This window comes from Pan troglodytes, chromosome 9, assembly GCF_028858775.2.
Source record: "Pan troglodytes isolate AG18354 chromosome 9, NHGRI_mPanTro3-v2.0_pri, whole genome shotgun sequence".
Taxonomy (NCBI): domain Eukaryota; kingdom Metazoa; phylum Chordata; class Mammalia; order Primates; family Hominidae; genus Pan; species Pan troglodytes.
Genome location: NC_072407.2, coordinates 63,276,816 through 63,730,076, shown reverse-complemented (window position 1 = coordinate 63,730,076; position 453,261 = coordinate 63,276,816). Strand labels below are relative to the sequence as shown.

At 48.7% G+C, this 453,261-nt stretch overlaps 13 protein-coding genes and 2 long non-coding RNA genes across 71 annotated transcripts; 6 read left to right on the top strand and 9 right to left on the bottom strand.

Annotated features, from left to right (window-relative positions):
• Positions 1-11,228: 11,228 nt before the first annotated feature.
• On the bottom strand, positions 11,229-50,208 carry SDHAF2 (succinate dehydrogenase complex assembly factor 2). Of its 4 annotated transcripts, none has more exons than XM_054661110.2 (5): positions 50,039-50,165; positions 43,070-43,269; positions 42,181-42,404; positions 41,916-42,025; positions 11,229-11,397 (listed from the first exon to the last, which is right to left on the bottom strand). In XM_054661110.2, the coding sequence occupies exons 2-5, from the start codon at positions 43,100-43,102 to the stop codon at positions 11,261-11,263; spliced, it is 504 nt and encodes a 167-aa protein (XP_054517085.1). In that variant the 5' UTR covers positions 43,103-43,269; positions 50,039-50,165; the 3' UTR covers positions 11,229-11,260. The 4 variants fall into 4 exon arrangements, with proteins under 4 accessions (XP_054517085.1, XP_016775299.2, XP_016775301.1 ...); XM_016919812.3 differs by lacking the exon at positions 11,229-11,397 and adding an exon at positions 33,289-34,081 and having other exon boundaries at positions 50,039-50,208; XM_016919810.4 differs by lacking the exon at positions 43,070-43,269 and having other exon boundaries at positions 11,243-11,397; positions 50,039-50,186.
• Positions 50,209-77,543, top strand: CPSF7 (cleavage and polyadenylation specific factor 7). 20 transcript variants are annotated; one of them, XM_063784127.1, is made up of 11 exons: positions 50,219-50,306; positions 50,930-51,038; positions 58,641-58,859; positions 59,119-59,195; positions 59,676-59,779; positions 60,155-60,300; positions 63,734-64,148; positions 64,474-64,592; positions 68,325-68,493; positions 69,156-69,323; positions 75,566-77,543. In XM_063784127.1, exons 4-10 carry the CDS (start codon positions 59,193-59,195, stop codon positions 69,316-69,318), a joined length of 1,119 nt encoding a protein of 372 aa, XP_063640197.1. In that variant the 5' UTR covers positions 50,219-50,306; positions 50,930-51,038; positions 58,641-58,859; positions 59,119-59,192; the 3' UTR covers positions 69,319-69,323; positions 75,566-77,543. The 20 variants fall into 20 exon arrangements, with proteins under 20 accessions (XP_063640203.1, XP_063640200.1, XP_003313120.1 ...); XM_063784124.1 differs by having other exon boundaries at positions 60,155-60,327; XM_063784125.1 differs by having other exon boundaries at positions 50,277-50,333; positions 60,155-60,327.
• A 3,867-nt stretch (positions 77,544-81,410) lies between these two features.
• Positions 81,411-88,276, bottom strand: TMEM216 (transmembrane protein 216). 2 transcript variants are annotated; one of them, NM_001242568.1, is made up of 5 exons: positions 87,955-88,276; positions 87,288-87,389; positions 86,644-86,736; positions 82,301-82,502; positions 81,411-82,013 (listed from the first exon to the last, which is right to left on the bottom strand). In NM_001242568.1, the coding sequence occupies exons 1-5, from the start codon at positions 87,986-87,988 to the stop codon at positions 81,998-82,000; spliced, it is 447 nt and encodes a 148-aa protein (NP_001229497.1). In that variant the 5' UTR covers positions 87,989-88,276; the 3' UTR covers positions 81,411-81,997. The 2 variants fall into 2 exon arrangements, with proteins under 2 accessions (NP_001229497.1, XP_063638670.1); XM_063782600.1 differs by having other exon boundaries at positions 81,429-82,013; positions 87,941-88,033.
• A 14,376-nt stretch (positions 88,277-102,652) lies between these two features.
• Positions 102,653-123,601, bottom strand: TMEM138 (transmembrane protein 138). 15 transcript variants are annotated; one of them, XM_063782956.1, is made up of 7 exons: positions 117,904-118,106; positions 116,661-117,030; positions 116,214-116,277; positions 116,011-116,096; positions 114,307-114,478; positions 112,533-112,608; positions 111,325-111,939 (listed from the first exon to the last, which is right to left on the bottom strand). In XM_063782956.1, exons 5-7 carry the CDS (start codon positions 114,430-114,432, stop codon positions 111,827-111,829), a joined length of 315 nt encoding a protein of 104 aa, XP_063639026.1. In that variant the 5' UTR covers positions 114,433-114,478; positions 116,011-116,096; positions 116,214-116,277; positions 116,661-117,030; positions 117,904-118,106; the 3' UTR covers positions 111,325-111,826. The 15 variants fall into 15 exon arrangements, 14 of the variants coding, with proteins under 14 accessions (XP_063639024.1, XP_063639026.1, XP_063639025.1 ...); XM_063782955.1 differs by lacking the exons at positions 116,661-117,030; positions 117,904-118,106 and adding an exon at positions 118,109-118,243; XM_054662320.2 differs by having other exon boundaries at positions 116,011-116,277; positions 117,904-118,081.
• On the top strand, positions 118,229-131,812 carry CYB561A3 (cytochrome b561 family member A3). Of its 4 annotated transcripts, none has more exons than XM_063782952.1 (7): positions 118,229-118,795; positions 122,723-122,818; positions 123,823-124,021; positions 126,551-126,759; positions 127,404-127,558; positions 129,402-129,558; positions 130,127-131,812. In XM_063782952.1, the coding sequence occupies exons 3-7, from the start codon at positions 123,838-123,840 to the stop codon at positions 130,148-130,150; spliced, it is 729 nt and encodes a 242-aa protein (XP_063639022.1). In that variant the 5' UTR covers positions 118,229-118,795; positions 122,723-122,818; positions 123,823-123,837; the 3' UTR covers positions 130,151-131,812. The 4 variants fall into 4 exon arrangements, with proteins under 4 accessions (XP_063639022.1, XP_009421508.1, XP_009421509.1 ...); XM_009423233.3 differs by having other exon boundaries at positions 118,660-118,795; positions 130,969-131,812; XM_009423234.5 differs by lacking the exons at positions 118,229-118,795; positions 122,723-122,818 and adding an exon at positions 122,910-123,348.
• TKFC (triokinase and FMN cyclase) lies at positions 126,167-147,037 on the bottom strand. Of its 5 annotated transcripts, XM_063782577.1 has the most exons (19): positions 146,936-147,033; positions 145,535-145,646; positions 143,893-144,060; positions 142,135-142,324; positions 141,089-141,199; positions 140,830-141,011; positions 139,090-139,168; positions 138,692-138,781; positions 138,109-138,143; positions 137,946-138,030; positions 137,760-137,849; positions 137,146-137,262; positions 136,629-136,748; positions 136,331-136,468; positions 135,238-135,344; positions 135,039-135,142; positions 134,859-134,892; positions 134,658-134,747; positions 133,682-134,253 (listed from the first exon to the last, which is right to left on the bottom strand). In XM_063782577.1, exons 5-19 carry the CDS (start codon positions 141,180-141,182, stop codon positions 134,101-134,103), a joined length of 1,518 nt encoding a protein of 505 aa, XP_063638647.1. In that variant the 5' UTR covers positions 141,183-141,199; positions 142,135-142,324; positions 143,893-144,060; positions 145,535-145,646; positions 146,936-147,033; the 3' UTR covers positions 133,682-134,100.
• Positions 147,038-147,183: 146 nt separating this feature from the next.
• DDB1 (damage specific DNA binding protein 1) lies at positions 147,184-180,649 on the top strand. Its single transcript, XM_016920993.3, has 27 exons — positions 147,184-147,357; positions 148,576-148,724; positions 150,195-150,311; positions 150,685-150,906; positions 153,376-153,490; positions 154,565-154,662; positions 156,134-156,292; positions 157,181-157,264; positions 157,867-157,983; positions 158,582-158,684; positions 163,676-163,751; positions 163,850-163,958; positions 165,751-165,929; positions 166,027-166,190; positions 166,268-166,375; positions 166,531-166,738; positions 168,145-168,240; positions 168,334-168,445; positions 169,693-169,816; positions 170,151-170,315; positions 171,034-171,128; positions 176,071-176,241; positions 176,950-177,059; positions 177,354-177,523; positions 177,746-177,848; positions 179,166-179,289; positions 179,879-180,649. The coding sequence occupies exons 1-27, from the start codon at positions 147,297-147,299 to the stop codon at positions 179,960-179,962; spliced, it is 3,423 nt and encodes a 1,140-aa protein (XP_016776482.1). The 5' UTR covers positions 147,184-147,296; the 3' UTR covers positions 179,963-180,649.
• Positions 180,650-184,793: 4,144 nt separating this feature from the next.
• Positions 184,794-222,898, top strand: VWCE (von Willebrand factor C and EGF domains). 4 transcript variants are annotated; one of them, XM_016920996.4, is made up of 20 exons: positions 184,794-185,176; positions 188,530-188,624; positions 188,753-188,842; positions 189,179-189,307; positions 193,661-193,777; positions 197,177-197,293; positions 198,168-198,296; positions 198,847-199,289; positions 199,365-199,458; positions 201,609-201,691; positions 204,500-204,587; positions 206,594-206,679; positions 207,856-207,973; positions 209,345-209,430; positions 212,090-212,186; positions 213,566-213,648; positions 215,914-216,004; positions 216,088-216,170; positions 216,549-216,639; positions 221,871-222,898. In XM_016920996.4, exons 1-20 carry the CDS (start codon positions 185,067-185,069, stop codon positions 222,506-222,508), a joined length of 2,868 nt encoding a protein of 955 aa, XP_016776485.1. In that variant the 5' UTR covers positions 184,794-185,066; the 3' UTR covers positions 222,509-222,898. The 4 variants fall into 4 exon arrangements, with proteins under 4 accessions (XP_016776485.1, XP_024202954.1, XP_024202955.1 ...); XM_024347186.3 differs by having other exon boundaries at positions 184,949-185,176; positions 209,345-209,410; positions 212,094-212,186; XM_024347188.2 differs by lacking the exon at positions 188,530-188,624 and having other exon boundaries at positions 185,097-185,176.
• A 6,855-nt stretch (positions 222,899-229,753) lies between these two features.
• LOC466625 (pepsin A-5) lies at positions 229,754-239,949 on the bottom strand. The gene is made up of 9 exons (XM_024347185.3): positions 239,809-239,949; positions 239,277-239,439; positions 236,903-237,020; positions 235,914-236,032; positions 235,039-235,238; positions 232,665-232,781; positions 231,385-231,529; positions 231,184-231,282; positions 229,754-230,066 (listed from the first exon to the last, which is right to left on the bottom strand). The coding sequence occupies exons 1-9, from the start codon at positions 239,862-239,864 to the stop codon at positions 229,917-229,919; spliced, it is 1,167 nt and encodes a 388-aa protein (XP_024202953.3). The 5' UTR covers positions 239,865-239,949; the 3' UTR covers positions 229,754-229,916.
• A 9,408-nt stretch (positions 239,950-249,357) lies between these two features.
• On the bottom strand, positions 249,358-258,768 carry LOC107973353 (pepsin A-5). The gene is made up of 9 exons (XM_024347184.3): positions 258,610-258,768; positions 257,965-258,127; positions 255,596-255,713; positions 254,608-254,726; positions 253,733-253,932; positions 252,264-252,380; positions 250,988-251,132; positions 250,787-250,885; positions 249,358-249,670 (listed from the first exon to the last, which is right to left on the bottom strand). The coding sequence occupies exons 1-9, from the start codon at positions 258,663-258,665 to the stop codon at positions 249,521-249,523; spliced, it is 1,167 nt and encodes a 388-aa protein (XP_024202952.3). The 5' UTR covers positions 258,666-258,768; the 3' UTR covers positions 249,358-249,520.
• A 9,691-nt stretch (positions 258,769-268,459) lies between these two features.
• Positions 268,460-277,981, bottom strand: LOC107966244 (pepsin A-5). Its single transcript, XM_024347180.3, has 9 exons — positions 277,713-277,981; positions 277,068-277,230; positions 274,699-274,816; positions 273,711-273,829; positions 272,836-273,035; positions 271,367-271,483; positions 270,091-270,235; positions 269,890-269,988; positions 268,460-268,772 (listed from the first exon to the last, which is right to left on the bottom strand). The coding sequence occupies exons 1-9, from the start codon at positions 277,766-277,768 to the stop codon at positions 268,623-268,625; spliced, it is 1,167 nt and encodes a 388-aa protein (XP_024202948.3). The 5' UTR covers positions 277,769-277,981; the 3' UTR covers positions 268,460-268,622.
• Positions 277,982-317,076: 39,095 nt separating this feature from the next.
• Positions 317,077-349,431, top strand: VPS37C (VPS37C subunit of ESCRT-I). 4 transcript variants are annotated; one of them, XM_009460466.5, is made up of 6 exons: positions 319,989-320,042; positions 334,633-334,912; positions 342,260-342,358; positions 346,881-347,052; positions 347,751-347,833; positions 348,549-349,431. In XM_009460466.5, the coding sequence occupies exons 3-6, from the start codon at positions 342,266-342,268 to the stop codon at positions 349,266-349,268; spliced, it is 1,068 nt and encodes a 355-aa protein (XP_009458741.1). In that variant the 5' UTR covers positions 319,989-320,042; positions 334,633-334,912; positions 342,260-342,265; the 3' UTR covers positions 349,269-349,431. The 4 variants fall into 4 exon arrangements, with proteins under 4 accessions (XP_508469.3, XP_054518293.1, XP_009458741.1 ...); XM_508469.9 differs by lacking the exon at positions 334,633-334,912 and having other exon boundaries at positions 317,077-320,042; XM_003313065.7 differs by lacking the exons at positions 319,989-320,042; positions 334,633-334,912 and adding an exon at positions 320,240-320,352.
• A 3,814-nt stretch (positions 349,432-353,245) lies between these two features.
• CD5 (CD5 molecule) lies at positions 353,246-379,258 on the bottom strand. Of its 6 annotated transcripts, XM_024347177.3 has the most exons (11): positions 378,971-379,222; positions 366,472-366,510; positions 362,469-362,774; positions 361,972-362,034; positions 361,374-361,715; positions 359,045-359,338; positions 358,047-358,172; positions 357,142-357,195; positions 355,945-356,064; positions 355,255-355,345; positions 353,246-354,808 (listed from the first exon to the last, which is right to left on the bottom strand). In XM_024347177.3, exons 1-10 carry the CDS (start codon positions 379,023-379,025, stop codon positions 355,257-355,259), a joined length of 1,488 nt encoding a protein of 495 aa, XP_024202945.1. In that variant the 5' UTR covers positions 379,026-379,222; the 3' UTR covers positions 353,246-354,808; positions 355,255-355,256. The 6 variants fall into 6 exon arrangements, with proteins under 6 accessions (XP_024202945.1, XP_024202941.1, XP_024202942.1 ...); XM_024347173.3 differs by lacking the exon at positions 355,255-355,345 and having other exon boundaries at positions 378,971-379,236; XM_024347178.3 differs by lacking the exons at positions 353,246-354,808; positions 355,255-355,345 and adding an exon at positions 355,353-355,653 and having other exon boundaries at positions 378,971-379,232.
• An 8,660-nt stretch (positions 379,259-387,918) lies between these two features.
• Positions 387,919-449,414, top strand: LOC134807352 (uncharacterized). Of its 2 annotated transcripts, XR_010147563.1 has the most exons (3): positions 387,919-388,093; positions 404,769-404,886; positions 447,898-449,414. It is a non-coding gene; the product is annotated as an uncharacterized LOC134807352 (long non-coding RNA). The 2 variants fall into 2 exon arrangements; XR_010147562.1 differs by lacking the exon at positions 404,769-404,886 and having other exon boundaries at positions 387,948-388,093.
• LOC134807353 (uncharacterized) lies at positions 410,749-422,922 on the bottom strand. Its single transcript, XR_010147564.1, has 4 exons — positions 422,801-422,922; positions 422,520-422,628; positions 416,456-416,620; positions 410,749-410,915 (listed from the first exon to the last, which is right to left on the bottom strand). It is a non-coding gene; the product is annotated as an uncharacterized LOC134807353 (long non-coding RNA).
• Positions 449,415-453,261: the final 3,847 nt, after the last annotated feature.

Here is a 453,261-nt window from a genome sequence, read left to right as displayed (position 1 = left end):
ACTTTTAGTCTTATTTTGCAGATAGGAAAGGTGAGGCTCAAGGGGAAATAGCCCAGGCCCCACAGTGGGTGGAGACGGAGCCTGGACTCAAATCTGAGTGCGCAAACTCCACAGTGAGAATCTTCTTCCATGACAGCCTTTTTGCCTCAAATTGGCTTTCAGGCTTGTAAATGTTGTAACAGTTAGATCTCTGGGTGGGGTGGGATAGCCCTACTTTGCAGCATTTGCCAATTTCTGTGATGTCAGTGGTCCTATCAGGGCTGCTTTCAAACCACCACTACAATGTCTTTGAACCGGGACATGGGAAGGTCGCTCACCACTGTACGGGAGTAGTCCCATCATGCAGACATAATGGGCGTAAGTAACCTCGACAGCACAAATAATAGAAAAATGTACTCACATAATTAAGGGGTGATGAGTTTTAGGTTTTTTTTTGTTTTTAATATAATTCATTAAATTGCAGGTTTAAGTTATTTATTTATTTATTTATTTATTTGAGATGGAGTCTTGCTCTGTCCCCCAGGCTGGAGTGCAGTGGCACGATCTCAGCTCACTGCAACCTCCATCTCCTGGTTCAAGCAATTCTCCTGCCTCAGCCTCCTGAGTAGCTGGGATTACAGGTGCACGCCACCACGCCCGGCTAATTTTTGTATTTTTAGTAGAGATGGGGTTTCACTATGTTGGCCAGGTTGGTCTCGACCTCCTGAGCTCAAGTGATCTGCCTGCCTCAGCCTCCCAAAGTGCTGGGATTACAGGCGTCAGCCACCGCGCTCGGCCAGTAATTTAATTTTTAACAATGGCAGAGTTAAAAACCAGCTTGCCAATTTCCTGGAAGTTTCGCCTTCAGCTCTCCTGAGCCGGTAGAGCTGGCTTCAGAGCACCCCTGCTCTCAGGCGAGAGTGAGGTATGAATGAAGGCTGAATAAAGGGAAAGGAGGCATCTCCTTTCCTCACCCAGGAGATGCCCTTGCCGCATTTATCCTGTAGTAACCTGGCCTGCCAGGGTGGAGGCTCACTCGTGTCCTCACCCAGCCCCCCATGGGAAGGCAAGCTGAAGCACGTTTGGCACCCACCCTCTGGACTAACGATTCTGTTCAGGGATCACAGGGCACAAGGATACAGGAGTGAGTGCACACAGCCCTGCCCTCCAGCAAAGTGCTCCCATTCTACTACAGAGGCTCATGGGAGTTCCACACACGAAGCACAAAGGGTGAGACCACCATAGGTGAGGTGCTCACAGGGTGAAGGGAGAGAGGGGCCCTCCTCTAAGTATGCCTGGATAAGTGGCTACGAGCAAGAGCTTGGACTCTGAAGCCAGATGGTGTGGGTCCTGTCTCTGCCACTAGATAACCATAAGACAGTGCATGTTCCTTGTGCCTCAGTTTCCCCTTCTGGAGAATGAGTATAATAATGGTAACTACCTGCAGGGTTGTGGTACTCACGAAGCATTTAGCCCAGTACCTGGCACATGGTAGGTGCCATCTAAGAGCTAGGGAAAGAGGTTCCTTTTGAGTACTCACTGCCTGCTAGGCAAAGGGTTGGGCCTAAGGGTTATAAACAGGAAATCCACATGGCCCTGGCCTCAGAGAGCCCACGGTTTAGGAAGGATCTCAGATGTAGCAAAAGAAAGCTCACTGTGGGAGCCCGAGTTCAAAACCTGCTTCTGCTGTGTGTGACTCGGGGCTTCCTCTCTTTGAGCCTGTTTCTGTACCTGCAGGCAGGGATAACCGTGCCTACCTAGCAGGGTCGCTGGTGGATTTGAAATACCCTATGCACAAGAGGTAACAGGCCTGCACCAGGCAGAGATAAGGAAGGGCCCTCTACGTGGAAAGCCCGACAAACACAAAGGCGGAGACAGGTGTCCAGCAGGCTGGGAGCCCTGACTAGTGCAGCGTGGCTGGAGCACTGCGTGGGGAGGAGAGGCTCAGCTGGGAGAAGCAGCCCCCAGGTAGGCTGTAGCCAGGTTTTCCTTTTAGCAGGTGGAGGGGGCAAGGAGGGGTGGTAGAAAGGTTTGAAATCATCCCTTAGAGCTTCTCTTAGGGAGGCTCTAGGCTGTAGCCGACCAAGGACCTGGGCAGGAGTTCAAGGGTCGGGGATCAGGGTCTGGCCGGCGCTGTCCCATCAGAGCCCCCATTAGGTCCCGTCCTCCCGGCGGCCGGTGGGTTTTTTGCTGTGTGGCGACACCCAGCGGCCGTAACTCGGAACTGCAGGAGATGCCGCAGATGAATCCCTAAGACCGGGGTCGGGGGGTCCTAGGAATTGGGGACAGAGCAGCTCCGTCGACCCGGCCACAGCCCCACCCCAAGCCTCACTCACCCATCCCTCCAGAACAGAAGGGTTGGGTCTGGGCAAGGAGTGTTCCGGGAGGGCAAGCGCTGGAGCCCACAAGGAGCGGGAGCCCAGGTGCCAGGTGACCCAAGAGCAGCGTGACTTTTGGACCTGTCACCTGTGGACCTCAGTCCTTCTATCTACAAAATGAAGGAACAGACTAAAAGTCCTTCCATACTGGAAAATCTAGGCCCACCTCATCCCACTCCCTTCCCATATCCGTCCCCATTTATTCACCACTTTATTGTGCCAGAGCTGAGCTACGAATCACCTCATCATCGCTTTTCACTCCCGGCTCTACGTGGGAACTACTATAATCCTGCCCATGTTACATGTGAGGAAACTGCCTGAGGCCTCGCAGACAGGGAGGAGTGGAGCTGGGATCCAAACTCAGCTTTGACCCTGGAATCTATGCCCCGCCCTCTGGAACACACCAGCAAACTCTCCAGAAAGCGCCGGGACCTTAGCACTGGGCTTTTCCAAAGGGATGATTTTCCAAAGGGATGGGCTGCCCTGGCCAGATGGGCAACTGCCTCCTACTTTCTAGCTCTGCCCAGTCCTGGGCAGTAAGATTCCCATTTCCAGCCGGGCACAGTGGCTCATGCCTGTAATCCCAGCACTTTGGGAGGCCAAAGCAGGCAGATCACCTGAAGTCAGGAGTTCGAGATCAGCCTGGCCAACATGGCAAAACCCCGTCTCTACTAAAAATACAAAAATTAGCAAGGCATGGTGGTGGGCGCCTGTAATCCCAGCTACTCGGGAGGCTGAGGCAGGGAGAATTCCTTGAATGCAGGAGTTAGAGGTTGCAGTGAGCCGAGATTGCACCACTGCACTCCAGCCTGGGCGACAGAGCAAGACTCCATCTCAGAAAAAAAAAAAAAAAAAGATTCCCCTGTTTCCCTCCCATACGAAGGCAGAGGCTACAGACACACTAGGTTAGCAGAGAGGACCCAGTGAGAGGACATGCTGGGTCTCAGCCCATAGAGTTCCTTGGCTGGGATCAGTGGGGTAGGCCCTAACAGGCTCCCGAGGCCAGAGCACACCACCACTGAGTGCTGAGTCCTGAGCAGAGACAGACATCTGCGCTCTGTGCTGGGCCGTGTGGGCTGCAGTTCCCTAAAAGAGGATTAACTCAAGTGAATGAGCCACACACCACCAAGTGTGTGTCATTTTGCTTTGGTTGATGTGGGTCTTTATGGCCGCCCTCAGAGGGAAGCCAGGGCTCTTGTAGGGAAGAGACAGGTTGGCATACTTCAGCTTAATGGATAGAAAAGCCTCCTAACACACAAAATAATCCAATAGGGGAACAGGCTGCCCTGGGGGGAGTGAGTTCCCCATCCCAGGAGGCATGCAACAGCTTGACAGGATGACAATAAGAGCAAACTTTCACTGGTTCATTAGGTATCAGGGACTGTTTCTAAGCACTTCCCATGATTAGCACAATTAAACTTCACCGCATTCCTACCTGGTGGGTGTTATCAGCTCCTCCATTTTATAGATGAAGAAACTCAGACACAGAGAGGCTGCGTAACTTGTCACAGGTCACACAGCTACTAAGGGGAAAAGCCATTATTTGAACCCAGACATCCTGACTTCAAAGGTCATGCTGGTGACCACTTTGATATTGCCTCAAAGGTTGAGCTAGAGGTTCTCAGATCTATTTTCAAAATCTGACCTCCTATGACTTTTTAAATCTCTTTTTAAACCTGATTACCTCTATAGAGAAAAATAAAATAAAAAGATTTTAAGAAAATGTTTATAGAGACAGGATCTTGCTTTGTTGCCCAGGCTGGTCTCAAACTCCTGGCTTCAAGGGATCCTCCTGCCTCGGCCTCCCAAAGTGCTGGGAATACAGGTGTGAACCACCATGCTAGGCCTAAAAATCCTTTTAAAGAGTTCACCCCTCTCAGGGTCCTCAGTTTGTGCTGGGCACTGCTGGGTGAAAAATTCACAGAAGAAAGGTCTGAAATTGTTCGAATCAGCTAAGATGATTGAGAAATGGGAAACAGATCCCTGGGATGCAGCTAAAGGCACTGAGCCCTCCCAGCCCAGGAGGCTGGGGGTGGCAGGGAGAGGGTAATTATACTCCTACTTTTGAAATTCCCATGCTGGAGGCTGGGACAAGCCTAGAGTAATGTTTCTTGGCTTCAGGTGATCTGAGGTTACATCCCTGCCCCTTTCTGAGCCTTTTCTAGGCTTGAGTTTGAGGTCTGGCTCTGGCACAAATAGTGCTATGTGACCCTTCTTAATTAACTGCCTCCCTCTGATCCTGTTGCCTGTGAAGAGGGGGTTGAGCCAGGATAGGAGGTTTGGCTTGCTTTAGTTTGAGATGTGTTGTTTGGCCTGGAGAACTTGGAGCTCTGTCTTCATATACTGAAGTGATGGCTGGCTCCACGTCCCCTCCCCCTGGGCCCCTCACCTGCCATCTGTGAAATAGCAGGACCCCAGCCTACCCCCTTCCAAGGTCCTTCCCCTCTGCCTTATTACAGTGGGGCATGGAGGGGAGTCGGCCTCATGCCAACCCACACTCAGCCTGGCCTCTAGGCCTGCTGGACCTGCACAGGGAGTTTCTCCCAAGCCAGACTCCAAGGTGCCCACAAAGGACACAAGAGCTCACTGAACCCCTCATTCTGCCCACCAGAGTACTGTTTCCCAACCCAGATTCTTCTGAGCCCACCAACAAAGCTCACCCAGGTGAGATGCCCCAAGCTCAGCTGCTCCAACTGACCCTTTCAGGGGAGCAGTTTGAAGCTGGGACGCAGCATAAAGGGGATCATGGCAGAGAAGAGCTGACTGGGAGGACATCAAGTCTGTGAGGCCCTGTCTTCCCTGCGATGGGGAAGAGCATGGAGCCCTGGATTCGTGCAACCACCTTTCTGTCTAGTCCTGGGAGTGGGAGCTGCCCTGCTTCATGGGCTCAGCTGTGTGAGCACCAAGGAGTGATGGGTGATGTAATTAATGACCATGGGGGTGCAGGTTGGGTCCAGGGCATGGTCCGCAGGCAGGCCTGTCATCGATTTTGCCCATTTCCAGTTTCTCTGCTCTGTGACTTGCAGTGATTAAGGCAGGAGAGCTGCCCAGGACTGGGGCCCCCCTTCCGAAAGTGCTTTGGGGGTTCTATTCACTGAGCTGTGTCATTACCAGGAACTGAAATAGCCCAAGTCTAATGGCTAAGTCCCATCTCTCTCTCTTTCGTAAAAGGAAATGATTCCCCTGATGACCGGATTGCTTTCCCTCCCAGCCTCCCACAATCCTGGCCTCACTTGTGGTTCATTTCTCCCCTCAGTGGGCATTTCCTGGAAGACTCTATCTTGTGTATCTGATGGCTGTTCTGTTCCTGCCTGTTCTGTTCTTTTACTGTCTCCTCTGGGTGAACTTGTTGATCTCACACAAGGTTTAAAAATTCATGACTCGCGGGGAAGATGAAATGAGATGAGGCAGAAAATAAGAAGCCATTCCCAATCCTCAGATGGAATGAAGATATTCTTGGCAGAGATGAGCAAGGAACCAGGACAGGGGTCAAGGGGGTGGGTTTCCAATGCACAGAGATCTGGGTTCAATTCTGCAGCCCTGCCTTTATGAGGTATGTGCCCTTGGACAACTTCCTTAACTTCTCCGAGCCTGTTTCCTTGGCTGTATGATGAGGTCACAGTAGAACTTTAAGAGACTTAGGCTTGGAATACAGAAAAGATAATATTTACATGCTTAGCACACAGCCTGGCATAGAGAAAGCACTCAAGAAATGTTTATGATTATCATTGCATTTTCCTGCCTTCCTTGCAGTTAGATAAGGGCCACGTGGCTGGTTCTGTGGGTGGAATTGAGCAGTGCCACTCCCAGTCTGAGTAGTTAGAGGTGGGTGTGAGTTTTCCATTCTCTGTGGGTAGAAATCACACTTGGGATGGAAGAACCAAAAGATGGAAGCAGGCTGGATCTCTGAGTCACTGCATGGAGTCAGCTGCCCTGGAGCTGCTCTTCCTGCAGCACACTGGGATGTGATAGAGAGATAAACCTTGCTGCTTTAAGCCTCTAAGGTTTGGGGTTTTGTTTGTTACTGCGGCATAAGCAAAGAAATGAAGATTTGAGAACTTCTTAGGAAATAAATTAGGATGTGATTCTGTATTAGTCAGCATTCTCTAGCAAAACAGAATGTGCACACACACACATACACGAGAGACAGAGAGAGACAGATTTATTATACAGAATTGGCTCTGCCTGGGCCAGTGATGCCTGTAATCCCAGCACTTTGGGAGGCTGAAGTGGAGGGTTGCTTGAGCTCAGGAGTTCAAGACCAGCCTGAGCAACACAGTGAAACTCCGTCTCTACAAAAAAAAATTTTTTTTAATTAGCTGGGCATGGTAGCATGTGCCTGTAGTCCCAGCTACTTGGGAGACTGAGGTGGGAGGATCACTCAGGCCCTGGAGGTTGAGGCTGCAGTGAGCCATAATCGTGCCATTGCAGTCCAGCCTGGGCAACAGAGTAAGACCCCATCTCAAAAAAAAAAAAAAAAAAAAAAAAGGAATTGGCCCACGTGACTATGAAGGCTGGCAAGTCCCAAGATCTTCAGGATGAGTTGGTTGGCAAGCTGATGACCCAAGAGAGCTGATGGCTTAGTTCCAGAGTAAGTCCAAAGGCCTGAGAACTGAGAGAGCTGATGTAGTTCTTGTCTCAAGGCCAGCAGGCTTGAGACTCAGGAAGAGCCAGTGTTCCCAGGCGAATCTGAAGGCAGGATAAAAGCCTGTGTCTCAGTTTGAAGGCTGCCAGGCAGAAAGAATTGCCTTTCACTCGGGAGAGTGTAAGTCTTTTTGTTGTATTTAAACCTTGAGCTGATTACATGAAGCCCACCCCGGTTAGGGGGACAGACTGCTTTACTCAGTTTACCAATTTAAATGCCAATTTCATCCAAAAACATCCTCATAGAAACACCCAGAAGAATACTCGATCACATATCCAGGTACCCAGTCACCTAGACAAATTGAGACACAAATTAACTGTCACATTCAGGCATATGAAACTCACTGGAAGCAGACAGATGAGAGGCCTACTGAAATTTTGAGAAAACAGTAATGCCCAAAAAAAATGGGGTTTTTTTTGTTTGTTTTTTTTTTTTTTTTTTTTTTTTTTAGAGAAAGGGTCTTGCTCTGTCACCCAAGCTGGAGTGCAGTGGCGCAATCATAGCTCACTGTGACCTCAACCTCCTGAACTCAAGAGATTATCCCGCCTCAGCCTCCCAAGTCGCTGGAACTACAGGCATGAGCCACCGCCCCTGGCCATGGGCCTGGTCTTTAAAAAGATTGTGACTATTTGAACCTTAAAACTTCCATGGGCAGGAAGCGGGCTGAGAAATCCACACAACCCTCAAGGAGGGTGGAACACACAATCCCTGCTTCAGATATGATCGAGTAAAGTAAGGTAGGGGAAAAAGAGCTTTAAATGAGGGAGCCAAGCGGCCCTGAGAGCAGCGATGAAGGTAGTTCCTTCCAGAAACTTCCCTACCCCTCCACAAGGTCTGCCCAGAAGGCCTCAGCTCCCACTTCCCGGGGTATCCTTACTGTGGTTATCCTGTCCCTGCCCCTACTCCGCCTTTGTGTATGGCGTGGGGGTGGGAAGGGAGAAGCAGGTAACCTGCCTTTTTTTTTTTTTTTTTTTTTTTTGAGAGAGAGTCTTGCTCTGTCACCCAGACTGGAGTGCAGTGGCATGATCTCAGCTCACTGCAACCTCCGCCTCCCAGGCTCAAATGATTCTTGTGCCTCAGCCTCGCGAGTAGCTGGGATTACAGGTATGCGCCAGCACACCTGGCTAAATTTTGTATTTTTTAGTAGAGATGGGGTTTCTCCATGTTGGCCAGGCTGGTCTCAAACTCCTGTCCTCAAGTGATCCACCTGCCTCGGCCTCCCAAAGTGCTGGGATTACAGGTGTGAGCCACTGTGCCCAGCAGGTAACTTTTTAAATTTATTTTTATTTTTTGAGACGGAGTCTCACTCTGTCACCCAGGCTGGAGTGCAGTGGCACAATCTTGGCTCACTGCAACATCTGCTTCCTGCGTTCAAGCGATTCTCCTGCCTCAGCCTCCTGAGTAGCTGGGATTACAGGCACGTGCCACCACACCTGGCTAATTTTTTTTTTTTTTTATATTTAGTAGAGACAGGGTTTCACTGTGTTGGCCAGGCTGGTCTCGAACTCCTGACCTTAGGTGATCCACCCCCTTGGCTTCCCAAAGTGCTGGGATCACAGGCGTGAGCCACCGCACCTGGCCCCCAACAGGTAACTTTTTAAAATTCCTACATCTCTGGACCAAAAAAGGCCACCTCTAGACCTCATAAAGAGACCCTAGGGCAGACCATGAGATCCTGGCTGGAGGCAGGAGCTGCACATCACTCTGGGTTTTCTCTCTTGGAAAGCAGTTTCATGTTGTGTGTTGTGTGTAGGAAGAAGAGCAAATCCAATGCGGTACATGGAGACCAGCAGAACAGACTGTGGTAGAGACTTCAGGCTCAGCCAGATCTGATTCTCTTCTCCTTCCTGGGTACCAGGGAGAACCACACCTCCCAGGCTCCTTGCAGTTCCACAGGAACATGTGACTAGCTCCGGCCCAAGGGCTCGGAGAAGTGTCACGTGTTGCTTCCGGGTTGCAAGTGAATGTGAGTTATCCGCACTTTCTCATTCCCTTTAGTAGCAACCGTGGAGACCACATGTTGAGATGGCAGAGCATGGATCCCTGGGCTGCCACAGAAAGGAGCTGTCCTGAACAGCTGCCCAGTTCACATTGGACTTGGCACAAATGAGAAATAAGGGTTGCGTTGTTAAGTCGCTGAGATTTGGGGGTTTATTTACTATCATAGTCTAGCCTAACGTGACTAGTACACCTTTCAATTAGATAGTGGCTAACTATATCATGCATAGGAGGGAAAGGAAACATCTAGAAAGTATGGTAAGTTTGTGGTTTTAAGAGAATCCTGTGGCTGGGTGCAGTGGCTCAGGCCTATAATCCCAGCAATTTGGGAGGCTGAGGTGGGAGAATTGCTTGAGGCCAGGAGTTTGAGACCACCCTGGCCAACATAGCAAGACCCTGTCTCAAATTTAAAATTTTAAAAAGTTAATTAAAAAAACAAAAAAAAAAGCCCGGGCACAGTGGCTCATGCCTGTAATCCCAGCACTTTGGGAGGCCAAGGCAGGTGGATCACGAGGTCAGGAGTTCAAGACCATCCTGGCCAACATGGTGAAACCCCGTCTCTACTAAAAATACAAAAATTAGCCAGGCACGGTGGCAGGCGCCTGTAATCCCAGCTACTCGGGAAGTTGAGGCAGGACAATCGCTTGAACCCGGGGGGCAGAGGTTGCAGTAAGCCGAGATCGTGCCACTGCACTCCAGCCTGGGCGACAGAGTGAGACTCCGTCTCAATAAATAAATTAATCAATTAAAAAAAAAAAAAAGGCCAGGTACAGTGGCTCACGCCTGTAATCCCAACACTTCAGAAGACCGAAGTGGGTGGATTGCTTGAGTCCATGTTTGAGACCAGCCTGGGCAACATGGTGAACAAAAAATTAGCTGGGCGTGGTGGCACATGCCTGTGGTTCCAGCTACTTGGGAGGCTGAGGTGGGAGAATCGCCTGAGCCTGGAAGGTTGAGGCTACAGTGAACCAAGATCTCGCCACTGCACTCCAGCCTGGGCAACAGAGTGAGACCCTGTCTCAAAAAAAAAAAAAAAAAAAAGAGAATCTCATAAAACACTCAAAACATTTTCCACTAACTTGTTGAGTCTCATTAACAACTTCCATTTGCAACAGATATCAATGGTCTTGGATCCAGCACAGGCAGCTTCATAAAGAGCCTCTACCTTCATTTATTTCATCAGTCAATTAGTCATTCAATGAACATTTAATGAGCACCAACTATGTGCCAGGCACTGTGCTAAAACACAGAACAGAATGGAACGTAATGTATGTATGGTCCTTATCCCCCATGGAACTAGTATAGTAGTAGAGAGAGTTACACATAATCTCTCTGGGCTGGGCTTGGTCGCTGGCACCTATAATCCCAGCACTTTGGGAGGCTGAGGCAGGCGGATTGCCTGAACTCAGGAATTCAAGACCAGCCGGGGCAACATGGAGAAAGCCGATCTCTACCAAAAAAAAAAAAAATAGCCAGGTGTGGTGGTGTGCGCCTATGGTCCCAGCTACTTGGGAGGCTGAGGTGGTAGGATTGCTTGAGCCTGGGAGATAGAGGTTGCAGTGAGCTGAAACTGTAGCACTACACACCAACCTGGGTGACAGAGTGAGACCCCATCTCAAAAAAAAAATTTTTTTTTAATAAATAAATAATCTCTCTGTGCTAACCTAAGGGCCGTGTAGGGTAACAGTACAAGCATGCTTACTGGAGGCCAACGTGCCTGAGTTCCAATTCCAGTTACTTCCATGTAATGTGCTTGCTTAGAACAGTCTCTCTCTGTCACACACACACACACACACACACACACACACACACACACACACACAAATAAAGGCACAAAACAAAAAGCAGATGAGTAAGATTCAAATGCAGGTCTGGCTGACTCCAAAGCCTGCAAGCTTAGCTGCAATGCAATGCTGCCTCTCCAATGGCCAGGTCACAGTGCTATGTGCTTTATCCATACAGTGTGCCAAAAGCATTGTCTATATTTTATTTTTTTTGAGACGGAGTCTCATTCTGTTGCCCAGGCTGGAGTGCAGTGGCACGATCTCAGCTCACTGCAACCTCCACCTCCCGAGTTCAAGCGATTTCTGGCTAATTTTTATATTTTTAGTAGAGATGGGGTTTCACCATGTTGGCCAGGCTGGTCTTGAACTCCTGAGCTCAAGTGATCCACCCCCCTCGGCCTCCTAAAGTGCTGGGACTGTGTGAGTCACCATGCCCAGCCACATTGTCCATATTTTATAGATGTGTACACAAAGGCTCAGAGATGTGAAGATGCTTGTATAAGGTCACACAGAATGTCAGCCAAGGAGCCAGGGCTCAATGCTAGAATGGTCTCATTCTTACCTGTTGAGCTCCACTTCAGAATGTGCCATTTTCTTGTATAAAACCTTCTCCCTGATTCAAGAAGCACACAGGACAGGCCCTGCACTTAGTAAAGATTCAAAATTTACTATGATGGTGAAAATCAATGACGCTCAACCTTATTTCTGACTCTCCACCACTGGAGCATGGGATGGGACTGTACTTCTGGGCTCCCTGTGGGGCTATGTGACCAGTTCTGGCCAAACAGTTGTGAGCGATAGTGAAGAAAGAGTGTCACATCCAGGACAAGCATTTAACTGCCAATGTGCCACCCTCCAGAGCTCTCATTTCCTTTTGTTAGGGACTGAACTGTGTCCCACTACAAATACATATGTTGAAGCCCTAGCCCTCCCCCCATGCGATCATTGGAGACGGGGCCTTTAAGGAGGCAATTAAAGTTAAATGAGGTCATAGGGCAGAGCCCTGACCCAATAGAATGATGTCCTCAGAGGAGGAGACGCTGGACCTCTCTTCCCGCCATGTGAGAACACGGCCAGAAGGCTGCGAGCCAGGAGGAGGTCCTTCACTAGGAAGCAAACCCTGCTGACACCCTGACCCTGGGCTTTCCAGCCTCCAGAACCGTGAGAAAATTTCTGGGCTGGATGTGGTGGCTCACATCTGTAATTCCAGCACTTTTGGAGGCTGAGGAGGGAGGATCACTTGAGCCCAGGAGTTCGAGACTAGCTTAGGCAATGTATTAGTCTGGTCTCATGCTGCTAATACGTACCCAAGGCTGTGTAATTTATAAAGGAAAGAGGTTTAACTGACTCACAGTTCCACATGGCTGGGGAGGCCTCACAATCATGGCTGAAGGCAAATGAGGAGCAAAGTCACGTCTTACATGGTGGCAGGCAAGAGAGCTTGGGGAATTCCCCTTCATAAAATGATCAGATATCCTTAGACTTAGTCAATACCGTGAGAACAGCACAGGAAAGACCCGCCCCATGATTCAATTACCTCCCACTGGGTCCCTCCCATGACACGTAGGAATTATGTTATGAAAGCTACAATTGAAGATGAGATTTGCGTGGGGACATAGCCAAACTGTATCAGGCAACATAGTGAGACCCCCATCTCTGCAAAATTAGCCAGGTGTGGTGGTGCCTACTACTTGGGAGGCTGAGGCAGGAGGATCACTTGGGCCCAGGAGATGGAGACCAGCCTAGTCAGTAAAGAGAGACCGCATCTCTACAAAAAATAAAATAATTAACTGGACCTGCTGGTCCCAACTGCTCAGGAGGCTGAGGTAGGAGGATTGTTTGAGCCTAGGTCGAGGCTGCAGTGAACCATGATCGCACCACCTGACTCTAGCCTGGGTGACAGGGTAAGACTCTTTCTCTTAAAAAAAATCTTGTTTTAAACTTTAAAAATTTAAAGTTATAGCTTTAAATTCAAGTAACCAGCACACCAAACCCCTTTTCTCAGGGTAAGGCCATACAGCAGAGGGGTTAAGCAGGCTGGCCATGCAACCAGGCTGCCTGGCTCCAAGCCCCGACTCCCCCACTAACCGGCTGAGCCACGTTGGGCAAGTTGCATGACTTTTCTGCACCTCAGTTTCTCAGTTAAAGTGGGGCTGATAAGACTGCCTTTGCTCTTCATTATGAGAAAGAAATGAGATAAATTAGAAGCATGCTTCACACACAATAAGCACATATTATTAGTCTCAGGATAAGACTAAGGAAGATATTGACTGGCTAAAGGAGGCATTGTCTTGGCTGTCTTCCTGACACTGACTGGGACACAGAGCATGTGACCCCAGTTCCCTGAACCTCCCAAGGCACTGTCAATGGACGATGGATGTGGCAGGGATGTCCGGTGTGGATTTTTGAGACCTGAACTTACACACACGTCACTGCAACAAAGCGTTACCTCTGCATATTGACGACCTCTTTTTTTTTTTGAGACTGGGTCTCACTCACTCTGTCGCCCAGGCTGGAGTGCAGTGGTGCCATCTCGGCCCACTGCAACCTCCGCCTCCCGGGTTCCAGCAATTCTCCTGACTCAGCCTCCCGAGTAGCTGGCATTACAGGTGCCCATCATCATGCCCGGCTAATTTTTGTATTTTTAGTAGAGACAAGGTTTCACCATGTTGGCCAGGCTGGTCTCAAACTCCTGACCTCAAGTGATCTGCCCGCCTCAGCCTCCCAAAATGCTGGGATTATAGGTATGAGCCACCACGCCTGGCCTTGACAACCATTTTTTATGTGACAAACTGATAAATACTCTGCAAAGGCAGTTAAAATCTTTTGCTCTCTCCACCCACATGCATATAGCTTTGGCATTCTCAATCCTGGCTAATATCAAAGTTCAAAAAGAAAGTTGTCTTTTGATGAAGAATTTCAAATTTTCGATATAAGTGACATCAAACTGAGCATCTTTTTATTACAGCCTAGTCACAATCAGTTCCATTTTTCTCAGTGAGGAACTGATTTTTAAACATGAATTTTTGTTAACTCAGACTACTTTTACTCGCGCTTTATTTTCACTTAATTTTTTTTTTTCCCAAGACAGAGTCTCGCTGTGTCACCCAGGCTGGAGTGCAGTGGTGTGATCTCGGCTCACTGCAACTTCCGCCTCCTGGGTTCAAGCAATTCTCCCTGCTTCAGCCTCCCGAGTAGCTTGGATTACAGGTGCATGCCACCACGCCCGCCTAATTTTTGTATTTTTTAGTAGAGATGGGGTTTTGCCATGTTGGCCAGGCTGGTCTTTGAACTCCGGACCTCAAGTGATCCATCCGCCTCGGCCTCTCAAAGTGCTGGGATTACAGGGGTGAGCCATTGCACCCAGCCAAATATTTTATTTTTAAAAAATTTATGTGAGACAGGGTCTTGCTCTGGCACTCAGGCTGGAGTGCAGTGGCGCAATCACAGCTCTCTGCAGTCTGGATCTCCTGGGCTCAAGCGATCCTCCCACCTCAGCCTCTGGAGAAGCTGGGAATATAGACATGTGCCACCATGCCCAATTAATATAGTTTTAAAATTTTTTGTAGAGACATGGTTTTGCCATGTTGCCCAGGTTGATCTTGAACTCCTGGCTCAAATGATCCACACGTCTTGGCCTCCCAAAGTGTGGAGATTATAGGGGTGAGCCACTGTGCTCAGCCTGAACATTTTATTCTATTTTATTTTTTGAGACGGAGTCTCGCTCTTTCGCCCAGGCTGGAGTGCAGTGGGGTGATCGCTGCTCACTGCAAGCTCCGCCTCCCAGGTTCACGCTATTCTTCTGCCTCAGCCTCCCGAGTAGCTGGGACTACAGGCGCCCGCCACCACACCTGGCTAATTTTTTGTATTTTTTAGTAGACACGGGGTTTCACCATGTTAGCCAGAATGGTCTCGATCTCCTGACCTCGTGATCTGCCTGCCTTGGCCTCCCAAAGTGCTGGGATTACAGGTGTGAGCCACCACGCCCTGCAACATTTTATTTTTTTAAAAATTAAATTTAATAACTCATTGTAGTTGTTTTACATTTGTTTTTATAGTCACAGACATGTTTTTGTTTGTTTGATTTTTGAGATGGAGTCTTGCTCTGTCACCCAGGCTGGAGTGCAGTGGCGTGATCTTAGCTCACTGCAACCTCCGACTCCCTGGTTCAAGCGATTCTCCTGCCTCAGCCTCCCAAGTTGCTGGGATTTACAAGCATGTGCCACCACACCCAGCTAATTTTTGTTTTTTTTTTTTTTTAGTAGAGATGGGGTTTCACCATGTTGGCCAGTACGGTCTCTATCTCCTGACCTCATAATCTGCCCACCTCGGCCTCCCAAAGTGCTGAGATTAAGGCGTGAGCCGCCACGCCCAGCCACAGATATGTTTTTTGATGAGATGCCAAACAATCCAATAGGAAAATAAGTTTTTAAAAATAAATGATGGGGGTTGGGCATGGTGGCTCACGCCTGTAGTCCCAGCACTTTGGGAGGCCAAGGCGGGCAGATCACTAGAGATCAGGAGTTCGAGACCAGCCTGGTCAACATGGCGAAACCCCGTTTCTACTAACAATACAAAAAAAATTAGCTGGGCGTGGTGGCATGCACCTGTAGTCCCAGCTACTTGGGAGGCTGAGGCAGGAGAATTGCTTGAACGTGGGAGGCAGAGGTTGCAGTGAGCCAAGATCGGGCCACTGCACTCTAGCCTGGGCGACAGAGTGAAACCGTCTCAAAAAAATAAAAATAAAATAAATAAATAAGTGATGGGGCTGAGGCAGTGGCTCATGTCTGTAATCCCAGCACTTTGGGAGCTCAGGGAGGAAGGATCCCTTGAACCCAGGAGTTTAAGGCCAGCCTGGGCCACATAGTGAGACCTTGTCTCTACAAAAAAACAAAAAGTAGCCAGTTGTGGTAGACTCTGCCTGTGGTCCCAACTACATGGGAGGTGGAGGTGGGAGGATCACTTGAGCCCAGGAGCTGGAGGCTCAGTGAGCTATGACCATGCCACTGCACTCCGGCCTAGGTGACATAGTGAGACCCTATAAGAAGAGCAGGGCAGGGAAGAAGGGCAGGGCAGGGCAGGGGGGAAGGGAAGAGAGAAGGGAAGGGAAGAGGGAAGGGAAAAGGGAAGGGAAGAGAAGGGGAGGGAAGGGAAGAGGGGAGGGGAGGGAAGGGAAGGGAAGGGAAGGGAGCCAAGAAGAGGAGAGAGGAGAGGGAAGAGGGGAAGGAAGGGGAGGGGAGGGGAGGGGAGGGAAGGGAAGGAAAGGGTAGGGAAGGGAAGGGGAGAAGGAAAGGGGAGAGGAGAGGAGAAAGACAAATCATGGACTGAGTAGAAATATTTCCAAACACATGTGCAAAGGACTGGTATGTAAGATATACACAGAACAACCACAGCTGGACGCAGTGGCTCGCACCTGTGATCCCAGCACTTTGGGAGACAGAGGCAGGCAGACTGCTTGAGCTCTAGGGGTTTGAGACCAGTCTGGGCAACATGGCAAAACCTGGTGATACGGTTTGAATTTGTGTCCCCACCCAAATCTCCTGTTGAATTGTAATCCCCAGTGTTGGAGGAGGTGATTGGATCATGGGGGTGGATTTCCCCCTTGCTATTCTTGTGATAGTGAGTTCTCATGAGATCTGGTTGTTTAAAGGTATGTAGCACCTCTTCCTTCACTGGCCATGTAAGACGTGCCTGCTTCCCCTTCACTTTCTGCCCTGATGGTAAGTTTCCTGAGGCCTCCCAAGCCATGCTTCCTGTACAGCTTGCAGAACTGTAAGTCAATTAAACCTCCTTTTTTTTTTTTTTTTTTTTTTTTTTTTTTTGAGACGCAGTCTCACTCTGTTACCAGGCTGGAGTACAGTGGCGTGATCTCGGCTCACTGCAACCTCCACCTCCCAGGTTCGAGTGATTCTCCTGCCTCAGCCTCCCGAGTAGCTGGGACTACAGGTGTGTGCCACCACGCCTGGGTAATTTTTGTATTTTTAGTAGAGACGGGGTTTCACCATGTTGGCCAGGATGGTCTCAATCTCTTGACCTTGTGATCCGCCCGCCTTGGCCTCCCAAGGTGCTGGGATTATGGGTGTGAGTCACTGCACCTGGCCTAAACCTCTTTTCTTTATAAATTATCCAGTCTCAGGCTGGGCACAGTGGCTCATGCCTGTAATCCCAACACTTTGGGAGGCCTAGGCGGGCCGATCACCTGAGGTCGGGAGTTCGAGACCAGCCTGACCAACATGGAGAAACCCCGTCTCTACTAAAAATACAAAAATTACCTGGGCATGGTGGCGCATGCCTGTAATCTCAGCTACCCGGGAGGCTGAGGCAGGAGAACTGCTTGAACCTAGGAGGCGGAGGTTGCGGTGAGCCGAGATCACGCCATTGCACTCCAGCCTGGGCAACAAGGGCAAAACTCCGTCCCTAAATAAATAAATAAATAAATAACCCAGTCTGAGGTAGTTATTTATAGCAACATGAGAACAGACTAATACACCCCTTCTCTACAAAAAAAAAAAAAAATGACAACAGGCTGGGCACAGTGGCTCATGCCTGTAATCTTGGCACTTTGGGAGGCGAATGCAGGAGGATCACTTGAGCTCAGGAGTTTGAGACCAGCCTGGGCAATATAAGGAGACCTCATTTCTACAAAAATTAAAAAATGAGGCAGGTGTGTTGGCACATGCCTGTAGTCCTAGTACTTGGGAGGCTGAGGTGGGAGGATCACTTGAGCCTAGGAAGTTGAGGCTGCAGTGAGTTGTGATTGCACCACTGCACTCTAGCCTGGACAACAGAGCAAGACCCTGTCTCAAAAAAAGAAAAAAAAATGACTACAATCAAAATTTTTTTTTTTTGAGACGGAGTCTCACTCTGTTGCCCAGGCTGGAGTGCAGTGGCGAAATCTCGGCTCACTGCAAGCTCCGACTCCCAGGTTCATGCCATTCTCCTGCCTCAGCCTCCCACGTAGCTGGGACTACAGGTACCTGCCACCACGCCCGGCTAATTTTTTTGTATTTTTAGTAGAGACGGGGTTTCACCATGTTGGCCAGGCTGATCTCAAACTCCTGACCTCAAGTGATCCGCCTGCCTCAGCCTCTCAAAGTGCTGGAATTACAAGCATGAGCCACTGCGCCTGGCCCAATTTCTCCATTTCAATAAGAGTCTGGTATAAGCCTTTGTCAAAACTCAGCAAACATACACTTAAGATTTTTGTGAATTTCATTGTATGTAAATTTTACAGCAAAAGAATAAACTTTAAATATTGAATTCTAGTTAATAACATACATTGTGAAGCTTTTAGCAAGAGTGATCTGATGTCTGTAATTTGCTTTGAAATGTACCAAAAAGGAGATGAATAAATGGGGGGAGAGAGGGATGGAAAGATAAACTGATATGTGAAGAGCCCAGCAGAGTAAAAAATTAAGAGTAGGCCGGTGCAGTGGCCCATGCCTGTAATCTCAGCACTTTGAGAGGCAGAGATAGGCGGATCGGTTGAGCCCAGGGGTTCGAGACCAGCCTGGGCAACATGGTAAAACCCCGCGTGTGGTGGTGCATGCCTGTAGTCCCAGCTATTTGGGAGGCTGAGATGGGAGGATCACTTGAGCCCAGGAGGTTGAGGCTACAATGAGCTGTGATCACCAGCCTCGGCAACAGAGTGAGACCCTGTCTCAAAAAAAAAAGTTAAAGGTAGAATCTAGGTGGAGGCTATACCAGTGCTCACTGTAAAACTCTTTCAACTTTAGCTGTATGTTTGAATTTTTTTATAGTAAAATGTTAAAAAAAGTAATATTGAATGTATTTGTTTTTAGAGTTTTAATTTTGGCAAGAGACTATTGATGAGATTTTTTCATTTACAGTTGTCACATGGTTTCCTTTTAAAAGTAATTCATTTAAATAAAAAAGGGGCTCTATTTAAGAAAAGAGACTAAGTAAATATCAGAATAAATGGTCACAGATCCCGCAGTGCTCATGAAGGTAATGAGTGAACGGGCTAAGTCTGGGAGGATGAGTAGGGTGTTGGGAACAACGCAATCTCTAGGGCAACCTGGGTTTAAATTTCAGCCCTGCTGCCTCCTAGCGGTGTGACCTTGGACAAGCCTCATGTAGGAAATGGGATGATACAATCTCCGAAGGGAGGTTTGTGAGTATGAATGAGAGAACCCAGGGAGAGTGTAGTTTGGAGGCCTCAGTAAGCGGCACCTCCCTCGCACTGAGGGGAGAAAGGCAGAGGACATTCCCATCTGGGAAAACAGTTTGAAGAATACAACTGGAGCAGGGAGTATATGTGTGTGCACTGGGGCTAGGCAGTGGGAGAGAGTCAAAGAAGGCCCACCAGATTGAATGGGGAGTAAGGAAGCAGAGAGAGCCAGTACTGAGCACCCACACAGTCACTTAGGATGGCCAACTATTTCTGCTTCTCCAGCACATCCTCCTCATGAGAAATGTAATGCCCGCCCTCAGTGGGGGTGGATGGATCTTGGAGCCCCAGGCTCCAGGACTATGTGATGCAGCTTCTATTTCCTGGAGCACGCCTGGGTTTGGTAGTTTGCTTCTTTTAACATCCCAGGTCTTCCAGAGGCCTGGGCAGAGAACCAAGAACTCTCCACTTTGCACAAGAGAGACAGATCTAATTCATTAAAACTCTTCTCCCCAGCCACAGGGCATCCAGCCACCTGGAAAGCTGGCACTGATCCTTCAGGCACACTGAACTTGGGAGGGGAAAAAAAATCTCTCATCACAGCGGGAGGCCCAAGAAGCCTCTGACTCCTGCACCCGTACAGCTCTCACTGTTAGAAAGGTTTACTCTGAGTTCTGAAATCAGATGGATCCATCAATTGATTTTATTTTTACTTTTTTTTTTTGAGATGGAGCCTCACTCTGTTGCCTGCCCAGGCTGGAGTGTAGTGGTGCAATCTTGACTTACTGCAACCTCTGCCTCCCAGGTTCAAGCCATTCTCCTGCCTCAGCCTCCCCAGTAGCTAGAACTACAGGCATATACCACCATGCCCGGCTAACTTTTTGTATTTTTAGTAGAGACGGGGTTTCACCATGTTGGCCAGGCTGGCCTCGAACCCCTGGCCTGAAGCAATCTGCCCGCCTTGGCCTCCCGAAGTGCTGGGATTACAGGCATGAACCATACTCGTTTCTTAAATAATTAGGAGCACCCTCTATATGCCAAGGGCTGTGCTAGGCACCAGGATATAAAGTGAACAAAAAAAAGATCTAGTCCTTGTCTTCATGGGGCTTAAAATTCTGGTGGGGAGATAAGCATCCATGGGAGAACCACCATATGGATTTAAAATGGAGGCCGGGGCTGGGCGCGGTGGTTCACACCCATAATCCCAGCACTTTGGGAGGCTGAAGTGGGTGGATCACGAGGTCAGGAGATCGAGATCATCCTGGCTAACACGGTGAAACTCCATCTCTACTAAAAATACAAAAAATTAGTCGGGCGTGGTGGCGGGCGACTGTAGTCCCAGCTATTTGGGAGGCTGAGGCAGGAGAATGGCATGCACCCGGGAGGCGGAGCTTGCAGTGAGCCGAGATCGTGCCACTGCACTCCAGCCTGGGTGACAGAGCAAGACTCCATCTCAAAAAAAAAAAAAAAAAAATGGAAGCCGGGTGTGGTGGCTCACATCTGTAATCCCAGCACTTTGGGAAGCCGAGGCAGGTGGATCGCCTGAGCTCAGGAGTGTGAGACCACCCTAGGCAACATGGTGAAATCCTGTCTCTACTAAAATACAAAAAATTAGCTGGGCGTGGTTGTGGCATCTGTAGTCCTAGCTACTTGGGAGGCTGAGGCACGAGAATCACTTGAGCCTGGGAGGCGGAGGTTGCAGTGAGCCGAGATTGCACCACTGCACTCCAGCCTGGGTGACAGAGCCAGACTCCATCTCAAAAGTAAATAAATAAACAAACAAACAAATAAATAAATAAAATGGAGAAGTTAGGCCGGGTGCGGTAGCTCATGCCTATAAGCCTGGCATTTTGGGAGGCCAAGGTAGGAGGATCAGTTGAGCCCAGGAGTTCAAGACCAGCCTGGGCAACATAGTGAGACCTCTATCTCTACAAATAAAAAAATAAATAAATTAGCCTACTTGGGAGGCTGAGGTGGGAGGATCCCTTGAGTCTGGGAAGTCAAGGTTGCAGTGGGCCACTGTAGGTCATGTTAAGAATTTTCATTTTCTTAAGAGCAATGAGCAGCCATAGAAGGGTTTTAAGGAAGTGGAAGACATGTTCAGACCAGCGTATTGAAATACATGTGACTCTTGAACAGTAAGTTTGAACTGCATGCGTCCACTTATATACCAATTTTTCTTTTGTTTTTTTAGAGACACGGTCTCATTCTGTTGCACAGGCTGGGGTGCAGGGGTGTGATTATTGCTCACTGCAGGCTCAACCCATGGGGCTCAAGCAATCCGCTCACCTCAGCTTCCCAAGTAGCTGGGACCACAGGTGTGTGCCACCATGCCTAGCTCTTTTTTTTTTTTTTTTTTTTGAGACAGAGTCTCACTCTGACGCCCAGGCCGCAGTGCAGTGGCATGATCTTGGCTCACTGCAAGCTCCGCCTCCCAGGTTCACGCCATCCTCCTGCCTCAGCCTCCTGAGTAGCTGGGACTACAGGCTCCCACCACCACACCCAGCTAATTTTTTTTTTTTTTTTTTTTTTTTTCAGTAAAGATGGGGTTTCACCGTGTTAGCCAGGATGGTCTCGATCTCCTGACCTCGTGATCCGCCCACCTCGGCCTCCCAAAGTGCTGGGATTACAGGCGTGAGCCACCGCGCCTGGCCTTTTTTTTTTTTTTTTTTGAGACAGAGTCTGCTCTATTTATTGCCCAGGCTGGAGTGCAATGGCGCGATCTCAGCTCACTGCAACCTCTGGCTCCTGAGTTCAAGCAATTCTCCTGCCTCAGCCTCCCGAGTAGCTAAGATTACAGGTGCATGCCACCATGCCTGGCTAATTTGTTGTATTTTTAGTAGAAACAGGGTTTCACCATGTTAGCCAGGATGGTCTCAAACTCCTGACCTCAGGTGATCCGCCCACCTCAGCCTCCCAAAATGCTGGGATTACAGCCGTGAGCCACCGCAGCCGGCCATGCCTAGCTAATTTTTTAAAAAATATTTTTTGTAGAGACAGGGTCTCTCCATGTTGTCCAAGCTGATCTTGAACTCCTGGAATCAAGCAATCCTCCCACCTCAGCCTCCCAAAGTGCTCGGACTACAGGTGTCAGCCACTGCATCTGGCCCTATATACAGATTTTCTTTCACCTCTGTCAGCCCTGAGCTCCCATCTCGGCCTCCCAAAGTGCTGGGATTACAGATGTGAACGACTATGGCTGGCTTATACACAGATTTTCTTCCACCTCTGTCACTCCTGAGACAATAAAACCAACCCATCCTCTTCCTCCACCTCCTCAGCCCACTCAATGTGAAGACAACAAAGATGAAGACTTTTATGATGATCCACTTCCACTTAATGAATAGTAAATGTATTTTTTCTTCTTTATGATGTTTTTAAGAGACAGAGTCTGACTCTGTTGTCTAGGCTGGAGTGCACTGGTGTGATCACAGCTCACTGTAGCCTCGACCTCCTGCCCCAGACCCCCAGTAGCTGGGACTACAAGGTGTGCCACCACACTTGGCTAATTTTTAACATTTTTTTTTTGTAGAGCTGGGGTCTCATGTTGTCCAGACTGGTCTCCAACTCCTGCCTTAGCCTCCCAAAGCTAATTACAGGTGTGAGATGCTGTGCCTGGCCTGATTTTCTTAATAGTATTTCTTTTCTCTAGCTAACTCTAAGAATACAGTATATAATACATATAACATAAAATACATGTTAATCGACTATGTTCTCAGTAAGGCTTCTGGTCAACAGTAGGCTATTAGTAAAGTTTCTGGAGAATCAAAAGGTATATGCAGATTTTCGACTATGCAGGGGTTGGCGCCCCAACTCCTGTGTTGTTCAAGGGTTAACTGCACACTCATTTGGGAGCTGCAGGCAAAGAACAGATTTGAGGGAATGCCAGATGATGAAGGCAGATCAGATGGCCATACCCATTGTCCATCAGAGAGATGAGAGTAGCTTTCACCACAGTGATGGTGCTAGAGATGGGAAGAAGTGATAGATTCAAGAACTATTTTGAAGTTAAGTCAACAGGCCTTGGGTGATGGCCATGGAGGGAGAAGGAGCAGCTTAGGACAATTCCCAGCTTGAGCAACTGGATGACTGGTGATGCCATTCACTGAGGCTCTCAAGATGAGGGAGTTTTTGGTGAGTAGAACAGGGAGGGAGGGTGGCCTGGCTGAGTTTGAAGGGTTTTCCAGCCTCCTTCAAAGGAGGAGTCAAGTTGGCAGTTAGATATGCAAGCTGGAGCTTAGAGGAAGATGTGAGAACTGTCCACACATAGGTGGTGATGGGTACCCCGGTATGGGTGAGATCACTAGAGAGAGTATCCAGAGGAGAGGAGGCTCCTAGAAGAGCACTGTGAAGAACTACAGACAGAATGACTGGGAAGAGGACAGCATGCCTCACAGAGGCAGAAGCATGGCTGGAGAGGCAGAAGGAAACAGAATCATGAAAATCAAGGGAAGGGGAGTTGTCCATAATTGGTCAGAGGCAAAGATAAAACTTCAATAAAGCCTGTTGGATTAGCAACATGGAAGTCACAGGTGACTTTAGTGAGAGATGCTTTCATAGCATAACGAGGTGGAAACATGGATAGATTAATATAAAGAATAAGTGAGATTTTAAGAAAGTAGAGACAAGTATAGTCAACCCCTTGAAGAAGCTGGATTACAAAGGGGAGGAAAGGAAAAGAAGAGTCAGCCGAGCGCGGTGGCTCACGCCTGTAATCCCAGCACTTTAGAAGGCCAAGGCAGGTGGATCACTTGAGGTCAGGAGTTTGAGACCAGCCTGGCCAACATGGTGAAACCCCGTCTCTACTAAAAATACAAAAATTAGCTGGGCGTGGTGGCACACGCCTGTAGTCCCAGCTACTCAGGAGGCTGGGGCAGGAAAATCGCTTGAACCCAGGAGGCGGAGGTTGCAGTGAGCCGAGATTGCACCACTGCACTCCAACCTGGGCAACACAGTGAGACTCCGTCTCAAAAAAAAAAAAAAAAAAAAAAAAAGAAAGAAAGAAAAAGGAGAGTCACTGGACTTGACAAAGAAGCCAGGGCTTGGGAGTAGGATTGAGCCGAGTGGGACAGATGAGCATACAGGAGGCAGGCTGCTACTGACAGTGCAGAGCAAGGTAAGGGCAGAAGCCAAAGTTCCTGTGTCACAGAAGAATGGGTGTGCAGATGTGGGAAGGCAAGGGAGCTCCTCTCTGAGGGCTTCAATGTCCTCTGATGGAAGTCAGTGAGGTTGTCTGAGAATGGAGAGAAGGAAAAGTCACAGGTTTGAGTAATGGGTGGGAGGTTTGACCCAGTCATCGTGGAACATGAAAGAGCAGATTGGCCAAAGACATACAGCATGTGCAAAGGCCCTGCAGCAGGAGGAATTCTGCAGCAAAGGGTGAGGTTGAAAGACTGACCATCTTAGAGGCTGGAGCACAGAAACTGAGGGCCTGGCCAAGATGAGGTCTGATATACTGAGATGTGCCAGCGATATCCTATGAGCCTGCTACACTAAGAGGTGCTAGGTGCTAGTCAGGATCGAATAGACAATGATGAGGAAATGAATAAAGCATGAAATCCCCCTTGACTTAACACAGTAAAGGCTTCTCATTCACAAGCAGTTTGCAAGAGTTTAGGTGGCCCTCCTCCTTCGTGTGCCACATTGTCTGGACGTGTGGTCTCTGGGATGTCTGCAGCAGGGTAACAGCGGGCTGCAACCACTCAAGATGTTTCCAAGGGCCAGGCCTGGAAGTGGCTTTCATTGCTTTCACTCACACTCTATCTGCCGGACTCAGTCGCATAGCACCAGCCTTGTTATCAGGGCGGCTCCTTCTTTTTTTTTTTTTTTTGAAACGGAGTCTCGCTCTGTTGCCCAGGCTGGAGTGCAGTGGCACGATCTCAGCTCACTGCAACCTCTGCCTCCCGGGTTCAAGCAATTCTCCTGCCTCAGCCTCCCGAGTAGCTGGGATTACAGGCGTCCACCACCACACGTGGCTAATTTTTTACATTTTTGGTAGAGACGGGGTTTCACCATGTTGGCCGGGCTAGTCTAGAACTCCTGACCTCAAGTGATCTGTCCGCCTCGGCCTCCCAAAGTGCTGGGATTACAGATATTAGCCACCGCACCTGGCCCGGAGAGTCTGCTTCCCACATGCTCAGGGCATTTCCTGGATGCTATAGGAAATGGTCTTTCTATATGCTCAGGGAGAACAAATGGTGTGGCGGGTGGATACTATCATCTCTGCCACAATCCACCGTTCTGTTTGCCAAACCAAGTTTTTCTTTTCACTCAGGGAACACACCCTCTTCCCAAGGGACCCAAAGTCCTATCTAGTCCCGATATCTGGCTCAAAGCCCAGGGTCTCTGGTGATGTGCAGTAGTCACTTCTCATCCAATGTGGCTCCTCTCAGTCCAGTAAGCCATGACCAAAAAGACAAGCAAGTTGCTCCCCTAACCCTGTGCCACACAGTGGTGGAGCAGGGACAGGACTCAGGGGTACCCGTTCATTACACCCCGGTGCTGCTTGCCGGGAGACACTCTCCTTATCCACTCTCCACATTGGCCCTGGCTCTTCTCTCTGGGAGATTCCTCCTTTTCCATCATCCTCTCTGGCTACAGCTGAAATGAGAGTGGCAGAGCCTGCCCTCTCTGGGGGCTGAGCACCGTCCCTCCTGCTCATGGATGATTGGAGGCCCAAAGGTTGTTTTATAGCTGGAACTGTCCAAAGGGCTGGCTCCCGGTTCCTTGGCAATACAATTCTTTACATAGTTAGTGTCTAACCTACTTGCCCTGGTCAGCTTTGTGGGCCAGTGGCCACGCTCACGCACGTGCCAAGTCTTTTCCTAGATCCAGTTCTTAGGTCTAATATGTTTTGCCTGTTCATCCTCCATGTCTCTCCCTTTCTATTCAATGGCTAGCTTGAGGCTATTTGGAACAATAAATAGGAGGCCCACCTTTAACCTGATGCTTGTCCTGAGTAACTGCATCCAAGAGAGAAGTTTTACCAGGATTTTCTTGCCCAGATGAGTCTTATATCTCATCTCTTCCTATTTGGGGTGTAGCAGATTTTCCAACCCTGAAAGACCATGGGTTTCTGTACTTTATTTCCTTTCATTACTGCTCAAACACCAGGTAATCCTCGCCTGAGCTCATCCCTTCCTTATAAATCCTCAACAAATACAGCCTACAGTAGCCAAGAGAGATGACAAGTTTTCTGCTTTCCAACTGCGTTGCCTTTGGCTGTCAGCCTGGAAAGCACATGGGATACCCTCCCAAGCTACAGTGGGCTGTAGTTTTATCAAACATTTTGCTAATGCATAACACAGACCTCCAACTTTCCAAGGGTCCTATATCAGTTTGTTTGCTAAGTGCTAAGCCACTGTCACCATAGGTGAGTAACTCAGTCCCTCTGGGCCTGTTTCCTTTTTGGCAAAATGAAGACAACAATACAAGCAACTTCATCAGACTGCTATGGAATTCAGCAGGACAAGCCATGTATGGTGTTAGCCTAATGTCTGCTCTGGAATAAGTGCTCAGTAAATGTTATTGCTGCTGTTCAAATAGATCAGTAGGAATCATGTGTGTTCATATGCGATTGCTATACTAAGTTCACAAGAATCTGATCTATACTAGGCAGCTGCCTTTTTAAAAATTCAAGGGCCGGGCACGGTGGCCCACGCCTGTAATCCCAGCACTTTGGGAGGCCGAAGCGGGTGGTAAAGTCAGGAGTTTGAGACCAGCCTGGCCAACATGGTGACACCCCATCTCTATTAAAAATACAAAAATTAGCTGGGCGTGGAGGCGCATGCCTGTAATCCCAGCTACTCAGGAGGCTGAGGCCGGAGAATCACTTGAATCCATGAGGCAGAGGTTGCAGTGAGCCGAGATCACACCATTGCACTCTAGCCTGGGCAATAAACAGAGCAGACTCCATCTCAAAAAACAAAACAAAACAAAACAAAACAAAAAAACAAATGAGAGACTGACCCATCCAAGGGACAGAATGCTCATTCATGCTGGCCAGTCAGTGATTTTTCTCCCTATAAAGCAAATCTACATGGACAAGCCCTGTTGCCATCTGTATCTGTTATCAATTGCTACAATAATGCTGCATAACAAATGACCCCAAAACTTGATAATTTAAAATAATAAGCATTTCCTTAGCTTAAAAGTCTGCGGGTTCACAATTTGGACTGGGCTTGGCCGGGTAATTCTTCTGGTCTTGACTGGGCTCACTTAACTGTCAGCTGACTTTGGCTGAGGCAACTGGGGTGACTGGGACACACATCTCATCCTCCAGAAGTCTACCATGGGCAGGTTCTCACGTGGTGGCAGGGGTACAAGAGCTAAAGGGGAAGTGCTTTCTAAGGCTGTGCTTGCTTCACAATGACTGGTATCTCATTGACCAAAGCAATGAGTTGACCCCAGCGTCTGGGCAGAAAGCCCTAAAAGCTACATGGCAAACAGCATGGACACAGGGTAAGAATCTACCAGACAGACCTGGCTCAGTGGCTCATGCCTGTAATCCCAGTGCTTTGGGAGGCTGAGGTGAGAGGATCGCTTGAAGCCAGGAGTTCCAGACCAGTCTGGGCAACACAGCAAGACCCTGTCTCTACAAAACTTTTTTTTTTTTTTTTTGAGATGGAGTCTCTCGCCCAGGCTGGAGTGCAATGGTATGATCTCAGCTCACTGCAACCCCCGCCTCCCGGGTTCAAGGGATTCTCCTGCCTCAGCCTCCTGAGTAGCTGGGATTACAGGCACATGCCACCACGCCCGGCTAATTTTTTGTATCTTTAGTAAAGACGGGGGTTTCACCATGTTGGCCAGGCTGGTTCAAACTACTGACCTCTTGATCTGCCCACCCCGGCCTCCCAAAGTGCTGGGATTACAGGCGTGAGCCACTGCACCTGGCCCAAAATAAACTTTTTAAAAAAAATTAGCTGGGTGTGGTGGCATGCACCTGTAGTCCCAGCTTCTCAGGAGGCTGAGACAGGAGAATGCCTCGAGCCCAAGAGTCAATCACACCACTGCACCCCAGCCTGGGTGGCAGAGTGAGACCCTGTCTCTATAAAAAAGAAATCTACCAGACAATCGTAACTGATTGCTGAGGGTGAATTCAGAACAAAAGAAGTTATTTCTATATTAAAAGTAGGTGTCTCAGAGCTCAGTGGCCTGGTGTCCTCATCCCTGCTGTGAGGATAGACCTGGCATACAAGGCTAGATGTCCTGCTGCCTGCTCTCACACGGTCAGTGCCTGAGGCCCATAGACAGATCGTTTCGTGCCTTCCATTCACTTATCCCTTCTTCAGAGGACCTCTGCGGCACGAGCTCTATCTCATTGATTTCCGCGTCTTCTGTGTCTGGCACTGGGTGTAGCACATTGTGCTAGTGCAGACAACTTCTGCTTGGCAATCAATGAAATAAAGCACCAAGAACAGTGAGCTCCTCAAGGACAGACAAGATGCATTCTTCTCTATCCCCAGCATTTAATGAAGACCATGACAGTGTTTTTCCAATTAGCTTTCTCTTTTTTTTTTTTTTTTGAGACGCAGTTTCACTCGTTGCCCAGGCCGGAGTGCAATGGCGCGATCTCGGCTCACTGCAACCTCCACCTCCCGGGTTCTAGTGATTCTCCTGCCTCAGCCTCCTGAGTAGCTGGGATTACAGGCACGTGCCACCACACCCGGCTAATTTTTTTTGTATTTTTAGTAGAGACGGGGTTTCACCATGTTGGCCAGGCTGATCTTGAACGCCTGACCTCAGATGATCCACTCACCTTGGACTCCCAAAGTGCTGGGATTACAGGCATGAGCCACTGCACCCGGTCTCCAATTAGATTTCTAGGCATCACTTCTCCTATTTGGACCAAGACAACTACCTGTTTCTGCTTCTGCTGGAAACAGTATCTAATACACCATCTATGAAAACCTTCTCACTTCTGCATGACTCTGCTGAGATGGGAGCCCAGAGAAACAGGTGAGTGAGGGTCCTGCTCACAGAGGGCCTGGCCTCAGAGCCTTGGGCCTTAGGAGGAACCAGCACTAGTTTGTCAGCAAAGGCACTGGAGCCAGTGGGTGCGATAGAGGTTGTGCAACTCATCTTGGGATCCTGGAATGAGTTCTATGTGGGCTTCCTAACAGGCACATCCAACTCTCAGAGGCAGCCTCCCACTTGGATACAAAGGACAGCCAGTGATGGGACGGCCCAGAAAGCATAAGAGCTCATCTCTGCTGCTCAGGGTAAGGAGAAAACGCTTGAAGCTGGGCAGAACTTGAGCCCTTCCCTCTGGCTCCCCTCCAAATCCACAGGAAGTCTCTGAACTCCAAACTCTCACCTGGATAGCTAGGCTGCACGTGTCCTCCTTGGAAGGCTCAGGTGGTTAAGTCTGGAGCTGGTGAGGCTGTGACATATGAGTCATGGTCCCCAGGTCCTATAGGGAACCAAGAGAGGGTGGCCCAATCTGTGCAAAGTTGTCCACACCAGCAGTCTGCCATGGACCAAGACAAGATTCAGGATGAGAGGTCGTTAGAAGAGAGATGATGATGCTTTTCATGTTTTGAGGCAGGGTAGCACATGGTACCTAAGTGCAAGGGCCCTGGGGCCCACTGCCTGGCTTCAAACCCTAGCCCAACCGCTTCCTATCTGTGACTTTGAGCTAGCAACTTTATCTCACCGAGCCTCACTTTCCTCATCTCTAAGACGGGAATAATCATTGCACCTATCTCACGGTATTGTGGGATGAAATGATGTAAAGCACTCAGCAGCACTGGGTACACAACAAGCCGAACTATTAGATGTTACTACCAAGTATTACTGAGGGTACAGGGGCTGTACTAAGCTCTCCAGGGGCAGGACTTTATTCAGTCCTTATACCCACACTGTGAGGTCGGGTTCCTTTTCTTTCCTTTCCACAGATGAGAAACAGAAGCTTGGAGAGGTTAAATAATGTGTTTCAGGTCACCCAGCTAATCAATGGGAGCTCCAGGATTCTAGGTTAGGCCTGATTCCTAAACAGCTCCCCTTAACTACTCTGTTCTATTTCCCCTAAACACGTGTTCCAGGGCATCACCAGAGGAGAATATTTTATTAAATATTAGCCAAATCACCTGAATCCACTGAGAAACAGAATGTACATCTTAACGTCCTCACTTGCTGAAAGTTCCATGCTGTGATGTGTTGTTACAGAAGATGATATATCCACCCTCCCCCACTTTTTTCCTTTTATACTCTAATCTCATGACAGATTATACAATCCCCTTCTTAAAGAAACATTCTCCTTTTTGAAAGGAATATTTGGCACTTTGGGAGGCTGAGGCAGGCGGATCACATGAGGCCTGTAGTTCGAGACCAGTCTGGCCAATATGGTGAAACTCCGTCTCTACTAAAAACACAAAAATTGGCCAGGCATGGTAGCGTGCACCTGTAATCCCAGCTACTAGGGTGGCTGAGGCATGGAATCGCTTGAACCCAGGCAGAACTTGCAGTGAGGGGAGATCCTGCCATTGCACTCCATCCTGGGTGACAGTGAGACCCTGTCTCAAAAAAAAAAAAAAAAAAAAAAAAAAAAGGAGTATCTGGGGTCTGAGATCCGGGATCCAACAAAAGGCTTTTAACTCTTCTTTTGCAGCTATAGGTGATGATAAATCTACCCATCTCCTTTAAAGACTGATGTTGTCCTGGATAGCTTAAACTTTCTACCACCCCTCTAACAAACTGCTAACAACACTTGTTTCTTAAGCCACAAAAAGTACTGCTGGCCTGAAGCCACCTATCCCACCAATGCCATCTTCCCTGACAGGAAAATTCGAACACCACTCTTCATTCCCAGAGGGTTCACTGGGAAACTGAGGTGTCAGGAGGTAGCTTCACCGGGTACTGATCAGTGTCATCAACTTGATAGCTGTGGGATGGTGAGTCCACTGTCCTCAGATACTACAGAACATACTATTAAGTGGGGCTGTCAGCTCAAAAATCTCACAGACCTGCTTGCCATCTACAGCTGTTTAGCTTATCATTAAACCTTCCTCTCTTTGTCTAGCCACAAATAGCTGCAGATGGACTGAAGGATAAATGAGAGACCTCAACTATCCTATCGGAATCTTTTCCCAGTGATGTTTAAAAATATGAACCAGGTCTGTGCTGGTGCCACCCTGGCTGGAGCAGAAGACATACCAGATGACCTCCAGATAACACTCAAAGCCAGTAAGAGTGCTTCTACAATGACCCCCAAAAGACACACTCTGCCTAAGGCACAGAAAGCTCCAGCACAAGGTGTTTGGCTTATGGATTTTTAAGACTTAGGATGATTAAAAGGAAACGATGGAAAGAGAACAGCCTTTCCTGACCCAATTTAAGGTGTCACGTGGAGAGCCTGTGCAGGACTCACAAGACCACCTGAGTCGGTCAGGACAGGGCCAGACGCTCATATGCCCCACACAGGCTCTGAATGAGGTCAGTAAGCAGGGATGTGTCAAAGTAAAAGGAATGAGTCTAGCTTCTGTGCATTAGCGATCCTTCGGGGGCTGCTGGCCCTTGCTATATGTTTATTAATTCCTAAAAAAATGCACTGTGGCCGGCCTAGTTTTACTTAATGCCTAATAAAGGGAAAAACTGTTTACATAGCATCCCTGGGCCTGACAACTGAGCAGCTGAACTTAGCAAGATCCTTCACTTTCAAAGATGACACAATCCAGCAGCCTGGGAAGAAAACAATTCCTCTAGAAGCATGCCATTCCCAGGTGAAAGCGGCAGCAATTGAACATTGTGTTAAATAAGACAAAATCAGGATAAGAAGGGATCAAACCCGAGGGGGAGAAAAGTTCCAACTACATCCTTGGCTACTGGGGTTTGTTGCATAACGTGCAAAGGATAAATGGGTAAGTCACCGCCCAATTCATGTGCACTTCATACAGTCCAGATCTATGTCTATATATAAACTCCCGGCCTGCTTAACATTCTCCCCAGGGTACATCAAATGCAGCCCGAGAGAATAGCCAGAGTCTTCAGCAAGCACCCAGGGAGACGTCTCCTTCCTCGCCTGCCCTGCTTCTGCGAGTCTCACTTCCATTCCTTGCTTAGGGGAGAGTGCTAGATTTTTCCATCAAAGGTCTTGTCACCAGGGTCTGTTTTCTCTCTCGTCTTCACTGGGAGGTAAGACATTCTGTGGTTCTATTAATAGGCTCAGCTTTCTGACCTGCAGATGAGACACCCTGGATGTAGCTATGGTGACCTCACTGATATGCCAGGCAATTTGTGTTAGGGACAGGTTTTAAGTCTCAGACTGAGGCTATGACTAAATGCTGACATTCATATCTAGAATACATACTGTGCAAGTTACCATGTAAGAGCTTTGTGTTTCATCTCATCAACTAGCTGAGACAGGAAGCAATGTCATCCCCATTTTATAGATGAGGCAACTGAGGCTCAGGTCAATTCATGTATCCAGCAGGTAAGCAGCAGAGCCAGGATTTAAATGTGTAACCAGTGCACTGCGCTGCTTCCTCACAGAAGCTTCACTGGGTGATCAAGTTCAGATCTACTCACTTGGCGAAGCACCTGGCAGATTCCTACCCACCATGTAACACAGAGGTCATGTCTCAGAACTGTCACGTCTATTTGCCACAGCTTTTCCAGAGACTTCTATTAAATTTCCAGCAGTAAGGCAGTGTGTTCTAGTAGAAAGTTCAAGAGCTTTGGAGGCAGACTGAGCTATACTAAATTCTGCTTTTTCGACTCAATAGCGACCTGACCTTGGACAAACTACTTCCTCTCTCTGAGCCCACTTTCTTATGTATAAAATACGGGTAACACCACTAGTCTAGAGTGCTGTGAGGCTTAACTGTGATTACGTAAAGGCTAGATCTCTTCCCTTCCCTCCTGAGCCACCAGGGATACTGAAGAGCAGGCAGGAACCATGAGGTGGCTCTGTAGGAACCCTGGAGCTCAACAATGCTGGAAACATGTGCATGTGTAGTCCCTGTGTGCGGCTCCTATAATCACCAACCACCTGCTCATCAAATCTGGCCGACCTTCTTCTGGTCAACACCTTTAGATGCACCTGGTCCAGTTTGGGTGACTGATTCTACTGCCTAGATTACAGCTCTGAGGGCAAAACTCCTCCAGGGAGGGCACCACTAGCAACAAAGAAGTCACACAGCCCTAGAGCTTTTAAAAACACTTCTAACTAATTCATTCTAATATATTATTTCTTATGTATTATTATTTAGTCAACTAATTGTGAAGACTGTAGGAATGAGGGGGAAAGTTTTCTATAGTGCTACATGAAAATAAAACCTGTAATTGTGAACTTGTAAAACTCTATAAACATATGACTATGGGTTATATGAAAATAGACAAAATTAAAATTAATTGTGAGGGCTGGGAAATTGTAAATTTCCTTTTTTCAGTATGCTTTAATAATTCTCTTTCAAATTACAAAGTGCACGTTTTAAAGAAAGCCCAATGATGAAGATGTTGACTCCTAAGCAGTGTGCCCACACCACTCCTGCCTGTGGCCCTCATTCTGCCTGCTGTGCCTTTGAAGGATTCAGCTCAGGAGGCTGGGATCAGCTTCCCTTCGCAGAAGGAGCCATACCAGGTTGGAAGTGGGGAGTTCCACTTCAACAAAGCCCTGGGCCACTGAGGGCGGGGAGCTGCAGGGAGGGCAGGAGGCTTTCCGTACAGCACGCACAGCTGGCTGCCTCTTTTCTTTGAGTACACTTGGGCTGAGGCAATGAGCAAGCACAACTGCTTCGCCTGCAGTGCCCTCTCGTGGCAGACTTGCCTCTAGAGATAGCAGCCAGGCAAAGCCTGCATGCCAGCGTTGCTGACAAATCACTTTTGAGGCTCAGAGCTGAACAAAAAAGTATGAGAATGAGTCACATTGTGCATTTACATGTATGTCCTGGGAGAGGGTTATGTCCATCACTTGAGGCAGGACCAGTGGTCTGGGGTAGGGCAGCTGGGCATCTAAGAAGCCGGAAGCAAGGCTAACGTCCATCATAAGTAGTTACCATCCACAGACTGAACCCCCATGCCAGGCCGTGGAGCACAGCTCAATGTGGCTTTTCAAAGAGGTACTCAAGATCTGGGGCACGCAGTCTCTGCTCTTTGTTTTTGTTTTTAGCAAAGTCTCTCAGCAGGGCCATGACTTCATTTTCAAATATTTCTGGGGCTGGTTTAGCTTCTGCAAGAGAAGAGTGGGCAGAAAAAATTATGCCATAGTCAGTCAATGCTCAGGTATGAGAATCTTAAAACTCGAAACACTGGCCAAGAACCACAGATGGATATATAGACTGTCTCCATCCTTCTTCTAAATATACACGATGTTAGCCTATACCAGGGGGTGGCAAACTGTGTGAGCCTATATTTGCAAGTCGTTTTATTGGAACAGCTGCTCCCAATGGTTTACATATTACCCATGCTCCTTTTGTGTTACGACAGCAGAATTGGGTACTTGCAACAGAGACCATATGACTACAAGTAAAATATTTACTATCTGGTCCTTTATGAACAAGTTTGCTGACCCCTGGCCCGCACAATCTTGGCTGTACTATTTTGCTTTGCATTTGGCAATTCCATTGTTCCCCAGACATTGTGTTTTCCCTTGCAATGTATATATCTCTTGAAACAAAAGCTCTCTCTCCTTTGTCTATCAGTTAGAGGTCCTCAGTTTTAAGAGACAGAAACTAATAACTCTAGTAAACTTAAGCAAAAAGGAATTTATTGGAAGGATATTAGAGGCACACAGAACTGTCATGAGCCTAAAGAACCAGATTTCAGTGAACGGGCAACAAAGGCACTGAGTCAGAAGAATGAGAAGGCCAGCCTCAGTCTACGGCAGTGGGTCTGGCAGTGTGCTGCTCCCCCTGACCTTTCTCTACACCCTTGGGACACTTATTTAAGATGCCAATTACAAGCAAAGCCTCCCACTGCCAAAGCCGAGGCAATGTGCTCCAGAATTACCCTTCCACCAACACTAGGTACGACGCCAGGAGAGAGAATTCCTCAAAACCAAGTCAGATTCTCCCTTACTCAGCACAAGGCCTGGCATCTAGTGAGGGCTCTGTTTTCATGTGACAATCAACATAAGATCAAAGAGGTTTTGGCTTCCCCCAAGAAAGTAGAAAGTTGGAAAGAATATTGCACTCACTGTAACAACGAGAAAAAGCCAGATAAATTACAAATATTATGACTTTTCTCAAAGATATCAGAGAACTGAGGTCACAAGGCAACCCAACAGACGAAACCTAAGGAAAAAGAGGCCCTTCAAAGGAGAAACGAGAGCCGTGCACTTGCTCACCTGTGGCAGGCACAGGAAGAAGAGACACTGGACATCATACAAATGGGTAAAAGGAATTCAGCTAAAAAAAATTTTTTTTTTGTTTTTTTGAGACGAGTCTCACTCTGTCGCCCAGGCTGGAGTGCAGTGGTGTGATCTGGACTCACTGCAAGCTCCACCTCCTGGGCTCACGCCATTCTCCCGCCTCAGCCTCCTGAGTAGCTGGCACCACAGGCGCCCGCCACCACGCTCGGCTGATTTTTTGTAATTTTTTTTTTTTAGTAGAGATGGGGTTTCACTGTGTTAGTCAGGCTGGTCTTGATCTCCTGACCTTGTGATCCGCCCACCTCTGCCTCCCAAAGTGCTGGGATCACAGGCGTGAGCCACCACGCCCAGCCAAAAAATTTGTTTTAAATTAATACAGACAGGGCCAGCCTTATGTTGCCCAGGGGAGACTGCAGTGGCTAGTCAGAGGTGCAATTCCACCACTGATCAGCACAGGAATTTCGACCTGTCCCATTGCCAGTGTGGGCTGGTTCATCCCTCCTTAGGGAATCGGGTGGTCCCCTGCTTCTGAGAGGTCAACATACTGTTGCCAACTTTACAGCAGACACCTGATTGGTATAGAGCACTGCAGCCAAGAATTCCTGGGCTCCAGCGATCCTGCTGCCTCAGCCTCCAGGGCAGCTGGGACTGCAGGCCTGTGCCACTAAAATTTGCAATGAATTGTTAAAAGCCAAGTGTGGGCTAGCATGAGTGTATAAAACCACAGACACAGGCTGGGCACAGTGGCTCACGCCTGTAATCCCAGCACTTTGGGAGGCCAAGGCGGGTGGATCACGAGGTCAAGAGATCAAGACCATCCTGGCTAAAACGGTGAAACCCCGTCTCTACTGAAAATATAAAAAATTAGCCGGGCGTGGTGGCGGGCGCCTGTAGTCCCAGCTACTCGGGATGCTGAGGCAGGAGAATGGCGTGAACCCAAGAGGCAGAGCTTGCAGTGAGCCGATATCGCGCCACTGCCTCCAGTCTGGGCGACAGAGTGAGACTCCGTCTCAAAAAAAAAAAAAAAAAAATTAGCCAGGTGTGGTGGCACGTGCTTGTAGTCCCAGCTACTCAGGAGGCTGAGGCAGGAGAATCGCTTGAACCCGGGAGGTGGAGGTTGCAGTGAGCCGAGAGGGTGCCACTGCACTCCAGCCTGGGCGACAGAGCCAGCTTCCACTCTAAGCACACGTTAACACTAGACACTAGTAATGCAATGAAGGTAACCAAAGCAAAAACAACCCAAGCTGAGCTTACCTCCCAACTCACTGACTTGATCCCCACACTAACAGTAAAGTAGAAGCAGCATCCCCAATTGTAAGCATAAATACAATTATGAGAAAATTATGAGACATATACACAAAAGAAGAAAAAAACAACACACTGTCAAGGGACAAAGAAATCAACAGAAGCAGATTGAGGGATGACCCAGATGTTAGAACTATCAGACAGGGAATTTAAAATGACTATGACTAATATTAAAGGCACCAGTGGAAAAAGCAGACAAAATGTATGAACAGATGAGAAATTCTAGCAGAGTTGGAAACTCCAAAAGTCAAATGGAAATGCTAAAAACAAATACAGTAGCAGATATGCAGAATGGTTTCAACAGGCTCATCATGAGATTTGACATCATCAAGGAAAGAATTAGTGGAAGACAGGTCAATAGATATTATCTAATACAAATAACCCAAACTGATGCACAAAGAGAAAAAAGAATAAAAAACACAAAACAGAGAACCCAAAAGCTGTTGGACAGACTGAGCACAGTGGCTCACGCCTGTAATCCCAACACTTTAAGGGACTGAGGCAGACGGATCACTTGAGGCCAGGAGTTCAAGCCCAGCCTGGCCAACATGGTGAAACCCGTCTCTGTGAAAAATACAAAAAAATTAGCCAGGCATGGCGGCACGTGCCTGTGGTCCCAGTTGCTCAGGAGCCTGAGGCACAAGAATCGCTTGGACCCAGGAGGCAGAGGTTGTAGTGAGCCAAGATCGCGCCACTGCTCTCCAGCCTGGGTGACACAGCAAGACTGTCTCAAAAAAACAAAAAACAAAACCCCCACAACAGCTGTTGGACAATATTAAACCATTTAACTAAGTATAACTAGAATCCTAGAAGGAAAAGAGGGAGAAAACAAAGCAGAAGAAATAGCTGAAGGGGTAACAGCTGAGAATTTTTCAACAATAATAAAAGATATGAAAACACAGATCCAAGATGCCCAGAGAACCCAAAAGCACGATAAATATCAAATGCCTACATATATAAATATCAAATAAATACCTACGTATATAATATTGAAACGGCTAGAAACCAAAGACAAAATATTGAAAAGATTCAGAAAGAGAAGACACATAAAAAGGAACAAAGATACAGCAGACCTCGTCACAAACTATGGAAATGAGAAAACAGTACATGGTAACACGGGAGGGAATATGAAGCTGGTGATGCACTGAAGGTAACCAGAGCAAAACCAAAGCCCAAACCCAGCGGAACTCCTGACTACCCGATCTTGTACACTAAGAGCTGGCGGTAGAAGTGTTTCTATTTAACAGAAGAAAAAACATTGTGACCCTTGAATTCTATATCCAGTGAAAGTATCTTCCAAAATGGAAAATCTGGCCAGGCATGGTGGCTCACACCTGTAATCCCAGCACTTTGGGAGGCCGAGGCAGGTGGATTGCTTGAGCTCAGGAGTTTGAGACCAGTCTGGGCAACATGGCAAAACCTCATCTCCACAAAAAATACAACAACAACAAAAATTAGCTGGGCATGGTGCTGCCGGCCTGTAGTCCCAGCTATTCTGGAGGCTGAGGTGGGAGGATCGCTTGAGCCCAGGAGGTGGAGCCTGCACTGAGCCATGACTGCACCACTGCACTCCAGCCTGGGTGACAGAGTGAGATCCTGTCTCAAAAAAAAAAAAAGGGAGGAGTGGTGGGGGGCGGAATTTGAAGAGACATGTCACCAAATATACATAAAGGGCTGATAAGCCCTTGAAAAGATCCTCAATATTATTAGTCATTAGGGACATGCCAATTAAAACTATAGTGATGTACCAATATATACTTCTTGGAATGGCTAAAAACAAAAACAAAACCCTGATAATACAAAGTGTGGGTAAAGATGTGGAACACCAACCCCTCCCTTCACGTCCAACACCCTGGCAATCACTTATTTGTCCCTGTAAGTTTTGCCTTTTTCAGATTATCATGTAAACAGAATCACATTCTTGGAGTCCAATTATGTACTGAGTATGTACTTGTTGAGTCTGATCTTTTTTTTTTTTTTTTGAGATGGAGCCTCGCTCTGTCGCCCAGGCTGGAGTATAGTGGCATGATCTCGGCTTACTGCAACCTCCGACTCCCTGGTTTAAGAGATTCTCCTGCCCCAGCCTCCCGAGTAGCTGAGATTACAGGCGCCCACCACCACGCCCAGTATTTTTAGTAGAGACGGGGTTTCACCATGTTGGCCAAGATGGTCTCAATCTCCTGACCTCGTGATCCGCCCACCTCAGCCTACCAAAGTGCTGGGATTACAGGCGTGAGCCACCGCGCCTGGTTGAGTTTGACCTCTTTTGCTTAGCACAGAAGCTGGCAAACTATGCCCTGTGAGCTAAGAATGATTTTTAGAGATTGGGTCTCACTCTTGCCCAGGCTGAAATGCAGTGGCGTGATCATAGGTCATTGCAGTCTCTGAACTCCTGGGCTCAAGTGATCCTCCCAAGTAGCTGGGAATACAGTGTGCACCACCGAGCCCAGTTAACTTATTTTTATTTTTGGAGATAGGGGGTCTATGTTGCCCAGGCTGGTCCCAAACTCCTGGCCCCAAGAGATCCTTTGCCTCAGCCTTCCAAAGCGCTGGAATTATAGGTGTGAGCCACTGCATCCAGCCAAGAATGATTTTTTAATGGTTGGGGGAAAAAAATCAAATGTATATTTCATAACTGGTGAAAACAGTATGAAATTCTATTTTCAGTGTCCACAAATAAGGTTTTATTGAAACACAATCATATTCGTTTACCTGCTATCTGTGGCTGCTTTCATGCTACAAAGGTCGAGGTGAGTAGTTATGAGAGGCTGTATGGCCTGCAAAGCCTAAAATATTCATTATCTGTATTTACTATCTATATTTACCTATTATAGAAAAAGCTTACTATCTATATTTACCTATTACAGAAAAAATGTACTAAAAGTTTTATTTATTTATTTTTGAGACAGAGTCTCATTCTGTCACCCAGGCTGGAGTGCAGTGGCCCAATCTTGGCTCACTGCAACCTCCACCTCCCAGGTTTAAGCGATTCTCCTGACTCAGCCTCCCGAGTAGCTGGGACTACAGGAACCCGCCACCACACCCAGTTAATTTTTTGTCGTTTTAGTAGAAACGGGGTTTCACCGTGTTAGCCAGGAAGGTCTCGATCTCCTGGCCTCAGGTGATCCACCCGCCTCGACCTCCCAAAGTGCTGGGATTACAGGCGTTGACTCACCGCGCCCAGCCCTATTTATTTTTTTGAAAGAGTCTCGCTCTGTCGCCCAGGTTGGAGCACAGTGGCGTGATCTCAGCTCACTGCAACCTCTGCCTCCCGGATTCAAGAGATTCTCTTGCCTCAGCCTCCAGAGTAGCTGGGCGCACCACCACACGCGGCTAACTTTTGCATTTTTAGTAGAGACAGGGTATTGTCATGCTGGCCAGGCTGGTCTCAAACTCCTGGCCTCAAGTGATCCACCTGCCTCGGCTTCCCAGAGGAGGAGCATGTGATCTCATGCTGAAATTACAGGCATGAGCTACCACACCTGGCCCTATTATAAAGTTAAACATATACACTTACCACATGACCCAGCAAATCCTTCTCCTGAGTATTCACTCAAGAAAAACTAAAACCTATGTTCACAAAATCTGTATGCAAATGTTTACAGTGGCTTCATTTATAACCACCTAAAGCTGGAAATAATCCTAATGTCCCTCAGCTGGTCAACAGATGAACAGACCATGGTACATCCACACAATGGAATATTACTCAACACAAAAGAATGAACTATTGATACAAGCAACAACAAGGATATGCATCTCAAATGCATTATGCTAAGTCAGGGCAAACTTGTTCTGTAAAGGGTTGGAGAGTAAATATTTGGACTCTGTTGGCTTTCCAGTGATTGTATAAGGCTCCAGACTCTGTCTTATCACTCTTCATACCTGGAACCCATAGACAATGGCTGCTACTTTCTGATACAAATATTGAGTGGAGACACAAAAACAGCAGTCCCGGAGTGTGGCAGAATGAATGACACGTCCCCTAATATCCAGTTTTCATCGATAACAGAATCTCCAACACAGCTGGGCAGATGGAATAGACTATATTATTTTTCCTTATGGTTAGATGTAGCCAAGTAACTAAGCTGTGGCCAATGGCAAATAAGTGGAAGTATGCTGGATAATTTCCTGAGCGGGATCTACAAAGGAGGGGTATGCACTCCCACACACTTTTTCTGGGCTGAAATATGGCTGTCCTGGATCAAGAAGTAGAAAACACATGCTAGGATGAAAGAGCAGCAAGTAGGGGGGACCTCGACCCATGACTTTTTGAAGCCCCTCTATGAGCTCTGGAGTGTGCCTTCCTCTGGACTTCTGTCATGAGAAAGACAGTTCTACCTTGTTTAAGCCATTACTGTTTTGGATGTTTTTTTACTCATAGCCAAAGTTAATCCTAACTATACACAGTTACAATTCATTCCTCATAAAGGTAGTGCCTGAATGAAACTTTTTTTTTTTTGAGACATAGTCTCACTCTGTTGCCCAGGATGGAGTGCAGTGGTGCAATCTCAGCTCACTGCAATCTCTGTCTCCCAGGCTCAAGCGATTCTCTTGCCTCAGCCTCCCAAGTAGCTGAGACTGCAGTTGCCCGCCACCATGTTCGGCTAATTTTTGAATTTTTGGAGAGATGAGGTTTCGCTGTGTTGGCCAGGCTGCTCTCAAGCTCCTAACCTCAAGCGATCCATCCGCCTCAGCCTCCCAAAGTGCTCAGATTAGAGGCATGAGCCACCGCGCCCGGCCAGAATGAAACTATTGAGGAGCTTTGGCTATGCAGACTTAGTTGTCTGATTCCACTCCATTCCCAGAGTGGTTCTTCTTCAACCTTTGATACTGTGAGCTTCATATACCCTTCCACTAAATTCCTTTTTGCTTAAGTGAGACAGACAAGTTTCCACTCTGTCTCGCAAATAAAGAACCTTAACTGATAAATTTTGTACACTTAACAAAAATTTGAACAGTGTTTGGGTTGAGTGTCTACTTCATGAATAAAAGAAAAAAATTATAAGCCAGGCACAGTGGCTCATGCCTGTAATCCCAGGATTTTGGGAGGCCAAGGCGGGCGGATCACCTGAGGTCAGGAGTTCGAGACTAGCCTGACCAACACAGAGAAACCCTGTCTCTATTAAAAATACAAAATTACCCGGGCGTGGTGACACATGCCTGTAATCCCAGGTACTCAGGAGGCTGAGGCAGGAGAATCGCTTGAACCTGGAAGGTAGAGGTTGCAGTGAGCCGAGATCATGCCATTGCACTCCAGCCTGGGCAACGAGAGTGAAACTCAGTCTCAAAAAAAAAAAAGAAAGAAAAAAATTATCTAGGATACAATTCTAGACTCAAATCAGCCTAAACTGTCCTATTTTCACATTATGCTGCTTATCATACCCAGTACCTGTGGCCCAGTAGTAAATATCCCAGTCATTACTAGGCTCGTTAATCAGGCGGTCATAGAGGTTCAGCTGCTTTTCTGTCATGTGCTGCAGATGTTCTTTAGCAAAAAGACTAAAAACAAGAAAGAAAAAAAGAAAAAGAGGTTGAGAAGGCTGTGTCTAATAAAAGAGAAGTGACACCAAGACTCCTACTCCCGGGAGTCTCTCTGAACCTACTCTGGCTCAGGAAGCTGCCCGATCTAAAAAAAAAGACTCCTAGTCCCATACCTAAGAAGAATGCAGTTTTCCAACATTCCCCTCTTTCTGCTCTCATAGAGCAGGCGGGCTCTTTTGGTTTCTATGGATTCATCAGTTCTCTCCTGCCATGGAGGCAAAGGGATTTCAATCATGTCCTTTTGGGAATCTGTTGGGCTGTCACCTCTGTAGAAGCGTCTGAATGATGTCACACTGAGCAAAGGAGACAATAGGCTGTGCCTTGACAGAGCAAGCATCTGAAATGAACAAACCACAAACATCTTTACAATAATGACGACTATCATCGCTATCATTTACTCAATGCTTACTAGGTGCTGAATGCATTCAATCACATTTAGTCATGAGGAAATTACGCTGCTGGCCAGGCGTGGTGGCGCACACCTGTAATCCCAGCACTTTGGGAGGTCAACGCGAGCATGATTACTTGAGTTCAGGAGTTCGACACCAGCCTGGGCAACATAGCGAGACCCTGTCTCTACCAAAAATACAAAAATTAGCCAGGCATAGTGGGGTAGTCCCACCATGGTGCCTGTGGTCCCAGCTACTCAGGAGGCTGAAGTGGGAAGATCATCTGAGCCTGGGAAGGTCAATGCTGCAGTGAGCTGTGATCTTACCACTGCATTCCAGCCTGGGCAACGGACCCTATCCCCCTGAAAAAAGAAAATAAATTATGCTGATATTGTCCCCACTTTACAGCCAAGGAAACAAGAGGCTCAGGAAGATTCAATAACTCACCCAAAATCATCCAAATATTAACTGCAATTAGAATTAAAACACAGTCCTAACTGCAAATGTGTCCCTAACCAGTGCCTTTCCAGAAACTATCCCAGCAGAAATAATTTTTCCTTCCTTTGCACTCCCTTAAAATTCTTACAGTGTGGTTTATACTCTACTCACTCACCTGTGTCAAATCCTGAGCACACAGAGACAGCATGATCCCTAATACCCCAAAGGCTCCCAATCCAGAGAAGTGGACAACTTATCAAGATATGATGTCAAGGTGGTGACCTCAGCAAGAGGTGAAGATGGTGGAGTAGGAAACCCCAGATCCTCCTTCCCTGATGGAGACACTGAGCCAACAGCAACAAACAAACCGATTCCCTGTGAGAAATCCAGAAACCAGTAAGAGGCTCCTGCTCCCCAGGTGAGCACAAAACCAGCTGCATCGAATCCAGCAGAAAAATTTGTAGCACTCATTTGCCATAGTCTCTTCCCTCCCTGCTCAAGCATGATCATGAGATAACCCCCAGATCCTAGCTTCTACCTGAGACAGAAAGAGAAGACTGAAAAGTATGTATAATGTTCGGACTTTTGGGGGAATCAGGTTTCTGTTTTGTTTGAATCTAAGTGCTAACAGAAAAGGGCAGCAGGTTGAGGGAGAACAAAGAACCATGGAGAACAAAGGTGACAGTTTAGACTGGCAAGCACTCACTCCCTCATCACTCATCCTTGGCTCAGTGCAGAACAAGCAGGAGAAAACTCCCACCTCCCAGCTTCTCCCTAGGGAGGGAAACAGGTGCAGTGTGCATCCAACATTCTAGCTTTTTGGGGCTCTCTGGGGGACTGGTTTCTGTCTCTAAGCACTTGAAAGGATCTAGCACACTCTAAATGCCTGGGTGGCTTGCTGCTGATCCAGAGGATCCCTGAAACTGCAGAGAAAGGCCAATACAGCCCAGTGGCCTCTCCCAGGGTTGGGGGGAGTGGAGTGTGCATCTAATATTCTGACTTTTTTTTTTTTTGAGACGGAGTTTCGCTCTTGTTGCCCAGGCTAGGGTGCAATGGCGCGATCTCGGCTCACCACAACCTCCGCCTCCCAGGATCAAGCAATTCTCCTGCTTCAGCCTCCCGAGTAGCTGGGATTACAGGCATGCCCCACCACGCCCATCTAATTTTGTATTTTTAGTAGAGACAGGGTTTCTCCATGTTGGTCAGGCTGGTCTCGAACTCCCGACCTCAGGTGATCTGCCTACCTTGGCCTCCCAAAGTGCTGGGATTACAGGCGTGAGCCACCACACCCAGTCGTAACATTCTGTCCTTTGGGGAAGCTACCAGAGGGACTGGTTTCTGTCTTGCCCAGCTTGGGGCACTGATGGGACATGGCATACTCTAAAAGTCTGGAGGCCACGGAATAAGACAGCTGGGAGACTTGTAGCAGCTCCAGAGAAACTGCAGTATCATACGCAGACACTAGAGGGAGCAAGAGATTATGGGCTCCTGAAAAAGGAAACCGGCAAATCCCTCTAAATGGGAATTTACATCCGCAAGTCCAGAAAAGACACATCCTCAGTAAAGGATTGAGAGACCCTTGGAATCTCTATCCATGCTGACTAGTGAAGGCCAATCACCAGTACAAAGACCGGGAGAGACAGATGATTTTTCAAATGTAGAAATCACCAGTACAAGTTACCAAGCACATGAATAAAGAGGGAAACATGGTCCTATTAAAGGAACGAAATACATCTCCAGAAACTAACCTTAAAGAAACAGAAGTATATGAATCACCTATAAAGAATTCAAACTAGCCATAATAAAGATGTTCAATGAGCTTTGGAAAGTGATGCTTGAACAAAATGAGAAAACCAATAAAAAGACAGAAAACATTAAAAAATAACCAAATGAAAATTTTGGAGCTGAAGAATACAGTAACTGAATTGAAAAATTCACTAGAGGAGGCTAGGCATGGTGGCTCACGTCTATAATCTTAGCACTTTGGGAGGCTGAGGCTGGAGGATCGCTTGAGCTCAGGAGTTCGAGAACCAGCCTGGGCAACACAGTGAGACCCCGTCTCTAAAAAATAAAAATACATAAAAATTAAAAAATTAGGCCCGGCGTGGTGGCTCACGCCTGTAATCCCAGCACTTTGGGAGGCCAAGGCGAGTGGATCAAGAGGTCAGGAGATCAAGACCACCCTGGCTAACAATGGTGAAACCCCGTCTCTACTAAAAATACAAAACATTAGCCGGGCATAGTGGCGGGCGCCTGTAGTCCCAGCTACCTGGGAGGCCTGAGGCAGACGAATGGCGTGAACCCAGGTGGCGGAGCTTGCAGTGAGCTGAGATCGTGCCACTGCACTCCAGCCTGGGCAACAGAGCGAGACTCCGTCTCAAAAAAAAAAAAAAATTAAAAAATTAAAATAAATAAAAAAATTCACTAGAGAAAATCAATAGTAGACCTGATTAAGCAGCAGAAAGAGTCAGCAAACTCAAAGACTGGTCATTTGAAATTAGTCAGGGTTTTTTCTAAAAAAAAAAAAAAAAAAAGGAATGAGAAAGAGTGAAGAAAGCCTTAGGGACTCCATCAAGGAGATCAATATACACATTATGAGAGTCGTATAAGAGAAAGACAGGGGCAGAAAGCTTATTAGAAGACATAATTGGCTGGTCTCAGTGGCTAATGCCTGTAATCCCAGCACTTTGGGAGGCTGAGGTGAACGGATCACCTGAGGTAAGGAGTTCGAGATCAGCCTGGCCAACATGGCGAAACCGTCTCTACTAAAAGTACAAAAAGTAGCCAAGCATGGTGGCGCGTGCCTGTAATCCCAGCTACTGGGGAGTCTGAGGCAGGAGAATTGCTTGAACCCAGGAGGCAGAGGTTGCAGTGAGCTGAGATTGTGCCATCGCACTCCAGTCTCAGTGATAGAGTGAGACTCCATCTCAAAAAAAAGACATAATGGCTAAAAACCCCCAAAGTTGGGGAAAGAAGTGGACATCCAGATTCAAGCCTAACAGATCTCAATTAACATGAACCCAAAGAAGTCCATACTGCGACGTATTTTAATCAAACTGTCAAAAGTCAGAAAAAGCTGGGTGCAGTGGCATGACCCTATAGTCCCAGCTACCTGGGAGGCCGAGGTGGGAGGATTGCTTGAACCCAAGAGTTAAAGTACAACCTCAGCAACAAAGCAAGATCCTATGTCTTTAAAAAGTCACAAAAGAGACACCAAGGATGTGCATGCACAGAGAAATGTGAGGACACAGTGAAAAGGTGGCCATCTGCAAGGCAAGGAGTGAGGCCTCGAAAGAAACCAAACCTGCCAACACCTTGCTCTTGGACTTCTAGCCTCCAGGACTATGAGAAAATTAATTTCTGTTCTTCAAACCACACAGGTTATAGCAGCCCTAGTAAACTAATACAGCATGCGATGAAAATTCAGATTCCCAAGCCCCACCATAAACATTCTGGATGAGAATCTCTAGGACTGGGCCCTGACGAATGAATTTTTAACAACCCTCTAAGAGATTCTGATGCAGACTGAAGGCAGGGATTCCTACTTTCTATACTAAAATAACATGATTGAGTAATTTCTACAGAAATGAATGCGGATGGGGAGGACTATCCTCATCAGTACAAGGAAATTGTTCTAATAATTGGGATGTCTTATTATTTTAGCCAAATTTCACCCATTTTTTTCTGTTAGTATCAAGGCAGCATTCCATAAAAGAAACAATAATGGTTGTCACATAGTTCCAGGGAATTGTGTGACACTGGTATGAGTTGTGTTAAATTATCACTGGAGGCCGGGTGCGGTGGCTCACGCCTGTAATCCCAACACTTTGGGAGGCTGAGGTGCGCGGATCACGAGGTCAGGAGATGGAGACCATCCTGGCTAACACAGTGAAACCCCATCTCTACTAAAAATACAAAACATTAGCCGGGCGTGGTGGCAGACGCCTGTAGTCTCAGCTACCCGGGAGGCTGAGGCAGGATAATCACTTGAACCCAGGAGATGGAGGTTGCAGTGAGCCAAGATCGCGCCACTGCACTCCAGCCTGGCAACAGAGCGAGACTCCGTCTCAAAAAAAAAAAAAAAAAAATTAAATTAAAAAAATATATAGAGAGAGACAAGTACAGAATACTATAATACTGTAACTGTGGTATGTAAGTCACTTTTAATTTTGGTATAGAAATTAAAGACAAAGGTATAAAAACAACTATAAAAATTTGTTAATGGAGACAATATAAAAAGATGTAATTTGTGACATCCATAACATACAAGGGGGTCATAAAAGAGCAGAGTTTTTGTATGCAATGGAAATTAAGTTATCAAAACAGATTGTTATGTTTTATATAAGCCACATGGTAACCACAAAGAAATACCTGTGTAAGACACACAAGGAAATGAGAAATTCGTTTCTCAAAGTATGTCACTACAAAAAAAAAAAAAGTCAGCGAAATATAAAGGATGACAAGAGTGGAAAAGAGGAGCAAAAAAGTTGTAAGACAGAGAACAGTTTACAAAATGGCAACAGCAAGCACAGTTGGCCCTCCGTATCTGTGGGTTCCACACCTGTAAATTCAACCAACTGCACACTCAACCAACTGTGGATCAAAAATATTCAAAAGAAATAAATAATACAACAATTAAAAAACAACTAAGATATAGTATAACAAGTATATACATAGCCTTGACATTGTTTTCGGTATTATAAGTAATCTAGAAATAATATAAAGGATATGGAAGGATGTGTGTAGATTATATGCAAATACTATGCCATTTTATATAAGAGACTGAGCTTCTGCAGAGTTTGATATCCACAGTGGATCCTACAACAGTCATCCCATGGATACAAAGGGATGATTGTACTTCCCTATTTTATTTATTTTTTGAGACAAGGTCTCACTTCCAATGCCCAGGCTGGAGTGCAGTTGCAAAATCAAGGCTCACTGCAGCCTTGACTTCTCAGACGCACTCCCACCTCAGCCTCTCAAGTAGCTGGGACTACAGGTGTGTACTACCACACCTGACTAATTTTTTTTAGTAGAAAAGGGGTTTTGCAATGTTGCCCAGGCTGGTCTCGAACTCCAGGACTCACACGATCCACCCACCTCGCCCACTATTTACTTTAGGTATAAATGGATTAAACTCCAGGCCCGGAGCGGTGGCTCACGCCTGTAATCCCAGCACTTTGGGAGGCTGAGGCGGGCAGATCACGAGGTCAGGAGATGGAGACCATCCTGGCTAACACGGTGAAACCCCGTCTCTACTAAAAATACAAAAAATTAGCCGGGCGTGGTAGCAGGCGCCTGTAGTCCCAGCTACTCGGGAGGCTGAGGCAGGAGAATGGCGTGAACCCGGGAGGCGGAGCTTGCAGTGAGCCGAGATCGCGCCACTGCACTCCAGCCTGGGCGACAGAGCGAGACTCCGTCTCAAAAAAAAAAAAAAAAAAAAATTAGCCAGGCGTGGTGGGGGGCGCCTGTAGTCCCAGCTACTCCTAAACCAGGAGATTGGCGTGAACCCAGGAGGTGGAGCTTGCAGTGAGCCGAGATCATGCCACTGCACTCCAACCTGGGCGACAGAGCGAGACTCTGTCTCAAGAAAATAACATAACATAACATAACATAACATAACATAACATAACATAACCTCCCCAACCAAAAGACATGAAGTGGCTGAATATAATGAATTTTAAAAAAGATTCAACTATATGCCGCACAAGAGACATTTTATTAAAATCTGGAAATCAATGGCAAAAGAAAAGGTGGAAAATTCACAAATATGTGGAAATTAAACAACACACTCTTGAACAATCAATGAGTCAAAGAAGACATCAAAAGGAAAATTAGAAAATATCTTGAGACATGCCGGGAATGGTGGATCACACCAGTAATCCCAGCACTTTTTGGAAAGCTGAGGCAGGAGGATCACTTGAGGCCAGGAGTTTGAGACCAGCCTGGGCAACATAGTGAGACCCTGTCTCTACGAAAAAAAGAAAAAAGAAGGGAAACAACAGGCCGGGCGCGGTGGCTCACGCCTGTAATCTCAGCACTTTGGGAGGCCGAGAAGGACGGATCACCTTAAGTCTGGAGTTCGAGACCTGCCTGGCCAACAAGGTGAAACCCCATCTCTACAAAAATACAAAAATTAGCCAGGCATGATGGCGATGCCTGTAATCCCAGCTACCTGGGAGGCTGAGGCGGAAGAATCGCTTGAACCCGGTAGGTGGAGGTTGCAGTGAGCCAAGTTCGTGCCATTGCACTCCAGCCTGGGCGACAAGAGCAAAACTCCGTCTCAAAAAAAAAAAAGGAAAACAACAAAAAACAAACAAAAAGGAAATATCCTGAGACAAACTAAAACCCAACATATACAAAATTATGAGATGCGACAAAAGCTGTACTAAGAAGGAAGTTTATAGTGTAAACGCCTACATCAAAAAAGAATAAAGATCGAGTCCCCGGGTCTACAGGAAAAAAAAAAAAGAATAAAGATAGGGATGGGGGTAGGAGGGGAAGATAGAGGCAAAGTTAGTTACTTTATAACAGCAGGCTAGGAAAAAAGAATAATAAGTTCCAGTGTTCTATTACATATTAGAGTGACTACAGCTAATAACACTGTACTGTATATGTCAAGATGCTAGAAAAAGATCTTGAAAAGTTATTACCGTAAATAAATGATAAAGATTTGAGGTGATGGACATGCTAACTACGCTGATTTGATTATACGATGTACACATGTATTAAAACATTATACTGTACCCCCATAAACACGTACAATTATATGTCAATTATAAACAAACAAAAAGCTGAAGATACTATGTGAAACCACGAAAAGCATTAAAGACTAAAGAACGGGGAGAAGGGGCGCCCAGGGAAGTTGGGCTAATCCCGCCTGGGACGTAGGTGAGAGGCGAATTGGGTCTTGGACGATGACTGATCGTTTAAGCAGATATTTCCAGACCGGCACACAGTAGGCTCACCAAAGAATGGAAGCGACCTTTATTTCCTGAGTTGCAGGATCGGCCTCTCCCTGGGCCTGCCCTTGCCCTGCGCTATCGGGCAGACGAACTCTCCCCAAGATAGAGACCACAGAGGAAGACAAAGGGTAATCCCCGCTGCCGCCCGCCCCGGACGCTAGAACGTTCTCTCTCCTCACCCGCGACGAAGTCGAAAACACTGTAGCCACCGCCATTTTCCCCACCTGCACCGGAAACCGGCTGCGCGGGCACTTCCGGGAACTCCTAGCCGCCCGGCCAGCCGACCACGGCAGCCACGGAGGACCTGAGCCGGAAGGTGCGTCCCTGCGCATGCCGGAAGTGGCGGTGCGTGTGACGCCGGCGGCGGGGGGGCGGGACCTGGGGCGGAGAGCGGTTCGCGCGCTTCGGGCCTAGTCCGGACTCGCCGCCGCCGCCGCCATATTCCCGGTAACGGGGGCGCGCGGCCGGGGGCAGGTTGGGCCGGAAGAGGGGTCCGGGCCGGCACTGAGGCGGGAAGGGGGTCGGTTGAGATGGGACGGCCGGAGTCTGCGGGCGGAGGGAGGCGCGGGCCTTTTGAGGGAGGAGGCAGAGCGCGCCGGGCCGGGTTTGTGGGGAGGGAGCGGGGCGGGCCTAGCTGGGGGCGAAGAGTAGGCCTGGGTGGGGGGCAGAGGCGGCTGGAGCTGCTTGACACCTGGGGGCCCTGGCCGGAGCCGCCTTGGGGGCTAGGCAGGTGCGGCGGATAGGGGCTGCGGGCTTCGCCGCGGTCATTCTTCGCAGCGCCGTTCTAGGGCCACTAGGACCCGAGGGTGGGACTTTTCGGTCGCGCCATAGGCAGCTGCGGCGCCGACGCGGCGCTACCCGGGTCGGGCCCGAGGGTGATGGGCAGCGACCCCCGGCGGCCTGGGATAGCGGGGGGCGGCGCGAGGCCGGGGGCGGGGCGGAGCGGGTGGGGCCGAGCTGGGGCCGCCAGGATGCTGCGTCTCTGGAGATGGGAGGTTAGCAATCATTACCCTCCTCCCAGCCCAGGACCCTCGTGCCTTCTAATTCTTGGATTTTTCCGAATCCCGCAGTGGCATCTTCCTTACTTTGCCCATCCTCCGGACTCGCGATCTTCCTTCCGGAGCCATGTCAGAAGGAGTGGACTTGATTGATATATATGCTGACGAGGAGTTCAACCAGGTGAGGGGTCATCAGGAGCTTTGGGATTTTCCTTGATCATCTGAGGAATCATTTTCAGCAAACTGGCAGTGGTTTCAAGCTGTACCAGTCCTAGGCTTGAACACGCCTCTATCCGGTCTAAAATTTTTCTCCTGCAGAAACTTTAAAGACTACACTCCATTCCTCTTTATGTTAATTTGAAGCTCCAGGCTTAATTTTAAAGGCTTTGATTTAAGAGCAAATAAAAAGCAGGTGTAATAGAATGGTGAATCAACCTGTGGAATTTACTCCCCAGGAAGCCAAAGTTGGATGTCAGACTAACCACACTTAAAAATCAAAAGTACATTTGCTACGGTATTCATGAGGACAGTGTTGATACCGGTTCCTTTACATTCTCAACCTGCAGCTGGAGAAGTGTAGTCCCCTCCATCGTGACAGTGCAAAAGCAAAGTAGAAAAGATGACTTTAACATTTAGTTTCAACTCCATTCCAATTAAGTTTTACTTCCTTTTATAAGTAGGTTGACTCCAGTCATGAGAAGTCCACAGGCATTTTGGTATAATAAATTGTATTGGTTACCTTTAGTCTTTCTAGAGGGAATAAAAGAGTAAAGACGTTAGACAAACCAGTTAGAAAACTGATAATAGACTCATGCACATACCCTCAGTTGGATTTGTTTTTATTGTACCAGGGAACATTATACAGAAATTTATCTAGAGCTGGGCAAGGTGGCTCTTGACTGTAATCTCAGCTGCTCTGGAGCCTGAGATGGGAAGATTACTTAAGACCAGAAGTTCAATACTAGCCAGGGCAACATACCAAGACCCAGTCTACAAAAATGTAAAAAAAAAAAAAAACAACGAGATGTGGTGGCTTGTGCCTGTAGTCCCATCTACTCTGGAGAGTGAGGCAAGAGGTACTCCCTGAGCCCAGGAATTCAAAGCTGCAGTGAGCCATGATTGGGCCGCTGCACTCTATCCTGGGCAACAGAACAAGACCCTGACTCTTAAAAACACAAGAAAAATTCTCTCAAAGAAATAATCTTCCATGCAGTTAAGTTTTTCAGTCTTGAGGTCAATTCTCAAGAATGTTCCAAAATTTCTATTGAAAACGTACTAATATCTTGCCTGGGTAATTTTCAGCACCATTCTATGTAAGTAAGCTGGCTCTTCCCATTTGCATCTTCCAGTGGGTACACATAAGGACCTGGTAAGAGCATGTATTGAATGGGTTAGAAAGGGAAAGTTCCCTGGTTTGACCCTGACTTTGATATGAGGCAACAGAAGAGGCAGATACATGCCATTTATTTTTCACTTGGCATAAGTTTACATGAAAATCTATTTTTTGATGTATTATGGTTTTATAACATGGAAATTATAAACCATACACAAAAGCAGAATAATGTAATGACCTTGTATCCATTATACAGCTTCACCAATTATACTTTTTAATGGCAGGTTTCTTGTCTCTGTTGTGGTTAACTGTGGTCCTTTAAATATAGCTGCTGATTGTCTTAAATAGATGAATTTTCCTTTTTTTTTTTTTTTTTTCTTGAGACAGAGTCTCTCTCTGTCACCCAGGCTGGAGTGCAGTGGCGCAATCTCGGCTCACTGCAACCTCTGCCTCCCAGGTTAAAGTGATTCTCCTGCCTCAGCCTCCTGAGTAGCTGGGACTACAGGCATGGGTCACCTCACCTGGCTAATTTTTGTATTTTTAGTAGAGACGGGGTTTCACCATGTTGGCCAGGTTGGTCTCGAACGCCTGACCTTGTGATCCGCCCGCCTTAGCCTCCCAAAGTTGGGATTACAGGCGTGAGCCACCGTGCATGGCGAAAAAATTTTTTAGTTTTAAATAAGTCCAATAATTATGGATAAAAGAGAAAAGTTCTAGATGTTAATTTAGTTACAAAATCATTGTTTTCCTGAGTTTTCCATATTCATTTGAATCAGACTTTTAATACCTTAAAAAAAAAAAAAAAACACAGTCTTGCTGTGTTGCCTAGGCTGGTCTCTCAACTCCTGAGCTCAAGCGATTCTCCCACTTCAGCCTCCCAAACTGTTGGGATTATAGGTGTGAGCCACTCTGCCCAGTTCAGACTTTTTGCAGATTATGTTTTTCCCCCACCAAGATAACAAGAGCGCTCCTTAGTTCTTCTCTTTTTTTTTTTTTTTTTTTGAGACAGAGTCTCTCTTTGTCGCCAGGCTGGAGAGCAGTGGCACCATCTTGGCTCGCTGCAACCTCCTTTTCCCAGGTTCAAATGATTCTCCTGCCTCAGCCTCCCAAGTAGATGGGACTACAGGCGCGCGTACCGCCATGCCCAGCTAATTTTTGTATTTTTAGTAGAGACGGGGTTTCACCATGTTGGCCAGGATGGTCTCAATCTCTTGACCTTGTGATCTGCCCACCTCGGCCTCCCAAAGTGCTGGGATTACAGGCGTGAGCCGCCGTACCCAGCCACCTTTGTTATTAATGAAAAGCTTTTCCCCTTCTAATTTCTTATCTGTGGATTGATAATAGTGCCATTCATTTCACTTTGAGAAATACGCAGAACTCATTGTCCAGTGGTCACTGCTTTGTTAGAGTATAAGTTATTGGCCTCAACAGTTTGTTCTCTGGTCTCCTCAGTTAAAAAGGACTTTTTTATGGGTCTAAGACAGGCTAAAGGTAGTATGTGGACTTTAATAGATACATATATCCAACGGGCAATATTTGACACTAGGCAAGCTGAAGAAAGTGTGAATTTTGAATATCTTATGTTTTGTGGAAGATGAGGGATGAGTGCTTCCCCCACACACACATACCAATTAGTTATTTTTGACAAAGTTAGTGTTAGTGTCATCTGGAAGCTACAGAAATTATTTAAAAAACAAAAAAACAAAAAAACTTTGGCTAGAATTGTTAGAAGCTGGCTTAGTCTGAAGGCACCCAGTACAAATTGTGTTTTAGAATGTTTTAAGAATGTTACTGATTTCGCCCCAAGCTGGCCCATGCACAGGAAGCCCTTCATGTGCACTTTGCTCCTCAAGGAAAATTAATATTTTTCCTAGATGGAACCCTATGGTGCTTATTCCCTGATCTCTTAGAGCATTTGCTGCAAAAGCCTGTTTTTGCCAGAGCTACTTTATTCCTGTAACACAGGGAGTCCTGGGATTCACACTGGCTCTCTTGGGCCAGGGAGAACTCTGGAAAGGTGACTGAGATCAGTTGCTCTGCTGGGAGTTTTGGCTTTTCATACTGAGACAGGCTTTGCACAGTGTGTCCAGTTCTCTTCCTTATGTCCATCAATAAGTATTTATTTATTGAGCTACTTGTGTTTGCTAAGCACTGTGCCAGGACTAGTGAGGTAAAAGGAAAAAAAAGTGGGTCCCTGTACTCAAAACAGATTCCACTCCTGGTGGGTAGGGGTGGTGGACAACGACAATGTACAGTGAAGGACAAGGAGGGTGTGAAGTGGGAACTGTGGAAATGGTCATTATAAAGCCAAAATTTTTGATTAAGCCTTGGTTACAATTAAAAGAAACAATGGTATCAAGTTGGTGGCTCTGAGAAAAATAAATCCTAGGCTAGTTACTTCCCTCAGTGGGATATGAGGAAGAAGAGGGTGGAGGTTAGGAACACTGAGCAGACAAGTGGAGAAGATCTTATTTAAATTGAAAATCACACATGTTCTCTTTTGTTTACAGGGAAGCAGGAAGTTTCATGAGACAGTCACAGTTCTTTCTGTGCCATTAAACACAAAATTCTTTGAGATAGTTATTCAGTATTAAATATATGTTTCATGTTTAATCTCCCTGGAATGAAACTTTGAACATCAGTGCATGTAAAATGTACTTTTCACTTAATTTGTAGAATTTGATTTTACTTTATTACTGCATAAATCCGCTGAGAAAAATCTCTGGCCCTTAACTGTGTTTCTGTCTTACTAGCTGAACAAGTAAAATGAATTGTGATGCTGGGGGATTAAAATCCAAACAATTTGATACCTTGTTTCCTCAGTAGAACCCTCAACAGACCTGCCCTGTGCAGTTCCCACCAGCTTCTTTGAACTGAGGCTCTGTGGCCCAGAGAGACCATTTAAATCTTGTGATAATTTTGTATTCATTAAATCCTTTTGTTTCTAAAAGTGGTAGCCATACCAAGATTCTCCAGGATCTAGTCTATCCTATTCTTAAGGGATCTTAAAACAGTGGATTGGTTGCCTAAGCATATAGTACGAAGGGTTTCCTGGTGATGCATTTGGTCTCTGAGCTGTCCAAATCTGCATGTTAGTCCACTACTCAATTTTCAGTGATCATTTTTACATTACAAATTTTAGACACATATACCTGAATTACAGATACTGCATGGAAGGGAATCTCAGTTTGGTTCCATTTGATTATCCAAGATGATGTGTTTCCTTATTCTGTTTACGTGTCATTTGAAAATCCTTGATTTAAAAAAAAAGAAGGCTGGGTGCAGTGGCTTACGCCTGTAATCCCAGCACTTTGAGAGGCTGAGGTGGGAGGATCACCTGAGGTCCGGAGTTAGAGACCAGCCTGGCCAACATGGTGAAACCCCATCTCTACTAAAAATACAAAAATTAGCTGGGTGTGGTGGTGCACACCTGTAATTCCAGCTGCTCGGGAGGCTGAGGCGGGAGAATCGCTTGAACCCAGGAGGCGGAGGTTGCAGTGAGCCAAGATTGCGCCACTGCACTTCAACCTGGGTGACAAAGTGAGACTCTATCTCAGAAAAAAAGAAGAATCTTGGTGTGAAGTAGTGCTTTCTAAGGATTTGAGCGTTGGATGGGATCAAGTGATGTATATAAATCCTTTCTCTACCTTGAACCACAGGAGTAACTCACCATACCTGGTACATGAATAGAAGAGTGATTTGTCTATAGAGTTGGGATAGTTTGAGACGTAAAAGCTATGAAATATTTTATAGTGATTACTTACACACAAAATGTTTTCCCACTCATTAGCCCTAGCTGACCTCACCTTACTTTATTATCCACCCTGTCCTCTCCAGTGTTAGCTTCTCTCCTCATTCTTTACATGCTGACCTTTTTTATGCACAATCCTTTTTGATGGATTTGACTACATGGAACAAGCTTTCTGTGCTTACTTGCCTCACTAATTTCTTGTTGTTAAGTTGCCCCCTAAAAGTTTACTGTCTCTTGCTATTCTTTTTCTAACGTTTTTACAAGGGTTAAGCCCTCCTGGTGGGTTTCTTAGAGTGTTTTAATATTTGAAATTATTTATATGCTTTAGGAAGTAGAATCCTTCCCCCTTCTCTATCAGAACAACCCAAGATTATTCTCTTAGTGTGCATTTTCTTCCACTGTACTTCAGATAAACTGAAAAACTGAAAGATTGTTTCCAAAGGTTCTTATAATACAAGGACTGGTCTAAGAGTAAATTTTTTAGTGAGTCTTCTTCAGATCACTTCAGAATTAGCAGTTATTGCCGTGATATTGGAGGGAGAAAGTTAAGGGAGCCGCCTGTCTTTAGTTGCCTTGGAGAAACTGTTTCTTCAGGGTACTAGACAAGTTTCCCAACTTAGGTGCCTCCTTTATTCCCTTTTTAAAAGAATAGCAATATGAAACTGCCGTAGCATCCTTAAAACACTCAACTACTTGCTGTCTCTGTCATTTTGGCAGCATTATCTTTAGCATTGTTTGAATGTTTTGTCTAATTCTTGTAATAAAAATAAAATGCTTGTCTAATCCTTAAAAAGATTTCTCTGAGGCTAGGCACGGTGGCTCACGCCTGTAATCCTAGCACTTTGGGAGGCCGAGGTGGGCAGATCACGAGATGAAGGGTTTGAGACCAGCCTGACTAACATGGTGAAACCCCATCTCTACTAAAAATACAAAAATTAGCTGGGCATAGTGGTGTGTGCCTGTAATCCCAGCTACTCAGGAGGCTGAGGCAGGAGAATCACTTGAACCCAAGAGGCAGAGGTTGCAGTGAGCTGAGATGGCGCCACTGCACTCCAGCCTGGGCAATGGAGCAAGACTGTGTCTCAGAAAAAAAAAAAAAAAAAGATTTCTCTGAGGTAATTACATTGTAGAATCCTGAACACTTTTTTTTTTTTTTTTTTTTTTTTTTTTTTGATATGGGGTCTCACTCTGTTGCCCAGGCTGGAATGCAGTGGTCCACTCGTGGCTCACTGCAACCTCAACCTCCCGGGCTCAAGTGATCCTTCTGCCTCTCGAGTAGCTGGGACTATAGATGTGTGCCACCATGCCCAACTAATTTTTGTATTTATTGTAGAGATAGGGTTTCACCATGTTGCCCAGGCTGGTCTGAAACTCTTGGGCTCAAGCAGTTTGCCTGTCTCTGCGTCCTAAAGTGCTGGGATACAAGGCGTGAGCCACTGCACCCAGCCTGTAAAATCCTAAACATTAAGGTCCTGTATCGTAGTAGTAGTTGTTGTAGTTTTAGGGGTTTTGGTATATAGTAAGTAAGATATCACATAGGCAGAATATGTATTTTGCACATTTTCCATAATACATATTCATATTGTAAATGCTTACTGTGTGATACAGTTTATGTTCTTGTCCTGTTTTCTGGCCCTTATATTTTAGAGAACTTTAACTGTTTTTTGTATATCATTGAATATTGGCTGGGCATGGTAGTCACCCCTGTAATCCCGGCACTTTGGGAGGCCGAGGCCAGTGGATCACTTGAGTCCAGGAGTTCCAGACTAGCCTGGGCAACATGGTGAAACCCTGTCTCTACAAAAAAAATTTGAAAATTAGCTGGGCATGGTTGCGCATGTCTGTAGTCCCCAGTTACTTGGGAGACTGAAATGGGAGGATCACGTGAGCCCAGGAGGTTGAAGCTGCAGTGAGTTGTAATTGCGCCACTGCCCTCCAGCCTGGGTGACAAAGTGAGACCCTGTCTCAAAAAAAAAAAAAAAAAAAAAAGTCTCCTAGATACATGTCATGGTAATGCATTGGGTCTGTATGTCATTTAAGAAATAGAACTTAGTAGGGGAAAACCCCTGTTGTTATTCCCTTCCCTTTTATTTATTTTTTATTTTCTCCGATGGAAAGATGGGATTGTGTACAATGAGTTTAGAGCTTTCCTAAATCATTTGTACCAATCAAGGGATTTAAATCAGTAACTCCCAATCTTTTCTGCATTTTTGTACCCACTTTCATGCTTTTCCTCTGCATTCTGTTTCTAAATAAATTTATTATTAAATAGACAAGTGAATTTTATGTAACACTTGATTTTGGAAATAGCATAAGATACTGAAAATAAGTTTTCGTTAGCTTATCTTAGATGTGGTCTTTAGAAGCTGACCTTATTGATAACAGCAGCCCATGCATCTCATTATGCATTCTTTCTTTGCTTGCTTAATCACCCAGTGCTTTTTGATTCTTGCCGTTGGCTAAAGCCAGAAACTTTACAGACTATTAACAGAATCTTGAGGGAAAAAAAAATGTACATAAGCATAATTAAGTGATACAGTTTCAAAAGGAGGTTTTTCTTACTTTGTTTCCTGGGGTAGGACAAGGAAGTTTTGTACATGTTTTACCAAGTATTTAACTGGATTCTAATAAACTAGAGTGAAATAGAATGAACAGAATGAAGTTTGCAGACCTACCTTTGCCAACCCCTCATCTCTTAGGACCCAGAGTTCAACAATACAGATCAGATTGACCTGTATGATGATGTGCTGACAGCCACCTCACAGCCCTCAGATGACAGAAGCAGCAGCACTGAACCACCACCTCCTGTTCGCCAGGAGCCATCTCCCAAGCCCAACAACAAGACCCCTGCAATTCTGTATACCTACAGTGGCCTGCGTAATAGACGAGCTGCCGTCTATGTGGGCAGCTTCTCCTGGGTGAGTGTGGGTAACCAAAAATGCTTATGGGTGGGCTGGAGGGAGAGCACTGGGAGGTGATGGCATTTTCAGAAACCACTGTTGCACTGTTTTGTGCTCTGATGGGGTTGGATTTCTTTTTCCTGGGATCAGGTTGGATTGATCTCTGAAAGAGAACTATCCTGAGGACGTACTGGTGCCGAAGAAAGCAATGATTAAGTGGGTAGTTGCTTTTTCTGCCATCTTGTTACTGCCCCTGACCCTGGGGCTTTATGTCTAGCAGGGTCATCTGAGGGACGAGATTTCAGAGTGAACACCTTGAACTCTTGGTGGTCATTAGATGGTCCTGTGATAATGGTGGGTGATGGGGATTAAAGACCTTGATAACTCTAGTATACTTGGGGTAGGTGGTGACTGTTGTTCTGCAAGTTATTTTGTGATGTTTTGGGGCTGGTGGTGGGGGTGGTTTTTCCAAATTAGGAAGTATATTTACTGTGGGGGAAGTTCTGGCAATGGTCAACTCTAGCCTGACAGATCTATAATTAAAAAATTGCTAGCTGTCAATGTTTGAACTGATGACCAGCCAGCCCAAACGGCAGTCAAAGTTACAATAAGTTTTAATCTTCGTAATCTCTAAAGATGGAGATTGGGGGTGAGTGGGTTTGGAATTCTGTATGGGTGAGGACAATAAGAAAAGTCTGCACTAATTGAAATATTGCCAGGCTTTTGAGTTTCCTCTGGGGGGACTTAGTTGTGACTAGAATCCTGGATTTGGGACATTGGCGGGCGGGGGTGTAGCTCTTGACATCTCTTCCTTTTCCATCTTGCCGGCCCCAGTGGACCACAGACCAGCAGCTGATCCAGGTTATTCGCTCTATAGGAGTCTATGATGTGGTGGAGTTGAAATTTGCAGAGAATCGAGCAAATGGCCAGTCCAAAGGGTGAGGTCTGGGTTTGAGAAGCCCCTTTTAATTTGTAACCATTGGGATAAAAGATCTGTACTATATTTTGGCCCTGGATTTTAATCCCTCCCACCCCTGGCCCAGCTTACTGCCTTGGTTTCGGCAAACTGCCTTAGAAAGGGACCTAGCTGCAGTGTAGTAGAACATCCATCTGTTAAGGGGCGAAGAATACTGATTTTTAATTCCAAAAAAATAAAGATTTAGGCTGTCTCTTTGTTGTTAGTGCTGTATGTGTGTTTAGTTTAGCAAGATGTCCTTTGCTTTATCAATTTTTACTAAAAGTGGAAGAGAATTTCTTTTTTCTTCTCTTGGTTGTCTACAGATTTCATTCATTTTTAATTTTTCTTTCCTAAGGTATGCTGAGGTGGTGGTAGCCTCTGAAAACTCTGTCCACAAATTGTTGGAACTCCTACCAGGGAAAGTTCTTAATGGAGAAAAAGTGGACGTGAGGCCGGCCACCCGGCAGAACCTGTCACAGTTTGAGGCACAGGCTCGGAAACGTGAGTGTGTCCGAGTCCCAAGAGGGGGTACGTGGAGACCATCTGTATGAAGGGGGGGGATGTTTGTGGGTTTGTTTTCTATGGTGTAGGCTTAGCCTACAGTGTGGATGAGTTTGGGGGAGGGTGATGGTGGTTGTGAGTGGTGTCATGGTCGACAAGTAGTCCTCAGAATAGGTCTATATAGAAGAAAGAGCATTGTGCTGGGAGTCAAGTAGGTTCAGGTTGTAGTTTGGTTCTGCCACTGACTCGTGTGACCTTGGCCAAATCACTTTACTACTTAGGGCCTGTTTCCCCATCTGGACTAGTGACATGATGTTTAAAGTTCCATCACCTCTAAATTCTGTGTTTCTGTCTAAAACTTGGCATTAGGTGAATGGGCTTAATTTTTAAGACATGCCTCTCTATAAATTATCAAGAAGCTAGCCACCCTAAAATGTAACTAAAAGGTGCCTATAATCTTTTCATAAACGTTGATTGGAAGGATACTGTAAGGAATCAACCAAGAGGAGTGTTGGAGAATAAGACTTGAACAATATTTCTCCAGCATTGTCCAGGGGAGAGGGTGCTCTTTTGATTACCAAATGTTTTAGTCTGCTTGGCAGGTATATCCCATTAGTAAAGAAAGTTACAGGCCGGGCGTGGTGGCTCACGCCTATAATCCCAGCACTTTGAGAGGCCGAGGTGGGTGGATCGCAAGGTCAAGAGTTTGAGACCAGCCTGGCCAACATGGTGAAACCCCATCTCTACTAAGAATACAAAAATTAGCCGGGTGTGGGTGACACATGCCTGTAATCCCAGCTACACGGGAGACTGAGGCAGGAGAATTGCTTGACCCCGGGAGACGGAGGTTGCAGTGAGCTGAGATCAGACCACTGCACTCCAGCCTGGGCAACAGAGCAAGACTCCATCTTGGGGGGAAAATAAAAAAGTTAGGGGCTGGGCATGGTGGCTCACACCTGTAATCCCAGTGCTTTGGAAGGCTGAGGCGGGCAGATACCTGAGGTCAGGAGTTCGAGACCAGCCTGGGCAACATGGCAAAACCCTGTCTTTACTAAAAATACAAAACTTAACCAGTTATGGTGGCACATGCTTATAATCTCAGCTACTCGGGAGTCTGAGGCAGGTGAATCTCTTGAATCCAGGAGGTGGAGGTTGCAGTGACCTGAGGTTGCACCACTGCCTTCCAGCCTGGGTGACAGAGTGAGACTCTGTCTCAAAAAAAAGAAAAAAGAAAGTTACCTCAGAACTACCTTAGTTTGAGGACAGTTTCCCTAATGTCCATCTTACTCTCTTTATTCTGACTGTACTCACTAAGCCACTTTCTGATGCTAATTTGGTTTCCCAATTAGGGTCTCCTACTAGGAAGAGAATTCGCTGACCAGCCGACACAAGTATTCTGGTCTGCTTGGCAATTACATTTCTCATTGTAAATTAATAAATTGGTGTTATGGTTTATGAATCAGTCTCTTGTGAGTTTGGTTAGCATGAATCAGTCTCCCAGGGCCTAGTCACCCCAGTTGAAGCAAGTTTCTGAACCTGAGAAACCTGAGGACTAGACCTTGGATTTTCCTGACCTCATAAAGTGCAGCCACCCTGCAAGGCCTTCCCTGAGACAGCCAACCACCCTTATTTTCTTTTGCTACAGTGGGAGGAACAGCAAAGTTTCATCACTGATGTTCTGTCACTGCTTAGGTCCAGCTCTCAAAATAGTGCCTTGTATTGATTGGGTGTATCCTCCAGGTAGAAATAGGACCACTTTGCTCTTGCATAGGAACAGCTGTTCTTTTAACTAGATTGACAGCCTAGATAGATTTGGTGTGAACTCTTGTTGTTCCATGTTAGAAAGGACACACTCTTCTTCCTTGACAAGTTGTATTTTCAAGTCCCCTCTGTTTTGGAGTCTTTCTGTAATTCACCCCTGACTTTCCTTAGGTATGTAATTTTACAGCTGTATTGGGGGTAACGTTCTACTTCTACTCAGCTACGTTTCATGTTACTTTTTTTTGCTGAAAAGACTGTGTAACTGAGTGCTGTTTTTCTGCTCTGTCATGCTGATGGACCTGGGCTCTGTTAATTCACTAAGTAAAGCTGGTGGACTTCCTCTGCATAGAAATGGTTGCGTCTTTTGGGACTTGTAGCCGTAGATACAAAACAACCTTTGCAGATGTGACAACAGTAGTAGCTGGGAAAGTGGTTAACTGTCAGATGACACTTGCCTTATACCTTTTTGTTCTTCAGTTTGAGAGAACTCTAGGAAAGAGCCAGTTGCCATGTGTTTGAGACATGAAGAACAAGACAGCACTGGCACTGTTCTGTAAGAGAGAAATCTAGGTGGTTGTCAACATAATTGATTCCACCTTAGGCTTTACTCAGGAGCTGGGATTAACTATCGTATTCTAGTTTAAGGAGCACTCTTTCCTCCACACTTGATGCCAGTGGCATCTTTCTATCTCCAAGACCCCCCCCCAAAGCCATGTGATCTTGTTCTTCTATTGGATTCCACAATAAACAGGCTTAGACTGTTAAACTGGAGAGAAGGAACAAGTTTAACCAAGTGACTTGACAATGTCAGAATCCATGCTTCCAGCTGTTTAAAACATGTTCTGAGCTCCTGTTGTGCACAGCACCATACTAGCATGTGGTGACGGTGTTCCTGTTAGGCTGCCCTGAAGGGTAGAGGATTTTGGCCATTGAAATGTAGCGGGAGTTCCCCAGATTTGAGACATGTTTTGTAGCAAGCTTTTGCTAAGCATCCTTACTGTCAGCTGTGTGCTATCTGCTTGTGCTGTGGGCGGATCTTTTATTGGCGTATCTCCCAATTTTTCTTACCTTTCACTTAACCTCCAGTTGTCTAGTCTTCATGTGTGTCTCTTTCTCACCCTGATTACTAGTTTTAGTATGTAAATAGAAGTGCCATCCAGTTCCTGCCACTCCCTCTCTTCCCTTAAATTCCCTAGCCAACACCCTGTGGCAAAGAGAACATTTTAAGTGTGCAACAGGAAGAGGTTAACTAGTATTAGTTTAAGGAGAGAGGTCCTGAACTCTTCAGGAGATGTGGGGTTTCAAGTCAACTGCAATTCACCTGAACATCAGTGAACACTGTCATTTTCTCGTGGGCTATCAGGATCCTTCTACATTTAAAAATAGAAGATATATATAAGGATAAATTAAATCTGTTCTGAAGCACTTCTGGAGTTCTGGATGGAAAACATTCTTTGACAGGATTTAGGACGATATTGTTTTTTGGATTTAATGTCTTCACTGAGTTGCTTCTGACCTCTGAAGCCAAAAAAAAGGCAGTAGATGATTTTACCTTCTCAGCCTCTTTAGTCACCTTCCTTTGTAGGGTGTCTGATAACTTCTGAAGGATGAACTGGTCCTGTGGGTTTGTGTAAAGCCTGGGCAGTAATGTCAGTTCTGTTTTGCTTCATAGGAATACCTCCACGGGCCCATTCCCGAGATTCTAGTGATTCTGCTGATGGACGGGCCACACCCTCTGAGAACCTTGTACCCTCATCTGCTCGTGTGGATAAGCCCCCCAGTGTGCTGCCCTACTTCAATCGTCCTCCTTCGGCCCTTCCCCTGATGGGTCTGCCCCCACCACCAATTCCACCCCCACCACCTCTCTCCTCAAGCTTTGGGGTCCCTCCTCCTCCTCCTGGTATCCACTACCAGCATCTCATGCCCCCACCTCCTCGATTACCTCCTCATCTTGCTGTACCTCCCCCTGGGGCCATCCCACCTGCCCTTCACCTCAATCCAGCCTTCTTCCCCCCACCAAACGCTACAGTGGGGCCTCCACCAGATACTTACATGAAGGCCTCTGCCCCCTATAACCACCATGGCAGGTAAGGACTATTGTTCCTTTCAGATTTGAGCCAGGGTAAATAAGTGTATTAAGCATTTTATTCTCCCTGAGAAAGTGAGCACTGAATCCTTGTTCTTTCCCTTATGGACATTCTGTTATCATAGCATTGACTCCTGGGAAGTAGTACCATGTCCTTTATACCCCTTTTTAAGGTGCTTAATTAAATTAAATGCGGGAGCAGGTGTTATGAATGCTACAGATGTCTAGCATTGTTGTGTGTTATGCCAAAAGTACCAAAGTGTTGTAGAGTACAGTAAAAATAATAAGGGATGTGAGCAATCAAGGATGGTATTTTCTCTGTACAGCCGAGATTCGGGCCCTCCACCCTCTACAGTGAGTGAAGCCGAATTTGAAGATATCATGAAGCGAAACAGAGCAATTTCCAGCAGTGCCATTTCCAAAGCAGTATCTGGAGCCAGTGCAGGTAACTCAATGCTTACCTTTGCTGCCTTCTCCTTAACCTTTACTTTTTTTTCCTGATTTTGTCATTTCTACTGGCAAAAGTTCAACAAGATAAAGTTGGAGTACTGAAGATATCAAGAGCGGCATACTTTGAAGAGCAATATGTAACCTGATTTCTTGGCCTTGGGGAAGCTCCGGCAGTATTACTTAGCCTGTATCTAGGCCTGCCCTCATGAAAACCAACTTAATGCCTAGAATATAAATAATTAATACCATCTCGATGTAGTGTTTGCTGTAGAGTGAAATTCCTGCCTTGTGGAAATCTCCATCTCAGTGGTTGATCTTTAGATCTAGTGTCTGTGTAGTAGACCCAATACCAGATATAGACCCTGGGTTTTCTTTAGGAATGATGTTTTGACTGGATAATGTGTTTTTTTGTTTGTTTGTTTTGAGAGGGAGTCTTGCCCTGTCGCCCAGGCTGGAGTGCAGTGGTGCAATCTTGGCTCACTACAGCCTCCACCTCCTGGTTTCAAGCAATTCTCCTGTCTCAGCCTCCCAAGTAGCTGGGATTACAGGCACTTGCCACCACGCCCGGCTAATTTTTGTATTTTTTTGTAGAGACAGGGTTTCATCATATTGGCCAGGATGGTCTTGAACTCCTGACCACAAGTGATCCGCCTGTCTCGGCCTCCCAAAGTGCTGGGATTACAGGTGTGAGCCACCACGTCCAGCCTAGATAATGGTTTGCTATGAAATCTGATTACATTTGGGAGTCTAAGCAGAGCTGGTAGGTAGCCTATCCTAAAAAGAGGCAAGTCTGTAGATGTCATCCCTAGGCATGTTATGCCCTTACAGCTAACTTTTGCCCTGCTCTCATTATTAAGTGGGTAGAACCAGCAGCCATGATTCTGAAAGCCCTGAGCATAAGATCTTTAGTTTCTAAAAGAAGAGGCTACAGGAAGTTTCAGAGTTCTGGTCCAGTTTTCACATCGTGACATTAGCCATATTCACTTCCTTCCTGTGAGTTTCCTACATGAATGTAAATGTCTGTAGATTATCAGATCTCCTAAGAAATAAGTTAGCCCTAAATATTATCATCTGCTTTCCATCAGTTTTCATCTTTGCATCATCTTGCCAAACTTGAATCCACAGAGAAGGTTAAAGACAGAAAGTACATATGTTCCCTTCATTTTTTTCCCACCAGAAAAATCTACATTGACATCTAAATTAATCTTTTTTAGGCCAGGTGCAGTGGCTCATGCCTGTAGTCCCAGCACTTTGGGAGGCCAAGGCCGGTAAATCACTTGAGGTCAGGAGTTTGAGACCAGCCTGGCCAGCATGGCAAAACCCCATCTCTACTAATAATACAAAAATAAGCCAGGCATGGTGGCACATGCCTGTAGACCCAGCTACTTGGGAGGCTGAGGCACGAGAATTGAGAATTGCTTGAACCCAGGGCGTGGAGGTTGTGGTGAGCCAAGATTGTGCCACTGCACTCCAGCCTGGGTAACAGAGTGAAACTGTGTCTCGAAAAAAAAAAAAATTATTCTTTTTAAATTAAAAAGTAATATATACCCATGGGTTATATGGGTTAAATACACAGAACAGTATAAAGAAAGTACTCATTGTTCCTTCTTCCTCATCAACCCTTTCACACTAAGATGATCAGTAACTGAATCTTGATCTCCTGTTGTTCTCATTCCAGTCATTCAAACCACAAATACTTATTGAAGGTACTACAAAAACAGGCAAAAATTCCCTGCCAGGATGGAGCTGATGTCTTCATATTCTTGTGCCTCCACTGGACAGTTTTTCCATAGTTTCTGTTCTTGTTGCCTTGCACAGAGGAAGCTGCCAGGCTTCATTTTCACTGGACCCCTGCCTGAATTCATATTTTCTTTGTATTAACTTTTGTCCTTAATGCTCTTGACTTAGCTTGGAAAAGCAAAGTGTAGGTACCCGCCCCATGACCACTATCCCTGAGCCAGGCGTTGCTCAGAGTTGGGAAATGAAAGGCCTAGTTTTTTATGACAGCATAAATTTTTTTTTTTTTTTTTTGAGACGAAGTCTGGCTCTATTGCCCAAGCTGGAGTAGTGCAGTGGTCTGATCCCGACTCACTGCAACCTCTCCCTCCCAGATTTAAGCAATTCTCCTGCCTCAGCCCCCCAAATAACTGGCATTACAGGTGCATGCCACACTGCCTAGCTAGTTTTTGTATTTTTAGTAGAGACCGGGTTTCACCATTTTGGCCAGGCTGGTCTCGAACTCTGGCCTCAAGTGATCCGCCCACCTCGGCCTCCCAAAGTGCTGGGATTACAAGTGTGAGCCACTGCATCCAGCCATAATTTTTTTAATGTATACATATACTACGCATACATGTTTTATGTAAATAACATATATACACACACATACATCTGATGGTAGGTTAAAAATAATTTGTAGAAATACACATTATTTAGAAAGTCTCATGAGGTACAGTGGCTCATACCTATAATCCCAGCACTTTAGGTTTAGGAGGCCCAGGCAAGAGGATCACTTGAGGCCAGGAATTCAAGACCAGCCTGGTCAACATAGTGAGACCCCATCTCTACAAAAAATTTTTGAAAAATAAGCCAGGTGAAGTGGCATGCAGGAGGATGGCTTGAGCCCAGGAGTTCAAGGATGCAGTGAGCTGTGATCATACCACTGCACTTCAGCCTGGATGATAAAACAAGACCCGTCTCAAAAACAAAATAGTCCTCTATACAAGGACCATCAACCAATAAGACCACCTTTTATAGTTTATATTCCTCCAGAATTTTTTCTGTGCATATGACACTTTATATAATTTTTATTGTTTTTACAAAAACAGGATATGGTTTTGAAACTTGCTTGTTTCAATTAGTATATTCTGGACACCTATTATATCAACATATAACATAACATTTATTGATCCTTACTGTGTGCCTGGCACTGTGCTAAGGGCTTTACATTGATTACTTTGTTTACATACAGGTTTACCTCCTGCTTTTTTAATTGTTAATATTACATTAATAATGTAATATTCTGTAGAACCAATGTTCCTTTATATAGCCAGACCCTATTGAAGATAATATAACAAACAACACTGGCCGGGCGCAGTGGCTCATGCCTGTAATCCCAGCACTTTGGGAGGCCAAGGCGGGCGGATCACAAGGTCAGGAGATCAAGACCATCCTGGCTAACACGGTGAAACCCCGTCTCTACTAATAATAGAAAACATTAGCTGGGTGTGGTGGCAGGCGCCTGTAGTCCCAGCTACTCAGGAGGCTGAGGCAGGAGGATGGCGTGAACCTGGGAGGCGGAGCTTGCAGTGAGCCGAGATCGCGGCCACTGCACTCCAGCCTGGGCAACAGAGTGAGACTCTGTCTCAAAAAAAAACAAAAAAAAACCACTAAAACACTGTTAAACATACACACTTGTGAACAGAAGTAGAAAATTTTTAATAGAATTGCTGGCTCAAAAAATATGCACATTGTTTATTTTAATAGATGTCAAATAGCACCTGGACAACAGTGTGTCAGTTTGTTCATCTGACAACATCTGTTAGATTCCGAACTGCTGGAATATAGGTGTCATCCAGTTTTACACTTGCAACATCTGCCTTGTCTCTTTTACCGCGGTTGTTTGGGACGGCTAGCTACTCTTGGTTTGTGTCTGCCTGAGTTCTCCTTTTGGTCCAGTTAGTTTACCATCTCTCCTCACCCTTAGCCTTTCTCCTTCATCCTTTATCAGGGGATTACAGTGACGCAATTGAGACGCTGCTCACAGCCATTGCGGTTATCAAACAGTCCCGGGTTGCCAATGATGAGCGTTGCCGTGTCCTCATCTCCTCTCTTAAGGACTGTCTTCATGGCATTGAAGCCAAGTCCTACAGTGTGGGTGCCAGTGGGAGCTCTTCCAGGTGAGTTGGTGATTGTGTCCTCACCTACCAGCCCCAAGCAGCACTCTTCCAGGGATAGGGAGTGGGGACAAATGGAGCCCAGGGAATCTGGGAAAGACCTGGCTGAAAGTCTGGACGTTAGCCTTCATGTCTTTTTGGGGAAGAAACTAATCAGATGCTTTCATTAATAAGTGTTGTAACATCTGGAATCTGGTGGGTGAGGCAGTGGGCTCATGTAGGAAAAAATACAGACAGGTATTTTTAAGAACATGGGCTTTGGAGCCCTACAAGCTTGGATTGGAATCCCAGTTCTGCTGCTAACTATCTGTATGACCTTCTTGTGTATGGAAGTTAGTCAACTTTCCAAGCCTTATTTTTCTCATTTTCTAAAAAAGGGACACTGATAGTATTTATCTTACAGACCTGTTGTAAAGATTAGGTCAGATAATCCATACAAAATTATTAGCACTACACCTGATAAATTAGTTCTCAACAGATAAATTTACCGTTAATCATCTTCCCAAAAAAGAGTAGTCCTCAAAGAGCTAAAATCCTCAGACAGCAGGCCCATGATAGAGTAATAGAGGAATAGTTTAGGCAAATATCGGAAGACACCAAAACACCACATTCTTGGAAAGAAAGTGGTAGGCCTTCTGAGTGAGGCTGAAGGATCTTTCTAACAGGAAAAGACATCGGTCCCGGGAAAGGTCACCTAGCCGGTCCCGGGAGAGCAGCAGGAGGCACCGGGATCTGCTTCATAATGAAGATCGGCATGATGATTATTTCCAAGAAAGGAACCGGGAGCATGAGAGACACCGGGATAGAGAACGGGACCGGCACCACTGAGAAAGGTGGGGAGAAGCCCCGTTCCTGACTGCTGGGGGATTTTTTATTAAAAAAAGATTTATAGTGAAGAATTCTCTTTAAAGCAAAAGTAAATGCAGCAAGGATAGGGGGAACTTCTGATTTACATAACTGGAATTTCAGGGCAGATGTTCTGCACATTTATGGGGAGTCTTACCCTGAGATTCAGCTGTTTGTGCTTGTTTCTTGACTGCCTTAACCTGGTATCTGAGTGAGAGTATGGTGTCTGCATTCGGGTACCAATTTGAATCCCAGTTTCTCCACTAATAATTGGCCATATTACTTTCTGTTCCACAGTTTCTTCATTTGTAAATGAAGATAATAAAAGCAACTGTCCCAGTGACTTGCTAAGTTTTAGTGAGAGAGTCCATGTAGACCATTTAGCACTCATGGTACCTGTCACATAGTAAGTTCTCAATAATTAATAGCCATTGTTATTATCATTATGAACTTTCAATTTAAATTAGGAAAATTGACTAAGAATAGTAAAGCCATTGCCACTTAGTTTTCAAGCTGCAACATTAATGATTTTAAGAATTAGGCTCGGCATGATGGCTCACACCTATGATCCCAGCACTTTGGGAGGCCAAGATGGGAGGATTGTTTGAGCCAGGAGTTCGAGACCAGCCTGGGCAACATAGGGAGACCCTGTCTCTACAAAAAATACAAAAATTAGCCAAGTGTGGTGGTCCCAGCTACTTAGGAGGTGGAGGTGGGAGGGTTGCTTGAGCCTAGGAGGTCGAGGCTGCAGTGATCTGTGATTGCACCACTGCACTCTGGCCTGAGCGACAGTGAGACCTTGTCTGAAAAAAGGTAGGGAGGAGGGGCGGGTGGGTGCCTCATGCCTGTAATCCCATCACTTCAGTAATTTTGGAGGCAGAGGCTAGAGGATCACTTAAGCAGGAGTTTGAGACCAGCCTGAGCAACATAGTGAAACCCTATCTTTTTTTTTTGAGACAGAGCCTCACTTTGCCGCCCACGCTGGAGTATAGTGGCATGATCTCAGCTCACTGCAACCCCCACTTCCCGGGTTCAAGCTATTCTGCCTCAGCCTCCCCAGCAGCTGGGGCTACAGGCGCGCATCACCACGCCCGCTAATTTTTCTGTTTTTAGTAGAGGCGGGGCTTTACCATACTGGCCAGGTTGGCCTTGAACTCCTGACTTCGTGATCAGCCCACCTTGGCCTCCCAAAGTGCTAGGATTACAGGTGTGAGCCACCATGCCCGGCCGAGACCCCATCTCTTTAAAAAAAAAAAAAAAACAGTTTATTTAAAAGATTTTGAAAATTAATATGCTTTAGTCAGAGAGGAGAAAGCTGATCTGAAAAATTATCTTTAACAGGTTTAGAGGCTTTGTGGTGGATAATTAACTTCAACGGAAGGGTTTTTTGCTTTTGGAAAAGACTTAGTGACCAGGTTGTTTATTTTGTTGTTGTGTTTTTTGTTTTGTTTTGTTTTGAGACAGAGTCTCACTCTTGCCCAGGCTGGAGTGCAGTGGCGCAATCTCGGCTCACTGCAAACTCCGCCTCCCGGGTTCAAGCAGTTCTCTGCCTCAGCCTCCCGAGTAGCTGGGATTACAAGCGCCCACCACCACGCCCGGCTAATTTTTGTATTTTCAGTAGAGACGGGGTTTCATCATCTCGGCCAGGCTGGTCTTGAACTCCTGACCTTGTGATCCACCTGACTCGGCCTCCCAAAGTGCTGGGATTACAGGCGTGAGCCACCGCACCCGGCTGTTTTATTTGTTTGTTTTGTTTTGTTTTTGTTTTTGTTTTTTTAATAGACACAATGTCTCACTCTGTCACCCAGGCTGGAGTGCACTGTCATGAGGCACCATCATGGCTCTGTAACATCAACCTCCTGGGCTCAGGTGATCCTCCTGCCTCAGCCTCCTGAGGGCTAATTTTAAAATTTTTTGTAGTCTTGCTTTGTTGCCCAGGCTGGTCTTGAACTCCTGGCCTCAAGTGATCCCCCTGCCTCAGCCTCCCAATGTGCTGTGGGATTATGGGCATGAAGCCGCTGCGACTGGCTGTAATTTTCTTTTGAAGCAAAATGAAAGCAGGAAGGTTGGGAGAAAAACTCTTAAGTAATGGAGAAGTTCAGTTAAGATTGGTTGGATCCAGGGGCTCTGGCTGTGTCATCCAGACTTTATCTGCATCTCTCAGCTCTGCTTTTCTCTGTTGCTTTCATTCTTAGACAGGCTCCATATTGGTAGGGAGTCAGAGGGGGTGCTGTGTCTTTAGGTTGCATCCTACCAGCTTAGCAATCCCAACTGAAGGAAAACTTCTGGAAAGATTGTTTCTAGTATATAAGCATATAGGAGCAGGTGTTGTCTCTGCTTCTATGGAAATCTTTAAAATAGGCCAGAGTGGCTAGGGGTCTGTCTGTAGTTCTTGGAGGCTACTGCGTGACCCAGGTAACTTCAGGGTCCTTTCTTAATTTTGTGGTTGCAGATTTATAAGTCTCTAGGACTTCCCATTTCTCTCTCTCACATCAAGTACATTAGGAAGATGTCCTTGGCCGGGCATGGTGGCTCACACCTGAAATCCCAGCACTTTGGGAGGCCAAGGCGGGTGGATCACGAGGTCAGGAGATTGAGACCGTCCTGGCTAACATGGTGAAACCCCGTCTCTATCCCGACTGAGACCATCCTGGCTAACACGGTGAAACCCCATCTCCTAAAAATACACACAAAAAAATTAGCCGGGCGTGGTGGCAGGTGCCTGTAGTCCCAGCTACTCAGGAGGCCGAGGCAGGAGAATGGCATGAACCCGGGAGGCAGAGCTTGCAGTGAGCCGAGATCGCGCCACTGTACTCCAGCCTGGGCGACAGAGTGAGACTCTGTCTCAAAAAAAAAAAAAAAAAAAAAAAAAAGATGTCCTTGATTATTTGCCTGCTTGATCTAAAGTAATGGTAATTGAAAAGTCAGGTGAGGGGAAAGAATAGTAGTTCTGTTTGGTGTCTTTGGGATGGCGATATCTGGATGAAGAAGGACAAAGAAACTCTCACCACCTGTGAACCCCTATAGTTCATGAGCAGTAGCTGGAATGTAAATAGTTGGAAAATTAGCAGTATTTTGCCTAGTGACAACCTACTAAAAACCAAAATACTCCTTTTAGGTTTGGCTACTGCCCTCTATCTTGTTCTTTGGCCATTAGCTTAAAAAGATTTATAGCCAGGAATTGTTTTTATCTTCTCCCAAACAAGTAAGTGGAAAGATGAAAAATTACTAATATTTTTTGTCTCTGTTCTCTGTTGTTAGCCACTCATTTATTCCACAAAATCCTAGAGTGCTTAACATCATTGAAATCTAGGTTAACTCATGTAGAATCAACAGTTAGGCTGTGGGCTCCAGGTACTTCTTTCTAGATTTTGCAACAGGTTGAGTTTGGGGAGATGCCCATGTATCCTCTGGAAAAGCAGACGCTATTGTAGATGGAGACCACAAACAACTTTGGCCTAATTCAGTCTCAGGTGGGCATGAGGGCAGGCATTAGAGTTGGTCTTGGTCCAGTCCTAACTCCCTTTTCTTGTTTGAGTCTGCACAGTTGCTAGTGTTACTTGTGGGTTGAAAAGCACATGTAGGCTACAGTGTATGTCTTTTGGAGCTGACTGGGATAAGAGTGACCAGGAAGGTGATGATTGACCTGTGCAGAGCATGCACTGTCATCTTTGGGGCTGCATTCAGTTTAGTAGTTAGAACATAAATGCATGTCACCATTCCTGATGGCTTTGCTTCTGACAGCCTTATGACAGGGAAATTACCAGCGAGATCCACTGATCCAGCAGTAGTTTGAGGATTAAACATCTCAACCTGAGTCTTTAGCTGTCACTTTGCATTATTTCTTCCACTTATAAAATGGGGCCAGGCACAGTGGCTCATGCCTGTAACTTCAACACTTTGGGAGGCCGAGAGGGGCAGATCGCTTGAGCTCAGGGACCAGCCTGAGGAACATGGCAAAACACTCGTCTCTACCAGAGATACAAAACTAGCTGGGCATGGTGATGTGCTCCTGTAGTCCCAGCTACTTGGGGGTGCTGAGGCAGGAGGAGTCCCAGCTACTTGGGGGCACTTAGGTGGGAGGATCACTTGAGCCCGGGAGATAGAGGCTGCAGTGAGCCATGTTTGTGCCACTGCACTCCAGCCTGGGCAATAGAGCAAGACCCTGTCTCAAAAAAAATAGTAATAAAAATAAAATAAGATGAGACTATTTCTCCCATTATGAGGATAACTCTCTTTTGGTAACTTTGAAAATGCTGTAACAATATTGCCTAGAAAACAGTCATTTGACTTGTGTAGGCCCATGACAAGATGGGAAAAATTAACTCTGAGGCAGGTTTTCTACTTCCTCACTTTTCCTGGTCACCCGTTTGATATAGTGGTTATTGCATCTGAATAATAGTCTGAAAGAACTGAATCAGGCACCCCAAGAATGTCAATTTCTTACATTCTCACCCTAAGGACTCTTAATTCCATCTGTAGTGACCAAGTTATGGCTTAGGAAGTTTCATGTTGGGAAGATGGTACATGGTCCTCATTTATAGCAACCTTTTAGTTAGAAATGAATCATATTTATATTCTATGATGACAGGTGTTCCCTGAGAGTGAAAGGTACATTTTGTCCAGAGGCAGCAATAGAACAGTAGCCTTCTTTGTCCATCTTTTCTCGGCGTAAGACCCAGTTCTGGGGCCTGAAGGCTAATTGGCCCACTTGAAGGAATCTCTGATTTCTGCCTGCATTCCAACATTGGCACCAAAATGTAGCCATGGAGATTTAAGAATTCAGTGCTGTGGCTTGCTTCTCTTGGTGTACAAGTTATCCTCTGCAACCTGTGTCTTCAACTTTTTGTAGTTCTCAACTATGTCAGTTATCTCATTATTTTAGGACATTATCCTACTTGAAATATAGTCATTCTCACATCATTCCTGTCCTCGTTATCCATTGAAAACTGAGCTTTCTCTTCAATTTGGATCGAATTCAAAGATTCAGAAGCCCTAATGGTATGTAATTGAGTGCACTGAGGGCTTCAGTTTTCCCTTAGAGAAAATGGGACAAATACCAGCCTGCATAGGTGTTTAGACAGGCCAGGAAGGCTTAGGCCATATAGATTCTGAGGACCCAAGCTGAAAATAGTGTCATTTTGGTGTGTACAAGGATCAGGGAGGATGTAGATGTCTCCTCTAGGTTTTATAAGGCCACTTTACAGAAGTAGTTATATAAAAGGTAAACATTTGTGCGTAGGCTGTGTTGCCAGTTTGGGCATTAGGAGAAATTCTAATTCCTCATTTTCCCTTTGGCTATTAATTCTGTTTAATATGCTCAGACTGACCATACCACCACCCGCAGATGGGTATTGCAGCATTGGAACAGGTGCTGAGTATAGTAGGAACTTTGTTTGGTGGCCATGTGACAGGTGGCTTAATAGACCCTTTTGGGTAAAACTTCTTAACTGCATTTAGGTTTCTTCCATGCTCTGCTTTCTGTTCTGGCCTGGCCACGTGACTCCTGCTTAGTGTTAGTATGTTTCCTGGTTCCTCACCTATGGCTGTCATGCGAGGAAAGACTTAAAATCTCGAGTTTTAGTACACTTGGAAAACCTCTGGGGCTGTGTTTGTGTACACACATACTCATAAAGGCACTTTTAGCCAGGACTCCTTTAAAAAGAAAAAAGAAGGATTTAAGAGTTTCCTGTGTATGTGCATCCTGCCTGCTAGGGCCTCTTGGGTGTTTGGGGATTAATGGATTTGGTTGTGTACATACTTGTTTTCTTACCACTAAACCTCCCATTTCCAGATTTTTCCCCCTTCCCCTTAAGGTAAGCTATGACTTGCACAGAATAGACTTCTTAACCCATATTTAAACTCACCTTATTCCCTTTTAGCAACTTTTCTTGAAATATGTCACAGTTTCCATACTTTTGCAGCCAAAGTCTCCTTTTCAGTCGAACGTTCAGAGACCTCATTTTGTTCTGTTTTTTCACCAAATCTTTATAGTGGATGTCACTGCTTTTTTTCTCTCTACTCACTGTAGCTTCTCCTCCAGCCATTCCTCACCACTTCTAGTGTCAGACAGTCCTGCTTTGTTTTCCCAGACTTGCATTCTCTGTCTGCATTCCTTACTTCTTATGTTGTAGCGTTAGAATATGTGTGTTTTATATAAGCCCCTGTCATTCAGAAAGTAACCTCTAACTTGTGTTTTCTTTCTTTTCTTCTGATGTTCTCATTGCAGGAGTCTGGTTGGAAGCAAATGTTTTTTTAATGGACTTGCATCTCCTCACCTTGATCAGGACTAAAGGACGGAGGCCGCCCCACCCCCTTCCCTTTCCTCCAAACCCCTAACTCCCTCCAGACACCCAGGGAATACCCTCTGCCCCACAGGATTGAAGACTGCTTGGCAGCCCTCCCAATCCCACACCTCCTGTTTGCCAGGGGAAAGAACCTAAAGACTTCGTGTGATTGGGAGGGGTGGCAGACAGGAAGAAAAGAACATGTCCAGGCCCCTGGTCTCCATAGAGAATGGTGCTTTGTCCAAGAAAACGTATGAGTTTCTGATTCTCCGGGAGCAGTTCAATGGTGAGGTTGATGGGAAGACTTCCTTCCCAAAGAAAATAGATCCTCCATGCAGGATCTAGGAGAGTGACTGGGTGTGCCAAAATATGCCCAGGGTCCTGCCCTCAGCACTAGATTTAATGGGGCCAAGAGGGTCCAAACCCCTTGCTAACATACCACTTCTTTGTTTAACTCCTTTACCTTTCCAGCCCTTTGAGGAGGGACCATGAGAACAGAAATTACCTTATGAAAAGCTACTTCTGTTCCTGCTTTCCCTCTCACGTATTGACGGTTTATTTCTTTGACCTCCCAGAGGGCTGAACTCTTTCAACTCTGCGCTGCCCAGCCTTCTCAGTGGACTTGCCCCTCCTAAGCAGAGAAGGCCTATGAGGTTGCTTGCTGCTGGGAAGCCTGGCAGAGCCAATTACCACCCTCTGCTGCTTAGTGCTTGGGTACCTCTTGCAATAACCAGCTCTTAGTTGTTCCCTTTCCCTGGGGCTTTTCCATTTAACACATGGAGCCCTTCCCCCAGAAGGCTACTTCCTTGTTTTAGAGGAAGGTACTGCCCATTGGGAGATGGGGACATTGGGACCTCAGCAATGAAGAACCCTTGTGAAGTAACCAGGAGGAATGGGGAAAGAAGCAAGTTGGGCAGGATATGGCCTACTTCCATAGGCTTTTCTTTTTTCAGGTTTGATGTAAGCATGGGCTTACATCCCCCAGGTACATACTTTTACTTATTGTGGGATAACCTGGCACTAGTAGGCAGGTAAAGTCACAAATTTGGTGTCTTTTCACCTTTTGACTGTTGACTTAATAGCTCCTCTCACTCTGCCTGGAGATACTTCTGCCTCAGATGAGGAGCCAGAAGAAACAGAGCCCGACTTGAATGAACTCAGCTCAGAGTTCTAAGGACCAGCATTCTGGGGGCCATTTTCTCTACAGGCAAATGGAATTGCTTTTCCATAACATCCAAATTGTAATGTGGTTGCTGCTGAAGGAGGAGGCAGCAGCGAGGTCCTGCGGTACCCATGGGGTGATGCTACTTCTGCATGCATCTACAGGGCATCTGACACCTAACATGAGACGTGGCATGTGAGATGAGACTTGGCATGTGAGACATAGGGTCACTAGAGACCCTTCTGGGTCAGAGGAGAGAGACTGAATTGGACTAAACCCTTCCTCTGTTCCCAGCACGTTTCTCATATAGCCCTCAGTCACTGAGGGAGTCCCCTGCAGGATTGGAGAGGCACATTCCCTTGGGACAGAGGCTACAGGTTGGAGCTTTTTTCCCCCTGTCCCCCAACCCCATCCCCACCTCCACTTCAGAACATGGCACCCCACCCAACTGGCCAAGTGTTAAGTGATGTGCTTATTGAGAGCAACTCCGGGTGTCTTTTAAAATGTAGAGAAAAGGTGACAGTTTAAGGAAAAATATATATAGAATACCAGAAATGCCGTTTACCCGGAGAATTTTTTTCTCCCCATTTGTTTTGTTTTTACTCAATGACACCATTTTTAGTTTTATTTCCTGATAGCAAAAGGAAAAAAAACACCCATCCCTCAAAAAGGCCAAGGTCCCGTCCCCCTGTTGTCGGTGATTTGTTTGTCTTTCTGATAGGTTGAAAATTGTGTAATAAACTTGATGACGCTGTCAATCTTTTATACTGCATTGTATTTTTTTCCTTTTGTAACAAAATATTTTTAAATAATAAATGGGGTGTGAGCTGTTTTATGGATTCTGCATTGAATAGATTTGTTGAGGTGTCTGGGGCATGGGCATGGGCTGATGTAGACACTCGAATGATGGTGAAATGCCAAGTTCTTAGCTAGGATTGCATGTCAGGCAGTGATACATGGCTTTAGTTGACTGTGGAAAGCCTCCTAAGAGACCTCTAATGCAAACCTTTGGAGTCATCCCTTAAGGTTTAGCTTTTTTCCTTGGCCATCTAAACAGCTGGTTAAAGAAAACTTCTAAGTTATCCTTTACCCTTCAAGATTCCTAAGACTTATTTTCAGAGCAAATGTTCTACCTTGTGCAGTTAAATTCCAGTATCAAGTTCAGGAAGGGAAGAATCCTTTGATAGGAGTTAGAAGATCTGACTGGTAGTGCCTAGTTTACCACCTGTTTATCTGAATATGAACAAGCAGTGTAACCCTGGTCTTTTTCACCTACAAAATGAAAATAGCCGTTGTGCCTTCTACACAGGGATGTATTAAGAATCAGAGATAACAAATGTGAATGTTTTGTAAACTGCCTAAATATGAGGAAGTACATAGTGTGGGTGATCTTGGGGCTCCAGAAAAGCTTTTGGCTTTAAAAAGCCAGGTGAAGGAGGGTTCAACGATTTAAAAAAAAAGTGAACCACAGACCAGATGATAATGTGTATGGTACCAGGAATGGCAAGATCACTGTAAAAACAAGCTTTAGGAGAAGAGATTCCGTAGAGGGCCTATCAAGATGTGAAACTTAAGGAAAAAAAAATAGTTGGAATACCTTAGAATGTAAAACTATTACTTTCATATTGGGTTCCATGGTAACCCACATCTTAGTTGTACGTCATGCTTGCTAAGACACCTGTTCCTGTGCTGTAGCAATCTCTACATAAGGTCTAGGTGTCTGGTTTTTATGCCCCAGATGACTTGTAAACTAAATTGTGAGGACTAGTAGCTTAGAGGCAAAATTCAGCTTCATCTAGGAGGTACCATGGTGGTGTAGAAAAGGAAGGATTTTATGGTTACTCTAGGTTCAAATCCCAGTTCCATTTCTAAGCTGAATGCCCTTGGACACATGACTTAACATCTGATTAATTTCCTTCTGCCTCATAGGATCATTATATGAATGAAATACACTTTGCCAGGCACTGGATGATTAGTAGTCTCCACAAGCTGCTGCCATGGTATGGAGCTAGAATCAATCTGTCCTAAATGCTTCCTAAACTGGGCAAGACCACTGCAGTCACTTGCTGGTTCTAGCCATGAGTGTGAGTAGCTGAGCAGGCCTCTGCCAAGCTTATGACCAGGGCCTGTTGCTTTGCTCAGTTCTCTCCACTGTCCCAGAATTTTGGTACCTCCAGCTCTGTGTGGACTGTAAAGCGGCTTCCCTTGACTCTAGTGAGCACAGCCTCTGGCCACGATAAATCTGAAAGACTAGCTACACTGATGTCTGTGATCCCAAAATGTTGGGATCACAAGTGTAAGCCACTGTGCCAGGCCTCCACTGCCTCAGTTTCTGTTGTATGTCCTAATTATGTGACTAACTGCATCTACACAGGTGGTTCCAACAAGCATCAGGAAAAATGAACATTTATCACGCAACCCACAGGAAACACAATGCACTAAACTTCCACATAACCACCCAGTAAATGAGAGGACTTCCTATTCCTAATTACAGCCTCATTTTCAACCATCATCCTCATTCTCAAGTATGAGGAAATGGAATTTCCTTGATCCAGACAGACTCCTAAGGCAAGATTTCTAGTTCCACCTGTTAATAACCAGATGTGTGGTGCTGGTTATGTCACTTCTCATCTCTAAGCCTGCAAAGTCGGAGATAAGACTTGGTTCATCTCTAAAATAGGTCTTTAAATTCTAATGGATTTTATAAGGCGCCCTTCAACTTCCAATTGAGCCTTCCAATCATTTATATTGCTGTGGCAGTGAGCTTAACCAGTTAACCTCTAAATAGGCCATACAGAATGGGCTCTCTTCCAGTTTGATACCAGCGATTTCTTCAACACAGGGAGAAAGTAGCAGAAAATTGGTATTAGTGGGATTTGTGATTATCAGGGCAGTTCCTATTGAAGGTTTTGTTACTGTGTCATGGCTGATTAGACCTGTCTACTCTGGTTTTTGGATAGTCCCCAAGGGCAACTGGGAGGCAAGGGCACAGAAGGGGTAGGAAACAAGAAAAAACATCAGTGCTTTGGACAGCAGAGCCCCTCAGGATAAGAATGAGCTTGATCATATAAAGTAAGAGTTAAAGCCAGCATAGAATGCTTAAAGTTACATTTTACTTTGAGTAAGAGCAGATAATCTAGGATTCATCTGAAAACAGACAGAAGAGCCTCAAGGTTTTCTGAAGTGGATTCCGTCATGGCTCCTCGTGGCTTCTTGGAATTAAAAAACATGGCCACTACCAAGGAAATGAGGAATAATTTTAAAGATGCTTACTTGGAGAAAGAAAGTATACATTGATCTAGAGTGACAGTTCTCCAGCTTAAAAAAAAAAAGTGTTCCTTTTATGTTAACTCAAAATTTTATTTTTGAGACAGGGTCTCACTCCTGCACAGGCTGGAGTACAGTGGTACAAACATAGCTCACTGCAGTCTTGACCTGGGCTCAAGCTATCCTCCTGCCACAGCCTCCTGAATAGCTGGGACTACAGGTGTGCATCACCACACCTGGCTTGTTTTTAAATTTTTTGTAGAGACAAGGTTCTCACCATATTACCCAGGCTGGTCACAAATTCCTGGACTCATGCAATCCTCCTGCTTCAGCCTCCCAAAATGTTGGGATCACAAGTGTAAGCCACTGTGCCAGGCCTCAAAATACTAAAATAAATGACAAAAAAAAAAAAAAAAAAAAAATCAGCTGGTTGCAGTGGCTCACACCTATAATCCTAGCACATTAGGAGGTAGAGGCGGGAGGATCGCTTGAGCCCAGGAGTTACAGACCAGCCTGAGCAACAAAGACCCCATCTCTACAATAAATACAAAAATTAGTGGGCTGGGCACGGTGGCTCACGCCTGTAATCCCAGCACTTTGGTAGGCCAGCAGGCAGACCACGAGGTCAGGAGTTTGAGACCAGCCTGGCCAGCATGGTGAAACCCCGTCTCTACTAAAAATACAAAAAAAAATTAGCCCGGCATGGTGGTGCACACCTGTATTCCCAGCTACTCGGGAGGCTGAGGCAGAAGAATTGCTTGAACCCAGGAGGCGGAGGTTGCAGTGAGCCGAGATCATGCCACTGTACTCCAGTCTAGGTGACAGAGCGAGACTCCGTCTCAAAAAAAAAAAAAAAAAGCTAGGCATGGTGGTGTGTGCCTGTAGTCCCAGCTACTTGAGAGGCTGATGTGGGAGGATCACGTGAGCTAGGGAGGCAGAGGTTGCAGTGAGCCAAGATCATGCCACTGCACTGCAGCCTGGATGACAGACTGAGACACTGTCTCCAAAATTAAAAAAAAAAAAAAAAAAGTTAGTTTAGAATATGCTTCTTCCAGTTACACATGGCCCACTGGAAAAGAGCTAACAATTATCTGTAAGAGGAGTGAGACAAGATGCTGACTTTGGGGCAGAGTGAAGCAAATAAGCAGTCTTTTGCATGACGAGAGACTTGAGGAAGATACAGAGGATGGCAGTGCATTTAGGGTTTAATTTAGGCTGCAGCTTGGGGAAGAAAATCAGTGGTCATCACTGCCTTTTGTCCACACTGTATCACTAAGCAAAGCTCCTGAGAACAAACTGCTGGGATAGTCCTGACCCTCTCTTGGAGTGGATGAATTCTAGGGACAGGTGCCATAAGGAAAGGCTGCAACCCCCACAACAGAAAATACATATTTATTATAAAATAAAGTTAGTTTCATGAAGAGAGTAGAAAAATAACACTATGAGCTACTAAAAAAGTTCTGGAACTCAGTCTCCGAGGATTGGGGTGAGAGGCTTTCACATCACTCTGGAAACCCACCAACATGAGGCTCTCCGTGCTCATGTGGGACAGGTATAGCACAGCTCGTACAGGGAGCATGTGGCTCAGGTCCTGCTTGAAGCCCAAGGAGCCTAGATGGTCCACACGAGATGCTCTGGCCACGGTGATCAAGGAGGAGAACTTGAGGTCAGCAGGGGACTGGTTCTGAGAAGGGGCAGGATGGGAATAACCTTGCCCCTCCCTATACTGGAGTGTAGAAGAGTCTCTTGGGCTGATGGTCCTGGTTTAGAAGATGGTATCCACTGGCCTTATGCTGAGTTGCTTGCCCAAATGTCTGTGCTGAAGAAAAGCCACACAGCGTTTCTCAGGACAACTTGCCCCACCAATTCTCACTGGTGTGGCTAAAGTACCAGAAGCAATATGTGTGGTGTCAGCCTGATGGGCTGCTGGCTGAAATTCTGTACTTCAAATCCTGTCCATACTGATGGCAGAAAGAAAGAAAATGTTAAAAAGACCAGTGAATGAGAGCAGCTGGCCTCGACTGTTCTATATTCCAAGCCTCCTGGCCCCAAAGGATAGGGAGAGTATCTTCCCTGAGTGGGAAACGATCTACCTACCCTAAACAGGAAAGGCAATCCCATAGCCACCCCTTCCTCCCTCTAGAAAAAAGTCTTCTAGACCCCTTAGGCTTCAGAAGAATACTGAATCCCTCCCTGGGATGGGAACCCAACCCTCTAGTGATGAGAAATGGTCCCTCAGCAGCAGTACCTGGAGAAAGCAGCCAAGGTGAGCACCTCAAGTAAAAGCTCTGAGCCACAGAAGAAGAGCAAGATGCCATTCATGATGGCTTCCAGGCGGAGTACGTAGGTCTGCAGCAGCAGGTAATAGGAGGCCATCATGGCAGATGGGAAGGTCAAGGCCACGCTAATACTGAGTGGCATCTTTCGTTGGCAGAGGTTTCCCTTTGTACCTGTCAGACACAGCCCATGGAGTCATCTCCAAATGGTCTGCTTTTCCTGGCCCAGGGGAAAGGCGTGGGAGATGTGATGGAATGGCAAGGCACAAAAAATAATCCTGAGTGGGGGTGTGCAGATTTATAAATGGGGTCCCACTGTACTAAAAGTTTGAGGCTTAGGAGAGCTACAAGATTAAAGTCACTTAATCCAGAGGTCCTGCTTCCAGTCTGGTTCCCACTCAAGGGACAATGGGATCTTTATTTGGGAAAAACAAAATTTTTAATTATAAAAATAATATATAATCATTTAAAAATTTTCAATGGCCGGGTGCAGTGGCTCACACCTGTAATCCCAGCGCTTTGGGAGGCCAAGGCAGGTGGATCACAAGGTCAGGAGATGGAGACCATCCTGGCTAACACGGTGAAACCCTATCTCTACTAAAAATACAAAAAAAGTAGCCGGGCGTGGTGGCGGGCGCCTGTAGTCCCAGCTACTCGGGAGGCTGAGGCAGGAGAATGGTGTGAACCCAGGAGGTGGAGCTTGCAGTGAGCAGAGATCACGCCACTGCACTCCAGCCTGGGGAACAAAGCAAGACTCCGTCTCAAAAAAAAAAAAAAAATTTCAACACAGAAAATAATTTTTGAGACTATAGAAAGTGAAAGACCTCCATGTCCCTACACCCTGAAGATTATTAGAGAATGACGTATATTGTTTCAGATTTTTTATACGTATATATTCACATATTACTATTTATTATTATAAAAATAGAAGCATACCCTACATCCTGTTTTGCAACTTATTTTTCCCCCACAAACATTTTTCCACACACATAGCTACCTTAATTTTTTTTTTTTTTTTTTTTTTAGATAGTGTTTAATTCTGTCACCCAGGCTGGAGTGCAATTGCATCATCATAGCTCACTGCAGCCTCGAACCCCTGGGCTGAAGGGATCTTCCCACTATAGGTACACGTCACTATGCCCAGCTATTTTTTTTTTTTTTTTATTGAGACGGAGTTTCTTGTCACCCAGGCTGGAGTGCAATGGAGCGATCTCAGCTCACTTCAACCTCCACCTCCCAGGTACAAGCGATTATCCTGCCTCAGCCTCCCAAGTAGCTGGGATTACAGGTGCCCGCCACCATGCCCAGCTGATTTTCGTATTTTTTAGTAGAGACAGGATTTCACCATGTTGGCCAGGCTGGTCACGAACTCCTGACCTCAGGCAATCCGTTCGCCTCGGCCTCCCACAGTGCTAAGATTACAGGCGTGAGCCACTGCACCTGGCCTTAACTGTTCTTTTTAATTTTTTTTAATTTTTTGAGACAGAGTCTAGCTCTCTCGCCAGGCTAGAGTGCAGTGGTGCGATCTCGGCTCACTGCAACTCCCGCCTCCCGGGCTCAAGTGATTCTCCTGCCTCACCCTCCCGAGTAGCTGGGATTACAGGCACGTGCCACCACACCCAGCTAATTTTTGTATTTTTAGTAGAGACGGGGTTTCATCATGTGGGCCAGGATGGTCTCGATCTCCTGAACTCGTGATCTGCCTGCCCCAGCCTCCCAAAGTGCTGGGATTACAGGCGTGAGCCACCATGCCCAGCAACTGTTCTTTTTTAATGGTTATATACAAGTCCGTTGAATCAGTGCCGTAACTGATTTAACAATCCCGCATGGACAGATGTTTAGTTTGTTTACAGTGTTTTGATGTTACCAAATTTTTGGCAATAAACATTCTCATATAGCTATCTTCGCATATCTGTGGAATTTTTTTAAAATCTAGTTTTAGAAGTGAAATTGTTGGAGCTAACAGTAAAATATTACACAGTAATAACTATTACCCAAGAGTTGTACTAAATTAAATTACCACAAAAGTGTATAACAACCTGTTCGCCACACCCTAATACTGGGTGTTATAAATCTTTCTTTGCCAGTCTGATGGGTAAAAAATGTTACTTTGTTTCAATTTGATTTTTATTAGCAAGTTTGAGCATCTTGTCAAGTTTTACTGGATCTCTGTAATTATTTTTACATGAACTGCCTATTAATGTCCCTTACCAATTTTTTTTTTTTTTTTTTGAGTCTCACTTTGTCGCCCAGGCTAGAGTGCAGTGGGCGATCTTGGCTCACTGCAACCTCTGCCTCCTGGGTTCAAGCGATTCTACTGCCTCAGCCTCCCAAGTAGCTGGGATTACAGGCGCGCGCCACCACACCCAGCTAATTTTTGTATTTTTAGTAGAGACGGCCACCATGTTGGCCAAGCTGGTCTCAAACTCTTCACCTCAAATGATCCACCCACCTCGGCCTCCCAAAGTGCTGGGATTACAGACGTGAGCCACTGCGCCCAGCCAATTTTTAAAGTTATTTTGTCTTTTCCTTAGTGATTTATGTGAGCCTTCTTTTATCCTTTCTTATATGTTGCAAGTAATTTTGTTCCTAAGTTTGTGCTTTAACGTTGGTTTCAGAGATGACATATTCTAACAAATAAGGGTTTTGCTCTGTATTTCTGGGGTTATAAAACTTGTCCTACAGGCCAGGCATGTTGGCTCACGCCTGTAATCCCAGCACCTTGGGGAGGCCAAGGCAGGAAGATTGCTTGAGGCCAGGAGCTTCAGACCAGCCTGGGCAACAAGGCAAGACACTGTCTCTACAAAAAACACAAAATTAGCCAGGTATGATGTCGCACACCTGTGGTCCCAGCTATTCAGGAGGCTGAAGTTGGAGGACTGCTTGAGCCCAGGGCTTCAAGGCTGCTGTGAGCTATGATCGTACCACTGTACTACAGCCTAGGTGACAGAATGAGACCCTGTCTCAAATAAATAAATGTTTAAAAAACAAAATCTGGCCAGGTATGATGGCTCACACCTATAATCCCAGCACTTTGGGAGGCCAAGGCGGGTGGATCATGAGGTCAGGAGATGGAGACCATCCTAGCCAACATGGTGAAACTCTATCTCTACTAAAAATATAAAAACTTGCCGGGCATGGTGGCAGGCGCCTGCAGTCCCAGCTACTCAGGAGGCTGAGGCAGGAGAATTGCTTGAACTCAGGAGGCGGAGGCTGCAGTGAGCCGAGATCGTGCCACTGCACTCCAGCCTGGGTGACACAGCGAGACTCTGTCTCCAAAAAAAAAAAAAAAAAAATCCGGCCAGGCGCGGTGGCTCACCCCTGTAATCCCAGCACTTTGGGAGGCCCAGGCAGGTGGATCACGAGGTCAGGAGATCGAGACCTTCCTGGCTAACACGGTGAAACTCCGTCTCTACCAAAAATAAAAAAAAAAAAATTAGCAGGCATGGTGGCGGGCGCCTGTAGTCCCAGCTACTCAGGAGGCTGAGGCAGGAGAATGGTGTGAACCCAGGAGGTGGAGCTTGCAGTGAGCCCAGATGGTGCCACTGCACTCCAGCCCGGGTGACAGAGTGAGACTCCATCTCAAAAAAAAAAAAAAAAAAAATCCGACCAGGTGCAGTGGCCCACATTTGTAATCCCACCACCTTGGGAGGCCGACACAGGCAGATCACAAGGTCAAGAGATCGAGACCATCCTGGCCAACATGGTGAAACCCTGTCTCTATTAAAAATACAAAAATTAGCTGGGAGCAGTGGTGCACGCCTGTAATCCCAGCTACTCGGGAGGCTGAGGCAGGAGAATCGCTTGATCCCGGGAGGCAGAGATTGCAGTGATCCGAGATCGTGCCATTGCACTCCAGCCTGGGGACAGAGCGAGACTCCATCTCAAAAAAAAAAAAAAACCAAAAAACAAAAAACAAAAAACTCCTACAGAGATCCTTATTCAGAGAATTGTTAGGGATCTTAGTACTGATCTGTACAGGATACACTGCCTGCCCTGACATGGAGTTACAACTGAACCTATTCCCCTAAGAATACTAGTGAGAAGAACCAAGCACTCTTCTTGCAGTTAGGCAGCTGGGAAGGAATCATCTAATATCCCATTCTATTGCCCATCTCTAGCCTTACAGAGCAACAAACAGGTAAATCTTGACCCAATGTATGAAGCAGCAACTTGAAACTTCAGAGACGGAGTAATAGGATATACAGATCCAGTCTCTGATAGTCAACCTAGGTTATGTACTTTTCTTGTTAATCAAGTTACAGATACCAGCTTGTCTCATAAGGAGTGGAAATATTCTCTGGACAACACTCACCAAAAAACAGGCGAATTACTTCAATTCCAAGATAAAGGAGGAGCATCACCACATCCAGTACTAGGTTAGCTGTTGGATATGGTAGCAGGACACCTGCCAATACAAAAGCCAGAGTTTGCGAACAGCATGTAACAGCACCCACAAGAACTGCCACACACTTGGGAAAAAAGAGGACATCAGTCTCAGCTTTCCATGAACTAGTTAGTGAGATGTGGGCATTATTACAGCAGCAGGATACATAAACTCACAATGCGACTCAGGCTCATTATTATGGTGTTTTACTCCTAACTCCAAAAGTCTCTGGGGACTCCACTCTCCAAAATGATTGGATGTACATGGGTACACAGGCCACTGAATAGTTTCTAAGGGTCACCAGTGGGCTTACAGTGGAGCTCAGCAAAGAGCAGTGATGTGGGCAGAGTCAGAATGGAGAAGCCCACATTTCTCAAACTCAAGAAATTCTTGCTGAGGGGCTGCCTATGGAATCATACTCAAAGAAGCCATCTGATGAGGAGGCCTGCCTTGCAGCGACAAAGAACTGCAGGGGGCAGAAAAGAACGGAAAATAAGAAGGTTCTTGGTAGGAATTGGCTCTGAGCTGAAGTGGGGAAGGGATGCTGTCGTCAAGCCCCAAGCCTTCCTTACCTTTATACAGAAATATGAAAAGTTCCAGCAGGAAATAGGTAGCATTATACCACCCGTTCAGAAAGAACAGGATTTCCAGCGGGGTGGAGGACAACCGTTTACCTGAAAAAGGAGCACAGAGAAGTGGGATGGGCCGGAAGGCAGCTCCCTCTCTGCTCGTATGGGTTGGTGTCTAACTTTGGGGAAACTAGACGCTGCAACTAATGGGACCGGCCACTCAGGGGCACTTCTGGTTGCTGATAATGAGGGGGCGAGGGTACGGGGGTGGGAGTGGAGGGGGCTTCCCTCGTTTCCTAGGAATCACCGTGAAACTCGACTCTTCGGCTTCAGGAATAAAAGTCAAGAGGTAACTCGCAGCTGACAGACATCTCAAAGATCTCACTCTGTCACTATTTGGGAGGGGAAGTTGGGGCGCGGAGACCAACAGATTCGCACCTGAGCCAGCCTAGAAGTGGCCCAGCCAAGGATCTGCGTTTATTTGAGCCGCGCACCTTGAGACCTTCAGGCACCCAGGGTGGGCGGGACCGCGGAAGCCGGCTTTGGACCAGGGAGGCGCGACGTCCCTAACGCTAGAGAATGGAGGGTTTAGGTCAAGCTCTGGGACAGAGGTGGGAGGGAGCGACCGAAGGGAAAGGGACCAGCGACTCACACACCTCCGGAATCTCACCTCGCGGCGCCATCTTCAGTCCCCGTGGCAGCATACGCTGCCACAGCGGCTCCCGGAGCAGCGCGGCGCTGCCGGAAACAGGGACGAAGCGGCCTGGGTTTCCGGCCCCTCTGCCCGCCCGCGGCACTCTGTGGTCACCCGGAGCTGGACGAGCTCGGAGCTGGACGAGCTCGGGCCTGGCCGCAAATGGCCCTCGCTCGGATGTCCCCTCTCCAGACCTAAGGGATAACGGTGACCACCCACGACGCCGTCGTCTGCAGGACCTCAGGGGTGCGGGGGAGGACCTTGGAGGCTCTCAGACTACCGGGCGTTGGGCGGAAGTGGCCAGTTGTGATAGTGTTACCAGGAGATTGGCAAATAGGTCCTACTCCCACGATTCTCTTTTTTCAACGGAAGACAAGAAAAGGTGTGAGCGACGGATCTCTGCAAATGCAGGGTGGAGTTAGCATTGGTCTTTTCTGCGGCCGATTTACCTACCAGGTAGAGACACGAGGGAAATAGAGCGTCCTTTCCAGGAACACACATAAATAAAATGAAACGAGTCACCACGCGATCCATAAAGTGGTGCAGTGGGAGCTGAGAGGACAAAGTGCTCCCAGGTGGAGATCTAAGTTAGTTTCCAAGAGACGGCCTGTGAGCTGGGCTTCAAAGCCTGCCTGATTCGGATTTGCAGCGGTAAAAGCGTGTTGCTGGCCGGGCTTAGTGGCTCACGCCTGTAATCCCAGCACTTTGGGAGGCCGAGGTGATGGATCACCTGAGGTCAGGAGTTCGAAATCAGCCTGGCCAACATGGCGAAACCCCGTCTCTACTAAAAATACAAAAATTAGTCGGGCGTACTGGCGCGCGCCGGTAGTTACAGCTACTTGGGAGGCTGAGGTAGGAGAATCGCTCGAACGCGGGAGGCGGAGGTTGCAGTGAGCTGAGATCGCGCCACCGCACTCCAGCCTGGGCGACAGTGAGACTCTGTGTCAAAAACAAAAAACAGAAAACTGTGTTGCTGCAGGCAGGGGAGTGCAAAAAGAAGGGTTTTGAGAGGACCCAGGTTGACTTGACTTCGCTGTTAGCCCGTTGTCAATCAGGGTAAAGCAGGAAACAGATGGCACGCTCCAACCAGGTAGCCTGAGGAAGGTGACTAAGCTTTATTTTATTTATTTCATTTTATTTTTGAGACGGAGTTTTGCTCTTGTAACCCAGGCTGGAGTGCAATGGCGCTATCTCTGGTCACTGCAACCTCTGCCTCCTGGGTTCAAGCGATTCTCCAGTCTCAGCCTCCCAAGTAGCTGGGATTACAGGTGCCCCCCACCACACCCGGCTAAATTTTTTTGCATTTTTAGTAGAGACGGGGTTTCACCATGTTGGCCAGGCTGGTCTGGAACTCCTGACCTCAGGTTACCCGCCCCCCTCCGCCTCCCAAAGTGCTGGGATTACAGGTGTGATTAATGCCCCCGGCCAAGAGTGACTAAGCTTTAAGCAAAGTGCTGTACCCCTGGCTAATTGGAATGGGGTGGGGCGGTAATTGTTACTTCTAGGCTTAAAAGGGAAGGGCCTGAAACAATTCCCTGAAGCTGGAGAGTAATATGTGCATAGAAGGCCTCCCACTAGGAACCCTCACACTCTAGGAGGCTAGTGGATAAATATAGCAGGGACCTCCATTTCCCTTCTCCCGTCTCTGATCTCTGCTTATGTCTCCCGCTGACACAACTTAACTGCAAGCTGGAGGGCAAGGAAGCCCTTTAGGGTAAGTAGGAAAGCGCAGAGCACAGAGGTTAAGGTGGAAAGGGATCCAGATCCTGCTTCCCCATCTTCGCTGCCTGCAAGACAAGAGACATTAGACAAGTTCCTGCTCTTGTGAGCCTGATATGGAAAGAAAGTGGGCCAGCTGCACCGGGCGCGGTGGCTCACACCTGTAATCCCAGCACTTTGGGAGGCTGAGGCGGGTGGATCACTTGAGGTCAGGAATTCAAGACCAGCCTGACCAACATGGTGAAACCCCATCTCTACTAAAAATACAAAATTAGCCGGGCATGATGGCACATGCCTCTAATCCCAGCTACTTGGGGGGCTGAGGCATAAGAATCGCTTGAACCTGGGAGGCGGAGGTTGCAGTGAGCTGAGACCAAGCCATTGCACTCCAGCCTGGGCAACAAGAATGAAACTATGTCTCAAAAGAAAAAGAAAGAAAGTGGGCCAGCTGCTTGTTTTTGTAAATAAAAGTTCTTTGGAGAACGTCATCATGGTCACTTACTTACATGTTATTATATATTGCAGCTTTCATGCTATTATGGCAATGTTAAGTAGTTGCAACAGAGACCACATGGCCCACAGCCTTAAATACCATCTGACCCTTTAAGAAAAAGTTGGCTAATCTATGTCAGAGTATGCCACAACTTCATAGATGCCAAAAGCTGACAGTGAGGCCAAATTACTGATGGCAAACAGCAGGAACATCAGCATGGCAACCTGGGGGCCCCCTGCTCCCAAGTCCTATGAGTGACACAATGACCCCAGATGGTGCTGCACTCAAGGAGTAATGCCACAGCTTGGGGGAGCCCAGAGCCAAAGGCTCAGTACCCTTTTTAGCAAGCAGCAAATAAAGCCAGGCCCCTTCCACTGGGGAGGGAGAAATTATACTATCATCACACTATAGTCACTTTGGTCTACTTAATTGCTTGTGTGCTCAGTATCAGGAGACAGACTTACTGGTTTGACATAGTAAGAACATGCAGGGATGCTTAGGACCCATGCAAGACTGTCCCAACAGCCAGTGCCCTTGCTAAATTGATTATTTCTAGGAGGCTTGTTATGTACATGATCACATCATCAGTAAATAAAGACATTTTTACTTCTTCCTTCTCAATCTCTATACCTTCAATTTCTTTTTCTTGCCTTATTGCACTGGCCAGGACTGGCAGTGTAATGTTGACTATAAGTGGTGATGATGGATAGTCTTGTCTTGTTCCTAACCTCAGGGGAAGCGTTCAATATCTCACCATTAATATGGTGGCTATAGATTTTTTTTGTAGATACTCTTTATCAGATTAAGAAAGTCCCTTATTATCCTAGTTTGCTAAAAGGCTTATGATATATTTTATTAAGTGTTTTCTCTTAATCTGTTGAGAGGACTATATGATTTTTCTCCTTTATTCTGCTAATATGAATTACATTGATTTTCAGAGGTATGAACAACCATGTCTTCCTGGAAAAAATTAAAAACCCATTTGCTTATGAGACTGTACAGAAAAAACTTAACATAGCAGACCTGAGGCTGCTGTCTTTGGAGAGGCCCAACTGCAAGGTTGACCCTTGCCTGGCGTAAGGGAACTTGGCTTTTGGGAGTGTTCCCACCAGTTTAAAGTGGCTCACAGTGCCTAAACTGTACAATCAATGTGGCTTATGCTAAATACCTGTTCTCCTTCTCAGAGTCTGGAGTTTTGAAACATGTTAGGCAGAGGGTGCCTTCATGATCAGCTCCCAGTAAAAACCTTGGGGGCCGGGTCCAGTGGCTCATGCCTGTAATCCCAGTACTTTGGGAAGCTGAGGCAGGAGGATCAATAGAGCTCAGGAGTTCAAGACCAGCCTGGACAACACAGTGAGACCCTGTCTCTACCCAAACAAAAAAATTTAGCCAGGCATGGTGGTGCACACCTGTAGTCCCAGTTACTTCGGAGGCTGAGGCAGGAAGATTGCTTGAGCCCAAGAGGTAGAGGGAAGAGGCTGCAGTGAACCATAACTGTCTAAAAAAATAAAAATAAAAAAAATAAAACTTGGACCCTGAGTCTCAAGTGAGCTTTCCTAGTAGACAACATTGCGCATATGTTATCAGAATTTGTTGCTGGAGGAATGATGAACGTCTTGTGTGATTCCCCCTGAGATAGACCTCTTGGAAGCATGCTGCTAGTTTCTCCTTGACTGTGCCTCATGTATCTTTTCCCTTTGTTGACCTTGCTTTGTATTTCACTGTAATAGATCAGAGGCATGAATACACCTGTATGCTGGGTCCCATAAGTCCTTATAGCAAATCATCCAACCTGGGTGTGATCTTGGAGACCCCTGACACAGATATGTTATCCTTTTTATATGTCGCTGGATTTCATTTGCTAATTTTGTTCAGGTTTTACATATGTTCATGAGAGAGATTGGTTTGTAATTTAACTTTGTCAAGGACCTTGTCAAGGGTGGGTATTAAGGTTAAGGTGGCTTCATCCAATAAAGCGAAAGGTATTTCTTCTTTTTCTATTCTCCGGAAGAGATAGTGTAAGCTAGGTAATATTTCTTCTTCAAGTATTTGAAAGAATACACTGATGAAGCCATCTAAACCTAAATTTTTTTTTTGGTGGGGGGGAGTTTAAAATAATGAAATCCCTGTACTATATATAAGAACATTCAGATATTCTACTTCTCGAGTAAGGTTTGGGTGAATTTGTGTTTGCATAAACCTTGAATAAGGTTTGGGTAAATCATTTTGTATACATTTCCAGATGTATTGGTGTGAAGGTTTTCATAACATTCCTCAATTCTTTTTTTTTCTGTATTATAAGTCAGCAGTCAGGCTGGGCGCAGTGGCTCATACCTGTAATCCCAGCACTTTGGGAGGCCAAGGCAGGCGGATCACTTGAGGTCAGGAGTTCAAGACAGCTTGGCCAACATGGTGAAACCCCATTTGTGCTAAAAATACAAAAAAATTAGCCAGGTGTGGTGGCGCATGCCTGTAGTCCCGGCTATTTGGGAGGCTGAGGCAGGAGAATCGCTAGAACCCAGGAGGTGGAGGTTGCAGTGAGCCAAGATCATGCCACTGCACTCCAGCCTGGCAACAGAGCGAGACTCTGTCTAAAGAATAATAATAACTAATTAATTTTTAAAAATTAAAAAAGTCACCAGGCAATCCTTAAATATTACTTAATGGATGTAAGAACTGCAGTGATGTCCCTTTTCTTTCATATTTTTTTCTTCAATAGTTTTGATAGGTGTTTATCAATTTTATTAACGTTTTATTTGTTTTTTATTTTTTTTTATGAGACAGGGTCTCACTCTATCGCCCAGGCTGCAGTGCAGTGGCACGATCTTGGCTCACTGCAACCTCTGCCTCCCAGGCTCAAGCAATTCTCGTGCCTCAGCCTCCTAAGTAGCTGGGACTACAGGCATGCACCACCACACCTGGCTAATTTTTGTCTTGTTTTTTTTTTTTTTTGAGACGGAGTCTTGCTCTGTCGCCCAGGCTGGAGTGAAGTGGTGCGATCTCGGCTCGCTGCAAGCTCCGCCTCCCAGGTTCACGCCCTTCTCCTGCCTCAGCCTCCCGAGTAGCCGACTACAGGCACCCGCCACCACGCCCAGCTAATTTTTTTTTGCATTTTTAGTAGAGACGGGGTTTCACCGTGTTAGCCAGGATGGTCTCGATCTCCTGACCTCATGATCCGCCCGCCTCAGCCTCCCAAAGTGCTGGGATTACAGGTGTGAGCCACTGCTCCCGGCTTTTTTTTTGTATTTTTAGTAGAGACAGGGTTTTGTCATGTTGCCCAGGCTGGTCTCGAACTGGTGAGCTCAGGCAGTCCACCTGCCTCGACCTCCCAAAGTGCTAGGATTACAAGCATGAGCCACCATGCCTGGTTTATTATTATTATTATTATTATTATTATTATTTTATTTTTTTGAGACAGAGTCTTGCTCTGTCACCCAGGCTAGAGTGCAGTGTGGTGTGATCTCGGCTCACTGCAGCCTCCGCCTCCTGGGTTCAAGCAGTTCTCCTGCTTCAGCCTCCCGAGTAGCTAGGATTACAGGCGCCCACCACTGCGCCCGGCTAATTTTTGTATTTTTAGTAGAGATGGGGTTTCACCATGTTGGCCAGGCTGGTCTCGAACTCCTGACCTCATGATCCACTCGCCTCGGCCTCCCAAAGTGCTAGGATTGCAGGTGTGAGCCACCGTGCCCAGCCTTATTAATTTTTTTAAAAACAGCTTTCGACTTTCTTTTTCTTCGTCGTATAAAATTTGTTTTCTATTTTACAAATTTCTGCTCTTTATAATTTCCTTCTTCTTACTTTCTTTAGGTTTTTTGTTTTGTTTTGTTTTGTTTTTGTTTTTGTTTTTTGAGACACAGTCTGACTCTGTTGCCCAGGCTGGAGTGCAGTGGTGCGATCTCAGCTCACTGCAGCCTCCACCTCCTGGGTTCAAAGGAATTCTCCTGTCTTAGCCTCCCAAGTAGCTGAGATTGCAGGTGTGTGCCACCACACCCAGATAATTTTTGTATTTTTAGTGGAGATGAGGTTTCACCATGTTGCCCAGGCTGATCTTGAACTCCTGACCTCAAGTGATCTACCCGCCTCAGCCTCCCAAAGTGCTGGGACTACAGGCATGAGCCACTGCGCCCAGCTGGGTTCAAAGTGTTTTCTAATTTCCCTTATGATTTCTTCTTTGACCCATGGGCTATTTATAAGTGTATTTTATTTTATTTTATTTTATTTTATTTATTTTAAGACAGAGTCTCTGTTGCCCACGCTGCGGTGCAATGGTGCGATCTCAGCTCACTGCCACCTGTGCCTTGCAGGCTCAAGCTATTCTCATGCATCAGCCTCCCGAGTAACTGGGGCTACAGGTGCGTGCCACCACGCCTGGCTAATTTTTGTATTTTTAGTAGAGATGGGGTTTTGCCATGTTGCCCAAGCTGGTCTGGAATTCCTGAGCTCGAGTGACATGGTATAGGCGTGAGCCACCGTGCCCGGCCTTATTTAATTTCTGAATATTTAGTGGTTTCCTAGTATGGCAGTTATCAACACTGCCTCAGCTCCAGATTCACTCTCAGTACCTGTTCTGTTCCATGATAACCGGATCGACGCTAAGCATTTATCCCGTACAGTGAGTACAGTGTTAAGCTTTGTCAGCAGAGGGCACTAGAGGGCTATTGCAGAAACAAAGAGGCTCTCCCGGGTTCCAGTGTGCAGCCTTCGGATTTTTCTAAGGAAACCATGGATGTCAACTATGACCGTGATTAGTTACAAAAATGATCAGTTACAAAAACGAGGACTGTAGCAGCGATGCATATTCTTCTTTGCTTCTTACATGCATGTGTTTATTTGTATGTACTGATCATGTTTTTTTTTTTTGCCTCCCTTTGTTATTTTATGTGCAAATTGTTGGAGGTCAACTTTACAATCTAGTTTTTAGGTAATAGACACAGGTAATAGTTTTTAGGTAATAGGGATCACGACAAATCTGTGGAGTAATCTAGCCAGCTATGGATACAGTGACTGTTTGGACTGTGTGTCTTATCATTTGGGGGAAGGCTGAGAACTTCACTTTTAGAGAGGAGATATCTTGTTAGTAGGAATGTAGCTACTAAGGGAGTTCAAAATTTGTGTAAAGAGTGCATATGGTAGTGGAGTAGCCGGAAGAATGGTTTCTGCCAGTTACCTATTTTTTGCCTCTCAGCTTCATTATTTACCCTTCGGTGTCTGTTAAGCAATAACTGGACTGAAGCATTTCTCCCTACAATGAGTACAATGTTAGGCTTTGTCAGCAGAGGACGCTAGAAGGACATTGCAGGAAGGAAAGGGCTTGTCTTCTGGTTCCAGTGCACTCCAGCTAGGGGCCTTGCTCCATCGTCCATCGCAGGGCACGCCTTGGGAGATCTGCTGGTGTTCCACTCCAGCTGCACACCCAAAGCCGGCACTCCCTTGGCAACTTTGCCGATCTGGTCTAGGCCCCGTGACCAACTTGCTGTGGACTCCTTGTCATGGTTGCCGCTTACTCCAGGCCTTCCACCTGGGGCAGCTCCCTAACTCTGTGCACCTGCCCCCTAGTCTTGGCTTACCTATGCCATAGATGGTTTTCCCCAAAGCCCTCCAGGCATGGACAACGTGCGGTCAAGGCTGTGCCCCAACTTCCTCTGTGCGTCTGCTCACCAATCTGAGTTCTTCTGCATCCCAGAGGGTTGATTCCCATCCTCCATATCCTGTGTGGACACCATGCACTCCAAGCACATGGGGCATTCCAGCTCTTTTGATGCATCTGTCTGACAGCCGGGGCTCACCTGCGACCTGGAAGGTTGTTTCCTAGGGGCCTCCCAATGCGGGTGCTATGTGCTCTGGGCAGGTGGTGTCCCCATGTGCTCTAAGCACCTGCCTACCAGCCTTATCTTGCTTTTGGCCTGGAGGGTTGTTTCTTGCCTGGCAACTGTGAAACAGCTCTGGCCTGGGCTAATCAGTGAACTTCACCACCGCCCAGTGAGTGGCATGCAGTGAAGTCTGAACCCCTGCCTTGGGGGTGGGGACCCTACTGAGTTTGCCCTTCCTTGGGTACTTCCCTCTTTACTTCCTTATAATTCCTCTCTTATTATAGTTTAATACTTTTTTACTTTTTCTATTTTTTTTTTAATTTTTTTGAGACAGGGTCTTGCTCTGTTGCCCAGGGCTGGAGTGCAGTGCTGCAGTCATAGCTCACTGCAGCCTCAACCTCCTGGACTCAAGCAATCCTCCTGCCTCAGCCTCCCAAGTAGCTAGGACTACAGGCACATGTCACCATGCCTAGCTAATTTTTTCTTTTTAATAGAGACAAGGTCTTGCTATATTGTCCAGCCTGGTCTCAAACTCCTGGTCTCAAGTGATCCTCCTGCTTCAGCCTCCCTAAGTGCTGGGACCGGCTGGGCATAGTGACTCACTCCTGTAATCCCAGCATTTTGGGAGGCCGAGGCAGGCGGATCAGTTGAGGTCAGGAGTTCGACATCATTCTGGCCGACATGGTGAAACCCCGTCTCTACTAGAAATACAAAAATTAAACAGGAGTGGTGGCACATGCCTGTAATCCCAGCACTTTGGGAGGCTGAAGTGGGATGATTGCTTGAGTTGCTTGAGGCCAGGAGTTTGAGACCAGCCTGGTCAACATAGTGAGACCTTCATCTTACTAGAAAGAAAAAATAGAAAAAAATTAAAAATAATCTTTATGTTTACCTAAATACTATCTTTTTTTTTTTTTTTTTTTTTGAGATGGAGTCTCACTCTGTCGCCCAGGTTGGAGTGCAGTGTCAAGGTTTCAGCTCACTGCAACCTCCACCTCCCGGGATCAAGCGATTTTCCTGCCTCAGCCTCCCGAGTAGCTGGGATTACAGGCATGTGCCACCACACCCAGCTAATTTTTGTATTTTTAGTAGAGACAGGGTTTCTCCATGTTGGCCAGGCTGGTCTCCAACTCCTGACCTCAGGTGTTCCGCTTCGGCCTCCCAAAATGCTGGAATTACAGGCGTGAGCCACCGTGCCTGGCCTATCTTTTGTTTGTTTGTTTGTTTGTTTTGAGACAGAGTTCAGGCTGGAGTGCAGTGGCGTGATCTCGACTCACTGCAACTTCTGCTTCCTGGGTTCAAGTGATTCTCCCTCTGCAGCCTCCCGAGTAGCTGGGATTACAGGCATGGGCCACCATGCCTGGCTAATTTTTTTGTGTGTTTTTAGTAGAGACAGGGTTTTGCCATGTTAGTCAGGCTGGTCTCGAACTCCTGACCTCAAGTGATTCACCTGCCTTGGCCTACCAAAGTGCTGGGATTACAGGTGTGAGCCACTGTGCCCCGCCTTAATGTTTCTTATAGTGCAGCACTAATTCTCTTAGTTTTCTTTTATTTGAAAATGTTTTTATTTCAGCTTCATTTTTTAAAAATTTTTAAATTTTGTTTTATTTTTAGTAGAGATGGGGTTTCACTATATTGGCCAAGGTAATCCTGAACTCCTGACCTCAGGTGATTCACCCACCTCGGCCTCCCAAAGTGCTGGGATTACAGGCATGAGCCACTGCACCCAGCCCGAGGTTGCCTGTCTTTTAATTTACTGAGATAATATTTTCTTTTCTTTCTTTCTTTCTTTTTTTTTTTTTTTTTTTGAGACGGAGTCTCGCTCTATTGCCCAGGCTGGAGTGCAGTGGTACCATCTCAGCTTACTACAACCTCTCCCTCCCGGGTTCAAGCGATTCTCCCGCCTCAGGCTCCCGAGTAGCTGGGACTATAAGCACATGCCACCACGCTCGGCTAAGTTTTGTATTTTTAGTAGAGACGGGGTTTCACCATATTGTTCAGGCTGATCTTGAACTCCTGATCTCAGCTGATCCACCCGCCTGGGCCTCCCAAAGTGCTGGGATTATAGGCGTGAGCCACTGTGCCCAGCTTTGAGATAATATTTTCATTGATGCTTTCATATCCTTGTTTGTTAATTCCGATATCTGGACCATCTCTTTGGTGGCACTTGTAAATGTTGGAGACTCTGGTTTCAGTTACTTTTCCCCAAAGAGTGATGTTTTTTAATTTTATCAGGCGGTTAGCTCAGTTACATATATACTACAGTCACCCTTATTGAGTTGGCAGCTCCAATTTTCAGTTTAGATCTTTTTTATTTTATTTTATTTTATTTTTAGAGATTGGGGGGTGGTTCCTCACTATGTTGCCTACACTGGTCTTGAACTCCTGGCTTCAGCCTCCTGAGTAGCTGGGATTATAGGCGCAAGACACCACACCTGGCCACTTTAGATCTTCTGTCTTTAACTGAGCTGCGTGGAGTCTGAGTTCCCTATGTGGGGTTCAGAGCTTGGGCGGAGGTGTGGGCAGACAGAATGTGGGGATTTCCTTCTCTGGCTCTTTCCCTTCTAAGATTCCCATCTTCCTCTCTAGTGGTTTCAGTTGCACACACGCAGGACCCTGTTTCAATATTGAGAAAGAGGCCGGGCGCAGTGGCTCATGCCTGTAATCCTGGCACTTTGGGAGGCTGAGGCAGGCGGATCACGAGCTCAGGAGTTCGAGACCAGCCTGGCCAACATGGTGAAACCCTGTCTCTACTAAAAATACAAAGAAATTAGCCGGGCATGGTGGCGGGCGCCTGTAACCCCAGCTATTCGGGAGGCTGAGGCAGGAGAATTGCATGAACCCGGGAGGTGGAGGTTGCAGTGAGCCGAGATCGGGCCACTGCACTCCAGCCTGCGTGACAGAATGAGACTCCGTCTAAAAAAAAAAAAAATTGAGAAGGAAAAAAATCTTTTATCTGAGGAATATGGGTCTCTTTAAATTGTCAGGCTCGGCTGGGCGTGGTGGCTCACGCCTGTAATCCCAGCACTTTGGGAGGCCGAGACGGGCGGATCACGAGGTCAGGGGATCGAGACCATCCTGGCTAACAAGGTGAAACCCCGTCTCCACTAAAAAATACAAAAAAAATTAGCCAGGCGTGGTGGCGGGCGCCTGTAGTCCCAGCTACTCGGGAGGCTGAAGCAGGAGAATGGCGTGAACCCGGGAGGCGGAGCTTGCAGTGAGCCGAGATCGCGCCACTGCACTCCAGCCTGGGGGTCAGAGCGAAACTCCGTTTAAAATAAATAAATAAATAAATTGTCAGGCTCAGAAAGACGTTTAAAAACATAGCCACGGTCACGTCTCATTCCCTCTTGAGAAAAATAATTACCTCTTGAAGCCACTTGCTATGTGGACTCTAGACTAACTGACACCACGCAGCCATAAAATACCATAAACCCTATAGTTCAACAAGGTATAGCCAATCACGAACCAATGTTCCTTCTGCAAATCAATGATAATTCCTGACGAACAATTTTATAACCACCTCCTTTCTTAATTAGCTTGGTTTAATTTTTTTTTTTTTCTGTCAAGACAAGGTTTTGCTCTGCCGCCTAAGCTGGGGTACAGTGGTGCAATCACAGCTCGCTGCAGCCTCAACCTCCTGGACACAAGCAATCCTCCCACCTCAGCCTCCCGAGTAGTTGGGACTACAAATGCACACACCACCACACCCAGCTAATTTTTAAAATTTTTATGTAGAGGCCGGGTGCAGTGGCTCAAGCCTGTAATCCCAGCACTTTGGGAGGCTGAGGCGGGCGGATCATGACCTCAGGAGATCGAGACCATCCTAACACAGTGAAACCCCGTCTCTACTAAAAATACAAAAATTAGCCGGGCGTGGTGGTGTGCGCCTGTAGTCCCAGCTACTCAGGAGGCTGAGGCAGGAGAATGGCATGAACCCTGGGGGGCGGAGCTTGCAGTGAGCCAAGATCGCACCACTGCACTCCAGCCTGGGTGACAGAGCAAGACTCCGTCTCAAAAAAAAAAAAAAGAAAGAAAAAAAAATTGTATGTAGAGATGGGAGTTTTCCTATGTTGCCCAGGCTGGTCTTGAACTCCCAGATTCAAGTGATCCACCCTTCTCAGTCTCCCAAAGTCCTGGGATTACAGGCATTAGCCACTGCATCTGGCCAGAACTTTGCTCTTGAATACACTGTCTTTAAAACACATTCTGACCCTCTTGATTATTTTAAGTTAATGATAGTTTGTCTATTTCTTCCATATTTTCCTTTTTTTTTTTTTTTTTTTTTTTTTGAGACGGAGTTTCGCTCTTCACTCTTGTTGCCCAGACTAGAGTGCACTAGCACGATCTCGGCTCACTGCAACCTCCACCTCCTGGGTTCAACAGATTCTCCTGCCTCAGCCTCCCAAGTAGCTGGGATTACAGGCTTGTGCCACCATGCCTGGCTAATTTTTGTTTTCCTCTATTGTTGACTCCTTGTCTTCCTTTTTTAACAGTTAGATCACCTGTTTCTATTTCCTAGTTTTTCTCTTGTTTTATTGATATGGCCCTACCTTTTAGCAAACTAGTAATTTTTATTAGACCCAGAAATTGTGTATAAAAACTTACAGATGTTTTTTCTTCCAACTTTTCCTTGCTAGGCACATAGAAGGAGTGCTGATCACTTTAACCCCATCAGGGACTTTATGGTTTGAGGCTGCACTACAATTTTTTTTTTTTTTTCTTGAGATGGAGTCTCGCTTGGTCTTCCAGGCTGGAGTACAGTGGTGCGATCTCGGCTCACTGCAACCTCTGCCTCCTGGGTTCAAGCGATTCTCCTGCCTCAGCCTCCCGAGTAGTTGGGACTACAGGCGTGTGCCACCACACCCAGCTAATTTTTTGTATTTTTAGTAGAGATGGGGTTTCACCATGTTAGCCAGGATGGTCTCGATCTCCTGACCACGTGATCCGCCCGCCTTGGCCTCCCAAAGTGCTGGGATTACAGGCATGAACCACCGCGCCCAGCCTGCATTACAATTTTGACAAATTTCAGTCCACCTGTTTCATCCTGTTCCCAGTAAGGAGCCCTCCTGAGCATTCATATGAAAGCCCTGTGTGTTTGCCAATCCCTTTGCCCAGGTGGGTCCTAAATTCGAATCTTCATCGCTATCAGTCAGAAATTCTACTCTGCTTCTCAGAAGTTTGGGGCTTATTTTTTTATTATTATTTATTTTGAGACGGAGTCTTACTCTGTCACCCAGGCTGGAGTGCGTTGGCATGGTCACTGCAACCTCCTCCTCCTGGGTTGAAGTGATTCTCCTGCCTCGGCCTCCCGAGTAGCTGGGATTACAGACACGCACCACCAGGCCTGGCTAATTTTTGCATTTTTAGTAGAGACAGGGGCTCACTGTGTTGGCCAGGCTGGTCTCTAACTCCTAGCCTCAGATGATCCGCCCACCTCAGCCTCACCAAAGTGCTGGGATTGCAGGCATGAGCCACCATGCCTCACCAGAGGCTTAGATTTTTATAGCCTCTAGTTCTACACAGCTTCAGAATTTGGTAAATATCTTAAGGAAAAAATCTGTTATGTTTTAAAGGCTCTTTGACTCCCCAATTTTCTTCCTCCAGTGTTATGAGATGACTTAGCTCAGCTGGCTTTTCTGCAACCTTGTCTGGGCAATGCTTGGATTCTTAGCCTCTTGCTCAATTGTAGAATTAGTAAATACCCCAGGGAGAATTCTGTTGCAATTGTTAGCTGGCTTCTCTATGGTTCTCTGTACTCTAGAATTTTAGGTCTGCCGGTCCTTCTTGCTTCACCAGCTCTCTGAGGGTATTAAAAATATGATTTTTTAAGATTATTATTTAGGCTGGGCGTGGTGGCTTACGCCTGTAATCCCAACACCTGGGGAAGCCGAGGCAGGCAGATCACCTGAGGTCAGGAGTTTGAGACCAGCCTTGCCAAAATGGCGAAACCCCATCTCTACTAAAAACACTATATATACACACACACACACACACACACACACACACATATATATATATCTCACGACACTGCACTCCAACCTGGGCAGCAAGAGTGAAACTCCATCTCAAAAAAAAAAAAAAAAAAAAAAGAAAGCCTCAAACTGAAAATCATATATATATATGACTTTTTTTGTGTGTGTATTTTATCTGACTTTTCTAGTTCCTGAGTGGAGTGTTGGTCAGTTAGAAGAATGGAAGTCTCTAAGCCCTTTCAAAGTGCTTCTTTCCACTAGGTGCAGTGGCTCACGCTTGTAATCCCACCACGTTGGGAAGCCCAGGCAGGAGGATTGCTTTAGGTCAGGAGTTTGATACCAGCCTGGGCAACAGCAGGAAGGCCCCATCTCTACCCAAAAAAATTAAAATTAGCCAGGTATGATGGTATGTGTGGGTGTTTTCCCGCACTGACAAATTATTCAACATCAGCTGGGTGTCCTACAATTCGATTCAATTCTGACACTACATGGAGTTAGCATCAGAGCCCACAGGTTAAGTAAGGCTCAGTCCCACAAGAATGTCCCCACTTCAAATGCTAATCGCAAGTCTGGCTCTCTGGTACTTCTGACCCACTGGCTATGAATCAGAGATTCCCACAACCCTCTCCTTGGGTTCAGTAATTTGTTAGGATGGCTCATAGAACTCAGGAAAACAGTTTACTTACTAGATTGCTGGTTTATTATAAAAGGAAAGAACTCTAGAATAGCCAGATGGAAGACATGCATAGGGCAATGTATAGAAAACAGCCAGGAAGCTTCCATGTCCTCCCTGGTGTAGACCAAAAGTAATATTCTAAGTCCCCCAAAAGACTGAATGAACCCTCCTCTCGGCCAAGGGGATTCCAAACTAAACCTGAAAAACTAGTTCAGGTCATGATTGGAAGGGGTGTTTGGACATGCTTCATTATACTGTCCTCCCTTTGGAATTCAGGCACATCTGACCAGTGTGAAAGGAAAATAAATCTTGGATCGCCAAGTGAGTGTGAACCCAGAAAATTTGAGACAGGTCTCAGTTAATTTAGAAAGTGTATTTTGCCAGGTTGAGAACACGTGCCTGTAACAACACAGCCTCAGGAGGTCCTGACAATTTGTGCTCAAGGTGGTCAGAGCACAGTTTGGTTTTATACATTTTAGGGAGACATGAGACATCAATCAGTATGTGTAAGATGTACATTGGTTTGGTCCAGAAAGGTGGGACTACTCTAAGCAGGGGAGTGGACTTCCAGGTCATAGGTAGATAAGAGATAACCAATTACATTCTTTTGAGTTTCTGATTAGCCTTTCACTGAAGGCACAATTTACATGCAAGAGGAGGGTAGAGGAATAGTCACGTATGCCTTAGTCTGGCTCAGTGAAACAATATGGCGGGACAACTCGAAGCAGGGAGGGGCTTACAGGTCACAGGTAAACTAGAGACAAATGGATGCATTCTTTTGAGTTTCTCATGAATGCATCTCTAAAGGAGGCAATCAGATATGCATTTGTCTCAGTGAGCAGAGCAGTGACTTTGATTAGAATGGGAGGCAAGCTTGCCCCAAGCAGTTCCCAGCTTGACTTTTGCCTTTAGCTGAGTGATTTGGGGGCCCAAAATATTTTCCTTTCACATTTCCTCCCCTTTCTTTTTAAAAATCTTTTAGAGAAAGCATTTTAGAAAAAAATCAGTCTCTTGTCTCATGTTTCATCTGATCTCTCATGGCTAGGATGGTTTATTTCTAGACGAGTAGGTCCTGAGTTATTAGGAAAACTCATTTTTAGAAGGTTGTGAAGTGTCATGTCCCATAAAGACAAAATAGGGGGAGGAAGGGAGAACAACAACAACAAACAAAAGAACAATCCTGGAAAATTGCTATAAGCCACATTACTCTGAAGTCCATACATCGGTAGGCAGGTATGAAAGTGGCTTATGTATGTAAATAGGTTGCTGTTATTTTTCTTCTGAAGTTGTCTAGATTCAGTTTGCAGGGCTTTATGAAAGCACAGCTTAGTTTTCAGTGACTCCAAATTGGAAAAAAATGGAAAAAAGAAGAAAAAAATGAAAACATTATTTTGAAGACTTGTAGTCAAGAAAAATTAGAATTCGGTCCAAACTGTAGAAAATAATAAAATTGAAAAACATTAGGCAAGACAAGAATCTAACAACAGGTGTGCTATAGTTTTTGAAACAATTTTTCTCTTTCCAGTTTTCCATTATTTTTTTTTTTTGAGACAGAGTCTTGCTCTGTCATCCAGGCTGGAGTGCAGTGGCGTGATCTCAGTTCACGGCAACCTCCACCTCCTGGGTTCAAATGATTATCCCACCTCAGCCTCCTGAGTAGCTGGAATTACAGGCATGCACCATCACACCTGGCTACATTTTGTATTTTTAGTAGGGATGGGGTTTCACCATGTTGGCCAGGCTGGTGTTGAATTCCTGACCTCAGGTGATCCGCCTGCCTTGGCCTCTCAAAGTGCTAGGATTATAGGCATGAGCTACCGCATCTGGCCGAATAATTATTTTTTACATAGGCTTTTAAATTGGCTTTGATGAAACTCTGTTCCATAGAAAGAATCTCAGATAAGACTTTTTAAAAGCCGAGCCCAGCCGTGGATTTGTGCCATCAAATACCTATGAATTGCATGATCCTCTCCTCTTGAGGTTCCAAGATAAACTTGGGACTCCTGGGCCTGTCAGAAAGTGACGTGCTTTACTTGCCACAGGTCAGAAACCTTGGACAGCGGCTGTGTGGACAAAGGTATGGGGCCAGTTTTTCCAAGGGGCTTTTATTGGCTCCATAAAGTCAAATTTGATTGCTTAAAGGAAAGCACACCATTCCAGTAAAAGCCTTGGTAAAATAACCAGTTTCTCCAATTGTGTCCTGTTACAAACGAAAACAGATTCTTATTGCACTTATGCAAATAACAGTATTGTCATAAGTTAAGAATACTCACAGCTGGGTGGAGTGGCTAATGCCTGTAATCCCAGCACTTTGGGAGGCTGAGGTGGGTGGATCGCCTGAGGTCAGGAGTTTGAGACCAGCCTGGCCAACATAGTGAAACACCATCTCTACTAAAAATACAAAAATTAGCCAGGCATGGTGGCGCATGCCTGTAGTCCCAGCTACTCGGGAGGCTGAGGCAGGAGAATGGTTTGAACCTGCGAGTCAGAGGTTGTGGTGAGCTGAGATCACACCATTGCACTCCAGCCTGGGCAAAAAGAGTGAAACTCCATCTCAAAAAAAAAAAAAAAAAAAGAATACTCACAAATAATCTCCAAATTCTGGAGAAATCAGAGAAAAACAAATATGCTGCAAATTTTGTTCATAGGAGTATACTCAATTGTTAAAGCTATAAATAGCTTAAAAGTTTTCTTGACTCTGAAAAACAAAACACAGGATCAGCAACATTTTAAGTGTAAAGTTAAAAAGATCATTTCAGACACCTATTACTTTAGTCCATGCAATTAATTCCTGTTCTGCTTCATTTTTCATGAACATTTCAGTTCTCCATGAGTCGTGAAAGTTTTTCCTCTATTCTGATGTGACAATCTCTAAAGTTATCAGAAACCTTATTCAGGGGCACCTATTAGAGTTTGTTTGTTTGTTTGTTTGTTTGTTTTTGAGATGGAGTCTAACTCTGACACCAGGCTGAAGTTCAGTGGCGCGATCTCGGCTCACTGCAGCCTCCGCCTCCCAGGTTCAAGCAATTCTCCTGCCTCAGCCTCCTGAGTAGCTGAGTAGCTGGGATTACAGGCACCTGCCACCACGCCCAGCTAATTTTTGTATTTTTAGTAGAGACAGGGTTTCACCTTGTTGGCCAGGATGGTTCTCAATCTCCTGACATCATGATCTGCCCACCTTGGCCTCCCAAAGTGCTGGAATTACAGGTGTGAGTCACCATGCCTGGCCTAGAGTTTTATAGCTGATTATAAAACCACCTTCTAAAGAGGACCAAAGCAAAACAACAATTGTCCATGGATGACAAAATGTTTTAGGGCAGCTATAGTCAAAGACAAAACTGACAAGGAAATTTGTTACCTCTGTGGCACATAATAATTTAACATAACAGTTATAATTATTACCGATAATGTACATTAAGTCATATCAGAATTATAGGAGTTTCCAAGGCCAGTGGCAGTGGCTCATACCTGTAATCCCAGTACTTTGGGAGGCTGAGACAGGTGGATCACCCAAGCTCAGGAGTTCGAGACCAGCCTAGCCAACATGGTGAAATCCTGTCTTTACTAAAAAAAATACAAAAATTAGCTGGGTGTGGTGGTGGGTGCCTGTAATCCCAGCTACTTGGGAGGCTGATGCAGGAGAATTGCTTGAACCCAGGACGCAGAGTTTCCAGTGAGCTGAGATCATGCCAATGTACTTCAGCCTAGGTGACAGAGCGAAACTCTGTCTCAAAAAAAAAAAAAAAAAAAAGGACTAGGCGCAGTGGCTCACGCCTGTAATCCCAGCACTTTGGGAGGCCGAGGTGGATGGATCACCTGAGGTCAGGAGTTTGAGACCAGCATGGCCAATATGGCAAAACCCCATCTCTACTAAAAATACAAAAATTAGCCGGGTGTGTTGGCAGGCATCTGTAATCCCAGCTACTTGGGAGCCTGAGGCAGGAGAATTGCTTGAACCAGAAGGCGGAGGTTGCGGTGAGCCAGGATTGCACCACTGCACTACTCCAGCCTGGACGACAAGAGTGAGACTCCATCTTTAAAAAATAAAAAATAAAAAATAAAAAATAATTATAGGAGTCTCCCATAATTTTGGAACACATCCAATAACATATTTATACAAATACAGCCCAAAGAAAACCAAACACCATTTTATATTTGACAATGTTTCCTGTATAATTTTTATACCAAGTAAGCCAAATATGTCATTTTTGGACTTTAGGGAACCTATTAATAATATGTTAAAGGATTAATTAGGTCTGAAAAAGACATTATTTATAATTTGATTTTGGAACGTTTCTCAAATATCAAAGGTTATCACAGGCCATTGTTAAATAAGTCATTCATTTAACCAGTGATAACTCAAGGATTTCAAAAAAAAAAAAAAAGGTAAAAACCTTCATTCTTTGAGAGAGGAGACTTAATTTTCCAAACAATAAGCCCTAATAAAAACAGCATGAAGCCAATTAAATATAACTTCCATAAGCCTTTATAACTTTTATAACCTTTATTAAGGAGTCAGTTACTGCTTCAAGAAAACCTTGTTAATCTGACACAGAGGCCCATATGCTGGTCTTGCTTCAGTGTGCCTTTGACATTAATGATTAATTTATAGGGAAACTGAACTTATTTTGTCTCTCAAAATCAGCCTTTACAATCTCATCTGTCCGCCTCTTTCTTGATAGTCCCTGGGCCTTGAGGAGTTGAATAGCTTTGATTTTCCAGCCCTGTGCTTCAGGAATGAAGTTTATTTTGATTGGCATCTTCTACCAGGCGTGAAGATGGGGCTTTAATTGCCGTCAGTGTTTAACATTTAGCAGGACTTGCTGTCCTTCTTAGACCCAGGAATCAAAGCCCTGTAACTCAATGTTGCAAGTATTTTAAAAGCGCATATAGACAGATAAACAGATGTAATAACCTTAATTAAAAACTTTTTTTTTAATCTGTTTTTTTCCTAGGCAAACCAAACTTAATGTGACAACTTGATTATATAAAAGTTTTTGGCTTTAAAAAAAAAAAGTAAATTCTCTTATTGTAACTTACACAGACTGTTAATGAAATGCTTGGACTTGCTGGTTTGTCCTGAACAATCCCTCTTTCTTTCTTTTTTTTTTGAAACAGAGTCTCACTCTGTTGCCACACTGGAGTGCAATGGTGTGACCTCAGCTCACTGCAAGCTCCACCTCCCAGGTTCACACCATTCTTCTGCCTCAGCCTCCCGAGTAGCTGGGACTACAGGTGCCTGCCACCACGCCTGCCTAATTTTTTTGTATTTTTTTTAGTACAGACGGGGTTTCACCATGTTAGCCAGGATGGTCTCAATCTCCTGACTTCACGATCCCCCCGCCTTCGCCTCCCAAAGTGCTGGGATTACAGGCGTGAGCCACCGCACCCAGCTTTTTTTTTTTTTTTTTTGAGAAAGAATGTTTTCCGGCTGGGCACAGTGGTGCATGCCTGCAATCCCAGCAACTCAGGAGGCTGAGGCAGGAGAATCATTTAAACCCAAGAGGCAGAGGTTGCAGTGAGCTGAGATCATGCCATTGCACTCCAGCCTGGGAGACAGAGTGAGACTCCATCTCAAAAACAAAACAAAACCAAGTACCTTGCCTTCTATACCCTCTCATGATCTTAACTGCAAACATTTCTGTGGACTTCGACACTTTAGGTAGAATTGAATACTTCAATTCTTTAGGCAGAATTTAACTTTTTTTTTTTTCCGAGACAGAGTCTTGCTCTGTTGCCCAGGCTGAAGGGCAGTGGTACAATCTTGGCTCACTGCAACCTCTGCCTCTCAGGTTCAAGCAATTCTCCTGCCTCAGCCTCCTGAGTAGCTGGGATTACAGGCATGTGCCACCACACCTGCCTAATTTTTGTATTCTTAGTAGAGACAGGGTTTCACCACGTTGGCCAGGCTGGTCCTGAACTCTTGACCTTGTGATCCACCCACCTCGACCTCCCAAAGTGCTGGGATTACAGGTGTGAGCCACTGTGCCCGGCCCAAATTTAACCCTTTCAACCAGTTGCCAATCGGAAATCTTTAAATCCACCTGACTTGCAAGGCTTCCCCTTTTGAGATGTCCTGCCTTTCTGGGCAAAATCAATGTACACCTTGCGTCTATTGATTTATGTCTCTGATTGTAACTTCTGTCCCCCTAAAATATATAAAATCAAGCTGTAACCCAACCATCTTGGGCACATGTTCTCAGGACCTCCTGGGGCTTTGTCATGGGTTATTGTCCTCACATTGGCTCAGAATAATACATCTCTTCAAGTATTTTAGAGTTCGGCTTTCTTTTTCACCAATACAAGCATCATCAGTGTGAAATCTAACAAACTCTTACTTTAGGAGCTAGACTTAGATTGCAGGCAGACCTGAAGTAAGAATTGGCATGTCCTTGTTTTATAGGACATCTTGAAAGGGTTCAAAGCCAGCACAGAACAATTTCTGAGGGCAGTCATCTAAGGATGCCTGAGGCTTTTTTCCTTTCCCTGGGGGTGTGGGGTCGGCCTAAGGCATAATGCTTTGACAAAAGGCTGTGAAGTAACAGAAATTCATTTGGGGCTGGGAATGGTGGCTCAGTCCTGTAATCCCAGCACTTTGGGAGGCCGAGGGGGGCAGATCACAAGGTCAGGAGATCGAGACCATCCTGGCCAACATGGTGAAGTCCCATCTCTACTAAAAATACAAAAATTAGCTGGGCGTGGTGGCACGTGCCTATAATCCCAGCTACTGGGAAGGCTGAGGCAGGAGAATCACTTGAACCCAGGAGGCGGAAGTTGTAGTGAGCCGAGATCGCACCACTGCACACCAGCCTGGTGACAGAGCTAGACTCCATCTCAAAATAAAATAAAATAAATTCATTTATTTGGGAGAGGGGGGCGGTGTTGCGTGACTCAGTCTCCAGGCTTAACTTTCCTTTTGGCATAATGAGTTTGGGGGCCCCCAGCTGAGGTCACTGCAGGCTAGCCAACTGCCAATGGATCCCAAGGCCATCACAGCTGCCTAGCTGACCTGCAGCTGACACGCAGCTGACACATGAGCGAGCCCAGCTGAAACCACCCACACTTTCCCGTTACCTATGTATCCTATAGTCTATGGAAGCTTTCATGCTTCAGTGTCGTGGTTAAGTGGTTGTACCCTCAAGACCTCGAATATTTACTATCTGACCCTTCTTAAAAAAAGCTTGGCGACCCTGCCAAAGCATCTCTGAAGAACAAGTTTCACAGAGCAGCTCTCTGGTGTGAGAGACTGGGTGAATTAATGGCCCCCATTCTTTACTCTCTCTGTATCCATGCCTTTGGCCTTGAAAATTTGTAGTGCTTTTGAGACAGAGTAGAGACAGGGTGTGGCTTCAGCTCACCCCCACTACAGCATCCTTTCATGCATCCCCACTGACCACAAAACCCACCCCTCTACCTTGCTGATGTATCCACTATCATCAACGCTTTAGTCATACAAAGCAAATCGCCATTTTGTATTCATCTTCTGTGCTCTCACAATGTTTAACCAGGCCTTTTACTTAAAGAATTCCAGGAACTGGCCTTAGGAGGTCCAAAATATCAAACCAACATTGTGTGTGGACTGTCCCTCCTCAGGAAAGAATACAGATTTGCTGCCATTGGCTAGACCACCTGGTGGTCCATTATTCAAGATAACCCTTACAACCAGATGCTGACCTGCACACCCTACCCTCACGTGCTTTGCCCAGCCCAGCCTGCCTACTCTACCCGAGGTCAATTCCAGTGCTTTGCCTAAGGGAAAAATCCCTGCAGGCTTTGTTTGGAGTCAGTCAGGGAACTCTCTCTTTGACTTGTGTTGTGTCCCTTATGCCCAGGCATAAGCTCCAATGAAGCCTTGTCGGCAAATTCTTTTAGCCTCATGTCAATTTCTATAGCAATGAGAGTCTAAGAACTTGTAGTTGGTAACCGTTTGCCACTTTGTTTCTGGGCTTAGTTGCGTGACTTGCCTTGATCAACAGGAGTCTAGGAGACACAAGACAAGCACAGGCTTGAAATGGGGTTGCATACTGGGACTTTCCCGCTCTGCCACTGGCGTGTGAGCAGATCCAGGCTAGTCTGTGGGAAGTAAATCTGCAAACCAGAGCTGAGTAACCACAGTCACTCCAGCTGAGGTCAATGAAGGCTAGCCAACTGCCAGTGGATCCCAAGGCCATCGCAGCTGCCTAGCTGACCTGCAGCTGACAGACACATGAGTGAGCCCAGCTGAAACCACCCACACACAGCCTTGATCAGCTGAACCCCAAGACAAAGAGCCAGGCAGCTGTTGATTGCTGTATGCCCCTGAACTTTGGTGGTGGACTGTTATACAATATTCTGGCAATAGAAAACTGATACTACGGACATTAGAATTTTAAAAATTTCTTTTGCCAAAACTGGCTAAGGGAATATTTTTATTCTTCTGAGGGCAGTTAAGGCTTCTGATAAGGAAAGAGAGTCTGAACAGAGCACACACATCTGGAGCTCCAGGAGTGGGGGATGCAGCATCAGATTCCATCTTGAATTTCTGCTAAAATACTTTGTACTCATAATGGATCTCAACAAAGATCTGTATTTCATCTGTGGCTCCATCTTCCCTCTGGGTCAAGTAGATGTTAAGCTGGACCTTGGCACGCCTCTTAACATGAAGAGATCTAGCTAGACAGACAGACTCCCCCATTTATGGAACAGGAATTCAATTTATTCTCTATTTATAAAACATTTTTTTAAAGTGCCTTGGGTATAAAAATCTAAATGTCTGCGGTGTGATCAGTCAGGAGCACGTAACTATCACTCTTCGCATCCTTTGGTCACTGGGAGATCCTTTGGGGGCTGGGAGGTCCTTCTGTCCCAGGCTAAAGGAAAAGCTTCACAAGGGTAAGAGCCACAGAACCCTCGGCAAGAAAGGCCGGTCAGGGAGAATGAATGGTACAGAGAGGAAAGGAAGGAAAGGGGGTGGAACAGAGGTAGAAGGCAAGGAAGGGATGCCGCACTGGAGACCGATGGGGACACTCTAATTGTGCAAGAGGGAGGATCTTCCTTCTTGAATGCTGAACACAGCTAGTCTGAACCTTCCTTGGAAAGTCCAGCTGTTTGCCCATGCATAGGGCCAACTCTCCCTGCAAAGCAGCAAATGTGGCTTCTATCAGGAAGGAAAAGTATCCATCAGTGTGACAAGAGGTCACCTTCGAACTTGCATGAACTCCTTGCGCAGCCACAAAGAGTCCTGGTAGAAGCGAGGATCGCCTAGTCTTACGGCTGTCCGTTTATAGAAGTAGCAGTACAACACTGCTGCTGTGGGGAGGAAGCAGAAGAGAAGCCTCAGGGGTGCTCCTGAGTATCATTTCAGGTTAAGAACAGAACCTGGCCAGGCGTGGTGGCTCACGCCTGTAATCCCAGCACTTTAGGAGGCAGAGGCAGGCGGATCATGAGGTCAGAGATCGAGACCATCCTGGCTAACACGGTGAAACCCTGTCTCTACTAAAAATACACAAAAAATTAGGTGGGCGTGGTGGCGGGCGCCTGTAGTCCCAGCTAATCAGGAGGCTGAGGCAGGAGAATGGTGTGAACCCGGGAGGCGGAGCTTGCAGTGAGCCGAGATAGCGCCACAGCACTCCAGCCTGGGCGACAGAGCAAAACTGACTCAAAAACAAACAAACAAACAAACAAACAAAAAGAACAGAACCTAATGAGGCTGGACAGCCCGGCCTCCTGATTTCCCATAGTCTTCTAGCAAGGGCAGGGGCAGTAATCCCTCCTGTTCCTGGTGTGGCTGTCACAACCATCCCAAGCCAGCTGGGACAGGTCTGGGAAGCCAGCATCAAGGCCCTCACTGAAAGAGACATATGTGGGACCCGAGAGAGGCCTGACCTTGCTCTGGTCCTTACCTAGTCTCTGGAATACAAACAGCGTTTGAAGTCCATCTGTCCATATGAAGCTGTTGGAGTTTTTCCAGCGTAAGTTCTGAAGGAGATGTGAGATACACAAAAGTTAATGGCCACAAGAGGCCCTAATGTCTCCAACTTGGTTAGCTGCAGAGATGCCAGTTGGTTTAAAATCATGCTAACCTCTTCCTCCTTTCTACAACCCCAAGGAGTGTTTCTCGAAGGAGCCTCAAAGCTCCATTTTTTGCTGCAAAGGGAATATCTTTTAACTTTGAGGGAGGAAGTATGAACTAAGTTATTTATTCTCTTTAATTCCATAACCTTTGCCAAGGAGAAATGATATACTCATTATCTCAGGAGTTCAGCTGGTCACTGTCTTGCCTTGAAAAATCGCTGGCTCAGCTCCTGTCAGATAAAGACTTTGGTGTACTCAGGGTTTAATGAGATTAACGGCTTTTATAGTACAAAGCCAGGACCTATTTTGGCTCCAGGAACCAGGGCACAGAATCCTCTTCAGGAAGCACCCGGAGACTCTGGTGTTGCTTTGCTTCTTTCCTGGGACCTCTACTTCTTTCTGTGGAATCACAAGCACAACCTAACAGGGGGTTCAGGTGTGAAAGTGGCTTTAATAATGAAGTGACAACTAGAGAACCCTGAGGTTTTAGAGTTCAATTGAATTGAGTACATGAGAAATATACAAGATACTCAAAGAGCTGGAAGAATTTGTGAAGCAGAAGAAATCTGAAACCATAGACACTGGATCTGATCTAAGGCCTATGTTAGAACCAAAGGGAGGGATCCTGGAGGCCGGTTCTCCTAGTTAAAGTGATGGGAGCTCGGCAGACGGCATGGAGCACTCAAGGGCAAGCAGCAATCCTGCTTGGCTACTTCCAAAAACATCCACTGCCTACAGCATTAGCCATGGGGCACTGATGCCTAAGAATAACCTGTATCAACATCCACCTGCCCAAATAGCTAATGATGAGACACATTCAACTACCTGTTTTAGCCCTGGTAGGCCTGTTTGGGGCAAAGGTGAATTGAATGTTCTGGAAGACTCCCCTGACTCTTGGACAAGGCTGTTTTTCAACACATAAGGTTGGTCAAGAGTACCTTATGAAACTCTCACATGCCCAGGGCTCCAACCCAAACCACTTTCATTTCACCTGTTCTCTACGAAGGATTGTGTGAGATGTCAAAGAATGAAGCTGGGTTCCCAGAGAAAAGATATCCCAGTGGCCGGGCGCAGTAGCTCACGCCTGTAATCCTAGCACTTCAGAGGCCAAGGCAGGAGGATCACGAGGTCAAGAGATTGAGACCATCCCGGCCAACATGGTGAAACCCAGTCTCTACTAAAAACACAAAAATTAGCTGGGCGTGGTGGTGCGTGCCTGTAATCCCAGGTACTCAGGAGACTGAGGGAGGAGAATCGCTTGAACCCAGGAAGCGGAGGTTGCAGTGAGCTGAGATCGCACCACTGCACTCCAGCCAGGCGACAGAGCGAGACTCTGTCTCAAAAAAAAAAAAAAAAAGAAAAGAAAAGTTATTCCTAGCCCTTTAGCGATTCAGGAATTCAGAGTTCAGGCCGGGCACAGTGACTCATGCCTGTAATTCCAGCACTTTGGGAGGCAGAAGCAGGAGAATTGCTTGAGCTTGGGAGGCAGAGGCAGGAGAATTGCTTGAGCTCAGGAGTTTGAGACCAGCCTTGGTAACAAAGTAAGACCCCACCTCTATTTAAAATAAAAATTAAAAAAAGAATTCAGACTGCCACTCTTACCATGACCCAGACATGAAGGGAGATGCTGAGGGCAAAGTACACAGCTGTCAGGATGATGGTCCCTTTGAACTTATGGAATAGGAGGTTGACCAGGCCAGCCTGGAAGACGAAGGTGTTGAAGAACATGAGGAAAATGATGATGATGTTGAAGAGGACTGCAATATCCTGGATGCTGTAGACATAAAAAAAAGTACAACCAATGAAGGCCTGTGTGAGGACCCAAGAGCAGGTACTATGTCCTGAGGGACACCACGAGGCCTGTCCTTTGTTGTGAGATAGGCATCTGACATCTTAAACCCTCACAGAGATAACATGGGTTTTGGGACCTGAATGACATGAAGCTAAAATTACCTAAAATTACCCACTGGCCCCATCAGTTGGGTTTGCAGTCCCTAGTCAAGGCTTTCCTGCTCTAATACTCTTTTTTATTTTTAAAATTTCTTCCATACATAGTCGTATAGAAGATTCTCTGATACTCCTTATTTTTCGAGACAAGAGTTTCATTCTGTTGCCCAGACTGGAGTGCAGTGGTATGATCACAGCTCACTGCAGCGACTTCCTGGGCTCAAGTGATCCTCCCGCCTCACCCTCCTGAGTAGCTGTGACCACAGGTGTGTGCCACTATACTCAGCTAATTTAAAAAAAAATTAGCTCATGCCTGTAATCCCAGCACTTTGGGAGGCCGAGGTGGGCAGATCACTTGAGGTCAAGAGTTTGAGACCAGCCTGGCCAACATGGCAAAACCCCGTCTCTACTAAAAATACAAAAAGTAGCTGGGTGTGATAAATACATAGTGGGGTGTGGTAGCGCACACCTATAATCCCAGCTACTAGGGAGGCTGAGGCAGGAGAATTGCTTGAACCCAGGGGGCGGAGGTTGCAGTGAGCTGAGATTGTGCCACTGTACTCCAGCCTGGCGACAGAGCTAGACTCCATCTCAAAAAAAAAAAAAAAAAAATTATGTTTTAATAGAAACAAGGTCTCACTATGTTGCCCAGGCTATCTGACACTCTTAAACATTTTTTTTTTTTTTTTGAGATGGAGTCTTGTTCTGTCGCCCAGGCTGGAGTACAGTAGCATGATCATGGCTCACTGCAACCTCTGCCTCCCAGGTTCAAGTGATTCTCCTGCCTCAGCCTCCCAAGAAGCTGGGATTACAGGCATGCACCACCATGCCCATCTAATTTTTGTATTTTTAGTAGAGATGGGGTTTTTCCATGTTGGTCAGACTGGTCCCGAATTCCCGACCTCAGGTGATCTGCCCACCTTGGCCTCCCAAAGTGTTGGGATTACAAGCGTGAACCACCACACCTGGCTTTTTTTTTTTTTTTTTTGAGATAGGGTCTTTGTCACCTGGTTGGAGTGCAGTGGCATGATCATGGCTCACTGTAGCCTTGAACTCCTGGGCTTAAGCAATCCTTCCACGTCAGCATCCTGAATCACTGCGATTACAGGTGTGTGGCACCATGCCTAGCTAATTTTAAAAATTTTTAGTAGGTAGAGACAGGGTCTTGCTATGTTGCCTAGGCTGGTCCTCAAACTCCCAGCCTCAAAAGATCCTCCTGCCTTGGCTTCCCAAAGTCCTGGGATTATGGGTGTGAGCCACCGTACCCAGCCTACTAATAACTTTAAGACACTAAATCACCACTGTCAGGGCCTTTGAATTGTGTGGGTTCAGCTTTCCAGAGTGCCTTACTGCACGCACATGAAGAGCACAAGCTGGATGACAGGAGTCTTTTGGAGCAGTTCTGAGAAGGAATTGACAAAGAGGTCATAGGACAGCAGCAGGAACTGCAGAGAGAGCACCAGGCTGTAGTTACTGGTCTGGAGCATTTTCCTTCTGTTTTCTCGGGCCCCCAAGGGCACATCCCACAGTTCCCAGAAAACCGCTCCTGGCTCTCTCCCTACCACTGAGGGAGAGGCTTCTAGTTCCTTTGAATGAGAGCTGTTTCCCTTGCTCTAAGGCAAGCACCTGTTGGAGCAAAAAGATAAGCAAGGTTAGAAATGTATTAATACCATAAACATTTACCGAGGACCTACTGTGTGCCAGGTACCACTCCAGTTGCATGGGATACTTTAGTGAACAAAACCAACAACAAAAATCCCCAAGAAGTCATTTATTCTAGGACCTTCACCAGCTTTTCTCCATGCCTGGAATCTTCTCAATGCAGAGCTGTCTCTAACCAAAGGAATCTAGTAGTATTACTGAGAAGAATGACTGCCTGGTCATGTAGTAGCGGTGGTAACAAAAATGGCAGCAAATCCTTATACATTGCTTACAATGTGCCAGGGAGTGTTCTACAAGCACTAACATTATTTAAACCTCACAAGGTAGATGACATAATACATTATTACCTTCCCCATTTTACAGATGAGAAATTTGAGGCCAAGAGAGGTAAAATAATTTGTCCAAGGTCACGTCGTTAGTAAGTGGCAGAGCTGGTATTCAGATGCAGGCTGCACGGGTCCACAGTCTGTGCTCTTAACTACTGGACTAAGCTGTCTCTTACATAATTGATAGACTAGTATTTAACTAGGCAGGAAAAATGCCAGCAAAGAAGTGTGAAGTGCCCTAGGCAGAAAAAGCAGAGAGGAAACAGGGGTCTCCTGGAAAGCTTTATCTTTAGGGTTATGGTTGCAACACAGTGGCAGTTGTTTCTTTTCATCTATTCCAAGACCCACAAGTTGCTCTGGGGGTGTCCTATGACCCGCTGCTGTGCCAAATCTATAAAGAAATTTCAAAATGCTCTGGAGTGTTAGCGATTAAATTAGCATCGGTAAAATGTTTTGCAATTTATAAGCTCTTTTCATATTTCTAACCTTACGTAATCCTACAACCATCTTGAGAAGTAGCCATTACAATGTATATTATCCCCATTTTACACAGAGGCTCCGGAAGGTTAAGGCACCTCCTCCACCTCAGCTGGTGAAGTCCCACCTTATTGGACGTATGTTCGCGGTTTCCTCATTCATTAAATTTTAGAGAGAGAGAGAGTGTCTCGCTCTGTCGCCAGGCTGGAGTGCAGTGGCATGATCTTGGCTCACTGCAACCTCCGCCTCTCGGGTTCAAGCGATTCTCCTGCCTCAGCCTCCCAAGTAGCTGGGACTACAGGTGCGTGCCACCACGCCTGGCTAATTTTTTGTATTTTTAGTAGAGACGGGGTTTCACCATGTTAGCTAGGATGGTCTCGATCTCCTGACCTCGTGATCCTCCCGCCTCGGCCTCCCAAAGTGCTGGGATTACAGGCGTGAGCCACTGCGCCCGGCCGCATTAAATAACACTGATAGCTACTACCTAGGTACCCACACCACGATAAACTTGTCAACCAAGATCGTTTCCTTTAATCCTCCCTACAAGTCTGCAAGGTGGGAATTATTCCTATTCTACAGGAAAGGACACAGAAGTCAGAGCTCAAGGCATTCCTCCAGGTCTCAAGTCAGCAGAACCCGGCTTCATAACTGTGACGCCAAACCCGTGCTCTTAACCACTAGTCATAGGCCACCATCCAGGGCTGTTTTGAGGATCTGTTATGCAGAAACGCCCATGCCTGTCTCTACGTACGACGATCCCCTCCAGTTTAGGGCAGTGGAGACTCACAAGCTCATGAAGCTCTTTAATTCGTCCACCGCTACCTGCCGCCTTCCCTTTGTACCTAGGGCAGTATTCCTCACGCTTCCCAATCCACTTAAAAACGAGGCTTCCTTGGCAAACAACAACAAAGCATAAAACCCAAGCCCAAAACAACAGCACCAAAAATTCTGACTTCTGGTCACTTAACCCACTCCTCGTCAATCACTCTCACCTCCAAACTCCAACGTCGGTTGTCATGGGGACATCGTCCCGGCTTCCGGAAGCCGGCTTTAAATTCCGGAAGTAAATGGAGGAGGCGGGCCCGTCTGCGCCGTGCGGCCTGCTAGTCCCCGGCTTTCTCTTCCCGCTGTATGGCCAGTCTGGCCGCCATGTTGGAGCCTTCGCTGTTCGGGGCCCGGCCTGCTCCGGGCCCTCCCAGCGTCGCCGCTAGCTGACTTAGGGTTCCCGCCCACACTGCGCACGGCCTTGCTGAGGGCCGGCTCGTAGTGGGAGGCTTCGCGTTCACCTGAACATTTCCGCCTCCTCTGGATGGGGGATGAGAGGCGGGGCTGATGCATCGCAGCAGTCCTGGACCCTCACTTCGGACTTGGAGAAGAAACTCCGAGGAGGAACGGGAGTTAGGGGGTTAGCACCTTGGCGCGCTGGGAGCCGGCCACCCCTGGCCTCCGGACTTCACTTCCCAGGAGGCCTCGCGCGCGACTGGAAGTGCTGCGAGCCTATAAGAAGGCGAGGCGGCGCCCGCCGCTCTGCTCTGGGGCGGCATTGCCAGCCGGCTGTAGGCATTCAGGGCAGTGTCTTCTGCATCTCCTAGGAACCTCGGGAGCGGCAGCTCCGGCGCCTGGTAGCGAGAGGCGGGTTCCGGAGATCCCGGCCTCACTTCGTCCCACTGTGGTTAGGGGTGAGAAGGATCCCGGGGCTGGGAGTTCAGGGACCTGGGTTCGAATGCTGGTTCCGCTGCTATCTCGCTTCGCACTGTCGCGACCCCCTTGCTCGGCCTCAATTTTCTCTTTTAGAAAGTGGGCACCTTTCTCCGCGCTCTTTCTTCCAACGCGGTGGTTATAAAGGCACGAAAGCTCTTCAGAGGACGCAGAAAGCAGCTGGAGCTCCTCGCCCCAATTTTCACCCATTGTTAGCTGGCACGAGCACCCAGCAGAGGAGTCAGGGATCACCCCTCGGGTGCCTGGAACGGTTCTTTGGACACCTGAGCCGGACCTAGGCACAGCCTGAAGTCGGGGTCTATAATTATTCCGGTGCTAAGGGGTAACTTGTTCACCTACCTCCTTGGCAGGAATATTGAGCCCTTCACTCCTGATGTTCCGACTTTAACAGAAGCTACCTTTGAGAATAAGGAATCCTCAGAGCTGAGAGGGAGTGGACCCGAATTCCTGTACCAGCTCTGCCACTTACCTTGGCTAAGTCATTTTCTTGTTTTGGGCCCCAGTGTCACAGTGTTTTTGATTTGTAAGATGAGGGTTTAGGGCTTGTATCCTAAATCTGGTCCTCAAGATTCTTGAAGTCCCCCAGTCCATCGGGGAGGGAGAGCAACAAACTGATTTTCTACCCTTTCATTTATTTGTAGTTCTAAATTATAAAAGTAACACTGCAAGAGTTTGGAGTAGAGCCTTTTTCTTTTTCTTTCTTTCTTTTTTTTTTTTCTGAGACAGAGTCTCACTCTGTCGCCCAGGCTGGAATGCAGTGGCACGATCTCGGCTCACTGCAACCTCCGCCTCCCGGGTTCAAGCGATTCCCCTGCCTCAGCCTCCCAAGTAGCTGGGATTACAGGCGCCCGCTACCGCGCCCGGCTAATTTTTGTATTTTTAGTAGAGACGGGGTTTCTCCATGTTGGTCAGGCTGGTCTCGAACTCCTGACCTCATGTGATCCGCCCGCCTCGGCCTCCCAAAGTGCTGGGATTACAGGCGTGAGCTACCGCGCCCAGCCTGCGTAGAGCCTTTTTCTAAGACTAAGGGCTGGATGGGAACTAGCATTTCTTACCCCTGGACGTGACCTGTTTTAGCTCAGCTGGGAGAATCCTTTTTCGCAAGAAATTAATAATATCTTGTGACGTGAAAATTATGTGAAACTCAGACTTCAGTGTCCATAAATAAATATTACTGGAACACAGCCGTGGTGCTCATTTGTTAAGATGTTTATGTGGCTGCTCTTGCATGGGCAGAGTTGATGACATAGTTGTGACAGACCATGTGCTCTACAAAGCCTAGAATATTTACTACCTGGACCTTTACAGAAGAGCTTGCTGACTGCTCCCTTAGAATGGGGCTCTGCAAAGTGAGCACACCCTGGGATCACAGCCCAGCCTGCCCTTAGAACAAATGAGAGGATATTTTCAAGCATTTGCATTGCAGTTTTCACGGTTTTTTTGTTTTGTTTTGTTTTGTTTTTGAGACAGAGTCTAGCTCTGTCGCCCAGGCTAGAGTGCAGTGGTGCGATCTCGGCTCACTTCAGCCTTCTCCTCCTGGGCTCAAGCCATCCTCCCACCTCAGCCTCCTGAGTAGCTGAGACTACAGGTGCATGCCATCACGCCCAGCTAATTTTTTTTTTTTTTTTTTTTAGAGATGAGGGCTCACTGTTGCTCAGGCTGGTCTGGAACTCCTGGGTATTTATTTATTTATAGACAGAGTCTATCTCTGTTGCACAGGCTGCAGTGCAGTGGCGTGATCTTGGCTCACTGCAACCTCTGCCTCCTGGGTTCAAGCAATTCTCGTGCCTCAGCTTCCTGAGTACCTTGGACTACAAGCGCATGCCACTGTGCCTGGCTAATTTTTGTATTTTTAGTAGAGACGGGGTTTTGCCATGTTGGCCAGGCTGGTCTCGAACCCCTGACTTCAGGTAACCCACCTGCCTGGGCCTCCCAAAGTGCTGGGATTACAGGCATGAATCACTGTGCTGGTCCTTCACTGCATTCTTCCTTTTCTCCTGCTTTGCTCTATTTCAGGAAGTAGGAGGGCTTATCTGTGTATTGTGAGCAGGGCAATATAACTTTGCAGCTCTCTGTCAGGAAAGTGTGCCCAGGGTCTATTCTAAGTCTGTCACAGAGCAGTAAACCAGGACCTTTTCTAGGGTGTGACTACAGATCCTTTCGGACTGCATTTACTTTTTCCTCTTACAAAGAAAAAAAAAAAACAGTTGTGGAAGTAGATATTGTCAGATGAGTGAGCCTGCTGATCAAGATCTCTTACATTTCACTGAAGGATGGAGAGTATTTTAGGTGAACATCTGGTGATCTGAAACGTCCTCTGCCCTTGGAGGAATTGAGGAGGCAGTTCTGAGGCTGGGTAGCAAATCTCTGAGTTAAGTAGTTGAGTCACAAATCTTCTAGGAGGCTGGTGGCATGATTTTCTCCTGCCAGCTTCATGGAAGCTTTTTCCCCGCAGCCCTTGGACCTTCTTTTCTTTTTTTTTTTTTTTGAGACAGAGTCTCACTTTGTCCCCCAGGCTGGAGAGCAGTGGCGCGATCTCGGCTCACTGCAACGTCCCCCTCCAGGGTTCAAGCAATTCTCCTGCCTCAGCCTCCCTGGTAGCTGGAATTACAGGCGTGCGCCACCACACCCAGCACATTTTTGCATTTTCAGTAGAGATGTGGTTTCACCATGTTGGCCAGGCTGGTCTCAAACTCCTGACCTCAGGTGATCTATCTGCGTCGGCCTCCCAAAGTGCTGGGATTACAGGCTTGAGCCACCGTGCCTGGCCGGACCTTCCTTTCTCAGAGATTACTGCCAACTTGGGTCACCTTGTGCATCTTTACCTAAGTAGGTGGACCCCTAGCATGGGGAGAGCTGGCATGGCATGGCTGAGGGCCACTGAGAGGCCTGGGCAGGCACAAGGAACATGAGCTGCATGTTAGTAGTTAGGATGAAGTGCGTGACAGCGATGACTAAGAATTCTATGTATATATATATATATATTTTTAGATGGAGTCTAGCTCAGTCGCCAGGCTGGAGTGCAGTGGCGTGATCGCAGCTCACTGCAACCTCCACCTCCCGGGTTCAAGCGATTTTCCTGCCTCAGCCTCCCGAGTAGCTAGCTGGGACTATAGGCGCGCGCCACCATGCCCAGCTAATTTTTTATTTTTAGTAGAGATGGGGGCGGGGGTTCACCATATTGGCCAGGATGGTCTCGATCTCTTGACCTTATGATCTGCCCGCCTCGGCCTCCCAAAGTGCTAGGATTACAGGTGTGAGCCACCTCACCCAGCCTTTTTTTTTTTTTTTTTTTTTTTGAGATGAAGTTTCGCTCTCATTGCTCAGGGTGGAGTGCAATGGCACAATCTTGGCTCATTGCAACCTCTGCCTCCCTGGTTCAAGCAATTCTCCTGCCTCAGCCTCCTGAGTAGCTGGGATTACAGGCGCCCACCACCACTCCTGGCTAATTTTGTATTTTTAGTAGAGACCGGGGTTTCACCATGTTGATCAGTCTGGTCTCGAACTCCTGACCTCAGGTGATCCACCTGCCTCAGCCTCCCAAAGTGCAGGATTACAGGCATAAGCCATCGCGCCCAGCAAAGAATTCTAATACTTGACTTCTACAGTGTGCTACATTCATTTTCTCACTTGATCTGACAACCTGTGGTCAAGGAAGCAGCGTGGGCCTTGAAGCTAAACATACAGGATTTGGAACTCCCCACCCACTCTCACTGGGTCCTCATGCTAATTACTTATCTCTCTCAGCCTTAGTTTCCTCAAGGAATAATATGCCTCCCAGGGTTAAGAGGAGTAAATGGGATCTTGTGTGTAAGGCTCTGATGCTCATAGCTGGTGTTCGTTATTCTTACTGTTCAAGTATTCTTACTGCCATGCCTTTCTTGCAGGTGAGTCCTGCAAATGTTAAGTGATTTGCTCAAGGTGCCCATTTCGCAGGAATTGGAGCCCAGGCCAGTTCTCTGAGCCTATCATTAGGGCTAAAGGTGAGCAGTCAAATGTTTTACCTCCGTGGGGGCTATTGGCTGTTAGCTGCTTCCGAGTGAGGGACCTCAACGCAGGAAGCCACACTGTTGCCTTCTTGGTGTGAGTCCGTGGGACAGGGTGACTGCCTTGATGCCTGGGCCCGTGCTGCCTACATATTAGCTGAAAGCAGGGCCAGTCCTGTGGCTTTGCCCACTCACCTAGCGTTTAAGAGCAACTGCTCAGGGCTTTAAGCATTTGCCATGCCTGAAACCAGAGTTGGTTTCTGGGTTTATCAAGGACTTCTGGAAATCTCAAAATAAATCTCTTGCTTTCTGGACCATGAGTTGTTGCTTCCTCTTTTCTTCTCTGGACTTTCCCCAGAGGAAGAGAAAGCAGAAGTCTCAGGGCTGGAGACAGCTGAGGGGCATCAGCTGGTTCAAGGTGTGGAGTGTGGGCAGTGGAGTGAAGGCCTGGTTACCTCTCCAGTGAAGATTAGCCCCATAGAGCTTACTCTATGGGGAAGAACTTTTCTGACTCCTTCCTGTCTAGGGTAATAGTGGGGTGTTTGCTCTTTTCAGACTGTAATTTTTGCCTTCTTATCTTAGAACCCAAGGCCTGGGTGTTTGCGTGATTTAGCCTGGATTTTGATTCCTGTCCCTTTTTTCCTGGGGGGTATGGGGTGGTAATTCTTTACCTTCTGGTCCTGTGAGGGGAGAGGAATCCCAGGACTCTGGGTCTTGGGCCTTGGCATCTGGCCTTCGCCAGGGCCAGCCATAGCCTTGAGTTTGCTGCTCTGTCTGGGCACTGCCAGGTGCTGGGGTGGGGCCTCAGTCATTGTGACTGAAGATCAGGCCCACCCAGGCATTGAGGCCTCGGGTGGGGGGTGGCGCCCAGGCTGATGCAGGGGAACTGAAGCAAAAAGATTCCATCCCACAGGCCAAGAGCGAAATCAGTGTTACCTCCTTTAGCCAGAGAACTGGGTGCACCTGAGCCAGTGGAGATTTGTGACTTCTCCTTCTTCTAGGAGTGCGTGATCAGAATGGTGTCTGGACGGTTCTACTTGTCCTGCCTGCTGCTGGGGTCCCTGGGCTCTATGTGCATCCTCTTCACTATCTACTGGATGCAGTACTGGCGTGGTGGCTTTGCCTGGAATGGCAGCATCTACATGTTCAACTGGCACCCAGTGCTTATGGTTGCTGGCATGGTGGTATTCTATGGAGGTGGTGAGTAAGAGGTCAGGAAGGGAGGTGGGATAGGGCCCAGGCTGGACAAAGCTGCACTTTCCCTCTCCAAGGCTGGCCTTTGTAAATGTTGGGCTTGGGGCTATGGGGGTAGGGTGGGTTGGGCTGTCTCTGGGCCTAGCTGTCATTTGGGGGAGGAAGGGGTTAAGACGGGGGGCATCTCAGAAGGGTGGCTTCACAGATACTCTAGGGCAGGAGTTGGCAAACTTTCTATAGAGGGTCAGATAAATATTTCAGTTTTGCAAGACAGAATCTGTGTTGCAGGTACTCAGCTCTGCCACTGTATTGTGAGAGCAGCCATAGACAACACATACACACAAGTGTGGATCACGTGTTCCAATAAAGCTTTATTTGCAAACATAGGTAGGGAGCTGGATTTGGCCTTTGAGCTGTAGTGTTTTGTTTTGTTTTGTTTTTTTCTAGACGGAGTCTTGCTGTGTCGCCCAGGCTGGAGTGCAGTGGCGTGATAGCGGCTCACTGCAAGCTCCACCTCCCGGGTTTGCACCATTCTCCTGCCTCAGCCTCCCGAGTAGCTGGGACTACAGGCGCCTGCCACCGTGACCGGCTAATTTTTTTTTGTATTTTTAGTAGAGACAGGGTTTCACCGTGTTAGCCAGGATGGTCTTGATCTCCTGACCTTGTGATCTGCCCACCTCAGCCTCCCGAAGTGCTGGGATTACAGGCTTGAGCCATCATGCCCGACCTGAGCTGTAGTTTTTAACCAGCTCTAGAGAACAGGAGATTGAAGCCTCTCATGGTTTAGTCAAGCCACTGAATGAGGGACTTGCTTGCTCTTCCGGGATCCATCTTTTTTTTTTTTTTTCTTTTTTTGAGATGGAGTTTTGCTCTTGTTGCCCAGGCTGGAGTGCAATGGCGTGATCTTGGCTCACTGCAACCTCCGCCTCCTGGGTTCAGGCCATTCTCCTGCCTCAGCCTCCCAAGTACCTGAGATTATAGGTGCCCGCCATCATGCCCAGCTAATTTTTATATTTTTTAGTAGAGATGGGGTTTCACCATGTTGGTCAGGCTGGCCTCGAACTCCTGACCTCAGGTGATCCACCCGCCTCTGCCTCCCAAAGTGCTGGGATTACAGGCGTGAGCCACTGCGCCCAACCTGGGATCCATCTTTTTGTCCCATGCTTTCAAATCTGTGCCTTGGGGCCCCGGTGAGCCTCATTTTCCCCATTTGTAAAATGGCAATACGATGCCATTGATGATAGCAGCTTACCATGTGCAGTTCACATATATCATCCCATTTTGTTCTTACAAGTTTGTGAGGTGGGCTCTGTTATATCCCTTTTACAGATGAGGAAATTGAGAGTTAGACAGGAGAGGCCAGGCCAGGCGTGGTGGCTCACGCCTGTAATCCCAGCACTTTGGGAGACTGAGGCGGGCGGATCATGAGGTCAGGGGATCGAGACCATCCTCGCTAACACAGTGAAACCCCGTCTCTACTAAAAATACAAAAAATTAGCCGGGTATGGTGGCAGGCACCTGTAGTCCCAGCTACTTGGGAGGCTGAGGCAGGAGAATGGCGTGAACCCGGGAGGCGGAGCTTGCAGTGAGCTGAGATTGCGCCGCTGCACTCCAGCCTGGATGATAGAACGAGGCTCTGTCTCAAAAAAAAAAAAAAAAAAAGAAAGGAGAGGCCAAACAGCTAAGAGGCAGAGCCTGGATTTGGACCTATGTTGCCTGACCTTAGTACCTGTGTTGACAGCCAGCCTCACTTGTGACAATTCAGTTTGATGAAACAATGACTGTCATGATGCTTTTTAGCCTAGAAACTGTAAACAAGCTGAATTTATTATTGTGAAAATAGAATGAGAGGTCCAAGAAACCTGCTTCCCCCCTCCACTTTTTTTTTAGGAGACAGGTTTCCCTCTTTTTCAGGCTAGAGTGCAGTGGGATGATCATAGCTTGCTGCAGCCTTGAACTCTTAGGCTCAAGTGATCCTCCCACCTCAGTCCCCCAAGTAGCTGAGAGAACAGGCATGTGCCACCATGCCCGGGTAATATTTTTTATTTTTATTTTTTGTGGACACAGGATCTTGCTATGTTGCCCAGGCTGATCTTGAACTTCTGGCCTCCCAAAGTGCTGACATGAGTCACCGTGCCCAGCCCTCCTCCCTTTTTAATTGGAATCTATTTATTTATTTATTTCTCTCTGTGGCCCAGGCTAGATTGCAGTGGCATGATCATAGCTCACTGTAACCTCAAACTCCTGGCCTCAAGCAGTCCTCCCACCTTGGCCTCCCAAAAAGTGCTGGAATTACAGGCATGAGCCACCTTGCCTGACCACTCCTCCCTTTTTAACTGGCCCTTCTCTCCTCCCTTCTTGGCTGTTATCCCACAAATCATGGGAGGGTAGAAGATGCCGAGGAGTTGATACCAGTGCCCTAGCATTTCCTGTTCCCTTGCTGGGAAGCTGTGTAGGATCCTATCAGGGTTATTCCCTGATGTCTGGGTGAGCTCGAGGGGAGAGGCTGAGCCCTGGCACTACTCTCTCCTGCAGCGTCGCTGGTGTACCGCCTGCCCCAGTCGTGGGTGGGGCCCAAACTGCCCTGGAAACTCCTCCATGCAGCGCTGCACCTGATGGCCTTCGTCCTCACTGTTGTGGGGCTGGTTGCTGTCTTTACGTTTCACAACCATGGAAGGACTGCCAACCTCTACTCCCTGCACAGCTGGCTGGGCATCACCACTGTCTTCCTCTTCGCCTGCCAGGTGGGTTCTCTCTGTTCTCCTCCTCGAGGTTCCCAGAGCCATGAGCTCTGGTTGGGGGTTCACTTGCATGAGCACCAAATATTCCTCTGCTCACTGCTTGGAGAGAGACTTGCAGGTTGTTATCTTGTAGAACTGACAGTTTATTCAAGGGCTGTGGGAGGTCAGTGGCCTGAACTTACCCTGTTCCTTTTATCCCTCCCATTGCCCGTCTCTCATCCCAGAGCGCTCTCTGCTAACTTTGTCATGGCACGCACTATGCTGACTCTAATCAGCCATCTGGCTTCCACTTTCCCCACTCCCACCTCTGTGAACCAAAAGAATTCTTGAAGTGGTTTCCATATTCTGATCTCAGGTCTGTGCGAGTGAAGAGTTTTATGAGCAAGGACTGGAAGGAACCAGAGACAAACAAGGTGGTTGGGTTTGCTGGGAGTGGGATGGTAGCTAAGCATGTCATTTACTGTTCTTGTTGCTTGGGTAATAGGCCACAATGAGGAAGCTAGCACGGTAGTGGGCAATGCCAGGTGGGAAGGTTTGAGTTGTGAAAGAAGAGCCAGGGAGCAGAGATGGGGAGGAGGCACTGATGGGGTGGGATGTGCTTTGGTCACACATAGCACAGTCGGGTGCGTCCTCCCTTTTGTCCACAGTGGTTCCTGGGCTTTGCTGTCTTCCTCCTGCCCTGGGCGTCCATGTGGCTGCGCAGCCTCCTAAAACCTATCCACGTCTTTTTTGGAGCCGCCATCCTCTCTCTGTCCATCGCATCCGTCATTTCGGGCATTAATGAGAAGCTTTTCTTCAGTTTGTGAGTGCAGTGGGGTCCCCAACTCTAAGGTGAAGAGGAGGGAATAGGGTCTTCAAAAGATACACCCTGTGATCACAGGACTCACCCAAGGGAGGAGAGATTTTGGGGTTGGGTCCACTCCTGATCTGGAAAGTAACAGAATTGATCTTTCTTTAGGTTGAAATTGGTAAGTCAGCAGATATTTATTGAGCATCAGTTTGATTTAGCACCTGCTGTGTGTCAGAAACAGTACTAAGCACCTTACATTTAATCCTGTCAACCACCCTACATCATTGGTATTGATTGGTATTGTTGTCATTGCCATTTTCTTTTTTTTTTTTTTTTTTTTTTTTTGAGATGGAGTCTCACTCTGTCGCTCAGGCTGGAGTGTAGTGGCACAATCTTGGCTCACTGCAACCTCCACCTGCCGGGTTCAAGCAATTCTCCTGCCTCTGCCTCCCAAGTAGCTGGGTCTACAAGTGTGTGCCACCATGCCCGGCTAATTTTTTGAATTTTTAGTAGGGACGGGGTTTCACCACGCTGGGCAGGCTGGTCTCGGACTCCTGACCTCATGATCTGCCCGCCTCGGCCTCCCAGAGTGCTGGGATTACAGGCATGAGCCACTGCACCCGGCCGTCATTGCCATTTTCAATTGAGGGAACAGATTCTGCAATAGGACTGTTCAGGTAAAAAAAAAAAAAAAAAAATGAGGGAACAGAGGGGTTACGTAACTTACCCAAGGGCACACAGCCAGTAAGTGGCAGAGCTGGGACTCAGGTTAGGCAGTCTGACTCTAGAGCCTTGCATGCCTGACCACTACTGTCCATTCTTTTGAGGCAATGGGGTGTAGTGGAAAAGCAACTAGGACTTAAGGTCAGACCTTGGTTTCGATCTTGGCTGTGCCATTTACTAGTTATGCAACTTTGGGCAAGTTAATTTCATTGCTTTGAGCTTCAGTTTCCTCATGGGTAAAAGGATTATTACAGCTGGGTGCCGTGGCATGCACCTGTAGTCCCAGCTACTAGGGAGGCTGAGGTGGAAGGAGTCCAGCCTGGGCAACATAGGAAGACCTTCTGTCTCTCCTTTTATCCCCCCAGCCAAGAGATAGCATCTCACTCTGTTGCCTAGGTTGGAGAGCAATGGTGTGACCATAGCTCACTGCAGCATCAAACTCCTGCACTCAAGCGATCTTCCCAATGTAGCCTCCTAAGCAAGCTAGGACTACAGGCATGGACCACCTCACCTAGCTAAGTTTTATTTTTGTAGAGACAGGATCTCACTATGTTGCACAGGCTAGTCTCCAACTCCTGGGGTAAAGCAATCCTCATGCCTTGGCCTCCCAAAGTGCTGGGATTACAAGAGTGAGCCACTGCACCTGGCTCATTATACAAATATTTGCAGGGACTTAGAAAGGGTGTTAAAATTCAGCTGGGCATGGTGGCTCACGCCTGTAATCCCAGCACTTTGGGAGGCCGAGGCGGGCGGATCACAAGGTCAGGAGATCGAGACCATCCTGGCTAACATGGTGAAACCCTGTCTCTACTAAAAATACAAAAAATTAGCCGGGTGTGGTGGCAGGCACCTGCAGTCCCAGCTACTCGGGAGGCTGAGACAGGAGAATGGCGTGAACCCAGGAGGCGGAGCTTGCAGTGAGCCGAGATCGTGCCACTGCACTCCAGCCTGGGTAACAGAGCAAGACTCTGCCTCAAAAAAAAAAAAAAAAAAAAGAAAGGGTGTTAAAATTCTGGATCACATGTGGACCCGGGAAGGTTTTCTCACCCTCTGTTAGTGACATCGAGTCTCCCACTAGACAAAAATAGGTGGAAAAATCTCTCGAGGGCTCACATTGTTTTGTCATCTTCAGGAAAAACACCACCAGGCCATACCACAGCCTGCCCAGTGAGGCGGTCTTTGCCAACAGCACCGGGATGCTGGTGGTGGCCTTTGGGCTGCTGGTGCTCTACATCCTTCTGGCTTCATCTTGGAAGCGCCCAGAGCCGGGGATCCTGACCGACAGACAGGTATGGGTTCCAGTCCCACATTCCAGGGTGGGACAGGGCCAGGTCTAGAGAAGGATCTCCCACGAAAGGCTGGGGCCTTGACAAGAAGACTTACCCTGTGGCACAGCAGGAAACCAAGTAACTTGAGGGTGGAGTTAGGGTGGCTGATGGGGAACACTGGTCCCAAACCAGCGCATACCAGTGAAATGCTGGGACTCCCCAGTCTGTCCATTGGGAGACAGAATTTCCCCCCCAAATCACTGTGGTTCTGTGGGGTGAAGTGTGGCCTTATCTTCTTCCCCAAGGAAGGGCTTGACTGTGACAAGGGTGTGTGATTTCTCCTTTACCAGCCTGGGGGCTAGTCTAGTGGGATGGGTGCCTGGTGACCAGCTGAGTGCTCAGAGCAGGTCTTGATGGGATGTAGGGAGACGGGGTGTGTACCAGGCTCAGGGACTTTGGGGCTTCCCTGAGGGATTTGGTGGCTTGGATGGGGACCACCCTGCAGGTTGGGGGTCTGTCTGAACAGCTTGGGCCTGGTGTGACTCCTGCATCATGTCATTAACTCCTGGGCATCTGCCTCTCTTTCCAGCCCCTGCTGCATGATGGGGAGTGAAGCAGCAGGAAGGGGCTCCCAAGAGCTCCTGGTGGTGCAGCCTGTGCTCCCCTCAGAAGCTCTGCTCTTCCCAGGGCTCCTGGCTGGTTTCAGCAGGCGACTTTCTTCGAATGCTGGGCCCAGACTTCTTGCCTGGGTGCTGGCCTGCCCTCTCCGGCCACTTGCTGCCTGTCTGCTTTCCTTGGTGGCTTTGCCTGGGTGCTGGGCCTGCCCTCTCCGGCCGCTTGCTGCCTGTCTGCTTTCCTTGGTGGCTTTGCCTGGGTGCTGGGCCTGCCCTCTCCGGCCGCTTGCTGCCTGTCTGCTTTCCTTGGTGGCTTTGCCTGGGTGCTGGGCCTGCCCTCTCCGGCCGCTTGCTGCCTGTCTGCTTTCCTTGGTGGCTTTGGCTTCTGCACTCCTTGGCGTCAGCCTCTCAGGTCCTCCATTCACACGAGGTCCTCCTCGCTCTGGCCGCTCTTGCTGCTCCTGTCTGAAGAAATCAGACTGATTTCCTCTTAAGACTCCTAGGGATGTGGTGAAGAGCTGGGACTCAAGTGCAGTCCACGGTGTGAAACATGAGGGAGGTGAGGTGTCCGTCCACTTCCCCCATAAAGGTGTGCATTTCAGTTAGGCTGCCCCGCCACAGAGCAGGCTTCATCTGCTCTGCCATCCAGCCCCATCTGGATGTGAGGTGGGGTGGAGACATCATGGGGTGATTGCAGAAAGGGGGAGTGGCGGCCCACGCAGCTTCTGCTGAGGAGCTGACTGCTCTGAGCTGTTCTGTTTCGTATTGCTGCTCTGTGTCTGCATGTATTGTGACCATGCGGCTCCACCTCTTCCAGCTGCTGCTACAGCTGAGGCCTGGATCCCGGCCTTTCCCTGTGACTTACGTGTCTGTCACCGGCAGGCAGCCCTACAAATCCTGGTGACCTGCTCTCCCAAGAACAGAGCCTGTCCCCAGATGTCCCAGTAGCGATGAGTAACAGAGGTGGCTGTGGACTTCCTTTACTTCTCCTTGCTGGATCAGGGCCTTCCTGCCTCCCACTGGGCAGGTCCGGCCTTGCTCTCTTGGCAGGGCCCCAGCCCCTCTGACCACTCTGCAGCTCACCATGCAACTGATGCCAAAGTTGTGGTGTCCTGTGTGCAGCAGCCCTGGGAGCCACTGCCACCTTCAGAGGGGTTCCTTGCTGAGACCCACATTGCTTCACCTGCCCCCACCATGGCTGCTTGCCTGGCCCAACCTAGCGTTCTGTGCCATGCTAGAGCTTGAGCTGTTGCTCTTCTTCAGGGGAGGAAATAGGGTGGGGAGCGGGAAGGGTCTTGCTCCTCTCCTAAGTGTTGCTGCTGTGGCTTTTTTGCCTTCTCCAAAGACGCACTGCCAGGTCCCAAGCTTCAGACTGCTGTGCTTAGTAAGCAAGTGAGAAGCCTGGGGTTTGGAGCCCACCTACTCTCTGGCAGCATCAGCATCCTACTCCTGGCAACATCAGGCCAACGTCCACCCCAGCCTCACATTGCCAGATGTTGGCAGAAGGGCTAATATTGACCGTCTTGACTGGCTGGAGCCTTCAAAGCCACTGGGATGTCCTCCAGGCACCTGGGTCCCATGACCAGCTCCCCGTCTCCATAGGGGTAGGCATTTCACTGGTTTATGAAGCTCGAGTTTCATTAAATATGTTAAGAATCAAAGCTGTCTTTGTTCAGGCTGCTATAACAAAAATATAATAGCCTGGGTGGCTTAAACAACAAGTGTTTATTTCTCACAGTTCTGGAGGCTATAGACATCCAAGATCAAGGCGCTGGCAAATGTGGTGTGTGGCAAGGGCCAGCTTCCTCAGAGACCATCTTCTCACCATAACCTCACATGGTGGAAAGGGCGTGAGAGCTCTCTGGGGCTCCACCCTCATAACCCAATCACCTCCCAAAGGCCCCACGTCCTAACACTACCATAGTGGGGGTGAGCCTTTCAACACAGGAATTTGGGGGGGACACAAACATTCAGTCTCTAATAACAGCCCTCTGATGAAATGATGCTGTGGTTAAATGAGTTCTGGGCCAATTTGTAAAAGCCTCAGGACAGGTCTGACCCTCACAGACCTAGGGAGGGGCCAACCGGAAGGCACCAAAGATCCACATGATCCTCTGTCTTCATGGAATGGCATGTGTGGATTCACATGCAGCTCATTTATGTGCGATGTCCTTAACAGCTAATGGCACGTGCTTATCTCACGAGGAAGAACATTTTTCCTATTTCATAATCTGAGAAAACAAGACTCAAAAAGGGTGACTAGGTTGAGGTCACCCAGCCAGGAAATGACAGAGCTGGGATCCACAGGCCACCGTCTGAGGCCAGCCTCCTTCCCAGCTGCTGGGCGCATACTCCTGTGCACGTGGATGCCTTGTGGTCAGGGATGTATGGTGCAGCCGACAGACAGGACCCTGGGTAGAGAAGCCCAGGCACTCGGGGAGCCTGCAGCCAAATTTGGGCCAAGTAGGTGACGGGGGTTTGGGGGGCAGGAGGCTCTTTCCTACCAGCTAGTGGTAGAGCAGATGACCTGGGAGGGGCTGGGGGCCCAACCCTTGTGATAACCGTAACTCTCAGTGAGTGAGCACTTGGACTGTGCTGGGCTTTATGGCCCATCTTCATCAATTCATTTGAATCCTTTCATGTCCCCGTGAGGTGGGTACCATTCTGATTTTACAGATCCCAAAGGGCTAAAAAATAGGCCTTAGCTCCTGTAGCTGGGTTAAAGCAGAATCAGATTTCAGATCATGTGTATGAGTCGACAGCCAGTGCCTTTAACTACTCCCTACCCTACATGTGTGCCAGGCATGTGCTGTTTGTCTCCACATGCATACAGTGCCCCTGCTCACCCTGGTGCCATCAGTGATCGCTCTAGAAAGAGACCTAGGGGATGGCTTGGCTGCAGTTTCTTTCTTTCTTTCTTTTTTTTTTTTTTTTTTTTGAGACAGGGTCTCGCTTTTTTGCCCAGGCTGGAGTATAGTGGCATGCTTATGGCTCACCGCAGCCTCGACCTCCTGGGCCCAAGCCATCCTCCCAACTCAGCCTCCCAAGTTAGGACTACAGGCACACACTACTATGCCTGGCTAATTTTGTATTTTTTGGTAGAGACAGGGTTTTACCATGTTGCCCAGGCTGGTCTTGAACTCCTGGCCTCCCAAAGTGCTGGGATTGCAGGTGTGAGCCACCGTGCCCGGCCTGGCTGCATTTTTTGATCTACAACTGAATCTTAGACTATGATGATTTATTTTCCTTCTGGTGTCCCAAATGCCCATTCGACTCCCGAGGAGCCACTGAATTGTTAATTCAATGCTGAGAAAAGCCCCTCTACCATTCTTACATGCATCAGGTGTGTGTACTGGAAAGGGGATGGGTCGGGGGTCTCAGTGGAAGCAGCCCAGCTGAGGAGACACTGCCTTAGGGGCTCAGGTAATAAAGATCTGCCTGGTAGAAGATGGGTCATGATGCCTGCAGCCAGGGCTGTGGGCCCCCTTGTTTACATGCTTGGGAAAAGGTCCCTCAGAGGAGGCAGTGTCTTTCTTGCTTCCATGTATTATAGTTTATTAACTTTCTTTTTCACGCTCACTGGGGTTAAGGTGCGGAAGGCATTTCACAGGGAGTCTTAAAACCAAATTAGGATTGCCAGGTAAAGGCTGCACAAGGAAAATGCCTTATCTCTGAAGCCCAGAGCTGGCAGGGGAGGGCATGACCCAGGGACTCCACCCTCCTGCAAAGGGAAAGGGCATGCTGGAGAGGCATGGGGACCCACTCCAGCTCGCTCTGGGTGCTGTCTGTAGTTCTGGAAGCTTGGTGGAGGATTTCCTGCTCAACTTAGAGGGTGGGCCAATGGGGCCAGGCCGGGGGAAGGTGAGGGTTGGAAGGCAGAAGGAAGTGACAAAGGCCACCTCAGCACAGCAGTGAGAGGAGCTGAGGCCAAGGGAGGCAGTCACACATCCTAGCTCTGCAAGACCTCCAAGATGGCCCGGAGGATGGCAGCAGCTGCCACCGCCCCAGGGTCTGGCTGCTCCAGCCGTGCTGAGCTGATATAACTGGCTCTTCCGGCTCCAGCTTCCATATTCTTGGTGGCCTCGGCTGCAGCTTCGGCACTCTGGGGGATGGGGTGTGGGAGCAGGTTCAAGGGCAGATCACCAGGCCGCCTCCTTCCTGCCATGGGCAGAACGTCTCTGCCGTGCAGCCTGGCCCTGCACGCCCTTGCCCTGGCTCTGCCAGCACCCTCTGCTCTGTCACCAAATGGAAAGTCACTTCTCATCTACTTCCAGCAGGGAAAAGGGTCACCATTCACTGAGGCCCTGTCACATCCCAGGCAGTGTGCGGGGCTCTACATATTTCCTTAGCCACATAACCACCTTCTGAGATAGGTGCTCATCTCCATTGTACAGAGAAGGAAACTGCGGTCCAGGAAGGTTATTAACTTGCTCAGGGTCACATGGAGACAGGAGTCTGCTGGCTAGAAGCCTGTCTCCCCAGGTGGCTGGGCCCAGCCTCACTCACCTTGACTGCTTTGGTCAGGACTTGTAACAGATCAGCTCCTGGGCTCTTCCAGGCTTGGAGCTCCTGCCCTGCTGCCCACAGAGAATCCAGCTGGACAAGGTGAAGGAAAGGGGGCTGAGCACGGGCTCTGCAACCGAGGGTGCTCTTTAGACTTACAGGGCCAAAAGGAGAAAGGTCTGGGGCCACAGCCTGAGTACATACCATAGTCCTGTCCCCTGGGGCAGCCTTGCCATACCTGGCAGGGAAAGAGAGTGAAAGACGCTCACTATAGGGAACCAAGGGAATCACTCTGAGGGTTGGGCTAGGGCCTGGCAGGGCGCAGATGTCACCAACCACCTCCCCCAGCCCATCCCTGGTCTGATGCACAGCGCTCTGGCTCACTTCTGCATGGCTTCCAGGCCGGCATCCATGGCAGCAGACCAGGCTGGGAGGCTGGTCTTGGCCTTCAGGGGCTGTGCAGCCGCAGTCAGGAACAGGCCATAGAGCTGGGGAAGATGACAACACTGAGCATGTGGTGCTGGCCTGGACCCCAGCCAGCCCAGCCACCTCCCTGTCAGCCCTTCAGCCCCCAGGCACCCACCGCCCCAGATGAGCCTCCCATCTTCTCCAGGAGCAGGACAGACAACTTGGAGAGCAGCTGGGCAGGGCTGGCAGGGGGTGGGCCCTCCTTCAGCCACTCCTGGATTGCTGCAGGCAGAGAGAGATGGGGAGGAATTCAGAGATCCTCCCTCCATCTGCCAGACTTCCAGCCAGCACCAATGAAGGCTGGAAAAGGCCGACAGGGAAGTGGAATGAAGGCTTCCCAAGATCCCTTTCCACATCCAGTGTGCAGTCTGGAGAGGGGCTGGGCTGCGTAACCGAAAGGGGCCTGGGGAGGTGAGGCCTGCCCCGAAGCCCTCCACTTGACGCTCTGTACTCTGCTCCCTGGCTTGGTTTTTTTCTCCTTAGCCCTTTGTGCTAACATCCTCTGTGTTTTACTGATTTATCTGGTTGACTGTCTTCCACCCAGAACATAAGCCATGAGGGCAGTGATTTCTGTCTGCTCTGTTCACTACTGTATCCACAGCTGAGAGCAGTGCCTGCCCCAGGGCAGGCACCAAATACCTTTTCCTCGAATGAATGATGCTGGACAGTTAAGAGCTTTTCACTGGTCTGGGTAAACTGAGAAAAATAAGGATAACAGAATAAGTTCGCCTTGAGTTGTAAGTTATTCACTGTGAAGGATTTCATTTAATTCTAAGATAACAACCTCATACATTTGTGGTGTTAAGAAGGTCCCTGTCGGCCGGGTGTGGTGGCTCATGCCTGTAATCTCAGCACTTTGGGAGGCCAAGGCGAGCGGATGGCTTGAGGTGGGGAGTTAGAGACCAGCCTGGCCAACATGGCGAGACCCCGTCTCCACTAAAAACACAACAATTAGCCAGGCGTGGTGGCGCATGCCTGTTATCTCAGCTAGTCAGGAGGCTGAGGCAGGAAAATCACTTGAACCCGGGGGGCGGAGACTGCAGTGAGCCAAGATCACACCATTGCATACTCCAGCCTAGCGACAGAGTGAGATTCCTTCTAAAAAAAAAAAAAAAAAAAAAGAAGGTCCCTGCCTTCAGGGAAACAAGTGGAAGGGGTTGGCTAAGGTTTTGTGAATGACCTCACTTGGCAAAGTCCCTGGCACCAACCTCTGGCCGCACGGCTGTGGGTAGTGCCACAGTCGCCGTCACCAGCAGCCCGGTCTAGGGCATTCAGGTGTTCCTCCAGGCCCAGGAGGGTGCTGCACACCCGTTCCAGCACCAGTGCCATCCGCTTCGAGGCTGAGCCTAGAAAGGGAAGATGCTGAAGAACAGGCCCACCGGGCCCTTCTCACAACCACACTTGACTATGGTGGGAGATGTGGGTGCCAGGGCCCCTACCCACCCCACCGTATACTCCTGCATCCTTTGGGAAGCCTGTCCCTTCCCCAAAGGCAGGGGTTGGTACCTCCTGCAGCAGTGGAATCAGGGGCCTCCTGGGGCTCGGCAGGGGCTACCCGGCTCCGCTTCCGCCCAGTAATGGAGACTGCAGCCACGTTAGGCCAGGCTGCTGCAGTGGTTTCAGCATCTAAGGGCAGCAAGATAACTCTCTTAGACACGGCTGTCCAGCCAGGGATTCAGCAGGGCTTGGACCCTCCCATCCTGACCCTGGTGGCCTGGCTTTCTCAGCAGCCCTGGAGGAAGGGAGTCCACCTTGACAAGCATGGACTGAATGCCTACTGTGTACAGGGGTATGGAGAGAGGGTCCCTGGGAAAGGGTCAGGCCTCTCTGAGGAGGATCCTAATACCAACTCCTTCTAGTCCAGTGAGAGCTGGAGAAGGCTGGAGAAGCCCAGGAAGAGCCTTCTTCACAGGCTCCAGAGCCCTGATTGTCATGGTCAGCCCTGACGGGGTCTCCAAGTCTCCCTGGCTCCTTCCAGTTACAAGGAGCCCTGGCTTGGGTGACCCCAGGTTCCAAGTCTCACCTATCAGTTTCAGGAGAGGCTCATCCACCAGCAGGAGGGTGAGAGAAATGCCAGGCATCTCCAGTGCTGACATGAAGGTGCCCACCAGGGCACGGGCAATCTTCACCCCGCGGCCCTCTGCAATACCAGAGTGTGGCAGTCCAAAAGGGAAAAATGGGCATCAGGGAAAGAAAACAACAGAAAAGCAAGGACCTTGGAAGCTGGGGCTCTGAGGTCGGGAGGGAGATGTCTTGATTTCCTCCTGGCAGGCATCCCTCAATAACCCCACAAATGACCATGTTCCCTGGAGGTGTCCTCTACGTCGGGGAAGATAAGTAATTACAGGTCTCATTTACTCAGTTCGTGCCAGGTGCTGGGCGCTGTGTTGAGTGTCTTACACATGTTTAATCTCACTTAATCCTCAAAACAATGGTATAAAGCAGGTACCATTATTATTACCCCCAATTTGCAGACAAGAAAACAAACAGAGGCTCAAGGTATCCGGCAATTAGGTGGCAGAGAGACGATTTAACTCAGGCTTATCTGACGCACAGTCCGTGTTCTCTGCCATCACAAGACCCTCCCTCAGCCCTTTCCAAAGGGCTGTAGGATCCCCTTCCCAGTGCATGGCTCACCCAGGGAGCGGACGGTAGCGTCGGCTATGATGCCCAGTTCCAGGAATGACAGGCCACCCAGGTTGTTGACCATCATCACAACTGAGGAGCCTGCGGGTAGACATGACACCCCAGGTGAGACCCTCTGGGCATCTCCTCCCCAGAGGTGTAGGAGGGGTTGGGAGACGCGGGCGAGAGGCTACCCACCGGGCTGCACAGGCACATGGGACGCGTTGGTGGTGTTTGTCATGTGGTCGAGCATGAGTTTCACAATCTCATCGGCGGTTGCCATCTGTCAGAGGGAGCCAGGAATGAGCTGCATCTGGGGGGCCTTGGCCTTAGGGCGGCCTGTGCCAGAGGGACCACCTACCTTTATCCGGCGCACACCAGCTTCCCCGTGGATCCCTGCGGATAGATGTGATCACTGCTGACCCACTCAAGGCCTGGGGATTTGCTTATCGTTTTTATCAAGGACTCACACAGTGCTGGACTCACACAGTAAGTGGGCGGGAGTGGGGGATGGAAATGGACAGAATAATGAAAAACACGATCTCTGTTCTCTGGGAGCTTGTGGCCTGGTGGTGGAGATAGCTTTAACTAGAGATAGTTAAGGAGGAAGCACAGGCGAGGAAAGAAAGCTTTGCAGCCAGGTGATCTTTGAACAGCCGTTGAAAGAAGGGTGTATTCTGGCAGGGACAGGAGGACCTGAGAATGGCAGGCAAAGGCTAGGAGGTGGGCAGTGCACAGAGCTCCACATGGCCAAAGCCGTGGGTATAGACAGCAAAGCAGGTAGAAATCAGGCAGGTTGGGCCAGGCTGGGCCTCAAATGACCAGGTAAAAATACTAAGACCACCTGGGGAGAGGACCAGGTTGATGGCTCTAAGGGTATGCAAGGTGGGCAAAGTCCAGGGCCAAGGAGCAGGCAGGGCTGGGATGGATGGCCACAAGCTTACCCAGACCCAGCTCCACCTCGTCGGCTGAGAGCTCGAAGGTGGGTTTGGAACCAGGGACGCTGCAGGAGGATAAGCTCACCCCCAGGGTACCTATGAGAAACAAGGCATGAAGGGATGACTGTTCCACTCTTAGCACTGGGCATCAGGAAGGGTGGCAGCAGCATCTCAGAGGCCCTGCCCACAGGTACCCTCTTCTCTGAGAAAGGCTGCCAGACTCTCCACCTCAGCCATGGTACCCAAGGCCACCAGTCCCCAGGAGCTCCCCCAGGGATACATTCCCTAGACCCCTGGGGAATAACCTGGGGAGCACCGCTAGGCAGCCAACAGGAACCTGCTCCTCGTCCCAGGGCTGTCCAACCTTCCCCACTCTCTTCCCCAGCTCCCAGGCCAGCACTCACCCATGGCCTTGGCGACCACGTTCACCTGCTTTGCGATCTCCTCCAGCCCCACACCAGCCTCAGCCAGAGCACCTGCCACCTGCAGCCACAAAGAGGTAAAAGCCCCAGGGGGGAGGGTATCACTGTACCATGTGGGGTGGAAGACAGGCAGGGGATGAATTTCTTGTTGGGAAGGGGGAACCTCAGGATTTCCACACTCAACCTGGCCCATCATATTTAGGGCAGAAGAGCAAACTCCCCTCATTCACAGTGTACCTGCCAGGAATCTTCAAGAATTCCAGTCTGTTGGAGTCAGAAGAGACTTTACAAATGGGGAAATGGACCCAGAAAGGGGCGGTGACTTGTCCAATGTCACACAGCCAGTGGGTGGCCAGTTTCCCAACTCTAGAGTTCCAGAGTTCTCTCTCCCATAGCCTTGCTATTTTGTGCCACTTTACCCATCTATCCATCCATCCATCCACCCAATTTTTACCAAGCATCTAGTATATGCTGAAAAGGAAAAAAGGCGACTAAGTCACAGTCTCCACCTTCAAGAACTCACAGCCTGGGGAGAGGCTAGGGAAGCAGATACCCATAAATTGAAAATTTATGTGAGGTGGTAATTACAGTGATGGAGTCCACACTAGGACTGGCTGCCAACCAGCTCAGGGTAGTGGGGAGATGGAGATCAGGGAGAGCCTTCCAGGTGGGGAGACATCAGAGCTGGGCCTCTGTAGAATGGTAGGAGTTAGCCAGGCCAAAAGGAGGCTGGACAAGGAAAGAATTTTCCAGGCCACAGACACTGCATAAGCAAAGCCAGAGATGATCCATAGCCTGGCAGGTACAGGAGCTGGTGTGAATAGACCATAAGAGGAAGGCAGGGATGGCTGGGCGCGGTGGCTCACGCTCGTCATCCCAGCACTTTGGGAGGCCGAGGCAGGCAGATCACTTGAGGTCAGGAGTTCGAGGCCAGCCTGGCCAACATGGTGAAACCACATCTCTACCAAAAATACAAAAATTAGCCGGGCGTGGTGGCAGGTGCCTTGTAATCCCAGCTACTCGGGAGGCTGAGGAAGGAGAATCACTTAAACCTGGGCAGCGGAGATTGCAGTGAGCCAAGATCGCGCCACTGCATTCCAGCCTGGGCAACAGAGTGAGACTCTGCCTCAAAAAATAAATAAATAAATAAAAAATAAATAAAAGAAAATAAAAAAAAGAGGAAGGCAGGGATGATGGGAGATGAAGGTGGGGAGTCAGGGAGCTACGGTGAGGGCTTGTATTGATTCTAGGCACCCAAGAAGGCTTTCAGTGGATGAATAACCTAGTCAGATACACATTTTAAAAAGACACCTCTGGCAGTAGTGTGGAGAATGGATGAGCAAGGCCAGAAGGCAGGAAGCAGGCAGGGGAGCCCAGTGAGGAGGTGGCTGCAGCCATCAGGCATGAGTAGATGACCCCTGAACCAAGGCAAAGCAGGAGGGCGGGGTCTGAGGAGGATGTGTGTTGTACATTTGGGAGGAGAAGCACCAGGACCGGGCAACTGATTGGGTGTGGAGAAGAGAAGGGGACGAGTCTGGGAAAATGCCTGTATCTGGGCTTAGGTAGCTGAGGGGATGGCGGGGCCTTCTGAGATCAGGGAACACTGGAGAAAAAGAACTAGCTTCTTGGGGAAGGGCTGGAAAGGTCCAGTTACTGGGTGCTGCCAGGCAAGGGAAGGCTGGAAAGGGCTGGCCAGTCTCCACGTCCCCGGTGGAAGCCCACCTTGTGTATAAGCACTGTGCCGCACAGCCCCCGCCGGCCTGCCTTCTTCAGGACAGTGAAGGCGCTGTCGTCCCCAATCACCACCATCTCCACCGGGATGCCTTCAGCCCGGGCCTGCTCCCGGGCCAGGCCGAAGTTGAGCCGATCCCCAGTGTAGTTCTTCACGATAAGGAGCGTCCCCACTGCGGGAGCAGCCGGCAGGGCTCAGTGTGCTTACTGTGCCCTCCCTGCCGCAGCCCCTCCTGCATGCCAGGCTTACCTGTGCCGGCCTGGGCCACGGCCCTGATGGCTGCCAGGATGCTGCCCACTGCCGGGGAGGTGAACACAGCTCCCGCGATGACCCCAGTCAGCATCCCCTTCCCTATGAAACCTGGAGGTGGAAGGAGTGGAGTGAGCATGCTGGGTGGGACTCGCGCCTGTAGTCACTGGGGCTTCCCACACTCCGGGGGTCATGGTTTGGTGAGCCCTACTGTGTGCTTGGTGCTCAAAGATCCCCCAGGTCTTCACATGGCTGACTCCTTCTTAGGAGGCATCTTAGAGAGACCTTCTGTGACCTCCCAGCCTGAAGCAGTCACCAGCTCCCTCCCCAGGGACTCACTGTTCCTTTGCCCCATTTTACTGTCTTTACTAAGTCACTTAGCACCCTCTGAAATGATCTCATTTACTTTCGTGTTTACTTGGTTATTGTCTGTCTCCCCTAAGTAGAATATAAGCTCCACGAGGGCAGGGACCTTGCCTGTCTGGTATCCCTAGTGCCCAGTACAGCGCCAGGTACACAGTGGGCTCATGAGTGTTTGCCAAATGAATGGATTTTGCTGAAGGAAGACAGGAAGCAGAGAAATGACGCGCATCCTAGTCCCTGCCCTCCAGCAGCCCTCAAGGAGAGTCTGCGTCCCTGGCTCCACACAGGAAAGAAGCCAGGACAATCCACACGTGGGACACAGCAGGTGGGAATTCAGAAGAGGGGTGCTGCTCTAGGCTGGAAGAGTCAGGAAGCCTTCATGGAATCGGGGTGGGTCTGCTGGGCTTGGAGGGTCCAGAAGATTCATGGAATCACTGACTCTCAGAGCTAGAAGGACTTGAGAGATTGTTTGGCCCAACTTCGTAGATTTGTAGATGTAGAAACAGATTCAGAGAGGCCGTGATGGGCCCCTGATCCCAGCCGGAGGGAGTGGGAGAGTGGGAAGTACCCCAGTTCCTGATTCTGGGCTGAGCTCCAACCTGCACTTCATGGCAGCACTAAGGATCCCCCAGGAGGCCCTGTCCATTCCACTAGTACCCCCTGCCCCACCCCAGGATACTCACCAGCATGGGCAGGCTCATGGCCAGAGCCCCCACCCGACAGCAGTGCCACCCGGCCCTTGAGGCTGTCCAGGTCAGAACGGAGGGCCACGCGGTGGCCCTGCAAGAGCTGCAGGTTGGGGTTGCAGGCCACCAGGCCAGCAAGAGCGTCATCAGCACAGCCAGCCACCGAGTTCACCAGCTTCTTGGAGGTCTGCAAGGGAGGAGTGAGAAGGAGGTCAGAATGTGGTCAGTACAGATACCCCCATCCTGCGCAGCCACACTGCTGTGGTGTAGACCCCTCTCCCGCATCCACCTAGGAACTCCAGGAGCACAGGACTTCCTTGAGTTGGGCGACATCTTAGGTGGGTATTTCTGTGAGTTTTCAGTAATGTGTGACTTTCTATTCAGTACCTAATTTATGAAGTGTCTTGCACCATACCTTCAATTTATTCTGAAAAAATGGCTGCAATACAAAGAAAATGGGGGAGTGGTTGCCTGCAGTGTAAAATATTTTAATAAAACTGGGGCCCAACACCTTCTTCTGTCAAAAGGAAGAAAAGCCTCAGGCTGAGGCTCCTATGCTGGGGGAGGAGCTGAGCAGGTTCCACAGCCACCGCTGCTCCCTGGTGCTCCAACTCAGGGCAAACATTTCCCCAGCCTCTTGGTATGCCAGGCCCAGCGCTAGACACTATGTGTAGAGATAACAGCTCAGGTGCAGTGGCTCATGCCTGTAATCCCAGCACTTTGGGAGGCTGAGGCAGGCAGATCGCCTGAGTCCAAGACTTTGAGACCGGCCTGGGCAACATGATGAGACTCCATCTCTACAAAAAATATGAAAAATGATCCAGGCATGGTGGTGCATGCCTGGAGTCCCACTACTTGGAAGGCTGAGGTGGGAGGATCACTTGAACCTGGGAGGTCATGGCTGCAGTAAGCTGTCATCGTGCCACTGCACTCCAGCCTAGGTGACAGAGTGAGACTCCATCTCGGAAATAAAAAAAGAGATAACAATGCTGTTCCTGCCCTCAGTGGAAACACAGCAGAGGTCACAGCCATATGCAGTGGGCACTGCTACACGAGGAGCGCACGTGCACCATGGGAGCATAGAGGAGGGGCCGCAGCCTCCCGAGGGGCCTGGAGGTCTCTGGGAAGGATAAGCAGGACCGGGGTAGGGAAAAGGGGGCAGGAGACACGGGAGGAGGGAAAAGGGAGGCTCTTCCAGCCAGAGGGGGAGCATAAGCCAAGGCCTGGATGAGTGAATAGTGTGGTGGTGCCAGGAAGCACGGGTGACCAGCAGGAAGGGGTGGGGAGGAGAGGACTGGCCACAGGCAGCCTCAGGAGGGGTTGTGGACAGGCTGGTGGAGGGTTACAGAGCAGTGCCGCCAGGCTTGGCTGAGTGGATACAGGGTGCAGACAGAAGTGAGTAGCGTGGGGGCCAGAATGGAGTGTGGCTTGAGCTCTGCTGTTACAGGGACTTGGGTTCAAATCCCACTTCTGCCTCTCATTAGCTGCAGGAACTCAGGGAAAATACATCATTGTCGGGAGCTAAAATTCTTCCTCTGTAAAATAGGGATTTACTAGAACAGAGTATATGCCCATGATATAGTGGAAACTCAATCAAATGAAGCTACTCCCTTTTTCAAACAGGCTGTGAAAAGCCAGAGTCTGCTGAACAAGGGCTGCAGCCCCTGGCTTTGTCCTGAAGACAGAGTGAGACTGGGGCCCAATGTGGACTCAGAGGGCTGGGCTCCCACCGCCACCTGGTGGCCCGGTGGGAACCTGCAGCTGAGCCAGGTCCTGGCAAGGTGAACTTCCGGCTGTGGCTTCTTCCTGAGCTTGCTAGCACCAGCTCCTTTGTACAAAATTTGGCTCTGCTGCCTCCCTGCCAACCTGTCCTGCATCCAGCCAGGGCCAGGGCTAAGCCACCTGCTTCAGAGTAGCCTAGGTCTGTAGGGAGCAAGAAGAACAATAAGATTGATTCCATTTGCTGAGCAGTGACTAAGAGCCAGGCCTAGTTCTAAGTGTTTTTGAGCATGTCTCATTTAATCTTCCCAACAGGCCGGGTGCGGTAGCTCATGCCTATAATCCCAGAACTTTGGGAGGCCAAGGCGGGTGGATCACCTGAGGTTGGGAGTTCGAGACTAGCCTGACCAACATGGAGAAACCCCATTTCTACTAAAAATACAAAATTAGCTGGGCATGGTGGCACATGCCCGTAATTCCAGCTACTCGGGAGGCTGAGGCAGGAGAATTGCTTGAACCTGGGAGGCGGAGGTTGTGGTGAGCTGAGATTGCGCCATTGCACTCCAGCCTGGGCAACAAGAGCAAAACTCCGTTTCAAAAAAAAAAAACCAAACTAAAACAAAACAAAACTTCCCAACAGCCCTATGGAGGAAAGATGAGCCCAGTGAGGAAACTGAGGCACAGTTAAACTATTTTGCCCAAGGTCACACAGCCAGCAGGTGTCCAGGTCTGCCTGGCTCCAAAGCTGGTTCCCTTTTGGCCATATCATGCTGCTTTCTCGAGGGGCTGGAGGGAAGTGGAGGGTGACAGAGGTTACCCTAGAAAGGACATGGGTTTGTGGCTCTCAGAGCCTACCAGGGACTGGAACACACAATGAAGTTGTGAGTTGGCCTCACTCCAAGCCCAGCCTCCAGCAGCACTACCCTCCAAGAAAGTGGCCTGCTCCCCATCTTGATAATCTGTCTTTTACAGAGCCAGAAGAGGGTTTAGGGACCAGTGCTATCCCTGGTTTCAGTGGCCTGAAAGGATGGAAAAGGAAAGGAAGTCAAGTGAGGCCTCCAGGACTCTGCTTGATCAACACCACACAACCACTGGAGGTAGGCCTTAATTTGCCTTATAATGCAGATGAAATAAAAGAGGCGCAGAGAGGTCTGTAAAAGGTCATGCAGCTGGTCAGTGGCAGGCTGAAATTTGAATCCAGATATGTTCAAGGCTTGTTTTGGTTCAAATCAGTGGGCCTGGAGCAAAGCCCAGGGACATGGCCAGCCTCCCACACTGTAGATCCCAGCTCCAGACCGGCCCACATAAGCCCCAAGGTTAGGAACGGTCACATGGTCATTCTTCACGATTCCTTCTGTGACCGGTACAGTGTCCATTACAGAGCAGGTAACTGTTACTGTTTTACTCTGAATGCAAGACCCAGATAAGGGGCAGAGTGGCTCTGAAGGGACTCAAGAGGCTGCAGCCCCAGGCCTGGCTGGGACCAGCAGCCTCCAGGAAACAAAGAAAAGCAGGGATCAGACCCTGGGAGAGAGGATGACCCTCTCTCTTCACCCGTGAGCCTCAGGAGGCAATAGCATCTCTCAGTCAAAGTGTAAGGAGCTTTAGCTTGCCCAAGGCTGGGATCCTGCTTTGAGACCATGCTGCCATTCCCCTGTCCCGGCCCTGTATGACTCACCATGGTGTGGAGGCTCTGAAACAGGCGGAGTTCACACCGTTGCACTGAGCTGCTGGAGGATGGACAATCCTGTGCTACCTGGGTCTGAGTACAGTGGAGGCAGCAGCAGCACCTGCAGGAGTGGGTAACGATACAAGCTGCGGAAGGAACTCGCAGTCGACTGGCACAATCACGCCTTCAGCACCCTAGTAATTAGGGAGCTGCCCCAGACTTCGGTCCAAGTCCAAACTCTAGTACATGGGCTACGGATGGAGAAGAGTGTGGGGCTGACCAAGGTTCATGCCTGCACTTCACTGCCAGAAGACAGATCAATCCATGTCAAGCACAGGTCTGCCTTTATGTCCGGGAACAGCACCCACTTCATCACTAAAGGACAGTGATCCTCAGAATAACTATCTTTTACATGGGCATCACATGCAGCGAAAAAGTTAACAAAGCTCGTCACACGCTTGCCCTCACTGGCCTTGGCACCAAAAGGGAAGGGAATGGGGGGAGCTAGCCAGGTTTGTGACCCATTTTACTTCTGGGAAATAGACTCAGAGAGCTCTAGGGACTTGTCCAAGGTAATACAGGTAACAGCCAGAATCTAAACCAATGTCTAGTTTTTCTACAGAGTGTGTTTTTACTACTGATAATTCAGTGCCTCCAAAGTCAGGCAGAGTCTCTGCTATGGGAAAGGCAAGATATAAACCACGATGACTTTCTAGCTTTTCCTCAGTTCAGCCTGGTTCAGCAGCGTGTTGGCCTCTGTGTGGGTGCACAATAGGAAGAATCAACATAGCTCTGCCTCAGCCTACTTGGGGTTGTGGGGAGGGTCTTAGGTAAACCAATTCCTCCCTAAGCCTCAGCTTTCTCATCTGTAAAATGGGGGTTGGCTCCTCTCTGGCATTCTGCGAGTGTGCCAAGCCACGTGGTATTCCTCTTGTTCCCGGGGAGCCTGTTTGATGTGGGGTACCCTGGAGGCTGCAGGGCTGACTGCTCTCCTGGCTCATTAAGGTTCCCTACGGAGAAATATTGGTTTTGTGTTAGAGGTTCGAATTTGTAGAGCAATAGGGGCACTAATAACGTTGGGCAAGCAGACAGGTGGGCCCTTTGAAGTCTGAAGAATCAACGCGCAAAAGGGAGGAGGTGAGCAGGTGGTCGTTCAAACGTCAGGCGAGGGCACAGCTGGATCTGGAGGAACTGAGACAGTGAAAGGAAAGCAGGCAAGGTTCTAGTCTGGGATGTGCACGAATCGCGGTCTCCCTTCCCTCTCTAGGCCTCCGCAGTCCTTCCCGTTCCCAAAGGAGGAACAGCCCGAGGGCTCCTGGAGCAACGGAAGGAGGACTGGATGCGGGGAAGGGCAAAGGGCGCGGAACGGGGTGGGGAGTCTGCGGGCGAGCTCGGAGGACACTGGCGCACCTCCCCCGCCGGCTCACGGCCGCATCCGCCACATCCGAAGGCGCCGCGACTTCCCGGAGACCCCGAAGCGTGCGCTCTCATCCGGGTCCTGCGGGCGCTGGCGGAAAGCGGCGAGGCGGCGCCTCCGGGGGCGGGGCCTCCTTCGGTTGGCGGCCTCGGGCTTCGGGAGTCCTCCAAGAGGCCAGGTGAGGCCGTCCCGTGATGCCCCGCGCCCCGGCCGCTCTGGCCTGCAACGTGTCTCTGGGGCGGAGGCAGCGGCAGTGGAGTTCGCTGCGCGCTGTTGGGGGCCACCTGTCTTTTCGCTTGTGTCCCTCTCTCTAGTGTCGCGCTCGAGTCCCGACGGGCCGCTCCAAGCCTCGACATGTCGTACAACTACGTGGTAACGGCCCAGAAGCCCACCGCCGTGAACGGCTGCGTGACCGGTGAGGCTGCCGGGGCCGGAGACCCCGGCGAGTGAGGGAGTTGGGGGGAGCCGCGGCCTAGGGAGGCCCGCGGCCCCGGGGGCGGCCGGGCAGGAGTGGGCCCGGCGAATGGAAGGCGCTGGCGGCCGAGGAACCTCCCCCAGCACCGCGACCTCGAAAGAGTCGTCCCTGTACGCGCTTTTTGGGGGTTGGAAGCCGCTCTCGAGGGTCCCCTTTCGTCCTGGGGAGGTCATTCGGCCTCGAGAACAGGGCGGGCCCAGTGAGACAGAGGAGTGTGAGTTGGTTGTGCGGTGTCGTTTGGGCCCGGAGATTGGCTTTCTGTGGCCAGGAAAAGGGGAGGTGGTAGTGACGACTTTGGGGTCAAGATTTTCCTGTGGGGAAGTCTGGGGGGCCCAGGAGGTGGAGGGATGTGAGGAATGCCCGCATTATCCCACAGAGGGAGAGGAGCCCTCTTCAGGTTAACCCCTTTGCCTGGGGCTGTTGTTTACATGAGGGCCCTGCTGGAGAAGAGGGTTTGGTTTGCCTGGCCCAGTGCTGGGTTTGCCTTGTTGACGATGCGCTTGGATTGTTAAGGACACCGATGTTCAGAACCCGGGAAGAGTCATCTTAACCCACATTCTCAGCTGAATATGCAGACCCCAAGCTTGCATGTTTATATACACCCTAATCATGATTCCAAAACAAAACTGTTGTTCAGAGTTGGAGGTAGCTGAGTGTGGATGGAGGTATTGGTAGACTGCCAGGAGGACAGGGGGTGTGGACAAAACAGTGTTTTCATATAAAGCTCTGGGACTTTTCTTCATTTGACTTGGTCTGTCAGATAAAAGTTTTGTGAGACTTTAGATGAAGACTGGAAGAAGTGAACACTTTCTCCGGCATTCTCAATTAGAGCCTGCCACTGTAACTGTAATAGAGTAAAATTTGAGGGGCAAGAGGCATGAGAAGGGATTACGCAGTCATTGTCATTTGGAGGACACACGGCTCTTAGGTCCAGTCCAGTTTTCTTAGTCTGATTAGGGAGGTAGCTTTGTTGAATGCATGAACTGAGACTCTTTGAGGTGCCGGATTTGGCAAGAAGGGGAGTAGCTGGAGGGAGTTGGAGAAGTATGTGAAGTAAATGAGAATTCTGGAGGTATTTAGACATAAGTGATAGGATTATTTTGAAGGGATGGGAGGCCCTTCCCCTGAGTTCAAAAGTTAGAGGGTCTGTTCTTTCAGGACACTTTACTTCGGCCGAAGACTTAAACCTGTTGATTGCCAAAAACACGAGATTAGAGATCTATGTGGTCACCGCCGAGGGGCTTCGGCCCGTCAAAGAGGTGGGCATGTATGGGAAGATTGCGGTCATGGAGCTTTTCAGGCCCAAGGTAAGTGTTGCAGTTGGGACAAGCAGTGGAGGGGGAACTGTTGGTCGTAGGTTGTTTTATGTTATTTTTGTTTGTTTATTTATTTTCTTTGAGACGGGGGTCTCGCAGTGTTGCCCAGGATGTCTTGAACTCCTGAGCTCAAGCAATCCCTCCACTTTAGCCTCTGGAGTAGAGTAGCTGGGGGATTGTAGGCATGCCACTGTGCTTGGGCTGTGTTAGGTTGTTTTGCGAATTCTTGGGATGGGTGGAATATGCTTTAGGAGAAAAACTCTTCTCTTTTTTCTCTCTTTGGATGGCAAATTTCAGTATGTACTCTTGACCAAGCTTTCTAGAAGTAAAAGGAGAGATTCATTAGGGAAACATTTATGAAGTTGACTTCTTTAGAAGGGAGAAATTAAAGCAGTTTGTTTCAGAGGATAGGCTACAGAGTGGGGCAGTCCTGGCTTCATTTCTTGTTAATTCTGACTTTAGGTGCCACTTAAGGCACCTTTCAGATCAAATCCCCTGGGTTGTTGTGACGATGAAATGATTCAGTAACATAGGGCCTATCATATAGCAAGCATTTACAGTTATGTTAACAATTACCAGGCCGGGCATGGTGGCTCACGCCTGTAACCCCAGCACTTTGGGAGGCCGAGGTGGGTGGATCACCTGAGGTCAGGAGTTCGAGACCAGCCTGGCCAACATGGTGAAACCCCATCTCTACTAAAAATACAAAAGTTAGCCGGGTGTGGTGGCAAGTGCCTGTAATCCCAGCTACTTGGCAGGCTGAGGCACAAGAATTACTTGAACTCAGGAGGCGGAGGTTGCAGTGAGTGGAGATGGCGCCCATTGCACGGTGACAGAGCGAAGACTCCATCTCCAAAAAAAAAAAACACCAAACAAAAAAAAACAATTACCATCAGTATTTTCATTATTTTAGCGCAAATGTTTTCATCCAAATCACCACCACATTGCTTTATGTTGTCTTAACTGAATCTGGCAAGAAAGCAGTGGGTTCAAAATTTTAATTATAACCCTTTGAACAAAACAGTAATTTTTCAGAGTCTGTGTTAAATAAGTAGGACTTTGTTGATCCATTTTAGCTTCCGTTGTTATTCCCACATTTTTTTTCTCTTTCTTCAAATACTTGGGGAGGAGTGGAGGAGGCATTACATTCATCTTTCAGAATTTGAATGGGATGATTGAGATTAGCTTGAGATTGAAATAGATGAAGACTTTGTATGTAGAACAGAGAGATGGAGAATCATGAAAGTGAGAACTAGATGTTTACCAGCTTCAGTTCTGGCTTTTTGTACATGCCCTTAGGGTGTATGTGTACCTAGTGTGGGTTACAAGCTCACCATGTATTTTCTCTTTAGGGAGAGAAGAATTTGGAAAATTCTTAAAGAATTTGGTGTGCTTAAAGACTGCACAGGTTGTTCCTGTTTTAAAAAGAACCTCTTTTGATAGCATAATATTGGTTTCCAGGGGGAGAGCAAGGACCTGCTGTTTATCTTGACAGCGAAGTACAATGCCTGCATCCTGGAGTATAAACAGAGTGGCGAGAGCATTGACATCATTACACGGGCCCATGGCAATGTCCAGGTGAGGTGGCTGCTTTAGGCCAATGAAAGTTTTCTAAGTAGGGCTGTCATGATTCATGGAAAAAATTAAAGTGCTGGGGGCAGCTCTCTATTCGATCAGAGAAATAAGGAGAAGACACTATGGGTTTGAGCTTTTTGGAGAAAGGACTCCTGTAGTTCACTCAAGGCCCAAGGGGCAGGGTAATAATTCATTGAGATTCAGTGTTTCATGAAAAAGGCATGCACTGACATTGGGGCTCCAACTATTTGGCCTATCAAATAGATCCATTAGTTTTACTACCTCTCCTAAAATTTTTCTGCACAAGTGGTGCCCAGTGTCCTCTGTTGCTCTGTGGATGTTGAGGTTCTTCCCTAATCCCGATTTTGTTTCTCAGGACCGCATTGGCCGCCCCTCAGAGACCGGCATTATTGGCATCATTGACCCTGAGTGCCGGATGATTGGCCTGCGTCTCTATGATGGCCTTTTCAAGGTTATTCCACTAGATCGCGATAATAAAGAACTCAAGGCCTTCAACATCCGCCTGGAGGAGCTGCATGTCATTGATGTCAAGTTCCTATATGGTTGCCAAGCACCCACTATTTGCTTTGTCTACCAGGTACTGGATCAGGAAGAGGGAGGGAGAAACTGTGAGGTTGATGTGATAGGAGTTGTTTTTGCTAACTGGCGTGTCTGGGTTTGGTAGGGTAGAGAGAAGTGTTTAATGTGTTTGTCCTGAAATGTTTTGAACAACACAATTAATATGGATCAGACTTTCGTTGCTTCTTGAGTGCAGTAGTACTTATTGTGGAGGCAACAAGCTCTCTGGGGCTTGTAGCAGGTTTTAATCCTGAGATTACACTCTGGTTGTGGGCCTTGGGAGATTTCATAGGATGACCCAGTTTATACTTTGATTCTCTTACTGGAGTGCTAGGGGATTATTAAAACTTAGTTGTCAAGAAATTATCTAGATCTTGCCTTTATATTAAGCAAAGAGAAATTGTCTTGGTGATGCCTTATATGTGTTTTTTAAGAAGAGGTTTACATTTTGTCCAGTAATCACTTACTGGTGACTTGCTGGCTTATTTTAATTTTATTTTATTATTTTTTTTGAGACAGAGTCTCACTCTGTTGCCCAGGCTGGAGTGCGATGGCCTGATCTTGGCTCACTGCAACCTCCGCCTCCTGGTTCAAGCGATTCTCCTGCCTCAGCCTCCTGAGTAGCTGGAATTACAGGTGCATGCCACCACGCCCAGCTAATTTTTGTATTTTTAGTAGAGACGTGGTTTCACCATGTTGGCCAGAATGGTCTCAAACTCATGACCTCATGATCCGCCCGCCTCGGCCTCCCAAAGTGCTGAGATTTCAGACGTGAGCCACCGTGCTCGGCAACTTGCTGGCTCTTAACTTCTATTTTAGTCTGCCTAAAACTGTAGCAAAGCTGATCCTGGGCAGCTGTTCTCTGGTCCAGATCTGTTAAGCGGGGGTGGGGTGGTAGAGCACCAGACTAACATGCCAGTATCTTGGTAAAATCTCAGCCCTTTAACAAAGGGCCATGCAGCATAAGATCATTTCATTTGCATGTGGCTGAATAAGTGATGGAAGGAAATGATAGTCCAGTTCCACATAGAGTGTGTTGGCACATAAACAGTTTGATAGCCTTGTTATATATTGGAGGTGCTGATATATTTTTATATATTTCTTAGTGTTACTGTAGTTCTGAAGCTATTGGAATAAGACCCAATTGAATAAGGTTGAAACCAGGAGATTTTGTTTGATCTTACTAAGTATGAGTTAAAATAAAAACTTAGAATTTCTCTATGTTCTTTAGTTTTGTAATATTAGGTCATTAAAACTTTGATGTTGTTGATTATTCAAGGCTGGTTGTTCTAAGCTTCAGGGCTGCCAGTTGTGATCAGATCTTCATTTCTGCATGTGTGTCTCAGAGGCCCAAATCCACACTTGAACTTCTTGCGAAGTTGTGTCATAACCCTACTCATTGATGGGAAAATGTTTTCATCAGCCAAAAATTACTATCTTCTGTTTTATGCCAAAAATTCAATTTGACAAATATTTAGGTACTTAATGCTATGTGAAAGGTATTCATGCTTCAGGAGCTGTAACAGTGACTAAGATGTGATCCCTGCCCTGAAACACATTGCTGAATTCCTTCCATAACTTCTTTGTTGAAGCTATCTTCCACTGGCTGAGTGTAGCTTTCTTCCAGTCCCTGCTTTTTAGCATCTTAAAGGTGACCTTGGCAGTCCCAGGACTGACATGAGTCATAATTCAGAAAAAGGAGGGGAAGATGATGTTGACAATGGCAGGACTGAAAGTTTTGACAACTTTAGCGGAGCAATCAATTGTGTTCTCTCTACCATTATTCCATCAGAATGCTTTTAAGAATTGTATCAATTTAAAAAAAATCTCATAGGTGTAGCTTATCAGTGCGTGTTTCACTTAGCTATTTTGTAAGTTTCTCGAGGCTAAGGAACACACACAGGCACACACACTGTATCTCTTTTTTTTTTTTTTCTGAGATGGAGTCTTGCTCGGTCGCCCAGGCTGGAGCTCAACCTTCGCCTCCTGGGTTCAAGTGATTCTCCTGCCTCAGCCTCCCGAGTAGCTGGGACTGTAGGCATGCGCCACCATGCCGGCTAATTTTTGTATTTTTAGCAGGGACGGGGTTTTGCCGTGTTGGCTAGGCTGGTCTTGAATTCCTGACCTCAGGTGATCTGCCCACCTCAGCCTTCCAAAGTTCTGGGATTACAGGCGTGAGCCACTGTGCCTGGCACACAGTATCTCTTATAGTACCTAGTGCAGTGTGACAAGTTCATTTTTCTAATACTTTAAACCTTTCTTGGTTGGTTGAATTGTTAAGAATGGTAGATCTCAGATGCTGCAGTCTACCTAGGAATTCATCCCAGGCTCAGCTGGTGATTGTCAGTATACTGATGGATAAGGGTGGGAGGGCTGACATGACAGGACTGTCAGATGCTGGGTAGTGGTGGCTTATCCCTTACAGCACCTCTCTCTAGCCCAAGGCTCACCCTTCCTAAGGGCTAACCATTTTACCTTTCCCCCCCAGGACCCTCAGGGGCGGCACGTAAAAACCTATGAGGTGTCTCTCCGAGAAAAGGAATTCAATAAGGGCCCTTGGAAACAGGAAAATGTCGAAGCTGAAGCTTCCATGGTGATCGCAGGTTGGTTGGGGGTTTAGGAAATGTGCCTCCACCTGGGTCTAGGCTAGTTCCCTGTTCTTGTTCGCTCCCTCACCTTCTCTGCCCTTCGTTTTGGCGCTCAGTATTATTGAAGGTGTGCATTGTTTACCACTCCTTTATGTTTTCTTTCTCTAATTGTGCTTTGTTTTTTTCTGTCTTTGAGATTTTCTGTTTTTCACTTCTCCCCCCAAAAGTATAACTTGTCTTTTACTTGGGTGGAGGGATTGACTATAAAACATTGAGATTGATTTGCACAGTGGCATATGGAAATGAGTCTCATTATTTTATTGCTGGGCATAACATTTAAAACTGAAAGGAAGCCAGGATCTATAGTCCCAGCTACTCAAGAGGCTGAGGTGGGAGGTTCACTTGAGCCTAGGAGTTTGAGTTCAGCCTGGGCAGCATAATGAGACCCCATCTCTTTAAAAAAAAAAAAAAACAACAACAAAAAACTGAAAGGGAGCAATAGAGCTTATCTGATTTCTTTACCTCATAGATGAAGAAACAGGGCCAGAGGGACCTGCCCATGCCTGTCCATGATTGACAAAGTCTGGGCTAGAATCCAGGCCTCTTCACTCCTTGTCCTAAGTCTGCCCCTACATTATGTTTGTCTCACTCAGTAGGGAAGTTTTAAAACTCTTAAGAGAAAATTGGCTCTTCTCAGTGGTAGCCCTGATAATGGGGGGAAGTTAAGCTAAGGAACAAGAGTGGAAACCAGGAAAAAAAAGTAAAAGCTTTTACTTGGAAAGGATTAGAAGTTGAGAAGAAAAATGGGGGAGAATGCATGGGGAAGAACACGGAGAAGACTCCCCACCCATAGGAATAGTCGAACACCAGAAGAGTGGCAGTAAAAATACTACCAGGATTAGATAATGGCCAGTTAACAAATTCTAAGAGTCTCGTAAAGGCTATCATGTTCCCTGGGCTTTGATGTCCTTTTTAAAATAATGATGATCTTAAAGTTTGCCTTGGGGCTAACTAGACCTGTACTCTTGCCAGTCCTGGTTTGGCAGACCCAGAGTGCTGAGCATTCTAATTTTGCTGTCTTTCCTGCAGTCCCAGAGCCCTTTGGGGGGGCCATCATCATTGGACAGGAGTCAATCACCTATCACAATGGTGACAAATACCTGGCTATTGCCCCTCCTATCATCAAGGTGAGCGCAGTCCTACCTTTTTTTCCTTCAATCTTTTCTTTCCTTGTCCTCACCTTGCTCCTCCCTTTCTCTTATTTGTCAAAAGGAGATTCACAGATGCCTGTTACACAATTTACTATGTATATAAGATATTGCGTTGGCCATTGGGAATACAGAGAGAGATTAGCCTGGATTTGCTTACAGAGAACTTGCTTGCTAACTTAGATAAATGATAATCAAAATAGGCTTCCCCTTTTCATTGACTGGGGCAACTTTTTTTGTCAAAGAGACAGGGTCTTACTCTGTCGCTCAGGCTGGAGAGCTAGAATGCAGTGGCATGATCGTAGCTCACTGTAGCCTTGAACTCCTGGGCTCAAGTGATCCTCCTGTCTCAACCTCCCGAGTAGCTAGGATTACAGGCATGAACTACCACATGGGGCAACTTTAAGAGGGGAAAATTTTGGCAGTTTCTTTTTTTTTTGAGACGGAGTTTTGCTCTTGTTGCCCAGGCTGGAGTGCAGTGGCACGATCTCAGCTCACTGCAACCTCCGCCTCCCAGGTTCAGGCGATTCTCCTGCCTCAGCCTCCTTAGTAGCTGGGATTACAGGCATGTGCCATCACGCCCGGCTAATTTTGTATTTTTAGTAGAGATGGGGTTTCTCCATGTTGGTCAGGCTGGTCTCGAACTCCCGACCTCAGGTGATCCATCCGCCTCAGCCTCCCAAAGTGCCGGGATTACAGGCATGAGCCACTGTGCCCGGCCGTAATTTTGGCAATTTCTATTGCATGTAATGTTTTCAGGGCTCAAGTCATATAAAGTAATATATTGATAAATTATAAAGGCTAAAAAAGTCAAAAATGTCAAGGACTTAGAATATCAAGTTGTAAAAATTAAGCCTTAAAAGTTTCATTTTACTTTCTTTTTGAGAAAAAAGAACAAAATCTAGCTGGCTACAGTGGCAAGTTCCTGTAGTCCTAGCCACTTGGGAGGATGGCTTGAGTCCAGGAGTTTAAGGCTACAGTGCACTGTGATCATGCCTGTGAATAGCCACCGTACTTTAGCCTGGGTGACATAGAAAGACCCTGTCTTTAAAAAAAAGAACAAAATCTGTGGTAGCATTGCCACAGTGGTAGGGGGTAATTAGTGGTATTAAGAATAAATAACAACATTTGTAGTAGCATGCATAGTTCAGTAGATTTTGGCAGCAGCTTCCTATTCTGTGTATTTCTATTTTCCTGCAGAATGACGACATATCAGTAAACATATAAGATATATTGATGGAGCGCCTCAGAAAATTATCTTCAAAATAAAAAAGCTCCCCATTTTCTATTAATGGGCAATAGGATCTATCCTCATTTTCATGTAATGTTATCTGAGCGATTTGTCTGCTGGTAAAATGGCTGGGTTTGGTAAAGGGAGTGGTCCAGTAGGGTTTGTTTTCTGGTGTAGAAGATGCTGAATCTCTAATGACTGTTTCCTTCCAATTGGCAGCAAAGCACGATTGTGTGCCACAATCGAGTGGACCCTAATGGCTCAAGATACCTGCTGGGAGACATGGAAGGCCGGCTCTTCATGCTGCTTTTGGAGAAGGAGGAACAGATGGATGGCACCGTCACTCTCAAGGATCTCCGTGTAGAACTCCTTGGAGAGGTAGAACTTGTTCTCCCTGTTCCTCTACAATGTTCTTTTAGGTTCCTAAAGACACCAAATGTGTGGTCCCACACCTCAACTCTGGGAATTATGTTACTTAACACCTAACAACAAACTGTTGTTCCTGCTGTGGAAGTTGACTGTTGAATGAGTTAGGTATTGGAGCATCTCACAGGATCCTGTGATAATCTATCCAAGCAGCCTGTGAGAAAAGGAAAAGAAAGGGAAACAGAAAAGGATATAATCTGGAATTAAAGATCAATCTAGCTGGTTTCAGTGGCTCACACCTGTGATCCCAGCACTTTGGGAGACCGAGTCAGGCAGATTGTGTGAGCCCCAGGAGTTTGAGATTAGCCTGGGCAATATGGCAAAACCCCATCTCTACAAAAAGTACAAAAATTAGGTGGGTATGGTGGTGTGTGCCTGTAGTCCCAGCTACTCGGGAGGCTGAGGTGGGAGGATCACCTTAGCCTGGGGAGGTCGAGGTTGCAGTCAGTGAGCCATGGTGGTACCACTGCACTCCAGCCTGGGTGACAGTGAGACCCTGTCTCAAAAAAAGAAAAAAAAAAAAAAGATTATTGCTGATTTCAGTTCTGGGAGGAGGCTCCCAAAAAGTTTAATATTAATACTTAGGCAGTATCTTTTGGAGCAGGAATATGCAAGACAAATTATAGATTTTTCTGAGTGTAGGGATGCAATAGATGAAGAATCAAAAACTTCAGAGATTTAGAAACATTTGCTTAGTGTGACCTGGGAATTTGAAACAGAACTGTTCTGAATTATGGCTGCAGTTGGGAGTTTTCTCAGCAGATGTCTGAGATGTGGGTAGTATTTGGATCCCACGTAGGGTCCATTCTCATTTCTTTCACATTGCTGACTTTCTTCCAGACCTCTATTGCTGAGTGCTTGACATACCTTGATAATGGTGTTGTGTTTGTCGGGTCTCGCCTGGGTGACTCCCAGCTTGTGAAGGTGAGAAGACACTTGTTTCTGGTTTCTTTTTTGCTGTACTCACTGTTTCTTCATCAAATTTCTCCTATGTTTGGCACCTCTCAGAATCTCTCCATTTTATCCTCATCCCTACTATCCAGCTTTCTACTTGGTTAATTTAACATCCTACCCCTGACTAGCTCTTTGCCTTTGTGGTTCATTCAGCAAATTTGCCAGGCAAGGTGCTAGGTGCTGTGGATACATTGATGAACAAGACCCAGCTCCTACCTTCAAATAGGTCATAGTTTAATGTAATGGATTTCTTCTAGAATATGAAAACTTCGGACCTTCTCTGCAGAAAAATGCATGCAAACATTTTACATTAATTTTCAAACATTCACTACTTCTCTGAAATCCATCCATGGACTCTATCTAGGTCAGCAATCCTTGGCTGATTAATGGGTCACCTGTGGGACAACCATATTCTTTCGTCAATAGTCCCCTTCTGGAATCATCCCTTGGAACATGAGAATGGCAGATCTAGAAACTAGTTATTGAGAGTTTCTTTTGGACAATAACCATCTCTTTTGGGTGGGTCTGTTAGGGTGTTCTAGGACTAACATAACATTGTTCTTTCTTCTTAGCTCAACGTTGACAGTAATGAACAAGGCTCCTATGTAGTGGCCATGGAAACCTTTACCAACTTAGGACCCATTGTCGATATGTGCGTGGTGGACCTGGAGAGGCAGGGGCAGGGGCAGGTAAGGGCCATTCTGAAAGTGGATAGTTGGTATATGCCCACTCAAACTGTGTCCTCCTAGCTATGCTTATCTAGAATGGGGAGGGTGCACTGAAAATACTTTTAAGAGCCCCCTCATGAATCCCAGTGATATAAGGATAACTACTGTTTATTGAGTGCCTATCTTGGTCTGCCAGGCACTTTATATACATTATCTCTAATTACACAAGTACCCTAGATAGGGATATTTGGCCATCTCAGAAGTGAGGAAAATTAGGGCTGAGAAAGATTAAGTAACTTTTTCCAAAGTCACCTAACTTAATAAGTGGCAGGTGTATCTAACAGATCCTGTGCTCATTCTAGTAAACTAGGTCCCAGCGATCTAAGCAAGCTTGCTAGGAGCAGCGGTAGAAGCTTTTTGCTTCCTGGACTAGGATGTCCTGTCTGCTCTGTAAATTTGAAAGACTTTGGAAATCAACCTCTGCCAAGTCTGCATCCTCAAACCTAGCCCCACAATAAAGGTTCTTGGATTTAGGTATACCGTGTTTACTTTCTGGGCATCAGTATGACTGGCCCAGTATCTTGAGGGGGTTCTTTAGAAACGTTTTCTCTGCTTGCAGCTGGTCACTTGCTCTGGGGCTTTCAAGGAAGGTTCTTTGCGGATCATCCGGAATGGAATTGGAATCCACGAGCATGCCAGCATTGACTTACCAGGCATCAAAGGTAGCTTTTTTGGTGGACATAGGATGCAGATCTTACATGAGGGACTTTGGCCTTGTTACATGTTGTGAAGGCGTTTTGGTGGGAGCCAGAGGAAAGCAGATCAAGTGAAGAGTGAAAGTCGTAACAACAGATCAGAAGCTTAAACATATCTGAAAGTATAAAAGTAAACTTTAGAAAAAAAAAAAAGAAAATACTACTGATCAAAATTGGTAGTGGAATAGAGGACTAGGGGATTAAAAGATTATAAATTAAAATTAATGTTTATATGAGGCAACTGATAGAATTCATAAAGAAAGGAGAGACTGAGGATATTTTATGAAGATATAAGTATAAATGTGGTTTCTAGATAAAAAATATAAATCTTCCTAAATTCCAGGAGAATTTTAATAAAAAAAAGATCAGAGGCTAGGCGAGGTGGCGTGGTTCATGCCTGTCATTACAGCACTTTGGGAGGCCAAGGTGGAAGGATTGCTTAAGCCCAGGAGTTTGAGACCAGCCTAGGCAATGTAGACCTCATCTCTATAAAAAAAATTAAAAATTAGCCAGGGGTGATGGTGCATGCCTGTGGTTGCAGTTACTTGGTTCTAGCCTAGGTGGAAGATCACTTGAGCCCAGGAGGTTGAGGCTGTAGAGAGCCATGATTGTGCCACTGCACTCTAGTTTGGGCGACAATGAGACCTTGTCTCACCAAAAAAAAAAAAAAAAAAGAGAGGCTACACAGTGAAAGACATTTAGAATGTATAAGCGTAACCTAAAACAGTATGACAGAATTGATATGGAACATAGCTGTCATGTCAGTAAATGTAAATGTCCTGTTTGAGGACAGCATAATCAGATTAAATCATAAAACAAAACCACCTTAAAGTTGTATATAGGAGGCACATCTTTAAAAGAGTAATTCTGAAGGTAGGTGCAGTGGCGTGTGCCTGTAGTCCCAGCCACTTGGGAGGCTGAGGCAGGAGGATTGCTTGAGTCCAGGAGTTTGAGACCAGCCTGGGCAACATAGCAGGATCCCATCTCAATTTAAAAAAAGGAGTAATTCAGAATATGAAAAAAAAAGTATGGGAAAAGGTGAATAAAGAAATAGAAGTATGGCCAGGCATGTTGCCTGACACCTGTAATCCCAGCACTTTGGGAGGCTGAGGCGGGCGGATCACTTGATTTCAGGAGTTCGAGACCAGCCTGGCCAACATGGTGAAACCCTGTCTCTACTAAAAATACAAAAAATTAGCCAGGCATGGTGTGGGTGCCTGTAATCCCAGCTACTCGGGAGGCTGAGACGGGAGAGGCACTTGAACCTGGGAGGCGGAGGTTGCAGTGAGCTGAGACTGCCCCACTGCACTATAGCCTGGGCCACATAGTGAGACTCCATCTCAAAAAAAAAAAAAAAGAAAAGAAATAGAAGTATATGAAATTGCAAAGGAAGAGATCATGTAACTACAAACCCAAGATAATCAACTAAAAAACTACTATAGACAATACAAATTCACTAAGATAGCAGGATGTAAAAGTAATGTACTGAAATTAATAGCTTTCATGTAAACACAGTCAATTAGAAAGCATAGTAGAGGAAAGGGGGCAATTTACCATAACAAGAAAATGATAAAGTACCAAGGAGTACATTTAACAAAATTGTGCAAAACCTATACAAGGAAAACTTAAAGATACTCCTGAAGGAGGAAAACAACAAGTTGATCAAACGAAAAAGACACACCAAGTACTGCAAATCAGTATTATAAAGCTGTTCTCTCTTTATATTTAATGTACCTGAATATGTATACAATTTTTCCTTGACTTAGACAAGTCCAAATGGAAAAAGGAAGAAGCAGGCATAACCAGGATAACTTTAAAAAGAGCAATGAGAGGCCGGGCACAATGCCTCATGCCTGTAATCCCAGCACTTTGGGAGGCCGAGGCGGGCAGATCACAAGGTCAGGAGATCGAGATCATCCTGGCCAGCATGGTGAAACCCCATCTCTACTAAAATACAAAAAATTAGCCGGGGGTGGTGGCGCGTGCCTGTAGTCCCAGCTATTCGGGAGGCTGAGGCAGGGGAATCACTTGAACCCAGGAGGCGGAGGTTGCAGTGAGCCGAGATCGTGCCACTGCACTCCAGCCTGGCGTCACAGTAAGACTCCATCTCAAAAAAAAAAGAAAGAAAAAGAAAGCAGTGAGACATGTTAGCCCTACCAGATACTGAAGCATACTGTTAAGCCTCTATAATTAGAAGTGTAGTATTGCTGATGAATAGGCAGAGTCTAATGGGCAGATTCAGAAGTCCAGAAATGACATAATTACATGTGGAAATTCAGTGTATGATAGTGGTGGCTTCTCAGTTCAGTGAATAAAGTTGGGACTTTTTAAATTTTTATTTGTATTCATTTTTTGAGATAGGGTCTCACTCTGTCACCCAGGCTGGGGTACAGTGGCATGATCACGGCTTACCATAGCCTCAGTCTCCTGGGCTCAAGAGATCTTCCCTGTGTCAGCCTCCCAGTAGCTGGGACTCCAACCATGCGCCACCACGCCTGGCTAATTTTGTTTGTGTTTGGTAGAGACAGGGTCTCCCTATGTTGCCCAGGCTGGTCTCAAACTCCTAGGCTCAAGCGGTCCTCCCGCCTTGGCCTTCTGAAGTGCTGTAATCACAGGCATGAGCCACTGAGCCTAGCCTTAAAGTTGGGACCTAATAAATGGTGTTTTTGGGATAATTGATAGTCATTTGGGAAAAGACAAGTTTGGGTTCATACTGCCTGCCAAATGTACACTTGGCTAGAATCTAAATGGATGAAAAACTTAATGTAAAAAATGAAGCCATAACTATGACTCAAAGTACAGAAGCCAAAAAGAAAGATTGATAAATTCCAACTATATAAAAATAAAACACTTCATAGCAAAAGCAAAACAAAACACTATTAGGTAAGTCAGAAGAAATGACAAACCAGATAAAAATATTCTGTAGTTCATCTTATAGACAAAAGGCCCAGTCTTCCTAATTTATAACACATTTATAGAAAGATCACTAAATTTTCTGTCCCCAAACTAGCAAAGGACATGAATGGACAGGCAACAGTCCTGAGAAATGCACATTAACACCAAACAGCAGTACTCTACTAGTTGACCAAAATCCAGAAGTTTGACCACACATTATGTTGGTCGGGCTGTGAGAAAATAAACATGCTTGTGCATCCTCTATAGAAGGGAATTGGGCAATATCAAAGACAGCAGTTAGCGATTTACTTAGTAGTCCCAGTTCTGAGCCTCTACCTGACCTGTATATGTATAAAGTGACATAAAAATACAAGCTTATTTCTTGTGGCATTGTATGTTATAGCAAAATACTGAATAAATGTAATGAGAAGGGATTTGTTAATCTGCATAATTTAATAATAATGTATAGATAAATGATTTACACAATTAAATACTGTGTTCTGATAAGGGCTTCAAGCATATATTGTTCAATGAAAGAACAAGGTGCCAAATAGTGCATGATAGACTGTTTTATATTTGTATTTGTTTGTAATACTCTATTTCCTTAAAGTAAAAAAAATTAAGCTTAGTGTTACATAGTGGGCCTGTAGTCCTTACTGTTCAGGAGGCTGAGGTGGGAGGATCACTTGAGCCCAGGAGATCGAGGCCAGACTGGAGCAACGTGGCAAGATCGTCCCACACCCCATCTCTTTACCAGAAGGCTAAACAAGATGCCTTTATTGATTACTTGTTTGGGGGATGGGTTGGAGGGAGGTATGGGAATGAGACTTTTCTGTGTACTTTTAAAAAATAAATTTAGGCTGGGTACAGTGGCTCACACCTGTAATCCCAGTACTTTGGGAGACCGAGTGGGCAGATCATGAGGTCAGGAGATCGAGACCATCCTGGCTAACACGGTGAAATCCAGTCTCTACTAAAAATAGAAAAAATTAGCCAGGCGTGGTGACACGCACCTGTAGTCCCAGCTACTCAGGAGGCTGAGGCAGGAGAATCGCTTGAACCCGGGAGGCGGAGGTTGTAGTGAGCCGAGATCATGCCATTGCACCCCAGTCTGGGTGACAGAGCAAGACTCCGTCTCAAATAATAAATAAATAAATAAATTTAGACTTTGGGTCATGGAAATGTATATCCAATCCCAAATTTAAAATAGGCTCAAAACAGCTTTAAAATTATCTAACTTTTGGCCCGGCGTGGTGGCTCATGCCTGTAATCCCAGCACTTTGGGAGGCCAAGGTGGCGGATCACGAGGTCAGGAGATCGAGACCGTCCTGGCTAACACGGTGAAACCCTGTCTCTACTAAAAATACAAAAAATTAGCCAGGTGTGGTGGCGGGCACCTGCCTTCCCAGCTACTCGGGAGGCTGAGGCAGGAGAATGGCGTGAACCCGGGAGGCGGAGCTTGCAGTGAGCTGAGATCGGGCCACTGCACTCCAGCCTGGTGACAGAGCGAGACTCCGTCTCAAAAAAAACAAGCAAACAAACAAAACAAAACTATTTAACTTTTTAGAGCCTTAAAACCAAGAAGGAGCAGAGAGGGGGTTCCAGCTCAGGACTCCATGTTACAGCCCTTCCAGTGGTGTCAGGCTGCCATGTCTCTCTCTCTCTCTCTCTCTCTCTCTCTCTATATATATATATATGTCCTTTTTTTTTTGAGACAGGATCTTGCTGTGTCACCCAGGCTGGAGTGCAATGACGTGATCATAGCTGCAGCCTCTTTCTCCTAATCTTAAGCAATCCCCCCACCTCAGCCTCCCATGTAGCTGGGACTATAGTTTTGTGCCACCACACCTAGCAAGTTCTTTTGTATTTTTAGCAGGGACAAGGTCTCTCCATTTTGCCCAGGCTGGTCTAGAACTCCTGGTCCCAAGCAGTCCTCCTGCCTCTGCCTTCCCAAGTGTTGAGATTACAGGCATGAGCCACTGCCCCTGGCCTGCCCTGTCCGTAGATATGCATGCTAAGTGTTGGTCTGTCCTATGCATCTGAATCCTTGGTCCTTGTTCCAGGATTATGGCCACTGCGGTCTGACCCTAATCGTGAGACTGATGACACTTTGGTGCTCTCTTTTGTGGGCCAGACAAGGTAAGGATGGGTCTAGTGCCAGCTGTAGGTGCTGGTGAGAAGGTTGTGAGGTGGGGAAGCTGGTCCCAGGCTGACCCAGGCCCTCCATTCTGCTGCAGAGTTCTCATGTTAAATGGAGAGGAGGTAGAAGAAACCGAACTGATGGGTTTCGTGGATGATCAGCAGACTTTCTTCTGTGGCAACGTGGCTCATCAGCAGCTTATCCAGGTGATAACTGAGAAAGGGGCAGGTGTTACCATGTACTTGAATTGACCTAGATGCAGTACAGAGCACCACTGGATTTTAAAACAACCAATTTTTATGGCTCCAAAAATAATGTAAAAATTCTAGGGAAAAAATTATAGATAATCCACTACTCAGAGATCACAACTCTTAACCTTAGAGTTGCTCCTTTTAGCTTTATTTTTCTTCTGCAAATGTCTGTGTATTTATTTACATTTTCTTTTATAGACTCGGATCATTATATATATAAACATAAAAATATAGTTTCGGATCCTATTTTAGCACTAATTATATCTTCCGAGACACTCAAATTTTTTCCCTTTGTTAAACTAGTGATACATCCTTATTTATAAAATTAGAAAATACCAAAATGCACAAAAAAAGAAAAAATCATGATGCTACCATCCAATATGACTCTTGGCAGCCCTTTCCACATATTAATTATAACCGAAGCTTACCCTATTCTGATCCTTACTTTCAATCTATCTGCAATACGGGGGCAGATAGCCTTCTGGCATATTGTTATCCACGAGAGCCTCATTTCTGACACCCTTCCACCCCTCAGCAATTTTTTGAAGTTTGGAGTGACCCTGACATCCTTCAGCTTTTAGCACTCTCTCCTTACCTTCTGAGCTGTTCTTCACTCTGTGGCCAGAGTCTGTCTTGCCTTTGGTGGGTAGGGCACTGGAGTGCCTAAGGATTAATGAACTGTCTCTGTCTTTTTATCCACCTGGTTTTCCTTTTAGCCACCTGGCAGTGGTAGATTGGTAAAACCGGAGGGAAAGTTCTGTCAGTTTGCAGACCAAGTGTGGGACGTGCCCAGATACTGAGTCATTGCTTTGTCAGTGTTATCTAACTATTGGCCTGAAGACTGGCACCAGCTCACCTATTTATTATTAAAGAGCTTTCATCCTTATATATAAACTCAATTGTGCTAGGTAAGATGAATGAATAGATAACAGTGTCACCAACGTACTTCCTGTTTTATTTCAGTGATAAATTTATACAATATATTTCTATATAATTTTGTAATCTTTACTAAGGAACTTTAAATAATTTAAATGGCTCATACACAGTAAAGAACTTAGATATTTTAGAGGTCTGATTTGGGGGTTGAGAAAAACTGCTAAGACTGGTGGTCACAGTCAGCATGGTGGCTCACGCCTGTAATCCCAGCACTTTGGGAGGCCGAGGCAGGTGGATCATGAGGTCAGGAGTTCAAGATCAGCCTGGCCAACATGGTGAAACCCCGTCTCTACTCAAAATACAAAAGTTAGCCAGGCATGGTGGCATGCGCCTGTAATCGCAGCTACTTGGGAGGCTGAGGCAGGAGAATGGCTTGAACCTGGGAGGCGGAGGTTGTGGTGAGCTGAGATTGCACCACTGCACTCCAGCCTGGGCAACAGAGAGAGACTCTGTCTCAAAAAAAAAAAAAGAAAAGCCAAAAAACTGGTGGTCACAGGGTCTTACTCTATTCATATCTTCCCACAGGATGCAGTTTGTATTACCCAAGTAAGTCTCAATTAGAATGAAATAGGCCTTTTCCCCACCAGCTGTAGGTTTGTAAGCTGTAAGCTACTTTTAAGCTGGCCTCCTTCAGGCATTCATGCAAAAATGACATCTATTGTAATCATTAGCAGGACTTTGGGGAATAAGACATAGAAGCCTCATGTAGCTTATTCGTAGGGCTCTATTAGGGCTGCATTTACCACCTTTCCACTCCTGTGTGGACCCTGGCAGATGCTTGGAGACATTTGTTCATCTGCTGTTTATCTAGATCACTTCAGCATCGGTGAGGTTGGTCTCTCAAGAACCCAAAGCTCTGGTCAGTGAATGGAAGGAGCCTCAGGCCAAGAACATCAGTGTGGCCTCCTGCAATAGCAGCCAGGTGGTGGTGGCTGTGGGCAGGGCCCTCTACTATCTGCAGATCCATCCTCAGGAGCTCCGGCAGATCAGGTGTGTGTGTTTTTCTGTCTGCTCGCTTTCCTCCTCTTTTCTCTAGGACTTCTTTGATCCTTGGATTCCTTCCTCTGCCATATTCTTCTTTGTTCAGCCACACAGAGATGGAACATGAAGTGGCTTGCTTGGACATCACCCCATTAGGAGACAGCAATGGACTGTCCCCTCTTTGTGCCATTGGCCTCTGGACGGACATCTCGGCTCGTATCTTGAAGTTGCCCTCTTTTGAACTACTGCACAAGGAGATGCTGGGTGGAGGTATGTGTCATTTAGGGACCTGGGTTGGGACAGAGTCAAAATGTGGAACAAGAACATAATGTCCCCCTTTCTCACAGAGATCATTCCTCGCTCCATCCTGATGACCACCTTTGAGAGTAGCCATTACCTCCTTTGTGCCTTGGGAGATGGAGCGCTTTTCTACTTTGGGCTCAACATTGAGACAGGTGAGAGTAGTATTTTGAGTGAGGGACTCTTTCAAAAATAGAGTATTAGAATTACACAGAATTCTTAGTCCCAGGGTTCTGCTTTTGAACTTTCACAGGCCAGCTTTTTGTCCTGTTTTCTTTCTTCCTTTCTCCTGATGTCATTCTCTCTGTAGGTCTGTTGAGCGACCGTAAGAAGGTGACTTTGGGCACCCAGCCCACCGTATTGAGGACTTTTCGTTCTCTTTCTACCACCAACGTCTTTGCTTGTTCTGACCGCCCCACTGTCATCTATAGCAGCAACCACAAATTGGTCTTCTCAAATGTCAACCTCAAGGAAGTGAACTACATGTGTCCCCTCAATTCAGATGGCTATCCTGACAGGTGAGTCTCTTTTTCCTTATTTAATGAGAGCTATTGATTGAGGGGGTCATGATGTTTTCCTCAAACCCTTACCTCAAAGCCTTTTTCCGGTGTCAAAATCATAACTGAGATGGGAAGTATAGTGCAGAGGTTCTCAAAACTGGCTACCCAATAGAAACACTTGGGAAGTTTTTTAAAACTACAGGATTTTTGGAATCCTCAGTGGGTCTGAGGTTGAGCTCTGGAATCTGTATTTTCAGAAAACTTATCAGGTGATTCAGATGATTGTTTCATAATCCCTAATTTAGAGATCATTTTGTGTCCCTCTAGAGCAGGAATTCTCAAAGGGTGTCCCCAACCAGCAGCTACAGCATTACTTGGGAACTTGTTAGAAATGCAGATTCTCTGGCTGGGCATGGTGGCTCACACCTGTAATCCCGGCACTTTGGGAGGCCGAGGCAGGAGGATCATTTGAAGTCAGGAGTTTGAGACCAGCCTGGCCAACATGGTGAAACCTTGTCTCTACTAAAAATACAAAAATTAGCCAGGTATGGTGGTGTGTGCCTGTAATCCCAGCTACTTGGGAGGCTGAGGCAGGAGATTCCCTTGAAATTGGAAGGTTGCTGGGTGCAGTGGCTCATGCCTGTAATCCTAGCTCTTTGGGAGGCTGAGGTGGGTGGATCACCGGAGGTCAGGAGCTCGAGACCAGTCTGGCCGACATGGCGAAACCCCATCTCTAGTAAAAATACAAAAGTTAGCCGGGTGTGGTGGCAGGCACCTGTAATCCCAGCTACTCAGGAGGCTGAGGCAGGAGAATCACTTGAACCCAGGAGGCAGAGTTTTTAGTGAGCCAAGATCCCACCATTGCGCTCCAGCCTGGTGACAAGAAAAAAAAACTGTCTTAAAAAAAAAGAAACTGGGAGGTGGAGGTTGCAGTGAGCTTAGATTTCACCGCTGCACTCCAGCCTGAATAACAGAGCTGAGACTCTGTCTCAAAAAAAAAAAAAGAGAGAGAGAGAGGAAAGAAAAGAAAGAAATGCAGATGCTCAAGCCCCACCCTGACTCACAGAATCAGAAACTCTGGGAGGGGGCCCAGCAGACTGTTTTGACAAGCCCTCCAGCCGACTCTGACACAGGCAGTAGTTTGAAAGTCACATTCCTGGAGCATTGATTTTTTTAACTGGTTGCACATTATCATTAAATGGAAAGCTGTTAAAAATCTCAGCCTAGGCTCACCCAGACCAATGAAATAAGAGTATCTTGTGGATGGGACCAGGAATCAGAATTGTCTGTCTCTCCAGGTGATGTTTAGCATGGAGTCAAAGCTGGTGTAATCCTGCCTTGTTTTTCTTCCTCTGTGGAGTTGCCTCATAGAATCTTTGCCTTCCTTGAGTCTCCTCAGTCTAAACCCAGACCCTTCTTTCCAGCCTGGCGCTGGCCAACAATAGCACCCTCACCATTGGCACCATCGATGAGATCCAGAAGCTGCACATTCGCACAGTTCCCCTCTATGAGTCTCCAAGGTGAGGCCCAGGGTGGGAGAGTGGGAAGTGGGGGTTGGTGTAGGGTGCTTCTGACTTTCTAAGTGACACTGTTGTTCTGTACTTGTTCTGCAGGAAGATCTGCTACCAGGAAGTGTCCCAGTGTTTCGGGGTCCTCTCCAGCCGCATTGAAGTCCAAGACACGAGTGGGGGCACGACAGCCTTGAGGCCCAGCGCTAGCACCCAGGTAAGGGCAGTGGACAAAGAAAGATGACCTTAGAGCAGGGGCCAGCAAGCTTTCTGTACAGGCCAGGTAGTGAAGGCTTTCGGCTTTGCAGGCAGTGTGGTCTCAGTTACCACTGACTGTTCAACTTTGCCATCGTAGCCTGAAAGCAGCTGTAGGCAACAGGTGAGCATAGCTGGCTTCTATAAAAGTTTATTTTTAAAAAACAGTTCCTACTTGGTGGCCTTGCAGCATCTGTCACCATCAGTTTGGGTCCTTTGTAGAGTGGTCGAATAGAGGAGGAACATGGGGTTTGGAGTCCGACAGAACGGGCTTCCAGGTTTGTTTGTTTTTTTTTTTTTTTAAGACAGAAACCAGCTTTTCAAAAGTGCCTACTGGGTTTATTTTATTTTATTTTATTTTATTTTATTTTATTGAGACGGAGTCTCACCCTGTCGTCCAGGCTGGAGTGCAGTGGCACGATCTCGGCTCACTGCAACCTCTACCTCCCAGGTTCAAGCGATTCTCCTGGCCCAGCCTCCTGAGTAGTTGGGATTACAGGCGCGTGCCACCATGCCCGGCTAATTTTTGTATTTTTAGTACAGATGGGGTTTCACTGTGTTGGCCAGCCTGGTCTCGAACTCTTGACCTTGTGATCCGCCTGCCTCGGCCTCCCGAAGTGCTGGAATTACAAGCGTGAGCCACTGTGCCTGGCCTGGCTTCCGGGTTTATTGCTAGCTGTGTGACCTTGGGAAAGCCTAAACTTCAGTTTTCTTATCTGCAGAATGAGGCAGATAACAGTCTGGAGCTACACGTACTAGGCTCAGTGGTGATACCAGCTGGTCATTTTCTTCCATGTATTCTCTGCCTTTCATGTTTCCACATATCTGCGACAGGACCTCCCTCCGTAGTCCAGAGTTGAAGTCTTCATGGCTTCTGTTTTTATTTGAAGTGCCCCCCTCCTCTTCCCATTGAGGGTAGTGGAGTCTGTCCCTTTATTAGGTCACCTGAGTTCCTTTTTAGCTGTGCTTGATTGACTTGAAGCATCACTGTTTTGTCTTTAATGACCCTTAGATTTTTACTGTTTGGGATTGATGTTTCAACTACATGCCTCCTCTGAAACACTCTCCTCAGGCTCCTTGAGCTGCCAGCCATCAGAGTTCTTGGCTAGCTGCAGCCTTTGTGTCCCGATCTGACGGGTCCCTTCACAATAATGTCTCAGCACTTCTTCTGTGTTTGAGAAGGATGATGTGCATTCTCTCTGTTTGCAGGCTCTGTCCAGCAGTGTCAGCTCCAGCAAGCTGTTCTCCAGCAGCACTGCTCCTCATGAGACCTCCTTTGGAGAAGAGGTGGAGGTGCACAACCTACTTATCATTGACCAACACACCTTTGAAGGTGCACATGAGCTCTTTCGATAATTTTTATCTACGCCCTCCCTAATCCAGGCTGTTCTGGGCTCTGGTACCTGCAAAGCCTGACAGATGTGGCAGACTACCCTAGGAGGAGCAGAAAGGAGGGGTGGGAACTCTGTGAGATGGCAGTGAGTTTGGAGGGCTGGGCATCCTCTCCTTAGCTTAGGCTGATGGGGGATGGATAATCTGATGAGACAGGGACAGCAGGTGGTACACGCTTTGTCACTGCCTAAGCCACAGGCCTCAGAAATACGGGGTTATGTGTGCGTGCAGATACGGGTAACCTGTCATCACGTAGTCATCTCTCTACTCTCTAGTGCTTCATGCCCACCAGTTTCTGCAGAATGAATATGCCCTCAGTCTGGTTTCCTGCAAGCTGGGCAAAGACCCCAACACTTACTTCATTGTGGGCACAGCAATGGTGTATCCTGAAGAGGCAGAGCCCAAGCAGGGTCGCATTGTGGTCTTTCAGTATTCGGATGGTAAGTGGGCGCAGTCTCCAGTTTCTGAGGGATGTGAAATGCTGAGAAAGTCAGCAGGCCATTGTGAGGTTTCAGAGAGCCTCAGTTAAGCAGTAGAAGAAGTTGGGTTCATTGCTGTAAAGAGCTATTCTCTTCTTTATTTGATTGAATTTTGGAGCATGTGAACAGTACACAGTAAAATTTAGCTTACATTTCTTTCTTTGCTACTCTTTGAAAGGCCAAAAGAACAAAAGGGAGGGGTGGGAGAAGTGAACGATGGGTAAGGGAATCTAGTGACAACAGGTATAAAAATTCAGAATCTTAGGTTTGTTTTCCACTTGGTTGCTCAGGCATTTAGGTGCTCTTTCCAGCTTCAGCTCTGTGTTTATATTTTAATATCTTTTCTCGTTACACCCACCCAAGATGGCTCTAAAGACTATCAGCCCGGAAATCTCAGATCAGATAGCTGAAATGGGATTTGGTTTCCATCTTGAGAGAGAGATCTAGAGTTTCAGGGCGAGGGGGCAGATCCTAGATACCAACTGGATTTCTCTGCACATTATCTTGGGGCTCATACTTTACGTGGTTGTTAACTCCAGTAGATACTGAGTCTGTGTTGTTTTTTTAGATGAGTGGTTTTGGGGGGCAAGAATTAGTACCACAGGGGCAACCAGAGGATTCTTTTGATGAGGTAAAGTATGGGCTCATAGAGACTCAAACATATTTTTTCCACCCCCAGGAAAACTACAGACTGTGGCTGAAAAGGAAGTGAAAGGGGCCGTGTACTCTATGGTGGAATTTAACGGGAAGCTGTTAGCCAGCATCAATAGCACGGTGAGGCCTGGACCACTTGGTACTTACTTTAGGCTGCCCATCATTGTCTGCAGAATGTGTCTCTCTTAGGTTGTCTGGGGCCGCGTGTGTGTCAGATCTGAAGGAGAACAAAGCGGGTGTGGAGGATAGAGCTCTGAGTTGAGAATCTCGGAAACTGAGGTTGAACCACGCATTAGACTAGGTTACGTGAACCCCCATGTGTTTCAGATCCTGAGTGCTGTGGGACTTGAGAAACGAGTGAGACCTATGGTCCCTGCACGTAGGATGTTCCATGCCAAAAGAAAATGAGCCAAATCAGAATATCCTGAGTGCATTCCTGAAAGCTAGTCCTTTGAAATATTCCACTGCTTATGCCATGACCCTACCTCCTCCCTTGCTAAAAAGTTTTTTTCCATCTTTATTGAGGTATAGTTGACAAAAATTTTGTATATCGAAAATGGACAACCTGATGTTTTGGAGTAGGGAGATAGCAGCAAACAAAATGGACAATGAGCTGCCCTTTTGGAGTTTATGAGCAAATAAAGTACATAGTACGTGAAATGGTGAGAAGTAAAAGGGGTGCAGGACTGGAGGAATGCCAGGATGAATGTGGGAAGTGGGGTTTGCTGTTTCATATCACATGGTCGGGAGGGTCTTGTGGATACACAGTGGCATTTGAGCAGATTCCAAAATGAAGGGAGGTAAGAACCCTACCTGTGCTTGGGGAAGACAAGTGCAAGGGGTGGTAGGTCATAGGTGAGAGTGGGCGGGCCTGGTGTCTGTGGGGACTGAGCTGGTGTTCTGGTGAGAGATGAGTCCAATGGACAGCCAGGGGCCAGAACGTGCAGAGCCTGGTAGGCCATATCAGGGTTTTATTCAGAGCGTGATGGCAACCTCTGGAGGGTTTGAGCAAGGGTTTGAACATGATTGAACTTGTATTTTCAAAAGATCATGTTGCTTCTCTGGAAAGGCTGTAGGGGAGCAGGGGTAGAAGCAGCGGTAGAAGAGGTCAGTTAGGGGAGGCTCTTGTAGTAATCTGGATGCAGTCGGTGGTTGCTGGGACCAGGTGGTGATGGAGGAGATGAATAAGAGTAGTCACATTCTGCTTATGTTATGAGGGTAGGATTGAAGGACTTTGGTGATAGATTGAAGATGAGATATGAGAGGCAGAGGAATAAAGGGTCAGGGGTTTTGGCTTTGCCATTTACTGATGGGAAAGATAGTGCAGCAGGTTTGGAGTGGAAACCAGAGGTTCTGGATATACTCAGTTTCAGTGGTTATCTAAGTGGAGATGTTCACTAGATAACAATGAGAGAGGTATGGAATCCAGGGAAGAGGTACACTGGAGATACTAGCATGGCAGTTAAAGCTGAAAGTCTGGATGACATCACCTAAGACCACCCATCTGCTGAGAGCCCATAGAGACAGGATCTGAAGATAGCCCTAGAGCTGTCCAGCATTTCAGAGATAGGGTGAAGATCCAGCCAAACAAAGGGTGACTTGTGAAGTAGGAGGAGAACCGAGAGAATAGTGTTCTGGAAGCCATGGAGAAAAAGTTATCCTGAAGCAGGGGGGAATTGGTAAACTCCAAGTGTTGCTGGCAGGTCAGGTAACATAAAGATTAGTAACATGGAAGTCAGTGGTAAACTTGATCAGAGCTCTTGGTTGAGTGGTGGGGCTAGAAACCTGATTGCAGTCGCCTCAACGGAGAGTAGGAGGAAAGGAAGCTGGTACAGAAAACCCCTCAAGGAGTTTTGCAGTAAAGGACAGAGTGATGTGGACAGTGAAATTTCAGGATAAGAATTTTCTGTTTTTAATTTTTCAAGCTGGGAAACACTGCTGCATGTCTTCTATGCTGATGGGACTGATGTTAGAACAATTGCTCTAGCCATTGTTCTTGGCCAGGCAAAAGGAGGTGGGATCTCAAACCGAGTGACAGAGAAGGGAACAGATGTGGAAGTTCATGGAAATGCCCTTTTGGCTGTGTCTCTGTTCTCTGTGAAATTGCTGAGAGAGAAGATGGGAAGGAGGTATTGGCAATTTGAGTAGAGTGGAAAAGGGATGAATTCATTGTTTTAGGACCAGAAGAGTGAGTGGAGTAGGAAAATGCATTATTTCTGAGAGGTTTAGGAACCCCCTTTCAGTTAGTAGTCTTGAATTTAAAAGAACAGTCATCCTGTTGGTTGGTTTTCCTTACCTGGAGTGGAAGATGAAAATTTAATACAAGTCGAGTTTTGTTAGGTGAGCATGAGAAAGGGGAGAGGGGTCAGGGCGTTGGAATCTGCAAGACAGTTATTATGTGATTATGGTGGTGGACTATGAGCATCTGAGAAGAGGCAGAGCGGAGGACACGAGATTCAGGAAGAGTGCAGTTACTTGTAATGCCAGGGTTTAAGAGGTGGTCATAAGAATGGACAAAGTAAGTGGGAAAGAAGGGGTCAGAAAAGCTAAGAGGTGAGGGTATTAGAAGGACCTTCTCTGTGAATATTATAGTCATCAAGACTTATAGGAGGTTGTGTGGGAGAGAGTGATGGGTGGGGTGGGGATTCAGGTGACTGCTTTAGTGGGTGATGGTGGTTGTGTGGTCTGGTGGTGTGAGCCTTAAAACTGTGGTGTTTCAGGGGAGGGAGTGACAAGTCTGAAAGAGCAGACGAGGAGCTTGGGAGACTGTGCTACCTCCTGTTCCAGTGCTATGAGGGACAGTGGAAGAGAAAACAGACAAGTTAAGAGGGCCACAAGGCCCTTAGGAAAGAGCCATGGATATGAGTTAGAATGAAGTGAAGGGTTTGCCCAGAGAAGTGGCTGTCCATGGTTAATGACTGTGTTCCAGAGGGTGCAGTGAGTGGGCACAGGGATCAGGAGGGTGGAGGGTGGCATTTGAGGTCAGGTGAGGACATATCTATTCTGTTGCCAGCCAATAGAAATATTATATGAGCGATGTATGTCATTCTGAATTTTCTAGTAGCCGCATTAACAAACGCAAAAAGAAGCAGGTGAAATGAATAAGGTATTTTATTTAACCCAATATCTAAAATATTAGCATTTCCACATGTAATCAGTATAAAAATGCTTATTAAGATATTTTACAGTTTTTCATACTAATAATTCAAAATCTGGTGTGTATTTTATAGTCAGAACACATCTCAACATGGACTAGGCACATTTCAAGTGTTTCATAGCCATGTGTGGCTAGTGACTACCATATTGGACAGTGGAAGTCTACAGCCTTTTGGGAAGAGAATGGGAGTCTTGGCCTTCTGGTGGTGTCTGGCTTTAGTCTTGACTCTCTCCAAGGCGATGGGGAGGTTGAGAGCGTGGAGAGAGAGTGGTGGCAGGTGTTGGCAGGAACATGTGGAGCTCTGAGGCCCCCCGCTTCACTCTTTCTGTTGGAGGTGTGGAGGCCCAGCAAGGTGGGCTTACCTGAAGACGGGGCACTCTGGAGGTACCTTTTACCCTGTGATAGAGGTGTGGTAACCATAGTATGTATGTATGTGTTTATTTATGAGATGGAGTCTCACTCTGTCGCCACGCTGGAGTGCAATGGCGCAGTCTTGGCTCACTGCAACCTCCGACTCCCTGGTTGAAGAGATTCTCCTGCCTCAGCCTCCCGAGTAGCTGGGATTACAGGCACACGTCACAATGCCCAGCTGATTTTTATATTTTTAGTAGAGATGGGGTTTCACCACGTTGGCCAGGATGGTCTCGATCTCCTGACCTCGTGATCCGCCTGCCTTGGCCTCCCAAAATGCTGGGATTACAGGCGTAAGCCACTGCGCCCCGCCAACCATTGTAATTATTACAAATGATTCTTGGAATATATTCCTGTGTAGCTAGGGTTCTTTGGACAAATCTTGAGAAATTGTGGTTTGATTAATATGTTCTGCCCAGGAGTTTCTAGATGTGCAGAGGCCATGGGGATTATCTGGATCCTGAAGGATCTGCCAGGGAAGGCTTGTCAGTTCAGATGGGTTGAGTCTGTCTTCTTTAGCACTGGGCCGTGCCAAGTAGCTCTCCATTTGTCTACTGATGATAAAGCATTTTCATTCTTTTGGAGATGTGGTTGTAATTGAAGAAGCACTGCTGTGGAGACAGAAAAAAGCAGTTTCTTTTTTTTTCCTTTTTTTTTTTTTAGGCGGAGTCTCGCTCTGTCCCCCAGGCTGGAGTGCAGTGGCCCGATCTTGGCTCACTGCAAGCTCCGCCTCCCGGATTCGCACCATTCTCCTGCCTCAGCCTGCCGAGTAGCTGGGACTACAGGTGCCCGCCACCATGCTTGGCTAATTTTATTTTTGTATTTTTAGTAGAGACGGGGTTTCACTGTGTTAGCCAGGATGGTCTCGATCTCCTGACCTCATGATCCGCCCGTCTCGGCCTCCCAAAGTGCTGGGATTACAGGCGTGAGCCACCGCGGCCGGCTGCACAGTTTCTTTTTCCCTCTTGCGGGGTGGTAGAGGGTGGCTGTAGAATCAAGTTCTTCAGGTTCCTTTAGTTATTTGTCAGTGTTTCTGTTGGACTTTTCTTTCTTTCTTTTTTTTGAGACAGAGTCTCGCTGTGTCGCCTAGGCTGGGATGCAGTGGCATGATCTCAGCTCAGCTCACTGCAACCTCTGTCTCCTGGGTTCATGCAATTCTTGTGCCTCAACCTCCTGAGTAGCTGGGATTACAGGTGTGCGCCACCAAGCCCGACTACCCACATTACTGTTTCCTTTACGTGGACTCATTTTTTTATGTAAAGGAAAACTTGGGAAGTTTTGTATTCCTGGTTTGGTGTGTTCATTGTGTTTTCATATTTCATAAATATGTAATAGTGAAATAATAAATGTTCACCCCAGTGCCTCATAAAACCGTTTCCTGTCCCGCCTTGCACTTTGAGAAGTAGTGCTGCAGATGAAGGGTCGAAGAGTTGGGGGGAGTCATTCTGAGAGAGCTCTGGCCCCTTTGGCTGAGAGAGACAATGCCCTTCCCAGGTGCGGCTCTATGAGTGGACAACAGAGAAGGAGCTGCGCACTGAGTGCAACCACTACAACAACATCATGGCCCTCTACCTGAAGACCAAGGGCGACTTCATCCTGGTGGGCGACCTTATGCGCTCAGTGCTGCTGCTCGCCTACAAGCCCATGGAAGGAAACTTTGAAGAGGTGATGCTGGTGGGGGGATGCGAGCAGACTTCTTGCTTGAGCCACGGCCCCTGCAAGTGTCTCTGGTGGGGAAGGATAAGCCAGCCCAGTATTAGGGGCAGAAATGTTTTCCCCGGAGCAGACATTCTACATTGATTAAGTTTTTTTTTTTTTTTTTTTTGAGACGCAGTCTGGCTCTGTCGCCCAGGCTGGAGTGCAGTGGTGCGATCTCGGCTTACTGCAAGCTCTGCCCCCCAGGTTCACGCCATTCTCCTGCCTCAGTCTCCCAAGTAACTGGGACTGCGAGTAGCTGGGACTACAGGCACCTGCCAACACGCCTGGCTAATTTTTTGTATTTTTAGTAGAGACGGGGTTTCACCTTGTTAGCCAGGATGGTCTCGATCTCCTGACCTCATAATCGGCCCGCCACGGCCTCCCAAAGTGCTGGGATTACAGGCGTGAGCCACTGTGCCTGGCCCTGATTAAGTATTTTTAGAGACTCCCAACTCGAACTCTGACTAGGCTCCATCTCTGGGCAGTTGGCAACCAAATGGGCTGCGTTGGCAGAGAGGTCGGGGAGAATCCCTCTAGGGTGACACTTGTTGAACACCATGCTATATCTTCTGCAGGGTGGGGCCTTGCTCCTGAATAAAGGAAACACAAGTCCCAGAACTGGATTCCATGCAAACTGCTGATTATGCTTTCTTCTTTCACCTTGTCTGTTTTAAGATTGCTCGAGACTTTAATCCCAACTGGATGAGTGCTGTGGAAATCTTGGATGATGACAATTTTCTGGGGGCTGAAAATGCCTTTAACTTGTTTGTGTGTCAAAAGGATAGGTGAGTAGTGGCCAGCTCTGGGAGTGGTGGGGAGGGCTGGGAGTTCCTTGGTCTCTGGTGGATGCAAGCATTGGGTTCTGTGTCAGGTTCAGGTGCTCCTGTTTACAGAGATAGAACTTTCCTCGTCAGAGAATAAAAGGTGACAGAAATCCACCTCTTTAGACTGGCTCCCCTACTGTGGAGTATGTCAGCTCCCCAGGGAAATTGAGCACCGTGACCACTGCACGTGGTCCTGTCTCAGGGCCTGTGGTGGAAACAGGAGGTTCAGAAAGTGACTTTCTCACCGCCTTTCAGCGCTGCCACCACTGACGAGGAGCGGCAGCACCTCCAGGAGGTTGGTCTTTTCCACCTGGGCGAGTTTGTCAATGTCTTTTGCCACGGCTCTCTGGTAATGCAGAATCTGGGTGAGACTTCCACCCCCACACAAGGCTCGGTGCTCTTCGGCACGGTCAACGGCATGATAGGTAAGGTCACCCCTGTGGGGCACACCCCCACACAGGCCTCCTTCCTGATACCAGCATTCTGAGGGACTGGGGAGAGCAACTGTACAAGACCTAGGTGTTTACTAGAGGAGGCTGCAGCACATTAGCCCTCCCTGAGCTGCTCACCTGGGCTGCCCTTTACGTAGAGGATACATGCTGTGGGGTTGAGCTCTCTGCAGCTCACTGCCTCCTTCACTTCTTCAGGGCTGGTGACCTCACTGTCAGAGAGCTGGTACAACCTCCTGCTGGACATGCAGAATCGACTCAATAAAGTCATCAAAAGTGTGGGGAAGATCGAGCACTCCTTATATCCTTCCCAGAGCCATCCCCTTGCTGGGAAGCACATCCCGTTATATGTGGCACACGGAGTCACATTACCCGGAAGCTACTACATGTCTTGATTAGGTTCCTGTACAGAACAGGTTTTTAGTTTTGTTTTGTTTTTGACTTTTTCATGTGGAAAATTTCAAACATACACAGTAGAACAGTATATTGACTCCCAAAGTACTTATCACCTAGCTTCCGCTGGTCCATCTTGGAAATGTACATTTATATTCCTGAACTGTGTCCGCCTCTGGCCCTCTCGGTGTAGCAGGCCAAATGTGAATTTAGATCACAACACAGGAGCACATCCTTTCAGGGATTTGGTTGAGGGCAACAGTGTCTGAGACTAGAGAGACTACCAGAAGAAAGGGAAAGGTGAAGAAGCGGAAAACACTGAAAGAATCTGCCACCCTGGGACCCCCAGAATCCAAGTGCTATTGGAAGTTTGTGTAGTACAGGAGATATAAAGGGCCCTCCCCGCCCCCCTGGAGGTGGGAGGAGCTCCTGTCTGTGACTCTGGCCCTGCTCTAGCCAAGGGGGGCTGATGGGCTGGTTTATTGGTTTTTTGCTAACAAGACTTTTGGCAGCCTTGTCTCACTGAGTCTCAGTTTATTCATCAACGGAGCTGCTGCTTTTATTCTTCTTCTTTTTTTGTTTTAATTGGAGGTGGGTTCTTGCTCTGTTGTCCAGGCTAGAGTGCAGTGACATGATCATGGCTCACTGCAGCCTTGACATCCTGGGCTCAAGTGATTCTCCCATCTCAGCCTCCCGAATAGCTGGGACTGTAAGCACGTGTCAGCTCACCTGGCTAATTAAAAAAAATTTTGTTTTTTGTAGAGACAGGAGTTGATGATGTTGCCCAGGTTTGGTCTTGAACTTCTGGACTCAAACGATCCCCCTGCCTCAACCTCCCAAAGTGTTGGGTTCACAGGCATGAGCCACCACCACACTGACCCCTCTATGGAGCTTTGACGCTAGACTTAGGTGGTTCTTGTGCATCAGCTTTGCCTAGAGCACTTTTAAAGAACTTCCATACACATACGGGCTTCACATTAATAGACTCTGATCTGTACTTTTAAAAACTATTTTGAAGATCACCCCAATTGAGAACCAATTAGATTAGGTCATATTTTTACATTTTTTTCAATTCCAAAAATGTCCAAATAAAAGCAAGGCGAAAGGAAGTGTTATTTCCTTTCTAATCCTGATGATTGCTTTAGATTGTGGTCTTATTCAAAGGTGGGGATGACTGAGGAGGGTGTTTCCTGATAAGCACATGTTCCTTAACTCACCCATCCACCTGGAGATCCTTTCACACCGAGCGGAAGACAGAACCAGCCACAGGTTTCATTGACGGTGACTTGATTGAGAGTTTCCTGGATATTAGCCGCCCCAAGATGCAGGAGGTGGTGGCAAACCTACAGGTGAGCTGTGTGGTGTTTAACCCTGGGCCAGACAAGTCCACTGCAGGTTGGGGCATACCAGGAGACTGTCTCTGGGCACCTCTCCTCCTCAGTTCCAAGATGCGAGGGGACCTCTGTGTAATCCTTACCAGATGGAAGGTGGAGTCTGAGGGAAAAGAGATGTTTGTAGTTGTGGCTCGTGGGTACCCACTAGGTACCAGATGCTGTGCTAGTAACTCTACCCATGTTAACCCCGTCCTTGAGCAGTGAAGACACATCTGGGATCTTTAGCAAGACCCAAAGGTGGGAGGCAGGGTCAGGATCCCGTAGGGAGGAGAAATGGCCACAATTCTGGAGTTTGGGATATTGCTCACTGGAGATGGTGTCTCGGGGATAGCAGAAGAGGGAGAATCTTGAAGAGGGAGAAATAGACCAGGTGGTGTCCTTGCTGACCTGTGCCACCCAGGGGGAGGCGTGGGTTTCTGGTGAGTCCTTCCTCTGCCATGACAATGGTGGAGTCTTGTGCCTCCTTCACTGGGGGCATTCCCTTCCCCACCTGTGGGAGAGCACCCTCTTGGTCCTCACAGCCCCGCCCATCTTCTCATTGCAGTATGACGATGGCAGCGGTATGAAGCGAGAGGCCACTGCAGACGACCTCATCAAGGTTGTGGAGGAGCTAACTCGGATCCATTAGCCAAGGGCAGGGGGCCCCTTTTCTGACCCTCCCCAAAGGCTTTGCCCTGCTGCCCTTCCCCTCCTCTCCACCATCGTCTTCTTGGCCATGGGAGGCCTTTCCCTAAGCCAGCTGCCCCCAGAGCCACAGTTCCCCTATGTGGAAGTGGGGCGGGCTTCATAGAGACTTGGGAATGAGCTGAAGGTGAAACATTTTCTCCCTGGATTTTTACCAGTCTCACATGATTCCAGCCATCACCTTAGACCACCAAGCCTTGATTGGTGTTGCCAGTTGTCCTCCTTCCAGGGAGGGATTTTGCAGTTCTTTGGCTGAAAGGAAGCTGTGCGTGTCTGTGTGTGTATGTGTGTGTGTGTGTATGTGTATCTCACACTCATGCATTGTCCTCTTTTTATTTAGATTGGCAGTGTAGGGAGTTGTGGGTAGTGGGGAAGAGGGTTAGGAGGGTTTCATTGTCTGTGAAGTGAGACCTTCCTTTTACTTTTCTTCTATTGCCTCTGAGAGCATCAGGCCTAGAGGCCTGACTGCCAAGCCATGGGTAGCCTGCGTGTAAAACCTGGAGATGGTGGATGATCCCCACGCCACAGCCCTTTTGTCTCTGCAAACTGCCTTCTTCGGAAAGAAGAAGGTGGGAGGATGTGAATTGTTAGTTTCTGAGTTTTACCAAATAAAGTAGAATATAAGAAGAAAGGTACATTTGTTTTTGCTTTTATTCACCCTGCCCAGCTATCCAGGACTCCAGGTTAACTATTCCTAATTTACTGCGAACTTAGGCAGTATCCTCCCTTTTATGGCAGTTGTTGCATTCACTTGCCCTTGCTGTTAGAACAGCTCTTTTCAAGTAGTGAAAGTGAAGACATCTATACCTCTTCTTCATCACGTGATTGTTTGATGGGATCCCAAGGATGATGGGCTTAGAAATTCACTGGTCTTTTGGTTGTCCTTGACACCATTTGATTCTTACTTGCTTCTGTCGGTAACCTGCTGGGCCTGGGGGTTGCCTGGACTGCCTTTCCTGGTTTTATAGCCAGCTCTGTGTGCAGTGTCCAGTCATCTAGCCCCCAGGCCACCTAGTAGCTCCTCATGTACCTCCCAGCTGCTTGTTGCCACATGCCCTTTGGACCCTCATTTTGTTTCCTCTGATCTAATCAAGTGAACCTTTGGTGCTTTTGGTTTGAGAATACAGCAGGGGTAGGGCACATATGGGATTCACTCTTCTGTCTGGCAAACAAAGCCTGTCTTCTTTTCAGCTTGGTGGGCCAATGTCTGGGCCCACGTTTCTCTCAGTGATCTGGTGGGAAGAAAGGCTGCTCTGTCCCCACGGTGGAGTAGGGTTGATACTAGGCATATTGGTGGCTCCTTTAAGACCAGCCTTTGATACAGTGTCAGGAAAATTGTGGTTACAAGTTCAAATTGTGGTTTTGAGAGATTCTAGCTTAAAAGGAAAAGAGCTAAGAAGCATCCCTGGTTTGAGGGTCTTCTGGAGGAAGTTTCCTTCCCTGAAGGAATTCCTTGTGTTTTATTACCTTTTTTTCCCCTTACTCTTCTGAGAGTTCTGGGGGTGGGGGATAAGGGTCTTAACAAAAAATAATCAGCCTCTCAAAAACCACAGTTTGAACTGGAAACCCAACACTGTGATTTGAATTCTAGAAGTCATAGTTTGAATTTGAAAGGGCCTGCCCCGCTGCCAGAGGCCAGCTTTAATGAGGCAGGCAAGCAACAGTCTCCACATTGTGATTATTTTAAAAATTTAATCCTAGATGGGAGCGCTGACTATAAGGTGTCATAATCAGAAAGACAGAATGTGGTGGGATGATCATTCTGGGGCACTTTTGTGGTCTGACCTGCAGCTGCTGAGACCTGCTATTGAGAAGAAGGTTGTCAATGACTTGTCTTGAATTTGGAAGCTTGTGGAGTCCTTGCTATGTTTTGCTGATTTTTTGTTTTGTACACTCATGGGTATATTCACTCGGGATTGAATTCCAACTTTGGAAACTGATGTTCTGCTGCCATACTCCCACATCCCCTCTTAAACACCATTAATCACCTCTCTAGGGGTGAAAGGTTGTCTTTGGAGCGTGGCTGTAGCCAACTGGAACAGCTCCATTCCATGTAGGCGCTGATGAACTAGCATCACTCCAGGCCTCTGCACGAAGGGACCTTTGGGAGAATAATAGAAACACTGACTCATCACATGACCATTTGGAGGGATCACAAGCCAGAGGCTGTCATTCTGCAGCCAACAACAACTTGGATCCTCCACCCTCGGTGGAGGGTCCCTTTTGTTACTGAGAAACCACAAGCCACAGAAGTGGGAAGAAACACAGGAACTGCAATCAAGGGATATGCCCGAACTAGTCTTGAACAATAGTAAGTTAGAGACTCTGTGTCCAAACTGAGAAACCTCAGGGTCAAACAAAAAGACAAGAAAAACAAAAACCAAACTAAAGGGGCAAATGTTGATAGGAGCAAGGTGAATGCCATAAGGTCACAGAAACTTTATGGGGAAATGAAAGAAATGCCAAGGGCAGTTTGGACGTTTGGAGATTCACTAACAGGAATTTACTGTGTACTAAGTATCCTAAATTCCTTAGGGTAGATGTGGGTTTTCTTCAAGCACAAAGTTGCATCTCAGCTATTCCAGCTGCTCATTGGCCAATATGGAGCAAACTCTGCCAGGGAGTGAGTTTTACAGGGTGAGGTGGAGCAGGTGGGGCTCCATAATGTAGCTAAGAACAGAGGTAGCTGAGGTGTGCTGGAGTGTGAGAAGATGGCATGAAATATGGAAGCCATGTGGACACTTGTTCTGTGTATGCCTGTTGAAAATTTGGGTAGCTCCCCTAGGGCCAGGAAAAAAGAGCACCTATTTGACATTGGTGGTTTAGGGGCAGTGGAGGGGGAAAGTGTAACCTTCAGATGTTTGGGGCAAGAGAGAAAGATGCCTTAGGATTCCGAGGGTCCTTGGGACTCAGAATGGATATGACGGAAGTTGCATTCATCTTATGTTACAGAATATTTTGGCTCCTACTTGTTGAGAATATGTTGACAAGAAAATGGGCCAAAACAAACAAGGTGAGATACGGCCTCAAGGTGAATGTCTGCAAAAATGTAGCCACAAGCCGGGTGCAGTGGCTCATGCCTGTAATCCCAGCACTTTGGGAGGCTGACGCGGGTGGATCATTTGAGGTCAGGAGTTCAAGACCAGCCTGGTCAACATGGTGAAACCCCGTCCCTACTAAAAATATAAAAATTACCTGGGCATGGTGATGTGCGCCTGTAGTCCCAGCTACTCGGGAGGCTGAGGAAGGCGAATTGCTTGAACCCGGGAGATGGAGGTTGCAGTGAGCCGAAATCGTGCCACTGCATTCCAGCCTGGGCGACAGAGAAAGACTCCATCTAAAAAAAAAAAAAAAAAAAAAAAAATATGGCCACACAGCTTCAGGTAGGGAGACCACTTGGCAGCTTGTGTTTAAATAACATAAAAGCACAACAAAAAATGCCTGCTTTCTTTCTTTCTTTTTTTTTTTTTTTGAGATGGAGCCTTGCTCTGTCCGCCAGGCTGGAGTGCAATGGTGCAATCCTGGCTCACTGCAACCTCTGCCTCCTGGGTTCAAGCGATTCTCCTGCCTCAACCTGAGTAGCTGGGAATACAGGCGCCCGCCACCATGCCCAGCTAATTTTTGTATTTTTAGTAGAGATGGGGCGTCACCATATTGGCTAGGCTGGTCTGGAACTCCTGACCTCAGGTGATCCGCCCACCTCAGCCTCCCAAAGTGCTGGGATTACAGGTGTGAGCCACCGCGCCCGGCCACCTGTGGTTTTTCTTTACTGCAAACTCAATGTGTCATAATTAACATCATGGGGTTGCCAAAAAGGTAATATTAGGGTGCATTAGTAAAAGTATGGTGTCTGCAGGAAGGAGGCACGAGTCCAGGCCACCGCTCGTACGCCATGTCCATTTGTGGCCACCAATGTTAAGCACCTCAGTAAAGGCAGAGGTAGCAGGAAGGCCAAAGGAACAGGGATTGTTCAACCGGGAAGTGAAGACACTTTAAAACAAATGTGGTTCAAAACTGGATTGGGCTGCTTCTTAACAGATAGTGAGTTTCTTACCCCTGGAAGTATTTAAGCAAAATCTTGACTAATTGTGGGTGGCTAAGGGAAAGATTACTGCATGGAGCAGAAGGTAAAATCAGTTATCCTTTCAGCTTTCTCCCAGCGGGATGATTTTGATTTCCGCACCCCTTCTTTGCCTAAATCCCTAGGCAGCCCCCCAGTCTCTGACCATGGCCTGGGGCAGCTGCAGAAGGGGCAAAGAGGAGCCTTCCAGATCTGCTGCTGCCTCTCCACTGCCAACGGCGCCAGCTGCTTCCTCGTCTTGCCACCAGCAGTCGGGAGGCCGGCCATCTGCCCCCTGGGTGCCCAGAGGAGTCCGGGGCTTCAAAAGTGGCTAGGGCCCCCGGCCAGGGAGCGGTTGGACCCACAGATCAACGCACTCCGGCGTTAGGGTGCAGACCTTCTGGCAGGCTGGGGGCAGGCCTAGAACTGCTCAGCGGCACAGCGACCTGGCGTCGTGGGTTCGAATTTCCACGGTTCCCACCTCGTGACAACAAGGCGTCTCGGGTCCCACCGACAGGGGCCATGCCCGGGGCGCGCAGCCTCTGGTGCTAGCCTTGTTCCCGAAGTCTGTTTCCTCCCGGGGCCTCGGTCTGACGCCTTCAGTCAGCGCTTCGCAGGAAGCCGACTCCCAAACCGGGGCAGGGGGTGTGGGCCGAGGGCGAAACCCCGCCCCCAGGGGTCCCTGATCTTTGCCCCCGCCCCGGGCTCCGCGCCTCTCGGAGAGGCATCAGCAGGCGGGCGGCGTTGCCTTTGTGTGTTTCGCTTCGAGGTGCCAGAGACCCTCCCCACAATCGTCCGCCGCGTCCCCTCGCGGCCCTCGGCCCCTCCTCTCGGCGTCCCCAGCCCCCCTGCTCAGCTCCGCGTGCCATTTCGGGGATCGCTGGTTCGCTCCCCACGGCGCCAGGAGGAGGGGCGAGGGCCGGCAGCCCCCTCTCCCGCGCGCGGCGCAGGAGCCGAGCCCAGCCCGGGGGACCCGCCGCCGCCGGTCATGTGGGCCGGACTGCTCCTTCGGGCCGCCTGTGTCGCGCTCCTGCTGCCGGGGGCACCAGCCCGAGGCTACACCGGGAGGAAGCCGCCCGGGCACTTCGCGGCCGAGAGGTAAGCGCCCGGAGCTCCTCCCCGCTCCCCCGCCCGGGAGAGCGCTACCGGCTTGCAGTTGAGAGGCGCGGAGGGGCGCTCAGGAGCCGCAGGCAGCCGCGTGTCGGGGCTTCCTCTGGGGTGCTATCAGCGCGGGCACAGCTCGGGGACGGCACAAAGAGTCAGCAACTTGTGCCTCTAGGCGGGTGCTCATCGTGCGCCCCTGGCTGGGGCTGTCCAGACTGGGACCTGGGAGATCGGAGGTCCAGGCGTTGGGTGACTCCTAATGTGCCCTGGAGCGCGGACCTCTGGAGAGGGGAGCCCAGGACGTGCCATCTGGTCTCCGGACTGGCTGGCTCACCCCCCAGCGTGCCCGTGGCTCTGCCCGGGCAGCGCCTGGCCTCCCCTGCCGCGCGGGGTTTTCCCTGGGTCTTGGCCCTACGAACTTCATGGACCTTGGAACAGCCGGGGTCTCTGGGTCACTTTTCGTTTTCTGTCCGTGCGTGCGCGCGCGTGGGGGTGGGGTGCATGCCCCTCCGCTGTCTTTCGCGATGGATGCCGCCCTCCGCACGTGCTTTCCCCCGGGCCGCGGTGGGGCCGTGCGCGTGTGTGCGTGATGCTCGGAGCTAGGGAACACTGTGTCAGCAGGCGGCCTGGCCCGCGGCCACGTCCTCCGGGGGGCGCGCAGCGGGGGCGGCCCGGCCAGGCTTGTAGCTCACACGTGTGTTCCACAGCCACCGCCAGTTCCTGCTCAGATCCTGCCCCGACTCCCCGGCGTTCCACAGGCTCCCACCACCTGTCCCTCTGTCACCAGCCCTAGGAGGCTCCTTAGGGCGCTCTGGCGGGTGCTCGGTCCCTGCCCACCTGAGAGTTCGACTCCATCAGCCTCCCTGGGCACCCTTTTATCTGCCGCCTTGGTGGCACTGCCTGTCCGTTTCTGAGAGTCCCAAGGCTCCGCTCATTCGCCCGGTCCCCTCCTTCTCAGGCTGCTGCCATAATCACTCCAGCAAAGGGGTGGATGAGACTTCACTGCCAGCTCCCGCCAGCAGGAGGGCCCCCCCCTTTCTTCTGTGATGACCTCAGAGAGGGAAAAAGGCCCCAGGGACAGCTTTCCTCAGACTTTTGTGTGCTGCCATTGCACCCTGAGCTTCCCTTTCCGGAATACTTGTCACATTTTGGCACAGATTTTTCTCCCCAAGAACACGATAAGTTTGCCTTGTCCCATGTCCCCAGTGCCCAGCGCAGAGTGGGTGCTTTACAAAGTGCCTGCCTTGCAGAATCATCTTCCCTCCGCTCTGAACATTGGTGGAACACCATTGGGAAGGGGTTTCTTGTCCCTTTTCTGTTGCGGTGGGGTTGGAAGCTCAAACCAGGCTGGATTTCATCACCCTCTGTCCAGTCCATGACTGGAGCTGGTTGCAGTTGTCCTCTCTGTCCCCCTCCAGGCCTGCAGTTGTGCTGTTTCCCCTGCTAGAACACCCTCTCCCTTCCTCTTCTTTTGCTGACTGCCCTACTTTTTTTTTTTTTTTTTTGAGACAGAATCTTATTCTGTCACCCAGGCTGGAGTGCAGTGGTGCGATCTCGGCTCACTGCAGCCTCTGCCTTCTGGGTTCAAGCGATTCTCATGCCTCAGCCTCTCGAGCAGCTGGGACAACAGGCACATGCCACCACACCTGGCTAATTTTTGTTTTTTTTTTTTTGTTTTTTTTTTGAGATGGAGTTTTGCTCTTGTTGCCCAGGCTGGAGTGCAGTGGCGTGATCTCAGCTCACCGCAACCTCCGCCTTCCAGGTTCAAGCAATTCTCCTACCTCACCCTCCCAAGTAGCTGGGATTACAGGCATGCGCCACCATGCCCAGCTAATTTTGCATTTTTAGTAGAGTCGGGGTTTCTCCATGTTGGTCAGGCTGGTCTCAAACTCCCGACCTCAGGTGATCCGCCCGCCTTGGCCTCCCAAAGTGCTGGGATTACAAGCGTGAGCCACCGCGCCCGGCCTGTATTTTTTTTTTAGTGGAGACAGGGTTTTGCCATGTTGGCCAGGCTGGTCTCAAACTCCTGACCTCAAGTTATCTGCCTGCCTTGGCCTCCCAAAGTTTTCTCTCTCACCTCAGCCTAGATGCTGCCCTTCCAGGAACCCCCCCGACCCTCCTCAGGGCTCCACAGCCTGTCCCACTGTGGCATTTGTCACTCTATGCTGTTATCACCTAGCTCCTGGTCTGCCCTACTTTCCTTGAAGGTGGGGGCAGTAGTTTGTTTTTGGCTGTATGGTCACGCCTTACTCAGCACCCAGCACCAGTTGGATGCATCTGGCTTCCTGCCCTTTCTGGACCTCATTCCTGCTTGAACAGACCCCTACTGCCTCCAGTTTTGGGCAGCTCATTCATGACCCCACACCCACCCAAGAGATGTCACCTATGCCATTGCCCTTCTCAACCTTTCCCTCAACAGCCATTTATTGAGCACCTACTACATGCCAGGCACTGCTGTAGGTGCTGGGGTAAATAGATAAGAAACCCTTGTCATCAGGGAGTTGTAGGGGAGACAATGAATTAATAAATTAAAAACTAATGTCACAGGAAGTAAATGTGGAGAATAAAGCAAGGTAAGGGTGGACAAGGAAGGCCTCTCTGAGAAGGTGCCATGGGCAGAGATCTGGGTGAAGGGAGAGAGGAAGCCCAGTGTGTGTCTGAGGAAGAATCTTTCTCTCTCTCTCTCTTTTTTTTTTTTGTTTTGAGACGGTCTGGCTCTGTCACTTAGGCTGGAGGGCAGTGGCGCCAACTTGGCTCGCTGCAACCTCTGCCTCACAGGCTCAAGCCATTCTCCCACCTCAGCCTCCCGAGTAGCTGACCCTACAGGTGTGTGTCACCATGCCCAGCTAGTTTTTGTGTTTTTAGTAGAAACGACGTTTCACCATGTTGCCCAGGCTGGTCTCAAACTCCTGGGCTCAAAATGATCAGCCTGCTTCGGCTTCCCAAAGTGTTGGGATTACAGGCGTGAGCCACCACACCCAGCCATAAGAACCTTTCTTATAGCAGGAACTGCAAGTGCAAAGGTCCTGAGGCAGCCACCCCTGGGGCTCCTCATCTACTGCACAGCCTTTCTTCAACTCTGAGGCCCCTCTCCTGGCCACTCTGCTGTGTGTTCATGTGGCAGATATCTGTAGGAGGCCAGTATCTATTGTCTCACACTTTTGTCTCTGTCTTGCCTCCAGGAGAAGACTGTTTGGGTCATTTTTCTTTGGAAACTTCCCATTGCCCCTCCAGACAGTTCTCGAGAATTGTTTGTTGATTCACTTACACACTGGCTGGGAGACTTTCCTGTTGACCAATGTCTCCCCCAGTATAGAATGAGGAAAGTGCTCTCTCTTCTCTTGCAGACGCCGACTGGGCCCCCACGTCTGCCTCTCTGGGTTTGGGAGTGGCTGCTGCCCTGGCTGGGCACCCTCTATGGGTGGTGGGCACTGCACCCTGCGTAAGTGCTTGTCCCTGTGCCCCAAGTCTTCTCCTCCAGCAGTGTGTGTTGCCAGCCCTCAGTCCCTGGTCCGAGGGGCAGACGGGGGGCCCCAGTTCCTCGTCTCTCACCTGCACTTCTCCTCTCAGCCCTCTGCTCCTTCGGCTGTGGGAGTGGCATCTGCATCGCTCCCAATGTCTGCTCCTGCCAGGATGGAGAGCAAGGGGCCACCTGCCCAGGTAACTGGGGATGGGAAGGGGCTGATGGGAACAGATGAATGAGCATTGAGGTTATGTCCTGGGCAGTGGGCACTTGAGATGTGTCCTGGCGTCTCAGCTTCAGACAACTCCGTTAGGTAGACATTTTGTGCCCATTTTATAGATGAAGAAACTGAGACACAGAAGTTATTGTCTTGCCCGGGGTCACACAGCTGGTAAATGGCAGAGCTGGATTTAAACCCAGGCCTGTTTGCCTTCAGAGCTACCCTCCCAACAGAATTCAGGAGGACCCTGGTGAAGTGGGGATGGCTGGGACTGCCACGGGGTGCATGCTCACTGGTGTGATGCCTGCTCTAGAAACCCATGGACCATGTGGGGAGTACGGCTGTGACCTTACCTGCAACCATGGAGGCTGTCAGGAGGTGGCCCGAGTGTGCCCCGTGGGCTTCTCGATGACGGAGACAGCTGTTGGCATCAGGTGTACAGGTGAGACGCCTGGGAGTGGTGGGGGAGGGGGAGGGGGACAGCGGGAATTATATCTCCTCCCCCTCCTGCCGGGATGGTCTCCAGTGTATTGCAAGGCCAAGCTGAGCCAAGATAGGCTCTGATGTTTGAGAGTGGGCAGAGAGACATGAGAACAAAAGAAATGTGTCACTTCTGTTATTTTACAATTATTTATTGAGCACTTCTTAGGGGCAGGAACTGAGCTAGGGACTGGGGTTATGGGAGCCACAGTTGGTCCCTGTTAGGGAGTTTTTTTTTTTTTTTGAGACGAAGTTTCACTCTTTTGCCCAGGCTAGAGTGAAGTAGCATGGTCTCAGCTCACTGCAGCCTCCACCTCCTGGGTTCAAATGATTCTCCTGCCTCAGCCTCCTGAGTAGCTGGGATTACAGGCGCGTGCCACCACACCCAGCTAATTTTTGTATTTTTAGTAGAGACAGGGTTTCGCCATGTTGGCCAGGGTGGTCTCGAACTCCTGACCTCAGGTGATCCACCCACCTTGGACTCCCAAAGTGTTAGGATTACAGGCATGAGCCACCGCACCCAGCCCCATTAGGGAGTTTCTGAATATGAGGAAGGAAGACAAGTAACAGGACAAGAACAGCTCAATTGTCATGGGGACCTTAACTGGGAAGGGCAAGGTGCCAGGGCCCACAGAGGGGCATGGAACCCAGAGTTGGGAGGGTTGGCCAGGGGAGGCTCCTTGGGAAAATGACATTTAAAAGATGAGGGACGCTAAACTCAATAATTATTTTGTGAATGTATTATTTGCTTGTGATTTTTAAAACATTTCTACGGACAAAATCTGTTACCTTCCCCAGGAACAGTCACTGTGACCAGTTTCTTGTCAATCTTTCCAGAGCGACAAAAGCCTTTTTGGAGTTTTAACTTCGTAAAAGTAATATTTCTCCCCCTGAATAGAAAAGCAAGAGATAGTTCATTGTAGAACATTTGGAAAGTAAGAGGAGAAAGATGAAAATAAGCATTCTCTGGAAGTCCCCACCCGCAGATATTTGTTACTAAAATGAAGTTTTTTTTCCTGCCCTTTTCCCTGGGTGTGTCTGTGTTTGTGAGTGTGTGTATGTGTGTGTATGTATGTTAAGCATGCAGCATATATGTATGCTTTATAAAATTGGGATTATATCTTATCTGTAGCTTTTATTATTTTTCCCATCTAACTTTATGTTGTAGGCATCACTAACAATTCCTTGCAACATAATTTTTTTTTTCGCTAGGCTTGGTGGCTCACGCCTGTAATCCCAGCACTTTGGGAGGCTGAGGCGGGTGGATCACTTGAGGTCAGGAGTTCAAGACCAGCCTGGCCAACATGGTGAAACCCTGTCTCTACTAAAAACACAAAAACTAGCTGGTGTAGTGGTACATGCCTGTAATCCCGGCTACTCAGGAGGCCGAGGCAGGAGAATTGCATGAACCCAGCAGGTGGAGGTTGCAGTGAGCCGAGATCACACCACTGCACTCCAGCCTAGCGACAGAGCAAGACTGTCTCAAAAAAACAAAAAGAAAAAAAATTTTTTTTTAGCAGTTACATATGTGGTTGCTGTAATTGAAATAACTATTTGTCTGTTGTCCCTTATTTAAGAGGTTTGCAGTGTTTCACCAGTATAAATAATGCTGCCATAGGGCCGGGCACGGTGGCTCACCGCTGTAATCTCAGTACTTTGGGAGGCCGAGGTGGGTGGATCACAAGGTCAGGGGTTCGAGACCAGCCATGACCAACATGGTGAAACCCCATCTCTACTAAAAATACAAAAATTAGGTGGGCGTGGTGGCGGGTGCCTGTAATCCCAGCTACTCAGGAGGCTGAGGCAGAAGAATTGCTTGAACCCGGGAGGCGGAGGTTGCAGTGAGCCAAGTTCGCGCCACTGCACTCCAGCCTGAGCGACAGAGCGAGATTCCGTCTCAAAAAAAAAAAAAAATGCGCCATAAAGAGGCTTCCTGTCAGCTTCTCTGATTATTTCCCAGAAGGATGCTGTTGGGTCCAAGGGTCTCAATAAAGGGGTCTTGGAGCTCATTGCTTGTTGCAGCATCTCCTCCAGATAGGAAAACCAATGGAAGCAATTGATCTGCTCCTGAATGCCTTTCACCTTGGGACATTTTCTGCACATATTTCTCATTGCAGAGGCAAACGGAACCAAGGAAAAGCCAGAGAACAATGTCAAAGCACTTGCAGGACAGGGTGGCACTGACTGTAGCCACGAGACATCCCAGTGGAATGGGGTTAGTCAGAGTGGGCTTCTCGGTGGTGTTGAGCATGGTCTTGACGATCCAGCTGTTGGGAAGAGTGGGTAGCTGCTGGGTAGAAGGCTAAGTAGGGGATAAGGAGAGTGGGAGTGTCCCATGGGCTTGGGGGCCACAGTGGCGAGGCTCACTACACAGTGAGTGCAGATTGAGTAGACTGAGCTGAGCCCATAGGTCCTCAGAAGCTGCCGCGGATCTTTGGCAGGGAAGGGATGGCATGAAGCATGATTTGGGGAAATCTGTCTCCCAGCTCCTATCATCCCTCAGATCAGAACATCTCACTAGGCTCACCTTCGTAAAGTACTACTTGGATTTAGTCACCGCAACTTAGTCTCATCTTTTTTTTTTTTTTTTTTTTTTTGAGACAGAGTCTCACTCTGTTGCTAGGCTGGAGTGCAGTGGTGCGATCTCGGCTCACTGCAACCTCTGACTTCCTGGTTCAGCGATTCTTATGCCTCAGCCTCCCAAGTAGCTGGGATTACAGGCACGTGCCAGCATGCCCAGCTAATTTTTGTATTTTTAGTAGAGATGGGGTTTCACCATGTTGGCCAGGATAATCTCAATCTCCTGACCTCGTGATCCACCCACCTTGGCCTCCCAGAGTGCTGGGATTACAGGCGTGAGCCACTGCGCCTGGCCTTAGTCTCCTCTTAATCCATATCTTCAGTCCTGTCTCCTGCTGCCTCAAAAGGAACCCAAGCTTCAGCTAGTCTGGGCCTCAGTACAGTTTGCAAGGAGCCCAGCTGCTGCCTGGAAGCACCTCAGACCCTTTCTCCACCTGGGCAGTCCTTCTCCCGATACTCCTGGTCCTCTCAGCCAGTCGCTCTTCCAGGGCATTCCTGCCTGGGCCAGTCTGTCGCTGGTGGGGCATATATCATCCCAGCAGGCACTGTTCTCCCCTGGGTGTGTGTCTTGGCTCCTGTGTTATCAGACCGTGAACATCTGGAGTCAGCGCTGTGTCTTAGTCACATTTGCGTCCTCAACAGCACCCCTCTGGGTCTGCTGCACGCAGTTGGTGCTCTATGAACCTTTAAGAGAATGACTCTGTTGATTATTTAATCAACCTCCCTGTCCACTGCCCTCTGCCCTTTTGAGGGCCCTTTGGGGTTGCCCTGAGGGCCAGGGCCATTGGAAACAGTTCAGTCTCAGCCGTCTTCTCTCGTCATCTGATCTTCATGGGTTAAAGGGGGCCCCAGTCCCTTGGCCTCTTCCTTCCTGGGGTTTCCTCATAGCCAGTGACCTTCCTGGTGTCTGCTCTTTTTTCCTGGGGTGCAGGTGGGGATTCCATGCTGCTGAGGGCAGGCTTGGTGTGGGCTCAGGGTCCTTGTGGGGTTGATTTGTTCCTGAGTCACAGTCATGTCAGAGAGGGCTGTGCAAGGGAGATTCCTTTTCTTTTCTTTTTTTTTCTTTCTTGAGATGGAGTCTCGCTCTGTCGCCCAGGCTGGAGTGCAGTGGTGCGATCTTGGCTCACTGCAAGCTCCGCCTCCCAGGTTTACGCCATTCTCCTGCCTCAGCCTCCCGAGTAGCTGGGACTACAGGTGCCCGCCACCGCGCCCAGCTAATTTTTTGTATTTTTAGTAGAGACGGGGTTTCACCATGTTAGCCAGGATGGTCTCGATCTCCTGACCTCGTGATCTGCCCGCCTCAGCCTCCCAAAGTGCTGGGATTACAGGCGTGAGCCACCGCGCCCGGCCTTCTTTTTTTTCCTGAGATGGAGTTTTGCTCTTGTCGCCCAGGCTGGAGTGCAATGGCGCAATCTCGGCTCACCGCAACCTCCGCCTCCTGGGTTCAAGTGATTCTCCTGCCTCAGCCTCCTGAGTAGCTGGGATTACAGGCATGCACCACCATGCCTGGCTAATTTTGTATTTTTAGTAGAAACGGGGTTTCTCCATGTTGGTCAGGCTGGTCTTGAACTCCGACCTCTGGTGATCCGCGGGCCTCGGCCTCCCAAAGTGCTGGGATTACAGGCGTGAGCCACCATGCCCGGCCTGCAAGGGTGCTTTCTTCCCAGACACTGACAAATGTGTAAGTTCCTCTTGCGAGGACCACTGTGTAAACACGTGCTTTCTGTCTTTCCAGACATTGATGAATGTGTAACCTCCTCCTGCGAGGGCCACTGTGTGAATACAGAAGGTGGGTTTGTGTGCGAGTGTGGGCCGGGCATGCAGCTGTCTGCCGACCGCCACAGCTGCCAAGGTGAGCTGCAGAGAAGGAATGGCTGCTCTGGGAGGGGTAATGGGGATGCCACATTGAACACTCAGCCCTGCCATGCCCAGCGCAGTGTGCTCTGTGCGCCACTGCATTGAACCTTCACCACCGGCTTCGGAGGGAGATGCTATTATGGTTCCTGTCTGACTGATGTGGAGACTGAGGCTTGCCCAAGGCCAAGTCGTTAGTAAGAGGTGGAGTCAGAGTTTGAATCCCAGCACATCTAACAGTTAGAACCGACTGCTGCTGCCCTGGCGGGTTGGCTCACATCTGTAATCCTTGCACTTTGGGAGGTCAAGGCGGGAGGATCACCTCAGGTCAGGAGTTTGAGACCAGCCTGGCCAACATGGTGAAACCTCGTCTCTACTAAAAATACAAAAATTAGCCAGGCGTGGTGGCGAGCACCTGTAATCCCAGCTACTCGGGAGGCTGAGGCAGGAAAACTGCTTGAACCCAGCAGGTGGAGGTTGCAGTGAGCCGAAATTGCACCACTGCACTCCAGCCTGGACGACAGAGTGAGACTTCATCTCAGAAAACAAAGTACCTGCTGCTGCTGTTGCAGGATAAAGGGATGGTGATGGAGGAGAGGCCGTGAGGAGAGCCAGGGCAGAGTGGGCCGACCAACCTGGGGAAGGAGGCTACTGAGATGAGGGAGGGCTGGGAGAGACTCAGGCCATGAGTCCCGAGGAGCCATGGGAGGGGCATACCGGGATGGGGTCATTCACTGACTACATTCATCAGTTTCACCTGCCCCACTGCTGGCCCAGGCTCTGGAGCTACCCTGGGGAGTAGGATCCTCCAAGTCTGATGGGGAGCAGAAGAACAAGCTTAGGATGAGGGATAAGTGTTGGGAAAACCCAGGGAAGAGAAGGAATCCTACCTCTTCAGTTTGCAGGATGAGAGATCTTACAATTATTACTCATTCTTTTAAAATGTCTTTTATTTACACATTATGGAAAGAATCTCACAAGGCCGATAATTGTGAGCTCCCCCTGAATCTTACATTATTATTTTCTTTATGTTTGACATTTTCATAAATTATGAGAAAAAATTTAAAAGCCATGGTGCTAGCCCAGGCCCTCTTTCCCACTGCTGCCCTCTGCTCTCCCTGGAGAATAGCCTGCGCATCTTAGTCTGCTTGGGCGGCCATGATAAAATTCCACAGGCTGGGGGCTTATACCACTGACATTGATTCTCATAGTTCTGGAGGCTGCAAAGTCCAAGATTAAGGCACTGGCTAATTCAGTTTCTGGTGAGGGCTCTTCCTGGCTTTCAGAAAGCAGTCTTCTTGCTGTGTCCTCACTTGGAGAGAGAGCTCTCTGGTATCTCTTCTTCTTTTTTTTTTGACATGGAGGAGGACAGAGGACACTCCCTCTGTTGCCCAGGAGTGCATTGTTGCAATCTCAGTTCACTGCAACCTCCGCCTCCTGGGTTCAAGCGATCCTCCAACCCTCCCAAGTAGCTAGGGTTACAGGTGTGCGCCACCACGACTGGCTAATTTTTGTATTTTTAGTAGAGATGAGGTTTCACCATGTTGGCCAGGCTGGTCTTGAACTCCTGACCTCAAATGATCTGCCCGCCTTGGCCTCCTGAAGTGCTGAGATTACAGGCGTGAGCCACCCAGCTAGGCCTCTCATGTCTCTTCTTAAAAGGACACTAATCCCATCAAGAGGGCACACCCTCATGACCTCACGTAACCCTAATTATCTTCTTACCTACTTATCTTACCTGCATATCTTCCAAATGCCATTACATTGGCGGTTAGGGCTTCAATGCGATTTTTGAGGGGACAGAGTTTAGTCCATAGCACTCAGGCATTGGTCTGCTGTGTGCCCTCCCTGCCCCTCCCCATGATGTGTACGCACGTACATGGGCACTTACAGAGATAGGATAGTTGCTGAACTCTCGGGTCCTGGGTCCTGGGCTAAGCACTTTACACGCATTTTCTCCTTTTGCCCTCACAATTACCCAGTGAAGTTGGTATTATTTATCTCCATTTTATTGAAAGGAACACTGAGGCTTAAGGAAATTGTTACTGCTTAAGATCACATTAGAGCTAAGGTTTTTTTCTTCTTTCTTTCTTTCTTTTTTTTTTTTTTTTTTGTAGAGATGAGGTCTTGCTGTGTTGCCCAGGCTGGTCTCAAATTCCTGGCCTTAAGCTATCCTTCCCCCTTTGGCCCCCAAAGGGCTGGGATTCCAGGCATGAGCCACTGCACCCAGCCAGAGTTGGGATTTGAACCTAGTCATTCCTTTGCTTGTTCCCCTTACCCCTGCCCGATGTTTCCACATCAGGGTAAATAGACTTGCCTTGTTCCTTTTAACTGCTGACTCTGCAGTGCAAATATTTCATCGTTTACTAACTCTTCTCTTATTGATGAACATGGAGATTATTTCCAGTTTTTCACAATTTCAAACAGCACTAGGGAACTTTTACAGAGGAGGTTCCACTGAAGCTGAGTTTTGAAGTATGAGTAGGAGTTTTCCAGCCAGACAAGAGGGAAAGGCATTCGAGGCGGACAGAGAACATGGGCAAAAGTGGAGCACCAAAAGAGCGTGGTGCATTTGGAAGATGGCAAGAATTTAAGCCAGTGGCCAGGTGCAGTGGCTCACGCCTGTAATGGAGGCCAAGGCAGGTGGATCGCCTGAGGTCAGGAGTTTGAGACCAGCCTGACCAACATGGTGAAACCCCATCTCTACTAAAAATACAGAATTACCCAGGCATGGTGGTGCATGCTTGTAATCCCAACTACTTGGGAGGCTGAGGCAGGAGAACTGCTTGAACCCAGTAGATGGAGACCGCAGTGAGCTGAGATCGCGCCATTGTACTCCAGCCTGGGCGAAAAGAGCAAAACTCTGTCTCAAAAAACAATAACAACAACAAAAAAGAATTTAAGCCAGAGTGAAGGTCAGGGGCAAGGAAGGAGGTGGGCAAGGCAACCAGGACTGTGTTCAAAGGCATCGTGAGCTATGGGGCGGCATTGCTGTCTTACCCTAAGATGAGGTCTGTGGCCTGTGGGAGCAGCGCAGAGGTTTTGAGCAGAAGGGCCCTGATTAGAAATGCCCTTTGGTCAGAACATCCTGGAGGCTGTGCAGAGGATGGCTTGAAGGAACCTAGGTAGAGATAGAGAGACACACTGGAGGCTCTGGCTATTCTCCAGACTAGAGATGAATGTGGCCGGGCTAAGGGGTAGCAGTGAGGATGAGAGACGTGGGCTGGTCCAGAGAGTATTTAGGACTGGATGTGGGCAGTGCAGAAGAGGGGCAGCTAAGGTGGTTCCCCACAGCCCTGTGTGTATAGGAGATGGAGATGAGGGAGGAAGAGGGGACCATATATTTCCAAGGTTCTGTTGGGGAAATGAACCCCAGTCTTGTCCCTTTTCCTGCCAGACACTGACGAATGCCTAGGGACTCCCTGTCAGCAGAGATGTAAAAACAGCATTGGCAGCTACAAGTGTTCCTGTCGAACTGGCTTCCACCTTCATGGCAACCGTCACTCCTGTGTAGGTAAGGCAGGGAGGACCCTGTGGTCTGCACACTTAGGCTGCCAATCAGGAAGATGGACAGGGAGCCCAGGGACCCGGGAAGGTTAACAATTAGACTTTCTGGTCCTCTGGAGCTTGAAGGGGCTTGAGCCTTTGGCTCAGAGCCTGCCTGTCCCTGGGGTTGGCGTGGCTCTGCATGAAGACCCTGTCTTGGACTTTTCCTGGCCATTTGCCACTTTCATCCTGTTATGTTTCTCTTCCGCTCCTCTCCCAGATACACCCCAAGGATTCCTCTCTGCTCACCCATTTTCTTGGCTGCCTTTGCTCCCCTTGGTAAATAAAGCACGTTATGTCTTGGTTCCTCTGGTTTAGAAGGAGACCCTGTTTTCTCAGCCCATTAGCAGAAATTTCCAGAAAGGGATTGGCATGTTTGGTTTGAGCTTGGCTCATGGGTTTAAGGTGGGGTCCCATGGGCCTGAAAAAAGACCTTGTTCTAGCGGAGTTAGGTATTTGTCCCGAAGCCTACCTTCAGCAGCCCAGTGAGTTTTGAGACTTTTTTCGGAAAGAAAAACGGGAGGGTGGAAGGTTTGGAGATGAGCTTCTCATTGGGGCTTACCCCTACCACGCAGCAATTAATTACCGCTGCATAGTGCTGGGGCTGAGTCTCTGATACTCGCATTAAATACCTGCTCGATGTGTGAACCTATTAACAAGACAAGCACTAGATTTCAGCCCCGCTCCCAGCTGTCTGAGTCACATCCCGCACCTCGGGGCAGGGATGGACCCTGTAAGAACATGGCAGAGAAACTCCCCAAGTCTTTTGAGCTAAGGGATGGGCGGAAGAAGGGCTCCGTAGCCCAAACAAAGCAGCTGTCCGCAGCGAGGCTCTCCCGCAGATGTAAACGAGTGTCGCAGGCCATTGGAGAGGCGAGTCTGTCACCATTCCTGCCACAACACCGTGGGCAGCTTCCTATGCACATGCCGACCTGGCTTCCGGCTCCGAGCTGACCGCGTGTCCTGTGAAGGTGAGCGCCAGGCCCCTCTCTCCCGGCGGCTGGCCACGCCCCCTCAGTGCCTGCCCCAGCTACGCCCCCCCAGAGCCTGGCCCCTCCCCGTCACGCCCTCCCGGCGCCCAGCCACGCCCACTCAGCGCCTGGCCCCGCCCTACCCCGGCCCCGCCCACCTGGCGCTAGGCTCCCTTTCTGCTCTGCCCTTGTTTTCAGTTCATCTTGTTTGTTACTTTCAACACTCCACTTTCTTCCTCGCTTTCTTTTTCCACTTCTTTATCCATTCTTCCTTCTTCTTTTCACTGTTTCCCCAGCCCTTCTGTTTTTTTCCCAAATGATAAAAGGATAAAACCCAACAGGAGTCCGAGTATCCTGGGCTACAGGGACAGCCATTTCCGTGGTTCGCCCTGCCAAACGGCGACAGTGTCCCCATAAACATAGTAGAATGTTGCGCAGACCACGGGGGGTGAACAGGGACTTGTGGTGGTGGAGCCGAGCCCAGGTCTCCCTAAACCCTGCCTCCTGTCTCAGCTGTCCACCCCAAGAGACCTCCGTGCTTCTGTTTCAGCTTTCCCGAAAGCCGTGCTGGCCCCATCTGCCATCCTGCAACCCCGGCAACACCCGTCCAAGATGCTCCTGTTGCTTCCTGAGGCCGGCCGGCCTGCCCTGTCCCCAGGACATAGCCCTCCTTCTGGGGCTCCAGGGCCCCCAGCCGGAGTCAGGACCACCCGCCTCCCATCTCCCACCCCACGACTACCCACATCCTCCCCTTCTGCCCCTGTGTGGCTGCTGTCCACCCTGATGGCCACCCCAGTGCCTACTGCCTCCCTGCTGGGGAACCTCAGACCCCCCTCACTCCTTCAGGGAGAGGTGATGGGGACCCCTTCCTCACCCAGGGGCCCTGAGTCCCCCCGGCTGGCAGCAGGGCCCTCTCCCTGCTGGCACCTGGGAGCCATGCATGAATCAAGGAGTCGCTGGACAGAGCCTGGGTGTTCCCAGTGCTGGTGCGAGGTGGGTACTAGGGGTCCCCGGAGCTTCCTTGGTCTGGGGCCTTGTGGTGGCTCTAACTCTTGCTTGTGCTTCTAGGACGGGAAGGTGACCTGTGAAAAGGTGAGGTGTGAAGCTGCTTGTTCCCACCCAATTCCCTCCAGAGATGGTGGGTGCTGCCCATCGTGCACAGGTGAGAGCTGGTGCCAGGGAAGGACGTAGTCCTGCCTCTTCCTTTCTCTGCGCCCTCCTGCAGCCAAAAGGCTGTTCTTTAACATTAGCATACATTAGAATCTCCTGGAGGGTTTACTAAGCTACACTTCCCTTGGCACTGTCCCCAAAGCTTCTGATGTAGTAGGTCTGGGATAGGGCCAGAACATGTGCATTTTGAACAGGTTCCCAGGTGATACTGACGTGGCTGGTCTAGGGACCATACTTTGAGAACCACTCATTTATGCTGTAATATGCCTCAAGGGGGACTTTTCATCTTCTGGGCATCTGTTTTCAGCTTCATTCGCTCATTCATTTATTCAGTCATTCATTGAGCCTCTTTAAATCCACTGTGCAGTCCCCTTCTCCTGCCCAGTTACCCTCCTACAGGCGGAGGAGTAGTTGTTTCTAAATTCTGCCCCCTTTTTGACTCGCCCCCACCATCTGCTGATGGTTTTTCATTTGCCTCCCATTGCTGGAAGGATAGGGACCCAAATTCTTCACAGATCCTTAACAGAGCTTCTCGAAACTTGCTCTGCAGTTGAATCAAGGGGATTCTTATTAAAATGCAGATTCTTGGCTGGGCATGCTGGCTGAAGTCTGTAATCCCAGCACTTTGGGAGGCTGAGGTGGGCGGATCACTTGAGCCCAGGAGTTTGAGACTAGCCCCGTGTCTATAGGGAGGACCCGTGTCTACAAAAAATACAAAAAGTTAGCCAGGTATGGTGGTGTGTACATGTAATCTTACCTACCTGGGAGTTTGAGGTGGGAGGATCACCTGAGCTCAGGAGGTCGAGGCTGCAGTGAGCCATGTTTGTGCCACTGCACTCCAGCCTGGGCAACAGAGTGAGACCCTGGCTAAAAAGAAAAAAAGAAAAAAGAAAAAAAGCAGATTCTCATTCAGTTGGTCTGGGAGGGGATTCTTTGTCTGATGGTCTTGGTGATATGACACTGAGGTTGCTGGAGATTGAGCAGTAGTTAAAAAGTCTTCCTAAGGGTTAAAATGGAAATGCACTGTTTTTTTTTTTGTTTGTTTTTTTGTTTTTGTTTTTTTTTGAGATGGAGTCTTGCTCTGTCGCCCAGGCTGGAGTGCAGTGGTGTGATCTCGGCTCACTGCAGCCTCCGCCTCTAGGGTTTAAGCAATCCTCCCAAGTAGCTGGGATTATAGCCACCCACCACCAAGCCTGGCTAATTTTTGTACTTTTTTTATTAGCGACGGGGTTTCGCCATGTTGGCCAGGCTGGTCTTGAACTCCTGACCTCGAGTGATCCGCCCGCCTCGGCCTCCCAAAGTGTTGGGATGACAGGCATGAGCCGCTGGGCCTGGCTTGATTTTCTTAATGACTGTTGTGGGCTATGTCCCCGCTACACGCTGAGTCTTGAGTGCGAAGTATTGGGTACTTTATTGCCCAGGTTTTGGATCCTTCCAAGATCCCTGCAGGGTACATGGTGGTGTTTTCATTTTGCAGTGAAGACAAGCTAGGTACTAGAGAGGTGAAGTGACATGTCCAGGGACACGCTGGTTAATGGAGCTGGAGGGCCAGTTTTTTTTTTTTTTTTTTTTTTTTTTTTAAGATGGAGTGTTGCTTTGTCACCCAGGCTGGAGTGCAGTGGTGCGATCTCGGCTCACTGCAACGTCTGCCTCCCGGGTTCAAGCGATTCTCCTGCTTCAGCCTCCCGAGTAGCTGGGATTACAGGCGCACGCCACCACGCCCAGCTAATTTTTGTATTTTCAGTAGAGGCGGGGTTTCACCATGTTGGCCAGGCTGGTCTCAAACTCCTGACCTTGTGGTCTGCCCGCCTCGGCCTCCCAAAGTGCTGGGGTTACAGGTGTGAGCCACTGCGCCTGGCCTCAGGTTTTGAAACCAGGCTGCCTTTCCTGCCCTCTGGGAAGAAAATGTTGTGCTCTCCAGACAGTTGTGGGTTTGTGAGACATGAATGGACCCTTCTGGGGCCACCACGGCTGATCCTTGCAGGACCACACAGTCAGAGTACCCTGAATCTACCACTCCTGGGACACCTAGGGCAGTGAGAGAATGTTCCAGGTACATTAAGCATGGAGAAGCAGCGAGACCTCAAGCTTCCTCTTCTTTGAAGAGGTCTGATGCCTCTACCTCCTATTTGTCCTTCAAAGGCTGTTTTCACAGTGGTGTCGTCCGAGCTGAAGGGGATGTGTTTTCACCTCCCAATGAGAACTGCACCGTCTGTGTCTGTCTGGTAAGCGTCACAAGATCCTCAAAGCCTTGTGGGTGTTTTCTTAACCTTTGGGGGTTTTAGAGGAAGAGGAAAAGACCGGATGTTAAAGGTGAGCTTGTTGAGTGGAAGGGAACATTCTCAGGTTGTGGAATTTGGTTAGAAGCTGTAGAATTTAAAAGGGGGAGGGAAGTGTAAAACACGAAGGTTGGTGGAGTAAGGGAGGCTTCTGCTCCACAGCAGACAGCCAGCAGGCACACAGGGTCTGTCTGTTTAGGAAGGGGAGGGGACGAAACTCCCTCGGAAACTTCCCACCAGGGAGGCTGTTTTTCTCTCCAGGCAAAATATTTGCCAGCACAATAAAGGTCTCCACATTTGGGAGAAAGAAGGCTCATTACCAAACTCAGCTTGTTAAAAGTATTTGGCTTTGGGCAAATTCACTCCTGCAAGAATAGTTATTAAGCACCTACTGTGTGCCTGCCCTGCCAGATGCTGACGTTGCAGTGAGCTGAGATCGTGTCACTGCTCTCCAGCCTGGGCGACAGAGCGAGACTCTGTCTTAAAAAAAAAAAAGAAAATGCTGATTAGGAGCATCTACTGAGTGCCAGGCCCAGGGTTGGTGCTTCTCATCTCTTTCTTCACCAAGGCTCCCAGCAGCTCTTCGGGGTCAGCTTTACTGCCCCTATTCTGCAGATGAAAAGACAGAGGCTGGGAGGTGGCAGAGCTGGGATTTGAGGTCTGTCTGAGCCCAAAGTCAGGGCTCTGTCTACCAGCCCTCACTGCCACCCTCTGACCATCTTTTTTTTAATTTTAGAGACAGTGTCTTGCTCTGTTGCCCAGGCTGGAGTATAGTGGTGCAGTCATAGCTCATTGCAGCCTCGAATTCCCGGGCTCAAGCGATCCTCCCATCTCAGTCTCCCAGGTAGCTGAGACCACAGGCTCATGCCATTACACCCGGCTAATTTTTCTTTCTTTTTTTTTTTGTAGAGGCAGGGTCTCGCTGTGTTGGCCAGGCTGGTCTCAAATTCCTGGGCTCAAGCGATCCTCCCACCTTGGCCTCCCAAAATGCTGGGATTACAGGGATGAGCCACTGCACCGAGTCATGACCATCTTTAAGTATCTCTTGCTCTGGCATCAAAGGTGGATGCTGCAGTGTGAAATCAGGGGCATGCAGACAACCACCAGCACCCCTTATCGAACTCTTCCTATGTGCTACATGAAAGCACAGCAGCCAAGTTCCCTCCCTCCCTCCCTCCTTTTTTCTCTCTTTTTCTTTCTTTCTTGTTTCTTTCTTCTCTTTCTCTCTCTCTTTCTTTCTCTCTCACTTCTCTGTTTCTCTCTTCCTTCCTTCCTCTCTCCCTTCCCTCCGTCCCTCCCTCCCTTCCTTCCCTCCCTCTCTCCTTCCTTCCTTCCCTCCCTCCCTCCTTCCTTCCTCTCTCTCCTATCCTGCCCCTCTCCTCTCCTGCCCTTCCCCTCCCCTCCCCTTCCCTGTCTTCTCCTCTCCTCTCCTCCTCCCTTTCTCCTCTCCTCTCCCTCCCCCTCCCCCTATCCCTCCTCTCTCCTTTCCTCTCCTCTTTTCTTACTGATGGAATCTCATTTTGTTGTCCAGGCTGGGGTGCAGTGGTGCAATCATGGCTCACTGTAGCCTTGACTTCCCATGCTAAAGCAATCTTCCCACCTCAGCCTCCCAAGTAAGTGGGACCACAGGCATGTGCCACCACCCCAGCTAATTTATTTTTATTTTTGTTGTAGAGACAGGGTCTCCCTATGTTGCCAGGCTGGTCTCAAACTCCTGGGCTCAAGCAGTTCTCTTGTCTCGGCCTCGCAAAGTGCTGGGATTACAGGCGTGAGCCACTGCACACAGCCCCAAGTGCTTTCATGCATGATCTCATTTCATGTAAACTTTGGAAACCCCTGAGAGACACGCCAATTCCAGCCTATTTCTTAGATGGGGAGACCAGGGCTCAGAGATGTGATGTACTTGGCCCAAAGTCTTTACAGGGGAGGAGCAGATGTTGGAACTCAGGTGTGGCTGACTCCAAAACTGGGGGCTCTTTGGTCTCAATGTCAAATTTAAAACATTTATTTTGAAATTTAATTCTTTGACTAGCCAATATGAGCCACCTGATTCAAAACTCACATGATGGGAAGGTGTGTTGGGGTCTCCTTCCCTGCAGGAATCAGCTCTGTTCTCTGCTCCCCAGCACCTTCCAGAGCTCCCAGGCACATTTGCATAAGGAAGGGAGCATGCTCTGCCTGCTGGGCTGCCCTGATCTTTTTCCTGGAATGGTGTGTTATGGCATGGAGGTGTTCTAACCACACCATATGTATTAGTCCATTTTCACACTGTTGATAAAGACACACCTGAGACTAGGTAATTTATAAAGAAAAAGAGGTTTAATGAACTTACAGTTCCATGTGGCTGGGGAGGCCTCATAATCATGGTGGAAGGTGAAAGGTACGTCTTACATGGTGGAAGGCAAGACAGAATGAGAACCAAGCGAAAGGGGAAACCCCTCATAAAACCATCAGATCTTGTGAGACTTATTCACTACCATAAGAACAGTATGGGGGAAACTGCCCCCATGATTCAATTCAATTCAACGTGAGAATTACGGGAGCTACAGTTCACGATGAGGTTTGGGTGGGGACACAGCCAAACCATATCAGCATCATAAACACCGGGAATTTGTCCCTGTGACACGGCAGCATTTAAGGGTTTCTTGTGGCCTCCTTTAGGCAGCTTTCCTGTTCGAAGGGCCTGCTGTGAGATGGGGAATGAACCCTGTTCCACACCCGCACCCCCAGTGCCCTCTCTTGCCTCCTCCTCAGGCTGGAAACGTGTCCTGCATCTCTCCTGAGTGTCCTTCTGGCCCCTGCCAGACCCCCCCACAGTCGGATTGCTGTACTTGTGTTCCAGGTAAGTGACACTCTTGGAGAATTTTGCTTTTTTTTTTTTTTTAGATTTTTTGTAGACCTCACTATTTTGCCTAGGCTGGTGTTGAGCCTCAGGTGGTCCTCCTGCTTCAGCCTCTCAAAGTGCTGGGATGACAGGCATGAGCCCCCAAGCCCAGTTTTGCATTTTGCTCCTTTTTTTTTTTTGAGAGGGAGACTTGCTTTCCAGGCTGGAGTGCAGTGGCATGATCTTAGCTTACTGCAACCTCCGCCTCCCAGGTTCAAGTGATTCTCCTGCCTGAGCCTCCGGAGTAGCGAGTAGCTGGGATTACAGGCGCCTGCCGCCACACTGGGCTAATTTTTGTATTTTTAGTAGAGATGGGGTTTCACCATGTTGGCCAGGCTGGTCTTGAACTCCTGACCTCAGGTGATCCACCTGCCTCGGCCTCCCAAAGTGCTGGGATGTCAGGCGTGAGCCCCCGAGCTCAGTTTTACATTTTGCTTCTTTGTGTGTGTAGGGGAGCATGTCTTTTGAGTGTGCAATGGGGTGGGGTGAGTGGAGGAGTGAGGGAGGAGATTGCTTTCTGCTTTACAAACTCAGATCAAGTGAAGCATTTCAAAGCGCCTGTTTTTATTGTGCACTTATGTGCACAGCAGTTTGAGGCTAGACTGTGCTCACAGCCCAGCTTTCCCCTGCCTTAGGAGGCACCTTCAGCTCAGGCAGGATGGAGTTTCAGTCCACCCTTGTCATTGCTGTCCCAGGGCAGGGAAGGGTCTCTCCTTAGCCACCAATGAGTTGGTCCTTTGTTAAAAACAAGGTTTTCTTTCCTGGGATGGCTTCATCGCTGTCATGGATGTTCCCTGCTGACTCTGTGCCCCTTGCTGTGTGGGGCGCTTGCCAGAACTCCATCTCATGGAACCCTTATGTCACCACTGTAAGGCAGTACTATTTATTGCCCCATTTTATAGATGGGAACACTGAAGCTTGGAAAGTTCAAGTCACTGCCTAAAGACACACGACCATTAAGTAATGGAGCAGAACTTGAATTCAAGTCTACCTGATTTCAAAGCTGGTGTTCTTTTTAAGTGTTTTTTTTCTTAATGTTTAAATGTTACATTATTTTTAATTGACTTACTTTTGCATAGTCAGTGTAGTCTCTGTGAGATAGGAACCCTTATCGGTCCCCTTGTACAGATGAGAAAACTGAGGCTTAGAGAGCTTTAAGTGTCTTGCCCAAAGTCATTCCCTGGTGAGTTGTATAGCTCGGATTTGAGCCCAGGGCAGTCTGACTAGTGGCAGGTGGGCCTGGGCAGTTTCTAAGGCTGTTTTTTCGCTGGAGTGGATCTTCAAATCAAAGGCTCTCCCCAAATTCTCACAGCCTCCAGGGGGTGGTAGCATCATTTGTCTAAGGTGGCACCTTTGTCTTAGGTGTTGGACAGTCTCTTTTTATTTCTTTTTTTCTGTTACTTTTTAGTTATTTAGGGCTTCCCCTGCCTTTTTGGCTGAGGACCTCATCTTACATGTGACTCATTCTTTGTCAGATTTTTCTTGTTGTTGTTGACATGGGGTCTTGCTCTGTCGCTCAGGCTGTAGTAGAGAGGTGCAATCACTATAACCTCAACCCCTGGTTTCAAGCCATCCTCCTGCCTCAGCCTCCTGATTAGCTAGGACAACAGGCACGCACTGCTGCACTCAGCTAATTTTTTTAAAGTTTTTGTAGAGATGGGGTCTCGCTGTGTTGACCAGACTGGTCTCAAACTCCTGGGTGCAAGAGATCCTCCCACCTCGGCCTCCCAGAATGTTGGGATTACAGACATGAACTGCCACACCCACCCCTTTGTCGGCATGACTTGTTTTGTGTCTGGGGTTTGGAGGGGGAGAAGTGCTTTGGGTTCCTGGGCACGGAGCATGCTGTGGAGTGTCGTGGGTGTGTGTTAAGTGCCCCGGGGCTCCCTACCCATTTGTTCCCCCTTTTCTTTAGCTGCCTCTGCCCAAAGACCTTGAGCTGCTTCTCCCTTTCTCCTCTGCAGTGAGATGCTATTTCCACGGCCGGTGGTACGCAGACGGGGCTGTGTTCAGTGGGGGCGGTGATGAGTGTACCACCTGTGTTTGCCAGGTATGGTGGCTGAGCGTCCCGAAGCCTGTGGAATTGATGGAGAGGGGAGCGAGGCACAACACTTTACTCAGGTTGACATGACTAGGAGAACATGAGTTGCCATACAGCAACAGGGAAACTGAGGAAGCAAAGGCACTACAGGGATCCCCCAGGTCTTCCCACAGTCTCTTTGAACTTCATCTTTCAACACTGCTATTTACAGAGCACCTACTGTGTGCTGGGCACACAGCTAAGCACAAGGAAGCCCCAGTCCCCTTGGTCCGGAAGCCCACTGCCTAGGTGGGTTGATGGCCGGGTGCTCAGGGCTCCTGATGCCTTTTTGGAAGGCGGGATGTTAAGTAGAGACCTGGAGGGTGGTAGGGACTCATCAGGTGGGGAGCTGAGGTTGCTGTACCCAGAAGAGGGTGGAGGATTGGAGATGGCCATTCTGCCTGGAGCATGGAGAGAGTCAGGCAGGCGGCAAGGCTGCAGGTAGGGGTTGCATCTTGGGTTGTGTTCCCTAGAAGCAGGGCCAGTGCAGGCGACTTACCAAGGGAGTGCTCTCAGAAGAAACTGGCGAGGGAAGAAGGGTGGGGCAGGAGAGGAAGCAGGGTGAAGGTGTGGTCTCACACTGATCCCTGGGAAGCTCTGGGCAGTGGACCGTGCTGGGGAGCAAGGCTCTTGCACCTCAGGGCCAGTCAGTTATAGAGACTGTCTCTGCTCCCCAGGGAGTGGGGGTGGTGACCATCTAGGCATCTCTGGAGGACGCAGCTGCCATCAGCCACTGGCAGTACTTCGGAGACAGGACCTGGGTGGGCACTGACAGCCTCTGCCCCTGACTCAGTCCTGAAGGGCTCCACCAGCTGCATTGAGGGCTTTGCACTCGGTGAAGCTGCCGAATGGTTTAGGCAGTAGGGAGCCTGGATGGAAGCGGGAGGGCGAGAGATGGTGAAGGCCGTGCCTATTCCCAGGATGCCCTCCTGGGCTCACACCCAGCCCCCATTGAAGGACTCCCGGTTCCCCCCACCCCACTGTTGTGCTCCGTGGAGATTTCTTTGTCAGTTTCACTTGAGTAGATTTCTTTCAGTTTCACTTGCGTAGCTGGAAGGGTGATGGCAGCCTGTGGCCTCCTCTAGCTCTCCATGGTCCCCAGGCGGGGTGCTGCCCTCATCATTCTGTGCCTGGGCTCTCTTCCAGAATGGGGAGGTGGAGTGCTCCTTCATGCCCTGCCCTGAGCTGGCCTGCCCCCGAGAAGAGTGGCGGCTGGGCCCTGGGCAGTGTTGCTTCACCTGCCAGGAGCCCACACCCTCGACAGGTGAGCTGGTCCAGGGCTGCCCCGACACAGGGCATGGATGCTGGGGAGAGAGGCTGAGCTTCACCTGCTGCTGAGACTGCTGGTGTGTGTGCTGTTTGTGTGTGTGTGTACATGTGTCTTTGTGTGCATGTGTATGAGTGTGAGTCTGTTTTGTGTAGTGTGTCTGAGTGTGTACCTGTGTAAGTTTGTGTGTCTCTGAGTTTGTGAGTGGTTATCTGTGTGTTGGTGTGTTAGTGGTACCTGCGTATGTGTGTCTTTGTATTTATGTATATGAGGTGTGTCTGTGTTTTGTGTAGTATGTCTATGTGTCTCTCTGTGGGTGTGTGTGTATGTGTCTGTGTTTTTGTGCGTGCCTGTGTGAGCATGCATCTTTGTGTCTGTTGTGTCTGCATATGTGTGTGTGCATGTAAGTGTATGTTTGTATGAGTGTGTCTGTGTGAGAGTAAGTTTGTGTGTCTGTGAGTAGTGTGTGTCTGTGTGAGCATGTATGTGTATGTGTGCATTTATATGAATGGGTGTAAATTTGTGTACATGTGTCTTTGCCTGTGTACGAGTGTGTATCTGTGTTTTGTGTAGTATGTCTTAGTGTGTGCCTGTGTGTTTGTGTGTTTGTGTGTTTCTGAGTAGTTTTCTGTGTGTGTGTGTCAGTGTGTTAATGGTATCTGTGTGTGGGAGTCTGTGTACATGTGTCTTTGTGTATGAGCATGTGTCTGTTTTGTGTAGTATAAGTGTGTCTCTGTGGTATGTATGTTATGTGTCTGTTTTTGTGTTTTTGTGTGTGCCTGTGTGAGCATGCATGTCTGTATGTGTGTATGTGCATGTAAGTGTATGATTCTATGAGTGTGTCTGTGTGTAAGTTTGTGTCTCTCTGTGTGAGTAGTATCTGTGTGTGTGTGTCTGACCATATGTATGTGTATGTAAGTGTATTTGTATGAGTGTATGTGTGTCTGTGTGAGTTGTATCTGTGTGTGTATGTAAATGTGCATTTGTATGAGTATGTGTGTGTGTGTGCATGTGTGTCTGTGTTGTATCTGTGTATGCAAATGTATATTTGTATCAGCATGTGTGTCTGTTGTATCTGTGCGTGTATGCAAATGTACATTTGTATCAGTATGTGTATGTCTCTGTGCATGAATGGTATCTGTGTGTACATGTATATTTAAGTGTGCATTTGTATGAGTGTATGTTTGTGTATCTGTGTGAATTGTATCTGTGTAAGTGTGCATTTGTATGAGTGTGTGTAAGTTTGTGTGTCCATGTGTGTGAGTGATATCGGTGTCTGTGTGTGTTTGTGCGCATGAGGCGTCTGTCCTTGCTGCTGTTGTATTCTAGGTCTTGTGCCGTCTTTTCTCTGCCATTGTCCTCATCCAGGCTGCTCTCTTGACGACAACGGGGTTGAGTTTCCGATTGGACAGATCTGGTCGCCTGGTGACCCCTGTGAGTTATGCATCTGCCAGGTGAATGACAACCTGCTCGCCTTCAGCTGCTTTACCTGGCTGCCCCGCCTCACCCAGAGGAGACAAGCGTCCTGGCCCCTCCAGAGGTTGGCCTCAGGCTGGCCGCAGTCTCCCTCCAGTGCTGTCAAGTTCCACTTTCACAAAAAGGGTTGGACTGAGTTTATCCTGCTCTCAGTAGATGTGTGAGGACGATGGTGCTTGGCAGTTGGCCTTAAGAAGTGTGTATTGTTGGCCAGGCGCGGTGGCTCACGCCTGTAATCCCAGCACTTTGGGAGGCCGAGGTGGGTGGATCACAAGGTCAGGAGATTGAGACCATCCTGGCTAACATGGTGAAACCCTGTCTCTACTAAAAATACAAAATATTAGCCGAGCGTGGTGGCAGGTGCCTGTAGTCCCAGCTACTTGGGAGGCTGAGGCAGGAGAATCGTTTAAACCCGGGAGGAGGAGGTTGCAGTGAGCTGAGATCGCGCCACTGCACCCCAGCCTGGGCGACAAAGCAAGACTCCGTCTCAAAAAAAAAAAAAAAAGTGTGTATGGCCAAGAGTGGTGGCTCACGCCTGTAATCCCAACATAGCTGAGGTGGGAAGATTGCTTGAGCCCAGGAATTTGAGACCAGCCTGGGCAACATGGTGAGACCTTGTCTCTACAAAAAAATACAAAAATTAGCTGCATGTAGTGACATGCCCCTGTGGTCCCAGCTACTTGGGAGGCTAAGGTGGGAGGATCGCTTCCTCAGCTCCTGAGGCTAACCCAGGAGGTCGAGGCTGCAGTGAGCCATGATCACATCACTGCATTCCAGCCTGGGCAGAAGAGAAAGACCGTGTTTCCAAAAAAAAAAAAAAAAAAAGTGTGTGTAACACACTGTGCATGTGCAGGGAGCTGCCGGCATGAGGAGTAAGAATTAGGAATCTTCATAGAAGGTTTTCCCCAGGCATGGATAACTGAGGGAGTGGGGTAGCCTGAGACCCAGTTGTTCAGGCTGTTTCTGTGAAATTGCAATGTTTTCTTCATGACTGCAAAACTTGTGACCTCACCATTTCAGAAATGGGTAAGGAGGTGCATGAGTTTGAGTCAGATCAACAACAATGCAAACACAGCTATCCACCCAGAAATACAATTGTTTTAGCTCATTATTGAAGTACTAGTAATTGCGGTTTTTTACCATTACTTATAATGGCAGAAACTGCAATTACTTTTGCACCAATCTAATACATGCTGGCTTTCCTTTCTACTTTAAGAGCTTCAAGTCTTTTGGAGGTTTATTTCTCAAAATGAGGTCCCTTGCACCTGCGTTGGGAGCCCTGGTTAGACGTGCAGCCTTTCGAGGCCCTGCCCACACCTCTGCTCTCACAAACTGCATTTTAACCTCCAGGTGATTTGGGTGCACTTTCATGTGGGAGAAGCCCAGCCTTCTAGTGCCTTCGATGAGCCGTTTGTTAAAAAGCTGTAAGCTGGGCCGGGCGTGGTGGCTCACGCCTGTAATCCCAGCACTTTGGGAGGCCGAGGCAGGTGGATCATGAGGTCAGGAGATCGAGACCATCCTGGCTAACACGGTGAAACCCTGTCTCTACTAAAAATACAAAAAAAATTAGCCGGGTGTGGTGGCGGGCGCCTGTAATCCCAGCTACTCGGGAGGCTGAGGCAGGAGAATGGCGTGAACCCGGGAGGCGGAGCTTGCAGTGAGTCAAGATAGAGACACTGCAGTCCAGTCTGGGTGAAAGAGTGAGACTCCGTCTCAAAAAAAAAAAAAATGCTGTAAGCTGAACACGTCTCATTGAAATTAGAGTTGGGAGGAAAGTCCTTCCTGTGCTGTCTTCTCCTTTATGACTGATTTCGGGCACCCATAATCAGTCACCAAGAGAGTGATACAAAAGGTTCAAACTGTCAGATTGTTTTTGTGTTTTTTTTTTTTTTTTTTTAAATAAAAAGAGGCCGGGTGCGGTGGCTCACACCTGTAATCCCAGCACTTTGGGAGGCCAAGGTGGGTGGATCATCTGAGGTCAGGAGTTCAAGACGAGCCTGACCAACATGGTGAAATCCTGTCTCTACTAAATATACAAAAATTAGCCTGGCGTGGTGGCGCATGCTTGTAATCCCAGCTACTCGGGAGGCTGAGGCAGGAGAACCATTTAAGCCTGGGAGGTGGAGGTTGCAGTGAGCCAAGATTGCGCCATTGCACTCCAGCCTGGGCAACAGAGTGAGACTCCGTCTTAAAAAAAAAAAAAAAAAAAAAGAAAGAAACCTTGTATGGCACTTTGGCTCTCTGAAATAGACACTTCTGGTGGCATTGTTTTTTCTAAAAATAGGGTTTTATGGTATTCTGTAGGTTCCTGGTGAGCCAGGGTTCCAGGGAAAAGCTGAGAAAGGATTAGGATGGTGGTGATGGTGCAGGCTTTGGCTGCTACAGGAAGCGGAGGAGACAGAATCCCAGCCCTGACCTTCCTTCTCCTTAAAGATGCATAGACTTCCTGGAAGGTTCACATGGCCTTTCTCAAGTAGCCGGTCCTCTTTAGGGGAGACCTGCCATCTTCAAGCCGCATCATGTTGCCTTTCAGGGCAAGCCTTGGCCAGCTTGCAGCGTTGCTGTTTCTTTTGCAGGGCGGGGAGGCAGGGGCTGGTGTCACCAGTGGGGTCTTGGTGAAGTTCCTCCTTCCTCCAGGCAGATGGCTCGGTGAGCTGCAAGAGGACAGACTGTGTGGACTCCTGCCCTCACCCGATCCGGATCCCTGGACAATGCTGCCCAGACTGTTCAGCAGGTAATCCCCTGCCTCTGCCCGAAGCCCCCAGGGCAGGGCATCTCAGGCATTGGGCTCCTTAAGCCCTATACAGCCTTCATCTCATGTCGTCCTAACAACCCCAAGGGACAACCCCATTGCACAGATAAGGAAACTGAGGTAGAACAGTTTACCCAAGTCAGGCCCCCTCTGAGTGCTCGAGGCAGATCTGAAGACATGCAGGGCTTACGGTGCAGGTGGGTGGTACAGGAGCTGCACCTGTGAGACAACTGGAGAACAGCAGGAGGAGAGAAGTTTTAACAGTCATTTTTGCCTTTTAATAGTCATTTTTACCTTTTCCATGATTTCAGAAGTAATGTTTTATTATAGAAAATTTATCTTATATTTTTGAGACAGAGCCTTGCTCTCTTACCCAGGCCGGAGTGCAGTGGCGCGATCTCAGCTCACTGCAACCTCCGCCTCCCGGGTTCAAGTGATTCTCCTGCCTCAGCCTTCCGAGTAGCTGGGATCACAGGTGCCCACCACCATGCCTGGCTAATTTTTGTATTTTTAGTAGAGATGGGGTTTCACCATGTTGGCCAGGCTGGTCTCGATCTCCTAACCTCAGGTGATCTGCCTGCCCTGGCCTTCCAAAGTGCTGGGATTACAGGCATGAGCCAATGCACCCAGCTCCATTATAGAAAATTTAGAAAAAAAGTACAGAAAGCAAAAATAAAGAATATTAGCAAGGACCTATTAGCACTGTTAAATTTGTGTTTATGTCCTTCTAGTGTCTTTTTGTGATGCTCACACACATTTAGTAGATGTACATTATATATATATATTATATATATAAACATACATATATTTATTTATTTTATTTTATTTTTTTAAAGCTTCCCCTACTGTCTCATCACCTGCTTTTACACTTAGCAGTATGTGATAGTATCATCCAAGCTGGCATCACTCACATCAGGCTTCTGGGGCTGTCAGGAATCAGAGAGGGTAGTAGTGTTAGGGAATGTTCTGGACAGGTGGGGTTGGTGGTTTGAGTGAGTTTGGAGGGCAGAGAGGAGGTTGGGAAGATGCTGTGGGGCCTCACACACACCTCGTATTTCCCAGTTCTTCCGCCTGATCCCCCCTGGTGAGGAGGTAGAGGATGAATCTCCCCACTCTTCAGGGTGAGGACACTGAGGCCAAGACACTTGATCCTTTTGCTGAATCCAGTGGGAAAAAAGTCAATACCCGATTCAGACAATCCAGACAGGCGTTTTGTCCCTTCCCTAACTCCCAGGGTGACTGCCTGGGGAGGCACATGGCCTCCCCTTTGCCATCCAGATAAGCCTATGACCTTGGCCCTGGCGGGAAGCCTGGTGCCTGGCCACTCCCAGCTGGTGCTCAGCGCGTGCTCTCTCTGGCAGGCTGCACCTACACAGGCAGAATCTTCTATAACAACGAGACCTTCCCGTCTGTGCTGGACCCATGTCTGAGCTGCATCTGCCTGGTATGGACCACCCAGATCTGACTCCCGCCTCTGGAAACTCCCCCACAACTGACATCGGCTCCTGAATCCCAGAGGCAAAATCCAGAGACCTCCAAGACAAGGGATGCTTCTGGTTCATGGTGGAAGTCAGCTCCCTCCAGTCCTGCCCAGGGTGACCCTTTAGACAGGGCCAGAGAAATTTTTTTTGTTTGTTTTTGAGATGGAGCCTTGTTCTGTCACCCAGGCTCCCAGGTTGGAGTGCAGTGGTGTGATCTTGGCTCACTGCAACCTCTGCTTCCCGAGTTCAAGCGATTCTCCTGTGTCAGCCTCCCAAGTAGCTGGGACCACAGGCATGCACCACCACGCCTGGCTAATTTTTGTATTTTTGGTAGAGACGGGATTTCGCCATGTTGGCCACGCTGTTCCTGAACTCCTGACCTCAGGTGATCTGCCCACCTCAGCCTCCCAAAGTGTTGGGATTACAGGCATGAGCCACTATGCCCAGCCCAGAGAAATATTTTTAAACCTGGCTGGCAAAGTCCTCTGCTTCCGGGTTACCCCCTAGAGAGAGTCTTAGGGATTCTTGATGAGGGTGGAGGTGAAACGCACAAACCCAGAACCCAGTACTGGAACCTTTTCAGTAGACCCATGTGGTCAAGCTCTTGCCGTGTGCCACGCCCTTCATAGGCATGCACTCAGCTAATCCATTCAAGAGTTTGTCATCTCATTCTTCTGGATGAGAAAACCAAGGCACAGAGAGAGTCTTTGCTCAAGATCCCGTAACTAGTTAATCAAAGTACTGAGAATGGAACCCTAGTATTGTGATTCCGAGATGCATATTTCTTCTCCTGGGTCATACTGCCTCTCAGTCTGAAAAAGCATGTCCCATAGTATCATTTAGTTTTTGGAAAATGAAAAAAAAATTGTTTTTTTTTGAGACAGGGTGTTGCTCTGTCACCCAGGTTGAAGTGCAGTAGCGTGATCTTGGCTCACTGCAACCTTGACCTCCTGGGCTCAAGCGATCCTCCTATGTCAGCCTCCCAAGTAGGTGGGATCACACCCAGCTGGGATTACCACCACACCTGGCTAATTAAAAAATTCTTTTCATAGAGATGGGGTCGTGTTGTATTGTTCAGGCTGGTATGGAACTTCTGGGCTCAGGCAATCCTCGCACCTTGGCCTCCCAAGGTTTGGGGATTACAGGCATGAGCCACTGCACCCAGCCAAAAAGTTTTTTTTTTTCTTTTTAAAAATGTATCTTAAAAAATTTTACATAAAAAAATACTGAGACAGGATCTTGCTCTGTTGCCTAGGCTGGTCTTGAATTCCTGGCCTCAAGTGATCCTCCTACCTCAGCTTCCCAAAGTGCTGGATTATAGTTGTGAGCCACTATGCCTGGATGAAAAAATAATTCTTTTATTTTATTTTATTTTTTTGAGACAGAGTCTCGCTCTGTCGCCAGGCTGGAGTGCAGTGGCGCAATCTTGGCTCACTGCAACCTCCGCCTCCCAGGTTCAAGTGATTCTCCTGTCTCAGCCTCCTGAATAGCTGGGATTACAGGTGCGCACCACCACGCCCAGCTAATTTGTGTGCTTTTAGTAGAGTCGGAGTTTTGCCATGTTGGCCAGGCTGGTCTCGAACTCCTGACCTCAAATGATCCTCCTGCCTCAGCCTCCCAAAATGTTGGGATTACAGGTGTGAGCCACCACTCCGGGTAAAAAAATTCTTCATGCTTATCATGCTGACGCCCTGAATGCGGGATGACGCTGCTTTGCTGGTGTGGGTGCAGATGCGGTATTTCTTTGGTGATCAGTGAGCCTCAGCAGAGTACATGCGTGACAAGGGACACGGTCTGCAGAAAGATTGAGAAACTCAGGGTAAACAGCCCTGTGCATGTAAACAGCCCTGGGCTACTTACCCTGAGTGACCCACTGCACGTAGGCCCTAGTTGTTCTCAGCCTCGGGCTTTGGGGAACTTTGGCCCCTGGATCTTTCTCTATCGGGTTTTGGTGCTTATCTTTTCTGGGCAGTTTATGCAACAGGCACCCGTTAACAGATGCCCTCCGTGGACAAGGCCATGTTCTTACCTTCGAGGGGCTTGAATTCTAGTGGGAAGTTGGACCCCAACAGAGAAAATGCGCCCCCTGCCCCACTGCCCCACCATGGACTCCTCCCACAATGTTGATTGTTCTGATGGGCACTCAGTGGCTATAGGAGCGGCATCTTCCTGAGTGTCTTGTCAGCTGCCCTGAACCGAGGGCCTTGTGTGTTTTCTGTGTCCTGCAGCTGGGCTCAGTGGCCTGTTCCCCCGTGGACTGCCCCATCACCTGTACCTACCCTTTCCACCCTGACGGAGAGTGCTGCCCCGTGTGCCGAGGTGAGTGGGACCAGCTGCCCCACGTGCCAGGCTCCCGGCCAGGCCTCGGCTCTCATGGGCTCCTGTCTCCTCTACCTCCACAGACTGCAACTACGAGGGAAGGAAGGTGGCGAATGGCCAGGTGTTCACCTTGGATGATGAACCCTGCACCCGGTGCACGTGCCAGGTGAGCTGGGCCTGGGAACCCAGGAGCGGCCCCGCCAGAGGGCAGCTCCTTGCCTTTTGTCCCTTTGCAAAACATGGAGCCCTTTAGCCAGCATAAGTCCATCCTCCTGCCATCCTCCACCTTTAATTAACTGCCAGAATATCTTTGGTTTTGACCATCTCCTCCCTCTGTGGAAGTCCAGAGGGAGAAGTGGTTTCCCTAAGGGGGTCCTGCCATGGGTGGCTTTACCTGTTCTCCAGGCGAGGGCTCAGGCACTGCAGCCTCTGTCCCGGGATCTTTCCGTGGGTCCTGCTGCTGGTGCAAGAGGCCCTTGAGGGCACTGCCCAGGGCAGGCAAGATGCTCTGGGCTTCCTCATGGGGTTCCTTCTGCTTCCCCAGCTGGGAGAGGTGAGCTGTGAGAAGGTTCCCTGCCAGCGGGCCTGTGCCGACCCTGCCCTGATTCCTGGGGACTGCTGCTCTTCCTGTCCAGGTAAGTGGGTCTCTGGGTCCTGGAGTTTCTCCGCCATCTTCTTCCATTTTACTTTTCTTCCCCAGTACATAGAACTTGTAAAGGGCTGGATAAGAGAAAGGCATGTTCAGAGAGGGAACACGGCTCGCGCAAGGTTGTACAGCTGTGCTGTGGCCTGCTGACCCTCATCCCGTGCTCATGATGCCACACACCATGATGTTTGTTTATTTGCACTCCCTTTTTCTTCTTCTTCTTTTTTTTTTTTTTTTTTTTTTTGAGACTGAGTCTCGCTCTGTCACCCAGGCTGGAGCGCAGTGGCGCTATCTCACCTCACTGCAAGCTCTGCCTCCCGGGTTCACGCCATTCTCCTGCCTCAGCCTCTGGAGTAGCTGGGACTACAGGTGCCTGCCACTACGCCTGGCTAATTTTTTTGTATTTTTAGTAGAGATGGGGTTTCACCGTGTTAGCCAGGACGGTCTCGATCTCCTGACTTCGTGATCTGCCTGCCTCAGCCTCCCAAAGTGCTGGGATTACAGGCGTGAGCCACTGCGCCCGGCCTGCACTCCCTTTTTCTTCTTTATCCCCTTTCTTAACCTCTTCCTATGCTTTCTTCTTTGTTTTAAATTACAACATGGGAACTAAGTCCGTTTTGCAGAAGAGTAATCTCTAATATGTGTTGAGCACCCACTGTGTGCCGGGACACCTCATGTGTCTACACCCCTGCAATACTCTCGTCATCCTCCTGTGCCAGGTGAGAAAACAGGCCCAGGCAGGTGAAGTGCTGTGCTCGAGATCACATAGCTGATTGGTAGTAGAGCCAGGATTTCAGACTGGAGTCAATGCTTTTAGATAGGACAGTGGATTGATTCCCAAGAACTGACGCCACTGAACTCCAGCCTGGGCCACAGAGAGACACTGTCTCTAAACAACACAAACACAACACAACACATATTCCTCCTGTCTAACTGAGATTGTGTACCCTTTGACAATCATCTCCCCATTCCCCTCGCCCCTGCCAGCCTTCGTAACCACGATTCTATTCTCTGCTTCTTTGGCTTCAACCTTTTTAGATTCCACATAAAACTGAGATTTTGCAATAGTTGTCTTTGTGTGTCTGGCTTATTTCGCTTAGCATAATGTCCTCCAGTTTCATCCATGTTGTTGCAGATGACAGAATTTCCTTTTTTTTTTTTTTGAGGATTCTCACTCTGTCACCCAGGCTGGAGTGCAGTGGTGCGATCTCAGCTCACTGCAACCTTTGCCTCCCAGGTTCAAGTGGTTCTCTTGCCTCAGCCTCCTGAGTAGCTGGGATTACAGGCGCACACCACCATGCCCGGCTAATTTTTGTATTTTTAGTAGAGACAAGGTTTCGCCATGTTCGTCAGGCTGTTCTCGAACTTCTGACCTCAAGTGATCCACCCACCTCGGCCTCCCAAGGCGCTGGGATTACAGGCGTGAGCCTGTAATTTCCTTCTTTTAAAAGGCTAAATAGTATTCCATTCTGGATAAAGAAATGTGGTATATGCACACAATGAAGTACTATTGATGGATGCTTAGGTTGGTTCCATAGCTTGGCTATTGTGAATAGTGTCACAGTGAACACAGGACTGCAGCTCTCTTTCCCAAACTGACTTTAAATCTTTTGGATAAATACTCAGCAGTGGGATTGCTGGATCTATTTTATGTTTTTTAAACTTCTAGGAAGACAGGGAATTTTTTTCACTGATGGTGGCCTGAATTTCCTTTTTTATAAAATATTTGTTTAACTCCTTTGACCTTTTGAAGAGTATGTTCTGTTTTCGGGGGCAGCTCTTCAGATCTGTGGATGATGAGCTTTTAGGGCGGGTGGCGCCAGGAATATCCATTGAGCCTTCAAATCCATCATGTTGGGGAATTATAGATTGTACTTCATTGTAACCACCACAAACCTCTCTGCATGCTAGTGGATATTAGTCCCCTGACTGTCTAGAGACTGATTGCTAGCTAATGTGCCAGGCAGCATACTGAGCATTTTATACCTTATTTAAATGTATTACCTCATTTAAATGTTCATGGAGTGTTCCAGCGTGGCTGCTATGTTATCTCCATTTTGCAGGTGGGGAAATGGAGGCTCAAAGAAGTTAAGTTTCTAGTTGGTGTGTAAGACTTAAGCCTAGGTCTCTCTTATTTCCTATCCTGTCCTCTTTCCCACCGTGCCCTCCTACCTCCACCTGGGGAAACTGAGGCCCAAAGAGGTGACCTCCAGGCCTGGCGTGGTGGCTCACGCCTGTAATCCCAGCACTTTGGGAGGCTGATGTGGGTGGATCGCCTGAGGCCAGGAGTTTGAGACCAGCCTGTCCAACATGGTGAAACCCTGTCTCTACTAAAAATAGAAAAATTAGCCGGGCATGTTGGTGCACACCTGTAATCTCAGCTATTTGGGAGGTTGAGGCAGGAGAATTGCTTGAACCTGGGAGATGGAGGTTGCAGTGAGCTGAGACTGCGCCCTGCCCTCCAGCCTGGGCAACAGAGCAAGACTCTGTCTCAAACAAAAACAAAAACAAAGAGGTAACCTCCAGAGCCCAGCTCCTTCTCCTGAAGCACACTATGTTTACCACCTACCTCTTATTAACAAGAGCTCCCTTTAAGGAAAAACAACTTTTTATTGAAGTAGAATATGAATTACTTTCTTTTGATGATTTTTTTTTTTTTTTTTTTTTTTTTTTTGAGACAGGGTCTCACTCTGTTGCCGAGGCTGGAGTGCAGTGGTGCGATCACAGCTCACTGCAGCCTCGACCCCTGGGCTCAAGCAATCCTCTTACTTCAGTCTCACAGGTAGCTGGGACTACAGGTGCATGCCACCCTGCCTGGCTAATTTTTTGTTTCTATTTTTGTTTTATTTCCAAGCCCATGAAGTGATAAACACTTGGTTAATTTTTTTACTTTTATTTTTTTAGAGACAAGGTCTTGCTATGTTGCCCAGGCTGGTCCCAACTCCCGGACTCAAGCAATCGTCCCGCCTTGGCCTCCCAAACTGTTGAGATTACAGGCATGAGCCACTGAGCCCAGCCTCTTTTGATGATTTTTTAAAAGTATAACAGCTTTCTAAGGATAAAGTTCATATGTCATACAATTCACACATTTAAAGTGTATGATTCAGTCATTTTAAGCATATTTTTAGAGTTATGCAACCATCTATTAATATGAATAGTTGATTTTTAAAATATAATCATTCCAGTTTTTTATGTGCTTGACAACATCTGATTTTTCCTTGATCATACCTTCGATACTCTTTCTTCTTCTTCTTTTTTTTTTTTTGAGATGGAGTCTCTCTCTGTTGTCCAGGCTGGAGTGCAGTGGCATGATCTTGGCTCACTGCAACCTCCACCTCCCAGTTTCCAGCAACTCTACTGCCTCAGCCTACCAAGTGGCTGGACTACAGGCACCACCATACCTTGCTAATTTTTGTATTTTTAGTAGAGATGGAGTTTCACCATGTTGGCCAGGATGGTCTCAAGTTCCTGACCTCAAGTGATCTGTCCACCATGGCCTCCCAAAATGCTGGGATTATGGGCATGAGCCACTGCGCCTGGGCCGATACTTTTTCTTTTTTTTGCTTCTTCACTCTTCATTTTCTTTTTGCTGAGCTTCTTCCTTCTTTCACAGATGATTCCTGACTTTCTGGTGGTTTATCTTAATGATTTTTTGACTTTACAATGATGTGAAACCATCAAAATTTTGCTGTATTTTGAATTTTGATCTTTTCCTGGGTTATCAATATGTGACACATGGATATTCAGCACTTTATTAAAAAATAGGGATTGACTTAGATGATTTTGCCCAACTGTGGGCCAGTATAAGGGTTCTGAACACGTGTAAGGTCAGCCAGGGTAAGCTGTGGTGTTCAGGAAGTGAGCTGTATTAAATGCATTTTTGCTGGGCACCGTGGATCACACTTATAACCCCGGCACTTTGGGAGCCTGAGGCAGGAGGATCACTTGAGCTCAGGAGTTTGAGACCAGCCTGGGTAACAAAGTAGGATCCTGTCTCTACAAAAATAAAATAGAACAGAACAGAATAGAACAGAACAGAACAGAACAGAACAGAACAGAACAGAACAGAACAGAACAGAACAGAACAGAACAGAATGCCAGGTGTGGTAGCATGTGACTGTGGTCCCAGCAAGTAGGACAGCCGAGATGGGAGGATCGCTTGAGCCCAGGAGGTTGAGGGTACAGTGAGCCATGTTTGCACCACTGCACTCCAGCCTGGACAAGCGAGTGAGAACCTGTCCCCCCCCCCCAAAAAAAAGCCTTTTTTTAAATTTTGGTGAAACGGAGTCCTGCTCTGTCTCCCAGGCTGGAGTGCGGTGGCACGATCTCAGCTCACTGCAACCTCTGCCACCTGGGTTCAAGTGATTCTCGCGCCTCAGCCTCCCGAGTAGCTGGGACTACAGGCACGTGCCACCACGTCCGGCTAAGTTTTGTATTTTTAGTAGAGATGGGGTTTCACCATGTTGACCAGGCTGGTTTTGAACTCCTGACCTCAGGTGATCCGCCGCCTCGGCTTCTCAAAGTGTTGGGATTACAGGCGTGAGCCACTGCGCTTGGTCAGAAATGCATTTTTGATTTACAGGTTTATTGGGACGTGACCCCATCATAAGTCAAGGGGCATCTGTGTTTATTTTCTCCTTGTGTACTGAGCCTTTATGATATGCCAGGCCCTAGGCTGAGACTTTTTAAAAAATTCTTCAAAGAAACTATTTTTTAGAGCAGTTTGATGATCATGGCAAAATTGAGTGGAAAGTACAGAGAGTTCCCATATGCCTCAGACTCCACATGACACAGCATTGCCCCCTATTAGCACCCCATACCAGTGTGGCATGTTTGTTATAATCGGTGATCCTACACTGACACTGACATGTCATTGACATCCAATGTCTATAGTTCACATTGAGGTTTAGGCTGAGACTCTCCGTGCACCCTTTCATTCACACTCAGTCCTTACTGCTGTGCCCATTTTACAGATGAGGAAACAGAGGCCCAGGAGAGTTGCATGCCTTGCGTGAGGTCACACAGCTAACTGCCTGCCTCCCTCCGTTCATGGCTCCTTCAGTCTTCCCTTCCTGGAGGCAGGAGCTGGCTGGTCCTCACCAGGTGTGCTGAGGCCCCTCTGAGGACAGAGCTTGGGTGTCCCTGGTATACCTTGTCCCAGAGCCACCTTGGCCACTGGAGAGAGCCATTGTGCATCTCGTTTCACCCTCGTCTCTCTAGATTCCCTGTCTCCTCTGGAAGAAAAGCAGGGGCTCTCCCCTCACGGAAATGTGGCATTCAGCAAAGCTGGTCGGAGCCTGCATGGAGACACTGAGGCCCCTGTCAACTGTAGCTCCTGTCCTGGGCCCTCGACAGCATCACCCTCGAGGCCGGTGCTTCATCTCCTCCAGCTCCTTTTAAGAATGAACTTGATGAAAACACAGACTTTACCTACAAGCCCGGCAGGAGCTCATGGTCCACACTCACCCGCTTTGGGGCTGACAGGCACTTTCCCAGGGGAGCCTGGGGCCTCCCCTCGACTCTCACCAGGGCCTTCGACCCCTCCAGGAGCCCCCACTCTACCTCTAGCTTCCCCAGGGGCTCCTCAGCCACCTCCTGTGACTCCAGAGCGCTCGTTCTCAGCCTCTGGGGCCCGGATAGTGTCCAGGTGGCCTCCTCTGCCTGCCACCCTCCTGACGGAAGCTTCAGCACTTTCCATGATGGACCCCAGCCCCTCGAAGACCCCCATCACCCTCCTCGGGCCTCGCATGCTTTCTCCCACCACCTCTAGACTCTCTACAGCCCTTGCAGCCACCACCCACCCTGGCCCCCAGCAGCCCCCAGTGGGGGCTTCTCGGGGGGAAGAGTCCACCATGTAAGGAGGTCACTGTGTCCGGGAGACTCTGGAGAGAGGACACTCTGCCAGTGGCCCAGGGTGTGTGCAGGGCAGCTCCAAGGATGAACCTGGTGGGGATGCCTGGGCTCCCTCCTGCAGGGGCCCTGGTGGGGATGGAAGACCCCCAAGGCTGGATGTAACCTTGTTCCCAAGAAGTGTTTGGAATGTGCTGTAAGAATGGAGGAAGTGGTTTCCACTGTCAGCATCCTCCCTGGACCGCGTGGCTGGCTCATCTTTTGAGAACGGTTGGGGCTGCCAAGTTCTCCTGGAGGAAGAGTTGCGTCCGGCTGGGATTCCACTCACTGGGACTGTACCGCCAGGTGTCATGCGTCTCTCTGAGGTTTCCTGATTAAAGGTTGTCTCGGTTTCCCCACGCTGCGCTGCTCATTCACCGCTTACCTGTGGGAAGGTGGGAAACGTGACCCCAAGCCCACAGGTGGTAAGTGAGCATCCACCTTTACCCCACTGCTGGGGAGAAAAGCTGGCACCAAATTGTGACTGGGCTGGGGAAGGGTCTCCTGTAAGCACTTGGCGGCCTTTTATATTGGGAGACTTCTTTTTATTTTTTTCCCCAAGATCATGATTTTCTTTTCTGTTTTCTTTTTTTTTTTTTTTTACTTTTATTTTAAGTTCAGGGGTACATGTGCAGGTTTATTATATAGTTAAACTCATGTCACAGGGGTTTGTCATACAGATTATATTATTTCATCACCCAGGGATTAAGCTTAGTACCCATTAGTTATTTTTCCTAAGTCTCTCCCTCTACCCTCCCTCCACCCTTCCATAGACCCCAGTGTGTGCTTTTCGTGTCTATGTGTCCATGTGTTCTCATCATTTAGCTCCCACTTACAAATGAGAACATGCGGTATTTGGTTTTCTCTTCCTGCGTAACTTTGCTAAGGATAATGGCCTCCAGCTCCATTCATGTTCCTGCAAAGGACATTATCTCATTCTTTTTTATGGCTGCATAGTATGTAAACCATGGAATACCATACAGACACTGGGGGGCTTCCACAGTGAGAAGGGAAAAGATGATGGAGAGGACTTGCTTCTGGGAAGGAACCTCTGAGACGAAATGACAGACCAGCAGTTTCTTTTTTGAGATGGAGTTTCGCTCTTGTTGCCCAGGCTAGAGTGCAATGGCAAGGTCTTGGCTCACTGCAACCTCTGCCTCCTGGGTTCAAGCGGTTCTCCTGCCTCAGCCTCCTGAGTATCTGGGATTACAGGTGCCCACCACCACACCTGACTAATTTTTTGTATTTTTAGTAGAGTTGGGGTTTCACCATGTTGGCTAGGCTGGTCTCGAACTCCTGACCTCAGGTGATCTACCCACCTTGGGCTCCCAGAGTGCTGGGATGACAGGCCTGAGCCACCGCGCCGGGCCGGGCCAGCAGTTTCTTAAGACGTGTTTTCAGCAGGAACACCTGTGGGCAGGGGGGAAGGAGCAGGGAGGGAGAGTTGGGGCTGCTGGGCCTTCTCGAAGCCTCAGCCAGCCCCCTCTGGGAGCTCTGGGGCTAGGCTGGCCCTTCGGAGCTGTCCTGAGCTGGGGCCACGGGGCAGGGCTTTCTGCCTCATATTGACCAGAGAGCTGCCATCAACCACCTTCCCAGCAGCTGGGAGACTGATCCTTCAGTCCTAGTGGGGGGATCTGGGCAGTGTAGCACAGTGTGCATGAGAGACGGAAAGAGGACAGTGCCGTCATGAATGGGGGGATGCGGATTTGTGATAAGGGAAGTGATGTGGGGCTGGAAAGCAGAAGCTGCCCTGTCACCAAGTCACCACTTGCTACCATTTTTTTTTTTTTGAGACAGGATGTTGCCCTGTCATCCAGGCTGGAGTGTAGTGGCATGATCACGGCTCATTGCAGCCTCAACCTCATGGGCTCAAGCCTTCCTCCCACCCCAGCTTCCTGGGTGGGTGGGATTAGAGGCACATGCCACCACGCCTGTCTAACTTTTAAAAAATTTTTGTAGAAATAGGGTCTCGCTGTGTTGCCCAGACTGGTCTTGAACTCCTAGGCTCAAGGGATCCTCCCACTTCAGCCTCCCTGAGTACTGGGATTACGGGCCTGCAGCCCCACACTTGCTACCACTGAAACCCATGGAGGCTGCGGAGTGAAAGCACCCCCAGGGCATGGCCCATCGCTTTGCCGAGGCCGCCCTCTTCTGAGCCCTTCTCTGACCTGCTGCTCACTCTGTGTCCCAGGGTGAAGGGTCTGCTGAAGTGTTTCCTGGCTGCAAAGGCAACCTGGTATCCAGTCCAGACGACAGTGTAGTCCTGGCCTCTAACCTGCGGCTGGTGGCAGGAATAATAAATGTGGGAGATAGGAGCATGGAAACCAAACAGTTTAGAGAGGCAAAGGACTTAGAGGCCGTTTTGTCCAGTAAGATACAAAGGGTCATGGTCATGAGCGGGGTCTGCAGCCAATGAATCTCAAGTTGGAGCCTTGCTCAGCTGGACTAGCTGTGGGATATTAGGTCTCTGCTCCCTTATTATTATTATTTTTTGAGACAGAGTCTTGCTTTGTCACCCAGCCTGGAGTGCAGTGACATGATCTCGGCTCACTGCAACCTCCACCTCCCAGGTTCAAGCGATTCTCCTGCCTCAGCCTCCCGAGTAGCTGGGATTACAGGCACACGCCACCATGCCCAGCTAGTTTTTTTTTTTTTTTTGTAGAGGTGGGGTTTCGCCACGTTGGCCAGGCTGGTCTCAAACTGACCTCAGGTGATCTGCCTGCCTCGGCCTCCCAAAGTGCTGGGATTACAAGCATGAACCACCGCGCCAGGCCTCTGCTCCCTTATTTGGACAATGGGGATAATAACAGGCCTACTTTATGGAGTTGTGACAATGACGTGTGATAATGCCTCCATAAGTCTCAGTGGTTTGCACTTGTGGCCCTGTGGCCCCTAAGCTTGCTACAGCCCACCCGGCTCGGTGATGCCACGTGGGGTCTGATTTCAGGATAAAAGCGTAGAATTCTCATTGCCCCCATGCTGCAACTTTTCAAACAAGTCCATCTGTCAAAATGGTAGTGGCTAAAAATTAGTGCCAATTTCCTCATTGCTGTTCCTTTATGCAATAAGTTAGCATGCAATTTAAGTTTAATACTAGTTCCCCCCACCTGCCTCTGCAAATAGGACTCATGTCAATGATGTTCATTTTGAATGTTAAAAAAAAAGGAGTCCGGGTGTGGTGGCTCATGCCTGTAATCCCAGCATTTTGGAAAGCTGAGGTGGGCGGATCACGAGGTCAGGAATTCAAGACCAGCATGACCAATATGGTGAAACCCCATCTTTACTAAGAATACAAAAATTAGCCAAGCGTGATGGTACGTGCCGATAGTCCCAGCTACTCAGGAGGCTGAGGCAGGAGAATCGCTTGAACCTGGGAGGCAGAGGTTCAAGCAAACCAAGATCGCACCACTGCACTCAGAGCCTGGGTGACAGAGCGAGACTCCATCTCAAAAAAAAAAAAAAAAGATTGGTTGGGGGTGGGGCAGGGGGACAGCTGTAAACACTTTTCCCAAGTTTTTCCAAGTATAAAAACATGTTTAACTGGACTGTTCCCCACCCAATATTACAGCTGAGAAGCAGAGGCTCAGAGAAGTTAGGAGAGTGTTCTAAGGCTGCACAGATTATGACGGCTGAATGGGAAGAGAGCCTCATTCGTCTGACTCCCAGTCCAGGTGTTTTTCCTTCGCTTCACATTTCACCTGATGAGGTTCTCCTGTTGGTGTTTGGAGAGACAGCTGATGGCCCACAGTTTAGGAGGGGCCCTGTGAACACTATTTTAGTTTGGGTTCCCCCTAAAGCAGACCCAGAGATAGTATTCGGGTGAGAGCCAAGAGAAAAAGACCAATCAAGGGGCATTGATGAGCCGGTTGCAGCTATGGGCAATTGGCACTTTGTCCTAGGGACCTTCTGGAAGACTGTGGAGCCCATGCCTTGCCTGAGGATTGTCCCCCAAGGGTGTGAAGATGCACCAGTAGTTGTCCCTCAACTTTCGTCCCTCACTGGTCGAGCCTTGTCCTGGGCTTTTGGCTCTCTAGCACACCCTGCTGGCCTTGCCATAGTACTGAGCCTGCCTTTCTGTTTGTCCCCAGGCACCAGAAGGCTCTTGGGGCAGAGGTGCAGGAGCCATTGGTGGAGGGCTGGGTCAGGGCTCTCACTGGGCCATGTAAGCACATGTTTTGTCCACAGTAAACCGCAGTGCACCAGGAGGCAGGAGTCCACCTGAAGCCCCCAGCGGGGCGCGCAGTGCCTTTAATGGGATAAGCTGCTCTGAATTCTCGGGAGCCTGGGCTCCAACCAGCAAGGGAGTGTTTGTTCTTGGATAGAGACACCTTGCATTTTTCCTGAGCTAGGATTCCACTTTTAGGGTTCTGAGAAACAGAACAGAATGGGGGTGTGTCGGAAGCTTATTCTGTGGTCTCAGTTTCCCTTGCACCTGGCAGCTTCCCAAAGGGCAGAATGATCAGACCTGTTTCAAGAGACCTGATTTTAAAGGTTATTAGATGCATGGCCTGAAGGCAAGTCACGGTAGGTTTCTAAGTAGGACAAACTTACAGAGGCTCAAAATCGCTGTAATTCACTTTTTTTTTTTTTAACTTACCCTCTTTTTAAGATCTTTCCGAGGCTGGGAGTGGTGGCTCACATCTGTAATCTCAGCACTTTGGGAGGCCGAGGTGGGTGGATCATGAGGTCAGGAGTTCCAGACCAGCCTGGCCAACATGGTGAAATCCCGTCTCTACTAAAAATACAAAAATTAGCTGGTGTGGTGGCAGGTGCCTGTAATCCCAGCTATTCGGGAGGCTGAGGCGGGAGAATTGCTTGAACCCGGGAGGCCGAACTTGCAGTGAGCTGAGATCATGCCACTGCACTCCAGCCTGGGAGACAGAGCAAGACTCCGTCTTAAAAAAAAAAAAGGTCTTTCCATCTTAGCACCCAGTGAGCACATTTGCTTCTTCCTTTTACAGCTGTATATTGTGTGGATGCACCATAAGTTGTTGAACCAACTCCTGTGGATGCACTTTTGGGTCATTTCAAATCTTGCTTTTCCACATGATGCTACAAAAAATCATGTCCTTACATCGCTTTGCACATCTACAAGTGTATCTTTAAGGTAAATTTTCAGAAGGGAAGTTACTGAGCCATATGCTTTTTTTTCTTTCAGACGGAGTTTCACTCTTGTTGCCCAGGCTGGAGGGCAGTGGTGTGATCTTGGCTCACTGCAACCTCCGCCTCCCAGGTTCAAGCAATTCTCCTGCCTCAGCCTCCCAAGTAGCTGGGATTACAGACATGGGTCACCACACCCGGCTAATTTTGTATTTTTAGTAGAGATGGGGTTTCACCATGTTGGCCTGGCTGGTCTCAAACTCCTAACCTCAGCTGATCTGCCTGCCTTGGCCTCCCAAAGTGCTGGGATTGCAGGCGTAAGCCACCACACACGGCTGGGAAGTGACATTTAAGCCACGTCTGCAGATGCTAGGTGTTAGCAAGTCAAGAAAGAGGGAAAAGCAACCCAGGCAAAGGGAACAGCATGTGCAAAGTCTGGAGGTGGGAAAACACATGGGCTTTTGTGGCCGTGGGAGGCCAGGGTGGACGGAGCTCGGGATAACGGGATCAGAGTGAAGCAGGGAAGGTTTGGAGGGAAAGGAGCACACAGGACCTGGAACTATGCCAAAGATTTGCTGTTTTATTCCAACGGCAATGGCAAGAAGGCATTAAGAGTTTAAAGCAAGGAAGGGATGAGATGAAATTTATGTTTCCTAAAGTTTATTCAGCTATGGAAAATGGGCTTGGGAGGGTGAGAGTGACCCTGGGGAGACTGGGTGTTGGAGCTCACCCCCGCCCTTCCTAGAGCCCAGCTCCAGCCTCTGGGTTTGTGTCTTCAGCAGACAGCCTAGGTCGGCTGTCACCAGAAGCAGGAGCTATGGGAATTTTCCCAGCATGCATGCCGGGGAGCCCAGGGCTGTAATAGACTTACTAGCAAGAGAGAGTCTGAGATGAAGCTCAGCTGAGTTAAAAAGAAACAGATCACTTTGCAGCAGGACTTGTCAGAGCTTTTGATTGGGAACTGTAGCTGGTGAACCCTGGGGAAGGGCCTAGAATGTAGCATGTTCTATACTTATTTTGAAACTGTGTTTTCCATTGAACATTTTGCTACCAAGCCCAGTCTGAGAAACTGCTCCATTTCCTCTTTGCCTTTCTAGGGCATATATGCTAATGAACATGCTTAATTCTCTGTCTCACAACCTCTGCTCAGGGAAGTGAAAGACCTTTCTCTTTGGTTACAGATGGGGAAACAGATGGATTCAGTGTCTTATGCCTGGGACTTGGGGGAGATTAACTGTTAGTCTTGGTAGCCAGCGAATCACAAGGGCATCCTATAAGATTGTGGGGTGTCAGCTTCTTCCACTTCTCTTGTCCATGTCTTGCAGACAACACTGCCCTGTCCTATCTACTTAGGGACATCACCATTAGTGTCCGCCTTTCCTGACTCTCCTGATTGCTTTCCTTTCCTCATGAGCTCTTTTTTTTTTTTTTTTTTTTTTTTTTTGAGATGGAGTCTTGCTCTGTCGCCCAGGCTGGAGTGCAATGGTGCGATCTCAGCTCACTGCAACCTCCGCCTTCCAGATTTAAGCGCTTCTCCTGCCTCAGCCTCCCGAGTAGCTGGGATTACAGGCACACACCACCATGCCCAGCTAATTTTTGCATTTTTAGTGGAGACAGGGTTTCACTGTGTTGGCCAGGCTTGTCTCAAACTCCTGACCTCAGGTGACCTGTCCGCCTCAGCCTCCCAAAGTGCTGGGATTACAGACGTGAGCCACTGTGCCCAGCCTTCTCATGATCTCTTATTGTCTTTGGGAGAAAGAAGAAGTTGACTCCCTCAACTAAGAGCTTCAGTGCCCTATTTTTTTTTTCTTTGAGCTGGAGTCTCTCTGTGTCGCCCAGGATGGAGTACAATGGCAGGATCTCAGCTATGTGTCCCTTCTATGAGAAGACAATTAGCCCAGTATTTTGGCCCCCAGGTCTTTTTATGATGCTTCCAGCACAACCCCCTGAAGCCTCTCTGTCTTCCTGGCTCCATCATGAAGTGTTGGCTGCTGGGGTCACTATGTTGGGTGCCATCCAAGTGGATGTGGTCATTTTCATCCCTGCCCTGGCGTTCTAACCCCAGTAATGTGAAGGAAAAAGACTAGCAAAGAGAAGCAGCTCCACAAAACCTGTTTCAGTGGGTTATGTTTTTATTCTACGTTATTGGTAGGACAGGGAACAGGGCCAAGACCTCCACATTCCCCTGGGAAGAACAGTCAGGAGAATTAGATACATCTAAAGTGGGCACAGGACGGAGGCCAGATCTTCCTGGGAGGTGGCTGAAGAGACTTAGGCTTAAGCCACGGGGGCCAGGCCGACCTTGTTGTTTGCCCTGTCGAAGACGGTAAAGTACTGGCGGATGAAGACATCACCCAGGATCCAAAGCTCTCCAGATTCGGTGGGGACGTTCATGCCCTGGAAGCCACTGATGCAGCTCCCCTCGCTCTGGAGAAAAGGAGAATAAAAGTGGAGCTGGGACACCGATTCAGCAGTGATAGGCGCTGGGTGATAAACATCCAGGGCGCCCTGGTCCAGCTGTAAGGCACGTGCAAGGAGAAGCTTCCTGGCCCAATGTCCAGGGACTCGGCTGTTCTTGGCCTGGAGTCGGCCTGTAGAAGCCGTCCACTGAACGACTGGTTTCTACGCATTACTGGACATTATCTGGTGTTTCTGGCAGGCACACGAACCCTGACATCAGCATTGGTGCTAAGGGGCTTAGAGAGAATTCAGCTGCTAGGAAGGAGTTTGAAAACCCTGCCGCCATAGCCTTTTCTCATTATTATTCTGATCCGGTCAGAGGCAAACCGGATGAGCTATTAGCCCTCTTGCCTCACTAAGCCACTGGGCTGCGACCTTGTCTGCACATCACCTGGGGAGCTTTGAACCCCCGCAGCCCCATCCCATTGCTCAGGCCTTGCCCTCTCCTAATGTAATCAGAATCCGTGGGGGAGCCCAGGCATCAGTGCTTCTTGTTGAATAACTTGAGTCCACTGGCAAAATTAGTTTTCCACCTGATGTTATGATAACAGAAGGGAAAGAGTTTTCTTGTGGCTCGTATAGCTAAAGATTTGCTACTTGGTAGAGATGGTAGAAGTGTCAGAAGCCCCAGCCTATGGAAATTAGGATTTCCATTTGCCCAACCCTTGGTAGGTCTGATGTGATCAGTCTCACTTGGTTAACCTAACCGCACTCTGAGGGTGGGGAAGGCTGCCATCTCTACCTTTTGGATGCGAAAACTGAGGGTGAGATGAGCTGTAGCTTGCTCAGAATCAATGGGCTAGTAATTCAGACTTAGGACTTGGACCCAGGGGTCCAAATAGAATCCTCTTTTCACTCCATTAACCTTTGCTTCACTTGTTCCCTTAGGGGGCTGTATCCGAGTTCTTATTCCTGCATTTGTTATTAATATATTCTTTTTCTCTGGAGGCTGTCTAGGGCAGATGTTCGTCTGCCTCTGCCTGCTGGCTTCAGCTCGTGGAAGTGCACTTTCCCTCTGCAGAGGGGGACTCTGTGTCCACATTCTGTGTGAACCTCTCTAGTGGTTGGTCCAGAGCCTCCTCACCTGCAGGATGTAGGCACTGGGTGGCACGGGGTACTGGACTCCATTGATGGTGAAGACGATGTCGGGCAGGCTGCTGATGGCTGAGCAGCTGACCACCATCTGGAAAGAGTGAGAGTGAGAAAAGTTAGAAGGGTTTCTGTCCCTTCTGCCTGGCACACCCACTACTTGAGTGTAGAACAGAGCAGTCGGGGCTGGACTCACGTCGCCGTCTGAGTTCTCGCTGGCTCCGATGTCACTCTGGATGTTGGCAATGGGGCTGGTTGGGCCGGTCAGCAGAGAGGTGCCGGTGTCAACAATGGCCTGGCAGCCCTCAGCGCAGGCGATGGTCTTTCCGTTCATGGTGATGCTGAGGGCAAGAAGCAAGTTAAGCTCCCTGAGCCCTCAGGGGTACTTCTCTCCAAGGAGGAACAAGGAGGTGAGTGAGCCCAGACATTCCTTCCCCACCCATCCATTGGCCAATGCGTGAAATTTCTGTTCCTCTCATTCACGCACTCATTCATCCCGCATTCATTTACCCTACAAATATTTCCCAAGTGCCTACTCTCTGCCAGGCATGGGAAATGCCAAGCGAAACAAGACAGCCTCACAGTTCCAGGCTGCAGGGAGCTCCCGGCCTAGCTGGCAAGATAAGTTATGTTGGCAGAAGGGCAAGATGATCAGTCAGGCATGTGGTGGGGAACAAAAACAGGGTCCAGGGTGAGAGGTAGTGGAGGGGAGCAGCCAGGGGAACAGACACCCAGGAATGCCAGGCAGGTGAAGAGAGAAGGAGGACATCATCAGGGGATGGTATGCGGAGAGGGACAGAGACCAGAGGGCTGGGGCAGGTGTTGGAGGAACTGATGACATTCTAGCATGGCTGGGCAGACATGAGGTGATCCATGTGTCCTGATTTGCCTGGGCTGGTCCCAGTTTTAGTACTGAAAGTCTCTGTCCTGGGAAATTGTTCATCCTTGGGAAAACCCACACCACTGAGCACCCTAGCAGGCTAGCTGGGGAAGAACAGCATGGAAATGAAGCTGCTAGGGAGACCGGGGAGGCCCTGAAGGGGAGGGTGGAACGAAGTGACTTCACACAATTTCTTAGCCATTTTGCCCCACTTCTAGACTGAAAGTGACATGTTTCCTCGAGTGGGAGGAGCATGTGCTGGTTCACCGGCCCCTTAAATTGTGAGATGCGTGGACAGGTGGGTCCTCCTGCTCTCCCCAGGGATGCTGGTGGATGGTCCTGCCTCCGTGACTAGGAGGACAGTGGCTATCTCACCCTTGCAAAGTCTTGGCTTCCTAGACAGCTCTTCCCTCCTCCTGCAGGGAGGTGTCTTTCTAGGGGTCTCTGGCTTGGCCAACTTCCACCTTCCCCCTGGAGTGTGTTCCCCTGTGCCAGCTGTTCCTGGGGGGATTCTGGAAAGCTGATTGGCTATGAATCCATAAGGAAATGGGATCTGGGACCCAGGCCTGGATGCTGCCCGTCCATGGCAGTCTCACCTGTCCACGGTGATCTGCCAGTAACCCTCGACGGTAACAGGCACCCAGTTCAGACTTCCAGTGTAGTAAGAAGAGTCAATGCCACCAAAGATCACCACGCTGCCACTCTTGTCATCGCTGTGGAAAGTGAGGGGAGAAGACATGAATTTTTTTGTTCGTCCACTTGTGTGACCATCTGCTGTTGCCTCCTCAGAGCGACCGTTGATTGGGCACTTTCCAGGGCTGTCCTGGGGTGTGACCAATGTGGTTTCTTTTCCTCTTAGGCCAGGGCCCGTGCAGTGGGCACCGTCACTGTTATTTCCACTTACCATGAGGACACTGAGCCTGAGGGAGGTGAGGCCACCTGCCCAAGGTCACACAGCGGGGGAGTGGTGGAACTACGTTTGGAAGAACACAGGCCTTGTAGGTTGAGTGTGTGGTTTCCACGGTGGTACCCGCTCTGGTTGCCATGGGGACCCCAGGGAAGTGAGTACTTGACAGTGTCGGCTCTTAAGGACTTGAGGGTGGAGGTCACTGGTTCTTAGCTGGGAGCAGTTTTGCCCCCAGGGGCATGTCTGGAAACATTTTGGATTGTCATGATTGGGTGGGGGTAGGGGATGCTGCCGGCATCTCATGGGTAGAGGCTGGGGATGCTGCCAAACATCCTACAATGCACAGGACAGTCCCTGGCGGCAAGGACTTATGGTGGTCTGAAATGTTAACAGTGCCCAGATTGAGAAACTGGGATCTGGCTGGGGAGATACAATGGCCCCACATGAAATATTTAAGTGCTCATAAAGGCAGATGATGTTTCAGAGCCACCTTGAACATTAACTGGCCAAGAGGAATACATGACAAAGAGCCTTCCTGTTGTAAATTGCAGGAGTCCTTGTTATTGCAATATTCATTTTCTAAATCTCTGCAGTTTCAGGTTAGATGTGGAAGGAAATGTAGACGGCAATAAGAAATTAATTATCTCGGGCTGGGCGCGGTGGCTCTCGCCTGTAATCCCAGCACTTTGGGAGACCGAGGCGGGTGGATCATGAGGTCAGGAGATCGAGACCATCCTGGCTAACACAGTGAAACCCCATCTCTACTAAAAATACAAAAAATTAGCTGGGTGTGGTGGCGGGCACCTATAGTCCCAGCTACTCGGGAGGCTGAGGCAGGAGAATAGCGTGAACCCGGGAGGCGGAGCTTGCAGTGAGGGGAGATAGCACCACTGCACTCCAGCCTGGGTGAGAGAGTGAGACTCTGTCACACACACAAAAAAGAGATTAATCATCTGAGAACTGGCCATTTCTAAAACATGACCCCACTCACTGAACCCACCCCACCTTTGCTGTGAACATCTCACAGTGCAATGCAATATAGTGAGGACCTAGACGTGTAGTTACCAACCGAGGAGACACATGAATGACGGCGAACCCTTTCAAGAGAGGACGATGTATGTGAGTGTTAGAGGAAAGCTGAATGTCTTAAGAAAGTGGAGGATGCCCTCAGGTGTTCTTGCATAACACTCTACTCAGCCCAAACTGACATTTGGTTTATTCTTTGTTCATTTGTTTGTTTGCTCACTTATTCTTTGTTTATTCCTAGAATTAGCCCCCGGTCACAAATGGAACCTAGATTTTATTAAATCATAAAAGAAACTTGCTTTCATGATTGAAAAATGTCATCATTCATGATATGTCTTGATGAAATCTTTTCATTTTTGTGCTATGGAATTTTGGTCTAAGTGTATTCACTTTATTTTATTTGTTTATTTATTTATTTATTTATTGAGATGGAGTCTCGCTCTGTTGCCCAGGCTAGGATGCAGTGGCGCAATCTTGACTCACTGCAACCTCCACCTTCCAGGCTCAAGCGATTCTCCTTGCCTCAGCCTCCTGCGTAGCTGGGAGTATAGGCGCCTGCCACCCTGCCTGGCTAATTTTTGTATTTTTTAGTAGAGACGGGGTTTCACGATGTTGGCCAGGCTGGTCTTGAACTCCTGACTTCAGGTGATCCTCCCGCCTCAGACTCCCAAAGTGCTGGGATTACAGCCATAAGCCACCATGCCTGGCTAAGTGTATTCACTTTAAATGGTATCTTTGGGGGCCAAGGATGGGCGAACTGGCACTGAGGGGCAAATGGCTGATGACATTTGAGTTGTGCACATCTAGGGGACAAAGACACTGGTAAAATAAGATGGAGTGCACATGGCCCGTCAGAGACAGACTTGGCACTATTACTCTCCAAAGACATACTTCTCCAGCCTCAGACATTGACTTTCAAATCCCTTGCTTCTCAAGACCCTCTCCATCCCAGCCAGCCTTGGACAGCTCCTGCTGGGCAGGAACACTGTGACCTCTGGAGGGGGAGGTGGGAGGAGGCCCCTCTCCACTCAACTTACGCGCTGAGGTAGACAGAGAAGAGGTCCTGAGAAACCAGGCCCTGGTTCCAGATGTTGTCAAAGACGGGTGTGGCCCCGGAGGAGGAAATGCTGGGGTAGGCCAGCCCCAGGATGCCGTCGAAGGGAGCGAAAAACAGGAAGGAGCCAGGTTCGGTCTCGCTCAGGCCGAAGATCTGATTGGTGTCAGAGATGCCTCCAACCTGGGTGGGGAAACCGAGATGATGTTCACCATCAGGTCATGTTCACTGAGCTCTGGGTGCCAGCCTCAGGCCCAGAGCCACCCTGGTTCATCTCATGCAGGACTTGGCTTCCAGGGTATCAGCCCGGAAGGAGGGCAGAGGGACTGTCAGCTGGAATGCTGGTTCCTCTGCTGGAGGTAACCATGGCAGCTGATCTCCAGATGGCCACAGTCTATGACTCAGGGTGAGATTTTGCTGGAGGACAGATGGTCACTGTGTGTTTGTGTTTCTGATGAACAAACGCAAAGCAGACCCCAGACCCCAGGCCTTTGACCCCTGCCATGCCCCGAAAGTAGCAGGGAGGGCTTGTGGAGATTGCATGACTTGGGGTGCTGCATGTCGGGAGAAGAAGGAAGAGGAGGAGGTGCTAGTAGAGAATTGAGACTTTACTGACTCTCCCCACACTCCATAACATTCTGCTTGGGTGGAGCTGAGTCTGGGTTATGGCTCCTGGCACCCCACCCTTTTACTCACTGCCACCCGAGCTAGCAATGTCTGTGACATCTCTGCTGTTTCTCCCCCACACCGCACCCCCAATCAGGTTACATTTGTGATCACAAAGACCCATCTTGCTGGAATAAGCTTATTTTGGGGGTGCCTGATGGGGGGATGCAGCGGCAGCCTGCAGGTGCCCACCTGGACAGTGTCGTATCCGAGGATGCCTGTCATGCTGCCGGTGCCGTAGGTGATGGAGACTGTCTTGCTGGTGGACTTGTAGGTGGAGGAATCCTGAGGGTTGAAGAGGTTGTGGTCCACTGCAAGGACAAGCGGTGATTGTTATTCTCTGAGAGCTGGGTGAAGGTCATGGGCTGGATGTCTTCCTGGGATGGGGTGTCCTGGCCCTGGGACGGGCTCTGGAGGTGAGCAGTGACCTTTCCCCCTAGACCCTTGGAGCCCAAGAGACCCCAGGTTCTGTCCTGTCTCGTTGAACTACTGGGACCATTCACTGATGGCAGGTCCCCAGCCAACCCCAAGGACCTCCCGGGGACCCTTCCAGGCCAACATTGAGCGGAGCAGGCCCGTGGCTGCCCAGTGACGAGCGCTTTCACCCTCTAGCCACCAGCCAGTGCTCCCGTTATGATGTGGATGATGCCACAGGCACCTCATCTTCATTAAAACTTAGAAGAGGAAGGAACCTGCGACACACATTGTTCATGACTTCCAAAGACAAACTCTCTTTCATTAGCAAACCAATGTTTTTTTTTTTTTTTTTTTTTTTTTTTTAAAGGAGCTCAGCACTGACCTCTAGCGTGTTCTAGCCAGGCTTTGGAGCCATTTTCTCACACGTACTGGACTCTTTCCTGGTGGGCTATTCTACAGCCCTTTGGCCCTGTCTTGCTTTGGGCCCCCCATACTTCCTCTCCCAGCCTGTGGTTATTTAGGAGAGCTTCTCTCTGCCCTCAGACTGTGTAGTCTTTGACCGCAGGGATCATATCACTCATCCCTTTACCCCCTGGAGCACCTGAGCCCAGTGCTTGGCACGTAGTAGGTGCTCAATAAATGCCTGTTGAGTGGCTCCAGCAGGCTTGAGGTGGGAGCTGTCTGAAGCCCGCGAGTGTCCAGGGTTCCCCAGGGTCGGCTGGTGCTGGGGAGCGAGAGTGGGGTAGGGCGGGCTGGGCACTTACTGCAGGCGAGACTGGAGCAGTAGACTGAGGGCACCCACAGGTTGGAGGAGCCGGTGTCAAAGACGACAGTGAAATCCTGGGCAGGAGTTCCGATGCCGATGGTGCCGAAGTACTCCACCTGCAGAGGCCAGGACAGGGCAGTTCATGGACCGGGGTCTCTGTTTTGGGGCCTCCCTAGGGGCTGTCTCTGGGTCATCTCCTCAGTCTGCCTCTCCACCTTTTCCTTCATTCCTCACAGTTCTTGTCTTTCTCTTCCCAGGCACTGCCTTCATCCTTCAAAGCCCAGCCGTGGCGTCCCGTCTTCCTTGAAGTCTTCCCTGATTGCTCCCCCAATTTACCCTCTGCTCTCTGCTAAGCACCACAAGCACCTAACAATCTGCTGTTCCCTCTTCAGCTGTTGTCTTGTCTGTCACAGTCTTCCCATCCTTACAGCCCATGTTCTCAGAGGATGGGGGTGGAACCTTCTAGCACCAGGCAAGTGACAGCTTAAGGGCTTGTGCCTTAAATTGTTTATCAGAAGCTAAGCAAGCCACTTAAAGATGGAAACCTGTCCAGTTTTCTTATTTCTACATCTAGATGTGTACAGCAGGTTTCAAGAAAGGGCATTGCCAGAATTTTTATTCTTTTTTTTTTTTAAGGCAAGTCTCGCTCTGTTGCCCAGGCTGGAGTGCAGTGGCGTGACCTCGGCTCACTGCAGCCTCCTCCTCCTGGGTTCCAGTGATTCTCCTGCCTCAACCTCCCAAGTAGCTGAGATTACAGCTGTGTGCCATCACGCCCGGCTAATTTTTGTAGTTTTAGTAGAGACGGGGTTTCACCATGTTGCCGGGCTGGTCTCGAACTCCTGACCTCAAGTGATCCACCCGCCTCAGCCAATCAACCAGTATTTTTCTTCTTAGTGGCAGCATTTTCCCCCTGCCGGCTCTGTTCCCGCCACACTGGTCTGCTTGCTGTTCTTTGGCGATGACCAGTCCCTCCTGCCCTAGGGCCTTTGCACTGGCTATTCCTTGTGCTAGGAAAATGTTTATTCTAGATCTTTCCTTGGCTGATCCTTTTATCAAAAATCAATCATTCAGCTCTCTAGTCAAATGTCCCCTCTGCCAACAGGCCTTCCGTGACCACTTTATCTAAATTTGCCCCCTCTCAATCTTCTTGTTCCCCATACTCCCATTAGTTAATTTGCCAAGGCCCTTATCATTACCTGAAATTATCTTACATGGTTGTTTATTTGTCATCCCCTTTAGAGTATAAGCTCCAGGAACTTTGATTATTCACCATCATTTTGGCAACTTGCATAGCCTCTGGCACATAGAGAGGTGCCAATATTTGTTAAATATTTGTGAACTAAATAAATGCGCTAATTAAGCCTCTTACCAAGGGCCTGCCAGACCCCATGCTAAGCCCTCCAGAAAACATGATCGTGTTAATTCCTGGCAACAACCTCTGACGGTAGATATTAGTGGTTCTGTTTTCCAGACGAAGACACAGGCTCAGAGTATTTAAATGACTTGGCCAAGGTCCTGTGGCTTAGAGGCACTAGCACCCACATTTGCACCAGGTCTGCTGGATGGCAGAGGCCAGTCTCTGAACCACGGGCATCACTGCTTTGTGCCCTGTGCCCTGTGCCAGTCACAGAGGGGACATACAATATCTGCAGGAGGGCAGGGTGTTTGCTATCGGGTCTCAAATAACAAAGTCAGGGTGATCTTTCTGAAACTCAGATCTGATCTTGTCACCCCCTGTTTAAGATAAATCAGAGGCAGTTAGGATGGAGTCTCTCTGCGTCCACCCCTCAGCTCCTCAGACTGTAGTCTGCAGCACCCTTCTTCCCTCCCTCTCGGCTCCCCTTCAAATGCACTGTGCTCCCGCCTGCTACAGGGTTTGGCACAAGGGATCAGGCTATGTGGAGTTCTGTCTTGTTCTCTTGGAAACTCCTGCTCTTCCTGCGTGGCTCCAGGGAGGCTCCCTGCCCAAGTGGCAGACTCTTGCAGTGTGACACCATCACTCTGTAGTCCTCCTGCTGCCTGTTCTTTTCATTGGTTTGTGAGACCCCTTGATTACTGTGTTTGTCTCCTAGGCTATGAGTTTGCTCACTGCTGTCTCCCCCTGAGCCCAGCACAGACCCTGAAATAGAATGAGGTGCTCAGAGAAATTAACATTGTATGAACGAGTGAACGAATGAATGAATGAACAAAAGAGCAACAGCTCTGACTGTGAGCTTTCCTGCCTGCCCTGGGCCACTGACATCTAGGGGGCAGACTCTGGGTCACTGCCTGGAGCCGCAGAGCCCAGGCCCATCCTCCAAGACCCCTGGGACACCCTCTTTCCTGCTGGCCAAGTCCTCAGAGCTGGCCCCACCACTTGCCCGCACACTCACATCCAGGTAGTTCTCCAGGGGCTGTTCGTGTAACAGGGTGGGAGCCTCCCACTGGGGGAAGTACTTGCTGGCTGGGTTGAAGTTGTGCTTCTTCAGGAAGTCCTTCAGCAGGCCACGCTCGGACAGGGTGCGCCTCAAGGACTTCTTTCTGATGAGGGGGACCCTGTGGTTTGGAGAAGGAAGAGGAATTAGGCAAGGATTCTGCTGACCAGGTGCTGTGGCAGCCCCAGAAGGGAAGGGAAGCTGGTCTAAGGGAGGAAGAAGGAAGGAAGGGAGATGCCCCCACTTCTGCACAATAATGCAAAGAGGTTAAGCTGACTAGCGCTGGAGCTGGGAACCAGATTCAGGCTGGGCCCGAGTTTTAACCATGTCTGCAGGGCTGCCTCCCAAAAGGGCAGAGAGAGAGAGAGGCAGAAAAGGGGGATGGAGACAGCTGAAGAGAGAGAGAGAAAAAAGGGAAGAAGGAAGACACGGGAGGAAAGAAAGGTGATGTGAGAGGCAGCATCTTCACACCCACGCCACCCGGACTCACTTGTACATGATGCACTCAGAGAGCGCCACCAGACCCAGCAGCAGCAGCCACTTCATGGTTCTTCCTGGATCCCAACTCGAGGGAGAAGGCAAGACGGGAGGAAGGTGCAGAGCAGCAGCATGAGCTGCCCCTTATATACAAGTTGGGTCCCGCCTTATCAGCCTCTGAAAGTCACCGGTTCCCCTGATCCCAAACAGAAAAGCTCCTGATAAGATTGTGGCTGCCCTGAGCCGCACTCTGAGACCTTTCCAGCTGAGGCACTTTCCATTGTAACCTTGCACCATGGGGAGGGGGGAGGGTGCCATGGGGGTGGACCTGCAGAGAGAGAGAGGAGCAATGACCTGGAGGCTTTTTTCTTTTCTTTTCTTTTCTCTTCTTTTTCTTTCTTTTCTTTCTTTCTTTTTCTTTCTTTTTTCTTTTTCTTTCTAAGCAATGACCTGGAGGCTTATTTGTTTTTTTTTCCTTTGTTTCCTTTCTTTTCTTTCCTTCCTTTCCTTCTTTCTCTCTCTTTCTCTCCCTTCCTTCCTTTCTTTCTTTCTTTCTTTTTTCTTTCTCTTTCTCCCTTTCTCCATTTCTTTCCTGACGGAGTTTTGCTCTCTCGCGCTGCCAGAGGCTTATTTCTGAAGCATTGACAAGGGCCTACGTTAAAACTTTACCAGCTGAGCATTTCGACAAAATTGGTTAAAAGTGCGTTTAACGCAGCATTGGACAGATGTGAAGGAGCCCCAGGTGGCCTGATTTGTCCCCGTGGTCACGCAGCTGGGGTTCTTAGAGAGGAGCCCCCCGACTCAGTCATAGGTGGTACTGGTTGTGGTCACTGCTTATCCACAGCACATTGGGGGTCAGTCGTTTGGGACTCAGGACACAATTCCCCACATAAGTGTCATTGTGTGGGGTTGTTGGGCGTCTGACTAGCCTATGGGACTTGCGACTTGCTTTTGGTGCAACTGGGCTGAGTCTGGGAAAGAGATGTGCGCAGTACATGGGGGAGGAGGGAGAGAGCACCGGGAGAATGCTGCCTTCCCTTCCTGGAGGAGGCAAACTTCAGACAGGCCAGGTTTGTCTTTGGAATCTGTGTCCCTCCCTTTCTGCACCCCTTCTCTTTCTTTTGCTCCTTTCCCACCCTCTCCACCTGTGAGATCCCACCTGGGTCTGATTTCTCCAGGTGCTCCAGGCTTACAACTGGGTTGAAATCAGCTACAATGGAGCAAAGCAATCTGAGCAAACGATTCATACTCATGGGTGAGTGACTTAGAAAGAGGATGCTTGGCCAGGCGCTGTGGGTCACACTTGTAATCCTAGTACTTTGGGAGGCTGAGGCAGGTGAATCACCTGAGGTCAGGAGTTCAAGACCAGCCTGGCCAACATAGTGAAACCCCGTCTCTACTAAAAGTAGAAAAGTTAGCTGGGCATGGTGGTGGGCGCCTGTAATCCCAGCTACTGGGGAGGCTGAGGCAGGAGAATCGCTTGAACCCAGGAGGCAGAGGTTGTGAGAGGTGAAGCCGTCTGGGCTTCTGAGTTGATTAGGGACTTGGAGAACTTTTGTGTCTAGCTAAAGGATTGCAAATGCACCTATCAGCACTCTGTGTCTAGCTAAAGGCTTGTAAATGAACCAATCAGCACTCTGTGTCTAGCTGAAGGGTTTGTAAATGCACCAGTAAGCACCAGCTGTTACACTCTCCGCGAAGGTCTGCAGCTTCACTCCTGAAGCCAGTGAGAGCACGAACCCACCAGAAGGAAGAAACTCTGGACACATCTGAACATCTGAAGGAACAAACTCTGGACACACCATCTTGAAGAACTGTAACACTCACCGCGAGGGTCCGTGGCTTCATTCTTGAAGTCAGTGAGACCAAGAACCCACCGGAAGGAACCAATTCAGGACATAGTTGCAATGAGACGAGATCTTGCCACTGTACTCCAGCCTGCGTGACAGAGCTAGACTCCGTCTCAAACAAACAAACAACAAAAAAACAACAAAAGAAAAAAGAAAGAGGATGCTTACCAACCCAATGGATCCTCCACTTTGTGAATTTTTATTCAGTGGACAAAGTAGAGTGAAAACCCTGATGCAGAAATTGCTGTGGAGGAGGACAGGGGAGCGGGGAGGTCACCAGGTAGATAGGAAGCCCTGTCTCAGGATCTTGTTCTGAAATCGGATCCCCTGGGGCATCCTCAGACTGTCCAGCCATGAGAGCCACAGGTTCTATAAAAGCTCCAAGTGCCCCCAGTGCCTCCAGGTGAGTATTGAGGAGTGGGCAGTGTGGATAAGTTCAGGCACAGTGGTGGTTAGTAGAAAACACATTGACATTATAGACTCCCCTGTTAGTTGACATCTTTGTGCCCCAAATGTGTATCCTGGGCCCATTTTCTTTTCTTTTGTTTTGTTTTCTTTTTTTTTTTTTTTTTAACTATAATCTCACTCCAGTATGACTAGCTCTCGTATTTTCCACGTTCATGTCTTCTGGTGCCTCCTTATCTTCCTCTCTCTTTCCTCCCTCTCAAGCCTCTCTCTCTTTTTTGAGACAGGGTCTTATTCTGTCACTCAGGGTAGAGCGTAGTGGCATGAACATGGCTTACTGCAGCCTCAACCTCCCACGCTCAATCAGTCCTCTGGCCTCAGGCTCTGAGTAGCTGGGACGATAGGCATGAGCCACTACACCCAGCTAACTTTTGTATTTTCTGTAGAGACAGGGCTTCACTATTTGACCCAGACTGGTTTCGAACTCCTGGGCTCAAACGATCTTCCTGCCTCAGCTTCTCAAAGTGCTGGGATTACAGTGAACCACACTGCACCCGGCCCTCTCTCTCTTTATGGATACATAATATTTTACATATTTTGGGTACATGTGATATTCTGTTACAGGCATAGAAAGAGTAATGATGAAGTCAGGGTATTTGGAGTATCCGTCACCTAAGTATGGGTTGATCCTAGCACTCGTGAAGAACCTGATGGTCCTGAAGATGCTGCCTAAGTTCTGGGGGCACCAGATGGAATCCCCTCACTCAAGGCTGCCACCAGATGGAAGGGAGGGAGCTTGGAGCCCAAGGATGGGCACTGATTTGAGGGGCACAGCTTGTCTGGGGCCCACATGGGAATTTTGAGCAGAGGAGAAGTATATTTGGGAAGCAGAAGGAAGATTCCCCAGGCAGAAACCTGCAAGCCCCTTAACACATTCATTCAAATGCCTTATTGTGCACTTGCTGTGTACCGTGCAGGGATGCTCTAGCTGCGGAGGGTACATCCCTGAGCATGGTAGGACTAAGCCATGCCTGTGGCGCATTTGTGGTCAGTTGAAGGAAAAGCTGGTGTGGAAGGGGCTCTTCCTTTCCACCTGGATGGATATTTGGATCACATTGAGGGGAAGCTCTCAGATTGGTGAAGATGATAATATTTCTCCACATTAGAGATTTTAGCACCCTGAGGGACTCTGGCATGCTTGCTGACACCAATTCAGGGGTATGGCAGACAGACTCTGGGATGGCTCCCAATTATTCATGCTGCTGGTGTTCACAACCCTGTATAATCCCCTCCCCTTTTGTGTAGGCAGGACTTGCTTCTAACTAACAGGATACAGCCAAGTAGATGGGATGTCAGTTTTGTGATGACATTATACAGGCTCGTAAGTTGTGTCTTGCTAGCACACTCTCTGTATAGACTCTTCCCCTTGCTGACTCTGATAAAGAAAGCTGCCCTATAAAGAGGCCCAAGAGGAAGGAATCAAGGGTGGCCTCCAGCTGACAGCCAGCAAGGAACTTGGGCGTTCAGTGTGACAATCTGCAAGTAACTGAATCCTGCCAGCAAGCGTGTGAGCATGGAGGAAGATCCTTCTCTAGTTGAGCCTCAGATGAGACCACAGACCAGGCTGACATCCCTGACTGACAGAGGCCTCAGCTGAACCGAGCCTGGATTCCTGACCCACAGAAACTGTGAGATAGTCAGTCAGTGTGAGTTGTTATAAGTCATTCAATGTGTGTTAACTTCTCATCAGCAATAGAAAACAGGACTGGAAACCTCGTTGATAACTCGAAAAGGATCCACCTGATTGCCTCTTGCTCTTCCCTCTTTTGGGACCATTTCAGTGCTCTGCTAGTTGTTTTTCTGCTCAGGTAATGTGAGTGATCTGAAAAGGGGGAAGGTGACATTGTTGGTCAGGTCATCTGCAAATCTCCCACCACACAGCAGTGCTTACATTTGTGTGCCTATTTGTGCTTTTCTGAATGCTTTGAATTATTTTAAAAAAGAATTATTATACTATAACCCCCACTTTTTCGCAAGTGATGTAGCTCAGAGGGGTTAAGTGATCAGTGCAGGTTCACATAACTAAGAAATGACACAGATGGGACCTGAACCTGGGTCTCAGGAGGCTCTGGTCCCTGGCCAGACTATGTGACCATGTACATCCACCTGGTTTCTGTTCATGGGTTAGTGTGTGACAGGAACATTCCATGATGGCTGTAGCCTCCCTCCCAGGTGCACTTGGAGAAGCCATTCCACTCAGCCCCCTTTACTAGAGGAACCCTTGGGATGGAAAAGGGAATCCTGATTCTGCAACCACGTGCTCCCATGAGATCTGATTGTCAGCCAGGGCTGATCCGTGGCTGCCAGCAAGGAAGCCACAACATCTCATTGTACCAGACTGGCCCGGCAGAAAGATTAGACAACAACGTTTGCTTTGCCATTAGCCCTGCCTGGCACTCAGTATGGTAGTGCCTGGCTTTCAGGGGCACTGGTAGCAGTGTCTCCGATGCAGGGCAGCCCCTGCCAATGGCACAGGTGTTCATAAGTGTTCCATGAACCAATCAAATCAAGCAATGGAATGAGATCTAAGGAACCCAATCATGGCAAGGCTGAGATGGAGCACTTAAGCATGATAAGTGTTATCAAGCTGGTGTGATAGGCATTGGGGCAGCTGGTCCCCTAGCAGCTTTCAATCAAGGTCTCACCCCAGGGACATGATCTTCCAACACCAAAGAGAACACTGTGTTTTCCACTCCCCAGTCCCAGACCTGGGCTGCTTCTCCAGAGATGCCTGCAGGTTTTCAAAGTTAAATTAATGATAACTTTTTTGGCTCAAGTATAGAAGTAATACATGATCACTGTAGATTATTTATAGATAATTACAATTTTAAAAATGGCTTATAACCCCACTACCCAGAACTAACCACCACTGGCGTAGTAAATGAATATATTGATTTACTTACAAATATAGGACCACAAGATATGGCACATGTTGTTTTGCAAGCAACCCGCTTTGATGGGCCCAGCTCACTTCTGCTGCGCTACTCTATCTGCAACCTGAACCCGCTTTTAAAAGAAAAATCATGGTTCTGTATTTTACAAGTGATTTTTATAAATCTACATGATCATTTTAAAACTTTTCTCAAAATATGATATGCACACAGAAAGGTGCATATCATAAGAAACAGCTTGATGAATTTTCACAAACCAAGCACACACGTGTAACCAGAACCCAGACCCAGCAAAAGAGCATGTCAGGTACCCCCGGACCCCACCCCAGGCTCTTCCCAGTCACTATCCTAGGGCCAAACCAAGCGTATCACTACTCTGATTTCCAAACAGCAAAGATTCGTTTCACCTGTTTTTGTACTTTTGCTAAGCAGTACCACATAACAAGCACTTTAGTTTGCATTGCGCTTCTTTGCTCAAAATCATGTTTAGGAGAGGCACCCACGAATGGCGGCGTGTGGAGTTGTTACTCAGTCATTTTCATTGCTGTGTATTATTCCTCTGCATCAATATACCCACTATTTTCTCTTTTTCAGTTCATAGGCATTTGGGTAGCTTCCAGTGTGGAGTTCTTAGGAACAGTGCTCTATGAATGTTCTCTTGTATACACATCTTCTTTCTTTTCCTTTTATTTATTTATTAAAAACAATAGAAATGAAGTCTTGCTATGTTGCTCAGGCTGGTCTTGAACTATGGCCCGAAGCAGTCCTTCCGCCTTGGCCTTCCCAAGTGCTGGGGTTACACCATGAGCTACTGTGCCTGGCTGTTTTCTTTTTAATTGACATGTAATAATTGTACATATTTATGGGTACATAAGGATGTTTCTGTACATATAATGTTTAGTGATCAGATCAGAGTAATTAGCATATTTATCATCTTGAACATTTATCATTCCTTTGTTTTTTTTTGGAGACAGAATCTCGCTGTGTCGCCCAGGCTGAAGTGCAATGGTGCCATCTCGGCTCACTGCAACCTCCACCTCCCGGGTTCGAGAGATTCTCCTGGCTCAGCCTCCCAAGTAGCTGGGAATTACAGACATGTGTCAACACGCCTGGCTCATTTTGTATTTTTAGTGGAGATGAGGTTCCACCATGTTGGCCTGGCTGGTCTCAAACTCCTCACCTCAGGTGATCCACCTGCTTCGGCCTCCCAAAGTGCTGGGATTACAGGCGTGAGGATTATGCGAGCCACCGTGCCTGGCCGGCATATGCATTTTTAATTTTGATAGATACAGCCACATCATGCTTCTTAGGGTGGTGCCAGTTTACATTCCTACCAGCAGCGTGTGGAGTGATCATTTGGGACAGGTGAGGATGGATGGGGCAGGAGACCTGTGAGATTAAAATAACACTCCTGGACGAGTGTGAATGAAAAGGATAGAAGGAGCTGTGCTTCGCCCCCTAGGGCCCTTTGGGGAGGATGCATGGAGCAGAGGCCTGAGACTGCAGGAAAGGATTGTGAATTCATCTTCTGTTGTGCAGCAACATAGGGAGGATGAAATCAGATATGTTGGTGCAGGGCTTTCCGGTCAAATGATCTGTCTGATGAGGAACCTCTTTAGATTGTGACTGGGTTCAGGAATCCCAGGGTGGGAATGGAAGAGGTGCTGGGAGAGAGAGGCTGAGCTGCAGCTGCTGGTGTTGAGATGGGGGAGGAAGGAAGGCTGGGATCAGGTGCAGGAGAACAGATAGGATCCAGGAAGACCTGCCTGTATCCCCGGAGCCTAGCACACTGCCTAGCTTCAAAGTAGGTACATGGGAAATATCAGAAAAACAAATCCAGCAAAGAAGCCAGGACAGGGTGAAATTCCTTCCCAGAAACTTGAGAAATCCACCTGCTTATCCCATGACACAATATGACCAGGATGGAATGTTGGTGGGGGTGGGGTGGGAGCTGACCCACCTGTTGTTATTCACATGGCCTTTGTCAAACCATATCCCCACTCTCATACTCTCATCCTATCTGAGATGTTTCCTTTCAAAAAGTCTTCTCTAATCACTCATTCAGCAAATATTTATTGACCTCCTAGTATGTGCCAAGCCCGGCTCTTGCTGCTTGGGCTTCAAACCTAATTAAAACCATCACCATCCCTGTCCTTGTGAATCTTAAACACTGAAATGCATGGTTATAGGTAGTGCCAAGTACCATGAGGGAAAATGTAGGCCCAGGCTGTCTGAGAGAGTGGTGAGGGAGGGCTGATCACTTTTACAGGGAAGTGACATTTTTTTTTTTTTTTGAGACGGAGTTTTGCTCTTGTTGCCCAGGCTGGAGTCCAGTGGTGCAATCTCGGCTCACTGCAACATCCACCTCCTGGGTTAAAGCGATTCTCCTGCCTCAGCCTCCTGAATAGCTGGGACTACAGGTGCCCACCACCACACCCAGCTAATTTTTTGTATTTTTTTAGTGGATATGGGGTTTCACCATGTTGGCCAGGCTGGTCTCAAATTCCTGACCTCAGTTAATCTGCCCACCTCGGCCTCCCAAAGTGCTGGGATTATAGGCATGAGCCACCAAGCCTGGCTGAGAAGTGACATTTAAGCCACGTCTGCAGATGCTAGGTGTTAGCAAGTCAAGAAAGAGGGAAAAGCAACCCTGGCAAAGGGAACAGCATGTGCAAAGTCTGGAGGTGGGAAAACACTTGGGCTATTGTGGCCGTGGGAGGCCAGGGTGGAGGGAGCTTGGGGTAACGGGATCAGAGTGAAGCAGGGAAGGTTTGGAAGGAAAGGAGCACACAGGACGTGGGACTATGCCAAAGATTTGCTGTTTTATTCCAACGGCAATGGCAAGAAGGCATTAAGAGTTTAAAGCAAGGAAGGGATGAGATGAAATTTATGTTTCCTAAAGTTTATTCAGCTATGGAAAATGGGCTTGGGAGGGTGAGAGTGACCCTGGGGAGACTGGGTGTTGGAGCTCACCCCCGCCCTTCCTAGAGCCCAGCTCCAGCCTCTGGGCTTGTGTCTTCAGCAGAAAGCCTGGGTCGGCTGTCACCAGAAGCAGGAGCGATGGGAATTTTCCCAGCATGCATGCCGGGGAGCCCAGGGCTGTAATAGACTTACTAGCAAGAGAGAGTCTGAGATGAAGCTCAGCTGAGTTAAAATGAAACAGATCACTTTGCAGCAGGGCTTGTCAGAGCCTTTGATTGGGAACTGTAGCTGGTGAACCCTGGGGAAGGGCCTAGAATGTAGCATGTTCTATACTTATTCTGAAACTGTGTTTTCCATTGAACATTTTGCTACCAAGCCCAGTCTGAGAAACTGCTCCATTTCCTCTTTGCCTTTCTAGGGCATATATGCTAATGAACATGCTGAATTCTCTGTCTCACAATCTCTGCTCAGGGAAGTGGAAGACCTTTCTCTTTGGTTACAGATGGGGAAAGAGATGGGTTCAGTGTTTTCTGCCTAGGACCTTGGGGAGATTAACTGTTAGTCTTGGTCTTGGTAGCCAGTGAATCACAAGGGCATCCTGGAAGACTGTGGGGTGTCAGCTTCTTCCACTTCTCCTGTCCATGTCTTGCAGACAACACTGCCCTGTCCTATCTACTTAGGGACATCACCATTAGTGTCCGCCTTTCCTGACTCTCCTGATTGCTTTCCTTTCCTCATGAGCTCTTTTTTTTTTTTTTTTTTTTTTTGAGATGGAGTCTTGCTCTGTCGCCCAGGCTGGAGTGCAATGGTGCGATCTCAGCTCACTGCAACCTCCGCCTTCCAGGTTCAAGCGATTCTCTTGGCTCAGCCTCCGGAGTAGCTGGGATTATAGGTGCGCATCACCACACCCAGCTCATTTTTGTAAATTTATTAGACAGGGTTTCACCATGTTGGCCAGGCTTGTCTCAAACTCCTGACCTCAGGTGACCTGTCCACCTCAGCCTCCCAAAGTGCTGGGATTACAGGCGTGAGCCACTGTGCCCAGCCTTCTCATGATCTCTTATTGGCTTTGGGAGAAGTAGGAGGTTGACTCCCTCAACTAAGAGCTTCAGTGACCTATTTTTTTCTTTCTGAGCTGGAGTCTCTCTGTGTCGCCCAGGCTGGAGTACAATGGCACGATCTCAGCTCTGTGTCCCTTCTATGAGAAGACAATTAGCCCAGTATTTTGGCCCCCAGGTCTTTTTATGATGCTTCCAGCACAACCCCCTGAAGCCTCTCTGTCTTCCTGGCTCCATCATGAAGTGTTGGCTGCTGGGGTCACTATGTTGGGTGCCATCCAAGTGGATGTGGTCATTTTCATCCCTGCCCTGGCGTTCTAACCCCAGTAATGTGAAGGAAAAAGACCAGCAAAGAGAAGCAGCTCCACAAAACCTGTTTCAGTGGGTTATGTTTTTATTCTACGTTATTGGTAGGACAGGGAACAGGGCCAAGACCTCCACATTCCCCTGGGAAGAACAGTCAGGAGAATTAGATACATCTAAAGTGGGCACAGGACGGAGGCCAGATCTTCCTGGGAGGTGGCTGAAGAGACTTAGGCTTAAGCCACGGGGGCCAGGCCGACCTGGTTGTTTGCCCTGTCGAAGACGGTAAAGTACTGGCGGATGAAGACATCACCCAGGATCCAAAGCTCTCCAGATTCGGTGGGGACGTTCATGCCCTGGAAGCCACTGATGCAGCTCCCCTCGCTCTGGAGAAAAGGAGAATAAAAGTGGAGCTGGGACACCGATTCAGCAGTGATAGGCGCTGGGTGATAAACATCCAGGGAGCCCTGGTCCAGCTGTAAGGCACGTGCAAGGAGAAGCTTCCTGGCCCAATGTCCAGGGACTCGGCTGTTCTTGGCCTGGAGTCGGCCTGTAGAAGCCATCCACTGAACGACTGGTTTCTACGCATTACTGGACATTATCTGGTGTTTCTGGCAGGCACACGAACCCTGACATCAGCATTGGTGCTAAGGGGCTTAGAGAGAATTCAGCTGCTAGGAAGGAGTTTGAAAACCCTGCCGCCATAGCCTTTTCTCATTATTATTCTGATCCGGTCAGAGGCAAACCGGATGAGCTATTAGCCCTCTTGCCTCACTAAGTCACTGGGCTGCGACCTTGTCTGCACATCACCTGGGGAGCTTTGAACCCCCGTAGCCCCATCGCATTGCTCAGGCCTTGCCCTCTCCTAATGTAATCAGAATCCGTGGGGGAGCCCAGGCATCAGTGCTTCTTGTTGAGTAACATGAGTCCACTGGCAAAATTAGTTTTCCACCTGACGTTATAATAACAGAAGGGAAAGAGTTTTCTTGTGGCTCGTATAGCTAAAGATTTGCTACCTGGTAGAGATGGTAGAAGTGTCAGAAGCCCCAGTCTACGGTAATTAGGATTTCCATTTGCCCAACCCTTGGTAGGTCTGATGTGATCAGTCTCACTTGGTTGACCTAACCGCACTCTGAGGGTGAGGAAAGCTGCCATCTCTACTTTTGGATGAGAAAACTGAGGGTCAGATGAGTTGTAATTTGTTCAGAATCAATGGGCTAGTAATTCAGACCCAGGACTTGGACCCAGGGGTCCAAATAGAATCCTCTTTTCACTCCATTAACTTTTGCTTCACTTGTTCCCTTAGGGGGCTGTATCCGAGTTCTTATTCCTCCATTTGTTTTTAATATATTCTTTTTCTCTGGAGGCTGTCTAGGGCAGATGTTTGTCTGCCTCTGCCTCTTGGCTTCAGCTCGTGGAAGTGCACTTTCCCTCTGCAGAGGGCGACTCTGTGTCCACATTCTGTGTGAACCTCTCTAGTGGTTGGTCCAGAGCCTCCTCACCTGCAGGATGTAGGCACTGGGTGGCACGGGGTACTGGACTCCATTGATGGTGAAGACGATGTCGGGCAGGCTGCTGATGGCTGAGCAGCTGACCACCATCTGGAAAGAGTGAGAGTGAGAAAAGTTAGAAGGGTTTCTGTCCCTTCTGCCTGGCACACCCACTGCTTGAGTGTAGAACAGGGCAGTCGGGGCTGGACTCACGTCGCCGTCTGAGTTCTCGCTGGCTCCGATGTCGCTCTGGATGTTGGCAATGGGGCTGGTTGGGCCGGTCAGCAGAGAGGTGCCGGTGTCAACAATGGCCTGGCAGCCCTCAGCGCAGGCGATGGCCTCTCCGTTCATGGTGATGCTGAGGGTAAGAAGCAAGTTAAGGTCCCTGAGCCCTCAGGGGTACTTCTCTCCAAGGAGGAACCAGGAGGTGAGCCCAGACATTTCTTCCCCACCCATCCATTGGCCAATGCGTGAAATTTCTGTTCCTCTCGTTCACGCACTCATTCATCCCACATTCATTTACCCTACAAATATTTCCCAAGTGCCTACTCTCTGCCAGGCATGGGAAATGCCAAGTGAAACAAGACAGCCTCACAGTTCCAGGCTGCAGGGAGCTCCCGGCCTAGCTGGCAAGATAAGTTATGTTGGCAGAAGGGCAAGATGATAAGCCAGGCATGAGGCAGGGAACAAAAACAGGGTCCAGGGTGAGAGGTGGTGGAGGGGAGCAGCCAGGGGAACAGACACTCAGGAATGCCAGGCAGGTGAAGAGAGAAGGAGGACATCATCAGGGGATGGTATGCAGAGAGGGACAGAGACCAGAGGGCTGGGGCAGGTGTTGGAGGAACTGGTGAAATTCTAGCATGGCTGGGCAGACATGAGGTGATCCATGTGTCCTGGTTTGCCTGGGCTGGTCCCAGTTTTAGTACTGAAAGTCTCTGTCCTGGGAAATTGTTCATTCTTGGGAAAACCCACACCACTGAGCACCCTAGCAGGCTAGCTGGGGAAGAACAGCGTGGAAATGAAGCTGCAAGGGAGACAGGGGAGGCCCTGAAGGGGAGGGTGGAATGAAGTGACTTCACACAATTTCTTAGCCATTTTGCCCCACTTCTAGACGGAAAGTGACATGTTTCCTCGAGTGGGAGGAGCATGTGCTGGTTCACCGGCCCCTTAAATTGTGAGATGCGTGGACAGGTGGGTCCCCCAGCTCTCCCCAGGGATGCTGGTGGATGGTCCTGCCTCCGTGACTAGGAGGACAGTGGCTATCTCACCCTTGCAGAGTCTCAGCTTCCCAGACAGCTCTTCCCTCCTCCTGCAGGGAGGTGTCTTTCTAGGGGTCTCTGGCTTGGCCAACTTCCACCTTCCCCCTGGAGTGTGTTCCCCTGTGCCAGCTGTTCCTGGGGGGATTCTGCAAAGCTGATTGGCTATGAATCCATGAGGAAATGGGATCTGGGACCCAGGCCTGGATGCTGCCCGTCCATGGCAGTCTCACCTGTCCACGGTGATCTGCCAGTAACCCTCGACAGTAACAGGCACCCAGTTCAGACTTCCAGTGTAGTAAGAAGAGTCAATGCCACCAAAGATCACCACGCTGCCACTCTTGTCATCGCTGTGGAAAGTGAGGGGAGAAGACATGAATTTTTTTGTTCGTCCATTTGTGTGACCATCTGCTGTTGCCTCCTCAGGGCTACCCTTGATTGGGCACTTTCTAGGGCTGTCCTGGGGTGTGACTAATGTGGTTTCTTTTCCTCTTAGGCCAGTGCCCATGCAGTGGGCACTGTCACTGTTATTTCCACTTACCATGAGGACACTGAGCCTGAGGGAGGTGAGGCCACCTGCCCAAGGTCATACAGCGGGGGAGTGGTGGAACTACGTTTGGAAGAACACAGGCCTTGTAGGTTGAGTGTGTGGTTTCCATGGTGGTACCCACTCTGGTTGCCATGGGGACCCCAGGGAAGTGAATGCATGACGGTGTCGGCTCTTAAGGACTTGATGGTGGAGGTCACTGGTTCTTAGCTGGGAGCAGTTTTGCCCCCAGGGGAATGTCTGAAGACATTTTGGATTGTCATGATTGGGTGGGGGTAGGGGATGCTGCCGGCATCTCATGGGTAGAGGCTGGGGATGCTGCCAAACATCCTACAATGCACGCGACAGTCCCTGGCGTCAAGGACTTATGGTGGTCTGAAATGTTAATCGTGCCCAGATTGAGAAACTGGGATCTGGCTGGGGAGATACAATGGCCCCACATGAAATATTTAAGTGCTCATAAAGGCAGATGATGTTTCAGAGCCACCTTGAACATTAACTGGCCAAGAGGAATACATGACAAAGAGCCTTCCTGTTGTAAATTGCAGGAGTCCTTGTTATTGCAATATTCATGTTCTAAATCTCTGCAGTTTCAGGTTAGATGAGGAAGCAAATGTAGACAGCAAGAAGAAATTAGTCATCCAGGGCCGGGCACGGTGGCTCACGCCTGTAATCCCAGCACTTTGGGAGGCCGAGGCAGTCAGGTGATCGAGACCATCCTGGCTATCACCATGAAACCCAGTCTTGAATTCCTGACTTCAGGTGATCCTGCTGCCTCAGACTCCCAAAGTGCTGGGATTACAGGCATGAGCCACCACACCTGGCCAAGTGTATTCACTTTAAATGGCATCTTTGCGGGCCAAGGATGAGGGAAGTGGCACTGAGGGGGAAATGGCTGATGACATTTGAGTTGTGCACATCAAGGGAAAAAAGACGCTGGTAAAATAAGATGGAGTGCACATGGCCCATCAGAGACAGACTTGGCACTATTACTCTCCAAAGACACACTTCTCCAGCCTCAGACATTGACTTTCCAAATCCCTTGCTTCCCAAGACCCTCTCCATCCCAGCCAGCCTTGGACAGCTCCTGCTGGGCAGGAACACTGTGACCTCTGGAGGGGGAGGTGGGAGGAGGCCCCTCTCCACTCAACTTACGCGCTGAGGTAGACAGAGAAGAGGTCCTGAGAAACCAGGCCCTGGTTCCAGATGTTGTCAAAGACGGGTGTGGCCCCGGAGGAGGAAATGCTGGGGTAGGCCAGCCCCAGGATGCCATCGAAGGGAGCATAATACAGGAAGGAGCCAGGTTCGGTCTCGCTCAGGCCGAAGATCTGATTGGTGTCAGAGATGCCTCCAACCTGGGTGGGGAAACCGAGATGATGTTCACCATCGGGTCATGTTCACTGAGCTCTGGGTGCCAGCCTCAGGCCCAGAGCCACCCTGGTTCATCTCATGCAGGACTTGGCTTCCAGGGTATCAGCCCGGAAGGAGGGCGGAGGGACTGTCAGCTGGAATGCTGGTTCCTCTGCTGGAGGTAACCATGGCAGCTGATCTCCAGATGGCCACAGTCTATGACTCAGGGTGAGATTTTGCTGGAGGACAGATGGTCACTGTGTGTTTGTGTTTCTGATGAACAAACGCAAAGCAGACCCCAGACCCCAGGCCTTTGACCCCTGCCATGCCCCGAAAGTAGCAGGGAGGGCTTGTGGAGATTTCGTGACTTGGGGTGCTGCATGTCGGGAGAAGAAGGAAGAGGAGGAGGTGCTAGTAGAGAAGTGAGACTTTACTGACTCTCCCCACACTCCATAACATTCTGCTTGGGTGGAGCTGAGGCTGGCTTATGGCTCCTCGCACCCCACCCTTTTACTCACTGCCACCTGAGCTAGCAATGTCTGTGACATCTCTGCTGCCCCTCCCCCACTCTGCACCCCCAATCAGGTTACTTCTGTGATCACCAAGACTCATCTTGCTGGAATAAGCTTATTTTGGGGGTGCCTGATGGGGGGATGCAGCGGCAGCCTGCAGGTGCCCACCTGGACAGTGTCGTATCCGAGGATGCCTGTCATGCTGCCGGTGCCATAGGCGATGGAGACTGTCTCGCTGGTGGACTGGTAGGTGGAAGAATCCTCAGGGTTGAAGCGGTTGTGGTTGGCTGCAAGGACAAGCGGTGATTGTTATTCTCTGAGAGCTGGGTGAAGGTCATGGGCTGGATGTCTTCCTGGGATGGGGTGCCCTGGCCCTGGGACGGGCTCTCGAGGTGAGCAGCAACCTTTCGCCCTAGACCCTTGGAGCCCAAGAGACCCCAGGTTCTGTCCTGTCTCGTTGAACTACTGGGACCATTCACTGATGGCAGTTTCCCCAGCCAACCCCAAGGGCCTCCTGGGGACCTCCCCAGACCAACATTGAGCGGAGCAGGCCCATGGCTGCCCAGTGATGAGCGCTTTCACCCTCTAGCCCCCAGCCAGTGCTCCCGTTATGATGTGGATGATGCCACAGGCACCTCATCTTCATTAAAACTCCGGTGAAAACACTAGAAGAAGAAGGAACCTGCAACACATATTGTTCATGACTTCCAAAGACAAACTCTCTTTCATTAGCGAACCAATGATTCTTTTTTTTTTTTTAAATGAGCTCAGCACTCACCTCTAGCCTGTCCTAGCCAGGCTTTGAAGCCATTTTCTCACACTGGACTCTTTCCTGGTGGGCTATTCTACAGCCCTTTGGCCCTGTCTTGCTTTGGGCCCCCCATACTTCCTCTCCCAGGCAGTGGTTATTGAGGAGAGCTTCTCTCTGCCCTCAGACTGTGTAGTCTTTGACCGCAGGGATCATATCACTCATCCCTTTACCCCCTGGAGCACCTGAGCCCAGTGCTTGGCACGTAGTAGGTGCTCAATAAATGCCTGTTGAGTGGCTCCAGCAGGCTTGAGGTGGGAACTGTTTGAAGCCCGTGGGTGTCCAGGGTTCCCCAGGGTCGGCTGGTGCTGGGGAGTGAGAGTGGGGTAGGGCGGTCTGGGCACTTACTGCAGGCAAGACTGGAGCAGTAGACTGAGGGCACCCACAGGTTGGAGGAGCCGGTGTCAAAGATGACGGTGAAATCCTGGGCAGGAGTTCCGATGCCGATAGTGCCAAAGTACTCCATCTGTCCAGGCGAGGACAGGGCAGTTCACGGAACGGGGTCTCTCTGTCAGGGCCTCCCTAGGGGCTGTCTCTGGGTCATCTCCTCAGTCTGCCTCTCCATCTTTTCCTTCATTCCTCACAGTTCTTGTCTTTCTCTTCCCAGGCACTGTCTTCATCCTTCAAATCCCAGCCCTGGCGTCCCTTCCTCCTTGAAGTCTTCCCTGATTGCTCCCCCCAATTTACTCTCTGCTCTCTGTTAAGCACCACAAGCACCTAACAATCTGCTGTTCCCTCTTTATCCATTGTCTTGTCTGTCACAGTCTTCCCATCCTTACAGCGCATGTTCTCAGAGGATGGCGGTGGAATCTTCTAGCACCAGGCAAGTTACAGCTTAAGTGCTTGTGCCTTAAATTGTTTATCAGAAGCTAAGGAAACCACCTAAAGATGGAAACCTGTCCAGTTTTCTTATTTCTACATCTAGATGTGTATAGCAGGTTGCAAGAAAGGGCATTGACAGTATTTTTATTCTTTTTTTTTTGAGACAAGTCTCACTCTGTTGTCCAGGCGGGAGTGCAGTGGCGCGACCTCGGCTCACTGCAGCCTCCTCCTCCTGGGTTCCAGTGATTCTCTTGCCTCAGCCTCCCAAGTAGCTGAGATTACAGCTGTGTGCCATCACGCCCGGCTAATTTTTGTAGTTTTAGTAGAGACGGGGTTTCATGTTGCCAGGATGGTCTTGAACTCCTGACCTCAAGTGATCCACCCGCCTCAGCCAATCAACCAGTATTTTTCTTCTTAGTGGCAGCATTTTCCCCCTGCCGGCTCTGTTCCCGCCACACTGGTCTGCTTGCTGTTCTTTGGCGATGACCAGTCCCTCCTGCCCTAGGGCCTTTGCACTGGCTATTCCTTGTGCTAGGAAATGTTTATTCTAGATCTTTCCTTGGCTGATCCTTTTATCAAAAATCAATCATTCAGCTCTCTAGTCAAATGTCCCCTCTGCCAACAGGCCTTCCGTGACCACTTTATCTAAATTTGCCCCCTCAATCTTCTTGTTCCCCATAGTCCAATTAATTAATTTGTCATGGTCCTCATCATTATCTGAAATTCTCTTACATGGTTGTTTGTTTGTCATCCCCTTTAGAGTATAAGCTCCAGGAACTTTGATTATTCACCATCATTTTGGCAACTTGCATAGCCTCTGGCACATAGAGAGGTGCCAATATTTGTTAAATATTTGTGAACTAAATAAATGCGCTAACTAAGCCTCTTACCAAGGGCCTGCCAGACGCCATGCTAAGCACTCCAGAAAACATGATCGTGTTAATTCCTGGCAACATCCTCTGACGGTAGATATTAGTGGTTCTGTTTTCCAGACCAAGACACAGGCTCAGAGTATTTAAATGACTTGGCCAAGGTCCTGTGGCTTAGACGCACTAGGACCTATATTTGCACCAGGTCTGCTGGATGGCAGAGGCCAGTCTCTGAACCACGGGCATCACTGCTTTGTGCCCTGTGCCCTGTGCCAGTCACAGAGGGGACATACAATATCTGCAGGAGGGCAGGGTGTTTGCTATCGGGTCTCAAATAACAAAGTCAGGGTGATCTTTCTGAAACTGAGATCTGATCTTGTCACACCCCTGTTTAAGATAAATCAGAGGCAGTTAGGATGGAGCCTCTCTGCATCCACCCCTCGGCTCCTCAGACCGCAGTCTACAGCACCCTTCTTCCCTCCCTCTCGGCTCCCCTTCAAATGCACTGTGCTCCCACCTGATACAGGGTTTGGCACAAGGGATCAGGCTATGTGGAGTTCTGTCTTGTTCTCTTGGAAACTCCTGCTCTTCCTGCGTGGCTCCAGGGAGGCTCCCTGCCCAAGTGGCAGACTCTCGCAGTGTGACACCGTCACTCTGTAGTCCTCCTGTTGCCTGTTCCTTTCATTGCTTTGTGAGACCCCTTGATTACTGTGTTTGTCTCCTAGGCTATGAGTTTGCTCACTGCTGTCTCCTCCTGAGCCCAGCACAGGCCCTGACATAGAACGAGGCGCTCAGAAGAAATTAACATTGCATGAACGAGTGAACGAATGAATAAATGAACAAAAGAGCAACAGCTCTGACTGTGAGCTTTCCTGCCTGCCCTGGGCCACTGACATCTAGGGGGCAGACTCTGGGTCACTGCCTGGAGCCGCAGAGCCCAGGCCCATCCTCCAAGACCCCTGGGACACCCTCTTTCCTGCTGGCCAAGTCCTCAGAGCTGGCCCCACCACTTGCCCGCACACTCACATCCAGGTAGTTCTCCAGGGGCTGTTCATCTACCAGGGTGGGAGCCTCCCACTGGGGGAAGTACTTGCTGGCTGGGTTGAGGTTGTGCTTCTTCAGGAAGTCCTTCAGCAGGCCACGCTCGGACAGGGTGCGCCTCAAGGACTTCTTTCTGATGAGGGGGACCCTGTGGTTTGGAGAAGGAAGAGGAATTAGGCAAGGATTCTGCTCACCGGGTGCTGTGGCAGCCCCAGAAGGGAAGGGAAGCTGGTCTAAGGAAGAAGGAAGGAAAGGAGACGCCCCCACTTCTGCCCAACAATGCAAAGAAGTTAAGTTGACTAGTGGTGGAGCTGGGAGCAAAACCCAGGCTGGACTCTTAACCAGCTGATCTAAGAGAGGAAGATGGAAGGAAGGGAGAAGCTCCCACTTCTGCCCCATAATGCAAAGAAGTTAAGCTGACTAGCGCTGGAGCTGGGAACCACAGTCAGGCTGGGCCCGAGTTTTAACCATGTCTGCAGGGCTGCCTCCCAAAAAGGCAGAGAGAGAGGCGGAAAAGGGGGATGGAGACAGCTGAAGAGAGAGAGAAAAAAAAGGGAAGAAGGAAGACACGGGAGGAAAGAAAGGTGATGTGAGAGGCAGCATCTTCACACCCACGCCACCCGGACTCACTTGTACATGATGCACTCAGAGAGCGCCACCAGACCCAGCAGCAGCAGCCACTTCATGGTTCTTCCCGGGTCCCAACTCGAGGGAGAAGGCAAGACGGGAGGAAGGTGCAGAGCAGCAGCATGAGCTGCCCCTTATATACAAGTTGGGTCCCGCCTTATCAGCCTCTGAAAGTCACCGGTTCCCCTGATCCCAAACAGAAAAGCTCCTGATAAGATTGTGGCTGCCCTGAGCCACATTCTGAGACCTTTCCAGCTGAGGCACTTTCCATTGTAACCTTGCACCATGGGGAGGGGGGAGGGTGCCATGGGGGTGGACCCACAGAGAGAGAGAGGAGCAATGACCTGGAGGCTTTTTTGTTTTCTTTTCCTTTGTTTCCTTTCTTTTCTTTCCTTTCTTTCCTTCTTTCTCTTTCTCTCTTTCCTTCCTTCCTTCCCTCCTTCCTTCCTTTCCTTTCTTTCCTGATGGAGTTTTGCTCTCTCGCGCCGCCAGAGGCTTATTTCTGAAGCATTGACAAGGGCCTACGTTAAAACTTTACAAGCTGAGCATTTCGACAAAGTTGTTTAAAAGTACGTTTAACGCAGCATTGGACAGATGTGAAGGAGCCCCAGGTGGCCTGATTTGTCCCAGAGGGCACGCAGCTGGGGTTCTTAGAGAGCAGCCCCCCGACTCAGTCATAGGTGGTACTGGTTGTGGTCACTGCTTATCCACAGCACATTGAGGGGTCAGTCGTTTGGGACTCAGGACACAATTCCCCACATAAGTGTCATTGTGTGGGGTTGTTGGGCGTCTGACTAGCCTATGGGACTTGCGACTTGCTTTTGGTGCAACTGGGCTGAGTCTGGGAAAGAGATGTGCGCAGTACACGGGGGAGGAGGGAGAGAGCACCGGGAGAATGCTGCCTTCCCTTCCTGGAGGAGGCAAACTTCAGACAGGCCAGGTATGTCTTTGGAATCTGTGTCCCTCCCTTTCTGCACCCCTTCTCTTTCTTTTGCTCCTTTCCCACCCTCTCCACCTTTGAGATCCCACCTGGGTCTGATTTCTCCAGGTGCTCCAGGCTTACAACTGGGTTGAAATCAGCTACGATGGAGCGAAGCAATCTGGGCAAACAATTCATACTCGTGGGTGAGTGACTTAGAAAGAGGATGCTTGGCCGGGCGCCGTGGCTCACGCTTGTAATCCCAGTACTTTGGGAGGGTGAGGCAGGTGAATCACCTGAGGTCAGGAGTTCAAGACCAGCCTGGCTAACATAGTGAAACCCCGTCTCTACTAAAAGTAGAAAAGTTAGCTGGGCATGGTGGTGGGCGCCTGTAATCCCAGCTACTGGGGAGGCTGAGGCAGGAGAATCACTTGAACCTGGGAGGCAGAGGTTGTGAGAGGTGAAGCCCTCTGGGCTTCTGAGTCGGGTGGGGACTTGGAGAACTTTTGTGTTTAGCTAAAGGATTGTAAATTCACCAATCAGCACTCTGTGTCTAGCCAAAGGTTTGTAAACACACCAGTCAGCACTCTGTGTCTAGCTAATGGGGTGGGGACTTGGAGAACTTTTGAGTCTGGCTCAAGGATTGTAAATGCACCAAGCAGCACTGTGTCTAGCTGAAGGCTTGTAAATGCACCAATCAGCATTCTGTGTCTAGCGAATCAGGTGGGGAATTGGAGAACTTTTGTGTGTAGCTAAAGGATTGTAAATGCACCAATCAGTTCTCTGTAAAATGGACCAATCAGCAGGATGTGTGTGGCGCCAAATAAGGGACTAAAAGCAAGCCACTGGAGCCAACAGTGGCAACCTGCTCGGGACATCTTCCAAGCTGTGGAAGCTTTGTTCTTTTGCTCTTCACAATAAATCTTGCTGCTACTCACTCCTTGGGTCTGCACTACTGTTATGAGCTGTAACACTCACCGCGAAGGTCTGCAGTTTCATTCCGGAAGCCAGCGAGATCACGAAGCCACCGGGAGGAATAAACAACTCTGGACGCGCCACCTTTAAGAGCTGTTACACTCACCGCGAAGGTCTGCAGCTTCACTCCTGAAGCCAGCGAGACCACAAACCAACTGGGAGAAACTCCGGACACATCTGAACATCTGAAGGAACAAACTCCAGACACACCATCTTGAAGAACTGTAACACTCACCGTGAGGGTCGGCGGCTTCATTCTTGAAGTCAGCGAGACCAAGAACCCACCGGGAAGGAACCAATTTGGGACACAGTTGCAATGATCCGTGATCGTGCCACTGCACTCCAGCCTGGGCAACAGAGCTAGACTCCATCTTAAACAAACAAACAAACAAAAGAAAAAGAAAAAAGAAAGAGGATGCTTACCAACCCAATGGATTGTGAGATTTTATTCAGTGGACAAAGTAGAGTGAAAACCCTGATGCATAAATTGCTGTGGAGGAGGACAGGAGAGTGGGGAGGTCACCAGGTAGATAGGAAGCCCTGTCGCAGGGTCTTGTTCTGAAATCAGATCCCCTGGGGCATCCTCAGACTGTCCAGCCATGAGAGCCACAGGTTCTATAAAAGCTCCAAGTTGCCCCCAGTGCCTCCAGGTGAGTATCGAGGAGTGGGCAGTGTGGATAAGTTCAGGGACAGTGGTGGTTGGTAGAAAACACATTGACATTACAGACTCCCCTGTAAGTTGACATCTTTGTGCCCCAAATGTGAATCCTGGGCCCATTTTCTTTTGTTTTCTTTTCTTTTTTTTAACTGTGAATCTCACTCCAGTATGACTAGCCCTTGTATTTTCCACGTTCATGTCTTCTGGTGCCTCCTTCTCTTCCTCTTTCTTTCCTCCCTCTCAAGCCTCTCTCTCTTTGTTTTTTGAGACAGGGTCTTATTCTGTCACTCAGGGTAGAGCGTAGTGGGGTGATCATGGCTTACTGCAGCCTCAACCTCCCACGCTCAATCAGTCCTCTGGCCTCAGGCTCTGAGTAGCTGGGATGAAAGGCATGAGCCACTACACCCAGCTAACTTTTGTATTTTCTGTAGAGACAGGGCTTCACTATGTGGCCCAGGCTGGTTTCGAACTCCTGGGCTCAAGCGATCTTCCTGCCTCAGCTTCTCAAAGTGCTGGGATTACAGTGAACCACACTGCACCTGGCCCTCTCTCTCTTTATGGATACATAATATTTTACATATTTTTTTGGGTACATGTGATATTCTGTTACAGGCATAGAAAGAGTAATGATGAAGTCAGGGTATTTGGAGTATCCATCACCTAAGTATGGGTTGATCCTAGCACTCATGTGAAGAACCTGATGGTCCTGAAGATGCTGCCTAAGTTCTGGGGGCACCAGATGGAATCCCCTCACTCAAGGCTGCCACCAGATGGAAGGGAGGGAGCTTGGAGCCCAAGGATGGGCACTGATTTGAGGGGCACAGCTTGTCTGGGGCCCACATGGGAATTTTGAGCAGAGGAGAAGTATATTTGGGAAGCAGAAGGAAGATTCCCCAGGCAGAAACCTGCAAGCCCCATTACACATTCATTCAAATGCCTTATTGTGCACTTGCTGTGTACCGTGCAGGGATGCTCTAGCTGCGGAGGGTACATCCCTGAGCATGGTAGGACTAGGCCATGCCTGTGGCGCATTTGTGGTCAGTTGAAGGGAAAGCTGGTGTGGAAGGGGCTCTTCCTTTCCACCTGGATGGATATTTGGATCACATTGAGGGGAAGCTCTCGGATTGGTGAAGATGATTATGTTTCTCCACATTAGAGATTTTAGCACCCTGAGGGACGCTGGCATGCTTGCTGACACCAATTCAGGGGTATGGCAGAGAGACTGTAGGATGGCCCCCAATTATTCATGCTGCTGGTGTTCACACCCCTGTATAATCCCCTCCCCTTTTGTGTAGGCAGGACTTGCTTCTAACTAACAGGATACAGCCAAGTAGATGGGATGTCAGTTTTGTGATGACATTATACAGGCTTGTAGCTTGTGTCTTGCTAGCACACTCTCTGTATAGACTCTTCCCCTTGCTGACTCTGATAAAGAAAGCTGCTCTATAAAGAGGCCCAAGAGGAAGGAACCAAGGGTGGCCTCCAGCTGACAGCCAGCAAGGAACTCAGGCTTTCAGTGTGACAATCTGCAAGTAACTGAATCCTGCCAGCAAGCGTGTGAGCATGGAAGCAGATCCTTCTCCAGTCAAGCCTCAGATGAGACCACAGACCAGGCTGACATACCTGACTGACAGAGGCCTCAGCTGAACCGAGCCTGGATTCCTGACCCACAGAAACTGTGAGATAGTCAGTCAATGTGAGTTGTTATAAGTCATTCAATGTGTGTTAACTTCTCATCAGCAATAGAAAACAGGACTGGAAACCTCGTTGATAACTCGAAAAGGATCCACCTGATTGCCTCTTGCTCTTCCCTCTTTTGGGACCATTTCAGTGCTCTGCTAGTTGTTTTTCTGCTCAGGTAATGTGAGCGATCTGAAAAGGGGGAAGGTGACATTGTTGGTCAGGTCATCTGCAAATCTCCCACCACACAGCAGTGCTTACATTTGTGTGCCTATTTGTGCTTTTCTGAATGCTTTGAATTATTTTAAAAAAGAATTATTATACTATAACCCCCACTTTTTCGCAAGTGATGTAGCTCAGAGGGGTTAAGTGATCAGTGCAGGTTCACATAACTAAGTAATGACACAGATGGGACCTGAACCTGGGTCTCAGGAGGCTCTGGTCCCTGGCCAGACTATGTGACCATGTACATCCACCTGGTTTCTGTTCATGGGTTAGTGTGTGACAGGAACATTCCATGATGGCTGCAGCCTCCCTCCCAGGTGCACTTGGAGAAGCCATTCCACTCAGCCCCCTTTACTAGAGGAACCCTTGGGATGGAAGAGGGAATCCTGATTCTGCAACCACGTGCTCCCATGAGATCTGATTGTCAGCCAGGGCTGATCCGTGGCTGCCAGCAAGGAAGCCACAACATCTCATTGTACCAGACTGGCCCGGCAGAAAGATTAGACAACAACGTTTGCTTTGCCATTAGCCCTGCCTGGCACTCAGTATGGTAGTGCCTGGCTTTCAGGGGCACTGGTAGCAGTGTCTCCGATGCAGCGCAGCCCCTGCCAATGGCACAGGTGTTCATAAATGTTCCGTGAACCAATCAAATCAAGCAATGGAATGAGATCTAAGGAACCCAATCATGGCAAGGCTGAGATGGAGCACTTAAGCATGATAAGTGTTATCAAGCTGGTGTGATAGGCATTGGGGCAGCTGGTCCCCTAGCAGCTTTCAATCAAGGTCTCACCCCAGGGACATGATCTTCCAACACCAAAGAGAACACTGTGTTTTCCACTCCCCAGTCCCAGACCTGGGCTGCTTCTCCAGAGATGCCTGCAGGTTTTCAAAGTTAAATTGATGATAACTTTTTTGGCTCAAGTATAGAAGTAATACATGATCACTGTAGATTATTTATAGATAATTACAATTTTAAAAATGGCTTATAACCCCACTACCCAGAACTAACCACCACTGGCGTAGTAAATGAATATATTGATTTACTTACAAATATAGGACCACAAGATATGGCACATGTTGTTTTGCAAGCAACCCGCTTTGATGGGCCCAGCTCACTTCTGCTGCGCTACTCTATCTGCAACCTGAACCCGCTTTTAAAAGAAAAATCATGGTTCTGTATTTTACAAGTGATTTTTATAAATCTACATGATCATTTAAAAACTTTTCTCAAGATATGATATGCACACAGAAAGGTGCATATCATAAGAAACAGCTTGATGAATTTTCACAAACCAAGCACACACGTGTAACCAGAACCCAGACCCAGCAAAAGAGCATGTCAGGTACCCCCGGACCCCACCCCAGGCTCTTCCCAGTCACTATCCTAGGGCCAAACCAAGCGTATCACTACTCTAATTTCCAAACAGCAAAGATTCATTTCACCTGTTTTTGTACTTTTGCTAAGCAGTACCACATAACAAGCACTTTAGTTTGCATTGCGCTTCTTTGCTCAGAATCATGTTTAGGAGAGGCATCCACGAATGGCGGTGTGTGGAGTTGTTACTCAGTCATTTTCATTGCTGTGTATTATTCCTCTGCATCAATATACCCGTTGTTTTCTCTTTTTCAGTTCATAGGCATTTGGGTAGCTTCCAGTGTGGAGTTCTTAGGAACAGTGCTCTATGAATGTTCTCTTGTATACACATCTTCTTTCTTTTCCTTTTATTTATTTATTAAAAACAATAGAAATGAAGTCTTGGTATGTTGCTCAGGCTGGTCTTGAACTATGGCCCGAAGCAGTCCTTCCGCCTTGGCCTTCCCAAGTGCTGGGGTTACACCATGAGCTACTGTGCCTGGCTGTTTTCCTTTTAATTGACATGTAATAATTGTACATATTTATGGGTACATAAGGATGTTTCTGTACATATAATGTTTAGTGATCAGATCAGAGTAATTAGCATATTTATCATCTTGAACATTTATCATTCCTTTGTTTTTTTTTGGAGACAGAATCTCGCTGTGTCGCCCAGGCTGAAGTGCAATGGTGCCATCTCGGCTCACTGCAACCTCCACCTCCCGGGTTCGAGAGATTCTCCTGGCTCAGCCTCCCAAGTAGCTGGGAATTACAGACATGTGTCAACACGCCTGGCTCATTTTGTATTTTTAGTGGAGATGAGGTTCCACCATGTTGGCCTGGCTGGTCTCAAACTCCTCACCTCAGGTGATCCACCTGCTTCGGCCTCCCAAAGTGCTGGGATTACAGGCGTGAGGATTATGCGAGCCACCGTGCCCGGCCGGCATATGCATTTTTAATTTTGATAGATACAGCCACATCATGCTTCTTAGGGTGGTGCCAGTTTACACTCCCACCAGCAGTGTGTGGAGTGATCGTTTGGGACAGGTGAGGATGGATGGGGCAGGAGACCTGTGAGATTAAAATAACACTCCTGGACGAGTGTGAATGAAAAGGATAGAAGGAGCTGTGCTTCGCCCCCTAGGGCCCTTCGAGGAGGATGCATGGAGCAGAGGCCTGAGACTGCAGGAAAGGATTGTGAATTCATCTTCTGTTGTGCAGCAACATGAGGAGGATGAAATCAGATATGTTGGTGCAGGGCTTTCCGGTCAAATGATCTGTCTGATGAGGAACCTCTTTAGATTGTGACTGGGTTCAGGAATCCCAGGGTGGGAATGGAAGAGGTGCTGGGAGAGAGAGGCTGAGCTGCAGCTGCTGGTGTTGAGATGGGGGAGGAAGGAAGGCTGGGATCAGGTGCAGGAGAACAGATAGGATCCAGGAAGACCTGCCTGTATCCCTGGAGCCTAGCACACTGCCTAGCTTCAAAGTAGGTACATGGGAAATATCAGAAAAACAAATCCAGCAAAGAAGCCAGGACAGGGTGAAATTCCTTCCCAGAAACTTGAGAAATCCACCTGCTTATCCCATGACACAATATGACCAGGATGGAATGTTGGTGGGGGTGGGGTGGGAGCTGACCCACCTGTTGTTATTCACATGGCCTTTGTCAAACCATATCCCCACTCTCATACTCTCATCCTATCTGAGATGTTTCCTTTCAAAAAGTCTTCTCTAATCACTCATTCAGCAAATATTTATTGACCTCCTAGTATGTGCCAAGCCCGGCTCTTGCTGCTTGGGCTTCAAACCTAATTAAAACCATCACCATCCCTGTCCTTGTGAATCTTAAACACTGAAATGCATGGTTATAGGTAGTGCCAAGTACCATGAGGGAAAATGTAGGCCCAGGCTGTCTGAGAGAGTGGTGAGGGAGGGCTGATCACTTTTACAGGGAAGTGACATTTTTTTTTTTTTGAGACGGAGTTTTGCTCTTGTTGCCCAGGCTGGAGTCCAGTGGTGCAATCTCGGCTCACTGCAACATCCACCTCCTGGGTTAAAGCGATTCTCCTGCCTCAGCCTCCTGAATAGCTGGGACTACAGGTGCCCACCACCACACCCAGCTAATTTTTTGTATTTTTTTAGTGGATATGGGGTTTCACCATGTTGGCCAGGCTGGTCTCAAATTCCTGACCTCAGTTAATCTGCCCACCTCGGCCTCCCAAAGTGCTGGGATTATAGGCATGAGCCACCAAGCCTGGCTGAGAAGTGACATTTAAGCCACGTCTGCAGATGCTAGGTGTTAGCAAGTCAAGAAAGAGGGAAAAGCAACCCTGGCAAAGGGAACAGCATGTGCAAAGTCTGGAGGTGGGAAAACACTTGGGCTATTGTGGCCGTGGGAGGCCAGGGTGGAGGGAGCTCGGGGTAACGGGATCAGAGTGAAGCAGGGAAGGTTTGGAAGGAAAGGAGCACACAGGACGTGGGACTATGCCAAAGATTTGCTGTTTTATTCCAACGGCAATGGCAAGAAGGCATTAAGAGTTTAAAGCAAGGAAGGGATGAGATGAAATTTATGTTTCCTAAAGTTTATTCAGCTATGGAAAATGGGCTTGGGAGGGTGAGAGTGACCCTGGGGAGACTGGGTGTTGGAGCTCACCCCCGCCCTTCCTAGAGCCCAGCTCCAGCCTCTGGGCTTGTGTCTTCAGCAGAAAGCCTGGGTCGGCTGTCACCAGAAGCAGGAGCAATGGGAATTTTCCCAGCATGCATGCCGGGGAGCCCAGGGCTGTAATAGACTTACTAGCAAGAGAGAGTCTGAGATGAAGCTCAGCTGAGTTAAAATGAAACAGATCACTTTGCAGCAGGGCTTGTCAGAGCCTTTGATTGGGAACTGTAGCTGGTGAACCCTGGGGAAGGGCCTAGAATGTAGCATGTTCTATACTTATTCTGAAACTGTGTTTTCCATTGAACATTTTGCTACCAAGCCCAGTCTGAGAAACTGCTCCTTTTCCTCTTTGCCTTTCTAGGGCATATATGCTAATGAACATGCTTAATTCTCTGTCTCACAATCTCTGCCCAGGGAAGTGGAAGACCTTTCTCTTTGGTTACAGATGGGGAAAGAGATGGGTTCAGTGTTTTCTGCCTAGGACCTTGGGGAGATTAACTGTTAGTCTTGGTCTTGGTAGCCAGTGAATCACAAGGGCATCCTGGAAGACTGTGGGGTGTCAGCTTCTTCCACTTCTCCTGTCCATGTCTTGCAGACAACACTGCCCTGTCCTATCTACTTAGGGACATCACCATTAGTGTCCGCCTTTCCTGACTCTCCTGATTGCTTTCCTTTCCTCATGAGCTCTTTTTTTTTTTTTTTTTTTTTTTTTTTTTGAGATGGAGTCTTGCTCTGTCGCCCAGGCTGGAGTGCAATGGTGCGATCTCAGCTCACTACAACCTCCGCCTTCCAGGTTCAAGCGATTCTCTTGGCTCAGCCTCCGGAGTAGCTGGGATTATAGGTGCGCACCACCACACCCAGCTCATTTTTGTAAATTTATTAGACAGGGTTTCACCATGTTGGCCAGGCTTGTCTCAAACTCCTGACCTCAGGTGACCTGTCCACCTCAGCCTCCCAAAGTGCTGGGATTACAGGCGTGAGCCACTGTGCCCAGCCTTCTCATGATCTCTTATTGGCTTTGGGAGAAGTAGGAGGTTGACTCCCTCAACTAAGAGCTTCAGTGACCTATTTTTTTCTTTCTGAGCTGGAGTCTCTCTGTGTCGCCCAGGCTGGAGTACAATGGCACGATCTCAGCTCTATGTCCCTTCTATGAGAAGACAATTAGCCCAGTATTTTGGCCCCCAGGTCTTTTTATGATGCTTCCAGCACAACCCCCTGAAGCCTCTCTGTCTTCCTGGCTCCATCATGAAGTGTTGGCTGCTGGGGTCACTATGTTGGGTGCCATCCAAGTGGATGTGGTCATTTTCATCCCTGCCCTGGCGTTCTAACCCCAGTAATGTGAAGGAAAAAGACCAGCAAAGAGAAGCAGCTCCACAAAACCTGTTTCAGTGGGTTATGTTTTTATTCTACGTTATTGGTAGGACAGGGAACAGGGCCAAGACCTCCACATTCCCCTGGGAAGAACAGTCAGGAGAATTAGATACATCTAAAGTGGGCACAGGACGGAGGCCAGATCTTCCTGGGAGGTGGCTGAAGAGACTTAGGCTTAAGCCACGGGGGCCAGGCCGACCTGGTTGTTTGCCCTGTCGAAGACGGTAAAGTACTGGCGGATGAAGACATCACCCAGGATCCAAAGCTCTCCAGATTCGGTGGGGACGTTCATGCCCTGGAAGCCACTGATGCAGCTCCCCTCGCTCTGGAGAAAAGGAGAATAAAAGTGGAGCTGGGACACCGATTCAGCAGTGATAGGCGCTGGGTGATAAACATCCAGGGCGCCCTGGTCCAGCTGTAAGGCACGTGCAAGGAGAAGCTTCCTGGCCCAATGTCCAGGGACTCGGCTGTTCTTGGCCTGGAGTCGGCCTGTAGAAGCCGTCCACTGAACGACTGGTTTCTACGCATTACTGGACATTATCTGGTGTTTCTGGCAGGCACACGAACCCTGACATCAGCATTGGTGCTAAGGGGCTTAGAGAGAATTCAGCTGCTAGGAAGGAGTTTGAAAACCCTGCCGCCATAGCCTTTTCTCATTATTATTCTGATCCGGTCAGAGGCAAACCGGATGAGCTATTAGCCCTCTTGCCTCACTAAGTCACTGGGCTGCGACCTTGTCTGCACATCACCTGGGGAGCTTTGAACCCCCGCAGCCCCATCCCATTGCTCAGGCCTTGCCCTCTCCTAATGTAATCAGAATCCGTGGGGGAGCCCAGGCATCAGTGCTTCTTGTTGAGTAACATGAGTCCACTGGCAAAATTAGTTTTCCACCTGACGTTATAATAACAGAAGGGAAAGAGTTTTCTTGTGGCTCGTATAGCTAAAGATTTGCTACCTGGTAGAGATGGTAGAAGTGTCAGAAGCCCCAGCCTACGGTAATTAGGATTTCCATTTGCCCAACCCTTGGTAGGTCTGATGTGATCAGTCTCACTTGGTTGACCTAACCGCACTCTGAGGGTGGGGAAAGCTGCCATCTCTACTTTTTGGATGCGAAAACTGAGTGTGAGATGAGTTGTAATTGGTTCAGAATCAATGGGCTAGTAATTCAGACCCAGGACTTGGACCCAGGGGTCCAAATAGAATCCTCTTTTCACTCCATTAACTTTTGCTTCACTTGTTCCCTTAGGGGGCTGTATCCGAGTTCTTATTCCTCCATTTGTTTTTAATATATTCTTTTTCTCTGGAGGCTGTCTAGGGCAGATGTTTGTCTGCCTCTGCCTCTTGGCTTCAGCTCGTGGAAGTGCACCTTCCGTCTGCAGAGGGGAACTCTGTGTCCACATTCTGTGTGAACCTCTCTAGTGGTTGGTCCAGAGCCTCCTCACCTGCAGGATGTAGGCACTGGGTGGCACGGGGTACTGGACTCCATTGATGGTGAAGACGATGTCGGGCAGGCTGCTGATGGCTGAGCAGCTGACCACCATCTGGAAAGAGTGAGAGTGAGAAAAGTTAGAAGGGCTTCTGTCCCTTCTGCCTGGCACACCCACTACTTGAGTGTAGAACAGGGCAGTCGGGGCTGGACTCACGTCGCCGTCTGAGTTCTCGCTGGCTCCAATGTCGCTCTGGATGTTGGCAATGGGGCTGGTTGGGCCGGTCAGCAGAGAGGTGCCGGTGTCAACAATGGCCTGGCAGCCCTCAGCGCAGGCGATGGCCTCTCCGTTCATGGTGATGCTGAGGGCAAGAAGCAAGTTAAGGTCCCTGAGCCCTCAGGGGTACTTCTCTCCAAGGAGGAACCAGGAGGTGAGCCCAGACATTTCTTCCCCACCCATCCATTGGCCAATGCGTGAAATTTCTGTTCCTCTCGTTCACGCACTCATTCGTCCCGCATTCATTCGCCCAACAAATATTTCCCAAGTGCCTACTCTCTGCCAGGCATGGGAAATGCCAAGTGAAACAAGACAGCCTCACAGTTCCAGGCTGCAGGGAGCTCCCGGCCTAGCTGGCAAGATAAGTTATGTTGGCAGAAGGGCAAGATGATAAGCCAGGCATGAGGCAGGGAACAAAAACAGGGTCCAGGGTGAGAGGTGGTGGAGGGGAGCAGCCAGGGGAACAGACACTCAGGAATGCCAGGCAGGTGAAGAGAGAAGGAGGACATCATCAGGGGATGGTATGCGGGGAGGGACAGAGACCAGAGGGCTGGGGCAGGTGTTGGAGGAACTGGTGAAATTCTAGCATGGCTGGGCAGACATGAGGTGATCCATGTGTCCTGGTTTGCCTGGGCTGGTCCCAGTTTTAGTACTGAAAGTCTCTGTCCTGGGAAATTGTTCATTCTTGGGAAAACCCACACCACTGAGCACCCTAGCAGGCTAGCTGGGGAAGAACAGCGTGGAAATGAAGCTGCAAGGGAGACAGGGGAGGCCCTGAAGGGGAGGGTGGAATGAAGTGACTTCACACAATTTCTTAGCCATTTTGCCCCACTTCTAGACGGAAAGTGACATGTTTCCTCGAGTGGGAGGAGCATGTGCTGGTTCACCAGCCCCTTAAATTGTGAGATGCGTGGACAGGTGGGTCCCCCAGCTCTCCCCAGGGATGCTGGTGGATGGTCCTGCCTCCGTGACTAGGAGGACAGTGGCTATCTCACCCTTGCAGAGTCTCAGCTTCCCAGACAGCTCTTCCCTCCTCCTGCAGGGAGGTGTCTTTCTAGGGGTCTCTGGCTTGGCCAACTTCCACCTTCCCCCTGGAGTGTGTTCCCCTGTGCCAGCTGTTCCTGGGGGGATTCTGGAAAGCTGATTGGCTATGAATCCATAAGGAAATGGGATCTGGGACCCAGGCCTGGATGCTGCCCGTCCATGGCAGTCTCACCTGTCCACGGTGATCTGCCAGTAACCCTCGACAGTAACAGGCACCCAGTTCAGACTTCCAGTGTAGTAAGAAGAGTCAATGCCACCAAAGATCACCACGCTGCCACTCTTGTCATCGCTGTGGAAAGTGAGGGGAGAAGACATGAATTTTTTTGTTCGTCCATTTGTGTGACCATCTGCTGTTGCCTCCTCAGGGCTACCCTTGATTGGGCACTTTCTAGGGCTGTCCTGGGGTGTGACTAATGTGGTTTCTTTTCCTCTTAGGCCAGTGCCCATGCAGTGGGCACTGTCACTGTTATTTCCACTTACCATGAGGACACTGAGCCTGAGGGAGGTGAGGCCACCTGCCCAAGGTCATACAGCGGGGGAGTGGTGGAACTACGTTTGGAAGAACACAGGCCTTGTAGGTTGAGTGTGTGGTTTCCATGGTGGTACCCACTCTGGTTGCCATGGGGACCCCAGGGAAGTGAATGCATGACGGTGTCGGCTCTTAAGGACTTGATGGTGGAGGTCACTGGTTCTTAGCTGGGAGCAGTTTTGCCCCCAGGGGAATGTCTGAAGACATTTTGGATTGTCATGATTGGGTGGGGGTAGGGGATGCTGCCGGCATCTCATGGGTAGAGGCTGGGGATGCTGCCAAACATCCTACAATGCACGCGACAGTCCCTGGCGTCAAGGACTTATGGTGGTCTGAAATGTTAATCGTGCCCAGATTGAGAAACTGGGATCTGGCTGGGGAGATACAATGGCCCCACATGAAATATTTAAGTGCTCATAAAGGCAGATGATGTTTCAGAGCCACCTTGAACATTAACTGGCCAAGAGGAATACATGACAAAGAGCCTTCCTGTTGTAAATTGCAGGAGTCCTTGTTATTGCAATATTCATGTTCTAAATCTCTGCAGTTTCAGGTTAGATGAGGAAGCAAATGTAGACAGCAAGAAGAAATTAGTCATCCAGGGCCGGGCACGGTGGCTCACGCCTGTAATCCCAGCACTTTGGGAGGCCGAGGCAGTCAGGTGATCGAGACCATCCTGGCTATCACCATGAAACCCAGTCTTGAATTCCTGACTTCAGGTGATCCTGCTGCCTCAGACTCCCAAAGTGCTGGGATTACAGGCATGAGCCACCACACCTGGCCAAGTGTATTCACTTTAAATGGCATCTTTGCGGGCCAAGGATGAGGGAAGTGGCACTGAGGGGGAAATGGCTGATGACATTTGAGTTGTGCACATCAAGGGAAAAAAGACGCTGGTAAAATAAGATGGAGTGCACATGGCCCATCAGAGACAGACTTGGCACTATTACTCTCCAAAGACACACTTCTCCAGCCTCAGACATTGACTTTCCAAATCCCTTGCTTCCCAAGACCCTCTCCATCCCAGCCAGCCTTGGACAGCTCCTGCTGGGCAGGAACACTGTGACCTCTGGAGGGGGAGGTGGGAGGAGGCCCCTCTCCACTCAACTTACGCGCTGAGGTAGACAGAGAAGAGGTCCTGAGAAACCAGGCCCTGGTTCCAGATGTTGTCAAAGACGGGTGTGGCCCCGGAGGAGGAAATGCTGGGGTAGGCCAGCCCCAGGATGCCATCGAAGGGAGCATAATACAGGAAGGAGCCAGGTTCGGTCTCGCTCAGGCCGAAGATCTGATTGGTGTCAGAGATGCCTCCAACCTGGGTGGGGAAACCGAGATGATGTTCACCATCGGGTCATGTTCACTGAGCTCTGGGTGCCAGCCTCAGGCCCAGAGCCACCCTGGTTCATCTCATGCAGGACTTGGCTTCCAGGGTATCAGCCCGGAAGGAGGGTGGAGGGACTGTCAGCTGGAATGCTGGTTCCTCTGCTGGAGGTAACCATGGCAGCTGATCTCCAGATGGCCACAGTCTATGACTCAGGGTGAGATTTTGCTGGAGGACAGATGGTCACTGTGTGTTTGTGTTTCTGATGAACAAACGCAAAGCAGACCCCAGACCCCAGGCCTTTGACCCCTGCCATGCCCCGAAAGTAGCAGGGAGGGCTTGTGGAGATTTCGTGACTTGGGGTGCTGCATGTCGGGAGAAGAAGGAAGAGGAGGAGGTGCTAGTAGAGAAGTGAGACTTTACTGACTCTCCCCACACTCCATAACATTCTGCTTGGGTGGAGCTGAGGCTGGCTTATGGCTCCTCGCACCCCACCCTTTTACTCACTGCCACCTGAGCTAGCAATGTCTGTGACATCTCTGCTGCCCCTCCCCCACTCTGCACCCCCAATCAGGTTACTTCTGTGATCACCAAGACTCATCTTGCTGGAATAAGCTTATTTTGGGGGTGCCTGATGGGGGGATGCAGCGGCAGCCTGCAGGTGCCCACCTGGACAGTGTCGTATCCGAGGATGCCTGTCATGCTGCCGGTGCCATAGGCGATGGAGACTGTCTCGCTGGTGGACTGGTAGGTGGAAGAATCCTCAGGGTTGAAGCGGTTGTGGTTGGCTGCAAGGACAAGCGGTGATTGTTATTCTCTGAGAGCTGGGTGAAGGTCATGGGCTGGATGTCTTCCTGGGATGGGGTGCCCTGGCCCTGGGACGGGCTCTCGAGGTGAGCAGCAACCTTTCGCCCTAGACCCTTGGAGCCCAAGAGACCCCAGGTTCTGTCCTGTCTCGTTGAACTACTGGGACCATTCACTGATGGCAGTTTCCCCAGCCAACCCCAAGGGCCTCCTGGGGACCTCCCCAGACCAACATTGAGCGGAGCAGGCCCATGGCTGCCCAGTGATGAGCGCTTTCACCCTCTAGCCCCCAGCCAGTGCTCCCGTTATGATGTGGATGATGCCACAGGCACCTCATCTTCATTAAAACTCCGGTGAAAACACTAGAAGAAGAAGGAACCTGCAACACATATTGTTCATGACTTCCAAAGACAAACTCTCTTTCATTAGCGAACCAATGATTCTTTTTTTTTTTTTAAATGAGCTCAGCACTCACCTCTAGCCTGTCCTAGCCAGGCTTTGAAGCCATTTTCTCACACTGGACTCTTTCCTGGTGGGCTATTCTACAGCCCTTTGGCCCTGTCTTGCTTTGGGCCCCCCATACTTCCTCTCCCAGGCAGTGGTTATTGAGGAGAGCTTCTCTCTGCCCTCAGACTGTGTAGTCTTTGACCGCAGGGATCATATCACTCATCCCTTTACCCCCTGGAGCACCTGAGCCCAGTGCTTGGCACGTAGTAGGTGCTCAATAAATGCCTGTTGAGTGGCTCCAGCAGGCTTGAGGTGGGAACTGTTTGAAGCCCGTGGGTGTCCAGGGTTCCCCAGGGTCGGCTGGTGCTGGGGAGTGAGAGTGGGGTAGGGCGGTCTGGGCACTTACTGCAGGCAAGACTGGAGCAGTAGACTGAGGGCACCCACAGGTTGGAGGAGCCGGTGTCAAAGATGACGGTGAAATCCTGGGCAGGAGTTCCGATGCCGATAGTGCCAAAGTACTCCATCTGTCCAGGCGAGGACAGGGCAGTTCACGGAACGGGGTCTCTCTGTCAGGGCCTCCCTAGGGGCTGTCTCTGGGTCATCTCCTCAGTCTGCCTCTCCATCTTTTCCTTCATTCCTCACAGTTCTTGTCTTTCTCTTCCCAGGCACTGTCTTCATCCTTCAAATCCCAGCCCTGGCGTCCCTTCCTCCTTGAAGTCTTCCCTGATTGCTCCCCCCAATTTACTCTCTGCTCTCTGTTAAGCACCACAAGCACCTAACAATCTGCTGTTCCCTCTTTATCCATTGTCTTGTCTGTCACAGTCTTCCCATCCTTACAGCGCATGTTCTCAGAGGATGGCGGTGGAATCTTCTAGCACCAGGCAAGTTACAGCTTAAGTGCTTGTGCCTTAAATTGTTTATCAGAAGCTAAGGAAACCACCTAAAGATGGAAACCTGTCCAGTTTTCTTATTTCTACATCTAGATGTGTATAGCAGGTTGCAAGAAAGGGCATTGACAGTATTTTTATTCTTTTTTTTTTGAGACAAGTCTCACTCTGTTGTCCAGGCGGGAGTGCAGTGGCGCGACCTCGGCTCACTGCAGCCTCCTCCTCCTGGGTTCCAGTGATTCTCTTGCCTCAGCCTCCCAAGTAGCTGAGATTACAGCTGTGTGCCATCACGCCCGGCTAATTTTTGTAGTTTTAGTAGAGACGGGGTTTCATGTTGCCAGGATGGTCTTGAACTCCTGACCTCAAGTGATCCACCCGCCTCAGCCAATCAACCAGTATTTTTCTTCTTAGTGGCAGCATTTTCCCCCTGCCGGCTCTGTTCCCGCCACACTGGTCTGCTTGCTGTTCTTTGGCGATGACCAGTCCCTCCTGCCCTAGGGCCTTTGCACTGGCTATTCCTTGTGCTAGGAAATGTTTATTCTAGATCTTTCCTTGGCTGATCCTTTTATCAAAAATCAATCATTCAGCTCTCTAGTCAAATGTCCCCTCTGCCAACAGGCCTTCCGTGACCACTTTATCTAAATTTGCCCCCTCAATCTTCTTGTTCCCCATAGTCCAATTAATTAATTTGTCATGGTCCTCATCATTATCTGAAATTCTCTTACATGGTTGTTTGTTTGTCATCCCCTTTAGAGTATAAGCTCCAGGAACTTTGATTATTCACCATCATTTTGGCAACTTGCATAGCCTCTGGCACATAGAGAGGTGCCAATATTTGTTAAATATTTGTGAACTAAATAAATGCGCTAACTAAGCCTCTTACCAAGGGCCTGCCAGACGCCATGCTAAGCACTCCAGAAAACATGATCGTGTTAATTCCTGGCAACATCCTCTGACGGTAGATATTAGTGGTTCTGTTTTCCAGACCAAGACACAGGCTCAGAGTATTTAAATGACTTGGCCAAGGTCCTGTGGCTTAGACGCACTAGGACCTATATTTGCACCAGGTCTGCTGGATGGCAGAGGCCAGTCTCTGAACCACGGGCATCACTGCTTTGTGCCCTGTGCCCTGTGCCAGTCACAGAGGGGACATACAATATCTGCAGGAGGGCAGGGTGTTTGCTATCGGGTCTCAAATAACAAAGTCAGGGTGATCTTTCTGAAACTGAGATCTGATCTTGTCACACCCCTGTTTAAGATAAATCAGAGGCAGTTAGGATGGAGCCTCTCTGCATCCACCCCTCGGCTCCTCAGACCGCAGTCTACAGCACCCTTCTTCCCTCCCTCTCGGCTCCCCTTCAAATGCACTGTGCTCCCACCTGATACAGGGTTTGGCACAAGGGATCAGGCTATGTGGAGTTCTGTCTTGTTCTCTTGGAAACTCCTGCTCTTCCTGCGTGGCTCCAGGGAGGCTCCCTGCCCAAGTGGCAGACTCTCGCAGTGTGACACCGTCACTCTGTAGTCCTCCTGTTGCCTGTTCCTTTCATTGCTTTGTGAGACCCCTTGATTACTGTGTTTGTCTCCTAGGCTATGAGTTTGCTCACTGCTGTCTCCTCCTGAGCCCAGCACAGGCCCTGACATAGAACGAGGCGCTCAGAAGAAATTAACATTGCATGAACGAGTGAACGAATGAATAAATGAACAAAAGAGCAACAGCTCTGACTGTGAGCTTTCCTGCCTGCCCTGGGCCACTGACATCTAGGGGGCAGACTCTGGGTCACTGCCTGGAGCCGCAGAGCCCAGGCCCATCCTCCAAGACCCCTGGGACACCCTCTTTCCTGCTGGCCAAGTCCTCAGAGCTGGCCCCACCACTTGCCCGCACACTCACATCCAGGTAGTTCTCCAGGGGCTGTTCATCTACCAGGGTGGGAGCCTCCCACTGGGGGAAGTACTTGCTGGCTGGGTTGAGGTTGTGCTTCTTCAGGAAGTCCTTCAGCAGGCCACGCTCGGACAGGGTGCGCCTCAAGGACTTCTTTCTGATGAGGGGGACCCTGTGGTTTGGAGAAGGAAGAGGAATTAGGCAAGGATTCTGCTCACCGGGTGCTGTGGCAGCCCCAGAAGGGAAGGGAAGCTGGTCTAAGGAAGAAGGAAGGAAAGGAGACGCCCCCACTTCTGCCCAACAATGCAAAGAAGTTAAGTTGACTAGTGGTGGAGCTGGGAGCAAAACCCAGGCTGGACTCTTAACCAGCTGATCTAAGAGAGGAAGATGGAAGGAAGGGAGAAGCTCCCACTTCTGCCCCATAATGCAAAGAAGTTAAGCTGACTAGCGCTGGAGCTGGGAACCACAGTCAGGCTGGGCCCGAGTTTTAACCATGTCTGCAGGGCTGCCTCCCAAAAAGGCAGAGAGAGAGGCGGAAAAGGGGGATGGAGACAGCTGAAGAGAGAGAGAAAAAAAAGGGAAGAAGGAAGACACGGGAGGAAAGAAAGGTGATGTGAGAGGCAGCATCTTCACACCCACGCCACCCGGACTCACTTGTACATGATGCACTCAGAGAGCGCCACCAGACCCAGCAGCAGCAGCCACTTCATGGTTCTTCCCGGGTCCCAACTCGAGGGAGAAGGCAAGACGGGAGGAAGGTGCAGAGCAGCAGCATGAGCTGCCCCTTATATACAAGTTGGGTCCCGCCTTATCAGCCTCTGAAAGTCACCGGTTCCCCTGATCCCAAACAGAAAAGCTCCTGATAAGATTGTGGCTGCCCTGAGCCACATTCTGAGACCTTTCCAGCTGAGGCACTTTCCATTGTAACCTTGCACCATGGGGAGGGGGGAGGGTGCCATGGGGGTGGACCCACAGAGAGAGAGAGGAGCAATGACCTGGAGGCTTTTTTGTTTTCTTTTCCTTTGTTTCCTTTCTTTTCTTTCCTTTCTTTCCTTCTTTCTCTTTCTCTCTTTCCTTCCTTCCTTCCCTCCTTCCTTCCTTTCCTTTCTTTCCTGATGGAGTTTTGCTCTCTCGCGCCGCCAGAGGCTTATTTCTGAAGCATTGACAAGGGCCTACGTTAAAACTTTACAAGCTGAGCATTTCGACAAAGTTGTTTAAAAGTACGTTTAACGCAGCATTGGACAGATGTGAAGGAGCCCCAGGTGGCCTGATTTGTCCCAGAGGGCACGCAGCTGGGGTTCTTAGAGAGCAGCCCCCCGACTCAGTCATAGGTGGTACTGGTTGTGGTCACTGCTTATCCACAGCACATTGAGGGGTCAGTCGTTTGGGACTCAGGACACAATTCCCCACATAAGTGTCATTGTGTGGGGTTGTTGGGCGTCTGACTAGCCTATGGGACTTGCGACTTGCTTTTGGTGCAACTGGGCTGAGTCTGGGAAAGAGATGTGCGCAGTACACGGGGGAGGAGGGAGAGAGCACCGGGAGAATGCTGCCTTCCCTTCCTGGAGGAGGCAAACTTCAGACAGGCCAGGTATGTCTTTGGAATCTGTGTCCCTCCCTTTCTGCACCCCTTCTCTTTCTTTTGCTCCTTTCCCACCCTCTCCACCTTTGAGATCCCACCTGGGTCTGATTTCTCCAGGTGCTCCAGGCTTACAACTGGGTTGAAATCAGCTACGATGGAGCGAAGCAATCTGGGCAAACAATTCATACTCGTGGGTGAGTGACTTAGAAAGAGGATGCTTGGCCGGGCGCCGTGGCTCACGCTTGTAATCCCAGTACTTTGGGAGGGTGAGGCAGGTGAATCACCTGAGGTCAGGAGTTCAAGACCAGCCTGGCTAACATAGTGAAACCCCGTCTCTACTAAAAGTAGAAAAGTTAGCTGGGCATGGTGGTGGGCGCCTGTAATCCCAGCTACTGGGGAGGCTGAGGCAGGAGAATCACTTGAACCTGGGAGGCAGAGGTTGTGAGAGGTGAAGCCCTCTGGGCTTCTGAGTCGGGTGGGGACTTGGAGAACTTTTGTGTTTAGCTAAAGGATTGTAAATTCACCAATCAGCACTCTGTGTCTAGCCAAAGGTTTGTAAACACACCAGTCAGCACTCTGTGTCTAGCTAATGGGGTGGGGACTTGGAGAACTTTTGAGTCTGGCTCAAGGATTGTAAATGCACCAAGCAGCACTGTGTCTAGCTGAAGGCTTGTAAATGCACCAATCAGCATTCTGTGTCTAGCGAATCAGGTGGGGAATTGGAGAACTTTTGTGTGTAGCTAAAGGATTGTAAATGCACCAATCAGTTCTCTGTAAAATGGACCAATCAGCAGGATGTGTGTGGCGCCAAATAAGGGACTAAAAGCAAGCCACTGGAGCCAACAGTGGCAACCTGCTCGGGACATCTTCCAAGCTGTGGAAGCTTTGTTCTTTTGCTCTTCACAATAAATCTTGCTGCTACTCACTCCTTGGGTCTGCACTACTGTTATGAGCTGTAACACTCACCGCGAAGGTCTGCAGTTTCATTCCGGAAGCCAGCGAGATCACGAAGCCACCGGGAGGAATAAACAACTCTGGACGCGCCACCTTTAAGAGCTGTTACACTCACCGCGAAGGTCTGCAGCTTCACTCCTGAAGCCAGCGAGACCACAAACCAACTGGGAGAAACTCCGGACACATCTGAACATCTGAAGGAACAAACTCCAGACACACCATCTTGAAGAACTGTAACACTCACCGTGAGGGTCGGCGGCTTCATTCTTGAAGTCAGCGAGACCAAGAACCCACCGGGAAGGAACCAATTTGGGACACAGTTGCAATGATCCGTGATCGTGCCACTGCACTCCAGCCTGGGCAACAGAGCTAGACTCCATCTTAAACAAACAAACAAACAAAAGAAAAAGAAAAAAGAAAGAGGATGCTTACCAACCCAATGGATTGTGAGATTTTATTCAGTGGACAAAGTAGAGTGAAAACCCTGATGCATAAATTGCTGTGGAGGAGGACAGGAGAGTGGGGAGGTCACCAGGTAGATAGGAAGCCCTGTCGCAGGGTCTTGTTCTGAAATCAGATCCCCTGGGGCATCCTCAGACTGTCCAGCCATGAGAGCCACAGGTTCTATAAAAGCTCCAAGTTGCCCCCAGTGCCTCCAGGTGAGTATCGAGGAGTGGGCAGTGTGGATAAGTTCAGGGACAGTGGTGGTTGGTAGAAAACACATTGACATTACAGACTCCCCTGTAAGTTGACATCTTTGTGCCCCAAATGTGAATCCTGGGCCCATTTTCTTTTGTTTTCTTTTCTTTTTTTTAACTGTGAATCTCACTCCAGTATGACTAGCCCTTGTATTTTCCACGTTCATGTCTTCTGGTGCCTCCTTCTCTTCCTCTTTCTTTCCTCCCTCTCAAGCCTCTCTCTCTTTGTTTTTTGAGACAGGGTCTTATTCTGTCACTCAGGGTAGAGCGTAGTGGGGTGATCATGGCTTACTGCAGCCTCAACCTCCCACGCTCAATCAGTCCTCTGGCCTCAGGCTCTGAGTAGCTGGGATGAAAGGCATGAGCCACTACACCCAGCTAACTTTTGTATTTTCTGTAGAGACAGGGCTTCACTATGTGGCCCAGGCTGGTTTCGAACTCCTGGGCTCAAGCGATCTTCCTGCCTCAGCTTCTCAAAGTGCTGGGATTACAGTGAACCACACTGCACCTGGCCCTCTCTCTCTTTATGGATACATAATATTTTACATATTTTTTTTGGGTACATGTGATATTCTGTTACAGGCATAGAAAGAGTAATGATGAAGTCAGGGTATTTGGAGTATCCATCACCTAAGTATGGGTTGATCCTAGCACTCATGTGAAGAACCTGATGGTCCTGAAGATGCTGCCTAAGTTCTGGGGGCACCAGATGGAATCCCCTCACTCAAGGCTGCCACCAGATGGAAGGGAGGGAGCTTGGAGCCCAAGGATGGGCACTGATTTTGGGGGCACAGCTTGTCTGGGGCCCACATGGGAATTTTGAGCAGAGAAGTATATTTGGGAAGCAGAAGGAAGATTCCCCAGGCAGAAACCTGCAAGCCCCATTACACATTCATTCAAATGCCTTATTGTGCACTTGCTGTGTACCGTGCAGGGATGCTCTAGCTGCGGAGGGTACATCCCTGAGCATGGTAGGACTAGGCCATGCCTTTGGCACATTTGTGGTCAGTTGAAGGGAAAGCTGGTGTGGAAGGGGCTCTTCCTTTCCACCTGGATGGATATTTGGATCACATTGAGGGGAAGCTCTCAGATTGGTGAAGATGATAATGTTTCTCCACATTAGAGATTTTAGCACCCTGAGGGACGCTGGCATGCTTGCTGACACCAATTCAGGGGTATGGCAGAGAGACTCTAGGATGGCTCCCAATTATTCATGCTGCTGGTGTTCACATCTCTGTGTAATCCTCTCCCCTTTTGTGTAGGCAGGACTTGCTTCTAGCCAACAGGATACAGCAAAGTAGATGGGATGTCACTTTTGCGATGACATTATACAGGCTCGTAGCTTGTGTCTTGCTAGCACACTCTCTGTATAGACTCTTCCTCTTGCTGGCTCTGATAAAGAAAGCTGCCCTATAAAGAGGCCCAAGGGGAAGGAACCAAGGGTGCCCTCCAGCTGACAGCCAGCAAGGAACTCAGGCCTTCAGTGTGACAATCTACAAGTAACTGAATCCTGCCAGGAAGCGTGTGAGCATGGAAGCAGATCCTTCTCTAGTCAAGCCTCAGATGAGACCACAGACCAGGCTGACATCCCTGACTGACAGAGGCCTCAGCTGTACCGAGCCTGGATTCCTGACCCACAGAAACAGTGAGATAGTGAGTCAATGTGAGTTGTTGTAAGTCATTCAGTGTGTGTTAACTTGTCATCAGCAATAGAAAACAGGACTGGAAACCTCTTGAAAACTCCAAAAAGATCCACCTGGTTGCCTCTTGCTCTTCCCTCTTTTGGGACCATTTCAGTGCTCTGCTAGGTGGTTTTCTGCTCAGGCAATATGAGTGATCTGAAAAGGGAGAAGGTGACGTTGTTGGTCAGGTCATCTGCAAACCTCCCTCAACATAGTAGTGCTTACATTTGTGTGCCTATTTGTGCTTTTCTGAATGCTTTGAATTATTTTAAAAAGAATTATTATACTATTACTCCCACTTTTTCCCAACAGACATAGCTCAGAGGGGTTAAGTGATCAGTGCAGGTTTACATAACTAAGTAATGACACAGATGGGACCTGAACCTGGGTCTCAGGAGGCTCTGGTCCCTGGCCAGACTATGTGACCATGTACATCCACCTGGTTTCTGTTCATGGGTTAGTGTGTGACAGGAACATTCCATGATGGCTGCAGCCTCCATCCCAGGGGCACTTGGAGAAGCCATTCCACTCAGCCCCCTTGACCAGAAGAACCCTTGGGATGGGAAAGGGAATCCTGATTCTGCAACTACGTGCTCCCATGAGATCTGATTTTCAGCCAGGGCTGATCCGTGGCTGCCAGCAAGGAAGCCACATCATCTCATTGTACTAGACTGGCCCGGCTGAAAGATTAGACAACAACGTTTACTTTGCCATTAGCCCTGCCTGGCACTCAGTATGGTAGTGCCTGGCTTTCAGGGGCACTGGTAGCAGTGTCTCCGATGCAGGGCAGCCCCTGCCAAGGGCACAGGTGTTCAGAAATGTTCCATGAATGAATCAAATCAAGCAATGGAATGAGATCTAAGGAACCTAGTCACGGCAAGCCTGAGACAGAGCACTTAAGCATGATAAATGTTATCGAGCTGGTCTGATAGGCACTGGGGCAGCTGGTCCCCTAGCAGTTTTCAATCAAGGTCTCACCCCAGGGACAGGATCTTCCAACACCAAAGAGAACACTGTGTTTTCCACTCCCCAGTCCCAGACCTGGGCTGCTTCTCCAGAGATGCCTGCAGGTTTTCAAAGTTAAATTGATGATAACTTTTTTGGCTCAAGTATAGAAGTAATACATTATCATTGTAGATTATTTATAGGTAAATAAAATTTTTTAAATGACTTTTAACCCCACTACCCAGAACTAACCACCACTGGCATAGTAAATGAATATATTGATTTACTTACAAGTATAGGACCACAAGATATGGCACATGTTTTGCAACCAACCTGTTTTGATGGGCCCAGCTCGCTTCTGCTGCACTACTTTATTTGCAACCCGAACCCGCTTTTAAAAGAAAAATCATGGTCCTGTATTTTACAAGTGATTTTTTAGAAATCTGCATTATCATTTTAAAACTTTTCTCAAGATATGATATGCACACAGAAAGGTGCATATCATAAGAAACAGCTTGATGAATTTTCACAAACCAAGCACACACGTGTAACCAGAACCCAGACCCAGCAAAAGAGCATGTCAGGTACCCCCGGACCCCACCCCAGGCTCTTTCCAGTCACTATCCTAGGGCCAAACCAAGCGTATCACTACTCTGATTTCCAAACAGCAAAGATTCATTTCACCTGTTTTTGTACTTTTGCTAAGCAGTACCACATAACAAGCACTTTAGTTTGCATTGCGCTTCTTTGCTCAGAATCATGTTTAGGAGAGGCATCCACGAATGGTGGTGTGTGGAGTTGTTACTTAGTCATTTTCATTGCTGTGTATTATTCCTCTGCATCAATATACCCGTTATTTTCTCTTTTTCAGTTCATAGGCATTTGGGAAGCTTCCAGTGTGGAGTTCTTAGGAACAGTGCTCTATGAACGTTCTCTTATATACACATCTTCTTTCTTCTCCTTTTATTTATTTATTAAAAACAATAGAAATGAAGTCTTGCTATGTTGCTCAGGCTGGTCCTGAACCCTTGGCCTCAAGCAGTCCTTCCGCCTTGGCCTTCCCAAGTGCTGGATTTACACCATGAGCTACTGTGCCTAGCTCTTTTCTTTTTAATTGACATGTAATAATTGTACATATTTATGGGTACATAGGGATGTTTCCGTACACATAATGTTTAGTGATCAGATCAGAGTAATTAGCATATTTATCATCTTGAACATTTATCATTCCTCTGTTTTTTTTGGAGACAGAATCTCGCTCTGTTGCCCAGACTGAAGTGAAATGGCGCCATCTCGGCTCACTGCAAACTCCACCTCCCGGGTTCAAAAGATTCTCCTGACTCAGCCTCCCGAGTAGCTGGGATTACAGGCACCAGCCACCAAGCTAATTTTTGCATTTTTAGTAGAGATGGGGTTTCACCATGTTGCCAGACTGGTCTCGAACCCCTGAACTGTTCCTAGGTGATCCACCCACCTCAGCCTCCCAAAGTGCTGGGATTACAAGTGTGAGCCACCTCGCCTGGCCTTATCATTCCTTTGTTTTGGGAGCATTCAATATCCTCCCTCCAGATATTTCAAACTATAGAACTTACTATTGCTAATTACAGTCATTCTAATACACATTCTTTTTTTTTTTTTTTTTTTGAGACAGGATCTTGCTCTGTCACCCAGGCTAGAGTGTAGAAGCACAATTATGGCTCACCACAGCCTTGACCTCCCGGACTCAAGCAATCCTCCCACCTCAGCCTCTCAAGTAGCTGGTACCACAGGCGTGTGCCACCATGCCTGGCTAATTTTTTTATATTTGTATAGACGGGGTCTCCCTATGTTGCCCAGGCTGGTCTCAAACTCCTGGGCTCAAGTGATCCACCTGCCTTGGCCTCCCAAGGTCCTGGGATTACAGGCGTGAGCCACTGTGCCCGGCTTCTAATACACATCTTTTAGAGAACATATGTATGTGTTTCTGTTGGGTGTATACTCAGAGTGGAGTGTGTCCTTGAGCAGGAAGGGTGCTGGGGTCTATGGTCCAAGCTCTCAAGGGAGAGTCAGGAAGCAGAGAGGAGGCACTGGGGGCAAGAATTTGCCCAAGCCCTGGGAAGGGAGTAAGAGAGCCGGGAATCTCAACCACAGCCTCCCAACACCAAGCTGCTCGGCCCCCAGAAAGGGTTCTGACACCTGCTTTGGGCAAAATACAAGAGAAGGTCTTGGAGGAGGCAGTGACAGAAATTCGCTACTGGGCAGAGCAAGGGTTAACTGGAAGCAAAAAAGAAAATGTTTGGAAACTGGGAGTGGGCTGGGGGCAGATGGAGGGAGGATGGAGCTATTAAGCAGGAGCTGGAAAATTCCTGGGAACTGGGGCATGACCAGGAAGTTGGCCTGCAGTCTCCAGGCGGGCACGGGGAGATTCTGGGCCAGCCTCCCCAGCCCCTCACAGCCCTGCTCTCCCTCAGAGCACCTGCCTTGAGCTGCGCCTGCCCAGAGCCCCAGTGTAAACCCACTGAAACTGGTGGCCTGGGGTGTGAACCCCTCTTGGGGACAGAGGTTAAGGTCCCCTGATAGTGCGTCCTGCCCCCGACAGCCGCAGCTCTTTTGTCCTCGGTATCTCAAATACCACGTTACTCCCAGGTGTGCACAGCTCTGGACCTGGCCTCCTCAGCCTTTTCTGATCCAATCTGACCCCATCTATGCCCTGTTCCTTCTAAGGGGTGACCTGAATCCTGGTTTCTGACCTGTGACTCTGCCACCATTGGTGCCAGGGGCAGTAGGCTGGGGGTGTGGCCAGAGGGTATTTAAAGCACCTGTCCTGGGCCTCCTGCTCCAGATGGGAGAGCCAGGGAGCCCAGCTGCCTGCTCCTCCAAAGGACCTGCAGCAGCAGCTTTGAGGTTCTTCGTGCCTTAGCCTGGGGTGGGCGGCAAGGCAGCAGATTCAAGCAGAAGGCTCTGCCGTCTTCTTACAGCCTACTCCCTGGCCAAACTGGCCATGCTTATGAGTGCTTTGCCTTGTTCATCTTCTCATTCATTCACTCATTCATACATTCCACATGCCAGGCAGTAGGCTTGATAGAGATGAATCAGCCATGAGTTTTGTCCTCAGTGGGTTTACATCTGAGTGAGAGAAGTAAGACCCATACCTCAGTCACTGTAATAAAAAGCAGAAAACAGTAGAAATTATTAACTAGGGCAGATACTAAGAAGGGTATAAAAGGGACAGAGTGCTAGTCATTCAAGAAAAGGAGCTTACTTCCAAGGGACATATGGGAGGCCATCGTGGAGGAGGAGGCATTTAAACTTAGTATCTGGAGGCTGAAATCAGCCCAGGAGTGTGTTCCTCCTTCCTAGGGGAGCATCTTATTTTTACAAGGATCTGGACCTGGGGCAGTGTAGATGTTGAGTGAATGGTTGAGCATTAAGCATCCAGGCTGACTGTCAGGTACGAAGTTTTCATATCGCAAGAACAAAAAACCAAACACCGCATATTCTCACTCATAGGTGGGAATTGAACAATGAGATCACATGGACACAGGAAGGGGAATATCATACTCTGGGGACTGTGGTGGGGAGGGGGGAGGGGGGAGGGATAGCATTGGGAGATATACCTAATGCTAGATGACGAGTTAGTGGGTGCAGCGCACCAGCATGGCACATGTATACATATGTAACTAACCTGCACAATGTGCACATGTACCCTAAAACTTAAAGTATAATAAAAAAAAAAAAGAAAGATAAAATGAACAAAAAAAAAAAAAAAAAAGAAAAGGTAGAGAGGAGGGCTGGGCATGGTGGCTCATGCGTGTGATCCCAGCACTTTGGGAGGCCGAGGCGGGCGGATCATGAGGTCAGGAGTTCAAGATCAGCCTGACCAACATGGTAAAACCCCGTCTCTACTAAAAATACAAAAATTATCCAGGCATGGTGGCGCGTGCCTGTAATCCCAGCTACTCAGAGGGCTGAGGCAGGAGAATCGCTTGAACTCGGAAGGCAGAGGTTGCAGTGAGCCGAGATTGCAGCATTGCACTCCAGCCTGGGCAACAGAGCGAGACTTTATCTAAAAAAAAAAAAAAAAGAAAGAAAGAAAAAAAAAAGAAAAGGAAAGGTAGAGGAGGCTTCTGGGCCTGGCTGGAGGCTCCAAAACCACGCCACTGTGGAGGAGGAACACAAGCCTCCTGTTTTCGACCTCAGCAAGGGGTGTGCCTGTGTAATCCACGGTGGAGCCTGGAGCCTGCTCCTGTGTCCCAGTCCATGCTCCGGGATGGGCTCAGGTAAAGCTGTAGGCAGGCCCCGGCCAATGCGTCCTCCGGGGGTGGGGGATGTGGGGCTCAGGTGGGAGGTGTTACAGTTCCCAGTTTCAATGCTGAGAGCTGTGACCTGGGCTAGAACAGCTTGCCTTCCTGCCCTCCTGCCCTGGGCCGTCTGAATTCTCCCACTGGGCTACATCCTCCCCTGCCTCTGAGCCTTGGCACAAGCTGTTCCCTTTGAAAGCTTTTCTCTGTCATTACCTAGAGTGTCAGAATCCTTGTGGAAACAGGTGGCCCACCTAGAGGTTTGAAGAGATTTAGTGAGGGGGTGGGCAAGGGTAAAGGACCCCAAAAGCGATGAGGAGGCACCGGGAGCCAGCAGCAGTGGAAAATCAAAAGGAGCGCAGGGAGGGACTAGCACTGCCAGGACCCAGCTCAAGCTGGGGCTGAAGGTGGAGGGTACTGGAGCCTGGGGGTCAGTCTCTCCGCCTCGGAGCAAGGCAGATCCCGGTGGAAGGCAGGAGAGAGGAGGAGGGGGAGGGCCCTTGCTAATGCTCTCCTTCAGACCCTGCTCCCCCGTACCTTCCTCCCATGTCCTGCGGCCGCCTTGCCCCCCAGCACCCAGCAGATGGTGCGTGACCACCTGCAGTGGACCCTGTGCTCAAGGGGAGGGGCGGGGTCTTATCCTTTTCCTCTGGCACCCACCCCAGTCTGGCACAGAGCCCAGAGATATCAGTATGTAAAAATGGCAAGGAGAGCCGGGCACGGAGGCTCATCCTGTAATCCCAGCACTTTGGGAGGCCAAGGTGGGTGGATTGCTTCAGTCCAGGAGTTCGAGACCAGCCTGGCCAACATGGTGAAACTCTGTTTCTACTAAAAATAGAAAAAATTAGCCAGGCATGGTGGCACATGCCTGTAGTCCCAGCTACTCAGAAGGCTGAGGTGGAGAATCACCTGAGCCCAGAAGGTTGAGACTGCAGTGAGCCATAACTGTGTCACTGCACTCCAGCCTGGGCGACCCGAGTGAAACCCTGTTTCAACAACAACAAAAGAAAATATTTTAAATCTACAGAAAAAGTGCCAGAATAGTGCAACAAATTCCCATATATTTGGGAGGCTGAGGAGGGCAGATCACCTGAGGTCAGGAGTTAGAGACCAGCCTGGCCAACACGGCAAAACCCCATCTCTACTAAAAATACAAAAAAAATTAGCCGGGCGTGGTGGTGCATGCTTGTGATCCCAGCTACTAGGGAGGCTGAGGTGGGAGAATGGCTTGAACCTGGGAGGCGGATGTGGCAGTGAGCCAAGATGGCACCACTGCACTCCAGCCTGGGTGACTGAGCGAAACTCCCTCTCCAAAACAAACAAACAAACAAACAAACAAACACCTCCCACAAATTCCCATATATATTTCACTCAGATTCATTATTATTATTATAATTGCTTTTAGATTCACGTATTGACATTTTACTAAATTTATTCTCTTTGTCTCTCCATACACATGCATACATGCATATTATTATTATTTTGGCTGAATGATTTGAGTCAATTGCAGACATCATGATCCTTTGCTCCTAAATCTTTAGTGTGTGTTTCTAAAGACATTTGCTTACGTGGATGACGTCAAAATGACCACAGGCAGTAAGTCTTACATTGATACGATACTATTATCTAATACACAGCACATATTCAGATTTCACCAGTTGTCCTAAAATTGTTCTTTTTTGTGATTTTTAATTTTCTCATCCACAACTCAATCCAGGATCGCACATTCTTTTGGGTTCCAGGTCTCCCAGGTGTCCTTTGATCTTGAACAGTCCCTCCCTCTGCCTTTTTCATTCATCACGTTGACACTTTTGAAGAGTATAGGCCAGTTGTTTTGCAGAATGTCCCTCAACTAGGGTTTGTTTGATGTATTCTTTCTTTATTATTATTATTTTTTGAGACTGAGTCTCGCTCTGTTGCCCAGGCTGGAGTGTAATGGCGCAATCTTGGCTCACTGCAACCTCTGCCTCCCCAGTTCAAGCAATTCTCATGCCTCAGCGACCCCAGTCGCTGGGATTACAGGTGCACACCACCACGCCCGGCTAATTTTTTTATTTTTATTTATTTATTTATTTATTTATTTATTGAGATGGAGTTTCACTATTGTCGCCCAGGCTGGAGTGCAATGGCGTGATCTCGGCTCACTGCAACCTCCACCTCCCAGGTTCAAGCAGCTAATTTTTGTATTTTTAGTAGAGACGGGGTTTCACCATGTTGTCCAGGCTGGTCTGCCACTCCTGACCTCAGGTGATCTGCCCGCCTCGGCCTCCCAAAGTGCTGGGATTATAGGTGTGAGCCACCGCACCCAGCCTAATTTTTGTATTTTTAGCAGAGCCAGAGTTTCTCCATGTTGGTCAGGCTGGTCTCAAACTCCTGACCTCAAGTGATCTGCCCACCTCAGCCTCCCAAAGTGTTGGGATTATGGGCGTGAGCCACCGCACCCGGCCTAGGGGTGACTTTCTAATTCTGTCATTTCTTTTACATTTTACATTTTTAATTGGCATTCTTTGGTAAGGAAAAGCTTTTCTTCTTCCTATTTATTTACCTATCTGTTTGTATTTCTTGATCAGTGTGGTGTCATAGATTCCTGTTTTGGTCAGTGAGTTCTAATCCATTATTGCCATTTATTTTCATGCTTAAATTGCCCAGTATTCTTTAAACACATTCCAGCATTCTTTGTGTTTCTTGGTGTTATGGGTTGAACTGTGTCCCCCCTAAAATTCACATGTTGAAGTCCTTGTAGAAAGTAAAAAGTTCCTCTTCAACGTTTCCCTTCTTGTTAAAGATTAAATCATAAGTGTTAAAAATAACAGTTTCTTTTAAAAACTAAGTTCCTTCAAGCCTCCTTACTTTATGCAAATAACTTTGTTGGGCCCTATCCTACGTAGCTGTTAAATGTGCTCATAGGCTTGTAGTACATTCTACGTCCTTGTACCTTAACCAATATATTTGTGCTGGACACGCTCACAGTCACGTTCCAGCTCGCAGCCTATGCCCCTTCCCTATTTGGCATAAGCAACTTCCTCTTTTCCTTTATTTTTCCATTACTTTTACCTATTTAGAAAAGTTTTAAACTGTTAGCCAATCGAGTTTTAGTTTAGATTGTGAGGTCTGGCTCCAGCCAATGAAGACAGGACACAGTAGCAGGGACCAACTGCATAAAGGATAAAAATTGCTTCCCTCCTTTGTTCAGGTGTGTTCTCACCATTGTTGCATCTGTGATGAGCACCCTTTCTGCAGAAAGTAAAAATGGCCTTGCTGAGAGAATTACATTTATGTTCAAGTACCATTTCTTTGCAGAACTGGGGAACAAGCATTCTGTTTCTAAATAAACATTTTTACATATAACAGTCCTGCCCCCCAGTACCTCAGAATGTGACTGTATTTGGAGACAGGGCCTTTAAAGAGGTGATTAAGGTTAAATGAGGGCTGGGTGCGGTGGCTTACTCCTGTAATCCCCAGAACTTTGGGAGGCCGAGGCAGGCGGATCACCTGAGGTCAGGCATTCGAGACCAGCCCGGCCAACATGGTGAAACCCTGTCTCTACTAATAATACAAAAATTAGCCAGGTGTGGTGGCGGGCATCTGTAATCCCAGCTACTGGGGAGGCTGAGGCAGGAGAATCACTTGAACCTGGGAGGTGGAGGTTGCAGTGAGCCGAGATTGAGCCACTGCACTCCAGCCTGGGTAGCAGAGCAAGACTCCATCTCAAAAACAAACAAACAAAAAAAACCATTAAATGAGGTCATCAGGGTGGGCCCTAATCCAACATAAGTGGTGTCCTTATAAGAGGAGGAGATTAAGACACAAACACACACAAAGACCGTGTGAAGACACTGGAAGAAGACCGCCATTTACTAGCAAGGAAGGAAGCCTCGGAAGGAACAACCCTACCAACACCTTGACCTTGGGCTTCTAGACCCCAGAATTGTGAGAACACAGATTTCTGGTTTTTTTTTTTTTTTTTTTTTTGGTGTTGTGTTTTGTTTTGTTTGAGACAGAGTCTTATTCTGTTGCCCAGGCTGAGTGCAGTGGTGCAATCATGGCTCACCGTAGCCTCAGCCTCCCAGGCTCAAACGACCCTCTCACCTCAGCCACCTGAGTAGCTGGGACTACAGGCATGCACCACCATGCTTGGCTAATTTTTGATTTTCTGTAGAGATGGGGTCTCACTATGTTGCCCAGGCTGGTCTCGAACTCCTGGATGCAAGCAGTCCTCCTGCCTCAGCCTCCCAATGCTGGGATTACAGGCATGAGCCACCGTGCCCAGCGATTTCTGTTGTTTAAGCCATCGTGTCTGTAGCATTTGTTGTGGCAGCCTGAGCAAACTCATCCAGGCGGCAATGTCCACGCTTCCTGCTTTTGCAGAGTTGCACTCAGCGTGCACCTATGACGTTGGGTTTTCTTAACATTGAGTTCACATGATGTTCATTCCAAAAGTATTTATTGAGTAGCTATTATTTTAGGCACAGAGGATTCATCAAGAAACAGGACAGACCCAAATCTTTGCCCTCATGAGTTTACACACCAGGGAAGGAGACAGATAACCAACAAGATAAATAAGCAAATTATAGCGTGTGATTCTGTGAAGCCAGAAAGAAACTACAGTAAGGAAGAAGATGGGGAGTGTCAGGACGGTTGATATTTTAGACAGAGGGACCACAGAGGGCCCCACCCTGGAGGGGGCGTGTGAGTGGAGACTGGAAGGAGGTGAGGGAGGGAGAGTGCTTGTTACTCATGATTTGAGCTGTGCTTTTCTTTTCTTTCTTTTTATAGGCAAGTCAACTTTATTTTTTTGGTTTGCATCTTATCCTTTCCATTGTTTATCCATTACGTATCTACATACTTTTTTTTTTTGAGACAGAGTTTCGCTCTTGTCGCCTAGGCTGGAGTACAATGGTGCGATCTCAGCTCACTGCAACCTCCACCTCCCGGGTTCAAGCAATTCTCCTGCCTCAGCCTCTGGAGTAGCTGGGATTACAGGCTTCCGCCACCATACCCAGCTAATTTTTGTATTATTAGTAGAGACAGGGTTTTGCCATGTTGGCCAGGCTGGTCTCGAACTCCTAACCTCAGGCAATCCACCTGCCTTGGCATCCCAAAGTGCTGGGATTACAGGCGTGAGCCACTGTGCCTGGCTACGTTCTTATTATTAGATCTTGCTGGGTGCAGTGGCTCACTCCTGTAATCCCAGCACTTTGAGAGGCCAAGGTGGGAGGATTGCTTAAGCCCAGGAGTTCTAGACCAACTTGGGACACATAGCGAGACCCCCATCTCTACAAAAAATTTAAAAATTAATGGGGCATGGTGGTGTGTGCCTGTAGTTCCAGGTTCTTGGGAGGCTGAGGTGGAAGGATGGCTTGAGCCCAGGAGGTTGTGGCTGCAGTGAACCGTGCAACTGCACTGCAGCCTGGGCAACAAGTGAGACCCTGTCTCAACAAGAAACAAATTTAAAAACTTTAAAAAGTAAATGAACAGGCCTTAAAGTAAAACATTGTCTACCTGGGAAATATTTTTAAATAGCCAAATATATGTGTCTAACCATTGGAAACATTTAAAAGTCATAATATTTATTTAGAAGATAATATTAATTGTAGACTTTCTTTAGGAAATATATTTATTGTAAAACTGTATTCTATAGTTCATATAACCTTTGTAATAAAAACTCAGGCAGCTAATTTTTCATTGCATTCTGTTCTGCACATTTTTGCAATATATCAAAATTGTGTATTTGTAAAAATGGTCTGTGCTTTTCTTTAGACAGATGGGCAGATGTAGTCCACGCTCATCACTTTAAGAGCAAGGAGCAGGCCGGGAATGGTGGCTCACACCTGTAATCCCAGCACTTTGGGAGGCCAAGGCAGGCTTATCACGAGGTCAGGAGTTTGAGACCAACCTGGCCAACATAGTGAAACCCCATCTCTATTAAAAATACAAAAAATTAGCTGGGCATGGTGGTGGGTGCCTGTAATCCCAGCTACTTGGGAGGCTGAGGCAGGAGAATCGCTTATACCTGGGAGGCAGAGGTTGCAATGAGCTGAGATGGAGATCATGCCACTGCACTCCAGCCCAGGCGACAGTGCAAGACTCCGTCTCAAAAAAACAAAACAAAACAAAAAAACAAAAATTAGCCAGGCGTGGTGGTGCATGCCTGTAGTCCCAACTACTTAGGAGGCTGAGGCAGAAGAATCTCCTGAACACGGGAGCCAGAGGTTGCAGTGAGCCGAGATCGCGGACTGCACTCCGGCCTAGGCGACACAGCAAGGCCCTGTCTCAAAAAAAAAAAAAAAAAATAAACAAAAGAAAAAGATCCAGGAGCAGATTCTTTCCTATTGATAATTTCCCTGCTCTTAGAATCTGGGGTGCCTTCCATCTTTCACTGGTAATAGAGTCCCTGGGAAAATCTTTGTAGCTAATATATATTTTATAACTAATAATAATAAACATATATTTACTTATGTGAGATGTATTTCTCAAAATGGGATTCGCAGGTCTAAAGGTAGGAGAGTTCATATTACAGTGGTTTCATGTCGCTAAGTAACTGTTTAAGTAGATGGAACCAATGGGCGGGTCTAAGACCACCACATGTATGCATGTAATATCCGCCGTGGCCACTAGGCGTCAGTCCTCCACTGACAGTAGGCTTCCTGATGGCCTTTTTTCTCTGGGGAATAATTCACTCCAGCAGGAACCCAGGCAACCCCAGCAAAGATATAGCCTCCTCTCTATTGGGGGTCTTTCCCTCTCTTTTATAGAGTAATGCTTAGCTTTCCCACCATCTTAAAAGCAATCACGGAAGAAACTCAGAAAAGTATAAGGAGAGAAAAAATTGTCCATACAGTTGCCTTTTGGATAGAATGAGTGTTAAATCCTTTGGCTAACTGTTAACCTTTTGGTCTTTGTCTGGTGCTTAAAATAGAAATAGCTCGGCTGGGCGCGGTGGCTCACGCCTGTAATCCCAGCACTTCGGGAGGCTGAGGCGGGCGAATCACGAGGTCAGGAGATGGAGACCATCCTGGCTAACACGGTGAAACCCCGTCTCTACTAAAAAATACAAAAAATTAGCCGGGCGTGGTGGTGGCCGCCTGTAGTCCCAGCTACTCGGGAGGCTGAGGCAGGAGAATGGCGTGAACCCGGGAAGCGGAGCTTGCAGTGAGCCGAGATCGCGCCACTGCACTCCAGCCTGGGCGACAGAGCGAGACTCCGCTTCAAAATAAATAAATAAATAAAATAAAATAGAAATAGCTCATGCTACGAGGTGACAGGCATGTTCTAAATGTTTTATATGTTAAATTCATTGAGTCCTCACTGTAGTCCTAGAAGGCAGAAACTGTTCTTCCCTGTGATTTTTTGTTGTTGTTTATAAAGTTTAACAGCTTTATTGAGGTGTGTTTCGCATATCATATTGCCCATCTAAAGTGTACAGTTCAGTGGTCTTTTTCATGTTTACGGAGTTGTAAAAGCATCACCGTGATTTAATCTCAGAACATTTCCAGTACCCCAGGAAGAAACCCACATGCATTAGCATACCTACTCTTGCCCTTACCCATGACTAGAAGGGACTATTCTTATCCCAAGTTTACAGATTAGGACGCTGAGGCCCAGAAACAAACTTTTCCAAGGTCACCTGACTCGTACATATCAGTGCTGGGGTTTGAACTCGGGCAGAAAGGCTCTGGGCCCCGTATGCCTGGCTACTTGCAGACATCATGATCCTTTGCTCCTAAATCTTTAGTGTGTGTCTCCAAGGACATTTGCTTACATGGGCAATGTCACACTGTTCACATGCAGAAAGTCTAACATTGATGTGCGCTCAGCAAGACTGGGGTCATGTGACTTAAGATGGCTGCAGAAAAAAACAAATTAAAAATATTTTTTAGGAAAGGTCAGGTGTGGTGACTCACACTCGTAATCCCAGCACTTTGGGAGGCTGAGGCAGAACGATTGCTTGAGCCTATGAGTTCAATACCAGCCTGGGCAACATGATGAGACATCGTTTCTACAAAAAAATCTCAAAAAAATTAGCCAGACGTGGTGGCACGTGCCTGTAGGCCCAGCTACTCGGGAGGGTGAGATAGAACTGCTTGAACCCAGGAGATTGATGCTGCAGTGAGCTGTAATCATGCCACTGCGTTTCAGCCTGGGCAACGGAGTGAGACCCTGTCTCAAAAAAATAAAAACATAAATAAAAGAATAAAAAAAAGGCCGGGTGTAGTGGCTCACGCCTGTAATCCCAGCACTTTCGGAGGCCAAGGCAGGAGGATAACTTGAGCTCAGGAGTTTGAGACCAGCCTTGGCAACATATTGAGACCCTGTTACTCTAAAAAAAAAAAAAATTTTTTTTAAAGAAAAGAAGAAACAAAAACGATAAAAAACCAAAAAGATGGCTGCATGATTGTCTACCTATGCTGGGGCACTCTGCTTAACAGACACTGGGAGGCTCCGGATTTTCCCTTGTGTAAGAGACTCTGAAGATTACATCCCTGCTCATATATGTTTCTGGGCATTTCTGACCATTGAGTTAGCCTAAATCCTGAAGGCAAAATTGCTGGGACAAAGACCACACTTTTTTTTTTTTTATTTTTTTGAGACGGAGTTTTGTTCTTGTTGCCCAGGCTGGAGTGCAGTGGTGCGACCTCGGCTCACCGCAACCTCCACCTCCCGGGTTCAAGCGATTCTCCTGCCTCAGCCTCCCGAGTAGCTGAGATTACAGGCATGCACCACCCAGGCCTGGCTAATTTTGTATTTTTAGTAGAGATGGGGTTTCTTGACGTTGGTCAGGCTGGTCTTGAACTCCCCACCTCAGGTGATCCACCCGCTTTGGCCTCCCAAAGTGCTGGGATTACAGGCGTGAGCCACCACGCCCGGCCTGGCCATGCACATTTTAAGAACAAATCAACTCCAAAAAGGCTGTATCAATTTACACTCACAAGAAGTGTCCAAGAGCTGTCTTTAAAAAAAAAAGTGTTTTATTTCTTAATATGCTTTAACACTTTTTTCACTTTCCCCAAATTATAAACTGTAGGCTAATGACACCACCTAGAACCAAGGACGTTTACTCAACACAATCTACTGATAGACGTTATAGTCACTCGCTCTAATTTCTTCTCACTTCTTAAGAAACAGCATAAAAATAATGAGAAGAATAGGCTGAGATTCTTTTCAGAAGATTAGAAATGAATCCCAGGCAATGTTCATGAATAATAAAAAGCCTCCCAAGCTTAAGGACTCTGATGCAAAACCAGAATTGGGAATGATATACTCAGTTATCTTTTCGAGCTTCCATACAACACAGAGATCCTACAATCCAAAAACATTTTAAAGAGAGACATTTTTAATTTTGATAAGAGCCATCTTTTTCTCCACATTCTCTCTCAACAAAGGTTATGAATCTCTTTGGTCTGCAGTTGGTAAAGGATAAAAGTGGAGGGGGCAGAATTCTGCTTTGTTATTTACATTTATTTTATTTTATTTTTCTTAGAGACAGGGTCTCGCTGTGTTGCCCAAGCTGGAGTGCAGTGGCATGATCACAGCTCACTGCAGCCTCAATCTCCTGGGCTCAAGCGATCCCTCCCACCTCCGCCTCCCCAAATGCTAGGATCCCTCCCACCTCCGCCTCCCCAAATACAGGCATACACCACCATGCCTGGCCAGGGTTTTGCCTTGAAGATCAGAATTCATCCTCATGCTGTTGGCACAGGTTACAAATATAGAACCTCAAAAAGAGTTTTATTTATTTATTTATTTTATTATTATTATTTTTTGAGACAGGGTCTCACTCTGTCTCCCGGTCTAGAGGGCCGTGGTGGGATCTCGGCTTACTGCAACCTCCACCTTCTGGGTTCAAGTGACTCTCATGCCTCAGCCTCCCAAGTAGCTGGATTACAGTTATGCACTACCATGCCCAGCTGATTTTTTGTATATTTAGTAGGGACTGGGTTTCAATGTGTTGGTCAGGCTGGTCTCGAACTCCTGGCCTCAAGTGATTCGCCTGCCTTGACCTCCAACAGTGCTGGGATTACAGGCATGAGCCCTGCCTCCAAAAGAGTTTAACTCCCTCCTTCTCACCGCTGCACTTGATGAGTCTTAAAAAAAAAAGTTTGAATCATTAATAGACACCAGCTCCAGCCTGTGGCTTGGAAATCTTCCCCTGGCTCCCTGAAGACAAAGACAGACATTTAAGGTTGCAAACCCTGACCAGCATGCTGTCACCTCTCAATAATACAAAAATTAGCCAGGCGTGGTAGTGCACACCTGAAATCCCAGTTACTCGGGAGGCTGAGGCAGGGGAATCACTTGAATCTGGGAGGTGGAGGTTGCAGTGAGCTGAGATCACGCCATTGCACTCCAGCCTGGGCAAGACTCTATCTCAAAAAAAAAAAGTGTGATTGAACAAAAAGGGAATGATCTAGTGTTGATAGACTGAGTGGAGAAGCCCAGAAATGCCCGTCTGTTGAGATTCTTCTTGGTCTCTCTGTGCAGCATTCCTTCCTCCAGGGTATAGGGCAGGACCCCTCTGAAGTGGAGTTTTATGACCTGCAGTCGGCCAGTCAGAGAATTTCTTTATGAACAGAGGCAGGGGCAGATTAGAATATATTTTTAGGTGCTAAGGCCTGCCTTAGAGAGAAAAAGGAGCAGGTGAAAAGAAGGCCGAAGGAGGTCAGGGAGAAAGATTCTGTTTTCTGGGGCCTGGTTAGAAGCCTAACACACTCCAACCTCATAACAAAAGACAGTAACAAGGGCTATGCGGGTTATGAGCCAGGAACTGTGGATGAAAACTGATGTGTGTTTATACATATACATATATATAAACACACATTATATATATATATATACACACATAAAATAAAAAGTCAAAAGTCTGGATATTTATGTGAAATCCCTGATCTTTAGCTGTTAGCAGCTAATTAATTTGTTTTTCAAGAAACATAGTGTGGGCCAAAACTTAAGCAACTGTGGGATGTGTAGGTTTTTATTTCTGGCCTAGAGTTGGGAGTAGAAAGGGGGCTAGAAAGGGAGGGTGTAGAGGGCTAGAAAGGGAGAGTAGAAAAGGGGTAGAAAGGGAGGGTGTTCAATTCATGTTTGTTGAATGAATAACACATGGAATGCATTGATTTTCCTTCCACTTGTAAAGAAAGACTACCAGGGTCAGATAAACCAACTGACTTACTGAGAACTCCCACTTGATGAGCACCCGCTGTAATTCCCCTGATAGGATCCAGGCTGGAAACATTTTGTCTGCCAAATAAAAAGAAATAATTAAAGTGTATTGCTAATCAAAAGAGACAAAAAAGAACCACTAGGAGCTTCTGCTTGCCTGAGATGAGAAGAGCTACCTTCTTAAACTGGCATTATTCCAGGCGAAGGAAAGAAAATGGAATGGTGTGGCTCCTTCTGGGACTTCCAGGGCCCTCATGTTCCCATACAAGATCCAGATCCAGTCTGTGCCCATCTTGGGTAGAGCAATGCCAAGGCTGATCTGATCCCCAGGGTTGGGTTGCAAGTGACTTGGGGGCTCTGTATCTTTTTTTTTTTTTTTTTCTGACACAGGGTCTACCTCTGTCACTCAGGCTGGAGTGAAGTGGCACAATCAATCTCTGCTCACTGCAACCTCTGCCTCCCTGGCTCAAGCAGTCCTCCCACCTCAACCTTCCTCGTAACTGGGACTACAGGCATGCGCCACCGTGCCCAGCTAATTTTTGCATTTTCTTTTGTAGAGACAGGCTTTTGCCATGTTGTTCAGCCTAGTCTTGAACTGGGCTCAAGTTATCCTCCTGCCTTGGCCTCCCAAAGTGCTGAGATTACAGGGATAAGCCACAGCGCCTGGCTGGGGTTCTGTGTCAGTTTTACCCCTACTGCCCAAATTTGTCGACATGGGATATCACAGGACATCAGCTTATTAGTAGACGTAGGGAAACTATAATCAATACTTATGTTAATTTTTTCTATATGAACTATATTTTGGGTAATCACAAATAGTTGACTAAAAAGTTTTTTTTCAAACATCAGTTTAAGGAATAAGGAAAAAAAGTTGTTTTATTAAAAAATTCCTGGCTGCGTGTGGCGGCTCACACCTGTAATCCCAGCACTTTGGAAGGCTGAAGTGGGTGAATCACTTGAGGCCAGGAGTTCGAGACCAGCATGGCCAATATGGCAAAACCCTGTCTCTACTAAAAATATAAAAATTAGCTGGGCATGGTGGCGCATGCCAGTAATCCCAGCTACTCAGGAGGCTGAGGCTGGAGAATCGCTTGAGGCCGGGAGGCAGAGGTTACAGTGAGCCAAGATTGTGCCATTGCATTCCAGCCTGGGTGACAGAGCAAGACTTTTTCTCAAAAAAAAAAAAAAAAAAAAAAAGGCAAGGGGGACCTATAGCGATGGCAACTCTTGCTCTAACTGGTTCCCCTCTGCCTCTCTGCAAAGGTTACAAGGTTAACAGAGTCTCCTCTTTTATTAAAAACCCAATAATCCTGGCCAGGCATGATGACTTACACCTGTAATCCCAACACTTTGGGAAGTCAAGACAAGAGGATGGCTTGAACCTGGGAGGTTGAGGATGCAGTGAGCTATGATGGTGCCACTGCTCTTCAGCCTGTGTGACAGAGGGAGGCCCTGTCTCAAAATAAATAAATAAATAAATAATAAATTCCAATGATTAAATTCAGAAGGAATGGTAGAATTTGGAACTCATTGTTTTGCAACTTCTAATGAAACAATGGATCTAGGGCAAAAATCATCAACAGATACCAAAACCGTAAGGTGGAAGGTTGAAGGGTAAGTTCAGGATTGGATGGATTAGGTTGATAACACCAGGACCCGCGGATTAATCTAGCATCTGTAAGAGTGAGACAGTCAGAAATTATGTGCTTCTTTATGTGATACAATAGGGAATATATGGAACTACCTAAGAAGTATTTTAATTAAAATTTTGAATTCAAGTCTAGATCTCATGACCAGGCATAGGAAATAATGTAGGTAAAGGAACAAAAAAACAATCATTCAAATCCCATACGTGGGACATCCTGTAGGACAAATGACCTCTCCATGCTCCCCCTACTTAAAAAAACAGACTTTACTTTTTAGAGCAGTTTTAGCTTCACTGCAAAATTGAGCAGAAGGTACAGAGATTTCCCATATATCCATGCCACCCCACCTCACATGCACAGCCTCTCCATTATTAATATGTTGCCCCAGAGTGGTACATTTGTTACAATTGATTAACCTACGATGATGCTTCATTATTACCCCAAGTCCATGGTTTACGTTAAGATTCACTCTTGGCATTGAACATTCTATGGGTTTGGACAAATGTGTGATAGGTACCCACCATTATGATATTATACAGAAGGCCGGGCATGGTGGCTCATGCCTGTAATCCCAGCACTTTGGGAGGCCGAGGCAGGTGGATCACCTGAGGTCAGGAGTTCAAGACCAGCCTGACCAACATGGTGAAACTGCATCTCTCCTAAAAATACAAAAATTAGCCATGCATGGTGGTGGATGCCTGTAATCTCAGCTACTCGGGAGGCTGAGGCATGAGAATCGCTTGAACTGGAGAGGCAGAGGTTGCAGTGAGCCAAGACTGCGCCATTGCACTCCAGCCTGGGCAACAAGAGTAAAACCCCATCTCACAGACACACACGCACACAAAATACAGAACAGCTTCACTACTCTGTGCTCTGCCGATTCATCCTTCCCTCCCACCAGCCCCTGGTTACCACTGATTGTTTTACTGTCTCCATAGTTTTGTCTTTTCCAGAATGTCATATAGTTGAAATCATACAGTATATGGCCTTTTAAGATGGGCTTCTTAGCCAACTCATTTTCAACAAAGGCACCAAGAACATACAATGGGGAAAGGACAGTCTCTTCAGTAAATGCTACTGGGGGTGCTGGGCACAGTGGCTCATGCCTGTAGTCCCAGCACTTTGGGAGGCCGAGGCGGTGGATCACATGAGGCCAGGAGTTCAAGACCAATCTGGCCGACATGGCAAAACCCCATCTCTACTACTTGGGAGACTGAGGCACAAGAATTGCTTGAACTCGGGAGGTGGAGGTTGCAGTGAGCTGAGATCAGTCATGCCATTGCACTCCAGCCTGGGTGAGAGAGCAAGACTCTGTCTTAAAAAAAAAAAATGGCCTGGCACGGTAGCTTACTCCTGCAATCCCAGCACTTTGAGAGGCCGAGTGCTGGGATTACCTGAGATCAGGAGTTTGAGACCAGCCTGGCCAACATGGTGAAACCCTGTCTCTACTAAAAATACAAAAGTTAGCCAGGTGTGGTGGCAGACACCTGTAATCCCAGCTACTCAGGAGGCTGAGGCAGGAGGCTCGCTTCAACCCGGGAGGCGGAGGTAGCAGTGAGCCGAGCTTGCACCATTGCACTGCAGGTACTGGGAAAACTGGGTATGCTATGCAGAACAATGATGAAACTAGATCATGCAAAAAGTTCAAATCAAAATGGATTAAATACTTAAATGTAAGTCCTGAAACTATGAAACTACTAGAAGAAAACATTGGGGAAATGCTTCAGGACATTGGTCTGGGCAAAGATTTCTTGGATAGGACCTTAAAAACACAGGCAAACAAAGCAAAAATTAACAAATGGGATGTAAATCAAGCCAAAAGGTTGTGCACAGCAAAGAAAACAATCAACAAGGTGAAGAGACAACCCACAGAATGGGAGAAAATATTTACAAACTATTCATCCAACAAGGGAATAACAACCAGGAATATATAAAGAACTCAAACAACTTAATAGCAAAGAAACAAATAATTTGATTAAAAATGGGCAAAAGATCTGAATAGACACTTCTCAAAGGAGGATACAAATGGACAACGGGTGGAGAAAAAAAGACTCAACATTCGTAATGATCAGGGAAATGCCAATTAAAATCACAGTGAGTTATCATCTCACCCCAGTTAAATAGCTGTGATCAAAAAGACAGAAGATAACAGATGCTGGTGAGGAGACCAAGAAAGAGGAATGCTCATTCACTGTTGGTGGAAATTTAAACGAGTACAGCCTCTGTGGAAAACAGAATGCAGATTTTTCAAAAAACTAAAGATAGAACTATCATATGATCCAGCAATCCCACTGCTGGGTATATATCCGAAAGAAAGGAAATTAGTCGGCCGGGCACGGTGGCTCACGCCTGTAATCCCAGCACTTTGGGAGTCTGAGGTGGGTGGATCACCTGAGGTTGGGAGTTCGAGATCAGCCTGACCAACATGGAGAAACCCCGTCTCTACTAATAATACAAAAAAAATTAGCCGGGCATGGTGGCACATGCCTGTAGTCCCAGCTGCTCAGGAGGCCGAGGCAGGAGAATTGCTTGAACCTGGGAGGTGGAGGTTGCCATGAGCCGAGATCGTGCCATTGCACTCCAGCCTAGGCAACAAGAGCAAAACTCCGTCTAAAAAAAAAAAAAAAAAAGAAAAAGAAAGAAAGGAAATTAGTCTATTGACGAGATGTCTGCACTCCTGTTTTTATCGCAGCACTATTCGCAGCAGCCAAGCTAGATATACTAATTACCCAGATTTGATCATTACACACTGCATACTTGAAATCAAAATATCGTGTGTACCCCATAAATGTGTACAACTATTATGTATTCACATATACATTTTTAAGACTGGCTTTTTTCACTTAGTGATATGCACTTAAGTTTCCTCCTTTTCATGGCTTGATAGCTCATTTCTTTCTTTTTTTAATTTTTATTTTCGTTTTTATTTTTTGAGACAGGGTCTCATTCTGTTGCCCAGGCTGGAGTGCAATGGTACCATCTTGGCTCACTGCAACCTCTGCCTCCGAGGCTCAAGCCATCCTCCCACTTCAGTCTCCCAAGTAGCTGGGACTACAGGTACACACCAGTATGCCTAGCTAATTTTTTTCTCTCTCTATTTTTTGTAGAGATGGGGTTTCGCCATGTTGCCCAGGCTGGTCTTGAACTCCTGAGCTTGATGGATCCACCTGACTCGGCCTCCCAAAGTGCTGGGATTACAGGTGTGAGCCACCATGCCCAGCCGATGGCTCATTTCTTTTTAGTGCTTAATAATAATCCATTGTCTGGATGGAGTACAGTTTATCTTCTTATTCACTTACTGAAGGGCATCTTAGTTTCTTCCAAGCTTTGACAATTATAAAGCTGCTATAAATAGTCATATGCAGGTTTTCGTGTGGGTATAAATTTTCAACTCCTTTGAGTAAATCCAAGCAGTGTGACTGATGGGTAATATGGCAAGAGTATGTTTAATTTTATAACAAACTGCCAAGCTGTCTTTTAAAGTGTCTGTGCCATTTTGCATTCCTACCAGCAACGAATGAGAGTTTCTGTTGCTCCATATTCTCACCAGCATTTGGTGTTCTCAGTGTTCTGGATTTTGGCCATTCTAACAGGCCTATACACTTACTTTATAAATAAATTAATGGCATATAAAGGGGGACTGCTATCTACTAAAAGTCTTTTTTTTTTTTTTTTTGAGATGGAGTTTCGCTCTTGTTGCCCAGGCTGGAGTGCAGTGGTGCAATCTTGGCTCACTGCAACCTCCGCCTCCTGGGTTCAAGCGATTCTCCTGCCTCAGCCTCCCAAGTAGCTGGGATTACTGGTGCCTGCCACCACGCCTGGCTAATTTTTGTATTTTCAGTAGAGATGGGTTTTACCATGTTGGCCAGGCTGGTCTCAAACTCCTGACCTTGTGGTCTGCCCGCCTCAGCCTCCCAAAGTGCTTGGATTACAGGTGTAAGCCACCATGCCCAGCCCATTAAAAGTCTTAAGAAACAGCCACCAAATGCAACACATGCGGATAATCTCAAGATCTTGATCCTGGATCTGAATATATCAACTGTTAAAAGGCATTTTTGAGAGAATCAAAGAAATTTGAACATGGACTGGTTATTAGGTGATATTAAAATTGGTAATTAAAAGAAAAGTTGGTAGTTTTGTTTGGAATAAGAGAGCATTGCCGCTATAAATATATATATTAATTACAGCTGTATATATATATATATATATATATATATTATGACCCTTATCTCCTAGAAATGTACAATAAAGTATTTACAGTGAAATGGTAAGCTGTATGCCTTAAAATATTACAGCAAATATAAATATATAAAGAATAAAATTTTAAAAAAGTAAGAGTGTCGCCAGGTGCGGTAGCTCATGCCTATAATCCCAGCACTTTGGGAGGCTGAGGCAGGTAGATTGCTTGAGGCCAGGAGTTTGAGACCAGCCTGGCCAACATGGTGAAACTCTGTCTCTACTAAAAATACAAAAATTATCTGGGTGTGTTGATGCATGCCTGTAATCCCAGCTACTCAGGAGGCTGAGGCATGAGAATCGCTTGAACCTGGGAGGCGGAGGCTGCAGTGAGCTGGGATCACGGCAGTCCACTCCAGCCTGGGCAACAAAGTGAGACAAAGAAAAAAAAAAGGGGGGGGTGTGTGTATATAAAACAAAGATTTGCAGAAACAGTGTAATTCTTGATGCTGAGTGATGGAATATGAGGTCCATGACACTATTCATTTTTACTTTTATGTTTGAACCTTTTTTGTAATAAGTTGAAAACATTTCCATTTTGAAGTTTCTGTCTTTAGTGGTATCCCAAAGGTCCCAAGCAAGGCCGACCTGGGTGGGCCCCACACTGGCTGAGTTGCTCCTGAGCCTCCCCTGCCCACGGCTCCGGCCCTCGTCCTGCTGTCTCCCACCACTACCCCTCGAGGTTGTCTGACCATCAGCTTGAGACTTTGAGGAGCCGTATCAGGGCCTGGAAGTGGAAAGGATGAGAACATTTTTAGAAACAACAAAATGGGGGTCTCCCTCCCTGGCTTTGTCTGCTTTAGTATCATCTGTAGGGAAGGGGCAGGGGCCCGGATAGGGAGGGAGCCAAAGACTGAAGCAGTGGAGGTGTTTTGAAGGGAAGGGAGGAGGGATTCATAACTAAATAACAGAGAGGAGGGCAGCTTGCACAGGATGCAAGACAGACTGGGATGGGAGAGAAGCCCAGGGGCGTGAACAGAGGGTCTGCAGAGCGGAACAAGATGTTGGAAAAGGGCCTCCTGTGGCAGCGGGACATATGCAGTGAGTCAAGTTTAAACAGAGAACAGCCAGCTGTGGGGAGGAGAGAGCTAGGATTTCTGTGGTACCTACCAGCAGTCCAGTCGCACTTGGATCTTCTGGTCAAATGGTCCTGGAGGCTGCGTCCTTCCTGCTGGAATTCCTGCTCCAGACATGGAGGTGGTAGAGATGCTTACTGCTGGTGAGCCATGGGAACGAGGCCACATTCAGTGGCCCTTTTATTACTCTGTGGCCATTGGCATCATCTCAAGCTGGACAGCAAAATAGCAGGTCACCCAAAACATCTCTCCTTTTAAAATATTGTCCAATATATCTAACCTTTCTTGGCACGTCTTGGACCTAGAATTTTTTTTATTGTTATTCATTCCTTTAGTAAAGGTAATTCATCAGCCTGACTCGAGTTTCTGTTGAAGAATCCACGAGCTTCCCAGTTGGTAACTTCTGCCTTATGGCTGTCAGATCTCATCCCACAGAATCCAAGTGTTGGAATGTTCCATCGGGCAGGGGTGCAAAGGTCCTTTAACTCCTGCATGTCAGTAACGTGGCACCTGGTCTACCATGCTCCATTCTGAGTCCAAGGCAGATATTGCCAGCGAACCACAGCACCCCCTACCACTGGTTGTGGCCCCGGAATCCCGAGCAACATACAATCCCTTCAGCCACGTGTTCTAGCAACCAGCGTCGGCACTGGATCGGGAATGATTGCTATTCCTGGACAAGTCCAGTCTGTTATCCCGGAGATGGGGAAACTGAGAGCTGGGGTGTATAATTTACAGAAGGGATGCAAGGTAGGTTAGTGAAGTGCTGGGACCCGGGGCTTCTGACTCTCAGGTAATCCTCTTCCCACCAGGGCATAGGCTTGGGGAGCTCCAAGAAGGGAAAGGTGAGAGAATGCTCAATTGCAGTCCCTGCTGCCAACTTCCGTAGGTCACTTTCGGGGGTCTGCAGGTGCCAGAGCTGAAGTTCCTTCCTCTTTCTCCTTAAGTCCGGCTCCACTTCTGTTGCCAGACCTGCCATCTTATGGCAGCAGGAAAGCAATATTGGAAGCTGCCAGACACAGTGGGGGCAGCCCCGGCTGGAGTGGCACCAGGAAGCAGGAGGCAGTGGTGCCGGTTAGTGCTTGACTTGTGCCCAGCTTGGCAGCCCCACAGCTTCCCCTCCTTGTTCATAACACACTGACCCTTGTAAGTTGGTGTGACACTGGCCTGTATTTAGAGTAAGGAACATCTTCTGGTCAGACTTCGACAATTGAAACCCAATGTTCTATTTCATCTTTAGGGGATTCTTGGCTGAGTTGGGAGGGTCAGACAAGGGTGCATTCAAGGACTTGTTGCCTCTCTGAGGCTCAAGAAAGACCTTGGAACTTTGAAGGCCCTGATGAGGGATGAACAACTCATGCTTTCTGGGGGCTTCACTGTATGGAGACAAAGAATGGAGCAAGGAAAACCCACCGGGAAAGCCTGGGCATTACTTGGGTCTCAACTGATTTCAAGTTGAATTCTAGCCACCAGACATCATGGTCAGGTGCTGATGCCCCATGGCCATCTTCCAAGAAGGAATGGAAGAACCAGACTCTGCCAAAGGAGCAGCCACCTTCGGGGGGCCCCTGTGATAGCACTGGGGGAGATTAGACAAGAGCGTTTACTTTCCTCCTGGCCCTATGGGTGTGCTGGGGGTTCCAGCAGGAGGACAAGCAAACCCCAGGGTTCCTGGTGGTGGCAGTGGCACCCACTGTGCCTCTTGGAGCTGGAGCTGGTGATGATAACCAGCTTATCTACATGGCCCTGGGCCCAGAGCAAACTCAGCTCTATTGACATCTCTTATTTTCCCGCCTCAGTTTGCACATAGCCCCAGGGCTTGCCATTCTGGGAAAGGAGTTGATAATTCATTGCTGGTAACTTGCTCCGAGTCAACAAATCAAGTGTGTGATGAGGTCGTGGTGTGTAACTTGTGGCCTCGATGGCCTGGTTGACAATGGTGTGTTCGGGTGTGAACGGAAGACTGGAGATGGAAAAGTAGCCATTTATTGAACTTGGTTACCTTGGGCCTTTGCAATTCCTGTTCCCCCTGTCCAGAAGGTTCTTCTCCCAGCTTTCTGCATGGACGGCTATTCAGCCATCATCTCAATGTTCCCTCCTCAGTGATGCCTTCCGTGGCCACTCTGGTCTCCCAGCTGTAGAGCCTGACTTGGAGGAGCCCTGGAGACACCTATTGAACGCCTTTTCCCATGTGCTCTTTGTGGGCGCCCTGTGAAGCTGATAATGTCTCCAATTTATAGATGAGGAAACTGAGGCTTAGAGGAGCTAAGTAACTTCCTCAAGGATTTATGGCAAGTAAGTGGTAGAGTCAAGATTTGAACTAGGTCTGTCTGACTACAAATTCTAGGCTCTTGGCCACTCTGCAGCTCATTAGTACTGGGCTTGGGAGGTCAGGAAATGAGGCAGGACAAAAGGAGGAGAGGACGGGTGGGAGGAGGAGGGGATAATTGAGGACAGGTCTCATCTATTAGGAAATATTCATTCTTTCAGTGAACACTTGAGGGTGCTCAAAGCCAAGTTCATAAATTGCTCGCTGTTTATGAATAGCCTTGCAGACAGGGCCATGGAGGACATTGTACAATTTGTGCCCAGAACACAGGTGTCAGGCCATGGGGGAAGGAGGCCTGAAGTTAGGTCGTGATTCACTGCTGAGCCATGCACCCGGGCAGCTGCAGCCACCTGGAGGAGGCCAGCTTTTTCTGAATCTAACGAAGGCTCCAAATGGGCTAGCAGTGGCCCTGAAGTCCAGGAAACAAAACATTTAGAAAGGTAATGTGGCAGCACTGCAATAGAGGCATGCCCTGGGCATCCTGCAAAGAGGATGCCCAATGCTGCCTTAGGTGGAAAGTTAGGAAGTCTCCCTAGCGGAGGTGGCAACTGAGCCGAGTCTCAGTGGATGAGAGAACTTTGCCAAATGGGCATGGGGAGGAGGGAACACCAAAGAAGGCAGCACTGGCATGATAATAGACCTAAAGGATTGTAAGTCACCTGGTAAGGTTGGATGGTAAGGGTCATGGGCCCAGTTGATGCATGATATTAGTCAGCATGGGCAGTATGTGCTGCAGTAACAAGCAACACCCAATTTCACAATAAGAAGGTTTCTCTTTTGCTTTCCCTATTTGTCCATTACAGGTCATCCATCTAGGGCTCTGGTTTGAGACGTTTTCACTCAGGGATGCAGATCGATGGAGACTTCACCATCTATGGTGTCACTGGTGGCCACAGCAGGGGGAGAGGCACATGCCAACTCATGCACCGGCCACATCAGAAGTGTCTGCAGGAGTGAAATGGGTCACCACTATTTGCACTTCATTGGCCCAAGTGACGCCGAATTTCAAGGGATTATGGAAGTATAATTCAACATGCTTTTAGAATGAGGACTAGGAAACTCTGGAGAACAGTGTTAATGATTTACGGCTTAACATGGGGAAGGAGAGCAAGGACCACATCATGGTAGGCTTTGAGTGCCATGGTTAGGCACTTGGAATGTTTCCTGTAGGCAATGAGGAGCTTTGGGTGGGTGGACGAGGTATGAGCCTACAAAGAAGGGAGCAGAAGAGAGGAAAGTGAGGTTTAAACATGAGAAGGGCACCAGAGCCCAGAGAAGAGGAAGGAAGCACGAAACATCAGAGAGGGAAGCCAGAGAAACGGGTTGGGGAAGCGCTGGACAGTGAGTGAAAGTCAGGCCCTCCGGCCTCCAACCCTCCCTTTCATTGGAAAGAGAGAAGACTGGGGAGAAAGGGTTGGCGGGAGGAGGTGGGGAAGACGGAGACCAGACAGACATTTTGAGGGGTTGCTTAGACTGGAAAATCAAGACTTCGGTGGAGCTTGAGGGCCAACCACAAATATCTAAAAGTTTTTTGCAAAAACAAGGGACTAGACTTATTCGATGGCAAATGTTCAGAGTAGCACAGGGACAAAGACTGGGAATTATAGGGAGGCAGATTTAACTTTTATTTGATAACAACTTCTGTTATCAACTTAAGCTTGTTATTTGAACTATGTACAAGCACCTTGCAGGGGTGAAGAGGCGTGTAATGTTTTGAAATGTTAATTTCCTTCCTGTTCTCATGGCTGAAGGAAAGAATGAATGAATATTTAATACTGCAGGCTAGGACTGTGCTTTGAGGGTGACAGGTGACAATTAATGGCTTCGTGGTATTCTAGGACTGTACTGAAGAAAACCCCCACCCAAGCCGGTGTTTAGAAGATGAAGTTAAATGAGAATGGGGAGGTAAATAGAGGGGTAAGTGCCATGTTAGAAATGAAGAGGAAAAAGCTGGGTGTGGTGGCACACACCTGTAGTCCCAGCTACTTGGGAGGCTGAGGTGGGAGGATTACTTGGGTCCAGGAATTGGAGGCTGCAGTGAGCTGTGATCGCACCACTGCACTCCAGCCTGGAAGACAGAGTGTGACTCCATATCTAAAAAAAGAAAACAGAAAATCCCCCCAGAAATGAAAGAAGGAGGAAGCCCTCTCTGGGGGAAAGAGGGGTGATGGCTTCCTTACACAGCTGAGGCTGGTTATGCTCCCAGTTCTGGGCCACAGAAAGAGGCAGAACTTATGATCCTAGGTAGGTAGATGCCAGAGTCTCATTTCTGAGCATGTGGCTTTGGGAGGAGCTGGCAGGATACCCTAGGAATTGTCCTTGCCCTGGCTTGGGCCCTTTGAGTGGCATCTTTGTGACCTGCCCAGTGACCGAAGGCATTGCCATGTCACCCTGCGGCAGACGAGGCTGTGGCTAAGAGGGTGATCACCATGGTGTCTAAACTCAGCCCCCATTCCCCCTAATTTTCCTTTTATTTCTTTTCCTTTTCTTTCTTTTTTTTTTTTTTTTGGGATGGAGTCTTGCTCTGTTGCCTAGGCTGGAGTGCAGTGGCACAATCTTGGCTCACTGCAATCTCCGCCTCTCGGGTTCAAGCAATTCCCCTGCCTCAGCCTCCTGAGTAGCTGGGACTACAAGTGCCTGCTGGCATGCCTGGCTCACTTTTGTATTTGTAGTAGAGACGGGGTTTCGCCAGGTTGGCCAGGCTGGTCTTGAACTCCTGACCTCAAGTGATCCGCCCACCTTGGCCTCCCAAAGTGCTGGGATTATGGCATGAGCCACTGCACCCTGCTTCCCCCTAGTTTTTCTGACATTGTCATGGTCTGGAAATCTCACAGGATTCTATGGAGTAGGAGGAAGGAACGAACAGGCTGCTTTGGGAGCCTCCAGGCCTGCACGGGGATCAAGCAGAGGCTGTCTGACCTCCAGCTGGTCAGAGGGCTCTTCTGGGATGCTTCCCAGAAGAGAGACTGCCCTTTCATTCTGATGTCCAGCTAGCCTTAGGGGTTGGGGGGATTTGTTTGACTCCCTGTGGCTTTATCAGCTGATACCATGTCGTTTCCAAAGACTTGAGAACCTTCGCAACGTTCCTGGGCAGGTCCTTGCCCAGAGACCAATACGGATCCAAGTGTAGGGAGCTGCAGTGGCCGCCAAAGCTCAGAGTTCCTGGGGGCTCAACCTAACGGGACGGAGCCTGGCTGGTCATGGCCGAAAGCTTTATAACAGTCACGCCACTCCCTGCATCTTGCTCTTAAAGAGCTTGTGTTGGGGGGCAGGGATTTAAATGCCATGGGTGCCACTGGGGTGAGTGCATTCTTCCTCCAGCTGCTGGCTTCTCCACAGATCACAGGTGCAGTGGGACACACCTGTAATCCTAGCTACTGGGGAGGCTGAGGCAGGAGGATCACTTGATGCCAGGAGTTTGAGACCAGCCTGGGCAACATAGCAAAATTCCATCTCTAAAAACAAAAAACAAAACTTAAAGAAAGAGAATCTCTTTATGTCTTTTCTGTTCCATTGAGGGGGTTTTGGCCACTGGGAACCAGAAAGCCTCTCTCCCTCAAAGCCTTTTTAGGATTCCTGATATGATGTTGATAGGAGTAGAAGAGGTGGGAACATCCCAACATCACCTGAGCTTGCACTTTCACCGGGTTTGAGGTGCTTTTGCTTCTCATGGCACCTATGACTTGTCTTTGGAGAATAGAATACATTGGCCCACAGGTGTAGGGTGGCCCTTAGCCAACAACTGAGGGGTGCAGGCGGGAATGTGAAAGCCCAGCTTGCTTGCCTTAGGTTGGGGCAATTTTCAGGCATGACTTACATTCCAGGGCCCCCCTGTGGGATCAGGCTGGAGCTTCCCTCTGCAGGACTTGCATAAAATCACACTTTGGCTTGGCTTCATCCCCTTCCCAGTCCTGCTACCCTGCTCCCTCCCTCACTGGTTTCCTGAACCACCTTTGAAATAAATCACTTGTACATGAAACCTCATCTCACTGGTTACTTCTGGGGAGCTTGACCTGAGACAGTTTCCTTCAGGCAGCCACTGAGACCCCAGCTTTGAGTTCCTAGAGCACCGGGAAGCTTTCCCTGCCATATGGCTTTGCCCCGGCCTGATTTTCTGAACCCCCGGCTGGACCACATGTTCCTGAGGGCAGGGATCTCACTTGACTTGTTCATAAGTCCATGGTCTCTACCTGCCATAACTCTAATTGTCAAAACCAGGCTAACATCCAGGAATTAAGCTGCAGGTTCAACTGCTGTAACCAAAGCCCAAATAACAGAGGTTTAAGTAAAATACAATTTAATGGCTGGGTGCGGTGACTCACATCTGTAATCCCAGCACTTTGTGAGGCCGAGGCGGGCAGATCACAAGGTCAAGAGATCGAGACCCTCCTGGCCAACATGGTGAAACCCCGTCTCTACTAAAAAAAATACAAAAAAATTAGCTGGGCCTGGTGGTGCGCGCCTGTAGTCCCAGCTACTCAGGAGGCTGAGGCAGGAGAATCACTTGAACCTGGGAGGTAGAGGTTGCAGTGAGCTGAGATTGAGCCACTGCATTCCAGCCTGGCGACAGAGCGAGACTCCATCTCAACAACAAACAAACAAACAAACAAACAAAAATTTCATTTATCTTTCATATAATAGATAATAGTCCAGGTGGCTCTCCAGTGATTGAAACCCAAATTCCTTCTTGTTGCCTTGCCATCCTCAACACATGATATTCATCTCTTGGTCCATTATAGCTGCTTCAGCTCCTGTCATTACATCTGCATTCCAGCCAGCAGGAAATAGAGAAAGGGAAGTGGGATATGCCCCTTTCCTTAAAAGGCATAATCCAGAAGTTGCAAAGATTACTTCTGCTCATATGTCACTGGCCGTAATGAAGTTAACAGGGGCACTTCTAGGTGAAAGAGAGGCTGGGAAATGTAGTCTTTAGCTAGGTGGCCACAGACTAGGGTGAAAGTTGGAGTTTGATTACTGGAGGAAGTAGATGATGAGCAGTTCCTGTTATACCCTCCTGCTTCAGTGAAGATAAGCTGGTTTCCACCCTCCAAATCTCAGAGGATCAATACAACTAAGGTTGATTTCTCACTCACAGCCGACCTGGGTTGGCAGGGAGCTCTACTCCTCGCAGCCATGCAGGGACTCAGGCTGACGGATGCTCTGTCCTGATGCAGGGGAAGGGGATGGGTGAGAAATGGGACTCTGGTTCCTAAAGGCTTCTACCTGGAAGTGACACACGTCACCACCTCTGCTCACATTCCATTGGTCAAAGTAAATTTGACCAATGGGGATGGGTGGCAGGGGGATGAGGGTGGGAGGGGGATAGTGGTTTGGAAGAGGGAGGGGAAGTGTGGTTCTGCTGCTGTGGTTATGAACAGCAACAATGGCTGTTGCTGTTCCTTCATCCATGTGCTCATGCCTCAGTCACCTTTGGTTCTCCCCACCCCTGCCCTAAGCCTCTTTTGGCCAACATATGCAGATTTGGATGAGACTATACAGGAGGACATGCACTAGGCTGTCAATAAGCAGGGGAACCAACCAAACAACCAAAGAAAAAAAAGAAAAGAAAACATCCCCAAACTATGCTTAACCATGTTTATAATCACAATTTGCATTTATGCATGATTATGTATATGTGCATTTTTTTTTTTTTTTTTTTGAGACACAGTCTTGCTCTGTCACCCAGGCTGGAGTGCAGTGGCTCGATCTCGGCTCACTGCAACCTCCGCCTCCTGAGTTCAAGCAATTCTCGTGCCTCAGCCTCTGGAGCAGCTGGGATTATAGGCCCCCACCACCATGCTCGGGTACTTTTTTGTATTTTTAGTACAGATGGGGGTTTCATCATGTCGGCCAGGCTGGTCTCAAACTCCTGACCTCAGGTAATCCACGCGCCTCGGCCTCCCAAAGTGCTGGAATTACAGGCGTGAGCCTGTAATAGTTTGTGCTTTTTTTTTTTGGCAGCCTGAGTAGACTAAGACACACAGTAACTGTGTGTAGTAGTATCAGGTTTAAGTTTAGGTGCACATTATAGAAAACCTGAAATAACCACAACTGTAAAAAGATAAAGCTTATTTTTTCTCCCTTAAATAAATCTGCAGATAGGCTGTTCAGTTTGAACGCTTTCCATTTCCAAAGTCACCTCATAGTCCAATATGGCTGCGGGAGTTCCAGCCAGCACTTCTGAAATCTAGTGAGTACTTAGAAGGCGGGGGAAGGCAAAAAGACTCACACCCCAGCTGAATCAGCTCCTTTAAAGCAGCCTTCCAGGAAATCCCCCTCAACACTCCTGCTTATATCACAGTCACCTAGTCACAACTAACAGCAAAGGAGGTTGGGAAATGCAGTCTTTTAGCTGACTGGACACATTGCTATCCTGAATGAAATGTACTGTTTTTAAGGAAAAACAGAGAACGGATAATTTTGTAGGCAGCTGCCAGCCCCTACTTCAGAGGCAAATCCATTGTCTGGATTGTGCAGGCTGAATGGCTCGGCACAGCGTGGGAGCCACAAGGAGGAAGCAGAAGTGAGAAACCAGGCTCTCCCTCGCCCTCTCCCTCTCCCTCTCCCTCCTCGCCCTCTCCCTCTCCCTCCTCGCCCTCTCCCTCTCCCTCCTCGCCCTCTCCCTCTCCCTCTCCCCACGGTCTCCCTCTCCCTCTCTTTCCATGGTCTCCCTCTGATGCCGAGCCGAAGCTGGACTGTACTGCTGCCATCTCGGCTCACTGCAACCTCCCTGCCTGATTCTCCTGCCTCAGCCTGCCCAGTGCCTGCGATTGCAGGCGCGCGCCGCCACGCCTGACTGGTTTTCGTATTTTTTTGGTGGAGACGGGGTTTCACTGTGTTGGCCAGGCTGGTCTCCAGCTCCTAAACGCGAGTGATCCGCCAGCCTCGGCCTCCCGAGGTGCCGGGATTGCAGACGGAGTCTCGTTCACTCAGTGCTCAATGGTGCCCAGGCTGGAGTGCAGTGGTGTGATCTCGGCTCACTACAACCTCCACCTCCCAGCCGCCTGCCTTGGCCTCCCAAAGTGCCGAGATTGCAGCCTCTGCCCGGCCGCCATCCCATCTAGGAAGTGAGGAGCGCCTCTTCCCGGCCGCCATCCCATCTAGGAAGTGAGGAGCGTCTCTGCCCGGCCACCCATCGTCTGAGATGTGGGGAGCACCTCTGCCCCACCGCCCCGTCTGGGATGTGAGGACCGCCTCTGCCCGGCCGCGACCCCGTCTGGGAGGTGAGGAGCGTCTCTGCCCGGCCGCCCCGTCTGAGAAGTGAGGAGACCCTCCGCCCGGCAGCCGCCCAGTCTGAGAAGTGAGGAGCCCCTCCGCCCGGCAGCCACCCCGTCTGGGAGGGAAGTGGGGGTCAGCCCCCGCCAGGCCAGCCGCCCCGTCCGGGAGGGAGGTGGGGGGGGTCAGCCCCCCGCCCGGCCAGCCGCCCCGTCTGGGAGGTGAGGGGCGCCTCTGCCTGGCCGCCCCTACTGGGAAGTGAGGAGCCCCTCTGCCCGGCCACCACCCCGTCTGGGAGGTGTACCCAACAGCGCATTGAGAACGGGCCATGATGACAATGGCGGTTTTGTGGAATAGAAAAGGGGGAAAGGTGGGGAAAAGATTGAGAAATTGGATGGTTGCTGTGTCTGTGTAGAAAGAAGTAGACATGGGAGACTTTTCATTTTGTTCTGTACTAAGAAAAATTCTTCTGCCTTGGGATCCTGTTGATCTATGACCTTACCCCCAACCCTGTGCTCTCTGAAACATGTGCTGTGTCCACTCAGGGTTAAATGGATTAAGGGCGGTGCAAGATGTGCTTTGTTAAACAGATGCTTGAAGGCAGCATGCTCGTTAAAAGTCCTCGCCACTCCCTAATCTCAAGTACCCAGGGACACAAACACTGCGGAAGGCCGCAGGGTCCTCTGCCTAGGAAAACCAGAGACCTTTGTTCACTTGTTTATCTGCTGACCTTCCCTCCACTATTGTCCTATGACCCTGCCAAATCCCCCTCTGCGAGAAACACCCAAGAATGGTCAATTAAAAAAAAAAAAGTGAGAAACCAGCCAGAGAGATCTGACTCCCAACTCTAGAGATAAAAAGATAAAGTAACTCTTCACTGGCAATCATCTGAAGACCAAACTAGAGATTCTACATGCCACATAGCAAAACTTCCTTTAAAAATTGCTCTTCCGGCCGGGCACAGTGGCTCACACCTGTAATCCTAGCATTTTGGGAGGCTGAGGTGGGCAGATCTTGAGGTCAGGAGATTGAGACCATCCTGGCTAACATGGTGAAATCCCGTCTGTACTAAAAATATTAAAAATTAGCCAGGCGTGGTGGTACGCGCCTATAGTCCCAGCACTGGGGAGGCTGAGGCAGGAGAACTGCTTGAACCCGGGAGGCGGAGGTAGCAGTGAGCCGAGATCGTGCCACTGTACTCCAGCCTGGGTGACAGAGCGAGACTCTGTCTCAAAAACAAACAAACAAAAAACCCCCAAAACAACAACAAAACTGCTCTTCCAACTCAGTTCCCAAATCTCTCGCAATACCTCAGCTTCTCAAATTTCTCATTACCTCGAACTCTTAACTTCCTTGTCTTGTCTTCCTTGTTTACGTTACCTGTCCGTCCATTCAACCAGTATGACAAGGTCCAGGGCTGAGCAGCTGAGCAAACAAGCAAGCAAAGAAGCAAAATGAAACCCTCGCTTTTTAGAAGGGGGTAGAGAGGCAATGCAACGTATATACTTCAACGTAGTGTCATATTTTTTGTTCCTGATCAGCGTCATTTGAAGGACTGAGTTATCTTGGGCTAGAGATACTTTGTTTTCTCTCCAATCTCAACCAAAAATGTGACATCCTTGAGGCTGGAGAGGGTATCTGTTCATCTGTGTATCCGCAGGTCTTAGCAGTGTGGGTATTCAGTGAATGCATGTGGAATGAACAAAGGAATGAAGTGAATGTGAGAAACAGAGTAAGGTACCCCCTTCTGTAACTGGGGTTGTTTGTGTTTATAACTTTTTAAAAATTTTGCATTAATCAGGGCCACTCCACTTATGAATGAAATTGGGTGTAATTGAGGTATAGAACGTGGGAACATAGGTGTATGTGTGATAGGAGACCAGGACTGGAGGAGGGGCTAGAGCCAAGGGAAGTTGCAAAAGGCCCAAAGTCGAAAATAGCAGGAACCAAATAGAAAGAGCACCCTTTTTCCCAATGCCACTTCCCTCCCATGACTTGAATTTCCTGCAATTTTCTCTTCCTCCCTCCTTCGTCCTAATTCTCTATCTTTGGTTATTCAGGAGGGCCAGCACCCTGTGGCCCCAGAAGATAATGTGGCAACGACTTAGGACACGGAGAGAGAGCGTAGGCAGCAGTGTGTCATTTCCCCTCAACACCCTTGGTGGAATCATCGTGTCTGTCACATTCACAAGTTCTTCTTCTTCTTCTTCTTTTTTTTTAGCGTTAGCAGTTTCCAGCATCTGCATAAAATGATGTATAAAATAGAGTCTCTGCCTGTCCTTAGAGAAGTTACTATCTAGGGGGAGTGAAAGGTCAACTACAGAAAAGTGTAGAGAATGCTAAGAAAGGGTTGAAGGGTGGGGTGTTTGAATAACATATAAGGGGGGAAGTTACCCAGTCTTAGGATATAGGGGCTTTCCAGAAGTAGAGTCTAAGACTTAAAGGGCACAAGTGACAGAAAATCCAAAACAACAGTGACACGAGGTGGTTTATTTCCCTCTCACACAGAGCCCAGAGGCAGCCGTCCAGTGGTGTCATGGTCCTTTATGGAATCAGGGCTCAGGTTCCTTCTATTTTGTTGTGCCACTAGTGTGGCCTCTATTCCTATGGTCGCCTCATGGTTCAAGATGACTACACTTGCTCCAGCCATCATGTCCATGTCCCACCTTCCAACATGGTACCAAGCAGTGAAGAGATTGCTGGATATAAACTCAAGCTAATCCATCAATAGTGTTTCCTAATTATTTTCCTTCAGAAATGAAACACATGCAGAGTTAAAAATCACATAGCAGCTGGGCGTGGTGGCTCACGCCTGTAATCCCAGCACTTTGGGAGGCCGAGGTGGGTGGATCACCTGAGGTCAGGAGTTCGAGATCAGCCTGGCAACATGGTGAAACCCTGTCTCTACTAAAAATACAAAGACTAGCCGGGTGTGGTGGTAAGCGCCTGTAATCCCAGCTACTTGGGAGGCTCAGGCAGGACAATCACCTGAACCCAGGAGGCGGAGGTTGCAGTGAGCAGAGATCACACCATTGCACTCCAGCCTGGGCAACAAGAGAGAAACTCCGTCTCAAAAAAAAAAAAAAAAATCACATAGCACAAAAAGGCTTATGACAAAAAATTAAGGTCATCTGCCCTGGCCCTCCCTAACCCTCAGAAACAATTTCAACCTAGCTTTCAAACAGGTGCTGTCAATGGGAGTCACTCTGACATTCTGTACCAAGTGAAACGTTTGCAAAACCAACATGCCCCCGCTCAAAGGAGTCACCAGTGTCTCAGAAGGGTCAGCAGCTGAGACTGCCTTCTTCATGGACCCCTTCTGTTATAAGAAGGAGTTTTGACAAATTCAGTTTGACAGAGTTTAATTGAGCAAATAATGATTTGTGAATCAGTCAGCCCCCAGAACCAGAATAGGTTCAGAGTGACTCTGAGGCTGCCAGGTGGTTGGATAACATTTAGGGATAGAAAACAGAAAGCAGGTTGGGCGTGGTGGCTCATGCCTGTAATTCCAACACTTTGGGAAGCCGAGGCTGGAGGATTGCTTGAGTCCAGGAGTTCCAGACCAGCCTGGGCAACATAGCGAATCTCCATTTCTATTAAAAAATAATCATTAAAATTTAAAAATAAGAAAAGAAAAAGGAAATAGATGTCCAGAAAACAGAAGCGAGGTACAGAAACAGTTGGACCAGTTATGTAAGCGCAGAACCAGCCCCATCTGGTTCAACTTTGTGTAATAAAGTGGTGAGTTGTTTTTTCAGTTGCCATGATCCCAGGTTGCAAGTTATGTAACCTGAGCGTGCCCAGAAGAACCAAGCATGCAACCACAGGCGCAACCTAAATGCTCAGACCAAAGAACCGGAACAGAATTAAGAAGTAGATACATGGCACAAGCCATGATCTAATCAGATTGAGCCATGGCATCATCCCATGGCAAGATCCAGTCAGATCATTGCTTATTGCAAGATTCAATCAGATCACGGCTCATTACCCTCTGCCTATAACACCTGCCACAGCCCCTGGCTTGGGGAGACAGATTTGAGCATGTCTCCTTCCCAGTTGACTTGCAACAAATCTTTCCCTCTACAAAAACCTGATACTTCGGTGTTTGGCTTTCTGAGGGCAAAGGGATCCAGTTTGGTTCCCTACCAATGACAGATTGACATTTGCCTTATTGGAACAAGGTTTGAACAGGTGGCTGCCTGTGATTGGCTGAAACTCTGTGATTGGTATGAGTAGGTTCCAGTTCACTATGTACGGAGAAACCTTTAGGACAAACTTAAGATACGCCAGGAGACAACTTTAGGCTAAACTGGACACTTCTCCCCTTTTGGTCAACCTCTTGATTTTGAGAGGTTGGAAACTTTAGACATTGACATCAGTTACCATTGTAAATAGACTTATTTGGTCTCAAATTCCCCTGGGAAATAGCAGAGCAGTGGGTTTCATAGGTGGGAAAGGGAACAGAATAGAAAAAAAAAAAACCACCTGATTAGTTAACATCAGGTCACTTCAGATTCCTTTTTTTAAGGGTTAGAGCAGAGGGGGCTTCCTTATTATGCTGGACTCTCCTGTTTCCAGGGGGGAAGGGAGGAGATGGGGAATACTGGTAATTCTGTAGAATGAATGGGTGGGGGAAAGAGATTAACTAGTAAATGGAAATGAGTGTGTGGTGGCCTTGGGGCTCCTCAGTCTGAGCTCAGCCCATCTGGGGCTCCTCCTAGGTTCTGGGCTTCCATCTGCTTCCCCCTCCTTTTGGGTCCCTCTGAGAAGCCTCCCAAGATCGAGCTGTGTACAGAGCGAGTCCTCGCTGGCCACTCGGAAGGCGGCGGACGTCCGCGCCGGCGCACTAGCCCAGAGCGGCCTGGTCTCCGCCCAGTCGGCGGGGCCTCTTACCGGGGGCGGGGCCGAGGCGTGCGGCGAGCGCTGGAGGGGTCTCGAGGGCGCTCCCGTGGTTGTGGCCCGGGCGGCCGCGAGCGTGTGTGTGTGGCACGATGTCGTGGTAACTCAGAGGCGCGCGAGGCGGGGCGCCCAACGGGGTCGCGGGGCGAGCACGCGCGCCACTGGGGCGCCGGACGTTGCAAGGCGGTCACATCCGGTAGGGGGCGGGCCTGGCGGACCCCGGAAGTGTGGGCGCGGCTGCGGTTTAACCCGCGGTGGCGGCGGCGACGGCGGCCCTGGCAGGTGAGCGGAGACTGGGGAGGGTCCCGGCTCTGCCGCAGGCGGGCGGGGCAGAGGACGACCGTGGGGGCGGCGCCGGCCGTGGCTCCCGGAGCGCCCCCGCCTGCCCGCCTCATCCTGGCAGAGGCCGGTGATTGGGCACGAGGGGCGCGTGACTCTCGCCGGGGGCCGGCGCCCCTGCCCCTCGCGGTGGGAGGGAGGGAGGGAGAGCGCGAGGCGCCGCCCCGGCTCCCCGGCGGGTCGCACCTCCAGTTCCGCCCCACCCCTCACCGCCACCCTCCTTTCTGCGTCTCTGCAGGCCGTCGTCCCATATGTGAGCATCTTGCAGTCACAATTCTGATGACATTAGAGCCAATTAGCCCATTGTATAGATGGGGAAGCTGAGGCCTAAGAGTAGGGTCCGACTTGCCAGAGGGCACGCGAGAGACGAGTGGCAGAGGGGAGGTTGGAGGGACTTTGGTCTGTGACTTACTGGCTTGTGCCCTTTCTCCAGGGCATTGAGAGATGGGACTTTCAGCTTTGGCTTTGTTCAGGACTCAGACTTGGACCTCCCAGCATCACTGAACATTTCTTACCCCGGGACCCTCTGGGCGCAAAGGGCAGTGATGTATACATACCCATTATATGCCTGGTTCCTCTTCATTTCCTCCTCAGCCGATGAGGCGATTTCCCACTTTACGGATGGGAGAAGGAGTTAACTGGAGGTGTTTTGTGAGTTACTGGCAGAGTGGACTCTACAACCTGGGGTTTTAGTCGCTGAGCTGAGGCAGTGCTTTCCCAGCTACACCTTGTCTGGGCTCACTTACCCTGGGAATGTCAGTCTTCAGCTCCAGAAACTTCCCAGACTCATTTCCCTTCGCTCCAGCGGTACCTCAGTTCTCTTGCTGCCTAAGGCCTTTTCCACCCTCTTTATTGGCTCCAGGAGTCCCATTTCCTACTAATGCACCAAGATGCTGCCACCAGACTCTCAGTTCTGTGACTTTTGGCCTTAGAGCTGGAGGTGGTGGTGACCGAGGAACTGGGGAAAGAAAGACTCTTACTTTGTTGTCCAAAGCTGCAACCCTGCAGACACCTGAACTCTGTAGTTCCGGGTGGGATCGGGGACTGTTGCAATGAAAATACTGGACGCTAAACTGAGTCTTTGTTCTTTGCGGTCATAGTGCCCAGAAAAGCCTTTTACCTAGATTATCTTGGAAATGTGGTTCCGTGCCTTTGTAATTTCCATTAAGTAGAACATTTTCATTGTAGACTTTCTGAGCAGTTTCTGGCCGCTGTTTTGCAGGTAGCAATAGCTGTGATTTGTTGCTTGGCTTCATATGCTGGGCACTGTTCTAGGGCTTTCTGAACATACCGAATTTTGCGAACATGTCCAAATAGGTGATGATCCCGTTTTACAGATGAAGTGAGTTGCGGAGATGTTAGATAACCTGGCTAGCGTCACACAGCCAGTAAGTGGCCAAGTTTGGATTTTTTTTTTTTTTTTGAGACGGAGTCTTGATCTGTCGCCCAGGCTGGAGTGAAGTGGTGTGATCTCAGCTCACTGCAACCTCCGCCCCCTGGTTCAAGCGATTCTCCTGCCTCAGCCTCCCAAGTAGCTGGGATTATAGGTGCCCACCACCACGCCTGGCTAATTTTTGTATTTTTTAGTAGAGACGGGGTTTCACCATGTTGGCCAGGCTGGTCTCGAACTCCTGACCTCAGGTGATCCACCCGCTTTGGCCTCCCAAAGTGCTAGGATTACAGGCGTGAGCCACTGCGTCTGGCCGCAAGTGAGATTTGTAACCCATCAGTCTCATTTCGAAGTTAATGTGCTTTTAACTCTGTGATACTGCCTCTCAGACCGTTTAGTTTCCCAAAGGTGCTGGACCTTAAGAATAATTTCTGATGCTTGTTAAAAATACAGAGCTCCACCTCTAGAGATTCTTGGGCTATTGTCTGGAGGAGGGCCCAGAAATCTATTTTTAACAAATGCACTGGGTGATTCTTACGGTAAGGCAAGTTTGGGAAACACTGCCTTTAAGAACTTTGTAGATTTGCTGGGCCAGTGGTAGCTTGGAAGTGACATTATTCCTGAGGATTCTTGTTTTCTTTTTGTTTATTGCTTTGAAATTTGTTAATTTGCCCTTAAAAGGCCTTTGGGTTAACTAGCCATGTGAATCATTTCTGGACACTCTTGGCCAGTAATAGTAGGGGTTTTCCAGGCTGACAAAATTAGATCACTCAAGACCTGATTTAATGGATTTAGCTCTTTTAATCCAGCTGGATCTCTGTTGTGTGGAAATTCTGTTAGAAGTGTCCTTGAAGGATGTGGCGTTTCCACAAGGTTTTGGTCTGTTCCCAGGTGCTTACCGAATGACAGAGAGGTGTCTAATGGCAGCACTGTCTGAGGTTTTGCTAGCTGTAAAGGCATGTTTACTTAGTAGGTGCTCCTTCCAATTCATATCTCACCTCTTTATCTTCCTTTACTGGTTTATGTGAAAGACTTAAGCAAATATCAAACAGGTTTGTCTTGATTTAGCTGGGGCTGACAAGTAGGACCCCTGAGGCTTAGGATGGGCTGGAGAGGAGAGAGAGTCTCCCCCAGTGAACCTCAAACAGATAGCTCAGGCAGGTAGGCCCTACCTCTTTGAAGACCTGTTAGTATTTTTAGTTCCGCTGGTTTATGTGGTCCCACCTCAAGCAGGATTACAACTAGTCACGGATAAAGTCAGCATTATAGGATTACTTTATTCTCCTATCTGGTAAACACTGATTTCTAATTTATTTTCTTTTAAATAGAGAACATACTTCTCTATTAAATTTGCTGAGACTTCTTCTGTGGTCTGTCTTGGTAAATGTTCTGTGAGCACTTGAGAAGATTGCATCTTCTGCTATTGCCGGGTCAAGTGTTCTATAACTTTCAATTCAGGCAGGTTGGCTTGTAATGTTCAAGTCTTCTGTGTCCTTACTGATTTTTGGTCTTCCGTTCTTTCAGTTATTGAGAGAGGGACATTGACACTTCTGATTGTAATTGTGGATTCGTCCATTTCCCCTTGTAGTTTTATCAATTTGTGTTTCACATGTTTTGAAGCTCTGCTGTTAATTGCATAAACCTTTAGGAGTATTATATTCCGTGTATGAATTGACCTTCTTTATTGTATTGCATTAGTCTGTTTTGCATTGCTATAAAGGAATACCTGAAGCTGGATAATTTATAAAGAAAAGAAATTCATTTGGCTCACGGTTCTGCAGGCTGTACAAGAAGCATAGTACCAGCATCTGCTTCTGGTGAGGACTCAGGAAGCTTTTACTCGTCTCAGAAGGTGAAAGGGGAACAGGTGTGTCACACAGCCACAGAGGGAGCAAGAGAGATGCCAGGCCCTTTTAAGCAACCAGCTCTCATGTGAACTAAGAGAGCAAGAGCTCATTACTGTGGGAGGGCACCAAGCCATTCATGAGGGATCTGTCCTGTGACCTAAACATGTCTCACTAGGCCCTACCTCCAACATTGGAAATCAAATTTTAACGGATTTGGAGGAGACAAATATCCAAGCTGTATCATTGATCATGAAAAGAACCTTTTAGCCCCCGGAAATAGTCTTTGCTCTGAAATCTACTTTGTCTGATATTAGTATAGCTAATTCAGCTTTAAAAAAATAGTGTTAGGAATTGATTTCCAGAGTATGTAAAGAACTTCTACTACCCAACAACAAAAAACAACCCGATTCAAAAGTGGGTGAAGGACTTGAATAGATATTTCTTCAAAGAAGATACACAAATGACCAATAAGCACATGAAAAGATGCTCAGCATCACTAGTCATTATGGAATGCAAATCAATACCACAGTGAGCTACCGCTTCACCCATTAGGATGGCTATTATTAAAAAAAAACAACAACAGTAAATAATAAGTGTTGACAAGGATGTAGAGAAATTGAAACCCTTGTGCTTTTCTGGTGGGAATGTAAAATGGTATAGCCAGTGGAAAATAGTATGGCAGTTCCTCAAAAAATTAAACATAGAATTGCCATATCATCAGCAATTCCACTTCTGGGTATATACGAAAATAAGGGAAAGCAGACACTTGAACAAGTATTTGTATACCCATGTTCGTAGCAGCATTATTTACAATAGCCAAAAAGTTGGGAGCCATTCAAGCGTCCATGGACAGGTGAATGGATAAACAAAATGTGTTATATGTATTAGATAGAATATTATTCAGTCTTAAAAAGGAAAGAACATTTGATACATCCTGTAATACAGGTGAACCTTGAAGACATTATCCTAAGTGAAACCTGCCAGTCACAAAAGAACAAATATTGTTGGATTCCTCTTACATGAGGTTCCTAGAGTAGTCCAATTCGTAGAGACAGAAAGTGGAATGGTGGTTGCCAGAAGACGGGAGAAAAGGAGAATGGGAAGTTAGTGCTTAATGGGTGCAGAATTTCAGTTTAGGGTGATGAAAATCTTTTGGAGAGGAATGGTGGTGATGGTTGTATGACAAAGTAAATGTACTTAATGTGAAAGAACTGTATACTTAAAAATGATTAAAATGGTAAATTTTGTTACGTATAAAACAGTTTTTAAAAATAGAGGATTTAAAAATTACGGTATATCTCTTAAAAAGTTTTTTACTTCTAAACAATTTGTGTCTTTATATTGAAAGTGGGCTTCTTGTAGGCAGCATATAGATGAGTGGTGTTTTTGTTTTTTTTTTTTTTTTTTTGAGACAGTCTCCTTCTGTTGCCCAGGCTGGAGTACAGTGGTGTGATCTTGACTCACTGCAACCGCCTCCTCCTGGGTTCAAATGATTCTCATGCCTCAGCTTCCTGAGAGCTGGGATTACAGGCGTGTACCTACCATGCCCAGCTAATTTTTTGGTATTTTTAGTAGTGATGGGATTTCACCATGTTGGCTAGGCTAGTCTTGAACTCCTGACCTTAAGTTATCTACCCACCCCTCCCAAAGTGCTGGGTTTACAGGCGTGAACAACCGCACCTGGCCGGGGGTTGCTTTTTAATCCAATCTCACAAGCTGCATTTTAATTGGGGTGTTAAGACTATTTAGATTTAATGTGGTTATTGATATGGTTGAGTTTAAATCTACCTTCTTGCTATTTGTTTTCAACTTGTCCCATGTGCTTTGTTCCCTTTTTCCTTTTTTATGACTTCTTTGGGATTGAATAATTTTTATGATTCCACTTTGTTTCCTTTGTTGGTTCATTAATTCGAACACTTTTTTTAGTGGTTGCTTTAAGGTATATAGTATGCATCTTTAATTTGCTACAGCCTATCTTCAAGCGATATTATACCACTTTAGTGTAAGAATCTTGCAATAGTTTACTTTCATTTCCTTCCTCCTGGACTTTGTATTGTTGTCACCTGTTCTACACGTGCCATAAATCCCATAACACATTGTTATTTTTGCTTTAAATAGTCAATTATTTTTTAAGGAGATTAAAATGTAAAGTTCTTTTATATTTACTTGTTCGTTTAACATTTTTGGTGCTCTTTATTCCTTCATGTAGATCCACATTTCTATCTTGTTTCATGTTCCTTCTGACTTGAGGACGTCCTTTTAACATTTCTTGTGGTGCTGGTCTGTTAGTGATGGATTCTTTCAGCTTTTGGGTGTCTAGAGAAGTCTTTATTTTGGCTTTGTTTTTGGAAGGCATTTTCCCTGTATAGAATTCTGGATTAACTATTTTTTTTTTCAGTGCTTTAAAGATGTTCCAGTGTCTTCTGCTTGCATTGTTTCATATCAGTAGTCTGCTATTTTTCTTTCCTTTTTTCTTCTTGCTTTTTAAGAGGCAGAATCTCACTCTCTCATCCAGGCCAGAGTGCAGTGGCATGATCATAGCTCACTGTGGCCTCAAACTTCTGGGCTCAAGTGATCCTCCCACCTCAGGGTCCCTAGTAGCTAAGACTACAGGTGTGTATCACCATGCCTGGGTAGTTGTTTTTTAATGATTATTCTTTATTTTTGTAGAGATAGGGTCTTGCTATGTTGCTCAGGCTGGTCTTGACTTCCTGGCCTCAAGTGATCCTACGGCATCAGCTTCCCAAAGTGGTGAGATTACAAGCATGAGCCACCACACCTGGTCTGTTTATTTTTATTTTTTGCTCTTCTGTTTGTAATGTATCTTTTCTCCTTATAACTGCTTTTCTTTCTCCCTGTCCCCCCGCCTTTTTTTTTTTGGAGACAGAGTCTCACTCTGTCATCCAGGCCAGAGTGCAGTGGCGTGATCATAGCTCACTGCAGCCTCAAACTTCTGGGCTCGAGGGATCCTCCCACTTCAGCCTCCCAAGTAGTTGGGACCACAGGAGTGTGCCACCATGCCAGGCAAATTTTTTATTTTTTGTAGAGACAGGGTCTCACTATGTTGCCCAGGGTGGTCGAAAACTCCTGGGCTCAAGCGATCCTCCCACCTCGGCCTTCCAAAGTGCTGAGATTGCAGGTGTGAGCCACTGTGCCTGGCCCTAACTGCTTTTCTAACTGAGTTTAAACAATGTAATGATGATGTGCTTTTGTGTAGTGTAATTTTCTTCGTGTGTTTTGTGCTTGGGTTCATTGAGTTTTTTGGATTTGTGGGTTTATAGCTTTCATCAGATTTGGAAATTTTTCAGTCAGTAATTCTGCAAATATTTTTTTTATTCCCTTTTCTCTTTCCTCTCTTTCGGGGACTCCAGTTACATGTATGTAAGGGTGCTAGAGGTTGTTCCATAGCTCTCTGATCATTCATTTTTCCCAGTAGTCCCTTTTTCTTTTCTCTCTGTGGTTTGTTCTGGTTAGTTTCTATTGCTCTTTCTTCAAATTCACTGGTCTCTTCTGCATTGTCTAATCTGCTGATATTACCTTTCAGTATACTTTTTATCACAGACATTGTAGTTTTCATCTCTAGAAGTTTGATTTGGGTCTTTTAAATATCTTCCCTGTCTCTAACATGCTTAATCTTTCTTTTAGCTTCTTGGACATATGGAAAATAGTTTTAGGAACTGTTTTAATGTCCTTGCCTACTAATTCCATTATCTGTGTATTTTTTGGGTCTGTTTCTATTGCTTCCCTCATTATGGGTCTTATTTTCTTGTTTCTTTGTATGTCTGGTAATTTTTTATTGTATATCAGATGTTGTGAATTTTACCTTGTGGGGTGCTGGATATTTTTGTATTTCTAGAAATGTTCCTGGCATTGTTTTAGGACACTGTTAAGTTACTTGGGAACAGTTTGATTCTTTAAAGCTGCTCTCAAGGTTTGTTAGTTGGAATCAGAACAGCCTTAGGCCCAGGCCTGATTTTTCCTCACTACCAAGGCAATTCTGTCCTTAGTACTTTACCAATGTCCTGTGAATGATGAGGTTTTTCCACTGTGGCTGGTGGGCACGCAAGACTATTTCTGTTTCAGTTTGAGCTCCAAGGATTGTTGCCTTGGACTGGTATAGATCAGTAGCAGCTGAGAACTGGAGGGGGACCCTCTGTAGGTTTCTGGGTTCTCTGTGTGGCCCTTTCCTCTCTGGTACTCTGCCCTGTGAACTCTGGCTACCCTGGCCTCCCTGGAGTGTGAATTCCTCTCCTCCACTGCCTGTGTCTTGGGCCCGGAGTCCCTCTAGGAGTAACTTGGAGCAGCTATAGCACTCAGCTTGGTTGTTTCCCACTGTCAGGGTTCACTCTTCTGTGCTGTCTGATGTCCAATGTTTACAAACTATCATTTTATGTGTTTTGTTTGGCTTTGTCTGGCTTTTTAGTTTTTTGTGGCAGGAGAATAAATCTAGTGCCTCTCCCTCCACATTAGCCAAAAGTGGAAGTCCCTGTCCAGTCAGCATTCCTTGGATGCCTGGTGTATTAGTCCGTTTTTTCACACTGCTATAATAAAAAGAACTGCCCAAGACTGGGTAACTAATAAAGGAAAGAGGTTTAATTGACTCACACTTCTGCATGTTTGGGAGGCCTCAGGAAAGTTACAATCATGGCAGAAGGTGAAGTGCGTTCGTCTTAATGGCGGCAGGTGAGACAGTGTCTGTAGGATAAACTGTCAAACACTTATAAAACCATCATAGCTCATGAGACCTCATTCACTGTCACGAGAACAGCATGGGGGAACCGCCCCCATGATCTAATCACCTCCCACTAGGTCCCTCCCTCCACCTGTGGGGATTATGAGGATTACAATTCAAGATGAGATTTGGGCAGGGGCACCGAGCCAAACCATATCACCTTATATGTGCCCAGTGTTGACCTTGGCGCTGGGATGCAGAAACAAACACGACATGGGCTGTGCCCTTGGGGAGCTCACACTCTTGCTGGACAAGCATGCTGATTCCTAAATAAGAAATGCTATGTGCTGTGTACAGAGTACCATGGAAGGCAGGATGAACTCTTTGGGAGGAAGAAGCAAGGAAAGCTTTAGAGAGTTGCTGGCTTTTGAGGGATGGAGCAGGCATTTTCTAGATGGGGAAAGTGTAGGAAAGAGTATTCCAGGCAGAGTGGAGAGCAAGAGCAAAGGCGGAGAAGCCTGTGCTGCGAATTCCTTGCCGGACAGGATCCCTGTCTTACTGCTGTTTAGAGATCAATATATGTCAAGTGACTGGAAGTGTGGTTTTTGTTCTGGGACTAGTAGGTAGAACAGAAAGAGTTGGGATGGAGTGAGCAACCCATGGAGAAATAGAGGCTCGGGGTCAGCTGATACAAGGCGTTGTATACCAAGCTGAGGAGCACAAGATTTGGAACATAATACCAAATGCTGGGGAGCCATGGGAGCTCTGATAGTGTTCTCTCGAGGTTACTGGGGGATGTAGAAGAGGGCTGGAGAGGGCCAAGGCGGGCTTAGGGCAGACTTTCTGTACAAGGATGAAAATGAGTCCAGAGCTCAGTGTGGTCATGGATACAGCTTTGCCACCCTTTGTTTGATAATGGCCTTCGTGGATTCCTGCCTGAGTCAAGAATTGATTTGAGAAGGCCCTGGCTTGGTTTCTCTTTTTCTGTGGCTATACCTGTCTGCCTGTGGATGATTCCACTGGATCCGGAAGTTCTGGGTCTGGCTTATCACTGGCAGGGGTAGGGTCTGCAGCTGCCCCACTTTATGTCAGCGTAGGATGGCCAAACCTCAGTGAGTACAGCGGTCTTATCATCTTGGGCTTTGAACAGACACACCTTGCATGACCGGTGCACACTCCTGGATGTTTGTCCTTTGCCTTGACCTTCCTCTTGATCCCTCCTTAAAGGGACAGTTGAATCCACTTGCTCAGCTTGCTCTGTGCAGATTAGAAGTGGGCTGGGGGAGGATGGACAGCTGCAGATTGAAATCCTTTCCGAGTCATCTGAACAGTAGGGACAAAGGAGATACAAGTGGAAGTTGGTGTGAAGTCAGTATGTTTTCCTTTTCAAGTCAGTCATGGGCCAAAGAAAGAAGAGGCCTTGCCGAGTGGCTTGGCTTTACTGTCAGGAAGTTTCAAAAACCGGCTACCTATTAAATCACCTGTTTCTTGGCCGTCATTTTGATTGACGCTGAATGCTGTTGGTCTGATTACATCCAGCCTTTGGAGTTATGTTCCTCTGTTGACTGATGCCAGCTCTGGAGGAATCTTAAATTCTCTGTCCTGCGTTGACACGGGAAGTGCTTGAGTTGCAGAGGTAAGAATGGGCTGAGTGTCTGCCCTCAGCTACAGTGATAGAAATCATGAGCGACTGTTTATTGATCCCTGCCTGAGAGCCAGACTTTAGACTTTCTAGGCATGAAACTCAATTCCTCCTTACAAAAGCTCCATCTTATAGAAGACACTGAGGCACAGAGATTTTAAATTACCCACCCAAGGTCTCCCCAGACAGTAAGCAAGAGTGCAGGGCTGTCTGCCTTACAGATTCAGAGCCTTTAATCCCTGGGTCTCCCCTGCAGAGCTGAGTTTCAAAGGAGGCACTGCTCCTGTGCTGCCGGGGCTCCTGGGCCGGTACATCTGTTTGGACTTTAGTCTGAGGGCTGGTGAAGGAGAGTAGTTACCACTTTAGTATTTGTTAGGACAGCATCATGCTGGGTTCTGAACAAAATAGAACAGATCCTACTCTTCAGGGGTCTAGTTGAAGATATCCGTACCAATGACCATTGATGAAGTTGGTCCCCAGAGCCAGGCCTGGTGTTCTGTGGTTGTAGACTTGATCGAGGCAGCCGAGCACAGTGAGGCGCGTGGGCCGTGAAGCTGGACGGGCTCTGCTGCAGTTCAGGCTCTGCGTTTCCTCCCTGGGAAACTGTGGGCAGGCACAGAACTTCAGTTTTCTCCTATTTAAAATGAGAAAAGCCTGAGGATGGACAGCAGCTTAGGAGTGGTGAGGATTACCTTAGTTGCTGTGTACGGAACACCCGGGCCAGCCTCTGAACTGTGAGCGGCCTCTAAACCTCAGACGCAGGGCCTGTCACAGTTCCTGACACTGATGGGACAGTGAGGCTCTGGAGGGCAACTGGGCAGGAGGCGGTAAGGCCTGGTTTGATGACTCCCCACACTCTACGCTGCTGGCAAGACATCACAGCTGAAAGGGAGTGGAGGAGGGGACCAGGGGAGGGGCTGGTGAGGGTTGGGAGCAGCAGGGGTAGGGGGTTAGGGCGGTGGTCTCAGGGGCCAACTCTAGGTCAAGGGGGAAACTGAGCTGTGAGAACAGGGCTCCCCCCGACCCGTTTGCCCAGAGCATATGTGTTGTGAAGTGTTCTGTGCAGTAGGGTTTGGATTAAATGTTCTGTTTGGAAAAAAAAAAAAACAAAACTCCTTTGAAAAAGGTTGAAAGTGACAGGATTAGGCCAAACTGGGCAAATGGGCAGAGGAGGGAGGTGTCTTGTCCAGACTGGTTAGGCTACTCGACCCCTCCCGCCGCCACCCATTGACAGGTGGGGGCGGTGAGGGGAGGAGGGGGGCAAGACAGCCAGCCTTAGGGAAGCAGCATGATAGGACACATTCATCCGGGGAGCCTGGTGGGATGGTTGTGAGAAAGAGACCCTGGAGATGGGAAGACTAGTTTGCAGCCTGCATAGGGCAGGGATGGGTGTGTGTGAGAGCCTTTGGAACACTGACTAGCTAAAACTTGGTGATTGGACATCAGGGGTGGGGGGGACCCACATGTCTGAGCTGACCTGGAAGTCAGGGCCAGGAGCTGAAGTCACTGATAGAAACGGAAGCTGGGGGGAAAGTCTGGTTGAAGAGTGAGAGGAGTGGAGATCTAGGAATGCTGGAATGCAGGTGTGTGTGGAGGTTCAGCAGGTTCGGGAGGAGTCCCTTTAGGGGATGGACTGGGTCAGCAAAGCCAAGCCAGCGACCTAGGGGGCAGGGTGTGAGTGCTGGGCTCTGCAGCCTGCTGCGTGCTGATAGAGCCTCCCAGCCAGCCGAGTGGCTTAATTTCCTGAAGTCTTCTGCCACTCTGGGTGCCTCCCACCATTTGGCACAGTGAATGGGCTTATTATTCTTGAGTCTTCTCACTTGACGGCCCTGCCTCTGGACAAAGGGGGGTCAGATGGAGTTTTTCAGTGGATTGAGGAGCATTCAGTTGTTATGTAAATATTTATGTAAAGATGACAGTTTCCTTCATGAAGCAATTTCCCTATGAGAGATTGTACATTCCCCCTATGTATGCTTATGTTTGAGGACTCTTGTCTAGATTGGTTTGGAGCTTGTTTGGAGCCACATCCTTTGCTTCCGTCCAGGATCAGCTCTTTCAGAGTCCTCTGGTTCTAGACCTAGCTGGCCGCCTGGCACAGTTGACAGGCAGCATTTCCTAACAATAAGTTGTGAGGGAGTGGGAATTAATACTGCCTGGTGCCAGACCTGCTGCTTGGTGGTCTTGTTTAATTCTCATTTAATCCTTACAACCCCATGATGTTGGTAGTATTAGCCCCATTTTACAAATGAGAAACAGAGAAAGGCTGAATAATGTGCCCATGGTGATATAGCTAGTGAAAGGTCAGGATGGGATTGAAATCTAGGAGTTTTTATCTCCAAAGCCTCTTCCCTTAGTCTTTTTTGTTTGTTTGTTTACTTTGAGATGGAGTCTCGCTCTGTCGCCGAGGCTGGGATGCAGTGGCGCGATCTCGGCTCACTGCAAGCTCCGTCTCCTGGGTTCATGCCATTCTCCTGCCTCAGCCTCCTGAGTAGCTGGGACTACAGGCGTGTGCCACCACGCCCAGCTAATTTTTTTGTATTTTTAGTAGATAAATATGGGGTTTCACCATGTTAGCTAGGATGGTCTTGATCTCCTGACCTCATGGTCCGCCCGCCTTGGCCTCCCAAAGTGCTGGGATTACAGGCGTGAGCCACCGCGCCTGGCCCCTCTTCACGTAGTCTTAACTATTTATCCCTGGTGGGTGGGAGGAATCTCCAACCCCAACCCAGCCCCAACCCCAGCAATTCCTTAGAAAGGATGAAAGCCATCTGGGGGCAGTGGCACAGGCCTGGACTCCCAGCTACTTGGGAAGTGAGGTGGATTGCTTGAGCCCAAGAGTTTGAGGCTGTGAAGTGAGCTACTTTTGCATCCCTGCACTCTAGCCTGGGCAACAGAGTGACAGAGCGAGTCCTTCATCTCTTACAAGAAAAAAAAGAAAACTAAAAACGCAAAAAAATGAAAACTAAAAACACCTTCCTCTCCATGGTTTACATTGTAACTTTTCCACTTGTGGGGAAAGTCAGTTCAGTGCTGCTTTGGATCAGGTGAGAAGAACTTGATGATTTGATTTTTTTTTTTTTTTTTAACCTCCTGTGGGAAGTCAGGAAACAAAAGAGTCTGGTACTTGGACGCACAGCTGGAATCATTCCTGGAAAAGAAAACCAGATCAGGCCTGCAAATATTTCCTCATTCAGCAGCATGATTAGGAAGGTTTCTAAGGCAACAGCAGGTGTTTCTGACATACGGGGTAAGATGGGGCCAGTTCCTTTTTAACATGTGCAGGTTGGACTTTGCAAGTTGCCCTGGTAACAGCTTCTTCTGGTACCATAGGTGGATGTGGGGAATTTGTAAGAAACCAAGGGACGTCACAGCTCTTCTTGCAGTGTGATTTCGGGCTAGAGGTCACTGGCAAGTAAGTGTTGTCTGGTAAGGCGAGGGGAGTGCTGGGAGCCGTGCTTCAGCTCCCAGGTGCTGGAGCTGGTGGAGGCTGGAATCCTCCTGCACGATCTCAGCAGCCATTTCACTTGACACAAGATTGCAGCCCAGGGGTTGCAGGAGTAACGCCAGGAGGTGGAATAATTTATATTTGTTCAGTGCTCAGGAGTTTGCAAAGCTCTTTTTGGGCTGTTCGCTTATCTGAGCCACACAGCAACCCCTAAGGTGGGATTATCATCATGGTGCCCCATTAAGGAAACCGAGGTTAAAGGACTTGATTAAGGTCACACAGTTAAAGAGCTGTGGAGCCAAGGCACAAACTCAAGGCATCTGTTTTCAAATTCCATGTCTGCACAGGACAGAATTCTGTCCAGACACAGAATCTGGGGGGAGAGTTGGCATGAACCACTTAGCGGCAAGGGGTGAGGGGCAGTGCAAGTTGTCTCTAGGGCTGGCATGCCACACTCTCATCTCAGTGCCCTCACTGTCTAGAAAATGCTGCATTTTGCAGTCCAGCTTTTTTTGTTGTTGTTGAAGGTTATCCTTGGAAAGGATCTCTGATCAGTGGAAACGATTTGTTTTTGAGCTGATTAGCTTGTTGAGGAAAACCATCATTGCATGACTTTTTTTTTCCCCGATAAAAACAGATCTGGAAGGCTGCCCCAAGTTTGAACCCTCCCCAGAGTTCCCCTTCCACCCCGGTCTGCTAGGAAGTTCTGTGGCCTCCCTTGCTGGGGACGTGGCGCTGCCTTTGGCGTAAATCCACTGGCCCTGTGCTATCTTTTACCAGATCGTGTACCCTGTGCTCAAGACCTGTGGGATCGATTTAGTCAAGATATAAAGTAATGGAAAGAAGTTGAGACCAGAGATCAAAGCAACAGGTGCCAGTTGGCTGGTCCGGCTGCACCCAGAAATGCTGCTTCCTTGGTTCTGATAGCAAAGCTCCAGCGAGTTCAGCCTGTGCCCCCACCCCAACCTCCTTTCAGTGCATTGTGGCAAATGGTGGGGCTCCAGGATTCTTGTGGGATGTCTTTATCACCTCTCCCCTCTGCCCCACCCCCTTTTCTGTGATCCGTACCCTTGCACTTGTCTCCCATAGAGGATATGGCATCAATTCAGGTCACACCTGAATTGTGGGTTTTGATGGCCCACCCAGTTTCTCACAACTTTGAGTTGAAATTTAAAAATGGGAAGATGCACCTAGATGTAGATTTCTGGCTTCCCTTTGGAGAGCTGATGGGTCTGGGAAAGCTGGCAAGGCTGCAGGAGGGGCCTAGAATCACCAGGGCCGCTTTCCAGCCATACACACTCTGCCTGTCGCTTGGCCTCCTACTACCAGCCTGGCCTTTGTAGGCCACTGGGGTTGGGACCTCTGGTGGGGGTGAAAACTGCAGAGAGACAACTTTAAAAAGCAAAAGGAAAAAACAAAAGCAAGTGTTCTTCCTTCTCAGGGGCTGGTAGTGAGGAACCAGGGGCACTGTTCCTCTTCTCTGTGCAAGGAACGCAGACTGGCTCACGCATAGCTTTCTCACCTTGTTCCCTCCCAGCCAGATCACTTTCAAGTTGATGATATCGCCCCAGAAAAGGTGTTTTCTGCTGTACCTGTGAACCTGTGCAGCCGCCTGCCCCGCAGCCCTCCCTCCTCCTCCCCTCCCAGCCCCTTGGATCTGCAGTGGCTCCCGCCTGGGCTGTGCTGCTCCTGGCATGGCATGCGCAGGCCCCTGTGGCCAAACTTTCCAGGCCCACAGAGCGGCCCATCTCTCCTCCTCACTCCGTTGGTCTCTGCCTCTGTTATGCTGCTCTCATCTGTATTCATGATGAATTATTGTGAGTATTTTTGACTTTTTAAAATGAAACTGAGTTACTTGAGAGTTAGGATCAGCTCTTACCTGTGAATGCCATGTCTGGCTCATAGTAAGAACCCCCCAAATATTTGCTCACATCCTGCTGCCCCCATTATCCTTCCTCCTTTGATGTGGGTCTCACAGTATTCTTGGCAAATGCAATTGCTTCATAAGTATTGATTCATTAAGGGAGTGGAGAAATGCGAGCAGGCGGGGGTGAGGGGAAGAATGCCCGTTCTCTGTCCCCACGTCTTCAATGACTTGTTCTCTCCTTCCTGTCTCCATCACTTTTTGGGCAAACGTTTTTGTGAGCTATCTGACAGCCAGTCTGCTGGGCTTGGGTTGACGAAGATGAGTGAGACATTCTCCTTGTCTTCAAGGGGTCGATTTATTCTCACCCTCAACAACTCCCTACTCGTGCGCAGCAAACTCTGGGGGTGACTAGAGCAGTGCTGCATCCTCCCGGGCATCTTGGCAGTGGGAGGGGCTCTGGGCCAGGGCTCTGGTACTGAGGGGCCCAGGTAGTTGGACTCGTCACACCCTCCAGAAACAAAAGCCCATGGACTCTGGGTCCCCGAAGGACATCTCAGGAACCCCCTAGTTCTCTACTTTGAGACATATGCGGTGGCTGGGGTCACTCTGAGAAGTGTCACTTTGGACTTGTCCCTTGCGTTGGGTGATGGAGTCAGACACCACCAGCAGTGGATGGCCAAGCTTCAAGGGCACCTTCTTAGCAGCTCTGTGGGCTGTGGGCAAAAGAGTTTCCTGTTCTCCCTTCTCCATATTAGGGACCCAGGGAAGTGCTTGCTGCTTCCAGCCTCGCTGATGGCTCTGAGGAGCAGGTGATGGCTGTGGCATTGGTGAGAGAAAGGGACCTGTCATTTCCAGGGGTGGGTGATGCTGTGGTAAACCCCACAAGGTGGCACTTGCCTGCCCAGCCTGAGATGCTGTATGAGGGCGGTGAGGTGGGCGTCCCCAACCCGGAGGCAGGGACAGGGAGGGATGGGATAATTGGTGTGCTTGCGTGGGCTCCTAATCTCTGGATCTCGGGCCTTATGGCTAAACACCTTATCCTCACTGCACCCCTCTGATGGGCCGAGCAGGTTGGGCAAAGATGTTGGTGAAATGAAAACACCCGCACAGTGGGGCAGTATCCTTCCTGCTGCTTTCTGGGATTCATTTTATCTCTGAAATAGGAAGCACTTAAGCTCATGCTGGCTTTACATACTAGAGAGGTTATGTAAATTAACGGGAGAGTTTACAGAGGGCTTTGATCTCTTTATTTATTGTTTCAATTAAAGACCAGTGTGATAGTACAGAGGGCTTTGATTTCAGAAGAAAAGAGCCATGTAAGGGTTTGTTTGCCCATTTTACAGATAAGGAAAGTTGAGTCCCAAAACGAACATCTGGCCTCCAGCTATTTGGCAAAGTTGGGAGTAAGGTCCTGAGCACTCCTCATTTGGGACATGTTTGTCTGGCACATGCCAGCAGTGCCTTCTGAAATGGGAGCCCCATGAGCAGAGGAGGTAGCAGCTTGGTGGAGGCCTCCGGTCTCCTTCCCAGACTCAGCCTCCATGTAGCGGGGACTCCTGGCCTGTTAGAAGCTTGACATCGTGGCAGGCACTGTTTTCACATGAATCTCCCCTGCCGAGCTGGCCAGAGCTTGGGCACATCTCATGAGCTGTGGCTGTGACATTCCGCCTCTTGGTCTTGACCGTATGTGACGCTGCCTCCCTCTGTGTGCATTGTCACGTCACTGCAAATCTGAAGCCTAAATCCTGGCATGAAGACCCCTGTCTTGTGCACCTGGGTGTCACCTGTCCTGCCGTGCCCACACAGAGCCAAGCCTTAGGAAGTGCCCTTGGGGTCCTGGTGGGGACTCACCCTATAGAAAAAACACTGCCTGCGTTCTCCTCCTGCTTCTGCGGTGACTGGGTGACAAGGCCCTTCCTCCCCCGGGGTCTTTGCTTTTCCTCTGTCAGATGGGGTTGCCTCCCCCTGAGTTCCCCCAGAGTGTTGGGGAAAGGGGAAAATAAGATAATAGATGCCAAACTAGTCAGACCCAGGTAGCCTAGTTAAAATGAAAACTTCATTAAAAATTAAGAATTGGCTGGGTGCGATGGCTCACGCCTGTAATCCCAGCACTTTGGGAGGCCGAGGTGGGTGGATCACCAGGTCAGGAGATCGAGACCATCCTGGCTAGCACGGTGAAACCCCGTCTCTACTAAAAATATAAAAAAATTAGCCGGGCGTGGTGGCGGCTCCTGTAGTCCCAGCTACTCGGGAGGCTGAGGCAGGAGAATGGCGTCAACCCAGGAAGGCGGAGCTTGCAGTGAGCCAAGATCGCGCCATTGCACCCCAGCCTGGGCGACAGAGCCAGACTCCGTCTCAAAAAAAAAAAAAAAAAAAAAATTAAGAATCGGCCAGGCGTGGTGGCTCACGCCTGTAATCCCAGCACTTTGGGAGGCTGAGGCAGGTGGATCATTTGAGGTCAGGAGTTCGAGACCAGCCTGACCAACATGGAGAAACTCTGTCTCTACTAAAAATACAAAATTAGCTGGGCGTGGTGTTGCATGCCTGTAATCCCAGCTACTGGGGAGGCTGAGGCCGGAGAATCACTTGAACCCGGGAAGCGGAGGTTGCCGTGAGCCAAGATTGTGCCATTGCACTCCAGCCTGGGCAACAAGAGCGAAACTCCGTCTCAAAAAAAAAAAAAAAAGAATTGGCTGGGCACAGTGGCTCACACCTGTAATCCCAGCACTGAGGCAGGTGGATCACTTGAGGTCAGGAGTTCAAGATCAGCCTGGCCAACATGGTGAAACCCCCATCTCTACTAAAAATACAAAAATTAGCCAGGCTAGTGTCAGGCACCTGTAATCCTCAAGAGGCTGAGGCAGGAGAATTGCTTGAACCCGGGAGGTAGAGGTTACAGTGAGCTGAGATTGTGCCACTGCACTCCAGCCTGGGTGACAGAGCGAGACTCCGTCTCAAAAAAAAAAAAAAAAAAATTAAGAATCCTGGAGATTCTACAGTTCTAGGTCTGGAGGAGGACTTAGGACTCAGGGACTCCATGAGGCACATGTTGAGAATCCCTGGACCTGTAAAGGCATTTTCATTCCAAACTGCATGACCTTGGGCAAGTAACGTCACCTCTCCCAGCCTCCCCTGTGAGGTTGGGGTGATATTGACGCCCACTGTCTAAGATGGTTGCCAGGGTCCTCATAGCAGCAAATGCTTAGTGGTACTTACTATGTTCCGCACGCCACTCTGTTTTACAGATTGAGAAACTGAGGCACAAAGGGGTTAGATGACACAGTAAGTGGCAGAGATGGGTTCATACCGAGGCAGTCCGGCCCCAGAGTCTCATCTCTTAACCTCTAGACCAGTGGCTCTCAAAGTGTGTTTCAGGGGGACTCCTGGAGGTTTCCAGAGACCCTTTCAGGCCATTCATGAGGTTAGAGTAGTTTTCATAATCATTCTGAGACATTATTTTTTTTCTTCACTCTCTTTTCTTGCATGAGTATACAGTGCAGTTTTCAGAGGCTGCATGACCCATGATCATGTCATCATTCTGGCAGCTAATGGAAGGTAGTGTTTGTGTATTCTTGTATTTTAAAAATTTCTCTTCTGGGTGTGGTGGCTCACACCTGTTATCCCAGCACTTTGGGAGGTCAAGGCGGGAGGATTACTTGAGTACAGGAGTTTGAGACCAACCTGGATCAAACAGTGAGACCCCATCTTTACAAAACATTTGAAAAAATTAGCTGGGTGTGGCGGCACATGCCTGTAGTCCGGTTTACTTAGGAGGCTGAGTTGGGAGGATTGCTTGAGTCTGGGAGATTAAGGCTGAAGTGAGCTGAGATCATGCCATTGCACTCTAGCCTGAGCGATAGAGCGAGACCCTGTTTGAAAAAAATTTTTCTTCCCCTTTTAATTTCTAACGTGGTAAATACTGATAGCTATAATCCACATAAACAAAACTCTTTGGAGTCCTCCTTAACATTGAGAGTGAAAAGGGATCCTGAGACCCAAAAGTTTGCGATGTGTTGTTGGAGGCTGTGTTACCTTATTAAAAGTGATACTTGTCAAACATCTGGTGGCACCTCCCGTGGTAAGCAGCTGGAGGGGAGTTGGTGCCTGTCCCAGGGAATCTCGGCTCTTCTCGGGGCCTGCCCACGTGTGGAGACCTCCGTGTATGAGACTGAGTCCTGAACCTGCTGGGTGCTTTCACAGATGGCGGTGCTGACTGTGCTGTTTGTGTGTGGTCAGCTAGCTGCCTGCGACAGAGCTTCCATCCTCCACCTGGCTGCACCTGCAGTGCTCAGCCCTGACTGCAGGAGTGAGCAGATGCTCAGTGGCGGGCCTCCCCTTGGGTGGAGCCGATATGGGTGCAGCTGCTGTGGCCCTGCAAGTTCTGTTCCAGGCCAGGCCTGGCACCGAGCCAGCACCGCCTGTGCTATCCCATTGGACCTCGCACCCGCCCTGTGAGGGAGGGGCTGTTGTGAGTCTTATTTTACAGGTGAAGAATTCAAGGCTCAGGGAGGTTCCACCTGTGCGAGGGGCAGGGCCTGGACTTGAACTGTCTCTGGCTGGCTGGAGCCTGTGCCCCTGATGTGTTTCAGTATCTTCACAATGTTGCTCCTGCTTGTGGCCAGCTCATTTGGGTTTGGATTTGGGGTGTGCTGCCAGTGTTCCTCCCAGGGTTCTGCTCCAGCCCAGGCCATCTGCAGGCTGCTCTTTCCCTGCTCTAGCTCTAGCTTTTACTTACTTTCTTTTCTTTTTTTTTTTTTTGAGACCGAGTCTTGCTCGGTTGCCCAGGCTGGAGTGCAGTGGCATGATCTCTGCTCACTGTAACCTCCGCCTCCCAGGTTCAAGTGATTCTGGTGCCTGGGCCTCCGGAGTAACTGGGATTACAAGTGTGTGCCACCATGCCGGGCTAATTTTGTATTTTCAGTAGAGACAGGGTTTCAACATGTTGGCTAGGCTGGTCGCGAACTCCTGACCTCAGGTGATCTGCCTACCTTGGCCTTCCAAAGTGCTGGGATTATAGGCATAAGCCACTGCACCTGGCCCAGCTTTTACTTATTTTCATTATTTTATTTCATTTTACAATTTTTACAATCAGATGCTATATTGCCTAGGCTGGTCTTGACCTCCTGGCTGCAAATGAGCCTCCTACCTTGGTCTCCCAAAGTATTGGGATTACAGGTGTGAGCCACCGTGTCCGACCTGGCTCTGGGGCTTTTAGACCAAGGGTTTTGGAGCGGTAAGGTGAGGTGTGGACAGAATGCAGGTTTGAATTTTGGCTCTGCTGTTTGCTGGCTGTGACTGTAACCTTTCTGATACCCTGTCTGCATATGACATGGCTGCTGCTACCTCTCCTCGTAAGGGGAGAACAGCTCAGGGAAAACTGACGTTGCCTGTACTCAGAAACCAGGGGTCTCCACTGTGATAGGACTGGCATGGAGCTGTCATCTTCTCAAAATCTGGCCCTGGACCAACTGTGTCAGTCTCTCCAGGAGGGATTCCGGATTTCCGGGCCCTGCCCTGACCTACTAATGCAGAGCTCTATGGGAGGGGCTGGCCACCTGTATGGTCAGTGAGCTTTGCTGGAATTCAGGTGCACACTGAAGTTTGGCAATCCCTGCTTAGAGGTTGGGGGCCACTTTTAACCCTCAAGACATAACAAATACTGGTCTCGTCCCTATATGGATAGTTCTTTATCAGTGGCCATATGATTTGTTGTTTCAACCAGGGCACCCTTGAGTGGGTGGGGGGGGGGGGGTCCCCTGAGGAGTGCACTGGGACTTCCTGGTACATGGGAACATGTGGTCGTTTCTCAGTCCTCCTCTTACCTTTCTGATGGCCCTAGGAGATGCCGTTCGCTTCCTACTGCAAATGGGGAAACTGAGACCTGGAGAAGGTTGCATCTGACCACACAGCTGTAACCTTGGTCCTTGATTCTAGAACGCTTTCTCAGCTGGGTTGTCAGCCTTGGCTCACCCTAGCTGAGTGCTGGTGCAGGTGGGCTGTGGAGGACCCTAGATTTCTGTGGTGCTGGAATCTTTTGAAAACTAACATAATCTTTGTGATGAGAAAAACCAACATTAAAGCTATGGAGCTGGACATGGTGGCACACACCTGTAATCCCAGCACCTTGGGAGGCCAAGGCAGGAGAATTGTTTGAGCCCAGTAGTTCGAGACCAGCCTGGTCAAAATAGTGAGACCCTGTCTCTACAAAAAATTTAAAAATTAGCTGGAGGTGGTAACGCACACCTATAGTGCCAGCTATCGGGAGGTTGAGGTGGGAGGATCATTTGAGCCCAGGAGATCAAGGCTGCAGTGAGCCCTGTTTGCACCATTGCTTTCCAGCCTGAGCAACAGAGCCAGACCATGTCTCCAAAAAAAAAAAAAAAAAAAAAAAGCTATGGAATGCACCTCTGGAAGAGATACAAACCAGATGAAAATGGAGGACCCTGTCAGCAGAAAGGAAGCAGGTGCCGGGTGTATTTGTGCTTCCTCTCTTCAGTCCCTGGGGTTCCCTCCTGGGCCTGGCTGTGACCCATCTACCACACAGACAATCGATGGCCCTCTAGGCAGAGTGACAGGGAGAGGGCCGCTGACACTAGCTCTCTGTCAAAGCGATGTCCTCTTTGGGTCGGTCAATTTCTTTCCTTCCTGATTGCCTGCTAGGCCAAATGGCTGATTTTTTTTTTTTTCCTGCTTCTATGAGGATGCACATATGACAGTCCATTTTGGTGGCACATGGAGAGGGCTGCAGTTAAGGGGAATTCTGGAGGGAAACCTGAGGTTTCTGGAGCACTAAATATAACAAGCAGTGACATAGTTGAACCAGTGATGTTGAAGCCAGCAAAGCCCCCATGTGTGGAGCTTGGTGTATTTCTGGTTCAGACAGAAATAGACACCTACCAGAGGGCATGATGGCATCAGTGCTTGCGGGCAGCCTTGGGCCAAACTTAGTCTCCATCCCTGCTGCCTGGCCCTCTCCTCCTGCCTTTTCCTCTCTGCTCCTTGGGGAGCTCCATCTAGCACCCGAGGATTGTGGTTTTGCTTCTGGCTGCAAGTACTTTCACATATCCTGTTGCTCATGAGAGGGTGGAGGGAGCAGCTCCTTGATCTCCCTGGGGAGTGGGTGGGCTGAGCCGCAGGAATGTGCTCTCAGAGATCTCTGCCTCTCCTCGAGCCTCCCGGTGGAGTGGTATTATCGCAGGAAAACTCCAGTTTGTTTTTGATAAATCATATGTACAGGCTCGGGGGTCCCTTCGTCTTGGGCTGCCTGTTCGTTACTTTGGTGTCACTGTGTTCACAGGGAAGGATGGAGACGCTGAAGGATAAGACCCTGCAGGAGCTGGAGGAGTTGCAGAATGACTCGGAGGCGATTGACCAGCTGGCCCTGGAGTCCCCTGAGGTAGAGGGAGGCTGGTATGGGACCCAACAGAGGCCAGCAGATGAGGCTTGTTAAGAGGCGCTTTTTAAGGATGCTGGCTTATTGGAAGTTTTGGCCAAATTCATCTCCCTTTTCTGTGAACTTCATCCTGGTTTGGACTCAGAGGAATCCCTGAGGCTTCAGACCAGTTCCTGGGAGTTCTTGGGAGTGCTGGGGAGTCCACTGCCTCCTGGTGCCTTCCCAGGACCCAGATACCCCAGGAGTCCCCACACTGTCGTTCCAGCCCAAATCTGGAGGCAGCTCCTCAAAGCACTGGTATGGTTTTGTACCCACTTTTCCCCAAGAGCCTTGTGCGATCCCATATCTCCAGGTGACTCTAAGGCTTCTAGGAGCCATTCTTGGGCTGAGATCTAGCTCGTCTCCCATTTGATCCTGTTTCTCCTCATAACTGGCCCCTAATCCTCTAGTTCTTAATCACAGAGTCCTTGAGGAAAGAAACAGAATCCTGCTTGTGCAGAGATTTACACTTAATAAAGGACATTCCCTGCCCCTAGCATCTCCTGTGACCCTGGGATGTCCCCTGTGAGATGGGAGAGGTCAGGCCACACAGCCAGAAATACCCACGGTCACCCATTGAGTGGCTGCAGCTCATCCGTTGTGCTGGAAGCTCCCGCTTCCTATCCCTAATGTGAGGGAGAGACACGCATGCAAGCAATGCCAGCTCCTTTGATTTGCATTTGGAGTACATGTTTACTTGCACGGATGAGCAGGTATGGTGTGTCTCTTCTGTGAACTTGTATTTTGAAAAAAATAATGACGTTCCCCCATCCAGTGTCTCCGTGCTTCCATGCCATGGGGGGCGCCAGGCCGGTGAGTCCCCTGCTCCTGTTCCTGCTTATGCTCTTGCTGCCTGCTGCCTGCTCTACTGCCTAAGTGAGGAATCTTAACTGGTGTTGGAGGTGACTGAACATTGGGTTGAAAAGATCTCCTGGTGGGCAGATTGTGAGGAGAGGTGGACACCGTGGGCCACATCCTGCCACCCTAGGGCTTTTTTAGTCCTCAGCAAGGACGTGGAGCAAAGCTTGCTTGTCGAAGCCCCGGGGCTGACTCAAATGGCTTGTGAGGCTGTGAGCTCTGCCAGGGCGTTGCTCCTGCCCAGCCTGGTGCTGGGCACAGTGCAGCTCTGCCTGCGTTCCTTTGTCACATATTAAGCACTGTGAGCATGGTGCCATGGGAAGCCCAAGGCCTGCTTCTAGAGTGTGCAGAGCTGAGCAGGCTGACAGAATCGTGACAAAGCAGAGAATCATGGAAAATGTGAGCAGAAGCGACCTCTTGGGCAGAAGGCACTTGAATTTTGTGGTGTGCAGCCACACCTGTCCCATCGATCTGAACTCTCTGAGGGGAAAAAACACTCGTGGATCAGGTAGAAATGAAGCAGGACAAGCCACTTAGACTTCAGACCATTGGCAAACTTTTTTATCGTGGGCTATAAGACAGTCATTGAGTCACAGTGGGATTGTGAGAAGAGACAGGAGCTCTCTATTAGTTCGGGACATGGACATGGACACGGCTAGGAGAGAAGGGAGTTGGCAGGGGCTCTCTCCGTGTAGAAGAGTGTGCATAGAGGGGTGTGTGGAGGGGAGCTGCTTTGGGTTGGGGGCCAGATATAGAAGGGAAACACCGTAACTTATTAAGGAAAGTTAGTCCAAATGGTTTTATCTCCCACTTTGCAACTTTTTTTAATTTTTGTTTTTTTAGGCAGGGTCTTACTTTGTCACCCAGGCTGGAGTGCAATGGCGCCATCATGGCTCACTGCAGCCTCCACCTCCTGAACTCAAACAATCCTCCCACCTCAGCCTCCCAAGTAGCTGGGACTACAGGTGCACACCACCACACCTGGCTAATTTCTAAATTTTACATAGCAACTTTTAAGAACTATTAAGATACTTCTTGTTGAGTTTTGCTGTAGATTCAAAGAAAATTGATAATTATCTATAAAGGTTAGTAGCGACTCCCTCCTTTTCTAGCTATATATCTGTATGAGTATAGATCTTCCTGCTTATTTCCACCAAAGTAATATACTAGGGCAGATTGAATTCAGAAGCAGCAAAACATGTGAAAACATCTTTTATTTACCTATTTTTAGTCTTACTGACCTCTTTTCAGTGACTGGGAGGACTTCACACTGAACCCCTAATATGCATCGATACGCAATTTTCTAAATTGATGCATATTTTGCATATTTATGGGGAAGATGAGAATCTTTGTTGCATGCATAGAATGTGTGATGATCAGGCTGGGCGCGGTGGCTCATGCCTGTAATCCCAGCACTTTGGGAGGCCGAGGTGGGTGGAAGACCTGAGGTCAGGAGTTCGAGAGCAGCCTAGCCAACATGGTGAAACCCCATCTCTACTAAAAATACAAAAATTAGCCAGGCGTGGTGGCACGTGCCTGTAGTCCCAGCTACAAGGGAGCAAGGGAGGCTGAGGCAGGAGAATTGCTTGAACCCAGGAGGCAGAGGTTGAAGTGAGCCGAGATCGCGCCATTGCACTCCAGCCTGGGCAACAGAGCGAAACTCTGTCTCAAAAAAAAAAAAAAAAAAGAATGTGTAATTAAGGTCAGGGCATTTAGGGTCTCCATCACCTTGAGTATTTGTTGTTTCTGTGTGTTGGGAACATTTTATGCTTCTTGCTACTTTGAAATATACAATACATTGTTGCTGACCATAGTCACCCTACTCAGCTGTTGAACATTAGAACTAACTCCTTCTATCTACCTATATGTTTCTACCCATTGACCCACTTCGTGGAGAAAGATGTAAGAAGGCTGTGGGGACAGGGAGCAGAAATAAGTAGGGCAAGATTTAGGGGAAAATGATACAGCGTCGATTTGTTGGTTTAGACGCAGGGAAAAGGCAGTGGACCTATAGGGAGGCCAGAGGATCCATGGGGCCCTGCAAGGGATGGGTGAGCAGGAGGGCTTTAGGCCTTTCACTCTGGGTCAGCCATGTAAGTAAAGTTTCCATGGCTAATAAAAACTAGATTGAGAGTCACGTATGGTGGTTTGTGCCTGTAGTCCCAGCTATTGGAAGGATGGGATGGGAGGATTGTTTGAGGCCAGCCTGGGCAACGTAGGGAAACCCCATCTCTACAGAAAAAAGAACTTAGCCAGGCGTGGTGGTGCGTGCCTGTAGTCCCAGCTGCTGGAAAGGCTGAGAAGGGAATATTGCTCGAGCTCAGGAGTTTGAGGCTGCAGTGACCTATGGTCATGCCATTGCACTCATTCTGGACGACAGAATGAGACCATGTCTGTAGAAGGCAGCAGCGTGGGCTCTAGGCTGGACAGACCCTGGGCCCTACATCCCTGAACCCTGGCAGCCTTGTCTGGAGGGCTCAGGGAGGGCAGGGAGCTGTGGTATCCCTCTTTCCAATCTGGAGCACAAAGAAGAGGCAATGGGCCTGCCCCAGAGTGCAGGACCTCGGCCCCTGTAGCTGGGACAGCAGAAGGGGTAGCCTTTCCCCGAAGCCGCCTCTTCCAGAATGCCCACGGGCTTCCTATGTCTCTTGGGGCATGAGCCAGTCTGGCTTGGTCTGTCACATGCTGACCATGGTGGAGAAGCTGCACAGTGAGGGCCTGACTTAGAGTCAGTCTTGCTGAGCTGTTCCCTGCGCCCTGTGGCGGGTGCCGAGGCCTCTCTTCTGGTGCCCCATGCTGCTGACAGTGTACTGTCACTGCTGGCTCAGCATGCAGGTCTGACTCCTCAGCCCTCCTCTTAGGAAGAGGACTCCTTGGCGGATGCATGGGGCGTCACATCACAACAGCTGGCAAGGGTGCCTTGGCTTCTGTCTCACTGGCTGGCAGCGACGAAGAGCCTGGCAGAGGGGTAAAGTGCCGCTTGGCTTGGGGAAGTGTTTGCAGCAGGGAATGTCCAGGGTGGCCCCTCTGGCTCATCTGTGCAGCTTCTCTGCAGGACACATGTGTGGCATAGGAGGCAGGTCCAGGTCTCTCCTAAGTCAGTGGCATGGTCTGGTCCAGGGACCTGGCTCTCTCACCCCTCACAATAACTTTATTTGGGGCCTCATTATATGTCTTGCCTGTGCATCTGGCCAGGACCACCCGAGCCCACCATGGTAGGTCTCTTGACTCTGAAGCTCGGGGATAAGTTATTGGGACTTTTGATCCCCTCCCTCCTGGAAAGCCTCTGCTTTTTCTCATGTAAATTGGTCCACCCCCTCCTTGGGGCTCTGCACATTCCATCATGGATATCAATCACGTGGCCTTGGGCGAGCTCTTCACCTTCAGCGCCAGGTTCCCATGCGTCTCCACCTCGTGGGCTGTGGGTTAAGGATTAAGTGAGGCGCAGAGTACTTCATTCAGGGTTTGAACCTGGCTTTGTCTGACTAGTTGAGGGCTGAGTATTGCCCCAAGGATGAGCCTCTCCGCCCCAAGGTGAGCAATGTGCCCCCGAAGCCCCTGACCCAGGCTGCCAGGAGGTTAAGGGTGATGGACGTTTTCCTTAGGTTCTGTTGTCCTGCCCTTTTAGGTCCAGGACCTACAGCTGGAACGGGAGATGGCACTGGCCACCAACCGGAGCCTGGCAGAGCGGAACTTGGAGTTCCAGGGTCCCCTGGAGATCAGCCGCTCAAACCTCTCGGATAAATACCAGGAGCTCCGGAAGCTCGTGGAGCGGTGCCAGGAGCAGAAGGCAAAGCTGGGTAGGGTGGCTCCTCTGTGAACTCAGGGTCCCCATTCAGGGTTGGACGGAGGCCCACCGTGTTCCCAGCCCTGTGCTAAGTGCTTTATGTATTTTTTTTCACAACAGCCATAGAAGGGTGGGTACTGTTGTTACTCCATTTTATAGGTAAGAAAAATGAGGCTCAGAGAGATTCAAGAACTTGACTAAGGTCACCCAGCTTAGAAATAGGTGGAATTGGGATTTGAATTGAGACAGCCTGCATCCTTTGCTGCTGCCGTTACCCTTGGCAGCTCAGCTTCTGTGCTTTACTGAGCTGTTCCCGAGCTGCTCTGGGCTCTCTGTGTCCCAGGACCTGTCACCTTTGAAGGTGGGAGGGTGGTCCTTGTCTTGATGGTGAGAAAGCTTGACACTCAGGTTAGGTAACTCCCCTGGCTGGCAGGCAGAACTGGGTCAGTTGGGCTCTGAAGCCCGAGTCATTTCCCATCCCAGGATGGCGTAGGGTAGGCTTGGCCAAGGTCTAGGCTGGGTTCATTCCGGCCCTTCTCTGCTCAGGAAGGAACTGGACCAAAAGTGCTCATCAAGCCCACCCAGAAGGACCCTTTGGTGGACCCTGGTGTGGTGGCTGGGCCTGGATGCACACAGAGGGTATGCAAAGTGCCTTTAACACTGAATCAGGAAGCACTTTTCAAATGTCAGTCGTTCTGCCCTCCCTTCCAGAGAAATTTTCTTCAGCACTGCAGCCAGGGACCTTGTTAGACCTTCTGCAGGTGGAAGGCATGAAGATCGAAGAAGAGTCCGAGGTGAGAGGGCGAGGCGACACCCCTCTTCCCTGGACAGGGTGTCAGTCCCTGCAGCAGGGGGCCTTGGAAGGAGGAGCAGATGTCTGCAAAGCATGGAACAAGGGAGCTTTCGTAGATGGCAGAGGTGAAGGACATCTTTAGTCCTGGGGAGGCCTTTTGGGTATAAATAACAGGAACCCAGTCCCACTAGCTGAAGCAGAAACGGGTGACAGTGGACAAGGGCAGCTCGCAGCCCTGGATGGTAGGGCAGCACAGCAGGAGGCCCCCAGGGGCTGAGGCCAGCTCCCTACTCCACTCTCCCTGCTTCCTGCTTCCCTCCGGCCACCTCTTCAGCCTCTGTGGGCAAACTGGTGCTGTCCACTCTGTGTCTGGGTGGAAGAAGCTTCTAGGCCCTCCCAGTCCCTGGGCTAGTGCTCATCCAGGTGTTCAGCACATATATGCAGTGGCCACTGTGGCCCTGGCATGATGCCAGGGTGCCAGGACAGAGGTGACCACGACAGAGACAGTCCTCGCCCTCAAGGGACTGACATTCTAGTGAGGGAGACAGTGCATGTACCATATGTCAGCTGTGAGAAGGGGCGTATGGGCAGGGAAGAGGAGGGGGTGCCTGAGGCGGCGTGAGGTGGGAGGGCTGCAGCTGAACTCAGACCCTGGGGAAAATCAAGAGGCCTTGATCCCAGCTGCCCCTGTTGTCACTGGACCTTATGTCTTCCAGGCCATGGCTGAGAAGTTCCTGGAGGGCGAGGTGCCCCTGGAAACGTTCCTGGAGAATTTTTCCTCCATGAGGATGCTGTCCCACCTGCGCCGGGTTCGCGTGGAAAAGCTCCAGGAAGTGGTGAGGAAGCCCAGGGCTTCCCAGGAGCTGGCCGGCGATGCCCCTCCACCCCGTCCACCACCCCCGGTGCGCCCAGTCCCCCAGGGAACACCCCCTGTGGTTGAAGAGCAGCCGCAGCCACCATCAGCCATGCCTCCCTACCCTTTGCCCTACAGCCCATCCCCCAGCCTGCCTGTGGGCCCCACTGCCCATGGAGCCCTGCCACCGGCCCCTTTCCCAGTAGTGTCCCAGCCCTCCTTCTACAGCAGGCCTCTGGGCCCCACTTACCCGGCAGCCCAGCCTGGACCCAGGGGTGCTGCGGGTTACTCCTGGTCCCCACAGAGGAGCATGCCACCCCGGCCGGGCTATCCTGGGACCCCAACTGGTGCCTCTGGGCCTGGGTACCCCTTGGGGGGAGGCAGGGCCCCCAGTCCTGGTTATCCTCAACAGTCCCCATACCCCGCAACAGGAGGAAAACCTCCCTACCCAATACAGCCTCAGCTCCCCAGCTTTCCAGGCCAGCCCCAGCCCTCAGTGCCCCTGCAGCCCCCTTATCCCCCCGGGCCCGCCCCTCCCTATGGGTTCCCACCACCCCCGGGGCCTGCCTGGCCTGGGTATTAGACACACTCCTGGCCCTCGGCCCCTCCCTAGTCCCACCCACGCTCAACCTTTGGCCCAGCCATCGCCGAGATTCGAGGGTCAACTGGAAGTGGCGTTGGTGCTCCCTGTGGACTTGGCGTCGGCACCCAGAGGCCTTGGAGGGACAAGGCACTGGGTGGTGTGACTGGTCATGGCACTTGCTGGCCTTCTGGCCAGAGGTCCTCCTGGAAGCCCCTCCTTTCAGTGCCTGGCTGCAGCGGTGCTAGCCAGTCTGGAGTCCAGCACCTCTCGCCGGTGTCTGTGTGAGTGAGCGCATGTGCGCATTTATGAGCATCTACTTGCGGCTGCACTCAGGGCCATTTGAACCCAGTGCAGAGTTATCTCTATGAGGAGGCCCCGGGTCTCCAGCCCCCTCCATCTCCCCTGGGGTTTGGCGTATTTGACATGGATCCCCATGCCAAGGGATGCAGCTGTTGGTGTCTGTCCAGTCCATTCAAGGCTAGCCTGCCCATGCACTGTGGCAGGGGTTGGATTGGAGGGAGAGAACAGAGTTGGGAAAAACAACAGGTTTGAGTCCTATAAAGCCATAATTTAACTCCAGTAGCTGATGTCAGACAAGCTTGTCCTATGTCCTATTTGAGTGGCAGCAGCGCCAGCCCAGCAAGAAGGCTGGGGGTTGTCAAGGTTGTCCCCAGACCTTGCTTGCACTGGTTGGAGAACCCAGGGGGCTGCCTTGGGCCCTCTGGCCAGAGGGAAGCGGGCAGCTCTAGCCCTGGAGATTGTGGTCACATTGGGGCTTGTTTAGGATTGGAGGGCCAGGTCACCTCCCCAGCCACCCTCCCTTCTCTCCTCTGGGGTCCCCCACTTTAGGGCGACTTTGCCCGAGGCCCACGCATCCATCCACTCCTTTAGTGCCTTGAATCTCATTCACAAGCAGCCCCCTCCCTTCCCCTCCCCTTCTCACTCTGTTGATGTAATCCTCCCACCCCCAGTGTCCATCCTAAGACAGGCATCAAAAGAGGCCCTAACTTTACTTCCCAAATGGTGCTTTTTAAAAAACACCATCACTACATTAGGGGCAATTTTTTCGCACCTCCCTGTCTTCAGAATGTAAAGGGTGGGGATTATGTCTCTGTTTAATATGCAGCCCCCTGCACTATGGGGTTTGGGGCATGTTCAGTAATAAGAATGAATACAATAGACAAAGGGGGTGTGATGAGTGTTAACTTGGTTGTTCCAGAGGTAAACCAGGTCTCAGGGAAGAGCCTGGAGCTGCTATCGCTTAGGAAGTTGTACGTGCCTTGAAATGTCCACTACCTGAGGACGCAGCATCTGGTGGGCCCGGGGCTGCTGGGGCCAAGGAGGGACCTTGACCTTCTGGTGCCTGCCCCTCCCCGGCCTACGTGCCATCCGCGTGACGCTAGGTCAGCGCTGCCGGTTCTTTACCAAATGTGCTTGCTTCTCCTAAGTTATTTATAAAGAGAAATCACTAATGGACTCTACTGGTTTGAGTGCTTCTGAGCTGGATGACCGACCGCCTGTATGTTTGTGTAATTAATTGCCATAATAAACTTTGATGAGTCACATGTGGTGTGGTGTTGCTGGGTTTGAGTGAAGACGTGGCTGCATGTGGGTGCCTTGAACTCTTCTGCAGCCTTCAGATCGTGCTCTCTGGAGGGGCCTCTGTGATTCACGTCCCAAAGCCCCATCCGTCTGGATGTCAGCCCTCCCTTGCCCGCTCGCCCCAGGGCTGGCCCTGGGAGTATTTACCTTCCCTCTCCCACTCTTCTGCTTGCTTTCTTAGCCGTTTTCCTATTGGAGCCTGCGTTTGCCTGGTCCTGGACTGAGAGCAATGGCATGCAAGGCCACAGGATGCCACGAGGGGGCGTCTGGTCCTCAGCCCGCTCGGGAGGTGCCATGTTCCTGCCACCTGCCGGGCTGGCGGGATGTCGGCGTGTGGGCCTGTCTGTGAGCCATCTAATTCTAACCTGGGCTTGCAGGATGGGCTCAGAGGGACAGCAGGCCGCTAAACTGGCTGCGGCACCAACAGTCTTCTAGGCCTTGGCCCAGCCTGCCTCCCTCCCCAGTGTCGCCCTGAGCTCTGCTGCTGAGCTGCCTATCCCGAGGCCAGGGAGGGCGTCTTCAGCTCAGCAGGAAGGGCAGCTTGGAGGGAGTCTGAAGACCAGGCTTCTAACAGTCCCTCATGTCAGCCCTCTGCCTCTCCTTCCCCGCAAGGTGACCGGGCGGCCACCTGCGGAGGATGCCTAGAGATGCCCTGAAGTCGCTATGGCTGCAGGCTGTACTGTGCTTTCAGGCGCATTATGTCCTGGAGTCCTTGCAACAGCCCTTTCATCCCCAGTTTAAATGGGAGGAAACCACAGGGCAGGTGGTTCGGTGAGCGGGTTGCACAGCCTTAGGAGGAGGTGGGACTTGGACTGGGTCGGTTGGATTTCAGAGGCTGCAGGGGCTCCTTCCCCCTGCCTTGGTGGTGCCGGAAGTGCCTCCCGAGGACAGAGCTGAGAGTCTCTGGGCTCTGGTCAAATGTTTACTGCCCTTCACCCCCAGCTGAACTCTGGCCTTGCCTTGCAGGTGTCCAAGGCTGAGGACACAGGACATCAGGGACAGCTGGAAGCAATTTGGCTTTGTAGGAAGAGGCTGCAAATCTCCCTCTAGGCGCATAGTCAGGTCACCTGCCTTGGGTTGGTGCCAGAGTGGTGGCAGGGGGCACGGAGGGGCTGACTTTCTAAGAAAGGACCATCATGAGCTGCCTCAGCTGGTCAGCCCGCGTGTCCCACCCTGTGCTCTTTGCTTCCCCCCCTCTCCCTGGCCACCTCACCTCAGAGGGCAGCACACACAGGCGCTCCTCACACCTCCCTCCCTGCATCCCTGGGAGATCACTGACTGCTTTTCACTAGACTACAGTGGGCCTCCCGCTGCAGGGGGACAGACCCTGAGCATCAAATTTAGAGTCTCAAGAGATTCCTAGCTTAGGACACTTTGCTCTGCTGGATGTGGTGAGGCCATATAAATGTCATGTCGTTACAGCTCTCTGTTCCGCTCTGTACTCCCAGATCCCTGGGTGCATGATAACTTTTTTTTTTTTTGAGACAGAATCTCACTCATCTGGCTCCCAGGCTGGAGTGTATTGGCGCCATCTCGGCTCACTGCAACCTCCGCCTCCCGGGTTCAAGTGATTCTCCTGCCTCAGCCTCGAGTAGCTGGGATTACAGGTGTGTGCCACCATGCCTGGCTAATTATTTGTATATATATGGTTTTTTTGGAAAAAAAAGAAAAAGCCTGTTGCCCAGGCTGGAGTGCAATGGCAAGATCATGGCTCACTGCAGCCTTAAACTCCTGGCCTCAAGTGATCCTCCTGCACCAGCCTCATGAATAACGGACTATAGGCGTGTGCTACCATGCTCAGCTAATTAAACAACTCCTTTTTTTGGTAGAGCTGGGGTCTCACTTTGTTGCTCAGGCTGGTCTGGAACTCCTGGCTTCAAGCAATCCTTCCACCTTGGCCTCCCAAAGTGCTGGGATTACAGGCACGAGCCACCATGCTTGGGCACATGGCAGTGTGAAAGCTAGACTTGTTTGGTCCTTGGTATCCTTGACCTAATATGCTAGAATCAGGGGTTGCACGCCCAAACACTCATTGGCCAGGTCACATGATTTACGCAGGAACATAATTTACGGAATGGGCAGGGTTTGAGGGACACACAGGTGAGTGGAAGGGCTGGCCCTGCTCTAGCAGGTTGCTGGGATGCAGGAACGGGGAGGTTGTCCAGGTCACGGCAGCACGTCCTCTACCAAGGGATGTGGACACCAGCCCCTGAGCACTGGCTGGGGGAGCAGTGGGTTGCCTTCACCAGCCAAGGCAGGAACTTGACAATGGCACCTTGAAGACTAAAGTGCTTCTATTCCATCGCATCACCAAACATCTTTTTGAAATGCATCACCCAAGTCAGCCAACCCTTGAAAAACAGTTTTCTAAAGGCTCATTTCTCCTCAACTAAACTCTTTATTTTTGGTTTGGTTTTTAAGTAGGCCATGGTTGCTTTGAGGCCACTGTATGGTGGCCAAACTATAGATGAAAGAGCTTTTATTAAAAAAGGCACTGATGGGAGACACTGGCTTCCCCCGAACCTTTGCCCTCCCTAAGAGCAGCCTCTCAGTTCCCTTTTGAGAAGCCCCCTCACCTCCACCAGATATGGGAAGACAAATGGGGTCCCTGTTTCTGGATTCCCAGCATGGTCGGGGGAAGATCTGTGACCTGGGCTTGGCCACGGGGGCTCTCAGAAGGCAAGGCCTGGTTGGAGGGTGTTGGTGGGGGCAGAAAGCTGAGCAGATTCTGGGAGCAGCCCACCCCATATCCTAGTAACTCCCTTTTGCTCTTCCAGACTTATTATGCGGCTTGGACCATTGATGCCTGTGCTCCCAGGAGATACAGCATCAAATGGCGTGGAGAAAGGCCCTGTCTTAGGATGTGTTCCCATGTTGCTTCACCTTCTTAGGGAGCCGCCGCAGTGAGCTGCGCCTGGCCTCTCCCTTGATCAGACCCGAGGCTCCTGGGTAGACCTCCTCTTCTCACTTGCAGTTAAGGAAGCCGAGGCCCCACGGGATTAGGTCCAAGATCTCCAAGTACTAGAAGAGTCTGTTTTCGTCAAGGGAGTTATTCAAACCAAAGGAACATGACCAGCCCCATCTCTGACTCTTGGGTTAGAAGATGAACTGTGATGGGCTGAAACTACCTCAGCTTGGGACTTTTAATTGCTGGGTGAAGCAAAAAACCAAGTTGGTTAAGGTTTACTAGGTGCCCCTTTGTGCAGGGCCCTGGGTGGCACTGGTGCCCTGTGGGCTTGACAGCCAGTGGAAAGGAAGGTGTCTTTAGATGAGGGGGTTGGGGAGGGGAGTCATAAGACAGAGGGAGTGGGGTGATGCTGTGGGTCAGGGTGGTGCCCACCCAGACCCCTGGCTGGCAGCTGCGGTGAACGCGCAGAGCTGTCTTTGTGCTCAGGTGAGCAGCCTCTGACCACCACGGCTGCAGAGGTCTCCGGGAGTCCCCTTCCTGTCCCTCCCCAGAGGGATCCGCAGGGGTGGATGCTGCACAGAAGAGGCCAAAGCGCTCGATTTGTCAGGAAGGAGGAAAAGCACTACTTACAAAAAACTATTCAAAATGCACTCGCCCAGCTGTGAGCTTCCTTGTCACTCCTTACCAGGGACAGAGTCTGAGGAGAAAGCCGATTTCACTGAGACGCCGCTCCCCAGCGGGCAGGGAAAGGGGGCCCCCTTCAGACACCCCCGAGTCTCTAGTTGGAAGGCTGCTTGTTTTGGGGCTTTGCCCACCACAGCTTCCACAAGTGGAGGGGCGGCCGAGCTGTTGTGCAGCAGAGTGTGAGCTGGCCTGCCACTCGGGGCAGCAGCGCCTGTCCGGAAGGCTTCTGGCCTCTGTCCATGTTCTGGCCGGGGTAGAAATAGGGACATGATTTCGAGTGAAGAGCGGACAGTTTTCTCAGGACAAACAGGTCTGGCTCTCGGCTTTTTGCTCATGGATCCCAGTTCTGTGGGGTGAGAAGGAAATGTGTTAGAGGAAGACACCGCAGAGGTGATGCAGGGAGGTCGGGGACAGGACCCATGCTCTGGGCTCCATTTTGGGGACGGCTGCTGTCCTGAGCCAGGGGCTCCTTCTCCCCGCTGGCAGGTTGGCAGCTCTAGAGGGGTGTGACTCCATCACGGAGCTCTTAGGGACTCTGCCTGTGTGGCCTTCCGAATGGAGTTTAAGAGTTGATTGTTAAAGTTCATGATTGCTCTGCTCTAATTGTCAAACCAGCTCGTATAACCTAAACAGCTGACGTTTGTCTTTCTCTTTACAAGAATCAAGATGCTGGGGGTCCCCTATTCATGTATGGGCAGGGTGGGACTGAGGGGAGGCATTGAGTGGCTGGTGCTCACCCCCAGGACTGTGGGGGACCCTGGGGTGCTGGGGTCAGGCTGGAGACGGGCTCACCTTTACAGCCTCTGAGCCCCATGCAGATCATAGTCACTGTCGGAGGAGTTGTCAGGCTGCGTGGAGGAGCGATGCAGAGCCCCTTCCAGAGCTGGGGAAAGAAAGGACGCTGTTTGCAGAGGGTTTTTGACTCCACAGAGCCCCTTGGATCCTAGAGCCGCTGCCCACAGTGGGTTGGAAGATCACAGGGGCTTTATGAGCCGGTGACAGCCCCGTATCTGTTTTGATCAAATCAGCCAAACGTTCACTAATGATGCTGAACTCCAGGCTCCCTGGGGCTTAATTGGTAGTGCCAGTCTGGGAGCCTTTAGTACAGCGCTCCTGCAGCCCACTTAATGGCTCTCTTCTGGCCCGGAGGAATCCAAGGGGCCTCATTTACCATCCAGGCCCCTCAAGGCCCTGCAGGGAAACAGGCCCATTAGGTCACAGCAAGGCTGGGGTTGATGGCTTTCTGAGTGCATTCTTCTCTCCAGATGAGTAGTTTGTGGTCTCAAACGGGACAGCTGGGGCCTGCAAAGGCTACATCCCTTCCGTACCCCTGCTGCATCCTGCGACGTTTGATCCCCCTGCACCCTGGGGTCTCCATTCTGTCTTTGGGCCATCACCCGACCTTCAAGGGCATCACGTGACCTGCCTTGGCGGCCTGCTGCAGCCCTGCCTGCGTGCCTGGGAGCACCCGCTGGTGCTTACCTGGATAAGCTGACAGGCGGGAGTTCCTGGGAGGTTGGCTGTATTCGTTATCCACGTGGGAGGCTGTGGGGTTCTCAGCATGGGATCGGACGGTTGCCGTGTGGTTGCGATGGAAAGACACTGGGCAGATGGTAGGAGACAGTGTCGTTAGACTTGTGGCTGTGTCCTCCGTCTCCTTCCCCAGCAGGTGCCCAGAACTTTAATCTCTTATTCCCGTGATGTTAGCGGGGAGAGGACAAAGGCACCCACAGCCCCTTCAATGCATCCCCCTCTCCTTTCTTCCTGGGAGGTTCATGCTAGCAGGATCAGCAGCAGACTTTTAGAGCAGGTTTGGGTAACCCAGCAATCTGACTGGCAGGGTGGGGCCTTCCATGAGTCGGTCATCAAGCATTTACCAAGCAGGAGACTGGAGCACAGGTGACGGGACAGATCTGCTCCCTGCCCTCCAGGAGCTGAGGGCCTGTATGTTATTAAGAAAGGCTGGACAACACAGAGCCCTCTTGAAGGATTTGGCTGTGGACTTGGGAAGGGGGAAGAAGGTGGAATGGGAGGCAGGAAGAGCGCCATGTCTCCATCCATTAGGGTGTCTCTGACTGTGGCTGGAAGGAGGGAGGATGAAGACCAGGGATGGTGTTGGGCTGGCTGCACCAAAATGTCCTAATACTGGCCCTGTAAGTTGTTCCATGATGAAAATAACTTGGACAGCCCTTCTTAATGGATCCTTGCTTTGGAGATGGGCAATACAAAAATGCCCATTAAGGTTCTGATAAGTCCTGAAATAGCTATGCTTAGCTGTGCCTAACTCATGGTTTTCCAGATCTGTTGATCAGGGAGGCCTCTTGTGAGTGCTGCCTGTTAACATCCACTGGCTACTGTGTTGGGGAATACTGCTGGAGGAGGTGAGGGCTGCTGGGGACCCTAGAGATGGGGCGAGGGACAGAAAGGATACCATGAGATGTTTCTACACTCTGAGGCTTCAGTGGTAGAAACCGCTCAGCCATCAGCCCATCAAGAAGCCTCTGCCCTCCCTGGTGTGGGGACGTCTGTTGGCCACAGTCACATGTCAGACAAGCACCGTGGAGATCAGAGGCTTCAAGCAGCCACAGGCTCCGTCTGTGGTCAGCAGAGAGCCTCGACTCTGCCTCCATGGCCTCTGTCCAGGGCCTGAGGGAGGCTCCCGCCTCCGGGGACACTTACTGTTTTGGTTCATTCCCGTTGGGCCAATCCACTGGCGCTGCTTCTTCTGGCGGACTGGGCAAGAGACAAGAAAGGCACATCAGAGTGGTGGGGGCAGGTGTGGGTGGGGGCAGGCAGGGGTGGGGACGGGGCTGGGCCTGGGAGGGAGATGGTGGCGGCAGGTGCAGCTGAGGGCAGGGCTGCTGGGCTCTGCCCCTTGGAGTCTCTCGTAGGCCTCAGTTTCCTAACTTGCTCGGGAAGGGAATTGCAGCCATCCTGTGCCGAAGGAGCAGGCCGAGGATGGTGTAGAGGTGCCCGGCTCCCCAGGAGAAAAGACCACAGGCGTTTAGAACTAGACCTGGGCAGGCACTAGGACCTGACACTGTCCTGCTGGGCCCTCTGTTCCCAATCTCTCCCCTCTCACTTCTTTGTCTGAATAATTTCCTCTTAAGTTCTGCAAGGCAAGGAGAACAAGCCCCCGCGTTCACAAGGTGTGCGATTGCCCATTTGGTAGATGAAGAAACTGAGGGTCAGAGAGAGGAAGTGTCCCAATCAGCATCTCGGGCAGTGGTAAGTGGTGGGGCTAGGCCTGGGATGTGTGTCTCCTACCATCAGAGGCCGTACTGAACACCCTCTGGGCCTGCCACAGCCTTGGGAATGGCCACACCTTCTCTCTGACCTGGAGTGGGTCTCAGCTGGGCTCCAGAGATGGACAAATTAGCAATTGCAATTTTGTTTACTTTGTGTTTCTGTTACTTGGGGCAGAAAATGGCTAATGGGCAGGAGAGGGGAAGGCTGGGTGGTGAAGCAGAGGTGTCCTGCGTGCCCAGCTTTCTGGAGGCATGACCCCTCCTCCGGAGGACTCTAGTGCAGCCCCTCCAGTCTCTGCACGTGGGAACGGAGCCACTCAGGGCCGTGACACCTACATTTCTTCACTAGCTTCTTGTAGGCAAGGGGGCCGCACACGACCAGCAGCACCACCAGGAGCACCAGGGCCAGGATGATGCTTGCCACCGTGCCTGCGGCCAGGCCTGCGGGGTTTGGATCCTGGCCTGGGGAAGGAGGAAGAGTTAGGTCAGTCCCAGTCCTGGGGGGAGAAAAACTGTGGGAGGGAAGCTGCTGGCTCCTTGCTCATCTGAGAAATTCACCAGCATGCATGGAAGGCAATGATCTATTTGGCTATCCCTCCATCTATCTCTAGAATTCCCTGCTATCCACTCACCCACCCACCATTTGTCATCTAACAGTTGATCATCTAGCTATCATTTGCCACACTTGTTATAAGCTATTTAATTTTCTACCATTTGCCAGTTATTAGTGATCACCTTGCCATCATATACCATCAGAAACCAATATATGATTGCATACCAATAGCCAGCGGGGCCTCTATTCTTGATCCATCCATCCATCTGTCCATCCACCCTTCTGTCCATCCATCCATCCACCCACCCACCGATCCATCCATCCATCCATCCAGCCATCCATCCATCCACCCACCCACCCACCCACCAATCCATCCATCCATCCATCCATCCATCCATCCATCCATCCATCCATCCATCCATTTCTCTCTTTCACTTGCCGTTTGGTTACCATTCATGTAGCAAATATGTGCTATCTACCATTTGATTTTCTGGCTTCCACCTTGCAAAAGTAGAAGGTAGAAGGAGAAGTTCTATGACTCATCAGCTGCCTGACTGTGATCTGCCTGTTGCTTGCCCTGTCTCCTATTATTGTTCATGCCCATTGCTGTCTGAGTACTCTTGCTCCCTAGCCTTCCAATTTCCCTGTCTCCATCCTTTCTGGGTCTCTGGGACTCTCTGTCTAGCTCCCCAGGGCTTCCCTTTAGAGACATGCACCCTGACCGGGTCCTAGAGGTAAAGTAGTAACTGCTTCCACCCACTGTGGGCTGTGGCCAACTCACATGTGACAAACACCTTCTTGCAGTAGGAATTTCTCTCCCAAAGTTCGTGGCACTGGGACAGCTTCTGATGGGGACAGAAGAGCCCCCGGGATGTTGGGTCACCAGCGTCCAGCACTCGATAGGAGTTGACGCTGCCACACTGCTGCTCCCGGCACACCTCCTCCCACCGCAGCGAGCTCCTGGCTGAAGAGCTGTCACACAGGGCTGCCCACTGAGCCCCCTGGCGCACCTCCACGGTGCCTTCACAGATGCTGCTGCCCCCCACCAGACGGCTCTGCACCTTGGGCTGGAAACCTGAGAGGGGAAGCAATGGGAAAGGAGGGTGCAAGTGTGACCCTGAGCCTGTGTGCTGCTTCCTGGGGCCCCATGCCACTGGCAAATCGGGGCCCTGGCTAGGGGAAGGCACTGTGTGGGACCACCAGGAGAGGCAGCCTTCTTTTCTGCCCTTCCCTCCTTCTGGCACCCTCTGTGGCTCTTCCCCTGACCCAGCACTGTCTCTGGTGCCTGTGGGCAGCTGCCAGCACCATCCTGAGACACAGCAGCATAGGCGCTTTCCGCAGGGAGGCTGTTGGCAGCCATCAGCAGGGAGTTGGCTCCATGCCAGGTGGAGATAAGAGAAGAGCGTGGGAAATAGGCTCCACCTAGGTCCACTTCTCACTTGGAAACATCTTGTCATTATCCCGCTGCACTTTGGGAAGAAGGAGGACTTTTCAGAAGAGGGAAACTGAGGCCTGGGGGTTGGAAAGACCTATTGCCCTGAGTCCTGGCAGTTCACAGTTGGGACAGATCGTGCTGCCCAGGCACTGAATGCTGAGGGCCAGGCTTTCAGCAAGTGGGGCCTGGCTCAACAGAGGCATGCGTTTATTTCTGCCTGCCAGGGTGGGGCCTGGGAGTCTGTAGCTGAGGCCCACACATGCTCAGTTTAGAGAGAGTTGTGATCTCACCAGCTTTGCCCAGTTTCCATAGCAACATCCACCTTCAAAGCCCTAGTAAATCTATTTAGAAGAAGCTTCAAAGGCAAGAACCCTGGGTATGGTTTTACAGGTTGTAGCCTGCAGGAAGGATAGTAGCTGAGGGGCGGGTGGGACTGCGAGCCAGCCCCTGCTCTCCTCATCAGGCCAAGAGCCCCTTGGGAGCTGCTTCTGCTGGGGGAGGGGCAGCATTTTACTAATTTACACCAGGTACCCAGCGTGCTTGCAGGACAGCCAGGTGGCCCCGAGCAGTGATTCCTAGATTTGTGCACATAAATCACTGAGGACCTTGCTGAAAAGTGGATTCTGATTCGGAAGGTCCAGGCTGGGGCCTGAGCACCTGCATTTCTAACCAGCTGCTGCTGGTCCAGGACCACACTGAGTCACCAAGGCTCAGATAACAGGCTCTAGAGTGACCCTGCTTGAACAGAAATCCCAGCAAGTGCTCCATAGTACTGGGCGAGAGGTTTAGCCTCTCTAAACCTCAGCCTCCTCACTGTAAAAAGGGATGATAATAATAACACCCACCTCCTAAGGCCATGTGAAAAATTTAGAATGTCCAGGAATGGTCCCTGCATGAAGTAAGCTCTCGGTAAGTACAGTGCGGACTTCACTGAGAACACTTCCGGCCATGGGAACCCACTACTTCCGGAGGGAGGCGTACTGCGAAGTTTCTCCGTTTCTCCCTTCGTTTCAGCTGTGGTTTCTTCCCTTTAGTTTTCTTCATTGATCCTGGTTTGGCCCACCGGGGTCTCACAGACTCAGTCTCACCTGCCTCCTCCCCTCAACCACAGAGCGGCGTCATTCTCTTTACCTTGTCAGCGCACGGCGCAGGACCTTCTGCAGAGCCCTCTTGGGGGCCGTCTCTGTTTCTCTCTTTGCCTGCTGTGCTCTGACTCCCGGGCCTCAGGGACCTCCCACCTCTCACCATTGCTGCAATGCCAACTCTTGGGATTTACAAATGCCCTTCCTGCAAGGCCCACCCCTCCAAGTGCCCCATCTTTGGCACAAGCCATAATTCCTACCTAGACATTTTTTTTTCTCCCCCAGACCCACGAAGAGACCTTGCCTCCTCCTGGAAGTCCTGCCGACTCCCCTTCCCCATGTGGCAGCTGAGCCAGCGGTTCCTTTGGGCTTGGGGTGTGTAGCTTTGCAGAGATTACCAAGGCATCGAGTGTGGATGCATCCTCCCCACCCCAACCCTTGTTACCTCTTAGAGGCCAAGACCAGGCCTCCACTTCCCTTGTATTCTCCATAGTGCCCTGTGCTGCACACATGTTCCCTGACCTTCTGGGATGCTCTGTGACCCCACCTAGGGCAGCAGAAGGTGTCATGGGGCTTGGCCAGGTCTCACTTACCTGAGCAGAGGAGGGCAAGAACTCGGCCACTTTTCTGGGGCTTGATTTTCCTGAAGCAATGCTCCAGGGAGGTACAGCTTGAGTTCTGGATCTTCCATTGGATTGGCAAGGGCTGGTGTTCCCGTGGCTCCCCTGGGTCTTGGGCTCTGCCTGCCTCAGTCTCTGGCAGATGCTTCAAGAAGGAGCCACACTGGAGGTTGTTGCAGAGGAAGTTCTCCAGGTCCTGGGTCTTGTCCTGGGCCTCATAGCTGATGGTACCCCCCAGGCTGCCGCTGTAGAACTCCACCACGCCGGCACAGTGCTGGCCGCCAGACTGTGCCACCAGCTGCAGCCTGGGAGGAGCTAGGAGAGGAGAGAGCAGGATGGGGAGCCACCCTGAGCGCCGAGGGCTTCCTGGGCACTCCTTGCTGTTTGGCCCCAACTTGTGGACAACTACTGACTAATGCTTAGCCTTGGGAGGTGATGGGGTCCCAAATATTGCGTAGAACACACCAATACTAAACATTTCCACCTTTGTCAGAAATTCCAATGTAACTGGGCATCTTGGGTTTTTATTTGCTAGCTCTGACTCCCTATGGGGGGTTCAGAATCCTCTTACCTGTGGGCTCTGGAGTTGTGGTGGGCGGGGGCCTTGTCGTTGGAGGTGTTGTCTTCTGGGGTTCTGCAATGAGACACTCTGGTGAGGGAGGAGTGGGTGGTGTGGGGAGGGCCGGGGGCAGCCAGCAGCCTTGAGAGGACCAGGAGCTCCTGGCATGAGTGCCACTTGGCACAGCAGGTCCACTTGACCCACACGTTGTCTCTAAGCCTCCTGCGAGGCGGGAAGTACCACCCCACTTCACAGATGGGAGAATGGAGGTTCAGAGGTGACGATGAAGTCAGTGATTGGCAGAACTAGGTCCTCCATTGCCATCCTACAGATGGGTGCTGGCCCCTTCCAGTCCTCCTCCTGGGTATGTGTCTTGGGGAGTGGTTATAAACTGGGGTCCCCCCACCCCTTCCACCAGCCTGCTCAGACCCTAGATCACAGGCCTTGGGCAGTCTCCTCGGGGCTGGCGCCCAGGCCCAGGGTGCCCGTGTGGCTGGCTAGTTACCCACCTAAGCAGGTGAGGCCCAGAGAGTGACACATGTCATTTCTGCTGTGGCTGCAGTTGGAGAAGGAGCCCAGTTGTCCGTAGCAGATGATTGAGCTCTGAGGTGTGTAGGTGACAAGGAAGGGGCCAAGGCTTAAGGGCACCCCACAGTTCAGCCGCTGGCAGACTTTTGACGCTTGAATGGGGTCCTCCCACTGCTTGGAGCTCCGGCCCCAGCTCTGGCTGCAAACCATGTGCCATCCGTCCTTGAGGTAGACCTCCAGCTGGCCCTGGCACTTCGAGTTGGAACGGGTGAGCCTTGCCTGGAAATCTGGGGTTCAGAAAGGTGTGGTGGGGGTCAGGCTGGGAGGGGTTCCCCACTGGCACCCCTCACTGCCCTCTCCCTAGGACGCCCAGTTGAGCTCCCTCCTGCCCCGTGGGCTGCCTGCCTTGCCCCTTGTGAGCTTCGTCCCTTCTGGGGCACTGCAGGGGCTTCCCAGAGGACCCTGACCCAGGCAGCCCTGAAGCTAGACCCAGGAGGGTGGGGCTCCAGATTTCAGAGTCAGAAGGGAGCTCAGATAAATGGGCAAGGTGTTCTCGGCACCCACTGTCCAGCAGGATGGCCCCTGTCCTGGAAATTCTGTCTCAAGGGGTCTGAGATTGGGGCTGGTGTCTGCTTTTTAAGAGATCTTTAAAAATTAATTTTAGGCCAGGTGTGGTGGCTCATGCCTGTAATCCCAGCACTTTGGGAAGCTGAGGCGGGCAGATCACCTGAGGTCAGGAGTTTGAGACCAGCCTGGCCAACATGGTGAAACCCCATCTCTACTAAAAAAAGAAAAAATACCAAAAATTAGCTGGGTGTGGTGGCAGGCGCCTGTAATCCTAGCTACTCGGGAGGCTGAGGCAGGAGAATTGCTTGAACCCGGGAGGCAGAGGTTGCAGTGAGCCAAGATCGCGCCACTGCACTCCAGCCTGGGTAACAGATCAAGATTCCATCTCAAAAAAAAAAAAATTTTTATTGAGGTAATTTTACATACAGTGAAATGCACTCATTTTAAGGATACTGTTCGATGGAATTTGACAAACGTATACATGCATGTAACCACCACCATAATCTAGATATGGAACATTTCCATCATCTAGAAAGTTCCCTAAGGCCCCTTTATAGTTAATTTCCCTGAATCTAGCCTCAGGCAAACACTGATCTGCTTTTTGTCACAAAAGATGAGTTTTGCCTGTGCTACAATGTCATAGACATGGACTCATACAGCATGGATTTTATTTTGTTTGATTTGGCTTTTTTCGCTTAGCATGTATTTGAGATTTAGCTATGTCACTGGACGCATAAGTAGTTCATTCCTTTTTATTGCCGAATGATAGTTCACTACACGGACATGCCAATTTGTTTTCCATTCACCATTTGATTTGTTTCCGGGTTTTGCCTACTATGAATAAGGCTGCTGTGAACATTCACATACAGGTCTTTGTGTGGGCGTTTCCATTTCTCTTGGGTAAATACCTAGGAATGGAATTGCTGGGTCATGGGTAGACATGTGTCTTGTGTGATTTTATCAAACTCCATGAGGGGAAAAATATATGTGTGTGTGTGTGGTGTGTGTGTCTGTGTGGTGTAGTGTGTGTGGTGTGTGTGATGTGTGTGTGGTGGTGTGTGTTGTGTGTGTTGTATGTGTGTGTGGTGTGTGTAGTGTGCAGGTGGTGTGTGTGTGTGGTGGTGCGTGGTGTGTGTGTGGTGGTGCGTGGTGTGTGTGGTGTGTGTGTGGTGTATGTGGTGTGTGTGTGGTGTGTATAGTGTGCATGTGGTGTGTGTGGTGTGTGTGTGGTGTGTGTGTATGTGGTGTGTGTAGTGTGCGTGTGTGTGTGGTGTGTGTGGTGTGTGTGTGGTGTGTGTGGGGTGTGTGGTGTGTGTGGTGTGCGTGTGGTATGTGTGTGGTGTGTGCTGTGTAGTGTGCATGTGGTGTGTGTGGTGTGTGTGTGTGGTGTGTGGGGTGTGTGTGTGGTGTGCGGTGTGTGTGTGGTGTTTGTGGTGGTGTGTGTGTGTGGTGTGGTTGTGTGTATGTGTGGTGTGTGTGGTGTGTGTAGTGTGCAGGTGTGGTGTGTGTGTGGTGGTGCGTGGTGTGTGTGTGGTGGTGCGTGGTGTGTGTGGTGTGTGTGGTGTGTATAGTGTGCATGTGGTGTGTGTGGTGTGTGTGTGGTGTGTGTGTATGTGGTGTGTGTAGTGTGCGTGTGTGTGGTGTGTGTGGTGTGTGTGTGGTGTGTGGGGTGTGTGTGGTGTGTGTGGTGTGCGTGTGGTATGTGTGTGGTGTGTGGTGTGTAGTGTGCATGTGGTGTGTGTGGTGTGTGTGTGTGGTGTGTGTGTGTGTGGTGTGTGGGGTGTGTGTGTGGTGTGCGGTGTGTGTGTGGTGTTTGTGGTGGTGTGTGTGTGGTGTGGTTGTGTGTATGTGTGGTGTGTGTGGGGTGTGTATGTGGTGTGCGGTGTGTGTGTGGTGTTTGTGGTGGTGTGTGGTGTGGTTGTATGTGTGGTGTGTGTGGGGTGTGTATGTGGTGTGCGGTGTGTGTGTGGTGTTTGTGGTGGTGTGTGTGTGTGGTGTGGTTGTGTGTATATGTGGTGTGTGTGGGGTGTGTATGTGGTGTGCGGTGTGTGTGTGGTGTTTGTGGTGGTGTGTGTGGTGTGGTTGTGTGTATGTGTGGTGTGTGTGTGTGGGGTCTGTGTGGGGTGTGTGTGTGTGTATTTGCATAAAGAGCTCCTTGAAGAATATGCAAGAAACAAATAAACGTAATCATTACCTGGGGTGTTGGGGTCGACGTCGGGGGCGACTGGGATAGACGGGAATAGAGATGGAAGTGAGACTCTTCACTACAGATCTTTTTATATTTTTTTAAATTTTTGAGCTGGATGAATGTGTCACTGATTCAAGAAATTTTTAGAAATGTGAAAGGCTCTCCCAAGTGATTCTGAGGGGTAGGTTTTCCCTGGTCGGGAACCACGGGTCAGGCTACCCTTTTCTTCCGACGAGGACACTCTGGGGCCAAAGCTCAGGGCCAGGGCTTGCCAAGGGCACTTGGCTAGTTAGAGGGAGAACGAGCGCGTCTCAACACCTAACATTGGTGGGGTGATTTGCAGGCTGTCCGCCCAGCGAGCTGGCTCGTTGCCGCTTCACCAGGCAAGAGATTTTCTTCCCATTTCACAGCTGGGGAAACTGGGGCTCAAGAGGTCAAGCAGTGTGCCAAAGCTTGGAGCTAGGATGTCAGTGCAGGGTCCAGATCGTGCTTAGGGCCTGCCAAGGCCCCTGTCACCCCCTCTGGCTGCACAGTGGCATCTCAAGACCCTTCAGCCACAATTCTCCCCAGGTACATTCAGCACGATGTTATCCCAGTCAATGTGAAGGAGAGGTCTGTGGTGAAATAAGGGTGCAAAGTGCTGGGTTAAAAAGTGTCATGTATTTCTTCGCTGCAGGATTTCTCAGATCCTTTACTGGGCCGGTGTACACTGTCAGTCTTCAGTGGGAGATGCAGTGTTGCCTGCCCTTTGTCCAACATGCTCCATGGAACCCTATTTGGGAAACAGCCTCTACGACTAAACTCCAACCTCTAAGGCTGGACATTCCACACACTTTACCATCAGTCTGCAGCCTCTCTCTGCAGACTCCACTCTAAACATCTTTGACCATGGAGCATCTGTCAGGATTGGGTGGGAAATAAGACTTTGCAAGGTACATTTATGAGCTGGGATGTCTTCTGTGCATGGTGAGCGGGTCATAATAATTATCATGAGATCTGGCATTTGTGGGTGATTTACGGCTGTCGAGGGCACCCACCTGCATGTGAGCATCTTAAACGTGCAGTGTCTGCATCTGTGTGCCTGTGTATGCTGGGGTTCACTCTCTCTGTAGGGTGGGGTTCACTCTGGCAGAAGTGATGGCTTCATCGAGAGGTCCCCGATGGCCTGATGAAACCACAGCCCCACTCTCCCCCTGCCCCAGGCCTTTCTCCATGTGGCTCTTCCTTACCTGGGTCATACCAGCTGAGCCGTCCGAGGCAGGAAGCGACTGCAGAAAGGAGAGAGGAGGGTCAGGAAGTGAAACCTCCCACTCTCTCCCTTCTCCCCAGCTCACCCACCCACAGCCCGAGCAATGGCCCTTTCTGCCTCCCCCTATCCACTATCATGGGTTTTAGGGACAGGAATTTTCATACTCCAGGTTGGAACCCCTGAGTGATATGAATTCTATCTAGTGGGCTGCAACTATCGATTTTTTTTTCTTCTTAAAAAACGTTACTTTTAAAATGAACAGACGTGAAATTGATTTTTTCTTTACTGCATGATTCCGTGAATGTCACATATATAGATGTGTGTGACCACCATCACAATCAAGGTATACACCAGTTCCATTACTCCCTATCTCAAATTCCCTCATGCTAACCTTTGTAATAATGTAACCATCAATTATTATTATTATTACTTTTTGAGACAGGATATCACTCTCCTCACCCAGGCTGGAGTGCAGTGGCATGATCACAGCTCACTGCAGCCTCAACCTCCCTGGCTCAAAGAATCCTCCCACCTCAGCCTCTTGAGTAGCTAGGATTACAGGCATGAGCCACCATGCCTGGCTAATTTTTTTACTATGTATGTATGTATGTATGTATGTATGTATGTATGTGTGTGTGTATGTAGAGATGGGGTCTCACTATGTTGTCCAGGCTGGTTTTGAGCTCCTGGGCTCAAGTGATCCTCGTGCATCAGCTTCCTGAAGTGCTGGGATTCACATGTGTGAGCCACGGCACTCAGGCCATCAATTTTTTAAAAAATGAAATGGAGTAGAATAGAGAGGCCGTGCACGGTGGCTTATGACTGCAATCCCAGCACTTAAGGGGGCCAAGGTGGGAGGACCGCTTGAGCCCAGAAGTTGGACCCTGCAGTGAGCTATGATTATGCCACAGCACTCTAGCTGGGTGACAGAGTAAGACCCTGTTTTTTTTTTTGTTTGTTTTGTTTTAAATAAATAAAAAAGAGAATGTCAGAATGCACTGATCACTTTTTGTGTGTTGGGGGTTGCAATGTAAAAATGTCCCGCATGTTGCTTCCACTCAAAAAAAGTTTGAGCTCCTTAGTTCTAGAGAATGGAGAAATGATCCAGAAAGGGGCCGGGCACGGTGGCCCATGCCTATAATCCAAGCACTTTGGGAGGCCGAGGTGGGGGGATCACTTGAGGTCCGGAGTTTGAGACTGGCCTAGCCAATATGGTGAAACCCTGTCTCTACTAAAAATAACAAAAATTAGCTCGGCGTGGTGGTGCATGCCTGTAATCCCAGCTCCTCTGGAGGCTGAGGCAGGAGAATTGCTTGAACCTGGGAGGTGGAGGCGCAGTGAGCTGAGATTGCACTACTATACTCCAGCCTGGGTGAGAGAGTGAGATTCTGTCTTTACAAGAAAAAAAAAAGGAAAGAAAGAAATGAGCAAGAAAGGGAACCAAGAGAACATTTGCTACTTTCTAGCATTCCCAAGGCAGGATAAGAATGACAGCCACTTATCTTTAACAGCTGCCCATTTCTGGAGAAGACCAAGCTCAAAGAGATGGCGTGACCTGCCCACAGTAGTGTAGCCAGCTAGTTGGCAAGGGAGCCAAGGCGACAGGCCCAGGGAACACGGGTCTGCAGGGAACCAGCCTTCCCCCATGTGGACCACGTGGAAGCTCTGCCTCCTTGTAGCCTGGTCTCACTGTGGAGCGGGGGCAGGATTGCGGGGCTCTCAGCAGAGCAGCTCATCTGTGGCTGGGGAAGAGGTTTAATTTGGGTGGGGACGAGGTGAAGTAGCAAGCTCACGTGGCTTCAAAGCTTAACCTCTGTATTCACCACCTAGCTTGATCAGTTAGGTGCAAGTACTGTATTTTGATTTCCATCTGTCCGACTTGGGTTTACTCTTGGATTTACGGCACTGGGTCAAGGAGACTGCTTTATATATTAATAGTGAAAGGCTGTGTTCAAATTGTTTGTGAGAAATTTTTGCTTGGTGTTAAAAAATAGGTGTGTTTAGCTGGGCCAATGGCTCAAGGCCGTAGTCCCAGCTACTCAGCAGGCTGAGGCAGGAAGATCACTTGAGCCAAGGAGTTCGAGTCCAGCCTGGACAACATAGCAAGACCCCATCTCTTAAAAAATAGGTGTGCTTTGAAAAAGCTGTTCTCGCTTGAGTGTTCTCAAGCTGGCAGTTGAATTTTAAGGGGTGATGTGCTCCACAGTTCATCCTTGTCCCCGAATCAAGACTCTTTGTAATGAAGTCATCATGGCCATGTGATAAGTTTCCCCTGAATCTGCAAGATCCTTTCGTGGCTGTTGCTCTAGGAGTCACGGGCCTTGGAAGGGGAAGGTTATTCTCACCAACAGGGAAGTGTACAGAGCTCTGGCCTGGGTGGAAAAGGATGGTCTAGTTGTCAATCGTCTGATCAATTTTTTCTTTTTTTTTGAAACAGAGTCTTCCTCTCTTGCCCAGTCTGGAATGCAGTGGCATGATCTTGGCTCACTATAACCACTGCCTCCCTGGTTCAAGCAATTCTCCTGCCTCAACCTCCCGAGTAGCTGGGACTACAGACATGCACCACCACGCCCGACTAATTTTTGTACTTTTAGTAGAGATGAGGTTTCACCATTTGGCCAGGCTGGTCTTGAACTCCTGACCTCAGGTGATCCACCCCCCTCAGCCTCCCAAAGTGCTGGGATTACAAGCATGAGCCACCGCGCCCAGCCAATCATCTGATCTATTGCAGTGGGCAGGGCAGCCTCAGGAGGCCATCAGGGAGATGTCCAGCTAGCGAGAGAAATCAGGAAGGAGGCCCTTTTGTCCTGCCCTCACCTCTCACTCCTGACCTCTCATTCCCACCTCCCTCTCATCCCAGCTGCCCATCAGGAGCAGGGCAGTCTGCCTTGAAGGAGTCATCCCTCTGGCTAAGTCTCGAGGGCTAAGGCAGCTTGAAGTGCCACCTGTGGGGAGTGGGAGTCCAAATATCTGCCCTTCAGTGCTACACAGCTCAGGATGGGTTTTCAGTCACCGATGACTTTCTACTGCTCCAGTTCTGAGTATCAGCTCTGCCACTTCCTGCCTATAGAGTCTGGGGAGCACGTCTGTCCTGTCTCTGTGCCTCCAAGCCACGATTTCCTCACTCATAGCATGAGGATGAGCATGGGACTAGCTTTCTAGAGCCATTGTGAAGATGAGATGAGCTAATCGGTGTAAAGGGCTTAGCCCAGTGCTTCCTGGCCTAGTGCTCAGAGCTGGTGCTACTGATCTGTGGAGTAGGGTGGGCTGGGGGAAGCTGTGCCCAGGGCAGCAGACCCTCAGGGAGCTTTCCCAGTGGGAAGATTCCCTGTCCAGGAGCACAGAGATCCAAGCCATGGGGCTCACCACTTCCTTCTCCTAACTTGGAAACTTCACGCGGATGGTCCAGACTTAGGGTGGTTCAACTTACGACTTTTCAAGTTTGCAATGGGTTTATTGGGGTATTAAATGAATTTTTGACTTAGGATGTTTTCAGCTTACAATGGGTTTATTGAGAGGCAACCCCACTGTAGGTCAAGGAGCATCTCTATTTCCTGAGTCATCATACTCAACGTTCATTATTAACAGCAGCTGCCAACTATTGAGCACCTGCTGCATACTTAGCCCACGGTATGGTTCATCACAGATATTGTTGTTAATCTTCCACACAGCCCCATCACGAGAGTTGAGTACGTTCCTGGTATAAATGTCAGGAGAGGGCAAATGCCCTGTCCCGGGTAATATGGCTGGCAGGTGGAGTCGAACCATGTGTCTGACTCCAAAACCCATGCTCTCTGCTCCCAGCCACCCAATTGCTCCTCCAGAGTGCCAGCTTTGGAGATGCAGAGATGAACACCACCTGGGTCTGACCTGGAAGCGCTCGTGCAGCCAGACCCTGAAGGCCTGGGGACACGGACTGGGCCTGACAATCTTGGCAGATTCCACACAGAACAGCCTAGGTCTTGCTCAGAGAACATTCTCAGGAAAGACTGAACAAGCTGGAGAACCAAGTGAAATTCTTTAAAAAATGCTCTAACAAATGCTTTAATAAAAAAGATATTTATGCATTCTAGAGTGTCGCCCTGGAACCTTCCTCTGGGTGCCTGTCTGGTCCCCAGATGAGCAGCAGTTCCTCTCCTCTCCTTCCATCTCTATCACCGTCACCATCATCATCACCATCACCGTCACCATCATCATCACCGTCACTGTCACCATCACCAACACTTTAAAAGTTTTCACTCTTCCGGGCCTTTTACACATTAACTCTCCCAGTCCTCACCACAGTGCTATGAAGTAGGTACTATTATTTTGGTCCCGATTTTACAGACCAGGAAACTTGAGAGGGGTTAAATGACTTGTCCAAGCAGCTAATGAGTGCTGGGGCCCGAACTCAAACCTAGCCGCCTGGCACTGAGTCTTGAGCTTTTGCTAGTGAGGCCCAAACTGCCTCCCTTCCCTCCAGCAGGAAGCCCATGATGGCCTGCCCCAGGTTTCATTGATTCCTGCACCACCCTGGTGTGCAATCCTGATCAAAGGGAATGAACTTGTGATTCCGTTCAGTCAGTAAAACATGCAGTGAGAAGACTTAGCTATGAAGTGCTGTGTGACCTTGGCAAGCCACTCAGCCTCTCTGGGCTCAGTTTCTTAATCTGTAAAGTAAGGAAGTTAGATTCCACAATCCCTCACCTTCCCCGTGGTTCAAACACCTATGATCTATAATCTTTAGCTCCTGATGGATTTCAGCAGCTGGTGGAGGGAGGGCGGTGAGATGTCCAGCTGACTTGGAAGCTTCCTGAGTGTGTTGTGTATATTCTTTCTGCCTGTCCACGAATATGTTCAGGTTGTTTTTTATTTGCTTGTTTGTTTTTCACTTATAATCTAGGGAGCAGAATGAACATTGAGGTTTTGAGGGTCCACAACCTATTTCCATTTTTTAGTTGCTTCTCACAGGGGTCAGACCAGCACCCTCCATCCCCTGAGCCCTGCGGTCTGTGTTCAGGGTCTCCCTGACCCCCTCTGGGGGGTCTACAGCTTACTCCTGCACCATCCTTCCTAGCCTCATGAAGCCTGAGGCTCCTGCTATTGCCAAAACTGTGGACAGAATCCCCGAGACTCCAGACCAGGAGGCCCCCAAGGCCTGGAAGTGCTATGCCGTTTCCTTATCCGCCAGCCACCCCTCACCCCGAGCAACTGGGGCTACGGATGAGAATTCTCTGAAGACCCCTTCCTTCTCCTGCCCACCTCCCCTTGCAGCTCCCACAATTTAGGGCCTGGACTGGGCAAACCCAGGCAAAATTCAGGGCTAAAGAAGTCAGACGGCTTCTCACACCCCCGGATCCCCCGTCTCTTGTCTTTGCATTGGCAGAGACAATATTTTTGGCCCTGCCTGCCCTGAGGTCTTGGTGAGGATATCCTGCTCCCTGTCCCTCTCATTCCTCTTGCCCCCACAGTATTCAGGATAATTCTCACTTTGGCTCTCATTACGGCATCCCATGAGTTTTATTTGCTCTGCACAGTGTTTAAAAATTTTTTGAGCCAAATTAAAAAAAAAAGGTTTCTTTTAATTTTGTTTTGCTTTTTAAACACATTTCAAGATCCAGGCGTTTTGGAAAAATAGGACATCCTGGCTCCACTGGCTGCACCTCTGGAGGCCCCAGGCAGTGGCGGTGGCCCTTGCCTTCTGTTTTGTCAACGCCTCGCTGGCACCTCACGGTCGCCATGTGTGTGGAGAGACCTGGCTTCAAACACATGGCAGTGTCTGCAGCGAAACATATGCAGTTTCACACTAAGGGGGATGTGTCAAGATTATAAATAGCCTCCCATTCGTTCAGGTCAGGATTTGCACCAAATGCATTTGCCAGAAACTTACAAATGTTTTTTGGGCTTTGGAATTACAGATGAATATTTGTTGACTTGCATGATGGGTCCCAGTTTACAGAGGAAGAGGCTGTCGTGGTGCATGGGAGTGAGAACTCAGCAGAGCCAGAATTCAGCCCAGGGCGGCTGGCTTCGTAACCTGCACTCCTGGCCCCTGCCTCTGGCTCACTCCTAGGTCCTGCCGCCCCTGCACCCTCGGAAATGGAGGCAAGGGTGTGGCCTGCTTAGGGTTCGGCAGGCACCCGGATTCACAGGCCTGTGATAATGACCGATGATAATAAAATGACAGCATCCTTACCCTGTGCAGACCCCAGGACAAGGGTTTTTCACAGAAGACCCCATTTCTTTCTAGAGCCTCAGAAGACGGGGGGCTATCACCACTTTGTTCCACAGATAAAACACCTATGACTGATTTAGTGTAGTTTGCAAGTCAGGTGTTCCCTTTTTCCCGTAAACAGTGATTCCTTCTAACAGTCCACAGACCTCCCCATAGCTACAGCCATCGATGTCCATGAAATACAATAGATCTGCCTGTGTTTTGGGTAGGATTCTGGATTTTCCTTCCTCGAATCCTCTATGTTGGCTGACTTGAAAGGTCAGAAGCCCCTCTTTTCTGAAATGACAGTCATCTGTAGAGTTGGAGCTGTATCAGGGCTTTAGGGAAACGAAGGTCGTAAAGGACCAAAATTCCCTTTCTTGGGTTGAGCACAGATGAAATGATTGGTTTATGATTAGGCGGCTTTTATGTGCAAAACACATATAGAATCACACTGGGCTTACACCAGGAGAGGCCTGGGAATGGAGCCCGCAGGAAGGAACAGCAGATTCAGGTCTCTAATCTGGCTCACCCAGGGCCTGTCCCAGTGAGCGGACAGTGGGTCGTGGGCAGAATGACCTTTGCTGTTTGAATTGTTATTTCTCTCTCCCACTAGTAGTCTGCTGTTGCATGAGTTTCGCACCATATACGGTGTCTCTGCTGTCACAGAGACAAGGCTTTGGTTTTGTTTAGAGCTTTACCTACCCCAAAGCTCTCTCATGCACTAGACTTGTTCTTTCTACCCACAGCCCTGTGAAGAAGGGACCATGCTCACCTCCATTTTCAGATCAGGAAACCGAGGTTCAGAGAGGCTGAGTGACTTGCCCAAGGTCACACAGCTAGCTGGTGGTAGAGTCAGGAGAGAAACCCTGTCTCCGTCACCTGACAGGGCCTGTGGGAGTCTACCCCAGGGAGGCCCCAGAGCCTGCTTGCTCTGGAGTACAGATGGGGGAAACTGGGGCCAGAAGGAGGGAGGGGTTCATTCCAGATGTCTCTGTGGGAATCTGTGGCAGTGCATGGGACCCTTGTCATCTCTGCAGACTGCCACCACCCATTTCCTATGCTATTCCTACCGTATCTGTCCCCCGGAGAGGAGTATTAGGGTCCCTCTGGACACCATGAAAGTCAGGCCTTGAAAGGTACATGATGGTGATGATGATGCTGGTCACGGTGATAGTGGTAGCTATAGAAGAAGTGATCCAGGCCCACAGTCTCTTATCTGCAATTCAAAATCCAGAATCTAAAAGTCTTGTTCGAATGCATTTGGTGGGAGGGTGTTTGCTGTGTTACATCCCTCTAAGTGTGCAAATTCATGTTTCACTGCAGAAATGGGAATGTGTTGAACGCAGCGTGCTGCCCCAGGCCTCACTGCGTGTGTTAAGAGCACACAGTATGTACACGGTATTTCCTTCTACAATCTGAAACCTTCTGGAGTTCCAAATGCATCTGGCCTGGGGTTCAAGATGCACTTGAGGACCTGGAGAGGTGAGAGTTATGCTCACCTCTCTGCTCCTGTGTGGCTGTCCAGTGCATGGGAGAAAAAGCCTAAGTCCTCACGGGGGCATCCATGGCCCTCGTGGCTGCCTCATCGACCCCCCACTGACCTGCAGCTGGAGGCCCCTCTGCCTGCAACGCTTCTCCTCAGGTCCCACACGGTGGGCTCACTCCCTTCTTTCAAATATTGACTCAAATATCATCTTCTCATGAGAGCCGCTGAATCCTCCCCAGGTACCTCACACCCCACCAAGGCTTCCGGTCCCAGCCCTCCTCTATCTGTCTGTCTCCACACCTCTCATGACCGTCTAGTATTCGCATAATCACTAGCTTAGCTTGTCTCTTGTTTGTCTCCCCATCACACCCTGACTACTATGCCAGATCCACCAGGGCAGGGATTTTCCACCGTTTTGTTCACTGCTGTGTCCTCAGCACTTAGAACAGCATCTGGCACATAGTAGGTGTTCAATCCATACCTAGTCTCTGAATAAACCCGATGTAATTATTGCAGTGATCTTTTGAGGTGGACACAGCAAGGAACCCCTATTTTTATAGATGAGACCCTGAGAGATGTTCACTTGTGGGTGGCCAAGCAGAAATCAAACTAGGTCTGCATTGCTCCAAAGCTCCCCTCCACAGGGCTGTGCACATATGTGTTCATACGCACACACAGCACATGGACACACACACACAGTAGATGTTCAATTTCACACACACACACAGAATAGATGTTCAATCAATTTTGTCAGGTTAAGCTGAATTCGCCGCCTGGTCACTGCAGGGAAAACCCCTCTGAACTGATGGTGACAGAGTGACCCAGGAAGGCCAGGTCCCTTCCTGGGCCCCCAGGTCCCTTCATTCCCTGCTGGAGGTGGGGAACTCTGGGTCTCCGAGGAGGATGATCCAACCAGGGCCTCGCCCAGCCTGGGACAGTGGGCCTGCTGCCCTGCTCCCAGTAGGAGCCCCACCCTCTCAGGCCTGTCCTTCCCCCTTGCCTTTGCCCTGCCATCCGCTCTGCCTGGGACCCTCTTCCCTTTTTTCTCTGCCTGGCTGGCTCCGTCCCTCATTCAGGTCTCAGATTCTCAGATGAGACCTCGCCTCCTTAGAGAGGCCCTCCCTGCCTGCCCAGCCAAAGGGATGTCCTCCTATCCCAGTGCAGACTGTATTGTGCCTGAGGAACTTGCTGTTCTCTGCATTGCACTCAGTATTTCAAAATGTGTAAATATTTCGGGTGCCTTTTTTTTTTTTTTTTTTTTTTTGAGATGGAGTCTTGCTCTGTTGCCCAGGCTGGAGTGCAATGGCGCGATCTTGGCTCACTGCAACCTCCGCCTCCCAGGTTCAAGCGGTTCTCCTGCCTCAGCCTCCTGAGTAGCTGGCATTACAGGTGCGTGCCACCACTCCCGGCTAATTTTTGTATTTTTAGTAGAGATGAGGTTTCACCATGTTGGCCAGGCTGGTCTTGAACTTCTGACCTCAGGTGATCCACCCGTCTTGGCCTCCCGAAGTGCTGGGATTACAGGCATGAGCCACCATGCCCGGTCTTTGGTGCTTGTTTACTTGTGTTCTCTAACAGGTCTCCTGTTAGCTGATCAAATCCTTGAGGGCAGGGACTCCTGCCTTGGTCCCTGTATCCCCAGTGTTTTGCAGAGCTGGATGCACAGGAGATGCTCAATAATATTTGTAGATGAAAAATGAATGAATTAGTGAATAAATAGCCTGTGCAAGAGGATTGAGGGGTAGAGAGATTGACGGCTGTGCAGGCCTCTGGCAAGACCCTCCTCCCCATTGGCTCCTACCTCGCATTGTTTCTTGCTGACCCTGGTAATAATAATAATCATAGTTGTTGCTGTTATTATTGTTTATTGAGTACTTACTATACTATATGCCAGGATTGTACTTAAGCTCTGTGTGCATTGATTCATTGAATCCTTATAAGCCTCTATGAGGTACTGTTGCACCCAGTTTACGGATGAGAAAACTGAGGCTTACAGAACTAGTCCAAGGTCGCCCAGTTGGTAAGTGGCAGACTGGAATTCAAACTGCAGAGTCCATGACTTTCCCACGTCCCAGTGCTGGCTTTCAGAGTCGCATCAGCTGGGCCAGTCAGGGACGTGCAGTTTGTGTTAGAGCCGCTTCCCCGCCTCACTGCCTGCAGCTGTCCAGGCAGGCTGGGGCTGAGAGGGCAGCAACTGTGGGAAGCCCTGGCCTGTCACTAGCACCCAGGCATGCTGGGGGCATCTTCATGCCTCAGGATCCAAAGGTCCCCAAGCCCCGATGCCAGCCAGGAGGTTGTGGTGTCCCCAGGGCTCTGGCATTGCTGCCTCTCTCCTTGGAATGGCTCAAAGGGTGCCTGCACTGTTTGACTCCAGCCCCAGCCCTGGCCCTTGGTGTCCCCAGCTTTGGTGGCTGTATCTCTGCTGGTGGAGGTTGTGTCCCAGGGCCATTTTCCTGCACACGGAAGTGGCTTTGGTGGCCTTCCCTTTTAGCTAAGGGAGGGGCCTCTGTGAAGGCAGGAATGCTGGGCTGGGGTCGGCTCGGCTGTGCACCAGCTGCTGCACTCTGGGTTTGCACTCGGCCTTCCTGGGCCTCGCTTTTCCCCACTGTAAAATGGGGCCAATGGGCCCACCTACTTCATTGGCTGTTGTGAAGCTTGCAGCAGAAAATGGCTTTAAAAGTGCTTTGTAAACCGTTACCCACTGAACAAAGGGAATGCTTGGTACCCACCGGCTCACTCAGACACTGGGAACTGAGTATTCCTGGGGTTCAAGGAGGTCCCCATACTGGGGGTGAAGGGGCTACCTCCAAGTCTTCCTGACTGTGGCCTGTGTTGGGCCAGGGGACTTGCCTGGTGCCATCAGGAGCCTCACCCATGATGGGATTCAGTTGGGAGGGCCCTAGAGCAGGACACGGGTTCCCATACTCAGCTGGGAGCCGCCCTATCTCAATGAAGTCTGAGGCCAGAAGTGAGGAGCAGGTGGGGGGTTTAAGGGCCTGGTCCCTCCTCAGCAGGGTCCCCGAAGCCAGCCAGAGGTCTGTCTCAGGCCTCTTACTTTGGGACAGAAGGCATTTTGTACCTGTTGTTGTTACATGTGAGAAGAACCATGTGAACATGTGTGCACAGGCGCCATTGTCACATGTGTTGGGGAGATAATCCTGCCTTTGGAGGCCGCATTGTGCTCATGAAAGCACACACACACAGTTCTCACACACATGCGCACAGACTCCCACACACAGACTCACACACAGACTCACACACAGACTCACACATTCCCCCCCACACAGTACTCACACACATGCCCAGAGACTCACACACAGAGTCACACACAGACTCACACATTCCCCCCCACACAGTTCTCACACACATGAACACAGACTCACACACAGACTCACATGCACAGACTCACACATTCCCCCCCACAAAATACTCACACACATGCCCAGAGACTCACACACAGAGTCACACATTCCCCACACACACACAGTACTCACACACATGGCCAGAGACTCACACACAGACTCACACATTCCCCCCACACACACAGTACTCACACACATGGCCAGAGACTCACACACAGACTCACACACAGACTCACACATTCCCCCCCACACAGTACTCACACACATGCCCAGAGATTCACACACAGACTCACACACAGACTCACACATTCCCCCCCAGACAGTACTCACACACATGCCCAGAGACTCACACACAGACTCACACACAGAGTCACACATTACCCCCCAACACAGTTCTCACACACATACACACAGACTCACACAGACACACACAGACTCACACATTCCCCCCCCCACAGTTCTCACACACATGCACACAGACACACACACGCACACAGACACACACACATGCATTCCCCCACACTCACACCTGCACACCCAGTTTCCCTAGAAGGCTGCTGAGGCTCCCTGCTCAGGCAGGCAAGGCCTCCGGACCCTCTCCCTGCCAGCCTGGAAGCTTCTCGCATCCTCCTGTTTCCAGCCCAGGGTCACGCACCTCTGTCACCCTGCCAGACCTTCTAAATCCTCAGGAAGTGGGTCAGGCCTCATCCAGTTCACACCCCCAACCCCCACATTTCATAAATGGGGAGATCAAGGCCTGGAGAGGCTTGGGGACCTATCCAAGGTCACACAGGGTTGGGCTTACAACCCAGGGCTGGAGTGAGAGCAGGCCCAGCGTGTAGTCATCCCAGCCGGCCTGGCTGGGCCCCTCTGGGACTGACCCAGGACTGGGCATGAGAGGGCCTAGGACTTCCGCTATGAGTCCTTGACATTTGCTCAGACATCGTCCTCAGAGGCGGCTCCACCCTGCCTTGGCCCACTGTCTGTCCAGAGCATCATCAGAGCTGCCTCGGAGACGGCGAGTTTCCATGTCTCTGGAGGCGACCAAGTAAAGGCTGGGCTGTCAGTGGGGGACCCTGCAGAGGGAGGCCTGAATGCTCTGCTAAAATCCAACTCAGCCTAGGAATCAAGTTGTCTGGGCCCCATCAAATGCGGGTCCCCCCTGCAGTCTCTCTTGCACTGGAAGGGTAAAGCAGGGTTCTCAACAGCGCATGAGAGAGGCAAGGTTGTGCTCCTGGCAGGTGGGACATGCAGGACAGAGGGCCAAGCTGCGGCTTAGTGGGGGCAGGCAGGGATCCCAGTGGCCCCAAATCTCCACAACGCTCCAGAGGGCTGACATGTGGATCCCAGAGTCAGCCTTGGGTAAAACTGGGAACTCCTTCCTTGCACCGGAGTGAGCCCGGGTGTTCGCAGGACACCCGGGAGGGGTACTCACCCAGCATCCCCAGCAGGTACAAGGTGGCCAGCGGTTGCAGAGACCCCATGGGCATGGTTTCTGGCCTTCTCTTGCCTCAGCCTGGGCAGCTCGGCACAGCAGGTGAGGGTGTCTGGCCGGGTATCTCGCTCTCAGAGAGGGAGACGGCGGGGTGGCGTGCTCAGGGAGGGGTGGGACGGGGAGCAGGCAGTGTGGGGCCTGCGTCACCCATGTTTGAAGTTGAACTGTCAACTTCCTCCTGGCAAAACCACCTGCCCCTGTTTGAATGGCAGCCCTGGCCTCTGCCAGCTTCCTGCCCAAGGTACCCAGGGCTGGGGCAGTGCTCTCGGCCACCCCCACACAGGACAAGGCCATGCATCCTGGAGGGACAGGGCTGCAGGGGGTGGGGACCCTGAGCGGGGGTTACGGAGGCTGAAGGCCTGGCTGCAGCTGAGGGCTGGGCTGAGGACAGGCATCCCTGAGGCAGGGGTCTGGGCGGGGAGAGGCGGGAAATGGGCAGCATGATGCCAGTTCTTGCTGCAGACTCCAGTGAAAGCCAAAACCAAACCCTCCATTCCCCCTTTGTGAGGGATGAGGTTGGAAGTTTGAGCTGACTTTCCACAGGTGTTGTTTTGCTAGCAAGTACAAGAGATGGCTGTGCCATGAATGTTGGGCTTGTGCCAGTGTGTGTGTGTGTGTGTGTGTGTGTGTGTGTGTGTAGAGAGAGAGATCTCCATGTTGACTTGTGTGATCTCTGTTGTGTGTGTCATCTCTGTGTTGTGTGATCTCCATATTGAGGTGTATGTGTGAGCTCCATGTTGATGTGTGTGTAATCTCCATGTTGATGTGTGTGTAATCTCCATGTTGATTTGTGTGTAATCTCCATGTTGATGTGTGTGATTTCCGTGTTGTGTGTGATCTCCATGTTGACGTGTGTGATTGTGATCGCCATGTTGATGTGTGATATCCATGTGGATATGTGTGTGTGATTTCCATGTTGATATGTGTGTGATTTCCATGTTGTATGTGTGTGGTTTCCATGTTGATGTGTGTGTGATTTCCATGTTGTGTGTGTGATTTCCATGTTGATGAGTGTGTAATCTCCATGTTGATGTGTGTGTAATCTCTATGTTGATGTGTGTGATTTCCGTGTTGTGTGTGATCTCCATGTTGATGTGTGTGAATGTGATCTCCATGTTGATGTGTGTGAATGTGATCTCCATGTTGATGTGTGTGTGTGATCTCCATGTTGATGTGTGTGTGATCTCCATGTTGATGTGTGTGTGTGATCTCCATGTTGATGTGTGTGAATGTGATCTCCATGTTGATGTGTGTGTGTGATCTCCATGTTGATGTGTGTGTAATCTCCATGTTGATGTGTATGTGATCTCCATGTTGATGTGTGTGAATGTGATCTCCATGTTGATGTGTGTGTGTGATCTCCATGTTGATGTGTGTGTAATCTCCATGTTGATGTGTGTGTGTGATCTCCATGTTGATGTGTGTGTGTGATCTCCATGTTGATGTGTGTGTGATCTCCATGTTGATGTGTGTGTGATCTCCATGTTGATGTGTGTGTGATCTCCATGTTGATGTGTGTGAATGTGATCTCCATGTTGATGTGTGTGTGATCTCCATGTTGATGTGTGTGTGTGATCTCCATGTTGATGTGTGTGAATGTGATCTCCATGTTGATGTGTGTGAATGTGATCTCCATGTTGATGTGTGTGTGTGATCTCCATGTTGATGTGTGTGTGATCTCCATGTGTGTGTGTGATCTCCATGTTGATGTGTGTGTAATCTCCATGTTGATGTGTGTGTGATCTCCATGTTTGTGTGTGAATGTGATCTCCATGTTGATGTGTGTGAATGTGATCTCTATGTTGATGAGTGTGTGTGATCTCCATGTTGATGTGTGTGTGATCTCCATGTTGATGTGTGTGAATGTGATCTCCATGTTGATGTGTGTGTAATCTCCATGTTGATGTGTGTGTGTGATCTCCATGTTGATGTGTGTGAATGTGATCTCCATGTTGATGTGTGTGAGTGATCTCCATGATGTGTGTGTGTGATCTCCATGTTGATGTGTGTGTAATCTCCATGTTGATGTGTGTGTGTGTGATCTCCATGTTGACTTGTGTGATCTCTGTGTTGTGGGTGTGATCTCCATGTTGGGATGTATGTATGAGCTCCACGTTGATGTGTGTAATCCCCATTTGATATGTGTGTGTGATTTCCATGTTGATGTGTGTGATCTCCGTGTTGATGTGTGGGTATGTATGTGAGCTCCGTGTCCCTGTTGCTCTTGGAGGGTCTGGAATCATCCCCCTTGAAGAAGAGGCAGGGTCTCTGCAAAGAAGATGGGAAGCCCGGGGCAGGGGAAAGGCCCTGTGTTTCCCTGGGCTGGGCTGGGTTCCGTTTTTTCCTCACATCCTTTGTGCTCCCAGATGAGAAAGCTCCTGGCTCCTGGGGCTTCCTGTACTCTGGGCCACCCCAGGCAGGTAGGAAGCAGTTCAAGGATGTGATCACTGGTCCAGGTCCACCAGGGCCTGGGGCCTCCCCCTCCCTGGGCTGGAGAGCCTGGCTCAGTGATGCATCCACTTAGATTCCACTTAGACCTGTAGCAGGACAAGCCACAGACAAAACCCCTCAGACACCGAGTTAAAGAAAGAAGCGGTTTATTCAGCTGGGAGCATCAGCAAGACTCCTGTCTCAAGAGGTGAGCTCCCTGAGTGAGCAATTCCTGTCCCTTTTAAGGGCTCACAACTCTAAGGGAGTCCGCTTGAGAGGGTCATGATCGATTGAGCAAGCAGGGGGTACATGACTGGGGGCTGCATGCACTGATAATTAGAATGGAACAGAACAGGACAGGGATTTTCACAGTGCTTTTCTATAAAATGTCTGTAATCTATAGATAACATAACAGATTAGGTCAGGGGTCGATCTTTAACTACCAGGCCCAGGTGTGGCGCCGAGCAGTCTGCTTGTGGATTTCATTTCTGCCTTTGAGTTTTTACTTCTTCTTTCTTTGGAGGCAGAAATTGGGCATAAGACAGCATGAGGGGTGGTCTCCTCCCTTATTCCCCTCTTTTGAGAATCTCACTCATGAGTGGGAGTTCTCACTTTCATTTTCACTACCATGTCTTCTTGCAAGACAGATCAATAGTGAGTCACATAGTACACTTGGGCTGAAGTATTTTGGTGAACTAAGGTAGCGATGAAGCTTTTTATCATTTGAAGAAGTACAGGTAGCAAACAAGGGAGCAGTAAGCAGGTTCCTATTACTATTAAAACTCCTATTATAAGAGTTTTAAATCCTCCTAGTGCTGGGAACCATTTTCCAAACATGGCCCCAGGATCAAATTCATGCCACACTTGCACGGGCACATGTGCCAGTTTTGTCCTATCTCTAACTATATCTTCAACTACTTGTCCTTGATCATCTACGTGTAGACAGCAATTAGTAAGGTTAAATTTCCCAGAGACCCCTCCTTCAGCTGCTAGCAAGTAGTCGAGAGCCAATCTATTTTGACAGATAGCATTTCTCATCTGAGTTTCTTGCCAGGCCAGAATAGTCAAGGCTCTGCTGATTTTATCAGTGATTATTTCTAAGACAGCTTGTAACTATATGATTCAGTTGAGCACGTAAATGGGGGTCTGGTATCCCCACAAGCCGTCTTGTGCCCAAGTAACAGGCCCATAATATTGTATGATTCTCTCAGGGGGCGGCCATTCATCATCTTTCCAATTTTCTATAGCTATGCTTCTCTTTTTGCGGGAAGCATAGACAGGGAAGCCCAGGAGTTCACCTGTTTTTATGGGCAGTTGGAAGAAAGATGGTTTAATAGTGCCAATAACACAACTACCTGCCCAGTGGTCAGGTAATTTGGCGTAAGCTCTATGCCCACATATCCAGTATAATCCAGTGGGGGCTGTCCAGTCCTGGTGAGACTCCGGGTGGGTCCACACGGTTTGCAACTTTGGGAATTTACTAAATGGATTCCTCTCTATGTGATTTGAACTCCACCAAGTGACGGTTTCTGTGGTACCATTATACAGTTTCTGTCCCAGACAACTAAGTTGTCATGCGGGGTGAGTGAATTCTTTTCCTTCTCTAGCTATGCAATATTGTCCAATAACTGAGGCTTTTGGGACCCAGAAATTATCAAGGTGATTCTTTTGAGCCGAGAATTCATCAGGAACTGGGTCTGTAGGTAGTAATTCTTGGGCTTCCCATGGCCATTGATCTCCCATTACAGTTCCTCCGCATACATAACATGAAGTGACATTGAGAGACTGGGCTACATGCTCGGCTAATTGCAAAAACAAATTTCTTGTTTTTCCTGGAATTTGTGGTACTGGCACATTGAGTTCATCTTAGAAAGTTTGAAACACTGGCTCAGGAGAGGGTTTGTAAACTTCTCCTCGGACCAAGTCCTGTACTGGCCAGTAGTCCCTGGTCCCTGGTTTAGGGACAGGTAGGAGGGGGGTGTTCCGTGGAGACTGGCAAGGAACTATAATTCCATAGGCTGTCAAGCGCCTGAGAAGAACCTGGATTCCTTCGAGAGCTTCTCTGGGAACCTGATACTGCTTTTGTCTAATTGGTTGGGCCCCAGGCTTAACTTCTATGAGTACGGGGGCTTGGCTGACCACCAGTCCTGGAGGATTATCCTCTGTCCATACTCAGGGCCATTGCTTAGCTAGAGCTGGTTTTATCTCTTGGCCTGGCTCGGTTAGAAAAAGTCTCCATTCTTCTTCCCCGGGGGACCGTAAGGGCCATGATAACTCCTGTTCCTGGTAACTTTAGCTGTAAAGAGCCCTGCTTTGTAAAGGAGATGGTGGCTCTCAGCTTGCTAAGCAAGTCTCTTCCCAGCAAGGGCAAGGGACAGTCAGGCATGTACAAGAACTGGTGAGCTATCTCATGTCCCCCCACCGAGCAGGTCCGTGGTAGACAGAAAGCCTGCTTAGTGGAAACTCCTGTTGCTCTGATTATATCAATGGTTTTCTTGGATGAGGGGGTGACCGGGGTGGTCACTACTGAAGGTTCAGCACCACTGTCAACCAAAAACTTAATGTCCTTGCCCCCAGTTGTAATCCTGACCTTGGGCTCCTTGGGGGTGCTTGCGCCCGGTCCCCTTCAGTCCAATAGCCCTTCAGCCAGATTGAACAAAGCTCCCTCATCTTTATCTGAGGTCTTTTGTTCTGAATCACCTTGCTTTTCCTTCAGTTGGGGACACTTATCTTTCCAATGCCCTACTTCCTTACAACAGGCGCATTGGTTACATGGCAAGCATGGGCGATTAGACTGGGTATTCTTCCCAGAACCCCCCTTTCCCTCTCCTTTCGGGGGAATTCCCATAATGGCCACGGCCAGTAAGTCGGCGTTTCGCCTAGCCTGGCGTTCACCTTCCTTACGGCTTTCTCTGTGGCTTGTTGCATTCACAAACACTTGATTGACTATTTCCAGTAACTGTGAGGTATTCATACCTGCAAACCCCAGTAACTGTGAGGTATTCATACCCGCAAACCCAGCCTGTTTCTGCAATTTTCTCCTGATATATTCCGTGCTTTGACTAAGTAAGGCCATGTTAATCATGGGCTGATTCTCAGGGCTATCTGGATCAAAAGGAGTGTACATACAGTAAGCCTCACACAGTCTTTCATAGAATTGTGCTGGACTCTCCTCTTTTCCTTGGATGACCTCAGGGACCTTATTTACATTTGTAGCCTTTTGAGCCCCTTTCCTTAGACCTTCTATTAATGCCTCATGGTACCGTCTTAGCCTCTCCATGTCTGGTCCCTCGTTCAGGTCCTATTGGGGGTCTGTTCCTGGCAGCTGAATTCTTATATATTCTTGGGGGTTTTGGTAATCGGCTGGGACGTGCTTCTCTAGCCACTTAGTTGCCGCCTGGAGCACCCTTCACCTTTCACCTGTATTAAAGAGGTACATGAGCAGCTGGTGGCAGTCAGCCCAAGTAGGATTATGAGTCCGTATAATAGTTTGGAGCAAGTCAATTAAAGCTTGAGGCTTTTCAGTGTAAGATGGAGTATTATTTTTCCAATTGAGGAGGTCAGCAGAGGTAAACGGTTGATACACAAAGGCACGCCTTTCCACCATGTGTCCGTCCTCATCTACCCGAGTATATCACTGCTCTCTCAGGGGCATTTGGATTCCAGTCTTGGGCTGTAAGCAAGCTTTCAAGGGAGGAGTTTCTCCCGTGGCTTCACTTCCTCTTTTGTCTACTCTGGGTGGTCTGGGGTGTGGTTATCTGGTGGAGTTGTAGGTGCTGTGGGCTCAGGAGTGGGGAGCCCTTCCTCTTGATAAGGAGGGGATACTGCTGGTACCAATTCTTGCCATGATTCTTCTGGTGTTGGGTTGGACAGGACTTTTGGTGCTGACTTCCCTCGGCGGGTGGGATCGAGAACCTTCCTTAACTAACTGTCCCTTTGCTACTAGTACTGCTGCTGCCTGTCCTCTTAACCACTGTGGGGGGTCCAAAACTAGCTGTAACCAAGAATCTATATATGAGAACTGATCTGGGTGCCCTGGCTTACAGGTTACCCTGTGCCATACCTTCGAGACAAGGGACCTGTCCAGGCTTCCTTCCGATGGCCAACCCACCTCTAATGCTGGCCAGTCTATCTCACACAAAGCTCTAAGTTTTCCTGGTGTCATAGTGACTCCAGAGTCTCCCTTAAATCCCTTTTTGAAAATTTTCAACATAGTTCCTAGTGGGGTAGGCTTACTTTGTGTCTGACCCATGTTTCCTCGAGACAAAACACCATGCTCACACCACAAAACAAAGAACGGGTAAAAAGGGCACACACACACTTTTACAGTTTACGCCAAGCCAGAATCAAAACCAAAATCAGAGTATCAAGAAATCCAAGCCAGGTCAAAACCAAAACCAAAGTATCAAGCAATCCAAGACAAGTCAAAAACAAAAACCAAAGTGCTGGTACAGGCACACTGTGGGTGATCAGGACACGCTTCTACTCAAATGGAGTGGGCAAGTTCCCAAGACCAGTCCTGTCAAGCAATTCAAACCAAGTCAAAACCAAAACCAAAACCAAAGTGCCGATAAAGGCACACCATGGGTGATTGGGCCACGCTTCCACTCAAATGGAGTGGGCAAGTTCCAAGGACTAGTCTTACCAAGTTTCAGTTGTCCGGACTCCAAGTGCCAGTTCCTTCCCTGTGTTCAGCCACTGCGTTGATCCTCCACAGGGGCCTGCCATGCACTGCTCTGACGAGGCATTCCACTGGGGCAATTGCCTACCTGGGAGCGCTCTCAGGATCCGTGTCGCTCAAGCTGGCCAGAGTCCCCCGCGGGGATGCTCCACAGGGCAGGCCTAAGCTGCCTAAGGGGCTGCCTCGACTGTCCGTTAATTACCTCGCTTCCTGGTCAGGGAACCAAGAAATATAGCAGGACAAGCCACATACAAAACCCCTCAGACACGGAGTTAAAGAAGGAAGGGGTTTATTTGGCTGGGAGCATCAGCAAGACTCCTGTCTCAAGAGCCGAGCTCCCCGAGTGAGCAATTCCTGTCCCTTTTAAGGGCTCACAACTGTAAGGGAGTCCGCTTGAGAGGGTCATGATCGATTGAGCAAGCAGGGGGTACGTGACTGGGGGCTGCATGCACCGGTAATTAGAACAGAACAGAACAGGACAGGGATTTTCACAGTGCTTTTCTATAAAATGTCTGTAATCTATAGATAACATAACAGATTAGGTCAGGGGTCGATCTTTAACTACCAGGCCCAGGGTGCGGCGCTGGGCCGTCTGCTTGTGGATTTCATTTCTGCCTTTGAGTTTTTACTTCTTCTTTCTTTGGAGGCAGAAATCGGGCATAAGACAGTATGAGGGGTGGTCTCCTCCCTTAGACCCACTTAGACACTCCCTGGTTTCTGCTCACTCAGGGCTGGAGGGTGCTGCGTGCTTGAACCTCTTTAGCAGAGGAAAGAGGATTCCCAAGGTAGCTGTGACTGGGGCCACACCCATCCCTCATCCAGCCTTCAGAGGTGCCTCTTCCTCCCGCCAGAGGTGCCCTCAGCCTGGGATGGGGAAACCTCACCCGGCCCCTCCCGGCCAGGCCTGGCCCAGTTCCCTGCCCCCTGCCCTCACATCCATCCTTCCTGGTCCCTTGACTCTGGAAATCCCAGCCTCTTTCATTCATTCATTCATTCACTCATTCATTTATCAATATTTGCCCCATGCTAAGCCCAGGGATGTGAAGACGAAAGAGACAGACATGGCTCCACCCTTCTTAGCACCAAAGACTCTGCTGGGATGTTTTTTCTTGATGAGTGCTGTTCGTGGGTCACACAGCTGTGTGCAGTAAGCAGCCCTTTACAGCCCCTGTTCCCACACTCAGTGTACATAATTGCAGCCCAAAAGAGCAAGGAAAGTTTTACTAAGCACCTTCCTCTAGCCAGAGGCGTCAGCTCCTTCAGTCTTCCCAATTATCATGGAAGTGGGCACAGCTTTCCATTTCACAGATGAGGAAACTGAGGCTCAGAAGGTAAAGTATTCGGCCCCAGGAGGTCAACGCTGAAGTATGATCCCACGTTTTCCTCACTCTGCCACCCTTGCCACCACTCCCCACCTCCTTACCCAAAGAAAACAAAACAAACCAAACATTTGGGCTTTGCTTTGATCTCAGAGTCTTCATCACAGTACAACTTCTACTCTTTTTGTTTGTTAGTTTGGTTTTGGAAAACTGAAAGTAGCTCAGGGCCTCGGGTTGCTGTCTTCCAGGCCCCCAGGGCTTGGCACTGCCTCGACCCTAGTGGAGGGGGTCGCTGCCCTCTGAGAACACTGCCCTATAGGCTCCCTCCCTGCTGCCCACCCCCATAAGTTACCCCTGCCCCTTTCACCCCTCCGGGCCTCCAGGTCCAGAAACCTCTGGGCCCCTGTCCCCGCTCAGACCTCAGATCCCTGGTGGGAGTTTCCTGTCCCCATCACTGCACTTTCCATGACACAAGAGGAAGTCAGCTGAGCCCAGGCTGGGTTTTCCAGGCAGCGCGGCCCAGTAGAGGCTGAAGGTGGGGGAAGGGGTTGCTGAGCCCCCAGGGCCGGGTGTCAGAACCTCCTCAGCCTCTACCGGAGAGGTGCCTGCCGGTGCTGCCCTGGGCCACACCAGGTAATCTGGGGTGGGGTGTGCCTGTGTCTGTCACCCCTCTGGACTCGGTGACTCCTCAGTGCCCCCAGGTGTGCCCTCTTCACTGGGGCAAAGGGGCACTAGGATGTGGGGAAAGGGGAGGAGCTGAGGGTGGGAGGGAGGAGGGGAAGGAGGCTGAGGAATGTGACTGGTGCATAGTAGGACCTCAGGGTTTGTTGAATGAATGAAGGAAGAAATCTATGGAATGATTCCCAAAGATAATGGATGGCCTGGTGGCCAGATGAGAAGGGCGGAAGAGGCCTACAAGTGTGTGTGGATGACTCAGTGACCTGGATCCTTGGAAACCTCTGTTTGGCTGTGGGGGTGGGGGCACCCAGGGAGCTGACTTCGCAACACTCCCCTCCCCGCCAGCTCAGGAAGTGCCTCTCCTCCCCCAGCTTTGTTCCCACCCAGTTTGGCTGTTGGTGGGGGGTGGGGAGGGGGAGAAGGAGGATCTAGGATCCAGGTCTGGACATGCGTGTGGCGTGCAGTGTGGTGGAGACACGCTGGCCTGGTGGCACCTGCATTCGAGTCTCACCTTTGGCACCTTTGCAGTCAAGTCCCTGTCATGCTCTGGGCCGAGGTTGGCTCATGTGTAAAATGCGGAGATTGGATGGTCCCGAGGCCCAGCTCTCTTGTCCTAGGAACCCAGCATGAAAGTGTTCGACTGGCGTGCCGAGTCCAGTCGGAGGTGGGGGCTTTCTCTGTGTGGGGCCTGGAGGTTTACCTCTTTCGCTAGTGTGAGAGGGAGCTGAGTGTTGAGTGAGTGTCAGGGCTTTGGGGAGGGGCAGAAGACTGAGGATTCCAAGTGGCCTGAACAGGGTCCCGCTGGCTTGGGAAGGTGTCTCAGTGTGTGTACTTTCCCCAAGTCCAGGTGCGAGTCGAGCAGCTGGGGAGGAGGCCGTCTTGCCTGGAGGGACAGATAAGGCTCTCCCACTGACCCCCTACTTTCCTAGCCCCTCACGGACAACACTAGGCAGCCTCCTGTGGCTTCTGGAAGGTCTGTGATCAGTGGTACCCTGGCGTGAGCGGGCTGGTTGGCTCAGGCTGCATTCGCCCCCGACTCTGCTGGGCCCTCCTCAAGTTCCCCTCACTGGGGCTGTGTTCCTGGAGCCCCTTTCCATTGCTACCTGCCCCCCAACCCAGGCCTGCTATAGGCCTGCCCACAGCCCGGGGTGCCAGTCACACATCCCGCAGCCTGAGGCCCTGAGGACTCAGCATTCATGTTCACTCTTCCGCTGCTACTGTAAGATTAGACTTGTTCGACCATAAGGCATAGGCTTTGGTTGAGAAAATAAGGCCTCCTAGTAGTGTACGACAGGTGTTAATGAAGGCTGTTGTTCATGTGAAATAATTGAGGATCAGAGAGGTTATGTGAATTCTCCAAGGTGCACAGATAACCAACAGTGAGCTTTGGACTGGACCGCCAGGCCTCCTCTTCCACAGGCACCCCTTTCCCTGGTGCAGCCTCTCTCTCATCTCAGGCTGGTGCTTCTCGTGGCCATTTAGGGGTTTCGCTGTGTCACAGTAGAGATCTTGGGGGCCTAGGAGGCCGGCTGACCCAACTGTGTGTCCTCGGTGTGGCAGCCTTGGCCCTTGGAGCCTCAGATCCCATCTGTAAAACGGGTGGAACACAGCCTGCCTTGAAGGGATGTTGGGAGGCTGGCCGGGTGCACTTGTGGAAAAGGCTCACATGGCGGTCAGCATGCAGAGCTTCAGCGTGGCCCTCAGCTTCTTAGAGCAGTGCTTAGCGTTCCCGAAGGCCCAACACCGGTCAGGAGCGCTCCTGCCTTCTCTCGCCCGCACCTAGCACCCACCACAAAGCTATTTCTTGAACAAATGAATGATTGACAGAGAAGCTTTCAGCAGGGACACATGAAACAGACTGACAAGCACACCCTGCTCCCCGCAACCCCCACCACTGCCCTGAGCTTCCAGCCCAGTGGGGAGGCTACCTGACAGGCAACTGGGACACAGCATGGAAAGGCCAGGCCTGAGGGAGCACAGAGGGGGACGCGTGTCCAATCCAGCCTCTGGGAAAATCAGGGAAGGCTTCCTGGAGGGGGTGACACCTAGATGAAGACCCAAAGGATGAGTGATTTTCCAGCTTGGTGGTGGGATCAATTTTCCAGGCTGAGGGAAGCATGAGGACAATGACTTCTGAGTCCTGCTAGCGTAGTGGCTTCTAGATGGGTCCAGAAGTGGGACGCTGTGGGCAGCATCCTGGCTCAGCCCCTCACTGGCTCCGTGCCTAGGGTGGAGTCTCTCCCCCCGGGTCTCAGTTTATCTGTGAAATAAAGGCGCTGCACCAGATGGTCCACCAGATTCCTCAATCTGTCAGTTGAAGCTTGGAGTCTCATTTAAAGAATATCAGTTACCAGAAGCTGGAAAATTGATACAGCCATTTTTAAGGGATAAAATGGCAAAAGCCACATTAAAAAAAAATCTCGTATACACTATTACCTTTAGAGAAGCCTCCTATACTCACCAGGGTGCAAGGCAGTATGCACAGGGGTGCTGAAGTCACCAACGGATAATAAAACACGGGAAAGATAGGGCAAAGGGCAAATAAGTTCCAAACCAGCTACACTCTGGAATAGTTGGGAATATAGCCATCAAGAAAGGGCTCATAGATCCCCGTATCCTGACACAGAGAAATGTCCATGATATTTTTGCTCAGTGAAAACATTAAATTTCAGAACAATTTATATATTGCAATCTTATTTTCATAAAATAAAAATATCAATGAGTTGAATAGTTTCTACATTTACAGAAATTAATTGTGGGGGTGAGATTTGATCAAGATGGTAGCATGAGGTTGGGTAAGGATTTTATTTTAAAAGGGGTCTGCAGAAAATCTTTTAAAGAAAAAAGTCCTGGTATTTGTTTGTATAATTATGTAAAACATATAACATTTTTATAATGTGATTTTTTAATAATAAAAATAATGCATGCTTTTGGGGAAAATTAGCAAAACTATAGAATATAAGAAAAAATAAAACCACTCACAATCGTACCATTCATTATGACCACAGTTAATATGTTATATATTTTATTCTTTTCAATTTATAATTACGATAATCTACTGTTTCAAAATTAGTATCATGTATTTGTGATATACATGTTTATATGTATGAGGTATATATATTTTATATAAATTATATATCTTTTATAAATATACTTAAGATATATACACACAGATATCTATATGTAGATATATATAAAGAGATATCTTTGTATCTGCTTTTTTTCTTAAAGTATATCTTGAGTGTCGTGCCATGTCATAGACTTATGTAACACGGTTTTTAAAAATGGGTCTACAATAGCTAATAAAAGTTCTGATTTTTACTTAACCAATCCCTATTATTGGACATTTGTGTTGTTTACTCTTTTTTTTGTTTGTTTTTTTTTTGAGACAGTATCTCAGTCTGTTGTCCAGGCTGGAGTGCAGTGGTGCGATCACAGCTCACTGCTACTTTGACTTCCTGGGCTCAAGAGACCCTCCCCTTCCTCGGCCTTAGCTGGGACTACAGGCATGAGCTACCACACTTGGTTAATTTTTAAAAACAAATTTTTTGTAGAGATAGGGTCTCGCTGTGTTGCCCAGGCTGGTCTCAAACTCCTAGGCTCAAGCGATCCTCCTGCCTCAGCCCCGCAAAGTGTTGGGATTACAGGCGTGAGCCACTTTACCCAGCTCCTCATTTTTTTTTTTTTGCTATTAAAAATAACTGTGATAAATATTTTTGCACAATCATATCCTTATTTCCTTTAATTAGAATTATTTGAATCAAGGATTATGACCATTTTAAATACTAAAAGCACACTGTAAAAATTGAATTAGTTACCTCCATCCCAACTTACTTCTAGTAGATCTGAATACTGATTGGCTGAGTTTACTTAAGGAGGGACACACTTGAGTAGGTTTATAACTACTTTAGGGATCAGGATTCTTCTGTTCCATGATGGGCACTCTAGGTGCCCTGTGACTGTCAGTGTGGAAGAGGTCCAGGTCCACCTCGAGGGACAAGTTTGATATAAGAATAAGACATGTTTGTGATCATTAGTGAGTGTCCAGGACTCCACCTTGGGGGACAAATTTGATATAAGAGTGAGACATGTTTGTGATCATTTACTGAATGTCCAGGACATTCCTCGAGTGACTTCTGTTTGTCTTTGATGGCGGGTCCTTCCCTTTGCCCATTGCTGGGAGGTTTGGAGGAGCCGAGGTCACCAGCCTTGTTTCAGAGATGAGGAGACTGAAGTTCTGAGAGATGTGGGGATGGGTCCAGGTGCAGTCAGCCTTGGCCTGTGGCAAGAGGCAGGTCCCCAAGGCAATCTGGGGAGAGTCGGTTCTGGTCTGGTGTGGAGGGTGGGAGGGCATAGCTCAACAACTTCTACCCCATCCACACCCATGTGGAGCGCTCACCTCGATATGTGTCCCAGCAAGCCCCAACACTTCAGCATGGGTTATATGTTCCTAATTCTGTAAGCTCTTCTGAGGCCAGGGCCATGTTGGGTTGACCCTGTGGGATGATCTGGAAACAAATACTTATTGGTGTTATATGTGGTGATAATGATGATAGTGATGATCATGTCAATGATGAGAATGATGAGAATGGCAGTAATGATGCTGATGGTGATGATGAAATGATGAAGATGATGGTGATGATGATGTCAGTAATGTTGATGAAGTCGATGATGATGATGATGGTGGTGATAATAGCTACCATTTACTAAGGGCTTACACAGTGCTAGGGACTCTATGTAATTACATTATCTTAGTTTTTTTCCCCAGAGTGAGTATGACACCTTGGCCGGGCGTAGTGGCTCGTGCCTGTAATCCCAGCACTTTGGGAGGCTGAGGCAGGAGGATCACTTGAGCCCAGGAGTTTTAAAGACCAGCCTGGGCAACATGGCGAAACCCTGTCTCTATAAAAAAATTAAAAAAAAATTATCCAGGCATGGTGGTGTGTGCCTGTAGTCCCAGCCACTTGGGAGGCAGAGATGGGAGGATTGCTTGAGCCCAGGAGGTTGAGGCTGCAGTGAGCTGTGATCATGCCACTGCACTCCAACCTGGGTGACAGAGTTAATATATACATACCACCTTCACTGATATGGAGGATGACTTGAGGTGGCTCACAGATGAACATTTTTATCTTAATAATGTGTTTGTTTTACTTTATATTAATTTATATACTGAAAATAGATAACTAGCTCACCAGATTCATGGTTTATACATTTCATTTTTAGATTAACTAGTGAGTTGATTTAAAGGAAAAATATTAAGTAAAAATAATATTTGGTACTTGGATAAGGTAAACGTGAATGGAAATTGTGAATCATTGACATTTGGAAGCATTTGGGGCAGATATCATTTTTATTCTATTTTGCAGAAGAGTGAGTAGATACTCAGAGAGTTTAATTAGCCTGAGATTATACACCATCCAGGTGGTAAAGCTGGGCTGGAACCCAGATGCTTAATTTAAAACAACAACAACTTTTTACTTATATATGGGATACACACAGCACAGTACATGCAGTGTGTTATAAATGTAACTTCACACACTGCACGTGCTGGTGTAACCAGCACCTGGGAGGCTCCCCACTGCCCCGCACTGCTCCCTACCCAAGTATCCACTGTCCTGACTTCTGTCATCATAGATTGGCTTTGCCTTTTCTTTGAACTTTATTTTATTTATTTATTATTTTGAGACAAGGGTCTGTCACCCAGGCTGGAGTGCAGTGGTGCCATCTTGGCTCACTGCAGCTTCCGCCTCCCAGGTTCAAATGAGTCTCCTGCATCAGCCTCCCGCGCAGCTGGGATTACAGGTGTGCACCACCACGTCTGGCTAATTTTTATTTTTTTAGTAGAGATGGGGTTTCGTCTTGTTGGCTAGGCCGGTCTTGAACTCCTGGCCTCAAGTGCTCCATCTGCCTCAGCCTCCCAAAGTGCTAGGATTACAGGTGTGAGCCACCATGCCTGGCCCTTTTCTTTGAACTTTAAATGTATCACAAAGTTTATACCTTTTGTGTTTCAATTTTTTTCACTCATTATTCTTGGACGATTCATCCATGTTATTGTGTATAGGAGCTTGTTCTTTTTCATTGCTGTATAGTATTCTGTTGTGTGACTGTACCACCATTTATTTCCACATTCAACCACGACAGGCATTTGGTCATACAAAGTCTACATCTTTTAACCTTGAAGCTCTGCTGCCACCCGCAGATACCTGCATATCACAGAGTAAATAGGACTTTTTCTCAGAGAGCTGGAGACCAAGGAGGGTGTGAAACACACAAAGCCACAATTACAGAGGCAGGTGCTTTCCCAATTGTAGAGTGGCCTCGAGGTGGCCTGGGTGGTGTATGGTTTGGACACTCTTAATGCCTCTCTTGGAGCACTGCACTTTACAAAGCATTTGCACGGAAGCATCGCACTTCATGTCCCTGACAGCGCTGTCAAGCAGAGAGGTGCCCCGTCCCCGCGCAATCAACGAGGAAACTGACTACGACATCCCCAGTGAAACAGAAACAGAGGCAGAGCCTGCACTTGCATCTCCGGATACTAAGTCCTTGGCTGTTTATACCTCGTTCCAGTTGCCTGGTAAATCCAGGGGAGATCTGAGGCCCTGGAGATCCTTTCTGTCCCCTTGCAGGGAACTTGTAGTCTGGGATTTGAGTCTCCCTCTGTGAAGGATTTAAAGGCAAAACAAGTCTCTGATGTTTTTGGAGTGGAAACCTGCCTTCCCTAGAGCCTCACTTTACTTCATCTGCAAAGCAGGGGAGGGTCCCTGCTCCCGGGCAGGGCAAGGGTTGTGGTCACCATTGTCAGTAACAACCCCTGCCTGTGTCTGCCTCGAGTCATCTTCACTGAGCATGGCACTTTCACATTCATCACTGAGATCGACCTGATCTTCATAACAACCGGAGGAGGAAGACAGCGAAGATGACATTTGCCCCATCTTTCAGAGAGGTGAAGCGCCCTGCCCATGATCACACAGCAAGTTAAGGAACCAACAGGGACCCAGAGCTCCTGATTCTCCCGCTGAGAGGATACCCTCCGCTCGATCAGGCGTTGTCCTCTACGAGGTCAACTTCTGTTAGGACATACCCCGCTCTGAGGCCGTAGGGCCCTACACACAGGAGCATGGCGGTCCAGCAACGTTAGGGGGCTTCCCCAGGATGCTCAGCAAGAAGGGTTGGGCTGGTGGGAACCCACAGCTCCTGCGTCCTAACCTCTCTGCAGGACAGGGTGGGATGGCAGGGAGACTAGGTGATGAGGGTCAGCAGGGGGTCCCAGGACAGACTGGTTCTCAGGGCAGCCTCCCTGGCAGGGACAGGGGGTTAAAATGGGTTTCTAGAGCCCCCTTTTCTTCTCTGTCAATCACCAGCTGTGCAAGCTCCTCTGAAAGATGGGAATAACACTAGTACCTGCCTCATCAGATTGTCATGAAGATTAAATGGCGTGAGGTAGGTAGAGCAGAGGCCAGCGTCTGGCAGGAACATTCACTACTCACCCGCTTCCCCACGTGCTCTGCCAAGGAGGGCAGCTTGGGTTGAGTGTGTGCCTAGGAACACAGGTCCCCTCCCGATATTCCTGAAGGAACGTGATTTGTAACTGTGAAAAACGCAATCCAACTGTCAGAAGCAGATGGCACCAGCCGGGTAATCTGTGACCTCGGAGTGTCATTCCTTTGATTCTGTACCAAGACCACTCTGCCGCGTGTGTACCAGGCTGGAAAGTAAAGCATGCCCCATGGCATACAAGCCACACCCTGCCTGTGGGCTTGCCCGGCAGGAAGGGGGCTGCAGGGGAGCCCCTTTACTGGGCTGTGTGTTTCTGTGGGGGCTGGATCCTGCCCTCCAGGGGGCCACTCTCAGTGCCTGCTCTCTGTGCCCCTGTGAGGTTTATCTGACCAGTGTGCAGGGCTGCTGAGGTCCCTGGATGAGACAGGCATTGGGCAGGAAGCCCCGGGCTTGATGCTGGGCAACACGCCCATGGGTGAGGTCTGGGTAGGGTGTGGGAAGGAGTGTGGGGGGCGGAAGGAAGCTGGACCTGGCCCTGCCTCCACTCTCACCCTCGGCCAGGCCCTGCCAAGGCTTCCTCCCCCAGGAAGACCTCCTCGGTTCCCTCTCTGCATTGAGGTATGGCCTGCTCCTTCTTCCTCCATCTTTTCTGGAGTCTAAGCTCCCTTCTGACTTTCCCCTCTGACAAAGGGGTTGGATAGAAAAGTGAGAAGTCTCAAATTCTGTAATCCCGAGAGCCCATTCCTCTCCAGACCCCGCTAATACACAGTGCAGACAGAGCATGTCCAGTCAGGTTCCAGGACAATTTCTGATACAGGATGTGTGGAGAAAATGGGTTACTTAAAGCTCAAATGAAGATTTCTCCTGTGGGGTCCAGAGCTTAGCTGAAGTCCTTCCAGCATCTGGATCCCAAAGAGGGAGGCTGCATGCTGGGGACAAGGGCTGATGTCGGGGATCAGAGAGGCTTCTCTATGTTGAGGTCCGGAGTTGGGCATGGCACGGAGCAGCCACCCCTGGAAATGGGATATTTCAGCCCAAGAGACCCTCAAAGGCCTTGGGACAGAGAACTCCTTTTTTGAGGTCCTGTTATTCACTGCCCCCCAGTTGTGAGTGAATCTAAAGGGAGGCCTGTGGGGCCCAGCTAATGAGCTCCCTTTGTTCTGGCCAGAGTTTGAGAATCCCAGGGAGCGGGGAGGAGGTTCTACTTCCCGGTTCTCAAGGTAGCCAGAACGACACGTGGGCCCCAGAGCTGGGGACAGAGCTCCCTCTCCAGGCACTTCATTGAGAGCTACTGGGGCTCTAGTCTGGTTTCTGGCTCCTCTGAGGGTGCCCCTGGCATAGGAAGTTGTCTAGGGGCACACTGAGCCCCGGGTGGAACAGGCATCCTGACCTTGGGATCCAGGTTTGTCCTTCAGTGTTCCACCAGCTGCCTGACACCATGGGTGGTCATTTGTGTGTTTTTCTGGGGAGAAGGCCCGCACCTTTAGTCTGCACCTCAGTGCCTCCCATGCCCCTAAAAAAGGCTCTATGCTGGGCTCATGCCTGTAATCTCAACACTTTGGGAGGCCGAGGCAGGCGGATCGCGAGGTCAGGAGATCGAGACCATCCTGGCCGTGGTGAAACCCTGTCTCCACTAAAAATACAAAAATTAGCTGGGCGTGGTGGTGAGTGCCTGTAGTCCCAGCTACTCGTGAGGCTGAGGCAGGAGAATGGCGTGAACCTGGGAGGTGAAGTTGCAGTGAGCCAAGATTGCGCCACTGCACTCCAGCGTGGCAACAGAGCGAGACTCCGTCTCAAAAAAAAAAAAAAAAAAAAAAGAAAGAAAAAAAGAAAAGAAAAGGAAAAAAAAAAAAGGCTCTAGAAGCTCTGGTGCAGTATAAGGCGGCTCTGCCTGGAAGTGTGGTTTCATATTTTGTTGGTTTGCCAGGTTTAGCTGCAGAGAATGCAACTTCTCCCCACTTCGGAGACCGCGGCTTGGTGACCTGGGGTTTGTGCTTTGTGTCTTCATTGCTGAGCTCCTTGTGCAGTTGCTTGTTCTGCTAGAGATTATAGCATTTCTTTCGTCTTCCCAGCTCCTGCAATGAGGTGAGGATGCCTCTGTTCTGAGGAGCCTCGGGTAGGGTGCTGGGGCTTGTTTGATTCAATAGTTGGAGCTGAAATGAATCCGTTATATAGAGAAGAAAGCTGAGTCCCCCGAGGGTCAAGTGACTGACACAGGCCCACATAGCTGGTCCAGACTTAAGGTTCTGGATCCCGGGTCCTTTCATCCTGTTATTCCTCAACCTTCCCTGTTGCTGTGGGAACAACAGAAGGGGCCAGAGAGGGTTAATTCTAGTACTTTTCATGCAGCAGCAGTGTAACCTACTGCACACTGCCATCCTACAAGCATGGGTTCTTGTCCGTGCATTATAGCTGTGGCCCAGAGTGGGTGGTTCTGTTGTCTGACCCCAGAGTCCCTGAGTGTCCCACAAAACTATCCTGTTCCTTTGGATTTTCCTGATCTCTTTTTGCATCCCTACAGGCTTCTTTGACTCCAGAAACAGCCCATTCATGTCAACCAAAATTCTAAATTCAGCACCTCAGAAGTATGACCAGCCAAACAGATCTGATACTAAGTCCCACTGGCCCCCTACTTTTAGTGGACAAAAAGGCCTCACAGGCTTCGTCTCTTCCAGGAATTTGAGGAGTTCAGAGATGAGGAAAGGGGATTGGACACAGCAAAGCCTGGCCTGGCAGAGAGGGGGGTGGGCGAGCCTCACCCTGAGAAGGTGTTTCTTCCTCCTTATGGCCGTGGTCCTTTTTGATGTTAGATGCTTTTTTTCCCAGGTGTATGGGGACCTGGGACCTGTGGGTTTTGGAGTGCTTGTCATGACTAGGCCCAGCTTTGGGGACAGGGTGGGGACGACTACTCCCAGGTTCTCAAGAGGAAAAAACTTCTGTACGTTTCAGAAATGCAATAGATCTGTTATCAGCTCTACGCACTGCAAAACGCAAGTTCCTTTCCTATTTGATCTGACAGTGAAAAAATTCACAGATGTTTTATTGGAAGGTTAGAAAATAAAAAAGAACCCTTTCTCAGTCCAGGTAGTCTGCCCCCCATCACCTTGGCGTGTCTGCGGCTGTGCTGGGCCTGGGCTTGTGCGTGGATGAGGAGACAAGGCTCAGAGTGGAGCAGGGGGAGGCTCGGAGGCCTTTGCTTTGCAGCCCCACCCGCAGGCTCAGCAGGGTGGGCCCCTGTGCTAACACTCACCCCCACCCTGCCCCTCAGTTCTTGTTTCCATCTACCTTCGTCCCTCTCACCAGTCCCAACGCAGAGGGCCAGGTTTTCTTTAGTTTTCTTAACTACGTCTTTTTTTCTGGTTAGGAAAAATAATACTTATTTATTACCTCTTGTACAGTTTGGAAATACATAAAATATGTAGAAAAAATTAAATCTGGCTGGACATGATGGCTTGTGCCTGTAATCCCAGCACTTTGGGAGGCCAAGGCGGGCAGTTCACCTGGCTGTTGGTCAGGAGTTCGAGACCAGCCTGGTCAACATAATGAAACCACGTCTCTACTAAAAATACAAAAACTAGCCAGGTGTGGTGGCATGTGCCTGTAGTCCCAACTACTCAGGAGGCTGAGGCAGGAGAATCGCTTGAACCCAGGAGATGGAGGTTGCAGTGAGCCGAGATCACGCCATTGCACTCCAGCCTGGGTGACAGAGAGAGACTCTGTCTCAAGAAAGAAAAAATATTAAATCAGCTCAGAATCCCACAAGGCAGAGGTCTCCCCAGCAACCACCAGCTGCAGAGGCTGTGTGCCTCAGTTGTGTGCCAGCTGATGACCTCCTCAGCACAACCAGTTAAACCTTTATTTATTTCAGCTTTTCTCTATCTTTATAAAGCTTTTCCCCCCCTTCATTGTGAAGATAGCATGCTCATTGGAGACAATTTGGAAAGCACAGAAAGATATTTTCATGCTTCTTTAAGCAAAGAGAGGAAATTTATTCCCATCTCCCCAAGGTGACTGCCATCAGCAGTTTGGAGTAGCTCCTGGTCTTTGTGGACTTTTGAAAAAGCACATGCTGTTTGGGCGCAGTGGCTCATGCCTGTAATCCTAGCACTTCGGGAGGCCGAGGTGGGTGAATCACAAGGTCAGGAGATCGAGACCATCTTGGCCAGCATGGTGAAACCCCGTCTATACTAAAGACACAAAAATTAGCCGGTCGCAGTGGCATGCGCCTGTAGTCCCAGCTACTCTGGAGGCTGAGGCAGGAGAATCACTTGAACCCGGGAGGCAGAGGCTGCAGTGAGCCAAGATCACACCACTGCACTCCAGCCTGGGCAATAGAGCAAGACTCTGGCTTAAAAAAAAAAAAAAAAAAGCATATTTTTAGCATATTTTTTCCAGTTGAGAGCATGTTCTATAGAAGATTCTGGGTCCTGGTTTGTCACGTGACAACAGAGTAACATAAGCATGTCCCATGTTAATACAAACAGCAGCCCTCACGTATGTTCTGGGCTCATGTGCACAGACTCTACCCAGCACTGTGCAGGCACCATCTTGCTCAGTTCTTGAGAAACCTTATGAAGCAGATGTTGTTATTAATTTTGCAGACAAGGAAGCCGAGCTGACCTCATCTGAGGTCTGAGAGCCAGGGAGCAACAGGGGATTGGCGTCGAAGGCTCAGCCAGCTTAGATCCCTGCTCTTAATCACTAGGTTATCTCTCCTGTGAATTTTTAGTGACCTTTCTAGTTTTGTATAAAACCAGAAAATGACCATTGTTAAAAATTCAGGAATTACTGAACAGCATAAAGAATATTCAGAATCCTATCACCTAGTGATATTTATTCTGGCAATTGGCAGTTTCTTGTGCATAGTCTTCATATTTTTATAGTTGATGTTATCCTAACCTTTCAGTTTCGAATGTGGTGTTTTTTAAATTTATTTTTGTAAGTATTTCCCAAGTCATTAGTTCCTCTTGGCAAAACATAATGTTTATTGATGGTTTGTCCGTCCATTGAGTGGTCGGTCTTGATGGGTGTAATCACTTCCCTGAGGTTGGGCTTTCAGGCTGCGGCTCTCTGAAATAATAAATAATTTAGGAATCAATACATTTCTGCACAAAACGGTTTGTGTATTTCTGACAATTTCTTTAGGCTGCACATATTCCCAGGAACTGAATTGCTGGGTTGAGGGTTTTTACAGTTCTTAACTTATATTGCCAAATTATTTTCCAGATGGTCCGTAACTCTTTACTCTTCAATTAGCAATACCCTGTTTACTCCTAACTAGATGAATATGTGACCTTGTTTTAGTTTGCATTCCTTTTATTTCTAATGAAGCTGAATTTCTAAATGTGTTTATTGGTCACTGGTGAGTCTTCTTTTGCGCACTGTCTATAAAGCAGTGCTTTCCAATCAAGCTTTCTGCGATGATAGAAATGGCCTGTATCTTCCCGTTTAATAGGGTCCACGTGGCCTATATCTGCCTGTCCAGCAGCAACCAGCCAAATGTGTCCATTGAGTACTTGAAATATGGCTAGATAACTGAGTAAAATTTAAATTTAATTTTATTTAAATTTAGACTTAATTTACCTAAGGTTTTAATTTAAACTTAAGATTTTAATTTAATTTACCTAAGATTTTAATTTAAATACTAAATTAATTTAAATTTAAATAGCCACATGTGGCTAGTGGCTACTATATTGGATAGCACACTCCTAAGCCTTTCCCCAGTTAGGCAATTGGGTCTCAGTGGGTGATTTATATTGATTTGTATGAGCTCTTTATTTATGATGGCTACTAATCTTTTTTACGTTTGTTGCGAAGATTTTACCCCACTTGCTATTTGACCTTTTTCGTTCAGGTTGTTTACAGGGTATCAAAATGTTAGGTAGCCAAATCTAGTGATCTTTTTTTTTGTGGTTTCTCCCATAGCTTTAGGGTTAGAAAGTCCTCCCCCACACAGAGGTTTGATAAATACTCTCATCAACTTTTTTCAAGTCTTTCTGTGATTTTTTTTTCCTTTAGTTCTTTAATCCACCCAGAGTTAATTTTGCTGTGTGCTATGAGGTACAGCGTGTCTTAGTCACCTCTCTGCTTGGTGCAGAATATGTACCGAGTATATTTTATCTTAGATGGGACAGTTGGGTGCTCTGCTGGTTGGGTTTGGGTGGGTGGTAGGTAAGCAGGATGAAATTAGATGGTAAGTAAACTACTGCTATTTAAAATATTGATCTGTTTTTAAATTTTGTTGTTTATGAAGACTTTAATGACAAAAGAAAATGAATCTGATACAGTGTTGTTTTCAAAGAGAGATGCAAAATCACACCTACAATGTAATATGAACCATGTTTATAAACGCAATTAAAATATTGGAAGAAATATTCCAAAATACTAATGGTAATTGTCTCTGGGGGGTTGGTATTTTTTTTCCTGCTTCTTAACAATTCTATACTTCCCCAGTTGACTACAGTAGTTTTGATGATCTGAAATATTACGAAATACAGCATTTGGAGAAACAATGCATGATCACTTGCTACCTCTAACTCCCCACAGCCATCATCCACCAAGTCTGTAATTCGCACAGCCACACTCTGTGCTTAGGGCAGGCGAGTTGGCAGGGAAGGGTCCTCCCTGGCTTTCAGTTCAGGCTGGGACTGGAATTCCTTTGTAGTCACTCACAGCATGTGAGTTTCTTGGGCAAGTGATAGAACTCAGGACTGTTTCCTCATTCCTAAAATAAATATTGTAACAGCTTTGCACAGGGCCAGTGAGGATATGTTTCTTTGTTAATTATATAGGCGTGTGCACACACACACACACAGTATATGTATGTGCAAAACTGCAGATATCATCGAAACGCATTCAAAGAGCACCAACGTACATTTATTTTATTTTATCTTATTTCTTGCTTTTTTCATTATTGAAATATTTGAAGGATATCTTTTATTTTTTTTCAATTTGACCAACATACATTTTTAAATAGCAACATTCCATCTTCCTATCACTCCCACCGACCCCACTCCTCAGCTGTAACCACCACTAAAAATTTGGTCTGAACCTTTATTTATTTATTTGTTTTACAAAATGGAAATGGGATAATATTATACTGATTACTATATAATTATTTCTTTTTTTCCACTTTCCAATAAATTGTGTGTGACTTTCCATGTCGATACAGGCAGATTTATGTCATTCTCTTTAATATCTGCACAGCTATCCATAACATGAATGTGCAATAATTTTTTTTTGAGATGGGGGTCTTGCTATGTTGCCCAAGCTGGGCTCAAACTCCTGGCCTCAAGCAATCCTCCCACCTCAGCCTCCCGAGTAGCTGGGACTACCATGATTTATTTTATCCTTCTTTATCATTCATCAACAATTTGTCTGCCTGTTACAAGGAGAGCACAGCAAACATGTCTTTAGGCACCTGTGTTTAGTATCTTGTAGGATCGATTTTCAGATATGATGCTGCTGCATGGATATGAACATTTAAAAATATTGAAAGATAATGCCCAAGTTGTTCTTTTAAGAAAGCTGAACCATTGACATTATTACTGTCAACGAAGAAAAGCTTTGATTACCTGCCACGTCCTCAATTCTGAATGTTACCAATATTTTTTGACTTTTACTAATATGGTAGGTATAAAATATCATGAGTTTTAAATTTTTATTACTTTAATTAGTAGAGAGATTGAACACTTTTTAAATATGTTTTGCATCCACAAAACATTTGTGTTTCTTCATTGGTTATCTATTCATATTCTTTACCTGTTTTGGTGGGGGTTGTCAGTCCTTTCCTGGTGGATTTGTAGGTACTCTTTATATATAATGGATATTAATCCTTAGTCTGTTGCATGTGTTGAAAATATTTTCTCCCAGACTGTCATTTGTTTTCTACTATTTATTTTTTATGATATCTTCCACTATTCATACATTTTAAATTTTCATGGGGTCCAAATTCTTTCTCTTCAGGATTTTTAGTTTTTATACTATGCAAAGAAAGACATTTTCCACATTCAAGTTATAAAAAATTTTTCCCATATATTTTCTTCTAGTGTCTTTTTTTTTATTACACAAATCTTTAATCCAATTGTACTTTATTTTTGAGTAGGTGTGAGATGTGACTTGTTTTAATTATTTAAAATTAACTCTAAAGTTTTTTATTTTTCAGTTTGTTTTCCCCAAAAAGAGAACAGCTGCTTCAACATCACTTTTTGAAAATTCCAGGTTTCCTTCCACTGCTTAGGATTAGCACTACATCATTGAATTTTAAAATAAATGAGATGAATTTCCTTTTCTGAATTCTTTCTTCTTTTCCATTAATTAATCTGTTCCTAAAATGGTATACCCAGTTTTAAATTGTGTAAATCTTTAGATTGAACTATAATCTTATTATGGGAAAGGACATTACTCGTCTGCTTCTAACACTTCTTAGCTATCCTTCTTCATTTTCAAATAAATTTGTCAGATCTCCCCAACTCTCCCCAGTCCCATCAGATTTCAAGTTCAGTGAATTTCTGGATTGATTTGAAGTAGAATCAACATGTTTACAATATTGAGCCTTTCCACCAAGGATCTGATATTAGACTAAATACAGTTTATTCTCTTGGGTTCAATTTCCCCATTGGTAAAGAGAGGAGGTTGGATTCGATTTGAAGTTTCCTTCAGGCTCTATAATGAAAATCAACAATAACAGCAACAATGATGACAGCAGTCATTATCAGGCCTAAAGCCAGGCTGGACACGAGGGGAGAAAGCTATGGAAGACATAATCCCCATTCCCCAGGAGTTTTTCATCCAGAGGGAAGATGTAGCATGTACGAGAAATTTTGACCCAAATGTTCAGTTAATGCGTTGCAGATTCATGGGCAGAAGTAGATTTTTTAAAAAGAAAAAGCCACTAATAAATGGCTGGAGGGAGCTGCAGCTGTCAATCTGGCCAAAAACATTGTTGAGAATGCTTTGTGCGTGGAAACTTTTTTCACTATTTTTAGTGAAATCAAAATATGAAAAAAGGGAAATAAATTTAGTAAAAATAAAAATAACAATGGTGCCTGTATCTAAAAATTCCTAGCCCACCCCACACCTTATTTTAGTGGCTATTTTTATTTTGTATTTTTATTTTTCTTTGAGACAGAATCTTGCTCCGTCACCCAGGCTGGAGTCCAGTAGCACGATCATGGTTCACTGCAATCTCTGCTTCCTGGGTTCAAGTGATTCTCCTGCCTCAGCCTCCCGAGTAGCTGGGATTACAGGTATGCGCCACTACACCTGGCTAATTTTTGTATTTTTAGTAGAGATAGGGTTTCACCATGTTGGACAGGCTGGTCTTAAACTCCTGGCCTCAAGTGAACCACCCTCCTCGGCCTCCCAAAGTGCTGGGATTACAGGCGTGAGCCACTGCGCCCGGCCTTTCTATTTTTAGTAACCAGCTAGTTTGGCTGAGTGTTTGCCTCTGACACGGTAAGAATGTGTCCAGGCTTGGACTCAGAGCTTCTCAGGATCAGATGAAACCTTGGAGACCAAACTCTATCGTGCGGATCAGGAAAATGAGTCCCAGAGAGGGGAAGGGACTTCCCCAAGGTCACACAGCAAATTAGAGGCAGGAGGACTCCTGAAGGCGCTGTGGGTGCCTTGTGGTTTATCCTGTTTCCCTCCTGGCCTCTGGAATTTGGGGCGCAATTCTTCTCTGTCAGGGACAATCGCAACCCTGGCCGCCCCAACTCCCAGATGGGGAGCATGAGGGTCGATGGAGGGTCTGGTGGGTGGGGAGTGGGGACTGTGCCCCAGTAGAGCAAGCTGCTACCACTTCCTGCTGATTCAGGCCTCTTGGGAAGCCCTGACTTTTATCACCAAAACTCCCCGTGGTGCACCGTACATGAGGCCTGGGGCCCTGGCTTCGGATCCCGGATTGGATTCTGACCTGAACCTGAGCAAGTCTCCTCTCTCCGGGCCTGCAGAAAGAGGACACCTGAGCAGATGGCTTCCATGCCTTCCTATCAGGGTTCCCGCCCACTGGAGCCAGCTGGGCTGTTTTATGGTGTCTGCCAAGGGTTGGGTCTTCAGCTCTGTGTGTCCATCCTGGTGGTCTGGGTGTGACCACAGTCCGAGTTTGTGTGGTGGAAGGTGATGGTTTGGCAGTGGTGACTGAAGTGGACTCCAGGGTCGTGGCAGAAGATCAGGGAGGAGGGGCACAATGGCCTCACACTCACGCTCACTGTGAAGCCATCTTGATTCACTGAGAGGCCCATCTCCCAGAAGTGCCCAGCCCCCTGGCATCTGGCCACATGCACAGGGGACCAAGCTGTGCCCCAAGAGAGCTAAGTCTCCCAAGTGACTCAGTCTAACAGAAGTCCTTGACTGGTGTCCTCATCTGGCAGGTGGGGAGCTGGCAGAGAATGGGACTTGGGCCTTATGATCTGAACTCCTGTGGACTGGCCCTCACCCTCTAAAGGCAGGAGACTGAAGCCCAGCAATATTGTCATCACCTCCTTCTGGTGAGACTGCCCCAGGCGGGCCCCACTTCTTCCCAGAAGCTGACTCCCCCTTCCTCTGCATGATGAGGAGGAGTCCTCTGGCTTGTCTAGTAACCAGGCCTCAGGCATTCCCGGCTCAGTCCTTCCCTCTTCTCTCTCTTTAAAAATAGCTTCTTTTTTCGGAACACAGCTGCACCTCCACCCGCTGAGAAGCCCAGCTCACGACGAAGACATTTCTTTCCAAAGTAGTAACATAGGTCATCTTTGTGGATGGCTCATTCATTCATTCATCCCTTCGCTTAATAAGCGAGTACTAAGCACCTGGCCTGGGCTGGGCACCCTGAGTACAAAGTGGATAGAACACAGTCCACCTCATGGATCCGGATTCTACCTGGAAGCATGGCTTTCCTTTGCTGGTGGCTGTAAGGGGTTTGGTAAGGGGTTTCCTCCAGGCTGTTGGGGACCTGCCCAAACATTCCTTAAAGAGCGGTGGGATCCTATCTGGAGGCCCTGCCATGGGTGTGGCCCTGGAGACCTGCAGGGGAATCCATGGGTCGAGGCCACCTGCTGGCTCTTGCTTCAGACCCTGTCCCCTAAAGCAGGACCGGCTCCATCCCCACAAGGCCCACTGGGCATGTCCCACCCACAGGCCTCTTCTGCCTGTGATCACCGGCTTTTGGTCAATGGCAGCGACAGTGTGGCTGAGCCCTGGTCACCGCGAGGGCCACACTGCCCTGTCAGTCAGGGTGGCCCCCTGAGTCACGTTCACATTTGCTGAAGGAGCCTCTAGTCCTCACCTCGGGTGGGTGTCTTTCCTCCCCCAGAGCCGCCACCACCACCAGCTCTGCAGGAAGTGGTTCTTTTCTCTCTGTTTCTCCCCCCTCAGTCACACACAGAGGCTTGGCTGGAGGTGTCAGGCCCTCAGCTTCGGAGGCTTAGAGGCTGCCTTCAATGGGCAGGTGCTGGGTCTGGCTGGAGAGAGGGCCCTGGTGGGCCTGGCCCCTCGGGGAAGTCTCTGGAGCATTTAATTTGTTTTTCTAAAATGCATGCACCTTTACTGTTTTATTTACTAAAAATATTGATATATGCTAGTCGTAAAATTATTCATAGTGGAACAGGAATGAAAAGAAATTAAAACCTGTGTAATCAAAAACTCAGCTGTATGTAAGAAAACCCAGTTCCCCTTGAGGAAGAGAAAGGGCTGGAGTCCTTTAAAATTAACTGCCTGTTTTTCTTTCTGTGGCTAGTGAGACTTATCTCTCCCTTTCCCAGGCATTGTGAAGACCGTTTCTCTAGCTGTGCAGCTTCAAGGTCACTTGACAGATAATCTCAAGTCGTAAAACATGTTGTTCCTTAAAAAGTAAGAAATGATGTAATGCATGTCTCAATTGAATAACTGTCTTTGTTTCTCACTTCTGTAATATGCTTCCCTCTGCACAGATCCCCCCCCCGCCCCCGCCCAACAAAATGCTTAAAAGGTAACCGGACTCTTTGTTTGGGGCTCAGTCCTTTGGATGTTAATCCGACTGGTTTGGTGCACCTAAATAATTACATAATTCTTCCTCAACCCCTCAGTCTCTCTGATTCCTTAATTATCCCACAGCAATAGAATACAGAAAAGAATGAAAAAGAGAGTGAGCTCCCTCTAGGCTCACTAGCAGCAGTCACCATTACTGCATCTGATATACTTCCTCCTAGACACTTTTTTTTTTCTTTGAGATGGAGTGTTGCTCTGTTGCCCAGGCTGGAGTGCAATGGTGCGATCTTGGCTCACTGCAAGCTCCGCCTCTCGGGTTCATGCCATTCTCCTGCCTCAGCCTCCCTAGTAGCTGGGACTACAGGTGCCCGCCACCACACCCAGCTAATTTTTTGTATTTCTTAGTAGAGACGGGGTTTCACCATGTTAGCCAGGATGGTCTCAATCTCCTGACCTTGTGATCCACCCACCTCAGCCTCCCAAAGTGCTGGGATTACAGGTGTGAGCCACCACGCCTGGCCCTAGACACTTTTCTTTGCAAACACATACATTTAAAAAAAACACACACACACGAATGGGCCCATACAACACAGAATTTTAGGCTCAATGTCATTGCCGGCTTTCCGAGTTAGGAACTGTAGGTGCACATTCATTGTTTTCAAGGGAGTCATGGCATATAAATCCCATTCCCCTATCTGGGGACACTGAGAAGGTTTCCATTGTCCTCCTCTCACCAGCACTGCTCTGCCAAGCACCCCGTATAGCTAACCCTCACTGTTCTGTGTACACTCTTTCCCTGATGGCTTTGCAATAAACCTCTAGGTGTAGGGCTATGGGGTCATGGGGACATGCACTTAAAAAGCTCAGGGTATTATTGCCTCCTGTGTTTTCAGCAGAATCTGCTTTAGGTTGGTTGAGGGGAACCCAAACAGAATCCCCTTCTGTCCTCCCAGGCCCCCTTGAACCCTTTAATCCCTTCTGCACCCCCTCCCCAGTCCCAGTCTTCTTGTTGCTGGTGGACTCATTTTCCCCTGTTGCAAGAGCCTCGCTGGTTTTGTCTGTCCTCCATCCAGCACCGTCGTTGTCATCACGATTGGCTTGCAGTGCTGGCCTGGAGGAAGCAGGTGGTAGGGACAGGGTGAATCTGAGCAATGACCAAGCTTGCTGTCAGGATGGGCGTTCTCCTCCCTTCTAAGCTGTGTGTCTTTGGGCTGTTGCCTGGCTCTCCCAGCCTACACAACAAGGATGCTGAAACCTTACAGGGCTTCAAAGCTATTTGTACATTGTCAAAGGCAGGGCAGATGTGAGGGAGACAGATGATGAAGGAGGCAAGAGGCATCTTGAGGCATTGGAACTGATGGATCTCTTGTTCCCACCACTAAGGGGACACAGGGACCTGCTGGAGACACACTGGGTACCTGGAGTTCTGCCCTGAGGGGGGCACTGAGGGGCCAGAAGAAAGGGGGAGAGCTTTGCTGTCAAGCCTGTGGTTCCAGAGGGAGGTCACTGATCCTGATTCATTCACTTATTCAATAACTTACTAAGTGCCTGCTATGCACCAGGCACTGTCCTTGGTGTTGGGAGACATGGCAAGAACAAAACAGACCCCAAACCTTTCTGCCCTCATGCTCCTTACAGTCTAACCTGGGGCAACTGACAATGAACAAAATAAATAAGTAAAAATATATTGTGTATCCAGTGGCAATAAATGCTATAGAAGAGACTAAAACAGGAGAAGAGAAGGGGGAAGGGGGAGGGAGGGGTGGCAATTTAAATAGGGCTGTCAAGGAAGGCCCCACCCAAGGCGAGGAAGGGAGTTGAGGGCTCTCCAGGGGAAGAGCCTTCCAGCCCAGGACCAGCAAAGGCCCTGGGGCTGTCCAGTGTGTCTGATGGCCAGTGTGACCCAAGTGGTGTGAGCAGGTAGAGCAGTAGGCTGTGAGGTGGGAGACGTCATGGGGGCCTTTTACATGGGATTACTCCACATCCAGCAGGGAGAACACCCGGAAGGGAATGAGGGCAGGAAGCAGGAAGGCAGGTGAGGAGGCAGAGAGGATGGTGGCCAGGATCAGGGCGGTCGCAGTGGAGGTGGTGGGAAGTGGCCAGAGTCTGACTACATCTCGAAGGCAGAACCCATAGGATTTCTGGCTGGATTGTAGCTGGGATGTGAGAGAAAGAGGAGTCACAGGTGACACCACAGTTTTTGGCCAGAGCACCTGGAAGGATGGAGAAGCCCTGTCTTGAGATAGGGATGGTCAGGAGTTTGCTTTTGGCCATATGACACTTGAGATGCTCTCGGACACCCAAGTGGAGATGCTGAGCAGACAGGGCTGGGTATGAGTCTGGGGCCCAACGTGGGTGGGGAGAAAGAGAGAGAGAGAGAGATCCAAGCTGGGAACATATTGGTGTTACCACGGTGGATTGGGAGGGATGGGGGTCGTTGGCAGCAGCGCATGTGAAGTCACTGTCACTGCCTGGCCTTTCTCTGCCCCTCAGTCGTGCCCCAGAGAAGAGAGGCAGACATATCTGCCCCGGAGCCCACCCAACTTGGCCCGCCTGCCATTCCCCTCCCCACCTCCCCTCCTGCCTTCCTTTCTTAGTCACCTGTTGTCTAAGTGTGGGCTGGGGGAGGGCGTTGCTATTTTGGGTTCTCTCTGCCCCCCACTGAACAGAGGAAAGTGCACGGGAGGCCATCAACGCCAGCCCCATCAATCTCGAAAACTAGGTCACGCTGGAGCCTGGGGCCTCCACACTGGGCTCCAGCCGCATCTGTCATTGACCTGAGACTCATGCATCCCTGCTCCTGGCAGGCACCATCTGTCACCCACAGCTCCTCTGTCTGTGCTCAGGATGCAGAATGGCCGACTCCTTTGCTGGTTCCAAGCACAGGCCATGGAAAGGGGCCTTGTGTTCATTGCATTTTTCACAGAGAGACTTATTCCCCAGGCTGACTGTCCACTGTGACCACCAGGAAGTTCAGTGGGTTTGCAAGGGCCCCAGTCTCCTATTTCAAGCTATCCTCCCGCCTGGGCCTCCCAAAGTGTTGGGATTATAGGCATGAGCCACTGTGCCCAGCCATAATCAGTGCTTCATACCATCAGATCTGGTATGTGGATTGAAACCTGTTTGTTAACTCGGATCTACACAGAGCCAAGCAGTACAAGAACTTGGAAACTTGGTTGAGTTTTTAAATCTTTTATCCAGGTTTTATCCAGGTTTTAACCTAGATGCTCACTGGGTAGAATTTAAGAGCTCAGGGAAGATTCAGAACCCAGGCAAAACTGTTTCTGGCTGAAGCTTTTCGTCATTTGATCAAGCATATGTAAGGTTAGCTCTGAAAAAGAAGTGTAAACACTGTTAATGATTTTTTAAAATGTAAAACTTTTTTTATATATATTGCATGCACACACACGCCCACACACCCACACACACATACACCGTGTAACCTCCACCCAGCTCAAGATCTAGAACATTTTCATCCCCCATTAAGTTTCCCTAGAGCCTCTCCTATCAGCCGCCCCCTCCCACCAAGAGCTAAGCACTGTTCTGATGTCTCTCACTATGGGTCTGTTCTCCAGCTTTCCGTAAGTAGTGTTTTGAATTGCAGCGTATGGACTCTTCTGTGCCTGGCCTCTTCAGCTCCTCATTATACCCATGAAATTCATCCGTGTTTGAGTGTAGCAGGAGTTCCTGCTTTTTAGTTGCTGTGTTGTGCTTTATTGTATGAATACCACATTTTGTTTAGTGCTAATGATTTTACTTAAGCAACCTGAAGACGTAGATACTATGTCTTTTTCAGGATTGTAGCCACAGAGCCTGGCATGGACTTTGTCGAATGAATGAATGAATTGCATTATTGCTCTTACTTTCAGTGGGCTTTAGCCGGGGCTGGGTTCTATCCTCACAGTGTGGCATTGTCACCATATTCATAGACTGCCTCTCGGTCATGCTGGGCTTCTCTATCAAGGGCCTAGTAGTTGCTCATGAAAAGCTCTGGGGAGGACCTCTGGTCCGCAGTCCCTGCCCCACCCCTGCTCTGGCCAGGGCCTGTCCTCTCTGTCAGCCCCGTGGCAGAGCACCACCTTGTTATAATCCTGGTTCTGGGGTTGCTTGAGCAACTAACTGATATGAGCCCTTTCCTCACCTTGGGGAAAGGGATGGAGACATTCCTATATCGTGTAATCTGAAGTCATCAATGCTTGCTGCAGGGGGGAGGTGCCCAAATCAGAGAGAGGGACTGGACCCAGAGCCCCGCTGTGTGACAGTGGCCACACCACTGCCCTCTCTGGGCCTTGCTTCCCTCAGCACAGAGAGCCTGGCTTTGTCTCACTTCGAGTTCTCTCAGGGCTTTGGTTCACCTTTGCCACAGTTGGCTTGGGAGCCTGTAGGATGGGACAGGTGGGCGATGTTTCAGAATGTTCTGCCTCTGTTAGCTGTTGGGATGGGCCGATGGATCCCGAAGCTGCGGTCCCAGAGTTGCCTCTCCTGACAGAAACCTGTTGCTCAGCCACGCATGTTGCCGATTGGGCCACATCCCCCATCTCTGCCCCGGCCCTCGTCTTTGATGGTGAAATGTGAAATCAGGAAGCGGCGAGCTCTTGAGTGAAGTTGTATCGAAATGAATCCATCAAGGCAAATGGGATCTTGATTTTTCTTCTGTTCCGTGGTTGCTGTTTCCTGAGTTGGAAACGCGAAAGGTGACAGGGTGCTTTCAATAGAAAACGGAGTGAGATGGATGATAGAGTGAACGTGGAGTGGGCATGTGAACATGAGGCCCTTGGTGGGGAAACGGGTGCCTCCGACAGGCACTGCACCTTCCAGCTGCGTGCACTGGGGCTGGTCTACGCAGGCCAGACACCTGGGGGGGGCCCAAGGGAAGAGAGGCAGAATGTCTAGGTCAAGTTTGTCCAACCCGCATCCGAGGACGGCTTTGAGTGCGGCCCAACACAAATTTGTAAACTTTCTTAAAACATTATGAGATTTTTTTGTGTGTGAATTTTTAGCTTATCAGCCATCATTAGTGTCAGTATATTTCTTTTTTCTTTTCTTTTTGTTTTGTTTTGTTTTGAGATGGAATCTCACTCTTGTCGCCAGACTGGAGTGCAGTGGCGTGATCTCAGCTCACTGCAAACTCTGCCTCCCGGGTTCAAGGGATTCTCCGGCCTCAGCCTCCCGAGTAGCTGGGATTACAGGCGCCAGCCATCACGCCCAGCTACTTTTTGTATTTTCAGTTGAGACGGCCAGACTGCATGTTGGCCAGGCTGGTGTTGAACTCCTGACCTCAGGTGATCCGCCCGCTTCGGCCTCCCAAAGTGCTGGGATTACAAGCATGAGCCACCACGCCCTGCCGTGTCAGTGTATTTCATGCGTGGCCCAAGATAATTCTCCCAGTGTGGCCCACGGAAGCCAAAAGCTTGGACAACCCTGGCCTAGGTGTTTTGTCTACACAGTAACAAATATGCAACACGCATATGACTGCTCTGTGTGCTCCCGACAGCATCTCTACTCCATCATAGTATGCGTGTCTGCTGAGTTCAGACGCGGCTCAGACTGATTCTCTGCATAATCGGTGTTTCTTTTTCTTTTCTTTCTTGCTTTCTTTTTTTTTTTTTTTCGAGACAAGGTCTCACTCTGTTGCTCCGGCTGGAGTGCAGTGGCACAATAATAGCTCACTGCAGTCTGAACCTTCCAGGCTCAAGTGATCTTCCCACCTCATCCTCCCGAGTAGTTGGCACCCCAGGCACACACCACCATGTCCAGCTAATTATTATTATTATTATTATTATTTGTAGAGACGGGGTCTCGCTATGTTGCCCAGGTTGGTCTCAAACTCCTGGGCTCAAGCAGTTCTCCTGCCTTGGCCTCCCAAAGTACTGGGATTACAGGTATGAGCCACAGTGCCCGGCCATAATCAGTGTTTCATACCATCAGATCTGGTACATGGATTGAAACCTGTTTGCTAATTCCAGTCTACATGGAGCCAACCACTATGAAAACCTGGAAACTTGGTTGGGTTTTTTAGCTTTTATCTTGGTCTCTGGCTTGATTGAATGTAGATGCTCATGGGGTAGAATCTGAGCGCTCAAGACATGACCACCCAGTGCCTCCTGAAATATCACTGTTAGTCACTCCTTAGGGTGCCCTTTCAAAGTAGGAAATGCGGGAATCTTTTTGAATAGCAACTTCGTGTGGATTTTATAGCCTAAGAAAGGGTCCTGGGATAGCAGCAGAGCTGGGAAACTTTGGGAAGGGAGAGAAGGAAAGATGGAGGGCTCGACCCTCTCTGCAGACTTCCAGCCGGGGGACCAGCCCTGGATTGAAAAACAGGCAAGTGGCCAGGCGCGGTGGCTCACACCTGTAATCCCAGCACTTTGGGAGGCCGAGGCAGGCAGATCACCTGAAGTCAGGAGTTTGAGGCCAGCCTAGCCAACATGGTAAAACCCTGTCTCTACTAAAACTACAAAAATTGACTGGATGTGGTGGCACGTGCCTATAGTCCCAGCTACTCAGGAGGCTGAGGCTGGAGAATCGCTTGAACCTGGGAGGCGAATGTTGCAGTGAGCAGAGATCACGCCACTGTACTCTAGCTTGGGCAATAGAACGAGACTCCGTCTCAAAAAAAAATATAGTAAAATAGGCAAGCAATGAGGAAGAGGACACATAGCAACAGGGCCTCTCACATCCACAGGTCACTTCCCGGTGTACAAAGCGCTCTCATTTAAAAGATGAGGAGACAGACACAGAGAAGCTCAGCCAGGCATCAGTGCCACACAGCAAACAGGCAGAATTGTCAAATGTGACCCTAACACCCAAGATCTTTCCACAGCTGAGTGAAGTGTTGTCATAGATCTCCTAGTTGTCAAATTACTTTCCTGCTTTTTTTTTTTTTTTTTTGAGACAGAGTCTCAATCAGTTGCCCAGGCTAGAGTGCAGTGGCGTGATCTCGGCTCACTGCAACCCTCGCCTCCCGGATTCAAGCAATTCTCTTGACTCAGCCTCCCGAGTAGCTGGGACTACAGGCGCCCGCCATCATGCCTAGCTAATTTTTTATTTTTGTAGAGACAGGGTTTCACCATGTTGGCCAGGTGGTCTTGAACTCCTGACCTCAGGTGACCCGCCTGCCTCGGCCTCCCAAAGTGCTGGGATTACAGGCGTGAGCCACCACCGCGCCCCACCCTTTTCCTGCTTCTTTCCTGACCACACCATCAGCAGGTCTGTAACTGCTGCTTCTCTGCAGCATCCCAGAACTAAGCACGTGAATGGCACATGTGAAATGGAAACATGATGTGTCTTTCTCACTCGTGGTCCATGGGGCTTGGCCCCATCTCCCCAACTGGAGGGAAGCTTCTCGTGGCACATGATCTCGGGCTGTCCCCTCTGCCCACCTCCAGCCTTCCTAACAGTGCTCCATGGTTCAGTGTGGCTTCAAGTTGAAAACATGGTGGGCAGGAGAGGTTTTGGGGGCTGGGGGTAAAGTGAAGTGGTTGACCTGGCCACTGTTTTTTAAGCCTCTGCGACTGGTTTGGTTTAACACTGAAGTGGAATCTGTGTATTAAATGCTGTAATGCCTTAAAATTAACTCCCCCGAGAGCATCTGCCTAATTTTTCTCCTTTGGCTCTATGTAAGTTGCCTTGGCAGGGTCTCTGCGAATCTTAGTCTTCCATATGAAAAAGTACTGCTTGCTAAGTATAGCTTATATCCTGAGCCCCAGGGAGAAAATAGAGAAAAGATTTCCGGTAAAATCAACCTCCATAGAAGTTCAGTAGAGGGGCCTCTTCACACTTGCCCCGGTTCTGATCCTGCATGAACAGTACTTTATCCTCTCCTCCTCTTCCCTGCTGCAGTCTTATGCTCCATGCAGTCCCTCTTCCAGGGAGCTGCTGGACTCATCTCCACGCAGCAGGAGTCTGGCTGCATCACCACTGCCCTCCTCTTACTGGAAACGCTTCAGTCCAAGTTCTGTAGCTCTGTGCCCTGACTCTGCCCTGTCTCACACACACCAGGCAGGTCACGTTGGTGGATTAATGGGACTGGATGAAGGGGACATCAGGCAGTGGAAGTGGCTGTAGGGAAACAGGGTGAAGGCTACACCCCATCTAAAGAGAACCAACCCAACTCTGATTATTGCCATGGAAGAATATGGCCTCCATGTTTCCAGATCCTGATTGTTCAACATAATTTTGGGAATCTGGGTTTTTATATGAAATAGCCTAATTTTCAAGCGTTGGTTTATATATATATCTTAAAACACTATATGGGCCATCAACAAAGTGTGTCTGTGGGCCACACACCCACATGTTGGGACCACTTTTGCCCTTTGCTGTGTGGCCCCAAGATGTTGGCAGCTCTCCATAAATGCCATGCCCTTTCCTCTCTGTGACTTTCTCCGTCCTGATCCCTACGCTGTCTTTGGCAGGTCAGCTTGTCCTCATATAGTGCTTGTAACAGCTATGTGACTTTGGGCCAGTTACTCACCATCCTGATGCCTCAGTTCCCTCCTCTATAAAGTGGGAATAAGGGTGACTGGGAAGAATACGTGAGTTAACAAATGCAAAGTGTTAGAAAACGCTGGACATATTGTTCATCAGTGTCATCATCGTCATCATCCTTATTATTGTCCTCCATCTAGTCTTGGCTGTCACCTCTGAGATGCCTGCCTAGACTCCTTGAAAGCAGGCTGTCCCCACCCCACCCCAATTCTGTAACACCCCAATCCCCACAGCCATCTCACTGCATTGATTATCTGTTGGCTTCTCAGTACGCCCTGGACTGTGGGCACCTTGAGAGGAGGAATATCTTTCTGTCCATACACAACTTCGAACAAACACTTGGCCCAGAAGAGGCCTCCATAGAGGCTTACTGAGTGGATGCACCTTTCATGAATGGTGGTCTGGAAGCCTGATACCACTTGATATTTCCATCCAGATGTTATTGTTACCACCCAGGCCAAGAATGTGCTTCTTCTGGAGGCACAACAAGGCGGGGCTTGTCTGGCTGCACCACAGCATAATATCTATCCCTCCTCACAGCTCTGCTCTCTGATGGAAGCAAGGAAACAGGAAGTGAAATTGACAGGCACTGACCAACCTGGTTTCACATCAGGGGTGAATGAAAAGGACGAGCCCCCCTCCCTGGGGTGGGGCGGGAGGGAGGTGGGAGTGGGGGTGGGGGTGGGACATGAGTCATGATGTGTCACTGAGATTTTTTTGGATGCATTTTTCAGTTTCAAAAGCATGAGGCGTTATTACTATGGGTTGAGAACCTGGAGTGCCAAATGACTGTGTCCCAAACAGGATGGCGCAATTGGTGTCTGGTAAAGTACCTGGGAGTTTTCTTTGTTCCAAGTGGGGTTTGTGGCTCAGCACAGGGGCCTTACAGTGATATTATGGTCCCCATACAGTAGCGATCCGGAAGATCTGTGCCCTGACTAATTCTTCTGCCCTTGAGCTGGTGTTTAAAAGAAAAAAAAAACCCTCTGTGGTCGCAACCAAGATGTAATGATAGACTTTGAGCCCCGAGAGTCTCACCCAGCCTACTCCGGCACGTTTTGGGATGCTGCGAAACTGAATTGAGGTGCCTGTCATCATAAGACAACTGAATGAGTGGGGGTAAGAATTAAGATCAGCAAGAGCTGTGTTTCTCGCTGGTTGTACAAACAGGCACTTGCCGGAAGCTGCCTCAGTGGGAACAAGGTGGAGCTTCATGAGGGCCCTGTTGAGTCTTTGCTGGGAATGATGGAGGTTTTTTCCATTTTCTCATTTTCCATTACTCTAATATGGTTATGACCTGGGACTTTTTGTGTGTGGGGTCCTGGAAGGATGTTTGTGATATTCAGGAGTTCTGGTGGGAGTCGGGTCGGGTGTGGATAGGGTGAACCTGAAACTTGCCCCAAATTTGTGTTCCATTCATCAATACCAATTACCCACCACATCTTTTAGCATTTATTCAAGAAATGCATGTTGTGGCTGGAAGAATATGGGATTTGGAGTCCACTGTGCCTGGTCTTTCCTGGACAACTGGGTTGGACAAATTCCTCTACCTCTCTGAGCCCCGTTTCTTCATCTTCAATAATGCGTTTGTGATGTAGAGCTTTTGGGAAATAATTAAAGGGATGATGTGCAGACAGGTCCAGACAGACTGACCACAAGGCTGGAGAAGGTCAGTCTTAGGACCCTCCCAAGGCCATTTATCTTTTTTTTTTTTTTTTGAGATGGAGTCTAGCTCTGTCGCCCAGGCTGGAGTGCAGTGATATGGTCTTGGCTCATTGCAACCTCCGCCTCCCGGGTTCAAGAGATTCTTGTGCCTCAGCCTCCTGAATAGCTGGAATTATAGGCGTCTACCACCATGTCTGGCTTATTTTTGTATTTTTAATAGAGACAGGGTTTCACCATGTTGGCCAGGCTGGTCTAAAACTCCTGACCTCAAGTGATTCACCCGCCTTGGCCTCCCAAAGTGCTAGGATTACAGGCACCCTTTATCTAATTTTATTTGTGTATTATCATATTTTTTAAAGAGGGACCCCCAAATTGTATAGGCTTCAGGCTCAACAGAACCTGGACCCAGCCTTGATCTTGTATCTTGAATAACGAAGAACTGGCTCTGGGAGTAAGTGCTGGAATCCTGGCTTCATCTGTCGATAGGGTTCCGCTATTGGCATGCTGTATTTGTTCACCTCATATGCAGTTGCTACGAAGAGCATGTACTTATTACCCCAAATGGGAATCACACCCCTGGGACCAGCCACCCTGTGTAGATAATAACTATGGATAGTCCTTGCTAGAAAATAAAAGGTCCAAGGTGATATATGTATATATATATTATTTTTTAATTTGCTTCAGTGGCAGAAACAGGAGTAGATGTGAAGGGCTTGGTCCTAGTTGAGAAGTTTCTCAACTGATAATGACGGTTAACATGTACATCAGCTACTACAGGATCTCACAGGTGGGGTTATCAATGGATAGGATGAGGATCTGTGAGGTGGGCAGGGCAGAGGTCATCATGATCCCCTTTTAGCAGATGTACAAACAGACCCAGAAAGGTCAAGGAGGTCATTGGAGGTTGCACTGCCACGAAAGGCACAGCCAAGATTCAAATGCAAGTCATCAAAACTCCAAATGTAGTGCTCCTTCAAAGCGTACCACGTTGCCTCTCCAAGAAGCTGAGCACAAGAAAGATGGCAGGGTGGAGCTGCTGACAAGTATTTGTTCTTTATGCAGAGTGACCCCATTTTAAGGCTGCCTACTGCGGTGGACGAGAGCAGAGTGGATGGTAGGGCTCTGTTTACTGAGCATTTCTGCCTGCTGGACTCTGTGCCCGGTGGAGCTCACGCAGCCCTCTCAATGCAGCCAGGTACACATCAGTCTCTCGGGTTTATGGAGGAGGAATCTGAGGCTCACACAGGTGGCAGAGGCTCTTTGCTTCCTCCACTCTCTTTCCTTAGTTGTCAGGGTTCGAGGTTAATCTGATGAGGTTGGCAACCTCAACTTGTGGAAAACCAAAACCCCGACTGAATGTCTTTTATTCTTTCTTTCTTTTTTTTTTTTATTAGAAGAAAGGGTCTCACTATGTTGCCCAGGCTGGCCTCGAACTCCTTGGCTGAAGCAATCCTCCCGCCTCAGCCTCCCAAAGTGCTCGGATTGCAGGCATGAGCCACTGCACCCGGCTGTGACGACCCTTTGATTCTGCGACTCTATTTCTCCTGACTGACTGTTGAATTAAGACTTTGGTATTGCATAGGAGGAGATTTTCTTGTGTTTTGATTAATGTTGAACGTTACTCATCTAAGAGGTTAATGTGGAACATCCGTTGCAACTAATCTACCTATACACCTTCAGTCGGGGTACTTACCAGTGCTAGGAAGACTCCTAGGATGTCAGGATGAGAAGGGGCTTTCGAATGTGTCTATTCCAGGGGCTGCAAACCTAGGCACCTACAGGGGTCAGGCAGATGTCTATACCCTGTGATCAGGCCAGGCCAGGTACAAGCCAACAAGGTGTGGCAGGGCCGTGGCATTCAAATTCAAGAACGTCAACACTCTACTGACCGAACAAAACTTGTCATATAGGGAAAATGTGGCCCACCTGCTGTCAGTTTACAACTCAAATGCGGGCAGACCCCTTCATCACACCACCAGTTACTTTGCTGAGGTCCTGAGCGTGAAAGTAACTTGCCCAGCTGGGCGCGGTGGCTCACGCCTGTAATCCCAGCACTTTGGGAGGCCGAGGCGGGCAGATCACGAGGTCAGGAGATCGAGACCATCCTGGCTAACACGGTGAAACCCCGTCTCTACTAAAAATGCAAAAAAAATTAGCCGGGCATGGTGGTGGTGGGCGCCTGTAGTCCCAGCTACTTGGGAGGCTGAGGCAGGAGAATGGCGTGAACCCGGGAGGCAGAGCTTGCAGTGAGCCGAGATCGCGCTACTACACTCCAGCCTGGGTGACAGAGCGAGACTCCGTCTCAAAAAAAAAAAAAAAGAAAATAACTTGCCCAAGGTCAAGTTAGACCATGAATGAGTTCACCCAGTCTTGTTTGTTGTTGTAAATTAAAAAACAAAACAAAACACCTACATTTGGATGTAAGGTTTTATAGTTTAGTGTGGTCTCACAAATTATTTTAGTGGGTGTTCATGATATCTTCACTTTAAATATAAGGAGATCGAGGTTCCAAGAGTTTAGCTAACTTCAACTCCATGTTGGGTGACCCCATATCCTGCTTGCCTGGGACAGTCCTGACCAACACTGTCCTATCATCATTATTAATAGCTTAAAAGCCTCTTTTACTCTTCAAAGTGTCCTGCATGGGGGATAAATCACAGGCCACACTATGGGCCTCAGCCCAAACCATAGGCGGGACTCAGCCGTTTTCCTGGCCTCCTGAGGCAACACGCCTAGTGCACGGCTGTGCAGCTCCGACTCCTGATCTGAGACTCTTTCCTCCTGTGTCTTCTTGTGAGAAGGACGGCAAGGTGGGTGGAACAGTGTGGCTGTAAAAAGGAGCGTGGACTGTGGTGTCCGTCTGACTTGAGTTCGAATCCTGGCCCTGCCACTTACCCGCCTGAGTTACTTAACCTCTCTGAGCGTCATTTTCCATGCCTGTGAAATGGAGGTAGTAACAACAGCTGCTTCATAGCCTTGGTTTGAGGATGCACTGAGAGAATGCACTCTTAGTGCTGTTGAGTGCTTGGAATCGGTTAACCTTGGGTCCCTGGGGGAAGCGTCACATTCTAAAACATTTGAGGCAATCTGCAGCCTCTACCAGCACTGACACCTCCCTGAGGATGAGCAATGGCCTGACCAGCTCCCAGGGCAGGAAGCCGGGCCTCGGCCCACATGCTTGAGATGCTGGTGCCCGAGCCAGGCCTGTGGAACTCAGAGGGGTGGCACTGGGGATGTTTGTGACTCCTCGCTTGTTTCATGGAGGAGGTGGGTTTGGAGTTGAGTTTCTAGAGTGGGAAGGTGACAGGTGGGCTGAGGCGCACTCTGGGATCTGGGTAAGACCTGTTTCCCAGGAACTGCAGGGGCTGGTAAGGTACAGCCAGGGGGCTGGGGGTCAAGGAAGGCTGAGCTGGTGAGCCTGCCAGGGACACGGGGCGATGGGTGTTCTCCAGGTAATCCAGGGAGAAGCACCTGGACCCTAACCAAGCTGCAGCTCCATGGCAGAGGAGCCTGAAATCCAGCCTGGCTTCCTTTGGGGCTGTTCAGCATCCCCTGGGGAGCTTCAAATAAGAAATCCTTTTGTGCAGGCAGCACTCCAGGCTAAGTCAGGATTCTGGGGTAGGCACAGACCTCAGCAGTTTCTGCAGCTTCGCTAGGGTTGAGCACCAGGGTTCCAGGCAGTGCGCCAGAGCTCAGCCCCCTATCTGGGTCTGATCCTCATTTGCAGACCCATTTGTTACTGTGACGACTAATTATCATTGTGAGCAAATCGGGCAGTGCTGGAGAAGCCCTTTGTAAACCATTAAGGGCCCTGCAGGCATAAGGTCACAGTGAGCAATCCATCCGGCTGGTCACTTGGGGCAGCACCTGCTGACAAATGAGTGTCACCGGGTGGCCCCCGGTTTGAGATTTACACTTTGGTCATGGCTAGGTGCAGTGGAGCATTGACTAGATGAAGAAAAGCACCTTTGGGGGCTTCAGGATGGAGCTCTGAGGTCTGCATCCACCTGAACTTGCAGGCAATGGTGTAGTGACCAGCTTCATGTAGGCGGCTCTGGGCCTTCCCTTCTCCAGGCCTCAGTTTCTCCCTCTGTATATGGGGACAGGTGTGAGGCCACCACGTTGCTGTGAGAATTCAGTGTGAAGCTTTTGCTCATCAACACACTTTGAGGTCTCAAAATTTAAAAATCCCCATTTGTTCACAATGATAAATGAATGCCAAAAGCCTTTTAGTGGCAGGCTGGGGCCTTCTCATTTTTTGTGATTCTTTGACAGGATAAACTGATGATCTCTTCTGATGGAACTTTTTCTATTTTTGCAGCTATTTTCTCACCTTATTTGGGGGCAGTTGTTCTCAAATTTCTTTTTTTTTTTCGTTTAAATAGAGATGGGGGGTTCTCACTATGTTGGCCAGGGTGGTCTCGAACTCTTGGGCTCAAGGTATCCACCTGCCTCGGCCTCCCAAAGTGCTGGGATTACAGGCATGAGCCACTGCGCCCGGCTTAAAATAGCTTAAGAATTACCGGGGGGACACTTAAAAAATGCAGGTTTCCTGTTTCTAGGCCAGAGGTTCCGTTCAGTTGGTTCGGAGTGGGGCCCAGGAACCTGCATTTTCACAAATGCCCTTGGAGGAAGTGTTATCTAGAGCATGTGTGTTGAGGGGAGAGGTAAGCCCAGTGTATGTGTGGCGGGGGCAGAAGTAGAGCTGAGCCCCTATTCCCTCCCTCCCTCATTTATCCCCAGCCTCCTGCCCCACGTTAACATATCTCCCACCTTAACATACCTCCTCTGGGCACCTGCACTTGGGCTTCGGCATAAATAGACCAGGTTTGACTGCTGCTTCTGACCCAGGAAAATATGTTCCGTGTCTTGGAGGCTGAGTTTTCTTGGCTCTAATGCAGGGGATGATATAGGGCTCAATGAGAGTGAGCCAGCCTTCTTATGCTTCTTTGTACTAGGCAGTGGGGGCTCTGAGATGCTCAGCCTGTGACTTCTCCCTGACCTTGGAGCTGGCCCACCCCTGTCACCCTGTCTTCCTGTCCCAGGGACCCCACTCTTCCTCACCTATGCCTTTGGGCTGACCTCACATTGTGGCCAGTGTTTGGGGAACAGGAAGCAGCCCCATGTTGGGCAGAGCCCAGCTCTGGGCCTGTGGGGCCGTGAGGAGGTTCAGGACAGATGACCACATCTAATCCGAAGCCCAAGGAACTGTGACAAATGGCGTGAACCTCAGAATGGACGCTGTGATGAACAGAACGTGTCTCTAGCCCTGCTCTTGATCTTGGGGGCCCCCTCTGCGCTGCTGGGATAGAAGAGTGAGGATGAGGATGAGAACAAGAGCTGCCGTTTACTCAGTGCGTGACCATGTGCAAGGCTGTCCTCAGCGGCTTGCTCGTGTTAACTCATTTAATCTTCACATCAGCCCCGTGAGGCTGAAACTGTTACCATCTCCATGGTAGAGATGAAGAGGCAGAGGCCCAGAGTCGTTAGGGAACTTGCCCACGGTCCCAGCTAGTAAGTTCTGGAGTTCCGTGTTGATTCCAGTTCTGGTAGTGCGGTCACACCCACTCTCCGCTATAGCCTTATGAATCACTAGGGCTGGCCTCTCCATAGCACATGACAATTTTCAAAAACACTCTCCTATATGGTAACTGAACTGATCCTTACACTATGTGCCAGCCACTTTTTAAAAACAGCTTTGTTGAAGTATTATTTATATACTGTAAAATTCACTTTTTAAAAAGAAATGGGGCCTCACTGTGTTGCCCAGGCTGGACTCAGACTTCTGATCTCAAGTGATCTTCTCACCTTGGCCTCCCAAATAGATGGGACTGCAGGTGACTTCACTTGTTTTGGTTGAAACTAAAAGTTTAATTCTGTTTAGTAACGTTATGAAGCTGTGCAACCACAGTCCAATTTTATAATTTTTTTTCTTGTTTTTTTGAGACAGAGTCAGCTCTGTTGCTTGGGCTGGAGTGCAGTGGCACAATCGCGGCTCACTGCAACCTCTGTCTCCTGGGTTCAAGCGATTCTCATGCCTCAGCCTCCTGAGTAGCTGGGATCACAGGCGAGTGCCACCACGCCTGGCTGATTTTTGTATTTTTAGTAGAGATGGGGTTTCACTATGTTGGCCAGGCTGGTCTCGAACTCCTGACCTCAGGTGATCCACCAGCCTTAGCCTCCCAACGAGCTGGGATTACAGGTGTGAGCCACTTTGACCTGCCCAGTTTTATAATGTTTCTATCACTGTAAAAAGATCCCCTGGTACCCATCTGCAGTCACTCTTCACTTCTACCCCAGACTAAGGTGACCACCAATCTACTTCGTGTCTTTGTAGTTTTGCCTTCAGATAAATGGAATTATGCAATATGTGGTCTTTCGTGTGAGGCTTTTTTTACTTTGCATACTGTCTTTGAGGTCCATCCACATACTGTCTTTGAGGTCCATCCATGCTGTAGCAGGTAGGCATATGTGTTCTTTTCCCCTGCTGGGTATTATTTAATTGCACGGATATACTGTTTTTGTTTTTCCATTCACCAGTTGCTGGACATTTTGGTTGTTTTTAGTTTTGCCACCAGGTTCCCTTCCTATTATTTTGCCGTTTTGCAGCTGGACAAACTGAGTTCTGAGGATTATTACTGTCCCCACTCGAAAGCTGAAATTCCTTGCTGTTTAACCTGCCACAAAGTTTCAGAGCCGGACTCGAACCCCGTCAACTCAATTCCAAACCCACCCATGGTCCCTGATAACCCTTGGCTTCAGCTACAAGTCTGAGCACCCATTTTTTTCCCATTTGCTTTTTTTTGGTTGGTTTGTTTTGTTTTTGTTTTTGTTTTGTTTTGAGAGAAGGTCTTGTTGCTCTGTTACCCAGAGTGGAGTGCAGTGGCACGATCTCTGCTCACTGCAACCTCGGCCTCCCAGGCTCAAGGGATCCTCCCACCTCAGCCTCCCAGGTAGCTGGGACTACAGGTGCACACCACCACGCCTGGCTAATTTTTGTATTTTTAAAATGGAGACGGGGTTTCATCATGTTGCCCAGGCTGATCTCAAACTCCTGGGCTCAAGCAATCCACCTGCCTTAGCCTCCCAAAGGGCTGGGATTATAGGCATGCGCCACCGCACCTGGCCCCATTTGCTTTTGAGAATTCCTATCCTTTTGCTACGGCAGCTTTCCTACACAGGGGCAGCCACCAGCCACGAAGAACTTTCTGAGGCTGCTGAGGCCAGGAAATCAATTTAAATTGAGTAGTGGCTCACTATCTCTCAAGAGACAGGGGCTCACTTCCTGCAGCGGGAAAGAGGACCATGATGTGTGGTTTGGGCTTAACCCGATTCCCCCAGGTAGGAGAGCCAGGAACACACTGAACACTGCTCTTCAGTGTTAATTAAAGAAAGCTCCCAGATGCTGAGAGACTAGACCCAGAAACAAGCCGCTCCCAGGCATATAGACTGTGTTTTCTGCTCTCCGTTCTCTCTTCCACAGTGTTGGGGAGACAGCGCAGGCTGTTCTGGGGACTGATTGCTCGTAGCAGTGCTAGGACATCCACTTTCTCCACCTGCTGCCCCAGGTCTCCAGCCCCCAGGGCAGGACTGCTCCAGGGTGCAGAGTTCAGGCCATGGTTGGGAGATAGGGGCAAGGCGGGAGCTCTCATCTGTGGGTCCACGCTCACTGTGGTTGTGGCGGGATGGCGAGGTCAGAGCTTGCCTTGTCCCCCTTGGTTTGGAAGGCCTGCTCCAGAGAGGCAGGGCTGGGTGGGAACTGCAGACGAGGACCTGCCCGGAGCTACCCCAAGACGATGAACAGCTCAGCATGGGGTACAGGTTGGCCTGTGCTTGTGTTGGGCTGTCTAGCCTCTGGGTGGGTCCCTGGTCAGGAAGGGAAGTGTGGGTGTGACGGGGAGTCCTGTACCCTTGACCTCCAGCCATCAGCTGCTCTGAGCTCCTGTCTCAAGAGGATGCTCATCTTTCCTGGGAAGCAACATGGGTGGGGGAGGGCATTGGATAGGGACTCAGCCAGACCTGGAGGGACCCAGGCCCTGTTGCTGTCCATGTGACACTGGCCCAGGCTCTCCTCCTTTCTGAACTTGTGTGTCCAAACCTGTGGAATGGGGTGGGACACCTGCCCTCGTACCTGCTAAGTATGTTTCAAGTGCCCGAAGGAGAAGGGAAAGCTCCCTGGGATTTGAGCCCAGGCTCCAGGGATCCGGTGGTTTCAGTGTGACCTGCTCGGAGTATAAAAGCCTCTCACTTTTCTGGATTCCTTCCCAAGCCCCAGGAAATGGCAAGTGCAGGTGCCTGCAGGGCCTGGGAGAGAATGCAACAGTTCTGTCCAGGCACTTGGAGTTGAAATGCTCCCTGTTTGATTCCTCCAGAGCTGGTTTGTTGGTGTTAGCTGGTGATTACAAATCAAAGGCCAAGTGCTCAGGAAGCCACTTCTACAGAGGCATTAATGAAGCCGAAGGGAGTGTGGGCTGGAGATGGCTTTTTTGGAACAGGGAATCTCAATGATTCTCCTATCCTAGCTGTGCTGCTGTGGCACCCAAATTAGCAGCTGGTCCTGTTAAAAATCAAAGACACTGTGAAATGAGGCCTCGGCAGCCATTAAAAATGATGTAGCAGCTTGTCATGATGGGAAACGCTATTGATAGCGTATAAAGTGCAGCTAGCAAAGCTGCCTGTGTAGTTTACAGTGTAATCACTGATACATCATATATTTTATTATTTTTTTCCTTTTTTTTTTTTTTTTGCTCAGGCTGGTCTCAAACTCCTAGCTTCAAGGGATCCTCTCACCTTGGCCTATATATTTTAATTTGTAATTTATAACTTTACATTTTTAATGTATAAAATGTTAAATATGTCATGTTTAAATATATTATAATTCTATTTTATAAAATATCGATTACTGATATTTCTGTACTGACAGTTTATATTTAAGTAGTTATGACCCAGTGGGCACTGACCACATGCCAGTTGTGTAGCCAGCCCTTGCTGTGTCTTAGAGTCCTCCAGCAACCTTGTGAGGCAGATCCTCATCTTCTCCCCATTTCACAGATGAGGAAACAAGGCTGAGGAAGGTTCAATGATTGCCCAAGGTTGCATGGCTCGGAGGTGAAGTAGCCAGGGTCTTTGCACCTCCAGGCCCCTGCTCTCTGTGCTGTTCTATCAGCTCACACTTCCTCTGTGTCTGTGCAGAAGGGGGTGGGAGGCTAGAATAAAAGGTGCCTCGATGGGAGCTTCATTGTCTCAGGGGTAGGTAGGTTATTTATGAGTGATTAAAGTTTTCCTTTAGACATTTGTGGATTTTCTAAAATGTCACATACGACTATGTAGAAGAGATAAAATAACAGCAACAACAATGACTTTTCCTCTACCCTCTTAGGTTCAGTGACTTGGGCCTGAGAATCAAACTGATAAAAGACGATCGAACAGGAGAAAATATTTCACATGCAAGTGAGGGTTTCACAGGCAAGAAGTGAAAACCCAAAGAAGGGGTTATATACTATTTTAACAAAAGGCAGTAAATCTTGGAGAAGCAACTAGACTAAGAAAAAAGGAGGTTATGACTTCTAAGGGCAGTAAATTGTTGGAAGGTAAATATATGGGGGGAGCTAATGGAAGGTTAGGGTTATTTAATAAGGGTTATTGAGTAAGATTTGTTATGCAAACTCAAGCTGCCTAATAAAAGTGGTCCACATCACCTGTGATTAAGAGTTGTCCTCCTCTTCTTGGTATGAGAAAGAGATACCTTCACAAATGGAATTTGATGTTACTTTTACAAAGAAAACTTTTCTTTTTTTTTTAGAGAAGGTCTCGCTCTGTCGCCCAGGCTGGAGTGCAGGGTGTGACCACAGCTCACTCAACCTCCACCTCTCCAACTCCTGGGCTCAAACGATCCTCCCACTTCAACCTCTTGAGTAGCTGGGACCACAGGCATGCACCATCAGGCTCGGCTAATTTTTTTAACTTTTTGTATAGATGGGGTCTCCCTGTGTTGCCTTGACTAGTCTTGAACTCCTAGACTTAAGTGATCCTCTCGCCTCAGCCTCCCAAAGTGCTGGGATTACAGGCATGAGTCACAGATCCCTACTTTCAGAAAGGGGGAGGGCAGAGAGCTTATTGATTTCAGCTCAAATTAATCTTTATGCCAAAGTGGCATATTTGCGGATAGCATACTCCAGTCTCCTTTCATTGTATATTACATTTAAACCAGGAAAAAAAATGTGATGACGTTTCTTGTTTTAAATGTCCTAACTTTAAGGACACAATTTAAAGGGGAAAGAGTTGTGCGCTTAAAATGTCCACCGTGAACTTATCTGTTGGGTAGAAAACCCATATGCCATTGAAATCATAACTAAGGAAAGGACTGAAAAGCCACTCAGATTAAACAGCCATTAAAAATGACAGACTTTGGGGAGCAGGGGTTGATGGAGCAGCCCAGAAAAGACGGGTGAGCTGGCACGAGACACAACCCTGTGAGGCCACAGAGGAAACTGGAAGGGGAAGGAAATGGGAGGGGAACAGAGTCACTTGGAGCTGGAGCAGAGGGAGCCAGGGCCAGGACACAGTGGTTAGTGGCAGACAAAGAGTGGGGCTGTAGGCTGTGGACTTCTGTGGTGGACGTTGTTTCATTCATGCCATTTTAAAATGAGGAGGAGCCAAGGGGGAGATAATCAATCAATCCGTTTACTTTAACAGGGAAAACAGGCCTGGTGCAGTGGCTCACACCTGTAATCCCAGCACTTTGGGAGGCCGAGGCAGGCAGATTGCTTGAGCCCCGGAGTTCCAGATCAGCCTGGGCAACATGACAAAACCCCACTTATACAAAAAAGTACAAAAAACAGCCAGGCATGGTGGTGCGTGCCTGTAGTTCCAGCTCCTCGGGAAGCTGAGGATGGGAGGATCACCTTAACCCAGGAGGCAGAGGTTGTAGTGAGCCATGATCACACCACTAGACTCCAGCCTGGGAGACAGAGTGATGCCCTGTTTCAAAATTAAATTAAATTAAATTAAATTTTAAAAAGGAAAACAAAGAAAAGCAAACTAAACTTATGATGTGCCACCCAAATCATTGTTTCATTACAAAATAAGAAAAGTGTCCTCTTCCCACAGTGGTGAAACTGTGTAGTTGTACAAAGAACACAGAATTCAGTTGAACGTGCTATGTCCATGTGTGAAAAATACATGTAAAGGGCTTTGAAATCTTAGAAGTTAGTAAGGAGCACACAGCATCAGCAGCTAGGGTTTATCAAGTGCCTACTGAATGCCAGGCACTGTGCTAAGATTGTCACAATGATTTGATAATTCTATCACTATTAATCCCCAGCATTTGAAGATTGCTGGCCCCATTCTAAGCACTTTTCATGCCTTAGCTCACGTAGACTCAAAACAACCCAGTGAGATGAGGAAACTGAAACACAGAGCAGGGAAAGAAACAACTACTTAGTAATGTGAGCTGGGCACCGTGATTACCTACATTCCACTGGATAAGAAATTGACAGGAGACGAGGTAACTAAAACTCAAGGTCGGGGGGTACAAGCGCAGCAAACATTGAGACACATTGTATGGAGGGGCGTTTCTTTTGAACTGTTGTTTTGTGATGCTGGGCTGGGTGTTGGGGTTTATCCTAATTTGAACCATTTACAAGATGCTGCAGCATGGGGAATTTACCATCACTTCTTGCCTAAGGTCAGGTCTTAATAACAGCTTTGGCTAAACTTTCGTTAAAAAGGAAATGTGTGTAGCCAAGCAGGTAGCTTTCTGTGATCTCATTTGAAACCGGGCTGGTGTTTCAAGAACAGGCATCCACGTGGCTTTAGCCGAGGGCAGCAGCCAGGAGGGAGGGGTGGGGGGACAGGGCAGGATTGGAAGCAGTTACCTGCTGAACTGTGCTGAGCTAGCAATAGGTGGAAACAGAATGGAGGCCTGAATGGATGGGTCAGGGAAGGCTTCCTGGAGGAGGCAGGGTTCACAGCAGCACCAGAGTGGATGGACCCGGAGGGAGGGTGGGCCAGGCAGCAAGGCGATGAGCACCGAAGCTTAATGACCAGAAGGAAGGTGATGATTGTGCAGTTTGGTGCAGACGTGCACTTGATGTCAACTTCTTGCCTGTGCTTTGCAGCAGTGTGGGGGCTTTAGGTGGTAGAAGGCGTTTTGGGTTTTGGTTTTAAATTCAGGCTTCCTTTCAGTCACCTTGGAACCTGAGGGGCTACTAATTCAGAGTTCTGGATCCATAGGAGATGGCCCTTCAAGGGTGATTTTGAGTTGCTGACCTTGTCACTTTTACCTGGTGGGCAGGGAAGAGATCAGATCTGTTTTGATGGGTAAGAACAAAAGGTGAGGTGGTTGAAGAAGATGTGGAAAGGGCCCACGGTGCACTTTGTTCTGAAATTGCAGTGACTGGGGATGACTCGGATCAGCCCATCAAAGTGACTCCCCCTCTTCAGGTGGCCCAATCATCAAAGGTTGGGGAAAGGGCTGGGAGCTAGGGGGCCAGTCTTTTGTCCTGTCTCTGACTTGTAACATTTATTTCCCTTCCCATTCACCATAAGTATGAGGCAACAGTACACAAAAACGGAGCAGGATGAAAAATAACCCAGAGAACTCTGGGTGATAGGAAAGCACGGGTGAAAAGATGAATTGATGCGAAAGTTATCCACATGATGCATCATATCAAAAGGTCTGTTCATGTTGTAGGTGGTGGGACACTGGTTTGATTCTGAGCTTCCTGGTGGCCAAGGCAAAGAGGCAAACCCAGAGGCTTGAGGACCCTCTCTACTGTCTCAAAAGACATTCTCATCATCTTTATGAGCAACAAACAGCAAGTTTCATCATGCTGTTTCCTACAAAATCCCTCAATTCCTGAAGGTCTGCCCCAAAGCACAAGTCAGTAAAAGCAGCTCTTCAGGGCCAAACCAAGTGAATGCTTGTGAATGATACAAGCTGCTAGGTGCGATTACTGTTGTAGCGGGGGTTTATGCATCAGAGGACTGGCTTTTCTAAACCTGGTTTCTAGAGTCAGAGGCACTTTTTAAAGCTGGAATTCTCAACAAGGGTTTTTCCTAACTGCCTTCAGAAACTGGCCAGTCTTCAGAAATGAAGTGATGTGCAAACTGAAGTGTGCCTGGCACGTAGTAGGTGCCCAGTTAAGGTTTGTTGTTACTGTGGTTAGATAAAGCCAGTCTGCCTGGTTGAATCTCACTCTCGTGCTTGCTATGCAACATCAAAAGCTCTTTGCTGGGAAGAGGCCCATTAGGAGCATTTGTCAGGGGTGTGATGCTGATAGCAGGTGGATTATTGAGAGATTTGCTGCAGAGCAAACACCGAGCTCAAGGCATCCTAATATGTATGTATGTTTGAGGTTCAAGGAAAAGTGCAGGTAAAGAAAACGGGCAGAACTCTGAGAGCAGTCTGTAGAAAAAGAGAACTCGACCACTGGGAGAAAGGCAGATGGCTGCACAGTTGTGCTTCTTTGAATGCTACTGGCCTGACTGAAGACAGAGCTGCATTCCAGCATGATTGTAGCCCAAGTTGGCATCAGAAGCCACCTTCCAGTCACCCTGCAGATCGGGAAATATGTACTGTTGAAGTCTGGCGGTAATTTGAGGGCTTCCACAGTATCATTTTAGAGAGGATCCCTATTCTTAGCTGTGCAGATTGCTCTAAATTACATCGAGCACTTCATATTCTTGAGAAACCAGCTGCCACTGCAGGAAATCAGAGAATACTACAGCTGGAGGCACCTCAGGAATCACCATGTCCTTGTCTTACAAAGGACGAAACTGATGCCCTGACCTGAATAGTGAATTCACAGTAGAATATTAACACTACAGCAGAGGCTGACCCCCGCAGTCCAGATCATTTATTGGTATGTTAATGATTAAGTGAAATGTTGCAAACAACTTCGAGGTGCATCAATAGAGCATTGGTTAAATAAATAATGGTACGTCCATAAGACAAGATGTATGGGTGGAAATATTTTCACATGGATCATTAAGAAAGAACGAGGTCGATGGACTTTTATTGCTGTGGAAGGATGTCCATGACATATTGATGAGGAAAGGAAGCAATTTGCAAATAACATGCATGTGTCTCTGTATGTGTGTCTACATATAGGTATGTGTATGTATAGAGGTGGTTATCTCCAGGTGGTAGGATTCCAGATTATTTTTACCTTCTTTAGAGATTTTGTGCAGTGTTTAGCCTTTTTTATTCTTTTTTCCTTTCTATGAGTGTGGATTTGTTATAATAAAAAGTTACATTAATGTTTTTTTTTTTTGAGACAGAGTCTCGCTCAGTCGCCCAGGCTGGAGTGCAGTGGTGCCATCTCGGCTCACTGCAAGCTCCGCCTCCCGGGTTCACACCATTCTCCTGCCTCAGGCTCCCGAGTAGCTGGGACTACAGGCGCCCACCACCACGCCCGGCCAATTTTTTTTTTGTATTTTTAGTAGAGACGGGGTTTCACCGTTTTAGCCAGGATGGTCTCGATCTCCTGACCTCATGATCCGCCTGCCTCGGCCTCCCAAAGTGCTGGGATTACAGGCGTGAGCCACCGCACCTGGCCTATATTAATTTTTAAACATGTTAATTGCTCATTTAAAATAGGTTTCAAAAAAATTATCAAGGAAATACATGTTTATGGCACAAAACTTGGAAAACTATTTTAAAAACTAGAAAGAAAAAAAAGAATCCCATCCAAATCTACCATTCAGAGCATCGTGGGCAGCCCTAGGCTTGTTTGCTGTACATCTTGCTGGGATTTTGTAAGAAGAATCCCTTCTGAAAACTGCATGAAATTCTCTTAGATCTAGATACCGGCATTTACCAGATGGGTTTCCTAGATGTTAGACATCTCATTCTAGTTTTTCCTTATATAGTAGAGGACATCTTTGTGCGTATGTTTGTCTACACTGTTTTCTTGGCAGTTTCTAAATGTGGGTCTCCCGGTCAAAAGCGCAGGCATTGTTAAAGCCCTCGGTACGCATTTTCCAGGTGCTTTTAACAGCTGTCTCTCAATTGACATTGCAACCTGAAGCACAAGGGAGTGCCTATTTGACCCCGATCTCATGGACGTGATGACTGTCTTTTAAAAATACTTACTAATTAATGAATCATCTTTGAGCACGCCTGGCAACCTGGAGGCTGGTGCAGAGCTCTGGGGTGCTGTGGGCATCATATCATATTGGCTTCCTGACCTTGGCATCCCTTCCAACTGACTCCAACAAAGATCCCAGGGGAATGAGGGACAGAGGCCCCAAGTATCGTAACTTATAGGTTGAAGGCAGTTCTCCCTAAACCCAAATGGTATTTGTATGTGTGTAGTGGGGGGATTTAAGTAATTTTAAAGTTTACCTAAAGGATAAGCTGGAGACAATTACTGAGAATTTTTTGAAAAATGGGAGTGATGAAACAGAGTTTGCCCTTGCAGATAATAAGATTTAAGTATTTTATAAAAATAGAAAGAGAAGATAATATAGGCCAAGGTTTATCTGATTTAAGAATGAGGGAAAGACTTACCAGACATAGAATATAAAGGAGCTACAGAAGAAAAATAGAAATAGCATTTTGAATTCTATTTTAAATTAAAAAAAAGCGTGAGCAAAATTTGAAGCTATTTGTTTGCTATATATTTGCAACATATAGAAAAAATGATTACTATCCCTTGCATATATTCCTTCATTTAACATTTCTTGAGTGCTTATAATGGTTGATGCACTGTTATAAATGCTGGGAATTTAAAAAATATATTAAATACTTTTATATTTCCATAAGAAAAAGATTGAACCTAATGAAAAAATAGATTAAAGTGTAAGCAATTTACAAAAGGAAAGGTAGAAATGGCCAATAAGCATATGAAAAAAAATGCTAAGCTCCGTAATAATCATGAGCATGTCAATTAGTTCAACAATGAGACATGATTATTCACTCTAAAAGTTAAAAAATTTTAGAACGGTTGAACTGAATTTTGACCAGTTGAAGGGTAAACTGGTTAAAACGTTTTGGACACAATTTGATAACAGTTGTTTAAGATTATTAATATGATATATAATTTGATCTAGAAATTCTAGGACTCTATCCTATGCATTGAATTAGAGATGTGGCCAAATTTTATGACAAAAAATGCTTATCACAGTATTACTACACACACATACACACACACACACAAATAGACTCGACCAAGAGCTTTAACATTTGAGTAATAGTTTAATAAATTAAGGCACACTTATACAATGGAATAGTATGTAGATATTCAAAACTTTTTTCTAAGAATATTTAATGCCTGTTACTAGTTAAAAATATGATATGAAATGATATAAATTTTAAAATATATGTGTTCAAAAACATATCTTTTATACATGTTTTTATAACGCAATGTTATATAAAATGTTTTATAATGCAATGCTCATACACATATGTACATATAAAGGACCGAACCCGTGTAAAAAATGTCTGGAAGGATGCAGAGCAGGTTGTTAACTTTGGGTAGGAGGCTCTTATTTCAATTTTTAATTTTAAATTATTAATATTTTGTTTTTAAAATTTTGCTATGAGGGAGTACTGCTTTTGTAAATAAGGAGATATTTTAGGAAGTTAGTGTGAGATAAAAAATATGATTAATATTAAATACACACAAGCACCTAGCAAAACACACAGGAGAAAATAGCATTATGATGAATAGGAACTATATTTTTATTCTTATTTGTATTTTCTAAATCTTCTACAACAAATAAATGTAGCTTTTATGGCTGGCAAGTAAACCACAGCTATCATTATAACATGCGTAACATATTGAGATGACCCTTCTGATCGTTTTTCCAGGCTCAGGGTGGCCCAAAATTCAGGAAACATAGGATACACTTATTTTAAAATATTATATTTGTTATACCTCCAAATTCTGGGCTCAATATGTTTTTCTTTAACTGCTAGACACTTTTTCAGGCGTAGTACCTCTACATTTGAAGCAATGGGTCCAGTTGTTAACCTGAACAAAGTACAATAAATAATCACTATTTAACCCTTGTTTCCCGAATTTCTGGATACTCTGAAATGTGTTTGTTGCACTGGAAGTTGCAGAAAAACATATTGCAATAGTATTCAAAAATGTCCTGTGCTGTTTATCTAAACATGGTCCAAACATTTTGGAAAATAGTTTGGCAGTTTCTTAGGCAATTAAACATACACCTACCGTACAACACGATAATTGCCCTCCTAGGTATTTGCCCAAGAGAAGTGAAAGCATATGTTGCTACGCAGCTTGTACACAAAAGCTCATGTCAGCACTGCTTGCTAACAGCCCCAAACTGGAAACCACCCTGATGTCCACTAATGGAGAAAGAGATGAATGGCGATATATGTACATCTACATGTGTATCCGCATTTCTCTGCAATACAAAAGGAGCAAACCACTGCTAACACAGTGTGGACTCCCAGACCATGACTGTGAGGGAAGAAGGCGGAAACGAGTGCGCAGCGTGCAATTTCATTTTTATCGTATTCTGGAAATGACAACGGTAAGCTATAGGGACTGTGTCAGTGACAGTGGTTGTGTGGGGTTGGGGCAGGGAGTGTGGTCGCACAGGGCGGGAGGCACTTGATCGGGTGAGGAGAGGTTCTATATCTTAATTTAAGTCGTTGCATGGGTATATGTCAAAACTCATCCAACTGTCCAGTTAAAATGGGTGTATTTTATTGTACGTACATTATCTCTCATCAAAGTTGATTTTTTTAAAAGCGAGCTTATTCCATGCAGGACCAGCTACAGAATTACAAAGTAAGATGGTGACAGCAGAGTGTTAAACCAAGCTTGGGGCCCTGCACGTGAAGCTGGCCCTGATACTGTTTCCTGACTTTTCTGATACCAGGGGTGTGTGTGTATGTGTGTGTGTGTGAGAGAGAGAGAGTACTTTACATAAATGGTATCTTACTATCAATGCAGTTTTTAAATTTATTTTTTAACTCAATAATAATGGGCTGGGGTCGCCTCTCCAAGCCAATAAACTGAGCTCTGCGTCATTCTCTGCAGAGCATCCCGCTGTGGGTGTGTCTAACCGACGAACCCATCTCCCTTTGATAGCCTTTGAGGATGTTTTCCATTTCTCACACTCAGCATCACTCAGCCCCATGCAGTGCAGAGCTCTCTCTGTACAGCAGCCGTTTCTGAGCCCTCTGGCAGCAGCCTGGGCCCCTCCTCCCCAGGCGTGGTCTCTGGGTGCTGCTCAGAGGTTGTTTGCCTTGAGCATTTCCCTTCCCGCCTTCTCTTTGTCTTGAGCTTTAAATAGAATGGTTAGAGCTCTAGAATGATCGACTTTCTTAGCTCAGAGGCTGCTGCCACCACACCCTGTCCAGGGCCCCTGGAGCCTGAGCCCTGGCACCTGAATTATGCCCTGTCACTCCAGAGGCCTGGAAGGAGTTGCAGGAGGCACAGCCAGGGCTCCTTAGGGGCCAAGAATCCATGCCCCCAGCATTGTCATCCAACGTTCCCCGCATTCCCCTCAGCCCTGCCATGCCCTGTGAAGGGCTCTAAGCCTTGGGATTTCCAGAATCTACCACAAGACAGCTTTATATCTCCATAGCAAGGGGCACTTCTCTGTTTCAAAAGAGCCTCAACCTGTATTTTCACCATATACAGCTTCACGTTGACTTCCCACGCCCAGAACTATTTTTGGGCTGCTGGCTCTTAGGGTCTGCCCAGGCGAACTGATCGGTGCTGTCAGGGGACTTGGGGTCACCCTCTGCTGGCCACGTGTCAGGCCACGCAGTGTTTACAACCATCAGGGCTGTTTGAAGTGGGAGAGGGACAGTGGCTTCTGACTAGCTTCAGTGGCCTTGGGAAAGTCTGCTGCCCTGTCCCCTTCCACTTTTGCTATATAATGTGATCTGTGTCTTAAGTGGGCCTTATGGAGAAAACTTAACAGTCCAAAATGTCAAGGTCTTGTTTCTTTTTCTTTTTCAAAAAAATTTTTATTTTGTTTTATTTTTGAGACAGAGTCTTACTCTGTTGCCAAAGCTGGAGTGCAGTGGCACGATCTCAGCTCACTGCAACCTCCACCTCCCAGGTTCAAGTGATTCTCCTGCCTCAGCCTCTTGACTAGCTGGGACTACAGGCACCCATCACCACGCTGGGCTAATTTTTATATTTTTGGTAGAGACAGGGTTTCATCATGTTGGCCAGGCTGGTCTCGAACTCCTGGCCTCAAGTGACCAGCCTGCCTCAGCCTCCCAAAGTGCTTGGATTACAGACGTGAGCCACTGGGCCCAGCCAAGGTCTTATTCCTTTCCTTCCACAACAGGAGGCACTTTCTTCAATTTAGAAGGAATTTAGTCTGTCCTGCCAGGGCATCTGACCTGGGCTCCCCACAGCACCAGCAAATACATCCTCAGTGAAGAGTGCATTGAGGAAGGGGAGAGGCTCCGGTGGGAGCAGTGGCAGCTTCTGTTTTATCTTGTCTGGATGGGCAGCTCTGTGTCCTCTTGGTCTGGTGGCCTCTGTGATCAGTGTAGCGATCACCATGAGAAAGGATCCTCCAGCCCCATCTGGATTGAAGGTCCCACTGTAATTGATCATCGATCTGCCAGGGAGAGGATATTACCTGATCAAAGATAAACAAAATCAGCCCTTGTTAAAGGTGGTAAACACAGATCTATTCAGCGATAGCTTCTATAGTAGGGAAGAGGCTCTAGTGTAAGCTGAGCTCAACTTTGATTTGTGCAGAGGTAACTGGGTGATTTGTTTTTCCTTTTGGTTTTTGAGACAGGGTCTTGCTCTCTCACACAGGCTGGAGTGCAGTGGTGCAATCACAGCTCACTGCAGCCTCAACCTCCTAGGGCTAAACAGTCCTCTTGCCTCAGCCTCCCAAGTAGCTGGGACCGTAGGTGCACACCACCACACCTAGCTAATTAAAAAAAAATTGTCGAGATGGAAGTCTCCCTGTGTTGCCAGGTTGGTCTTGAACTCCTGAGCTCAAGGGATCCTCCCACCTTGGCCTCCCAAAGTGCCAGGATTATAGGTGTGAGCCACCGCACCTGTCTTGGGTGCCCTCTGACTGGGTTCCCTCGGTGCCCTCTGTTTTTAAGGGAGAATGAGGGAGTAGAGAGGAGTGAACCGGGGCTCAAACAATCAGAGAAGTGAAAAATTAGCGTGATGAGGCCAGCTGTGTAGATTAACTGGCCTTTATCAAAGTTAGGCTCCTGCCCTCCCTCAGAGGCTGGGACAGGCCCTATCCTTGCTGATGATATCATTTCAAAGAAATGGTTCTCAAGTCTTGAGAAAGACACTTCTGGGCTGTAGGAGGCACACATAGGACCCAAATGGAGAGAGCAAGGATGTACAACTGGAAGTTTTTAAATAAATGTCCATCCTCACGTGTTGGCTGGAACAAATGGTGAATTCTTTTGGCAGTCCTGAGCTTTTCCACACAGGAGTGCAAAGCGGCGGTGGGTTGTCCCAGGGGTGTGGCCTGAGGCTGCCAGAAGCTTTGCTAGAGCTTGGTTGAGTGTCGTAGGGCAGGGTTCGGATGGAGTTGTTCTTGCAGAGAGCTTTTGCCATTTCCAACACAGAGTATCTGTCTTTCTTCAGCTCTGTTCTAGGCTGGTGATCTTCAGACAGAAAAGGGTAAGGGTAGTCTTAAGGGGAGTGGATTTCCAAGTCAGCTTCCTCCTAGACTTCCTTCCTCCTCACCAATGCGTCCCATCAGTTTGTCTTTCCCAGCTGCCTTTCTTAATTGCTGTTCTGCTTGACTTAAAATGATGCAGACCTAACCCATCCTGGATCCTAGTGGGTAAAAAAACTTCTGGGCACCAATAAAGGGACAGTTTGAGGTGTCGGCGTTGGAACCAAGACAGGTAATAAATAATTTTGCAGGTCAGATGGCTTTAATATTTATCTTTAACATCATTTTATTATTTTCATTATTTTTATTTATTATTTATTTTGAGACAGAATCTTGGTCTGTTGCCCAGGCTGGAGTGCAGTGACACAATCTCGGCTCACTGCAACCTCCGCCTCCCGGGTTCAAGCGATTCTTCTGCCTCAGCCTCCCAAGTAGCTGGGATTACAGGCACGCATCACCACGCCCAGCTAATTTTTGTATTTTTAGTAGAGACAGTGTTTCACCATGTTGGCCAGGCTGGTCTTGAACTCCTGACCTCAGGTAATCCACCTGCCTCGGCCTTCCAAAGTGCTTGGATTACATACGTGAGCCACCCCACCTGGCCTTCAACATCATTTTAAAAAGTAAAAAATAATTTGACTCTAGATTACATTGTGACATTTTTGGCCTCCAACTTGGACAGAGTTGGGAAAATTCACTCTAACAAATTCCTTCTAGCTCCATGGACTCAGTGGTCATATCTATAAAAATGAAAACAGGATGCTAATTCCTGTCTTGTTCTAGAAACAAATAATATCCATCTCTGGGTATGTTAACTAAGTGAGAGGGAAAAACCTAAACACCCATTCAGATACCTTTCCAATAACATTTAGCTTTCTCTGGCTAATCATCCTTTATATTGATATAATAAATAGCATCAAAATTTGTAGTACCCATATTATTTTGCTTTATGTGTGCATAATAATCATAATGACAACACAATCTAGAGGAAAATGTTGTCAGAGCCTTATGATCACAGGAATTGATAAAGTTTTAGCATTTTAATTTATATACATTTTGTTTCAAAGAATCAAAGGGCATCGGGCGCGGTGGCTCATGCCTGTAATCCCAGCACTTTGGAAGGCTGGGGCAGGCGGATCACCTGAGGTCAGGAGTTCCAGACCAGCCTGACCAACATGGTGAAACCCTGTCTCTACTAAAAAATACAAAAAAAGTAGCCAGACGTGGTGGTGCGCACCTGTAATCCCAGCTACTCTGGAGGCTGAGGCAGGAGAATCGCGTGAACCTGGGAGGCAGAGTTTGCAGTGAGCTGAGATTGCGCCATTGCACTCCAGCCTGGTGGACAGAGCAAGACTGTCTCAAAAAAAAAAAAAAAAAAAAAAAAAAAATCAAAGGATGATTACTGTAGGACTTCAAAGCATGAAAACATATTAGGATAAGAATATGTGAGGCCGGGCGTGATGGCTCACACCTATAATCCCAGCACTTTGGGAGGCCGAAGTGGGTGGATCACCTGAGGTCAGGAGCTCGAGACCAGCCTGACCAACATGGAGAAACCCTGTCTCTACTAATAATACAAAATCAGCCGGGCGTGGTGGCGCATGCCTGTAATCCTAGCTACTCGGGAGGCTGAGGCAGGAGAAACCCTTGAACCCGGGAGGCGGAGGTTGTGGTGAACCGAGATTGTGCCATTGCACTCCAGCCTGGGCAACAAGAGAGAAACTCTGTCTCAAAGAAAAAAAAAAAAAAAAAGAAAGAAAAAGAAAAAAAAGATTATGTGGAAAGGGTGGAATAAGAATCCAAGGAGAAAAAGGGATGGTGTAATGGCACTAGCTGCTCAAGAAAGGCGTACTCATATATTTTAAAAATGGATGATGGTGGGTATCAACATTGTATTCCACTAGGTTTATTTAAAAGGATGACATAAGTTTTAAAATGTCAGTTTTGAAAGTATGACACTGGATATGATATATGAATCACATCCTGCTTCGTCCAAATTAACGCAAACCATTTTAGAAAACAGCTTTGAAATGTGTGAGAGCCTGCAGTGCAGCTTTCTTGAAACCATTCCACCAGACCAGAGGTAAGCTAACTATGGCCCTCAAGCCAGAGCTGGCCCGATGCCTGGTTTTGTCCTGCCCACGAGGCAAGTGTGGCTTTCACATGTTTAAATGGTTGGAAAAAAGGAAAGAGAATAATATTTTGTGAGACATACAAATTATATGAAATGCAAATCTTAGCATCCATGGGTAGTTTGATGGGAACCCAGCCGCATTCATTCCTTTTTGTGCTGTCTCTGGCTGCTTTTAAGAGAGTTAATAGCAGAATTGAGCTGTTGCAACAGAGACTGTGTGGCCAGCGAATCCTGACATATTTATTATCTGACCATTTACTGGAAGAGTTTGCCACCCACTGCCCTAGGCCACAGACTCAGGAAAGGCTCCTTGTGTCTCCTGCTCTGCTCCTGACTGTGGATAAATTAGAAAAAAAAAATGTGCTGTTTGGACTAAGTGATCTCTGAGTTTTCTGAAAATTTAAGTCTGGGAAAACAATTCATACTTGGGTATTAACGGCTGATACTTCCCAGGAGTGCCTGCCTTTAAAAATGAGCCCTGAGAAGACAACCCCTTTTAACGCAAAGGGGTGAGGTGCTAACAGCAGGATTTCGTGCACCTGCATGGGTTGTCAGTGGTGATTTCGAATGGGCTTTTCTCAGCATCGGTTGATGGCAGTGTTTGTGATGAACAGACAAAGGTTTGTACAGACCAATCTGTCCATTTACAGATATGCAGCAACGTCCCTAGAGGCCAATTCTGGCCCATTCCAAGCCCACAAACTTCCCAGACCCCACAGAAGCCTCAGGGAAGGCCAGGCACAGAGGAGCTGGAAGCAGCGCTGTGCTCAGCCAGGCTCACCCGGTGCCAAGCTTGGGGCAGGATCGGGCCAGCGCGTTGGCCTTTCACACCCTCCGTCCTCGTCTATGAAAAGCTCATCTCGGCCGGGCGTGGTGGCTCATGCCTGTAATCCCAGTACTTTGGGAGGCCGAAACGGGCGGATCACCTGAGGTAGGGAATACGAGACCAGCCTGACCAATATGGAGAAAGCCCATCTCTAGCCGGGCGTGGTGGCGCATGCCTGTAATCCCAGCTACTCAGGAGGCTGAGGCAGGAGAATCGCTTGAACCTGGGAGGCGGAGGTTGCGGTGAGCCGAGATCACGCCACTTGCACTCCAGCCTGGGTGACACAGCGAGACCTTGTGTAGGCCTTGTAGGGTGCAGTGGGCAGTGCCAGGTGAGTTACAGGCCAACCAGGGACAGGCCACACCTGCAGGCCCTGGCACTCCAGATGCCTGGGAGGACACTGTGCAGCACCCCCAACCCACTCCAATGGGCTGTGCAGTGTGGTCTTTGCCAGGGGGAGAGCTGGGCATTCAAGGTCTCCCCCAGCATAGTTGGCCAGGATACCAGCCGGGCTCTGCCTCCTCAAGGGCTAAGTATCCCTGAGCTGGCTTTTGGGGAGGGAGAGGCCATGAGCAGTGGGGCAGGGGTGACAAACCCAGTACCAACAGGATCCCAAACCCATCTGGGAGGGCAGCCTCTCCTGGCTCCAGTCCAGCTGATTATAGCTTACTGTTAAGATTTCAGGTCCAGAGTGACCAGAATTTCCAATTTTTCAGAAGAAATCAAAAATCTGGAGTTCTATATGAAATCTCCTGAGTTTCAAATGTTCGCAATTCATTCCAAAGGAAATTCTAAAACACTGAGCTGGCCTCAAAAAGCACATCCGTAGGTTAAATTGGGTCCCCAGGCTGCCAGTCTGAGACCTAAACTTTGAGCTCAAGAGGCGGGACTCGTGTCTCAGCTCTGGCACTGGCCGTGTGACCTGTGGGCTTATGGCTGAAGCCCTGTGAGCATCAGTTTCCTCCTCTCCAAAGCAGGGGAACGTTCCTGTACTTCACAGGCATATGCTGGGGTTCACCTCTGCCTCCAGCGAGAGGATCATAGGTGGGTGCGTGGAACAGGCCTCACGAATGTTGCTCTTTCCCTGGCTTGGAAACTTGGCAGTGATTTCTGATGACAAGAGGTCAAGTTGGGGCCTGTTATCTGGTGGACTTGAGGCTCTGCCCACCGAGGCATTTCTCAGTTGTTCTGGAAGGTAGGGCTAGATTATGTGGGTAATGGGCCACTTGGCGACCTAATTTAGCTCTTGTAGACTCTGCCAAAGGGCCACCTTGCAGTCCCACCACCCACCCAAGGAAGCCTCTCAGACTGGAGGCGCACTGTGTCCCATTGATCGAGACCCTGGGGAGGGGGTGGCTGGCGAGATGGCGCCGATAAACTTATCACACGACACTCAAGGCTGCCTTCCGGTTTTCGTGTGGGTGTCTTCCTCTTAGAGAAAAATCAGTTGTCCTTGAATTGATGTATGAGAGGGATCCATTCTCTCCTCCCTCCTCTAGGGGCCAAGGCCAGTGTGAGAACATCCCCAGAGAAAAGCCTGCAGCCCCTGGTGCCCAGCCCAGCCTAGGCCCCGGGGACCACAGTGTGTAGTGGCAGAGCCCGGGCCTCCGACTCCTCGGGTCTGGGTGTGAGTTCTGGTTCTGCCGCTAGCTGTTTGTTGCCTAAGCTACAGGGATAGTAACGGTAACGACCACAGATGGTTGCTAGGATTCAGTGCAATGATGTATGGAAAATGCCTGGCACAGTGCAAGTGTGTGGAAGGGGAGGAAGAGGCGCCTTTGGAGTAGGAATGGAATAAATGTTTGCAAATTGAATGAAAACAGAAACGAGAGAAGGAGTAACATTCGTTCTAAACAGATCATACAGAAATGGTTTCTTTCTGCCTTTGGAATAACATATTATGATTCCCACTGCCGTGCCCCAAAGGCTTGCTTTCTAATTATGTCTTGTCTTTTCATCTTACTTAATTAAAAAGCGATGTACCGAGGGAGTTTGGGTTCAGAGCTGTCACTCACAGCTCAGGCAGGGCTTTACACTGGAGAGTGGGGTCTCCCACCTCCACAGGCAAGGTCTGGGCTCCTACAGCCTAGGACTCACTGACTGGGGAAGGACAACCCAGGGTCATGTCTGGGACCTTCAGAAAACCTGTGTCTGACTCAGGGCGTGATGCCTGGGTGGGGGTGGGGTAGAGGGAGCTGATGCTGGGGGCAGGGGGCCTGAGAGGGGCAAGGCTGAGCTCTTTCAGTGTTTCAGACTGGGGCAGAAATGAGGGATGACAGTGACATTCACTTACAACTTTGTTGTTGTTGTTATTGAGACAGGGTCTCGCTGTGTCACCCGCGCTGGAGTGCAGTGGTATGAACATGGCTCACTGCAGCCTGGACCTCCCAGGCTCAAGTGATCCTCCCAGCTCAGACCCCTAAGCAGCTGGGATTACAGGCATGTGCCACCATGCCAGGCTAGGTTTTACAAATTTGTTGTAGAGATGGAGTCTCTTGCTTTGTTGCCCAGGCTGGTCTCAAACTCCTGGGTTCAAGTGATGCTCCTGCCTTAGCCTCCCGAAGTGCTGGGATTACCAGCATGAGCCATCTTGCCCAGCCCATTTACAACTTTTTAAAAACCTTTTAAAAACAGATGTGCTGGTTGCAGCATAACCTATTTATAGAAACATACGCCAAAGGAACAGCAAGCCTACTTCTTAAACAAAGAGAGACAATTAACTGGAGACCTTCCTATACTGCGTAAAAGCTGTGGAATCAATTTCTTGAAGGGCGCCTATGCCTGCTGGACCTGACACGAAGCCAATCAGGGACTCTTCATGCCATCCTTCCCCGCAACAGGGAAAAATCATGCCACAGGGTGGCAAGGCAGACAGTTTCAGGGATTTTCCTGAGAGTTTCCCAGAGCGAGTGGGCCAGATGTTTCTACTTTGCCCTAACAGTATTAGATTAATGAGGTCTAATCCTCTCACTGGAATTGGCCCTTTATGTCTCCATGTTCCATTCATCTTTGTAGAGTAATACTTTACCAGGTGTCAAAATAACTGCACAAGCAAAGGCATCTAGGAGGGTGGGTGCAGGCAGTGGTAGCCCCAGCGCTCATTCACCTGCAGACGTGGGTGGTTCAGATTCCACATAGATGGGGACATTTAGGGGAGTTTATGTCTGAGGAACAAAACTGCAAGCGGTCTGAAAGGCACTGATGCAAAAGTGGAGACCTGCTACTCGCCTTCCTCAAGCATTTATTAAGCATGTATTATGTGCCAGGCCCTCTTCTGCGTGCTGGGGATACATCAGTGACCACAGCAAGCACACATCCCTGCTTGCACAGCGCTGGCATTCCAGTCTGCCTCTCCTTCCTTGTAGTTCTCTGTGGGGGATGTACATGACTTGTCATTCCATTGCATTCAGTGTTCAATAAATATTTGTTGGCACTGGGATCCACCAGGCAGCTAGCGCCACGTCTTACCCACCTTTGCACCCCTAGAGATGAGCAGAGTGTCTACCCATGTAGATACTCATAAAATATTAAGTCTATTGTTTTAAAGACATTCTGCTGGATATTAGGTTGCAGGAGTAGGGGCAGAAAGAACAAAACCAAGCCCAGGCCTTGCCTTTGAGCAGCTTATAATCTTGGGGAGAAAGCAGGAAACAAGTAAGATAGAAAAGTGACATATGGAATTAAACAATTAAGGAAATGGTTGGCAAGTAATGGGAGTCAGTTTCTCACTGTTGGAGTGGGAGGTTGTGGATCAACAAGAAAAATCTAGAATAATCCATGTGTAATGGTTGAGATTTGGTGGCATTAGTATGAACTCATGTTTACCTTTTTTTTTTTTTTTTGAGACAGGATCTTGCTCTGTTGCCCAGGCTAGCATGCAGTAGTGTGATCATAGCTCACTGTGACCTCAAACTCTTGGGCTCCAGTGATCCTCCCACTTTGGCTCCCAAGCACCTAGAACTACAGGTGTGTGCCACCATGCCCAGTTAACTTATTTATTATTCTGTAGAGACAGGGGTCTTGCTATGTTGCCCAGGCTGGTCTCAAACTCCTGGGCTCAAGTGATCCTCCTCTCTTGGCGTCTCAAAGTGTTGGGATTGCAGGTATGAGCCACCATGCCTGGCCCATCGTAACCATTTTTAAGTGTACTATTCAGTGGTATTAAATACATACATCATGTTGCATAACCATCACCACCCTCCATCTCCAGAACTCTTCTCATCTGGCAAAACTGAAACTCTGTATTCATTAAACACGAATACCCCAGGCCTTGCTCTCCAGCCCCTGGCAACCACCCTTCTACTTTCTGTCTCTGTGAATTTAATTATTCTAAGCACCTCCTATAAGTGGAGCCATATATTATTTGTCTTTTTGGGACTGGCTTATTTCACCTTGCACGATGTCTTCAAGGTTCATCCACGTTGTAGCATGTGTCAGAATTTCCTTTCTTTGTAAAGCCTGGAGCATCTTGTAGTGCCAGAAAATCAAGATGTGATCAATGGAACCCACAATGATAGGGGTCTGTGAAACTGTCACAGGAGCCCGTGGAACGAACTCCCAATGGCCACACCTGGAATAGCTTGAGTCACAAAGTAGTACTGGACTCTAATCCAAAGTAAATATCCGTGAGCCCATACTGATATACATAGAAGATAGAATAAATAAAGAAAAGTAGGCTGGGTGCAGTGGCTCACTCCTGTAATCCCAGCACTTTGGGAGGCCGAGGCAGGTGGATCACTTGAGCCCAGGAGTTCAAGACCAGCCTGGCCAGTGTGGTGAAACCCCGTCTGTACTAAAAATACAAAAATTAGCTGGGCATGGTGGTGTGGGCCTGTAGTCCCAGCTACTAGGGAAGCTGAGGCAGGAGAATCGCTTGAACCCAGGAGGAGGAGGTTGCAGTGAGCTGAGATGGCGCCACTGGACTCCAGCCTGGGTGACAGAGTGAGTAAATAGATAAATGAATGAAAGTAGACAAATATGAAGAAAACTTGCAAATAATTTTTGTAGCTGCTTTGCCCTTAAAGAGGTTGGGCATAATTCCTCATTTCTTTCTTTTCTGCTTTCTCCCTCCTCCCCAACCCCCCATTCCTTAAGTGTGTGAGCTGTGCATAGTGACCTCCTTCCAGAGGGGACAGTGTGGAAAAGAGTATCTGCACAGTGGAGAAAGCTGACCAACACAGCCTCAGCCAGGCCATCAGGGCCGATGTCCACAGTGACAAGTCATGTTGATGGCAGGTCCTTTGAAATGATGTGATGAGAATAGCACTTGACTTTTGCAGTCTTTCTCCCTCAAACCTGCCACCCAGATTTAAGCATGAGAAAAACAGACAAATTGCAGTTGAGGATCATTTTACAAAACACCTGAGAAAACACTTCTCAAAACTGTCGTGGTTATCAAATACAGAGTCTGAGAAACTGTCACAACCAAGAGGAGCTTAGGGAGACAGGATGATTAAATGGGATATGGTATGTTGGGTGGGATCCTGGAAACAAAAAGGATATTAGATAAAAACTAAAGCAATCTGGGCTGGCTGGGCACAGTGGCTCATGCCTGTAATCCCAACACTTTGGGAGGCTGAGGTGGGAGGGCTGCTAGAGCCCAGGAGTTCAAGACCAGCCTGGGCAACATAGGAAGACCCTCATCTCTACAAAACATAAAAAATTAGCTGGGTGTAGTGGTGCGTGCCTGTAGTCCCACTACTTGGGAGGCTGAGGTGGGAGGAGTTCTTGAACCTGGGAAGTAGGGGCTGCAGTGAGCTATGATTGTGCCACTGCACTCCAGCCTGGGAATCAGAGCGAGACTTTGTCTCTTAAACAAAACAAAACAAAACAAAACAACCAACCAGCCGGGTGCGGTGGCTCATGCCTGTAATCCCAGCACTTTGGGAGGCCAAGGCAGGCAGATCACCTGAGGTTAGGAGTTCGAGACCAGCCTGGCCAACGTGGTGAAACCCCATCTCTACTAAAAATACAAAAATTAGCCAGGTGTGGTGGCGCATGCCTGTAATCCCAGCCACTTGGGAGGCTGAGGCAGGAGAATCACTTGAAGCTGGGAAGCGGAGGTTGCAGTGAGCCGAGATCGTGCCACTGCACTCCAGCCTGGGCAACAAGAGTGAAACTCCATCTCAAACAAACAAACAAGCAATCAAAAAACAACAACAACCAACCAACCAAACCAAACCAAAACAAGCCAAACAGAAACCCTGAAGCAATCCAAATAATATGTGGACTTCGGTGAATAATCATGTATCAATATGGGTTCCTTAATTGTGATGAATTTACCATGCTAATGTAAGATGTTAACAATGGGAGAAACTGAGTATGGGGTGTACAAAATGACTCGGCAATTTTTCTGTAAGTCTAAAATGATTCTAAAATAAAAAGTTAATTAAGAAAATGAAATATGCCCTAAAGAAAGATGGATAGAAAGGCGCCTTGGCGGTCAGAAGGAAGCAGAATGGGAAGCGGGTAGCAGGAAGAATCAGAACAAACACTAAACGGATGAGGGCATCAGGCTGCCCCTTGAAAGGCTGTGGGCCCGGTTCCTGCCACCTCACTTCTCGCACACTGATGATGTTCTTTTGTCTTCGCCAGTTCTGAGCCACTACTGCTGCGTGTCTGCTCCTGGGGTACCTGCTGGCCCTGAATCACCCCTCTGGATTCCTGGGACTCCAGGAACTTTGGGATCCAGAGAAGTGAGCTCTTCCATCCCAGGACCCATGACTGCCCACGCTGTTGAGCTTCCTGAGGGCAGGGACCGTGTTTTCTCTCTCGGAACCAGGGCTGCATGTTGGAACTGGCCCTGACAGTGTCAGTTAAACTTTCACGAAACAAATGTTCCTGAACTTGAAGCCATAGGACAGGACTCTGAAGATCACCGAATCACACAGTGAGAAAATGATGCCCTTTTCAGCTCTGCACCAGTCCTTCTCATGACAGCAAGGAGAGTGTCTCGGGTTGGTTCGACGATGTCTTTAACCCCTCTCATCGTTGCCCGTCTCGACACAGAACCAAGAACAGGCGGGTCCTAGACTCAGACTCTAGTGGACGAATGTGTCCAGCAAAAGTAGCAGCATTACTTTATTTTACAATTATCTTCAACGTATACCAAGTGATACTGGTTTTCCATTTATAATGGCAATGTAGCTTCCCTTGAGTTTGTTTTAAATTTTAATTCAATTTCAGACATACGGAAAAGTTGCGAGCATAGTAGAGTTCCTGGATGCCTTTCACCCAGATTCCCTTAGTGTTAATATTTTCTCCCTCTCTCTCTCTCTGTGTCTCCCCCTACCTTCCCCACCAAACTACCTACCTACCTACCTACACACACACACACACACACACACACACACTTTTTTTCTGAATTATTTAAAAGCATGCTGTTCTTTCACTGCCAGTCCTGGTAATGTCCTTTACGGCAAAAGAAAACCCCAGGCCATGCCTTGCGTTCAGTTGGCATCCCTCTTTTTTTTTCCTTTTTTGTGATAGAGTTTCATTCTTGTCACCCAGGCTGGAGTGCAATGGCGTGGTCTCGGCTCACTGCAACCTCTGCCTCCCGGGTTCAAGTGATTCTCCTGTCTCAGCCTCCCGAAGTGCTGGGATTACAGGCACCCACCACCACGCCCGGCTAATTTTTTGCATTTTTAGTAGAGATGGGGTTTCACCATGTTGGCCAGGCTGGTCTTGAACTCCTGACCTCAGGTGATCCGCCTGCCTCGGCCTCCCAAAGTGCTGGGATTACAGGCGTGAGCCACCGCACCAGGCCTCTTTTACCTCTAAATGTGTCAGTACTCCAGTGTGTATTTCCTAAAAGCAAGACTATTTTGTTACATAAGTATAGTACACTTTTCAAAATCAGGGAACTAACACTGATATAACCCTGTAGTCACTAGACCTCCTTCCTGTTTCACTGCCTGTCCTTGTAATGTCCTTTATGGCAAAAGAAAACGTCAGGTCATGCCTTGCCTTCACTCAGGATGCCTCTTTGACTCTTTTCATCTGAAACAGTCTTGAGTCTTTGTATTCTATGACATTGGCATTTTTGAAAAGTACCTGCCAGATATTTTTTAAGATGTCTAAAAATTCCTTTTTAAATAAATTTAAGTTTTAAATAAGTGAGTCCACTTAAAGAAAAACTATCAAGTGACCCAAAGAACAAATGGTCTACACATAAAGCAAAAACTGTGAAGATGTACATGGATTACAGTTTTGAGAAATGTTGCCTTAAATCAACTTCCTTCTGCCCCTGGGGCTTCATCCCACTGGGATGGTCAGGCCTTGGGTCACTGAGTTAAGAACAGTCAATAAAGTGGTGACACAAGGCTGTGCCAGCCTGTGTGCAGGGAGCTCACTCTCGGGGGCAGAGTCAGGGTTCTGGGCTCTCTGCCAGATACTAGTGAGGGGCTGGGAGGAAAGTGTGTTTTTGGGTGGGTGCAAGGTGCATGCAAATCTCAAACATGTCTCAGTGAAAGAACAGGCAGGCCGGGCACAGTGACTCATGCCTGTAATCCCAGCACTATGGGAGGGTGAGGTGGGAGGATCGCTTGTGCCTAGGCGTTTGAGAGTAACATGGTGAGACCTCGTGTCAAAAGAAAGAAAAAGAGAGAGAGAGAGGAGAGGAGGGAAGGAAGGAAGGAAGGAGAAAGAGAAAAAGAGAGAGAGAAAGAGAGCGAGATAAAGGAAGAAAAGAAAGAATGGAAAGAAAGAATTAGCCAGGAGTGGTGGCGTGTGCCTGTAGTCCCACGTACTTGGGAGGCTGGGGTAGGAGGATTGATTGAGCTTGGGAGATCAAGGCTGCAGTGAGCTATGATCATATCACTGCACTCCAGTCTGGGCAACAGGGCAAGACCCTGGCTCAGAAAAAAAAAAGAAAAAGAAAGAAAGAACAAGCCATAAAATCAGGAAAGGAGAAGAGAGCTTGACAAAGCAGTAGGAAGACTTGAGTATGGGCAGAAGAGGTGAGTTTCCTGGAACAGGAAGGGAGGGAGGGGATCTTGGGGTTTTTACTGGGCAGAGCTCCAGGGTTAATGCTACTGCCATCACCCATGTACTTCAGAGGGGTCCCCACAGCCAGAGGGGCTTTGACGTTAGCGGAGGACTTGGCTACTTCCAGCCCTACACTAGCTATCCCCAGGGTAGGTGGCCTGGGGACGAAAGGCTGCGGTGGGTGGCCTTGCCTGGCCCTGGACCACAGAAGGGCTCTCTTACAGGATGGGTTGTTCTTGCCAGAGGGTGAGCGTGGGCATGAGCTGAGAGGGTCCTGCAGGGACAGACATGCGTCTGGGGCTGTACATCTCTAGCATGTACCGAGTCTCTCCTGCTGCACGCAGGATGCACCCACCTAGTCTTCAGGTTGCCAAGAAGGTGGGAGGGCTGCAGGCAAGGGCAGCAAACACAGAGCAGACTGCAGGAAGTCACGGCACCGGCCACAGAAGGGGGAAAAGAGGGTGACTATCGGAGTGATGCGATGAAGGGTATTGCTGTGTCTTGGCTATGCAGAAAAGTTGAGGGGGGCTACTGACTCCAGTTATTTTAGTATCTCATCCTCAGATAAGAAACAGCCTTCACCTGCCTTGAAACCAGGGCAGAGAGTGAGGCCTGGAGGGAGGGAGGGTCACCCCAGAGGGGAGGCCATGGGAAGGAAGCGGAGCCCCATGGACCCAGTGCTGGTGTTTCTAGGGAGAGCCGTGTGTGTGACCTGGAGGCCATGGAGGGGAATGTGTCTGTGAGTGTCTGGATGAGGATCATTTTATCTCCCCACTGTGTGGAAGAATGAAGAGGAGGCAGTGATTGTGGGCCTGGTCGGGCTCAGCATAGGGAGGGGAGGCAGGAGACCTCGCAGGTAGAGGGACTCTTTGTGAGCAGGGGGCTTGAAGGAAAATGAATCTCAGCCAGAGCCCATGGCCCTGGGGACCACTCCCTCCCCTCCCCCTCCTTCTGCACTTGGTGGGTGGCTGGGCAAGTGGGAGGAGCTGGGGGAAGGGAGCCAGGGAGGGGGCACCTGCCCTCAGCCAGGATAGGGCCCGGGTCCTCTGCGGAGGGGGTGGGGGATCCTTCCCCAGGACAAAACGTGTCATGGTCTCCCGGCCTCCCACCCACCCTCTCCCCCTCCAGCCTATCACCTTTCCATCTTCTCTCCTCTCCGCCCTCCTGCTTGCCCCGTGGTAGCTGCACTGACTAGCTGTGAACCTGGCTCCCCTGGTCCTAGCTGGGTGACCTTGAACTAGTCCCATGACTTCTCTGGGCTTCACTTTTCTCACAGGGAAGGTAACAGACGTTAGGAGACCTTAAGGCTCTGGGAGGTTTTGAGAATTAAGTGAGGCCACAATGTAAGGGGTCCAGCAAGTGCGGGGTTCGGGGCCAGGGAAGACAAAGGCTTTGTCTGGCTGCTCCTGCCTTCCACTGTCTGCTCAGACACACCGCTCCCTCCCTCTGTCTTCCTCTTTTCCTCTCTGTCTCATGACTCTCTCTCTCCCCACCCCCCGCCCCCCTCCTTTGTCTCCCTTTGTTGCTATTTCGGTCCTTCCTCGATGATGTTGGTGAGAGGTGAGCCTCTTTTCATGTCAGGATGCCAGAACTCCGTCAAACTGGTAAACAGCTGAAGGATGTGGTGGGAGATGAACTTTCCACTGAAGCTTCTTTCAACCCATCCCTTCCCTGGGGCTCCCCTGCACCTCCCCACTCTGGAGACTCCATCCCATCCTCACGAAGCGAGGACGGGGGGCCGGGGACGGCGGCCAAGAGAGGTCCACGCCAGGTGGCCACACGGGCTCCAGCCGCTCTGTTCGTTCACCAGAACCATCAAGAGGGTCTTTGAGAGGGGCGGAAGTGGAAACCGCAGATGGGGCGATAGGGAGGGGTGGGGGATGGACAGGTGTACGTCGGAGGTGAGGTTTCCAGGGGACAAGGTTAGGGACCCGCAGGTGATGCCCTGCCAAGGAAGGAAAGCCCGTACCTGTGCTCCCTGGGAGCAGCCTCGGAGCCTGGGAGCCACATCCATGTGGGCCCTGGTGGGATAATCCTGCCAGAGCGTGCTCCTGACCTGGTCCCCTTGGGCTCTCTCAGATGTCTGGAGGATGCCAATTAATTGTGGGGCCTGAAGAGCTGTGTGTGGCTCCAGCTGGGCATTGGGAGGCACAGAAGTGAGCCTTTGGTGTGGATTGTACCTTCACATGGAAAGGAGGAGGGCAGAGGCAGTGGCAGCCAGGGCCCGGCCACACCATGTCCAGCTGATAGCCCTGGGAAAAACTCTGAACATTCTTGAGCCTGTTTCCTCAGTCATAAGATGGGGATGATGCTGGTTCTTCATGGGGCTGTTGAGAGCATACATGAGTCAGTAACTGCAGTGTGCTCAGAACAGTGCCCGACACACAGGTTCTGAGTGTGCCCTCAGGAATCGAAGCTATCATTAATGTCACCGTCATATTGTCATCATGGCTGGAGGCTGCTGTGTTGGAAAATCATCTCCCATGTCTGTGATCACTCTCCAAGTCCTGAATCCTTCTCCAACTCGTTCCCTCTTCTCCATCTCCCAGTGCTGACCACCCCCCAGCTGGCCTCCCTTCCTCCAGGCCCCAGCCCCATCAAACCTCCCTCCGCTTCATAGCGGCAACCTTTCTAGAGCATCCGTCTCATCGGATCACTTCCCTGCCTTAGAAACTGCTCGCAACTCCCAGCAGGTCTAAGACAATGACAAGGGTCAAGTTACACAAGACCCTTGGAGATGCTCCCCATGGTCTTTCCCACCTGCGCACCCCCTTTTCCCCTGGCCTTCAGGCGGCATGCACCATACTTGCACGTGTTGCTACTGAGAACATCCTTCACTCATCCATCCAGCAAACTCCTACACAACCTTCAATGGCTGACTTGATTGTTCCCTCTTTTGTCATGCTTTTCCCACTAAACCCTGGCAGTTAGTGGCTTCTTCCTCTCTGTCCACACAGCCTCTGTAGTGGTGTG

What these genes read in the sequence shown, in the direction of transcription:
- SDHAF2 (XM_016919810.4), bottom strand. Translation starts at nt 50,074, where the DNA reads ATGGCGGTGGCTACAGTGTTTTCGACTTCGTCGCGG. An exon ending in TGTTTTCGACTTCGTCGCGG is followed by an intron (nt 42,405 to 50,038) that starts GTGAGGAGAGAG and finishes TGTTCATTTCAG; the next exon opens with ATGCTTGCTCTGTCAAGGCA. An exon ending in GAAAACTGCATTCTTCTTAG is followed by an intron (nt 42,026 to 42,180) that starts GTATGGGACTAG and finishes TCTTGTTTTTAG; the next exon opens with TCTTTTTGCTAAAGAACATC.
- CPSF7 (XM_003313073.6), top strand. Translation starts at nt 50,390, where the DNA reads ATGGGACGGCCGGAGTCTGCGGGCGGAGGGAGGCGCGGGCCTTTTGAG. An exon ending in GGCAGAGCGCGCCGGGCCGG is followed by an intron (nt 50,464 to 50,929) that starts GTTTGTGGGGAG and finishes CGAATCCCGCAG; the next exon opens with TGGCATCTTCCTTACTTTGC. An exon ending in CTGACGAGGAGTTCAACCAG is followed by an intron (nt 51,039 to 58,640) that starts GTGAGGGGTCAT and finishes CTCATCTCTTAG; the next exon opens with GACCCAGAGTTCAACAATAC.
- TMEM216 (NM_001242568.1), bottom strand. Translation starts at nt 87,988, where the DNA reads ATGCTGCCACGGGGACTGAAGATGGCGCCGCGAG. An exon ending in TTTCATATTTCTGTATAAAG is followed by an intron (nt 86,737 to 87,287) that starts GTAAGGAAGGCT and finishes TTGTATTGGCAG; the next exon opens with GTGTCCTGCTACCATATCCA. An exon ending in AGTAATTCGCCTGTTTTTTG is followed by an intron (nt 82,503 to 86,643) that starts GTGAGTGTTGTC and finishes TGTGTCTGACAG; the next exon opens with GTACAAAGGGAAACCTCTGC.
- TMEM138 (XM_009423228.4), bottom strand. Translation starts at nt 116,138, where the DNA reads ATGCTCCAGACCAGTAACTACAGCCTGGTGCTCTCTCTGCAGTTCCTG. An exon ending in ATCCAGCTTGTGCTCTTCAT is followed by an intron (nt 114,479 to 116,010) that starts GTGCGTGCAGTA and finishes TTATGTCTACAG; the next exon opens with CATCCAGGATATTGCAGTCC. An exon ending in CCCTTCATGTCTGGGTCATG is followed by an intron (nt 112,609 to 114,306) that starts GTAAGAGTGGCA and finishes CATCTCCTTCAG; the next exon opens with AACTTACGCTGGAAAAACTC.
- CYB561A3 (XM_009423232.5), top strand. Translation starts at nt 123,313, where the DNA reads ATGGGGAAGAACTTTTCTGACTCCTTCCTGTCTAGG. An exon ending in GGTGGTATTCTATGGAGGTG is followed by an intron (nt 124,022 to 126,550) that starts GTGAGTAAGAGG and finishes TCTCTCCTGCAG; the next exon opens with CGTCGCTGGTGTACCGCCTG. An exon ending in GGATCCTGACCGACAGACAG is followed by an intron (nt 129,559 to 130,968) that starts GTATGGGTTCCA and finishes CACCTCTTCCAG; the next exon opens with CTGCTGCTACAGCTGAGGCC.
- TKFC (XM_063782576.1), bottom strand. An exon ending in CGAGGTGGAGCTGGGTCTGG is followed by an intron (nt 138,144 to 138,691) that starts GTAAGCTTGTGG and finishes ATCTATCCGCAG; the next exon opens with GGATCCACGGGGAAGCTGGT. An exon ending in CTGGTGTGCGCCGGATAAAG is followed by an intron (nt 138,031 to 138,108) that starts GTAGGTGGTCCC and finishes TCCCTCTGACAG; the next exon opens with ATGGCAACCGCCGATGAGAT.
- DDB1 (XM_016920993.3), top strand. Translation starts at nt 147,297, where the DNA reads ATGTCGTACAACTACGTGGTAACGGCCCAGAAGCCCACCGCCGTGAAC. An exon ending in CTATTTGCTTTGTCTACCAG is followed by an intron (nt 150,907 to 153,375) that starts GTACTGGATCAG and finishes TTTCCCCCCCAG; the next exon opens with GACCCTCAGGGGCGGCACGT. An exon ending in GGGAAGATCGAGCACTCCTT is followed by an intron (nt 177,849 to 179,165) that starts ATATCCTTCCCA and finishes TCACCCATCCAC; the next exon opens with CTGGAGATCCTTTCACACCG.
- VWCE (XM_016920996.4), top strand. Translation starts at nt 185,067, where the DNA reads ATGTGGGCCGGACTGCTCCTTCGGGCCGCCTGTGTCGCGCTCCTGCTG. An exon ending in CAACCGTCACTCCTGTGTAG is followed by an intron (nt 197,294 to 198,167) that starts GTAAGGCAGGGA and finishes GCTCTCCCGCAG; the next exon opens with ATGTAAACGAGTGTCGCAGG. An exon ending in GTTCCCAGTGCTGGTGCGAG is followed by an intron (nt 199,290 to 199,364) that starts GTGGGTACTAGG and finishes TTGTGCTTCTAG; the next exon opens with GACGGGAAGGTGACCTGTGA.
- LOC466625 (XM_024347185.3), bottom strand. Translation starts at nt 239,864, where the DNA reads ATGAAGTGGCTGCTGCTGCTGGGTCTGGTGGCGCTCTCTGAGTGCATC. An exon ending in TCTGAGTGCATCATGTACAA is followed by an intron (nt 239,440 to 239,808) that starts GTGAGTCCGGGT and finishes TCCAAACCACAG; the next exon opens with GGTCCCCCTCATCAGAAAGA. An exon ending in CTGCTCCAGTCTCGCCTGCA is followed by an intron (nt 236,033 to 236,902) that starts GTAAGTGCCCAG and finishes TTGTCCTTGCAG; the next exon opens with TGGACCACAACCTCTTCAAC.
- LOC107973353 (XM_024347184.3), bottom strand. Translation starts at nt 258,665, where the DNA reads ATGAAGTGGCTGCTGCTGCTGGGTCTGGTGGCGCTCTCTGAGTGCATC. An exon ending in TTCTCTGTCTACCTCAGCGC is followed by an intron (nt 252,381 to 253,732) that starts GTAAGTTGAGTG and finishes CACTTTCCACAG; the next exon opens with CGATGACAAGAGTGGCAGCG. An exon ending in CCAGTGCCTACATCCTGCAG is followed by an intron (nt 249,671 to 250,786) that starts GTGAGGAGGCTC and finishes CCTTTTCTCCAG; the next exon opens with AGCGAGGGGAGCTGCATCAG.
- LOC107966244 (XM_024347180.3), bottom strand. Translation starts at nt 277,768, where the DNA reads ATGAAGTGGCTGCTGCTGCTGGGTCTGGTGGCGCTCTCTGAGTGCATC. An exon ending in GCGAGAACTCAGACGGCGAC is followed by an intron (nt 269,989 to 270,090) that starts GTGAGTCCAGCC and finishes CACTCTTTCCAG; the next exon opens with ATGGTGGTCAGCTGCTCAGC. An exon ending in CCAGTGCCTACATCCTGCAG is followed by an intron (nt 268,773 to 269,889) that starts GTGAGGAGGCTC and finishes CCTTTTCTCCAG; the next exon opens with AGCGAGGGGAGCTGCATCAG.
- VPS37C (XM_508469.9), top strand. Translation starts at nt 342,266, where the DNA reads ATGGAGACGCTGAAGGATAAGACCCTGCAGGAGCTGGAGGAGTTGCAG. An exon ending in GGAGCAGAAGGCAAAGCTGG is followed by an intron (nt 347,053 to 347,750) that starts GTAGGGTGGCTC and finishes CCTCCCTTCCAG; the next exon opens with AGAAATTTTCTTCAGCACTG. An exon ending in AGATCGAAGAAGAGTCCGAG is followed by an intron (nt 347,834 to 348,548) that starts GTGAGAGGGCGA and finishes TATGTCTTCCAG; the next exon opens with GCCATGGCTGAGAAGTTCCT.
- CD5 (XM_024347173.3), bottom strand. Translation starts at nt 379,025, where the DNA reads ATGCCCATGGGGTCTCTGCAACCGCTGGCCACCTTGTACCTGCTGGGG. An exon ending in TCTGGGCCTCACCTGCTTAG is followed by an intron (nt 362,035 to 362,468) that starts GTGGGTAACTAG and finishes GTCTCATTGCAG; the next exon opens with AACCCCAGAAGACAACACCT. An exon ending in CACAACTCCAGAGCCCACAG is followed by an intron (nt 361,716 to 361,971) that starts GTAAGAGGATTC and finishes CTCCTCTCCTAG; the next exon opens with CTCCTCCCAGGCTGCAGCTG.